The 467723-nt window shown below is 45.1% G+C and overlaps 19 protein-coding genes and 1 non-coding gene across 44 annotated transcripts; 9 read left to right on the top strand and 11 right to left on the bottom strand.

The window, feature by feature from the left end:
* Nucleotides 1-13140: 13140 nt before the first annotated feature.
* On the top strand, nt 13141-16686 carry Phox2a (paired like homeobox 2A). Its single transcript, XM_057779810.1, has 3 exons — nt 13141-13357; nt 15247-15434; nt 16249-16686. The coding sequence occupies exons 1-3, from the start codon at nt 13141-13143 to the stop codon at nt 16684-16686; spliced, it is 843 nt and encodes a 280-aa protein (XP_057635793.1).
* Nucleotides 16687-17235: 549 nt separating this feature from the next.
* Inppl1 (inositol polyphosphate phosphatase like 1) lies at nt 17236-31346 on the bottom strand. Of its 2 annotated transcripts, none has more exons than XM_057778387.1 (29): nt 31205-31346; nt 29860-30246; nt 27243-27306; nt 27004-27154; nt 26434-26554; nt 26066-26206; nt 25866-25959; nt 25673-25762; nt 25464-25562; nt 25210-25360; nt 25026-25132; nt 24417-24519; nt 24133-24329; nt 23757-23874; nt 23388-23484; nt 22976-23114; nt 22771-22870; nt 22583-22671; nt 22233-22314; nt 22016-22105; nt 21516-21629; nt 21324-21412; nt 20868-20955; nt 20620-20775; nt 20297-20375; nt 20066-20206; nt 18521-19187; nt 18164-18297; nt 17236-18052 (listed from the first exon to the last, which is right to left on the bottom strand). In XM_057778387.1, the coding sequence occupies exons 2-29, from the start codon at nt 30039-30041 to the stop codon at nt 17962-17964; spliced, it is 3774 nt and encodes a 1257-aa protein (XP_057634370.1). In that variant the 5' UTR covers nt 30042-30246; nt 31205-31346; the 3' UTR covers nt 17236-17961. The 2 variants fall into 2 exon arrangements, with proteins under 2 accessions (XP_057634370.1, XP_057634371.1); XM_057778388.1 differs by lacking the exon at nt 31205-31346 and adding an exon at nt 31002-31091.
* Nucleotides 31347-34029: 2683 nt separating this feature from the next.
* LOC130880145 (folate receptor beta-like) lies at nt 34030-39692 on the bottom strand. 2 transcript variants are annotated; one of them, XM_057779026.1, is made up of 5 exons: nt 39566-39692; nt 37498-37654; nt 34761-34949; nt 34539-34671; nt 34030-34423 (listed from the first exon to the last, which is right to left on the bottom strand). In XM_057779026.1, the coding sequence occupies exons 2-5, from the start codon at nt 37642-37644 to the stop codon at nt 34134-34136; spliced, it is 759 nt and encodes a 252-aa protein (XP_057635009.1). In that variant the 5' UTR covers nt 37645-37654; nt 39566-39692; the 3' UTR covers nt 34030-34133. The 2 variants fall into 2 exon arrangements, with proteins under 2 accessions (XP_057635009.1, XP_057635010.1); XM_057779027.1 differs by having other exon boundaries at nt 37498-37650.
* An 11464-nt stretch (nt 39693-51156) lies between these two features.
* On the bottom strand, nt 51157-103748 carry LOC130879199 (folate receptor alpha). 2 transcript variants are annotated; one of them, XM_057777452.1, is made up of 5 exons: nt 103622-103748; nt 56736-56890; nt 52094-52282; nt 51823-51958; nt 51157-51516 (listed from the first exon to the last, which is right to left on the bottom strand). In XM_057777452.1, the coding sequence occupies exons 1-5, from the start codon at nt 103665-103667 to the stop codon at nt 51236-51238; spliced, it is 807 nt and encodes a 268-aa protein (XP_057633435.1). In that variant the 5' UTR covers nt 103668-103748; the 3' UTR covers nt 51157-51235. The 2 variants fall into 2 exon arrangements, with proteins under 2 accessions (XP_057633435.1, XP_057633436.1); XM_057777453.1 differs by lacking the exon at nt 103622-103748 and adding an exon at nt 63640-63736.
* On the top strand, nt 103639-107890 carry Anapc15 (anaphase promoting complex subunit 15). 5 transcript variants are annotated; one of them, XM_057777461.1, is made up of 6 exons: nt 103639-103758; nt 105018-105102; nt 105226-105355; nt 105854-105913; nt 106203-106340; nt 106496-107887. In XM_057777461.1, the coding sequence occupies exons 2-6, from the start codon at nt 105080-105082 to the stop codon at nt 106541-106543; spliced, it is 399 nt and encodes a 132-aa protein (XP_057633444.1). In that variant the 5' UTR covers nt 103639-103758; nt 105018-105079; the 3' UTR covers nt 106544-107887. The 5 variants fall into 5 exon arrangements, with proteins under 5 accessions (XP_057633444.1, XP_057633448.1, XP_057633446.1 ...); XM_057777463.1 differs by lacking the exon at nt 103639-103758 and adding an exon at nt 104066-104344 and having other exon boundaries at nt 105018-105072; nt 106496-107890; XM_057777462.1 differs by lacking the exon at nt 103639-103758 and adding an exon at nt 104066-104344 and having other exon boundaries at nt 105231-105355; nt 106496-107890.
* On the bottom strand, nt 107596-109675 carry Tomt (transmembrane O-methyltransferase). Its single transcript, XM_057777454.1, has 3 exons — nt 109417-109675; nt 108369-108565; nt 107596-107925 (listed from the first exon to the last, which is right to left on the bottom strand). The coding sequence occupies exons 1-3, from the start codon at nt 109673-109675 to the stop codon at nt 107605-107607; spliced, it is 777 nt and encodes a 258-aa protein (XP_057633437.1). The 3' UTR covers nt 107596-107604.
* A 3799-nt stretch (nt 109676-113474) lies between these two features.
* Nucleotides 113475-119453, top strand: Lamtor1 (late endosomal/lysosomal adaptor, MAPK and MTOR activator 1). 2 transcript variants are annotated; one of them, XM_057777458.1, is made up of 5 exons: nt 113475-113632; nt 117509-117654; nt 117851-117928; nt 118242-118368; nt 118840-119453. In XM_057777458.1, exons 1-5 carry the CDS (start codon nt 113591-113593, stop codon nt 118930-118932), a joined length of 486 nt encoding a protein of 161 aa, XP_057633441.1. In that variant the 5' UTR covers nt 113475-113590; the 3' UTR covers nt 118933-119453. The 2 variants fall into 2 exon arrangements, with proteins under 2 accessions (XP_057633441.1, XP_057633442.1); XM_057777459.1 differs by lacking the exon at nt 118840-119453 and adding an exon at nt 118659-118730.
* Nucleotides 119454-120594: 1141 nt separating this feature from the next.
* Lrrc51 (leucine rich repeat containing 51) lies at nt 120595-138081 on the bottom strand. Of its 2 annotated transcripts, none has more exons than XM_057777457.1 (6): nt 138020-138081; nt 129775-129837; nt 128924-129061; nt 122840-123045; nt 121029-121177; nt 120595-120783 (listed from the first exon to the last, which is right to left on the bottom strand). In XM_057777457.1, the coding sequence occupies exons 3-6, from the start codon at nt 129003-129005 to the stop codon at nt 120642-120644; spliced, it is 579 nt and encodes a 192-aa protein (XP_057633440.1). In that variant the 5' UTR covers nt 129006-129061; nt 129775-129837; nt 138020-138081; the 3' UTR covers nt 120595-120641. The 2 variants fall into 2 exon arrangements, with proteins under 2 accessions (XP_057633440.1, XP_057633439.1); XM_057777456.1 differs by having other exon boundaries at nt 138006-138032.
* A 227-nt stretch (nt 138082-138308) lies between these two features.
* On the top strand, nt 138309-227994 carry Numa1 (nuclear mitotic apparatus protein 1). 6 transcript variants are annotated; one of them, XM_057777140.1, is made up of 25 exons: nt 138309-138443; nt 187766-187839; nt 198120-198205; nt 205836-205915; nt 206995-207077; nt 208206-208286; nt 208802-208889; nt 210123-210240; nt 210829-210986; nt 211188-211305; nt 211400-211517; nt 212384-212524; nt 213742-213864; nt 213950-217252; nt 217897-217938; nt 220726-220794; nt 222629-222967; nt 223069-223223; nt 224293-224539; nt 225147-225375; nt 225946-226082; nt 226316-226492; nt 226638-226748; nt 226845-227024; nt 227314-227994. In XM_057777140.1, exons 2-25 carry the CDS (start codon nt 187798-187800, stop codon nt 227323-227325), a joined length of 6237 nt encoding a protein of 2078 aa, XP_057633123.1. In that variant the 5' UTR covers nt 138309-138443; nt 187766-187797; the 3' UTR covers nt 227326-227994. The 6 variants fall into 6 exon arrangements, with proteins under 6 accessions (XP_057633123.1, XP_057633129.1, XP_057633128.1 ...); XM_057777145.1 differs by lacking the exon at nt 138309-138443 and adding an exon at nt 138538-138556; XM_057777142.1 differs by lacking the exon at nt 138309-138443 and adding an exon at nt 182437-182610.
* LOC130879101 (40S ribosomal protein S27-like) lies at nt 168087-168341 on the bottom strand. The gene has a single exon (XM_057777147.1). It carries the CDS (start codon nt 168339-168341, stop codon nt 168087-168089), a length of 255 nt encoding a protein of 84 aa, XP_057633130.1.
* Nucleotides 227995-228633: 639 nt separating the features above from the next.
* Nucleotides 228634-230398, bottom strand: Il18bp (interleukin 18 binding protein). Its single transcript, XM_057779452.1, has 5 exons — nt 230272-230398; nt 229766-229933; nt 229224-229347; nt 228998-229145; nt 228634-228873 (listed from the first exon to the last, which is right to left on the bottom strand). Exons 1-5 carry the CDS (start codon nt 230378-230380, stop codon nt 228760-228762), a joined length of 663 nt encoding a protein of 220 aa, XP_057635435.1. The 5' UTR covers nt 230381-230398; the 3' UTR covers nt 228634-228759.
* Nucleotides 230399-233064: 2666 nt separating this feature from the next.
* Nucleotides 233065-293222, bottom strand: Rnf121 (ring finger protein 121). Of its 4 annotated transcripts, none has more exons than XM_057779448.1 (9): nt 293043-293222; nt 271342-271379; nt 269023-269164; nt 250035-250189; nt 245559-245666; nt 243304-243424; nt 235631-235764; nt 234956-235057; nt 233065-233204 (listed from the first exon to the last, which is right to left on the bottom strand). In XM_057779448.1, the coding sequence occupies exons 2-9, from the start codon at nt 271371-271373 to the stop codon at nt 233084-233086; spliced, it is 915 nt and encodes a 304-aa protein (XP_057635431.1). In that variant the 5' UTR covers nt 271374-271379; nt 293043-293222; the 3' UTR covers nt 233065-233083. The 4 variants fall into 4 exon arrangements, with proteins under 4 accessions (XP_057635431.1, XP_057635430.1, XP_057635432.1 ...); XM_057779447.1 differs by lacking the exon at nt 293043-293222 and adding an exon at nt 292843-292923; XM_057779449.1 differs by lacking the exons at nt 271342-271379; nt 293043-293222 and adding an exon at nt 292843-292878.
* A 114-nt stretch (nt 293223-293336) lies between these two features.
* On the top strand, nt 293337-326552 carry Xndc1n (XRCC1 N-terminal domain containing 1, N-terminal like). The gene is made up of 22 exons (XM_057778803.1): nt 293337-293591; nt 296713-296877; nt 300327-300468; nt 302746-302901; nt 304788-304966; nt 306371-306456; nt 306593-306765; nt 308663-308735; nt 309549-309676; nt 310331-310545; nt 311948-312757; nt 314579-314791; nt 316379-316543; nt 317010-317184; nt 317823-318023; nt 318397-318559; nt 318956-319048; nt 322926-323118; nt 324134-324261; nt 324340-324418; nt 324994-325129; nt 325840-326552. The coding sequence occupies exons 2-22, from the start codon at nt 296833-296835 to the stop codon at nt 326232-326234; spliced, it is 3948 nt and encodes a 1315-aa protein (XP_057634786.1). The 5' UTR covers nt 293337-293591; nt 296713-296832; the 3' UTR covers nt 326235-326552.
* Nucleotides 326553-326800: 248 nt separating this feature from the next.
* Nucleotides 326801-331171, bottom strand: Art5 (ADP-ribosyltransferase 5). Of its 3 annotated transcripts, none has more exons than XM_057779017.1 (5): nt 331087-331171; nt 329437-329640; nt 327698-328427; nt 327198-327230; nt 326801-327113 (listed from the first exon to the last, which is right to left on the bottom strand). In XM_057779017.1, exons 2-5 carry the CDS (start codon nt 329494-329496, stop codon nt 327007-327009), a joined length of 930 nt encoding a protein of 309 aa, XP_057635000.1. In that variant the 5' UTR covers nt 329497-329640; nt 331087-331171; the 3' UTR covers nt 326801-327006. The 3 variants fall into 3 exon arrangements, with proteins under 3 accessions (XP_057635000.1, XP_057634999.1, XP_057635001.1); XM_057779016.1 differs by lacking the exon at nt 331087-331171 and adding an exon at nt 329806-329911; XM_057779018.1 differs by lacking the exon at nt 331087-331171 and having other exon boundaries at nt 326801-327110; nt 329437-329694.
* Nucleotides 331172-331336: 165 nt separating this feature from the next.
* Nucleotides 331337-341754, top strand: Art1 (ADP-ribosyltransferase 1). Its single transcript, XM_057779328.1, has 5 exons — nt 331337-331395; nt 335516-335620; nt 335901-336678; nt 337874-337915; nt 341242-341754. Exons 2-5 carry the CDS (start codon nt 335516-335518, stop codon nt 341313-341315), a joined length of 999 nt encoding a protein of 332 aa, XP_057635311.1. The 5' UTR covers nt 331337-331395; the 3' UTR covers nt 341316-341754.
* A 1729-nt stretch (nt 341755-343483) lies between these two features.
* Chrna10 (cholinergic receptor nicotinic alpha 10 subunit) lies at nt 343484-346837 on the bottom strand. Its single transcript, XM_057779301.1, has 5 exons — nt 346777-346837; nt 346143-346288; nt 345634-345788; nt 344457-344989; nt 343484-343932 (listed from the first exon to the last, which is right to left on the bottom strand). The coding sequence occupies exons 1-5, from the start codon at nt 346835-346837 to the stop codon at nt 343484-343486; spliced, it is 1344 nt and encodes a 447-aa protein (XP_057635284.1).
* A 1045-nt stretch (nt 346838-347882) lies between these two features.
* Nucleotides 347883-348330, top strand: LOC130880468 (protein transport protein Sec61 subunit gamma-like). Its single transcript, XM_057779503.1, has one exon. It carries the CDS (start codon nt 347966-347968, stop codon nt 348170-348172), a length of 207 nt encoding a protein of 68 aa, XP_057635486.1. The 5' UTR covers nt 347883-347965; the 3' UTR covers nt 348173-348330.
* A 4302-nt stretch (nt 348331-352632) lies between these two features.
* Nucleotides 352633-451979, bottom strand: Nup98 (nucleoporin 98 and 96 precursor). 6 transcript variants are annotated; one of them, XM_057777392.1, is made up of 33 exons: nt 451864-451979; nt 438460-438563; nt 437384-437485; nt 437105-437281; nt 434882-435021; nt 428543-428650; nt 427461-427641; nt 425105-425268; nt 423583-423720; nt 420204-420342; nt 414070-414162; nt 406846-406986; nt 401066-401199; nt 398721-398908; nt 395270-395386; nt 391259-391557; nt 389990-390103; nt 389150-389288; nt 388154-388331; nt 386450-386614; nt 378332-378514; nt 377587-377740; nt 373109-373538; nt 371141-371370; nt 368118-368384; nt 365925-366082; nt 364429-364572; nt 363018-363160; nt 359512-359733; nt 358521-358762; nt 357919-358073; nt 353926-354037; nt 352633-353826 (listed from the first exon to the last, which is right to left on the bottom strand). In XM_057777392.1, the coding sequence occupies exons 2-33, from the start codon at nt 438533-438535 to the stop codon at nt 353609-353611; spliced, it is 5451 nt and encodes a 1816-aa protein (XP_057633375.1). In that variant the 5' UTR covers nt 438536-438563; nt 451864-451979; the 3' UTR covers nt 352633-353608. The 6 variants fall into 6 exon arrangements, with proteins under 6 accessions (XP_057633375.1, XP_057633377.1, XP_057633376.1 ...); XM_057777394.1 differs by having other exon boundaries at nt 420255-420342; XM_057777393.1 differs by lacking the exon at nt 451864-451979 and adding an exon at nt 449838-449854.
* On the top strand, nt 380115-380218 carry LOC130880877 (U6 spliceosomal RNA). Its single transcript, XR_009057671.1, has one exon. It is a non-coding gene; the product is annotated as a U6 spliceosomal RNA (small nuclear RNA).
* On the top strand, nt 419333-419722 carry LOC130879180 (60S ribosomal protein L30-like). The gene has a single exon (XM_057777399.1). It carries the CDS (start codon nt 419345-419347, stop codon nt 419690-419692), a length of 348 nt encoding a protein of 115 aa, XP_057633382.1. The 5' UTR covers nt 419333-419344; the 3' UTR covers nt 419693-419722.
* Nucleotides 451980-467723: the final 15744 nt, after the last annotated feature.

Here is a 467723-nt window from a genome sequence, read left to right as displayed (position 1 = left end):
CTGGCATTTGGTCTGTTGAAGATCCTGGATTGATAAAAATGAGTTCATTACTTAGCAGACTGTATCAGTGTATCAAGCTGCAATAGTTTTTAAAATATTTTATTAACTCTGAGAATTTTACACAGTGTGTTTTGATCATATTCACCCCTTCCCTTAACTCTTTTCAGACGATCCTCCCATTTTATGCTTCTTTTCTTTTTGGTTAATAACCCATGACTCCAGTTTGTGCTGCCGACATGTAGGGTCATCCACAGGAGGAGGCTGACCTGCCAGGAATCACACGCTTAGAGAAAATTCATTCTCCCTCCCTCAGAAGCCTCAAGTCCTCCCAAGTTAGGGGTGGGGACTCGGGCTTATAGAATGCTGACTGGCTTGCCCTTGTGCAGTCTCGGGCAGGCAACCAGAGCCTGTCACGCCAGAAGACTTCAGCTTTGCCCGGTCCTCCTCGGTCTCCCAGTCTTTCCTCTCTCTCTTCCAAGATGGTCCCTGAACCTCAGAAGGAGGAGGCTACAATATTTTTAATGAAGCAATTTAAATATAGAAATAAAAATGAAGGAGTAGGGGGATGTCTCAATAGGCAGTAAAAAGTTTCTGCTTCCCAATAAGCCTCTCTGCCAACGCAATAATCCAAGTCAGACACAATCAAACCGAATTAGAAAAAGCCCAGGTTTAATGGATACCAATGCTCCCAGGTGGCCTTCCAGTCCCAGAGAGTGTAGACAGGGAAGGAAGACCAGAAAACCACGTGTTTGTTCCCTGGGGTGCTGTTTAAATACCCTGTGGGAGTGGTCTTGAGCATCCTTGTGGAGGGGTCACCATTTGGCACACTTTGTCGGAGGTGGAGTCTAGACTGAGGCAACTCCCAGGAGAGGGGGCTTGGGATGGAACTTCTGCCCACACATTCCAGACTCTTTGGGTATATGAATGTCAGGGTCTGGGGTAAAGCCTGAACCCACACATTCCAGACTCTTTGGGTATATGAATGTCAGGGTCGGGGTAAAGCCTGAACCCACACATTCCAGACTCTTTGGGTATATGAATGTCAGGGTCTGGGGTAAAACCTGAACCCAAACATTCCAGACTCTTTGGGTATAGGGGCACTGGTTCATGTCTAGCTACTTCCTGCGGACATGGAGTGACATGGGGGAGGGGAGAGTTGGGCGTTGGTGGGCTCACACTCAGGGGAGGTGTAGCTGGAGAGGCATCCAGTTGACTGCCATCCTGGAGACCTCAGGCATCTGTTCCTTGAGGGAGATGAGAAGGCAGGTGGGAAGAGAAAAAATAGACTGTTATTATTGGCCCTGTGAATGGGGCTAGCCATGGGAAGGGTCATTAACGCCCAGAAAGAATGGGACAGAGAAGAGCCCCATTGCACAGGAGAGGCGAGGGTGAATGAATGAGAGGAGAGCACACATGCCCTTTAAAACCAGATTTTAGCTGCTGGGTAGGTGCCCATTTGAGCCAGGAGAGATGGTACCAGTGGCTGAGTCCCAGGAGCTGGTGTAGGTGCTGGTGTTATCTGGAGAGCTCTCTATTAGTTAGTCTTGGCCCAGACAGCAGGGGTGACCTGTAAAATATGCTTGAAAATGGGTGGGGTCAAAATGGGCTCTGGAGACTGTTAGTTCTTACCAGACCAGATAAAGGGAATTGGAAACCCTGAACCTCTGAAGATCCACCTGAAACCTGTTCATTCTGGACTGTGAAGCCTATGAAAGAGGCACACCTGTCAGTATTTTTAGCAGGAAACTTAACAAATGAAGTAATGAGCTAACTACCTTAAGTCATCAAATGCCAGTAGACAGATCTAAGAGGAATAAATGAGCAGAAGTGAGACAGCTCTTTTAGCTGTGCAGGCCATCCCAAGTCTCTCCGTGGTCTTTGGCAAGCACCAGTCTTAGAAGCAGTGCTTGCCTTTAGCTGCTGAGCCCAGGAGGTCTGACAGATTTTCCTGTGGGGATGGGGTTCAGTCTACTTGTCTTGGCAAGATGAGACAATCAATCCCCTGGTGTAGTCCAGGAAGCTGATGATGTGGAAAGTCGCTTTTGCTGTGTGGGTGGCTTTGAAAAGTAAGCCTCCAGGGCAGAAGGTCTTCTGTAACCATGCATCTTCTTGGAGGAGCTATAGGATGTTGCAGGAGCTGGCATGTCTGTCATAAGAAGCTCTTTTGTTAAATGCCATACTCTCAGATCTGTAAAGGCACTTGAGCATCAGGGTACCATTACCTGTCAGATATATTTAAATTAGACATATAAGTTGAATTTAGACATATAGACATATATTTACCCAATCAGTTACACCTTCCCAATGCTAGTAGAGGCAAGAAGATTAGAAGGAATATTTTAGTAAGTCAAAGTGTATTGAAGGTGGAATGTCTCCTTGGTAGGACCAGCACATGTGGGTGCTCTTACCAAAGATCACGCTGAGGTTTTTACTTTGACCTCGACCAAAAATGGCGGCTATCCACGTGTTTGTATTTTTCCAGAGCTGTTGTAATCTGGAGTTACAAGTTTTACAGATTTTAAAACAAGCACACATAAACACACAGACATAAAACAAGCATACCATGGCCACATTATTTACACATATATATTAGCAGACAGATGAACAAAACTGTTTTTAGGAACCCGTCAGCTGACCAACTTAAAAATTCTGGAATAGGCTACAGAAGCCAGGTGAGCACACAGGTGATCCCATTGAGGGACGGAACACGTATGCAGCTCAGAGTGGAGGGACCGGGGAATGGATCCACTGTAGGGAGAATCCCGGCATGACCAAATTACATACCAGGAGTGCGGACAAACAGCAGACAGCTAGAGAAGAGGGGAGGGAGGTTGCAGAGGGGAGAGGGAGCACAGCATCCAGAAACCATGGGCATATGGGAGCTTGTTTGTTTTATGATGGCAAAAACTTTTTAGGTGTTAAGGGATGTAAGGTGTCAGATAGCCCCACTTTTAAAAGATTTGTAAAAGGCAGACCAAGGGTGTTTGAGGATTAGGTCTCGAATTGTACGCATTTCTTTTTAAAGTCCATGTTGGGACTTTTAAAAAGTTAAAGCCTAGCACAAGAAGTCCACTGTGGTAGACTTTGGGTCAAAAAACCAGAGGGGTATGGGAAATTCCTTAAAAGGATGTCTCCTGATAAAGGAACCCCACAGGGACAAGGCAGTCAGGAGCCTGGCACGGCTGTGTCTTTCGCAGGACAGCCCAAATCATATGAGGCCCTGGGCCTTTAAGGCAATGACTTGGAACTCAAACAATTAATGTATCTATATCCATACAGTCAGTCTAAATTTGTTTGAGATAGGATCTCACTACGTAGCCCTAGCTAGCCTGAACTTGTTAAGTAGACCTGCCTAGTCTTGAACTCACAGAGATCTGCCTGCCTCTGCTAGTATTAAAAGTGTGTGCCACAGGCTAGAGAGTTGGCTCAGTGGTTAAGGGCACTTTCTGCTCTTGCAGAGAACCAAGTTTCAGTTCACAGCACCCACACAGCAACTTAGAACTGCCTGTTGCTGGAGTTACAGGAGACAAACGCCATCTTCTGGCCTCTTTTGGCTCTTGCACGCACAAGGTGCACATAAACTCATGCAGGCAAGTACACACACATTAAATAAATAAATAAATAAATAAATAAATAAATTTTTTTCAAAAAGGAATGACAAATATAAACTCTTCCATTCCATTGGGCCAAGGTCAAGCTGGACTGTGGTGGCTCATGCTATTAATCCCAGCACCCAGGAAGCAGAGGCAGGTGGATCTCTGGGACTTTGAGGCCAGCTTGGCATACAGAGCAAGTTTTAGGACAGCCAGAGTTACATAGTGAGACCCTGTCTCAAAAGAAAGGAAAAGAAAAAAAAAAAAAAAAAAAAAAAAAGAAAGGAAAAGAGGGCTGGAGAGATGGTTCAGTGGTTAAGAGCACTGGCTGCTCTTCCAGAGGTCCTGAGTTCACTCCCAGCAACCACATGGTGACTCACAACCATCTGTAATGAGATCTGGCGCCCTCTTCTGGTCTGCAGGCATACATACAGAGCACTCATACACATGAAATATAAATTTAAAAAAGGAAAGAAAGAAAGAAAGAAAGAAAGAAAGAAGGAAGGAAGGAAGGAAGGAAGGAAGGAAGAAAGAAAGAAAGAAAGAAAGAAAGAAAGAAAGAAAGAAAGAAAGAAAGAAAGAAAGAAGAGAAAAAAGAAAAGGCATCCCATAAAGCCAAAGTCCCAAGCTGCTGGACTGGAAAGTCACACTTCCTCATTTCCCCAGACATCCCCGTGTTACCTGGCAGGCATTCCTCAGTTCTGAACCCATGCTTCACTCCAGGATGTAAAACTCTAGTCTGTAAAACATGTGATTCCGTGGCGCCTGTGACTCTTATTCCTCCTCCTGTAGCAACCCACACATGGGCCTGCTGCTCCCCACTTCTCCCTCTTCTTGGTTCCCCCCCACTCTGTCTTGCCGTACACCCCAAGATGCCTTAAATGTGTGTCTTTGTGTCTGTTGCTGTGAAGAGACACCATGACCACAGCAGCTCTTAGAAAAGAATGCATTTTACAACTCCAGTGGTTAATCCTTTAGCATTATAGCAGGGAGCATGGTAGCAGGCATGCAAACATGATGTTGGAGAAGTAGCTAGGAGTTCTACATTCTGATCCTTAAGTGGAGAGAGAGAGGAGACTGTGGGCCACGCAGGGCATTTGAAACCTCAAACCCCACCCCCACACATATTTCCTTCAACAAGGCCACACCTACTAATCCACTAATCCTTGCAATCCTTTCACACAGTTCCACTCCCCAGAGACTAAGTATTCGAACGTGTGAGTCTATGGGGCCTTTCTTATTCAGACCCCGACAGTAGCAACCCCACCCCACCTCCAGCTCCTTCCACCTCCCTCCGGAGGCCAGTTTGCTTGTCCCTCACTTCAAGGACTCTTCTGAGGGTTCCACAAAGAGCATTCCAGTATTTTACCATTTCCCACTTTACTCCTGAAGTTGCCATCAAGAAGAGAGGAAGACTGAGGTCCGGCCCAAATGACAGAATGCGGCAGTGGCCTAGCTGCTTCTCTATCTTCTGACCATGGAGGGGCCTCACTGCATCCCATCCACAACAACAGCAGAGCCGGTTCCATGTTTTCGGTCTTGCCATTTGCATCCCGACATACCACACTAAGTATACCAACTCTTTATGTGGATTCCTTGGTTTGGAAGTGACAGAAATCCAACTTGAACTAGATTAAATATAGATAAAAATGTGTAAGGTAATAAAATCCAATAACTGGCTAGACAACTCATCTGAAGAAAGAGTAAAGATGTCTCGGGAAGGGCTGGAGAGACAGCTTAGCAAGTAAAGGTGTTGCGGTCACCAAGTCTCCTGATCTGAATTTGATCCACAGGGATCTTCATTGTAGAAGAAAATGGACTCCCAAAGGTGTCTTGTGAAACACACACACAGTGTATGTTACTGACCAAAGTGTCATGCCTTTAATCCCAAAAGTCAGGAGGCAGAAACAGGCAGTTGATCTCCGCTGATTGAGGCCATCCTGGACTATATAGTGAGTTCTAAGCCTGCCAGAGCTACATGAGACCTCTCAAAATCAATAAATAAGTAATATTATTTTATTTTCTAAAGTCATTTAACAATAACTGGTGGGGAAGAGCTTTGTTGACCACCTTTGGTCACGTCCCGCACTTGGACCAGTTCTGACTGAAGCAGGATTATAGAAACACGTGTGTCCTGGTAACCATATGGTTCTCAGTTCCCGAGGGGAAGGGTTGCCAGGACGACCGATTCCTGTCTACTACAGCAGCCCTGTGGGATGCTTGGTAGGCGCTAAGGGCTGAACGTGAACTGTCCCCAGTGGGTCCTAGAAAGGATGCGGGTCTAGTTGGAGGAAATGGGTCACCAGAACATGGCTCTGAAGGTTTCACCCGGTCCCCTGGTCCTGTCCTTACTTTCTGTCTCCAAACATCTCTTACACACACACACACACACACACACACACACACACACACACGATTGCCATGATATTCTGCCTCAACGCGAGACCAAACTCAGAGAGTCAAGATCTATGGACTGAAATCTCTGAGGCCATGAATGAAAATAAATTATTTTGCCCTGAAGTTTTCTGTCTGGTCACAGACAACAATAAAAATAACTAATAGAATAGAACTCTTCGCTTTTTTTCTATACACCCTTTTTGTTTGTTTGTTTGTTTGGGGGGTTTTTTTGGTGTTTTCCCCCCTTTGGTTTTTTTTTCAAGACAGGGCTTCTCTTTGTCGTTTTGGAGCCTGTCCTGGAACTTGCTCTGTAGCCCAGGCTGTCCTCAGACCCACAGAGATCCACCTGCTTCTGCCTCCCAAGGGCTGAGTTAAAAGCACACCCCATCACCGCCCATCCCTATAGCCCCTTTCTGAGCAACTACAGAGCTGATCTGCTTTATTCAAACTGGGCCTTCGTGTTCTACTGCTGTGAGGAGACGCCGTGACCACAGCGACTCTCAGAAAAGGAGGCAGAGGCAGGCGGATCTCTGGGAGTTCGAGGCCAGCCTGGTCTAAAGAGCAAGTTCCAGCACAGGCTCCAAAGCTACAGAGAAACCCTGTCTCAAAAAAACAAAGCAAGCCGGGCGATGGTGGCGCACGCCTTTAATCCCAGCACTCGGGAGGCAGAGGCAGGCGGATCTCTGTGAGTTCGAGACCAGCCTGGTCTACAGAGCTAGTTCCAGGACAGGCTCCAAAGCCACAGAGAAACCTTGCTTCGAAAAACCAAAAAAAAAAAAAAAAAAACAAAGCAAGAAAGCATTTAGCTGGGCATGGTGGTGCACTCCTTTGGTCCCAGGACTCAGAGGGCAGGCAGATTCCTGAGTTCGAGGCTCGAGACCAGCCTAGTCAAAAGAGAAAGTTCCAGGACAGCCAAAAACAAAACAAAACAAAAAAAGCAGGCAGCAGGAAGAGAGAAACTCAGCTTGGAATGGGCTTTTTGAAACCTCAAAGCCCACCCCTGGTGACACACTTTCTCCAACAAGGCCACACCTCCTAATGCTTTCAAATAGTGCCACTCCCTGAATTACGAATGGAAGCCATTCTCATTCAAACCAGTACACCTGGGACGTCATTCATGCAAGGTCTAACCGGGTCTGAGTATGCTTAGCTTCGGAGATCACGCCTGCTTAGGGTGATATGGCCTGAGACTAGACAGAGTTTCAGAGACTCCACTTAGCTTTTAATTGTAAATAGATAATGAAACTCCTGAGGTTATTGCCTCCAAGGAGAGAAGATCTGTTGTAGTAGCAGGAAGGACCACCATGCGGGTGACACTCAGACCCAGGAGATTAGTGATTGCTCGCAGGCTGCCCTTCTCTGTGTGGCCAACGGCGAGCAGAGCTCTCCAGAACAGCGTTTTTTCTCAGCCACTCTGGTAGCTCTCCTGCTGCCCAGCGTCAGTGGAGACGTTAGCACAGAGCAGGGTGGGGCCACAGTGCACACTGTACCAGGCGACTCCTCCCCTAACCTCGGTCTCTGCAGGAGAAGACTGGCTGACTCTCAGGACCGTGGCAGTGGTGTGGAAGAAGCTAATTTTATTAACATGTGCTACATACCAGACACTATTCGTGACGGCAATTGTTAGTCGTCAACTTGATTACATCTGAAGTGAATGAAAACCAAGGAGCTGATTACTTCCGTGAGGGATTTTTCTCAACTAAAGTGTTTGAAGTGGGAAAACCCACCTCTAATCCAGGTCTTTTGGAGGTGGGAAGATCCCCCTCTAATCTGAGCCGTACGTTCTGGTAGTGGGCTACAAAAAGGACATGGAAAAAGGAAGCTTTCATCGTTTTGCCTGCTTGCCTCACTCTCAGTGACAAGTTCTTTCCTTAACTGGCATTACAGCCTGCTTCTTTAGGATTCCAGTGAACACCAAAGACCAGCTGAGACATCCAGACTTGAGGACAGAACAACTGCTAAATTCTTGGGCTGTCCATTGGTAGATTGCCATTGTTAGACTAGCTGGACCACAGCCTGTGTGAGTAGCTCTAATAACCCCCTAAATAAATACAGAATAAATACATATTCCAACACTATATATTTTAATATTTCATCTAATCAAAATAAACCAGCTCACAGCTGAGAAAACCAAGGCACAGAGAGGTTGAGTACCTCACCCTGTCACTCAGCAGACAGCAGCAGGGCAGAGTTGTGCCTAGTCATAGGAAGCTAGTATTGGCCACCAGTCATTAAACTGCAGACATCGCGTTCACAAGGACAGTCCTCACAGCGTGCGTGACAGCACTTGGGGCCAGAGCACATGTGGGGTGAACACCCTCAGTTAGAACGAGCCCCCCACCCCAGACTCCTAATCACCAGCCACTCTCATAGCTCTCCCCTTCCAGGAATCTTATTCTCTCTCTCTCTCTCTCTCTCTCTCTCTCTCTCTCTCTCTCTCTCTCTCTCTCTCTCTCACACACACACACACACACACACACACACACACACTGGCCCTTACTCTCCCACAGCCTGGCTTTCAAAGCCCCTCTATGTCCACTGTCTCACGACAACAGTGGACAAGGTTCAGAGCACTTTCTCAGGTTATTTCTCAGCTCCTAAACCAGCAAGCAGCCAGTGGCTGCCAGGAAAAAGAGAACACAGCTGTCCAGCCTTGAGGCACAAGGAGGCCAGGTCCTCATCTGAGGACTCCATAGTGTACATTCCACAATGACATCCCTGCTGTCCTTACTCTTGGTTGTGCTAGGATTCCAACTAAAACTAGCATTGCAGGTGGGCGAGATGGTTAGAGGGTCACTGCTTTTCCAGAGTACCTGGGTTTAATTTCTGGTACCCACAGGGTAACTCCCAGCTACCTGTAGCTCCAGTTCTGAGAAATTTAATGTCCCTTCTGTCCTCCAAGGGCACTAAGCACACATATTGTACACAGACATACATGCCAACAAAGCACCCATACACACACAACAAAAAAACTTAGAAAATTAGCCAAATTAGTAAAAGAAGTATTGCAGAACAGAGGTGGGGTTATTATTAGCCCAAGGACCACACTGTAGAAGTGATGGACTGCACGGTGGCCTCTGAGACACCTGGAGTCAGGACCTTCAACAGCACTGGGCCTCTCAGACCCTCACATCTTTGTCCTGCAAGCTGTAGCTACTTCTATGGGTGGCCAGCCTTGTCCCTGAGAGTTTTCCTCTAGGCACAGAGTGACCCAGGAGGAAGGCACTGTGTCTGGGGACTGGAGGTCTACAGAGTGTGGAGTGGGAGTCTCCACTGAGGACTCCTCCCTGGAGACAAGGGCAGGCAGATCTCAGTCATTCCTGAATAGTTGGAGCTGGGAAAACAATGAACAGGGGACGCGGTTCTGCACTAAAGCCGCAGTCTGTGCTGGGCAGTGATGGCGCAGGCCTTTAATCCCAGAGCTCAGAGTTCAAGGTCTACAGAGAGAGTTCCAGGACAGCCAGGGCTACAAAGAGAAACCCTGTCTTGGAAAAACAAAAACAACCCACACTTTGCTGTGAACACTTCAATAAGGTGAGCTGAGCAATCAATGGAAGAGAGGTTCTATAGGATACAGCAGAGACACCCAAAGATGACTTGGAAAAGCCAGCAAGGTGCAAGGTGAGCCTGTGGGCAAATAATACGAGGCTTGAGTACTGAGACAAGCAAGGGAAAAGCATCTCTGAACAAAACAGTTAGTGTGTGTATGATGCTATAAAGAAAAGCAAAATAAAAGGAAGGTGGAGCTCCGGTACCCAGGACATGGTGAGCCGGGGTGGGAACTTGAGTTTGAAAAGTCGTGGAAGGACAGAAGACAATGGCCCCGTCCTACTGTAACTCCTTGAGCCCCGGATACAGGGATAGGTCCAAGTGAGGAGGAAGCACACATACCAGTGAGGAGAACCTGTGGAAGCAGTCGAACTGCCGGATATCTCAGTCCCTACAATCGAAAAAGTAACGAGAAGCACAGAGAAGAATGAGGGTTAGTGAGGATGGGGAGGAACTGGAGCCCTTGGAACTCTTGGTGCGGATGTAAACGGCACAGCAGTTCCTTAAAAAGTGAAAACCCTGCCGCGACCAGAGAGAGGGCTCAGTGCTCATAAGTACTGGCTGCTCTTGCAGAGGACCCAAGTTTGGATCCCAGACCCACACAGTCAGTCACAATCATCTGTAACCCCAGTTCTGGGAGATTTGATGCCCTCTTCTGAACCCCACAGGCACCTACACTCACACGTGCACACTCACACACAGACGTGCATGCACTGTGCAAAACTCATGAAGGCACATGCATACGCACATAAAAATAAATAAGCCAGGCGGTGGTGGCGCACACCTTTAATTCCAAGCACTCAGGAGGCAGAGGCAGGTGGATCTCTGTGAGTTCAAGGCTAGCTTGAGCTAGCTCCAGGACAGCCAAGGTTACACAAAGAAACCCTGTCCCAAATAAATAAATAAATCGTGTGTGTGTGTGTGTATGTATACTTTTCAGTGGTTTATTTTTATTTTATGTGCACTGGTGCTTTACCTGCATATATGTCTCTGTGGGGGTGGCAGATCTTCTGAAACTGGAGTTACAGACAGTCGTGTAGGTGCTGAGAATTGAGCTTGGGTCCTTTGGAAGAGCAGCCAAATGTTGCTTAATGGCTGAGTCATCTCTCCAGTCCCCAAAAAATAAAATAAAATTAATAATTTTTTTTAAAAAAATGGAAAGCATACAGAGAAACCCTGTCTCGAAAATCAAAAAAAAAAAAAAATGGAAAGCAGAGCATTCCAAAAGTTATATATGTACGTGCCCACATTCATATCAGTATTATGGCAACTAAAGCAGACTCCATGTACCCATGAGTGGATAGGTAAGGAAACCAACATACGCACACAGATGAACCTGGAGAACATGCTCAGTGAAATAAGCCTGACACATGCGATTCCATTTTATAAGAGTGAGTGTTCAAAATTACAGAGCTGCTGCTGCAGATGTAGCCCAGCGCTCAAGTGCTTGTCCAGTGTTGACAGCTCCGTGGCCCAGATCTCCAGAACCTCCCATAAAGCTGAGTACGGTAGTGCATGCAGGTAATACCTGGTACAGAACAAGGGTCAGGAGAATCCGACATTCAAGGTCATCCTTAGCTACACAGGTAGTTCAAGGTCACCTGGGATACAGAAGACCCCATCTCAAAAAATTACACAGGGAGACAGACATCAGAACGGTATTTACCAGAAGACGGGGATATGTTAGAGTATTATTCCTTCATATGTGGAGTTTGTATTTTACAAGATGAAGAGTTATGGAAATAAACATGGCACTGACACTATGTTGTCCAACATAATGAATAACAACACGGAACTATTCAATTACAGAGTTATGACAGTAAAATTGGTGTTTATGCATGCGACCAACCAAAACTGGGGGGAAATGACTTGTGAAAACACCCCCAAAACTCCTGACAGAGTACTTACAGGAACCGAGGTGTGTGTCAAGCAAAGAAGGTAGACTGGGGAGGGGATGACCTGAGGGTTGTGGTCCCCACTGCGCTGGTAACGTAAGGGAAGAGGGTTTCCAAGAGGACTTTGGTGACAAGGACATGGCCCTCTTCTGGCTTCTCCTTAGGTCTCAGACTTTCCATCAGCAAAACCCAGTATAGAAACCTGGCCACCAGGGCCTGGGGACTACCGAGGAGAGGTTCAATTCGTGCTTCGGGAGAGCCAGAGAGGCAGAAGGAGGTTTCTTCGCATCCTCCAGGTAAAAATGCTGAATGTGTTCCCTTACCCCACAGTCTGGGGTGCGGGTAAAAATCCCTGGAGGATCATTCTACCTGGCTTTCCAGAAGAAAAGGGCCTCTGAAGGGGAGAAACAGCGAAGGACAGAAAGGGTTCATTACCATATTCTTAAGGTTTAGCATCCAAAACACACACACACACACACACACACACACACACACACGCAGAGATCACACAAGTTATTGGGGAAGACAACGAAGCTGAGGAAACAGGGAAGGGAAGGAGTGGGGCGGCCCTCAGGACAAGTCAGGGAGACCTCGACCCTGCCCCTTCCTCCCCTTATGCCGCCCCCTCAACAGCCTCCATCACAAGGTCTTGGCCGGTGCTCTGGCTCACACATCCCAGCTCTCCACTCATTAGCCTCTGTTCCGCTGGTCTGTTTCTGGCCTTGTCACTCTAAGACCATCCTGTGTGTGGCCTCACTATGAGTGTCCCTCAACCTTCTCCGGCGCTCCAGCACAATCCTGGTTGCAGTCCACATCCATGTTCGTCCGTGTCCCTCTGTCTCCATGCCTGTCTTTCTCCATCCTGCTGGCCTCCTCTCTGCTTGTCTCCCTCTCCACCACTGCCTCTCTCTCCTCTGCGTTTCATCCTTGTCTCAATCTATATATCCCTCTTTCTCTGTCCCTACCACAGGGTCTGTCCCCTTTTCTTTCGGTCTCCTCTCCATACCCACATCCCCTCCCTGTCCCTATCCCAGGTTCTATCACTCGTCTCTTTCTAGTCCTTGCCTCCATCCATCCCCCCCCCCCCACTCCAGGGCAGCCTCTGCAGTCCTCGCAGGGATAGGACCTAGCTGGGGGCGGGGCTGAGGGGCCAGATCGGAATAATTTGGTTATCGGAGAGAATTGAATTAACTTCTTCACACCAGCACCGCGGAGTCTGCCTCCCTAGCTTCCACGGGGCCGCAGGTGGGAGGCCCAGGGACGAGGTCGGGACCCTCCTGCTGGGCATGATGTGTCTGGGCCAGATTGGGGTAGGATAAGGGACTCTCGGGATGGGGTCCCGCGCAGCCCCGCCTGCTCCTCGGGAGCCCTAAGAGGGAGACAGAAGCCCTTTAGGGTGGGGGGGGCCCCCGGGGCGGCCAGGGGCGGGGTCTGGGCCGCTGAGGCCCCGCCCCGCGGAGTTCGCCCCGCCCCGCCCCCTCCTCGGGGTCCTGCGCGTTAAAAGGCGCGCGGGCTGGCCGTACTGCACTTGCGTTGCACCCGGGCAGAGTGCGGGCCGCGACGGGGCGGGCGGACTCTCGGGTGCTCAGAGCGGGTCTCAGGTCCTCTGCGCCTGGAGCTCGAATCCCCCATTCCGAACTCCACCAAACCCGGGACCCCGACCCCGACCCGGCCGGCCCGGCCCCCGCCCCCGCCCCCTCGGGCCAATGGACTACTCCTACCTCAATTCGTACGACTCGTGCGTGGCGGCCATGGAGGCGTCCGCCTACGGCGACTTCGGCGCCTGCAGCCAGCCTGGCGGCTTCCAATACAGTCCCCTGCGGCCTGCCTTCCCCGCCGCGGGGCCACCTTGCCCCGCGCTCGGCTCCTCCAACTGTGCGCTTGGCGCCCTACGCGACCACCAGCCAGCGCCCTACTCGGCAGGTGAGCGCAGTCCCGTCCCAACCCTACCTCCAAATCCCACGGAACTCCCACTCCCTGCCCTACTCTGCAAGTGAATGTGACTGTACCCACAAGCCGCCTCCTACCATGCCCCTGGCTGGACCCTCCAATGTACTTTGAGAACCCCAGTAATAGGAGTTTCTTCTTGGCAGGGATGAGCTGCACCCTCTTGTCCCTTTTTCTCCATGCCAAATCCCTACCCTGTGCTTTTCGAATGAAAGAAACAGGTCCAGTCCTGGGTCTTTAGTTAGCCCCCCCCTTCCCATCTACAAAGGCGACCACCGAACCTCTCCATCCCCCATATCCTCGTATCCTCGGAATGGACTTGACGCTCAGTCCGGTCAACTCTCATCCTTACCACCTGTGTCCTAGATGATGCCACCCTCAGCAAAGATCCCTGCTGCAGCTGAGCTGTAAGATGGGGCCCTTTCTAGAGCCCTTAGACCTGTCCTGCTTGGGCCCAAATCTACGGCACCACCAAAAATCGGTTCCCAAAGCCACAGAAAAGAAAGGAGCCTCTATCATTGAGCCACTTTCCTTTCTACGCTTCCTCCCAACCTGGACTAGCTACAGCCCAACAAAACCCAGGGGTAGATCCTCCACCTTCATTCAAGTCCTTTGATCCAAGCAAGTCCCTGTCCCAACCCTCAACATCACCTAGCCCTTCTGTTAAGAGTCTCAGCCTGCCCCACCCGGTTCCTCATCCCTTATCTCTTGGCCTCCTGGGAAGATCATGGAACCCAAAAGGAAGTCTGTGGCTTGATGGGAAAATAAGTACTTGAATTTAGGGAAATAGGAGCCAAAATGGGGGTGGGAAGATTCCTGGACTGGACAAGGATGAGGATTGCAGAAATGGAAACAGAAAATAGGGAGATAGACTCCCGAGAAAAGGATTTTTGAGACTGTGGGTGGGATAAGGTAGAGAGAAACGGATGGGAGAGAAATGGGCACACAGAGTTGGGAGACGGATAAGAACCAGGTGGTGGGGATACGAATTATGGAGGAGAGGGAGCAAAAGAGTTGGGAAAAGAGATAAACCGGAGGGAGACAAAAATGGTGTGTTGGAGACAAGGGTTTGGAAGATGAGACAAAGAAGGTGATTGAGGAACCCCAAGAAAAATATGGAGACTTAAACCAGGGATTTGGAGATGGTATCTGCACGGGGTACAGGGGCTCGGATAGGATTTAGAGGAGATGGGACATAGAGAAGGCGACTGGGTGGAATAAAGGGGGCAAGGAAAATAGCACAATTTGGATAGGAGGGAATAAGACCCCTCCTCAGTGCGTACAAAGAAAACAGTGACCCAGAAGGGGAAAGTTGAAGAGAGATTCAGATGGAGGAAGATGAAAAAGTGGAGGAAATATCTGGAGAAGAATGACGATCAGGGATGAGAGGCAGAACTGAGGAAATAAAGATTGGGAAGGAGAGACGGAAACGGTACACAGCAGAGCCAGCGGCGGCGTACACCCAGCAGGAGCGTCTCAAGGCCCAGGATTGGATAGCAGGGAGACTTTGGTGCTGATGAGATCTAGCAGACATACCCGGCTCATGTGATCAGAGAACAGGGCCTGAAGTCCCGCAGGGAGGGTGCCAGAGGAGAAACACCACCGTGGAGGTGGGAGGGCTTGGCAGAAGGTGGAGGGGATATGGACATTAAACCCTTGATTGGGGTTTCTGGCTTGTTTCAGGGAACGCTTAAGCCCCAGGTCTCCCTACACTTTGGCTGGAGACTGTTGAGGAACAAATAGCCAAGAGAGAGGGGTTTTATGTGATTTCCACTAGGGCAGGATACAGGATCTGGGGGACTGAGATCAGCTTCTCACGCACTCCACTTTTATTGCCCCTGCCTTCCTTGCACGCACCCCCGCAGTGCCCTACAAGTTCTTCCCGGAGCCGTCGGGCCTGCATGAGAAACGCAAGCAGCGGCGTATCCGCACAACGTTCACGAGTGCGCAGCTCAAGGAGTTGGAGCGCGTCTTCGCCGAGACCCACTACCCCGACATTTACACACGCGAGGAACTGGCACTCAAGATCGACCTCACTGAGGCTCGCGTGCAGGTGCGTGGATGCACACACGTGCTGTGCACGCGTTTGCTAGAGGAGGGTACAGCTTGCAAGCCAAGACAGTTTAGTTGTGGCTGAACAACCAGGAGAAGCAGCGGGTCGGGACTTGAGCTCTCAAAGACCGAAACTGGGTAGCTTCAATTTGCTTCCTACACTTCCGCGTGTCCCGCCCCATCCCATCCCGTCCCATCCCGTCCCACCACCACCACCCCGCTAAGTCGGAGGTTGAGAATTTTTACTCTGAAGCCAGGAAGCAAGGCTACCGGGTACTGACGGTAGACGCCAGGATCTGGCCAATCAGTATTTCTAGATGAAGGACCCAGCATCTCAGTTTGGACTCCTGAGTCAGTAAAGTTTTAAGTTTGGGGCGGCTGCAGGGAGGACCAGAGAGGCCTGGGTATGCAAATTCCAACTGGCCCTTTTTGACATTGGCACCTTGTACAAAAGGCTCCCTAGGGCCCCGACCCACTCTTCACTATCTTAGAATGCTCCAGGTGAATGCCCAGCTTCCTAAAAAGTATGCCTAGGGTCCTAAGATTGACAGCCGAGTCCCCTCCAGGAGACCAAAATACAGGAAGGCAGCAGGGTCTGCGGGTGAGCAGATCGGTAAGAACAAAAACCTAAGGGCCTGGAGGAAGGGACTCCAGACGCGGGAAGAAAGGACCGGGCGCCGAGGGAGTGGTGGAGGGCGGGGCGGAAGGCTGTGGACCTCCGACTGGTTGGGATCCGTTAACGATCCTTTCTGGACCGGGGGCTGAAGTGCTCCCTGTGACCGTCCTGTGGGTTTGATTGGCCCCTGTGCCCACAGGTCTGGTTCCAGAACCGCCGGGCCAAGTTCCGCAAACAGGAGCGTGCGGCCAGCGCCAAAGGCGCGGCGGGAGCAACAGGAGCCAAGAAGGGCGAGGCGCGCTGCTCGTCTGAGGACGACGACTCCAAAGAGTCCACGTGCAGTCCCACGCCCGACAGCACCGCGTCTTTGCCGCCACCGCCCGCACCCAGCCTAGCCAGCCCGCGCCTGAGCCCCAGCCCTCTACCCGCCGCGCTGGGCTCCGGGCCCGGGCCCCAGCCACTCAAGGGGGCATTGTGGGCGGGGGTAGGAGGCGGCGGGGGCGGCGGGCCCGGAGCAGGAGCAGCAGAGCTGCTTAAGGCTTGGCAGCCAGCGGAGCCCGGCCCCGGGCCCTTTTCTGGAGTTCTGTCTTCTTTTCACCGAAAGCCCGGCCCCACCCTGAAGACAAACCTCTTCTAGCCGCGGGCGTTTGGAGGCACCCAGCCTGCCCCAAGAGACACCCCTACCCTACTGGACCCGACAGTCTCTCCCTATCCCGGCCGCCTGCCTGGAAGTCTCCCGGTCCCTCCCTCTTTCCAGTGGCTGATCCCTAGATGTGGCCTCCCCTTCGTTGTAAAACAAGCCAGGGTCACTCGTCCTTACCCACCTGCATCCAGCGGAGGAGTACCCACACCGGGATGCCCCTTCCAGGGCGCCCAGAAGCCCTTTCTTGCTTGGCTTTCTTCGGAACCGGGATCAAATTACACCTGTCCCTCATACAGTGCCCAATCTTAAAGGGTCTTAAAAAGCCGAATTGGCAGTTCCTACTTTCCAGCTACCTGGGCCAGCCACTCCTTAAAATCAGCAACCTGAAGGGTCCCACTGCCAGTCACCTCCCATCCCTAGCCAGTCTGGTGCAGAGGATAGACACACACTACAGGGGAAGGGCTGTCTGGGAATGGCACAAAGTGGTTTTCCTTTTCCCTTAGTTTTTTTTCTTTGAAAAAACTTGTTATTTATTAAGGTGGTTTTGCTCAATCCAAATAAAACTTAATTTATTGAAGACACCAAGCTGGCAACTTTTCCAAGTTCCCAAGATAGGATAAACTGTTGGCAAAAACCCTGCCCCCGAATGCGGTGACAACCATGGAGGCTCCCTCCCTCTCTACCACAGACTGCCACGTGTTCCCTGGGCCAGGGCAAGACGGACCAGAGGTGCAGCCAGAAGTAAGCAAATTCGCATTTTAAGGCCGAGGTCCTGCCCCACCCCAATAAAATTAATGTGCCCTCCCTCCCCAAAACCCACACAGAAAAACTTAAATAAACCCAGCCCAGTTCTGGGCTCTTCCTTCATTTCCGGACAAAGTCCCCAGAGTAGGAGTTGCAGGGAAGAACTTCCCCTGTGGTTCAGGTCCGAGGGAGGGAAGTGGAAACATCGATGGAAGTGGGGAACAGGATGTGCCCAACTGCACCCCATGTACCACCCAGAGGCTGGGGGTGTCCACACCGGAGTAGCCAGCGCGCTTCATTATCCCCACAGGCTACTAAACTCCCGGACCCCGGCCCTAAAAGCTAGACAGGGAGCACTTTGTCCTAATTAGAGCATCCCAAACAATTGGGCAGTAGGGAACACTGGTCCCCAATAAATAGACATAGATGCACTGTCACACCCTGCAAACTTTTTAACCCCTGGTTGCATATGCCCTTCCCAAAGGGGAAAGACCTCTCTGCTTTTGCAGCTTGGCAGCATCTCTATCACTTGCTGAGCTGCAGGGTGTCCAGAAGAAGGCGCTTGTGAGCAGGATCCTGCACCCCAGCTTCCTCCAGGTCTTCCTCAGTGATATCACTGCAGGAGTTAAGAGAAGTTGGGAGATGGGATAGGAGGTCCTAGCGCCCCCGCAGTCCCACCCTTGAGGCCCAGACACCCCACCCTATCCACCTCCAGCCCCGCCCCCACCTGAGAAACTCCAGGTCGTCCCAGCCATTGTGCACCAGGCCCTCCTCATAGCGTTCCAAACCGATGGCCCGCAGCCAGGCACCCATGCCCGCCTCTCCCAGCCCGCTGGCCCGCCCGCCCTGCGGGCACGGAGCCTGAGGGAATACAGCATGTTAGGGGGAGATCTAAGGGTGGCTCCTCACAGAAACACATGCTCTAAGGAGAAAAGCAAGGAATGAAGCTGGCCCATGTGCCCCCCAAAAAGGCCCATTATCCAGCTACAAGCAAAGGGAGTTGTGAACCCCAGTGAGTTGAGTGACAGGATGAAGGAACACTGCCCACCAGGTACACACAGCCAGCTAGCTCTGGTCTACACACCTCCTCTGCCAAGTCTTCCTGGATGCTCTCTCGGATGCAGGGTGGAGGGAAGCTGAGGGGACGGCCATAGTCGGAGGGCCCTCGAGGAGGCTGCAATTCCAAGGGGCTGGGGAGCAGTGCTGAGCGTCCAGGCCCAGGAACATAATCTACCTCACTGAGTGTTTTGGCCATCTGCAGTACTGAGCAAGACCGGTCATCCCCGCTTGCAACTTCCCCCAAAAAAGTACTGGCAGGTGAGGTGCCTGGGGGTAGTGGTGGCCTCGGATGGGCCTTGGGAGGTGGTGGACCACGGGCCTCACCACCGCTTCGGCCCCTGACCGCTGGCACTGACAAAGGATCCAGGCTAGGAGGCAGGAAGATGGCTGAGTCCGGCAGTGGTGGAGGTGGAAAATCTGGAGGAGGCAGTGTGCCCCCAGAATCCTCATCTGATGAGCTTCCCTCTCCTGCACGAGCAGTCCGGTGGCGCCCGAGCTGTGGAGCAGGCACTGTGATGGCCACTTTGTTCTTGGTGGCAGGGGGGACAGGGGCCCTGGCAAGTGAAGGTGGCTCCAGGGGCAGCAATTGATGGGGGACCCCTTCCAGGACATAGTAGGCAGGGTTGTTGAAGCTGTTCTTGGGTGGGAGAGCTGCCACACCTTCCAGCTCAGCTGTCCCCTCCGGCTTCAACCTAGTTTGGGAGCAGGAAAACTTTCAGGACCCAAAGTGAAGACAATGGGGTACAGGGGAGGGAGCTGGGAAAAAGCAACCAGGGTCCTGGTCCCAGACTTGCACATGACCTTGAGTAGTCACTGGCTCACTCTGAGCTCTTGATTTCCTGATCTCTAAGATGGGAGGGTAAGTGTGGAAGGCAAAACCCTAACCCTCCTCACTTGCTCATTCTCAGATCCTTTATGCTTTTATAACTGAAACTTGAGCGGAAATGGGTGGGATGGGTGATAAAAGTCCTGGTAAGGGTGACCAAAGAGATCAGAAAGCCTCCAGAACAGGTGAGGACCCTCCTGCAGAATCCTACCCAGGTTCAGGTTGGTGTTTTACCTGTTAGTTCCCCATTAGACAAGCCCTCACGATTTAGCCCAGGTTAACCTCAAATTCTCAATCCTCCTGCCTTAGTCTTTCTGGGTTCTGAGAGTGGTGTATGCCAAGATGCCCAGGTCCAGGACATTGCTATGTGGGAGGAAGTTTCCAGGCCCATTAAGTTTGGAAGACTTATTAAATTTTCTTATCCACATTCTCAGAACCTTTGCTAATACTTATGTACATGGTACAAACTAACGGAAACTATAAAGAAGAATGAACCATTTCCAGTGGTATCTTTCGTTAAGTACAGCCTCATAGCGTGGACTCTGAGAAATCTCAGGGTGAGCCGGGGCCTTCTCCAAACAACTTCAAGCTTTGTCTGTTTTTGTTTCTCTTGGCTGATGCACTCATTTGTAGCTGAAAATGACTGTGAACGCCTAATCCTCCTGCCCCATCTCCAAACACTGAGATTACAGGCACAGCAATGGACCACAGCAGCATCAGGGAATCGCAAGCTTCTCCTCTCACCTGGGGTTCAAGGGCTCCTCTCTAGGGGCCGCTCGGGGAGGGGCCGGGGGCCTGCCAGTTGGTGGTGGCTTTTCAGGCTCTTCAAATAACTTGGAGAGTGGACAGGGGGCCTCTGTGGAAGCTGGTTTGCGGCTCCCAGATCTGCCGGGAGGACAGAGAGGGAAGATGATACGGAGCTGCCAGGAGCTCCCAAGTGTCCTTCTTGTGATACTCAGGATAACCCTAGCTCACCTGTGTTCCTGGCTGCCTCGGGACACTGAAGGAGCCTTGCTTTTGGCTCCTGTTTCATCCTTATCAATGCTGATCCATTCTGGGAAAACACAGAGAAGGAAACGTAGCAAGGACTTGGAGACCTGGGTCTTAGGAACAGTAAGGGGCACCGGGAGTATCTAGTTCCTTCCCAGCTGACCCTCAGGGCAGACCCACTCAGTCATAGCTGCAGAACCTTCGAGTACCACAAGACTCCAGCATGCTGCCACCCTGGGTCTACCCCCCTACACCTGGCCCACACCACCACCTCGCATGCCCCACACCCTGCCCAATGGAGCCCCCACCATAGAGCCGCTCACGGGTGCCCAAGCGCTCTGTGGGCACCCGCACCTTCATGGAGCCACGGATGTTGCCTGTCTCCTCTCCGCGGTGGGACAGGAAGGTCAGGAACTGCTGGGCCGTGCTGCCGATCATGGATTTGAGCGCGACCACACACTCTCCTGAGGAGGAGATACAACACACCAACAAACTGCCAGGCGTTTCTAAGGCACTACCTGGTTCCCTGTACCCCTGGGTACCTCTTGTCCCTCACCATAGGATTCATAGCCATCCATGGACTTGACTGTGAGCAGGAGATGCTGGTCCTGCAGGTACTCAATGTCAGCCAGAATTGGCTTAAGCTGAGGAACAGAGGCCCAGTGAGGAGCTGTGCCCTAAACACCCACCATGTCCTTCCCACAGCAATGGGGGCCCCACTCACCCCTTGCCCTAAGGCTTGTTCATGCTCACTCTTAAAGACACAGCCCTGCATGGCCTTTAACGGCATTTAACATCACTTTAATTAATTTTCTGTGCCATCAATGGATAATACTAGACATTTATCAAAGGTTCAGAAAGTATTTGTTAAACAAATGAACAAACAATCTACAACTTGGTCCCACAGCTCCCAAAGATGCAACTGTCTATCCTTACTTGTGTCCGAAAGCACACACACACCCGCTAGGCCTTGCTCTACGTCTACAAGTCTGGGCCCTTCCTACAGCCTCACCGTGGGCAGCTGGCGGGAGGACCACTGCACTCTGAGGAAACTGATGTTGTCACTGCTCTGAGCGTCATTCTCGAAGCTCTTCTTGTACTCTGGGGTGAAGGTGGGAGGACCCAGCTGAAGGGCTGACCACTCTGAGCAGCCTTCGGCACCCCACTCTCTCTTGGCCCGCAGCTACTAATGGCCCCCTCTGACCTTCCAAGCAGGTAGAATAGAACTCAATGAAGAACTTGGTGCGGCTGGCTGTCTTCACAATGGCCTCAATGCTCTCAAACTCAATGTAGGCCTGGTCCGAGGTCTTAGAGAGCCCTAAGGGAGCAAAGGAAGAACTGTAAGCAAAAGGGTCAGGATACTGAGCTTAGGAAAGAAAATGAGGGGCCCTGGCAGATCAGACGACAAGGCAAAAAGCAGTCTCCCAGTCCTAAGCCAACAGAGAAATCTACAAACCCAAACCCAGGGCAAAAAGACATGCCAAGCATGAAAAGTTCATGTCAGAGGGTATGGGGACCACAGTGCCAACACTACACCACACCTACAGGCATACTTAGAGCATATGTGTGACAGATACAGACACGGCCTCACATATCATAGGTTCAGAAATGCCCCTGCACTCACACAAACACACCGAAATACGTGATGATCAAGCCCATCACATCCCTAGGCCCTCCCACACGTCTCCACATCAGGACAGGCACCTTTCTTGGAGATGAACTGGGAAGTAACTCCAACCTCAAATGTCCCAAACACAGGAGAATGGTCGCTGGTGACGATGTCATCAGTGCAACCTATTCAAGGGGACAGGAATAGGGGCTCGAGAGAATTATTCCTGGTCTCTGTACCACTTCCCAAAAGAGGGCTGAGGCAGGACAGTGACCACCAGTACCTCCCATCACCCTTGCCCAAGGCTCTGACCATAGGAATTGCACATGATGTGGGTTTCAGGATAGGATTTCCATAGAATCCGGTCACACCATGAAGGCACATTGGTCCGGACCTGTAACAGGAGTGGCAATGTGGTTAGCCCCGTCAGCAGGGAATTGCAATATGGGTTCCACCCAGAGCTGACAAAACCCTACTCCTTTTCTATTACTGAACCCAGCACCTGCCTTCTTCCTTGGATTCCCAAAATAGCCAACATCACCCCCAAAGGCCTCAGGGAAGCCATATAAAGTAGTAATTGCAAGACCCAGATCTTTGACATCCCATCTCCTAACTCCCGGAAAGCAGAGGGAGGGGTCCCCCAATCTATATTTTTCACTCACCCCCGTTGGCTTCTGCTTGTGCCAAGCATATGTGTCCCTGGAGCCCCGCTCGTAACGGTATGTGGGTGGGAAAGATATCTCCTCCTCGCCTAAAGAGAGCAGAGGGCACATGAAGTCCATGGCTCCAAGGATCCGGGAGTATTTCAAGCCGTGGGGTCATCACTGAACACCGCCAGGCCCTCACTCACTGAATCGAAGGAAGACCTTGTGCTTCTCCCGCTCCAGGTTGAGCTGGTCCACCCTGAGCAGGGGCTCAAACTCTCTCCTACTAATGTAGTTCAGGATCTCCTGGGGTGCAGATATAAACACCCGAGGCTTGCCTCTCAAGGAGAACCATGCAAGCCTCCCTCCTAATGCCCTCCTTCACAGCCACCCTCCGGGCCCTGCTGGCACCTGGATATCCATGTCTAGGCGGTAGTTAAGGTCCCCAAACCAGAAGAGATGAGTGAATCGCAGAGAGATGTCAAAGGCACTGAGCTGCCGATCACCCAACGAGAGCAGGCGCAGAATGTCTAGATAGTTCTGGTTACGCCTACAGTAGAGGGGCAAGGCAGATATCCAGAGTCAGAAAGGAGGCAGAGCATAAAAGTGATAGTCGTTGGTGTCAGGGATGGGCAGGGTTGAGGGTCCCTACAGATGGAGAAAGCACAGAGGGACAAGGCCACGGTCAGGCATAGACAAGAGGGGTCCTGAGAAGATGGGAGGTCTCTGGGAACAGGAACGAGAGAAGTCAAAGTCTGGGCAATGGGAAAAGGGTTTCAGGAAACAGGAGGATAAGAAAAGAGATATGAGAAGAGTCTCTCACCGGGTCGTCTTCTCATTTCCTGAGGTGAGATGGCAGTTCACGAAGCCAAATGAGGTGCCATTGAACATGAAGGAAACACCCACAGCTCCCTTGTTCCCTGTCAGGACAAGAAAAAGAAGGCTGAAGAAGGACCATATAAAGAGGAATCCCAACTGTCCTCTATCTCTCCAAAGAGTAGTCAGCATCCTTCCTTCCTCAGGACAGACAGACACACACGAACACACACACCTTCACTAGGAGTCTCCCTTGGGACTGGGAGAGATTTAGAATGAGAACATACAAAGTTAAAAGTGTCTCATACGAGAGAAAACTGAAACCAGGCAGAATGGGGGGACCCTGAAAAGGACCCTCGCGCCCACTCCTGCTCACCCAGGGTGTTGGCGATGCCGGTCTTCACACTGGAAGTGCTGACGTGGCTGATGCGGTTCTCGTGCTCTGGCTTGACCAGCACTGCCACCTTGATGTTCCACAGTGACTGCATGGCAATCTACGGGAAGAACGGGGGTGATGCTTGCCCAGGTCAAGGTCTCTGGCTGCATTCCGCAGCCTATCATCTACACTGTAAACAAGAACAGCATCCCTCCCCATGGCATGAATAACTCATAAAATTCAACTTTAGTCTCCCAAAGGAAACATCAGGACTGAGGGAAATTCATGTGAACAGTACTCCCCAGGGTCAGCCAAGAAATCAAACAGAAAACACACGTCTGTGGGAACAAGAGACCAGGAAAGAAAGCCCCCTCACCGGGCGGTAGTCCAGATCTGTGAGCTCCTTGAGGCCCCCACGCAGCAGATCCAGCCACTCTCTGTCACCCACTGAGTTCTCCTGGGTCCCAAAGACATAGATATCATGGGGTATAGTCACTGTGACCTCATCCAGGGCCTTCCCCAGTCCCTTTGATGTGAACCAAGATGTCACGTTTTTTGGAGGTGGTACACTTCCTGGAGGGGGGGCAGCAAGAATTAGAGGAGTGGGTCATGCCCCAGTCCCAGGCCAGCCTCCTCCCCGACTATAACCCCGGGCCTGACCCATGTTCCAGGTGCCTATGAAGACAGAAATCATGTCTGGCTCGTCCTGCTTGGAATGCTTGTTCTTCATGAGCTGCAGAAGCTGGCAGAAGGCTTCCCGCTTCTGGGGGCAGTGGCAGGGGGAACACAGCAGCCAGTCAGGAGCAGTATGCACTCACCAGTCCTACCCTTGCACAGGGATGCCCTGATTTGTGGCAGGTATCTTTTTTTTGGGGGGGGGGGGGGGTTCGAGACAGGGTTTCTCTGTAGCTTTGGAGCCTGTCCTGGAACTAGCTCTGTAGACCAGGCTGGTCTCGAACTCACAGAGATCCGCCTGCCTCTGCCTCCCGAGTGCTGGGATTAAAGGCGTGCGCCACCATCGCCCGGCTGTGGCAGGTATCTTGAGAGAAGGGTCATGCCTGAGTTCTTCCCACCATACACACACTATGAAAGGACTAGCAATTGCTTCCTGAATACTGATCAAAAATGAGTATTTGAATCCAACCTCGGGCTACCTATTGTCAATACACACCCTACCAAAAGTAACAGGCCTGTACCTCATATTCCAGTAGGAGATATCCTCTGGAGACTCCAGTAGCCCCCAATACCCTGGCACAGGCAGCAACTCACCCGGGCACTGACAAAGATAAAGTCCTTGCGCTGGGTCCGATCTTTCTCCTTTTCAAACACAACACCCAACTTGTTCTGCACACGCTGGGATTTAATGAGCTGGCGGACTGGGGGAACGAAAGAGGAGTCACACAAACCTGTGCCATCAAGCTGCCCACCTCTCCCAACTCTGCCTCTAGCTTACTTCGGTCATGTGTGAAGGTTGTCCAGTCCTCCTGGGAGTCACGCTGTCTCCTCAGCAGCACCAGCCTCCCACCCTCCACATCCACGCTCAGTGTGAACTTCTGGGACTTCCCAATCTTGGTCAGATCACCCAGCGTCACATCTAGCTTCACCTGTAAGACAGGAACGGAAAGGCTGCCGACAAGACCTTAGATGGATGGTGCCCCCTTCGCCTCCAGCGCCTTCTGTGCTGTGTGGCCCCCGTCTGCCATGTACCTCAAAGGCCTGCACAGGGATGGTCTTGGCCTTTCGTGTGGGAGGCTGCAGTGGAGCAGGGGGTGCTGTGGAGCTCATGTCCTGCAGTGCCTTTAGGGCCTGGAGGGGTAGGGCAAGGTGAGGTAAGGAGACGTGCTGACGATGTATAGGGCAGGCCCCAGGATGCCGGGTAAGTGTCTGCAGGGGCAAGTAAGGGCAGGCCAGTCCACCTTCTTCTGGATGCCTGACAGGAAGTCCTTTAGCACAGACAGCTTCAGCACAAGGCTCTCCAACTCTTGCTCTCCAGTCTGTGGTAAGCTCTGAGAGGAGAAAAATAAGGGTGGTACACAAGTTCCTAAGCAGAAGGCCCATGTGCAGCTCCAAGGTATGCCCCACCTCCTGGAGGCCGCCCTCCAGTCCCACCTGCTGCTGCAGAAGGCGAGTCACCATGGGCGAGCTCTGCTGGTCAAACACCTTTGACAGGATCTCCAGACCTGACAGGACCTTGTCCACTTCGCTAGGGGAGACACAGAAGTCAGACTCTGTACCCTGACCGTCACTTAGGGAACATGGCACTGAGCGTAGCATTTCCACCTTCAGTGCAGCGGAAGAGGTCAGGATACCTGTGCAGCCTTCGGCATGAGGTGACAAGGGTACGGGTCAGGTGGGGCAAATTGCTGGCTCCGCCTCGTACAGCCTCCAGGTCCAGCCCGTAGCTGCCCTTCAGATACTCATGTGACACAGTGCTGAGCCCATTGGGGGTGCTTCCAGGAGAGACAAGAGTCAGAGGAGGTCCTCCTGACTGCCAAAGCACCCCTGCTCCATCCAGCACATCAGATACTGGAGGCAGCTAGAGGGGAATATGCCAGAGTTTCTGTCTCTGGAGTCGAGATGGGATAGGATCCCAGGAAGGAGGCTTGGACAGTCAAATGGGAAAACAATTCTCAGAGAAGGGGCTTCCTGCTCAGCAGGGGGACTGGGAGGGTCTTACCTCTCGGCTGCTGGGGTCGCAGGGGTCTCAGGGGGTTGCAGGGGGCTGCTGGGCCCAACAGGGGCAGAAATGCTCGTAGAGCCAGAGCGTGGGGGCAGTGGGGGCTTCTCATCCTCCACATCTGTGGACAGGGAACAGTGGGACAGCAGCTGAGACTGTGTCATGTGACAGGGCTATGCCAGGGCCGTCAGAGACGTCCACAGACAAGACATGGCCAGGGAGGGTGGGACTTCAAGGAGGTAGGGATGGGACGAAACAGGGAGAGTCAGGCCTGGCAAGGAGAGGATTTTCTTTTCCTCTTTGCAAGCATGTGAATACATGTTAGTGCGCATGTGTGCGTGCGTGTGTGTGTGTGCGCGCGCGCGTCTAGGCTTAAGACTGATGTTAAGTGGCTTCCTCCATCACACTTCACCTTATTTATAAACTGAAGGATTCCCTGCCCAAGGCCACCACACCTTCCCACCTTTTATGTCGGTTCTGGGGAACTGAACCCCACTCTCATCCCGACACCCACTGACCCACCTCTCCAGTCCAAGGAAGGGATTTCTCCAGCTGTAGGAGGAACAATACCTGAAGCGTCTCGATCGTCGGGCGGGTCTGGCTCTCTCTCCCCCTCCACGGGCAGCAGCAGGGCACAAACAAGACCCTGGTTGGGTTGGGCGTACAGGCCTATCAGCTCACCCAGGGTCTGGAACCGGCGCACAGGGACACCCTGTGAGGTCTGAAGCAACAAGGATGGCATCATCAGCCAGCAGGTCCCCAAGCCCGAGGCTAAACCAAAATTAGAGGTCACGGGTCTGAGCTCCTACCTGCACAGCCAGGAAGTCCTCTCCGTCTGGCAGAATGCGGTAAGTGTGTACATGCTTTTGATACCTAGTGCAAAGCAAGGACCAGAACCTGTCACCCCCAGGCTGGAGTCTGAATAGCAACGATTTCTTCTCCTTCTTCCTACTTACTCCTGTCACTAGGCTCAGCCTCTGGCCTTCTCTAAAACCACTTGTCCTGGCTGCACAGTGATAACGAAGGTGCAGCCAACTGCCACCCTCTTAGTATTGGCCACAGGAGCAGGACTAACCAGGCCCCCTCCCCACTCTCAGACCTACACAGCCTCCACACCCACCCACTGCAGGGCCTGAGAAGCAACAGGCAGCTAGCTCTTTTGTGGCCTCTACAGCTGTCTAAACAGCTCCTCTGGGCTGTGGTAGCAGTCTGGGCCCCCCGCCAGAGTAAAAGTCCTCAGAAGCCTGGTTAGCGCCTATCTGCATGCATGGGCAACGTGCTAACACACAGGTGAGGCTCCGTCTGTTTATGTTGGTGTCTGGCTCCACTGGAGCTGGATTGCCAGGGGCAATTTTACAGGGGATTGTGGGGGCATCGACCTAGGGCTCTGGCTTCTGTTTTTCTCAAGCATCAGAAAACTGGAATGACCCAAGGAGGATCCCTACGGAAGACTCAGCTTCTAGAAACCCCAAGCCAAGAGGGGTGCTGACAGATGGCGGCGGCAGCTGAGCAGGTAACAGCTGAGCCAGACACATACTAAGTGGGGGATGGAAGGCTCCTTTGGCCTCCACACCTCAAAGAGGTACTGGGGTCTCTGTCCATGCTGGGCAGAAGCAGGTGTAAGCTCCAGAGAGGACCAAACACCACAAGGTCATTTTCTCTCTAAGGCCAGCCTACCTGAGGTAGGGGAGTCACTTGGTGGTTTCTGGAGCTGTGTTTATAACAATAATAACTTCCTAGTAGCCAAACCCTGACTGTGTTATACACCCCACACTTCGTATTCACACTGTAAAGCAGATACTAATATTTCCATTTTCAAGATGAGAAAACTGGGGTTCAAAAGGAAAAATTATTCGCTCAAGGTACTAGAACAAACAAAAGGCAATACTATTGGCTAGTACCTAAAACCAGGGCAGGGCAGAGGCCAGTTTGTCTGCAGGGCAGGGGTGTGTCTTGAATGTTATTTGTGTACATGTGATGTGTATATAGGTAAGCATGGATTTGAGAAGCCTAAGAAATCCGCCCACTTCTGATCCCTTCTGCCAGGCTCCTGAATGCTATCCCTCCTCCACACACAAAACCCCTACATCACCAAATGCCTTCTCCTGACAATGGAACCAGGATCTCTCTTCATTGGGACAATAGTTCCTCAACCAGACAAGGGCCACAGCTGTCCCCTCCCACTCGGACAGCTGATCCAGCACCTGCCCCTGTCCCCTCCCTAATTAAGGGATCTGTTTAGAGGTGGCTAGGAGGCAGGACTCTTGAGATTTTCCTGGGCGTAAGAGATCTGGCTTTCGTCTCTCCACACTGAGTGGGCCTCTGACTTTGCAAAAGCCGAGATTTACAGGACCCCTCACTCAGCAGGTCAACTGTCTTGGCCAGAGTCCTCAGTGTCTGCACTACTAGCCGATGGAACCCCATAATCCTTTGTTGTCTTAGTTACTGCCAGATATGTAGCAGCATCTCTGTTTCTATCCACCAAATACCCACAGCCCCATCCCAAGTGTGACAATCAAAAATGGTCCCTGTAGGCTGGCCCAGTGTATTCCCAAAGATGTGGGGGGTAGACGGTGTGAGGAGTACAGAGGAAGTGGGGTTCTCACACGATCTCAACACAGCAGTGCCTGATGCTTCCTACAGAGGCCACTCAGTGTTGAACTGTGGAGCAGTACAGTTTAGCACTTGGGAGGCAGAGAGGCAGGTGGGTATCTGAGTTCAAGGTCAGCTGGTCTACAGAGTGAGGACAGCCAAGGCTACACAGAGAAACCTTGTCTCAAAAAAAAAAAAATGCAAAACAGAAAACACACACAGCTACCAGGTACAGCCGCAGTACCGGGCCCACTAAAAAGCCTGCCAAGTCTAGCTTACACTCAGTACTCATTCATGGCCAATTAACTAGAGCTCAATCCAAAGCCAAGACTCACTCATTGATTCCTGAAATGAAAGTGCTTTCCCACACAGCTTCACCCTGCTGCCTCCCCAAGTCCTCTCAACACCCACTATTCCACCCTACCCCAGAACCATATACAGCCGCAAACTCCTAAGGAATTGCTGGGCATCCAAACACTGATCCCTCTGCCCCCTACCGCCTACCACTAAATGTTTTTTAAAGAACTGCACGCACGTGAAACAAGCATTCTTTCCCCCGTTCATCTGAGGCACGGGCAGTCTAAGCACCTCGGCCACAGACTGCCAGCATTTCTTCCTATCACACCCACCAGGGCTTAAGAACTCTGGCCTCAGGCTCCAGAAACTGCTCTCAGACAGCAGGAAGTGCTTCCCTGTCTCCTTCCTCCACCCAGCAAGAAAGTCAAGGTCTCCTCTCGGGTGGAGGCGGGGCTGCAGCCCCACAGCTCCAGTCTCCCCACTACCACGATTACCACCACCACCAAGGAACACTCCGGCATAACCCGCCCTACTCACAGGACGCAGAGTGCGAAGGCCCCCGCCACGCTCTCGCTGTCTCGCACCAGGAAGCTGCCATCGCGGCCCGCCCGAGCCAGCAGCTCCTCCGCCGCAGCGCGGCTCAAGTCGCGGTGATACCAGGCAGGGGCCGGGCTTCCCAGCGCGCCCCCGGGGCCCGGCGCCCCACACACTGAGGCCATGGCCCGCCTAGGGCTCAGCGCCGCCGACGCCTGCCGCCCCGCGCCATCCGACCGGGAAAGCTTGGAGTCGAGGCGGGGGCCGTGCCCGGGTCCCGGGCCTGAGGATCCACCAGCCCGAGCGAGCCCGAGATCGGGGCTCCACGCCTGGCCGCACCGGCCGCCTCGAACTCAGCGCAGCCGCGGCCGCCAGCAGCGCCGGCCCCAACTTGAAGAGAAAGAAAGAAAAGTTTGTTCAGAGGCGGCGGGGGAGGGGCGGGAGCGACGCTAGGAGCCGGCCGGTCCCCTCCCCCTCTACTCGGCCCAGGGCCCAGGCCGCCCCTGCCCCCAACCTCTCAGCAAGGACGATGCACCCACAAGTCCTACAGGACTCGCACCTCCCCAAGCCCCGCAATTATCTTGTCCCCCACCTCAAGAAGATCCAGTTCCCCGGACCCAGTCCGGGACAATTTGAGAGTCCCAGATCTCCCCGGTGAATTAAACCCTTCCAACTCTTCGCAATGAGATGACCCTTAATCCCTATAAAAGTCTGATTCTACTACACGTCCTTTCTACTCGGCACCCCCACAGCTTTGCGGAATCAGGGTTCTCAAAGGAAGGCACCGGGATGAATCTCTCCAACAACTATCCCTATCATCCATGCGTACAAGTTTCCCCAACTCTTGTGGGGATCACGATCAGAGCCCCTTCGACCCGAACCCCTAAACTCCGGTCCCTGACACATCCCACAAGACCCCATCCAAAGAGATCCGATTACACACGCACGCGGTCCAATATCCTCAAGTTGCACACGCACGGGTCCCCGCAGGCCCTCCAAGCCTGGCAGAGCCCTTCCCCCATCCCCGCCAAGTTCCCTGGCACCACGCCCCACACCCGCAGTCCCAGCCAGGGGCACCCCTCCAGACCATCTAGAAAAAAGTTCCCTCAAGTCCCAGTGCCTCGGCCGCCTCGCACAGGCCCCACCTCTGGGGCGACTCGGGTGACTCCTAGCCGGGGAAAGCCGTCCCCGACTCCCCGAGGCCACTTAAGATGGCCATCCGCCGCCACCGCGCACCCCGCGCCTTCCGCCCCGCCCGAGCCCCGCCCCCGGAGCCCGGGCTGCCCCGCGCCCCGCCTCGCCCGCCCGCCCGCGTCCCGGTCCCCGCGCCGCGCGCCCGCAGAGTGACCTCGGGCCGCTCTCGGGTCTCCCCGCGTCCGGGCTTCCCGCTCTCGGCAACTGGGGTAGCGTTCCGAGGGCGGACTCGTGGAGGCTCTGCCTGTAAAGCTCGGGCCTGGCCCGCTGCGGGCGCTCCCGGACGGCGGCTATTTTTATTATTAATTAAGGAGTAAAGAAGGTGACAGCTGTGTAAACTGTAAAGCGCGACTGGGGACTGAACGGTATTATTAGCACCGGCCCCGCCTCGGCTAGCCCTCCGAGTCAACAAACTTGCGACTCGGCGGGCCAGGTGCGAGCGGGGAGCTCCGGAGACCCCGGTCGCCGCGACCTCCCATCCTCCCACCCCTGGGACGGAAAGGGGGAGCGGCGGGAGAAGATGGGGCGGAACCCAAACGGGGCTCTAGCCCGCCCCATTTTCCCCCTAAAAAAAGACCTGGACTGTGGCGGAGTCTCCCGGGATTTCTCTTCCTGCCCCGCCCCTCTGCCCCCTAGTTCCTTAAAGGCGCAGGCCTCCAGCCGTTCGTCTTCAGCCTCCAACTCCCGGGAGACTGCCTGAGCATCCCTTTAATCTAGGAGAGTACTTTCGCTTTGGTAAATTGAACCTGTTGACCCAGCCTGGGGTCAGCCCTGTGGAGTTTCCTCGGTTCCGAAGGCGTGTTGGCTGAACCCAGCCTGGAACAAAGCGTGGACGACGTGAAGAGGAGGTCTGTGGGGGCCTTCCTGACCAGATTACCTACCTGTTTCCCTGGTCCTGCCAGGGCTTAAATAAAACACTCATCCTCCAATCTGTATCCAACTGCTCCGGCCCCTTTTAGCGTGAGGAACTTAGGTGTGCCTCCTGTCGGGGGCACCCTGGTGTTACGGCCAGAGACCTAGACTATAGATCTGCAATTTGGGCTCTAGCCCCAACAACTGGTGTATTGGTCTCATACTTGTACCTCACAGAGGGTAACTGTCATAGGGATGTGGAGTTAGAGAAGTCCTCAAGGGAGGAAGAGAGGGCACAGCAGACCCAGAAATCAACTCAAGCTCAGATCCTGGAGGTGTGCAATGACTCAGCAAACAGGGGTCTTACTTGTCTATCTATAATCCTGACCCTCAGGAGGCAGAAGCACCATCTCTACCTATCTCTCCCTACTCTATCTCTTACGTTATAAGCAGCTTTCATGGTCTAGAGTTCCAGCCACCCAAGGCTACATAGGAGATCCGGCCTCAAAGAAAGAAAGAACAAGGAGGAAGAGAAAAAAGCTGTAACAACTCTCCAAAATCAATATCTACAGCCCCCGCGAGAACAGGCTGCTAAAGATTGGGTCTTTGGGATGAGACAGCTTAGAGGGTAAAGGTGTTTTGCCAAATCGGAAGACTTGAGTTGAATCCTAGGGACCCAGGTGTTGGAAGGAGAGAGCTCCTGCATGTTGTCCTGACTTTACAGCTGTGTCAAGACACCCGTGCAGCCAGACACGCGTGCACACCCTCCCCCCCCCCCCGAATAAATACAAATTAGTTTAAACACAGGACAGAGCTGCTTCTGCCTCGGGGAAGCCTGGAAAGGGTTTCTACGTTCAGCATCATCTGCAGGACACAGCACTGGGCAAATGCAAACTTGCATTTCCTCTGTCTCCTCAGTCGGGTTCCTAATGGACTCTCTTCCTCTATCTACATCATGGTAGGCAGTGTGAAGTTTTCCCCCTTCCTATTTCCAGTTTTCCCATTGTAAGCTGAGTACGGAGATAAGCAGACACATGATGGGAATAAGGAAATGTGTTTTTATTTTTGTTGGAGACAGTATCTCTCTCTATTTAAATTTATTTATTATGTATACAGGGTTCTGCCTGCATGTATGTCTGCGGGCCAGAAGAGGGCATCAGACCTCATTACAAATGGTTGTGGGCCACCATGTGGTTGGTGGGAATTGAACTCAGGACCTCTGGAAGAGCAACCAGTGCTCTTAACCGTTGAGCCATCTCTCCTGCCTGGAGACAGTGTTTCTTTTTTTTTTTTTCCTAAAAATATTTATTTATTTATTATGTATACAATATTCTGTCTGTGTGTATGTCTGCAGGCCAGAAGAGGGCACCAGACCTCAATCCAGATGGTTGTGAGCCACCATGTGGTTGCCGGGAATTGAACTCAGGACCTTTGGAAGAGCAGGCAATGCTCTTAACTGCTGAGCCATCTCTCCAGCCCCCGAGACAGTGTTTCTTATATCCCATATTGTCCTCAAATTCTCCACGTAGACAACGATGAAACTGAGCCTCTTATCCTCCTACCTTCTTCTCCCAAGTGTGGGATTGCAGGCCTATGCCAACACCCTTTAGGATAGAACCTAGGGCTTCTGAATGTGAGTAAACACTCTTCCAACTGCGTTAGAGTCTCAGCCCATGAGGGGATAATGTTTGGGAACTATATAAATAAGACATCCTGGATCTGCCTCTCACCTGGGGCCCCAGAAACAACTAGATTCCTACAGACTACTAATGCATAGACACTTAGTTCATCCACCTTCTGGGAGGAGGGCACTAACTACGAACTTTTATATGGTGACAAGGGGCACTTAAACACTCTATTTGCTATGACCCCAAAGGATCTGTCCCCACCCACCCACAAACTCACAATGACTACAATTCATTAGACCTAGATGTGCCGCAGATTTATTAGAAATGACTGTTGTAGCCGGGCGGTAGTGGCACACGCCTTTAATCCCAGCACTCAGGAGGCAGAGGCAGGCGGATCTCTGTGAGTTCGAGACCAGCCTGGTCTACAAGAGCTAGTTCCAGGACAGGCTCCAAAACCACAGAGAAACCCTGTCTCGAAAAACCAAAAAAAAAAAGACTGTTGTAGGAAGCCTGAGCCCCGTCATGGAGCAGGAACTGGATGGCAAGAGGAGTGAGATGGAAGCAGGCTTAGGACTTCCTCTTTCTAGATAGAGACGACTGACCTCAGCCAAGGAACCAGAATGACAGCACTGGGGCCAGGCTGGGCACAAGAGGCACCACTGACTGGGGAACAGCCCCAGCTGACACAAGGGCAGCATAGAACCCCGCCACCTCCTCATTGGGGTTGCCCTGGGCTGGGTCGAGCCACATCTGGATGCAGCGGCCGCTCCCTCTGCTGTAGTTGCTGACCTTGTAGGAGTGGCTCCAGAGACCCTCACACAGGCTGGCTGGTGTGGGAAAGTAGTGCTGAAAGGTGTGGCAGGCTGCAGAGGCCGGGCACTCGTTAATGCCTGCAGGCGGAACCATGGTGGACACAGGCCTTCAGCCCTAGGGTCAAAACTCACCCCAGGAGTCTTCAATCTCCTTTTTCCAAACCCTAACTCCATCTGACCCCGTGGCCCTTAACTGAGGTCCAGTCCCAGCCTTTATGCCAGTCTGTCTTGCAGGTAAATGAGGTGCGACAGGCTTCCCACCACTCCTGACAGTCCTCTTTGCACAAGGGAACATCCAGGAAACGCTCTTTACGCCAGCTCTGGTCCACCTGGGTAGAGGGCATGTTGGCAGCTATAGTTGTAAAGAAACTGAGTCCAAGGGCGCCCTCCTGACGTGTGTGAGGGAAGTACCCATTACCTGCTGAATCCAAGGCCCCAGGTTGGGGGAGCACTCATACAGACAGGTGTCTTGGATGAAGTGCCGCTTGCAGGCAGGGGTCATCTTGCCACAGTGATCCCAGTTGAAGCTGTACAGACGGGAGTTGTCTTTGTGTATCTCCTGGCTGGTGTTGACTGAGCAGCAGGCGTTTCTCTTCCATGGACTACACTAGTTGGGAAAACACAGGGCTGAGTCTCTTTACCTACTCTGTATTCCACGTCAGGGTCCAGTCGTGTTTCACTTGGTCCTCACTTCCTAAATAGGCTGTTCTGTGAACACTTACCAGAGGCCCCTCTCTCTTACCTTCAGGAGTCCCCTTCTCTAGGGAGATTCAGTTACCACAAAATGATGACGAAGCTAGAGGAGCGTTGTATTTGAGATAATAGTTCTCATTTATATAGTGCTGCACACTTTATAAAAACTCTTTTCAAAAAAACAAAGCTGGGTGGTGGTGGCTCACACCTTTAATCCCAGCACTTGGGAGGCAGAGGCAGGCAGATCTCTGTGAGTTCGAGGCCAGCCTGGTCTACAAGAGCTAGTTCCAGGACAGGCTCCAAAGTCACAGAGAAACCCTGTCTCAAAAAAACAAACAAACAAAAACTCTTTTCATCTGGGCATGTTGGCAACATGCCTGTAATCCCAGCATTCAGGAGGCTGAGGATGGAGGATCGTGAATTCAAGACCAACCTAGACAACATGGATGAGACTATCTCAAAAACAAACAAAAAATCTAGGTGGTAGTTGCACATGCCTTTAACCCCAGCACTCTGGAGGCAGAGGCAGGTAGATCTCTGTGAGTTCGAGGCCAGCCTGGTCTACACAGAGAAACTCTGTCTGGAAAAAAAACCCATCATGATGGCACAAGCTTATAAAACCAGCATTCAGCAAGTAGAGGCAGGAGGATCAAGAGTTCAAGGTCATCATCAGTTATATCCTGAGTTTGAAACCCTATATCAAAAAACCAAATAGATTGTTTAAAAATCTCAAACAAGCCAGGCATTATGGTGTGCACCTTTAATCCCAGCACTTGAAAGGCAGAAACAGGTGGCTCTCTGTGAATTCAAGACCATCCTGGTTGCCTGGTCTGCACAGAGAGTTCGTCTTGACATTTGTTCATTTTAAAAAGAAAACAAAAGCCGGGCAGTGGTGGCGCACGCCTTTAATCCCAGCACTTGGGAGGCAGAGGCAGGCGGATCTCTGTGAGTTCGAGACCAGCCTGGTCTACAAGAGCTAGTTCCAGGACAGGCTCCAAAACCACAGAGAAACCCTGTCTCGAAAAAAATCAAAAAAAAAAAAAAAAAAAAAAAAAAAAAAAACAGGCCAATGAGATGGTTTAGTGAATAAAGAAGGCACTTGTCGCCAAGTCTAAGGACCAGAGTGCAGTCCCCAGGACCTACATGACCAACAGAACTGACTCCTGCAAGTTGTCCTTTGACCTCCTCACATGTGCTATGCATGTATGTGCGCTTCCATGAGCAAGCATGTGTGTATGACACACATAAACACATAGTAAATACATGTAATAAAGGTTGAATATCATATTCTGTGCTCTTATGAGTTTTTTTACTATTTTTCTAAACTTCATGTGTGTGCCTACATGTATGTATGAACAAATCAGAAGAGGACATCAAATCTTCCGGAACTGGGGTTATAGGTAGCTGTGAGCTGCCTTGTGTATGCTGGGAATTACATTCTTCAGTCCTCCTCAGCAGCAGTAAGTACTCTTAACTGCTGAGTCATCTCTCCAGTCCTGTGTTCAATACTATATAAAATAGATATAGATATATAGATATACATCAGTACTATTATACACATTCTAATCTGTATTAGTATATACTAATAATAAAACAATTACTATATATAAATATTAACATATAATCCTGGCATAGACATATGCCAGTGCTCCTGGGATAGACATAGCAATCAATAATAAAATGAACTGTCAAAATAAATAAATATAAATAAGGTTTTGGGGTTTTTTTTTTTTTTTGCTTGCTTGTTTTTGAGGCAAGGTCTCACTCTACTTTTGGCTGCCTTGGAGCTCTGTAGACCAGGCTAGCCTTGAACACATGGAGATCTTCTAGTCTCTGCCTCCTGAGTGTTGGGTTTAAAACTGTGTGCCACCTCACCTAACCATGTTTTCGTATTTGTTTTTAACTTTAAATTCCTTTCCAGAATATAAAAGAGTATTTAAACATTTTTGTTACAAAAAGGCCACACTGAGTTTCCATCTGTTGGCGTAAATGTTTATAACGGTGTGGATAGCAGTCCACACCTGTGGCTCTCAGAGGGCCTTCCCACTTCTGTATTTGGTCCCGCTGGCTACTGAGGGTAGAAACCATCTCTCCCGTGGTTTCTCGCCCTCCAGATTCCTAGAGCAGCTCTCCCTAGTCCTACCCGAATCCTGCCATAGGGCTATGTGCCTAACTGCTGTGGGTCCGTGTGCTTCCATGGACTCTGATTTGAGAGTACAGAGATTATCATTGCATGGCCTCTAGGCAGAGGCTCTAAAGAGCAGTGTATCATGGCCACCACCAAGTCCTCTTTGGAGAACCTCAGAAAAGCACCTCACTGCTTTCCCGGCTCCACCACATCACCTCCAACCATGTCCAGCAGTCCAGCAGCAGCTCAGAGTGTGTGTTGTGGGGGGGTGGTCTGGCTGCTCGCCCCCGCCCCTTGACTTCCTCCTCCCTGACGACATTACGCTCGTCAAAACCTGGTCATGCAGCTTGTCCTCCGGGCCCGGCCTTGTCTTGTGGTGCTTGGCGTCCATGCAGGTGTTGAGCAGGTCTGCTCTGTCGCGGGCACTGCATGTGGTGGCCATGCAGACCAAAAGCAGCACTGGTGTCTGTTTGTAGGCCATGTCTTTCTGTCTGTGCAGAGAGAGCTATGGTTAGAGAGACCTAGAACACCCCCTTGTTCCCTGTGGGCGTGTCTCATTCCTTCCCGCCTCAGATTCTCCATCCCTACAGTGAAAGATAAGGTCAGACCCTGCTCCTTCAGCACTTAGACCCTGAGGCTCCCTAAGCCTGGAACAAAGATCAGCAAGAACGTTCCCTGACCCCGTGGCACAGGAGGTTTATAAAAGGAGCTGGGCTTCCCAGGCTGGAAGAAATGTGATGCCCTCATCTTCCTTCCGGACTCTTTGACATGTAGTTCGATGTTCAGGTCCCTGACTGCTTGCTACCTTGAGAAGGGCCAGGATACACAGATCCTTCATCCTGTCACAAGCAAGTTCTCTGCACTCAGCCTGTATCAGCTGGGTCATCATGTCAGACCAGAAATCCTGTTAGCCCTGGGGGAGATGTGACCCAGCCCTGCCGAGTTCTGCAGAGTGGCAGTAAGATCAAGTGACAAACCCTGAAGGATGGTGTTTGGTTAGGGGGCACAGAAAGGGAAAGAATGGAGCTTTTTAAAGCTTCGCTTCCTATTTTCCTTCCCTGTTCTCCAAAAGCCCTGCACCCTAGCCTGACCCAGCTTCTGCGGCAAATGCAGCAGACCCTTGCTAAGCTCTCAAAAAAAAAAACCCACACAGAACAAAGTCAGCTGCAATTGGCAGGACATACCTATAATTTTCATATTGAAGAGGGGGATGAGGCAGAGGAATTGTGGGGTTTAGGTCAGTCTGGGCTACATAGTGATAATTCCCCCACCCCAAAGAGCTGAGGGACAATATAAAAGTCTCTCTTGGGGTTGGCAAGATGGAATAGTATGTATGAATGACTTGAGTTCAATCCTTGTGATAGCAGGAAAGAACTGACTCCCCACGTGTATATGTCCTCAAACACATTCAATCAATTAATAAATGTGAGGCATTTTTAAAGATTTGGATTTTAAAAACACATACATGCATACACGCGTACATACTTACATAAATATCCCCTTGTTAGAGCAACTAAACTAACACTCGGGCTCACAGGAAGAACCTGGGGAACACGATGATCCCTTCTCTGCTCCCTCCCACCTTCACCTCACCCTGGCAGATCTTCTCCGTCAGGGCTCCCTCTGCGGAGCACCTACGCCCCTCCCCCCTCGCCATCTCTTCACACATTGACCCCTTCTGCAGCTTACCTCCCAAGGCTCTACATTCAAGGGACAAGTTTTCCCTCCAGTTTCTTCTTTGAGTCATTCACCTTCCTCACAAAAGCCAGAATGATCTATCTCTGTTTCCTTTTTCCTTTTTTTTCTCTCAGTCCTCCCTTCCTTTCCTGTTTCCTTTCTTGTTCTTATTCTTAATGATTTTTTTTTTGTGTGTGTGTGCATTGGTGTTTTGCCTGCATGTATGTCTGTGTGAGGGTGTCAGATCCCCTGGAATAGGAGTTACAGACAGGTGTGAGCTGTCATGTGGGTGCTGGGAATTGAACCTGGGTCCTCTGCAAGATCTGCCAGTGCTCTTAGCCACTGAGCTGTCTCTCCAGCCCCTTCCTTCTTGTTCTGGCCTGGAACTTGTTATGCAGACCAAGCTGGCATGGAGTTCACAGAGCTCATCCCTCCACTTTTTTTCTTATTTTATTTTCCTTCCTATAGAACTAGTCATGGACCCTAGAGCCTTAAAAATACTAGACCAGAGCTCTTCCACTGAGCTACATTTCCAGGTCAGAGATTTTAGATTTATTTTTATTTTAATTATAGTAGGCAAGTGTATCTGCGTGTGGATATGCTCATGAGGGTGCAGGTGCCCGTGAGGGTAAGAGTGCTCTTTCAGAGAGAGAGAGGTCCCTTCTTTGAACAAACCGCCCAGTCCCCCAATGTCCTTCTTATCCTTCCCACTTGGAAGATCTTACCTGAATGTCCTTGCCTTCTGGGAGCACAGATAGGAGTGTCCAAGTTGGCCTGACCCTAGGCTAGCAACAGCTCAGAGCCTGGGCAGTCCCCACAGTCTTTGTAGGCAGCCAAGCGCAAAGGATAAGCGCTTTGGTAAGCACAAAATGAAATATGTCCGCTCATCACTTCCGTTCTTCCTTCTCTTGCAAACCCTACCCTCTTCGGGGCTCTGTGAGTCCATCATCTAGTCTTTGCTATTTTCATTCATCTCACTTTTGTTCCCCCGTTTTTTGTTTTTTTTGTTTGTTTGTTTGTTTGTTTTTTAGTTTTTCGAGACAAGGTTTCTCTGTAGCTTTGGAGCTTGTCCTGGAACTAGCTCTTGTAGACCAGGATGGCCTCGAACTCACAGAGATCCGCCTGCCTCTGCCTCCCGAGTGCTGGGATTAAAGGCCTGCGCCACCACCGCCTGGCTCCCCCCCATTTTGTTTTTTCGAGACAGGGTTTCACTGTGTAACCACCCTAGCTATCCTGGAACTCTCTGTCTGTACACCAGGCTGGCCTCGAACTCACAGAGATCTGCCTGCCTCTGCTTCCCAAGTGCTGTGATTAAAGGCGTGCATCACCACTACCCGGCCTTGGTTTTTGTTTTTACTTATATATGTGCCCGTGTATGTGGGTACCCACAAAGGAAGAGAGCAATGGGATACACTGGAGCTGGGCCACCCTAAATGGAGGTGCGCGTAACTGTGGAAGCCTCTCCCCAGCCCCCTTTCTGTAGATCACACACTCAGCATCCACAATATCTGGACTGCTGCCCATCCCTGAGGGAATCCGAAGTTTGTAGATACTGCAGGTGGTTCTTAGGACAAGGCTGGCTTTGGTGCTAAACCCTGGCTGAGAAGAAACCAGGCTGTAAGATCATGCCAATAGGGCCCAGCGAGAAATCCACCCTTTCAAAGCTCTCAGGAGTCCCTAGACCTTAACAAACCATAATTGGCTCCACAAAACATTTTGAGAATTATACATGTAAAAGCCTGGCACATCCTGCATAGACATAAATGATTTCTGTCAGCTTATGTTGAGAGTGGACACAGGTAGAAGCTGACAGATTTTCCCCGCTATACAGAAAAACTTAAATTGTCTTTCTTATCCATTTTTATAGATCTTTTTTGTTGTTGTTGTTTTTTGGAGACAGGGTTTCTCTATGTGTCTTTGGCTGTCCTGGAACTCACTCTGTAGACCGGGCTAGCCTCAAACTTGCAGACTGTCTGCCTTCCTCTGCCTCCTGAGTGCTGAGATTAAAGGCATGTGCCACCAATCCTGGCTTCGATTTATTATTGTTGTTGTTATAATATGCCATCACCACCTGACTGGTTATTCTTATTTTATGACTGTGCGTATTTTGCCCTCAGAGACCGGAAGAGGGTAGAGGATCCCCAGAACTGGAGTGAGAGATGGTTGTGAATTGATGCGCGGATGCTGGTGATCCAACCGAGACTTCTGCAAGAGCAGCAAGTGCTCCTAACACAGGCCATCTTTCTCCCCATCTTCACCCTTTAAAACTACCTTGGTCACTAGTGGCCATCCGAGTCACTTTGGAGCCCAATCTCCGTAGCCTTTGCATCCTGCAGAACTGATACTCTAGAACTAGACCTGGAGGCACACGCCTGTTACCACAGCTACTCAGAGGCTGAGGCATGAAGATCACAAGTTCAAGGCCAGTATAGGTTGCAAAATAAATTCAAGGCAAGCATGGGAAACTTAATGAAACTGTTTCAAAATGAACTCCCGGAGCTCACCAAGTGGGTGGAGCTGTCTCTGCCTCCCTAGTACTAGGGTTCTAAGCCTTCACCACCATACCCATTTTTTTCTTCATATCTAGAGATGGGGTTTAGATCTTGGGAGGCAGAGGCAGGAGGATCTCTGTGAGTTCGAGACCAGCCTGGTCTACATGAGCTAGTTCCAGGACAGGCTCCAAAACCACAGAGAAACCCTGTCTCGAAAAACCAGGAAAAAAAAAATATATATATATATAAATTAAATAAATAAACAAATAATAATAATAATGTAATTTGGCAGTTCTGTAAATCAGACAACTCTTTCCACAATCTGAGTGTATGGCTGTTATGTGGGGATTTTTGTAGTTCTTGTGTTTGTTTCTTCTTTTGTTTTTTTTTTCAAGACAGTGTCTCATTAAGTAGCCCAGTCTAGCCTCAGAGGTCTTGCCTTGGCCTCCTGGGATTTCAGGCATGTTCTACCTTGCTGGCTAGTTGTGGCTGTTTATTTAGTGATTTTCATAGAATAATTCTATAAAATCTATTTTCTTTGTCCTGCGTGCTCACTGAAGTTTCTGCCTGGCTAACTTATAAGTCAACTAATATGCCGGGCGATGTTGGCACACACCTTTAATCTCTGCATTCGGAAGGCAGAGGCAGGCTGACTTCTGTGAGTCCGTGGCCAGCCTGATCTACAGAGTGAGTTCCAGGACAGCCAGGGGCTGTTACACAGAGAAAATCTGTCTCGAAAAACAAACAAACAAAAAAAGTCAACTAATAATCAAACTGGCAATTCCTTGTGTGCCTCAAACCATAAGCTTCCTCCCCTTCCTCTGGGCTCTGCATGTCGGTTGTACCAGTCGTTCAGTGCTCTGGCAGCCGGCTCTGCCTTTACCTTCTCTTCCTGACAATGCCCTCCAGCCTCGGGATCCCTGAAGCTGAGTGTCTTCTCAGGCCTTCCTAGACATTCAGGTTAGTGAATTAATGTCTGGACTTCTAGATCCCCAGGGATGCTCCAGAGCTTTTCAAAGGGCCCTGTACACATCTCTTTCCCTTTAAGTCTTTTGGTTAGCCTCATGTTTCCCTTCTCCTTCTTCCTGCCTTTGACAGTTGGAAGGTGAAACAATTTGTTGCTGATGGTTTGTGCAAACATAGAATTTTTCACCATGTGAGCTACAAGCAGGGTCAAATAAAGACTAGCCCTGTGAATGGTAGCTAAGTTTACTTATTTTATTCTACTTGCTTTGAGACAGGATTTCATTATATTTGCCAGGCTGGCCCCTAATTCCCAAGTTCAACTAATCAGTAGATGGGACTTCACACACAGGCCACGGCACCTGGAATGAATGAGACTTTTAAGGGGGCAGTCTGTAGATCAGAGTGCGATCTACAGACAGGGCTTTGGGGAGGCTCCAAACCCATTCTGCCCCCTCTAGTGGCTGCCAGGATCTAGGTTTTCACAGCTGCAGCAGTGAGACTGTTGATTTTGAAAGCTTCTAATGTGTAGTTTCCAAAAAACAAGTAAAAATACCACACAAGGCACACTGTGCCTACTGAGATTCAGCCTGCTTGCCTGCTTTTGCTTAAGGTTTGAAAAATTTTTATATAGTTGTGTGTGTGTGCCTGAGTATGGATGTATGTATGCATGTAGCACAAATACCTGGTACCAATTTCTGTCTCAGTTGCTTTCTATAGCTATGATAAAGCACATGACCAAAAACGACTTGGTGGGGCAGGAGAGATGGCTCAGTGGTTGAAAGCACTGGCTGCTCTTCCAGAGGACCCGGGTTCAATTCCAGCACCCACATGGCAGCTCACAGCTGTCTGTAACTCCAGTTCCAGGGTTTCTGACACCCTTACGCAGACATACGTGAAGGCAAAACACCAGTGCACATAAAATAAATAATTCCATCTTGCAGTGCCCACCTTCCATCATGAAGGGAAGTCTCAAGCTGAGAGATACCATGAAGGAACGCTACTTCCGGCTTGCTCAGCCTGCTTCCCTGCACAGACAGGACCAGCAGCCCAGCACTGCTCCCATGGGCTGCGCCCTCACACTCGGGTCATTGATCAAGTCCCACAGACTTGTCTGCAGGCCAGTAGCCTTCTTATAAAGTCCCCTTTCCCGACGGCTCTGTCTTGTGACAAGAAACAAACCAGCGCAACTGACAAACACGCCCATCATTAAATCAAAACCTTTCCCTTTGTTTCCTAGGCTCATGATCTCATATTAACATCATAATATAAAACAAAGTAAAACTTTTTTGTTTGTTTGGGGGTTTTTTTTGTTTGTTTGTTTTTTGAGACAGGGGTTTTCTGTGTAATATCCTGATGTCCTGGAACTCACTCTGTAAACCAGGCTGGCCTCGACTCACAAAGATCCGCCTGCCTCTGCCTCCTGAGTGCTGGGATTAAAGCTGTGAGCCACCACCACCCGGCTGTTCCTTCCATTTTTGAAAGCTTTGGTTGATTTTGAGAGTTTTGGAAAATCTGACATCGACACTTGCCATGGTTCTTGCTGCTTTGGGGAAGGACAGATTCTCAGGTGTCCTTCCTCTGCCCTTCTGGTAGTGCTGGCTCAGATCACTTCTATTTTAAGAAGTATAAAGCTTTAAACGATATTGGTCACCTAGAGTGTAGTCTATTCTTAACATGGGGAAATAAAAGTGTTTTTTGTTTCCTGTGCTTTCCCCTGACTACAGCTTTTACGTCCTTACTCAAACTAAAAGTGAACTTTCACTTCTCAAAAAGTCTGTTATTTTAAGTTTTTTTTCCTTGCTTGCTTTCTTGCCTTTGTGCTGACTCATGTCAAATTCTCAGATCATGCTCTAACATAGTCCAGTGGGAGTGGCCCCAGCTCTGAAGATGTCAGATCATGCTCTAACATAGTCCTGATCATGCTCTAACATAGTTCAGATCATGCTCTAACATAGTCCGGTGGGAGGACCCCAGCTCTGGAGATGTCACTTTTATTTTATTTTTTCTTGTTTGTGCTGCAAGGGATTGAACTAAGGGACTTGTGTTTGTTGAGCAAGCATGCTACCACTCAACTGAAAACAGCCAGTTGTTTTGAAACACAGCACACCTTTAATCCCAGCACTTGGGAGACGAGCAGGCAGATGTCTGTGAGTTCAAGGCCAGCCCAGTCTACACAGCAAGTTCTAAGACAGAGCTACACAGAGAAACCCTGTCTTGAAAAACAAACATTAGCCAGGCAGTGGTGGCCTTTAATCCCAGCACTCGAGAGGCAGAGGCAGGTGGATCTCTGTGAGTTCGAGGCCAACCTGGTCTACAAGAGCTAGTTCCAGGACAGGATCCAAAGCCACAAAGAAGTGGCTGGAGATATGGCTCAGTGGTTAAGAGCATCGCCTGTTCTTCCAAAGGTCCTGAGTTCAAATCCCAGCAACCACATGGTGCCTCACAACCATCTATAATGAGGTCTGGTGACCTCTTCTGAACTGCAGACAGAATGGTGTATACATAATAAATAAATAAATAAATAAATAAATAAATAAATAAATATTCAAAGCCACAAAGAAACCCTGTTTTGAAAAACCAAAAATAAAAAAGAAAAACAAGCAAAAGTTGTCATTAACTATTGGGGTAGGTGGTCCTGGGTTATATAAAAAACAATTTGGCAAAGGTCTCATGAACTTGGTATGTGGCTGAGAATGATATTGAACTTCTTTTATTTTTATTTTTTTAAATGTATTTCACTTTATTTATTTATTTATTTATTTATTTTGGATTTTCGAGACAGGGTTTCTCCGTAGCTTTTTTGGTTCCTGTCCTGGAACTAGCTCTTATAGACCAGGCTGGCCTCAAACTCACAGAGATCCACCTGCCTCTGCCTCCCGAGTGCTGGGATTAAAGGTGTGCGCCACCACCGCCCGGCTATTTAACTTTATTTTATGTGCAGTGATGTGAAGGTGTCAGATCCCCTGGAGCCGCCATGTGAGTGCTGGGAATTGAACTCAGGACCTCTGGAAGAGCAGCCACCACTCTTAACCACTGAGCCATCTCTCCAGCCCTGAACTTCTTTTATTTTTTAAATTATTTTATTATGTTATGTGTATGAGTGTTTGGCCTAACTGTGTGCCTGGGAACAAAGGTATACAATCCCTTTGAAGGACTAGCAGAGGGTGTTGAATTCCCTAGGACTGGGGTTACCGACCATTACAGGCCACCGTGTGGGAGCTGGGAATCACACCCTGCTTCTCTGCACTAGTAACCGATGTTCCTAACGACTGAGCCGACTGAGCCGTCACTCCAAGCCCTGACCTTGAATTTCTTTTTTTTTTTTTTTTTTTTTTTTTTTTACGGTTTATTTAGCTTTATTTTATGTGCATTGGTGTGAAGGTGTCAGATCCCCTGGAACTGGATTTTCAGACAGTTGTGAGCTGCCATGTGGGCGCTGGGATTTGAACCCGGGTCCTCAGGAGGAGCAGTCAGTGCTCTTAACCGCTGAGCCATCTCTCCAGCCCCCTGACCTTGAATTTCTGATACTTGAGTTCTGGAATTGAAATTCTATGCCAATAAGTCTGGTTTATGAGGAACAAGTCATTAAGCACCACCCTTTCACATCCTCTATTTCAGTTCCTGCCTCAAGGTTCTAAAGAACCGGCCTACTTCCATCTTCAGCTTAAAAGTTGTCTTATAGAGGCCGGGCGGTGGTGGCGCACGCCTTTAATCCCAGCATTTGGGAGGCAGAGGCAGGCGGATCTCTGTGAGTTCGAGACCAGCCTGGTGTACAAGAGCTAGTTCCAGGACAGGCTCCAAAGCCATAGAGAAACCCTGTCTCGAAAAACCAAAAAACCAAAAAAAAAAAAAAAAAAAAAAAAAAGTTGTCTTATAGAAAAGACAAACTAGATCCATGCCTGTTTATGATTAAACCAGTGTTTCTCAAGGATTAGACTATGCCCTATTTGTAACCTTAACTACAAATGGTTCTGTTCTGCCTGTTTCAGGAAATGATAATCATGTCTTCATTTCAAAAAGTTGTTTGTAACCATTTTTGCAACCCTACCTTTGTTTCAGAAGGTTATATGACCCCCTGCCACTACTCTGTTGTGACTACCTGTGGTTATGACTACCTTGTTATGCCCAACTTGCAACAATGTCTTTGTTTCAGGGAGTCCTTAGGACTTACATGTTACCATGTTCTGCTCCTATAAACCCACCTATTTTTCCACCAAACCCCCTACTTGGAACCCTCCCACCCCTGAGCTATAAAATCCTTGTCTTTCCACATTCAATGCTGGCCTCTCGAACTCTGCCTTAGGAGGAGACAGCCCATGTACATGAATAAAAAAGCTTGCTTTAGCCCGGCGGTGGTGACCCACACTTTTTTTTTTTTTTTTTTTTTTTTTCGAGACAGGGTTTCTCTGTGGTTTTGGAGCCTGTCCTGGAACTAGCTCTTGTAGACCAGGCTGGTCTCGAACTCACAGAGATCCGCCTGCCTCTGCCTCCCGAGTGCTGGGATTAAAGGCGTGCGCCACCAACGCCCGGCTGGTGACCCACACCTTTAATCCCAGCACTAAGGAGGCAGAGGCAGGCAGATCTCTGCAAGTTCGAGGCCAGCCTGGGCTACAGAGTGAGTTCCAGGACAGCCAGGGCTACACAGAAAAACAAAACCAAACAAAACAAAAACTTTCTTCCGTTAAATTGGACATGATGACTTGGATTATTGGGATTAACAGTTATTGAGTTGAGTTTATGCCCTGACTGCTCTTCCTGAGAGACTGTGATCCTGATGAGAAAGCAAATTAGGGCAGTAGGTCTACTTTAATTTTAAATTTTTATTTTTCAAGACAGGATTTCTTTGTGCAGCCCTGGCTGTCCTGAAACTCACTTTATAGACCAGGCTGGCCTCAAACTCAGAGATCCGCCTGCCTCTGCCTCCGAGTGCTGGGCATCACTGCCCATAAGGACAGTAGGTTTATGCTGTCACATCCCAGTAAACTTTCTTCTCTTTCATTCTGGTTTTTGTTTGTTGTTGTTGGTTTTTGAGGGGTGCTTGTTTGTTTTTGGAGACAGGGTTTCCCCGTGTAGCCTTGGAGTCCTGGAACTCACCCTGTAGACCAGACTGGCCTTGAACTCGGATCCACCTACCTCAGCCTCCAGGATGGACAGCGTGTGCTGGGGAGGGAGGCGCACCACCGTGCCTGGCCTCTTTTCACTCTGGTATTGAAAATGAACAGGCTGCCCCAACCATCTGATACCTTCTATAGGTGGTTTCTCTTCTCCCCTCTTGTCTATTTAAAGATTCCTCCCACAATTTGCTGACAGGAAACAAATTCATGTAAATGACATCACTGCCTTAAAGTAACACTTGGGTGAGTCAAACTCTGAGGGTTTCCAGAGAATTTGCAGCCTCTGGGCAGAGGACGTGGAGAGAGATGCTCTCCCGAGGAATAATTTAAAGGGCTGAGTCAAGTTACTGAGGGAGATGTGATTGTGGTTAAGATCCTGTTATTTTGGGTAATGTACTTCATATATATATAATTTTTTTTGATCAGTCATACAATACAGTCTTCTCCACCCTGCCCCCCGGCTCTGGTCTGTAACCCTCAATTTAGCAGGCTATACTTGTGTCAGCTGGAATAAACATTCTCTTTTAAAGTCCTTGGTCAGTAGGCAACCCCCCTAAATGTCCCAACTGGATTTGTCTAGAGCCTGCTCTGGGAACAGAGTTCTTCCTGGACTGTTTCCACCTCACCCTGGTGGTCTCAACTGCCACCCTCCCCCCACCAAACCTCCCCCGGGGGCCTCTTTCTCATTTTTTGGGACAGATCTTACTATAATAGCCCTGGAACTTACTGCATGGACCAGGTTGGCTTCGAACTCAGAGATTAGGCTCCCTCTGCCTCCCCTTCTGTGTTGATGGAGTCATTTGTGCAGGTCCCAGAACTACCCCTTTCCAGTGGGATTGCACTGAGAAGTCGCACTAGTAACTTGGAGCTCAACAGACAGTTCATTGGCTGAACACAGCCAGAGGACCGGGGTTTGGTTCCTAGTACCACACCCAACATGCAGGCCACAATGGGGCTGTTACTCCAGTTCCAGGCACCTGACCTTTCTTCTGGCCTCCTGCGCTCATATAAATTCATGCATTCATATATACACACATAAAAAAACAGACTAACAGCCGGGCAGTGGTGGTGCACACTTTTAATCCCAGCATCTAGGAGTCAGGCAGACAGATCTCGGTAAATTTGAGACTAGCCTGGCCAACAAAGGAGGTCAGCTAGGGCTATTTAGTAAGATCTTTTCTCAAGTAGATAAAAATTGATTTAAAAAATATCATGTTGAAAGCTTGGACCTCTGTTAGAAGTTATACTGAGAAAGGATTAGACCATGACGGCTCTCCTAAAAATGAATTCATCCATTGATAGCTTCATCATATGGCAAGTTGGATGGAGCGATTGTCCTGAGTTCAAGGCCAACCTGGGTTACATGTGAATTTTAGGGCAGCTGAAACTACAGAGTGAGACTCTATCTCGAAATAAACAAGCTACAAAAACAAATAACCCAATGTCTTTCTTGGGAGGCAGTGGAAAGGAGGAGGGGACTTAGCTGGGAGTGGGCCACCAGTGTGCCCTGAAGTCACTTGCTCTGTTTGTGGGCACCAAGATTAGTGGTCAGCTTCCTCTACCATGAGTTCCCACCGCCCTCTCTGCCTCCACAGAAACCGAGAAACAGTGGAACTCCCTGAAAAGGAGAGTGAAACACGCGGTCTTCCCTTAAGTTGTCTCCTCGGGGATTTTGTCAGGGAGACCATTCCAGAAGTGAGGTAAGGTCTTTGTAGTGGCCGTGGGTTGTTTGACAGACCAGGTGGTTTTCTGTTCCTTCTGGAACTTAGTAGGATTATGATATTTTCTAGAATTCCTGGATTTTGGGCTTGGTCATGACCTCATTTGGCAATAAAAGAACTGGTAGGTGGCAGAGGTATGAAGGGCTTCTCCAGAATTCAAGCTCTCTTGTCTCATCTCATGCAGTGTGTGATAAGATAGGACCAACTCCCCCACCATAGGACACCTTTATCTGTCACCCTGGGATCCCAGTTAAGTAGCATGAGCTCCCTAAAAATCCACAGTCAACACAATAGCTTAATCGAGAAATAAATGTTGTATTAAACTCTGGATTATTAGAATATTAGGAATGTTAGCGTAAGAGACGGAGAATCTGCGTTAGTCATTAAGAGCACTTGCTGCTCTTCCAGAGGACCAAGGTCAGCACCCACAACAGGTTGCTCGCAGCTGCTCTAACTCCAGCCCAGGAGAGCTAGTGCGCTTTTCTGGTCGAAAGGGCGTGCGCATGTGCGCGCGCGCACACACACACACACACACACACACACACACACACACACACATTCCTGCTAGACTGCTGAGATGGTGCTTGCAGTCTCTCCTGGGGAGTGGGGACAGGTGGAGCCTGGAAGTTCACTGCTGATGAACTCCAGATTCACAGAGATGCTAATGTCTTAGTCACTGTTCTATTGCTGTGAAGAGACACCCTGACTAAGGCAACTCTTAGAAGGGAAAACATTTAATTGGGGACTTGCTTACAGTTTCAGAGGGTCAGTCCATTATCATCACGGCAGGGAACATGGGGGGGCAGGCAGACATGGCACTGGAGCAGTAGCTGAGAGCCACATCCTGATCCACAGACTAAGAGAGAGAGAACCGGGCCTAATGGGCTTTTGAAACCTCAAAGTCCACCCCCAGGAGCACATACTTCCTCCAGCAAGGCCACGCCTCCCAGTCCTATCAGAGTTCCCCTGCCGGGAGCCTAGGACTCAGCCCTCTAGAGCTCGGGTTGCTCTTCCAGAGGACCTGCGTTTATTTCTCAGCACCCAGAGCTTCTTGGAGCTCTTCTCACGTGAGCACCCCGGCAAGGATGGGGACACACACACACCATAGACACACATAGTACACACTAATAATAAGTGAGAAACAAACTTTAAAATTTAGAAGTCCAGTGTGGTATATTTCTGTTTTGTTCTTGGAGACAGGTTTTCTCTGTAACAGCCCTGGCTGTCCAGGAACTCACCCTGTACATCAAGCAATTTCACCTGCCTCTGCCTCCCAAGTGCTGGGATTAAAGGCGTGTGCTGGCATTGCCTAGCTCAGGTGTGGTACTTGTAATCCCAATACTTATAGAGACAGGAGGATCTGTAGCTCAAGATGAATTCAAGGCTAACTTGGACTACGTGAGACCCTGTCTCAAAATAAAACCTAAGACAGTAAAGAGGGTGCGGCTCTCCTTTCCTTCTCCCCTCCGATTCATATGACAAGCTGAGATCACCTTTGGACCTTTGGCTAAGATCAAGTGTAGAACCTGGGGGACACTCTCATTTCCTGCTCTTCCATTAGAGAGCCGAGGACATCACTGAGTGGTTAGTCCTGCTGGGGTTCGATTTAAAATGGCAAAATCCTTAGCCAATGTATTGGCACACACCTTTACTCCCAGCACTTGGGAAGCAGGTGGATCTCTGTGAGTTGTGGGTCAGTCTGGTCTACGAAGCAAGTTCCAGGACAGACAGCTATACAGAAAAATCCTGTCTCAAAAAACAATAAATAAATAAATGAGGCAAAATCCTGGGCTTGGCTATAAATTAGGGTTCATATGAAAAATGAAGTCAAGAACTAGGAACATGGCTTAGGAAAATGAAGTCTGTCTGAGTAGCCCACAGAAAATGTCAGAACAGGGAACTAACCAAGTTTAAACAACTTCAATCAGTGGGAAGGAGGAGGCAAAATAATTATATTCCAATTCATACCCAAATAATTTAAGACAGATTTTGAATGTTTGGTTTATTTAAGCAGGCTGTCAGAGGTCCCACCACAAAGAAGGCTAGGAGGTGAGAGGCTAAGCCAGGCAGGGAGCTCCCCAGGCATCAGAAGAGGAATGGACTCAGCTGAACACCCCGAGCAGCATTAAGGACAGGCAGCACACTAGTGGCCAGGCCCTGTGAAGCTCAGCTCCACTCATAGCCTCAGCATAGAACCTCGCCACTTCCTCGTTAGGGTTGCCTTGGGCTGGGTCGAACCACATCTGGATGCAGCGGCCGCTCCCTCGGCTGTAGTTGCTGAGTTTGTAGGAGTGGCTCCAGATTTCCTCACACAGAGTAGCAGGTGTAGGGAAATAGAAGGTGAAGGGCTGGCAGGAGGCCCCCACAGGGCACTGGTTATACCCTAGAGAAATCATGGAAGACTTTTAGCCACCGTGCCTAGAACTATCTCTGGTTGTGCCAGCGTCAGAATCCCAGATCGTCACACAAGAGTTGCCCAGCCCCATCCCTCCCGCCCACGTACTCCTTACCGGTGGTCCAGCCCCACCTCTCCCTCCCAAGTACTCCTTACCCGAGGTGCAGCCCCCACCTCCTGCCAACGCCCACGTACTCCTTGCCAGAGGTCCAGCCCCTCCCTTCCTGTCCACTACTCCTTACCCGAGGTGCAGTCCCCACCTCCCGCCCGCGCCCGCGCCCACGTACTCCTTACCCGAGGTCCAGTTCCACCCCTTGTGCCAGTTGCTCTTGCAGGTGAGAGAGGTGCGGCAGTCCTCCCACCATTGCTGACAGTCCTCTCTGCACAGGGGGACATCAAGGATTCGCTCTTTGCGCCAGCTCTGGTCCACCTGCGAGACGATGAGGAAGGTTTTGAGCTCAGGAACCTCAGAACCGCAGCCTGAGTAGACCTGGTGCAGGAGGCAGACCCTGTAGAGATATTTAGAGAGCACAGCTGCTCTGTTGGCTTTGGGGGACACTCATACCTGCTGGGTCCACGGTCCCAAGTTAGGGGAACACTCATAGAGGCAGGTGTCTTGGATAAAGTGTCGTTTGCATTTCGATGGCATCTTTCCACAGTGGTCCCAGTTGAATCGGTACAGGTAGGAAATGTCCTCGTGAGCTTCCCGGCTTGTGTTGGCGGTGCAGCAGGAATTCTTCTTCCAGGGACTGCACTGCGCGGCGGGAGATACAGGGCCAAGTCCATGGCCAGCACAGACAGAATATTCCACATGCAGCAGCCTTGTACTTTTTTTTTTGGGGGGGGGGTTCGAGACAGGGTTTCTCTGTGTAACAGCCCTGGCGGTCCTGGAACTCACTGTGTAGACCAGGCTGGCGTCAAACTCACAGAGATCTGCCTGCCCCTGCCTCCCAAATGGTGGGATTAAACAGTACGACCACCCAGCCCAGCCCTTTGTAACTCCTTGATTGCCTAGTCAATCATTCAGGGAAACTTGCTGTTGAGCCCTGACCAACCGTAGAAGCCCAAGAGGTACAATCCTTACAAAAGTCATTAACTCACGAGACCTGGAGAACACTTTCTGTCCTTGTAGAACATCAGGGTTTAGTTTCCCTGTGGGTACATGGTTGTTCATTTTAAGGGATCTGATGCCCTCTTCTGGCCTTCTGGGCACCAGACACAAAGATGATGCATATACATGCATACGTGCAAGCAAACATACACATAAAATAAAAATAAAAATCTTAAAAATTCACCAATTCACACTGGGTGTGGTGGGGCACACCCTTAGTCCCAACATTCAGGAGACTGAGGCAGATAGATCAGATAGAGGCAGGTTCAAGGCCTGCCTGTTCTACAGTGTGAATTCCAGGACAGCAGAGCTATAACAGAGAAACCCTGTCTCAAAAAATAAAAAAAAATCAGCCGGGTGATGGTGGCGCATGCCTTTAATCCCAGCACTTGGGAGGCAGAGGCAGGCGGATCTCTGTGAGTTCAAGACCAGCCTGGTCTACAGAGCTAGTTCCAGGACAGGTACCAAAGCCACAGAGAAACCCTGTCTCGAAAAACCAAAATAAATAAATAAATAAATAAATAAATAAATAAAATAAAAAAATTTAAAAAATCATTAATTAACATATATTGCTTCTTTCAGTTTTTTTTTCCTATGCACATGTGCCTCTGTGTGTGTATGTGTGTGTGCGCGCGCACGCGCATGTGCAGAGGTCAGAAGACAACTTCAGGCAGTCTATCTACCTACTTGGAGGCCTGGAAATCACAAGTTAAGCTCTATTAATTGCTGTTAAGCACGGGGACTCACTTGTCTGTATCTCCTCAGTGCAGGAGCTATAACAACATTGCTTCTGCCTCCTGCTTGGCATTTTTACTTAATCCTAGGGATTAAGCTCAGGTCCTCCTGTTTGTGAGCCAAGTACCCTCTCCCTAGTCCTATTCTTCTGAGACAAAGTCTCAGAGTCCAAGAATGACCTTAAACGCTTTCATTTCTCACGCTACCTCTCAAGTGGTGATTACAGCCACTACACCCAGCTTTTTCTACATCCAGCTTTTATTTTTTAAGCCAAGTTTTCGCTATGTAACCCTGGTGAGTTGAATTCACCATGTACACCAGGCTAACCCAGCACTCACAGACGGGTCTAACACTCTAACACTCCCAGACTGACCAGGCTAACCCAGCACTCACAGACGGATCTAACACTCTAACACTCCCAGACTGACCAGGCTAACCCAGCACTCACAGACAGATCTAACACTCTAACACTCCCAGACTGACCAGGATAACCCAGCACTCACAGAGGGGTCTAACACTCCCAGACTGACCAGGCTAACCCAGCACTCACAGACAGATCTAACACTCTAACACTCCCTGACTGACCAGGCTAACCCAGCACTCACAGACAGATCTAACACTCTAACACTCCCTGACTGACCAGGCTAACCCAGCACTCACAGACAGATCTAACACTCCAAGGCTGTTAGCACACCCAGGTTTTAGTTCACTTGACTTCACTATAAGCCCCATCCAAGCTAAGCCAGGCACTTTTCTAGGAGATAAGGGATAAAATGATAAAAACAACAATAGAAAGGCATTTGGACTTGCAGTGCCACCAGATGGTCAGGTTAGACCTCACTGAAGGAAATGACAGAAACCCGGAGGATAGTTCAGGCCATGTAAACAGGGGCATACTGGTCAGTAAGGGAAGAAGACACTTGGCCTTGAAAACTTAGTACTCAAATGTTTTTGCTTTTTTTTTTTTTTTAAGATTTGTTTGTTTTTCAAGACAGGGCTTCTCTAGTCTAAGGCCTACACCATTTTTATTTGCATCATTACATAGGAAACGACTTCATTCACGCGAGCTATGTTCCCCGTTCAGGACCAACACTCATTATTCAGATCTTTTGCTGTTGTTTAACATAAAGTTTGCCAATCTTTTTGTTTTGTTTTGTTTGGACTGGAGAGATGGCTCAGCGGTTAAGAGCATTGACTGCTTTTCCAGAGGTTGTGAGTTTAATTCCCAGCAACCACATGGCTCACAACCATCTGCAGTAAGATCTGGTGCCCTCTTCTGACCTGTAAGCATACATGCAGACAGAATACTATAAACTTAATAAATGAATAAATCTTTAAAAAAAAAAGAAAAGAAGAAAAGAAAAGGAGCCAGGCAATGGTGGTGTCTACAGAGTGAGTTCCAGGACAGCCAGGGCTAAACAGAGAAAGCCTGTACCAAAAACCAAAAACCCAACAACACCAACAACAAATAGTGGGAGAACACAAGGGAGGTTGCCAGATAGGATCAAAATGCGTGTATGAAATTCTCAAAGAAAAAATTTTAAAATGTTATTAAAAAACAAAAAACAGCTGGGCGGTGGTGGCACACGCCTTTAATCCCAGCACTCGGGAGGCAGAGGCAGGCGGATCTCTGGGAGTTCGAGACCAGCCTGGTCTACAAGAGCTAGTTCCGGGACAGGCACCAAAGCTACAGAGAAACCCTGCCTCGAAAAACCAAAAAAACAACAACAACAACAACAACAAAAACATCAAATAGGGCTCAGCAGTTAAGAGCATTGCTGTTCTTGCAGAGGACCTGGGTTAGCTCCCAGCACCCACATGGAAGCCGATACAACCATCTGTAACTCTGGTTATGGAGAATCCAATGCTACCTTCTGGCCTTTGCAGGAACTGCAACACCCATAAAAAGAATAGAACTGTGATGGCTCTCATCACAGAGTCATGCTCATTTATATGTTGAAGGAAGCAGTACACATTGCTTTCCTTTCGTTTTTTTTTTTTTTTTGGCTTTTCGAGACAGGGTTTCTCTGTGGCTTTGGAGCCTGTCCTGGAACTAGCTCTTGTAGAACAGGCTGGTTTCCTTTCATTTTTTACAATGTCTCTCTGCTGTGGTAGCTCTCACCCTTACTCCCAGGACTCAGGAGGTAGGCAGAACTGAGTTTCAGGCCAGCCATAATTACATGGTAAAACCCTGTCATCGCCGCCATCCCCCCCCCAAAAAATTGTTTTTCTTTCTCTGTCTTTTTCCCTTTCTTTCTTGATGGGGTTTCATGTATTCCAGGTTGACATTGAACTCGCTATGTAGCTGAGGGTAACCTTCAACTTCTGATTGTCCTGCCTCCACCCCTCCAGATTACAGCTATGTGCCAATACAAGCAGTTTTTTGGTTTCTTTCTTTCTTTTTTTTAGACGGGGTTTCTCTGTGTAGCCCTGGCTGTCCTGGAACTCACTCTGTAGACCAGGCTGGCCTAGAACACACAGATCTGCCAACCTCTGCCTCCTGAGTGCTGGGATTGAAGGCGTGCTCCACCACTGCTCAGTTTACAGATGTTTTTATGTAGTGCTAGGGATTCAGTTTAGAATGCTGTGCAGGTACTCATCAGCCCTATATATTTGTTTATTCATTTATCAGTGTTATTTACTTTAGGTGTTTTGCACGTGACCTTTGCATGCCTGGTGCCTGCAGATTCGGAAGAGGGCACTGCACCCCTGGAACTAGAGTTGTGCATGGTTGTTAACCGCTATGGGGATGATAGGTATTCTGCAAAAGCCAGCTCTCTGGTCCTTAGTTTAGGCTTTTTTTGAGACACGCTCCTGACTGTAAAGTGTCAGGGTCAGACTGTCCTCCTGTCTCTGTTGTTTTACTTTACAGCTGCATTGTACTTACTGTACTAAATGTTTAGGTGGGTTTTGGATAATAAATGGGTTATGGCAAACATCTGTTACAACACAGCCCTGCATGGGCGAGGGCTAGTCCAGATGTTTTCTAGATGCCTGATCCAGTTGCTTATCAACCAGTCTCATAGCTATGACCGAAAAGAGCAACTGTTAGCAGCGCACAGCCTCTTCCCTGAGACCCCAGAGGAATCTTCCTCAACCTACACACTTAAAACTACCACAATGGTCTGCCTGTTCATTTCCCAAACTTCTCCCTGAGCTGACTTCCTTGTTTATGCAATGTCAAAACCCAGCTCCCAAGACACCAAGCGAACAGCATTACACTGCCGATTGACAGTCAATATGTACAGTCAAAGTCGCCCACGTCCAGAGAGCAGCCGGTCTCCTCCACCATAGACCAGGGCTAAACACCTCCCTCTCCTGACCAGCCCCATGTCACCCCAGGCCTCACCCATCGTCCTACCTGGTTGTGTAAATTGTCCTCAGGGCCTGGTTTCTCTTTGTGGTGCTTGGCATCCATGCAAACATTGAGCAGCTCGGTTCTGGCCCGGGCACACTCGGTCACCCAGATCAGCAGGAGCAGCAACTGCGCTGTCATCAGGTGAGCCATGGCAGACCCTGCGGGGAGAGCTATGGTCAGAGCACCTCCACGAGTGTGCTCAGCTCCAGTGGGCGGTACCTGCTCTCATGGACAGTGTGTCACCTCCTCCTCTCAGTCTTCCCAGACGCCCTGGAGACAGACAGTCACTCGTCTGGGCCTTTTCGATTTCAGTGAGACTCAAACAAGGCAATGCAAAAACAAGAGATGGCTATTTGTAAAAACAATTAGAGTCTGCCCACTCCCATACTCGAAGTCCTTGGAGGCAAATGTTTCAGAGCTGAAATTTTCTAAGATTTGATAAAAAGTGATGTAGGTTGCAGGGAGGTGGTGTTGTACACCTTTAAACCCAGCGCTTGGAAGACAGGGGCTAACCTGGTTTACAGAGCTACTTTCAGAACAGCCAAGGCTACACACAGAGAAACTCTTGTGTTGAAAAATAACAACAGCAAAAACGGTGATAAAGGTAATCCAGGTTTAGGTGTGGGCAAAAGGTTTAAAAATTTAGAGAGGAAGCCAAGAGTATATATAATATTAGTTGATGATGTAGCCAGAACTGCGGAGGCAGAAGCAGGTGGATCTCTGAGTTAGGCTAGCCTGGTCTACAGAGCTAGCTCCAGGATAGCCAGGGCTACACTGAGAAACTCTGTCTTGAAAATCCACAAAAACCAAAATAAAACAAAACCTAGATGGTGAGACAGGAGCTAACCAGAAGAACGTAAGTCCTGAAGGAGGACAGAAAGCTAATTCCCCAAACTTCAGCTTCATTATACTCTCCCCCACTCCCAGATATCTGCGAACTCAACTGTGTACTGAAGGACTGAGAACCACTTTTGCATTACGGAAGAATCCAAAATGTGTTATTCCACGGAAGCAGTGACTGTGAGCGCTGGCCTTTCTTTAATTCCACTCTGCCCACAGTGCAGAGTATCTAGATACAACAAAGTCACCAAAAGCATTTGTCACATTGACCCACTCTAAAAAATTGATTTTTTAAATTTTTTTTATTTTGCCAGGCAGTGGTGGTGCACGCCTTTAATTCCAGCACTTGGGAGGCAGAGGCAGGTGGATCTCTGTGAGGCCAGCCTGGTCTACAAGAGCTAGTTCCAGGACAGGCTCCAAAGTTACTGAGAAACCCTGTCCCGAAAAACCAATAAATAAATAAATAAATAAATAGGAATAATTTATTTTTATGTGTATGAGTGTTTTGGCTGCATGTATGTTCATGCACCGCATGCATGCAGAGGTGCAGAGGCCAGGAAAGGGCATAAGATCCCCTGAGACTGAGGTTAGAGATGGTTATGAGCCACCATGAGAATACAGGGAATCTCACGTGGGTCCTCTGAAAGAGCAGTCAGTGCTATTGTGAGGCCCTGACTTTGCAAACTCCATTTTAAAGAAGGGTTTCATCTTAAGCTATATAACGAGTGGGGGCCAATCTCAGCTCCAGAAATGTGCTATGATAGTAGAATTTAAATGGATACCTTAGAAATAGCCAATTAGGAGCTAGGAAACAGGGCCATAAAGTTTAATGAGGTCCAGATAGATGTTCCTAGGAGGCACGCTGTCCTCGCAGATACCTTGTCTGTTATGAACGACTCTTTGGTAGCGTTTCACACCCAAAACTGACCCATGGCTTCAGAAACTACCTTACTCTATGCCCTCCCTACCCAACCCCAAACACGGGCGTTGGTGTGGTGGTGTGGTCCATACTCGCTCGAGTCTGTATATTAAAAACCCTCTTGTGCTTTGCATTGGAATCCAGTTCCAAGGAGTTTCTTGGGGGAGGGGGGTAATTAACTCGGTCATAACACTATCTTAATGTATGAACTGTCTCTCCTTCCCTCAATTTTAAACTTAAACTATCATGTTTAAGGGATCTATAAAACAAACTACCTCTACCCGTAAGCCCCATTTGCCCAAGGACAGATAACTTCTAGAGTGTGGCTGCCCAGTCACACAACACTTGACCAAAAGAGGGAGAGATGTACCTTGACAGGAAGTACTTCAGGACATATGCTGGCCCCTAACTGGACAAAGGCAGAAGTACTTAGCCTTGGGGCGGTCTTGCCTTTTCAAGACCCTATCTAATGTGATTCAGGGCCATACTCTGGGTATGAATCTGGACAGTGTACATCGGACTGGCAAGAATTTAACAAAGTTTGCTCCAAATTTGGTTCAAAAATTGTGGTAGTGGTCTTATTCTCACCCAGTGGGATTAACAAATTATGTTTTAAACTACATTAATTATCTCTTTTTTTTACATTAAATATCAATCATAGCCTTTTTTTTTTCTTGTTTTTTTGAGACAGGGTTTCTCCGTAGCTTTGGAGCCTGTCCTGGAACTAGCTCTTGTAGACCAGGCTGGTCTCGAACTCACAGAGATCCGCCTGCCTCTGCCTCCCGAGTGCTGGGATTAAAGGCATGTGCCACCACTGCCCGGCCAATCATAGTCTTATTAAATATATAAATTGCATTGCTATACATAAACACGTGGCTTTAAAATTAATAAAAGTGATATGATGTTCATGTTACATCCATCAATCTGTGTTATAAGGAGGAATAAATAAAAGCCAAGGTTTCTCTGCGTAATAGCCCTGGCTGTCCTGGATATAGCTCTTGTAGACCAGGCAGGCCTCGAACTCACAAAGATCTGCCTGAGTGCTGGGATTGAAGGTGTGTGCTACCAGTTGGCTACCCCCACCCCCTTTTTTTTAAGGTCAATTTTTTTCTTCTCTATTTTTAAAGATTTATTTATTTATTATGTATACAATATTCTGTCTGCATGTATGCCTGCAAGCCAGAAGAGGGCATCAGATCTCATTATAGATGGTTGTGAGGCACCATGTGGTTGTTGGGAATTGAACTCAGGTCCTCTGGAAGGGCAGCAGGTGCTCTTAACCTCTGAGCCATCTCTCCAGCTCTCTTTAAATTTTTTTTTTTTACAATTATTTTTCTAGTTTGTTTTGGGTACACATACATTCTTACTTTGTCATGTGTGTGAAGGTCAAAGCACGACTTTCAGGATTGATTTCTTTCCTTCCGTTAGTATTCAGATTCACCTTGGCCCTTTGGGCACAGTCACCCTGCGGCCTGTGGCAAGCAGTCCCACTGTGCGCAGTGCAAAGGTCCCTTTAGGAGACAAGCTCCGCCTCCTGGCATAGGCCTCTCCTCTTCTGACACCACCCATCTCTCCCTTCCCTTCCTCCCCATTATCTTTATCTCAAACTCCTCTCTGAAGCTGTGTCTGCATGGTGTCTTTTGTCACCCAGGCCAGTCCACAATGCCTTCCTTCTACCGTAAGAAACCCAGGGATTGAGCTCAGGTTGTCAGTCTTGGGAGCCGGTGGCTTTCAGATAAAGCGAGCAGTCTAGCCCCAGTAAACTAACTCAGAGAATTCTGTTTTGTTTGTTTTGGGTTTTAGTCGGGGTCTCACTATGTACCCCTGGTTGGTCTGGAACTTGCTATGTAGACCAGGCTGGCCTTGAACTCACAAGATGTGTGCCTTAAACCAACAAGAGTGGCGAGTAGGATTTTGATGCCAAATGACTTTGTATAAAAGCTTTAAAATAAAGTAATTTAGTTCGGTGGTACAGACCGATCCCAGCACTGGGGAGGAAAAGGCAGGTAGAACTCTGTGAGTTCCTGAACAGCCAAGGATAACACAGTGAGACCCTCTCTCAAAAAACAAAACAGGGGGAGAAGGACTGGGCAGAGAGGACAGAGGGGAACCCGCCGTGGTTTTGACCGACCAACCACCAAAAACTGAGGTCAGGATGTCATATATGACAGAAGGATAAATTAATTAATTAACATAAAATCCTTAAGAAGCTGCAGATAAACTGAAGATTTGTGGAATTTTGTTTGTTGTTTGTTTAGGGGCCCAGACTAGCCTTGAAATCCCAAACTCAAACCAAACAGTGGTAGTTTTCGCCCTTAATCCGCGCTCAGGAGGCAGAGGCAGGCGGATCTCTGTAGAACAGCCTGGTGAGTACAAGACAGCCAGGACCACAGAAAAGAAACCCCAAGGAATAACCTCCTACAGAGGTGGAACTATAAGCAAGTGCAGCCCCGCCTAGGCTTTTTCTCTCCTTCTTTTCAGGATTTGAACAGGCCCCTCCCAGGGGCTCAGTGACCTGGGGGAGTTGCCAGTCAGCTGGACAGACTAGATCCCAGGAGGCTTCGGAGCCTCCTCCCACAGAGCTGGGTCTGGCTCCTCCCACAGAGCTGAGTCTGGCTCCTCCCACAGAGCTGGGGCTGGCTCCCACCTTACTATCTTCTGACTTTGACTTTAGGCACTGGGTTTTCGGAAGGGACTGTCTGTACTTGTCCACGCCCCCCTCAAAATGCTCCACATTGCTAAAATGTTCCAAATTTATTTCCCACAAACCCTCTCCACCTCCCTCCAAGTCTGTGTCATTCAAGAGTTGATAAAGTAAATGTATTTCCTGTCAAGTACAAAAGAAATTCAGGCCAAAAGGCTGTCCGCGGTGCCTATTAACATACCTAAGCCGCTGACCTCCCTGCTCGGAAGGAGCAGCAGGAGCGCTACCAGCGGGTGGTAGCTCTGCTTACCCAGCCCCCACCCTAACCTTCTCTAGCTCTTGGGCATCCCTCCCCCTTCTCATTCCCTTCTGGTCATTCCTGGTGTTTCAGCTGTTTTCTCTTCTGTCTTCCTCTCTCCATCCCCTTCCCTCTTGCTCCTGCCTTGCTCTCCTGCTCTCTCCTCTCGCCCAGTCCAATCAGCCATACTCAATCTACTGCTTCCTTTCTCTGGACTCCCCTGGCTGGACTCTCCCTCATAGCTACAATGAATCTTCCCCTCAGCCGGCAGTGGTGGCTCAGCCTTTAATTCTAGCGCTCGGGGAAGCAGAGGCAGGTGGATCTCAAGTGATTTTGAAGCCAGCCTGGTCTACAGAGTGAGTTCCAGTACAGCCAGGACTGTTACACAGAGAAATCATGTCTCCAGCCAGCTTTCCCCTCACCAGCGCCTTGGAGTGGTCATGTCCTCAGCTTATGGCTTTTCCATCTCCAGCTGTATCTTGTCTCCATATTATCCTATTTACCTTAGAACATGGTGCCCACCCACCGCTGTGCTGGGCACGACCATTAATCTCGGTAGAGGCAAGTAAATCTCAGCGTGTTTACAGAACTAGATCCAGGACAGCCAGGGTATACAGAGAAATCCTTGTCTCCGGAAAAACAGAAATGACCTTGGTATCCTCGGACTGGAAACAGCTCAGTTGGTAGTAGATCCTCAGAATTTAGGGGCAAGAGGATCAAAAATTCAAAGTCATTTTGAATTACATACCAAATTTGAGGCCAGCCTGGGATGGTGAGATCCCAACATAAAAAAATCAAACAAACAAACAAACAAAAAGTCCCCAAAACTGTGTGTCCTGACGGGAGTCTCATCAGATGGCTTAGCAAGGCTGGGGCGAGCCTGCGCTGGGAGGCCCCTCCAGCACTCTCCTCTTTCTTCTCCACAGAACGCACTCTGCACGAGATCGCTGCCTCCTAAGCCACTGTTAAACTAACTTTGTGTTTTGAATTTATTTTCTTTCTGGTTTTTCTTTCTTTTCTTTTTTTTTTTTGTTTTTTTGTTTTTTGTTTTTTCGAGACAGGTTTCTCTGTGGCTTTGGAGCCTGTCCTGGAACGAGCTCTGTAGACCAGGCTGGTCTCGAACTCACAGAGATCCGCCTGCCTCTGCCTCCCGAGTGCTGGGATTAAAGGCGTGCGCCACCATCGCCCGGCTCTTTCTGGTTTTTCATGACAACCCTGGCTATCTGGACCTCACTCTAGGCCAAACTGCCCTCAAACAGGGACCCACCTGCCTCTGCTGGGTTTAAAGGTGCGGCCACTGCCACGTGACTCGCTCTTAGTAAATCTCCAGGCTGATCTTGAGCTCGTTCTACTGCCCAGCCCTAGAACTTTTAATCTCCTTGCCTCAGCCCAGTTTATTCCAATGGTTTATCACAATCTCTCTGAAGTCACTCTCTCCAGGACCCAGCTATACCTCTGTTGATCTACTTACTCTGATCTCCAAGAGCAGGCCAGGGAAATCAGTCCTGCTGGAACACTAGGTGTGTCGTCTTCAGCTCCTGCGGGGTCAAACAGCCCTGCCTGCTTGGAGCACAGACTAAAGCTCGGAGAGCTGGGCCCAGCCCAGACCTCTCTCCACCTCCTGCTTGACCATGCGGAAAGCAGACGCAAAGGACCACAAGAGGAAACGTAGAAGAAAAAAAAATCACAATGGCCAATTTCATATATGTGCGACCAACTGAACCTGACTGAGGGGCAAGCGTATAAATCCAACAGCAAGGATTACCCACCCAAGTCTGACCCTTCCCCAAACCCCTCCCCCTGCTAAAAGCTACAAATTGCTAAAATGTCCCAAGTTCCTGCTGAGTCCCCCAGCCCCGCCTCCTTGGATCTTTTCCAGCCAATGGTCCCTTTTTCCTTTCCCCCCTGGGCCTTGCTTTCCGCAAGCTCATCATTTTCAAGTCACACTTCTGATTAGTCCACCTGTGACACCGCCCCTGCCGTAACTGCCCCATGCAACACTTAGGGGCCCCCGGACTGGGAGCTAAGAACCTTGCACTTGGCTGAAGGGCAACACTGGTCATGCTCTGATCTGGGCCTCAGTGTACACCTCTGGATTCTCTGGACTTCAGGCATACAGGACGCCTTTCCAGTTCAGCAAACCCTTTAACAGAGGCCGGGGGTACCTTAGGGTATGTGGTCCCTAATGAGAAGACAGTCGGAATACCTGGGAACGGAAGCAGCTCTCAGGACTGGGTCAGGCTTCCGCTCTGCTCTAGGCTTCCTTTGCTTTCGTTCCTGGAGACTGCTGAGGTTTAGTGGCCTAGGAGACGGGGCTGTGGAGCAGGCAGTGGGAATGAAGCCCAGGAATGGAGGCTGAGGCTGGGCGAAGGCCACTCAGTTGTTAATTATTGCACATGAGCAGCGCCAATCAGGCCTCTGGAGAGATGGAGTGGATAGCCCTGGTTTGGTTCTGAGGGTGTATGGCAAGGACTTGTCTCTCATGCGTGAGGCCCTGAGTTCAACCCCCAGCGCTGCAAACAAAAAGCCTGTGAAGTCACTCAGTCCTAAAACCAAAAACTAAACCTTTGTGGCTTGAACCCTTAAAGATGGTCACATCCACTTCTACAGATGAACTGAATGAGACCCAGAGAACCACATCAGAGCCACGGGCAGGATCATCACAAGACACAGGTTTCCAACGTCCAGCCCCACCAACCCAATCCTCCTCCTCTTCCACTCACAAAACCGTCTCGTGGAGCCTCAGTGGTTTGAAAGCCAGGCCCCTTCCCTTCTCTCCTCGCTCACCTCCCACTCCTATTATGGTCTTTGTGGTCCTTTCAGGACCTGAGCTCTTTTAACCCCTCCCACTGCAGCCCAAACAGAATTCCCTCATGTCTGTCCCCCACTCAGGAGTCCAGGGTGGTGCTGCCTTTGGAAAAGGGAGTGGGGAGATCTGAGCAGGAGAAAACAGACTGTTGATCAGGTACCCGTGTGTGTGGCCCCAGAGAAGGCTGGGAGATGCCAGCCTGTGGCTCTAAACAGAACTTTAGGTAAGGAAATAGAGGCCAGTACCTTGGTGAATACCGGGAGAAAGAAAAAAAAGGAAGGAGAAAGAGGATGAGGAGGAAGGAAAGGAGGCAATTTGGCCTCTGGAGAAAAATCAGCCGAAGAGGAATGCCCTCCAAAGAGACCAGCTTCCTGGAGACCTCTTGTCTGGCAGGCCTTCTTCATGGCCTCAGAACCTGAATCCTGTGATACCCCAGGAATGTTTGTCCCTTGAAGATCACAATAGGTTGAGGACCTCTAGAGCCTCCTTTCTTGTTTAATTGGGGAAGGGAGAACCAGGTACCTATCAAGACTGAAGCTGGAGGACCTGGGTAGAGGGAACCTGCCTCTGACCTGGGGGCTGATTATTAACTGCCCTTTACGGCTCCTCTCTTGAAAAGTGAAGTTTGTCCCCTGGGGCTGTCCTGAGCACCACAGCTTCTGAATAAGTAACCTCTCTAGGGAGGATTTGAGTTGAAGACTGAGCTCAGGGCCTGTGTGAACCCCTACTAAAATTACCTGGCGCAAGTGAGAAGGAAACGCAGAACACGCAACAAACCCGCTTAGGAGTTTATTGGAGGGTAGGTTTTAGGGGCCTGGGTACCAGTGTGCAGAGAGAGCTTGAAGATGGTGCATCCAGGTTTTAAGGGCTGCCTAGCGCATGCGCACAGGGGGACGACGTGCTACAGCATCCGCAGATGACAGAGTTCACGCATAAGCACAAGTGCTCACGCAGTTGCGTCAGACGTAGGTGATGCAACCATGTCACACGTGGGGCACACAGGGTCCTTTAAGATTCCCCGGGGCCACTAGGCACTTCTGGCTGAGGGCTTGTCCCCATACCTGGCCCTAGAACCCGGAAGTGTCAGCCATGCTGTGTGGCTGAATCATTACACTCAGAGTCCTGCCTGAACAAAAAAGAAAGAAATAGTTGGGGGGCGTGCGCGCCTTTAATTCCATTACTTGGGAGGCAAAGGCAAGCAGATCTCTGAGTTCAAGGCCTGCCTGGTCTACGCGGTGAGTTTCAGGGCAGCTAGGGCTACACAGAATCACTTTGTCTCAAAACAAAAGAAATAAAAAGGGCGTGGCTGCTCCTAGGTGTGGAGGAGGAGAAGGGTCGTTGTAGGCAGAGCATAGCCAGAGGGGTCCAGAGCGAACATGGCCTTGAGCTGGACAGGCCTGGGGAAGAGGGAGGGAAGAGAGGGAGAACCAGGAAATGAGCAGACCAAAAGAGCAAAGAACCCGGGCAGCCAAAGTTACACAGTGAAGAGTGGCCGAGGGAAGGGCAGCCCAGCTCCTGGGCAGAAGTTTCAGGCAGGGGACTGGGTGTGCCAGCCAGGAGGAGCCTGTAACAGGTAGGGGCTGAGGAATGCTGGAGAACCCGGTGACCAACTTTAACTTTGATATTTTGTGCAGGCTTGAGACAATGTGATAGTAAGTTGGGAGTCACCCCAGCCCCTGGCATCCATCCTAGCGACCTCCCCCCCACCTCGCCTGGGAGCTGCGTTAGTCTGGACTCCAAATCCCAGCATCCCGGTCATGTGCATTTTAACTCAGTTTGATTTGGCATGATTGGATTTCTGTGCGCCGGCGGAGAGGATTTTTCTTAACAAATACTGCCCTGGATCTTGAGGTGTTGTATCCACCTGGAGCCTAAACTCTAGGATTATTTGACCACTAGGGAGAAACCAGTCTACGGAGTATCTCCCTGAGCTAGCAGCTTACTAGCCGCAAAACTGACCACCAACTTTCCTTCCTGCCCAGCCTTGTGACCAGGCAGTAATAACGGAAGGTTATTGCCGCTCCCCACCCCGTTCCCCCAGCAGGGTACTAAGGACCATGGAGTAAGAAAGGCCTCCAGATGGCAGGGGGAGAGGATCTTGAGCTTTTCTGAGTGTCAGCCCACACATGCTTTTCACACCGCCCATCCTCAGCTGTGGACACACTGGATTCTGTCTGCAAGGCTGATGTCCTTCAGCCAGGCATCCAGGAGCAGCATCCTGGGATTACAGACTCCTTGCTGTTTCTTTTTTTTTTAAATTCATTTTTTAAAGTTTTTTTTATTTTATTGATACTTATTAAGCTCTACATTTTTCTATGCTCTCCTCCCTGCCTCTCCCCTCCCACGTTCAACCCTCCCCCAAGGTCCCCATGCTCCCAATTTACTCGGGAGATCTTGTCTTTTTCTACTTTCTACTTCCCATGTAGACATATCTTCGAACACCTGATCTTTGGTAAAGAAGCAAAAAAATATCAAATGGAAAAAACAAAGTATATTTAACAAGTGGTGCTGGCATAATTGGATAGCAACATGTAGAAAAATGAAAATAGACCCATATCTATCACCATGCACAAAACTCAAGTCCAAATGGATCAAAGACCTCAACATGAAGCCAGTCACACTGAACCTTATAGAAGAGTAAGTGGGAAGTACACTTGAATGCATTGGCACAGGGAACCACTTCCTAAATAGAACCCCAGCAGCTTAGACACTGAGAGAAACAATTAACAAATGGGACCTCCTGAAACTGAAAAGCTTCTGTAAAGCAAAGGACACGGTCAACAAGACAAAAACAACAGCCTACAGAATGGGAAAAGATCTTCACTAACCCCACATCAGACAAAGGTCTGATCTCCAAAATATACAAAGAACTCAAGAAATTGGACACCAAAAGATCACTTAATCCAAGAAAAAAAAATGGAGTATAGACCTAAACAGAGAACTCTCAACAGAGGAATCTAAAATGGCTGAAAGACACTTAAGGAAATGTTCAACATCCTTAGTCATCAGAGAAATGCAAATCAAAACAATTCTGAGATTCCATCTTACACCTGTTAAGAATGGCCAAGATCAAAAACACTGGTGACAACTTATGCTGGAGAGGTTGTGGGGAAAAGGGAACACTTCTGCATTGCTGGTGGGGATGCAAGCTGGTACAACCCCTTTGGATTGTGGCGATTTCTCAGAAAATTAGGACCCTCAAGACCCACGTTTTAGGTATTTATTTGTGTATTAACCACTTTTGGGTATATATCCAAAGGATGCTCAATCGTGCCACAAGGACATGCACTCAACTATGTTCTTAGCAGCTTTGTCTGTCATAGCCAGAACCTGGAAACAACCTAAATGCCCCTCAACCGAAGAATGGATAAGGAAAATGTGGTACATTTACATAATAGAGTACTACACAGCAGAAAAAAATAACAACATCTTGAATTTTTCAGGAAAATGGATAGAACTAGAAAATATTATTTTGAGTGAGGTAACACAGACACAGAAAGACAGTTATCACATCTACCCACTCATAGGTGGTTTTTAAACATAAAGCAAAGAAAGCCAGCCTATAAACCACAATCTCAGAAAACCTAGATAACAATGAGGACACTAAGAGAGACTTACATAGATCTAATCTACATGGGAAGTAGAAAGTAGAAAAAGACAAGATCTGAGTAAATTGGGAGCATGGGGACCTGGGGGGGGGGGAGACGGAGAGGCAGGGAGGGGAGCAGAGAAAAATGTAGAGCTTAATAAATATCAATAAAACAAATTTTAAAAAAACGAGAAACCTTATCTCAAAAAAAAAAAAAAACCAAACAAGCAAAAAGGTGGGGTAGGTATGATCAAAATACATGATACACATATATAAAAATGTCATAATAAAATCAGTTCTTTTACACAATGTCAATAAAAAGGAATCTTTTCCACTTTAATTTTACAATATAAAATAGGAACTAGCAATTTAAAAAAAAAGATGAATTTATTTTGTATCTATACCTCATTCTGTCTGCATGTATCCCTTTGGGCCAAAAGAGGGCGTCAGATCTCATTGCAGAGAGTTGTGGGTTGCTGGGAATTGAACTCAGGACTTCTGGAAGAGCAGTCAGTGCTCTTAACCTCTGAGCCAACTCTCCACCCCCACCTTGCTGTTGGAAGCCTTGTTGACTCTTGGGTATACCTGCCCTACTAGATTCTTGCATAGTACTCCCTCCTGTACCTTCCTGCCAAAAGACTAGTCTGTGCTGACAGGATAAATGCCTACATTCCTAACTTCCCAGCTCCTCCCATTCAAAACCCAAGCCCTGGGCATCCATGACAAGATGTCACTGTCTCCCGCCCTGCTTCACATGTGCACATTTTGTGAGGGGAAAGCATGGGTACAGAACGGCATCTCTTCTCGGGACTAGAGTGGGTTTCCTTAGACTGACGTCTGACGTTGCTTTAGTGGGCGACTGTAGGTTGAGGTCTGCCTTAGTTACTTTCTTGTTGCTGTGATAAGACACCACGAACAAGACAACTTGTACAACGTGTTCCAGAGAGATAAAAATTCCATACCATCACAGTGGGGAATGTGGCAGCAGGCATGGGCACTAAAGCTACAGGTGAGGTCTGAGAGCTCAAACTGCAAACAGGAAGGGAGGGGGCAGAAAATTCTATATTTTATTTTATTTTTATGTGCATTTATGTTTTTGCTACAGTGTCACATTGCCTGAAACTGGAGTTACAGAAAGGTGTGCGCTGCCATGTGGGTGCTGGGCTCTGACTCAGGTTCTCTGGGAGAGCAGTCAGTGCTTTTAACCCCTGAGCCAGCTCTCCAGGCCCCAAGACAGAACTCCAAATAGTGTTAAGTAATTTAAGTATCCCCCAGTGGCATACTTCCTCCTAAGCCTTCCCAGTCACCAAATGGGAATCAGGTATTCAAAATGCTCAGACTATGGGAGCTATCTCATGCAAACCATCACGACGTCTAAGAGGCCACAAGGGTCTAGCTTGCAGAGAAGAATGAAGAACACTTTAGACACACAGAGAGGGAATTGCTGGAAGGATTTCCCAGAGTGGGATGTGTGATTGTGGCTTATTTAGGGGTGTAGAAAAGAGAATTATTTGACATGGAGCCGAAAAGGAGCTAGAGTCTTTCCACACTGAAAAAGTTTGTGTTTTACAAAGTGAAAAGTTTTCCGGCCTGATAAGCCTCTTTGCTGATGCAATAATCCAAATCTTAGACCAAATCAAACTGCATTAGAAAGGTCCAGGTTCAATGGATTCAGAACCCCTGGGAGGGTCTCTGGGAAAATGCGGAGAGAGGGAAGAAAAACCAGAGAGACCAGGTGTTTGTTCTCTAGGGTGTCATTTAAATAGCCTGTGGGAGTGGTCTTGACCCTCCCTGGGGAGGGGTCACCATTTGGTGGTCTTTCTCAGAGGTGGACTTTGGACTGAGGCAACTCCCAGGGGAAGGGGCTTGAATGGAACTTTCCACTCAAACATTCCAAAATGAATGTCAGTGGCTGGGGCGACACTTCCAACCAAACAACCCAGACTCCTTGGATAAGTCTCAAATAGCCAGCGCAAGTCTGGCTATTTCCTGCGTGCATGGAGAGACCTGGGAGAGGGGAGAGCTGGGAGTTGGTGGGCTCACTCAGTGAGAGGTGTGGCTGGAGAGGCATCCGGTTTACTGCCATCCTGGAGACCTCAGGCATCTGTTCCTTGAGGGAGATGAGGAGGCAGGAGGCTAGGAGAAAAAACATGTATATTGGCACTATGAATGGGGCTAGCCATGGGAAGGGTCGTTAACTGCCCTGGTTGTACCGGTGAGGCTCAGGTGAATGAGTGAGACAAGAACAAATTTTAAAACCAGATTTTAGTTGGTTGGTGTCCTTTTGAGCCAGGAGAGTTGGTACCAATGATGACGTCCCAGGAGCTGGTGCAGGTGTTGGCGCTAACTAAAGGGCCCTTTGTAAGTTGGTCTTGGCCCAGACAGCAGGAGAGACCTGCAAAATATACTTGAAAATAGATAGGGTTAAAATAGGCTCTGGAAACTGTTAGTTTTTACCAGACCTGATTTTTGATACAGAAGTAGAACTTTTTCAGGAACCTGCAGGTATTGTAAGACAACTGGAACAGGAACATTTTAGAAGACAATTAAAGGGAATTGGGAACTCTGGATTTCTGAAGATACATTTGAAACCTGTTAATCTTGGACTATGAAGCTTGTGAAAGAGGCACACATGTCTGTATTTTTAGCAGGAAACTTAACAAATGAAATAATGAGTTATCAGTACCTTAAGTCATCAAGTGCCATTAGATAGATCTAAGAGGGATAAATGAACAGAAATGAGGCAGCTCTTTTAGCTATTCAAGCAATCCCAAGTCTCTCAGTAATAGCCTTTGGCAAACACCAGTCTTACTTAGAAGCAGTACTTGCCGTTAGCTGCTGAGTCCAGGAGAGACCCAAAGATTTTTCTGTGGAGGGAAGATTTAGTCTACCTGTCTTGGCAGGATGAGACTATCGATCCTCCAGTGTAGCGTCCAGGAAGCTGATGAGGTGGAAGGCTGATTTTTACTGTGTGGGTGGCTTTTCCTCCAAAAGCAAGCCTCCAGGCAGAAGATCTTTTGCAACCATGTATCTTCTTGGAGGAGCTGTAGGGTGCTGTGGGAGCTGATGTGTCTCTTTGTTGGAAGCTCTTTTGTTAAATGCCATACTCTCAGATCTGTAAAGGCACTTGAGAATTGGGTACCATTATCTGTTAGTTATATTTAAATTAGACATATAAGTTAAATTTAGACATTTATTTTACCCAGTTAGTTACAGATTACCAATCCTAGTAAATGCAAGAAGATTAAAAGGAATATATTAGTAAGTTAAAGAATTTTTGGAGGCAGAATGTCTCCTTGGTGGGTCCAGCACATGTGGGTACTCTTAAAATCGGCGGCTCCCCACGTGTTTGTATTTTTCCAGAGCTGTTGTAATCTGTAGTTACAAGCTTTAGAGATCTTAAAACTTGTACACATACACATAGAGAAATAGAGAAATAAAACAAGTATATTATGAAAACAAACATAGAAGCACAGTGTGGTCACATTATTTTAACATACAGACAAATAAAACTTTTTTTTAGGAACCTGTGTTGGCTGGCCAACTTAAAATCCTGTGTGGGTAGGTGGGCAGAAGCCAGGGAAGCACACATGTGACCCCATTAAGGACCAGATTAGCAGTCGCTGTAAGAGGGAACAGAAACATAAGGACGGAACACCTATACAGTATTAGAGTGGAAGGCCTGGGGGAGGGGGCGGAGCAGAATCCGTTGTAGTGAATCCCAGTGCGAGACAAACAGCAAACAGCTAGAGAAGTGGGGAGGGGAGCGGGGAAGGAGAGCATGGCGTTCAGAAACCATGGGCATTTGGAGTCTTGTTTGTTTTATGTATGTTAGATGTTAAATAGCCCCAATTTAAAAGGATTTTTTATAAAAGACAGCTCAAGGGCAATTGGAGATCAGGCCTCGAATTGCAAGTGTCCATTTTTACAAGTCTGTGCTGAGTCTCGGGACTCAAAGTCTACCACAATACATCAACTGTGATAAGACTATTGAGTCAAAAAAAAAAAAAAAAAACCCAGAGGGGTGTGAGAATTCTGTGAAAGGGTGTCTCCGTCCAGCAGAGCCCCATAACGACAAGGACTGCCTTACTGCTTTCAGTCAGGCCAGGGGTCTGGCGCAGGCCACGGCTTCAACACACTGCCTGACAAACATATTAGGCCCTGGGCCTTATGGGCATGTACTTGAAAAAGGGGAACTCACCCAGACAAAGCCGATCTTAGCCTGGCGGAGAGCACAGGTGAGAAGAGCATTTTCCAACACGTAGCCCAGAGGCCAGTGGAAAAACAGCCCATCTCAGTGGGACCTCCAGATGTAAAGATTTTCTGGCCTGATAAGCCTCTCTACCAACGCAATAATCCAGATCAGACCAAATCAAACCAAATTAGAAAAGGCCCAGGTTTAATAGATGCCTCCCCCAGGAAAACACGGAGAAGGGGAAGGAGAACCAGGGAGACCACGTGTTCCTTCTCTTGGGGGCAGTTTAAATAGCCTGTGGGAGTGGTCTTGACCTTCCCTGGGGAGGGGTCACCGTTTGGTGGGCTTTCTTGGAGGTGGAGTTTGGACTGAGGCAACTCCCAGGGGAGGGGGCTTGAAATGGAACTTTCCACCCAACATTCCATAATGAAAGTCAGGGGTTGAGGTGATGCTTCCAACCAAACACAAAGTACCACGGGAATGCATTAAGAATCAACAAGAAAAGCTGAGCATAGTGGTGCATGCCTGTTGAGTGAACAAAAAGAGAAATGAAAAGGAAAGACATGACGGTTCCTACGTGGGTGGAGAAAAAGCTTTATTATAGACAAAAGGGAGAGAGTCAGAGACAGAGACATCTGAGAGAGTCCAGAGTGGATATGACCTGAGCATGGGAGGGGAGGGGAGGGGAGGGGAGAGCCAGACCAAGAGGCAGGAGGATAAAAGACAGATGAAAAAGGTCCGGTAACCTCTGGGCTGGAGAGGGTAGGGGTCTGAGGATGCCAGCCATCCCTGTAACAGGTAGGGATGATGGGAGAACCTGGCAGCCAGGTATGCTTTGCTACATTAGATAGGCATCTCAGACATTTGTCCAAGGGTTTGAGATTAGCACCTGAAAATCCAAGCATTTGTGAGGCAAAGGCAATGGGATTCTTCTGGTTCAAGACCAGTCAGGGCTGCATAGCCACACCCTGTCTGGGGAAGAAAAAAGTCAATAAGAAGTCAGCATAGGGAAAGAAATCCTAAGACAAACCACTTGGCCGGCTCAAAGAAATCTGATTAGGTCAGATTAAACCAAATTAAAATGCCCATGTTTTATTAAGAGCAGCACTCTTGGGTGGTTGAGAGCATGGCAGGGGAAACAGGAAACCAGGGAGCACATGCTAACCCGGGACCCATGTTAACCCGGGACCACACTTAAATATCCTGTGGGAGTGGCATGCTGGGATTTGGAGTCCAGACCAACACAACTCCCAGGCCATGGGAGGCTGGGATGGATTCCAGGGACTGGGCGAACACTCCCAATTTAACATTCCTGGGAATGTAATGGTCTGTTCTGTCCCTTTAAGAGACAAGCCATGCCCACTCCCTCCCCTGTCCACCCAGACAAGCTGATCTTCAGCTTCCAGCCTGAGTCAGTCTTCTCTTTTCTGTCTCTCCCCCGAAGAGTCAGCTTCTGCCTCACTCCATTCTCCCCACTTCTCCCCTTCCCTCCTGTCTGTCTGTCTGTCTCTGTTTCTCTCTGCTCTTCTCCCTTCTCCCTTTTCCCCCCTCTCCCCTTTCCTTCCACAACCCACTAAATAAATATCCAACCTCACTCTGCATGGCGTGCCTATGCATGTCTCTGTCTCTCATCTGCCGCATGGCTCCCTGCCTGAGACCAGCCACCTTCAGAGACCTGTGGTGAGGTCTCATGGCGTGCCTATCCATCTGTCTCTCCTTGTGGGACTTGCTGCCCCTCGTGGCCCACTGCAGTCACTTGGGGAACTTCACTGTCCCTGCCTGGGACTGGCTGCTCTGGGGACCTGCTGCCCACTGCCGCTGCTTGGGGACCTGCAGCATTTCTGCCACTGCAGCCACTTGGGAATCTGCAGCTTCTTTTTGCTTTTTTTGAGACAGGGTTTCTCTGTGGTTTTGGAGCCTGTCCTGGAACTAGCTCTGTAGACCAGGCTGGTCTCGAACTCACAGAGATCCGCCTGCCTCTGCCTCCCAAGTGCTGGGATTAAAGGCGTGCGCCACCACCGCCCGGCAATCTGCAGCATTTTTATTTAATCCATTGCAATCAGGCTTAGTAGCTCTATGCCTGTAATTCCAGTTTTGAGTGTTGAGACTAGAGGATCATAAATTCAGATTCTGCCTAGGCTACAGAAAGATTTCAGTGTTGGAAATGAAATCCAGAAGAGGATTTTTTTTTAAAGATTTATTTATTTATTTATTTATTTATTTATTTATTTATTTATTTATTATGTATACAGTGTTCTGCCTGTGTGCATACCTGCACCCCAGAAGAGGGTACCAGATCTCATTACAGATGGTTGTGAGCCACCATGTGGTTGCTGGGAATTGAACTCAGGACCTCCAGAAGAACAGTCCATGTTCTTAACCGCTGAGCCATCTCTCCAGCCCCCAGAAGAGGATTTTTGATTAGGTATATACATACAATTTTGATAGCTAAAAATTTTGTTTTTTTTTTGTTTTGTTTATTTTTTGTTTTGTGTTTTTTTGAGATAGGGTTTCTCTGTAGCTTTGGAACCTATCCTGGAACTAGCTCTTATAGAGTAACTGACCTTGAACTCACAGAGATCTACTTGCCTGTGTCTTCCGAGTGCTGGGATTAAAGGTATGCATCATCATCCAGTTTACACGTGGTACTCTTACCAAAAATGGTGCTGAGGTTTTTGTTCTGACCTCAACCAAAAATGGTGGCTACTCATGTGTTTGTATTTTTCCAGAGCTGTTGTAATCTGGAGTTACAAGTTTTACAGATTTTAAAACAAGCATACACACACACACACACACATATATATAAGCAGACAGATGAACAAAACTTTTTCCAGGAAACTGTGTCAGCTGACCAACTTAAAAATTTTGGAATAGGCTGTAGAAACCAGGCAAGCACACAGGTGCTTGAGAGCAGAATACCTATGCAGCTCTGGGTGGGAGAGAACGGATCCATTGCAGAGAGAATTCCAGTGTGACCAGATCACATGCCAGGAATGCAGACAAACAGCAAACAATGAAAGAAGCGAAAGGGGCCGGGGGAGCAGGAGCACGGTATTCAGAAACCATGATATATGGGGGGCTTGTTTACTTGTTCCCAAGATGGCAAAAAATTTTAGGTGTCAAGGAATATGGTGTCAGATAGCCCCAATTTAAAAAGGTTTTGTAAAAGGGTGTTTGGGGATCAGGACTCGAATTGTAGGTACCCATTTTGCAAGTCTATGCAGGGACCCATAGCCTGATGCAATGGATAGACCCTAAGTCTTTGGGTCAAAAAAACAGAGGGTATGAGAAATTCCCTCAGTCAGGACATCTCCTGAAAAAGGGATCCCATGGGACAAGGCAGGTCCTTCTCCTGGGATTAAAGGTGTGTGCCACCACTGTCCAGCAGTGTTGGCTAGTTTTATATCAACTTGGCACAAGCTCTATTCATCTGAGAGACGGTAACCTCAGTTTTAAAATGCCTCAAAGGCTGCAGAGATGACTCAGAGGTTAAGAACACTGGCTGGTCTTCTAGAGGTCCCGAGTTCAATTCCCAGAAACCACATAGTGTCTCACAACTATCTGTAATAAGATATGATGTCTTCTGGCTTGCAGGCATGCATACAAATAGAATACTGTACATATAATAAATAAATAATTTTTTTTAGAAAAGAAAGAAAATGCCCCAATAAGACTGAGCTGTACACAGTTAGAGGCAGGCTGGTCTCTGTAAGTTCAAGGCTAGTCTGGCCTACAAAGCAAGTTCTAGGACAGTCAGGGCTATACACAGAGAAACCCTGTCTCAAAAAAAAAAAAAAAAAGAAAGAAAGAAACAAAAGACTGAGCTGTAGGGAAGCCTGTTCAGCATTTTCTTAATTAGTGATGCATGAGGGAGGGCCCAGGCACTTGTGGATGGTACCATCCTGGGATGGTGGTCCTGGGCTCTATATGAAATCAGGCTGAACAAGCCATGTGGAACAAGCCAATAAGCAGAACTCCTCCATGGCCTCTGCATCAACTCCTGCCTCTAGGATCCTACCCTGTTTGAGTTCCTGTCCTGACTTCAGTGATGAACAGCGATGTGGAAGAGTAAGGCAGATAAGCCTTTGCTCCCCTGGTTGCTTTGGTCATGGAGTTTCATCACAGCAATGATAACATTATTAAGACATGGGGCTACTTGAGACCCTGTCTCAGATAGATAGATGAATAGTTAGATAGATAGATAGATAGATAGATAGATAGATAGATAGATAGATAGATGGACGAACAGACAGACAGACAGATGATAGATAGAGTGATGTAGGAGGGTCATCTGTCTATGTGTTACTTTCATTGGTTAATAAAGAAACTGCCTTGGCCTTTGATAGGACAGCAGCTTAGATAGGTGGAGTAGACCGAACAGAATGCTGGGAGAAAGAAGGCAGTGAGGCAGACACTATAGCTCTCCTCTCCAAGATGGACGCAGGTTAAGATCCTTTCTGGTAAGCCACCACCTCGTGGTGCTACACACATGATTAGAAATGGGTTAATCAAGATGTGAGAGTTAGCCAATAAGAGACTATAACTAATGGGTCAGGCAGTGTTTAAAATAATACTAAATTGTATTCTTTGTTGTGTTGTTATTTTGGGGCATAAGCTAGCCAGGCGGCTGGGAGCCAGGTGGAGGGAAGTGGCCTGCAGTTCCTTCCACAATAGAGGAAGTTGGCAAGGATACCCCTAGGTAAAATTGTATATCTGTTGTATTCTGATAGGGAGCATATGCGTCTGGATTTTCTTTCACTTGGTGAGGTTAACCTTGATCTTCGCTTGGGGCCCCATTTGCCAGGTCTCTCAAGTGCTCTCAACTCTGTAACAGTTGTGTGGTAGGTGAAGACTCTCACACACAGATTCACTACCTGATGGCTTGCTGATAGACACTTTTTGTTGTGTGCTGCTACCATACAACTGGAAACCACTATGTAGACCAGGCTTGGTCTCACAGAGAGCCAACTGCCTGCCTCTGCCTCTTTTTTTTTTTTTTTTTTTTGTTGTTGTTGTTTTTTCGAGACAGGGTTTTTCTGTGGTTTTGGAGCCTGTCCTGGAACTAGCTCTTGTAGACCAGGCTGGTCTCGAACTCACAGAGATCTGCCTGCCTCTGCCTCCCCAGTGCTGGGATTAAAGGCGTGCGCCACCACCGCCCGGCCTGCCTCTGCCTCTTGAGTACTGGGACAATAGGCATGTGCCACCGTGCCTGGCCAGATGGACATTTAAAACAATTCTTAAATACATTATTTAGTCAGGTGGTGGTGGCGCACGCCTTTAATCCCAGCACTCGGGTGCAGAGGCAGGTAGATCTATGAGTTTAAGGTCAACCTGCTCTACAGAGTGAGTCCCAGGACTGCCAAAGCCACATAGAGAAACCCTGTCTTGTAATGTGCTTTCTCTGTCCTCCTACCCACCTTTCAAATAACGACAAGAAGACTTTTTTTTTAAAAAACTAATTATAAAAGCTCAACTTCAGCTTGGACTTAGTTTCTAACTAGCTCTTATAACGTAAATTAACCCATTTCTATTAATCTACATGCTACCAAATGGTTCTTGGCTTTTACTTTTCCTCCTGCATGCCCTGCTTCCTCTACATTTGGCTGGCAACAATTCTCTTTCCTCTTCTTGGAACTCTCTCTGTCCTGAGAAGACCCACTTAAACCCTTCCTGTCTATCTATTGATCATTCAGCTCTTTATTAAGCCAATCACAGTGACATATCTTCATACAGTGTAGAGGAATATTCCACAATACTGTCTTGAAATATCAAAACCAACCAAACAAAAGCATTTATTTGTTTAGTGTGATGTTGTGGAATATTCCTGGGATTGGTTTGATAAAGATCTAAATAGCCAACAGCTAGGCAGGATTTTCAGGGTAGAGAGGACATTGGGAAGAAGAAGGCAGAGATGCCAGGGAGATTCCAGGATGCAGAGCAAGTAACACTGCCATTACAAAGAAAAGGTAACTGAGCCATGTGAAAGAATTTAGATTAAAAACTATAGGTTAATGTAAGTTATAAGAACTAGTTAGAAACAAGCCTAAGCTATTGATCAAGCTTTCATAATTAACAATCATTCTCTCTATTGTGATCTGGGAGCTGGCTAGCTGTAAGCAGAGTTTTTCATCGGGATCATCATTAGCTCTGTCCTGCCAGTCAGCTCCCAAATAACCACACAGACACTTATTATTAATTATAAATGCCCAGCTGATAGCTTAGGCTTGTTACTAACTAGCTCTTACAACTTCAATTAACCCATATATTTGTCTATATTTTACAATGTAGCTTATCTCAGTAAGGCATTTCCATCTCTTGCTTTCTCTGCATGTCCTCATGACTCCTGAGACTTTCCTGACTCCCCGCTTCCTCCTGCCAGCATTCTCTCTCCCTGAAAATTCTGCCTAGCTATAGGTCATCAACTCTTTATTAGCCAATGAGAGTACTACATTTTTGTAGTGTATAAAAAGATTGTTCCACAGCAACTGGCAGGGCAGAGCCGCACTACAAATGGCATCCAACATGGGGGTCATGTATTTCCACATAAGACCTAAGAAGGCTTTTAAAAAGGTTACAAACAAACAAAAATATAGCCAAATGTGGCTTCCTAGTACCACAGTCTCTCATGTGGGCAACAGTATAGACTTGTCTCCAGACCACTGATGTCATGAGCTAAGCTGCTCAGCAGTTTAAGTTTTGCTCATGCAGACAGAAAATGCTATAGATATGCAGTAAGCAGGTTCAGATGGGAGAAAACCTCTAAACCAGCTGCAGTGTGTTTTAAAATGTGCATATGCTTAAGAAAGAAAAGAAAATGAGTACAGATAGGGATAGAAAAAAGTAAATAATTTATAAATGATAAAAAAAGATAAACCACGTGGAGATGGGAAATACTCAGGGACTCTGGATCCTGTATGGTGCTGTATTGACATTAAACGTTTTGATTGCTGATGGGCAAACAGCAGCTGTTGAGAGAGATTGGATTATGGAAATTGCTAAATTAAACCAACCTATACTCTCCTTCTGTTTCTTCAGCGTGGCCGCGCTCTCTCTGGTTCTCTTTCCCTCTCTTTTCCTCTCTCTCTCTCTCTCTCTCTCTCTCTCTCTCTCTCTCTCTCTCTCCCTCTCTCTCCCTCTCTCTCTCTCTCTCTCTCTCCCTCTCTCTCTCTCCCTCCCTCTCCCCTTTTTCCCCTTTTAATAAATGCTTTTATGACTAAAAAAAAAATAAATAAAAAAAAATAAACCAACCTATATATTTTTAAATGTCTAACTTCAAAATAGAAGTAAAAAAAATATGTCACAGCCGGGCGATGGTGGCGCACGCCTTTAATCCCAGCACTCAGGAGGCAGAGGCAGGCGGATCTCTGTGAGTTCAAGACCAGCCTGGTCTACAAGAGCTAGTTCCAGGACAGGCTCCAAAGCCACAGAGAAACCCTGTCTCGAAAAACCAAAAAAAAAAAAAAAGTCACATTGGGGAAGAGGTTGTGTTTTAGTTTCCACAGAAAACAAAAGGCTGTGGATTCATTTAAAGCTGTGAGATATCAGATTTGGTCTGGGGAAACTCCCTGAAAATCCTGGCTACAGAAATAAGGAAATAAACCAAACCAAACCAAACCAAACAAAACAAAAAACCCTACAAGACAGGCAAATGACGTATATTTTATCTGCTCAAACATAAAACAAAAAATCATCTTTAATTGACTTTTGCACACTGCACATTTCATACTTGGGTTAATGCAAATATACATGCTTTTGTTTTTGCTTTTGGTTTCTTTTAAGTGGGGAGCTGAAACAGGGTTTCTCTGTGGCTTTGGACCCTGTCCTGAAACTCACTTTGTAGACCAGGCTGGCCTTGAACTCACAGAGATCCGCCTGCTTTTGCCTCCTGAGTGCTAGGATTAAAGGCATGCACCACCACTGCCACGCATGAGTCTACTTTTGAACAAAATAGTCTCAAATATTTTAAATTTGTGTGGATTTTGGTATATTAATACAAATTTAAAATTATTTTGCTGTAGATATGTTTCTACTCTTGTTTAAGGTATTTTTGTATATTGATACAAATCTAAGGTTATTTTTGTTAAAACATATTATACATACATTCCTATTCTTGTTTAAGGTATTGTACCTATGCATCTCCTTTAACAATATAATATGAATTCCTAGTCCTTGAAAGTTATTTCAAACTATTTAGGATAAGAAAGAAATACATGTTAGTAATTAATTACCTATAACAATTAAACTTGGGGGCTGGAGAGATGGCTCAGAAGTTAAGAGCATTGCCTGCTCTTCCAAAGGTCCTGAGATCAATTCCCAGAAACCACATGGTGGATCACAACCATCTGTAAAGAGGTCTGGCACCCTCTTCTGGCCTTCAGGCATACACACAGACAGAATATTGTATACATAATGAATGAATAAATAAATATTTAAAAAAAACAAACTTGTAGTCATATTAGGTATGTTTTCAAGATTAAACAGTTATATTTAGATAGATAGATAAATAGATAGATAGATAGATAGATAGATAGATAGATAGATAGATAGTCTCCAAATACTTCAAAGACTTACAGAATATGGCATTAAAGATGTTTAGTAACCTGAGGTTTTTGGTTTTGGTTTTTGGTTTTTCGAGACAGTGTTTCTCTGTAGCTTTAGAGCCTGTCCTGAAACAAGCTCTTGTAGACCAGGTTGATCTCAATTTCACAGAGATCTGCCTTGTCTCAAAAGACAAAAAAACAAACAAACAAAAAAAAAACAAAAAAAAAGGAAGAAAGAAACTGCTATTACCTTGATTGTTGGCACTATGCCATACAAACTGGACAAATATGACACAAAGGAAAAGCCTGTTGAACCTTGTCAGAATTAGGTGGGACAGTCCTTGAAAATTCCTGCTTCATAGAAAAGTCTACCATACATTCTACAGGACACATGGGAAAACCATGGCTGGACTTTGCCAAGACTAGGTAGGTCAGTCCTTCAAAATTCCATGCTTTATAGAAGAGTCTAACACATATTCTAGGCCTGTAGGCCAAATATTGGATGTTCCATGTTACAGAGGAACCTTGGGTGACTGTGTAGGTGGCCAGGTGTCTGTCATTTCTATAAGTTTGAAAGTGGCTTGTGGGGGCTGGGGAGATGGCTCAGTGGTTAAGAGCACTGACTGTTCTTCCAGAAGTTCTGAGTTCAATTCCCAGCAACCACATAGTGGCTCACAACCATCTGTAAAGATGTCTGGCGCCCTCTTCTGGAATGCAGGCATACATGCAGGCAGAACACAGTTTATATAATAAATAAATCTTTAAAAAAGAAAGTGGCAACACCGGGCAATGGTGGTGCACGCCTTTAATCCCAGCACTCGGTAGGCAGAGGCAGGCGGATCTCTGTGAGTTCTACAGAGCTAGTTCCAGGACAACAGGCTCCAAAGCCACAGAGAAACCCTGTCTCGAAAAACAAAAACAAAAACAAAAAAAAAGAAAAAAGAAAAAAGAAAGTGGCTTGCACTGCACTTCCTGTGTACTCAAGTAATATTATATCCTTCTGGGGTCTTTGATGGTGCTGAATACTAGGTAGTTATAGTTGCCATTTTCCTTAGTTATGATTGGAAGGTAAATTAGGTACAGAGCTTTGGACTCACCAAGATAGAATAGATAATGGAGTATTTTCTCCAAATATGCTAAAGACAAATGGACTAGATACTGTAAATGTAATCTGGACATGATAACTGTCATTACTGTGTTGTGGAATAACCCTCCTGAACACTGTGACGATGTGCTGCTCTCATTGCTAATGCCAGCCTCCGTAGCTTTATTCCCCAGGGAAAGGTGAGTGCACTATCCACCCATTCCACAGCCCCATGAAGCAGGACAATCAGACACGATAGAGAGTCAAGTCAAAGCAGGAACTCAGTTTATTACTGTGAATGTCGGCTTATATAGGTTAAGTGACATCATGTGATACGGGGTACCTCCAGCCAATGAGAGACAGCCAAGCCCTCCCTCTGGCTGTAGGAGTGACTATCTAGATTTTGCTGTCTCATCCTCAGTTGGTAGCTTTGAGACTATCCTTCAAACGCAAGCCAGGCTTTTTCTGTCCTACAGGCCTCTAGGTACAGGCCCTGAGATAATTTTGGCCCATCACCTTCCCCTTTTAATTTTATATTCCACCACCTACCCTGGTCACCAGGCCAGAATAGCCCACTGGGGAGAGGGTACAAATCAGGACCACCCCTATCTGGAGTTTTGATCTGGATACTGTCAAATTGAGAGTCCATTTCTGGGATGAAATGTTTCAAGCCTATCATAAAATACTCGAAGGGCCATGAGTTGTATCTGTAGTATCTGTTTTTGGAGTCCTTGTTTCAGCCTTTGGAGAATGCGTGGGCCAAAAAGACAGATCAATAAACAAATAGCCATTGGCTCAATGGGAAAAGATGAGTGTGGTAAGCCATGGGACTAATTAAACCAGGTCTCATAGGGGGCCCTTGACTTAAATGAATCAATATCTTTTCTTAACTCGTCTAGGGTTCTTGTAACTATGCTGGAATGGTCTGCATAGAAGAAACATTCTTCCCCAAGTGCTCTGCAAATTTCTCCCTGTTCCCTAAACAAGTCCAAGCCTCTCCTATTTGGTAAGGTTACCCTTGCTAAGGGATCCAAAGACTTTTGTAAATAATGTAATGCAGTCTCTGTCTTTTCTAAGGTCGCTGTCAATTGTGAGTGGATTATTCCCATTTCTTGTTATAAAATCAACAGGGATTCAGTACCTAGGACAGTCCCAGCTACTCCTCGCACCATCAATGTGGTAATGGCCAAGGCCATTAGAGACTCTGTCTTATGCCTTCAGGCCAGGAGATCTTCTTGCGTGTCGTAAAGCACGTGAGGGAAAATTAATGCAAGCAGGAAAATATCACTATATAGAATGGTCATTGGGTCAGACAGGCAGGGAGTAACCCTGTTCTTGGCAGACCCCAAAATAACCATAATCTTTGAGCACCCTCCATGACGCTATAGACCCATCACCCACTTCACAAGTGAGGTTAAAAAGAGGGTGTCTGCTGGGAGAAACAATTAATAAATGGAACCTCCTGAAACTGAAAAGCTTCTCTAAAGTAAGGACATGGTCAATAAGACAAAACGACAGCCTACAGAATGGGAAAAGATCTTCACTAACCCCACATCAGACAAAGGTCTGATCTCCAAAATATACAAAGAACTCAAGAAATTGGACACCAAAAGATCACATAATCCAATTTTAAAAAATGTAGTACAAACCTAAACAGAGAACTCTCAACAGAGAAATCTAAAATGGCTGAAAGACACTTAAGGAAATGTTCAACATCCTTAGTCATCAGAGAAATGCAAATCAAAACAATTCTGAGATTCCATCTTACACCTGTAAGAATGGCCAAGATCAAAAACACTGATGACAACTTATGCTGGAGAGGTTGTGGGGAAAAGGGAACACTTCTGCATTGCTGGTGGGAATGCAAGCTGGTACAGCTCCTTTGGATGTCGGTGTGGCAATTTCTCAGAAAATTAGGAAACAACCTTCCTCATGACCCAGTAACACCACTTTTGGGTATATATCCAAAGGATGCTCAATCGTGCCACAAGGACATATGCTCAACCATATTCACAGCAGCTTTGTTTGTCATAGCCAGAACCCGGAAACAACCTAAATGCCCCTCAATCTAAGAATGGATAAGAAAAATGTGGTACATTCACACAATGGAGTACTACAGGCAGAAAGAAATAATGACATCTTGAATTTTGCAGGAAAATGGATGGAGCAGAAAACATTATTTTGAGCGAGGTAACCCAGACCCAGAAAGACAATTACCACATGTACTCACTCATAGGTGGTTTTTAAACATAAAGCAAGAAAGCCAGCCTACAAACCACAATCCTAGAGAATTTAGACACTAAGAGAGACTTACATAGATCTAATTTACATGGGAAGTAAAAAGTAGAAAAAGACAAGATCTCCTGAGTAAATTGGGGGAAAATTGAAGTGGGGAAAGAAAGAGGCAGGGGAGCAGAGAAAAATGTAGAGCTCAATAAATATCAATAAAAATAAATAAATAGAGATCCAACAATTCCACTTCTGGCTATACGCCTAAAAGAACTGTGAGCAGAATTAGGCATAGTGGCACGGACCTTTAACCAGCGGGTGGAAAACAAAAGAGAGCGAGTTAGTAACAAGCCTCCATTATTGGTCAAGTATTTATAATTAATAATATGTCTCTGTGTGGTTATTTGGGGGTGGGCTGGTGGGGCAGGAAAGTCTGCCTACATCATTATTTATAGTTTTTTATGTGATATAGTTTTATTTAGAGAAAGGGGGGAAATGTTTTGGCATGTTCCTTACACTGTGTGAAGATATGTCACAGTATTTGGTTTATAAGAAAACTAAATGGCCAATGGTTAGCAAGATTTTCGGGGCAGAGAAGATGCTGGGAAGAAGGCAGCAATTCCAGGAAAACACCAGGGCTCATAGTAAGCTGTATGGGCATTATAAAGTAAAGATAATCAACTCCTGTGAAAGAACTTAGATTAAAAGTTATGGGTTAATATAAGTTATAAGAGCTAGTTAGCAACAAACCTAAGCTAGTGGCCAAACTTTCATAGTTAATAATAAGTCTCTGTGCCGTGATTTTGGAGCTGGCTGGTGGGGCAGAGACAGACTCACAACAGTGTGGGTATGAGTGTGTATGTGAAGTGTGATGGTGTATATGTGTGAATGAGCACATGCAGCATGCCACAGCTACTGGAGGTCAAAGGTTAGTTCATGGGAATCAGTTCCCTTCTTCTACCACGTGGGTCATCAGACTTAGTAGCAGAATTTGTGGTCACCTACTGAGTGACCTAGCTGATTCCTAATAAACATTTAAAAATATATATTAATTTATTTCCTATATGTGTATGCATATGTATGCCTGAGTATGTATGTGTACCACATTCATTCAATGCCCATGGAAGCCAGCAGAAGACATTAGATTTCCTGGAACTGGAATTACAGGCCAAAGTGAGCCAACTGATGTGGGTACTGGGATGCTCAGGGAACTGGTTTTGCCAGTGACTTTCAGAGTTGAACTACTCAGCATCATTTGGGCCTCAGTTCCAATGGTGAAGCAGTGTGTTTTCTCAACCCACTCACCCCAACTTATTTATAAGGCACAAGATATATGTGGAGAGGGGCCTGGAGAGATGGCTCAATGAGTGAGAGCACTTACTGCTCTTTCAGAGGTCCTGAGTTCAGTTCCTAGCAACCACATGGTGGCTCACAACCATCTGTAATGAGATCTGGAGCCCTCTTGAGGAAGAGACCTGGTCAGTCATCCTCATCAACTTAGACCATGAAGCCCAGTATGAACAAGTTCAACAGAACCATCACATACGGGCTGCCTATGCATGCAGCATTGCCAGGGCATACATTTCATTTCATTCTTTGTCTTAGTTACTATTTTTGCTGTCCCTGATCCTGTAGCCCTCCCTCTCCGACACCCCCTTTCTTCTCTTTATTCACTCTAGAACTCCAGCCCATGAACTAGTGCTGACCACATTCACGGTGGGCCTTTCTCCCTTCATTACAGTAAAGTAGAAAGTCCCTCCCAAGCCGGGCGGTGGTGGCACACACCTTTAATCCCAGCACTTGGGAGGCGGAGGCAGGCGGATCTCTGGGAGTTCGAGGCCAGCCTGGTCTACAAGAGCTAGTTCCGGGACAGGCACCAAAACTACAGAGAAACCCTGTCTCAAAAAAAACAAAAACAAACAAACAAAAAAAAAGCCCCTCTCAGACGTATTCAGAGGACTCGCTCCTAAGTGTTCCTCCATCTTGTTAAACTGACAGTGAATATTAACAATGACAGGTGGAAGGGCTAGACTCCAGAAGATAAACACTCTTGGACCTCGGGCCAAATGAGAGAGGCAATGCAATTGGTCCAGGCACACAGGAGAAACTGTCAGGACATCCATGAAGAGGAGACCAAACCTCCCTCTCTTCAGACAGGCTGGTCCTCACCCCGTGCTGGCTGATGCATGGCGTCCTTCCAGGCTCCCCACTTCTTCACATGTTCCTCCCTGGCTGCTCCCTTCCTGAGCCTGGTGCTTTAGGGAGTTGGAAATGAATCTAAACAGATCCCTTCCAACTCATGCATCCACCTTGAAATCTAACTGTGATGGTTTGAATGAGGATTGTCCCCTACAGGCAAGACTCTGAAGTTTTGGTTCCCAGCCACTTTGCTTTCTCTTCTTCTTGCAGGGAAACTGATCTCTCAGCTCTCTGTGCCTCTCTGAGTTCAAGTCCCTGAAGCACACAGCGGAAGGAGGAAACCAAGTCCTCTAACCTCCACTCAAGTGAGTGTGTACACACAAACAAATATAATTTCAGAAAGATTAGGGGGTTGGAGAGATGGCTCAGTGGTTAAGAGCATTGCCTGCCCTTCCAAAGGTCCTGAGTTCAATTCCCAGCAACCACATGGTGGCTCACAACCATCTGTAATGAGGTCTGGTGCCCTCTTCTGGCCTGCAGAGATACACACAGACAGAATATTGTATACATAATAAATAAATAAATAAATAAATAAATAAATAAATAAATAAATATTTTTTAAAAATTTCAGAAAGATTAGAAGGCTTTGTGAAATGAAAGAATTTCATTCTTTTTGTTTGTTTTGAGACTGAGTTGCCTATATCTGAGGTTGGCCTCAAATTCACCAGACAGCTGAGGATGACCTTGAATTTCTGAACCTCCTGCGTCTACCTTCCCAGTGCTGGGATCGAGGCATGGGCTACTACACTCAGTTTATGCAGTGTTCATGATCAAACCCAGGGTTTCACGCAGCTGTAAGCACTGTACCAACTGTGCCACAAGCCCAGCCCAACATTTTCTGTTTGTTTTTGGATTTTGGTTTTTCAAGACAGGTTTTCTCCGTAGCTTTGGAGCCTGTCCTGAAACTAGCTCTTGTAGACCAGGCTGGCCTCAAACTGCCAGAGATCCATCTGCCTCTGCCTCCTGAGTGTGCCACCACTGCCCAGCTGCCAACGTTCTTTTTTTTTTTTTTTTTTTTTTTTTGGTTTTTCGAGACAGGGTTTCTCTGTGGTTTTGGAGCCTGTCCTGGAACTAGCTCTTGTAGACCAGGCTGGTCTCGAACTCACAGAGATCCGCCTGCCTCTGCCTCCCGAGTGCTGGGATTAAAGGCGTGCGCCACCACCGCCCGGCACTGCTGCCAACGTTCTTAATAGTAGATTTAGCTCAAGTGAGCCACTTTGCTTTCCTGACCGTTAGGTTTCTCTTCTTTTATATTAAAACAGGGTTTTACTTGTTTTAGCTTTGGTTGACTCAGAATTCTCTGTGTAGAAGAGGGTGGCCTTAAACTCATAGAAATCTACTTGCTGCTGTCTCCCTAGCGCTGAGATTAAAAGTGTGTGCCACTAGTGCATGGTGGCCTTGGGTGTCTTATGTGCTTACCTGGGGTAGGACTTCAAGGGTTAGGCTGAGGATACGAGGTGACTATGAGCAGCACGAAAGCCTCTGTTGGCCTGAAAGATGACAACTGCCCCAGGACCAGCCCTGCTCCCAAGCTAATGGGATGAATAAGGAAGCAGAAGTCGCAGGCACTGACATTCACATCGCTCAGTCCTGGGCCTCCCTGGATCCCAGAAATTCTCTGCATGACGTCACAGGTTTCCATTAAGTCTGAGGGCTCTGAGTTTATTTCTGAGTATTGGGAAATCCCATTCTGACCCTACTTTCCATTTTCCAGTCCTTGGTTTATGTAAACACAAAGGAACAGATAAAATTTCATTGTAGAAATGTCTAGGCCCCAAAGCCTTTTCTACAGACTCATAGAACAACTAGAAATGTGGTCAGGATAGCAAATTGAATAGGAGCTTGGGGATGAGAAATCATCTCTGTGGGCCTCAGAGAGTCAATAATAGGACCAAAGTAAGTCCCATGCCCATCCCATCCTGTTCATGTGAGTCCCACCAAAGCCCTCCTTCCCCACGCAGATTCCCTAACACCGTTTCTCTGCTCATCTATCCCGTTCTGCCCTGTCTTCACGTATAACCACTTTCTAGTTCTTAGCCCTTGGGCACGCTTCTTTGTGCGCTCTTTATTTCTGCTTGTTCACCAAGAGGATCAGTTCCTCAAGGCCCACTCCAGTATTTCCTCCTTTAGAAAAGAATGTGTAAATTCATTTTGTCCAGAGTCCATTCATCTCTCTACTCTCTGTGCTCTTCGAACTTTCTCTGCATATTTGATTTCAACATCAACCATCTTCTTCTATAATTGTCTCAGTCCCCACTAGGCAGCACTTCCCCTAGGGTCAGGATCCCCCCCTTTCATCTTTCTTTTTCCAAAGCCTAACAATGTGTCTGGCACTCACTGGCATTCAACAAACGACCAGCTCATTAGTCACCGTGACTTGTTGAACCTGACTGGGAACTTTAGGAAAAACTCTAAGCTACTGGGGAACAGCCATGGGTCCAGAGCTGTCAGGAAGAGGGGTGAAGATTGTCTGAGATAGAGATCCTGCAAGGAAAACAAGAGAGGAGGGAGGATCTGGGGACAAAGATCATAGGAGAGCGAGTGAATTATCCAGAGGACACAGAGGCCACTCAGTCTGCCCTCTGGAAGCTCACAGTCTGCTGGGATGACAGATGGAATAGGGTTTGGAATGAACTGGGCCACAGTAGACCAAGTCCCCTTATAAAATGGCCATTTTTGTGCTTGTTTCGCTCAATTCACCTTCATCTCTTTACTACTTTTTTGTTTGTTTGTTAAGACAGGGTTTCTCTGTGTAGCCCTGGCTGTCCTGGAACTTGCTTTGTAGACCAAGTTGGCCTGAACGCACAAAGATCTGCCTATCTTTGCCTCCCGAGTGCTGGAATTAAAGGCGTACACCACCATACCTGGAAGTTTACTGCTTATTAATACCGGTGGGAACCAGTTTCTACCTCCATTCACTTTTTATTTTTTATATTTTGCATTTCTGAGAAAAATCTTATTGGCCTTTTGGATAAAATTTATTTGCCAGGAAGGATGATCCCATCATAATTCTGCTGGAACCAGTGCATGGCTTCCTCTTTGCTGATTCTGATGGGCACCAATGCAGCCTGTCCTGAGCTTCTTGTCGGTGATGCTGAAACCTGACCTGCCCAGCACCACAAAGAAGTCCTGGCTGTATATCCCAATGCTTGGGTCATATTTGATGCCCAGGTCAATGTGTTCTTGAATCCCAAAGCCAAGGTTTTCAGTATCTGAGAAGTTATTTTTCTGTAACTCACACTCCCGCACCTCCAGGCCTTCCTCCAGAATCTCTTCAGTGAGTGCAGTGAGCAGCCAGCAATCTCTCCATTTCTCCTGAGCTGCTCCAACGCCTTGGTTGCCCGGTCAGCCTGTTCCCGCTCTCCCCAACACAGATACTGAGGCAGAGCTTGTGGATGCAAAGTTCCCACACGGGGTTCTCCTTTTCATCTTGATCTTGCTACGTGATGGAAGACAGGAAAAGAGAGCAGGACTCTGGCCCCGTGGCCTCATGGGTCTCCATTCACTCTCGATGACCTCAGCCCATCATGTAGCTCAGACATCATAAGTCCCAAGCTCTCCACACTGAGCTGCAGACCACATGACCCTGTACTCTCTCAATATCTCAAACTCAACAGAGTGTTCCACCAAAACAAGGTCTTTTCATCCTCAAAAGAGGGCAACACTCATCTTCCCGTTGTTTGGGTCAAAATTTCTGGTTTCTTTCTTCTGTGGATGTTCCAGAATCTATAGCCTGTCAGCAAACCTTCATTTCTCAACTTCTAAATTTCTTTTGTTTCATTTTAGAGAAGGTCTCTCTATGTAATCGTAGCTGTCCTGGGACTTGCTATGTAGACCAGGCTGGCCTCAAACTCATGGAGATCCGCCTGCCTCTGCCTTCCAAGTGCTGGGAGTAAACATGTGTCCCACCATGCCCAGCTGATTTCCCTACTTTTACCTCATTCAAAATTCACTTCTTATCCTCTACTTCTTGATTTCTTTTAAATTTTATCTCTTTGGGAGAATTGGGACCAAGGAGAGGGTTGAAGAGGAGGGAAGAAGAAGGGAGGAGAGCAGAGAAAAGTGTATAACTCAATAAAATCAGTAAAAAAAAGTAATAATTTTTTTAAAAAATTTAATTTTGAAGAATCTATACAAAAAATTATTTTATCTCATGTGTGTGAGTGTTTTGCCTAAATACTTGATGCTTGAGGAAGTCAGATAAGGGTGTTGGATCCCCTGGAACTAGAGTAATAGCTGTGACCAGCCATGTGGATGCCAGGAAATTAAACTAGGTCTTCTTGCCGGGCGGTGGTGGCACACGCCTTTAATCCCAGCACTCAGGAGGCAGAGGCAGGCGGATCTCTGTGAGTTTGAGACCAGCCTGATCTACAAGAGCTAGTTCCAGGACAGGCTCCAAAACCACAGAGAAACCCTGTCTCGAAAAACAAAACAAAAAAAACAAACAAACAAAACAAAAACAAAACTAGGTCATCTTCAAAAGCAGAAAGTACTTTTTTTTTTTTTTTTGGCTTTTCAAGACAGGGTTTCTCTGTAGCTTTGGAACCTGTCCTGGAACTATCTCTTGTAGACCAGGCTGGCCTCGAACTCACAGAGATCTACCTGTCTCTGCCTTCGGTGATTAAAGGCGTGCGCCACCACAGCCCAGCCAGCAAGTACTCTTTTTTTTTTTTTTTTTTTTTTTGGTTTTTCGAGATAGGGTTTCTCTGTGGCTTTGGAGCCTGTCCTGGAACTAGCTCTTGTAGACCAGGCTGGTCTCGAACTCACAGAGATCCGCCTACCTCTGCCTCCCAAGTGCTGGGATTAAAGGCGTGCGCCACCACCGCCCGGCTCCAGCAAGTACTCTTAACCGCCATTCTTCTTGTCCCTTTATTTTATTTGAGACAGCGTCTCACTGCATAGCCTTGGATGGCCTGGAATTTGATATATAGACCAGGTTAGCCTTGAACTCCTAGAGATCTACCTGTCTCTGCTTTCTGAATGCTGGGCGTGTGCCACCACACATGGCTTTATTTATTTTTTTTAAAATTATTTATTTATTATGTATACAATATTCTATCTGTGTGTATGTCTGCAGGCCAGAAGAGGGCACCAGACCTCATTACAGATGGTTATGAGCCACCATGTGGTTGCTGGGAATTGAACTCAGGACCTTTGGAAGGGCAGGCAATGCTCTTAACCACTGAGCCATCTCTCCAGCCCTTGGCTTTATTTTTAATTATCAGTATTGTGTATGTCTGTGTGTGGGTCTGAGTATGTGAGTACAGTGCCCATCAGGGCCAGAAGAGGACACTGAGTCCCCTTGAGCTGGAGTTCTAAGCTGTTGCCAGCTTCCTCATATGGATGTTGGAACTGAACTTTAGTCCTCTGTGAGATCAGTACATTCAGCAGTGCGACCTCATCTAATGCAGTGCAGATGTTATTCACATAAGGCATGGCTGGCTTTGAGGAGAATTCTCACAGTGTTGTGGAATATTCCTTTACACTTGTGGAAATTTGTCACTGTGATCGGTTTAATAAAGAGTTGAATGGTCAATAGCTAGACAGGAGGTTTATGCAGGGCTTCTGGACAGAGAGAGCTCTGGGAAGAAGAAACATAGAGTTGCCAGCCAGACATTGAGGAAGCAGGATGGATAGTACAAAGGTATCTGAGCCGTGTAAAAGAACATAAACTTAAAAATATGGGTTAATTAAGTTATCAAAGCTAGTGGGACAAGCCTAAGCTAAGGCCAAGCTCTCATAATTATTAATAAGTCTCAGTGTTATTTTTTTGCAAGCTGGTGGCCCAAAGTAAAATCTGTTTACATCATAGGAAAGTTCTGATGAAAGTAATGCCCAAGATAAAAGATTCTATGTAATTATAGCAATGAATTTGTACACTACCACTTTTCCAAAAGCAAGATAGTTCATTGAGAGACTGTGGCAGTGCACATATGTAATCCTGTCCTTAGGAAAATCAGGAGTTCAAGGCTACAATCAGCTGCATTGCCAGTTCAAGGACAGTCTGTAAGGGGAATAAGGTTAACCAATATTAAAACCAATACCAGTATTTTGAAATCAGACTACATTCTTGTAGCAAGCTTTCTTGTTGGACCATCTTTGGATCACCAGTCCCAAATATCGACACAGAGACTTCTTATTAATTATGAAAGTTTGGTCATTAGCTTAGGCTTGTCCGATTAGCTCTTATAACTTAAATGAACCTGTTTTATTAATCTCTATTCTGCCATGTGACTCAGTTACCTCTGCTCTGCACTGTATGTCTGACCTCTTCAGTGTCTCTCTGGCATCTCACTGGAATGGATAATCCTCATGCCTAGATTCCTCCCCCAGAAATCCCACCTGTCCGCTCCTGCCTAGCTGTTGGCTATTCATCTCTTTATTAAACCAATCAGGAAGTGCCTTGGCAAAGACACATCTTCACAATCTACACAAATATTCTGCAGCACAGACTCTTAATTGCTGAGGGATATCTCCTGTCCCATTCATTTAGATAATCTTAGGCTTCCGAAGGTTCTCCCTGCCCATGCTGTTGAGCTTCCCAGTCTTTTCTTCTTCTTAAAAAAAATTAATGATTTATTCATTTTTATTTCGTGTGCTATGGTGTTTTGTCTGCAAGTATGGGTGTTGGATCCCCTGGAACTGGAGCTACAGACAGCTGTGAGCTGCCATATGGATGCTGGGAATTGAACCCAGGTCCTCTGGAAGAGCAGCCAGTGCTTTTAACTACTGACCCATCTCATACCCCCAATTTTTTTTCTTTTTGATTGATTGAAAGCATCATCCTAGCCCCAGCATCCATATTGGGAAACCCCTCCCCTGGGAGTTGCCTTGGTACGGGTTCTACCTCCAGAAAAGTCTACCAATCACCGACCCCTTCCCAGGCAGGGTCAGGACCACTCCCACAGGCTATTTAGGCTGCTGGCCATAAAAGAAACATGTGGTCTTTGGGTTTTGCATGCCACCCCCCCACCCCCCACCCCGTTCTCCCTCCATGCTTTCCCTGTCACCTGGGAGTGCTGCAGTAAACATGGGTACTGATTTGGTCTAATTTGGTCTGATTGGAATTATTAGGATTATTTCTAACATTATGGAGGTTTCCCACCGAGGGGATCTGTTTTTCCCACTGGCTCAGTGCCACGTGTTGGAAAACGCCCTTCGAGCACACTCTGCCAGGCTAAGATGGGCTTAGACTCCGTGAGTTCCCCTTTTGGAGTGCATGGCAGGTAGGGTAGGGTTTTTGGGTTTTCCCTTGAAGTTGCCGTTGCATCAGAAGCCTGACCCAGGCGGCTAAGCCAAGGGCTTAACTGAGATGATATCTGGGTGCATTTGGAGATGTCCACCACTCATTTCTCATGCAACACCCCCCCCCCCCATTTTCACTTGAGTTCTGTCTGATGGATGCATTGCAACAGGCCCGAGTCCCAGTAAGGGACTAGATAGGTTCCTGTGATTCAAGACAATCACTCAAAAGCCCTGGGCAGCCTTTTACAAAAATCCTTTTAAATTGGGGCTAACATCTAATGTAAAGCAAACAAGGCTCCAAAGCCTACAGTTTCTCGTGTGCTCCTGCCTGCTCCACTGCTCCCCACTCCCTGCTTCTCTAAGCTGTTTGCTGTTTGTCTCATTCTGGGCTCCTTCCCATTACCCACCTAGCTGTTTGCTGTTTCTCTCACTCTGGGATTTAAAAAAAAAAAAAAAACTGTTTCCCCCTGCCCTTCCACTCTCCTGGTTTCTGCCACCTAACTGCACTGTAATTTTATGTTGGTCAGCTGACACTGGTTCCCCTTCACCGGGATTTTAAGTTGGTCAGCTGACACAGGTTTCTAAAAGTGTTTTATTTGTCTGTCTGTTAGAATGATGTGGCCACAGTATGTGTGTGTAAGTATGTGGATTTATGTTTCTTTGTGCATGTGTTGTCGTTTTAAGATAACTCCAGATTAAAACAGCTCTGGAAAAATACAAACACATGGGTAACTGCCATTTTGACCTCGATCACCATCTTGGGTAAAAGTACCCATGTGTGCTAATATTCTTTGACTTACTAAAATATTCCTTTAATCTTATTAATTTACTAGCATTGGTAAACTGTAACTAACTGGATAAAATACACATCTATATTTAGCATATGTCCAGTTAAAAGTAACAGGTAATGGTACCCAATTCCCAAGTGCCTTTACAGATCTGAGAGTATGGCATTTAACAAAAGAGCCTCTAACACAGAGACACGCCAGCTTCTGCAGCACCCTTTAGCTCCTGCAAGAATATACGCGGTTATGTCTTCAAACACCTGATTTTTTACAAAGAAGCAAAAAACACCAAATGGAAAAAAGAAAGCATATTTAACAAGTGGTACTGGCATAACTGGATAGCAACACATAGAAGAATGAAAATAGACCCATATATATCACCATGCACAAAACTCAAGTCCAAATGGATTAAAGACCTCAACATAAAGCCAGCCACACTGAACCTTATAGAAGAGAAAGTGGGAAGTACACTTGAACACACTGGCACAGGGAACCACTTCCTAAATATGACCCCAGCAGCACAGACACTGAGAGAAACAATTAATAAATGGGATCTCCTGAAACTGAAAAGCTTCTGTAAAGAAAAGGACATGGTCAATAAGACAAAACAACAGCCTGCAGAATGGGAAAAGATCTTCACTAACCCCACATCAGACAGAGGTCTGATCTCCAACATATACAAAGAACTCAAGAAATTGGATACCAAAAGATCACATAATCCAATAAAAAAAAAAATGGAGTAGAGACCTTGTTATTCCCCAGAAGGCCCCTGAGTGTAGCTTGCCTGGGGAACTACATTTCCCAGGAGCCCTTAGCGTTCCACGCAAAGGCTGCGCAGGCACAGAACGTGGCGTTTGACACACGTGCGTGGGGGACCCTTTAAAAGGCTGGAACGCCATCTGGTCTTTCTCTTTTCCCCTTCTCTCTCGCACACCGCCATGTGGGTTTTGTTGTGTTTTGCGTCCTCCTTTCACGGCTAAGAAGATCAAGAAGACGAAGAAGAAGAACAAGACAAGACAACAGAAGAGAAGAACATTGGTGCCGAAACCCGGGAGACCCGCCCGCCCTGGATCTCCACTTGGGGCTGGAGCTTCGGCTTTGCCTGGAGCTCCCTCCTCGCTCCAGGCACGGTCAGGACTGAGGACCACTCCACAATGAGACCCACGTAGTGCATCTGCGCCCCCGCGACCATCACCAGCTCAATCGTGAGTTTTCCCTTTTGGCTAGCTGAACTGCCCCTCTCACCCGGAGGTTGTCCGGTTGAGCTCCCGTGCTTTCTCTGGTGTGTCCTGGGTAGAGGTGCTAACACTCACTCCCCCACCCCCACCCCCGGCCTTCCACCCTCAGCTGGACCCGTGCTTTCTCTGGCGTCCCATTGTGCTGCTCCCCTACCTCCCAGGGTGTGTGAACCACCGGTCTGTGCTTCAAGTGTGGTAAGACGGGTCATTGGGCCCGAGGATGCCCTAATCCCCATCGAAGTCCTAGGGGACCTTGTCCAAGGTGTCATAGGGAAGGTCGCTGGTCTGTAGATTGTCCTCTTGTGCTTGGTGGCATGGAGACATTAGACCCTAAAAATTCCCAAGTTGACCTATTGGGCTTGGCCCTGGATGACTGAAGGTGCCCGGGCTCCTCCCTTAATGACCTGACGGCCACTGTCATCTGCAATCAGGAGCCACGGGTACTTCTCACTGTGTCAGGATGGCTCATCTTGTTCCTCTTGGATACTGGAGCAACATATTCGGTTCTGAGGGAATTCTGGGGGCCAACCTCTCCTTCAAGTTCCCCTATTGTCGGGGTTGGGGGACAGCCTTATTTACCTCAACAGACTCCATCACTCAATTGTGTGTTTAGAGGTATTTTTCTCACTCATTCATTCTTAGTTATGCCAACTTGTCCAGTACCCCTTATGGGGAGGGACCTTTTAACTAAGGTTGGAGGCTCCATTTCTTTCACTCCCCCCATTCGCTTTATTCCAGATTCGTCAGTGATGCAGCTTCTTCTTCTCCTGGCCCCCCAACCTTCTGACACTAATGCATCTTTTCCTCTTCCAGCCTCCCAAGTGGATCCTCTGGTGTGGGACACCCAAAATCCCGCCGTAGCTAAACATCATTTCCCCATTGTTATACAGTTACAAAACCCCATGAAGTATATTACTCAAGCTCAGTACCCCTTCTCTTCCCAGAGCCTCAGAGGACTTAAGCCTATTATCTCTGATCTTTTGAGGAAAAGGCTGCTCCGCAGCACCTCCTCCCTCTTTAATACCCCTATACTAGCTGTTAAAAAATCTAACGGAATTTATCGTTTGGTTCAGGACCTCCGGCTTATTAACTCTGCTGTTGTTCCTCTTCACCCAGTCGTCCCTAATCCCCTGACCCTTCTGTCTAACATTCCTCCAGGAACCTCTCACTTCTCAGTTTTAAACCTCAAGGATGCTTTTTTCTCCATTCCCCTCAGCCCTCAATCTCAAAACATCTTTGCCTTTACCTGGACTGATCCTGACACTAATTTTTCCACACAGCTCACCTGAACCGTCCTTCCTCAGGGATTCCAGGACAGCCCACACCTCTTTGGCCAGGCTTTGGCCTCTGATCTGCTTTCACTGTCTCTCCATAAATCAAAACTAATTCAATATGTAGATGACATTCTCCTATGCAGCCCGTCTTTTGAGATCAACAAGACAGACACCGCAGCCCTATTAAATTTCCTATCCAAAAGGGGTTATAGAGTCTCACCTTCTAAGGCTCAATTGTCCACCACTCAGGTAACGTATTTGGGATTAGCCATAACCCCAACCCAAAAGGCTATCACTCTGGACAAAAAAAAAAACTAATTCAATCTCTTGCAGTTCCTTCCACCAAAGAAGAGGTTTTATCGTTCCTGGGAGTGGCCAGTTTCCTGCATTCCTGGATCCCCTCCTTTTCTCTCCTTGCCTGTCCCCTATACTAAGCAGCTCTCGGCTCCCTGCATGAGCCCCTTCTCCACCCTGTTACCAAACCCTTCCAGAGACTCCAACAGGCCCTTATCCAGGCTCCAGTTCTTCATCTTCCGGACTTAACTCGTCCTTTTTCTCTTTATGTAAAAGAAAAGGAGGGATATGCCCTTGGGGTCTTAGGACATCAACTGGGACCTTCTCTTGCGCCTGTAGCATACCTGTCAAAGAAGATGGACCTCACCACTCGGGGCTGGGCACCCTGTATACGTGCTTTGGCAGCTGTTGAGCTTCTTATTCGAATCATCATCAGACATGGAGTCAAAGGTTCAGGTGGTAAGCAAATTCTTAACAAAGTTCCTTGACACAACAGGTTCGCCACTGACTGCAGCAGTGTCTCCCGGATGTTAAGGTAATGCCCAAAACATCATACATGGTTAAGCATTTATTTCTTTTAAGACATTTCCTTTAAGCTCCAAGAAGCCATCCCAACCCACCTGAACGAAGCAGGCCCAAACGGATCATTAACGGAATAAGTACCATTCAATTTTTTGTCATTCTTAACCCCAAACCCCCTAAAGCCCCCCACCCCAAATCTCCCCTTTAATTTCCCAAAATCTCCTCTTTAATTTCCCAAACCTCCTCTTTTCTTCTCTACGAATGCAACTTTTGTTTTCTAGCACCTTAACGACTACCCAACTACCCAGAAGCCAGACAGATGCGATTCCTTCAATCAGCCACCTCAGAACGTCAGCGGACAGGACATGATCAACAGGACATCACCAGGACAATCGATACTCCCTGGATCCCTCGACGCCCAAAGTCAGCAGGAAGCAGTTATGAGAGACCGGGCTACGCCCCTATTTCTTACCCATTAAGACTCTCAACCCCCCAGATTTTTAATAAATTAAAAAGGGTGGGAATGTTATTCCCCAGAAGGCCCCTGAGTGTAGCTCGCCTGGGGAACTACATTTCCCAGGAGCCCCTAGCATTCCACGCAAAGGCTGCACAGGCACAGAATGTGGCGTTTGACGCACTTGCGTGGGGGACCCTTTAAAAGGCTGGAACGCCATCTGGTCTTTCTCTTTTCCCCTTCTCTCCCGCACGCCGCAATAAACCTCGCGCGCCATGTGGGTTTTGTTGTGTCTTGTGTCCTCCTTTCACGGCTAAGAAGACCAAGAAGACGAAGAAGGAGAAGAAGAAGAAGACCAAGAAGAGAAGAACAGACCTAAACAGAGAACTCTCAACAGAGAAATCTAAAATGGCTGAAAGACACTTAAGGAAATATTCAACATCCTTTGTCATCAGAGAAATGCAAATTAAAACAACTCTGAGATTCCATCTTAGACCTGTAAGAATGGCCAAGATCAAAAACACTGATGACAACTTATGCTGTAGAGGTTGTGGAGAAAAGGGAACACTTTTGCATTGCTGGTGGGAATGCAATCTGGCACAACCCCTTTGGATGTCAGTGTGGCGATTTCTCAGAAAATTAGGAAACAACCTTCCTCAAGACCCAGTAATACCACTTTTGGGTATACATCCAAAGGATGCGCAATCGTGCCACAAGGACATGTGCTCAACTATGTTCATAGCAGCTTTGTCTGTCATAGCCAGAACCTGGAAACAACCTAAATGCCCCTAGATCGAAGAATGGATAAAAAAAAAAAAAGTGCGGGGCTGGAGAGATGGCTCAGTGGTTAAGAGCATCACCTGCTTGTCTAAAGGTCCTGAGTTCAATTCCCAGCAACCACATGGTGGCTCACAACCATCTATAATGAGAGATCTAGTGCCCTCTTCTGGCCTGCAGGCATGCATGTAGGCAGAATGCTATATACACAATAAATAAATAAATCTTTAAAAAAAAGTGCATTTACACAATGGAGTACTACACAGCAGAAAAAATAATGACAGCTTGAATTTTGCAAGAAAATGGATAGAACTAGAAAACTTTTTTTTTAATTTTTTTCTTCTTCTTTTTTTTTTTTTGAGACAGGGTTTCTCTGTGGTTTTGGAGCCTGTCCTGGAACTAGCTCTTGTAGACCAGGCTGGTCTCAAACTCACAGAGATTCACCTGCCTCTGCCTCCCAAGTGCTGGGATTAAAGGCGTGCGCCACCACTGCCCGGCCTAGAAAACATTTTTTTGAGTGAGGTAACCCAGACACAGAAAGACAATTATCACGTGTACTCACTCCTAGGTGGTTTTTAAACATAAAGCAAAGAAAGCCAGCCTACAAACCACAATCCCAGAGAACTTAGACTACAATATGGACACTAAGAGAGACTTACATAGATACAATCTACATGGGAAGTAGAAAGTAGAAAAAGACAAGATAGATCTCCTGAGTAAATTGGGAGCATGGGGACCTTGGTGGGAGAGGCAGAGAGGGGAACAGAGAAAAATGTAGAGCTCAATAAATATCAAAAAAAAAGTACATTTACAGAAAAAATAAAGGCAAAATTAAAAAAAAAGGATATACATGGTTGCAAAGAACATTTCCCCTCCAGGCTTGCCTTTGGATTTGGCAAAGCCATCCACACAGGAAAAAGCAGCCTTTCAGCCTCCTGGATGCCTTCCGGGTAATCAATCTTCTCATCCTGCTGAGACAGGTAGACTAAATCGTCCCCTCACAGGAAAATCTTTGGCCTCTTGTACTCAGCAGATAATGGCAAGTACTGCTTCTAGGCTGATGTTCTCCAAGGACTGGGAAGAGACTTGAGATTGCCTGCATAGCTAAAAAAGCTGTCTTGTTTTGCTCATTTATCTCTCCCAGATCTGTCTAATGGCATTTGATGACTTAGGTACTGGTAGCTGATTACTTTATTTGCTAAGTTTCCTGCTAAAATGCAGACAGGTGCACCTCTTTAACAGGCTTCATCGTTCAGGACTAACAAGTTTCAGGTGTATCTTAAAAATCCAGAGTCCCCAATTTTCTTTATCAAGAATAAGGTCTGGCAAAAAACTAACAATCTCCAGAGCCTATTTTAACCCCAGCCAGTTTCAAGCATATTTTACAGGTCACTCCTGCTGTCTGGGCCAAGACCAACTTACAAAGGGCTCTCCAAACAATGCCAACACCTGCCCCAGCTCCTGGTACTTCACCATTAGTACCAACTCTCCTGGCTCAAGAACACCTAAATCTGATTTTATCTGCTATTGTGTTCCAATTATACACCTGAGCCTCACCTGTACAACCAGGGCACCCCTCTGTCCCATTCTTTCTGGCTTAATGACTTCCCATGGCTAGCTCCATTCATAGGACCAATAATAACATTGTTTTCTTTCTCCTAGCCACCTTCCTTCTCATCTCCCTCAAAAAGCAGCTGCTTGAGGTCTCCAGGTTGACATCAAACCGGATTCCGCTCCAGCCACTCCTCCTGCTGAGCATGAGCCCACTTACCAGCTCTCCCCTCTCCCATATTGCCCCATGCCCGCAGGAAGTAGCCAGACTCTATATCCAAGGACTCTGGGATGTTTCATTGGAAGTGAGACCGCAGCCCTCTAACACCCCTACATCCAAGGAGTCTTGGGTGATTGATTGAAAGCATCAGCCTAGCCCTGGCATTCATATTTGGAAGCTTCTCCCCTGGGAGTTGTCTTGGTTCGGACTCCACCTCCGGAAAATCCCACCAAGCCCTGACTTCTCCCCAGGGAGGGTCAGCACCACTCCCACAGGCTATTTAGGCTGCTGCCCCAAAAAGAAACATGTGGTCTTCAGGTTTTGCATGGTCCCCCCACTTCCCCCCCTCCCCCGCCATGCTCTTGGCCACCCAGGAGCGCTGCATTTATTAAATGTGGGCATCTTTTATTTTGGTCTAATTTGGTCTGATTGGAATTATTGGTGTCGGCGGAGAGGTTTGTCTTAAGAAATATACCTAATACTTTTCTTCTTTTTTTTATTATTTATTTATTTATTGGTGTTTTGAAACAGGGTTTCTCTGTGTAACAGCCCTGACTGTCCTGGAACTCTCATTGTAGATCAGGCTGGCCTCAGACTCAGAGGCCTGCCTCTGCCTCTCGCGTGATACCATGCCAGGTCATTTCTTTTCTTAAAGAGACAAACTAATGTTAAAATATAAAGACTGTGTAGATCCTCTGTTCATACCCCTCATTTTCTCCTCACACAACATAAAAGTCAGAGTCTGTACCCCTCCCTGCGAGGTGGTGTTGCATAGGGCTTCTTACCGCCTCCCTGTCCTCCTCTACGCATTTACCACACAGGACACTGAGTTGGGGCTTTGGTAGGGCTTCTGCACTGGATGCCTGGTCCTTTTTGTTTTTCAAGACAGGGTTTTAGTGTGTAGCCCTGGCTGTCCTGGAACTCACTCTTGTAGACCAGGCTGGCCTTGAACTCAGAGAGCCACCTACCTCTGCCTCTTGTTGAGACAGTCTTATGCAGCACAGCCTGGTTTCAAACTTGCTATATAATCCAGGTTGGCCTTCAATGCTAGAATCCCAAGACTCCACCTCCAAGTACAGGGATATTTATTTATTTATGCGTTTGGTTTTTTCGTTTTGTTTTTTTTTTTAAACAGCTTTGACTGCTCTGGAACTCACTTTGTAAACTATGCTGGCCTTGAACTCACATAGATCTGCTTACTTCTACTTCGTGGGTGCTGGGATTAAAGGCACGTGTTATCATGCCTGGCTAACCTTTTTTTCTGATTCCCATTTATTCAGTGTAGAAGGCAGCACACAACTACCACAGTGTGCGTGTGAAGGCCAGAAGAGAATTAGAAGAGTCAGCTCTCTCCTACATGTGCGTCCCAGGGATTGAGCTCAGATTATTCATTAGGTTTCCATGCAAGTGGTGTCTCTAACCACTGAATCATCTCATTGGCTCCGATTTTTATTTTTAAAATTTATACTTGGTTTTCTCAGAGACAGGGTCTAATTATATATTTCAGGCTGGCCTTGAACATGCTATACAGAATAGTCCTTGAACCTCACATCCTCTTGCCTCGTGTTTCTAAGTGCTAGGATTATGGGTCTGTGCTACCACAATTTTATTAAAGTCTTAGACAGAGCACTGAAGAAGATTCCCAGGGTCACTCTGGGGTTGTTCACATACACACGCATGTGCACTTGCATACATTCAAATATGTGCACCCCCCCACACACACACGTGCTCATGAAAAGAAAAACAAACAAATGAACAAAAAAACTAATGAATTTTCCAAAGTTTACAGGTCTAGTTGGGCCAACAGCGAGACTTTGGATGACTGGGGCCCCGAAAGAGGCTGGGACGCTAACGCAGAAGCAAAAGGAGGCATCAGTAATGGAACAGGTAACCAAGACCTTCCCAGGATGTTTGGGATACACCTCAGAAGAGCAGTTGAGTTTCCCAGAAATAGAATGTAGTTCCATAAGCTTGTTATAAGGATTTTGAGGGCAACAGCCATGTTTATGGATTTCTTCTCAGTTTGTATCAGAATCTGGGACAGACTTCAGACACAAATACTTTTTGTCCAAGGCATACATAAAAGAATGAGAAAGGCCAGGTGTGGTGGCACATGTCTTCAATTCTTTAATCACAGCACTTAGGAGCCAGGTGAACCTCTGAATTCCAGACCAGTCTGGTCTATAGAGTGAATTCCAGGACAGCCAAGGTTTGTCTTGAAAAACAACATATAAAACACACACACACACACACACACACACACAGAACAACGATGACAAACCAACCAACCAATCAAACAACAACAACAACAACAACAACAAAAAAAAAAAACAAACAAAAACCAAAAAACAACCAAATTGAAAAAACAGGAGTGGAGATGTCACAGTGGTTCAGAGTCCTGGGTGCCCCTGTGCATGCCTTTTCTTCAGCACTTGGGAGGCAGATCTCTGAGAATTCAAAGTCAGGCTGGTCTACAACTCGGGCTGTTACAGAGAAACCCTGCCTCAAAAATCGAAAACAACAAAAAAGCACTAGCTGCCCTTCCAGAGGCCCCACGTCCAGAGCACCCTAACCATGGTGGCTCACAAACCTCTTTAACTCCAGCTGGATTCTGGAGACCTAACAATCTCTGCTGGCCTCTACAAGCACCCGGCACCAAATACATATATGCAGGCCAAATACTCATACACATAAGATAGTTTTAAATACTCAAAGGAGGCCAGCATAGTGGTGCACACCTTTAATACCGGTACGGGGCAAGGCAGGAAGAATTTGAGGCTAGCCTGGCCTACAAAGTGAGTTTCAGGCCAGCCAGGAAAACACAGACCCTGTCTCAAAAATGAAAAGAAATATTATATGATGTAGCTCCGTAACAGGTTTGTCTAGCATGTTCAAGGTATCCTCACAAAAAAAAAAAAAAATGTGTTCAAACGGGAGACTGAGAAGAGTGGAAATGGCCGCCCTGAAACGCAGCGACACACACGTTCAAACATGCGCACGTCTCTGGGAGCCATTATTCCCAAGAGACACGCACGCACGCACGCACGGCCTAACGCCAGGCCGGGGGAGGGGCCGGTCTGCAGAAACCGGACGCCTGAGATTCCAGGCGGGGCCAACAGGTAGGCCTGGCACGTAAGTGTCCTCCCCCAACTAGAGCGTGCTAAGTTACGTCACATCACTTACGGTCTGGTAGGTAAGAGCGGGAAACAAAAGGAGACGGAGGACGCATGCGTTGAGTGGGTCCCGGAATCTGGTGGATTCTTCCGTTCAGGCCTGGGGAAGCGCTTCCGGGTCGCTGCCGGCTGCCGGCTCTTGGCGCGGTAAGTGCGGAAACGAAGCTGTTGCTGTCTCCTTGCTCCTTCTTTCTTCCTGCTTCCAGAGAAACCCCGTTCCTTTGACTCACCTCCCCAGCAACTCGTCTATTCCGCTCCTTGACGCTTAACGACATCCTGCTCATTGGCAGCTTCCTTAAATCTAAGCCCCACCCATCACACAAGTTCCGTCATTCACTAGGTTCACTTCCTGTCACCCAGCATTTCTTTCAGTTAATTGGCTTCAGCCAGGCCGCGCGCATTTTTTGCGACTAGCATCCCTATTAGGGCAAAAACCTGTCAGAGACCCGCCCCTGCCTCCTTCCTGTTGGTCAAGCTCACAGTTATTATTATAATGAGCAAAGAATGGGCGGTGGTGGGTAGGGTTTTAGGATACAGATTCTGTTAGTACTTTTGGGATGAGGGTTGGCGCTGTTTTCCTGTCACACGGGCCTGGGAAGCTTTGGTTTAGGGAATGGCAGCGGCTAGTTCTACGTGTGGATCAGATTAGAACAAAAGATAGAGTAGAGCCGAGTGTGATGGCTGGTGCACGCCTTTAATCCCAGCATTCGGGGGCTGAGGCATGCGGATCTCTGTGAGTTTGGGACTAGCCTGGTCTTTATAGTGAGTTCCATACTAGCCAGGGCTACTTAATGAGACCCTATCTCGTTGTAAAAAAGGGGGGGGGCACCAGTTCTGTTTTTTTCTGTGCTCTTGCTACATCGCTGGACTAGGATCCCTTCCTTGTGTATGTTCTAAATAAACCCCACCCAGCGTGCGACATAAAGTCAAGCCTACCTGTCACTGGGTCTTACGAGCTGATAGAATTTAAATCAGCTTCTTGATGACCTTCCTGGGCTTCAGCTTTAATCCACAAAGTTGATTTTATTTGTTCTCTCACATGTCGGTTCATCATTCATCCTTCCGCTTATTGTCTGTCTGTCCGTGCTTCCTAGTTGTGTGTAGTGCAGTTTGGCTGGTCGGTGAGAGGTGGTTCATGTCCAAAACATTTTTGCACTAGTTGGATGTGATATGAATCAAAAGAGCAAAGAATGAGTTTTATGATGTCTGTGTTTGTGTGTGTGTTAAAGGAGACTTTTACTGAATTCCTGCTAGTGCTAATTTTGTATATAATCACAATGCCACATTCCATCTCTGGCTCCCAGTCTCTTCTGTCCTTAAGCGGCAAAGAACTTTATCCATTATTTTGTTTTGTTGTCAGAATAACTTTAAGGATGATATAATTGTTATTATCCCCATTTTTACAGATGAGGAAACTGAGGCCCAGAGAGGTTAAGTGTATTGGCCAAAGTCAAACAGCTAGTAAGTGATGGAGCCAGGACTCAAACTCAGGTCTGTCTGATTTCGAGAGGGAAGGGAAGCTTCTCTGCTGCCTTCCACTCCACCCCACCCCTAAATCAAATTACAACTGCATCAGAACAAAACAAAACATACTCACTTGACCCTCTCCCTCAGCTTAGGGGCCATGTCCACCCTGTTCCCGTCACTGTTCCCTCGTGTGACTGAGACACTGTGGTTTAATCTGGATCGACCCTGTGTGGAGGAGACAGAGCTGCAGCAGCAGGAGCAGCAGCATCAGGCCTGGGTGAGTGAGGACCTAGCTCAGCATGGAGACGACCTTACCTTATCCTGGAGACCTGCTTAGGAAGAGCATTTCTCTCTGAGTTGGGATCAGTCACGCTGGGTACTTGGAGGCTGAAGTTCTTATTTTGTGGAGCCCTAACTGCTTGAGGGAGCATAGGGCTTCAGGGCTGGATTACTTGTCAAGCTCCAGACAGCCTAAATTCTATCTATATTTAATCACAGGACTTAATGATTTTAACTTAATTACTTACAAGATGCCATATTCCAGGCTGAGTGTCTCACTTTACTCTCTCCAGAATTATATAAGAAACCTGAGGCCAAAAGACTTCACACACAATTTTATAAAGAGCAGATGACAGGAGAAAGGGGGTCGAATCTTCCTGAGAACTGCGTGGGGGGGGGGGGAATCTTGGAAGGGATAGAGAAAGCCAGTCCCATGCCCTTGACCTGCTCTGCTTGGGCCTTGGCCCTACTTTTCCCCAAACTCCTTTGCCCACAGCTCCAGAGCATCGCAGAGAAAGACAACAACCTGGTACCTATTGGCAAGCCAGCCTCAGAGGTGAGTGGCCCCAGCGGGTGGGGACGAAATGGAGCCCAGTAGACCAGGGCTTCATTTTAATTTAATGGCCTTGCTTCTGACTCAGAACACTTGTTCTTAATAAGAGTAGACAGCAAAAGTGGGAACTTGAGGGGGTAGGCATTAGGCCTAGCATTAAGGGCCTTCATGTCATGTAGCCTCCTCCATACTCAAGGTGGGCAGGGTTGGAAAGGAGGAGGCTCCCTGTAGGCTAGCTCTTGACCTGGCCCAGGTAGCCCTGAGACCTCCAGACTCTCTCTGGCCCCACCAGCACTATGATGATGAAGAGGAAGAGGATGATGAAGATGACGAGGACAGTGAAGAGGATTCAGAAGATGATGAGGACATGCAGGACATGGATGAGATGAATGACTATAATGAGTCCCCTGATGATGGAGAGGTCAACGAGGTAGGCGGGGTGTAGGGAGTGCCTTTGTTCCTAGGCTCCTGCCCCTGATCTAACTGATGGCCGAGGGATGCAGAAACCCTGGCTCTACCCAGGGGCAGGATCTGGGCTGAGACTGGCTGAGGCCCCTCCCCACCCACACCCAGCCTCCTCTTCAGGTGGACATGGAAGGCAACGAACAGGATCAGGACCAGTGGATGATCTAGGTAGACAAGCCAAGGTGGCCTCAGGGCGATTCCAGGCCACCCCAGCCTATCTTACATCCACAGCCTCAGCCCCTCAGCCTGCAGAACCAGCTGTGTTGTAGTGTCTAAAGCTTACCCTTAGGCACTGTCTCTGCTGCTTCCAGGACAATGTCTCCTTGGGCCCTCCCAGGCCATCAGTCTTCCCTTGAATCCCGAGAGCCTGAGCCCATCCCACCTTCCTGGCTGGTACCTCATTCCTTGGTTGCCAGGTGTGGTCTCTTTCTAAACCTCTTTAATAAAGACACAGGACTGATTCTTTTCCCCAATGTCTATTCCCTGTTTGTTGGTGGGACCCAGAGGAGTCCAGTTATCTTTTCTTGGACAGTGGGAAGGGGTCATTTAAGGGATCTCAGGCAAACCTAATAGACCAGGTGGGCTAGGATCGGAGGCCAGGCTTCTGTGATTGATAATTCTTGTGGCCTAGCTTGCACCTGGATGCTCTACGGGGCCTCATTGTCTGCAGCTGCCTCTGATTACATCCAGAAGCTGTCTGAGTCCCACAGCTGGGAGGCTCTGGGGGCTCTGCCAGCCAGCTGTCTTCTTTTTGTTGTAATTTATTTATGCCTAGAGATTTTTTTGTATGTATGTGTGTATGTATATCACATGTGTGCCTGTGCCATGTGAGTGCTGGAAATTGAACCTGAGTCCTCCAGATAGGGAACAGCAGCCAGTGCTCTTAACTGCTGAGCCATCTTTCCAGCCCTTAGTATTAAGAGAATAAGCAATCTCAGAAGAAGGAAGGACTCACCTGGAGGGAGCAGTCAATAACAGAACAAGGGCTCAGGACTTCTGGTTGCAGTCTCCAGTTTTCTAGGAGAGGATCTTGTGGGACCAAGAAGACTGATAGAATTTGACACTTTGGATTGATATGGAGGTTGGGGGCAGGCCAAGTTGAGAAGAAAGCTTCCCCAGCCTGAACTTAGCATATGCTGGACACTAAACAGAAAGGGAAAGGGGATATTCTGAGGTCCTTGCTTGAGTGGGGTTGAGGTTGTATCAGTAAATATCCCAGGTGCTGGATCTCAGCCAGGTCCAGCATAGGTGAGTTGGGCTATGCCATCCTTGATGGCAGGGAAGTCTGGGAGGCTGGTGTGGTGGAGGCGACAGCGATAGCGGCCGCAGCTCTTTGTGTACTGTAGGAAGCGGGGTGCACCAGGGAAAAGCACATGGTCAGCCAATACAGTGGCACCACTTGGGAGTAGAGCATGGGCTTCCAGGAGCTGCAGATCCCGTAGATAATATCGAGGTCGATGTGCCAGTAGCACCAGATCTGCCCGATTCAGCTGGTACTGAGCTCTTAGGCGTGGGATCACTTCCTCTGAGCTGCCCGCAATGAGCTCCACCTTTGGGGAAAGCCATAGTGAAGGTGAGAATAGGAAGGACTGCTTCCCCTCTCCTGACCCCCATGACAGACTCATGCCAGCACTGGTCTAGGCCTGCACAAGTGTCTCCCATTTCCTCCGGCCTCAGAAATTGAGTAGTCAGCATCAGTATTGTAATTCCTATTATGTGCCATGAAGAAGCTGGGAATCACAGCATGTGCTATACCTGAGGTCACACAACTAACTGAACAATAAGATTTGGACTGAGATTTGCTTGGCTGTGGAGAGCTTCCTCTTAGCTGCTGCCTTTATAGTCCGTAGAAAATAAGAACAAATGACTCGGGATTGAGGGAGTAGGAGTTACATGCCCTCCAGGATGCCAGCTGCCTGAGTGGAGCTGCTTCCTTGAATGGGAGACTTTCCCAAAAGAAACCTGGCCCTGAGCTGGGGAGATGGAAGCTGACCATTTGCTCATCGAAGCCAGCCAGCCGGATGAGTTTTTCAGCCACTGCTGCTGTACGAGGGTCCCGCTCCACAGTGAGAAGGCGACTCCCAGGGGGCAAGGCCCGCGCAATAAAGATTGTAGAGTATCCGCAGTAGGTACCCAGCTCCAGCACACAAGCAGGGGCCTTCTCTTCCACCAGCCGCATCAGAATCTGACCTATGGGGTAAGATGGCTGTTGTAGAAGAGATCTAAACCAGGTGTGCCCGGTATCAAACATGCCGCTGTGCTTGCTTCATGCTGTATTTATACATGAGGCTGACAGGCTGATTGCCCTTGCCCACTCCTTCCTCCATCCAAGCGTTGTAGACTCAGTTTAAATGTTCCTTCCTCCAGAGGGGTTCAGGCAAAACAACCCCCTTATCTTCAAGGCTCCTGGGACACTTTCAGTTTCATCCTCAAGCCCCTGCATTCCCTTATTGCTCATTGTGGTTTTGATTTTGGAATTGCCTAAGTCTCATAATACTTAGAAGTACTGTGCTGTCTAGACAGCAGCTATCCTCAGTTGGATGTGGAAGCCTCTGGTAGGAAAGAAAATCTAGTACAGATAACTACAAAGTTCTGAGTTACGATATCCCCCTGTGTTATGCTCTCTGGGGCCAGCATTTGTGGCTGGTTCACCCTCTGTGACCTCTACCTCCTCCCTCAGCACCTGGTACAAAGAGTGGCAATAAATGTCTGCTGGATAATTGAATAACTTGGTCCAGGCTCCTCATTTCCAAATGAAAAACAAAAGTCATAAACACAGGCGTGAAGCTTCCTACGTACCCAGCAAAGCAGTGAATACCAGATCTTTCCTCACTATCTTTTCCTTTTTTTTTTTTTTTTTTCTTTTTTGGTTTTTCGAGACAGGGTTTCCCTGTAGCTATCAAGCCTGTCCTGGAACTAGCTCTTGTAGGCCAGGCTGGACTCAAAACTCACAGGGATCTGCCTGCCCCTGCCTCCTGAGTGCTGGGATCACTATCTTGGGATTATTTCTGGAACAGAAGGCTGGAGAAGGGAACGCTGACCTTTGACAGGGCCCATGTGACTCAGGTACTCGCAGCAGCTGCTCCAGTGGTCTAGAGTAGTGAGGATGTGACCAGGGTCTCCAGGCAGAGCATGGGTGAGCACGTAGCTGAAGGCCCGCTCCTCAGTTCGAAGGCCCGACAGGCAGTCCCTGAAGCTTCTCAGCAGGACTGTACGCACCAGCAGCCGGAAATGGTGTCGGTACCTCACCAGCAGTGTCAGCACGAGTGGCAGGAATGCCAGGGCAATGGCAGGGGACATTGTCCCTGCCGGAGTCCTAGGACAGAGGGAGGCTGCGAGGGAAACCTACGTGGACTATTTGCCTGTCGTTTGTGCAGCCTTTATCAGTTTCTGTTACCACACTTGTCCAAACCGTGGCTCACAGAGACTGACTTTTGTTTTGGTGTATCGAGACAGGATTTCTCTGTAGCTTTGGGGCCTGTCCTGGAACTAGCTCTTGTAGACCACGCTGGCCTCCAACTCACAAAGATCCGCCTGCCTCTCCTTCCTGAGTGTTGGGATTAAAGGTGTGCACCGCTGCCACCCGGCTGAGAGACTGATTTGAATCCAGCCTACGCGCTCTGCACTCTTCATGCCATGCTGCCTGTGTTTAGTACTCAGCCACAGCTGTCTCCCTTTCTAGTCCTGACAGGATCCATTTCTGTACTGTTCCTACAACCGCCCATTTTCTTACCTCCCTAACATCATTCCTCTTCAGGACCTTTTCATCAGTTTCTTGGTGTATCTTCCTCCCATAATCTCTGATCCATTATAGTGTAGCCAAAGAAAAAAGCTTGCCAGGCATTGGTGGCACATGCCTCTAATTCCAGCACTCAGGAGGCAGAGGCAAGAGGATCTCTTTGAGTTCAAGGCCAGCCTGGTCTACAGAGTGAGTTCCAGAGCATCCAGGGCTACATAGAGAAACCCTGTCTCAAGAAAGAAAAACCAAAATAAACCAAAAAAAAAAAAAAAAAAAGATAAAAGCTTTGTCTTCAAATCCTGTCATGCTCTCACCATGCTTTACTTTATTAAAAGGATCAAACACTATGCCTGGGTCTGGAGAGATGGCTCAGTGGTTGAAAGCACTTGCTGCTCTTGAAGAAGATCTCAGTTCAGTCCCAGAATTCACATGGTGGTTCAAAAACATCTATAACCCCAGTTCCAGGAGATCCAATCCCCTCAAGGGGGATGAACATGAGTATAAGCAAAAAAAAACAAAAAACAAAAACAAAAACCCAAAAAAACCTTAGCAAAAAATAAAACAAAACAAAAATACACACACAAAAAAACCAAACAACAACAACAAAAATCCCAAACATTGGAGAGCTGGCTCTATGGTGAAGAGCACTGATTGCTCTTCAAAGGCCCTGGGTTTGATTCTCAACACCAACATCTGGTCAATCACAGCTGTCGGTAACTCCAGTTCCAGGGGATCTGTTGCCCTCTTCTGGTCTCCACAGACACTGCATGCACATGGTGCACAGAAGTCATCCATACATATGAAATAGAAATAAAATCTTTTAAAAGAACAAAATAGCCGGGTGGTGGTGGCACACGCCTTTAATCCTAGCACTCGGGAGACAGAGGCAGGAGGATCTCTGTGAGTTCGAGGCCAGCCTGGTCTACAGAGCTAGTTCCAGGACAGGCTCCAAAGCCACAGAGAAACCCTGTCTCGAAAAAACCAAAAAAAAAACCAAAAAAAAAAAACAAAACAAAAAAAAAAACAAAACTACAGAGAAACCCTGACTCGAAAAAACAAAACAAAACAAAAAAGAACAAAATAAGTACTATCCATGGTATTTTGGTGCGCACTTGTAATCCCATCATGAGGAAGGCCAAGGTAGAAGGATCTCAAGTTTAAAGCCAATGTGAGCTACATTTGAGACCCTGTCTCAAAAATAAATTCAACCTATATACCAAGTTAATTCTATCCAAGGTCTCTTTCTGTCTGCTCTGCTCTTGAGGTGTTTGTCCTCCTTGGTTCTATGTATTTTCTCCAGTCTTGTCTCAACTTTTCTATTTCCCCCCACTAAGAATTCGCCTCGTAAGTGAAACATGCACACACCCACCCCACTTTTACAGTACCCAGCTTTCCTCTCCAGGACCCCGAGGGGATAGCTGTCCTTTTTCCTCCCACTGCCCCCACCCAGATCTGAGTGTATGCTAAAATTTAGAGTATATGAATGAATGTAAAAAGGTTTGTGATATGGGCAGGAATTGGTGTGATTGGGAACCCACAAGGCCCTGCTTACCTGGGCTGAAGGCTCCTAGAAAAGACCTGAGTACCGAAATGGGAAGTCCTTGAGAGGAATAACCCTAAAGGAGACTGGACCTGATTTCAATTATTGATGCTGAGGCTGTTGTTACCTGAGACCTGTGGCTCAGGTTACCAGGCCCAGTGACAAACTTCAGCTGCCTCCTTTTTTCAGGTACCCTGAAACTTAGCAGAACTCTAGGGTCTTAAAGAATTAATAAATTCTGATAGGCCTGGTGACATCTCCCAAGCCCTTGGGATCAGGACATGGGGCATGATACAAGCCAAAACAATTGAGACTTATTTACTCAGTTCAAAATCCAAGTTTTCTGTAAGTGTTAGGGCATAGGTCACAGAGAAGTTAGGCTGTCTTTCAGTAGCTCACATTTGGTAGAAGTGATGAAGTCAGAAACTCAATAAAATTCAATGTGATCACTAGACTAGGGAATTCCACATTATGAGGGAGTGGCACACGATAGCCAGTAAATATTTGTGGTTTTGTTTTGAAGATTTATTTACTATGTATACAGTGTTCTACCAGCATGCCAGAAGAGGTTGTTAGCCACTTTGTGGTTGATGGGAATTGAACTCAGAACCTCTGGAAGAGCAGTCAGTGCTGTTAACCTTTGAGCCATCTCTCCAGCCCTTGGTGTGTGTGGGTGTGTGTGTCTGTTTTTAATTTTTTGTGTATTCAGCCGGGCGGTGGTGGCGCACACCTTTAATCCTAGCACTGGGGAGGCAGAGGCAGGCGAATCTCTGTGAGTTTGAGGCCAGCCTGGTCTATAGAGCAAATTCCAGGACAGGCTCCAAAAGCTACACAGGGAAACCATCTCGAAACACAAAAACAAAAAAAAGAAAAAGAAATTACGCGTATTCCTGGTTGATCTGCATGTGTGTTTATACACGGTGTACATGTTGTAATGAGGCCAGAAGAGGGCACCGTTTATCCTGGGACTGGAGTTCGATGATTGTGAGCCACCATGTGGGTTTTGGGAAATTGAACTCCGATCCTCTGGAGGCAGCAGTCAGTGCTTCTCATCACTGAATCGTTTCTAGCCCCAGCATTTGCTAATTTAATAAATAAGACTGGGTTAAGTAAAGGGAGGAAAAGTGCTCAGAATAGGATCAGAAAAGGTTTGTATTTGGGCTGTAATCCCTAACGTGGAGGGAGGACTGTCTGCCATCTGCCTGTGCAGGCATAATTCACCTTAATCAAGAAACTGCCAAAAAAGGGATGGTTCAGTGGCTAGAAGCCGCCTGACAGAAAGCCTGAGCACCTGACTTCAATCCCTAGAAAACACATGGTGGAAAGATACAACTAACTTCCACAAGTCATTCCGTGATCTTCACACGTGCAGCATGACACGTGTTCACACTCATATACGTACTCAGTTTTGCCGGAAGGCAGAAGCAAGTGGTTCTCTAAATTCGAGACCAGTCTAGTCTACATAGCGAGTTTCAGGCTAGCCAGTTTACATGGAGAAACCTTGGTCACACAGATACAAAGAAACTGGCAATTAGCTCCCGAGGGAAGCGCGTCCCTCCCGTGGCGCTGAACAGTTTATCTAATAGAGTTCGCACCCACAAAGGTGGCCTTGACACCACGTGATCTCACAACTCACGCACCAGCCAGGCGACCGAAGGATTCGGAGCTAGTGACTGGGAAAACAAAATCATGTGACCCGCCCCTCAGGTCACGTGCCGCGCGTCCTGCACATAGGACGCGCTTTTCCATTGGTCGGCTATGGTCACGCGGAGGGGCGGGACCGGAAGTCGCGATTTGGCGGTGGTGTCCTAGAGGTTTTGGGACAGGCCGGGCGGGGGAGGGGAGCTGGCGGCAGCTGCGGGTCATGTGACCGGAAAGGCTCCTGACGGACGCCGTCCCTCCTCGGCGCCGCCTGAGCGCCCGGCCCGACCCCGCCATGGGGTGCTGCTATAGCAGCGAAAACGAGGACTCGGACCAGGTGCGGCGCGGCTGGCGGGTTTGGGACTGTGGGCTACGACCGCGGGACTTGGGGCCCAGAAAGAAGCCCGCAGCGGCAGGGAGCCGGATTGCAGGCTCACGGAGTACGGAGGCCTGGAGGGGACAGATTACAGAGAGGACGCCGAGCAGGGCTCCTACCCTCTTAGGGATCCTGGTCTTACTCCAGCCTTGGGTGGCACTGGCCGCCGCCTGACTCGGCCCCTCCCCTTCCACTTTCTGATACCCTCAGAACTTTCACAGCTTGAATCCTCAGGCTGGGTGCCTGGGACGCATTCGCTTTCCCAGATTCCTGTGCCTTCACTGCTGCTTGTATAAGTGGACTTTACGAACCCGTTCTTAGAGATAGGTAATTTGAGGCACTTAGTCTCCTGAGATAAATAAGAAATTGGTGTGTGTTCTGTAACTGATGTTAGAGATGTAATGTCATCGCTGGCCTGGTGTCGGAAGGCCTCTGGAAGTTGGTGGCATTTGAGTCGGCCAGTGAAGATTTTAGTAGAGTGGAGACATCGGGATGTCAGGGAAGCAGTAGAGTTTAGCTTTGACCGATATGGAGGAAAGAGGGGATAGGGAGTTGATTTTTGTTTATGTGTTTGGCTTCCTGTTCCCAGTCTGTGCCTGAAGGTTCCTCTAGCTAGAGACTGCCACTCAGAAAAATGTGACTGTAGAGTTATTCCCTTGGAGAAAACATTAGCTTGGAGAGACTTAGAGGATTTTGTCTTTGAAGTTTTCCGTCTCCCCTTGGTGCACCTCATTCCTCTGCACACCACAATCCCTGCCCCGCCGGGTCAGGCCACTGGCCACACCTTTTAGAGTTGCCTAAAGCCTGGGTTCTGCTTCCTACACAGAGTAGGCACCAAGCCACAGAGAACAGTTTCCCCGGGCTCGTGGAGGGTACAGTCAGAATAAGTGACATCACTGTACTTGAGAGGTTGTTTTTTCACCAGCGAACTGTAGTTCTTGAAACTGCAGTTCAAGAAAACGTGATTTGTTTGGCAGGGTGATTGGTTCTGGATCCTGGAACATGTTATTTGACCTGAATTTGACAAGCCGTGTAGCAAGAATCTTTTACTTCATCCAGGCCTACTAAAGGAGAGAAGAGCATAAACAGGAACCCATCCCAAAACATCCAGAAAGGAGAAGGCAGTATTCCTAACTGATGACAGAGCTGTGGCCTGGTGGGAAAAGGACACCAACTTCCTAAAATTCCACCTTTCCCTGATTGAGTCTCATTTCTGGCTGAGACAAGGTCTCATGTAGTCCAGACTGGCAAACCTGCTGTGTAGTTGAGGATGGCCTTGAACTTGTGATTCTCCCGCTTCTGCCTGAGTGCTGAGATCATAGGTCTGTGCCATGGATGTCCAGTTTATTCAGTAGTGGAGATCAGACCCAGTGCTTTGTGCTTGCTAGACATGTACCAGTAGAATCATTTCCCCAGCCTCCTGTCTCCACTGCCTGCCCCTTTATTAGAAGAAAGCCATCCTTCTTGGCTTACGCTTAAAATCCAACACTTTGGTGACTGAAGTGGAGAACTGCTTCAAGTTTGGGGCCTGTCTGGCTACATAGTTTGGGGCCAGTTTTGAGGTACATAGCGAGTCTGTCTCAAAGAAAAAGAGAAATGTACAAATATTAAGGTCTTCAGAGGGCTTTTACATTACCTGTCATATGAGTTAATATCTGTTTAAAGCTGAGGAAAAAGCTCAGAGGGTCTAAGATTTAGTTAACATTAGAAGTACTCTAGCCAAAACCAGGCGGTGGTGGTGCACACCTTTAATCCCAGCACTCAGAAGGTAGAGGCAGGCGGATCTCAGTGAGTTCGAGACCAGCCTAGTCTACAAGAGCTAGGCTCCAAAGCTACAGAGAAACTGTGTCTCAAAAAAACAAAAATAAAATGAAATAAAAATGAAGTAATCTAGTCAAGGTGTGTTCAAGCACAAGACATGGGCTCTCTGCACTGAAGAAGTTGCAGGCAGATGCTGTGGGCTAAAGTAGATGGTGAAATCTTAACTCAGGCTGTACTGGCTTGGGAGGCAAACTTACTGAGTACCACTCATTCTTTGGGAGTCAGGTGATGTCAATTTTTTTTTTTTTTGGGTGGGGGTGACTCTATGTAGCCTTAACTGGCTTGGAACTTGCTATATAGACCAGTTTGGTTTTAACTCACAGATCTTTTTGCCTTCCATGAGTGCTGGGATTAAAGGTGTCCACCACTACTCTTGGCCCAGTTTGTCTGCTCTCTGGGGTTGCTAGGCCTCTTCAGGAAGTTGGATAACCTTGTTCTTGAACCCCTGGTGGGGGAATGGGAGTGATGATGGCACTGTGGTCCTGCAGGAAGATCTGTCAGGACTGGGGATGGAAAAACAGACACAGAAAGCATTGTGGGTCTCATTAGGAGCTAGCAGCTAGCTTTCCTTAGAAATTCTTTCATCTTTGGCATTTTATCTTTCTAGCCTGTTAATACTGAAGAGGGAGAAAGGTTATCTGGGAACCTAGAGGTAAATGGGGCAGAAGGCCATAGATGCTTCCTTTTGCCAGGGTGAACTGGGTCAGATGACCTGAGGAGGAAGAGCAAGGTGGAAAGGCTGAGCCTGTGTGGGGTAGGGCAGGCAAGACAGGAGGAAGTAGCTCTCTGTAGGGTGAGTTGTGGGCAAGGGATCAGCTCCTGCAGCAGGGAAGCTGGGAGGAACTGAGACAGGCTGGGAGGAGAGTGCTGAGACTGGCAGTTGGCCACAAAAATTGATGGGTCGGCATTGGCTGGCATCCCCCCCTTACACTCTATTCCTCCAGAAGTGGCCTACATAGACATCAGCAGGTCTGCTTATCCAAACTGCACCTGACACAACACCAGCGGGACCTGGGGCTGATGGACTCAAGGCAGTGTTGAGCCTAGAAAGCAGTAGATTAGAACAAGGATCTGAACCAGGACAAGGAGATAGTTGTAGAAGATAGACCTGGTTTAATTCTAGATCCATTCTGGTGGTTATGGTTGTCTATATAGGCTAATAGTAGCAGGACTGCGAAAGACTGAGGAGGATGTTGGGGAAAGAGTGCAGTTTGGCAGGGAGGAGCAGATCCACTGTTCCTCTGAGGTCAGCACATGCCAGGTACCAGGCTACAGGAGGGTGAACGCCCAGAACATACCTGTAATCTCAGCACTGGGGAAGGTAGAATCTGGACACTGGCAAGTTCCAGGCCAACTTGGTTATATAGTTCCAGGGCAGCCTAGGGAACATGGAAAAACTATGTTGTGTGCATGTGTGTGTTGTTTCTTGTGATGGCCTTACAAAGATCCTGGAGAGAACGAAGAGAGGATAATGGTTGTGTCTCATTTGTGGGCTAGGAGTTTCTGCCTTAAGGTAATATAAGGCAAGTTACAGTGGGCCTGCTTTGTCTTGGGGTCCAGGGCCTTGTCTGGCCTCAACAGGGCCTCACTGTGTTGGGGGACAACATCCTTCCTGGGAAGTACTTTTTCCAGTGAACCAGGAAGGCTGTTCTTGGGTTCTGACTTGTATCCATTTTTCCTTTACACCCTTATTTTGGTATTTTCCAACTTGCTCAGGCTTCTAGTTTCCAGTAGGTGTTGAGCAGTTCACAGTCAGGCTGCAGGACTGCTGGCAAATGCCTGCTTTGTTCCTTACTGAATGTTTCAGGTTCTCTAGGTTCATCCTAGACTGCCACCAGCTTTGGGCCAGTCAGAGACTGAATGTTTTCTGACTTTGGATCCATCTGGACACTTTGAGTTACCTTTATAAAAATAGTATTTAAAGGTCAGAGCTGGTCTGAGGAGAGGACCTGTGAGAAGAAATGAAGTTTAGACTTAAGGTGCTGGGGCTGACTTTTTTCTACTGGCCCCTTCTAGGATCGGGAGGAGCGGAAGCTGTTGCTGGACCCCAGTAGCACCCCCACCAAAGCCCTCAATGGAGCTGAGCCCAACTACAACAGCCTACCTTCAGCTCGCACAGATGAACAGGCCCTGCTTTCTTCTATCCTTGCCAAGACAGCCAGGTGAGTGTCACAGGACCAGGCAGGGGCAGGGGAATAGGACAAGGTCACTAGGGAGAAATGCCTCTGGGTTCTGCCCTGATACAGTGGGCAGCTGGGAGTATTAGTGTCAGATATCGTTGGACTTGAACTAGCACTGATACTTGTCTGTGCCTCTCTGAAGCAGCTGTCATGTCTTTTCTGTCTCTTCTCTTCAAAGCAACATCATTGATGTGTCTGCTGCAGACTCCCAGGGCATGGAGCAGCATGAATACATGGACCGGGCAAGGCAATACAGGTGAGCACAGTGCCAAGCCTCCTAGTCATTCCTTTCTAGCTTTGGGGTCTGGTCCCCGTCCAGGCTCTTCATTTGGGTGCTGCCCAGAAGACTGACTACAGATCACTTTGGCGTCTCAGGCGTTCAAGTCAGCCCTGTTTGCCCAATATATTTGATCAAGGGTGATCAGGCCAAAGGAGTACAGCCAAGTGAGTTTGTGATGAGCTGTACCCTGTCACCATGGTCCTCTGGCCAAAGTGAGTGAGGCGTACTGGGCAGGGCAGGGCAAGCTTTGGCCTAATTGTCCTTCCATGACCCCTCCCCTCTTGGCCAGTACCCGCTTGGCTGTGCTTAGCAGCAGTCTGACCCATTGGAAGAAGCTGCCACCGCTGCCGTCTCTCACCAGCCAGCCTCACCAAGTGCTGGCCAGCGAGCCCATCCCCTTCTCTGACTTGCAGCAGGTGAGCACTCCTGGCCTGTCCCCTATCCCCTTCCCACACCGCTTCACAGAAGGGAGGGAACCTGGCCTATGGTGAGCCCAGCTTATTCCCACCTTGTTCTCTTAGTTGTTATAGCCTTCTTAGTTCTTCCCCACACCCTTTAGTCTTCCAGCATCTGCTTCCTCTCTCCCGCCCTCCCTCCTCTCTCTTACTTCCTACCAAAGGTGAAACCCAGGACTTTGTGCATTTGCTAGGCAAGTGTTCTACCAGTAAACTACAACCTAACCCTTGGTTTTTTTTTTTGAGAGAAGGACTCACTGTTACAGCTCCCGATTTAGTCCCCTGAGTTATGGGATTACAGGCAAGCACCATCACACCCAGCTCTTTCTGGCTTTCAGTCCTTCATCAATCCTTTTATTGCTATTTCATCTTCCACTTTCCCAGTTCTCCCTCTCATGTCTGTTCTTTTCCTCCCTGGCTCCTCTGCCTCAGGTCTCCAGGATAGCTGCTTATGCCTACAGTGCACTTTCTCAGATCCGTGTGGACGCGAAAGAAGAGCTGGTTGTACAGTTTGGGATCCCGTGAAGAAAGGGGTCCTGGGACAACTCTTTCCTCCTCTTCATCCCGTCTCCACCCCACCTCTTCTGGCCCCAGCCTCACTGTGGCATTCTACAGTACTTAACCTGCTACTAATCACGGAGAAGAATGTGGAGGAAGAGAACAAGGCTAGAAGCCTGAGCAAGTGAGGACTGAGCAAGGGAGGGAGAACCGGTGGCCACTGGCCTTCAAGTCCTGGCTGGGGTGAGGTTAGGGCCAAGAGGACAGGGCCTGGCAGATCTTCACAGTCACTGGGAAGATGGAGATACCACTGTAAGGGTGAACAACGGGAGACCTAGGGGAATCCCCTTTCCACCCTTTCTCTTGGCCTCCAACTCACTCTTGTCCCATTCCCTGACTTGGTGCTCATAGGCACCTCACTAGGGATTATGACCAGGGTCTAGATGAGCTTGAATCCGAATTGAGTTTGTATATCTAGCACCCTGGGTTTTTACGTGTTTGGTCTTTTTGTTTTTGTTCGTCACCCCTCGATAAAGGAAGTACATTCATTTCTGTTGCTGGTTCAGCCTGCTCTGTCCTGCCCACTACTCCACACTTTATTTTTGGCTATTCAGAGTTTGTGAGCAGTGAGATGCAGAGCATTAAAGAGGAATCCAGGAGGCAAAAGTTCAGGGTTGCCAAGTCTTAGCTGATGGAGTGTGGGGCTAACCTCAGGTAGGTTTTCCCTATTTTCCCTTATCTATTGATGCTAACATCGTCAGAGCTATACATACTTGAATCGGAGGCAACTGTGATTGTTGGAGTCCTCACTTCAGGCTCAGCAGGCTTACACATAGCCCCTAGGGGTGGGAGGAGGTCATATTCCACTGGTTATTTTCAGAAAGTGAAATTTTGTTGTTGTTCACTATGTAGTTTAGGCTATCTTAGAACTCACTGTGTCGATCAGGCTGGCCTTGAACTCACAGAGATCTGACTGCCTTTGCCTCCAGTGCTGGGAATAAGGGTGGGTGTTACCACTGCCCATCTAGGAAATGAAATCTTAACCAGAATCACAACCTGAAAGTATAAAACTACTCTGCTCTAATAGAAATAGATCACAGGCTGGGCGGTGGTGGCGCATGCCTTTAATCCCAGCACTCAGGAGTCAGAGGCAGGTGAATCCCTGTGAGTTTGAGGCCAACCTGGTCTACAAGAGCTAGTTACAGGAAAGCTAGGACTGTTACACAGGGAAACCCTGTCTCGAAAAAACAAACAAACAAAAAACAAAAAGAAAGAAAGAAACAGATCACAGCAATTTTCTGGCTCTACTCTGGAGATTTAAGGCAGCTCCGCATACATTGGGCCTTTCTGAAGATTTTTGGTGAGGCTTGTTTGCTTATTCCTGTAATACCAGCACTCAAGAAGCAGAGGCAAGAGGATTTCTACAAATTCAAGGACTTTCGGAAATTGCTAAACTATTCCATTCCTGTGATCCCTGAAGGCTAAAGAGTCCAAAGGGGACCCCAGAGAGGACAAGAGAGTTTCCCGCATGGTGGTAACAAGCAGGCTTTTGGGCTCAGGCCAGGCCAGTAGGCCTTTGCATCCACTATTTAGTTTTACTGGTAGTTGCTGGGCACGGAGGGCAGGCATCCTTACAAGGTACAGGGGACTTTAATTTGCTGAACAGCTCAAATTATTTATTGTCAAACCAAGCTGATCATCCTCAGGGCATTAGGTGTGCAGGGGTCCTTCGAATCTCAGAGTACATCCTGCTTGATCCGGACCTTCTTGGGCTTGATGTTCATGCGTTTCCAGACCTCGGCTGTGGTGCGGTCTGCCTTGGTGACCCCACTGAAGTCGAATGTGGTGATGCGGGGCAGGCTGCACAGCACATACTGCCTGTGGGGAAGACTTGGGCTGGGGCGGGCCCCACAGTAGGGCTCCCCCTCTACCAGTTGCTGCTATCTCTTCTGACAGCAAGGAATGGAGGGGAGCTTGGCTGTGAGATGGGAAGACTAGGTTCATTCTAGAGCAAGGGGAGAGTGTCAAAGTCCACATGTGGAGAAGAGTGGTCTTCAATTTCTTGTCTTCCCTCCCCTTGTTCCTTAGGGGGTCTCATCTGGACCCCAGCTCCAGATACTTACCTGTACCCCTTTTCTTCCTCTATGGGGTTCCCATGGAGAGTCAGGCTTCGGAGACGAGGGAGGACAGATAGCTTATTCACCTCCCCTAGGCGAATGATGCTGTTGCCGTGAAGGTAGAGGACACTTAGGTTGAAGAATGTTGTTAGGACCTGTTAAGACAGAAATCAAAAGTCAGCTGGACAAAGACTCGATCTCTGCTCAGACTGTCTGGTGAAGAAGAACTTGGCCCCTCAGCACCTCTCACAGCCATTCTAGATGACTCTAATATGCTTTTGTTAGTTTAAAAAATTTATTCTTTTATGTGTATGGGTATTTTGCCTATGTGTATGTATGTACACCGCATGCTTGCCTGCCTAGTGCCATTGGATTTCCTGGAACTGGATTTACAGACAGTTGTGAGCCACCATGTGGGTGATGAGAATTGAACCTAGGTCCTTGGAAGGGCAGCAAGGACTCTTAACTGCTGAGCTGTCTTTCTAGCCCTTACTTTATTTGTATGAGTTTGGCCTGTGTGTACGTCTGTATCCCACATAAGAGCCTAGTAAAAGTCAGAAAGAGGGCATCAGGTCCCCAGGAACCTGTTATATGGATGGTTGTGAAACACCATTTATGTGCTAGGAATCGAACCTGGGTCCTCTTGCAAGAACAACAAATGCTCTTAACACGAATAAATTAACCTCTTAAGTCCTTTTTAGGGACAAAACCTAAAATATAGCTGGCGTGCATCTGGTTATCCATTTGAGTGGTCAGGTGGCAGTTCTCCTTAAGACTTAACTTACCTGCTAAGGCCTTTCCAACTCTACTGACCCATGAGTCCACCTGCAGGGGATCAGCTCCTAGTTGAGTTCATATTGTTGTATATTGCAGGGAACAGTTTCCAAGTCATGCTCTAAACTTTCCCCTCCAATAGGAGTCTTGGGCAAGGAGGGGCCCAAATCTTTCCTTTTTCTAAATTTTTTTCTCCCTAGTTTGCTTCCTTTTTTTGTCTTCTCTTCCTTCTCCTTTCTCATGGCCTATAAAGCTCATTATAGCTGAGGATGACACTGAACTCATCTTCCTACCTCCAACTTCCAAGTGCTAGAATTACAAGCAAGCACCAACATACTTGACCAAACTATGTCTTTAAAACTCAGCTTCGGAGAAAGCAACTGATGTACTTTTCTACTACCTCCTCCTCTGTGGAGCTCAGCACAGAACACAGGGAGCTATATTTCTACTCCAGTCACTGACAGGCAAGTTGGTTCTCAAACATTTTCATTTGATCCTTACAAAAAAAAAAAACCATTATGATTATGGCATTGAGTCCCCATTTATAGGAAGGCTGAAGTTTTAATAAACTGTGTAGCTTGCTGGGCAGTGGTGGCGCACACCTTTAATCCCAGCCATTGGGAGGCAGAAGCAGGTGGATTCAGTGAGTTGGAGGCCAGCCTGGTCTACAGAACGAATTCCAGTACAGCCAGGGCAACACAGAGAAACCTTGTCTCAACCCCCTGCAGCCCCCCCCCCCTTTGAAAGAAGCTAACTGTAGCTTGTGAGCCTCGTGAGGCAAATGCAGGTGTAAGTAAAGAACAACCTGGTCTACATAGTGAGCTCCAGGCCAACTAGGGATACATATGAGGCTGTCTCAAGAAACAAAACAAGTTATTTACAGTCACATAACGGGGGAAACTAAAGATTTGTGCCTGCGTGATGTATCTCTACAACTCCATTGTTTGAACTGTATCACACTGCCTCTACTTCCTTGACAACGGAGTAAAAAGGCTGTGGCTTCAAGCTACCCTTTGACTAGATGCCCGAGGCTAGGAACTCACAGGGTCAATGGAAGTCAGGTCATTGAAGGAGAGGTCAATCCAGGCCAGGTTCTCTGGATGCTGCAGAAGCTGTGAAACCACCTGGCTGAAGTCTTTTAGATCATTGAGGACATTGTTGTTGAGCCACAGGGACTGGGTCAGTGACTTTCCTGACTTTGAGTGCTTCACTGGTCGTAGACCTGTCCTTGGCTCCTCGCTTACCAGATCTATAATGACAAAATAAGATGAGTTTATTTATTTACTTGTGTGAGTGTTTTGCCTGTATGTATGTACACATACCTGGTGGCTGCAGAAGTCAAAAGAGCAAGCAAGATCCCTTACAACTGGAATTGGGGTGGCTTGTGAGCCACTGTGTGGGTATTAGGAATTGAACTTGGTGCCTCTGTAGGAACAATAGGTGCTCTTAACCTCCAAGCCAACATTCTAGCTCAAGGCTTGGGTTCATTATCTTTGCCTTTCTGCCTTTAGGGAGAGAGAAGGAAGAACTGGAAAGATGCATACAAATGCTACTTTGAGGTTCTGCCCTGCCCGTTTCAAGCTCCCAAGATCAGAGTAAGCTTAGAATAAGTAAGGGCTAAAGAATTTTAAGTCAGATGGCCTCTCATGTCTATTGCAGTATTGGATTCTGTGTATACCACCCCTATTAGTGGGACACAGGCTTTTTCCCATTTTACAGATAAGGAAAGGAAGAACCAGAGTTGTTGGGGTAAGCCAAGATGAGATCACAAAATGCAGAATCCTCTTCTAGTGTAGCTTACAGAATTTACTTCAGTGGAGCATATCCAGTGACCGTTCCTCCATCAATTACAAGCTATCAGATAGTAGATACACAGTAGTAAACAATGAGATAGTCGTCAGGCTTTGGATGAGCCGTAGGGCAGAGATGAAGCATATGTGCCTCAGGATGGAAACAAACTGGCAGTGAGTGTTACGTGATAGCCCACAGTCACTGCCTCAAGGAAAGGGTCTTGGTGCACTGAGCACAAACAGGGAAGGTGAAATCAGAGCTGAACTTTGTAGATTAGGAGATGTTGACCAGGCAGAAAAGGGGAGAAAGGATGAGAACAACTGAGCAAAGACACAAGAGCGGGGTGGAGCCACATGTCACCATGTACAGGGGAAGATGAGAACAACCGAGCAAAGACACAAGAAGAGAGCGGGGTGGGACCAGTCCTTAGTCCTAAATGCCAGGCTTTGTCCTGTAGGGAATAAGAAGTCATAGGAGTATTTAAAACAGATAATTCAGCTAGGCGGTGGTGCACACCTTTAATCCCAGCATTTGGGAGGTAGTTCAAGGTCAGCCTGGTCTACAAAGTGAGTTTCTGGACTACACACAGAAACCCTGTCTAAAAAAAATAAAACAAAAAAATTAGAGGGCTGGAGAAATGGCTCAAAGGTTAAGAGTACTGTGTACTCTTCCAGAGAACCTGGGTTCAATTCCTAGCACCCACAACTATCTGTAACGCTATTTCCAGGGATCCAACACCCTTACAGACAAATGCAGGCAAAATGTCGTGCACATAAAAAGAAAAAACACCCACCAGAGATAATTCAGCTTTTCACTTGAAAGGTGACTTTGAAGCTTCTATGTAGAATATGGATTTAGAAGGTAGATAGAATTCAATGATCAGTTTGTCTACTTTAGCATGAGATAAGATAGACATAGCAATTATGAATTGGCTGACTGAAGTAAAGGTAGAAGGCTATCTAAAGATGGTGCCCCACTTTTTGTTCAGGCTCTATTAGCTGATGAAGAATTTCTCGAGAAAACTGGATTGGAAAGGTGATGAGTTTAGGTTTGATGTGTTAAGAAGTTCCTGTTGTATGAAAAGGCAAGAGAAGCCAGCTGGGCAAGTAGTCATTAAAATGAAAGGCTAGAGCCGAGGAACAGCCGTACAAAGTACAGTGTATACAAGTTAGGGATACGGGCATTACCTCAGAGAGGAAGAGAAGGACATAAAAGTTAGTGAATAATCTGAAGAACAGGGAGATACAGGAGAGAATGGTTTTGTTTTTAGTTAAAATTTCATGTGTATAGATATTTTGCGTGCATGTGTGTGTTTCAGCATGAAGAAGCCATCAGATCCCTGAGGACTAAAATGCCAGATGGCTGTGAGCCATGTGGGTGCTGGAAACCAAACCCAGTGAGTTCTCTTACCTGCGAAGCCACCCTTCAAGCCCCTGAGAGATGGTTTAAAGTTGTTTGGGGAGACCACAGGATATGGAGGAATAAGTTCCAAGAAAGACAGGGATTCATAATTCTCAGAAGTAGCTGGTAACCATGTTACTTGAGGATAGAAGCCAAATTGGAGTGCAATTAAGTAGGAAGTGCAAACAGATAGCTGAATACCCACATTGGAAAGTGAGGGTGCAGAGAAAACCCACAGAACCCCCACACCCAATGTCTTTTTCAAATGAGATTCATATGAGGGTGGGTGGGCTCTGCCCAAGCTGGCATCAGTGGGAGACCCAGAGCCAGACTACAGTTTAGGTAAAGTTCCATTTAGCAAGTCTGCAGGGAGAAAGCACACTCTCCACACCCTGGCTGACCACTTCCTCTCAGCTGCAGGTCAAACGGCATCCACCAGGTGGCTCTCTGCAGCAGTCTTGGAATTAACAGGACCCAAGGCTGAGCCCTGCGGCAGAGGGAGTAGAGGCCAGAAGGATAATGGAGCAGAATACTTCTGTCCCTGAGGAGACTCCAAATCATGTCTCCCTTTCATACCTTCCAAAAGCTTTCAAAGGATTTGACTTAGATGAATAATAATGCCAGCACCATGAACTAGCACCTGTTCTGATAATGCAGCTTAGGGAAATGTCACATAAAAGGCTGGTCCCACACTGAGGGAGACCCTGGATCCAGTTGCCTTAACATGAAATGGCCAGGGGCATCTAAAATTGCTATAGGTACCTGTCCCTTCAGGCTATACTAAGGTAGCACTTTACTTGAGCATGTGTTAAAAGGCTCATAGTTCAGAGTAGGTCTGGATACTAGACCACAAATATAGCACTTAACAGAATTAAAATTGGGAGGCACCAACTACAGGGAATCCTTGATCCTCTTCCTAAATTCCATTGTGTTGCCATGCAACATTTCCCACATACCCACAAGTCAAGAGTTAGTTTGATGTGAAGAATTTCTTTTGTCATCCACAATGAAAGGAATTGGCAGGTATACGTGGAGAACTCCCTTAGTACTGTGTTGTGAGTACACACTAGCAGACTACTGGGTATGCACGGGATGAGCCTATGTTTGGTAATACTCCTGAAACTGATGCCTGATCAGGGAGTCCAAATTAGATGTAAAGTCACTGGTATCTCAGATTCCATGATACACCTTGATTAATTCAGCAAATACTGTCCCAAGAACCTCCCCAACTTTATCCTTCCTTTAACTTCTAAGTATTTATGAAGTTTTAGGGAATAGAAAGTGTTCTGGGTTGAATATGTCTTTCCCTCTCCTACCCCTTAACAGACTTAGCCAGGAGTACAATTGCCTGGTGTATTATGTCTGCACATATATGTAACTGCTTAATAAATAGTAGGGGTTCAGCCCAGTGACGGTGGCGCATGCCTTAAATCCCAGCTCTCAGGAAGCAGAGGCAGGTGGATCTTCGTGAGTTCAAGGCCAGCCTGGATTACAGAGCGAGTTCCAGGACAACAAAAGCTGTTGCACAGAGAAACCCTGTCTTGAAAAACCAAGCACAGTAATCGTAGGCACACAGTAGATCCTGAATACGTGCCCCCTGCAAATTCTATTCTGTGCTGTCCAGGTCCTCGGGTAGAACTGACTGGGGGATCCTCTCATTCTGAAGTGCCCACAAAGAGCAGAGTCAGATGACCTTCCCACTGGAAGTTAGAGATTCCTATACTATAGTAGGAGCCATTAAATGCCACCACCCAATCACTTCTGCTTTCATTCACAAAACTATTATTACAACTAAACCCCCTTTTGAAATATGTATTATGTCAGAAGTAATAGAAAGCACAATCAGGTCATGTAGATGAGTGTGTGCTGGGGAGAGACAGACATGAGTTACCAGTGTGTTGGACACTAACTGAAGTAGGCCCCGAACTAAAACCCAGTCTAGTCATTCTCCTGAGCTAATAATAATGGGTGACTGACTGACAGAAAACCAGAGGCAGATAATACATGTGTACTGTGAGGTCAGTAACCAGAGGCAGAGGGGGCAGAACACAGGGTGCTCTGAAAGGGATCAGCTGCCTATTTAGGAAGACACTGAAGAGTAACATGAGATTGGATGTGGGCAGAGCTTGAACTGCAGTGCATGTCAGTGATGATGGAGTAAACTTGGCATGTATGGAATGATTGGAAGAAATCTGTCAAAATTTTTAACTGGGAATATGCCAATTTGTTGCTAAAAAGACCCGTCATATTTTATCAACAGACAGAACAGGCCTATGTTCCTAGACAAGAGACTGGGTTCTGCCACCCTGGTGGAACCTGGCAGCAGCCTAATTTTTCCTACTAGTTTCCTCTTTTCAAGATAAAAACAGGCCGGGCGGTGGTGGCGCACGCCTTTAATCCCAGCACTCGGGAGGCAGAGGCAGGCGGATCTCTGTGAGTTCGAGACCAGCCTGGTCTACAAGAGCTAGTTCCAGGACAGGCTCCAAAACCACAGAGAAACCCTGTCTCGAAAAACAAAAAAAAAAAAAAAAAAGATAAAAACAGAAGACCAAGGCTCCTGACTGATTGGGTGGTTTCTCAGTATTCTTCATGATTTCCCACTGTAGCCTGACTTCTCTTCAAGATAGGTCAGCTACCGCAAGAGAGCACTGGTTCCTTTCAGATTTGCTACTTTTAAAAACTAGGGGTGGTGAGTGGTTAAGAGCATGTGTTGTGGCCGGGATCTATCAGGGGCATGTCCTCCCTCAAAAGCAGTTTCCTGCTGGGCAGCAGTGGTGTGCACCTTTAATCCCAACACTCGGGAGGCAGAGGCAGGTGGATCTCTATGAGTTCAATGCCAGCCTGGTCTACAGAGCAAGTTCCAGGACTGGCTCCAAAGTTATAGAGAAACCCTGTCTCGAGAAAACCACACACACAAAAGAGCATGTGTTGCTCTTGCAGAAGACCAGGGTTTGATTGGCAGTATCCACATGATGGCTCACAATAATCCCTAACTCCAGTTCTAGGGAATCTGAAACCCTCTTCTGACTTCAGGCATGCATGTGCATGTAGTGCATAAACATTCAGGAAAACCATTTGTAGACATAAAATAAAAATCTCAAGGGAGCTGAAAGAAATGCTCTTCCAAAGAACCTCGTTGAATTTCTAGCACCTTCATGGAGGCTCACAGCCATCTGTAACTCCAGATTCAGGGGGTCTGATGCCCATTTCTGGCCTCTGTCTGCACCAAGCATACAAGGGGTGCAGATATACGTGCAAGCAAAACACCCATACATATAAAATTAAAAGGCCGGGCAGTGGTGGCGCACGCCTTTAATCCCAGCACTTGGGAGGCAGAGGCAGGCGGATCTCTGTGAGTTCGAGACCAGCCTGGTCTACAAGAGCTAGTTCCAGGACAGGCTCCAAAACCACAGAGAAACCCTGCCTCAAAAAAGAAAAAAAAAAAAAAAAATATATATATATATATATATATATATTTTAATCCCAAGGCTGAGGATAAAGCTCAGATACAGAGCATTTGCCTTACATGGCAGAGTCTTTGCCTTCACTCCTTATCTCTATTTAAAAAAAAAAAAAATCCTCACTTCACCCTCTCCCTTCAGAGACATCAAGAAGTTGGGGGAAATCTGTTTAGGCGTTGTTTTTTGTTTTTTGTTTTTTTGTTTTTTTTTATCATGTATACAATATTCTGTCTGTGTGTATACCTGCAGGCCAGAAGAGGGCACCAGACCCCATTACAGATGGTTGTGAGCCACCATGTGGTTGCTGGGAATTGAACTCAGGACCTTTGGAAGAGCAGGCAATGCTATTAACCTCTGAGCCATCTCTCCAGCCCCCTGTTTAGGCGTTTTAAATAGACTAAGGATTCTTCCTAGGTTCTTCCTAGCATGATCTGGATACGGTAATGTGCAGACGGCTGTGCTCTGTGGGCTGACCTTGGATCACGTGGATGCTTTTGAAGGAGTAGTCAAGAGGAGGCTCCTGCACCGAAGTGTTCAAACAGTCCCGTTTGCTCATAGTTCAGGCCATCGTTCATCAGGTGGAAGCATGGGCCCTGGGAGTCTGGGTTCCGCCTGGAAGGACAGAGAAGAATGACTGTTCCAGATATGGACTGCCCACAGTCCTCCACACTGTGTCTTACTCTCTACAGCTTTAGGCCTGCCCAGCTGCATTTCCATCTTAAGACACTGGTCCGTTCATGTATCGTTTATTCCTTAATTCTCAGAGCACTCATGACACTCAGAACTCATCTGATAGTTACAGCGCCTGTTCCATATGGGGTTTTTGTTTTATTGACAGAGGGTCTAATGTAGCCCAGGCTAGCCTCAAGCTATCCACCAGCCCCAGCCTCCTGAGTGCTAGGATTATGGGTATGCACTATCACATGACTATAGCGCCCATTTCTATTTTCCAGATGAAGAAACTGAGACCCAAAGGGTGAAGGACTTGCCCAGAGTTAAGCCGAGTCAGTTGTGGACAGCAGTCATAGTTTCCAGAATCCTACCCTGAGATCCCTTTTGCTACTACACAGTTGTTACCATGGAGACTGTCTGGCTGCCTACTCTCTGTTGACATCAGCTGCACTATTACTTAACAAATCCTTGAAGGCCTGCACTGAACCTGGTTTGTGTTGAGTCCTTCACTTTCTAACACAACTAGAGACTTGCTACCTTCCTTCTCTGCGCAGCTTGTCTGTTAACCCTTTCCATCTGAGAACCCTCTTTCCAGTCACATCTTGGATGTGACAACACGTATAAGCAGAAATCCAGAGGCTACCTTCACTCACCTGTCACTGAAGCCTGAAACTCCACCATTGGGGATTCATTCCACTGGGTTCAGGGATTGTTCCCTGTTAAGATGGAAACAGCCCAGAGAGAGTTGAACACAGTTATCAGTCATTTGTAGTGAGTGACACGTCTTATCCAAACCTTTCAGATGTGTAGGGAGCCGCCTGAGAACAGGAAGAGCTGTGGGCTACTACTCACCTGGGGTGAAGAAAGCTGAGAACACTCTCCCACAGGCTGGCTGTTTGTGTTGTGTGTGTGAATTGTAGGAACAAAAGCAGACAAAAGACAAGTCTCTAGGCTATCCTACTTCTCACTCCACCCACTGTGGTCACCTCCCTGCCTTCCTGGCTTTCCAAAAGGATGAGAGCAATCACATGCTCACAGAGCAGTGCTGGCCAGCACAGAGAGCCTAATTTTTGAGGTACATAATTTCAAGATTTTAGGAGCTAGTCGGGACTATGAGGAGGTTCCGGAGGTTGCTAGACAAGCCTGGCAACCTGAATTTGATCCCTGGAACACAGAATCAACACTATAAAATTGTCTTCTGAATTCCATATACTTGTTCACATATATAAATAAATAGATAATTTTAGGAGCTATAATTTCAGTAAATATCCAAAATATTTAACATGTAATCAATATTAGGAATTACTGAGCTGTTTCAGAGCCCATCTCAAGATGAACTAGGTACCTGTTGGTTCAGGTGCTTAATTGTCACTATGACTAGTGGTCTCCAAACTGACAATGCTGATACAGAAAATTAAAAATGGAACACAAAAGCCAGGTGTGGTGACACATGCTTTTAGTTACAGCATTTGAAAGGTAGAAGCAGGCTGATCCCCAAAGCTCGAAGCCAGCCTGGTCTACAGAGCAAGTTTCAGGCCTGCTAGGACTACACAGAGAAATACTTTTTCTAAAAACAAAACAAAACAAAAACAACCAAAAACTAGGTTAAAAGACAAAATGTATCAGTGACCCCAGGATTTGGTTATTACATTCCTGGCAGACAAAGGAAAGCTTTGGGATATGTAGTACTCATCACAGGAACCAAAGGAAAAATTACTCTGTGCAGAGACAATGGAATTAACAAGTACTGACTGGTAGGTGTTTTCTTAGCCATGCCAGATTAGTTTAGGCAGTTTTCTTTTGGCTTAGGAAAATCTATAGGCATTCAACAACTCACTATTCTTTCCTTTTTCCTGTGGTGTTAGGGATAGAATGTACATTTATTGCACATATCTGACAAGCTCTTACTGAGTCATGTCTGCAGCCCTCAGTCATCTCTTCTAGAACTACAGGAATTTAGCTTAGGCAGAAGCCCAACCTATGGTAGTACCTACATTTTAAATTATATATTTATTTAAAAGTTACATGTATGGCTGTTTTGCCTGCATGTATGTTTGTGCACAAGTTATGTGTCTGGTGCTTCTGGAGGCCAGAGGTCAGATTCCCTGGTACTGGAGTTATAGATTGTCAGCCATGGTGTAGGTACTGAGAATTGAACCTAGGTCCTTTGGAAGAGCAGCCAGTGCTTTCGACTGCCGAGACATCTTTCCAATCTCTCTTTTTTTCTTTTTTGTTTTTTTTTTTAAATGTTTTATTATTTATTATGTGTACAGTGTTCTGCCTGCATGTATACCTGCAGGCCAGAAGAGGACACCAGATCTCATTAACAGATGGTTGTGAGTCATCCTGTGGTTGCTGGGAATTGAACTCAGGACCTTTGGAAGAGCAGTCAGTGCTCTTAACCTCTGAGACATCTCTCCAACCCCCTTTTTTGGTTTTCAATACAAGATTTCTCTATGTGTATTTCAGCTGTCCTGGAACTCACTCTGTAGACCAGGCTGGCCTCAAGCTCACAGAGATCCTCCTGCCTCTGCCTCCTGTGCTGGGATTAAAGGTATGCGCCACCACTACCACCCGACATGAACATGTATTTTAAAATATCAAAGAATTTTTTTTATTTTTTTATTTTTATTTTTAACTGTTCTTTGGTGGCTAGAACTTTAGAGCAGAGATGATCTTGTGTAGCACCAGCTTCCAGTGAATTTTCCAGAAGTTAAGACTGGAAGTGAAGCTCTAAGATGACGACTCTCCTTGTTGGTGCTGGTGCTGTGGCTATAAGTGTTCTTTCTTGTATGTTTATAAGCATGGGTGTGCATGCCTATACAGACATGCACATGTGAGCAGAGGCCCAGGAGAATCTTGGATGTCCTTTCTTAGTTGCTACCCACTTTTTTGAGATAGGATCTCTTAATGGCCTAGAGCTTGCCAGGCAGGCTGAGCTGAGTAGCCGGAGCGCCCCAGGAGTCTGCTTGCCTCTGACTCCCCAGTGCTGAGAGTCTGCCTGTGCACACTGTCTGATGAGCTCAGTCCCCAGTGCTGAAGGTCTGTGTGTGTACACTGTCTGATGAGCTCAGTCCCCAGTGCTGAAGGTCTGTGTGTGCACACTGTCTGATGAGCTCGATCCTCAGGCTTGCAGGGCAAGCACTTCAACCAACCAAACCATCTCCCCAGTCCCTAAAGTACCTTTTAAAATTTAAAATATAGTTTTAGATTTATTTTCTGTGTATGAGTGTTTTGTCTGTCTGTATGTAAGCACACTAATAAATGCACCTGGTGTCTGGTGCCTGTGGAGGTCAGGAGATTGCCAGACGCTCTGCAACTGGAGTTTAAGATGGATGTGAGCTTCATGGGTGCTGAAAACTGAACCTGGGTCCCGTGCAAGAGCAGACAATGCTCAGTGCTTTAACTGCTGAGCCATCTCTCCAGCCCTATCCCTCCAACCTTCTTATATACAGTTTTTAAAAAATTATATACGCCAGGCAGTGATGGCACATGCCTTTAATCCCTGAGTTTGAGGTCAGCCTGGTCTACAAAGCGAACTCTAGGACACCCAGAGGTGTTACACAGAGAAACCCTGTCTTGAAAAGAATATATGAATATACATGTATAAATATTTAATATTATATAATTTTTATGCACGCACACACACATGCAGGTTCTCATATGGCCCTGGCTGGCCTGGAACCCACTATGTAGCTAAGGATGACTTGAATTCTTGATCCCCTCTGCCTCTGCTTCCTAAGTGCCAAGTACAGGCATGTGCCACCATACCTGGTTTTGTAAAAATCTTTTGTTTCCAGAGAAAACAGATCATTTAAGTTTATTTTTATCAATTTAGGTATTAAAGCTGGCAAGAATCGATTCCTACTCATGGTCTGTCCTATATCTATCTCATTTGCACTATAGCTTAATAGTTCCACCCCTCTGATGCTGTGCTCAGCTTTTTGTTTGTTTGTTTTGTTTTTTTTCAAGACAGGGTTTCTTTGTGGTTTTGGAGCCTGTCCTGGAACTTGCTCTTGTAGACCAGGCTGGTCTCGAACTCACAGAGATCCGCCTGCCTCTGCCTCCCAAGTGCTGGGATTAAAGGCCTGAGCTCAGCTTTTGAACCAGCCAGTGAGATATTGATAAAATGAAAACAGCCAGGTGGTGGTGGCGCACACCTTTAATCCCAGCACTCAGGAGGCAGAGGCAGTGTATCTCTGTGAGTTCGAGGCCAGCCTGGTCTACAGACTTAGTTTCAGGACAGGCTCCAAAGCTACAGAGAAACCCTGTCTCGAAAAACAACAACAACAAACAAACAAACAAACAACACCCCCCCACCCCCGAAGATCCGAAGATTTAATGTTTTATTTTGGGCACAAACTCAAGAGTCTTTTATATGCTAGGCAAGAAGTGCTCTAGCATTGAGCTACATTTCCAGCCTAGCAAATAGAAACTTTATAGGAAGATTTGCTGTCCTGCTGTCTGCCAATGCCATGAGAACTGGCTGGAGCGCTAGAGGAGGTGAGACAGAAGCCGGTACCTCAGCTGAGGCCAGACAGACAAGTCTACAGTCAGCCAATATCAAGACTGGAAGGGCCACCTAACCCACAGATGACTGCAGGCAGATATATGAACTCAGGCAAGATAAGAACCATCCAGGTAACTCAGAGTCATCAAAGAAAGAATAAATGCTTGTTTCAAGCCACTGTGATTTTGGATGGTTTGATACATAGCAATAACTAACTGACCCATTCCCCAGCTGCACTTTGGACAAAACTTTATCATCATGTTATCCTACTTGTGAAATGAAGACAAACCCTACCTGCAGAGCTATGGTACGGTCTAACAGCAGATGCTCAATAGCGGGAAGAAGCTGTACTGTCAGTACTGTACTGTGTGTTACAAGCTGAAGCAAATGCTCTGGGAACTGAGTTAGACCTTCAGTCCTCCGTACTAACTTCTTTATTATTTATTTAATTTCCATTTTCTCCCTGTAAACTTGAGGACAGGGACAAGAAATTAGACTTCTGTTTTGATAAATACTCTACACTGAACTTGACAAAGACTAGGTACTGGTTTGATGGATAAATGGAGTAATTAAGGAATAAATGATGATTTAAACGTGTCACAAAGAAGGCCTGCCTTCTAGCCCAGATGGTGCCTGCTGCTCTCTGTGGAGTCAGCTGCTCTGTTTTCTTTTTTCTCTTTCTTTTGTTTTTGTTTTTGTTGTTTTCAAGACAGGGTTTCTCTGTAGCTTTGGAGCCTGTCCTGGAACTAGCTTTTGTAGACCAGGTTGGCCTTGAACTCACAGAAATCCACCTGCCTCTGCCTCCTGAGTGCTGGGATTAAAGGTGTGAGCCACCACTGCATGGCTATACATGGTATTTTTAACTTTACTTAACCAATTCCAGGTTGACAAAAAATTCCAGTTTGGAGAATTACTAAGAATTTTAATCTGTTTTATTGCTAGCCAGTTCCTGCCCTTTCTCCAGCATGTTATGACGTAAATTGTAGGAGGCTTGGAGCAGTATCAGGTCAGGAGAGCGGATGGGAGACTGACAGCCTAGCTTAAAGCAGGTTTCTGTGTCTGGGCTGCAGGTGGAGGGAAGAAATCAAAGGATGCCATAAAACTGGCTGTGCAGCCAATATGTTCTGGAAGATTATACATTCCCAAGTGCCAGAGGAAAGCCCAAGGATAATTTTTTTTTGTTTTGTTTTGTTTTTTGTTTTTCGAGACAGGGTTTCTCTGTGGCTTTGGAGCCTGTCCTGGAACTAGCTCTGTAGACCAGGCTGGTCTCGAACTCACAGAGATCTGCCTGCCTCTGCCTCCCAAGTGCTGGGATTAAAGGCGTGCGCCACCATCGCCCGGCGCCCAAGGATAATTTGACTCCTGCCTGCCGACTCCATCTCATCCTCACCATATTCTGCAATCCGGCCAAATCCAGTAGCTCACAGTAAGGTCCCTGCATGCCCACAAGCCTCTCCGATGGAAAGTTTCCCTTTCCAGAATGATCTGCTTGGAATGTATTTCTTTCAACATTCCCTTTGTTACTCTTGCTTCAGGAGCCAACTCCAGCTTGAACTTTTCTGAGGAAAATTTCCTTATCTCCAAATCTGGATGAGGAGTCTCCCTACTTGGCTCTTGCCATCCCCCTATACTTCCTGCCATGGCAGACCCAGAGTGCTTGCTCTCATTATCTGCTCCCTGTCTGTCTGACCAGACTCCAGCAGGGCAGGCAACGTGTTCTTCTCATGGTTAGATGTCCTTGTCTACTCACTACCTGACTGCTACAACCAGATAAATGACACAGAAGGACAGGAGGCATTATAACTGAGGGACCTAACCTGGTTATTTCTCAAGCGATTGGGAGACCTCTGAAGGATAAGTACAGGCAAAAAGCACAGAGGAACAGGAGGAAAAGACAAGCATTCCAGGGGCTTGGGATATAGCTGAGAGATAAAAAGTATTTAGTATGTATTAGGTGCTGGGTTGACTTTCACAACCTACTTTCTACAAGAAAAAAAAAAAAAAAAGACATGCATTACAGCTGTGGGCAAAGGCCAAGTCTCCATGGTGACATGTTCTAGTGTGTGCTCAGAAATTTGGAAGACCTTAAAGTGATATAAACTAGAATGGAAAAGAGGAGTATTATGGTTAGCTAGCGTACAGGCTAGAGAGGTGGGCAGAAGCCACCTGAGATGCTCCTTTATTCTAACAACAACAGGAAGCCACAGGATGTATATAGAATTGGGGCTAAGGAGAGTGAACAATATCAGATTTTCATTTAAAAATTATTTTTGTTGAAGTATACAAAGTATCTAGAAGGGAATGCAGGAAAGGTAGGATGGTAGGTAGGGCTGAACAAACATTTACACTTAGGAGGCTGAGGCAGGATGATCACACATTTGTGGACAACCTGGATGGCAAAGGAAGACCAAGTCTTTAGAAGAAAAACCAACTGTGGGGCTGGAGAGATAGCTCCGAAGACCTGGAGAGGGCCTGGACCAGCACCACACTGGAAGCTGCAGATCCAGGGGACCGGATGCTCTCCTCTGACTTCTCTGTGCAACAGTCCTGGCTGTCCCGGAACTCACTTTATAGACCAGGCTGACCTCAAACTCACTTGAGATCCACCTGCCTCTGCCTCCCAGGTGCTGAAATCAAAGGTGTATGCTACCACTGCCCAGCTCAGAGGGCTCTTGTACACATGTGTTGTGTCGTAGCACACATAAAACAATAATAAGTCTTTTAGCTGGGCGGTGGTGGTGCTGTCTGTAATCCCAGTACTCAGGAGGCACAGGCAGGCGTTTGTTAGCTCTGTGAGTTTGAGGCCAGCCTGGTCTACAAAGGAAGGTTCAGTATAGCCAAGGCTACACAGAGAAACGCTTTCTCAAAACAAAATACACCCATTAAAAAAAGACATTTAGCTAGATGTGGTAGTGTACACCTTTAATCCCAGTATTTAGGGAGGGAGTTGCAGGGGGAATTATATGAGTTTGTCTCAAAAAAAAAAAAAAAAACCAAACAAAAAAACCAAAACAACAACAAAAACCATTTAGGGGCCTAAGGGATGATTTGGAGGTGAGGTAATGAAGGAAAGTAGATTTTATCAAAACACATTGTATGCATGTATAAAATTCTCAAACAATAAGAAAAAGGCATTTAGGTATTAAGTGGACCATACTATAAATGGAAGTGTTAGTAAGGATAGCACTTGGGGGGGTTGTGAATATTGTGGGATTACTGGATGAATCCCAGGTTTGGAAGAGAGGGCTGGAGTGCATCGAGAAACAGTGAATTTGACATGCCTCATATCTATCCTGAAAGAGTTGCTAGGGCCACAAGTGTTTCTCCAGATGTGGCATTTAAAGATGAAGGCTTGGTGGGGACATGCAGATGGCAATAAAGGTGTGGGTCTAGTGAGGTGGGGAAACAGAAGAACAAGCCCAGAGACCAGTCAGGGCCAGTGAATCGTGACAGCTTCAGACCTCAGGCGTCCTGGCAGCTGTTTCCTGCTTAATTTAAAAGCATTTGATTCCCATTGCCTTCAGTCTCTAGTTTCCTTTCTTCATTAATAATTTCAAGGCTGGATCTGAAACTCATTCATGTTGAAGTGTAAATAACTCAAGATGGCCATACAGGTTCTTTTTCCCTCAGGCAGTTTAACATAATCCTTGGGACAATAAAAGCTGCTGTAGATGTAGCCAGGCTACACAGAGATAGTTTGACTTTACAGAAGTGGAAATCTACTTCTAGCTTTGAAATCGGTGTGTTGTGTGGTCTTGGGCAAGTCACTTATCTCCGGGTTTCAGTTTTTCAATCTGTGGAATGGCGATAAATATCCTTGACTCATAGAGTTGTTTTAATGAAAAAGAGTGTAAAAGAACATGAGAAGTTACTAAATCTGACATGAGGAATGTAGAAGAAATGAAGATGTAAACTGTATCTTTGAGAGGCCCACCAGGCAGGCTAATTTACAGACAACACTCATATGCATGTGGATGGGAGAAACCTGCTTATTCCCGTGATATTTTCTACATTTCCAGAATTAAGGGCCGCGAATTACCCAGATGTGTCACGTTAAACAAATCCTGGTTCTCTAGAGGAAAACCAACACCATGCCCGAGGGAGTTTCTGATTTTTCTGTGTCTGGGATCTGAGGCATTAATACTAGGGAAGCTCCATGCTGGTATTGAGGAGCCAAAATACGTATGGGTATGATATCCATGATCCCCCAGTTTATCTCAAGGGTTGTGTTTGTTCACCGTGAACAGAGATGAATGTTTGGGGAGAATCTCAGGTCCCCGATTGGAAATGTTCTTACTCCTTTTGTGCAATTCTTTCCCTTTCAGAGATCTCTAGTGTCCTAGAAAGGGTTTCCTGTTTTCCCGCCCAACTCACCCGCAGCTTCTTACCCTCCGGTCTCGCGTCCCACTGCCTGATGGTTACTTAGCGCAACTCCATGGTAACTATCTTCGTCACCACGCCCCAGATAGCGCAGTGAACGTGTTCGTAGTGCCTTCTGGGACTTGTAGTTCAGTCGGGGCAGGACGCCGAGGCCGCGGGGATTGCTGGGACTTGTAGTTCTTGTTACCGTCAAGGCAAGACCGGGATCCGGAAGTAGTATTACTGTTTCTTCCTTTACTGTGACCCTCGCTCTTCCTTTTCCCGGGTCCTTCAGGGTGCCCGGCTAACAGCAGCCGACCAGGGCCAATGAGAGGGCGGCGAGAGGGGGCGGGACCATAGTTTAAACTAATTGTGTCTTCACCGTGCGGGATATATCGCGAGGCGAAGTGGAGTCCGGTCCGGTGTGCGAGTGGCGGAGCAGCGCGCGGCCAGGTAACCGGCGCGGGTCCTTGGCTGACGTCAGGGGATGGCCAGGCCTAGGGGGGTTGCTGACCACTCCGGTGCAGGAGGAAGGCCTTCATAACCGAGGGTGAAAGGGGAACCAGGTTTGTGGGAACCGGGAATGTTCAAGGTGGTGGATCTGTTTGGGGTCTTGTCAGTGCGATTATGACTGAGGACGCGGTAACGGGGATCGTGGAATACTCAAAGTGTTGTACCGAAGGTCCCGTGACGCCAGCTGCTCGCTTATTAGTGATAGCAGCAGTGGCACCCCTTACCTTCCGCTATGTTTCTGCCGTTGTGTTGCACTGTAAAGGATCTGGTTTTTCATTTTCCTAACAACCTTGTTCATGTTTTAGAGGTGAGAACTCTGAGATTTATGTTTACCTTGGCAAGGGTTGCTCAACTGTGCGAGTTTTGCTATACTTGGGATTTTTAAGGGTTGAACATAAATAATGTGAAGGGATAGTGTTGGGATGCCCTTGTATGGAAACAATGAATTTACCTGCCTTACCTACTTCTTGGTTTGATGTGAGGGCAATCAGATATGTTGTTTCTGCAAGCATCTTCGAGAAAACACATTTAAGATCTTTTTATTGTTTCGTTTTTCGAGACAGGGTTTCTCTGTTTAGCCCTGACTGCCCTGGAATGTTGGGGCATCCATTTTCATCCCGCAGGCCTAGACTATCCAACAGACTTTTCTGTAAAGCAGATGATCTTTGAAGGACTGATGTACCCTGTCTTGGCAAAGTTTGGCAGTCTCTTCTTTTGTGTTCTGCTGGTCCAGTTTTGGACAGCGTACTGTCAGCAGTGGAGGCAAGGGCAGTCCCTCAACAAAGAAAGCAAACTCTTTATGGAGGTTTCTCAATGCCCATCAGCATTTTATTTTTCTTTGAAGTAAAGTAAATTGGGGTTGCCAGTAGCTGATGTGTATCACCATCATGAAGAGCTTTATGTTATTAAAACATTTTAAATGCCATATCTGTAAGTCTTTGGAATGTTTGAAGATCACTTATCTAAAAAATATCTCTGTGTGGCCTTGAAAACATATCTATCTTGACTATATGATTGTTAAAGATGACTACTAATCTATATTTCTTTATTATCCTAAATAGCTTTTAAGGACTAAAATTTTACATTACCTTTTTTGTTTTTGTTTTTTGAGGCAGGGTTTCTCTGTAGCTTTGGATTCTGTCCTGGAACTAGCTCCTGTACACCAGGCTGGCCTTGAACTCACAGAGATCCACCTGCCTCTGCCTCCTGAGTGCTGGGTATGCCACCACTGCCCAGCTTACATTACCTTTTAAAATGAGTTGCATAGGTATAATACCTTAAGCAAGAATAGAGACATATATACAGTATAGCAAAAATAACCTTGAATTTGTATCAGTATACAAAAATCTATACCAATGTAAAATATATGAGACTAGTGGTTGTTGTAGAATCAAATCATATCCCCACTTCTTATCTTCAGAAAGAAATCCCTGAATTTAATCTTTATTCAGCTTTTTTTTTTTTTTTGACCATGATCACTAACAATTTGTAGCCAATTCCCCTAAACAATGTCAAACATCCATAACTCACCGAATGACCAAAAACTATCCATCCCATCTCTTGGGAATATGGGTGTTATATTCTGTAGACTGCTTCTTGTTGTCTGGGGGCGTTGGAATCTTTGGGGAGACTCAAATTAGGATAATGGCTGAAGCCTGATAGAATAGTCTGGAGGCTGGACCATCTCAGCCAGCAGCCTTGAAGCTGTTCTGGACGCAGAGGTCTGAGGAAACTGCAACAGAAGCACTCTGGGCAGCTAGATCACTTCGGCCACCAATTTTCTTTCTTTCTTTTTTTTTTTTTAGTTATAAACTGATTGACCCATTAGCTCAGGCTTCTTATTAACTCTTATAACTTATACTAGCCCATTATTCTAGTATATGTTAGCCACATGGCTTGGTACCCTTTTCAGCCAGGCAGTCACATCTTGCTTCCACTGTGGCTGGGAAAAGGACTCCCACCAGGACTTCCTTCTTTCCAGAATTCTCTCGGCCACCAATTTCCATTGGCGTGTGGTCCCCTTGCTCTGAAAACACATAAACTTTCAAAGGTAATATATATATCTGCATTAACACAAGTATTGACTGTGTGTTGTACACAAGCCAACAAAGATGGTTTTTTGTTTTATATTTGAGCAGGTAAAATATATGTCACCTGTCTTGTAGTTTTTCTATGTTTATTTCCTTATGTCAGAATTTTCAGGAGGTCTCCCCTGATCAAATCTGATCTCTTAGCAACCTTGAATGAATCCATAGCCTTTCATTTCTGTGGAAATAAAAATATAACCTCTTTCCGAAGGCAACATATTTTTTGACTTCCATTTTGAAGTTATGACATTTAAAAATATATAGGTTGGTTTAATTTAGCAGTGTCCATAATTCAATCTCTCTCAGCAGCTGCTGTTTGCTCATCAGCAATCAAAATATTTAATGTCAATACAGCACCATACAGGATCCAGAGTCCCTGAGTATTTCCCATCTTTATGTGGCCTATCCTTTTTATATTACTTTATTTTCTCTTTAAAGACTTTACCTTATTATTTATATGTAGATGGAAGTTTTTGTCTCACCTGGTCCTACAGCCATTCAGTCCCAAATAAACACAAAGAGGCTTTTTTAAATTATAAACTATTTGGCCTATTAGCTCAGGCTTATTATTAACTAGCTCTTACCACTTAACCCATAATTCTTGTCTGTGTTTACCTTTTCTCAGTAAGGCATTCTCATCTTGCTTCCTCTGTGTCTGGCTGGTGACTGCATCTCTGCCAGTTCTCTTCCCAGAATTCTCCTAGTCTGGTCACCCCACATACATACATACATACATACATACATACATACATATATATATATATATATATATATATATATATATCTTTCCTGACTACTGGCCAATCAGTGATTTATTAAACCAATATGAGTGACAGATCTTTACAGTGCATTACCCCTCAGCATTTATAAGCTATTTTTTTCTTTTTCTTTTTTGTTTTTGTTTGTTTCTTGAGATGGGGTTTCTCTGTAGCTTTGGAGCCTGTCCTGGAACTAAATCTTGTAGCCAAGGCTGGCCTCCCTCGAACTCACAGAGATCCACCTGCCTCTGCCTCCCAAGTGCTGGGATCAAAGGCATGTGCCACCCCGCCCAGCCAAACTATTTTTTTCTATGATTGACTATCCCATTTTTTTTTAAGCCTACACACTTTTTTTTTTTTTTTTTTTTTTTGGTTTTTCGAGACAGGGTTTCTCTTGGTTTTGGAGCCTGTCCTGGAACTAGCTCTTGTAGACCAGGCTGGTCTCGAACTCACAGAGATCCGCCTGCCTCTGCCTCCCGAGTGCTGGGATTAAAGGCGTGAGCCACCACCGCCTGGCCCTACACACATTTTTTTAAAGCACACTGTAACCTGTAGAAGGTTCTACCATCTGAATCTGCTTTACTGTGTATATTTAACCTTTTCTGTCTGCATGAGCAAAACCTTCAACTGCCAGGCAGCTTAGCTCCTGGTGCACTGGCGGCTCAAGCCTGCAGGCAGTCGCCGGGAGAGGCCTCTCTCTACTGTGACCCACATGAGAAACTGTGGGACTAGAAAGCTCTGTTTGTCTCTGTTTTTGTGTTTGTAATCTTTTAAAAAGCTTTTTCAGGTTTTATGTGGGAAAATGTGCCTTCATGTTGTAGTGAGTCTTTCTCTGTCCTGCCAACCAGCTCCCAAATTATGACACAGAGACCGTTATTAATTATGAAAGCTCTGCCAATAGCTTAGGCTTGTTTCTAACTAGTTATTACTTAAATTAACCTATTTCTGTTAATGTACTTTCTGACTCATTGCTTTATTACCTCATCTCCCTAGTGCGCATCCTACTTGCTCTGGGTCTCTGGCATCTCCACTTTTCTTCTTCCAGTGTCTTTTGTGCCTGGAAATCCTGCCTAGAGTGATTGGCTGTTGTTCAGCTTTTTATTAAACCAGTCAAAGAGTGACATATCTTTAGAGTGGACAAAAAGATTACTTCACAACACTTTAGTGCCTCTCTTGGTTCACAAATATTATTTATTTATTTTTTGAGACAGAGTTTCTCTGTATAACTCTGGCTGTCCTAGGACTTGCTCTGTAGACCAGGCTGGCCTCAAACTCAGAGATCCGCCTGCCTCTGCTTCCCAAGTGCTGGAATTAAAATTAAAAGTGTGTGGCACCACTGCCTGGCTCTTTGTTTATTTTATAGTATGGGGTCTCATGTTGTGTAAGCTGTCCTCAAGCTCATGCAGGTGAGTCTGGCTTTGACCTCCTGTGTTGCAGGAGCTGCGGGCTATGTTCCTGCCGCCCGGCTCCCAGCCACCAGCTAGCTTTACCCGAAATAACACATAAATTGTATTCATTTAAGCACTGCTTGGCCCATTAGCTCAGCCTTTTACTGGCTAATTCTCACATCTAGGTTAACCCATTTCTCTTAATGTGTGTAGCACCAGTCTTACTGGGAAAGGTTTAGCATGTCTGACCTGGCAGCTGGCTTCATCATGTCTGCCCTGGAGAGGAGCGGCATGGCGTCTGCCCTAACTTCCCTTCTTCCCAGCATTCTGTTCTGTTTACTCCACCCACCTATGTTCTAACCTATCAGGCCAAGCAGTTTCTTTATTAATTAACCAATGAAATCAACAGATTGATATATGACACTCCCACATCATTTCCCCCTTTTCTGTTTAAACAAAAAAAGGCTTTAACTTTAACATAGCAAAATTACATATAACAAAACAGTTATCGCCGGGCGGTGGTGGTGCACGCCTTTAATCCCAGCACTCGGGAGGCAGAGGCAGGCGGATCTCTGTGAGTTCGAGGCCAGCCTGGTCTACAAGAGCTAGTTCCAGGAGGCACCAAAGCTACAGAGAAACCCTGTCTCGAAAAACCAAAAAAAAAAAAAAAAAAAACAAACAAACAAAAAAAAAAAACAAAACAGTTATCAAGTAAGAATTACAGTTACACTATTTATATCTATTTTATCTTTTACCATAACAAAGGAAAACTATAACTATAACTAACCATTCTTCAACTCCATCAAAGACTCCAGAAGGATATAATATTACCTAAGTAAACAAGAAATAAACAACTTCCAAACTCTAGAAATCACAGAGACATCTCGCTGCCTGGACAGTCACCCAAAGTTCCTCTGTACCGTTGGGGCATCCATCTTCGGCCTAGAGGCCCATAGTATCCAGCAGACATTTCCATGAAGCAGGAAATTTCAAAGGCAGTTCAGTCACTATCTGCTGTGTCCCGCAGAATGTCTCGCAGACTCTTTCATGAATCAGGAACCCCGAAAGATCATCTCACCTTTAGGCAAGTTCAGTAGTCCTCTCTCTGCGGGTTTTTTGTGTCCAGTTTATGCAATAGTCCAGGCAAGAGCAGTTTCTTGCCCAAATGGCTATCAAACTCCATAAGGAGCCTCTTCGATGCCCATCCTCCTTTTGAAGTAGATTGGTACTGCCAGGAGCAGAGTGTCTCACTGTCATGAAAAGTCCCAAGTTATCAAAACATTAAATATCATATTCTGTAGTCTTTGAAAGATATGAAGAATGTCTATCTAACTGAAATATATCTCTATATATCTAGAAAATCTAACTACCATGACTACAAGCTTGATTATTATTGATGATTATTTATTAACAACCTATATACATTACATTTTTACATGAACTATACAATCACAATACCTTAATCAATATCAGAAATATATATATATACATATTACAAAATTAGCCTTAAAATTATATCAACAAAGCAAAATTTATATCAATGAAAATTATTCATATCTATATCATATCCCCCTTTAAATGTAAAAAAACATTTATAAACAATATTTGGGAATATGGGCGCAGTTTTTTCTCTCCAAACTGCTTTGTGCTGAATGGGGGCTCTGTTATTCAAGTCTTTCATGGTATAACCTGTGTACTAGATTCATCTTAGTCAGCAGTTGAGTGAAGTAATTTTTTGAAGGTGTTCACAGCAACCCTTCAGGAGGACGTGGTCCATCATACCGTAATATTGGGATAGAAGCAATCCACAGGGTCTCATCCTCTGTGAAAACAAAAGAAGAAACTCCTTTCCAAAGCATCATGTCCTTAGATCCAAATTTCAAAGTCAAGGTATTTTGAAAATATCTATCTTGGATTAGTTTAGCAGCATTTATAAACAAATATCTTTTTGCAGCTGTTGTTGCTCCTTCCTCAGCATTCAAACAATTCAAAGAGAGCATAATAGCGTACAATATCAAGATTCTCTGTGTATTTTCCATCTTTGTGTGGCTTTATTTTAACTCTATTTTGTTTATTTTTACTTTTTGAGACAGGTTCTTTGTATATCTTTGTCCTGGAATAACTCTGTAGACCAGGCTGTCCTTGAACTCTCAGAGATCTGTCTGTCTCTGCCTCCTAGGCATTGGGATTAAAGGCATGTGCCACCACACCTTGAAGTCACAGAGGTCAATCTCCCTCTGCCTCCCAAAGATTGGTATTAAAGGTGTGTACTACCACACCCAACTACTCTGTTTCTTCCTTTTTTTTTTGTTTTTTATTGTAAGAACTTTAATTTTTAGCCAGCATATATTTTTAACACACTGTAAATCATTTAAAGGTTTTTTGTTTGTTTGTTTTTGAATCTCTCTTTACTCTATCTCTCTCTCTTTTTTTTTTTCTGACCACATGAGCCTTTAAATTACTGAGCAATAAGGGTAAAATTAAAGCCGTGGCTTTGCAGGATAGATCCAGCCCATTCCTTAGCTTTCCAGCCTTGTGGTAGAGGTACCACTGGAGCCATTTTTATTGCCACAACTCTGTGGCGTTTCAAGGTCCCTGCCAGCAAGCAAGCTGCAGCACTGCACTCAGAAACCACACTCAAACACTCTGTAGTCAGATCGCCTGCCTGAAAGAGTCAGAGTTTGCCCTGGTAGGACGGACCAGAACGCCAGCATTTTAAAACAGCATAACTTTTTTTCCTGCTACAGCGAAAACAAACCATGCAGTCAACTTTTATCAACAACCGTTTAAGTGTTTTGTGGCAGGACCTCTTAAAAGAGCTGCAGGGTTTTGCAGCTAAAGCTGAGTCAGGAAGCCTCTCTTAGCCGAGAGCGCTTGCTTGCCTCTAGCAAGCAGAGCAGACCCAAGAAATTGCTGCTACCAAGAAAACATACTTTATTCTTTCCCAAGCTTTCTCAGACTTTCTGTGGATTCAGTTATCCATGTCTGGGCGCCATTCTCTTTGTATTTTCCACGTTGGGCGCTATTCTGTTGCAGGAGCTGCGGGCTGCGTTCCTGCCGCCTGGCTCCCAGCCACCGGCTAGCTTTACCCGAAGTAACAACACATAAATTGTATTCATTTAAGCACTGCTTGGCCCATTAGCTCTAGCCTCTTACTGGCTAATTCTCACATCTAGGTTAACCCTTTTCTCTTAATGTGTGTAGCACCAGTCTTACTGGGAAAAATTCAGCATGTCTGACCTGGCAGCTGGCTTCATTGTGTCTGCCCTGGAGAGGAGCGGCATGGCGTCTGCCCTAACTTCCCTTCTTCCCAGCATTCTGTTCTGTTTACTCCACCCACCTATGTTCTAACCTATCAGGCCAAGCAGTTTCTTTATTAATTAACCAGTGAAATCAACAGATTGATATATGATACTCCCACATCACTCCTGATTCTCTTGCTTGTTGAGTGTTGCCTACCTGGCTCCTCTCCAAAGTGTATATTTATTTTGGACCGTCTTCCTGCCCTCTCTAGCTTATTCATTCTTTCACAGTATCTATCTGTATTTTTTTGTTTTACCTTTGGGTAGTTTCCTTACATCTATTTTCTAGTATATTAATTTATTCTCCAGTTGAGTCTGATTTGGTTTTTGAGTTCTTATATTACATTCATCCTTCCTTTTTTTTTTTTTTTTGTTTGTTTTTTGTTTTGTTTTGAGACAGTACTCACAGACTAAACCACACCTGGCTCTAATTCTTATTTTTAAGTAATTCACTTTTTTATTTATTGGTGTTTTGTCTGCATTCATGTCTGTGTGAGGGTGTCAGATTCCTTGGAACTGGAATAACAGACGGTTGTGAACTGCCATATGGGTGATGGGAAGTGAACTTGGATCCTGCCAGTGCTTTTTTATTTTTTAGAAGCATTTTGTTTTGTTTTGTCTTGTTTGTTTTTTAAAATCTGCCAATTGTATATTGTTTTTGTCTCATGTTTTCAATTCATTTTATGCCTGTAATTTATTTTTATTTTTATTACTATTATTTTAGTTTTCTGTGTAGCCCTGGCTGTCCTGGAACTTGCCCTATAGACCAGTTGGCTTTAAACTCAGAGTTCCACCTGCTTATGCCTCCAGAATGTTGAAACTAAAAGTGTGGGCCATCATGTCTGACTGTGTCTTTAATTTTTTAAAAATCATTTATTTGATGTTTATTAACACTTGCATTTAAATCTGTGCACCAGAAGAGTGCAGTGGCCATTTAGGGACTAATTTGTGAACCGCCATATGGGTGCTGGAAATTGAACTTGTGTCCTTTGGAAGGGCAGACAGTACTCTTAAGAGCTGAGCCATCTCACTAGCCTCTATCTGTAATAGTTTTTTTTTTTAATTTATTTATTTAATTTTCAGAGGTGTTTAGCTTGCATGTATGTCTGTATCCCCTGGAACGGGAGTTACAGACAGTTGTGAACTGCCATGTGGGTGCTGGGAATTGAACCCAGGTCCTTTGGAAGATCAACCCCAGTGCTCTAAGTGTTAAGCCATCTCTCCAGCCCTGTCTGTAATATTTTTTAAGTCTCCCTTCCCCCTTGGCTTTTCTTCTTCCTCCTTCTGTCTTCTGTTTCTCTCTCTCCCCATTAAATAAACTCTGTACCCCCAAAGTTAATATATTGTCTTTATCATTTAGTTATTGGATCTTTTTAAGGATATTATCCTGATACTTCATAACTGACTCATGATGGCTTACTCAAGTCTTCTATTTTTTGGTTGTCGTATTTAAAGGGCCATCGCCTATTGATACCTTAAAGAAAGATTTGTTTTTACTATTTATGTGTAGATGTGTGTCTGAAAATGTATGGTGTGTGTGTGGTGCCTGCAGAGGTCAGAAGAAGGTTGTATCCATTGGAGCTGCTACATGTGGGTGCTGAGAACAGAGTGCTGTCTAATGGAAGAGCAGTGTCTTCCCAATTCCTGACCCATTGCCTGCCCCCCCCCCCCTTTTAAATGAAAGAAGCAGTTTTACTCCTTGGCCCAAGCTTTCTTTGAACTGGAAATCTTACCGCTTCAGTTTCCCAAGTACTGGGATTACAAAGTATATAGTTTATAGCCGTTTATATGTGGCCTGATTTGGGTTAGTTTTTCCTGGAGCTTGTTTGTTTGCTTATTTTTATGGTGCTGGGAGCTGAACCCAGGCATGTGAGGCAGGTACTCTATCATGAATTATAACCCAGCCTTCTTAAATGTATTATGATTATGTTTATTATGTGTGTGTGCCATGATGTATGGAAGTTAGGGGATAACTGTAGGCAGAGTTTCTCTGTGTCCCAAAGCTGCTCCTAAATAACCACAGAAAGACTTAGATTATAAATGTTCAGCTGATAGCTTAAGCTTGTTTTTAGCTGGCTTTTAAAACTTAACACATTTCTATTAATCTCTGTGCTGCCCCAAGGCTCGTTTACCTCGTCTGTACTTTTCATGCTGCTTGCTCTTGGTGTCTCCTCTTGGTGTCTCCTCAGACTTCTCTGAAACCTTGCAGCCCAGGCTGACCTTGAACTCGCAGAGGTCTGCTGGCCTCTGGCTCCCCAGTGCTGGTGCTGGGATTAAAGGCGTAAGCCACCACTGTCCAGCTTAACTTTTTTTTTTTTTTTAAAGCTAGGCAGTGGGAATGGAGGAGACGTGTTTATCACGCTCAAGCTGCTGGAACCCCTTCACTATCACCTTTTGTTTTTGGGTTGTGGGGTAAGTGGGCATTAGTTTCTGTGGCTGCTTCCTGCTGACACTGGGGTGTTGTTAATAGGGAACCCAAGGAAGCTGAGATTTTGGTCAAGGCTGGGAAGAGCAGGCTGTTTGAGTTGTTCCATAGAGAAATGTAGTCTGTGAGACTGAACCAGGATGGAGATAACAAGCAAACAGCTGGGCTAGTGCTGGAGTTGTCTCTAGTTGATTTGAAATCTTTTGAGACAAATAGACTACGGACAAAGGTAAAGTTAAGGAGTTTAGAAATTTGGTTTTTGTTTTTTGAGACAGGGTTTCTTTCTGTGTAGCACTTCTTGCGGTCCTGGAACTCACTTTGTAGACCAGGCTGGCTTAGATCTCACAGAGATCCACCAATCTTTGCCTCCCAAGTGCTGGGATTAAATTGTGTGCCACCATTGCCTGGCCTAGAAAAAATTTTTTTTCTTTTATCTTGGATGTACATTTGTTGTGGGAATTCCTTCATCCAATAGCTTTTGGGGTATCAGCCCTTAGGGCGTGGTCTGAGGCGTTACGAGTGGACTGACAAGCAGAGAGAAGAAGTGTGCTCACTGTCTCAGGGGTCGGAGCAGAAACAGGCTTGTGCTGTTCACATCCCCTGGGGAAAAGCAGCACGACAGGGTGACTTCCACCTGGTCCGATATTCTGAGTCTGTTTCCCTTGGATCCCATTTCCTTTGCATCCTCATAATAAAGGCAGTTTGTAACTCTTGCCATACCTTTCACATTATACATTTAAGACTTTTAGGTTCATGGTCCTCGTAATAGGGAAGAGGATTCCTAAGACCAGGGAAAGGGGAAAGAACCATGGAATAGGAATCGGCAGTTCGCGGGAAAACTTAGGCTGTTGGTGGACAGGAGTACTTGTCTGGAGTCAGTTTGAGAGTTCTTGAGAGGAGCCAGGGAAACTTAGATTGGCTATAGAAGATTAATTGGGGAATAACTTACCTGAAAGTAGGGTCTGGTTATGGTGGGGAGGATATAATTTGAGAGGCTTTTTGTTATGTTAGAATAGTCTTTCCTGAGGTGTTCAGGTGGGGTTTTGAAATTGAGATATTTTAGGAACATGGATGATTGCGAGACTCTTGGCAAACTTTGAGAAGGACGGTTTGTAGCAGGTTTTTTGGGATGGTGTGGAAAGGTTAGAGAACTTGGCGTTGGTTTTCAAAGGGGGACTTAGATTGTCAGGGGATAGTCAGTAGTGGCAGTAGGGAATTGGCAGCAAGGGGGTGAGACTAATGTAGGACAGCATGGAGGAGGAGGAGAGTTGAAGAGAAAGCAATTGGAGGCATTAATGGAAGCAGCAGTGAAGTTGAGGAGAAAGTTTGTTGGGTGACCTTGGCCCAAGTGAGTGGCCATGAGAGTGTATGTTGGAGAGGAGATGGCTTAGGTTTAGTTATGTCTTGTAATTGTGAGGGTAGGGTTTGTCTAGAATGTTTGAGGTCTGAGGACATCTGGACAGTTAATGAATTTATGGGAGTTAGTTGGCAGTTATTTGGACAGAAAAGTAGGAGTGTGAGAAAAGAGCTGAGATTTGTGGGGAGCAGGTGGTGGTGAGAGAACAGGAACAGGTGGGGATGAACACTGATAATAGAGGGTCAGTCAAAGTGGCCACCTGACAGGAAGGTGCGCATCCGTCTGAAAAGTGTAGGCAGAAGTAGCTGGAGGATCCTCTTGTGTATGAGAGGGATAGGAGTGTAGAGGAGCTAAGGAATGTTGTTGGTGTAAAAGAATGAGAATGGAGGGATTGAGAGGAGGACAGGTAAGAAATATGAGTGATTTTTTTTCCCCCCTGAGACAGGGCTTCCCCATGTAGCTCTGGCTGTTTTGGAATTCACTCCATAGATCAGGCTGGCCTTGAACTCATAGAGATCTTGAGTGCTGGGATTAAAGGTGTGCACCACCACTGCCTGGCTATGAGTGATGAATTTTTTTTTTTTTTTTTTTTTTTTTTTTTTTTTTGGTTTTTCAAGACAGGGTTTTTCTGTGGTTTTGGAGCCTGTCCTGGAACTAGCTCTTGAAACCAGGCTGGTCTCGAACTCACAGAGATCCGCCTGCCTCTGCCTCCCAAGTGCTGGGATTAAAGGCGTGCGCCACCACCGCCCGGCGAGTGATGAATTTTTTGATAAAAGAAGTTTGGGGGGGGGGCTGGAGAGATGGCTCAGTGGTTAAGAGCACTCGCTGCTCTTCCAGAGGTCCTGAGTTCAATTCCCAGCAACCACATGGTGGCTCACAACCATCTGTAATGAGAGCTAGTGCCCTCCTCTGGCATGGGGCATACATGGAGGCAGAATGTTGTATACATAATAAATAAATAAATAAATAAATAAATCTTGGGAAAAAAAAAAAAGGAGTTTGGAGGGATAGAATCCGAGGTGGTGGAAGAGATTTAGTAGTTGAGGGAGTTAGTGGTGGGAATAGATTGAGATTGTGAGGGACAAGATGGATTGTGAGAGAGGGAACCCCAGAGTTTGTTAGATTCACAGATGAGCAGAGAGGCTGGGGCAATAGCACATACATCCACAGGGAGGCCAACCACGGGTGGTGTTGTCTAGAGTTTTGGTGAGGTAGGAGACAGGCAAAGCATAGCCACCAACCAGCTCCCAAATTAAGACATGGAGACTTATTAATTATAAATGTTTGGCCTTGGCTTAGGCTTGTTCTACTAGCTCTTTGAACTTATTTTAACCTGTTTGTCTTCATCTATGTTTTGTCTAGGGGCTTTTCCCTTTCTTTCATTCTGCAAGTCCTACTTTCCCGCTTCCTCTGTGTCTGTCTGCTGTCCCCCTGGTGTCTCTTTTTCTTTCTTCTTTTTTCCCTGAGCCTAAACTCCTCCTACCCAAGTCCTGCCTATACCTTCTCACTCACAATTGGCCATTTAGCTTATTAGTAGACTAATCAGGTGCCTTAGGCAGGCACGATAAAACAGCAACACATCTGTAGTTTTATTTTAGTTTCTTGCTCTTTGGAGACCCACTATCCAGCTCTGAAATAAACACATGGACACTTAGTCTTACTTGTGAATACTTGTCCTTAGCTTGTCTTGTTTCTAGTCAGCTTCTCTAACTTATCATTAACTGTGTTTTGCCTATGGGTTTTTACATTTCTTTGTTCTATATATCTTTTCTCCTCCTTACTCCATGGCTGACTGTGTGGCTGGCCCCTGGTACCCTCTCTTCTCAAGCCTATGTTTCTCCTCCCATTTTCTCTGCCTGACAGTTCTGCCCATTTCCCTCTCCTGCCTAGCTTTCGACTGCTCAGTTCTTTATTAGATGTTTTAGGCGACCAAGTAACACAGCTTTGCAGAGTTAAACAAATGCAACATAAAAAATGCAACACATGGGCTGGAGAGATGGCTCAGTGGTTAAGAGCATTGCCTGCTCTTCCAAAGGTCCTGAGTTCAATTCCCAGCAACCACATGGTGGCTCACAACCATCTGTAATGAGATCTGGTGCCCTCTTCTGGCCTGCAGGCATACACGCAGACAGAATATTGTATACATAATAAATAAATATTTAAAAAAAAAAAAGAAAAAAGAAAAAAAAATGCAACACATACAAAATAAAACCCCAAACAAACAAGACAAGGTCCCTCTCAGAGCACATGCTCTCTGGGGACATGGTCAGGTGTCAAAAAAAAAAAAAAAATGCAACACATTTGCATCATTAAACAAGTATTCCACAACATAAACAAATGTAACATAAATTAATATTCCACAACATACATCTTTAACAAATGCAACACATCTTTACATAATAAAATAAACATTCTGCAACATAAACAAATGCAACACATCTTTGCATAATTAAACAAATATTTTGCAACAGAAAGTGTGTCAGATCCCTGGAACTTGTTAGAGATAATTGTGAGCCATAGTGTAGGTGCTGGGAATCAAGTCTTGGTTCCCTCTCTCCAGCCCTCCGTCATAAATTTCTGACACTACTAGATTGTTAAGTTGTGAATTCATTAAAGCAACTTTTAGTTTCTTTCGTAGATCTGGGGTTTCCTTTTCTTTCTTTCTTGGCCTGCTTTCTTGCTTTTGAAGTAGAACCTAGGATCTCTTACATGCTTGGCAAGTGCTTTGCACTGAACTGAAGTCCCCCTCTCCTGCCTGCCCCGCAGGGCCACTCCCCCCCCCCCTTTGAGACAAGGTTCTTCTGCTCTGGCTACCCTGGAGCTCTCTACGTAGACAGGGCTAGCCTTGAACTCACAGAGATCTGTCTGCTTCTGTATTCCTAGTGCTGGGACTGAAGGTGTGTGCTCTAACACCTGGTTCCTTTTCTTTCTTTTGAGCTTAGTGAATCTATGTGTCAGTTTGGTTTCAATCAACAAAGCAGAAACCACATGCCAGTTATTTTAAGAGTGAACTCAAGGAAATAGTTTTGAGTCTTTGTTGAAGGGCTTAACAAGCCAAAAGAATCTTAGGGATAGTCGTTTTGGTTTATTAATTGTATGAAGTGACTTCCTCATACAGAATTGAGAACAGAGGAAAGTTATCAGACTCAAGAAGTCTGGAGGGAGCCGAGCAGTGGTGGCGCACGCCTTTAATCCCAGCACTTGGGAGGCAGAGGCAGGCGGATCTCTGTGAGTTCGAGACCAACCTGGTCTACAAGAGTTAGTTCCAGGACAGGCTCCAAAACCACAGAGAAACCCTGTCTCGAAAAAACCAAAAAAAAAAAAAAAAAAAAAAAAAGAAGTCTGGAGGGATATGGAACAGTTGTACTCAGATTCTCCTGGGGGGTGTATGTTGTCTGGTTGCTAGTGGTTTCTTGGGCATTCCTAGAATGTCCCTGGAGATATCAGGCTTAGTGGAAGCCTACCCAGCCGACACAGAGGCCACTGAGGTGCACTGCAAGGTGATTCTGGAGTTAGAAATGGAGTAACTAATGGAATAAATTGCTGTCATCAAGAAACACTAAACCGAACGGGAGAGATGGCTCAGAGGTTAAGAGCATTGACCGCCCTTCCAGAGGTCCTGAGTTCAATTCCCAGCAACCACATGGTGGCTCACAATCATCTGTAAGATCTGGTGCTCTCTTCTGCCGTGGAGAGATACATGCAGGCAAAACACTATATACATAATAAATATATATTTTTTTAAAAAAAGAAACACTAGCCGGGTGGTGGTGGCGCACGCCTTTAATCCCAGCACTCGGGATGCAGAGGCAGGCGGATCTCTGTGAGTTCGAGACCAGCCTGGTCTACAAGAGCTAGTTCCAGGACAGGCTCCAAAACCACAGAGAAACCCTGTTTCAAAAAATCAAAAAAAAAAAAAAAAAAAAAGCCAGGCGGTGGTGGCACAAGCCTTTAATCCCAGCACTCAGGAGGCAGAGGCAGGCAGATCTCTGAGTTCAAGGCCAGCCTGGTCTACAAGAGCTAGTTTCAGGACAGGAACCAAAAACTACGGAGAAACCCTGTCTCGAAAACTCAAAAAAACAAAACAAAACAAAAAAACAAACAAACAAAAAGAAACACTAAGCTACAGTAAGGAAGAAGTTCCTTGTATACTCTTCTTGCTTCCCATTTTTCCTTTAGCCCCCGCTTGATAGAGTCGGAGGTAGCTGGTAAAAGTAGGCCAGTGTTCCACCCCAGCGCTGGAAAGCTGAGCCCAAGATGGGTGGGGGTGCACACCTTTAATCCCAGCACTCGGGAGGCAAAGGCAGGTGGATCTCTGCGAGTTCAGGGCCAGGCTGCTCTACAGAGCAAGTTTCAGGACAGAGGCACACTTAGAAACCCTGTCTTGAAAATTGAAAAAAAAAAAGAAAAACAGAAAGCAGAGCACAGCAGGGAGCCATGGAGCCGAGAGATGGTAATGAATGACAGTCTAGAAGGGTGTTTACTGTATTCCCGAACATTTCAGTCATAATTTAATGGTGGGTTTTCAGGTTGTTTGACTCATTATATCAACTGTAGTAGCAATAGCTAACATTTCTCCCCCAGCGTATCATGTGAAAGAGGCACTATTCTAATTACTTTATATGAATTACTTCCCAAAGATGAGGTAAATTCTATTATTATTACTATTTCCTTTTATCAGGAATGAAACTGAGGCACAGATAAATTAGATCATCTGTTCAAAGACATACACTGTGTAAATAATGGAGCTGGTGTCCACTTTCAAAGAATTTTTAAAATGTGTGTGTATCTGAGTGTGTGTATGTGCACCATGGGGGCCAGAAAAGGTTGCTGGACCCTCTGGATGTAGACTTTCTTTTCTTTTCTTTTTTCTCTTTTTTTTTTTTGTTTTTTTGAGACAGGGTTTCTCTGTAGCTTTGGAGCCTGTCCTGGAACTAGCTCTTGTAGACCAGGCTGGCTTCGAACTCACAGAGATCCGCCTGCCTCTGCCTCCTGAGTGCTGGGATTAAAGGCGTGCGCCACCACCGCCCGGCCTGGACTTAGACTTTCTAGCAGTTGTGAGCTGTGTGATAGTGAACTGAAAGGTCCTCTGCAGGAGGAGCAAGTGCTCCTAACCCTTGAGCCTTTCTACCTTCTTCCTCCTTTTTTTTTTTTTTTTGAGTCATGTCTTGCAATGTAGCATAAGTTGGCTTTAAACTCACAGTCCTCTTAATTGCCTCAACTTCCCCCTTTTGGGGCTATAGATATGTGCCACCTGACTTTTGTATCCTTCCTTGAACCTGGGGTGTTACATGCTCCTCTATTGAGCTACGACCCCAACCCTTTAAAAAATGATTATTTTCAGCTGGGCGTGGTGGCACACATCTTTGATCCCAGAACTTGTGGGTAGAGACAGGTGGATCTCTGTGAGTCAGCCTGGTCTATTGAGTGAGTTCCAGGACAGTCAGAGCTATATAGTGGAACCTGCCCTTCCCTAAAACAACAAATACCTAAAACAAAACAAAACAAAAAATTTAAAAACCAAAACCGTCCTCCAAAACCAAAATGAAAATAAAACCCAACAAAAGAGTTCTTCATCCAGTGTCATGATCCCTTTTCTAGTTTCCTGACTTACAAACCCACATCCAGCTCTTCTTTTTTTTTTTTTTTTTTTGGTTTTTCGAGACAGGGTTTCTCTGTGGTTTTGGAGCCTGTCCTGGAACTAGCTCTTGTAGACCAGGCTGGTCTTGAACCACAGAGATCCGCCTGCCTCTGCCTCCTGAGTGCTGGGATTAAAGGCGTGCGCCACCACCGCCCGGCTCAGCTCTGCTTTATTTGAGACAAGTTTCCCTGAATTGTCTATGCTGGCCTTGAACTCAGAATTCTCCTGCGTTAGCCTATTAAGTAGTTGAGATTACAGGTCTACCTCCTTTCTTCTTCCTCCCCTTCCTCCTCCTTTTTCTCCTTTTTTTTTTTTTTTTTGGGACTGGGTTTCTCTGTGTGACAGTTCTGGCTGTCCTGGAACTTGCTTTGTAGAACAGGTTGGCCTAGAACTCAGAGATCCAAGTGCTGAGATTGAAGGCGTTCCCCACCACCACCCAGCTAGTCTTTGTATTTAACATTGCATGCTTTTTAATTTTTTACTTCTTTGCACATATGTTTGTGTACCACGTATACACAGTGCATATGGAGGCCCAAGTGGACATTGGATCTCCTGGAACCGTAGTTACAAGCAGTTTTTAGCTGCAGTGTGGGTTCTGGGAATTGAACCAGGATCCTCTGGAAGAACCACTAGTGCTCTTAACTGCTGAACCATCTCTCAGCTATTCTTTTTAATTGTTAGTTTGTTGTGTTTCGTTTGTCTTTACTGTAAAGCTGTGACTGGCCTGGAACTTGCTACGTAGATAGGTTGACCTCAACTCACAGAGGTCCTTCTGCCTCTGCCTAAGAGTGCTGGGATCCGAGGTGTGTGACACCATTCCCCTCTTTCACTGTAGTTAGACAAGCATGTGTCTCCATTCTGAGTCTTCATTATGTATCGCCTGTGTGTAGTATCCTTGGCCAGTAAAGGACATGAAAATTTCTGCAGAATTGAAGTTACAGATATTTGTGAGCTGCCATGTGGGTACTGAAAACTGCTGGGTCATCTCTCCATCCCCTCATCTTGAGTTTGTTTTTTTTTTTTTAAAGATTTATTTATTGCCGGGCGGTGGTGGCGCACGCCTTTAATCCCAGCACTTGGGAGGCAGAGGCAGGTGAATCTCTGTGAGTTCGAGACCAGCCTGGTCTACAAGAGCTAGTTCCAGGACAGGCTCCAAAGCCACAGAGAAACCCTGTCTCGAAAAACCAAAAAAAAAAAAAAAAAAAAAAGATTTATTTATTATGTATACAGTGTTCTGCCTGCGTATATATTCCTGCAGGCCAGAAGAGGGCACCAGATCTCATTAGACATCGTGGTTGCTGGGAATTGAACTCAGGACCTCTGGAAGAGCAGCTAATGTCTTAACTTCTGAACCATCTCTTTACGGCCCCTTCATTCTGATCTTTGGTAAAATGCTAAGCATGGTGGGTTTGAGACGCAAGCTCTCTTGTACAAAGTGCTATAGTTCTTGACCTGATTAATGGAGGTTTTCAAGGAATATTTCTTTACCTTTCTGTCTAATAAACTCGGGTAGTTGCTACTTGGAAAGGGCTTTGGGTGCTGTTGATTGGGAGGAAAGAACCAAGATTATGGATGGCTATTAAGTAATCAGTCACTATAATAAGGGACCACTTGGCAGAAGGAGAATGATCTAATGGTTTTAGAAGGAAGAGGGTGCATGAGTGTAAGCGTGCTCCTGGAGTAAGGCACCTGTTGGCAGCTATGTTATGTTGCCTTTTCTCCTGCCCTATTTAAGGGCCAGTTTCTTTGAAGTCAGTGCAGGAAATGCCAGTGACTCAGCCTTGCAGATTCCTTCTGCTTATTGCAGCCGCGGACTGGTTTGTCTGGTAAGGAGAGAGACTGCATATATTCCAGCACACTTACCTGACTACTTGGATCTTCCTATGTCTTGCCAGAGATATTTTTTAGGTTGTTTTGGTACCTTGTGACAAGGTGGGGTGCACCTATTCCTGTAATCCTAGCACTTGGGAGGCTAAAGCAGGAGGATCATGAGTTTGTGGCCAGCCTGGATTATACAGCAATAATACAGACTAGACTGCGGGCTGCATGGTGAGATACTAAAAAGCAAAGCAAAACAAAGGATTCAATTTAGAGTTTGGCATAAGCCGGGCGATGGTGGCGCATGCCTTTAATCCCAGCACTTGGGAGGCAGAGGCAGGCGGATCTCTGTGAGTTCGAGACCAGCCTGGTCTACAGAGCTAGTTCCAGGACAGGCTCCAAAGCCACAGAGAAACCCTGTCTCGAAAAAAACCAAAATAAATAAATAAATAAATAAATAAATAAATAAATAGAGCTTGGCGTGATGGTGCACACCTTTTATTCCCAGCATTTAGGAGGCAGAGGCAGAGGCAGGTTCATCTCTGAGTTTGAGGCCAGCCTGGTCTAACTACATAGCAAGACAAGACCCTATCTTAAAAAACTATTACTCCAAAGCTACAGAGAAACTCTGTCTCAAAAACAAACAAACAAAAAACAAAAAATTAAACTTAGAGGAATTATATCTGGTGTTTGTTAAGGAAGGTGAATCTAAAACATAGAGAAACGAAGTCTAATTTTGCAAGGCAGTGTATAATGTAGACTTGGCTCTGTTGTCCAGTCTGTAAACCCTGTAGGGATTTTGAGAGTCCCTTCAGTAGCCCTTGTAACTAGAAAAAACTTTGACAGGAAGATGGAGTTTGAAAGAGAGTCAGAGACTTAAATAAACTGTGATGTGGGCTCCCCACCACACTATTTAGGTTTTATATCGTGAAATATAAATGATAGTTCTGTGGTGTTTGTACTTTTCTACCATAGAACCTAGTAGTATATAGAACTTTTGCTTAGGCTTCATATAGGTCTAAACACTGTTGCTAGCATTGTACCAGCTGTTTGATCTTGGGAAAGTTTCCTTACTTGCAAGACAGAAAAGACAACTAAAAATTATTTAAAAGTTTATTGTAATGTTCACAGTAATATATTGTATGAATAGTTAAATGTCTTTTGCCATATGACTGACTGGAATGTTCATTCCTGTGACTTGCCTTATGTCTGAAGGTTTGTGCCTCTTGGCCACCTGAAGGCAGGAGAATGAGACAGGGTTATTATGGACAGAGCAGCGAGAAGAGTGGCTGGCTGAGTTCCAGTCTAGAATAGTGGGGAAGGGCGAGGAAGTGACTAGAGGCCATACAGTTGACTTGGAAATGTCACCCAAAGAGTTTAGATCTGATGCCTGAGAAAAATATTGCAAGAATTTTGAGCCAGAGAGAAATGTTTAAAAAGGGGGTTGGTGTAGAGTCTCGTGAGGGACTTTTCTTGGTTTAGACACTATAATCCTCATAGGGTAGGGCATCCCAAATGCTGACCCAGTGGGGGTGTGGTTTGGCATTCTTTCTATAGGAGGCCTCTATTTCTGCCCAGTGACTCTTCCTGCTCTGTCATTGACTCATCCCAATGGTCTGGTCCTCATTGCTTCTCTTTGGATTGCTCTGTGATCCACAGAGCTCCAGGGCTGCCTGGGATGATGGGAGCCCTAGCTGCTTGACAGTGGGTGGGATATGGGAATGAACAGCATTCTCATCCTTTGCCGCCTGTCCCTGAGTAAAACAAGTTCAAGTTCAGATTGCTGCCGATTACTGTCCAAACTTACAGGGGCTGTCTTCTAGGAGGTAAGTTAATGATTCCTGCCCTTTCTCTGCTTTTATATAGATGGACTTTTTGGGGAATGTTCTCTGTTACTTTTATCTTCATCTAGGCTCTATAAGATGTCAGTCATGAAACAAACAGGTCATTGTAGGAGGTTTGCTTCTCAGCTTCTGGGTTTTAGAGCCATTCTATGTGTGTGTTACTGTCCTGTGTTAGCTCCCATTCCTTTGGCCACAGAAGGAAATGACAGTGAAAAGCTGAAAAGGGGAAGCTGTGTAGATAAACACGTGCTTGTGTTTTATGCAGGGAGTCAGTATATGTGAGTTTCCAACTCTTGCTAGTTAGTAGTGTGACCGGGGACCAGCTGCTTAACTTCAGTGGACTAGAGTTTCCTCATATTTAAAGATGGATGGCTTAGGTTGTATATATAGTTTTGGAGAGTTTTTCCAGAGTCAAAATTAATTTTTTTTTTAATGTGAAAAAAATGTGTATTGGCAACATCCAGAGCATGGCAATCAGGAGGCAGTTGAGTATGCGCCTTCTTTTCTGTGCCAGGCATTATCAGGATATTGACTTTAGCCACACCAGTGTCATAGCTTTTTCACAGCCTGTTTGATTAGTGCTTACTAGCCTCGACATCCATAACAACACACGTGTGTTGTTGTCTTCTGTCATCTTCATGCCTGACTCGGGTTGGGGGAACTTGATGATGTCATAGTGGTCAGACTTGTTTTTCTTGGGCTGCTCTTGAGAGGGGCTTGGGCTGCCTCTGGAGCTTCAGGGGCTTGGGCCACCAGCAGGTGGGTGACTTGAGAATGTGGATACCTTTCAGTAGTACTGTCTTCTTGCTCCCCCCCGAAACAGGGTTTCTCCGCCTGCCTCTGCCTCTGCATTAATGGCATACACCACCACCGCCCAGTGGCCTTCTTGACTTTTTTAAGGCCTTTCCTTTGACATCAATTTTGGGAGGGCGAGAGCCTTGTTTTTTTGCTTTTGGCACCATCTTAGCAAAAGCTAAGTTTTTTTTTTTTTATATCTGGTGACAGATACACATATTTTGGTCCCCTCCATTTATAAGTTTATTTCCCTCAAAGTAATGGTATTCTCAGTCTTCACATTTATTCTAGTATGCATTTGTTCAAAAAAGAACTATCTTCTTTTCTTTTTTTAACAGCAATGCTCAAAATTAATCCAAGCATGCTATGGAACTGATTGACCACTGGCCTGCACCTTCTAGCCCTTAGCCAATCTCCTGAGTCATTTCAGAGTTGATTTCACTTTCAATGGGTAAATTCAGTTTTTGGAAACCTTCAGAAAATATTTTTTGTATAAGAATCAAGAAAAACAATATTTATTTATTTATTTATTTATTTTTTAAAATTTTTTTACGGTTTATTTAGCTTTATTTTATGTGCATTGGTGTGAAGGTGTCAGATCCCCTGGAACTGGATTTTCAGACAGTTGTGAGCTGCCATGTGGGCGCTGGGATTTGAACCCGGGTCCTCAGGAGGAGCAGTCAGTGCTCTTAACCGCTGAGCCATCTCTCCAGCCCCATTTATTTATTTTTGTAAAAAAAAAAGAGGTGTGGGGCTGGAGAGATGGCTCAGTGGTTAAGGGCATTGCCTGCTCTTCCAAAGGTCCTGAGTTCAATTCCCAGCAACCACATGGTGGCTCACAACCATCTGTAAAGAGGTCTGGCGCCCTCTTCTGGCCTTCAGGCATACACACAGACAGAATATTGTATACATAATAAATAAATAAATATTTAAAAAAAAAAGAGGTGTGACAGACTATAAAACACCTAATTTTTCTTTCTGCTTATGGAACAGTGTATGAAGACAATTCCTCAAAAAAACTGTTTTGTAAATGTTTATGTCGTGATTAAAAATGTAATCACGGCTGGGCGGTGGTCGCGCAGAGGCAGATGGATCTCTGTGAGTTCGGGAGGCAGAGGCAGGCGGATCTCTGTGAGTTCGAGACCAGCCTGGTCTACAAGAGCTAGTTCCAGGACAGGCTCCAAAGCTACAGAGAAACCCTGTCTCGAAAAACAAAAACAAAACAAACAAACAAAAAATGTAATCACATTAGCATTATTTAAAGGAAAACTATTTTGGTTATAGTTTTCATGTGGTTTAATAAGATGGGGAAATATTTGGCTAGAGTTGCTTTCCTGTATACTCGCTGTATATATTTTTGTTAAAGTGACTAGATAGTGAAGAAAATTAGGTCTTTTCCTGATAGTCTTCTGAAATCACAAATATTTTAAGGATCGAAAGAGAGTTGAAACATATAGGGAGCTGTGACTACCAGGCTAAGGTGTGTTCATCCCTAGTAGAACCACCAAGAAGCCTGCAGCATCTTCAGCCTGATGGCTGATCCTTGGGAGGTTCAGAGGGTTGGGAATGCCAGAGTATTGTGGGATAATCACAGTGATTTATTTTTCTTCTCTTTTCCTTCAGTAGTATAGGTTTGGAAGTGGGACGGAAGGTTAGTGGGGCAAAGCAGAGGGCTGTAATGCAATGCCTTCATCTGTTGTAGTCATATACCCGAGCATCTGTTCCTGACAGTACTTGAAATTGATTTGTAAAATAAAGTGTTTGGCAGCCTAGCCAAGTGATTGGTTCTGTTGCCAGGTCTGTATTAAATAAGCATTCACATTTCTCTTTCTTACTCTGTCTTCTTTTTCTTGTTTTTTTTTTTTTTTTTTTTTTTTTTTTGTCTTCCTTATCTTTATGTTGAGTATTAAGATGCTAAAAGTTCTAAAATCAGGTAAGCCTAAGAAGATTTGAGGTGCTAAGTCAGATGTGATGGAGTGTCCTGGGAATTCCACTATCAATGCCAGAGGGTTGTCAGAGTTAAATCCAGCCTGCACTGCACAATGAGGAGCAGACCAGCCAGGGAAAGTAAGACCCTGTTGAAAAAGCAAAAGAAAGAAAGAAAAAAAGAGAGAGGCAAAACTAAAAAACCCAAGGTTTCCCTCCTCCTCCTCCTCCTCCTCCTCCTCCTCCTCCTCCTCCTCCTCCTCTTCTTCTTGTTTTTTGTTTGTTTTGTTTTTTGTTTTTTTGAGACAGGGTTTCTCTGTGTAACAGCCCTAGCTCTCCTGGAGCTAGCTCTTGTAGACCAGACTGGCCTCGAACTCACAGAGATCCGCCTGCCTCTGCCTCCCGAGTGCTGGGATTAAAGGCGTGCACCACCATCGTCCAGCTATGCCTAAATTATAGTGACCTTTCTACTTGCAGCCAAAGCTGGATGATCAAGTTCAAAGTAGCTGTTTAATGAGAAGCAGCTCCTTGGACTTCTCCCCTGAAACACAATCTCAGGACATGCAGGGCTGAGGAGTCCTCCTTAGGAGGACTATTGTTTAAGGAAGGTGGGCAGCTGTCATTAGACAGACAGTGTCCGGGAACTGTGCCCTAGAGGACTAGGGGACTGTCTTCTCTGTTGTTATTTTGAGCCCTTCTTGAAAAGAGTTCTTTGCTTGGTGCAGTAGGAGTCACTAAGCCCGAGAGCAGGGCTAGTTGCTGAAGAAACAACGTAGCCCAGTCAGTTGCTTTTATGTCTTTTTTGACCTGCGAGAAACGAGACTGCTTACTTAGCTCACTAAACAGTCACTTGGCTGGAAGATTGTGCTGCAAGTCTTCCTAGTTCTCACCCTTCTCTCAGTGATTGGTAAACACAGTCAGCTTGTCAACCTCCCTGAAGTTGTAAGGCCCTTGGCATTAAAATTGCTTTGTTCTTGCTCTCTATTCATGCTAGATGTATGACTTGCAATTAGGGGAACTGTCCTTTTTGACTGACTCCACTGGCTGCCCAATGTAGCAATTTACTAACCTAGGGCCAATTATCTGTCAGGAAGCATTATTTAATAGCCACTGTATACAGGTGGTGTGGGAAGTGAAACTAGTTGTCTTTTTTTTGGGGGGGGGTGTCTTTTTTGTTTTTGTTTTTGGAGACAGGGTTTCCTGGTGTAGCTTTGGAACCTGTCCTGGTATTCGCTCTGTAGGCCAGGCTGGCCTCGAACTCACAGTGATTCACCTGCTTCTGCCTCCCTAGTGCTGGGATTAAAGACATGCGCCACCACTGCCCAGCTGTCTTTTGGATCTTAATTTGGATGAAACAGATATATAGTTAGCATTCCTGTAGGGAGAGTGAAATAAAGTATGTAGAGGAACAAGCAGTGAGGGCCATGTGGAAGAAAAGACTAACTGTTTCTTACTGTGGGGGCTAGGAGAGCTGAAGAGAGAAGGCATTTTAGTAAAATCATAGAGGATGAGTAGGAATTCAAGAGACACCATGGACACCGACATAGACCCTGGATAATATCTGGCATTTTGAAGTAAATATACTTGAATTAGACAGTATTTTCAGAGGATAAAATGAGGGTGGAAAGGAAACTGAAAGCTGTATCTTAGAGAACTTGGAATGTAAAAAAATTTTTCCTAGATTTATTTTTTATGCTGCATATTTGTCCTACATGTATGTATATGCCAACAGAGGTCAGAAGAAGGTGTTGGACCCCGGGAACTGGAGTTACAGATGATTTTGAACACTACATGGGTACTGGGAACCAAACTCAGGCCTTCTGAAAGACCAAGTGTTCCAAGTCACCGAGCCATCTCTTCAGCCCCAAATATGCTAAGGAATTTAGATTTTATTCTGTACATAATTAGATATTGAATTCTCTCTCTCTCGTGTGTGTGTGTGTGTGTCAATGTGACTCAATTCACATAGGTCTTGGTCTATTTTTGTTTTTCAAGACAGGGTTTCTCTGTTAACCAGGTTAACTCTAGTTGTCCTGGAACTCCCTCTGTAGACCAGGCTGGCTTTGAACTCAAGAGATCTGCCTGCTTTTTCATCCTGAGTGCTGGGAATAAAGGCATGAGCTACCATTGCCTGGCTGGTCTTTGTCTATTTTTAACTGTAAGGTTTAAGGTTAGGTAGAAAAGGTGTGAATCAGTGCTGGGATTAAAGGCAGGTGCTGCTATGCCTGGCATCATAAAAAATGTTTGTGTCTTAGCCCAGTTTTAAAAGGTAGTCTTTTGACTTTGTGTTTTTGAGGTCTTTCTTTCAATGTCGTATGCTAGATCTATACTATATAAGTTCATGTGAAAATTAGCCATATTAAAACATAGCTGGACTGTAGGCAATTTAGCCTTTAGATATCAAATGTGGATTATTGTTATTTGTACTCAAGAAGGAAATATTTTAGACTTTCCAGGCCATATGGTGGCAACTGTTAACTGCCATTAGAGAATAAATTAGAGCCATAGGCAGTACATAAATGACTGGTATGGCTGTTGAGTCTCAAAGAAATAGTAGTTTGCATGTAGAGAGAAGTATCTTGTACCAGGATTATCAGTGCTTTGCATTGACCAAAATGAATGTCAGGCATAGCAAAATGGGAGAAGAAAATTGTAGAACATTCTGTGTTAGTATTCAGGCATTTGTCCTGGATTCAGGCATCTGTCCTGGCCTGCCCTTGGGGTTCTGACAGGCTACGTCCTCAGCTGTAGCCACTAAGAGCGCCTCCTGTGCACATTCACCCTTTTAAAAGGGCCCTGCCCACCTTCCATCTCTTTCTCTGTCTGCCTCTCTCTTCTCTTCTGGTGCTCCTGTCCCAGAGGCCGGTCTCCCCCTCCCCTTCCCCCTTCCATGTTCCCTTTCCCCTAATAAAAAAATCCACGTGAACTTTGTTGCTTGGTGTCTGCCTCTTGTGTCACCTTTTTTTTTTTTTTTTTTTTTTCTTAATTACAAACTGTAGGTCGTTCATCTTTGGGGGACCTGGGGAAGCTGGGGTGCTGGCCACGTCCTGGAGTAGCTGGCTGTTTCACTTCACTGTCCAGGCTCTGTGCAACTCTCAGGCGCTGCCTGGACCTGGCAAAATGCTTTTCGCGGTGGATCCAGTTGACTCCATAGGGCTTAAAGCACTGATTGTTTTCCTGTCACCACAGCATCACCTACACGTGTTTGATAGTCTTACACCTCCAACTCTGTGGCCACAGCTGGTAGGCCTGTAACACTGATTAGGAATGGTCAGTGGTCTCCAAAAACATCCCAATGGGAGCGAGGAGGTATAAACGATGACACAGCTCCCATGAATGAGACCCAAGAGTCTGCAATTCCTAGCGTCCTCGGAAATCGGAATGGGTCAGTTTCAAGACAGGCACAGGCTGTCCAGTGAGCAGACACACAAAGTGCGGGGCCCAAGGACTCTGACCCTGAGAGAGACACAGTCGCCTGATACCAGGACTTTGAGAAAAGCCAGAATGCGAGGGGAGGACTGTGCTTGAGAAAGGAAGTCTCACATCCAGGGGAATGGTCAAAAGTTGGTGGTAGCCCCGCCAGAGACCCAGTTGCCAGTATTGAATGGAAGGCGAAGCCGCCAGTGAGGGAGAAAGCAGATTTGTTGCAGGTGGAAGAGAGTGGATTTGTTGAGGGTGGAGCAGGAGGTGGTGCCAGTGTGAAGTGATTACTTTTCAGTGGGCTCTGCCTCTAAGCAAAAATGCTGCACACAACAGAGTTAAAGTGAAAGGTTTATTGTGGCGGGGGAGCGGAAGAGTGAAAAGGTGATGCTTCCTTTCATCTCTCAGGATCCCTGGCAGAATGTTACAAAAGTCCCATGAAATGTCAGCATATAGAGTGCTGGGAAGCAGATTTTTGGTAGGCTTATTCTCGATGTGTGAGGCAGAATGAGATCCAATAGTTTTTTTTTATCAAGTGAGGATCAAACGAAAGGTACAAGCTGCCATGGAGAGTAGTCACTCAAGGAGCAGGAGCTGTAGGGCAAAGCCTGAAGGACCCAAGGGTCCAAGAAAGGCACAGGTCTCCCAGTGAGTCGTCATGCAGAGGGTGGGGACTGAGAGCTCTAAGTCCCAGAGAGAGCTATGGTTGCCTGGTACCAAGATTTAAGGGCCGGGCGATGGTGGCGCACGCCTTTAATCCCAGCACTTGGGAGGCAGAGGCAGGCGGATCTCTGTGAGTTCGAGACCAGCCTGGTCTACAAGAGCTAGTTCCAGGACAGCCTCCAAAACCACAGAGAAACCCTGTCTCGAAAAACCAAAAAAAAAAAAAAAAAAGACTTAAGGAAGCCAAAAGGCAAAAAAACACACTGGAGAGACGAGTCCTCACTCAGGAAATAGCCAGAGGTGGGGGAAAGGGAGGGACCCAAAAATCTGAAGAGAGGCTGTTGTATGTGGACCAGGTTCCAAAGTCCTAGCATGCCTCAAACTGCCTGCGGGCAGGAGGAAGCTCCTGGAGAGCCTTTCCTGGTCAGGGAACCAACCTTGCAATTTAAACCAGCATGAGAAAGATGCCACGCAACAGTTCAGTGGAGAGGATTTTTATTAGAAGGAAGGGAGCATAGAAGGGGGAAGGGGAGGGGGAGACCGGCCTCTGGGACAGGAGCATCAGAAGAGAAGAGAGAGGCAGACAGAGAAAGAGATGGGAGATGGGCAGGGCCCTTTTAAAAGGGTGAATGTGCACAGGAGGCGCTCTTAGTGGCTACAGCTGAGGACGTAGCCTGTCAGAACCCCAAGGGCAGGCTAGTATGGATGCCCGAATACTAACACTAAGTAGAATACTTTTCTCAAAGTGTTAACAATATATTAGGAATTGCTTATATACCAATATGGAGATAAATCAGACATTTTGGGAGAGCGGTTTTGGGGATTAAGGTCCAGACCATGATAGACATGCACTCTGGTAGAGCTGAGCTGCTTTCTCAGCAGCTTCTCCCTTCTTTTTGTAATTATTATTTCTATTTTTCTATAGGTTCTCACTAAGTTGTATTTGTAATCCTTCTGCCTCAGCCTCTCAAGTAGCTCAGATTACAAAGTGTACCACTGCATTCAGCACAAAAAAAATTTTGTATGTGCACGCGTTGAAGGTGTCTCTATTGCTTCTCACCTTTGTTTGTGTGTGGGGGGTAGGTGTGTGTGTGTGTTTTGTGGGTGGTGGTGTTTTCAAGACAGGGTTTCTCTGTGTAACAGCCCTGACTGTCCTGGAGCTCACTCGTAGCCCAGGCTGGCCTTGAACTCAGAGATCCACCTGCCTCTGCCTCCAAAGTGCTGGGATTAAAGATGTGTGCCACCACTCTCTGACCATATTGGCCACTTTTATTATTATTTCAGAAGTCGAGCGAGGCTGATTACTGTAATCTCAGGAGGATTACAGTAAGTTTGAGGCCAAGCAGGCTATGTAGTGTGTTTCAGGCTAGACTGGGAATGTATCTTAGTAGTAATGATTCAGAGTATTTGCACTTTTCAGTGTCAGGTTTTTCCTCATTAGCTAAACTTGCTTCCGTGTCCCTTGCCCTAGTATTGGCTTCACCGACGTCACAAAGATGTTCTGAATGGGGAGAAGTGGGTTCACACTGATGTTCATTCTCACCTACTGGGAATACCCTACACACAGGTCAGTTATGTGTCGTCCTGAGACATAAACCTGAGTGCACCTGAGCTTTAGTTGTCATCTTAGCTTTGTCTATGCTTCATTTTTCTGAACAACTGACTTTTGTTGATTTTTTTTTTTTTTTTGCTTTTTCGAGACAGGGTTTCTCTGTGGTTTTGGAGCCATTCCTGGAACTAGCTCCGTAGACCAGGCTAGTCTCGAACTCACAGAGATCCGCCTGCCTCTGCCTCCCGAGTGCTGGGATTAAAGGCGAGCAGCATCACCGCCCGGCCTGACTTTTGTTGATTAACTGAAAATAGTAATAACTCCTTACAGGCTCCTGTGAACAACACTTGAAATACTTTGTGAATGGGAGACCCTGACCAGCGTGAGAGAGACTTGGAAGATGAATAAATTTCAATTGTAAACTTGTATCCTAGTCTCATGATCATCCTGACTTAGACCTTTTAATTATTCCCACTGTTTCAAATGGGACCCAGACCTATGATGTTAGACCTAAACATAGTTCTCACTAGTTCTTGATTACATTTTTTTTTTTTTTAATCCAAAATGTGTTTATTGGGATGGTTCCCACTCATCTCGAATCCGGTGCTTTTCAGTGCTGCTTCCTCCTGAAGGAGCGTCCTTCTGTCAGTCTTGCTTTCCCACCTGTAGGCTGACAGAGGACAGTGGAGCAGCCGACACACAGGACTACCGTCTGTGCATGGCTAAAGACCGTGGTGATTCTATAGCATCCTGGGCACTTCACATCCATAAAGTAGGAATTGGGGCTCTGCACCAGGCGCTTTTTCTTGTGTTTCCTCTTTTCCTCCTCTGGAGAGAGATGAAGGAGATCCTTTGCGAGAGGCATGTTCTCATAGGGAGGTCGTCACCGCCGGAAAGCTCTTGATTACTTTCAACTAAGAGACAACCCAAGTCTAAGACTTAACTCTCAGTCTGCCTGGATTAAATTTGGGTTTGAATATTAATTCTACATATAAATCTTATGATAATTGGATTCTTGCTCAACATTTTAAAGCCTCTCCAGTAAGGATCTCAGTATTAGTATTTGTGTGGTAGGGCTAATGCTCTCCACAGTGAAAGGATTTGCTACTCTTGCATTTCTTTCTTGTTTCTTTGGTATCCGTTTACTAGCCTAGACATTTAAAGTACTTCTAGAATTCTGCTTTTCTCATTCAATAATTGAGTGTGAAGACTTCTCATAAGTCATTCTCAACATTGTCTCTTTTTTATTGTCAGTTTTTTCAGACATATGTCACTTCCTGTTTGGGACTGAGAGTTTACAAAAGCTGTAAGAGCCAGGCTGAAGCAAAGGCTCAAAGTTCCAAATCTCTTTACTTAAACTTTCTACAGCTGGGGTGGTGGTGCACACCGTTTTTTAAAAAAAAATTATTTATTTTTATATCTTGGCCACAATTTTTTCTCTCTCCTTTCAGTCCCCCATACCATTTTTTTCCACACCATTTTTTAAAATGATTTATTTAAATTTATGTGCATTGATATTAAGGTGTTAGAGCCCCTGGAACTGGCGTTACAGAGTTTTTTTTTTTTTTTTTCTCCCCGAGATAGGGTTTCTCTGTAGCTTTGAAGCCCGTCATGGAACTAGCCGACCAGGCTGACCTCGAACTCACAGAGATCCACCTGCCTCTCCCTCCAAGGTGCTGGATTAAAGGTGTGCTCCACCACTGCCCGGCTAAATTACAGTCAGTTGTGACCTACCATATGGGTGCTGAGAACTGAACCCAGGTCTTCTGGGCAAGCAGCTAGTGCTCTTAACCACTTAGCCATCTCTCCAGCCCCAAGGGGTGCACACCTATAATCCCAGCATTCAGGAGGAAGGCGTATCTCTGTGAGTTTGAGGCCAGCCTGCTCTACAGAGAGCTAGTTCCAGGATAGTCAAAGCTACACAAAGAAAACCTATCTCAAAAAACAAAACAAAACTTCTAATTTTATCTGAATCTATATCCTGGGTTCTATATAAAGATTTCATTTAAAAGGAATTTACTTTTTGTTTGTTCATTTTCTGTTTACTTGTTTATTTTTGAAATAGGGTCTAATATAACTCTGAATATTCTCTCTTTTTTTTTTTTGGATTTTCGAGACAGGGTTTCTCTGTAGCTTTTGGTTCCTGTCCTGGAACTAGCTCTTTTTTTTTTTTTTTTTTGGTTTTTCGAGACAGGGTTTCTCTGTGGTTTTGGAGCCTGTCCTGGAACTAGCTCTTGTAGACCAGGCTGGTCTCGAACTCACAGAGATCCGCCTGCCTCTGCCTCCCGAGTGCTGGGATTAAAGGCGTGCGCCACCACCGCCCGGCTGGAACTAGCTCTTGTAGACCAGGCTGGCCTCGAACTCATAGAGATTTGCCTGTCTCTGCCTCCTGAGTGCTGGGATTAAAGGCGTGCGCCACCACTGCCCGGCAACTCTGAATATTCTTGAACTCTAATTTTCTAGTGGCCAAGGCTGGCCTCAAATAAGATCTCGATCTCACTCGTTTCAACCTCCCAAGTGCTGGGATTACAGTGTGCCACCATGCCTGGCACTTTTAAAATATAGCTTGATATATGGAATTTTAAAAAAATACCTGTATCTTCCTAGGGAAAAAATGTTTCCTCTGCAAGTTACTTAAAAATTATTTCATTTGGGGCTGGAGAGATGGCTCAGTGGTTAAGAGCTTTGCCTGCTCTTCCAAACGTCCTGAGTTCAACTCCCAGCAACCACGTGTGCTCACAACCATCTGTAATGAGATCTGGTGCCCTCTTCTGGCCTGCAGGGATACATGCAGGCAGAACACTACGTAATAAATAAATAAATCTTTAAAAACAAAGAAAAATTACTTCGTTTAATTTAAAAAAAAGAAAAAGCTGGTCAGTGGTGGCGCACGCCTTTAATCCCAGTACTCCAGAGGCAGAGGCAGGTGGATCTCTGTGAGTTTGAGGCCAACCTGGTCTATAGAAGGAATTCCAGGACAGCCAAAGCTACACAGAAAAACTCTATTTTGAAAACTAAAAACGAATGAAAGAACAACAACAAAACATTGTAATGTGACTGGCCAAGTATATTTGTATATAATTGTGCATATTGTTCTAGACACTTTAAATCATCTCTAGATGGCCTGCAATGCTCAGCATAATGTGAATGCTATGTAAATAATTATAATACTATGTTATTTAGGGAATAATGGCAAGATGTAAATGGACGGGCTCAAAAAATAGTTTGAAACCTTTTGTTATTAAGGAAGTCTTTTTTTGCTTTTAGAAAGTTTATTTAGAATACCTACTTGTTGAAGTTAACATAATTTTACAGAGCATTAGAAAAATTCTTTTCTCTCTGCAAACAGGTTAGGAATAATAGATTAGAAATGTATACATTACAGGGTTGGAGAGATGGCTCAGTGGTCAAGAGCACTGACTCTTCAGAGGACCCAGGTTCAAGTCCCAGCACCCACATGGCAGCTCACAACTGTCTGTAGCTCCAGTTCCAGGGGATTGAATACCCTTATACAGACATACATGCAGGCAAAACACTGACATACATAAAATAAAAATAATTTTTTTTAAAATAATGTATACATTACAAAACCTCCTGTGACTATCTATACATTTACTATGCACCTTAAGAGAATTCAGCAGTGTGCTATACTTACACTGCAGGTAACAACACACTTACAGCCTACCTTGTGATAGTGCTTGACTTTATAAAAAAGCCATTAACTGACGAATTTAAAATTAAATGTGTATTTAACATGCTAAAAAGTGAAAGTAAATTCAACTGAAGGTTTATGGCTCATCATTCAAATGTTTTATGGCATTTCTTTCAAATAAAGAATTGCAATATTATAGTATTGAAATAATTTTCATGACAAATGAAGAGGCTAATTTTTCTAAATACCTTATAGAGTATAGACACATTCATTTTCCACTAATGAACCTCCAGCCTCTTACTAGCAGATAGCATTTATCTCTGCACTGAGAGTTGTGTTAGGCATTTCACATTACTATCTTGTTAACTCCTTAAAGCACAAGAAAGAACTATTATTTGCATTTATAGATGGGGAAAATGAGAGCACAGCAGGCTAAATCATTTGTCCATAGTTGCATAACTAGTAAGTTTTATGGCTACAACTTGATTTAGGCTACTTTAATTCTAGAGTTTATGTTCAAAGCTGTTGACGCCTTTTTTTTTTTTTCCTTTTCTTTCTTTTGTTTGAGACAGGATCTCACTCTGTAGTCCAAGCCGGCCTAAAACTCACTGTGTAACCCAGGCTAGCCTCAAACTGTAAGCAATCCACTTTTCTTAGTCTCCTTAGTACTAAGATTATAAGCATGCACCACCAGACCCAGAATTATGCCCTCTGTTTCTTTTCCATTTTATATAGTTAGGACCCTAAAATATCTTTAATCATGGAGCCCCCCATGGTTCTAAAAACCTTGATTATCTCTCATCACCTGCAGGGATGATTGTCTCTCAGTTCCTTAAGTGATCTGATTGGACTTACCTTGTCTTACGAAATGTAGTGTGCACAGCTGTTTCTTTAGCTGTTTTGGTTGGTTAATACTTTTACTTATACAGCTTCGAAGCTAGTTCTAGTTGAAACTCCCTATCAGTTCAGCCCATCCTGACTTACTTAGTCTCCCACTCTTACCCCAAACCAGCGTCTTCTGTTCTCCCGTTCTGAAATCTTAATCGGTACAAGAATCTTAGAGGACTTTTAGTTCCCACCCTTGCACAACTCTACATGCAAAGAGCACTAGAGAAATACCTCAGTCAGTCATGGTGGTGTACATCTGAAATTCTAGCACTGAAGAGGCTGAGGCAGGGGATTAGGAATTCAAGGTCAGCCTTGGCTACACAGAAAGCTCTGTATCCTGTTGCACAGTCTAGTCTCTACTTGTTCAGCTTCTGGCTCACCATTGTGTCAGTCCCTTTTCAGAAGCCTGTGTAGGAACTGGCCAAATAGCTGTGTGGGTAAAGGGTGTCATAGTCACTGTTCTAGTGCTGTGAAGATACATCATGACTAAGGCAACTATTAGAAAAGGAGGCATTTATTTTGGGGTTTGCTTACTGTTTCTGAGGTTATTGTATTATCATGGTGGGAGCATGGTGGTACACATGCTGGAGAGTAGCTAAAAGTTACATCTTGATCTGCAGATAAGGGGGGGGAGGGGGAAGGGGGAGAGAGAGAGAGAGAGAGAGAGAGAGAGAGAGAGAGAGAGAGAGAGAGAGAGAGAGAGAGAGAGAAAGAGAGAAAGAGAATATGAATGAGCATACTGGATTGCTTATGTGCTTTGAAATCTCCAGCCCACCTCCAGCCAGTGATACACTTTCTCCAGCAAAGCCCCCACCTTATAATCTTTCTCAAATAGTGCCACTCCCTGATGACCTATAGGGGCATTGTTATTTAAACCACCACCAGTGCTTGCCATCAAGCCTGAGGTCTTGGGTTTGATCCCCAAGACCTTATGTAGAGTAGGAGAGAACTGACTTACTGAAAGTTGCGCGCTGATTTCCATGCACCTTGTTCCCTTAAAGTAAAAAATATAAAAATAAAATAATTAAAAGCCCCCTTAGTATGCGTTCTTCCAGGAGGCTTTTACACCTCCCTCCTCTTGGCCTTCTAACCTGTTACCTGGCCATTGCTTTCCCACTCCTTACAGCCTCCTTGACGCCTGTGTCCTTTGACCTCAGATATGTCTACAGGTGTGCTTGCTTGCTCCTTCTCTCCCTCTCTCTCTCCCTCCCTCCCTTCCTCCCTCCCTCCCTTCCCTCCTTCCTCTGTCCTGGAACTTACCCTGTAGACCAGGCTCCACCTGCCTCTGCCTCGCAAGTGCTGGGATTAAAGGTGTGTACCACCATATCCGACTCAGATGCGTTTTTTATTTCATGGTATTTTTAAAATCTCTATCACAGTAAATAGAATTGTTTCTTTCATGTTTATAGTTTAATATCCCTGGTTACATTTCTTGTATTGTCCTAAAAAAAAAAAGCAACATATAACTTTGTCGTTTTGGTTGTGAGGCTAGCTTTTAATGACTGAGCTATCTCTTCAGTCTAAGCAACATATATTTTGAAGGAATTCTGTCTAAACAAAAAGGCTTAGCTCTAACTAAAAGGGGAAATTTCAGTTATTGTGGAAACTGCTTGTATAAAGTTTTATAATTTTCTTCTCTTACAGGTTAATTATTTGACATTTATTCATTTATTTAGTGTACATTGGTATTTTGCCTTCATGTATGTCAGATCCTCTGGAACAGGAGTTACAGACAGGTGTAAGCTGCCATTGTTGGTTCTGGGAATTGAACCTGGGTCCTCTGGAAGAGCTCTTAACCACTGAGCTATCTGTTCAGCCCCCCCACCTTTTATTTTTTATTTATTTTTTTTTGAGACAAGGTCTTACTGTGTAATTCTGGCTGGCCAGAAACTGACTATGCAGACCAGGCTGGCCATGAACTCACAGAGATCCATCAGCCTCTGCCTCCTAAATGCTGGGCCTACACAGCCAGTTTATTTAAAACCTTTAAGGATGGGGAAAATGACATATTCACTGCCATCTTTGTGAGCATGTTTCATGTGGTAGAAACATAAACGGGGAATGCCGAGATGCTGTAGAATACATAGAAGCCTATACTGATCTGAAAGACTCAGGCTGGACTTGAGATGTGGAAAGCATCTCTTAGACAACTCGAGTTTAAGTCCTGGCTCTGTAACTTTGACTGCTATTCTTGAAGGACAAGGATTTCCCTACTAAATATCAAGTTCCTAGTGTATAAGATTGGAATGGTAGGGTTCTTTTGCAAGGGATTAACTGAGATGTGAGAATAGTCTTGCTTAAGTTTTTGAAGTCTTTTCAAGCCTCACATATAGTTCAGGCACCTATATGTGCCCAGCTAAATTGGTGCTCCTTGTTTCCAGGGACCACTTCGTATCAGGATTGATGGAACCTGCCTGTACATAGCAACCCTTGTAGGCATGGGATCCAACATGGTGACAAATAGCAGTGCCTGTTTCTGGGAGAGTTATTTGTAAAAAAAAAAAAAAAAAAAAAAAAAAATCTCTAACCAATGATACTTTGATTCTTAGAAAACTAGTTCTCTGGCAAGATTGGTGGTTGATGGTATGTTATCCTTCTAATTGAATCATGGGAATTTGGGGGAATGGAAGAGTATTTTATTTTATTTTTTATTTTTTTTTTAAAAAGTTTCCTTTTTTTTCCTTTTTTTTTAAGATTTATTATGTGTACAGTATTCTCAGTATTCTGACTGCATGTATGCCTGCAGGCCAGAAGAGGGCACCAGATCTCATTACAGATGGTTGTGAGCCACCATGTGGTTGCTGGGAATTGAACTTAGGACTCTTAACTGCTGAGCCATCTCTCCAGCCCTGGAAGAGTATTTTAGATAGGTTCTAGTCTAATCCCTTTGTTACAGAGACCTAAGTGAGGGAAGCAACATAGGAAGTCCAGCACTTACCTCCAGGAACTTGCAACATCAAAGATAGCATACTTTCTGCCGCTATGGACTGGAGGCTGTGTCTGGGAGTTACAGTCAAATTCCTGCTGATTGTCTTCTTTTGCCCTTTTTTCATAATTCTGTGTTTATAAGCAAATATACTATACTGTACCAGCTATATTGCCTGTAGGGAAACACAGCATTTTACTACTCTGTGGTGGGTGCTGAAACAGGGTGAATAGGTTCCTGGAGTTTTGTAGAAAGGCTGTGGGGGAGAACTGAGTCTGACCTCTTGGACCTGCTGATTAGTCCTCTCTGGGTGTCACTTTGTCCTGTGCTTCTTCTCCCAGGAGGCTTCAGCCTTCCCTGCAGTGACTTATTAACCAGCCACGGCCGTCTGGAGAGGGAGAGCAGGGTGCTGGTGGATGAGCCGGAGTCGGGCCTCTGAAACAGTCCACCCTGCAGCCAGCTGCTTGGCTGCCTTTCCTCTCAGTCTCCCCTTCCCATGCTGAGGCACCGCCAGCAGTTCTCTAGTGGAAGGCTTTTCTTCAGTGCTTGTTGCTTCTGATATGTTTTGCTATTTTTTTGTTTGTTTTCAAGACAGGGTTTCACTGTGTAGCCCTGGTTGTCCTAGAACTCACTATGTAGATCAGGCTAGCTTCAAACTCACAGAGATTCATGACCTCTCCCTCCTGAGTGCAGGGATTAAAGGAGTGTGCCACTATTCTCGGCTGAATTTTGCTATTTTAATGTCTATAAAGTTCTAGCATTCTCAATCAGAAACACAAAATACTTGTGTTTTTGTTTGTTTTGTTTTTGAGACAGAGTCTCATTATATATCTCTGTATGGCCTGGAAGGAACTCTCCATATAGACCAAGATGGCCTTGAAGTCAAAAAGATGCCTGTCTCTGCATACTGAGTGCTGGGATTAAAGGAGTGTGTGCCACTATACCTGACTGTGATTACTGAAAAAAAAAAACAAAAAAAACCCAAAAAACAACCCAAAAAACGAACATTTATTTTATGTGTATAGGTAATTTTTATTTTTTTAAATATTTATTTATTTATTTATTATGTATACAATATTCTGTCTGTGTGTATGTCTGCAGGCCAGAAGAGGGCACCAGACCCCATTACAGATGGTTGTGAGTCACCATGTGGTTGCTGGGAATTGAACTCAGGACCTTTGGAAGAGCAGGCAATGCTCTTAACCTCTGTGTATAGGTAATTTTGCCTGCATATATGTTTGTGTATTGTGTCTGCCTGGTACCTGTAGATGCCAGAAGAGGGCATCAATTTCCCCAGAACTGGAGTTCTTTTTTTTTTTTTTTGGTTTTTTTTTTTTTTTTTTTGGTTTTTTGGTTTTTCGAGACAGGGTTTCTCTGTGGTTTTGGAGCCTGTCCTGGAACTAGCTCTGTAGACCAGGCTGGTCTCGAACTCACAGAGATCCGCCTGCCTCTGCCTCCCAAGTGCTGGGATTAAAGGCGTGCGCCACCACTGCCCGGCAGAACTGGAGTTCTATAGTGTGAACTGCTGCTATGTGGGTGCTGGGAACTGAACCTAGGTCCTCTAGAAGAGCAGTCAGTGGTGTTAACCAACAAGCCATCTCTCCAGCACTTCAGTTACTACTTTTAAAGCTCTGTGATCGTTTTGATTTAAAGAGATGATTATGAGAAGATTGTACAAGGTTCCTATGAGCTATGAGAATGTACTAGCTCTTCTCCCCCATCCCCCAGACAGGGTCTCTTTATGCATCAGTTCTGACTGTCCTGGAACTAGCTTTGTAGACCAGGCTGGCTTCGAACTCACAGAGATCCATTTGCCTCTGCCTCCTGAGTGCTGGGATTAGAGGTGAGCATCACCACTGCCTGGCAAGAATATACTAACTTTTATTTATTCATGACTGTCTTCTCTAGAGCAATGGGGGCATGGTAGCCAGTGCCCTACTTGAAAGACTAGCTCATGTAAACAAGTCACCCAAGTCCTGAACTTCAGACAACCATATGCAGTGTCTTCTGGTCTTTACTCTGCCACTTGATATCTGGGCATAGTAAATACGAGACCGTCATTGTTGTTTTTGCTGTTACTGTAATTCATAGTACCAGGCACTGTATGAAATCCTCACATTAACTCAACGAGGTAGATACTATGAGTACCTCTATTTTAGAGAAAAATGAATCTGAGAATTAGAAGGATTAAATAACTTGCATAAGGTCACCTAGCTAGTAAGTGTTGGAGCCAACACTTTGGATCTAGAGACCAGTTGTGTCTATCCCTAGAGCCGCTCTTGTAAGACAGCCCTTCCCATTTTCAGAAAAGTCTGTAACCTATAAAGGCCTAACTGACTAGGAGGTAAAACTGGAGCCAGGTTATAAAGGCCTTGAATTGAAGCATGATTAGTAAAAGCTCAGGTTCAGATATTGGGGTTCAACCTGAAGCTCTTACCTCATCCTCAGTCCAAAAATGGTGATCCTTGGGTTGAAGAGATAGCTTAGAGGTTAAAAGCACTGACTGCCCTTCCAAAGGTCCTGAGTTCAAGTCCCAGCAACCACATGGTGGCTCACAGCCATCTACAATGAGATCTGGTGCCCTCTTCTGGCATACGAGCATACATGGAAGGAATGTTGTATACATAATAAATAAATAAATCTTTAAAAAAAATGGTGATCCTTCCTCCAGGAATCTCAGAATCAGACTGCATGATTGAGAGCTGTTCCCTCCCATTTTATAGTCCTTTCCAGGGCTGGGGTTAGAAGTGAGCACCACCCAGTTTCTATGGCAACTAATGTGGCCAGTGTGATTAAAGGCGGTGTTACCATGACCTGGTCTGTAAGGCTGATTAGCGGTACTGTTTCACTCTCAGATCTTCAGTCAGTCTTTATTTATAAAATACAGTTGAGATGCCACTATATTGAATGCCTGATGTTAGAATCACCCCAGTTTTAGGCTTTCTTAGGGGAATTACTTTCTTTGTGTCTTTAATTTTTTTTTTCATTGCTGAGGATCAAACCAAAAGCTTCATATACGCTAGGCAGTGTTCAACCACTGAGTTATAACAGTCTCTTCCTGTCACTTGTTTAAACTGTAAAACTTACATTGACATTCTAAACAAGAATAAGAAAATGAATACCGAAATGCTGTAGCCTCCTGTCTGCACTGGAAGATGGAATATTACCAGACCATTTAGAACACCTGATTCTGTCAGAACACACATTGTATTTGCCAACTCCTCCCCATCCCTTTTCTTCCTTTACATGTTTTCAGTATTTCTATCCTTCCTCTTTTTTTTTGTTGTGGGGGGTGGTGGTGGTGGTTAGTGAGTGGCTGGGAGAACCAGGCCAGAGCCAAGTGATCTTTCTTGGCTGGAAGGAGCTAAGGTAATTTTGTTCTGTACTAGAGAAGAGAGAGTAGTGGATAAGCTTGTTAAACTAGCCCAAAAGTTATTTGGTCTAAAAGTTTAAGGACTTCCTTCCTGGCCTGGCTCAATGCTTCCCAGCAACCTGGCCACCAGGATCTCTACAGGGTGTATGGGCAGCCATCCACCAAACACCATGTGACAAGCTAGCGCCAAGCAGGCAGTGGCTGTCTTCTTTCTGCCCTCCTCCTCTCTCCTTCTTCCTCCATTCCTCCAGGTCTTTTCCTTTTGGTTTTGTTTTATTTAGGGCCTTGTTTTGATATATATATATATATATATATATATATATATATATATATATATATATATTTTTTTTTTTTTTTTAATTATTCACCTACTGGATGAGGAGGTGCTGGTGGGAGCTGGCCTGGGTAGGGGCTGCAGGTGGCCCTGGAGTTGGAACAGTGTCTTTCTCAAGGCACTGAGCTCTCTATCTTTTCTTTTTATTTCTTTTACTTTTTTTTTAAAGCCCACTCCTTCCTTCCCCTACATAGCTCCCATGGCTGGAAGAAGCCTTGGGGTGCCGACTCTCCTCACTTACCCTAGGAGATGGCCCAGTGCCCACTAGCCTGTTTCTCTTCCCTCCAATTTTTTTTCTGGGCAGTTTGATCACTGATGGAGTAAAGAATGACCTATAGATTGTGGAGATTTGTTTTGTTTTTTTTTAATTTTTTAAAACCAAGAATGATTTCTTCTGCCTCCTTCTCACTGTGTTCCCAGACAGAGTTCAAGGCCACATCTCACATCTCAAGCAGCTTTGGCACCTTCAGCCTGAGTGGAAACTTAAAGCCAGGAGCCCCAAGTCCAGGAAAGGTGGAGAAAGGATTTTGCCAATGATAGTGACCACAGAAAAAGCAAATAATAATAATAATAAAGAGAAATAAAAGAAATAATGAATAAAAAAAGTTTAAGGACTTGGTATAGAAACTCCAGAGGAAATTTCAAACCTTCTAAGGCTGGCCACCTAGAACCAGTCACCTTACGTTTAGAGCGGGAGCAAGATGGAAGATACAGTATCAGTTCTGTCTTAGGTGTGAGGTTTCAGGACTGACAGTTCCAAATAGGACTGCAGAGATAGGGAGGGGTTTTAGCAGGCCTTTTATTTTACCCCTTACGATTTCTGGAGTGTTGATTATGCCAGTCTTTTAAGTTATTTTTTGTCACTTTCTTGTCTCTGAAATGTAAGAATTTGTATTTGTGATAGTCCTTTGATTATGCACCTTCTTTTCTACCAATAGCAGTTGCTAAGTACAGAGCACAAAGGGATGGTGAGGAAGGCCTGGGGAAAGCAATGTCTCTGCAGTAGTAGGTATATATCTGACCCACCTCATCTCCTCTACCAGGTACAGACATTCTCTTGGCTGCTAGAGGTTGTGTTGGAAGGTTGCCATACACATGTAGTTCAGTGGAACAGATTTAATGAGCCGTGTAAGCTAGAGACTATGGCTGATCATTAAGAGGGAGTTGGCCTTCTAGATGGAACATAGGACTTATGTACAAATACATCTAAGATTTTTTTTGATCTGTGTGCATGGTTATTACAGTGTTTTAAGTATTTTAAAAACGTGTGTTTGTGTGTGTCACAGAACAGCCCTTGGGAGTCAGTTTTCTTCTACCATGTAGGTTCCAGGACTTCACCTCAGGTCAGGCATACATTCTGAGCCATCTTGCCTTCTTGTACTTGGCTCTTAAAAATAAATCCAGCCGGGCTTTGGTGGTGCACACCTTTAATCCTAGCACTTGAGGCAGAGGCAGGCAGATCTTTTGAGTTAGAGGCCAACCTGGTCTACAGAGCAAGTTCCAGGACAACCAGAGCTACACAGACAAACTCTGTCTTGAAAAATTAAAAAAAAAATTCCAAACATAAAAACATTGTATAGGAAGTTCCCAAGTGATATTGTTCCCAATAGTCTAGTACTCTTAACTGTAGACTCTTGGGCAGATTGAGACTTGAGGTGTCCCTTATAAGGTAAAAGTCAAGAGGTGGACTGTTGGGGAAAAGGCACCATCTCCTGTTGCAGGAGGAACATCTTCAACTTCTTCCACACTGGTGACATCTGCCAGGACACTGTGGTGACAGGAACCAGCCTATGTGAAGCATCCTTGAGCACCTCTGTGCTCAAAGTCCGTGTGTGAGCAATCTTACTGATGTTATTGAGTCAATATTCGGACCTTAAAGCAAAGGAGGTGAAGGCGAAGGCATAAGTCACAAACAATCCCACACTAGTTTGGAATTATGATTAATATAATGGTTATTTATTTAAAGGGGAAAAAACTTACAGATCACCGTCCCAGACAACAGCCCTCTGCACAATCAGGAAGGGAGTCTAGTCACTGGAAGCGAAGCAGGAAGTAAGAGAGCGAGGAGGGAAGTAGCCGCTTTTTTAAAGGGAGAGAGACCACGCCCCAATGGGCTGGTATCTCAGCGGCTATTGGCTGGAGGAGCGGAAGGACCTCCCGCAACAAGGAGGCTCTGATTTGTTCTTCATAGGAATCTGAAGCTCAGAGACGCCTTGTCAGGGTTATGTAGCGATGATGATGATGTGTGGGAGACAGTCTCTCTGCATGAGCTGTAATCCACCTGCTTCATAGAGAGGTGGTGACGCCTGATGAGGTGGTGCTCATTAGGTCAGTAGAACGGCTTGGGCTTGTTAGTATGCACTCAGTAAACACGGCTGCTGTCTGCCTCGTGTCACCCTCGCATCTGATTCACATAGCGCCCCATCTGTTTCTTCTCCCACTACAGTTCCTCCTGCTAGTTTTGTTTTGTTTGCATTTTACTATGTTGCCCTGGCTGGCCCGGAACTCTAGTAGTGGACCAAACTGGCCTTGCCCTTGCCTTCTGCCTCGCCCTCTGTATTGCTGGGATTATAAACATGCACCACCATGGTGGGTCTGGGTCTCCTTCCTGCTTTCTGTCAGCCTCTCTCTCTTCAATCCTTCTTATTCCCCTTTTCATTATTCTGTTTTACTCTACCATCTGTGTCCTCAGTACCTTTCTTACTTACTGGGGTAGCTTTCTAACTCCCAGCACTGCTAAAGAACCGTTTCTGGGTAATCTGGCTCACACCATAGCTCTTTGTTAAAATCACTCGAAGTCCTTTGTGTGATTCTGTGAAGTGGAGGATTTTCCATTCTGACCCCACCTCACCCTTGGTATCTGTTCCTTCACTGCTACCACACCTTTATGCCTTCTCCCTTTCCCCAGAGGAAAAATTTGCTTTGGTGCTTTGACATCCAGATTAAAATATCACTTCAGTTTCTAATCTTACTCTAAACTGGTTAGTTTTTTTCGCATCTTTTATGTGAGTTAGCATGTACCGTCTTTGAGCAAAAGTTGTAGTCATTTCTGGCCTCTGGAATTATAACCCTACCTCAGATGTTGGGTATCATTCTTGCATGGGTATTCTCAACAATCCTTAAAAGCAATTTCTTTGCACATAGTTCAATAAATGTTTCTAGTTGTAAAATGAGGGGATTCCGTTTAACTATCTGGTAGGCTTCCCCGGCAGTTTTGGCTGTCCAGTGGGTGAAAGCGCCGTCGTGGTTTTGTCTGAGTCAGACATTTTTTCTTTTAATCATGTAGTTGCAGCAGATTGGGGGATGAACCCCTCTGCCTGTGTCTGTTGAGGGCTCCAGCCAGTGCCTGCCATACTCAGAACTGTACCTTGGCCCCTCAGCCCCTCCCCATAAATGCCCAGAGGAACAGGGGATTAGGTTCTGGCAGCTCTATTGGGATTCTGGCGGCTATTCCAGTCAACAATAGCGCAGCCGCCAGGACAGGACAGCGCAGGCCTGCGTTCCGCAGCAGCCAGAATCTGTCTTGTTGCTTGTTTGGGTGGCTGAGTGGGAGGAGCGGGCACAGTATGACATCCTGGCCTTGCTACGTAGAAGGTACGGGTTGACGAGATTTCTCGCAGGGAATGGGCTGGGTGGCCAAGTCTCCGGGCAGGCAAGGCGGAGGAAGGAGGCCTGCGCTTTGTGTGCTGCGGAGCGGGCGGGCGGGCTGGCGGCTGTGCGCTGCAGACACGCCCCCTGCCGCAGGCGCCGCAGGAAGCTGCCCCTGTTAAAGGCCTGCGCTGCGCTGTGCGGCTCCCGGCGCTCGGCTTCTGCGCAGGGCGCGTTTCCCGCCAGGGGCTGGCCTTAGGTTCGGCGGCTCTGGGCCTGCCCGACAGGGCCTGTCTCAGAGGTGGACAGGCCGCCACTGCTACCTTAAGCCCTGCTGGAAAGCAGCGAAGGGGGAGTGTCCCGGCCATCTCAGGTTGGTGAGGCCGGCCGCGGCGGGTGCGCTTTGTGTGTTTACGCCACAGCCGGCCGGCCCTTGCTGCGCGCGCTGTCTCTTCAGCAAAGGTCCCTGCTGGAGCGCGCCCTGCCCCCACGCGTTCTGCTCTGTTTTTAGGGGACTGGCAGGCGTGCCCCCCTCCCCCAGAGCTCTTGGCTTCGCTGTCGCTCCCAGACCGCACGGAAGCACGCTGTTCCTTTAAAGAAAGCAGACTCCTGACTGTGACGCACTTCTGGCTGTCAGCCAGGAAGATTGCTTCTGCCTGGCCTACTGAGAAGAAACCCAACAACTTTTCTTTTGTGTGTGGGGTTACTTTCCATTGCCCCCCTCCCCATTTACTCCTGTCCTTTCAAGATTTAAATGCTAATGGCGGATTAAAACCCGTAGATACGTTTGGCTTTAGGAGTCCGGTAAGGTCCCCAGCACTAAGACTTTTTCCTCCCTCTTTCTCTCTCTTTTTGTTGTTCAAAAATGGATGAGGGGGTGGGGTGTTCATCCCTCTCAGCTCCCTTTCCTGCGCCATCCTTAGAGGGGAGGAAGAGGAAAGGAAGAGCAAGTAAACACACTGAGAAACAGGCGCTGGCAGCTGAGCGTGCCAACATCCGGGAGTTGGCGCCTTTCTTTTCCCTCACAGATGTCAGCGTGTTTTTGTTTGGAAAGAGTAGTGTGTGCGCCTGCCCTAGAGGCGGTCAGTAGAGGGCTTCCCAATTTCCTTGTGTGGTCGTAGGTGCGTTTGCAGTGTTGGACAATGAAAACTTGGACGTTTTGTCAGCTGCCAGGGATCAGAGTGTGGAAATGTAGTGGTTGGAGGTAGGTGCTGATGAACTGCCCCAGAGGGCTGTGTGCGCGCCTGCTAGGCCGCAGTTACAGTTCATGACCGCAGCCTTTCTGACGGCATCTCTCAGATCTAGACCTTGCAGAATATGGGAGGAATAGATGTCAGTAGTGTCAGCGCTCGACGGGCCCAGGTGATGTGTGAATAAAGAGATCTACCTCTGCAGAAGCAGGCTGTCCTTTAATCAGAACAACGAAGGGCAGCAGCCTCTCGCGAGTTGCGGGGACTTTGGCTTTCTAGGGCAGACAAGGGAACTTTTTTGGGTGGGAGATTCCATCTGCAGATCTTTACTCCCGCGGTCTCAAAGTCGTAAATACTCAAGGCGATTGGTGTTGAACTTTATTGTTACGTTTGCTTGGGAGTTTCTCGGTGCACCTGAGGCTTTTAGGTCGTTAACTCTTCAGGCATTGCCCCTCTCCTCCTTTTGAGACAGGAATTTACTACTATGTGTCCTTGCCTGCCCTAGAACTCAGCCATCCTCCTGCCTCAGCCTCTCTGAGTGCTCTGGAGGTGTGAGTCATCAAGAACAACTCATAAGCAACCTTTGAAGAAACAAGGAATGTAGATTTCCCCAGAAGTCTCATCTCTTCATTCCTTCCAGAGCTTCAGGACTCTTAGCCAAAATATAGATTACAAAGAGGGTGGTCTGTGAAGAGGAAGAGGCCTGAGCTCAAAGTGAGTCCCTTAGAATGAGTAGAGAATTCATCAGGCAAACTCATTTGCTTCTAATTTCAGAAATGCAGAGAGACTGTTTAGATTTGGTCCACTCAGCTCTTCCCCAGAGTAGAAGAGATTTACACCTCATAGAGTAATTGTTGGCTTTTTTTTTTTTTTTGTGTGTGTGTGTGTGTGTGTGTTTGTGTTGGTGTTTTGCCTGCACGATGTTTGGTCCCCTGGAACTGGAGTTACAGACAGTTGTGAGCTCTCTGTGGTGCTGGGTGTGGGAATTGAACCTGGGTCCTCTGGAAGAACAGCTAACACTGTTAACTGCTGAGCCATTTCTCTAGCCTGCTTTTTTATTTTTTTATTTTTATTTTTGGCAGTATTTCACTATGTCACCCTGACTGACTGACCTAGAACTTGGTAGTGTGGACCAGGCTGATCTTGAACTCACAAAGATGTGCCGGCCTATGCTTCCTAAGAGCTAGGATTGAAGGCGTGGACCACAGCACCTGGCTTATTTGTTTTAGACGGGGTTCAAGCAGTCCTCCTGTCTCAGCCTCCCTTGTTTGTTGAATTAACGTTTTATCAAGGTAGCTTGTCCTTTACCAGGGCTCTCTAGTGTAATGTACCAGGTAAGGTCCAAATGGTTGTTTGCCTGAGTCTCTTGATGGATTCCTCCCAGAGGAGCTCCCAACATCAGTGTTGGGTGAGTGCAGATGTTGCTCAGCTGGAGGAGAGGTATGTCTTTTAGAGAGGGTTTCAGTTACGGACAGGGTGGCTCCCAGAGTAAGTGGTGGTAAGTTTTGCCCCCCGAGCTTGGGCATACAGATGGAATAGCCATTTTCTCTGTGCCTTGGGAACCTTTGAGTTGGGGCTGGGGTAAGGTTTGAGGGATGATTCCTTGAGGTGGAAGCCTCTGTGGCTCTGAAATTCTGGGATTAGGAGCAGTAAAGAATGAGGATTCATTATTGGCAGGGGCCTATAAATTGAGAGTTGGAACAGGTTAGCAGCTGTCTGGATCAAAGTTCCCTGTGGTGTTATCTTGAGCTAAGGTGGTGGTATTCAGGCAGACAGCTACTAAGGGGGAGCTGGAGCTTAGACTGGGGGTGAAGCATGAGCATGGGAGGAGTTCTGCCTCTCAGACCCTCTGGATGTCACTTGGTTTCTCCGAAAGCTAGTTTTGTCAGTGTCGTCCCCCCCCCACCGCCCCAAGAGATCCCCAGAACTCAGCAACCTGACCCTCTCTTCTGGTCCTTGCATCTAGCAGGTGGTTTACATTAGCCTCAGCCCTTGTAGGAAGCCATCTGCTAGTCTTTACCAGAGATCCAGAGAGCACAGGCCAGGTGGCAGCAAATCCCTTTATTGTCGCTCTCCTTGTCCTGATGCATCCTTTTTGGAAATGGGATTTCTTGTAAGTGTGGTCCTGATATAGGGAACTATGTTATGGAAATTCGGGACGTGTAAAGAGGACAAAGGACGTTAGCAGGTCACTGCTTTCTCTTTCTTGGAATGAGGAAAAGAGAGGGTGCTTTATCAGCTTTGGGAAGCCCCAGTTTTGGATTATGGGTACATTTCATTTTCAAAGAATCAGGTATTTAGGAACTCTGAAATTCAGGGTCCTGGCCTACCATCTGGGATTTTGTTGTTTTTATTCTTGAGTGCGTGTGTCCATGCACAGTCAGATTGAGTCGGGGTGGGTCTCAGGTCTTTCTGTGAAATGGTTCACAGGAGGCTACAGTTGTAGGGATCTGTTTTTCCATCCCCATCACCCAGTCTTCTGGGCGGGGCCTGCCTCAGGTTTCAGGGGGAGTTGCACATAAAGTTTCTGAGTGGTGAGGATTTGTGGAGAGGCCTCAGCTACATTTACCTTATTACTCAAGATCACAGACTCTCCCCAGTGCTGGTAACTGGACCTAGGACCTTGCACAGGTTAGGTAAGCACTTCACACTAAGCTGTAACCCTGACCAGCACCCTGGCGAGCAGTTGATGCTGCTCCCTTCATCCTGTAGGCTGAGCCTGGCCTCTCAAGCGGTGGTGGCGGCTACCTCCAGAAAGCCCAATTTCATTACACTGGTTGAGATTGTCTTCCTTGGTCCCAAGGGCTGGACAGTCAGTGCTCACAGACAGGCTATACTTGAGAGAAATCATTTAGGACTGAGAAATACATGGGCCCCTTAGCATGTCTGCCCTTCTGAGAGAATGTACTCGCCCACCAAAGACCAGGTAATTTAACTCATTTCTCAGTCTGACACTGATATGACAGGTGATAGATTAGATATTAAATGCTAGGTTTTGCAGGCTCAGAAGTAGTTATAATTAACATTCACTTATAGTTAATACTTAATTATTTTCTTCTGTTTGTGATTCTGGTATGTTTAATTTTACTCCTCACCCTCCTAAAACCCCTCAAAGGCAGTGATGATGTCATTGTCTTCTGTTTCCCATGTTGCTTCCAGGACAGGAAAAACAAGTAGGGACTAAGAAAACACCTGTTTTGGTTGGTTGATGAGTACAGAACATTTGGATAGGCGGTTCCAAGGGGTGATGGGAAGTGGACCAGATAGTGAATCTCTTCTTCATTATTTGACTTATTGACAAAAATTGAATCAATCTTTATACCTAGTACTTTGCATTCAGAAAGCACTTAGCAGCTTTTGAGTCTAACTGACATTGTATCATAGAGATGCTAATATTTATAGAACTGTATAGGTGAAAGGCCTTTCTTTTCTTGTTGATCCTCCTAGAGTAGTGACAGTTGTGCAGGAGGTGGAAGAGGACAGTTGTGCTCTCAGAGATTGTGGGGGTCTTGGGGGCTGATTCAAAGTGCTGGGAAATATTTACCCACGTCTGTGATCCCATGGGTCTGTTAGCAGACAAATGGCAGATTCCCAGGGAAAAAGGGAATACTGGCATAAATGCCTAATCTTGGACCATGCTGGGGAGATAGCTCAGCGGGTAAAGTTCTGCTGCCCAGTCATGAACCTGAGTTCATATCTCCAGTACCCACCTGAAAGCTAAGTGCTGTGGTTTTCTCTCTTGTCCCAGTGCTGGGAAGGCAGAGACAAGCAGATCTTCAAGTCTAAGGATTTGGTTGTAAAACCGAACAAGAAACCGGCTTTTATTTTAAAACAGAAATCATTTATGATTGACTACCTGTCAGAAGCACTGTGCTGTTTGCATTACTACAGGAGAGCAAGGAGGCTTATGTGGATGCATTTTGCAGATGAAGAAGCAGACGAAAAGAGATTGTTATTTGTCTAATGTCATATGACCATGGTCCCATAAAATTAGTGTTTAGACCCTGGTCACTTTAGAAAACCAGGCTTGTTCCTTGTTGAAGGGCACCATGTCCCAAAGAACAGGGCTGCAGACCAACTTTGAATGCTGTGTTTTCCGTCTACTGGGTGATAAGAGCATTCGCTTGAGTACAAGAGTCTTTGCAGTCAGTCCTTGACAAGCTCTAGAGTAATCTACGGGCTTTCTCTGAAGTCTCAGAATTTCTATGTTACCTTTAGCGGGTTGAGTGCTATTGACTTGTTGATATATTCAGAGCTGGTAAATGGAACTACTTTTCTTCTGTTCAGTTATGGGAGGTAATCTGATTTATTGAGCGTGCTTTTTCTCTTGGGTTCCAGGTTCATTGGAGTGACTGACTGGGACCGCCAAGATGACACTCCATGCTACCCGAGCAGCCACGCTACTCTCTTGGGTAAGTAACTTTCTTTTTTTGCGGTACATCTTCAGGAAAGATGTGTATCAGAAGAACATTCTATCAGCCAGTGCTCTGCAAAGTCCTTGTTTGCAGACCAGGCAATTTTCATATTGCCAAAGATATTGCTGCTGCTGACAGTGATAACTTGTAGCTCAATGCAGGCTTCTCTGAGGTATTCCTTTTGGTCATGGAACAGAACATTGGGACGCCGTGCAAATCCATTCATCTGTTCTGCAGTTTTTTGTTTTTTTTGGTGTGACAGGGTCACACTATGTAGCTAGCCTTGCCTGGCCTCTGCTCCTGAGTGCTGGGATCAGATGTTACCTACCACCCCAGGCTGTATACTGTTCTGACTGTGAACCTTGTTGGCCCACATTGGCAGGAACTTTGATCTTCAAAGACCTAATCTTCGAATGTCTTCCTCACTTTCTCGATTATGCTTCTGTCTGCTTCCATTGTCCTATTTCTTCCTTGTCTTCCTTTTTAATATTGTTCTTAGTGGGCTGCAAAGCTGTTGTTCCACTAAATAAAATAGCAGCAGCCATATGTAGTACTCACTTGGCACAAGCTTTCCTGCACTCACAGTAGGAAGATCATTAAGTCTTTACCTAAATCCAGAGGTAGATGCAAATGAGCTGCAATATTATGTGGGGCTTAGGATTGCATTGCTGTTCTAAAGTACAGGATTCGTAGATCCACTTTTTATTATAGATACTCTCAAAAAATCTTGAATAGCAGAGTTTAGTCTAAATACCCAGTCTACGGTATTATAAAAGCGATAAACATTGTATATATCTCTGACCATTAGGAAGTTAAGGGTGATTTTTTTTCCCGGTAGCAAATGCGCTAATTTATCAGGGATGTCATGGTTAGTACCTGTGCACCTTAACTCATTAGTTCATCCAGTTCTGAATGTTTGCTCAGTGTTCTTGATCAGCCAACCATTTCCATAACAGCATTGATGAGCCCTGGGTTTTCTGCAAATGCTTCATTGACTTTTCCCAATAGAGAAGAGGAGAGTTCACTGGCAGCCTTCACACCACCCAAAAGCTAGTCTTGTTTGAATAGATAGAAGACTAGCTTTTTTTTTTTTTTTTTTAGATTTATTCATTAGAAGTGGAGAAATGTTCAGCAGTTAAGAGCATTTGCTATTGCTCTTGCAGAGGACCCAGGTTTGGTCCTCACCAGTCATATGGTGGCTCACAACCATCTATAACTACAGTTCCAGGGTTTCCATCTTCTGGCCTCCTAAGATACTGCATGCATTTGATGCACCTACATACAAGGAGGCAAAACACTCATGAATTAATTTTATAAAATAGCATTTTAAAACGTGGCTTTTATTATGTGAAAAGAATGGTCTAAAATTACTAGTGCTAAAGAGATGGCTCAATAATAAAACAGAAACATGAGGGCCCAAGTTCATATATGCCATGGGTTGTGTGCTCATGTATACACATACAACACATCATACATGCAGTCACACACAGAACAAAATATATACGTATATTTGCTAATTAAAACTGTCTTTTAAAATTTTACCTAGAGAGAAGGAGATGGAGAGAAGGCTCACCAGCTAAGAGCATTGATTTTCAGTACTCACATCAGACAGCTAGCTTACATTTGCCCATAACCCCAGTTCTAGGGGCTGTGATGCCCTCTGCTCTCAGAGGGTGCCTGCTGAACATAAATTCATGCAGGTGCATATTCATACACATACTAAAAATAAATCTTAAAAGTAAAATAATTTCCTAGGAGAAGGACTAGAAGAAAAACACTTTTGGCCGGGCAGTAGTGGCGCACACCTTTAATTCTAGCACTCGGGAGGCAGAGGCAGGCGGATCTCTGTGAGTTCGAGGCCAGCCTGGTCTACAAGAGCTAGTTCCAGGACAGGAACCCAAAAAAGCTACAGAGAAAACCCTGTCTCGAAAAATCAAAAACAAAAACAAAAAAAACCCCACTTTTGTCAGTGTATTGAACACATACTAGCAAGTGCTAAACTCTAATTTGGGACCCCAGGAGCTCCCCTCCAAAAAAACTAATTTTGTCAAGGGCTGTAGAGTGTAGCTTGGTGGAGGACACTTGTCTATATTCACTACGTCCTGGTTTCCATCTCCAGCACTGTTTTGAGGAAAAAAAGAATCAGACGGGTGGTGGTGGTGGCGCAACCCTATTAATCCCAACACTTGAGGCAGAGGCAGACGGATCTCAGTGAGTTTGAGACTAGCCAGGTCTACAATGAGAGTTTCAAGACTACACAGGGAAATGCTGTCTTAAAAAACCAAAACCAAAAAAGAAATAAGCTCCTCCCCGAAAAGAATCTTTATGATGAGTGTATTAAAATGCTATTTGTGAAAGTTTTTTTTCTCCCCGAATTTCAGTGGTTTCTATTTTGCTTTAGTTAAAATGTAGTTTGAAACTGTAAGTTGTTGCAGACCTTCCAGGCAGTGCGTGGGTTAGCCAATGATCTGTGTCCCACCCTGACGGTTACACTCTGGCTAGACATGCAAGAACCTCAGCTTCTTCATCTTTGAATGGTTTCCCATCCTAGAGCAAATAACAAGAAAAACACTCTCATTTTTATGAATAAAACCATTTTTGGATTATTACTTTATTGTTAGAAGTGATGAATCTAAATTCCTTAAATGACTTTAAGTCAGCTAATTGGCATGATTTTCAGTCTTGTTAGTGAACAAGATTCATTCCCTCTGAATACTTTACCTAGGTTGCAGGCATTTTTGGGGGGAGTCTAAAAGTCTAAAAGATTTGTTGTTTTATTGTTTTGTTGATTTTTAAAACAGGTTCCCTTATAGTCCAGTCTGGTTCTGAACTCACTACTACCTGAGGCTGGCCTTGAAATCCTGATTATCCTTCCTAAACTTCTCCAGTGCTGGGATTAGGTGTACACTACTACACCCAGCTCTAAAAATTGTTCTCAATGTAAAAGAACTTAATTGAAATAAATATTGCCCTTTCTAGAGATGATCTGATCTTTTAAATCCTCTAAATTCTATAATGCTGTTAAATTAGCCTCTATAAAGTTTATATCTGCTTCATTATTTGAATTTTTAAATTTTATTTTTATTATTTTTAGTTATTTGTGTGTGTAGGGGGTATGTGCTGATGCCTGCAGAGACCAGAGGTGTTGTACTCCCCTGGAGCTGCAGTTAGAGATGGTTATGAGTAAGGGGGCTTTGGATCTGATGTTCTGGTGTTTTGTTGATGATAAGGAGTAATGTAGCCAATCTCTTCTGTACCTGCTTTCTGTTGATTGGAAACTTTAGATTAGGAGGGCCTGGAATGCTGGTCCAAAGCAGACTCTCAAGCCAGCAGGGGATGGTAGGTATCTGGTTTGCTAGCCCAACAGATCAGGTAATTTCACCTGAAAGAATCTGAAGAGACGGTGGAATTACATTTTATGTGACGGATAGAGACTAGTGGACTGGGGAGGGGTAGGAGCAGGAGCCCAAGGGGAGACCAAAGGATAGGCTTGAAGTCCACTGCAGAAGGTGGTTGTTTGAAAGCCAGTTCTCTTAACATTGGCTTTCAGCAAGTTCAGGTCTCTCCTGGGCTTAGTGAGGTAAGCTATTTTGGGGAGCAGTTGCAGGGCCACAGTTGATTCCTGGATGGTGTCTGTCCAGATATAGATGAGGGGTAGAAGGTAAAGTTGAAGTGTTTAGGAATATCTTTATCTTGGGTGTACACTTGAGATTTCCAGGCCTGTCTCCTGGTCCTGGTGGGTGGGATGTGGAAAGGAGTCCCAAGTCTAGAGCAAGCAAAGAACTCTCCCTCAAGGGTAGGCGGTAGGAGGAAAGTGTAAGCTGTTGACTGACAGGAGTGTTTACTTATCAGGTAAGGGATTCCTGAGCCCTTTGACTTGTGACAGATGGATCCAAGTTGCAATTCACTGAAGTTTATATGAATTTTTAAAAGATTATACAAAGAGATAAAACTCTGGTGGTGGCGGCGCACGTCTTTAATCCCAGCACTTGGGAGGCAGAGGCAGGCGGATCTCTGTGAGTTCGAGACCAGCCTGGTCTACAAGAGCTAGTTCCAGGACAGTTAGGACTGTTACACAGAGAAACCCTGTCTCGAAAAACAAAAACAAAAAACAAAAAAAGTTTGAGGACTCAAAAAGGTTCTAGGATAAAAGCATGAACACTCTTTACTCTGTCCAGAAAACCTTATATATATAAATTGGATAGAGATGTTTTTTTTCTACACAGTGACTCAGCCTGTTAAGTCTACATTTAGAAAACAACCAAAGGAAATTAAAATTTTGAGCATGTGACTATGCTAATAGCCAGTGCTTTACCAAGGTTAGACTAATACCAGAACTCCATTAATCAGTATGTTAAAACTCTGAACTTTTGAGGTCTTAACATCTTTATGTATCATCGTTAGGTCTCTCCCTTTTTCTATATTCCTTAAATCACGGCTTCAGACCTTTACGATTTAAAACTAACTTTTCCCTCCCTTTATTTGGAAACATCCAGTCATTTACTGTGAAACAAAGGTGGTTGATTACTGAGAGCAGTCATTGAAAAGCAAGGTCTACTAAATAAGGGAATAGCGCCGGGCGATGGTGGCGCACATCTTTAATCCCAGCACTCGGGAGGCAGAGGCAGGCGGATTTCTGTGAGTTCGAGACCAGCCTGGTCTACAGAGCAAGTTCCAGGACAGGCTCCAAAGCCACAGAGAAACCCTGTCTCGAAAAACCAATCAATCAATCAATCAATAAATAAGGGAATAGCAAAAAGCAAAATTGTTACCATGAAACCTGTTTTGTGAGTTTATCTTTCTCTGCTTGAAGCTTTTCATCAAGGTAAACCCATCTCTGAGTTTGCCTTATTCAACAGGATACTTAGTAGACCTAGAAAAATCAAGGCCTGTTTTTTGGGGGGGGGGAGACTGGGGGCGGTCTTTATCTTTTTTTTTTTTTTTTTTTTTGGGGAGACAGGGTTTCACTGTTTAGCTCTGGCTATCCTGGAACTCACTTTGTATACCAGGCTTGCCTTAAACTCACAGAGACCTGCCTGCATCTGAGTGTTGGGGTTAAAGTCATGTGCCACTTAGTTTTTTGGGGGAAGGAGGGGACAAGGCCTGAGTTTTACATGTGAACTAGTTCAGTAATTGGCCTCGGTTTTAGTGCCTTTTCATTTGAGAGACTTATAATTTAAACTTCCTCTTTTTCCTTTTAGAATTTATTTATTTATTTCATATACAGTGTTCTGCCTACATGTAGGCCAGAAGAGGGCACCAGATCTTATTAACAGATGGTTGTGAGCCACCATGTGGTTGCTGGGAATTGAACACAGGACCTCTGAAGAACAGCCAGTGCTTTTAACCTCTGAGCCATCTCTCCAAGCCTTAAACTTCCTTTTAAAGTTCTCAGATTTGTATCATTAGCAGACAACATGGACAATTTTTGCACCCAAAGTTACTGTAAAGCAAAATGGTTTTTTTTTTTTTTTTTGGTTTTTTTCGAGACAGGGTTTCTCTGTGGCTTTGGAGCCTGTCCTGGAACTAACTCTGTAGACCAGGCTGGTCTCGAACTCACAGAGATCCGCCTGCCTCTGCCTCCCGAGTGCTGGGATTAAAGGCGTGCGCCACCACCGCCCGGCTAAGCAAAATGTTTTTAAGATGAATCTTGGCAGCTGCAGCCTATGGGGAGGGGCTGGCTGAGGTTGGCTTCACTGGTAAGTCCAGGGCCCACCATCAGTGCTACCCACAGAAATCTGAGCAGAATAAAGATGAGTAAGAAGTATAGACCAAATGTCCTCTGTATCAGTTTAGAATGACAGAGACTTACTGGCTCCTCGGACAGCCAGCCTAGGCCCATGGTGATCTTGATGACTCTGGTGGCAGAGGCCCTGTCTGAGAGGTTTTCTTGTAGGGGGATTTGGGAAACTGACCTACCTTGGCAAAGTAGGGAGGGGCAGTGTATTTTTCAGTTCTTTGCCCATTGACTATTACAGCCATAGTGAAGCAAGTCCCAGGTGAAATCTGCTGCCCATCTTCTCTGGAGGCTCAGAGCTTCCACCAGGCGTTGACATTTCTGTTTATCTTGGGAAGCTTTTTTTCCTTAACTTTTTTTTTCCTGGTATGAACATTCTGTCTGCATGTAGGCCTGCATGCTAGAAGAAGGCATCAGATCCCATGTGGCTCCTGGGAATTAAACTCAGGACCTCTGGAAGAGCAGCCAGTGCTCTTAACCATCTCTCTGAGCCATCTCTCCAGCCCTTCCTTAAACATTTTTTTTTTTTTTTTTTTTTTTTTTTGGTTTTTCGAGACAGGGTTTCTCTGTGGCTTTGGAGCCTATCCTGGAACTAGCTCTGTAGACCAGGCTGGTCTCGAACTCACAGAGATCCACCTACCTCTGCCTCCCGAGTGCTGGGATTAAAGGCGTGCGCCACCATCGCCCGGCTTTCCTTAAACATTTTAAATGCCTCATTTTTCTGAGGGGTTTGAGGACCGTAATATGAGTACCATAATATAAGTATGCCTGACTAGACAAATTTTACTTATTTTCAGTTAATTGTTTTTAGACTTAAACCTTGACAAGATGTACAGAAAGCTAAAGCTTGTCCTTGTAGATGAATGACATTTGTACTTAGCATAGTTCTGAGCACATAAAAACTTTGGTCATATATAAGGTGGCTGACCATTTACTTGCATGTCTTAGTTATCTTTAACAGTTTATAACAAGTTGGTACTGTTTATAAGGTTAGGATTTTACAGTTTTGTCCCTGTTGAATTTGAGCCTTAAAAATTTGAATTGAAGATCCCTTACCATCAAAATAAAACATTAAACCATAAATATAGTCAATAGAGAGACTGGGAACCTTACTTTCCTGATTCTTTCATAGTGTACCTTACAGAAAAATCAGTTTCTTGTATGGCTCAGCTTATCCAAATAGCTTAAACTCAGCAAAGTTAGTAAAGACAGAGAGCCTAGGCACACATCTAGTCAGACATCTAGTAAAGACAGAGAGCCTAGGCATAATCTAGTCAGTTTTTGCTAGCCTAAAGGGACCTTAGGAACTCATAAACCTTATTCATTAAACATGTTCCTTATCTAAAAAATTTTTTAGAACTAGGCAAACACTTTAATCCCAGCACTCGGGTCAGAGGCAGACAGATCCCAAATTTGATACCAGTCTGGTCTACTGAATGAGTTCCAGGACAGCTAGAAATACAGAGATACCCAGTCATGGGGGATGGGGGACAGAAACAGAACAAAACAAATTTAGCAGCCTGTAGTTGAGCCTAGTTGCAAAGATGTAAGCCTTGGCTAGAGTAGAGCCAGCTCCAGGAGGGAGCTGAGAGACAGGTGGGCAGGTAGCCAGGATCAGAGCGAGGAAATGGGAGAGACTTTTAGGGGATAAGTGTTGTGTTGACAAGAATTTCAATTCAGGGTATTCCCCAAGTGTATCTAGAAGCTTGTTAGAGAGATGCCCAGGATCGAGGGGCATCCCTCCTTCACATAATGGGACACCCAAAAGGTGTATAGAACTGCCAGACTCCAGCACGATTTTGTGTTAGACTCTACAAGCTGAGAGACAGCAGGTCGCTGCAAGTGAGACACTGAGGAGGTGAGGAGCAGCAGCTGAAGAGATGGACTCTAAAATTTGGGAGTTGAAAATGGTAGGTTGCAGGAGCCAGCAGAAGCAGATGATCTGAACCTGGGAGGGTCAAAATTGACAGATTGGTTTAACTGGGAGGGACAGGACCTTTTGGGGGTTAAGTGTCCCTCCCAGGTTTCAGAAACCAAATACAAGTGATGTTGCAGAGAAACTATAGAGATAGACCTCTCCTTGGGCAGAAAGAAGGATTTATTGGGGATCATACTGCCAAGGTCATCTGTAGGGCTGGGGGCAGAGAGCAGAACAAATCCAAAAAAAAGGAAGCAGATTTATGACAGTCAGCAGGGTAGGGCTGAACTGATGCAGGCTCTCCAGAACTAGTGCCCTTGCCAGACGGAGTTGACCTTAAGGAAGGTTCCTGGGGAATTGATGGTGGTTTATGACCCACAGAAACACCTTAAGAGGCCTGCTTTTCTGGTAAATAGGAACCTGTAGGCTCGTTTGCACAGTAACAGTCTTTCTGTTTAGGACAACTAGCACTGCCATTTGGGGGGGGGAAGGGGCGCTGGGGGCCGGGGCTTTGGACCTGACAGTGAGCTGCCTGATATGGGGGCTAGGAATTGACTTGGTACCTCCAGAAGCTTGTTCTTTGGAAGGTGGCCTGCTTTCCCGGGTCCCAGCTACCCAGAACTTAAATAATCACACCAAAACCATATTATTTAAAACACTGCTTGGGCCATTAGCTCTAGCTTCTTATTGGCTAACTCTTGCACCTTAATTTAACTTATTTCTATTAGTCTGTGTATCGCCTCATGGCTGTGGCTTACTGGCTAAAGTTCTGTCCGGCTCCTGCAAGGCTAAATGGCTTCTCTCTGACTCCAGCTCCTTTCTCCCAGCATTCTCTTTAGTTTTCCCACCTAGCTCTGTTCTCCTATAGCTGTGCTACAGGCCCAAAGCAGTTCCTTTATTAACCAATGATATTCATAGCATACAGAGGAGAATCCCACATCAGTTCTTCTTCACTGAGCCATCTTTTCAGCCCCTTATTTTAATTAAAAAAAAAAATTAGTTTATTTTATATGCCTGATGTCTGAGGAGGCCAGAGTGGGATGTTGGATGCCTTGAAATCGAAGTTTCCAAATGTTTATAAACCGCTGTGTGGATGTTGGAGTTGAATCCAGTCCTCTGGAAGAACAGCCGGTGCTCTTCAGTGCTCAGCCATACGCTTCACCACTCTACTTGTTTTAATTTAAGATAATATATGTATGAAAGCAGGCTCTTGCTACACGTGTAGCCCATGCTATCCTGGAACTGTCAGTGATTCTCCTTCCTCAACTTCCCAGGAGCTGAAATTATAGGCATGCAACACTGTGCTGACTTTGTTCCTTACTGCAGAAATATTTTCATATGTAAGAGTTCCTGTGTGCAGAGTCAGACTTTTTCCACTGTGTTGTATCCAGAGACTGAACTCGGGTTATCAGGCTTGACAAGAAGCACATCCACCCACTGAATCTTAGTCCATTGCTCTGTAAAGAGCACATTTTTCTAGTTAATTTCATATAACCACCTTCTGAGATTGTCAGAACAGCCTCGTTTCTAAGTGGGCTTTGTATTCCCCCACGTCATGCTACAAATGTAGTTAATTAGCGAGCCCCATGGTGGTAGAGCGCAAGTGCCTGTGGGATTGTCTGTGAACTTCCCTATAGAGGTCCTGCTGCTGATAGCCTGTGTACTTGACGTATTTGTGCATGGCCCTGGGGATTGTGAAGTGTAAAGTACTAGATGTGATTTGAAGCCAAAGAGAAAAAATAGGCAGTTGGGTCAGAATCGAGAACTTTATCTCCTTCTGCTCTTTTCCCTTTAAAAAAAAAAAAAAACTTCCTTTGTTCTTTCATTATTTCTTCTTCCTCCCCTCAGACTAAAGTGTGTATTTGTAAACTGTTATTATTTTTATGTTATTTATTTGTTTAGTGTGTGTCCGCATATGTACAAATGGAAATCGGAAGGAAGCTGAAGTCTGTCTCCTTTACCTCGTGGGTTCCGAGGATCAAACAAGTCACTAGGCTTGGCAGTAGGTACAGTCGCCTGCTGCGTCATCTTTCTAGACCTAGGCTTTAACATTGCATTTAGCGTGCTATGGCCCTAGGACTCCTAGGAGGACTCTTAGAGGTAAAACCCTTCCTTTGGTTTTAGGTGGCTGTGCGTGTGCATAGTCACCGGGTGAGTGTGTATAAATCAAAAACCTTGGCTTGGTGTAGCACAGAGTTGCAACTCCACCCCTCATTTAGGAAGTAGAAGTTGAAGGATTAAACATTTTCTGACAGCCTAGGGTAAATGATGAGACTTTATCTTAAGTAAATAAAAAAAAATCCTGGACTCACCAGTCCCTTTATTCCTATAGCCTACAAATGTAGGCACTCACAGTGAGCAGAGCGGTGCCGGCATCTGGGATGCTACATGCTTCTGGCATGGTTTTGTTTTTGTTCCATTGCTGTTTTCGAGATAGGGTTTGTCTGTATCCCTGGCTGTCCTAGAACTCTCTTTGTAGGCCAGGCTGACCTCAAACTCACAGAGACTGCCTACATCTGCCTTCCAAGTGCTGGGATTAAAGGCGTGTACAACGCGGACATGGCAAAGAACAGCTTCTGGTATTAGAAGTATTCTTAGCAGACTCTTCCCTTTGGCTTGCAGGTGAACAGTCTGCATGTGGCTGACCCGGTGGAGACGGTGCTGCAGCTCCAGGACTGCAGCATCTTCATCAAGATTATTAACACCATGTGAGTATGAGCCGTCCAAATCCTAGCTAGTCCTTGGGTGGGACTGCGTGTGCCCGATTGGTGGGCTCTCACCAGAAAACCTTGCCTTTCTAGTTACTGGACCTCTCAGTGGGAGGGGTTTCAGCCTTGTCCTATCCAAAGACCTCCTCACTCTGGCACAGAAGACTCTTCAAGGCCCTATGCACAATTCTAAGAGACTACCCCCAAGAACTTCCCGTCTTCCTGCCTCAAAAGTAGTCTTCTGTAACCCTCTTTTCATGGTGCACCTGCCCTGCTATCCCATTGTTGTGCGTGTGAGATGCATATGCATTAACGTGGATGCTTATATGCCACAGCGCCCAGGAGGGCGGTCAGAGGGTAGCTTCAGGAGCTCTTCTCTCCTTCCACTATGGGTTACAGGGATTAAGCTCAGGTCATCAGGCCCAGCCTAGTGTATCTAGGCGGATAAGGCTGAGCTGGAGCACTATGGTGGGAACACTAGTGCTGCTGAGTGGCCCAGCACAGAGAAGCCTGCTAGAATGGTTTTGTTATCCTTTGAAATTTTCTCTTTTGGGGGGGTGGGATGTCTTTTTTTTTTTTTTTTTTTTTTTTTTGAGACAGGGTTTCTCCGTAGCTTTTGGTGGGGTATGGGGTGTCTTACAGGAGTTTCAGACCATTGACTTAATGCTACTGGCTCTTCTTTTTTGTTGTAGTTGTGACTTTTTTTTTTGGCTTTTTGAGACAGGGTTTCTCTTTTAAGTTTGGAGCCTGTCCATCCTGGAACTAGCTCTTGCAGATCAGATTGACCTCAAACTCACAGAGATCCACTGCCTCTGCCTCTCGAGTGCTGGGATTAAAGGCGTGCGCCACCACCACCAGCTGTTTTTTAGACAGGGTTTCTCTGTAGCTATGGCTGTCCTGGAACTAGCTTGTAGTATAGGCTGGCCTCGAATTTAGAGATCCTCCTGCCTCTATCTCCCGAGTGTTGGGATTAAAGGTGTGAGTCCACCACCGCCAGCTTTTCTTTTTTCTTTTTTCTCAGCCCCTTTCTCCTTCCCTCCCTTCCTCTGTCTCTCTCTGTCTCTCTCTCTGCCTCTGCCTCGTCCAGGATACCGGGCCTTCATGACCTCATTATTTCCTTGTTCCAATTTATTCCCATAAGTGTGATTTCAAGTATATTACATCTCCTTTGCTTGTAGTGCTTCCGTAACTCTCTGTGGCTGGCAGATTGAAATCCTAAACGCTTATTTGTTTGCTTTTTATATTGAGGCAGGGTCTCATGTAGCTCTAGCCTCAACTGACAGTGTAGTTGAAGGATGGTCTTGAATTTGTCTCCCTGGTGCTAGGAAGGCCTAGATAATTTTTACTATTTTCAAACTGTAATAAAGTGGTAGATTGAGGCATCTGTCATCAATGGTGGGTAAATCCATTGGGCTGGCAATACCTAGCCCACCATTTAATTTTACTATTACTAAAAGGCAAGCAACTAGATACAATACCCTCTGTGTTGTAATATACATTAGTGTGTGTATGTATGTATGTATATGTGTGCTTTTTTTGAAATCAGAATAGATGAGGAGTTTTTCTTTTTCTTTTTTTTTAAAGATTTATTTATTTATTATGTACACAGTGTTCAGCCTTCATGTATGCCTGAAGGCCAGAAGTGGGCACCAGATCTCATTACAGATGGTTGTGAGCCACCATGTGGTTGCTGGGAATTGAACTCAGGACCTCAGGAAGAGCAGTCAGTGCTCTGAACCTCTGAACCATCTCTCCAGTCCAGATGAGGAGTTTTTCAAATTTGAAAGACTAAAGTTCTAGGCTGGAGACATCTCAGCACTTAGAGCACTGGTTGGTTGATCTTCCAGAGGAACTGAGTTTGATACTCCTACCCAGATGGTGACTCACATGTTGTGGAATCCAGGGGATTTGATGTGTTTCTAGCAGTCATGGGCACCAGTAGCTCAAGGTGCATAGATAGACATGCAGACAAAATACCTGTAAAGAAATACTTTCTTTTAAAAGAGAAAAGACAAATTTCCTTGACTTGGTACAAAGCAACAGTCCAAAAAAACATTGTACCCCAGTTTACCTTGGTGAATTCATGCGTTCATTAGTTACTTCCAGGAGCATAGGTGACTCAGGCAACTGCCCCACCAAAAAGTTGGTGCTCCAATGGGCGACAGCTCAGCAAAGCAGGTCTTTTGGCTCCCTGTACAGTTTGCAGCATCTGTAGGAGAGTGTCTCTTCCTGCTTTTGTCCCTCAGGGAGGCCTTGTTGGTAGCCTCCTGAATGTCCTCATTTCCTCAGCCTCAGGAGCAGTGTCTGACACTCCACACTCCAGGAGTAAGAATGTGTGTTTGTTCTTGATTTAGCCACTCTGGAATTATTTCTGGAAGAAATTTTTCCAAGGGAAATTTAAGATTTTTTTCTCTTATAGAGTGCTGCTTGAGTCTTAGACTAGCAGATATTAAGATACTAGGTTAGACTTTGCCTCCATGTCAGATACAAGATAATACAGAACAGTTGCCTTTGGGAAAAGAGACATCCTTAGGATGCTGTGCCTGTCGCCTTTCTGGCAGTCCTCCTGGTGCTGTTCTACATTAGAAGTCCTTTCTACATCTTTCATTCTTCTGTATGTTACCAGTGCAGAGCAAAAAGGTCTTGTCTCTCCTTGATAGCTTTGAGACTTGAGTAGCAAAATTTTTTTCGAGGCAGAGTTTCTCTGTGTAACAGCCCTAGCTGTCCTGGAATTAGCCCTGTAGACCAGGCTGGTCGCGAAATTACAGAGATCTGTCTGTCTCTGCCTCCCGAGTGTTTGCCTCCACTACCCGCCTTGAGCAACAAAATTTAATATAAAGGCCTGATGATACTATGGAGGCCTATCTGCCTCTGCCACCCAAGAGCTAGGACAAAAGATTTTTTTCTTCTCCTTTAAGAACCTGATACTTGTCTTATGGATGTGGCCCTCTCTCCTCATTAAGAAGCTGTCAGGGGGCTGGAGAAATGGCTCAGTGGTTAAGAGCACCGATTGCTCTTCCAGAAGACCTGGGTTCAATTCCCAGCACCCACATGGCAGTTCACAACTGTCTGAAAATCCAGTTCCAGGGGATCTGACACCTTCACACCACTGCACATAAAATAAAGATAAATAAATCATTAAAAAAAAAAAAATTAAAAAAAAAAAAAAGAAGCTGTCAGGTCAGCCTGGCTGTGCCTGCTGGATTGCCGCATGCCTGGCTTTCCACCAACAGCCGAGTGCTCAGTTAGAGCCTGGCTGTGCCTGCTGGATTGCCGCATGCCTAGCTTTCCACCAACAGCCGAGTGCTCAGTTAGTTGTATGTGGTGCAAGTGTGTGGCAGTTTGAGCACTGTAGGATACCCGAGAGGATGATTAGGTTTAATACCTGTCATTCTAGTTAGCTTCCTGATAATCTGAGACTTGAGCAGTCAAGGATGGGCTGCATTTCTCTAGTGCAGTGGTTCTCAGCCTGTGGGTCTACCCCTGGGTTAGTGGAATAACTCTTTCACAGGGTCGCCTGTCAGTTAGCCTGCTATCAGATATTTACATTACAGTTCCTAACAGCAAAACCACAGTTACGAAGTAGCAACAAAAATAATTGTGTGGTTGGGTCGCCATAGCTTGAAGGCCTGTATTAAAGGGTCACAGCATTAGGAAGGTGAGATCCACTGCTCTAGGTCCTGTTTGTTCCATACTGCCTTAATTATGCTAGAGGCTGTGTGAAATAAGCTTTGTGGTCAAATAGGTGTAGTAGGTAATGTATTACACATTGTTCTTTAGAAAATGTTCAAGCTGCATCATGGTGTAGGTATGTAGTCTCCTAGTGTTTGAGACTCTGAGGGAGGGGGATTACCTGAGACCACAAGTTCAAGACAAGCTTGGGAAACACTGTAAGATCTGTCTCAATAAATAGAACAAGACAAACAAACAACAAAGAGAAAAAGACGGAAAACATCTGTATCTCTCCATATATATTATTTTAAAGATAAGTTTGACCCTGAATTCCTAATCCTTTTATCTCTACCTCAAATGCCAGGGTTATTTTAGGGTGTTCTTAGGGATACATAGGAGGGAAGGAGGAGAGAGAGAGAACAACCACCTCCTCTTTCGTTTTAAGAGCACACATCTGTAGACAAGAAGCACCATCTCTATTGTGCCAGACAACCCAAGATCATGGATGGGGCAAATACCCTCTCCACTTCCCCCTTTTGTCTAAATAAGATGGTTTTAAATGTGATGGAAAACTATACACAATAAGAACAATTATCAAGTATTATCCCGAAAGACAGAAAGGGTAATAACGTATACAAAAATAGAACTACAAACATAAAGCCAGCCACATTGAACCTTACAGAAGGGAAAGTGGGAAGTACACTTGAACGCATTGGCACAGGGAACCACTTCCTAAATATGACCCCAGCAGCACAGACACTGAGAGAAACAATTAATAAATGGGACCTCCTGAAACTGAAAAGCTCCTGTAAAGCAAAGGACACAGTCAACAAGACAAAACGACAGCCTACAAAATGGGAAAAGATCTTCACATCAGACAGTGGTCTGATCTCCAAAATATACAAAGAACTCAAGAAATTGGACACCAAGGCCGGGCGATGGTGGCGCACGCCTTTAATCCCAGCACTCGGGAGGCCGAGGCAGGCGGATCTCTGTGAGTTCGAGACCAGCCTGGTCTACGGAGCTAGTTCCAGGACAGGCTCCAAAGCCACAGAGAAACCCTGTCTCGAAAAAAACCAAAAAAAAAAAAAAAAAAAAAAAAAAAGAAATTGGACACCAAAAGACACACATAATCCAATAAAAAAAATGGAGTAGAGTCCTAAACAAAGAACTCTCAACAGAGGAATCTAAAATGGTTGAAAGTCACTTAAAGAAATGTTCAACATTTTTTGTCATCAGAGAAATGCAAATCAAAACAATTCTGAGATTCCATCTTACACCTGTAAGAATGGCCAAGTTCAAAAACTGGTGACAACTTATGCTGGAGAGGTTGTGGGGAAAAGGGAACACTTCTACATTGCTGGTGGGAATGCAAGCTGGTATAACCTCTTTGAACGTCAGTGTGGCGATTTCTCAGAAAATTAGGAAACAAGCTTCCTCAAGACCCAGTAATACCACTTTGGGGTATATATCCAAAGGATGCTCAATCATACCACAGAACATGTGCTCAACTATGTTCATAGCAGCTTTGTTTGTCATAGCCAGAACCTGGAAACAACCTAAATGCCCCTCGATCGAAGAATGGATATGAAAAATGTGGTACATTTACACAGTGGAGTACTACACAGCAGAAAAAAATAATGACATCTTGAATTTTGCAGGAAATTGGATGGAACTAAAAAACATTATTTTGAGTGAGGTAACCCAGACGCAGAAAGACAATTATCACATGTACTCACTCCTAGATGGTTTTTAAACATAAAGCAAAGAAAGCCAGCTTACAAACCACAATCCCAGAGAACTTAGACAACAATGAGGACACCAAGAGAGACTTACATAAATACAATCTACATGGGAAGTAGAAAGTAGAAAAAGACAAGATCTCCTGAGTAAATTGGGAGCATGAGGACCTTGGGGGAGGATTTAAGGGGGCAGGGGAGAGGCAGGGAGGGGAGCAGAGAAAAATGTAGAGCTCAATAAAAATTAATAAAAAAGAGTAAGAAAACCAGCTCCATATGGAGTGTCTTCAGTGCCCATCATTCTCTTGGGAGTAGGTTGGTGCTGCCGGGAGCAGTCATGTCTCATATCAACACAATTCCAGAATTCTAAATTATTAAAACCTTTAAGTGCCATATTCTGTAGGTCTTTGAAGTATTGAAGTTTACCTGTCTATACAGAGCACATTTTTGTGCATCTAGAGAACCTATCTAACATAACCATGGCAAAAGTGGGTGACTGTTAGCCTGTGATTCTTAATAACCTACACAGCTTAAGGACTAAAGCTTCACATTATAAAAACAAACAATTTTCGCCAGGCGGTGGTGGCGCATGCCTTTTATTTCAGCACTCAGGAGGCAGAGGCAGCCTGGTCTACAAGAGCTAGTTCCAGGACAGGCTCCAAAGTTACAGAGAAACCCTGTCTCAAAAAAACTAACTAATTAACTAGCTAAATAAATAAAAATATAAATAATAAAAATAAAAAATAAATAAAAATAAAGAATTTTCAAATGTGTTTACCATAATAAGGACAATGATCTCAAATTTGTAACTGTATAAAAATATCTTGATGAGAGGCAGAAATGTATAGTGCAGTATGACAAAGAATATCCTTAATTTGTATCAGTATACAAAATATCTCAAGCAGAATTAGAAACATACATTCAGTATAATAAAAATAATTTTATGCTTGTCTACAAAAATATTGTAAACAAAAATAGGAACATATACAATATGACAAATAACTTTGAATTTGTACCAATATATAAATTATCTTAGGAATGTAAAAATAATTTTACATATGTATCAATATACAAGAATCTATACCAGTGCAAACTGTCTAAAACTAATAGTTGCTAAAATAGTTTACAAGTAGATACACTGATCTACCTTATCGTCCTAGGCTATTTTTCTTTTCCAAAGTGATTCCTGAGTCTAAACATTTTTCCATTCCCAACCCCATTATAACCCCATTATAGCCAACCCCCAACAGATGACAATCATCCATAACCCTGGGGGAACAAAATCTGTTGGGAAGGGTCCACTGTTTTCTCAGAGTTGCTTCCTGCTGTGCAGTGGGCAACAGTATCTATGGGCCCTGTACAAAACTAAAACAGTGGTCAGTCTCAAGAGGACTAGCTCTAACATCGTAGCCAGTCTGAGCAGGCTGTTGGGTTTATCTGAAGTTCTGGCCAGAGTGTGGTAAGAAGAAGGTGGACCATCTCATCCAGCCAATTTGGACTTTCTTGAGCAGTTTGTAGTCCAAAGTCAATCTTTGAGTGGTGTTTATCTGCTTGGTGGCATCATTATGAACCAGGTAGAATCATTGTTTTGGGGCCTTATCTTCCTTTTGGAGACTTCAGAGTTTGCTGTTAGGAAAATTTATTGTTCATTGTGGAAAACTTAAACATTATTAATATAAAAATGGAAAGTTTAAATTTTAAGATCGATATATTTATCCAAAGAAAGGTGTTAAGGAGTCATAAATAAGTAGGGAGAAATATTAGTTTGGGGAGACAGTTCTGGCTGTCTGAGATTCCCTGCTTCTTGCCGTCCTCTCTTACCTGTTCCTTTCTTCTGTGTGTTGGCTGTTGGAGAGTTGGGGGAGAATAAGCACCCCTTCTCACCCCTTCTTAGAAATTCCAGCTCAGTGTGGAGTCTGGGAACTTTGCCCTGAAAACCTCAGAGCCATGTCTGCACTCAGTTTTCCTATCTTGGCACGGTTTTCTTTTCCCATGAACCTCTTCTGCTCTACGTCAGCCATGTTTCCTGACATGTGATTGTTGAGCCACTCCAGGCTGTGTCACATGGCTTCCCATTCATCTGTGCCGTCTCCTGCCAGCTTCAGCCCCTTCAGTCCCAGATCTAGGACAGACTGGGGCTGAAGGGGCAAAGTAGCAAGGCAAAGATGGCTAATTACTCCTGTCCAAATGCTTACTCCTTTTTGTCTGTTTTGTTTTAGACACAACACTGAAGAGGGGAAACAAATTCTTCAGCAGCCTGTGCCAGAAAGACTAGACTTTGTTTGCAATTTCCTACAGAGTAAGTGTCTTTCTTAACTAGGTGGGCAGCCTCAGCTACTAGGACTTGGTCCAGAGGACTTAGTCATGAGTGTCTGACCGGAAAAAAAAAGGTTCAGATTTCCCTACTCAAGCAAAAAGACAAACCCAGCCGCGCCAGCCTCTTTGGATCTTGAGACACCTCCACTACCAGCTTGTGTTAAGAGAATGTCCCTTAAGTCCCAGTGTCCATGTCAGGTCCAGGTAGACCGGAGGGCGACATCACTTGCTGGTGATGTCTTTCTATTTTGAAGATACAAGAGAGAAAAAGGTTCATGTTACCCTTGTAAAGATAACTTTTTCTTATAAAAAAAAAATAGTTTTCTTAGGTAATTGTTTAGGTGGTAGGTAAACCAGGCACAGTGCAGTTTCTTAGACATAGGTTCTTGGTTTGTGGTATGGAGATAATGGTAATTGCTCATTGGGTTAGTGGAAAGATTACATAAGAATGTTTGTGAAGCCAGGCCGTAGTGGCCCATGCCTTTAATCCCAATATTTGAGAGGCAGAGGCAGGTGGATCTCTGAATTTGAGATCTACAGAGCCAGGGGGAGAAAAAGAGTGTTTGTGAAACTTGGGGCACAGAGCGTGTCAGCTCACCTTCCCTGGTCATCCTTGTACCACAGAGTCTGACATCTTTAACATGGGGAGCTGCTTGCTATTTCCACGTCAAGAGAATTATAGGGCAGGTGGCCTGGTGTCCTCTATTGCTCTGATTGGACTCAGCTGCAGACTCCTCTGCAGCCTTAGTTGGAACAGGACTCTAGTATGATCTCATGTCTCTGGCTCCTTCTGTGGTGCTAAGTAGCGGAGGTGATGAGCTGGCAGGAGAGCGGCATGTTGACCCTGAGTTACTGCTAATGCCCTGGCACTTTCTTCTACTATCCATGGAGCTCTGGGGCTGCCCTACGGCAGCACTGACTTGTGGTGGAAATACAAGGTATGTTGGAGAGAGAACATCTCTAATAAGGGCCCTTTGACTTGGCGTCTCCTCAGAGGCTGTAATTCTGCTTTTGAAGTTGAGTTTTGAGAGTTCAGTGTTTACTATGTGGTTGTCATTGCAGAAAATTGGAAGCATCCCTCATCTACACAATGCCTGGTGTCTGTGCAGAAAGTGATGGAGGGGTCTGAGATGGAATTGGCCAAGGTACTTGTGGGAGACCAGAGTTGGGTGGCAGGGACCTGAGAAACCTACCAGACTTTTTCTGAACCTGAATGAGGGGTGCTGAGTGTTTTCTTTATGGGGTTCTTTAGACCTGGAGGCAAGGCCAGTCATTTGACTGAGCCAGAGGCCATTTTTGTCCAAGGATTCTGGGAGCCCATTGATCTTTTGACAAAGAAGTTTACTTGACCAACACTGAGGCCCATAATGGAGATGTGCAGGAACCAGTTCTTGCTCACTGATCATCATATTTTTCTTTTAGGCTCAATTAACTTGATTTCCTCTGCTGGGTGTTGGTCTATAGAAGGTGGTGTCTAAAATTTTATGTTCATGACTCCACAAGTCCAGGAATTCAGCTGTGTAGAAATCCTGACACCTGTCTTTTTGCATCATAAGCATCAAGCCCTTGGATTTATTTATTTTATTATTATTATTAGTAGTAGTATTTTTGGTATTTTGAGACAGAGTTTCCTTTGTGTAGCCCTGGCTGCCCTGTAACTCACTCTGTAGACCATACTGGCATCAAACTCAGAGATCCGTCTGCCTCTGCCTCTGGAGTTCTGGGATTAAAAGCATGAGCCACCACTGCCTGTCAAGTCCTTGGATTTATATTTGAAAAAGGTGTTCCCTAGGACTTTTTGGTTTTTCGAGACTTGGTTTCTCTGTAGCTTTGGAACCTGTCCTTAGCTCTTGTAGACCAGGCTGGCCTCAAACTCACAGAGATCAACCTGGCTCTGCCTCCCGAGTGCTGGGATTATAGGTGTGCACCACCATCACCCGGCTTTGTTTTTTAAATATTTATTTTATGTACATTGGTGTTTTGCCTGCATGTATGTCTGTGTGAGGGCATCAGATCCCCTGGAACTGGAGTTACAGACAGCTGTGAGCTGCCATGTGGCTGCTAAGAATTGATCCTAGGTCCACTAAAAGAGCCAGTGCTCTTAACTGCTGAGCCATCTCCCCTCCTGGGACTACTAAGGATGGTGATTTGGGACTGCTAACTATAGAAATTCTGAAAGAATAGCTCAGAGCCCTCAAAATGGTTCTTGAGTGGGAGCACCAGGAAGAGATACAGCCCACTCAGAGACTGCCTCCTCTTTGTCTGGCTTCTAGATGGTAATGCTGTTTCTGTATAATTCGACCATGAGCTCCAGAAGTCCCCGGGACTGGGAACAGTTTGAATATAGGATTCAGGTAGGCTCTTGTGCCTTCACCCCACTTGCCAGCCCAGCTGAAGTTCCCTTGCCCAATCATTTCTCATTAAATAAAAGTTATTATTGTCTGGAAAGTTAATGTTTGTAGTAATGACAGCCATCATTGTTTAAAACAATAAGAAGTAGAAACTGTTGAAGTACGAAGAAGGAAATGACAGTCCGTAATCTCATCCTTATATACAGCTGTTAATTTTTTAAAGGATTGACTTCTGAGGCCTTTTATGTGCTTGGTTTTAATTGTCCTCTGTATTTGAAGAATATGTAGAAGTGATTTCCTTTTCTTATGTGTCTCCATGGGTGTACTTGCCACCCCACTCTGGGAGGGAAGAGCAAGTAGAGCCAGCGTGTTGTAGGACAGGCCTTGGAGTTTCAGCTTTTGGGGGGGGGGATCCAGAAAGCCCTGGGGGTTTAGCACTGCTGTCATAAGTTCTGAACACTCCTTCCAAGGTGTCCCCAACACCACAGTGATGTTTGTTTTCTCTCCCTGGGCCCAAGGCTGAGTTAGCTGTCATCCTGAAGTTTATGCTGGATCATGAGGATTCACTAAACTTCACTGAGGACCTGGAGAATTTTTTGGAGAAAGGTGAGTAGGGCCACTTGTGAGGATCCACTCCCTCTCTCTGAGAACTGGTAGGATCATCTGACCCCACACATGACACAGAGTTGGTACTGCCTGACGGTTCATCAGGGCGCTTGTACTGCAGTGATCTCATCTGCATTAGGGTGATCCGGACTCCCACTTCTCACATCATTTTGTTTTGCTTTTTACTTACTTTATCTTTATATGTATGCGTGTTTGCTTGCATATATGTCTGTATACCATGTGTATGCCTGGTGCCCACAGAGGCCAGAGGAGGGTGTTGGATCCTCTGGAACTGAGCTAACAACTCAGACTTGTAAGCTATCATATGGATGATAGGTCTTGAATTTGAGTCTTCTTGAACTGCTAAGCCAGCTCTCCATCTCCTTGGCTTAGAAGTGGGAGATAAAAGGTTTCCCTTCATACTCTAGGTGGGAGGCAGGTATATAAAAACCAGTTAAGCCTGAGAAGGGGACCAAGTGTAAATATGGCAGTTATCTCCCCAAATGAGAGTTCTTCACGTCTCATGAAGATGTTAGTTAGCTCCTGCTACTAGGACTCTGAGCCCTCTAGTTCTGGGCAAGTTCTCTTCTGGCTGTTGAACTTGGGTGGGATTCTTCACATTCATGTCCATGAGGTGGAGCTGTTGAGAATGGGAGTCTAGTATGTAAGAAAGCTCTCTCAGTCAGATGCAAGTCTTTAGGACAGCTTGTCGGCCATGGAAGCTGCAGGTGGACAGAGCGGAGACGCCCTCTCCCATGTCTGGGAGGAAGAAGAGGAAGGACTAGAGGTGGTAAAAGCTGAAGAAAGCAGTCATGGGAACCAAGAGAAGAGAGTATTTTGTACCTTGGTGATACAAAGCAGGTGTGGAAGTGTCCCCAGAGGCAGGTTGCATTGATGCAGGCTGTTAGGTCTGTTGGCAGATGGGTGCTGGGCTGTCATGATGCCTCTGCAGAGCTGACATGAGGACTTGTCCAGTTCCTGAGTGTGAGAGGAATGTCCTCACTCCACCATGCTCTTTTGAGTACTTTGCTCTGAGAAAGTGGAAGCCCTGAACTTATTCTAAGTTAAAGAGCTTGACCTTGTGGGTCTGGTTTTGCCTGGTAATTGCCTCTTGAGTTTATGTGCCTACAGATTCACACCTACTAAGGTAGTGGTCCCCTGTTACGTGAAAGTGAGAATCTGTTCACCCCTTACTAACTCTCCTTGGTTTGTCTGTCTGTTTCTTACCCCTAGTTCCTTACAAATATTCCAGTAATGTCTCTGAAGAGCTTTCTCCACCCAGCCACCAGGCCAAGAAGAAGATTCGTTTCTTAGAACTTCAGAGGATCGCTTCATCTTCCAGTGAGAATAAGTATGTCCTGGCATGGCGTCTCCACAGCCGTGCAGTCAGTCCGTGACTGTTAGCCAGTCCTTTATACCATTAGGAAAGACTTCGAGGGTGCTGTTTATTTGGGATCTGTTGGGAGCTAGTCCTCCCTCAAAAGCAGTTTCCTGCTGGACAGTGACACAGGCAGATCTCTTTGAGTTTGAGGCTAGCCTGGTCTACAGAGTGAGTTCCAGGTCAGCCATAGCTACACAGTTAAACCCTGTCTCGAAAACAAGAAAACAATAAATGAATGAATGAACTAATGAAAGAAAGAAAAAAGAAAAAAAGGCAGTTTCCTGTTTGTGGAAACTTCTTCCTTTCAAAATACATGTCTCCAGTTCTTCAGCCAAGAAGTGAAGACTTGGAGAAGGGAGAAGAAAAGTTTTTCCAGTCATGTTCTGCAAGCTGGCTGCCTCCTGCTCACATGAGATAGCTTGGCAGATAGAACCCAGGCACATTGGCCTTCCAAACCAGTGTTGACTATGGTCACTGGTGCTGTCCCGTCCCTAGCTGCTGCTGCTTACTTCATCTGTTAGGCTCTTACCCTGTTACCTTTGCCATCTCTTTCCTTAGCTTCCTCTCAGGTTCTCCATCTTCTCCTATGGGCGACATCCTTCAGACCCCACAGTTCCAGATGAGACGGCTGAAGAAACAGCTGGCAGATGAGAGGAAGAACAGGGATGAGCTGGAGCTGGAGCTGTCTGAGAGCCTGAAGCTGCTCACTGAGAAGGGTGGGTACCTGACCAAGTGCTGGCAATGGAGAGCACTGGGGTTTGCGCCCAGGGAAACCCACCATCTTGTCCCTTCTGCTGACGCCTGTTCTGTTCCTGCACCATGTCCCTTTTCTGAGGAATGTACACTGTGTGCCTCCTTTGCTCTTTTCCTGTCCCCTGGTTCTTGCTGACTCTCGCCTTCGCTCCTGCCCTGGGCAGATGCACAGATAGCCATGATGCAGCACCGTATTGACCACCTGGCTCTGCTGAATGAGAAGCAGGCAGCCAGCTCGCAGGAGTCTGGAGAGCTTGAGGAGCTCCGTGGCAAGAATGAGAGGTACGACTCTCCCTGCCTTCCTTCCAGCTTCCAGTCCCTGCTGGCCCAGTTAGGGCCCCAGTGTTCAGTGTTCTGATTGTTCTTCTTCTGGCAGCCTTACCGTGCGACTGCATGAGACTTTGAAGCGGTATCAGAACCTGAAGACAGAGAAGAACCAGATGGATCGAAAGATTAGCCAGCTTTCTGAGGAGAATGGGGACCTCTCCTTTAAGGTGAGTAGGGCTACACAGAGGCCCCTCAGGGCTGAGGTGGTCAGAAGCTTCCCCAAGAAGACTGATGTTGCAAGGAGAAAGGCCGCTTGGTCTTTCCCAGCTGCTCAGCCCTGAAATAATCACACAAACTATGTTATTTAAAACATTGCTTGGCCCATTAGCTCTAGCCTCTTATTGGCTGACACTTTTCTTAATTTAACCCATTTCTAGTAATCTGTGTTTCGCCATGTGGCTGTGGCTTATTGGCGGCTGTCTCTGGCTGCTCCATGACTTCTCTCTGACTCCGCCCTTCTCCCCAGCATACAGCCTAGCTTTCCCCGCCTACCTAAGTTCTGTTCTTCCCTGCCATGTGCTCAAAGCAGTTCTTTATTCAGTAACCAATAAAAGCAACACATAGACAGAAGGACCTCCCACATCAGGTTGAGAAGATTGTCCTGAATCTTCATTAGTCCTTCCCGAGATCTACCTGCGTGCTTAGTCACTTTGCTTGTTTTTTTGGTTTTTTTTTTTTTTTGTTGTTTTGTTTTTTTGTTTTTCGAGACAGGGTTTCTCTGTGGTTTTGGAGCCTGTCCTGGAACTAGCTCTTGTAGACCAGGCTGGTCTCGAACTCACAGAGATCCTCCTGCCTCTGCCTCCCAAGTGCTGGGATTAAAGGCGTGTGCCACTACCGCCCGGCTGTCACTTTGCTTGTTATTGGCTCCTGCAAGGGTGCTCAGGCAGCCCTAAATATTGATGTGTGTTCCTGAATGAGAGATCTAATTGGCTGTGATTGGATTGGAGGTGGGGGAAGGATCTTTAGGGGCCCCAGGGCCTGGGCTTCGAGTCACAGTTGGAGGGGGTGCCAGCTTTCACTGTTCCTGTCTCAGTTGCGAGAGTCTGCCAGCCACTTGCGTCAGCTGCAGGGTGCATACGATGACCTGATGGAGGAGCACAGCAAGGCTTCTCAGGAGTGGGCAGAGAAGCAGGCTCATCTGGAAAATGAGCTCAGCACAGCCCTCCAGGATAAGGTAACCCCTGGCCGGGGAGCTGGCCACAACTTTATACATAAAATTCATCACTTTGCTGAGTCCTGGAGTGATGAGTTGACTCGTCAAAGTTTAGCAGTGTGTTGTGATAGGTTGAGTGTAGTATTACCTGTGAACTGTGTGAGGTGCAAAGTATGGGTTTTGGAAAAGTTAAACAATCTGTAAGGGGAATGATACCCTGCTAACTATTGGTGAGATGAAAGGGTGACTCGTTATGAATTCTGGTCTGGTATTCTTTGCTAAAATGCTTGATATCATGAGTGTATCAGAGATAGGTTTTCTCATTTTGGAATATTTGCCTAGACATTATAAGTTACTTGTCCCTTAATCCAGAACCTAAATCACTCTAAAATAAGAGTGATTTGATTTAATTTTACAGCAGCCTAGCTCTGTAGCCCAAACTGTCTTTGGACTCTGTCTTCCAGTCTGGCTCCTGTGTACCAGAGTTACAGGCTTCTGCCACAGTGCACTTTCAAAATCCAGAACTTTTTCAGTATCTTATTGGAGCTCAGAAAGTTTTGGATTTGGGATCATTTTGGATTTGAGATTTCAGGCTAGGGATGCCCAATCCATGTTGCTGCTCCTGCCTCTAAGAGCCCAGTTCTTCCACTTGATGATTTGTAGCTCTCGGGCATAGCACTTAGAATCTGGGAAGCAGGAGCTTCTTTTGTGAAGGAGACAGTAACAGCTCCCTCCCAGACTGGTGGGTGGATTAGCAGTTGAGTGGTGCATCCATCACATTGCCTTGTACCCACAACTGAGGGGAAGTCGATGTGGGCTGGGTCAGATGCTGCCCAGGCCATTCTTTAAGCATTTGGGTAGTATGTGAGTCAAGGCTTGCCTGAGGGAGGCTATGTAACGAGGAGACTGAACGCAAGCTTTGCATATTTTTGTCTTAATTCATCCATGGAATTGGGAGTAAAAAGTCAGGATCCCATAAAGTCCAGACCCATGGTTTCTTTTTTGTTGATGATATTTTTGAGACAGGGTCTTGGAGCCCAGGTTGGTCTTTCAACTCTTGTTCCTCATGTCTCAGTTTTTTGAGTTTTGGGAAGCCATCATTCCCAGCTCAGATCCATGGTTTCTGAGAGATGTTCTTCTGAGCCAAGGCAAGGGGACATCTAGGTGAGGTGAGGGCTTGTGTGGTGGTCAGCTGACTGCTCTGTCCTCTGTTCACATGGGTCTCTGTTTACTCCCAGAAATACCTTGAGGAGAAGAATGAGATACTTCAGGGAAAGCTTTCCCAGCTGGAAGAGCGAGCAGCTCAGCTGTGGGAGAGCCCAGCCCAGGAGAAGGGCGAGGTGCTGGGTGATGCCTTACAGGTAGGAATAGACAGAATCGGCCAGGCAATTTGATGGGTTTGGTTCTTGGTGTTCTCTTGATCCCCATTTGTCTCTATCCTAACAGCTGGAAACTCTGAAGCAAGAGACAGCCAAACTTGCTGCAGACAACACCCAGCTCCAAGCCCGCATAGAGACACTGGAGTGTGAACGAGGCCAACAGGAAGCCCAGCTGCTCGCTGAGCGGGGCCACTTTGAAGAAGAAAAGCAGCAACTGGCCAGCTTGATTGCAGACCTGCAGAGCTCCGTCTCCAACCTCAGCCAAGCCAAGGAGGAGCTGGAGCAGGCCTCCCAGGCTCAAGGGGCTCGGCTAACTGCCCAGGTGACCTCCCTGCAGCAACAGCAGGAACAAGAACTGACCAGCCTGAAAGAACAGGCGAAAAAGGAACAGTCTCAGATGGTACAGACCTTGCAAGAGCAGGAACAGGTCGCCCAGAGCCTCCGCCAGCAGGTGGAGCAGCTGAGCAGCAGCCTGAAGCTGAAGGAGCAGCAATTGCAGGAAGTAGCCAAGGAGCAGGAGGCAGCCAGGCGGGATCACGCCCAACAACTGGCCACTGTTGCCGAGGCTCAAGAGGCCTCTCTAAGGGAACGGGATGCTGTTCGCCAACAGCTGGAAACATTGGAGAAGGAGAAAACTGCCAAGCTAGAGAGCCTGCAGCAGCAACTTGAAGCGGCCAATGAAGCTAGGGACAGTGCGCAGACCTCAGTCACACAGGTCCAGCAAGAAAAGGCAGAGCTGAATCAAAAGCTGGGAGAACTCCAAGCCCGCATTGAAGCTGCCCACCAGGAACAGCGTCAGGCCCACGCTCACGTGACAGAGCTGGAGGCCCAGCTGAAGGCTGAGCAGCAAAGAGTGACTGAACGAGAAAAGGTGATCCAGGAGAAGGCCCAGCTCCAGGAGCAGCTCCAGGCCCTTGAGGAGACTTTGAAGATTACCAGGGGCAGCCTGGAAGAGGAGAAGTGCAGGGCTGCAGAGGCCCTGGAGAAACAGCAGCGCTGTGTTGCTGAGATGGAGGCTGAGTCCCGAAGCCTGAGGGAGCAGCGTGAGCAGGAACAGAAGGAGACAGAACAGGAGAAGGCCGAGCGAAAGGGGCTGGAGGCTAGGCTCCAGCAACTGGAGGAGACTCATCGGGCAGAGATAGAAGCCTTGCGGCATGAGCTGGCAGAGGCCACAGCCTCCCAGCACAGAGCTGAGAGTGAGAGCCAACAGCTCATCAGGGAGGTTGAGGCCTGGCAGAAGCAGTTTGAAGCCAGACAGCAAGAGGAAGCAAAATACAGTGCCCTGTTCCAGGAACAACTGAGGGCTTTGAAGGGGGGTGGTGAGAAGGCTGGTCAGGAGGCACAGGAGGAGGCCGTGGAGAGCCACAGTGAGGGCCAGCAGCAGAGTCATCTAGCCCAGCTTCATGCCAACCTAGCCAGAGCTCTCCAGCAGGTTCAGGAGAAAGAAGTCAGGGCCCAGAAGCTGGCAGATGATCTCTCAACTCTGCAGGAGAAGATGGCTGCCACGAACAAGGAGGTGGCCTGCCTGAAGACCTTGTTGGTCAAGGCAGGTGAGCAGCAGGAAATGGCCTCACTTGAGTTACTCAAAGAGCCCCCGGGGGCCGGAAACAGAGAGTCTGACTGGCTAGAAGAACAGCAGGGGGGGCCATTCTCCAGTACACAAGCCACACTAAAGGCTCTGGAGCATGAGGCTGAGCAGATGGGCAGTGAAGTGGAGAGGCTGAGGGCAGCACTGATGAAGAGTCAGGGGCAGCAGCAAGAGGAGCGTGGGCAGCAGGAGAGGGAGGTAGCACGGCTGACCCAGGAGTGGGACCAGGCCCAGGCAGACCTGGCTCAGGAGAAGGCAGCCAAGGCAGAGCTTGAGATGCGGCTGCAGAATACCCTCAATGAGCAGCGTGTGGAGTTCGCTGCCCTGCAAGAAGCCCTGGCCCATGCCCTGAAGGAAAAGGAAGACAAAGACCAGGAGCTTGCCAAGCTTCGTGGGCAACAGGCAGCTCAAAGAACGGAGCTGAAGGAGCGCCAGCAGACTTTGGAAAAGCTGAAAGGGGGTACTGGTGGAGAAGACGCTTCTGGCCCAGGAACCCAGTTGGAGACAGCCGGGAAGACGGAGGTACCAGGCCCCACGTTAGAGGCACTTCGGGCAGAGGTCAGCAAGCTGGAACAGCAGTGCCAGCAGCAACAGCAGCAGGTCGAAGGCCTGACACATAGCCTGGAGTCTGAGCGTGCTTCCCGGGCTGAGCAGGACAAAGCCCTGGAGACATTGCAGGGCCAGTTAGAGGAGACGGCTCGGGAGCTAGGGCACAGTCAAGCCGCCTCAGCTTCAGCTCAGAGAGAGTTGACAGCCCTCCGGGCCAAAGCCCAGGACCACAGCAAAGCCGAGGAAGAGTGGAAGGCCCAAGTGGCCCGTGGCCAGCAGGAGGCAGAGAGAAAAAGCAGTCTTATCAGCAGCTTGGAAGAGGAGGTGTCCATCCTGAACCGCCAAGTCCTAGAGAAAGAGGGGGAGAGCAAGGAGCTGAAGCGCCTGGTTGTGGCAGAATCAGAAAAGAGCCAGAAGCTGGAAGAGAGGCTGCGCCTGCTTCAGGTGGAAACAGCCAGCAGTAGTGCCAGAGCAGCGGAGCGCAGCTCAGCTCTACGAGAGGAGGTCCAGAGCCTCCGGGAGGAGGGAGAGAAACAGCGCGTCATTTCAGAGAACTTGCGGCAAGAGCTAGCCTTACAGGCAGAGCGAGCGGAGGAGCTGGGCCAGGAGTTGAAGGCCTGGCAGGAGAAGTTCTTCCAAAAGGAGCAAGCGCTCTCTGCCCTGCAGCTGGAGCACACTAACACACAGGCCCTTGTAAGCGAGCTGCTGCCTGCCAAGCACCTTTGTCAGCAGCTGCAAGCAGAGCAGGCAGCTGCCGAGAAGCGCCATCGGGAGGAGATAGAGCAGAGCAAGCAGGCAGCTGGTGGGCTTCGGGCAGAGCTAATGCGGGCACAAAGGGAGCTCGGAGAGCTAGGGTCTTTGCGGCAGAAGGTGGTTGAGCAGGAGCGAACAGCCCAGCAGCTGCGGGCAGAGAAGGCCAGCTATGCAGAACAGCTGAGCGTGCTGAAGAAGGCTCATGGCCTGTTGGCAGAGGAGAACCGGGGGCTGGGAGAGCGGGCCAACCTTGGCCGGCAGTTTCTGGAAGTGGAGCTAGATCAAGCCCGGGAGAAGTATGTCCAGGAGCTGGCAGCTGTGCGTACTGATGCTGAGACCCATCTGGCTGAAGTGCGGCAAGAAGCACAGAGTACTACCCGGGAACTGGAAGCCATGACTGCCAAGTACGAAGGTGCCAAGGTGAAGGTCCTAGAGGAAAGGCAGAGATTCCAAGAAGAGAGGCAGAAACTCACTGCCCAGGTAAGGTGTTGTGCGGTGTCCTCTGTGTGCTGTAGCCTCCCCCCCCCCCCCCCAGCCTCCGGCACCTCTGGACTGCAGTAGCAGGGAAGGGCAGTGACAGACTGCAAAGTCTGTCCTACAGAGAATGTTCGCGCTGGCCTGTGCTGGTGCGCACCTGTCAGCTGGAGGACTGAATTTGAGGCCACTTTGGGTTACGTAGTCAGACCCTGTTTGAACTCCCCCAGCCCCCGCCCCCCAAATAAGGAAAATATCTATGGCCTCCTTTTCCTTGAAAACTGATTCTGAAGAGTCAAGTTGAAGCAGGCAAACTGACTGTTTGTTTGGTGTTTTAAAACAGGGTCTGATGTAACTCAGCTAGTCTCGAATTCACAATATAGTTAGAGATGACCTTGAGCGCTTGATCTTCCTGCCTTCTCCTCCCTAGTGTTGTGAAAACCTAGCTCCAACTGGCTACTCTCCCTCCCTCCTTCCTTCCCTCCCTCCCTCCCTCCTTCCCTCCCTCCCTCCCTCCTTCCCTCCCTCCACCCCCCCTTCTCTCTCTCTTCCTCTCTCTGTATAGTCTCTGAGAAAAGTATCAGAGCCCATTGAGGTCGTTCTGGCAGTGGTCCCATCTCACTGTCTCCGTTGCTTCTCCCCATGCACAGGTGGAGCAGCTAGAGGTATTTCAGAGAGAGCAGACTAAGCAGGTAATGCCTGGGGTTCTCGATAGATGCTGGCTGCTTAAGCGGTGACCAGTCTTGGTGCATGGCCCCGGCTGCAGCTTGCTCCGCCAGCTCCTGTTGTGAACTGTTTGTGAAAGGGGCGGGGCCAAGCCATGGAGTCCAGGCCCAGGCTGCCCAGGAGGACAGTGTTACAGGTCCTCTCTTGGGCCTCATCCTACCCAGCCAGGTCGGCCTCTTCCCTTCTGCACTTTCTTTCACCTGCTAGAGACAAGGGGTAGCAGAGCTTCATCTTTTCCAGGCCTGCACTGGTGACAGAGTCAACTCTTGTGACTCCAAAAACTCCAAAGTCCTGTTTTGAGTTAAGGATTCTGAGCCAAGAGGAAGAAGAGGTTTCTATGCCTTGTTTAGATTATTGTCCTTCTTCCCCACAGAGTGTGAATTTCTCCAGGGTGTGAAGGTGATGTATGAAGCGGCCCTTGGAAGCTTAGAATACTCACCCAGTATTCTCTGGTGCCTCGTCCCAGAGCCTCACTCACATAGAGCTTTCTGGAACAGGAAACTAAAATTGAAAGGAGAAGGGGTCTTCCCTAGATGGGCCATGTGCTCTGTCTGCCTCCTGCCTAGTAGGTTGGCTGGAGAGCTGTGTTTAGTGAGAACACTTCCTCCACTCCCCATCCCAGTCACTACAAACATTCTAAGGAAATGGGACAATCAAACTGGAAAGCAAGCAGTTTGCAATGGAGCCTTTTGCTTCTTCCTCTGCTGCCTGTTCATGCCTAAGCTCTCAGAATGCCTGGAGGAAGCAGGGGTGCTTGTGGTTGTTATGATCCCTCTTTATCTCCTTACCCCCGTTGCTCTTCCTCTTTGTGATAGTTGGGGGAGGAGGGGCTGGGGTGTGTGCTGCCCTTGTTGTTGTCTTCCAGCATTCTATTCTCCCACTGCTAACCACAGCGACCATGCTGCTACCATCTAACAGCCCTTGGAGATTGGAAAGAGGTCTGGGAACTTGCTTTGGCAAATTTTTGGGAGGAAGGAGGAATGGGTGGACTTTGACAGTGTTTGTCAGAGCACCACAGTAGGTGTCCTGGTTTTTCTGTTTATTTTTATCCTATGTGTATGAATGTTTGTGTGTGTGTGCATGCCTGGTGCCTACAGGGACCAGAAGAGGGTATCATCTCCTGGAACTGGAGATGGATATGAGCTGGCATGTGGGAACTGGAAACCAAACCTGGGTCTGCTGCATGAACTGAAGCTGCTCGTAGCTCCTTAGTCATGATTTCTCTCACCCCTAAGTGCTGTGTTCTTGCCACCAATCTTTCTAGGTCAGGCTCGGGGAATAGCAGATGGTAGGGATGTGGAAAGATGGGGACTCTGAAGAGATGGAATGGGTTAGGCAGGCGGCCCTGGCAACCCTTGTTCGGGCACCTCAGTCCCTGACAGCCTTTGGGCAGCAGGCGTTTAACTTGTAGAAGTTGCAAAGAAGGCCTGAGGATAATGATCTGGGGAAATCCATGGGTTAGTCTTGACATCTGGTGTTTTAGTCAGGGGCTTTTGGAGGGAAAGGACTGACGGAATGAGTCTGTATGTATCAAAAGGAGATTAAAGAGTAGTGACAGACTGTTCTAGCTAGTTCAGCAATGGCTGTTCCCTCGTGGAAGGCCAAAGAATTTGGTAGTTATTCAGTCCATCAGACTGGATGTCTCAGCTGGTCTTTGACCTGTACTGGAGTCCCTAAGAAGTAGGTTGTTACAACAAAGGAATGTCTTAGCAGCAGGACAGATGAACTTGCCTGCAGGATTGATAATGGGTTGCTGCTGACACATCTTACTTTATTACTTGGTGGGTGAGATAATAACCCAACTCATGATCAAGTCATATGTTCAGTTTCCACTAAGGTCCAATAGCAGACCAAGAGCTGTCTCAAAGGGAGAGTACTTGTCTGCTCCAGAATCTCAGAGGTCAGTGAACCCTCAGTGATTCCCATATGTTCAGGCAGCATCCCTATCTGCCACTGACACCTTGAGTGCCGCTGGCTCCACTGGATCATATGGTCCTGGGCCTGTTGAAGAGCCTTCTCCTGTTCCAGGCCCCACTCGAAGGTAGCAGCTTTCCAAGTCACTGGTGTTTGGGCAGGAGTAATGCACCCAAGTGAGCAATGTGCTGGGCTCACCAAATGTTTTTGTTGTGGTCTTGATGGTGGGAGGGGCCAGGTGCAGTAACTTATTCTTTACCATAAAAGGACTACCCCTGCATGGCCCACCACTGGACTCTAAGAATTTCACTGCCGTATAAGGCCCTTAAATTTTGGTTGGATTTTTTCCCCAATCTCTGATGCCTATATGAGTTACCAATAAGTCCAAAATAGTTGCTAACCCCTCCTCACTTGGTCCAGTCAGCATGTCACTAGAGTGGACCAGTGTGATGCTTTATGGAAGAGACAGATGATCAAGATCCCTTCTAACTGAGTTATGATCCGGGGCTGGAGAAAGATTCTACCCTTGAGGTAAAACTGTAAAGATGCTGCTGGCCTCGCTAACTAAACCCTTAGACTGGTTATGCACATCTACAACCAGAGTGAGGGTGAGAAGGCAAAGAGCAAAAGCTTCCTTCTATGTCTTTTTATGTGGACTGCCACCATAAGGCGTGGCCCAGATTTAGGGTGGGTTTTCCCACCTTTGATGATCAAATCTCTCATATATGTTGTGCCCAGCTGCTTACGTTTTAGTTGATGCAGATGTGGCCAAGTAGAGTACCAAGATAGCAATTACAGTCAGGGAGTTCAGTCCTGTCTGTTCTCTTTTCTCCTCTCAGGTGGAAGAACTGAGTAAGAAGTTGGCAGAGTATGATCAAACCCACAAGGCGCAGCAACAGAAGCTCCAGGTGGGACAGGATGGTAGAAGAACATCTTCCCTAAGCTCTTGGGCTATGGTGGTGTGGAGCCAGAGCAGAAGCACCCTGGGGACTGCCCAGGAAGCCATCCTGAATCTCAGAAACCTTGCCTTTGTCTTCTGAGAACTCTCACAGAAAAGCCTCTCCATTACAGCCACCAATGCTTCTCTATTAGATTAGAAAAAAATCATGCTTGGGTTGCATAGTGAGCCTTGTTTTTGTGATTTGGTACTTTGGTTACCCTAGCCGCTTTTTCCCAGTCAGTAGGTATGTGGCTAACGACTACCAGACAGCGAGAATAGAAGAAATTCCACTGTCTCAGAAAGTCCTTAGTAGTTTGGCTTCAAGGACTGAGTATGTCAACAATACTCATTCTCTCATTTTTTTGTACCCCTGCCCCACCTTTTTGTTGGTTTTTGAAGACAGGGTTTCACTGTCCTGGAACTCGCTCTGTAGACCAGGCTAGCCTTGAACTCACAGAGATCCTCCTGCCTCTGCCTCCCGAGTGAACAGTACTCATTCTTACAATGCATTTCTGTTCTCCTTCATTTTAAATTTTTTGGAGCTGGGGGAGACAGGGTCTTATGCAGTCCATAGTAGTGGGATTACTAGGTTTGTGCCGTGATGGCCACAGCAGTTATACTACTAGTGCTTCTAATTGTGTTACCTTATTTGTTCTAGTGTTTGCTTTTCGTAGCTCTAAGCAGACAAGGACTGGGCACCAGTGCCTTTGGGACTTGTATGAGGCGTTCCGAGTTTCATTTTTCCTGTTTAGCTTCTGTGCCCACAATTTGTCATGAACAATAAGCAGGCATGCCATGTTGCTTTGTCGGGGTTGTTAGGAGCTAACAGGTATAGAGAGGCATGGGTGGGAATATGCTCCCCCTAGTACCTATAGCAAATCAAGCTGCTGTTGCAGGTAACAGAATCAGCTGTGCCCACAGGAGGCAGTGCTGGTAATCATAAGGAGCCCTCACAGGATTTGGACTCGGGAGTTCATATCTTAATGTGCTGTATTCAGTGTGACCTTGATCAGTTTGCCTAAATCTCTGAACTCTTCATCTCTAAGACAAAGAAAAAGTTATTCTTCAGAGTAGTTCGGAGAAGCAAGTTCCTGTCACTGAGTGCCATGCAGTTTTCTCTCAGTGTGCCCACACCAGGATGCCTGTAGTAAGGAAACTGCTTGTTCGTTCCCAGCTGCCCAGACTCCCAAAATAACCACACAGAAACTGTATTAATTAAATCACTGCTTGGCCAATTACTTAAGTGTATTGCTAACTAGCTCTTACATATAGAATTACCCTATCTCAATTATTATATTTTACCTTGAGGCTCGTGGCCTACCAGCAAGGTTTCAGCATATCTGTCTCTGTTGGCGGATCCATGGCTTCTCCTTGACTCTGCCTCCTTTCTCCCAGCATTCAGTTTAGTTTTCCCCACCTAGCTTTACTCTACCCTATCACAGGCCTAAGACAGTTTCTTTATTAACCAATGGTGTTCACAGCACACAGAGGGGACTCCCTTGTCAGATGTTTTCTGGAGACCATTTTCTGTTCCATTGGGAGAAAGTGTACATGGTCAAGGAGTGAGATACTTGGTGCCTGGCCTCATAGATGGCAAGCAGACCTGGGAGAAGTATTAAAGCAGCAGGTGGTCAGCAAAATGTCCACAGGAAGGCCTGGGAGGGAGAATGGAATGTGTTTGTAGGGCTGAGGGATCCTAAGTGTCCTGAGACAATATATTCATGAAGGACCTGAAATGCCTGTGGAGACTGTGCGGATGTGGATGGAGTAACCAGAGCCACCTTATTTGATTGACTTCTCAGGCTTTCCAGGCTCAGGGAGGTGAGAGCCAGCAGGAGGTACAGCGCCTCCAGACCCAGCTAAACGAGCTACAGGCCCAGCTGAGTCAGAAGGAGCAGGCGGCTGAGCATTACAAGCTACAGATGGAGAAAGCCAAGACCCATTACGATGCCAAGAAGCAGCAGAACCAAGAGCTGCAGGAGCAGGTTCGAGACCTGGAGAAGCTGCAGAAGGAGAACAAGGAGCTTCGGACTGAAGCGGAACGTCTGGGCCGCGAGCTGCAGCAGGCAGGGCTGAAAACCAAAGAGGCTGAACAGGCCTGCCGCCACCTTAGTGCCCAGGTGCGCAGCCTGGAGGCGCAGGTAAGCACCTATTTTAACAGGGACACCTCACCCTGAACTGCTGGAATCCATGCCCTCTTCTCCAAGGCCAACCCTACCCTAGGCTTCTCTTTATTTCCCAGGTTGCTCATGCAGACCAGCAGCTTCGAGACCTGGGCAAATTCCAGGTGGCAACTGACGCCTTAAAGAGCCGTGAGCCTCAGAAACCCCAGCTGGACTTAAGTATCGACAGCCTGGATCTCAGCTTGGAGGAGGGGACCCCGTGCAGTGTTGCTAGGTCAGGAGACACGCCTCTCTAGCCTGTGCCTGCTCACTAAGTGTGTGCTGGCCTGGTGTGATGACAGGTGCCTGCTTAGGGGACAGGAGAAGTGAAAAGGAAGCGGAGCAGCTAGGAAAGCCTTGGAGATAGATTGCACAGATGTGGAGGGGTGGAGGAGCAGCCTGTATTGTGAGGCCAAGTCGGCCTGAAAGCCCAGAGCCTGGCTGGATTTGATCCTAAAGACCAGTGGACCTCAGAAGTGCTGAAATTGAGGACTGCAAGGTTGGCTTTGTATCTAGTTTCCTGATCGCATAGAAATCAAGGTTGGAAGTACAGTTGCTGCTCTGTCAAATGTTAGCACTGCACTAACTGCGTGCTGGGGCGCTGACTACTTTATTCCCCTCCCCCCAGCAAGCATCTTAGGTAGGCTCTGTTCATCCATTGTGTCTCCTTAACTAGACTGGGGTGTAGAGGGGCAGTCACTGGCCTAAGCTTCCACACTGATGGAGCTCAGGACTGAACCTGGCAGCTTGGCTGAGTCCTTGCTTGTCACCACTCTGCAGCATCTCCCAGTCTAAGTGTAGGTGAGATGAGCTCAGGCTGACGGGGGAAGGGAGTATCCGTGGAGAGGTGTGCGGCTGGGAGAGCTTAGAATGTCGACTTTGATTGAGGGTAGCAAAAGAGGTCAAATCATACCCACATTCATGGCTGGGGACCTGTGAAGCTATCCCTACTCACTAAACTGGGAGATATATGAGAAAGAAAATGTAGAGAGAGGGTTTAGAATGACAATGTGGAACAGTTGTGGCATCTGGGGGAGGTCTAGGCTCATGGCCGTCTGGCCTGGAGAGCAGGGCTTGGTCTAAAGTGGAGATCTGAGAGCTGCCATTATGAAAAAGTTAAAAGCAGCCAAGAGTGGACTAAAAAGGCTCAGTCAAGGCTCCTTTTTAGTATCTTGGAAATATCAGTGAGAGTATGCTTACCACATTTACACGTCAGTGTAAGAAACAGTCACTTTGGGGCTAGTGGATAGACAGAGTGCCTTCTAGCCCAGGAGCTCCATCTCAGGAGATCGCTCTCTCAACAGCAAGCTGCCTCGTACCCAGCCAGACGGCACCAGTGTCCCTGGAGAGCCAGCTTCACCCATCTCCCAGCGCCTACCCCCCAAGGTGGAATCCCTGGAGAGTCTCTACTTCACCCCCATTCCAGCTCGGGGCCAGGCCCCCTTAGAGAGCAGCCTGGACTCCCTGGGGGATGCGTTCCCTGACTCTGGCCGTAAGACCCGCTCTGCTCGCCGGCGTACCACACAAATCATCAACATTACCATGACCAAGGTTAGGCTCCTGGGCGTGGGGCTCAGTCAGGAACACACAGGGATGAGCAGCAAACCCATAGGATACATACAGACTTACTGAGGAGCGGAGCAGAATATAGGAACTAGCACGCAACCCTGAGCTTCTGGCGACCCCATGCAGTCAGGATGGAGCTTGGCATGAACTGCTACTTCTAGACCTGGGTTTATTGTTTTTGTTCTCACAGTGACTGGAGAATAGATGCCTTCTACTGAGAACTGGGGAGTGTTGATGATGTTCAGACCCCGGGAACCTTGGATGCAGTGACGGCAGAGGCTGTGGGCTGAGACCAGCTCGCTACCTCAGGGGATAGGGGGCTGCCTCTTAGCCTAGCTACTGCTACCTGTCACCTTCTTACCTCTGACATGGGCTGATAATGATAATGCCTCCTTCAAAGTATCATGGGTAGAAGGGTCTTAGCAACCTCACTCAGCATCTTGCAAGAGCTTCTGGCCGTGTGGCCTGTTTCCACCCTTGCCGTCCAAAGAGCCCTTTAAAGCAGTGGGGAAACAACAGCTGTATTGTGGCATCTGAGAGCTTTGGGACAGAGGTGGTGCTACAGTGTTACTGCAATGACTCGTCCTTACAGAGACTGGATGTGGAAGAGCCAGACAGCGCCAACTCATCCTTCTACAGCACGCAGTCTGCCCCTGCCCCCCAGGCCAGCTTGCGAGCCACCTCCTCCACCCAGTCTCTGGCCCGTTTGGGTTCTCCTGACGATGGCAACTCGGCTCTGCTCAGCCTGCCTGGTTACCGGCCTACCACCCGAAGCTCTGCCCGTCGCTCCCAGGCCAGGATGTCCAGTGGGGCCTCCCAAGGTGAGGAGACTGGGAATTCACCACAACCCCAAACAAGACTGGGAGCGGATCTTGGCATAGGGAAGAGCACGATTTCACAAGCTCGCGGCAGGCCTTCCTGTACCAGAACTTCTGGCCCTCACTTGCCCCTGCCACCTCAGGCCTTCCCTGTCCTAGGCCTGCAAAGGAGCCGTTGGGACCAGGGGTGTTCACCGATCGCTGCTGGTTCCCAGTGTGAGAGACAACCGGCACTCTAGGGCTTCTTTAGGCTACTTTCTGCGAGACCGCAAGCTTTGGGAAGGTCAGGCTGTCGAAATTTCTTGAAAGTTGCCCTTTAGGTCCTTGGCTATCAACTCATGACCCTTAGTTAGCTTTGACAGGTAAATAAGATGCTGCAGCCTCTGCTCATACACTCTCTGAGACAAATGGTCTGATGGCGGTTCCCCTTTTCATCTGTCAGTGACACAGAACAGGACTGTATCCAGCTTGAAGCTCCTCAAGGTGGGAGGGAGCAGAGTCCAAAAGGTCTGGCCAGGTTAGTAGACAGCTGCAGCCGTGTGCCCTAACGTCCTGTCCGTCATACCGTCATAGGAAGGAACAGCTTCTACATGGGGACTTGCCAGGATGAGCCTGAGCAGTTGGACGACTGGAACCGCATTGCAGAGCTGCAGCAGCGCAACCGAGTGTGCCCCCCGCACCTGAAGACCTGCTATCCTCTGGAGTCTAGGGTGAGATGCGGGGTCACCTCAAGCCTCCCACACTGACTGAAGTGGCTAGCCCAAATATGTGTGCTGGGTCTTTGGTCTATTGGAACAGAGGGCAGCAGTCACCCAGGAGTGAAGTCAGATTGAGACTGCTTGAGGCTACTAGCTATCCCTCATAGGTAGATCCAGCTCTTCAGTGTTGTGTGTCCTGCTTCAGACAGCTGGGGCACATGGTTGCTTCCTCATGTTCCATGCAGCCTTCCACGAACCTGGCCACCATCACTGATGAGGAGATGAAAACCGGAGACCCCCAAGAAACCTTACGCCGAGCCAGCATGCAGCCAACCCAGATCGCGGAGGGTCTTGGCATTACCACCCGGCAGCAGCGCAAACGGGTCTCCTTAGAGACCCACCAGGGTCCTGGCACTCCTGAGGTAAGCGACGCATGAGCATCTGTGATCTGTTCTCACCATGTCTTACGTAGTAAATGGGAGGGAAATCTCCTTGCAATGGGACTGCTGGAACGGCCTCTGTCAGGAGATGGGGAAGGCGATTGTCTCACTGTCCTCTGCCTCACAGTCCAAGAAAGCTACCAGCTGTTTCCCACGGCCCCTGACTCCCAAGGACCGGCATGAAGGACGTAAGCAGAGCAACACTGTTGAAGCCCAGAAGAAAGCAGCTCCAGTCCAGGTTAGGCTGGGACTGAAGGGGAGGAAGGAAGGAAGGCCAAATGAAGCCTTGCTGGCAGAGCCCCAAAGTAGCCGGTTGACAAACTGTTCCCCACAGGTGGACCGGCGCCAGTCAATGGCCTTCAGCATCCTTAACACACCCAAGAGGCTAGGAAATAGTCTTCTAAGGCGAGGCGCTTCCAAGAAGACCCCAGCGAAGGTCTCTCCCAATACTCGCAGTGGAACCCGCCGCTCTCCCCGCATTGCCAGCACTGCTACCCCTCGGGCCAAGGGCAAGGTAACACAGTAAAAGGAGACCACCCCCTAGACTGAGTACTCTATAGGGCAGCAACCAAGGCAGGGCCAAGCTAGATGAGTGGAGGGGATGAGGGGCACAAGAAGAGGTACTTTGTCCTGGGTAGCCATTCATAATTGAGGGCACCACTTAGGCATGGTTGGCAACTAATAACTTAAAGATGGGTGTTTATGGGGCACACAGGGAGGGGTTCTAGGCAGGGGTTTTCTGAGCTAATAGAGGCTGGCAACACGAGACTTAATCTGGCCAAGTGACTGTCTCTCTTTTTCAGGCAAAGCATTAAAGAGTCAACACCAGTGTGTGGCCCTACCTGGTCCTTTCCCTTCTACTGTCCCTCTCAGTGCCTTCTCTCAGCTCCCGGGCCGATGGCGGCCAGCCCCCCAGACCCAATGATGCTTACCTGCACCCTTGCCTGGTACCTGGACCTTCACTGGTGCCTTCTAGGCATCTTTTCAGAGCTGGCCCAGGAAGCGTGGACAGTGTGGGGTGTTTTCCCTATCTTGCCTCCTGACTCTCCCCCTCCCCTTTTGGAGGAAAGTCTACTCCGTTGTAACTAGATTTGAGGCTGAATTCTTGAGCCCAGACAGTCTTCCCTAGTCTCTGGACCTAGAAGGGACCATTGGAGAAGCAGGTTCTGCCTCCTGCTGTTTCTGGTGGCTAGGCCTAGCAGAGGCCTTTGCTCTTGAACCCTAGGATCGGGCTTGACCGGGTAGGAGCCTCTACTCTTTCTGCTCCCGTCTACACACCTGCCTGGAGGATGCTCTTTTCCAGGACAGATGGGTCCTGGGTCTCAGGGGTGGGATAGGGGCAGCCTTCCATGGCAGCTCACACTTCACCTTCCCCAGACTTGCACTGGGGTGGGATATGGAACTATGGGAAGGTTTTTAAGGGCCAGGGATGGATCTTTTCTAAATGTTATTACTTGTAAATAAAGTCTATTTTTCTCCCTTGAGTGCTGCGCTCTCTGTGTGGGTATGGGGGAAGGAGGGAACTGACTGCTCTCTGGAGCCTTCTCATCTGCCTTCCTGGGACCGTTCCACATTCCATTTCTGGTCCCTGTTCCTAATACTATGGGTTGTTTTCTATGTCAAGGGTTTGTGTTATCTATCTTGAATTTCTACTTGGCATGAGTGTCAGCGTCCCCTGCCCCTTCCTGAGACAGGCAGCATTCCTGTGGACAGTACTAGGGCCTAAAATACATCAAGTTGAGATGTTGCTAAATGAGGACTCGTTGTGGGCCCTGCTGAGATTAGCTACAGTTGTGTTCTGAAGCAGCTATTGTCCCATCCCTTCCTTAGGACATTGGGGCAAATGAGGAAACAAAACCACCTATAAATAATGACGTCAGTGCAGACTGTGGCCAGAGCCGAGATAGATCTTGTCAGAGTGACACCTTGACCAGGGTTCACCTGCTGAATTGGTGCAGAATGTGAGCCCTGAGAAGACTCTGGAAAGTCAATGTGGAGTTGTAGGCAGAGCTCCTATTGCTTGGCTAAGGCACCAGCAGATCTCCAAGGTCCCTCGACACCAGTGGGGTGAAGACGACGTTAGAAAAGTTAGCGCGCATGGACAGAGGGACAAGCAGGGGGAATTTTAATTTAATTACTATGATATTCTAGGTAGAAATGGAGCTTGAGTTTGAGGTTCAGCTGCATGGGGGCAAGCAGAGCCTACGGTGGAGCCTTCACCCTCCAGGTGGATAAGAGCCAGGCTCCAGTCAAGGCCATGCTGCGGCTGGCTGCATGCTGAGCCCTGGCCCTGCTGACGTGGGTCCTGGGCTGTGGCTGGAGAGGATTTCTTGAGAAGGGGTCGGGACTGTTTTCACCCCATCCTGAGGAAGTAAAGGCACACAGGGTCAGAGCTGAGGAGGAGTTCCTTGCTTACGTCCTGGCAAAGCCCATCCTTTCTCCCCGAGACAGCAGAGTGTCCCGGATGCCTTTCTTCAGAGTCCTTACCCAGAGCTGGGCCAGAACGATGTGATACTGGGTCACCTGTCCAGGGTCCACAAACAGACAGGAGAAGTTGGTGCTTCGTAGGCTGGGGCTCAGTTCCTCTAGCACCAAAGCTCTCTGTAACCAAGTGCTGGTGTTCCTGTGTTCCCGACTGCAGAGGCAGAAGAGAATCATGAGAGGGTTGCAGGGGATGTCTCCCTCCTACTAGCCTGACTGCTGTGACCCTCACCTTGTGTGACCCTCCCTCAGCCGGCCTGGGAGGTGCTCAATGAAGGAACCATTGCCCAGCCAGTAGAGGATGCTCAAGTAGGGGAAGCGGCTGCAGGCAGCACAGGACAAGGTCAGCGTTCCATCTAGGAGCACATATGGCTGTTAGTTATTCTATCAGAGGCCCCCTACCCTGCCAGCTCCTATAATACCTGTGCCCTACTTAAGCAGGAAAATATTAAAAGGGAATATTTAATATTACAGGCATCCATTTCCCTAAGCCTATGTAGGAAATGTCCTGAGTTCATCAAAGTCTTCCACTTCTGTGCCTGCTTCCTTGGGTCAGGCTAGCAGTATGATGTTGCTCTCAGATGGCCAGAAGGCAGGCAGGCAGGGGCCAAGGCCCTGGAAGGGCTACAGGAACCATCCTCGGAGCTGGGCAGTAGAATGGTGACCAGAGCCAAGCTGGTGCTTCTCGGCAGGTGGATAGCACATTCCTCAGTCAGCCTAACCCCTGACCTCTTGACAACTCTAACCTCTTGGGCTCCCGTAACCGCTCCTTACTCAGTGGCACTTCTTCCTCTGGCCAGATCACGTGCAGTGCTGGGTACCGCTGAGGTGGGCCTGCTGGAGACCAGGAAGAGCACGGGTCCTTTGTCTGAGGTGCACACGTGCCTCTGGCCAGAATGACGACATGGACACAGAGAAGCAGGACCCACCAAGAACTAGGGTCTGAGGAACAGAATTGCAGATGGAAAGCTCAGCATCCTAGCACCTGCTTTGGTCAGACACAAACCTCCACCCAGATACTCCCGGGCTGTCACCAGGCATGAGAATGGGTGGAAACCCTTTTAGCCCGGCTGAAAATGTGGTGCAAAGAAGCCTCGAAGTGGAGCCAGACCAAAGCAGCTACATAGAGGCTTAGAGCAATAGCACAGTTGGATACAACATCTTGGGGGTGATGGCCAAGTTAGCCACATTGCTCCATTCTATTAGGATGACCCCACAAAGCCCCATGTCCCACATTGCCCCATTCTATTAGGATGACCCCACAAAGCCCCATGTCCCACCTGTTGTCCAACAGTGTCTCATGGTCGTGATGACTGTGTCAGAAGCAAGCAATCCTGGTGTCTGTAACTTCCTCTGGAAAGGGAGAGTCGAGTTCAGCCAGCCCCACATCTTCTCAGGTTCTTTCCCTCCAACAGTCCATTTGAGCCTCTGGTACTTCAGAGAGCAGGCCTAGAGCCACAAGCCCGGCCTTTGCACTTAAGACACTGCTGTTGTTACCTAGTAACAATTTCCTCTCATACCAGCTCCAAACAGCATTTATATAACAGTTCCCCAATCCAATCTTACTCAGAAAGGTTAGAGAGGAGAAAGGCATAAAGAGCCAGGGACTTACCTGGGAAGCAACCGTCTCTGTTGAGAGCCTTCTGAGAAGGGCAGGATGCAGTCCGCTTCTGGGAAAGCTCCCAACGATTTCACTTTCACTTCCTCTCTAGGAATCCCAATCCCAAACAGGCTGCTCCGCCCCTCGACCCACAGCTTACACTAGACAGATTTCCCAGGTCCCTCTCCAGATTCTCACCTCACACCAAGACCCCTGAGAGGTGAGAGAGATAGTGCTGCCTTGCCGAGGGTCAGGATGGTGGTGCCCCCTCACCCTTCAGCTAACTTCTTATAGAGTCAAGCCTTTACTTTCTCCTTAACAGTGCCCAAGAAGTCAATATTAATTGGTACTGGGGACCCCAAATTGAATCACTGACCTTTTTACCCTCAATGCTATATTGGCCCAAGGTCACTGAGCCAGCCCCAAGGTCAGCTGTCTCACGCTCACCCTGACAGGCACAGGAGCCACAGGAACGCGTAGACTCACTGGTTAAATCTAGATCTTTCCACCTGGCTCTAACGCCCTGAAGAGCTTCTGGGAGCTCCAAAACTCAGTGTGACGGCCTGGCTCCAAAACTCTCACCACAAGAAACAGCAACTTTCCTGTCTGGTTGGTGTACAAAACTCCCAGCCACTAACACAGCTGACCCTAAATAGCCAGGAAGGCACCAGTAGCTTGGGGGCCAGGACTTGGCAGGTATAAACATGGAATCTGATCATCTGAAGCTGTGCTCTTTAGGCCAGAGCTTCTGGTGAATGCACCGGGGGTAAGTATGCACATGGGCTGAGGTCTGTGGTTCTGTGATCAACGGGGAAGCTGCTGACAACAGGTAGGGAGATGGACCCGGTTTGGAACAAAGACTCCTAACTGATTCGGATGCAGGAGGCCGAGAGCCATGTCTGTGTGCCACATTCACTTCTCTGAGCAACTCCACCCACCTTCTCCCACCTAGGCTGCAGACTGCAGGGAGAGTCTGACCCAGAGACCAGAGGATGCACTCCCTGGGGGTGGGGCGCGACAGGGATTCTTAGAGACTGGGGGATGGGTGGAGGTGCAGGAAGAGGAACCTGAGACCAGAGGTGGCCCAGAGGTTGTGGGACTCAAGACTGACTCAGTATGAAAGCAGCCTTGACCTTAGGGGAGAAGGGGGCAAAGGAAGAGTGATCCGTCTCTGAGCCCTTTGCACGGCTCCCATTCCCAAGGCTTGAGGATTCAGGAATAGGCTGAGGAGTTGGGGGTACTAGTCTCAGTCACCTCAGTCTGAAAGGGGGCTCAGTGAAGCCCAGGGCTCCTAATGCCCAAGAACAAGAACTAGACTCATAGGGGGCAGGGGTGGAAACGCAGTGTTCACGACTGTAGGCCCCAGCTCTCAGGTGCGAGAGGCAAGACACCCCAGAGGTCCCAGGAAAGAGTGGCAAAAAGAAAAGCTTTCCAGCCCAGCTCATGGAGCTTTATTCAAAGGTGAAGACAAGGCCCTAGACAGACCGTGCTGTAGACCCATGGTGCCCTCCCACTGTCTCCAAACGCCCCCCTTTTCAAACCTGTGCTCACTAGGGTCTTATTCTTCCTATCCACCCACCACTCCTACCGTCAGGCCCAGGAAGACCCCACAAATGACCACGCCTCCATAGGGCTGTTCCCTAGTCTGGGAATCTCTGCTTAGCTTCAAGGGCACGCTGATGACTGGCAGACATTGGTACCCATCAGTCTGTCTGCTCTGCGCACACACAGCACACACACACTTTGCAGAATAGCCTTTGGCACGTTTCCACTTCCAGGCTCAAGAAGCTGCAACACTCACTGCTACCAAAGTAGCTTCCACAGCCTATGGATGGTTTCCATACTCTGCACGGCAACAGCCCTGCTCAGTGCAGACAAGCCGTGCTACTCACTCTTCCAGTTGTCCCGAAACATGGGGTCACAGGGCTTCCCTAGCTGGAGAAGCCATCAGTCCTTAGTTTCCAGACAAAAGGGAACAGTCATGTACAACAGCCACCTCGTATCCCAGACAGTGAAGAGAGCACTCACTGCTCAGAACTGGACCTGTGGCACCAGTCTGAGCTCTTGTACGCTGAGTGCAAACCAAGTTTGCGCTTTACAGAGGGAAGGGGAGGGGTAGGCCGAAGCACTCAGCCAGCAGAAATGCCACCACTGCTCTCAGCCAGAGGTGAGAAGACCCCTCCAGACCAACAGCTCTGCCCTACCATGTTCAGGCAGGGTAAGGCCTAGGGGTGGGGGACAATTCCTATGCTCCACAATAAAAAAATTTAAATATATTCATCAAAATAATTTTCTTTTAAAAAGCCCCCGCTGCTAACAGCCCCACTGGCTGGTTCTCCAACATTCCCACCCCCAAACCAGACCCAGTTGGGGAGGTCCTGAGTGGCCCAAAGTGCCTTTGAGTCTTTCCCACCCAAGGCTTCACGGGCAGCAAGGGAAGTGCCCTGAGGCCCATGGCAGGTGGGTGGGTTCTCCAATGGTGCAGCTGCTGTTTACTCTAGGCCCAGAATGTAGCTGATGCCTTGAACCAGGCCAATGATGACAGGCTGCCAGGCCACCAAGTAGCGAAGCCAGTCCAGCAGTTGTCCATACATGACATGAGGCCTCTCCCAGCTGTGAGGATGTTAAGGACCAGAGGCGAGATTATATGCAAGAGCTGTTTGTTAGGTTCATTCAGCAGGGTAGTGAGGTCGTCCTTGGATTTGCCTACAGGGTAGTGAGGCCGTCCTTGGATTTGCCTACAGTTTTACGCTGCTCCACAGCCCAGAGAAAACAAAGCTACCCAGCTTCTCTCAGCTCTCCATGTTGGAGTGAAACGCTGAACCCAGAGAATCGGGAGGGAGAGAAGAAGGACTGGAGCAGACACGAGAAGTGGAGAGGTAAAACAGACCTCCTCTCCACAGCCAACATCGTGCAGGGCCTCCATACAACACCTTCTCCATGACAAACAGCCTGGGTCTGACAGTTGCCCTAGAAATGTATCCATGAAATGTATCCCGGAGGAACCTGGGAATGGAATACAGGAAACCAGCAGGGTCTTCTAGCAAGTATTCTGCCTCTGGGCTAGCTATACTCCTGCCCCAAGAAGGTTCTTGTATCAAATTTAAGGGTTTTTCCATTAAGGAAAAGGCTGGGTTTACTGACTTGTTGTATAACAATTTTCTTCCACAAATAAGCTTCCATCTTGGCAGGAAGCGTAAGACATAGGCTCTTCTTGAGTGGTGGTGGCACACACCTTTAATTCCAGCACTTGGGAGGCAGAGGCAGGTGGATCTCTGAGTTTGAGACCAGCCTGGTCTACAGAGCAAGTTCTAGGACAGTCAGTGCTACAGAGAGAAACCCTGTTTTGGAAAACAAAAACCAAACCAAACCAAACCAAACCAAACAAACAAACAAATCCAAAAAGCAGGCTGTTCTAAAGAGGTGAAACATCCCGTCCAGCAGGGAAGTAAGCCCAGAAAGTAAACAATTCAAAAGCTTCAGAAGTCCCTGAAACTGACTATCTGGTCTCACTAGGCTCCTCCTTCACCGAGTATGTACAAGCAGTAGAAACTGCTGAGACACAGCCGCGCTGCCTAGAAGCCGCTCAGCCCAAGTGAACTGCCTGCAGAAGAAGCCATCATCCACAGCAGCTTTTGGTGATACGGTTGTCTTGGAGTTCTTTCAGGTCCGACAAATAACCCCTCACCGTACTCCTCTAAGCCTCACTGGTTGGCCAAGCTGGACTTGGGTGGCACCCTTGCTCTGGTCTGGGGTGAGTGGATGTTTACTCCTGTCTTCCCAGGAGTGCTGCCACACAGCAGGGCAATTAGAGGAAAATGGGGTCAGATTAGTCACAAGGAGCCTTTCCAGAGAGAGCACAGGACGTCCGCAGAGCCCAGCTGGGAGAGAGTCTGCAGAGAGGCTTTGGAAGTGGTGGAGCACCCCTGTCCCCTGGCCAATCCTGCTGTATAGAGGGGACAGGGAACCACAGAACACAAAGGGCAGCTATGGTAGGAGCTGGGCAGGAAGGAAAACAGGCCTTCTTCAGAAGCGAATGGGGAAAAGGCCCCACAGGCCCTGCCTACCCAGGCCAAGGCAGCTCTGGATGCACACACCGTGGGGAAGGCGGCATGCCCTCTTAGGGCTGCCAGGGAATCAAGTGAGATGATTCAGGTGAGGAACTTTCTAGAGAGGAAGCAGACACATGACAAGGTGCAGTGGCTGCTTTTGTTAGTAATTTATGATGGGCAGTTGAGGTTCCTGGCTGCCTCAACCTGAGGAGTAAACAAACTCAAGGTGGAGGCGGCGGGTGGCCCCGCGGGATGCAGACACTGAGAACGCCTTCCTCCCAGCAGCCACTCCCAGAAGAGCTCAAAGGATACGGATTGCTGAACATCCTCCTCAGGTCCACCTTCTCCTTGCAGTAAGGACACGTCTGTTTCTTTCCCACGATGCACCAGCCTCGGATACAGAACTCATGGAATCTGAGCACCATTGGTCAAGGGAAGTGGTAGAAAGCCAAACTGGCACTTTAGCCCCATCCTGGATCTCAGCATGCCAGAGCAGCAGCTCCAGAGAGAGGTTCACATAAAGGCTTCACTCCTTACATACAGCTGTGTAATTTGGGGAGTTCCTTCTTTTCCTCACAGGGGAGTGAGAGCAATGATCCTTATTTACATGGTTGTTATGAGACAATACACAGTTCCCAACATGGCACAGGATGGGCACTTAGTATATACATGACAAGATGAGATCAAATCCTCAGGAAGGGATTCGACCCTAAACTGAAGCATTTCAGCAGAGGGTCTCCTTCTCTGTGACACACGTCAGCTTGAGTGGCCTCGCTAGCTGCAGCTGCAGGCTCTCTAGGACCTGGCAATCCGTAACCACCTTTCACTAAGGGCGGTGCCACTCTGGAAGAAAGGCTGACAAAAAGGCTAAAGTTCCTGTCATGGCTCGCCTACACCCCAACTCTGGACCACATACAGGGTCATGCCACCCTCTTCCTACCATGGCTGGAGCACGGGTTCAGGAGAGATCAGCACAAGGCAGGATACACGTGATTGCAGGAGAGCCTGTACGTGTTCTCGATGATGCCCTCTTCATTGACATCCACGAAGATCTGCTGCCCACACACGGCACACACGCTGTCGGAGAGGTGTTTGGTGGGCATGCCCGACTCGCTGTAGAACTAGAGGAGAACGGGAGGGAAGGCCAGGGAAGCTGTGAGAGGGACAAGGATGGGCTCACGCTGCGCCTGCAGTCACGATGCAGGGAGGTGAACGCAGGTGCTCAGAGCACGTTCTCCTCCTTAGTCTAGATCCTACCCCAGGGAACGGTGTCGCCCACAGTTAAGAAGGGTCTTCCCACTGCAGTTAAATGATCTAGAAGCTTCCTCACAGACAGTCCCACAAGTTTATTTGTAGGTAATTCTAGCACTTGTCAAGTTAACAATATTTGCAACAACAGTCTTCTAGCTGGACTTTCTGGATCCGCGTCTGCCTCCTCTCTATCCCAGGCTCCACACAGAAGATAGGCTCATGGTTTAAAATTTTGAGTCTGAGGAAGTTTCTAAGGAAGGAGTTCTTTTTGGTTTTTGGTTTTGTTTTGAGTTTTCGAGATATGGTTTCTCTGTGGCTTTAGAGTCTATCTTGGAGCTTACTCTATAGCCCAGGCTGGCCTCAAACTCACAGAGATTACTTGTCTTTGCCTCCCAAGTGCTGGGATAAAGGTGTGCACCATCACCGCCTGGCCAAGGAAAGAGTTCTCGTGAGGATGCCTGCTAAGAGACATCTACAACAGCAGTGGTTACTTAGCAACAAGAGTTCAAATTTTCAGGAGGACACAAACAGGCGGTTAGAACACAGGAAAGAGTTTAATCCACATGACAGATGCCCCACCTGTGAGTAACCTTACAGGCCAGGAATCAGAAGAGGGACCTTTCTTTTTAATAAAAACATATTCTGACAGTAGTGGTACACACCTAATCCTAGCACTTAGGAGGCAGAGGCAAGAGGATCCGAGGAAGTTCAAGTTCTACATATGGAGTTGCAGGCCAGGCAAGGTTCCATAGTCAGAACCAGTGAAAAAAAAGTTCCAAACAAATAAATGAATAATGCTTCAAAAAAGCACAGAAAGTGTCTGCAGAGACAGGAAAAGTAACAGATCAGGCTAGGTATGGTAGCACTTGGGAGGCAGACGTAAGTGGATTTCTGTGAGTTCAATACCACCTGTGCATGCACATGGTACAAAGACATACATGCAGGCAAAACATAACACAAAATTATTTAAACAGAGTTTTAAAAATTGAAAGCCAAAAGAAGGTTAAGGCCTGCAAACAGTCTGCCCTGGTGAAGACAGCACACACTCTGACTCTGGGGTTGTCTAGGAGCTCTGAGGAGCCACGAGTGAGGCTGCACCAGTTTTCTCAGAGCGTGAGGCAGGATGCCTGCCCCAAAGCTTCACATGAAGAATTTAAGGAAGAAAGTAGCAAAAGACATTTCACAACCCTTCCACCCCAGCATGACTTCTGCCATGGCCAGAAACCACCGTGACTAGCTCTCACGAGCCATGCCGTCATGGTGGCCCTCTGGAGAAGGTAATTTCCATCCAAGGTCCCCTGACACAATGAGAGCTACTTGAGTTGGGATCACAGACATCTTCACAGAACTGAGAAGGTCGTGCAGACCGGTGGGGAGAGCCTGAGAAGGCTTCCTAATATGATTATAAAACCTCATAGCTTTATTTCTAGGAACCCTGAAATCAACTAACCACAACGATCTCCTCGGATCAAAGCATTAGCCACGGAAGATGAATTAACTCTAGTTTCTGACTCTAAACCAAGCATAACTCTCTGGCACAGAAGCTGTGACTTAGAATGTACAAGAGACTGAAAAGCGGACTGAGGCTGAGCATGTCATGTGGAAGACGAGAGAAGGTTACTCTTTAGCTTTAAAACGGAAGGGAACTGGGGCTGGAGCGATAGTTCCGCGGTTTATAGCACTGGCTGCTCTTTCAGAGACCGAGGTTTGATTCCCAGCGCCCATGTGGTGACTCACAACCTCCTGAAACTATAGTTCCTGGGGATCAAGCTTCTTCGGTCACTAGGCATACATGTGGAATACAAACATATATACAGACAAAACACCCACACGCGTGAAAACAGTAAAGAAAAGAAATAGTAATTTTTTCTTAAAAAAGGAAGGTAATTTTAGCATATGAATCAACCTTGGATATCTTATCCCAATAAGCTGGTCACAAAATGACAAAACCACCCAGGAATCCTCATGAGGTGCTGGGTGCTGAGAAGTTGAATTTAGAGACAGAATCAGAGCCGGGCGGTGGTGGCGCACGCCTTTAATCCCAGCACTCGGGAGGCAGAGGTAGGTGGATCTCTGTGAGTTCAAGGCCAGCCTGGTCTACAGAGCAAGTTCCAGGATAGGCTCCAAAGCTACAGAGAAACCCTGTCTCAAAAAACAAAAAACAAACAAAAAAACAGACAGAGAATCAAGAATGGTGATTACTCTAGATCTCTGTGAGTTCAAGGTGAGCCTGATCTACAGAGTGAATTCCAGGATATTCAGGCCTGTTAAACAGAGAAACCCTGTCTCGGGAGGGGGAAAAAAAAGGGTGATTACCAGGGAAGGGCTGGGGAGAAATCTGTTTACCAAAGCCCTTTCCTCACCAAAAAAAGAAGAGAATTCTGTCTCTCCAGCCAATGGCCAGCAGTTAAGAGCCTGCTCATCCAGAGGTCCTGAGTTCAATTCCCAGCACCCACATGGTGGCTCCCAACCATCTGAAATGAGATCTGGTGCCCTCCTGAGGAAAAGACCTGGTCAGTCGTCCTCATCAGCTTCAGCATCGCCAGGGCAGACATTTCATTCAGTTCCACGTGACAGTGTGACTGTAAGGCGGGATCTGCTCATTCTGTAAGCATTTACAAGATAACTGCCACTGGCACAAATATGCAAATGAGTTTACCAATGAATGCAAGGCAGAAATTTCTAGATTACCTCAAAGCATTGATCAGATTCTTGCTACCACAACAGTAAAATCCCTGAAATTCAATTAACTGTCAATCAGGGACCCACCCAATTAACCAAAGACGCTGGAGTCCTCAGCATTGGGAAGGTGCCTGTGTCTCAGAACCTGTTGGCAGCCAGGCTCCAGCATAATGCCTGTAACCTGGAGAGTTTCAGCCATGCCTGCTGCGGTAAACAGTAAATGAGTTAACTCCTGGTGACTAAGTCGCCGTCCTAGGGGAGCCCCACTCATCAAGTACAGGCATGCCAGCCTACAGCCAGGGTCAGGCCACTGAGCGACTCCTCTAACGAGACAGACAACCAGTTCCAATGTAATTGCCTAGAAAAGAAGTAATCTTTACAAAAGATTCTAGGACCCAGAGGGTGGGGAAGGGAGAGCAAAGGGGCGAGCAGAATCCTTACAGCAGCTGCTATGAAAAGCCAGCTACGGGACAGAGTAGTCTCAGGATACGTCCACTGTGACTGTAAAATTATGATCTGACAGCTCTCTTCTGGAGAACAAGGAGGCTAAAGATCTGAATGAAGGCTACACATGCAGGTAAGAGACAGTGAAATGAGATTATCAAAGAATCCAACAGGCAATTCTAGAATGTTTCCATTGCTGTCATAAAACCCCTAAGGCTGGGCACTCAAAGGAAAAGAAGGCTTCGTTTATAGTTTGGAGGGCAAAAGCCCAAACAGACAGCACTCAACCTGGCAGGGCCCCTTCAGTCACCCCATGGCGATGGCACCACACATGGGAACATACAGATGAAAAAGATCACATCCAGTCGGAAGCAGGGGACCGTTCAAGGCTGTACTCACTCTTATAATAATGGGATTTGGTAGTAACTACCTCAGGGGCCATGAGAATGACCTCAGTCTCTCTCAAGGGTACAGCCTACTAGGTACTAGACCACACCCTCAAGAGCTCTACAGCAAGGGTGACCCTTGGGACACTCAGAGCAGCTGTTACCCACAGAAGCATAAAGGGAGGTAACAGATTTTTTTTCCGATTTGTTCAAGTATAGGAAAAATAACATTAATATCACTTCACAGAGAAAGACCTGACCTAAAACTGTATCAAAAACACTGATGACAACTTAGGCTGGAGAGGTTGTGGGGAAAGGGAACACTTCTGCATTGCTGGTGGGAATGCAAGCTGGTACAGCCCCTTTGAACATCAGTGTGGAGATTTCTCAGAAAATAAGCAAACAAGCTTCCTCAAGACCCAGTAATACCACTTTTGGGTATATATCCAAAGGATGCTCAATCACAAGGACATGTGCTCAACTATGTTCACAGCAGCTTTGTTTGTCATAGCCAGAACCTGGAAACAACCTAAATGCCCCTCGATCGAAGAATGGATAAAAAAAATGTGGTGTATTTACATAATGGAGTACTACACAGCAGAAAAAAAATAACGACAGCTTGAATTTTGCAGGAAAATGGATAGAACTAGAAAACATCATTTTGAGTGAGGTAACCCAGACACAGAAAGACAGTTATCACATGTACTCACTCATAGGTGGTTTTTAAACATAAAGCAAAGAAAGCCAGCCTACAAACCACAATCCCAGAGAACTTAGACAACAATGAGGACACCAAGAGAGACTTACATAGATCTAATCTACATGGGAATTAGAAAGTAGAAAAAGACAAGATCTCCTGAGTAATTGGAGCATGGGGACCTTGGGGGTGGGTTTAAGGGGGCAAGGGAGAGGCAGGGAGGGGAACAGAGAAAAATGTAGAGCTCAATAAATATCATGGAAGAAAAATAAAAATAAAATAGTTCATGTCTTCCTTTTCTACTAGTTCTAGCCTCTTCTAAAGTGACTCTGCCTCACCCGGATTCCCAGAAGTGTCTCTTCGAGGGTCTAGTCTGGACGCTCTCTAAAACCTGCTTTCTACCCCGTAGTCAGAACCATCTTTGATTAATGCAGATTTGATAGTCTTTCTCTATTAGTCTCTCAGTTGCTTTTTTTTCTGAATCATTTTATTATTTAATGTGTATGAACATTTCATCTGCATATATTTGTGTGTAACATATGTGTGCCTGAGAGGCCAGAAGAGACATAGGATTCCCTGGAACTGGAGTTATAGACAGTTGGGTGCTGGGAATCAAACCTGGGTCCTCTGGAAGAGCAAGCAATCTTTTTTTAATTAATTTATTTTTTGTTTTGTTTTGTTTTTGAAATGAGTTTCTCTGTAGCTTTCTTTGGAGCTTGTCCCAGAACTCACTTGATAGAACAGGTTGGTCTCAAACTCACAAAGATCCTCCTGTCTCTGCCTCTCAAGTGCTGGAATTAAAGGTGTGTACCACCACCGCCTGGCAAAACCAGTTGTTTTAACTGCTAAGCTAACTCTAGTCCTTCCGTGCTTTTAGTAACAAAATTGAAATCTTGGGCTGTATACATAGCTCAGAAGGCATAGTTCACTGACACGCAAACCTGATGCCCTGAGTTCAATCCCTGGAGCACACATACAGGTACAGGGAGAGAAATGAATCTACAAAGTTGTCCTCTGATTTGTATGTAAGCATCATAGCTGTGCACTGCCCCATCGTCATACGCAAATACAACAATAAATAAGATTAAAATGTTTGACCTGTAAGGTTTTATCTCTCACCTACAGACTATCTCTCTAGATACTAGTCTTAGTTCCTCAGAGACATCTCCCCTTTCATGACAGAGACAGTTCAGTCAGTAGAGTGCTTGCTGCAGGAGCACACAGATCTCAGTTTGATCTTGAGAACCCACATTTTACAAAGTTTCGTGCAGCAGTATGTGTCTGCAAACTCAATGCAGGAGGTGGGGTTGGAGAGCAGAGAAAGACGAATGCTTGCATCTCAATGGCCAGCAAGCCTAGGTGAATTGATGAGCTCATGGTTCGGTGACAGATCTTACTGTAAAAATTAAGGTGGAGGGCTGGAGAGATGGCTCACATTGTAAAGCACTTGCTACGCAAGGCCAACGATCTGAATTCGAGCCCTGGAACCAACTCCACATCGTGTTCTCCGATCTGCACGACTGTCACGGCACACGCACACAGCCAATAATAATTAAGAATAAATAAGAGGCACTTGGGAGACAGAAACAGGCAGCTCTCTGTGAGTTCAAGGTCAGCCTAGTGTACAGTACTGAGTTCCAGGAGAGCCAGAGGTACATAACAGAGAAACCTTGTCTCAAAAGCAACAACAAGGAACAATAACAAAAAGAGTAAATAAAATGGAAGTGATGAGGAGAGACACCTCAAACTGACCTCTGGCCTCTGCACCTGTGCACACACATACACTACACACTAGGACAGATGTGGTGCACACTCATCATCTTCACACTGGGGAGGTAAAGACAAATTCCTGCTGGCCAGCCAGTCTAGCAAAATCTGCAAGCTCAGGCCAACGAGAGACCCTGTCTCAAAACACAGGGTGGGTGGCTTCTGAGGAGTGGCATTCAAGGCTGGCCTCTGGCTCCCAGAAATGCACAAACACACGTGTAAAAAAAGAAGGAAGGAAAAACCTGACCCACACTCAGTCCTGCTGACAGGACTCTTGCGGATGCCATTCCTCTTCGTCACTCACGCCTACTCATGCAAAAGTCATTCTTTGAGGAAGCCATCTTTGAGGTCGATGAGGTCAAATGTGTCCGTAGCCACCTTTGAGGTTAAATGTGTCAGTGTCATGTGTGTCCACGGCATCACGAGCCTTTCCTTCACAATATGTAATACACATAGCTTCACACTCATGTATTGCTTTAGCATTTACCTCTCTCAATAGTGAGTGAAGGCGTTTGGGGCAAGGGCCATTTTTTAACTTTTATTTTCAGATTTTGTGGGTGTGACCCACTAGGTTTAATTAGTGTTGCTTGCATAAATATGCTTCATGGCTATTCTCTGACACTTGGACTATCGATGGCTACACACACGACTAAATAAAACAACTACCTCTTCACTAGCAAAATATACTGCTGAGAGTTCCTCAGAGAGGGACACGTTTGTAAGTCCAACACATAGCACAGGGCCCAGGCACAAGTGAAGGATTAAAAAATGTTTATTAAGCCGGGCGGTGGTGGTGCACGCTTTTAGTCCCAGCACTCGGGAGGCAGAGGTAGGTGGATCTCTGTGAGTTCGAAGCCAGCCTAGTCTATAAGAACTAGTTCCAGGACAGGAACCAAAAACTACGGAGAAACCCTGTCTCGAAAATCCAAAAAAAAAAAAAAAATGTTTATTAAATGAATGTTAACTTCCTAGGTACTATTTAAATTTCAAGGACGAAATCTCTAATGCATACCACCCACATCCTAAAAGTTTTTGTTTTATTTTTGTTTGCTTTTTTGAGACAGGGTTTCTCTGTGTGTAGCCCTAGCTGTCCTGGAAAGTACCCTAGAGAGACCAGGCTGGCCTCGAACTCACACAGATCCGCCTATCTCTGCCTCCTGATTGATGGGATTAAAGGCGTTAGCCGCCACCACCAGGCCCTAAAGATTTTTTATATGGCTTATCTCATTTTAGTAAGTGATGCTGGCCTGAGCAATGCAGAGCGGTAGGAGGCACTCGTAAGAGCACAGATAGCAGTGTCTAGCGGCAGAAACCTGGAATCCTAGGGCTCAAGACTCTGAGGTCTCTGAAGAGTTCTGGGTCCACGGTGCCAGTCTGGGCAACACATACAGCAAGACTTTGTTTCCACACACACAAAGCGCAGCTGAACTCACCCCTATGGTAGAAGCCATATAGTCTGCACACATTTCTGCAAAGTCCCGCTCAAGAACACCATAGTAGAGGCCATAGAAGAGAAGAGAAATGCCGAAGTCCATCGCATCTTCTGGTTTAATCCTGCAAGGGAAGCAGCAAGGCAGTGAGGCCTGCCCTGAGACACACTGCCTGGGAATGTCAGAACTGACAGCAATTGCACGATACGTAAAGCTCCCATGTGTGAAATAGGCTCTTGGGCTTCCAAGGAAGCAGGACACAGCAGGACAGGAGCTTTCTCTCTTCACTTATACGTACTGCACATAATAACTAGGCTTTCCTTGACTTTTCCATACAACCTAAACTATTTACATCACTTTTACAGAAAGGGTTTATCAAACATAGGTTTGGAGGGGTGTTAAAATTAGTAAATACTTACATATTTGTCACTAGAGAATAGTTGTACATGAACATATTCTGTATAATGTCAAAGTTAAATTTTGGTTCAAGCCTATTTACTAAGAAAATATGGATCTTTCCTATAACATTAGTTTAAAAACTCTAAGCACCAATAATTTGTAGAGTCTATGAATGTTGCAGAAAACTATCTTGGCTAACATACTTTTACAAAGAACTCTATGTATTCACTCATGGTTGTAAGTTATAATTCCCAAAGAAAGTGGGTAAGCTTAGTGGTCAGTGTTCATCTTACACCACTCAACCTAATCAGTGGCATAAAAATTGTCAAGTTCTGGCTAATCCTGCGCAACACCAAGGTTCAGTTCCTGACACCCATATGGCCTCACAACTGTTTGTGATGTTAGTTCCAAGGGATTCACACCCTTTTCTGGCCTCTGTAGGTTCCTGCATGTACAAATGCATGCAAAACACTCATAAATACAAAATTAAAATAGTCAATATCTCATATAAATTAAGCAAGTAAAGAAACTAAGAAGAAACATCTTTAACCTAATGTTCGCTAGGCTTGGTGATATCACCTTTAATCCCAGCACAGCTCTGTTTAAGACACGTGTTAGAGTCTAAATGAACTGGAGTCTGTTTATTCTCTCAGCCCATTTTCCTCCTACAAGGAAGAGATCTAGGAGCACCCATTCACTCTGTAATATGGTACTTAGCTTTATTTGTCTTACAGTAAACTTTTAAACATTCTCCAGCCTAAAGTGTACTGAGAAGTTAGTAGCTGTGGTGTGTGAATGAGAATTGCCTCCATAGACTCCTATGCTTGATGCTTGGCCCCAGTTGGTGAAACTGGGAAGGACTAGGAGGTGCAGCTTTGTTGAGGTTTCCAAAGCCCTTGCCAGGCCTAGGATCTCTCTGCCCGCTGCCTGCAGGTCAGGAAGTAAGGCCCTCAGCTACTGCTCCAGCACCGCGCCTGTCTGCTCCGTCGTGATGATAGTGGACAAACTCTAGAACTCAGAGTAAGCCTACACTTAGTTCCTCTCCTTTATAAGAGCTGCCTTGTCACGGTGTCTCTCCACAGCACTACAACAGTGAGTAGGACAACATCTGTCCAGCCATAAATCAAGACACGAGACTCTCCCCCCACCCGCTTTCCCTTCTTCAGTACTGAGGATTCAATTTTGCCCATCTAGACCTAAAGTTCCACCACTAAGTTATAACCACAGTCAATTTTTTATTTTTAATTTTGAGACAGGATCTGGCTTAAGCCACGCACACTGCCCACGCAGATACTGTACTTTCAATGCTGCCTTGGCCTACTAAGTAACTGGAATCACCAGGCCTGGCTGGGGCCTCCCCTTCATCGTTAGTGCACAGTCAGTATTTCTTCCCCTAGATAACCACACTTCATCCTCTTCTGGACTACCGGCTCACTCTGTTTTGTAGTCTCTATGTCCAGGAGTGCTTGACTTCTGTGTCATCTGTGGACAGGAGGACCTGGTGTAGATCATCTAGAAGGCTACGACAAGATAAAGCTGTAAGCCCTCAGGTGAATTTCTGCTAGTCCCTAGTCTAGTCAGGCAGAAGCACACAAAGATGAAAACTATTCTTAAAGGATAGAATTATGGGTGATTGTGTTTACTTTTGTTATGTTTTTCCACTGAATACTAACTTTTGGAAAATATAAAAACAATGATTTGGGACTCTAGCCTTTGTCTATATTTAGATTTTCAATGTTCTCTGTCAACAAAACAGCACAGAGGGCCGCCACCCATACCAGGTTCTCCTTTTTAATACCCAGTACCTCCAGCCATTCTTCTCTAAATACCAGAAAAATGTAAAAGCAAAGGGTACTCACTTGAATAATAAGTTAAGACCAAAGAGGGTAAACATGACAGCCATGTAGCCAACAATGCCAGTGGCGTAGCTGATCTTATAGATTAGGAGGAACCACTTATAAACCAACCTAGAGGAAAGAGAAAAAAGTCAGCACAACGGGCACAGAATGGTGGCCTCAAGGCCACTGGGTACCTAGAACCCCTTCTCACATCAATGGGGGATCAGGTTCAATGCTCAGGATTTGTTGGGCACCTCTGGTTACCGTCAAAAGCTGTTCACATCCTCAGCTGTAGAAATACTCCTAAGTCATCAAACCCTCAAGAACATTTTGCTCCGGGCGGTGGTGGCGCATGCCTTTAATCCCAGCACTCCGGAGGCAGAGGCAGGTGGATCTCTGTGAGTTCGAGACCAGCCTGGTCTACAAGAGCTAGTTCCAGGACAGGCTCCAAAACCACAGAGAAACCCTGTCTCGAAAAACCAAAAAAAAAAAAAAAAAAAAAAAAAAGAACATTTTGCATCTTCCTGGACCAAGAAAAGGGATCCCAAAAAGTAAGTATTAGCTGACCCAAGCCACCACCTCTCAAATTTAGGTTGAGGAAGTAAAAAAAACTGAGAACCTTCAGAACACGACATGCAAAGACTTGCTATTCTTGTCAGAAGACAATCCAAGGAAGAGGACTCAGAGATAGAACTGGTTAGGTTGTCTGCAGCTCTGCTTCCATCCATAAGGCCAATCATACTAGGAATGATTTTTTAAAATGACATATTTTGTTGGAGAAGAAATGAGGAAGGTACTCAAACAGTACCCCTGACTTAATGTATTGTGTATGGCTAGGGAAGAGTTTTCACATCCTTGAGGGTAAGCAGTGCACCCCAGGATTCAGTGACAAGCAGTGTGGAATCGGAGTGTTGAACTCCAGCTGGATTCAGGAAGGAGAGAGGCTCTGTATGAACCAGACCTCTGTAAATGCTTCAGGAGTCACTGTGCTGGATAGTACCATGTCACTTTGATACAAGCTAAAGTGATCCAGGGCTGGAGAAATGGCTCAGCAGTTAAGAGCACTGGTTGTTCTTCCAGAGGTCCTGAGTTCAGTTCCCAATGCCCACAAGGCAGCTCACAACCATCTATAGTGGGACCTGATGCTCTCTTCTGGCATAAAGGCATGTGTGCATAAAGAACACTTATACAAAGGAAGGGAGGAAGGAAGAGAGGGAGGGAGGAAGGAAATGCTTCCATAATTCCATAAGATCAGGGCTGTAGGCCATTTTTCTTAACTAGTGATTGATGTGGGAGCGACCTACCTTCTGCGGGTGGGGTCATCCCTGGGCTAGTGGTCCTGGTTTTAAAAGAAAGAGCTGAGCAAGCCATGGGGAGCAAGCCAGTAATCAGCACCCTTCCATGGTCTCTGCATCAGCTCCTGCCTGGCTGAGTTCCTGTCCTGACTTCCTTCAGTGATGAGCAGTGCTGTGGAAGTGTGAGCCAAATAAACCTTTCCTCCCCAGCGAAGTTGCTTTGGTCATGGTGGTTTTATCACAGCAATGTAAAACCAGTCTAAGACAGTCACTAACCATCCTGTCTGAGATGACAGCCAATGGAGCAGTCCAGGAATCCGCGTGAAAGCCCAAGCTTTCCTTCTTCCCGAAAGTTGACTTCCTGTGTCTCGGCTGGACCCAGGGTGAACACTTAGGTGCCTGCCTATCCTTCCCTGCTCTCTAAGCAGGCTTTTCAGGCTATGGAAAGACCCCAACCACCCTGCAGTACTGAACTAAAAACCACACATGGCCATCAGATTTACACTGACCATAAGGGAAAGAGAAAGCAGAAAAGACACAGAATTTTAGACTTCTACTCATCTTAGATTCGTAAGCTTTTACTTGCTAAATAAGCTGAGATGGGTCAGATCATATTTCTGAAATAAGCTTACTTCTTTGCACAAATGGTAAAAGCAAATTACCTATCTCACTGTGGTGTATGGAACCTATTTCCTGTAACATACATGTTAAAGTTAGATGAATAAATAATGTCATTTATTAAACTGGGAAGCACCATCAGTGTCATGTACTATTATAAAACAACTTTCCATATTGCTATTGAATATTCCATATTCAATCATCCTGTTTGCCATTGGTAACTTTATGTATTTGTGTGGCACAAGTGTGGAGGTCAGAGAGCAACTCTGCAGAGAAGGTACTCTCCTACCTTTACTGGGTTCTGATCAAACTGGTCACCAGGCTTAAGCAAACAGTATCTTTACCAGATGCACCATCTCACTTTATGTAATGCAAGCTGCCCTTGAACTGGTTCTCTGGAGCCCAGCTAACCTCAAACTCACAATCATGTCTCCTTGGGGCTCAGGCCTATATCACCGTGCCCAGCACTTGGTCACCCATAAATGATAGTGTGCTTTAATTCGGGAAAATTGCTTTATATGAAATTGAGCATTTATCCCATTTTTAGGGATGAACAATTCAAGGCTCAGAAAGGCAAGGCTCCGCTCTTCACAAGTTACAATGCTGGGTATTACCACCCCGTATCCACCTGCTCCTCACAAGTTACAATGCTGGGTATTCCTACCCCGTATCCACCCGCTCCTCACAAGTTACAATACTGGGTATTCCCACCCCGTATCCACCTGCTCTTCACAAGTTACAATACTGGGTATTCCCACCCCGTATCCACCTGCTCCTCACAAGTTACAATGCTGGGTATTCCCACCCCGTATCCACCTGCTCTTCACAAGTTACAATGCCAGGTATTCCTACCCTGTATCCACCTGCATTCTCACAGTGACAATCAGGAGGTCAGAGAAAGGTGTGTACTAAACAGAACACACAAGACACACAAGGAGTAGTCCGCAAACAGGGAGACTGTGGGTCAGGCTAGGCAGCTCCTGGTAGGCATCAGCCCATGCACGCCTCTCACGGCACTTACCAGATGCACTCCAACAGGTGCTTTCTTGACCCTCTCCTCCATTAAACCAAGCACTCCTTGAGGGCAGGGACCATGTCTTATCCAGCTCTGTACCCCAGTGCTCACCAAAGGGCCTGGCACACAGCAGGTGCTTGTTGAATGAATGAGTGAGAAAAATATCTTTTCCTATCTGGTATGGATCTTAAATTACCCCACAAGCTGGTAGGGAGGATTAAACAAGAGACACACTTGGATAAAACAAAGGGTTATAGAAACAATGGCTTTGTCACTGCAAATTTGCTGATAGTCATTCATTCATTCAACAAAAATTCAGAGCAGGCTAATAAGTGCCAGACCCTGTGGGGGAGACAGAGACTCAAAACAACAGCTTGTTGGAAAGTGTGACGAGTTCAATAACGGTAACTGCAGGTCCTGATAAACAGCATGATGGAGACCTAATTCCAGGGTCCTCATAAACAGCATGATGGAGACCTAATTCCAGGGTCCTCATAAACAGCATGATGGAGACCTAATTCCAGGGTCCTCATAAACAGCATGATGGAGACCTAATTCCAGGGTCCTCATAAACAGCATGATGGAGACTTAATTCCAGGGTCCTGATAAACAGCATGATGGAGACCTAATTCCAGGGTCCTCATAAACAGCATGATGGAGACTTAATTCCAGGGTCCTCATAAACAGCATGATGGAGACCTAATTCCAGGGTCCTCATAAACAGCATGATGGAGACTTAATTCCAGGGTCCTGATAAACAGCATGATGGAGACCTAATTCCAGGGTCCTCATAAACAGCATGATGGAGACTTAATTCCAGGGTCCTCATAAACAGCATGATGGAGACTTAATTCTAGGGTCCTGATAAACACCATGATGGAGACCTAATTCCAGGGTCCTCATAAACAGCATTATGGAGACCTAATTCCAGGGTCCTCATAAACAGCATGATGGAGACCTAATTCCGAGTGAGAGAAGGGGCCGCAGGAAAGGAGGTTGCTGACGTGAGACCATGACGATCACAGCGCCTTGTATGCGGTGTGGACCTTTAACACTAACAAATCAGGATGTAAAGTGTCAAGTGAAGGACAGGAAAATATTGGCGATTCTGAAAATGGGGCTGGGGTGTGGGGCTCCCAATCAGCTTGTTTTTGAGAGGCCCTGCACCAATGCATTTTGGCAGACAGACCAAAAAAATATGTATTTTTTAAAAAAGGCTTTTTGATTTCCATTCTAAACCCATCTTCCTCCCCTTCCATGCTTTCCAACAGATTCACTTCAAGAATACCAGGCTTGGGAGCTGGAGAGATGACTCAGAGATTAAGAGCATTTGCTGCCCTTACAGAAGATCAAATTCAGTTCCTGTAAGTCAGTTCAGAGTCTGTAACTCCAATTCCAGGGCATCTGATGCCCTCTTCTGGGCTCCACAGGTAGTACATGCAAGCATACGGTCCACTTATATACACACAGATAAAACACTCAAACGGATATATATTTTTTTTAATCTTAAAAAGAAAAAGAAGAAGAAAGACACACAGAGAGAAAACCAGGCTTTACTCAAATTCTTACCTTGGTGTTGTTTGTACGAGAGGTTTCCGTGTGGCTCTGAAGGTGACAAAGGCCGTGACAGCAGAGAAGAAGACCCAGATCACCAAGAACCTCCACCAGTGCAGCTTCACTGTGAAATAGAGGGGAACAACCCACATCTGAAAGAGGGTCACCATCTGAAACAAAACACAAGCACTTCAGCTCCAGACTGCCCCCTGCAGGACCATCCAGAAAGTTCTATGTTTAGCCTATCTTCTCTTACATTTCCAATTTCGTTGTTGTTTTGAAACAGGTCTCACTGTGTATCCCTAAGCAGGCTTGGAACACACATGACTTGTCTTCCTTTGCCTCCCGAGGGCAGAGATCAAAGACACATGCCACGAAACCCAGTTACATCTCGGTTTTGTGTAATGCAACTCCGTAGGTGTGATCAATTAGAAAGCGGGCACGACGCCCGACTCTCCCATTTTATCCTCACCAAACTATGCTAGACATACTTTCCTTTCCATTGAGATCTTGCTACCTCTTACCAAACTGCTCCAACTTTTTTGTTAGGTCCTCTGCACCTACGAGGAAAACTGGAAGAGACCCATGGTAGGACCAACTGACATCATCCCCTATGCTTCCCCTCAGGTACTTAGCCTTCCCACCTTTCCCGCATCCAGGCCTTTGGTCTAACTCCCACTCAGGATTATCTGCGGTGCTTGGCTACACGAAACAAGTCTTGAGCTCACTCTTGGTTAATTCACCTATTTACTACATACAGTGCAAAGTGATGCCGGGAACTGGAACACAAGAGGCATCAAGAAATTTGGACAAATAAGTTAAAAGCAAAGCAAGACTAGACTGAAGTAAAATTCCCTAGCAGAGAGGCACATTTCTGCTTCAGTAGTGCAGACCTGTGCAGCCTACAGGCACAGGTCTGCAGTCCCCACTACTCAGGAGGCTGGGGCAGGAGTCTAGGCAACTTGGTGAGAACCTGTCTCAGAGCAGTGCAAATGGTCTGAGGACATAAACCTAGCTCAGCAGTCGAGTGACCCAGGCCCTCAGCACTCCAACCCCAGCACTGCCTATCACACTGTTAGGGGAAGGTACAAACGCACGAAACAGCTCTCAAAACAGCACGCCTTCAATCCCAGCACTCGGGAGGGAGAGGCAGGTGGATCGGTGAGTTGAGTTTGAGGCCAGCCTGGTCTTAATAAATAGATAAATAAATTTTCTTTGGGAATTTCTAGACTTTAAATATAACGTAAGTCACATATACAATTTAAATTTTTTTCAACATTTAAAAAATACAAGTGATATTAATTTTAATAACATGTTTTACTTAGCTCAATATACCTTAAATATTCTCACATGTAAAAAATATTTCAGCGGGGCTGGAGAGATGGCTCAGAGGTTAAGAGCATTGCCTGCTCTACCAAAGGTCCTGAGTTCAATTCCCAGCAACCGCATGGTGGCTCACAACCATCTGTAATGGGGTCTGGTGCCCTCTTCTGGCCAGCAGGTATACACACAGACAGAATATTGTATACATAATAAATAAATAAATAAATAAGTATTTAAAAAAAATATTTCAGCATACACAAAACACTGAAGTCACTATTTGCGCTGGGTAGTGATCTCAGGACCTTGCTCATGACTACCTGTGAGAAACGTCCCAACCACAAAATGCTAAAATCATTAATTATTTTACTTATTTTGGACTTTGAAAGCAGAGCAGCATTAACAGCACATTTCAAGTGCTCCTAAGTCACAAGACTGGTAGCTGCTACCGCGAGTGGCGCAGCACAGGACTTCAGTTTACTTCTCTCTTAGTCTTCTATGGTCAGAAAATACCTAGTTGGTTTTTATCTGTTTCTCGGAAATTCTTTTCTGTTTTCATTTATTTATTTGTTTTTAGTTAGTATACAAAGTAATGAGCTTCATTATAATTTTTTTTTTTGAGCAAGGGTCTCATTTATCCCATACTGACCCGAACTTCTAATGCTCTTGTCTCCACCTCCCAAGTGCTGGGACTGCATGTCATACAGCACTATACCTGGTCTAGGGAATGCTAGAAATGGAACTCCAGGTGTTGTACATGCTAGGAACTGTTCCTGCCTCCCTCTTAAGCCGTTTTCATATATATAAACTTAGTTCCTACGCCCTTAATTTGTGTATATGTATGTGGTCCATGTATAATGTATGCAGGTGTGCTCACCTGTGTCTGAACACACGTGTGGAAGCCAGAGGTTGGCATCTAGTATCTTCCCTTATTTTCTCCTCTGCCTTATTTATTGAAACCCTGTTTCAATGAACCTGGAGCCCACTTGTTAAGTGAACTGGCTAGAATGTCAGTGAGGCCCAGGGTCCAGCTTGGGGATCACAGAAGCATGATGGCCGTTCCTGGATTCTATTTGCATGCTAAGGATCCAAGCTGAGATCCTCATGCTTCCTCAGCAAATACTTGACCTATTGAGACACCTTCCAAAGTCCCTGCCTTAGTGTTTTAAGTATTATTTTACAGATTAGGACAGAGAGGAGCCTGGCGGTAGGACACACCCTTGGTAGGCAGAGGCAGGTGGATCTCTGAGTTCAAGGCTAGTCTGGTCTACAGACCAAGTTCCAGGACAGTCGGGGCTAAAGAGAGAAACCCTGTCTTGAAAAACAAACCAACCAAACAACAACAACAACAAAAGAAACACTGGGAAAGGCCAAGAAAAGACATGGTACCAAACAAGCAAAGACTCAAACTGAGAGTGGGAAGAAGGGGCCTTGCTCTTCACTGTCTGCTTTCACAGGCTCACTGGGACTGTGGACAAACAGCAGACACAGACACCAGCACAGCATCACATCAAAAGGTCTGGCCATGCTACCTTCTTTCAGGCTTTGAACATCTGGGATATGGTGTATGGTACAGAAGCAGCCATCCTGCTCTGTTTTTTTCTCTTGAAATGTAGATATATATATTTAGTAACATTTGCTTAAGTTCTTTGAGGCACAGTTTCTCTGTGCCATCCTGGCTGTCCTGGAACTCGCTCTGTAGACCAGGCTGGCCTCAAACTCAGAGATCCGCCTGCCTCTGCCTCCCATGTGCTAGAACTAAAGAAGGAATCACCTAGAAAAGTTAAAAGTAGAAAGAGACAAATTTGCTGGGCGATGGTGGCGCACGCCTTTAATCCCAGTACTCCGGAGGCAGAGGCAGGTGGATCTCTGTGAGTTCGAGACCAGCCTGGTCTACAGAGCTAGTTCCAGGACAGGCTCCAAAGTCACAGAGAAACCCTGTCTCGAAAAAACAAAAAAAAAAAAGAAAGAGACAAATTTTAAAAAAACAATACAAAAAAATCTGTGGTAGTTTGAATGTAAATGAAAGTAAGTGGCTCCCATAAGCTCATAGAGAATGGCACTAGTAGGAGAGACTTTGGTGGAGGTGGGATCTGAGGTCTTATATATATACATATACATACATACATACATACATACATACATACATACATACATACATACATATATATATACAATCCATGTCCAGTGTCTCAGTTCACTTCCTGTTGCCTGCAGGACCAAGATTTAGTTTCTTCTTCAGCACCATGTCTGCCTGCATACTACCATATCCCACCCTGATGAAAATGGACTAAACATCTGAAACTGTAAACCACCCAGTGAAATGTTTTCCTTTCTAAGAGCTGCCGTGGTCAAGGCATCTCTTCCTAGTGAAACCCTAACTAAGACAAACCCTGTCAAGGAAAACTACATAAATAATGAATGAGTTCTCAGTAACACTGACTTTGGGGCCAACCAAAGACTAAAAGGCCAAAGGAGAAACAGCATTCCTGACGTTTGGACAGCAGCTAGTTAATTAAATGGGGGGTGGCACTGTTAAATCACTGAATCTGATTTTCCTCTGAATTTCAGAGAAAACACACTACACAACAATGTATCATAAAATACATGTTTTTTTTTTCATACACAGTATAGGACAAGCTGCACCAGAAACAAATCAGTACAGGCATAAAAATCTCAGTAGGGGAAAAACATATTCTGTAGAATTCTGCCAAACAAAGGAACTGAACAGGCTGTGGGCAAAGCTAATGAAGGGGAATTAAGGAATGAATTATAAATAATACTTATGCCAAGACACTGTAAATTATGAAAAGAAAATTTTAACTTTTTCTTTTTGAAACAGTTTTGCTGTGTGGCCCACTGTTCTGGAATAGACCAGGCTGGCTTGAATTCACAGAGATCCACCTGGCTCTCTCTGCTCAGTGCTGGGATTAAAAGCAGTGTGCCACCATGTTTGACATTTTTTCATTTAAAAAAATATATCGTGTGTGTGTGTGTGTGTGTGTGTAGGTCAGAGGACAACTTGCAGGAATAGGTTCTCCCCTACCAGCATATGCCCCCCCCCCCCCCGCTGCTGCTGCTGCTGGATTTGGTTTCTGTTCCCCGCTTGTGCAGAGGACTGTGACCTGTGAGTCTATCCCTAAATGAAAAGCCTTTATTTTACTCGATTCTACTTTATAGCATCCATCTACATCTGGTACCCATGTGAATCCCAGGACCAGCCCTAAAGATCTCCCACCCCTACCCGTATGGCTTGATTCCACCTACTAAGTGGTTTGTTTGTTTGTTTGGTCAAACCCCACCACAGTGGAGCTACCTTGTGATGACATGGCAATTTCCCTGGCACACGTGCCATTGTGTCCATCCACGTCCCTAGCCCCCCTCTTTCCCCGCTGCATGGCTCACTGCTCTCTAGCTCCGAGTTCTTTAATGTTCTGTTACTCTGGCCACCAAAAACCTCTCTTCATGTACAAAATTGATTTAATTGCTCTTGGTGCCAATGTGGAACCAAGCGGGACTATTCATGTCCCCACTGGTTGTGTCTCTCCGCCATGCACCTGCGACTGCAACACCTGCTGGCTAATAAAGATTATTACATCTGCAACAATTGACTGAGATCTCATAACGGAGGTAACTTTATTTGGTTAATAAATAAATCAATAAATTTGAAAGTTACATAATTGCAGACAATATTACCATCTAGGAATTAATAACCCTTTTGCTTATACTATGGATGGTATTCTGCAAGGCTTATATGGTTTTTCTGATGCATCAATTTATTGGATACTGGAACTTAGCTTTGTTTTTCATATTATATCCTTAAGAAAATGGTTTGATAACAGAGCCAAGAATCAGGCACTTTTAGAAAAAATATAGTCTTTATAGACTAATAATGAACTAGCTGACCGGATTAATAAAATTAAAATCAAAAATCAAAAGTTAGATGAAAAATTAATACCAATTAAAAATGGTAACAATTTGACAAACAAAATTCAATCCATGTCAAAGGGTACTGAGAGATTATCTGAAAGGATTCATACTGTTGAATTTGGCAATCAAAATCTGTTAAAAAGTTATAAGTTAGCAGATAGAGTATCTCTGAAGGAAGGCAATCTGCACGCCATCCAAATAATATCCAAGGATGCGAAGTTATCCTTAATGGAAAAATTTCATACCATGGAATCCTATGTGCAGAATGAGGACCAGATGTTATGTGTGTCAATGAAATTAGAAATACTCACAAGTCAAGAGATTCAGGCTTTACAAAAGACAATGGTAAAAAATTTGAAACGATTGAGAAAATTATCAGAGCTGATGAACAGGGAGAGAAGGTAGAAGCAAAGGATTTAACTCATCATCACCTATTAGAGTCAGAGATAACTTACCAAAGGTTTTAGCTTCCTACCTCTGACAAACCATCAAGTTTTTTTTTTAAATATTTATTTATTTATTATGTATACAATATTCTGTCTGTGTGCATGTCTGCAGGCCAGAAGAGGGCACCAGACTTCCTTACAGATGGTTGTGAGCCACCATGTGGTTGCCGGGAATTGAACTCAGGACCTTTGGAAGAGCAGGCAATGCTCTTAACCACTGAGCCATCTCTCCAGCCCCAAACCATCAAGTTTTAAATGCCTGCCAGGTGGTGGTGGCACAAGCCTTTAATCCCAGCACTCAGGAGACAGAGGTAGGCAGATCTCTATGAGTTCAAGGCCAGCCTGGTCTAAAAAGCTAGTTCCAGCATAGGATTCAAAGCTACAGAGAAACCCTGTCTTGAAAAAAAAAAAAAAAGTTTTAAATGCCCAAAAGGATCCAAAGACTGTAGATGGAAACCCATAGGTTTGAGCGATCTAAAAGAAATTAAGCAAGCAGTAGTGTCTTATGGCTTGCATTCACTATTTGTTAGGGAGATGATAAAGACGTGGGCTCCCAGCTACTCTACACAATTGTTTTCAATTAGTTTCAGTGATGCTGGAAGATGAACTGAAACTAATGTGGAAATGATATTGGCGACAAGAGACAAAAATTTTACAACAGGGAAAAGCAAAAGGACTTGAGGCTTCCCAAGATCAAATTCTTGGCAAGGGCACTTATGCTGACCCACAAGATCAAACTCTCTACGATGAACACATCTTGTCCCTATGCCACACAACAAGCTTAAATTCTTGAAACAGGATTCCAAAACCAGGAAAACAGATTGAATCATATATTATGAGTTAAACAAAGCCAAAGAAAAACCTTTAGTGATTTTTTACAAAGATTAACACAGGCTATAAAAATAGGAGTAACAGACCCACAAACTATACGAGTATTTATTGAATCTCTGGCTTTTGAAAATGCCAACTTAGAATGCAAAAAAGATACTTGGACCTTTAAAGGTTAGATCAGTACCAATTGATGAATGGTTGAGATACAATGAATGTTAAGACATTTGACTATAATACTGAGGCTTGGGTAAGAGAAGCAATTTCCAAAGGAATGAGGAGACATCAAAATGCCAAATGTTTTAATTGTGGTAGAATAGGACATCTGAGAAGGGATTGTAGACAAGGAATTCCTGGAAATAATGTCTCCTCTGGGAATGACAAAAATAGAAGGTTTCGACCTTCTGTAGGAGATGTAGCAAAGACCGACAATAGACCAATGAATATAGATCAACAAGACAGACAAGGCAACCCAATACCATTGGGAAACCCCTTGGGGGCCTACAAGAGGTTTTGTTATTCATGGTCACTGTGGAGGACATGTCTCACCAGGAAAATTAAAAAACCTATTGCCAGCTGTAAAAAAAAAACCATACTGTTCTGGATGATGGAATAAACATGGAAAATGAATCAAAAATTCCAATGGGAAATAGGAAACGTATACTTTGGCAGACTTCTATAAATGATCAAAGACCAAAGCTAAGAGTGCATATAAATAACACTGTAATTGAGGGATTATTGGACACGGGTGCAGATGTGACTATCACTACTCCAGAATCTTAGCATCCAAATTGGCCTCTTCAAGAGGCAGATGTTCAATTCCTAGGAATTGGGACCCTATTTCAAGTGAAACAAAGCACAAGATGGGTTAAATGCATAGGGTCAGAAGGGCAGAGAGGAAGGCCGAGACCATAGGTGGCTATTATCACAGTGAATTTATGTCATGACCTGCTGTAGCAATGGAATACCCAGATTACCATTCCTGCAGTCCCAGATACTCATGTTTCTGGGAAGGATATTATAAGGTACTACAACAAAAGGTCAACAGCCATTCAGGCTGTGCAAGTACACAAAACAACTAACAAACCTTTGGAGGTACCAACAACCCTACCTTTAAAATGGTTAACTGAGATGCCAAAATGGGTTAAACAATGACCTTTAAGAGAAGAGAAACTGCAGGCTTTAGAACAGCTGGTACAGGAGCAACTAGATGCTCGCCATATTGAAGAATCAACCAGCCCTTGGAATTCTCCTGTATTTGTTGTTAAAAATGAAATCTGGAAAATGGAGAATGGCGACAGATCTAAGAGCTGTTAACATGGTAATTTAACCTATGGAACCTCTACAACATGGAATTCTTTGGCCTTCCCTATTACCTAAAGGATGGCCTCTTATACTTATTGATATTAAAAAATGTTTCTTCACTATATCTTTACAAGAAAAGAACAGAGAAAAATTTGCTTTCACAGTACCTACTTATAATAATTCTCAGTCTACTAGAAGATATCAATGGACCGTCCTCCCACAGGGAATGCTCAATAGACCCACCCTGTGCCAAGATTTTGTAAGTCAACCATTGGAAATAACAAGTAAACAATTTCCTAAATCTAGAACTTGCCATTACATGGATAACATTTTGCTATCTGATTCCAATGCAGATATGTTAGAAAAAACATTTTAAGAAGTAAAGAAACTTTTGCCTAAATGGGGATCACAAATTGCTCCTGAAAAAAAATACGAAGAGGAAATTCTGTCAATTACCTAGGTTACAAAATAGGTTTACAGAAAATTAGAACACAAAAAGTTCAAATTCGGAGAGACCGAATTCGGACTCTTAATGACTTTCAAAGATTGTTAGGAGACATTTCAGTCTATGACTAGCTGTTGGGATAATACCTGATCTAATAATTTAAACAAAACCTCAGATGGTGACAAAGACTTAAATAATGCCAGGGAATTAACAGCTAAAGCTGAGAAGAATTCAACTTTGTTTGAAATTATAGAAGGCACATATATGGATCAGGTGGATCAAAATCTTAATTGTATTCTAGTCATATTGCCTTCCAAAATTTCCCATATAGTAATTTTAATGCAGAGTAAAGATATTGTCTTAGAATGGGTCTTTTTACCACATAAAACCAAGTAAAAAAAAATTAAAACCTTATGTGGAAAAGGTCTCTGCTTGATAAACAAACAAACAAAAAGAGCAGTACATCAAAAACATGTTGAGGGATTTCAGTTTTTCACGAACTGCCTTCGAATATAGGTCTACAAGACCACAGAGTCATGGCAACCTCATGCTACCTAATTGAAAGCCAACTCAGAATGAGAAGATAGTGCTCCAGAGTCCTCTGCTCCGTCACTGGGCCTTTGGCTTCAGGTCTAAACATCACACCAACTATACAAAGAACACTGGCTTAAGGAAGTATTTCATAAGGGCAGCCAAGGTTACAAAATATCTGGAACAGAATCCTATAAAAGCATCTAAAAACACTAGCTACCATGCCAGGAAAATGGTCCAGCAAAGGCCAGCCATTAGATAGCTATCTATAGGCCCAATAAGCAGACATACCCAGTTGCTTCTATAATTTGAGAAGACATGGCTAAACCAGCCTATAGGGCAGAGATGTGGTTGGCAGTTTCCTTCTACTGGACCCCTAGCAAACAGTCATGCTAACTCTCACAGGTAACCATCACATCACTAATATGTTACTAATCTTTTTTTAAAAAAGTGTCTCTGTGTCCCTCCTGCCTCTGGGTTCAACTCTTGTCTTTCAGAGAAACAATAAATTAACTACCAGTGTCCTGAGACTGGGATCTTAAAACTATGGCTTCTTTCCCAAGCTGTCCCCTCTTCAAATAAGAATCAGTTAAGCAATTTCACAAACACTTACTAACAACATGCTAAGGAATGGGGTATTCTACATGAATAATAAGGCCTCTTCAAGAACTTAAGTCTATTGAAGAAAAACAAAAACTTAACTAATTCAAATTAACTCTAGAATGGTATAAGTCCCGGTGGTCAACGAAGTACAGAAGTGAGGCACTTTATCCGCAGTGGGAAAACCAAGAAAAGCTTCCCAAAAAGGCATAACTTTGTCTAATGGCCTCCTAAGCTCAGAACCCAGGTAGGTCTGCTGCTCATCCATCCCAGGAAGTAGCAGCTGTTCAGGGGGACTTGAAAACAAGCTCTATTTGGCAGCAGGCAGAAATGATGAAAGTTGCTCCTTGGAGATCTATAAAAATAGGACAGATGCTTCTCCAGGCATAAACGTCTCCTTTCCCTAACATCCCTGAGGGAGCTAAGGCGTGAGAAATATTAGAATCTGAATAGATGGTGAACACTGAGCTTCAGAGAAGCAAAAGGCAAGTCTGACCTGGAGTAAGTTTCCAGTCCAGATCTTGTCCCTGAAAGGGGGAGGTAAAATGATAACGCGACCAACAAAATGGGGCTTGTAAAATACCTGAGATTCGCCTGGGCGGTGAGGCGCACGTCTTTAATCCCAGCACTCAGGAGGCAGAGACAGGAGAATCTCTGTGAGTTCGAGGCCAGGCTGGTCTATAAGAGCTAGTTCCAGGGCAGCTCTAAATCTACAGAGAAACCCTGTCTTGAATGAATGAATGAATGAATGAATGAATGAATAAATAAATAAATAAATAAATAAATAAATAAATAAATAAGGTGCCTGAGGTCCAAGGAAAGGACTCAGGCAAAGCCATTAAGGGAGAAAACTCAGGAGAGCTAAAAGCAAAAATGACTGCTGCGGGTAAGATATAATAGTTTCCTAAGGCCTTTGAGAGAAAAAAAACAAGAGTCAGGTTTGGGGATCTGGAAAGTTGACTCTGAGGCTAAGAGCACTTGTTACTCTTACAGAAGACCTCGGTCTGGCTCCCAGCACCCACATGCCTGTAGCTGCAGTTCCGGGGGACTGCTGTCTTCTTCCGGCCTCCATGGGCATGGGATGCACATGTTAGCAAAACACTAATAAACTTAATATTTAATAATTAACAAAGAGTATTTGTTTTCCATACACATACACATAAAGAAGGGTTGGAGAGATGTTTCAGCTGTTAAGAATGCTCTAGAAGAGGACCTGGGCTCAACTTCCAGCACCTACATGTGGCTCACCACTGTCTGGAACTCCAGTGCCAAGCCCTCTGAGGTCCTCTTCTGGCCTCTGCAACAAGTGCTACAGACACATATGCATAAGACAACTAAAGAGGCAGGACATGGTGGCACATACCAGTAATCCCAGCACCTGGGAGAGCAAGAAGCAGAAGAATCAGGCATTCAAGATCAGCTGCAGCTACATAGTGAGCTAAAGGGCAGTAGACTAGATGAGATCCTAAATAAAAACAAACACACAGACAAACAACAGCATGCATAACAGCAATAGCTAGATTTTAGTTTGGGCTCTAATTTTGCAATTTAACATTCACATTCTCTTAGCAAATCACTTCAGATTCTGCTTGCTGAAAAATGGGTAGAAATTCCTGCCGTATCTTATATAGTAGTTTGGTTGGGTTCTTTTGTTTATTTGTTTGTTTTATTTTTGGGGTAGGGGCTCGAGACAGAATTTCTCTGTGCATCTGTGATTGTCAACTCACTCTGTAGACCAGGCTGACTTTGAATACACAGAGATCTGCCTGCTTCAGACTCCCGAGACTAAGGGCGTGAGCCACACCTGGCTTTGTTGTTATTGTTGTTGTTTTGTTTTTTTAAGAATGCTTTATTATTTTTACTTAGTGTATATGACAGGTGGGAGAAAGGAGGAGGAGGAGAGGGGAAGGAAGAGAGAAGGGGAAGGAGAAGGGGAGGGAGGGGAAGGGAGAGAAAGCATGCCGAGTGTGCATCTGCTAAGGGCTAAGGGCAACTGGAGTGGGCTCTCCCAAGGATAAACTTGAGTCATCGGGTTTATTTTCAGGGTCTCTGCTCACAGAGCCACCTCGGCAGCTCATTTTGTTGTTGGTGTTTACCAGTAACAGGTATAAACCCACAGCCGTGAACACGCTAGGCGAGCACTCTTCCACTGAGCCATGGCCCTGTTCTGACAGAAGCTTTGCTTTTGCTTTGTAGTGCTGGGCCCTGCTTGTCACCAGGGAAGTACTATAGTGCATGTCTAGCCAAGAAAAATCCCTTTTTGGGTAATAATTATCAAGTGTAAACTGTAAGTAATTTGAGGTATTTTTATTGATGGTGGAAACAAAAAGAACATTATCGGAATTTAGAGACAAGAAAACAGTTTGTTCCAAGTAAGTTAATTTGAGCTAACGCTTCTTCAAATGTGAAAAGCTAGACTTGAGCAAGTGATTTCCCGGAGCACCTAGGCTAGACAAGTTGGCGGGCAGCATCCCAGCCACTCCAGAGTGGAGAGCAGAACTTCTCATCAGGGAGCCCTGTGCTTCCCAGGGGGCACCCTGCAAAGTCTAGAGACAAACAAACTCGGATATCTACTAAAAGGTGCTACTGTGGAGGCTCAGGATACCTGATGTGACGGCTTGACTATATCTGGAATTAATTAAAACCCCAAATGGCTGGGAATACCCATGAGGGATTTTTGCTTAATTAAATCATTTGAAGTGGGATAATCCACTTCCAATCTGTTTTTTTTTTAAGATTTATTTATGTTGTATGTATGAGTGCTCTATCTGCATATACACCTTTATGACAGACAAGTTCATCAGATCCCACTATAGATGGTTGTGAGTCACCATGTGGTTGTTGGGAATTGAACTCAGGACCTATGGAAGAGCACCCAGTGGTCTTAACCACTGAGCCGTATCTGCAGCCCTAATCTGGGTTTTTGATGTGGGAAGAGCCACCTTTAATCCATGTCTTTGGAGATGGGAAGACCCATCTCTAAATACGGGCAACACCATCTGCTGGGAGCCTCTCTAAGGACACGGAAGGAGGAAACGGCTCTTCACCCGCTTGCTCTTCACCCTTACTGGCATGAGAGCCTATTTCACCTGATATTCTGTGATGCTCAGCACAGCCCTCCTCACCTCACAAAGAATAAGCCGGCCTAAAATGCCAATAGTCCCTGATGAAAACTCATTTACGAGAACAGGACTGGTGTTTTTCCACTTGGTGGTCACATGGGCGAGGGTGCCAACCTAAGCTATGCTAGTAAAGAACAAAACTGTATTCAGCTGGAGAGAAAGAAACACAACCTTATCTACCAACCCATCATTTTCTGGCATGCCATAAACACTTATTTTTTAAAGCTTCCTCAAACCCTCCATGCTTCTGCTGGCCGACGATAATCCCAGTGCTTCCTCAACACAGCATTCTCCAGGAATCATTTCAATTCTCTTTATCCCAAAACACGACAATGTATTTAATATAGACACTTTTGCTTGTACTTACCAGGTATCTTTTTGTTACCCTTTTCAGTCAGTACTTAAACAATGAACCTACTAGTCTGCACACAAGGAAAAAACTAAAACTACTTAGATAAAACTATGTCTTACCTAGTATGTTCTTTTCTAACTTATTCTCCCATCTCCTTCTCATACAAGGTCACCAGTACCCTAAAAACTTGAGTCTTATCATTCTTGCTTTTTGATGTGTATTTGAGTACATGTGTGTATATGTGGACACTCTGATGTCATTCTAAGCACCATCCACTGCTAAAAAAAAAAAAAATCTCCAGATACGAATTTTATTACTTTATATACTTTGCATTTAGAATTAATGTTTGCCATTAATTAGATTGAAACCACAAGCTGATTTTTAAAGCAGACATGAGTAACACCACTCTTTGACAAAGAATTTAAAGACTGACAGGCTATAAATACTTGCACAGCACCAAAGCATGACCTAATTTTATCTAAACCTGTAAAAAAAAAAGTGAAAGTTTTTTTTTTTTTCTTCCCTCTGTGAAGGAATCCTTCCTGGATGAAATTATAAATATCTATAGATTGTTTATTTAATAAAAAAGATAGATTATCTAGCTGTAGACTACAAATATAGATTGGCAAGTAGTATGTAGACCAGTATCCTATCAATAATTATATAAAGCTTTTTCAAAGATGAAGTTGCAGGCTGAGTATGTCTGCATTTATTGAGGGTTCTTGGCTATCATCAGCACTAAGTGTGAATGGTTTTGATGGCCAGTTTTGTCTAAATACATTCAGGCTACTTGACTCATTGTTAATGCTTTGATGAAAAGTTTTTATGTGCAGTAGATCTATGAAAGTATTGTTCATACTGATCAGAATTAAATTTGTACAGAGCAAATTTTTACTTCTGCTTTTGGTTTTATTGAACAAGACAGGGTTTTTCTGTGTATCCCTGGCTGTCCGGAACTCACTCTGTAGACCAGGCTGGCCTCAGATTCACAGAGATCTCTGCCTGCCTCTGCCTCTTCAGTGCTCGGATTAAAGACGTGCACCACCACCACCACAGAGTAGTCTTAAAATGAATGTAAATTACACTAAATCTTTCCTTTTTACAACCTATACTAAGAGACTCTGTAAACTAAATAAAGTTATTGTGCAAAAAAATAAATAAATAAATAAACTAACTTATTATTAGCTGTGTGTAGAAATTAAAGGACAGCTATCAGTCAGAAGTCGGTTCTCCCCTTCAACAGTGGGTTCCGGAATCACTCAGGTTTATAAAGCTGGCACTTCAGTTCCAAGCTAAATATCTGTTGAATCCATTAAAAGACTGGGACCAGGCATGGAGTGCAGCCCTTTAATCTCAGCATTTGGGTGGCAGAGACAGGTGGATTTCTGTGAGTTCAAGGCCAGTCAGGTCTACAGAGTGAGTTCCAGGTCAGCCAGGGATACATTAAGATCCTGTTTCACGGGTGGTGGCGGCGCACGCCTTTAATCCCAGCACTCGGGAGGCAGAGGCAGGCAGATCTCTGGGAGTTCAAGGCCAGCCTGGTCTACAAGAGCTAGTTCCGGGACAGGCATCAAAGCTACAGAGAAACCCTGTCTCGAAAAACCAAAAAAAAAAAAAAAAAAAAAAAAGATCCTGTTTCAATAAACAAAGTTTTAAAATATAGCAACAAGGCCAGGCATGATGGTACACTGGGAAGCAGAGCAGGCATGTTTCTGACTTAGAGGCTAGCCTGGTCTACAGAGTGAGTCAAGGACAGTCAGTGCTACACAGAGAAACCTTAACTTAAAACAAACAAACAATTATATAAAGAGCCACTTTAGATTCCTCTCCTTTTCTTCTTTTTAAAGTGTAGTTTTTATTATTTTGTTGTTGTTTTTTGATTTTAAAACAAGATTCTCGATATAGCCCTGGCTGCTTTTGAACTGACTATGAAGATCAGGCTAGCCCTGAACTCACAGAAATCCACCCACCTCTGTCTCCCAGGTGCTGAGATTAAAAGTGTGTGTCACCGCTGCTGGATTGTATATGGTGTTCTGGGCACAGATCTCACATCTCATTATAATGGGTGTGAGCCTCCATGTGGTTGCTGGGAAATGAACTCAGGACCTCTGGAACGGCAGTCAGTTCTCTTACCCTCTGAGCCATCTCTCCAGCCCTGGATTTTTTTTTAAGATTTCTTTTTAATTACTCATTATGTGCATATCTGTAGACATGTGTATGTGTATATAGTGCTCTGGGAGGCCAGAGGAAGGTGCTGAGAACCAAACTTAATGTCTTTGTAGTTTTGAGCACTTCCGGCTGCTCTTTAAGAGGACCCAAAAATTCTGGTGCTGGCGAGATGGCTCAGAGGATAAGAGCACTAGCTGCTCTTCCAGAGGTCCTGAGTTCAATTCCCAGCAACCACATGGTGGCTCACAACCATCTGTAATGAGAATTGGTGCCCTCTTCTGGCCCACAATGAGACAGAATACTGTATAAATAAATAAATAAATAAATAAATAAATAAATAAATAAATAAATAAATAAATAAATCTTAAAAAAAAAGAGGACCAAGTTCAAATCACAGCACCTATGGGCAGCTCACAAGCATCTGTAATTCCAGTCCTGGGGATCCAACACCCTCTCCTGGCCTTCACTGTTACTGCATGCATGTGGTACAAAGACACACATGTAGGTAAAACACCCATAAGCATAAAATAAAATGAAAAACAAATAAAAACAGAAATACCAAAAGGGCTGCCACTCTACACTTGTTCTAATGGTTTTCTTATTTTTCTGGGACCAAGGAAACTTATATTTTGTATACACAATAACTACAAGTGTCTCATCTCATGAAGCATGAGCCGGGTCCACACATGAAGCCCCACCCAGACAGCTAAACTGTTGGTACCATGTGAGCATCTCATGCACTGTGACCTGAAGGTACACATCTCTATTAGTCATAGACAACACCAACCTCAAGGACAAAGATCAGTTTCTTTACCTCTATGCTCCAGATTATACCTTAGTTCCCTCAAGAGAAAATCATTTCCAGAGGCCACACAGAGCAGAGCTGAAAATGTGAAATGGGAAACAAGTAACATGGGCTGCCTGGCTTTCTAGAGGCCCCGACCTTCCATGCTTCCCCTGATATCATTGTCACACAGATTAAATGGCAGCACAGCTCCGTGGTGGTGGCACATGCCTTTAATCCCAGCACCCAGGAGGCAGAAGCAGGCGGCAGCCGGGCCCACAAAGTGAGTTCCAGCAAGCAAGGGTTACATAGAAAAATTCTGTTTCAAAAAAACCAAAACTAATTAATTAATTAAACGAGATAGCACTGTAGTTGGCTACAGACCCCTCACCATGTTCGGCAATATTACAAGTCTAAACATATACTGCAGAAAAAAAGCACTTAGAGATTTTGACTGAAAGTCATAAAGTAAAATTATCTAATGGTTTTATCACTTGAGCAAATTATTCAGATTAACTACTTCAGTTACTCATTTCTACCTGAAGAAAGCACTGCCCACCAAATTATACTGAGGTTTAATTGAGTTTACACATGTAAAGTACTTAAAGCATTAAGAACTCAGCAAATATCATCAAGTATGGTGGTGCCTGCTTGCACTGGGGAGACTGAGGCAGGAATGTCTCAAGTTCATAGGCAACCTGGACCAATTCTCTACGTGATGTGTGATCTTCTATGCCACTTTTCTGTACATCATTGAAAGGGCACTGATTTCTCCACTGCTATAGAACTGCCTATTACTCCTTCCGGTCCTGTCAGTTTTTGGTTCCCATATTTTTGGCACCTTTGTGTGTGTGTGTGTGTGTGTATATATATTTATTTATTTATAATTGCATCTTTTTGCTATATTGTACTTTAACTAATATATACAATAATTTGTGTGGGAAGTCCTTCTATATACGTGTTGCTTTTATTGGTTAAGGAATAAACCTGTTTCAGCCAGTGGCTTGGCAGAATAGGGCTAGGCAGGAAAACTAAACTGAGTGCTGGTAGAAAAGAAGGCAGAGTCAGTGAGAAGCCATGTAGCTGCCAGAGGAGAGAGAAGCAAGTCAACAGTTAGAACCTTGCTGGTAGACTACGAGCCTTGTGGTAAAATACAAAATAATAGGGATGGGTTAATTTAAGATATAAGAGCTAGCTAGCAATACATTTAAGTGATTGGCCAAGCAGTCATTTAATTAATATAGTTTCTCAGTGATTATTTCTGGTCAGGGTAGCCAGGAAATGAATGAACAGCTTCCAACTACAAATAATCACATAAATATGTTATCACTTATAATCTTTACCTAAGCCTATGTCATTTGAAATTAGTATAGCCATCTCACCTTCGTTTCTTTTTAAATATTTATTTATTTATTATGTATACAGTGTTCTGTCTACATGTATGCCTGCATTCCAGAAGACAGCACTGGATCTCATTACAGATGGTTGTGAGCCACCATGTGGTTGCCGGGAATTGAACTCATGACCTTTGGAAGCGCAGGCAATGCTCTTAACCACTGAGCCATCTCTCCAGCCCACCTACCTTTTTTTTTAAAGATTTATTTATTTATTATGTATACAGTGTTCTGTCTACATGTATGCCTGCATTCCAGAAGACAGCACTGGATCTCATTACAGATGGTTGTGAGCCACCATGTGGTTGCTGGGAATTGAACCCAGGACCTTTGGAAGAGCAACCAATGCTCTTAACCTCTGCGTTCTTAACCTCTCTAGGCCACCACCTTCCTTTCTTTCATTTTAAAAATATTTTGTTTTTAGCCAGGTGGTTGTGGCACACACCTTTAATCCTAGTACTCAGGAGGCAGAGGCAGGTAGATCTCTGGCAACACGGTCTACAAAATGAGTTCCAAGATGGCCAAGGTTAACAAAGAGAAACCCTGTCTTGAGAAATAAAACAAATTTATTTTTAATTACATGTATATATGGGATTGGAGGAAGGAATATGCACACATGTTTGGGCACCTGCAGAAGCCAAAAGAAAAAAGATCAGATCCTGTGGAGCTAGAGTCAAAGGTGGGTTGTAGGTCACCCAATGTGGATGGTGCTCTGTGAGAGGACCCTCTTTCTTTGTTTGGACTCATTCTGTAGTCCTGGTTGCCCTTGAAGCATTTAGAATAGTCTGGTCTTGAATTTATGTCCTCTACCTTCTGTTGGCTATCATTTTCATGGGATATCTCCTCCTGTCCTTTTACTTGATTGTGGGGGCTTGTGTGTGTCCTGGTATCTGATGTGAGACTTATACACCTAGCATGCTGATGAATTATGGGACCTTTCCTTTATTACTCCAATCTTACTGGAAGAACTTCCTTGTGCCATTTAGCTGTTTGCTTTCTGTATGCATTACATATTCTTTCTTCACTTCCTCCATTGCCTTTTTGTTTGTTTGCTTGATTTTGGCTTTTGGAATACACATTAATGAAATCTAGCCCCTTCTCATAAGACTAGTGTTGGCTTGCCCAGTCAATGATCTCCCTTCCAAATGAATGATCTCTGGTATCTACTTCAGGGATTGTCTCACGACGTTTAAAAAGAAGTATCTCCTTTTTCTGATGATGAGGTAGTCTCATGTCGGGCTGGGAGTAGTGGTGCTAGTCTTTAATTCCAGTATTTAGGAAGCAAAGATCTCTGTAAATTCGAGGCCAGCCTGGTCTACATAGCAAGTTCCAGGACAGTCAGAGCAAACAGTGAGACCCTGTCTCAAAACAAATGAAGAAACAGAATTGTCATCTCATGCTTTATTCTTGTTTTCATATACCAAATCACTTGCCCATTACACACACACACACACACACACACACACACACACACACACACACGTATGTCCCACAAACGACTCTTCATTCCATATGGAAAATCCATTGCTACTGTTTTTATCTGCCTACTTGTGCATCAGCCTGGATCCTAGGACACTTATGAAGGGTCTCTTGATGACTAAAAGTAAGAGGTGCCAGGTGTGGTGGTAAACACCTGCAATCCTAGTATTTGAGAGATAAAGATAGAAAGATCAAGGAGCTCAAAATCATTCTCATCTACTTAATGAGTTCAAGGTCTTCCTGGGTTACAGGAATTCCTGTCTCAAAGAACATTTTCAAAGAATGAGAAGTGGCTTACGTTGTAAGAACGGGGGTGCCTCTGTTTCCACTGTACCAGGAGCAGCTGGGCTACCACCAAGGTAGCAATGAGGATGAGGACCATTTCGGCATGCATGGCTTCATGGCCACGATGTTTGGCATGCATACGTGCATGCTCGACCCTGAAAGGCAAACAGGCAGGGTGAGTAGGGGAAGGGATGGTGTGGTGGTAAAGGAGCAGTCTTTCCCAGGGTATCCTTCTAGTTCACAGCTCACAACATGGTCCTGGGTTTCTCCATTCATTTATTTATTTGCTTATCGATTTATTTATTTATTTATGCATCAGGCAGGATATCTCTACAAAGTCCTGGCTGTCCTAGAACTCACGATGTAGACCAAGCTGGCCTCAAACTCAAATATCTGCCTGCCTCTGCTTCCTGAGTGCTGGAATTACAGGCGTGCATCACCATGTCCAGCAGCAAAGGGTACCATGAGAACTCGGAGCTAAGAACCATGTCAAGAGAAAGGACATGGGCCGGGCGGTGGTGGCACACGCCTTTAATCCGAGCACTCGGGAGGCAGAGCCAGGCTGATCTCTGTGAGTTCGAGACCAGCCTGGTCTACAAGAGCTAGTTCCAGGACAGGCTCCAAAACCACAGAGAAACCCTGTCTCGAAAAAACCGAAAAAAAAAAAAGAGAAAGGACATGACTACAGCAGAGGCTCTCCGGGTTCTGGTTACAAAGCACAGTTACTGGGATTAGACATAAATGATGTGCTACTTGCCCCTTGTGGCTGAAATGTAGGAAACCTTCCTTGAATCAGGAAGGAAATGCCAGGAGAAGCGTGAGTCGCTGCCCATTCCAATCCTATTTCACCTGTCGCTAGACAAAGAAAGTAGAGCTCACAGTCGTAAAGCCTCTTAGTGTTTATCACAGCACTAACGGGTGTGACATTGGGAGTCTTGCTTTATTCATCACACCTCTTGGCCAGGCCTAGAGAGCTTAGCTAAAAGTCTGAGCTCTTCCAGTCTGCACCAGCGCAACCACGTCTTTATCATCAGCATCAAGGAAACAGCCTCTGCAAGGGCTCAAGGAGGTGAATAATCAGACAACTAGACAATGTATCTGAAACATCAATCTTAAACTGACATTTTCTGGTCTGGGTTGTGTAAGAAAGAGACTTGAGCACATATCTTTAATTCCAACACTCTGGAGACAGAGGCATTTCTATGAGTTTGAAGCTAGTCTGTCTAAAACACGTTTGTGAGAACTTGTCTAATAACATACATACATATTTTACAACAAAACAAAAATATACCTACTTATATTTGATCCATTGTACCTAACCCTAAATTCTGTGTAAACAAAGGACAAAGGACATAGCCACACCTCATTCCCAATGCTAAACCTTCAAATATTTATGACTGCATTAAAGCAAACAAACAAAAAAGCACTTTCCTGTTTCAATCAGGTTAATGGCCCTAACCTTTCTCTCCCCTTTTTTCTTCCATTTTCTTTTTTTTTGAGACAAGGATTTAATATGTAGGCCAGGTTAGCCTTGAACTCACAAAAGCCTAACTGCCTCTGCCTCCAGAGTCCAAGAATTAAAGGTGCGTGCCACCATGCCAACCTGGTCATACTCTTTTAATCATCCTGGTTTCTTTCTCTACATATGATCCACTTAAAAAGAAATCTTCGGAACTGCCAGTGGTGCATGCGACTTTAATTCCAGCACTCGGGAGGCAGAGGCAAGTGGATCTCTGTGAGTTCAAGGCCAACCTGGTCTACAGAGTGAGTTCCAGGACTGGCTCCAAAATTACAGAGAAACTCTGTCTCAAAAAACAAAACCAAACAGACAAACAGAGTGAACTGTCAGGTCTGGTGTTACTGGCCTACACCCAGCTACTTCAGAGGCTGGGGCAGAAGGGTGGTGAACTGGGGGCCTGTCTAGGCTACACAGTAAGTTCAAGGTTAGCTTGGGCAATTTGATCAGACTATTTCAAAATAAAAAGTAAAAAGAGGGCTGGGGTTACAGATCAGGGTAGCTTACTTGTTTAACATGTATGAGGCCTAGATTCAATCCTCAGTATGGGATTTTTTAAAAAAAAAAGCAGGGTAGGGGGGTCTGGTAGTGATAAAGAGGCAGTGAGAAGTTAAAAAAATTTATCCCATATCATATAGCTGGTAAAACTGGCTTCACCACAGGATGTTTAGTGCAAGTACCTACTTACTCTAGGACCCGGAAACTTGGAATGGTTTGCAAAAGACCTGTCATAGACAGCGCATCCACAGACAGAGGGGAAAGAGTAGTCACACAATTAGCTGGGCTGGCCTGTGGGACCCGAACTGGCACACTTACCTCCACTGCTCCTCTGGAGAGAGGTCTGACATATCAACCTAGAGAAAGACACCACCAGAAAAATACATGTCATTGACTTAGCACTGTCCCCACCCAAAATAAGGGGCTCGCTTATATACTCATCAGTATTTTCAAGGAATTAGAGGAGGAGGCTTCACACCTTACGATTTCTACGAAGCCTTTCTCGCCACTACTTCGCAGTGACTTCTCCCTTCCTCAGCGGCTAGTGTGGCTCGGGTTCTAGGACTGAATGAATGCTGCATGGCTGAGCTATGGAATCGCAGACTGGGAGTCCTGACATCCAATATGCTCGTAGGATGATGGACATATTGTTATATGGCAAGAATAAGCTATGGAAGAATAAACAAGTGGGATTTGACTCAGTCTGGGTTGTTATAAACCAGGGAAGGTTTCTCGGAATAATTTTGAAATATTATCCAGAAATGAGAGGAAATTTCTAGGCAAAGGAAATTACATGAACAGGAAGAGGGAAAAGTTTACAGTATACAAAGAACTAAGTATGATTAGGATAGATATGAGTCAGGATTAGTAAGATAGGAAGCCAGATAAAGTATTACCGTGTACCACCACACAAATGGTCACACAGGAGCAGGTACAACATTACATCAGGGCAAAGTGGCATTTGACTCCTGTCCTGCTACTGACATTAGAAACGCACGACCTTCTAAACTCCAGGCTCTGGTTCTATCCAGGGTCCCTCAAACTTGGCACTACTGATATTTGGGGAAGGAGTGTATCCCGTATATAATCAGCAGCTTCCAGAAAGAACATCTATACATTGTCACATTTATTCTGGGTGACAAAAGTTGCCTCTCTCAGAAACCTCTGCTCCAGAATATGACTACACCCTTGGCACTCAGGGCACCTTCTACTTCTGTAGAGTCGTACGGAATCACACCAAAATTCAGTTTTATGCCAAACTGGGTTGGAAATGTTCCCTGACAGCAAAGGAGATAAAGGCTTAGAACACTCAAATGAATAAATCAAAATACATTCCTTTACTCCAAAAATGAAGGACGGGAGGTAGAAATCAAGCCCTATGTCTAGCTGAGTGCTGCGGGGAGAGGAGTCAGGTTTTCAATGGTCTGTTATTGGTACACTGACTTGTCAGGGATGGGCGTCACACAGGTGAACACAAACTGAACTCAGTGAACTTTTCAAAAAGAGAAAAAGAACTAACTTGAAGCTGGATGGGTAGAGAAGTAAAGGAAGGTGATAAACAGGCTCAAAATACATTAAATGAAATTCTCAAAGAATTCATTAAACATTACTAAAAATATTCTGTCAGTACTTAAGCTGCTCAAGGTCTAGTTTCTTACCAACCTAATAACTTCAGAAAAGCGCTTTAAGGGACTAGGGAAAATAAATGGCTCAGCAGATAAAGCACTTCTTATATAGCATGAAGACTATAGTTCCAATCCTCAGCACCCACAGAAGACACCATCTGAATTGCCTGTAGGAAGACAGTGGCAGGGAACCTCTCCAGCAAGTCAGCTAGCTGGACTAGCAGAATGGCCAAGTTCTAGGTTCAGGTGAGAGATCCTGTCCCAATATATACTAGGTGGAGAGCAATGAAGAAGACACCAAAGTCAACCTCTAGCCTCCACATGTATGTGCACATACATGCAAGCATGTCCACAAAGATGTGAGGAGAGGGAGGGCAAAAGGGAAGGAGAGGAGGAGGGAGGGACGGACTTTTTATTCTTCCGGTTTATTGAGACAGGGTTTCTCTGTGTAGCTGTCCTGAAACTCACTCTGTAGACCAGGATGGTCTCGAAGTCCCAGAGATCTGCCTGCCTCTGTCTCCCAAGTGCTGGGATTAAAGGCGTGCACTACCAGCTCCCGGCTTCAGAATCTGATGCTTAGCAAGATCTCCAGGTGATTGTTATAAATGTGAAATTTGAGAAACGTTCTTCTAGAACATTCATTTACAGTATCATGCTATCTCAGACATGATTTCCAAATACTCTAACTGCCTACAGCCAAGACCAGGCCAGTGCAAGCAAGGAATTCAGGGTTCAAAATTGAAGAAGGCATTCATCCTATTCTTGTATAACTTGTGCTTCCTTAAGTTTGTGACCTAGCATTTTGAATGCCTTACCCCAGTTCTGGCCTGACCTAATGTACCCTGCACCTCTCCCATATATCAGGAAGATGCCTCAGAACCAATATATACTTTACACTGCTTTTGTGTCTTCTAAGGAGAACAGCAAAGACTGGGTAGTCAATGAATATTTAAGTAATTGAATAAAATTCTCTCCTGTGATCTAAGTATGCTAACAGATCAGCACAATACCTGGACATGCTGAAAAAAAGAATATACAAACACTTGAAAATGCCTAAAAAGTGTCTGGGGAAAGAATATTTATTTGATACCAGACAGCATCTAGAAAAATCATGTTAGAAAACTTTATGTGAGAAAAGAAAGAAAGAAAATCCATTGAAGGGCAAACTATGAATACACAGAGTACTGGACCAGGCACGCAAGTGTCTCTGAGAGTAAACCATGTGTATTATTATCTATGTCTTAATTCCACCATCTGAAAACAGAACAAGACCTTTGACTCCATCATACGGCTATGAGGAAAGTACTCTGACAGTGAGCTGCCTTTCCTCTAGAAGAGTGAAGAGGCCGGGGAACTCAAAGTTGATGAAGCATGGGACAGCAATGCTTCAGAGCCCCAAAGAGAAGAGATCAGAAGAAAAAGCCCTAAGGCCAAGACTAGACTTGTGGCTTAAAGGATCACTAGCATTTCACAAAGTAGTATAAATGTTAAGAATAACATATAACCTGGCTTTAAATTTGTGTCCAGAACCAAAAGGTTACTTAAATAACATTCCTATCAGTGTTCTGGTTCAAGTAGAAAAACAAGAGAAGCCATAAACTACAGTTATAATTAACCTGTACCATCTGGAAAGACATCTGTACTGGTACCTCATTAAGAGAAGGAGTTTGCTCATCTGGGGACCAGCACTAGCCCAGTCTGAAGGTATTTTGTCTGAAGCTCAGGTGGATAATTAGGCAGGCTCCAGGGCAAGGGAATAACTGATGGTCCCATAACCAAAACCTAGAACACAATAAAAAATGCATACAATGTTTTATTGCTAGCCAACCTCTCTGCTCTAGGATCTCACCAGGTTCCTAGTCATGCCAACCTACCTCAGTCCAGATCTAAAAGAAGTTACACAAAATGCTAGACAGGGGGCAAGAGAAATTTTGCAAACACAGAAAATGACGAAAGTTGAGGCTATGTTTTCTCAGGAGCAAAAGATTTCAGTGCCCACCCTGTGTACCCACAGCAGACTGTGTCCTCCACAGAGAGCACACTCTGTGATCTCTGTCAGTGCCCACCCTGTGTGCCCACAGCAGACTGTGTCCTCCACAGAGAGCACACTCTGTGATCTCTGTCAGTGGCCACCCTGTGTGCCCACAGCAGACTGTGTCCTCCACAGAGAGCACACTCTGTGATCTCTGTCTTCATAGCTTCATCCCTTAAGCCCCTCTCTTCCACCAAATCAAATTCTCTCTGCAAAACACGGACCAAGGGGTCTGGAGAGATGGCTCAGAGGTTAAGAGCACTGACTGCTCTTCCAGAGGTCCTGAGTTCAATTCCCAGCAACCACATGGTGGCCCACAGCCATCTATAATGAGATCTGGTGCCCTCTTCTGGCAAGCATACATGGAAGGAATGTTGTATACATAATAAATAAATAAGTCTTTAAAAAAAAAAACAAAAAAACACGGACCAAATCCTGCTAGGTTCTGGAAGGCTCTTTAGCACATCCTCCACACCTTTACTACGTGTATCTAAATACAATAATGCTGGTATCCTAAAAGCTTATTATTAAACAGAAAATTTCAGAATCCACACAAAACCTCCTATATCAGAATGTGCAATCTAGCACATGAAATAATTTATATGCACACTAAAGTTTGAGAAGTATTGCTATTATATTTAGCACTCATACTCACAATCTGCATCTATGAGCATATGCATCTCTACACTTGGTTCTTTGTTTTGTATTTGTTTTTTTGTGACAGGTTTCTCTCTTACTTTGTAGACCAGGCTGACCTTGAACTCACAGAGACCCACAGAAAGGGATTAAAGATGTGTGCTACCAACGCCCGGCTACACTTTTTAATGAAATGGTTCACTTTTTTAAAAAAACGTGGCAATTTTATTAAGATCTAACTCAAACAGTAAGAAAATAGTCCATTTTAAAAGTGCTTCCCAACAGTTGTGATCTTTCGTTTATTAAGTTCTGGGTCACTCCTCACAGCGTGCTGTGCTCTCACTTCCATGCCACACCTTCCACACGCAGAGAAAGTACACGGCCTGTGTATGGAGGCCCGAAAACAATTCCTGAGAGTCGGTTCTCTGTTTCCGACACATGGGTCATTCAGGCTCGGCAGTCAGTGCCTTGCCCCACCTTGCTGACACTTGGGTTAATTTCTGAGTATGCTGTGCAGCAGGAGTCCAACTTCATTCCGCCAAAAAATTTAATTTAAAAATATGGCTGGGGGATGGCTCAGAAAAGCGATTGTTGTGCAAGTCTTAAGACCTAAGTTCAGGTCTCTAGCGCCTGCAGAAATGCTGGCGAGGGCAGCCTGCACCTGTAGCCCAGCACAAGGCAAGGATGGTGTCTGAGTTATGGTTTTATTGCTGTGACGAAATACCACGAGCAGCCTGAGGAGGTATATGACTTAGTTTCTAGTCACCCACCCAGGGAAGTCAGGGCAGAGGCAGAGAGGCGGGAACTGAGGCGGAGGTCCCGTGGCCTGCTCACTCAGGACCAGCAGCCCAGAGGTAGCACCACGCACACTGAGCAGCCCTCTCACATTAACCATCCAGAAACTGCATCTCAGGTTTACCCACAGGACACTCGTGTGCGGTATTTTCTCAATGCATTCAAAACGACTCTAGCACTTGGGAGGCAGAGGCAGGCGGATCTCTGTGAGTTCGAGACCAGCCTGGTCTACAAGAGCTAGTTCCAGGACAGGCTCCAAAGCCACAGAGAAACCCTGTCTCGAAAAACAAAAAAACAAAAAACAAAAAACAAAAACAAAAAAAAAAAACGACTCTAGCTTACACGCCAGTTGACACACAGGTGGGCCATATGGACACACACGACAGGACACAACACAGCAGAGGGACTCCTGGAGCGTGCTGCCCAGTCAGGCTAGCCAATGTTTCTAGACACGTTAGAGAGCCCCGGGCTCAGTAGAAAGTGACTAAGGAGGACACCTGATATTGATCTCTGGCACATACAATGCTCACACACAATTGCATGTGCACGCATGCGCACATGCATGCGTGCACATACATGCACATATCAATTGGTATAAAGATATATAATCCAGACCATTTACAGACAACACTTGTTTTCAGTTCCAAAAGAAATATGCTTTCTATCAGGAGGAGTGAGTGAGCCCAGGTCTGGCTGTCTCTCCCACAGCTATAGATTAAGTGTTCTCCCTCAGCGGCCAAGGTCACTATGCTGTTACAGCCAAGATTCTCTTCTCTACTGAGCCTATCTGATCACTCAGACTAAGTTTTAGGCTCACACTAAATATCACATGGCCTAGAAGATTTCCCCCAAAGTGACACCTATCCTCCTATCAATAATGTAGAATTTGACAATACTGGACAATATTGAGTATTCTGTATTTTTCTTTCTTTCTTTTTTTTTAAAAAAAAAAACAAAACAAAACTAGTTTTTCAAGACAGGATTTCTCTGTAGCTTTAGAACCTCTCCTGGAACTAGCTCTTGTAGACCAGGCTGGCCTTGAACTCACAGAGATCCGCCTGCCTCTGCCTCCCTAGTGCTGGGATTATAAAGGTGTGTGCCACCACTGCCTGCTTCCTGGAAGCCAGCTTCCTGGTTCCTGGAAGTATATGCTTCCAATTTCAGCAATTGAGAGGTTGGGGCAGAAAGAATTATAAACCCAAGGCAATGTCAGCCTTGGGACACACAGTGAGAGCTGTTTAAAAAGAAAGGTGCGGGAGGGGTCCTTGACATGTCAATGACATACAAATGTCAAAGGCAAAGACAGATGCTGGAAATCTTGACAGCAATTAATAAATATTTCTCTTTCACTAAATTACAAAACAAGCATAAAGCATTTGCCCTTATAAAATTTACCTTTAATGCAGAAGACAAATATAAAATATTTTACTTATTTATATATAAAAACATACACATATTTTATGTGTATGGATGCCTTGCCTGCCATGTAAATCTGTGCATCTTATGTGTGCCTGGTGCCCTTGGGGATCAGAAGAGGGCACCAGACCCCCTGGAACTGGAGTTACGGATGGTTGTGAGCGGCCATGTGGCTTTGTGTGCTGGGGAATTAAAATCAGGTCCTCTGGAAAAGTGACTAGAACTCTTTTTTTTTTTTTTCCAAAACAAGGTTTCTCTGTAGCTTTGGAGCCAGTCCTGAAACTTGCTCTGTAGACCAGGTTGGTCTCAAACTCACAGAGATCTGCCTGCCTCTTTCTCCTGGGTGCTGGGATTAAAGGCATGTGCCACCACTGCCCTGCTGGCAACCAAAACTCTTAATCCCTGAACCATTTATGTCTGTAGAAATATTTCTTTTTTTTTTTTTTTTAAGATTTTTTTATTTATTATGTATACAGTGTTCTGTCTGAATGTATGCCTGCAGGCCATAAGAGGGCACCAGATCTCATTACAGATGATTGTGAGCCACCATGTAGTTGCTGGGAATTGAACTCAGGACCTCTGGAAGAGCAGCCAGTGCTCTTAACCTTTGAGGCATCTTTTCTAGCCTGAAATTATTTCTTATTTAAGTATTCTGAGCAAAGATAACACAGGCTAGGAGAAGAAAGAATGAAGGAGACAACGTTGTTCTTCCATACAGTCAGCTTCCCCAAGAGCTTTTCAGTATGTGCAGAACTGGGGAAAATGGACAGGGACAGACCATGTGGTGTGTCTAAAATGGACATTTTTCACTCCAAGAAGAGGCCTTAGGACAACAGCTACTCTTTTCTCAATGAAGAAACAGCTGCAGACTCCAGTCTGGCACAGCTCCTCATCGCTGTGTCAACAAACAGGGCACATCTCCATGGGCCTCAGTTTATCCATCTAGAAAAATAAGAGGACTGGCTAAGATGGTGCCCAAGTTATTTTAAGCTAAAATAATGTAATTCACATCAAATTCATCTCACTCAAAATTTTTTGGAATCAGCTACGATACTTTGCTTGCCAAAACTGCCAGTTTCCTTAGTTACCATAAAAGTAAAAAGCAAAATGCCTTTTAGTTTGGTGAAGTATGCCAAAGCTGAACACCACCAAATTAACTCAGCAACAATTTACCCTGGGATCTGCAGATATCAGGAGTGGGCACCACCAAGATCACACCCTCCTATCACATGCCCATATACACACACACGCCACAAAATCAGGCACCGTTCTAGCATGTCCTTCTCTCCACCAGTGCTTTGGCTACTGCAAACCTTTCCCTCAAATGCTCCCTACTGTGTGGCCCACTCCTTTCTATCTTGTAAGATGTAAGTCACTTATTACTATCTTTGTGAGATAGTCTGAAATTTTAATCATTCATATACAGCCACTAAAAACTTATATTACGTTTTAGCTCCAGACTGGAAGTGTAACAACAATTAATGCTTCTTGTGAACAGGATAGGATCCTGGCTGCCCTTTCTACCATAGCAGCATGGCTTAAATACAGGCTCATTTGTTGGAATACTTGGTCCTGAGTTGGTAGAACGGTTTGGGAAGGATTAGGAGGAGGTGTGTCACTAGGGGCAGCCTTTGAGGTTTCAAGATTCCATCATTGTCAGTAGGTAATCTTACAGATCCAAGTGTGAGCTCTCAGACTACTGTTCCATCATGGACTCTAACCCTTTGAAACTATAAACCCAAAAAAACACTTTTTTCCCCAAAAACGGGGTTTCTCTGTGCAACAGTCCTGGCTGTCCTGGAAGTTGCTTTGTAGGCCAGGCTGGCCTCAGACTCACAGAGTTCCGCCTGCCTCTGCCTCCCGAGTGCTGGGACTACAGATGTGACCTGGTGTCACAGTGCTTTGACACAGCAGCAGGAAGTAACTAACACAGTAGCTCGTAGCATCAAGGCACCGCTTTAAAGCGCCTTGATTTTGGACTGTTCAGCCTCCAGAACTGTGAGAAACAAATCACTGAAGACTACTTAGCCTAAGGTATTTTGGAAGAGCAGTTTGAACACACCAAGCCACTCCTCAACTGGCAAATTCTCACATCTTTCATCTGGGACACTGTGATAGATTTTGTTTTTTCCAAAATAGGATTTCTCTGTGGCTTTGGAGCCTGTCCTGGAACTCACTATGTAGACCAGACTGGCCTCGAACTCACAAAGATCCACCTGCCTCTGCCTTCTGACTGCTGGGTGGTGGTGCACTTAATCCCAGCACTAGAGAGGCAGGAAGAGCTCTGTGAGTTTGAGACCAACCTGGTCCACAAGAGCTAGTTCCAGGACAGGCACCAAAGCTACATAGAAACCCTGTCTCGAAAAACAAAACAAAACAAAACAAAAGTTGAGTTATTTGGAATTATCTTGCTACTTGTTCATTATCTAGTTCCCCTATCAGGAAACAAACTCCTCAAGAACAACTGCTATCTGTCTTGTTCATTGCTAAGTACTAGAACCTAAAAAAATTGCCCGCTACATTAAAGATGTAAGCAGAGGTGTCTATGTGGTAGTTTGAGTAAGAAACGCTCCCCATAATCTGGGACATTAGACCACTTGATAGAGCAGTTGATAGAGCAGTTTGGGGAGGTGTGGCCTTGCTGGAGAAATTGTATCACTAGGGGTGGGCTTTGAGAGCTTAACGCCTTCCCCAACCTCCAGTTCACTCTCAGCTTTATGCTCATGGTTCAAGATGTGAGCTCACAGCATCCTTATCTAGCCACCGTGCCTGTCTGCTGCCTGTCTTGCCATTATAGACTCCATAAGCCAAAATAGACTCTTTTTCCTTTTTTTATTTTATTTATTATGAATACAGGGTTCTGCCTTCATGTATGCTTGCAGGCCAAAAGAGGGCACCAGATCTCATTACAGATGGTTGTAAGCCACCATGTGGTTGCTGGGAATTAAACACAGAACCTCTGGAAGTTCTGAATCATCTCTCCAGTCCTCCTGCTGATCCTTTCTTCTATTAAGTCACCTTGGCCATGTCTTACCACAGCAACAGAAAGTAACTAGAGTAGTCCCTGACTGACATTTTTACTTTATGATGATGTCACAGCACATGCATTCAATAGAAACCATTCTTCAAACTTTAATCATTTCTTAATACCTTCTTTTAAATTTTCTCATTAAATTTGGCCGGGCGGCGGTAGCACACGCCTTTAATCCCAGAACTCAGGAGACAGAGGCAGGCAGATCTCAGTTGAGTTTGAGGCCAGCCTGGTCTACAGAGTTCCAGGACAACCAAGGTGGTTAAAGAAACCCTGTCTTGGCCGGGCGGTGGTGGCGCACGCCTTTAATCCCAGAACTTGGGAGGCAGAGGCAGGCGGATCTCTGTGAGTTCGAGACCAGCCTGGTCTACAGAGCTAGTTCCAGGACAGGCTCCAAAACCACAGAGAAACCCTGTCTCGAAAAACCAAAAAAAAAAAAAAAAAAAGAAACCCTGTCTCAAAAAATAATTAAATATGTACATGTGTACGTGGGTAGGCCAGAAGTTAACTTGTGAGTTGGTTTACTCCTTCCATCATGGGTCTTCGGAATTGAACTAAGGTCAGCAAGCTTGATCAAGCACCTCTGCCCACTGAGTCACCTTGCTGGCCATCTTGTGATGCAGCTATGGCAGCAAGCCCAACTTCAGTCAGTCACAAGAGCACACGGACAGACAACTGGTGCTCCACAGGATGCTACGGTGGTGACTAGAGAGCAAGTACAGTAATGTATTTTTAGTTTCTACTCTCAACTTATCACGGGCTCACCAGGACAAACCTAATCATAAGTGAAAAAGAACCTGTATGTGAAGAAGTAAAGAATTACTAAACAATTTGAATTACATACTTAGATTGATGCCAATCATCTTAACACTCCAGAAGCTGATGGAGTCAGTCTGAGCTCCATAGTGAGGCCATTTCAGAACTGAAGACCAGGAGCTGGAGAGTCAGTGGGTAAGGTACTTGCTGTGCAAGCGTGAGGACCTGAGTTCAGATCTCTAATGTACCTCAAAGCACTATGGTATGGCATATGGCAGTGACAGAGACAGGCAGGTCCTGGAGGCTCACTGGCCAGCTGGTCCAGCTAAAATGGCAAGTTCTACATTCAATGAGACCTTTTCGCAAAAGAAAGATAATGACTGAAGATAATGATGACAATGTGGAGAAGCAATACCAACATCAACTTCTGGCTTGCACGGGCATGGGCATGCTTAGCAATACTCTGGTGCGCAACACACATACACACTCACCTTTCTCAGCCTGGCATTCAAAGTCAACCTTGTATTTAGCTCCAACCTACATTATCATGTGATATGTTCCTCTCCTTACTGGACCATAACTTTTTAAGCTCTCAGAGAGGGGCCTGGAGAGCTGGCTCAGCAGTTAAGAGCACTGGCTGCTCTTCCAGAGAACCCAGGTTCAATTCCCAACACCTAGATGGCAGCTCACAGCTGTCTATAACTCCAGTTCCAAGGGATCTGACATCTTCACACCAATGCACAAAAAATGAAGTTAAATAAATTACTTTTTTTTAAAAAAAGAAAGATTTCAGAGATAGGCTGGGCAGTAGTGATACACACTTTTAATCCCAGCACTCGGGAGGCAGAGGCAGGTGGATCTCTGTGAGTTCGAGGCCAGCCTGGTCTACAAGAATTCCAGGACAGTCAGGGCTACACAGAGAAACTCTGTTTCAAAAACAAACAAGCAAACAACAACAATAACAAATTCAGATAGTCACTTTATCTAGTTATAATCTCTAAAGTACTCCCAAGTAGTATATGATCTAATTAAACACACAATGAATATAGGATAAAATTTGAGAAGAGTGAATTAATATTGTTAGTGTACACCAGAAAGAGAGATGAGAGTCACATTACTAGGTTCAAATCATCTCTGTGCCCATTTTGATGACAAGAATATTTTATTAACTAGAATTAAAAGACCTAGTGCTTAATGTAGTGCCTGGTCCACCTTAAACTCTAAAAAAGTTTATCATTATTGACATCATCAGCATAAGAGGAAAAATAGGTGTTTTTGCAGAATACTAAATGATAACCTCAGAAGACAGGCTCAATCCTAAGAGAAATAAAAAGCAAAATGTCACGCAAGGCTTCAGAGTTGTTGTTTGACACAGGGTTTCTCTGTATAACCCTGGCTGTCCTGAAACTCTCTCTGTACACCAGGTTGACCTTGAACTCACAGAGATCTGTCTGCCTCTGTTTCCTGAGTGCCCAGATTAGAGGCATGCACCTCCATGCCTGGCTAGAGTGAGTATATTCGATTATTCCTAACACAAAAAATGAAAGGAAAAAGCTCAGGTGGCTTGCCCGTTTCCCGGTTTCTCCCAGTTGCCCAGAGCTAAAGCCTCCATGGCTATGACCCAGCATCCTCTTGGGAAAGTGACACTTTAGAGGAACTAATGAGTTTGTGTTTACCTACAGATTTTCCTCTGAGGAGCACACGTAACAGATGACTTCAAGAAGTAAAGATAGAGATGAGAAAAGACACTAGAAAGATCTTTTGTTAGCTTCCCAGGAAAGCTTTTAGGCTAAACACCCTCCAGCCTCCACGCACTGAGACTAGTCCTCCAGGGTGTCCTCTGAGAGAGGTGCAAACAAGCAGAATCTGGGAAAACTCAGGAAAAGTTAAAGCTATACAGTATTTAAAATTCTAACCTGCAGCCGGGCGGTGGTGGCGCACGCCTTTAATCCCAGCACTCAGGAGGCAGAGGCAGGCGGATCTCTGGGAGTTCGAGGCCAGCCTGGTCTACAAGAGCTAGTTCCGGGACAGGCACCAAAGCTACAGAGAAACCCTGTCTCGAAAAACCAAAAAAAAAAAAAAAACAAAACAAATAAATAAAATTCTAAACTTCTGGGCATGGTGATGCATGCCTTTAATCCCAGCACCTGGAGGCAGAACCAGTCAGATCTTGAGTTCAAGGCCAGCCTGGTCTACAAAGAGAGTTCCAGGACAGCCAGGGCTACACAGAGAAACCCTGCCTCAAAAACTAAAAATAGGGCTGGAGAGATGGCTCAGTGGTTAAGAGCATTGACTGCTCTTCCAAAGGTCCTGAGTTCAATTCCCAGCAACCACATGGTGGCTCACAACCATCTGTAATGAGGTCTGGTGCCCTCTTCTGGCCTTCGGCATACACACAGATAGACTATTATATACATAATAAATAATAAATAAATATTTTAAAAAAAACTAAAAATAAACAAATAAATAAAATTCTAACAGATCTAAACAACTACAACAGAGGTATTCAAAGAGAGACTAGGCTGGGGCTGGAGGGATAGCACAGCAGTTAAGAGCCCTGGATGTTCTTTTAGAGAACCCAGGTTCAGTTCCCTGTACCTACAAGTGGCTTGCAACTGCCTGTAAATCTGTTTCAGAGAAATCAGGTGTCCTCTTCTAGCCTCTGCAGGCACCGCATATACAGACGCAGATGCAGACAAATCACCCAAAGAAACTAATTAAAAAAGAACAACAACAACAAAAAAAAAAACAGGGAATAGGCTGACCATGAAAACATCACTTCCTAGTGATTTCAACATGGGCTGACAGATATGATTAAGGATGTGATGGAGGAGGGTCATCTGTCTATTGATTAATAAAGAAACTGCCTTGGCCCTTTAATAGGATAGAAAATTAGGTAGGTGGAGTAGACAGAACAGATTCTGGGAGAAAGAAAACCAAGTCAGGCAGTTGCCATGATTCTCCAACCCGAGGCAGACCAGGTTAAGATCTTTCCGGGTAAGCCACACCTCGTGGTGCTACACAGATTACTAAATATGGGTTAAAGCAAGATGTGAGAGTTATCCAATAAGAGGCTGAAACTAATGGGCCAGGCAGTGTTTAAAAGAATACAGCTTCCGTGTAATTATTTCGGGTGTAAAGCTAGCCGGGTGGTGGGACGCAGCCTGCTGTTCCTCACTACAAGGATGTAAGTTCAATAAAGATCTGAATGAAAGAACAGGTGCTGGGAATACAGAGATGAGAAATGATATGGCTCACTGCCTGCTGGGGGAGCGAAGCAACACAAAACAACAAGGCCGACAGAAATCTGCACTGGGCACAGCGGCCGCAACAGCCGGTCCTGAGTCTGCATCCAGAACTCACTGGTACAGAGCAATGTGACATTACAGTAAAGGAGAAATGCTCATAACCACTTTATATTAAATGCTGGCAAAACCCTGGCATTGCTACACAGGCCTATAATCTCAGTACCTGGAAGACTAGCCTGACCCACACAATGAGTTCAAGGCCAGGCCTGGTTACACAGGTAAACCCTGTCTCAAGAAAAAAAAAGTGCCAAGTATGGTGATGCACACCTTTAATCCCAGCACTGGGGAGGCAGAGGCAGGCGGATCTCTCTGCATGAGTTCCAGGCCAGCCAAGATTCCATAGTGAAACCCTGTCTTTAAAAAGGAAGAGAGGAAAGGTGAGGGGAAGGGACACGATAGGGAAGGTGGTAAGCACATCAGTTAACTTTTGTGACACAGCCCTCTGTTCCTTACTCCTCAACAGAATCCACACCTGCATTCCCATTTATTCAAACGTGCCAAGAAATGAGCAAGGCACCAAGAAAGGCAAAAAGGATGAGACAGTTCCTCAGTTCAAGGGATCAAAATATTCCTCGTTTATCTGTACTGTTGTTCTTTCTCCTTCCCTGTTTACTAAGCAGATGGTACCATAATTCCTTCTAGAAATGTAGGAGCTATTTAGTCATAACAATCAAAAAGTGACTTACAAACAAAAAGCAAGAGTAAGCCATGGTAACCTCCTATACAGAGCAAGAGTAAGCCACGGTGACCTCCTTTACAGAGCAAGAGTAAGCCACGGTGACTTCTTTTTTTTTTTTTTTTTTTTGTTTTGTTTTGTTTTTTTTTTTGTTTTGTTTTTTTGTTTTTTCGAGACAGGGTTTCTCTGTGGTTTTGGAGCCTGTCCTGGAACTAGCTCTGTAGACCAGGCTGGTCTCGAACTCACAGAGATCCGCCTGCCTCTGCCTCCCGAGTGCTGGGATTAAAGGCGTGCGCCACCACCGCCCGGCCTCTTTTTTTTTATTATTATTATTTATTTATTAAAGATTTCTGCCTCCTCCCCGCCACCGCCTCCCATTTCCCTCCCTCTCCCCCAATCAAGTCCCCCTCCCTCATCAGCCTGAAGAGCAGTCAGGGTTCCTTGCCCTTTGGGAAGTCCAAGGACCTCCCTAGCAAGAGTAAGCCACGGTGACCTCCTTTACTGAGCAAGAGTAAGCCATGGTGACTTCCTATACAAAGCAAGAGTAAGCCACGGTGACTTCTTTTACAGAGCAAGAGTAAGCCACGGTGACCTCCTATACAGAGCAAGAGTAAGCCACGGTGACTTCTTTACAGAGCAAGAGTAAGCCATGGTGACCTCCTATACAGAGCAAGAGTAAGCCACGGTGACCTCCTATACAGAGCATGGTGGCTCACACCTACAATCCCAACAGACTAAAATAGGAACTCAAGGCCAGCAAAGGCTATACAACAAGAGCCTCTCTCAAAAAACAACATAAAAATCCAACAACAAAAAGCAAGGGTGAGCTGGCTGTTCCTTTAAACCCTCAGAAATATACCAGGATATCTATCAGAGTAGACGGACTCCTAAAAGTCAAAGGTCACAGAACAGGAAGGTGTGCCAAGACTTTTGTTTACTTCTTCACCAGCGTGATTCTCTCCTTCCCATCCCAACACTGTTGGTGTACATTATTGAGAATAATTACTTTCCCTCATTCAGACATTCACTATGTATTAAGTACCTGACAGAACATGTAGGGAACACAAAGTAAAACACTGGAATTCAGGACTTTCAATTTCAAAGCCGCAAGAGATCTCAAAGGTCACAGTCCCAAACTATCATTTCACAGATAAAGGCTGAGGAGCAGGAAGGTTGAAATCTAAGCTCATATAGTTTTTTATGAGTCATACTCTTGCCAGATACCAGAGATAAAATAAATAGGGCCTTCAAAGAGAAAACAGCTGGAAAAGACAAAAGCCACGACCGCCATCGAGTCACCTATGGATACAAGGTCCACACTTACACAGTGGGAATATCAGTGAAGAACAGGACAGAGGTAGACAGCATTCGTATTTCCCAGAGTTCAGACCACAGATGCTGCAATGGCCTTGGGGTTGATGCCCAGCTCTAGCATTTACCTGTGTGCTTGGTGCTAGGTTGGTCTCTCTCACTATCTCTGCCTCAGTTTCCAAGTCCATAGAATGGTGACAATGACAGTACACCTGTCCTTTAAAACTGAGGTACTGGGCTGGAGAGATGGCTCAGCGGTTAAGAGCACTGGCTGTTCTTCCAGAGGACCTGGGTTCAATTCCCAGCACCCACAAGGCAGCTTATAATTGCCTGTAACTCTACCTCCAGGGGATCTGACTCCCTTGCACAGCATACATGCAGACAAAATACCAATGCACATAAAGTAAAAATAAATAAATCATAAAATAAAAAACTGAGGTATTATGGGATTGGTATGTAATAAAAAAATTAACTTTTAAAAACTGAGATATTAGAAAACGTGTTTAAAATACTTGCCCCAGAACAAGTACTCTATATTCTTTTGCCTTCAGTATTTTCTCTTGGGACTCTTCTCTGATGTGCCCTGGCTTCAGAATCCTTCTCAACACAGCTTTCTACACATCTGTTAGCAGCTGGCTATTTACAAATAAACCCAGTCTTGTCTCCTAACCCTAAAATTTGGGTCGTATGCTTACTCTTTTAGTGGGTCTCTTCTCCTATTCTAGTGTGCTGCCGTTCATTTTACAGGCACAGGAAATTCCAAAGACAAGCCAGACGGTGGTGGCACGGGCATTTAATCCCAGAGGCAGATGGATCTCTGTGAGTTTGAGGCCAGTGTGGTCTACAAAGTTACAAAGTGAGTTCCAGAACAGCCAGGACTTTTACAAAGAGAAATAAAAAAAAAAAAAAAAAAAAAAAAAAAAAAAAAAAAAAAGCAAAGAGAAAGAAATTCCAAAGACACCCAAGATTAAACTTCAGTCACATGTACCTCAATCCCTCCGCGTAAGATCTAGCTTAGACCAAGAATCCCCAGAGAACCAAATCCGTGGAAACAAATGTCTACAGGGAGAGAGTCACAGGAGGAAAACATAAAACAAAGCGGCAACTACTGCTTTGAAAAAGCAAGACAATAGAATTATCTCAGCCTGGGTTCTGGGGTTTTACCAAAGCAGCTGGAAAGAGCAGCTATGATGTAGCCGTTTCGTCATTAACTGCACCTAGTCCACAGTGAGACATGTTCTCCACTGATCAGCCTTTGAGCCTGTCCTAGCCCATGAACTCCATTGTCTGTGACCACCACACAGACACCTGGTGAGTAAACTGGGCATGGAGACACATCTGTAATCCCAGCATTCAGAGGCAGAGGACTGGTCAAAGTTCAAGATCAGTTTGGTCTATCTACATGTCGAGTTCAAAGCAGCCAGGGCTTCATACCAAAATCCTATCTCAAAAATCAAAAAAGATGCCGGGCGGTGGTGGCGCACGCCTTTAATCCCAGCACTTGGGAGGCAGAGGCAGGAGGATCTCTGTGAGTTCGAGACCAGCCTGGTCTACAAGAGCTAGTTCCAGGACAGGCTCCAAAACCACAGAGAAACCCTGTCTCGAAAAAACCAAAAAAAAAAAAAAAAAAAAAATCAAAAAAGATTTGATGAATAAATTGGTGAACTAAAGAATAAGCCTGGGATAATGACTAAAGGCAGGGGAGCTACACGTGATAGCACACGCCTGTAATCTCAGTACACGTGATAGCACACGCCTGTAATCTCAGTACACGTGACAGCACATGCCTGTAATCTCAGCAGGGGAGCTACACGTGATAGCACACACCTGTAATCTCAGTACACGTGATAGCACACGCCTGTAATCTCAGTACACGTGATAGCACACGCCTGTAATCTCAGTACACGTGATAGCACACGCCTGTAATCTCAGTACACGTGATAGCACACACCTGTAATCTCAGTACACGTGATAGCACACACCTGTAATCTCAGCAGGGGAGCTACATGTGATAGCACACGCCTGTAATCTCAGCACTCAAACTGAAAGAGAACTGAAAATTCAAGGCCAGTACGGAATTAACAGAGGGGCTTTGTCTCAATAAGACAGCAAAAGGCAGGGGACAAAGTCTATTGTATAAATCAGAAAAGTCCTAGAAGCGAAGAAAGCCTTGGCTAGAACCTGAAAACACAGGTAAAACTTAGAAAGGAAAGGCTTTCAATATATAGTGGTTCAAGATCATCCTCAAGCCTGGTGCCAGCATTCAGGAAGCAGAGGCATGAGAATCTCTGTGAGTGAGTTTGAGGCAAGCTGTAAAGTGAGTTCCAGGACAGCCAGGGTACTTATATAGAGAAACACTCTCTCCAAAAAAAAAAAAAGAAGAAGAAGAAGAAGAAGAAGGAGGAGAAGGAGAAAACCCTCAGGTACATACTAAGTTTGGGGCCAGTCTGGTCTACCTGAGACTGTTTAAAGAGAGAGATAAAGACAGAAAGACAGACAACCCGCCCAGAACATATGAATTTTTCACTTGCGGCAAAAATCATTCTTTATGACCAACAGTATGACACGGTAAAGCTATCAGTAAATTAAAGAGTTTATATAAAAACCTTTTGGTTAACATTCATTTTGGTCCTCTCAGCAAAGAAATGCTGATTCAAGGTTTTGCTTCAAGTGTCTAAAAAGGGTATTTTGCTAGGCATGACGTACACGCCTGTAATCACGGCTGCTTGAGAAACTGAGACAAGAGGATCCTGAGTTCAAGGCCAGCCTGGGAAACTTTTTTTAAAATATTTTTTATGGTTTAACTTTTTTTTATGTGCATTGGTGTGAAGACGTCAGATCCCCTGCGACTGAATGTTCAGAAAGTTGTGAGCTGCCATGTGGGTGCTGGGAATTGAACCCAGGTCCTCTGGAAGAGCAGTCAGTGCTCTTAACCACTGAGCCATCTCTCCAGATCCCAGCCTAGGAAACTTATCAAGACATTGCCTCAAAAGAAAATTTCAGCCAGGCAGTGGTGGCGCACGCCTTTAATCCCAGCACTTGGGAGGCAGAGACAGGAGGATCTCTGTGAGTTCGAGACCAGTCTGGTCTACAAGAGCTAGTTCCAAGACAGGCTCCAAAACCACAGAGAAACCCTGTCTTGAAAAACCAAAAAAAAAAAAAAAAAAAGAAAATTTCAAACTAGGGCTGAGATTAGAAACACAGGGCCAGTGGTTAAAAGCACATGTTATATTGCAGGCTGGAGAGAGCAGTGGTTAAGAGCAGTGGCTGTTCTTCCAGAGAACCTAGGTTCAATTCCCAGCACCCGAATGGCAGCTCACACCTGTCTGTAACTCCAAATCTGGAACCCCCTCACACAGACATACATGCAGGCAAAACACCAATGCACATAAAATACAAATAAATAAATAAATAAATAATTTTTTAAAAATAAGAAAAAAGCCAGGCAGTGGTGGCACACATCTTTAATCCCAGCACTCAGGATGCAGAGGCAGGTGGATCTCTGTGAGTTCGAGGCCAGCCTGGTCTACAAGAGCTCCAAGATAGGCTCCAAAGCCTGAGAAACCCTGTCTCAAAAAACAAAATAAAAAAAATAAGAAGAAAAAGAACACATGTTGCTCTTGCAGAAGACTCAAGTTCAGTTCCCAGCACCTACACTGGGTAGTTTACAACCATCTGTATATAATTGCAGCGCGAAGAGATCTGACACCCTCTTCAGGATCTTACAAATGCTAGCACACCCATGCGTCTTCACATAGACACATAAATTAAAATGAATTCTTTTTAAAGAAAAGACAAAATGGCCTTGGTATAGCACCTAAACTCATACGTCTACTGTAGGTAAATGAGACAATAAAGGTACAGAGCTTTACACAGCAGAGGGCTCAGACTCTACAGACTGTGCCCGTTTCTACCGGCGGTCCTTCCCTATGCCATCCTTCCATCCTCCTCTCCAGGAGAAGCTATTACCCACGCCTACACTGTCCCTCGGCTTCCAGAGAAAGCATCAAGGAGAGAGGGGGGCTATGAATACACTGCTGTTCCAGACTATGTGTGTCCCAGGGGCAACGATTTCTAAAACTATTAGGAAGAATACTCTGAAGAAGGGCTGGAGAGATGGCTCAGAGGTTAAGAGCACTGCAGGTTTGTTCCTTGTGCCTCACAGACTCTCAATCTAACAGTTACGAGGTAGCGTTGTGATAGCTATTGCACAGGGACTGACTCGCCTGTGAATTCCCAAGGCATGGCACACAGTGAGCCCCCATAGCTACGAATGATCGATGCAATTCACCTTATTGCTCGCTAGGTAAGGCTTGAGCATACAAAGCAGAGGAGACGTGAGCAGACGTGTACAAACTGAGGTCTGTCAGGCCAGACCTGGCTCTTTCTGGAGCTTCACGATAACTTCCTGTTTCTCATGTTACTTTCTTAAACTCATAAAGGGAGAGAACCAGTTCGCACAGAGCTTCCAGACAACAGTGATATATTCTTCCTTGGAAGATAGCACAAGCAACGAGGGTTATGAGACGGATGCTAGTGGCGTCACATAGCCCCAACACTGACCTGTAGCCCCAACACTGAAATATGTCTCATCCTACTACTCATACCTAAGTCCTTAAAAAACTAGGAAACAAGAAGCCAAAAATTAGCCAGGCAGCAGCACACACATGTAACTCCAGCACTCATGCGAGAGAGAATCAGTCCAGTGACAGCATGGAGCACATATCAAGACCCTGGCTCCAAACACTAAGACATACGAAACTAAATGAAGACCCATGACTAACAAACCATAAATTTTAATTTCAGTACACTATTTACTATATTAAGGTGCCTTTAAAATACCCCATGTGAGAGTAGCCAACTGTAAACACAGAAACTTACAACTAGAAGGGGCTTTGGAGGTTATTTCTTCAACCGCTGCACCTTCCCAACAAAGGAGGATTCAAACACATTTAGTCTTTAGCGACTGGCAGGTAAGAAACTAGGCCACCTGTTACCTGTTGGTCTTGGGCTCTCACTCTATTCATTCCAATCAGAAGGGGGAAACGAAAACAAATTAGCCTCACACCATGCAATTGCCATTATTGCTACACCTACTCCCTTCCTGAGACTCTTCACCAGTCTATCCCATACTGAACACAGAACAGGGGCCCTCAGAAATGCTCACCGTCCACAGATGCCACTACTCCCCCACCCCTTTGGTACTATCACAATCCATAGCACAGAGAAGACACAAAGACCCAAAGCAACTCTAACCGTCAGGAACCATTTGGCATCAGATTGTCCCTTATGTTTCTTACCTTCACTTCCTTCTACGAGCCCCGCACTGTTCATTTCTTTCAAGCTCAAGGACCTCCAAGGACCACAAGCCATTCAATACCCAGATTGTTAAATCTATGAGATAAACCTTTCCAGGCTCACCTTGAAGGAACCCGGGAGAGGAGGGGAATGGAGGGTGAAAGAAGAATATGAACTAGAAACCCAATCAGCACCTGGAAACCATCCCCTAGACCTCCCTCAAACCACGCTATTCTTCTCCTCCAAAGCCTCTTCTTATCCCGTAACCACACTATAGACTTCACAAAGTCTCTGCGTCCCAAGCACTTAGTCCAGGACTTGTCACAGAAGTAACAATGTTTGATCAATGAAAAGATGGACCGTTTCTGTTACAAAATTATTCATTCATTCACAATTATTCATTCATTCCTTGACCAAAACTTTACTGGGCATGCGGTATGTACAAACCCTAAAATGTAAGAATAAATAAGTTGGTCCCTACCTAAAAATAATTCAAATCTGTAATACTAGTAATTAGCATTGCTTCTCGATCTGTGTCCCCAACCTTCAGATCAAGCTTGGAGTCCTTTCCCACAGGGAAAGCCTCTGCCTTGCCTTACAGAAGTCCACGCCCCTCCAATTAATGCAACTCTTAGCCCCTTAGTCCTACCTTGGACCTCCATCTAATAATCTCAAAATCTTTAAAGTTCCCGTCCCTCTGGCCTCTGGTCTGCCCTCCATCACCACCCTTAAAGCTACTGCCAATCTACTGCACCAGGACCGCCTCGGGGTCCCTGAGTCAGAAGCCCTCAGATTTCTCTCACGGAAAATCCGCCTCCCTGTCAGCTTCCTAAGGATCTTTCCCGTTTCTCCTGGCGTCTCCGGCTCCTATTCCTCACTTCCTCTCCTTCCACTTTGAAGCCGTCTCGCCTTTCTTGTCCCTCAACTCCTCTTACCTCATCTAGCTCCCTTTCCGCAACAGCACCTCCTCCAACCTCCACCTCCACCACTGCCGCCATCTTCACGGCCAGCCCCCACCCGGGTCCCCGCGAGCCAGCTGCTTCCGCCGCTCGGGCGCTTGTAGCCAATCGGAGGCGCGGCCTGGGCGGAGCACCAAGACAGGCTGATGCCTGGGAGGAACCAAGAGACCATCTACCTGCTCCTTCGGAATTAAGAGGGGGCGACTCTCGTACACTACCAAGCTTCAACAGGAAGGCGTTCTCGAGAAAAGAAAATTTATTCTTGTTATTTATTTTAGCCGAAACAGTTCAGCAATTGTCACTGTAGTGAGCAAAAAATGTGAGTCCGTGAATGTGCTAATCTCGCGACGCTCCCTCGCCAGAGCTACGGTCAGAGACGCGTGTGCACTAAGAACTAACTACATTTCCCATGCAGCATCACGTCCGACCCGGAAGTTTAAATCCCGCTCTCAACGGAAAGAGTATAATGAATAAAAGTATACATTAAAAACACAAGCACGCGGGGGTTTTGTTGGTTTTAGGTGAGTAACTACTATTTTGCTTCGATGGGAGCCATCTTTCAGAAATAGCGGCTTCTTAAAGCCTCAAAACGCTTTCCTGCGCTTCGGTAGTCAGAGTGGCGCTCGGGACAGAAGGCGAAGGTTCGGTGGACGGAATTGGCGGGAGAATAAGATTGGAGCCCGGGAGTTGATGCTGCCCCGACTTCTTAAGGTTCATGGACGCGGGTGAGAGGTGTTGGGATTTGTCGATTGGAGAGGAGTAGCTGAAAGGGAGGAGGGTGGCCAACAAGAAAATGAACAGAGCAACTCATTCCGGGGTCTTAAAACTTCAAAGAGACTGAGAGCTGCAGAACCTGGGGGACGTCAGTGATTGCTAATCATCTATGTGTTTTCTTCCTCTTACATTGGATATTTAAGAATGAGTCAAACAAAAATCCTGTTCTCCAGGTGCTCACAGTGTTGTCGAGAGACATAAGACATAACCATATAGTTGTTACATGAGACACTTTGTTAAATACCAAGTGAGAATCGGCTGGATGGAGCAGTTACCTTGAACTAATTAATGTGTGTGTGTGTGCGCGCGCGCGCGCGCGTGTGCGTGTTAGTATCCTGGCGCCCCTTGGGAACCTGGCACAATCACCCCTCTGCTTAGGGCTAGCAGTTCCCTGACTGTACGAAGTGCAAAGGACCCTTTAAGAGACAAGTCCGCCCACACCAGATCTCTCTCACTCTCTCACTTGCCAATGAGGCAAACCGGTTTTTGCTACTCCCTCTCCTCTTCCCTCTCCCGCCTCCCCTCTGTCTCTGCCTGTCTCTCTCTGTCTCTCTCATTTTCTCTTTCCTTTATCCCAATTAAACTCCACACTCAAACTGTCTGTATGCTTTTTTTGTCTGTCCCTCACCCATCATGGGACCCACGGCGCCATATCGTAACAGTGTGTGTTTGATTTGAACATCAAAATAAATTAGATTAAACAAGTTGTAAAGTGTGTGTGTATGTAATTTGAACATCAAAATTAAGTTAAACAAGTTGTAAAGAGAGCGAGTATTCCAGGAGCAATAGCGTGAGAAATAGAAATCTTTGGTGATGGATAGATTGGAAAGCCATTATGGCCAGGAATGTATCAGGATTCATGGACTCATATTTTCAGGGTGAATATTTGAAGAAAAATTCAGGTCTGGCCAGGTGGTGGTGGCGCACACCTTTAATCCCAGGCAGAGGCAGGCAAATCTGTGAGTTCGAGGCCAGCCTGGTCTACAAGAGCTAGTTCCAGGACAGGCTCCAAAGCTACAGAGAAACCCTGTCTTGAAAGAAAAAAAAAATTTAGGTCTGATGGTACATGCTACTCTTGAGGCTGAGGCAAAGTCACTTGATGCCAAGAGTTCAAGCCCATCCTGGCATGAACGTGACTCATACCTGAGGTGCCAACATTTGGGAGGCTGAGACAGAAGGATCTGGGGTCTGGGATTCAGGACTAAACAACACACCAAGACCTTCATCTCAAAAATAATTTCTTAGAAGCCAGCAAGGTGTCTCAGTGTGGGGGTTGGAAAGATGGCTCAGAGATTAAGAGTACTTGCTGTTTTGCAGGAGACCCAGATTCAACTCCCAGCACCTACATGGCAGTTCACGATCATCTGTAACTCTGGTTCCAGATCTGACACCCTCTTCTGGCTTCCTCCAGCACCAGGCACACATGTAGTGTATATAGATATGTGTGGGCAAAATACTCGAATACATTAAATCGTTTCGGGAGAAAAAGAAGATGGCTCGGTGGTAGAAGGCAGCCGCACCAAGCCTAGTGACCTACATTCCGTCCCCAGGACCCACATGGTGGAAGGAGAAGATTTGACCCCTGCAAACTGCCTTCTGACCCTTTGGCCAGCTTGGGCTGCATAGCAGATACAAGGTCAGGCAGGACTGTGTCCAGAGAGAGAGAGAATCTTGAAAGAGATCCCTCTACCTATAGACATTCAGATATCTTCAAAACATTTGTTACCGGAGGATTGTTGACTATGAATGATGGACAAATAAGAGTTAGTTTTCTGTCTATTTTCGCATATATTTAAATTTCGAGCCTTGGCTAGAATTGGTGACACACACCTTTAATTCCAGCACTAGGTAGACAGAGGCAGGCATCGCTCTGTGAGTTTTGGGCAAGCCTGGTTTACAAAGTGAGTTCCAGGACAACCAAGGCTGCTACACAGAGAAACTGTGTCTCAAAAAACTAACTAAATAAAAAATACATTTTCAGTCTAGAGAAACAGCTCATTGAGTAATTTGTTGTGCATTCTAACCTAAGTTCAGATCCCCCAAACCCACAAAATCAGGAGGCTAATTGTGGTGGTAAAAACTTTTAATTCTGGCACCCAGGAGACAGACACCAGCCTGGTCTACATAGCAAGTTCCAGGCAAGCCAGAAACTGGTGCTTGTGATTTCAATGCTGGGAAATAGAGACAGGAGGACCCTGGGGACTTATTGGCAAGCCCACCTAGCCAGTCATTGAGCTAGATTAAGTGTTTCAAACAGTAAAGTGGAGAATGGTAGCGGACACCTGATGCTGCCCGCTGGCCTCAGGAGTACATACATCTGTGTGCACTCATAAAAAGTTATGAGCTGCCGGGCAAGGTGGTGCACACCTTTAATCCCAGCATCCAGGAGGATCTCTGTGAGTTCGAGGCAAGCCTGGTCTACAGAGTTAGTTCCTAGACAGCCAGGGCTACACAAAAAAACCCTATCTCAGAAAAAAGAAAAATAAAAACAATGATTGATCCATCTCACTGACCCAAGGATACTTTTTTTTGAATCAGGGTCTGGCTATGCACCCTCAAGCTAGCCTTGAACCTGCTATGTGGCGCAGACTGGCTTTAAACTTATGCTGCATTAGCCTTCCAAGTGCTAGGCTCATACGCATGGGACACCACACCCAGTTTGGAGGAATGAAAGCTAATTTAGGAAGATTCACTGAACAGACCGCAGAACTATATAATGTAATAATGTATTTAGTTGTACGTTCATTGCCCGTCCTCATTGCGTCATAGTCTCCTAGGGACATACAGATAAAGGATTTAAGGCACCAGTCATGTTCTTGGGAGCTTACCTGTATTAAGTCCAGTGTTACTATAATAACTTTTTAATTTTTTTAATTTGCTGCTTTGTTTCCTTGAGGCTGTCTTGCGATTGTGGGGTTGTGGGGGAGGGGTATCTAGATGATTCAGATTTGCTTCCTACAGGCCTGTGGTGGCCCTAAGAAACAAGCCTACTTCTGTCAATAATTCTTGCTATCAAAGAAATAAGAATGGGTAGCTTATGCTACTTTTCTTCTTTTTTTTTTTTTTCTCCAGGAGTAATGTGAGGATTCTTGTTCTCCCAAAAGGAAAACCTAGGCAGTGGCACTGTGGGGACAGAAGATATCCTGGGAGGAAGCATATTTGGCTTGTACTTGAGGAAACTGGTGACCTCAGATGGCTCCTGTGAAGATCAGCCATGTCGTCTCATTTTCTTCTCAGGCATGTTCAGTCACCAGCCATGGTAGCGTCTCTTGACCAAAAAGGGTGCATAGCCGCAGAAGACCTGTCCATGGCTTGTAGACAGCTGACAAAAGCCTAGGCCTGTCTATACCAGAGTTTCCAGAAGGGCAGTGTGGCCGCACTTGCCCTCCGCTCCCTTTATGAAAGTCCTCCAGTTCCCATCCTGAGCTCCTTAGGCTTGGGGCCCAGTGCCAGTCCTCCCCGGGGACCTCCCGCAGTCCCCCTTTCCCCCGATTTGCTTCATCCATTGACCCCTCTGCCCTCTCACTACCCTGATCTTTTTGAGGGGTGACATTTGGGTGGCTGTCTGTTTTACAGCAGCGTCACTGGTAGGGTAGAGTTCCCTACTGGGAGCATGTAGCAGTACTTGGCAGAGACTGTGACAGTGAGAAGCCTCTCCACACCCATGTGGCAACTCACAACCATCCTTAACCCCAGTCCAGGGAACCCAACAGATATGTACTGGTGCACATATATGCATCCTGGAAAAACATTCATACTCATAAAATAAAAGTAAACAAATTATTTTTTTAATCTGCACACATTTCAGAAAGCCCTCTTAGATGGTACTTAAGAACTACTATATTAACCCTTGAAATAAAGTAAAAATTCTCTTAGCCTTCCTCACCTGGACGTCAGCTTGAGCTGTCACGGTTGTCCTCTCCCTCCTTTCTTCCTTTCTTCCTTTCTTCCTTTCTTCCTTTCTTCCTTCCTTCCTTCCTTCCTTCCTTTCTTTTTCTTTTCTTTTCTTTTTTTTTTTTTTTTGAGACCAAGTCTCACTATCCCTGACTGGCCTCAAGCTCACAGAGATTTACCTGCCTTTGTTCAAGTATTGTTTGCGTTTGTGGGTATGTTGTTGTGGTGGGTTGTTTTTGTTTTGTTTTGTTTGAGGGAAGGTCTTGCTATAGAACTCCAGCTGACCTTGAACTCACTGTGTCCCAAATTGGCTTCAGACTCTGAAATCACCTGCTCATCCGCCTGAGTGCCGCATATCCACCATCCATGTTTCGTCAGAGAATACAGCAATCTTCTAACATCATGGTCTCTATAAGACTGCTCTAGAAGCTGAGAAGAAGGATGAAAGTATGTCTTTAGAGCCAGGCGGTGGTGACTCACGCCTTTAATCCCAGCACTTGGGAGGCAGAGGCAGAGGGCTCTCTATGAGTTCAAGGCCAGCCTGGTTTACTAGAGCTAGTTTCAGGGTAGGCACCAAAGCTACACAGAGAAACCCTGTCTCAGAGAGAGAGAGAGAGAGAGAGAGAGAGAGAGAGAGAGAGAGAGAGAGAGAGAGAGAGAGAGAGAGAAGTCTTTAGCCTCCCTCCCCAACCCATATTTTAATTAGAGCATTACTTTTATTTTATGAGAAAAATATTCACACACATGTGAAATTGCAGTTTAAAGAAGGATTTTATTACTGAAACAAAACAAAACAAGACAACACATGAAAAACCATGAGTCAAAGCTGGGTGCAATTGGGATTAGAGAGGTGGCTCAGTGGTTCTGAATGGTTGCTGGTTTCCCAAAGGACCCTGGTTCAGTTCCCAGCACCCACATGACACAACTGTAACTCTAGCTCCAGGGGATCTGACACCCTTTTTGGGCCTCTGTGGGCACATGCAGGCAAAAACACCCATATACATTTTAAAAAGTGGGGGTATGTAGGTGCATAGGTGCCTGCTTATACTCCCAGCACTTGGAAGGCAGAGTCAGAAGGTCATCCTTGAGATCCTATTTCTGAAAAGCAAAAACCATGAATATGGTTTTCTCTTTTGTTTATAAAGAAGCTTAGAACTAGAGGAAGAAAGTCATTTCTTTGCTCAAAGCTGCTCAACCAGAAAGGATTTGCATTAGTGAACCTGGAATTTCTTTTTTTTTTTTTTTGTTATTGTTTTGTTTTGTTTTTCGAGACAGGGTTTCTCTATAGCTTTGGAGCCTGTCCTGGAACTAGCTCTTGTAGACCAGGCTGATCTTGAACTCACAGAGATCCGCATGCCTCTGCCTGCGAACCTGGAATTTCTTAAATCTCAATGTCACTATCAAAGACTTTGGCCGGGCGGTGGTGGCGCACGCCTTTAATCCCAGCACTCGGGAGGCAGAGACAGGCGGATCTCTGTGAGTTCGAGACCAGCCTGGTCTACAAGAGCTAGTTCCAGGACAGACTCCAAAACCACAGAGAAACCCTGTCTCAAAAAAAAAAGACTTTGAGTAATCACTTCTGTGTAAGCATCAGTTGTAAATTAGGACTACAAGCTTTTGTTGGCTTCAGTGACACTCATCTACAATTCCAACCCTCAGGAGGATTTGTGTTTGGGACTAGCCTGGACTAAATAAACAAAAGACTTATTTCATTGAATTATATTGGAGGTAAATAAATGTGTATGGGGGCTGGAGAGATGGCTCAGAGATTAAGAACATTGACTGCACTTCCAGAGGTACTGAGTTCAGTTCCCAGCAACCACATTTGGCTCATAACCACCTATGATGGATCTGATGCCCTCTTCTGGTGTGCAGTCAAACATGCAGACAGAACATTGAAATAAATAAACCTTTAAAAAGATAAATAAGGGCTGGAGAGATGACTCAGAAGTTAAGAGCACTGTCTGTTCTTCCAAAGGTCCTGAGTTCAATTCCTGGCAACCACATGGTGGCTCACAACCATCTGTAATGAGGTCTGGTCAGCAGGCATACAAACAGAATACTGTATACATAATAAATAAATATTTAAAAAAGAAAAAGAGAAAAAAGATAAATAAATTTATGGAGACTGAAGCAGCAGTCGGGGAGCTTGTGTTCTTGTGGAACCCCTAAGAGTGGGAGTGGGGACTGTCACAGGCTCTTCTGACTGCCTTTGGGACCCTTTTTCTCCTGGATTGCCTGGTCCAGACTTAATATGAAAGGATGTGCCTAGTCGTATTGTGATTTGATATGCCATGGTTGGTTGATATCCCTGGGAGGCCTGTCCTTTTTCAAAGGGAAACAGTGGAGGACTGGATCGAGGGGAGAGGGGAGGGAAGGGAAACAGTGGTTGTGATGTAATATATGAGAGAAGAATAAAAAGAGAAAAAAAGCAAAGGTTTATGTAAAGGTCTTATGAATAAAGAACTATTTAATGTTGTGTAGTGTATAAAAGCTCCTTAGAAATTTAGAATTCTGCTTTGTTTAGTTTTTTTAGGTGAGTTTTGAAACCCACAAACTTTATCTATTAACTAAGCAGAAGTAATAGCAACAAGTCAAGAATCCTTAGGAGGTACTCCTAATGCTAAGTTAGGTAGAAATGGTGTCTACTGCGTGAGAGTCAGGCTGAGTCGCATGATCCCCTGGTGCCTTTCTCTCATGTTGAGGAACCTCAGCAGAAGGGATGTAGATGTCCATGTTCCAAGGTAGGAGCTCAGAAACCCTCCTAATTCTTCTCATCCTCTCTCATGTAGGATCCCAAGTATCCTGTGGAGAACTTGCTGAACCCAGACAGTCACAAGGGACCTTGGCTCAGCTGTCCTCAGGACAAGAGTGGACAACTGAAGGCAGAGCTTCAGCTGGAGAGGGTGGTACCCATAAGTTACATCGATGTCGGTGAGTCAATTTTCAGGGCTTTTGAGGGAAAGCACAGGCATGATGTGACTAACCATTCCCCTCAACTGGCTCAGTTCATTTGGACTGAGAAGCCTTCTGGAATAAGCCCTGCCTAGGTGTGAAGGGGAAATGTGGTGTTTGCCCTTGGAGAAGGTTTGGTGTTGGAGAACTCTAGGGTCTTCATCCATACAAAATACAACATAGAACAGAGGTTCTAGCTCAGTTGGTAAAGCCCTTGCCCAGTACGTGAGGACTTGAGTTTGATCCCCGGAACCCACATTTAAAGCCAGGCATAGACTAGGGAGAGGTCCCAATGGGAAGGCAGCTGCCATTCGAGTGTAAGGATCTGAGTTTGAATTCTCAGAATCCACATGAGAACCAGGTGGGATAGTCCATATTTGTACTTCAGTGCTCCTGTGGTGAGGTGGGAAGCAGAAAAGTTCATGGGTAAGCGAGTGTGTCTAACACAGCAGGGAGCAACAGGCAACCTGCCTCAAACAAGGTAGAAGGTGTGGGCTCCTGCTTGAAGCTGTCCTCTGGCGTCTACTCACACACACAAAAGCCAGTTATGGTAGCTCACCCCCTGTAATGCCAGCATGGGAAGTAAAGAGATCACTGATGGGGCTGGAGAGATGGCTCAGAGGTTAAGAGCATTGCCTGCTCTTCCAAAGGTCCTGAGTTCAAGTCCCAGCAACCACATGGTGGCTCACAACCATCTGTAATGGGGTCTGGTGCCCTCTTCTTGTCTGCAGGCATACACACAAAATAAATAAATATTTAAAAAAAAAAAAAAAAAAAAGAGAGATCACTGCACTGATGTCTGCATATGACCCGAGCTGGAGTCATCTGAGAGGAGGGAACCCCAACTTTAAAAATGCCTGCAGCCTATCGGTGATGGCGCACACCCTTAATCTCAGCACTCAGGAGGCAGGAGAATCTCTATGAGTTTGAGGTCAACCTGGTATATAAAGCAAATTCCAGAACAGCCAGGACTGTTACATAGAAACCCTGTCTCAAGAAACAAAGAAATGCTTCTGTAAGATTTGCTGTAGCGTGGTGGTGTGCATACCTTTAATTATAGCACTTGGGAGGTGGGGGCAGGTGGATCCCTTGAGCTTAAAGCAAGCCTTGTCTGCAGAGCATGTTCCAGGACAGGCAGGGCTACATGGAGAAGCCCTGGAGCTGCTGGAGAGATGGCTCAGTGGTTAAGAGCACCAACTGCTCTTCCAGAGGAAACAGGTTCAATTCCCAGCACCCACATGGTGACTAACAAATATCTCTAACTTCAGTGCCAGGGGATCTGAGTCCTCTTCTGGCCTCTGAGGGTGCCAGGCACACAAGTGATACACAGACATAGGTGCAGGCAAAACACTCATGCTCGTGAAATACAATAAAAGACAAGGTGGCCAGCCCCTGAAGAGCAGCAGCTGAAGTTTTCCTTTTACTCTATACACGGGGAGCTTGCATTCGTGTGCACACAACCTAAAGAAAGTGCAGTGTGGGTGCTGGACTCTGCTGTGGTCTGGGTAAAGCCTTAGGGCACTGACATAGCAATCAATCGATACTAACAAACAGAATCCTTATCACCTCTAAAGGTCAGTGTCAGGAGGATGCTGAAGAGCCCACTGTGCACAGGAGATTTTAGATGCCCGGCATAATGCCACAGCCCTTTAACCCCAGCATTCAGGAGACAGAAGCAGGCAGATTTCTTGAGCTGGAGACCAACCTGGTCTACACAATTGAAACTCCAGGCCATCTAAGGTTACAGTAAGACTGTCTCAAAGACAAACAAAGAAATGGCCTTAGAATGTTCTAGACTAGCCAGGTGTGGTGGCACACACCTTTAGTCCCAGTATTTGGGAGGCAGAAGCAGGTGGATCTCTACGAGTTCGAGGCCAGCCTGGTCTACAAGAGCTAGTTCCAAGACAGGCTTCAAAGCTACAGAGAAACCCTATCTTGAAAAACCAAAAGAAAAAAAAAAGAAAGAAAAAAAATTAAAAAAAAAAAAAGGGAACAGTTAGGGTAGGGACTACTGTCTGCTTTCTCAGGACAGAAAGACGTTGGGTTCATTAACGGTGATTTCCAGGACAGGTTTCAGGCTGAGGTGGCCATGGTGAACCTTTACCATCCTTTAATGGACTGGGGTCTCATTGCATTCCAGTTGGCGGCTCCCTGAGTGACTCAGTGTTGCCAGAACTTTCTGTCTTCTGATTCCACCCTGTGTTGTCATCTATGGCCATTCTCTCATCGTTATCCTTCTTTCCGCTCTGTCCCCAGGTAACTGTGGCTGTGCTTTCCTACAGATTGACGTGGGCCGTTCTTCCTGGCCCCTGGACAGACCTTTCGTCACCCTTCTCCCTGCAACCATGCTGATGTCCCCCGCTGAGTCAAAGGAGGAGAAGAACCGCTCTGGAGTCCGGATGTTCAGAGCAGGTAAAGAGGGCAGCTGTGCAGGCTTTCTGAGGGCAGATGCAGTGCATAGGTGGCTCTAAGGGCTGCTGGGTGTGGACCATGGAAGGAGCCTTTGCTTAACTCCATGTGCTAGAACACAGTAAGCTAGTGCTTGTGTGTGAGTTCTGCCTGCTGGGAATTCGGGGTATTTCTGAACTGTGACGTGTCATTGCCTGATACATTATCATGTGCAGCCCAGGCTAGCCTTAAATACTTACTGCCTTAGCACTCCGGTGCTGGAACTGCGGTTATATATGCTACCACACTAGGGACTGCTATGTTTTTGTTTCTGTTTTTTTTTTGATCCTTATTTTATTTAATCCCTAACACCACAAAAAGAAAAAAGTATAGAATAAATTTTTGTTTATGGTAAAAAGCTATATGTTGGCTATATTTATATAATATATAGTGTTTTATAAATTCTGCTTATGCGAATCTATGTTCAGTTGTTGTGCCCAGATTATGACCCCCAGAGACAGACCACCAGAGAGGCCCAGACTGTAATAAGCAAGGTTTAATCAGCATAATACAATCATGTTTGGAACTCATCTCCATCCCCATTGTAGTGAGGTAGAGAGAGGAGTTGTATCTCCTCTGTGGGGTAAGCTTTTAAAGGCATAACTACAAAGAGAATCTTTGAAGCTTCTTTGGCGCGGGTGCAAGGACTTTTGCTCCCTCCCATTCTGTTAAGTCAGCTTTCTCCTTATTCTTAGAGCAAAGCCACTGTTCCTGAGTTAGGCCATCTTTATCAGCCTGTACCAGGAGGCTGGCTAGGCTAAGTGACCTTGTGCTCCGAATCTCCTGGGTGGGAGAGGGGAAGGCCACTATCTTCCTGGGAAAACATTCTGCTAGGAAATTTCTTCTTGCCCCTTTGAGAATAAGGGGTGAGGGTTCTACACAGTGAGCACTGTAACAGATGATCAAGTCATGATTCCTGGATGCTAGGGAATTGCGATCTGGTTTTCTGTGTTTAAATTGGAGGTGTTTCTCTCATTGTAACGAAAGGGGGAGATTTTGGAAACATTGTGTGCAGTATAGAGGATGATACACTGACCGGATGGTGACAGGATCAGAGGTGTAAAGTTGGTGGGAATACTGGGAATGGCTGCATAAGTGGGAGGCAGCCGCCGTGTGAGGGAGGGTGCGTGGTCAGGAACAGGAACGGGGAGATGGAGGAGTGGTTAGAAGACAAGGAAGTAGCTGCTGAAAGGGCCCCACCTTGGCTGCCTGGCAGGCCTTTCTCTGCCATCAGAGCCTGAGGGGACAGGACTGGTGACCTCCATTCTTCCTCTGCTGGCATTTACCACATTTACCGCCTGTGTAGCCTTAGCCTTGTCTATCTTCCTTTTCTTCAGTTTTGGACTTTCTCCCTTCCTGCCTCCTGACTGATAACGGTTAATGCAACACATTATCTTCTCTGTTGCCCAGTCCTGTGCAAGTGTGAACGAGCATGCTCAAGAGAGCACACACGCACACACATCCCTCTCTGTCTTCCTATTTCTAGACCTAAACCTTGCTTTGCAACCAAGGTTAGCCTTTAACTCCTTCTTCGCTTGCCTCTACCCCAAAAGTGCTGAGATTACCACCATGCACTTCCCATGCCAGCTCTCTCTTCTTTTTAAATATTTATTTTTATTTTTTAATTCGTGTATGTGTGGAGGGGTATGTGTATTGATACATGAGTTCTGGTACATGAGGGAGCCACAAGAGGGTGTGAGATTGCCCTGGAGCTGGAGTTACAGGCAGTTGTAAACCCCTGACATGGCTGCTGGAAACGGAACTCAGGTTCTCTCAGGAATAACAAGAGCTCTTAACTCCTGAGCCATCTCTGCAACCCCTCCCTCCTTTGTCTCCTTTTTCTCCTTGAGATGATTTCCTGGCTCCAGCCTCAGGAGAATCATGGGATCGGCTTCGACTGACCTGCTCCCAGCCTTTCACACGCCATCAGTCCTTTGGCCTGGCCTTCCTCCGGGTGCGTTCCTCTGTGGACCTGTCTGCTGAACCTGTGATTGATCCCTTAGCCCCCGGGGGCTCTGGGCTGAACCGGGTATGTTCAATGGTGGAGCGAGGATTTAGTATTTTCAATTCCTACTTAGAAGTTGATGCTTGATTGAAGAAAAGTAAACATGGAAAATCCAAGATTCCGTGTCTAAACTAATGACACTATTCTCCATGGTATGGTTAACAGGGAGGTTTTTACTGTGGATACAAGGAGAGAGCAGCCGGAGGCACTCACATAACAAAGATAGTAGGTTAAAAGGAGAATGGGGCGGGGGTGGGGGGGTGGGGGGTGGGGGGGGTGTTAAGCTAGAGCGAGTTTAGGGTAGGGCGAAGGCCACCGCTAGCATGGGCTGTGACACGTTCCCAAGAAGCAGCTCAGGTAGCCATCTGTCCCTTCTGCCAGTCATAAGGGAATTCACTTTTTGGTTGAGGGGAGCTGGCTTCCTAAGTTCCTGAGGAGTGCTGACTTTTATCTAACTGCAGAAATCCTCCTACAGTCCAGGGTGAGTCCATTCCTGAATATCTGAACTGCCTTTTGGAGTTTGGGGAATTAGAGTCTCCTTTGGACTTGTGGGATAAGCTCCTCCCTTTTCTTCTTCTCCCTGGCAGAGATGTAATACCCAGTTCTGTTATAAGAAACAGAGGCAGGTGGATCTCTGTGAGTTCAAGGCCAGCCTGTTCTACAAGACCTAGTTCCAGGATAGCTAAGGCTGTTACACAGAGAAACCCTGTCTTGAAACCAAAAGCAAAAAAAAAAAAAAAAAAAAAAAAAAATTAAAGTATGATATAGATACATATTTTAAAAGTTTACAAGAAACAAACTCAAAGGTTTGCACATTCCATTAGTCCCCATAGGTCTATTTTGTTTGTTTGTTTTGTTTTGTTTTTGTTTGGTTTTGGTTATTCGAGACAGGGTTTCTCACTAGCTATGAAGCCAGTTCTGGAACTCACTCTGTAGACCAGGCTAGCCTCAAACTCACGGAGATCCGCCTGCCTCCGCCTTCCAAATGCTGGGGATTAAAGGCAGGCGCCACCCCACCGGCTCTATAGGTCTGTTTTAACCAGTTATGTAGATTCTTCTCTTCCCAGAGCCCTTCTGGTTGTGACAAAACCCTTAGCAAACAAAGTGAAGCATCAAAGATTGCTACCCCAGCCGGGCGGTGGTGGCGCACGCCTTTAATCCCAGCACTCGGGAGGCAGAGGCAGGCGGATCTCTGTGAGTTCGAGACCAGCCTGGTCTACAAGAGCTAGTTCCAGGACAGGCTCCAAAATCACAGAGAAACCCTGTTTCGAAAAATAAAAAAAATAAAAAAATAAAAAAAAAATAAAAAAGATTGCTACCCCAGCAGATATGTCCTTAAGTTACTGCAGCTACAATCATGTTGTGTTCCTAGGCGGCAGTGACCCCTTCTGGTGGATCTAGGTATTTACTTCTCCATTTTCTCCTCAGAGCTCTTCTGATGCGCTGGAGTCTGACCCGAGGCCCTGGCTGACTAATCCTTCTATCCGGAGGACATTCTTCCCAGAGCCCCACCCGTATGTACCTGCTGTTGATATTTCTCCTGTAAGGGAGAGACCACACAGCTCAGGGGGACAGAGCCCCAGCCCATGGTCCCTGATGAACCACCGTCTTCCGTGGTTCTGAGTGGAACACAGTGTTGTTTCTCCGTAGGAGCGCTGAGGACACCCCAGAGCTCAAGGGTCTGCTGAGACAGTTGCAGCCAGGGCCTCCGGGCCGGGCAGCCCGCATGCTGCTTTCTGCTGCCCAGAAGGCACCTGCAGCCAGTGTGGTAAGCCCAAAGCACAGCCGTGGGGAACCAGGTCCCAGCCATCCAGAGAGTGCAGGTGAGACCCGCGACCTTCTCCTTACTGTGCTGACACAGTCCTTCCTCGCTGGCTGCCGTGCTGTGCTGGGGTGGCGCTTGGGCTTCAGGTGAAGGGGAAGAGAAGTTCAGCCTTAGATAACAATTGGAAGAGCTTGGTCTAGGAATCAGGAATCGGCTCCTCGTGTTTATAGGAAAAGAGTTAAACCCAGTAATGCCTTAGAGTATGGCAGTACCAGTGTTCTGCTGTGAGTGCCGCAGTCCCTTCATGAGAGCAAGAGGAGGCAGAGAATCAGTGATGAAGGTCGTTCTCAGTTCCATGGAGCATGCCCAGCCAGCCTGAGTAACGCGAGACCCTGCCTCAGAAGAGAAAACGGCTGCAGTCGTCTCGGGGCTCCTCTGGAAAGGAAGCTGATCCAGCTCATTGAGAGGCTGGTGGGGCAGTGTCTCCCAGAGTGGCAGCTTGCTTCAGCAGTGGCAGACGAAAGGGAAGGAGAGCATGCCAGCTACAAGTCAGAGGGTTTGGGTTTTTGTTTTTCCTTGACAAGGTCTCTTCTCATAACTCTTAGCTGGCCTGGAACTCACAGAAATCCTCCTGCCTCTGCCTCCCAAGTGCTGGGATTCAAGGCATGTGCCACCACATCCTAGTGAAGTCATGGCTTTTTGCAACCTATTCACAGACACGGTGATTTGCTGCTAGACACCACCCACACTCAGAGGCCCCAATACAAACAGGCAGTGGTAGGTGACAGGGTCATTTCACAGTCCATAAGGATGAGGAGGCCGGAAAGAAGCAAGCATTTGGGGATGTCTGCTATTGATAAGGCAGTGAGATGACGTGAGCGCTTGACAGACATTCAGTGCTATAGCAGGAGTTTCTGAGATTCTGAATAGGAGGTAGATGGTGACTGTTGGCTCTTGTTACTGCTCATTTGATATGGATTTATTGGGTGTCTGTATGTGCTAGCCGTGTACGGTCAAGATAGCAATGTTTATGTCTTAATGAAGAGATGTCTGTCTGTGTCACACAAGGAAGTCTAAAGCTAAACTGTAATAAATACCTTGAAAGAACAGATGGTAGGGTAACAAGATTCAATCAGAGAATCCTTATAGGAAGGAACATTTCATCTCAGACTTGAATGAGAAAAACTTAAGCAGGCAAAGAAGCTAGAAAGAATATCTCAAAAGAAAACTTAAAGCCGGGCGGTGGTGGTGCACACCTTTAATCCCAGCACTTGGGAGGCAGAGGCAGGCGGATCTCTGTGATTTCAAGACCAGCCTGGTCTACAAGAGCTAGTTCCAGGACAGGAACCAAAACCACAGAGAAACCCTGTCTCGAAAAACCAAAAAAAGAAAAAGAAAAAAAAGAAAACTTAAACTGTGGAAGCCTTTTGTAAATAGCTAGAATATTTGTTTTGATTTTTGTTTTTCAAAAAAAAGTCTCGGGGCCGGGCGGTGGTGGCGCACGCCTTTAATCCCAGCACTTGGGAGGCAGAGGCAGGCGGATCTCTGTGAGTTTGAGACCAGCCTGGTCTACAAGAGCTAGTTCCAGGACAGGCTCCAAAACCACAGAGAAACCCTGTCTCGAAAAACCAAAAAAAAAAAAAAAAAAAAAAAAAAGTCTCACCAGGCGGTGGTGGCGCACGCCTTTAATCCCAGCACTCGGGAGGCAGAGGCAGGTGGATCTCTGTGAGTTCAAGGCCAGCCTGGTCTACAGAGCAAGTTCCAGGATAGCCAGGGCTATATATACAGAGAAACCCTGTCTAAAAAACCAAATAAACAAAAAGGTCTCATTATTCATCCCAAATTTGCCTTGAACTTGCTGTCCCCCAGCTTCCACTTCCTAAGTGCTGGGATTACAGGCCTGTTCCACCATGTCTGGTATGGTGAACCATAACTAATGAGCATTTCTAATGCAGAACCCAGAGCAGAAGAGCAAAACAGGACGAACAGTGTGGGCAAAAGGAAGAGGCAGAAATTGCAGGACCGAAGGTAGGCAGGCAGCTGTCACCTCCAGAGCTCCGTGCTCTCCGGAGCCTTCCTCATGCTTGCTTCAGTAGGCCTGGGCAGTCCAGGTTTGATAAGGAGAGAGGTCCTTGTCCACGTGCCATCAGACTTGGAGGAGGCAGAAACTGGCCCTGCAGTGAACCAGCATGAGGAGCCATGTACACTGCATCTGATTAAAATGTAAATCTGTCTGAGGCCTGTAGCCTAGCACCCACGAGACCAGGGCAGGAAGAGTGCATGTTTGACTACTAGGGCTATGGAATATACAGCAAGTTTCAGTCCAGCCTGAACTTAGTGCTTGCTGGTGTCGGGGGGACAGCAGGATGGGGAGTGCCTGCTGAAAATGCTCTGGGAGTAGCTGCGCTTACTCGGCTCGGAAGCAGCCTAACCCATACCTCCAAAGGATAATTTTATGGTATATGTATAATATCTCAATTTTAAAATTAAAAAATGGTCAGGCATGATAGCATGTGCCTTTAATCCCAGGAATTGGAAGGCAGAAATAGGCGTATCTTTGTGAGTTCTGGGAAAGCCTGGTCTACATAGCAAGTTCTAGGCCATGAAGGCCTACATAGTAAGACTCTTTCTGAAAATTAATTAACTTTTAAAAACTGAGGACAGTGATAGAACCCTGTCATTACATGCTCAAAAGTTAACTGCCTTCCTCTTGTCTGTCATATCAAGTGGAAAAACAAGGACTCCAACGGAGTTACTGTTCCCACTCTCTTCTTCAGCTTCTGGTCTGGAGCCTTTGTGTTCTCTCCCAGATAACTGGCCTTAAACTGTTCTTTCCCACAGACCATTGTCCAACTCAGGTTCTCAGCCAAATCGGAAGAGGGCAGTAAGAGCAAGGCAAAGACAGCACCGACCTCAGACCGGAAACGACAGTGGTGTCCAGGCCACCAGACAGTGTCCCATTTGTACAGGTGAGCCACGTCGATTACTGTGGAGGTGTGGAGACCAGGAGTTCATTTAGGAAGATAGGAAGAGCCTGTGGTACCAGCAGAAGCGTTTAGTAGAGTCTGGAGGACAACTGTGGATGATAGGAAGAGTGTGGGTGCCGGCAGAAGCGTTTAGTAGAGTCTGGAGGACGGCTGCGGCAGGTGAGGACCTGAGTTTGTGTTCCTGGCACCCACTTAAAAGCTGGGTGTACAGCCCATGTCCATAAGCACAGGCTGGAGGTGCAGAGACAGACAGAGGCCTGGGACTCACTGGCCAGTCCCTCTAGATTGGTACAACAGGAGACCCTGTCTCAAAAAATAAGATAGAGAAGCAAGAAGATATATGCAATGCCACCCTTTGACTTCCATTTGTACACATGGAGCACACACCAAACACAGTTTTGTTTTGTCCAGGCCTAGTGGCAGTGTTCTTTGTGCTCCTGACTGGCCTTTTCCAGTAGACTCCACATTTTGTAAGGACATCCATATCCCCGGCACCTAGGTACTAACATAGTCTGCTGGATCATGTCTCTCAGGTTTGAAGTACTCAGCCCTAGGAGGTTCCCCACGTGAGCAGTACCCAGTGGCAGCAGATACTCCCTCTGCTTCTCAGGGTTTATCTCTTTCTCCCCTCCGTAGGCTCCTTCAGCGTCGAGACTCTTCCCTTACATGCCGCCACTTGTGGAGAGAGCTCCCCACCCCAGCCAGCCTCTCCCTCCTCGTCCTCCTCGCCGTCGGTGCTGTATGTGTCCTCCCCAGAGAGCTCCCCACCGCCTTCCTGGGTCCAGTGCCCAATCTGCGGTTTACAGTTCTTAGCAGGAGAAATAGAAGAACATGCCAGCCTATGTGGGGAGGTTTTTCCAGCCTGAGCCGAGGAGTTCTGTTGACCTGTTAATGCTGGAACCAGGGAATAGGTCTCTTGTGGCTAAGAAGAGTCGGTTCCCCTCCCTTCACCTATTACCTAGAACTCTGCCTGCCTGAGGACACATCTGGACCCAGCCTGCTCCCCATTCCCAGTTGTCAAGGCTTTGTCACTATGGTACCCAGTTCTCATAAGGACAGTGTCCCCTTGGAACTTCTTTGGTGGAACTGGTGATCTCTCCAAGGCCCTACGACACTAGTTAGAGTGTGTTTCCCTCAGTGAATGGTACTTATCTTCATGCCCATTTTCCTGAAAGCAAAACTGAGGCTTAGAAGGAAAATGTGGCCTGGAAATAATAAAGTCCCATGATGTTCTGGGTAGATGAGTGAGTTTTGAGCATAAAGACCTTGACCTTCTGTGTCCTTCATGGGTGTCTTTCCTAGGTGCAGTCAGATGACTGCTCTGTAACTGCACTGTACTTACTGTGGGTCTGAAGTGGGCATTCAGTACCAGGGAGAGCGTTCCTGCTGCCCAGAGGACTGTCAAAGGGACCAGAGATTGCTTCTAAGGAACAGATGGATCTAGGCTTGGCTGTGAGGCTTGCGCAAATTCCATTCTCAGCTGTTCAGTGAGATAATCGGGCCGCAGTGTCTCCGAGGTCCTGGACCTGTGATAGTCCAAATTCTGCTTTGCAAAGTTATCCACTCTTCCCCTTTCCCGGGAGACGCCGTCCTCTGACACTAACACCAGCCCTCCTGTCCCTGGGGTGCAGGGCAGAGAGACAGCAGCTGGTCCTGAAAAAGGGAGGGCTCAGGGTGGGGCTCTGAGTGGGGCTGAGAGGATGCTGGGAGAGTCAAGGGAGAGACAGACGGGGAGTTCAAGCCTTCGGGGCAGCTGCAGCCATGGATCCCCTTTCGGTAAGAGACTCTTGCTGCCCTCCCCTCGCCATCCTGGTCCCACGACTCACTGCCCATGGGGCTTCAGGGACAGCCTAGCTGCTGGACAAGTAGTAGATACCACCGTGTGGATGGGAGACCCCCATGGCCCTGACCCTGGGCCCAAAGAAAAGAGCAACGAGGCAAAGAGCGGTTGATGGAGGGGAGCACATTAGGAGCCTGTGAGGAGCCCGGCTTAGAGACCCTCTGTGTGGGCATCAGAGATGAAGTCAGCAGTCTGGAGACTAGATTCTTGCCGGGTTCCCTGTGCTTGTGTGTGAGTTAGGCTTCTAGGGTGACCCTGACCACCTGCTTCAAGTCACCTCTCCAGGGAGCTTACACTGGGCCCTAGTATGTAGGATTTTTATGAGCGTGGAAGTGAGCTAGTAAGTCCAGCCCTTTCCTTTTCTACAAAATAAACTGTGTTGGTAACAAGGGAGACGTAACAGCTGACTCCAGAGGGGTAGAGGACAGAAGGTAGGTGAGGAAAGCCTCCAAACTAAGGGGTTTGGGAACTCAGAGCACTGTCCTCTCCCCTCCGCCACCCAGCCACAGCCCAGCTGGACTGAGATTGTGAACAAAAAGCTCAGGTTCCCACCCACGCTCCTGGGTGCCATCCAGGAGGGGCAGCTGGGTCTCGTGCAGCAGCTGCTGGAGGCCGGCGCCGACGCCTCGGGTGCTGGGCCAGGCGGGCCTCTGCGGAATGTGGAAGAGTCCGAGGACCGCTCCTGGAGGGAAGCCCTCAACCTGGCCATCCGCCTGGGCCATGAGGCCATCACCGATGTGCTGCTCGCCAACATCAAGTTTGACTTCCGGCAGGTCCACGAAGCCCTGCTAGTGGCAGTGGACACAAACCAGCCAGCGGTGGTGCGTCGCCTACTAGCTCGGCTGGACCGGGAGAAGGGCCGAAAGGTAGACACCAAGTCTTTCTCACTAGCTTTCTTTGACTCGTCGATCGATGGCTCCCGCTTTGCGCCTGGTGTGACCCCACTCACATTGGCCTGCCAGAAGGACCTGTATGAGATTGCCCAGCTGCTCATGGACCAGGGCCACACTATCGCTCGGCCCCACCCGGTTTCCTGCGCCTGTCTTGAGTGCAGCAATGCCCGCCGATATGACCTGTTAAAGTTCTCTTTGTCCCGAATCAACACCTACCGTGGCATTGCAAGCCGGGCTCACCTCTCACTGGCCAGTGAGGATGCCATGCTGGCTGCCTTTCAGCTCAGCGGGGAGCTCAAGCGCCTTGCACGGAAGGAGCCTGAGTTTAAGGTTTGTTGCCCTTACTCTTCACTCAGTTCTGCCCTCCATGCCCAGGGTCTCTTCTGGCACCAGGACAGGACTGGGCTTTTTTCTAGGAAGTTTGAGAAGTGAGAACGGGCAAAAGAGAATGAAGGCTCTTACTGTAAGAGCTACAGTTCATTCTGAGGTAGGCTTTCATTCTAGTGACAACATTCACTTGGCTTACGCAGGGAGTATGGCTCCTACCCCAGGGCACTCTAGATCCATCTAAGCTAAGAGAAAAATAGAAACAGCCGGACAGCCTTCACCATGACCTTCAGTAGAGTGTGTCCCCTTGGGGTACCCACTGTATTTTCATGTGGAGTGCTGTGCTGGGATTCTCGAGCTTGTGGTCACGAATGGGAAAAGGGGACAAGATGCTCCCAGGACTTCATTCAGTGCCTCTGTGAATGGTCTTCACAGGACTTCCAAAGCACTTAGAAAGCAGGAAAAAGGAGTGACCCTCGGCATTCGTGTCCCAGGAAGGTTCTTAAGGGAAGAGGCCTTTAAGTTTGACTGGAAGGGGCTGGTTGGGGAAGGTGAGCAGGGAACTAGCTGGAGTAGGCTGCAGACCTGGCAGAGGGCTATAATGTGGAGGCGTGGCTCACTCAGTTGGTAGACACCTGTAATCCCACCACCTGGGAGGTGGACACAGAATGATCAGAGTTCAAGGTCATCTTTGGCAAGTTTGAGGCCATCCTGGGATGCATGAGATCCTACCTCAGTGACCCCACCCTCCCCAAAAGAGTGTGAGGACCTGGGATGGACCAAAGATACATGAAGCAGAGTGTCTGGTCCCGGACCTGGCACTGAGTCATTGGCATTCCCTGTATGCCAAGCCAGACTAGGTCCCCATCCTCAAGACTGCCGTTAGGTGGGGAAGCCTATGAGGATATTAGCAAGGCCTAGGACAAGGTGAGGTCAGAAAGGCAAACGAATGAACAGGAAGGAGCGGTGTTTTCAGAGGACTTTCCCTCTCTTAGCAGCCTGGGGAGTGGGCAGAGCAGGAATTCTCATCCATACTTTACAGTGGGAGAGACTAAGGTCTGTAAAACAAAAGAGAAAAGCTTCCTGTCTGAGGGACAGTGCTAAAGGTACCCTAGACCTTTGAAGCCTGGCTTAGATCCTGTCCTAGAAAAAGGCCCCAAATAAAACAGGATAGGGAGGGGAATGTGCAGTCAAGAGCCGCTTACTCTTCGCATCTCCTTAAACCGCCTGCACTGGTTCCATATAAGGATGCTCAGAAAGATGAACAGGATGAGCACAAGGGTGATGGTGGAGCAGTGAGGTGCTGTAGCAGGCAACAACTATTACCTCTGTGCAAGCCCTAAGACCCGAGTTCAACCCTCAGGACCCATAGAAAAGTGGAAAGAAACAATTCTGCAAAGTTGTCCTGAGCTCTGTATGTGTGCTATGACCTGCGCACACATCCCAGCGATAGCTATATGTATGTCCTGAGCTCCGCACGTGTGCTATGACCTGCACACACATCCCAGCGATAGCTGTATGTATGTCCTGAGCTCCGCACGTGTGCTATGTTCTGTGCACCTGTGCACACATCCCAGCGATAGCTGTATGTAAAGAAAGCATGGTCAGTCAAGAGTTAAAGCGGGACAGGAAGCAGGAATTAGAGAAGTCTGAGGGACATCAGAGGTGGCATGTTTGGGTTGAAGTGGCTTAGTGATGAGGTGGGGAAAGCATCAGATAAGCAAAGAGACACAGGAGGCTTGATGAGGTAGCAGAGAAGAAAGAAATGGATGAGCCAGTGGCATCAGGTGTGTTGGCACACACAGACACTCTCTTTTCTTACAGCCTCAGTACATTGGCCTGGAGTCACTCTGCCAGGACTATGGCTTTGAACTGCTGGGCATGTGCCGGAATCAGAGCGAGGTCACTGCGGTGCTCAATGATCTGGGTGAGGACAGTGAGACTGAGCCTGAGGCTGAGGGCCTGGGCCAGGCCTTTGAGGAGGGCATCCCCAACCTGGCAAGATTGCGGTTGGCTGTCAACTACAACCAGAAACAGGTCAGCTGGGCCTACTGCCTGTCCTGTCCTCCCTCCCCTGGTCCCTCGTCCTGGCTCCTCTGAGGCATGTCCCTCTTCAGCCTCATACCATGACTTTCTCTCCTTGGGACCTGAGACCTTGATTCTGAGTACCCTTCTATATGATTCCTTACCAGCAAGAGGGGAAGTTTCCCGTCCCTTCCCGGTTCCCTCTAGTCTGAGCGTTAACCACACACTCCCCCTTTGGAAAACTAGTCACCACTAGGATCCCATGTTCTGGTCTCACATAGTCTTAGCTTTGCCTCTGTCCTATTGAGTAGCTTTAGCCCAGACAACAGTGCCTCACCTGCATAGCAAGGCCTTAAATGGCTGGTGTTGTTTTGTCCTACCAAATAGCTAAGAGACAGACAGGATCCCTGTCCAGCCTCCCCCAGCCCCTGACTCCTCACACAGCTCACTTCTATACAGATAGAATAAATTCCTATAATAGAAACAATTGGGTTAAAGGTTATGTGTATTTTTAGCCCAAGGACAGACAGTTCCTGAAATGCTGGCGGCAATTGTTTATGGGATATAACAAACCGCTTGTTTTCACTCCTCGAGTCTGAGTCAGTTTGGCTCCAGGGACTCTGCAGGACCCAGGTGTTTCTGTGACCCATACATGTTTTGTGTAATTCTAATGGTGAACCAAATCCAACCCATGCAAGCTGGAAAGATGGATTTAGATGATGCTGTCATCCGTGAAGATATCCTACCTACTAGGCACATTACCAAAGCCTTCCCTTGTGCTATCTTCATTGACCTGATCCTCGTTCCATGCCCCTTCCCTACTCAAGTCCATTCACCTAGACTTCTGTTACACGTACCTGCTGAGGACGGGAACACTGGGAATTCTGAGACTTAGACCCCAAATTCTACCCACTCCTGCCTGACTTTGATTCAAGAATGTGGAGTGTGAGCCGGTTGGTAGTGGGGCACGCCTTTAATCCCAGCACCCATAATGCAGAGGCAGGTGGATTTCGGTAAGTTCGAGGCCAGCCTGGTCTACAGATCGAGTTCGAGTTCCAGGACAGGCTCCAAAGCTACACAGAGAAACCCCCGTCTAAAAAAAAAAAAAAAAAAAAAGCCTAGGCAGTTTGGATGCTCACCTTACTAGACCAGGATGGAGGTGGAAGGTCCTTGGACTTCCCACAGGGCAGGGAACCCTGATTGCTCTTTGGGCTGATGAGAGAGGGGGACTTGATTGGGGGAGGGGGAGGGAAATGGGAGGTGGTGGTGGGGAGGAAGCAGAAATCTAAATAAATTAATAAAAGGAAAAGAAAAGAAAAGACTGTGAGTGAGGCGTGAGGCGTCAGAAGGCACTCGCCCATCATGTGGCAGATGGAGCCCTCTTCTGGGAGGGCTGGTATGTAAGCAAAATGACAACCTCTGTGGCAGGAAGTAAGGGCTCTGATTCCAACCAGCTCCTCTGGCCTTCCCGCCCGGTGGCCCTCTCCTCTCATTGCCTGTCTCTGGCCTTCCCGCCCGGTGGCCCTCTCCTCTCATTGCCTGTCTCTGGCCTTCCTCCTGGTGGCCACCTCCTCTCATGGCCCGTCTGTCTCTGCTTAGTTTGTAGCACATCCCATCTGCCAGCAAGTTCTGTCTTCCATCTGGTGTGGGAACCTGGCTGGCTGGCGTGGAAGCACCACCATCTGGAAGCTCTTCGTTGCCTTTCTCATCTTCCTCACCATGCCCTTCCTCTGCATTGGCTACTGGCTGGCGCCCAAGTCCCGGGTACAAAGAATAAGATGAGTGATACGTTGCTTTGTGTTCTGGAAGTATACAGGGGGCTGGAGGCAGGGACAGGCATTACAAAACTGCCAGACTGCGGCAAGAGAAAGGGTGGAGAGGCCACACAGGCCCCTGCCGGGCAGCCCGGTGCTTTCTGAGGTAAGAGGAGCAGGCCTAGAAGGGGGTGGTGATGTTCTTACCTTTCAGTTTGGTTCAGTTTGAACTTTTCCTGTTGGATTCTCCCCACCACACCCCCAAAAGTTGGGGGAGGCAGTAATAACACCTCACATGATTGTGAAAGAGAAATCAGACAGAAAATATAGGGCCTGGTGCACCCCACATTCTTCATAGTATTGCCTAGATGAGTGGGTGAATCTGAAGGTCGCAGACTCACATGGGGGCCAAGCCGTCTAGAGGGCTCCAAGGACAATGGGCCTCTGACAGCCACGCTTTCCTGTCTCCCCCAAAGCTCGGCCGCCTGCTGAAGGTCCCAGTGCTGAAGTTCTTGCTGCACTCTGCCTCCTATCTGTGGTTTCTCATATTCCTGCTGGGAGAGTCCCTGGTCATGGAGACTCAGCTGAGCACCTTCAAAGGCCGCAGCCAGAGTGTCTGGGAGACTTCACTACACATGATTTGGGTCACGGGTACGTATGCAAGAGCCCACCAAGATCCATCTCCATGGCCAGCTCTGGTACCGAGACTTGGCCACACCGAGCAGGCTGATAATTCAAGATCATATACTAGAGCTGGGTTGCTGTGGCACACAGCTGTAACCCCAACACTCAGGAAGCTGAGGCAAGAGGTAACAAATTCCAAGCCAACCAGGGCTATGTAGTAAGACCCTGTCTCAAAGGTGCGAGGGGTTCAGATGTTCAGTGAACAATGGCGCCTGGTGCGGGAAGAGAGCTAGCTCCCACAAGTTGTCCTCTGACCTCACATGTGCGCACACGCACACACACACATATATACACACAAATAACAAACGTTTAAATTTAAAAAATAATAAAATGGAGTTCTTAAATATTTGCCTAATATGGTTTGGTGGGGTCCCCGTGGGGCTTGCTCTCTGTGTGACACCTGTCTAGCTTCCTGTGTGGGTCGCATCCATCGTGAGAGCAGTCTGCACCAATGAGCGGATTCTTATCTTCCCAGAAGGTCACTTTGCACATGGATGGATTAAATGTTCCGCTCCCCCCATCAGTGCCCTGCCACTGCAACCTGTCTGTGTCCTTTAAGGAGGAGGAGGCCCCGCCCTTCTCTCCAGACCCCTCTCCCCTTCCAGGCTTCCTATGGTTTGAGTGTAAGGAGGTGTGGATCGAGGGCTTGCGCAGTTACCTCCTGGACTGGTGGAATTTCCTGGATGTGGTCATCCTGTCGCTGTACTTGGCATCCTTTGCACTGCGCCTCCTGCTGGCTGGGCTGGCCTACATGCACTGCCAGGAAGCCTCTGACAGCGCCACCTGCCACTACTTCACTGCTGCTGGTGAGGGCATGACCTTCCTCTTTGCCTTGATCAAATACCCAGCAAATAGCCAGGCACTGGTGACATTCACCTTTAATTCCAGCTCTCGGGAAAGTACGAGGCTAGCCTGGTCTCCAGAGTGAGTTAGTTCCAGGACAGCCAAGGCTACATAGAGAAACCCTGTCTTGAAAACCAGACAACAAAAACAACAAAAATGCTGAGCAACTTAAGACAGGAAGAGTTTAGAGTTTATTTTGGTTACTAGTTCGAGGAGACACAGTACATCCTAGTGAGGAAGACATGGAGGGTGCAGAGGTAGCTAGCTGGTCACGGCCCATAGTCAGCTGAAAGATGAGTGCTGCCGCTCAGCCACTGCCCCCTCTGCCCCGCACAGAGCGGAGTGAGTGGCGCACAGAGGACCCCCAGTTCCTGGCCGAGGTGCTCTTCGCCATCACCAGCATGCTGAGCTTCACCCGGCTGGCATATATCCTGCCAGCTCACGAGTCACTGGGCACTCTGCAGATCTCCATTGGCAGGATGATCGACGACATGATCCGGTGTGTACTCCCCTCACCCCCACAGATTCTGTCTTCCAAACCATGTTCCTCTCACAAGAAAGATTTCCAGCGGAATCTAGGGGCAGAATGTAAATGTGTTTTTCTCAGCAGGGAGGTTTACAGCTCCTGCCCTTGTCACCATTACAAGCCACCAATAGCAGAAAGAGCCCTTGGTGGCTGCTTCTGACCCCCACTTCCAGAACAACTCTATGTCTTACTGCTTTCCTCTTCTTGGAAATTGAAGTCAGAAGGCAAAAAATCAAATAAAAACAAAGAGCTAGGAAGGCCAACCTCTCTTTCCCAGACCCTGACTTCTAGGCCAATCTCTTTTTCCCAGACCCTGACTTCTAGGGTGGAGACCTGCTCTGACCCTTTCACACCCTACTCCCTCCTCAGGTTCATGTTCATTCTCATGATCATCCTGACTGCCTTTCTCTGTGGCCTCAACAACATTTATGTGCCGTACCAGGAGACGGAGCAGCTGGGCAAGTACGCCGGGGCTGGGGCCGGGGCCGGGGCCAGGGCCTGGGCTGAGGCCCAGAGACTGGGGCGGAGGCTGGAGCGGCCCTTCCCTGGTGGCTCACTCAGCTAGCTCTCTTACCAACCTGCAGTGATTTACTCAGACAGTCGCTAATTTATTTGATTGCACAGCCACTTGTTTCCAGCCCTTCTCTTTGACAAATGTCAATCATATGGAAATAGTAATGAAGAGATTCCCCAGTCATGTGTGCCATTCTTAACTGGGCACCCACGCCCTTCACTGGGCTCCCACGCCCCTCACTGGGCTCCCACGCCCCTCACTGGGCACCCACGCCCTTCACTGGCACCCACGCCCTTCACTGGGCACCCTCGCCCTTCACTGGCACCCTCGCCCTTCACTGGGCACTCACGTTCTTCACTCAGTGTCACCACAGTCCTAGAGCTTGCTGAATAGACCAGGCTGGCCTCGAATTTATAGAGATCCACATAACCTGTGCCTCAGCAGTGCTGGATTAAAGGTGTGAACCCCCCACTATCTCTTGCAATACTTAAAAGTAAATTCTGACATGTTAGTCCCGAATAATCTGAGATGTCTCCTAGGAACATGATCACAAACCACTATCACATCGAAAACTTTAGTATCAGTTTTATAAAATTACTATGCAGCCCTTGTTCCAAACTTCCGATGGTCTTATGAGAAATCCCGCATGCAGGAGCTGAGGCTGCGGCTCAGTTGGTAGCACGCATGCCTAGTGTGTGTGAAGCCCTGGGTTTGATTCTAGCACTATATAACTGGGCATGGTGGCACACACTGTGATCCCAGCAACTGGGAACCTGAAGCAAGAGGATCAGAAGTTCAATGTCATCTTTGGCTATAAAATGACCTTGAGCCAGCCTTGGATACAGGAGACCCATTTAAAAAACAAAACAGAAAGGCTTGCTTACTGATCTTGCTGGGGACTTGGGTTCAGTTCCTGCATTGGCTCACAGCTACTTGTAAAGTTAGTTCTAGGGGATCCTGGACTAGAACACCCACTTCTAGCCTTTACGGGCCCTGCACACACATGGTGCACATAAACTCACCCAGTCTCACACGCAAACACGTTCAATCAACTAATTGAAAGGTAACAGGGCCTGGCTAAGAAGTGCTTTCCATTGCATCACATCAGGGGAGCCTGGTGTGGCATCGGCCCACTGGAAAGGCGGCAGAGAAGCCCATTCCTAGCAGCGAGGTGTTCTGACATAGACTGCTTGCGGTCTGTACCCACTGGGTTTAACATCCATGGACGATGTTGGAGATCAATGGGGTTTGAGATAGATTCCCAAGTAGCCCAGGCTAGCCTTGGACCTGATGTGTAACTGAGGATGATCTTGAATTCCTGATCCCCTGCCTTCACCCCAAGTGCTGGAATTCTAGCATGACCACCCTACCCAGGCACGGATTGATTTGTACCTGAATCAATGTCTACAGTGATCATTTTGAGACAGTGACTTTCCACATCTATGAACTGACATTGATTATCTCGCATCCTTCTAAAGTGGTACTTGCTCCTAGCTGTACATAGTGACGCACGCCGCCTGTAATCTCAGTGCTGGAATAGGGGAGGAGGAGGAGAAGTTCAAGGTCATCCTCTGCTGTTTAACAAGAGTGAGGCTAGTTTAGGCTACATAAGACTTTGTTCCAAAAAGAAAGAAAGAGAGAGCTGATGAGTTGGTTCAGTAGGTAAAGGGGCTTGCTGCCAAACCGGATGACCGCAGCTGGATACCCAGCAACCACACAGTGAAAAGAAAGGGCTGACTCCAGAAGGTGGTCTGAGTTCCACACCTGTGCTGTGGCAATTTCAGAATGCACACACATAGGTGCACGAACACGTACACACAGGAATAAGTAAAAAAAATTAAGTAAATGTAAACATTTATTTATTTATTTATTTATTTATTTATTTATTTATTTATTTATGTTTTTCAAGACAGGGTTGCCCTAGTTGTCCTGGAACTTGCTTTGTAGACCAGGCTGGCTTTGAACTCACAGAGATCCGCGTGCCTCTACCTCCCGAGTGCTGGGATTAAGATATGTGCCACCACCATCTGGTTAAACAATTTTTAAATTTTTTTGACTGGGGACTAGAGAGGTGGCTCAGAGGTTAAGAGCACTTCAAGAAGTTCTGAGTTCAATTCCCAGCAACCACATGGTGGTTCATAACTATAATGAAATCTGGTGCCCCCTTCTAGCATGCAGGCATACATGCCTACTTCTGTACACTGTGTACATAATACTAAACTTACTAATAAACTTACATATAAAAAAGTATATTGGCTTGTGGGGCTGGAGAGATAGCTCAGTAGTTAAGAACACTGGCTGCGCTGGGCAGTGGTGGCTCAGGTCTTTAATCCCAGCACGTGAGAGACAGAGGCAGGCGGATCTCTGTGAGTTCAAGATCAGCCTGGTCTACAAGAGCTAATTCCAGGACAGGCTCCAAAAAAACACTGGCTGCTCTTTCAGAGAACCCAAGTTTAATTCCCAACGCCCACAAGGCAGCTCACAACTGTCAGATCCAGGGGCTCTGACACTCTCAAACAGACATCACTAATAAAGAAGAAACAAACCATTTTGGCTGAAGATCTCAGGTAAACGGTAGGCATATCCTGAAGGTAGCCACAGGTGTGGAAAGTTAGTGAGGTCGTCAGATTAAGTCATATTCAGGGAGATCTCCCTTGGTGCCACGTGGAGGGCAGAGTGCAACAGACAGGTGCTGGGCATGGGGTGCTGGGCATGGGGTGCCGGGCATGGGGTGCTGGGCATAGGGTGCCGCCTGCGTTCCACACCACAATCCTCTGGGCATGGGGTGCTGGGCATGGGGTGCTGGGCATGGGGTGCCGCCTGCGTTCCACACCACAATCCTCTGGGCATGGGGTGCTGGGCATGGGGTGCCGCCTGTGTTCCACACCACAATCCTCTCCCACCTGGACCAGGACATTTTCTTGTCTTCATTCTTCCTCTTTTATCTGCCTGCCTTGCAGTTGCAGCAACCAACAAGCTCTTCCCAAATGTAATTCAGCTGCCCCTCTGTCCGGAGCTCTTCACGGATCTCTGCTGTTGGAAGGCCATGGCTGAGTCTTTAGCTCCATTCTGTAAGGTCTTGTATCTGTCTGGTCCCTAACAGCCCCTCACAAGCCGTTCTCTCTTCTCCGCATCTCACACTCAACCTCCCCAGAACACAAGGACCTTGAAGACAGGGTTCTGCTTCTATACACCACTGTGTCCTTAGTACCCATCACTACTGTTTGTTCAGTAATACTGGCTGGCCAGGGGCTGGAGAGGGGACGCAATGCTAAGGACCTTCCTGCTCTTGCAGAGGACTGTCTAACTCCAGCTCCAGGATTTCACTGCTTCTGACCTCTGTGGGCTCTTGCATACACACAGTACATATCTCACACATGCAAATATACATATATAAAATATACATACCAAAAATAAAACAAATTTTAAAATAAGGATTACTGCTAAGAAATGGCAAATATCAAGCCAGGCAGTGGTGGCGCACACCTTTAATTCCAGCACTTGGGAGGCAGAGACAGACGAACCTCTGTAAGTTCAAGGCCAGCCTGGTCTACAGAGCTAGTTCAAGAACAGCCAGGGCTGTTACACAGAGAAATCCTATCATAAAACAAAAGGAAAGAAAGAAAGAAAGAAAGAAAGAAAGAAAGAAAGAAAGAAAGAAAGAAAGAAAGAAGAAAAGATAAATGTCTGTATCCACAAAGACGGCCCAAAAGGCTTTGTGGACACAGACACCTTTGGCTAAGTCTTCAGGGGCAGGAGTGTGCCTGGCTTTTCTCCCAACCCTACCACCGTGTTTCTCTCCTTTGCTTGGCCCCACCCTGCCAGTTTCAACGAAACGTTCCAGTTTCTATTCTGGACCATGTTCGGCATGGAGGAACACAATGTGGTGGACATGCCTCAGTTCCTGGTGCCCGAGTTCGTGGGCCGGGCCCTGTACGGCATCTTTACCATCGTCATGGTCATCGTGCTGCTCAACATGCTCATTGCCATGATCACCAACTCCTTCCAGAAAATCGAGGTAGGGATCCGAGCCAGGCTGGTCCAGGAGACACAAGGATAGGGAGCGCTGTTGGTTCCTGGCTTTGGACAAATTCCCCTCTGTGTGACAAGGGTCTCGGTGCTGCTGCTGCTGTCTCCAGGCACCAAGCCCAGTGCTATTTCTTCTTTTTCTTGTTGTTGTTGTTGGAGGTGGTGGATGTGGTAGAGGTGGTGGTGGAGGTGGTGGTGGTGGTGGTGGAGGTGGTGGTGATGGTGGTGATGGTGGTGGTGGTGATGATGGTGGTGATGGTGGTGGTGGAGGTCGTAGTGGTGGAGGTGGTGTTGGAGGTTGTGGAGGTGGAGGTGGTGGAGGAGGTGGTGGTGGTGGAGGTGGAGGTGATGGTGGTGGACGTGGAGGTGGTGGTGATGGTGGTGGAGGTGGTGGTGGTGGAGGTGGAGGTGGTGGTGGAGGAGGTGGTGGTGGAGGTGGAGGAGGTGGTGGAGGTGGAGGTGGAGGTGGAGGAGGTGGTAGAGGTGGAGGTGGTGGTGGTGGAGGTGGTGGTGGAGGTGGTGGAGGTGGTGGTGGAGGAGGTGGTGGAAGTGGAGGAGGTGGTGGAGGTGGAGGTGGTGGTGGAGGTGGAGGTGGTGGTGGTGGAGGTGGTGGTGGAGGTGGTGGAGGTGGTGGAGGAGGTGGTGGAGGTGGAGGAGGTGGTGGAGGTGGTGGTGATGATGGTGGAGGTGGAGGTGGAGGTGGTGGAGGTGGTTTGGAGGCATTGTAGAAAAGAAAGTGGGGACACAAGAAGTAAGTGCACAGACTGGGTTTGCAGGCTGGAGAACAGACTGAGCAGCAACTGGAAATTAGAGGAAGAGAACGGGAAAGGGGAAGAAGTTCCAGGAAATGGGGTGATTGAAGGGGGTAGAAATAAGAATGAGAAGAAAATGGTTGGCACAGTGGAGACTAAGATGGGAAGACAAAAGAGAGGCAGAGCGAGCGAGCAAGTGAGGGGCCAGCGCCAGCATGGACCCTGCATAGCCTCCCGCCTCGTGGTCCCCAGGATGACGCTGACGTGGAGTGGAAGTTCGCTCGCTCCAAGCTCTACCTGTCCTACTTCCGAGAGGGCTTGACGTTGCCTGTGCCCTTCAACATCCTGCCCTCCCCGAAGGCTGCCTTCTACCTCGTCAGGTGAGGCCCCACCAAGCTCCTGCCCTGCTTTCCCGGCTTTGCCCCACCTCACTTCTTTTCACCATGGTAATTTCTCAGGAGAATTTTCTGGTTCGTTTGCTGTTGCTCCTCCTGCTGCAAAGCCAAGAAATCGGACTACCCTGCCATCCCTACCTTTGTGAGTACCTTCTCAGCCTGTTGTTGTTGTAACCCGCCCCCGCCATCCCCACCATCCCCGCCTCTGTGAGTTCCTTCTCAACCTGTTGTTTCCTTGCCTGTGTTACCTAAGCCATCGTATGTCCCCAGAGAGCCTGCTCCCAACCATTCTCTGGCCTCCACGTTCATCTTCCTAGTTCTGACTGAGTCCAATGTTTCCAGTCCCACAGCCTGCAGTCCATGCCACCCCATCCCATGTCCCAGACAACCAGATTTTAAGACATGCTTGGGTGATTTAAACGGCATATGGGAAAAGCCTCCTGAGGAATGAGAGGTTCACAGAGCATGAGAACTTATCTGTTTTGAACTATTACTGACAGTTCTGCGGGGGTCTTTCCTTCCCACTGCTCCCAGCTCTCAGCCTTCATCACACATTCCTGACACTCTGCCCACTCAGTCTATTTTCCCTACATGGCTTCCGTCTGTCCTCCAGGACTGCTCTGTAGGAGACAGACCAGGGACTTTGCCTTTCTCCTTTATTCTTGGTCAAGAGAGAGGTTGAAGGAAGGTGGAGAATTCACTTGTCTTCCATTGCAGACCAACCCTGGGGCAAGGGAAGGGCCTGGAGAAGGGGAGCGCGAGCGCGGGTCATACCGCCTTCGTGTCATCAAGGCTCTGGTGCAGCGCTACATCGAGACTGCCCGGCGGGAGTTCGAGGAGACCCGCAGAAAAGGTCACTTGCCCACCTCTAACCCTTCCCCATCGCTGTTTCTGCCTTTGCTGGGAAGAGTGCCTCACACCCAGACGCACTCCCCTCACTCAGTTACCTTAGCTTTGGCTCCTGTCCTATCTGCCTGCTAACTCCTTGTCTCAGTTACTCTGCCTTTGTTTAGAGACTCATTCCCTCATTCAACCCACGTGTGCTCAGATATTCTCTCTTCCCCTTCCTCCTCCTCCCTCCCTGCTTCCCTTTCCCCTTCCCCTCCTCCCTCCCTGCCTCCCTTCCTCCCTCCCCTCCTGCCTCCCTTCCTTCCTCCCCTCCTCCCTCCCCTCCTCCCTCCCCTCCTCCCTCCCTGCCTCTCTTCCTCCCTCCCCTCCTCCTCCTTGCCTCCCTTCCCTTCTCCTCCTTTCCTCCTCCCTTCCCTTCCTGGTTTCCCAGACTGGTCTTGAACTCACTTTGAAGCCTAGGCTGGCTCTGAACTCTCCATCTCCCAACTAGATGGGCTTACAGGTGGATGCTAGCCCAGCTAACGCTTTCCTCCTTTGTCTCTGTCCTTCCATCGTTCCCACAGCTTTTCTACCCTCCTGACCCTTCAGGTCTTACAGTCCTCCCTTAGGATCCAGACAGGGTGTCCCAGGTTCAGTAGGGTGGGGTAGGGGTAGACAGAAGAGGTGCCGAGAGGCTCACCTTCTGAAAGACCTCCCTGCCCCCACCCGTCTCAGACCTGGGCACCAGACTGACAGAGCTCACCAAGACTGTGTCTCGACTGCAAAGCGAGGTGGTCAGTGTGCAGAAGACTCTGGCAGCAGGTGGGGCACCACGGCCTCCGGATGGCGCCAGCATCCTCAGTCGCTACATCACCCGCGTGCGCAACAGCTTCCAGAATCTGGGTCCCCCCACCCCTGAGACCCCAGCAGAGCTGACCATGCCAGGGATTGTGGAAACTGAGATCTCTTTAGGAGCTGGCCTTGATGCTATAGGAGAGGCGGAGACTCCAGCATCAGGAGAGTCCAGCCACGCCTCCCCTGCTCATGTGTTGGTGCACAGGGAACAAGAAGCAGAGGGGGCAGGGGACCTGCCCCTGGAGGAAGGTCTGGAGACCAAGGGCGAGTCCTAATACAACAGCAGGGTCTCTTCTGTCACCAAATGTAGCAGCCTTGCTGAATAGGCATGGGTCTTGTAACCGAAGACCATGGTATTTCTTTGCCTTGGTAAACTTTCTGCTGTGCAAGTCAGGTAACAGTCACCATCTCTTGATGTTCTAAGATCCTTCTTTTCCTTTCCCCTAAAATGGACCCTATGTGAGAAGGACAGAGAGAAACAGCTTGCTTTGGGAGCTGGGGTTTAGAATCCTACTTTGGAATTCCTTAGGTATTTAGTGAAAAGAGTTCTGGCCTAGGAGGCTGGAGGCCTGGGAGATGAGAGACCAGGAAAACAGGAGACCTGAGTGTTGGGGGGCCTGAGCGGGTGGGGGCTGGGAGTGGGGAAGTCTGGGAGTCCGTGTATTCTGCCTTAAAGGCAGCTGTGAGGTCCCTGTGTTAAAAAGCTCCAGGTGCAGAGGTTAAAGTCTGTGACTAGGAGGATCAGGAAGTTAGTTTTCAGTCCCCGACTTTCAAGTCTGCCAAGGACAAATGGTCTCACGAAATAAACCAGTCATAAAAGCCCACGAGTATATCACAGCTCCGTTTAATTGAGTAGCCATCCAGTCTTGACCTTGCACGTCCTGGGAAGTGGGGTTCCCTCAGCCTTGCCATGGCCTCAAGTCTCCAACCCTGATTGGAGAGGTGGCCCCTAGGACCAGAACCAGATCCACACTCTGGCATCTTGAGGCCACTCAAAGCCTCTTCTTCATAGAAAGGTCATCAGTTCCCAGGATTCCCAAGAGACTTTCAGGGACCAGCGCTCAAGAGCTGCAACTCCCCAGGGGCCAAGAGCAGCGTCTTCCCCGATTGCAGAGCCAAGGCCTCTGTGGAGGATAACTCTGGCTGCCCTTCTGCTAGAGAAAGAAAGGAAGGTGAGGTGGGCAGCATGGCTGGGAAGCAGGAGCAACTCACAGCAGCCTCGAGGATGACTTACTTACCTGCAGAGGACACACAGGCATGCCTCTTCTCCCCTGAAACAGACAGCTGAGTGAGGCCCTGGGGCCACCCACACCCCAGGTGGCTTGCCTGTGGCCACCCCCTTCAGCCTGTCTTTTCCTTCACCTCAAAGCAGCTACTCACTCCCTTTCCAGACTGCCAATCTATCCTTGCTCCGCCCACCCTCCCATCTCTCTCCACTCCATTCCTGCCTCCCAGCTGGACTTGGCACAGTCCTGTTCGGCTCACCCCATCAAACCAGGGCCTCTTCAGACTGGGGGCAGTACTGGCCTCCACTCACTTCCTTATCTACCGGGTACCACAGATCGACCCTATTGAGAAGACTGAGAATGTCCACACACATCTTGAAACTCTCCCAGGACCTGGCAGAACCTCAGTCTAATAAGCCATATGAGTCTCTTGAAGGCTCTCAGTACTAGGTCAGGACATGCTGGCTTCTTTCACCCACCCTGCCGTTCTCTGTCTCCCATGCATCGCTCACCACCCAAATAGGCGCAGTTAAAGTGGCTGCAGGTCTGATTATAACTCCAGAGAGTCACTACGCTCTGGGCTCCATCCTGGAAGAACCCAGTGACCAAGAAGACTTCATGTGGGGGTATCAGCACCTCACGCTCCTCAGGGAAGACAGACAAAGCCTGGATAAGAGCCCCAAAACAAGTCCTTAGATTGAAGAAAGTGGCATTACCAAACCCACGAGCCACGGTTTCATCCAGAGAGCTGGAGGCAAACTGTCCTAATCGGACCAAGTCCCCCAGCCTCTCGGGCTCAAAGTGAAGGCTGCCCACGCCTCGGAATACCACCTCCCCATCTCCCCTACTGCAGCCGCCAGAGCCCCGCAGCAGCTGCAGGGCCTGGGTGAGGTAGAAATGCAGGGCCTTGAAGGGGAAGTGCCTCATGTAGAGGTCCCGGGAGCCGCCCCCTGTCCGCACAGCCTGGTTCAGCTCCCAGTACAAGGTGTTGGATGAGTTGGTGTACACCATAACAGCTATTCCATGCTGCGCTTTGAAGCCAGGCGGTAGGGTGAGCGTGTGGCGCCGGTGTGCCCAGGCCTCTCGGGCTGCTTCCCAGGATTCCCGGAACAGGGCATGGCGTGCCATCTCCTCCTCCAGCAGCAGGCCTGCTCTCTCCTCCATCTCCCCAGAGCAGCCCACATAAGCATCATCGAATGTGTCTGGAACCAGGCTCAGGGGCAGGATAGGAACAGCTTGGACCTGTGGACACACGGAAGGAGACTCCACATAGGAAGAGGGTAACTTTAGAACATTGGCCAGGGGTCCTAGCGGCAGATCAGTTCAGAATCACAGGTTTTCATTTCTATGCCTAAACATCTGATTCATAATTGACAAGATATCAAGTGGCAGAAATAACACAGGCAGTCGAGCCAGACAGATATGAATTTAGTCCCTGCCCCCGAGACAGGGTTTTTCTGTGTATCTCTGGCTGGCCTGGAACTCACTCTGTAGACCAGGCTGGCCTCGAACTCACAGAGATCCGCCTGCCTCTGCCTCTCTGAGTGCAGGGATTAAAGGCGTGTGTCTCCACTGCCCAGCCAGACATGAATTTAAACATTACCTGCTAGGCTAGCTTTGGAATCTTGAGCGATTCTCAGGACAGGGCTTTCCTAGACTTCACATTCTCCTATGAATTACAGGTACTTCTAACCTCCCAGCGTTATTGTGAGGAGAGCTTAGCGACCACCGTGGCACAACCTACGCGGCACCATCTCATCTTTTCAGAGGCGAGTCTGGTTGGTCCCTGTGTTTTCCCGGCTCTGATAGTTTGCAGCCAGTGTCTGATCCCTGTCTGGTCCTCATCCTCCTCAGCTGTTTCCTCCCCTTGGGGAAACCTTGCTGCCAGCTCTGAGATCTGGATGCTCTCCAGCTTTAGAAGACATTATTCTAAACTCAAAGTGGGCTAGGGTGGTGGCCTGGTTGTCAGGGTCTGCCAGGGCCTGCAGCAGCACATTGGTCCGTGCAGCGGTTTGCCCGTGCTAAGCCTGTGGTGTGAGGTGAGAGGAAGTGGGAATGAGAAAGCTGAAGGCAACAGGGAGGTGGAGTTCTGGGAGAGAGATCAGGCACTTGGGCTCCTGAAGGGAACAGAAGTTCTCGAGAGGAGGACTAGAAGCAGCAAAAAGTCTCCTAGGAGGTCCCTCTACCGCCACCTTCTCAGCATCTGACCCACGACTGACTATTGTCGGCGAAGGATAGTCCCAAGAGTTACCTTCCAGAGGGAGTGCAGGCTGAGGCAACTGAGGACCATCAACAGATCCTCCAGAATCATCCTTGGAGGAGTCCCGGGATGGCAGGATCCGGATGATGATGATGAAGCCCTCAGAGTCGGAGTGCCGGCTTGGTTGGGCTCCAGGACCTTCCTCCTGCACCCGAGGGTCCTCAGGAGTGATGCGGGGCGGGGCCAAGGACAAATCTAAGGGTGGGCAGGGATTTGGATTTTACTGTCCCCGTTTCAAGCCCTAATCTATAACTACCAGATGGCCCCACACTCAGGCTCTCCAGGACTTCTTGCAGTGGTATAGGTGGGGCAGTTATGTGGCTCCGCCTGGAGAGGGGCGGAGCGGGGACGAGAACCCACCTGGAGGTGGCGAAGGCTTAGAAAGGCCCGGGGCCCTGGTCTTTTGCGGCAGGCGAGGGCTGAAGTTCGTGCAGGCGCTGCGCAGATCCCGGTCTGCTGAACAACGTCCCTGAAGCTAACTATAGCCCCTGGACTGGTAACCCGACACTTATCTTCCCCAACAACAGACAGGGGCGTGGGAGCTGGTCTGGCAGAGCCCTTGAGTGGTTGAGGGGCAAAACTTTCCTTCCCTTGGATGACAGGTTGTTTCTGTAAGAGGTGAGCTAGGTCAAGGTTGGAGGAGGGACTTGTGAGACTTGGCCTTTTCTCCGGTGGCCCTGGGACCGGGCCAGGGCCAGGACCCAGGACCACCAGGCCACGAAGGCCCAAGAGGGTCGCTACTTATGCACCATGATAGTTAAGTCGCCAAATCTCTTATTTGCATACAATTTGCATGCGACACACCCGTTGTGTCACGTGCACCAACATCAAAGCCCCCATCCCCACTTTCTTCCCTATTCTTAACCCTCTATGTCCCAGCCCTGGTCTGTAGGAAAGGGAAGGGAACCCCAGCTGCCTTCTGGACCTCTCCGGTTCAGGTGACCCCATGTTTGTAAACACAGCTGTCTCTTGCACCTCCGCACCTCTGCTGAGCTTGACTATAAATAACCTAGTACTGGGTTTCAGACGCCCAGTTGGAGGTAATGGGAGACGGGGCCAGTTTATGGGAAGATGGAGGACTTAGAGATGCCACCTGCTGGGGCCAGGGTAAGCATGACCCGTGCAACTTGCCAAGAGCCTCTGGTCCAGCTCACGGGTTTACCCGTCACCACCCCTTCTCTGCCAAATAAAGTTTCCTTTACTTCAAAGCCTGTCCCCTCCATTCCTTCCTGATGGCTGTGTCCATGCCGTGGAAGAGCTGATTCTTGCCTTCCTACCCCATCCTCCCTGTCTTGGAGGGACAGCAAAGGCTGTGCAGTGACATCCTCTGGCTTGGGGAATTTCTTACACCCCAACATCTGCAACCCCTACAAGGCCCCAAGAAGTGGAGTCAAATCTGATAAAGGGCCAGGGATCCTGAGAGAGGCAGAAAGGCCTCCCAGATCACATGGTGGGTCAGGGATCCAGGCTCTTGGAAGAGAACAAATCTTGAGATGGTTGTATGTGCCTATAATCCCAGCATTCAGACGGGAGGCAGAGGTAAAAGGATGGCTTCTAGTTCGAGGCAAGCCTGGACATTGTAAAAAAAAAAAAAAAAAAAAAAAAACAATAATAATAATAGAAAAAAATAAAAGGAGATACCTGGAGTCAGGGGTGCCTTTTAACTGACCAGCGTACAGTCTGGCGAGGCGGCTGCTGTCCTCTCCCCTCAGCATCCCCAGTAGCTCTCATTGTCATGGGAAGAATATTGGCCCAGGTCACATTGGGCAGAGGCTAGTGTTCCTGAGCCTTGAGGGGACAGCTTGAAATAGACAGGGGGTGTCACATTTCTGAGCAGCTCTGTGGGGGAAGCAGGAGGGGCAGGGAACTGACAGTATAAAGAGAAAGCCACCTCCCTGCCTCTCTGCTACAGGAGACCAGGCCCGCTTTGCTCGCCATGGAGAAGGCTAGGTAAGGGACATCTCACTTCCTGCAGAGGGAGCAGGGAAGGAACTATTTGATAGAAAAGTTAGGAGGGATTGGTGAAGTTTTAGGGACCTTTGGATGGAACGGTTGAGGACAACTAGGAAGGTTTGGGATTTTAAGAAGTGACTTGGGGTCATAGTCCCAAAAGGAACTGCTGAGTGAGAAAGAGGGAAACTGAGGACTGTGGGACACAGGATGAAGGGAAGTGCAGCTCCCTCAACTGTGAAAAGGGATTTCTAAGCCAAATTCAGCTCTCTCATGCCAGAGACTAAGTTAGAGGACAGCCTGGGCTACCAAATAAGATCTTGTTTCAAAAAATATATAAAAAACGGGGAGAGGGAATTCCCAGTGTACCAGAGCAATTCCTGCTGTGCTCCCCTGGCCCCCCACACTGGTCACCAAGGGCAGCAATCTACTTCCTCTGAGGTGCTCTGTCTTGTTAGCAGTGCTCAGAAAGACCCTTGGGCTTGTCTACCAGAGACTTGGAGGTGTTCCATCACAGACAGAATAGAAACAAGATAGAGCCAACTGTAGACATGAGGGTGTGGCGGACACAGGCAAGCGCTGGTGAATGCAAGGGAGCCAGCACTGACAGACAGGGTGCTGGTGTCCTTACAAGGGAAGAGGCAGGCTTCCACAGATGGTCCAGGATGGCTGACTGGGGTCATGGAGGGCACAGTAGCTGAAGCTGTGGACCTGAGGCTACGGTGAAGCTGCTATGTAACCTCTGAGCGTGGAGGGCAGACACATGTGCATTCACTGTGACAGAACCTGCCCCGAAGGGGGAGACTGACGCCAGTCTTTCCAAGTCAGCCCAGTCACCCGGCTGGCATCCACAGGTCCACTGAGGCTCTGATGTTTATGTAGATTTTTCCCTCCTTAACAAGACAAGCAATCTGCAAGCAGACTGCCTGGTTCTGGGATGAGCCTTCGGGATACTGAAGGGGCTATTGCTTGTGCCTGCACAGGGCAGGGGTTGGGGGGAGGGATAGGCTCAGGAGAGGACTACCCAGAGCATTCTGGGAACTTTCTGAAAGAAGGGAGCCCTGAGCTAACCCTGGAAGAGTGGATGGTCAGAGCATAGCTGAGCGCAGGGGAGACAGTTGTGTCTCCCTGGAACTTTGTTCCTCCTAGGTTCCTGGACTATAGAAGCCGAGAAGGGACTAGAAAGTTCTCAGGGGCAAGGTCACTAAACAGATCAAAAACCAGAATAAGGTTGGACTGTCCTGAAGGCATAGAGGGATGTTTTCCTTCATTTTGCTGCTTTGTTTTGAGGCAGGGTCTTGGGTATTCCAATGTGGGCTGGAACTCACAGTGTAGCCTTCAGCTCCTGACCCTCCCTCCTAAGAACCGGGATTTCAGGCATGGGCTATTTGTGCTTGGCTTCTAGGAGGCATTGGGAACCGTATGATGCTGAGTCTGCTTGGCTTTTTTTTTTTCCTTTGGTGGCAGAAAGAGGTGAATCCGTGAGTCTGAGGCCAGCCTGGTCTAAAGACTGAGTTCTAGGACAGCACAGAGCAACCACAAAGAAAAGGATATGTTATGAGCTTTTCTCTCATAATCCTTTTTCTCGGTACTTTGAGATATTTCTTCCAGTCAGTTTTGGCACCGAAGATTTTTTTAGTATTTTATTTTTATTTTTAATTATGCATATATTTGTGTGTCTGTATGTAGGTATGTGCCCCTGAGAGCAGATACCCACCAAGTCCAGAAGCATTAGATCCTCCTACAGCCAGAGTTCTGGGCAGTCATGAGCCACCCCGGTGTGGGTGCTGGAAACTGAACTGATGCCCTCTGCAAGAACAGTCTGTCCATTTACATGCTCAGCCCTCTCCCCACTCCCACACAGGGCTTCCAGCAGGCAGAGGAGGTAGGCAGGCCTGGGCTTTGCTGTCCCTGCTCCGTGCTGAGTGCACTGGTAAAGTGACAGGAGACAGCCGAAAGCAAGCAGAGCAGGGCTATGGGCCCCGACAAAGATGGGAGGCAACTGCAGCCACGTATAGATACCCACGTGACCATCCGGAGAGACTGGGTGCTAATGGTGATAGGGTACCGCATGAGTGTCTTCTGCTGGCATGCGCACTGGATGGATACCCTCGTGACCATCCGGAGAGGCTGGGGGCTAATGGTGATAGGGTACCGCATGAGTGTCTTCTGCTGGCATGCGCACAGGGGCTACCCAAAGCTGGATTAAGCCTAAAGGGTGATATCAAAGGGTTCCAGGGTTCACACTGAGCCCGAGGGCTGGAAGCAAAGAACCTCATGAAACCTCAGAGCCTGGCTCTTTCTAAGCCAAGGTTCACTTCCCAGCTCCAACCCATCCTCCCTGGGAGCTCATTTCTCCCCGACTTCAACATCAATTATACAAATTACTCTTCTGGGGGATTTGTTTTATTTTTGTTTTTGAGCCAGGCGGTGGTGGCGCATGCCTTTAATCCCAGCACTCGGAAGGCAGAGGTAGGAGGATCTCCATGAGTTCGAGGCCATCCTGGTCTACAAGAGCTAGTTCCAGAACAGGCACCAAAAACTAGAGAGAAACCCTGTCTCAAAAATTCAAAAAAAATAAAAATAAAAAATAAATATTTTTGTTTTTGAGATAAGGCCTCATGGAGTCTCAGGACATCCTTTGACCCACCATCCTCCTGCCTCAGTCTTTTAAATGCTGGCGATACAGATTGTGCCACCAGGTCCACCTTTTCTCTTAAACACACCTGTTTCTGTCTCCCAACTGTGCCAGGCACTGTAGGACAGATGACAATAAGGTAGAAAAGAAAGCTCTCATGTGGCCACACAGCGGACACACATTTCCAGACCACTCAAATGAAAGTTAAAAAGCCAGTAGGCCAGGCATGGGGTACACTCAGCTCTCAGAAGGTGGAGGCCTTCTCAGTTACTCAGCAGGTTTGAGGCCAGTCTAGGTTATAGGAGACCCTGTCTCAAAAAGGAAAACCAACAACCAACAGATGCAACCCAGAACAAAGCAGTCTAGCAAAGCAATCATTGATAGCACTGACGAAGACGCGTCCCTTAAGTGGTGGGAAGGCAAACTGGTTCCTTTCTCAATCATGGTTTGGCAAGACCTATTAATATAAAATGTATTCCACCTCTGTGTGGTGGTGCACACCTGTAATCCCAGCACTCGGGAAGCTGAAGCTGGCAGATCACACTTACATAGTGTAACCGACAAGCTCACAGCAGCCAGCCAGATCACACCTCAAAGCAAACCAAACATTAGGGGAAAAAGTCCATGTGCTCATTCAGTGCTTTAACTATCCCATCAAACACTCCATATGGCCACTGTAATGAGCAAGGTAGCTAGCAGGACGCTCACTTGGAAGGAAGCCTCTGATGTACAGTTCCTCAGAGTGATATATTTATAGGATGTGTTATATGTAAGCATTTTTTCTTTAAAAAAAAAAAGACAAGAAATCCAAGACATTCATCTAAAACCTTGTGTGTGTGTCCTATATGTGTTTTTAACATGTGTATTAACATGTTACTCAGGCTCAGTGGGAGAATGCTTATCAAGCTCACACCAGGCTCTGGACTTGACCTCTAGTATCGCAAAGAAACAGCTGATTATACTGTTCAAATATTTCCTGAGAAAGGCACTGAGAGACACATGATCGCAGCCTCTTCTTCCTGTGAGCAGGAACGTGTAAAGCTGGGGTAGGTGAGCAGAGAGAGGGAGGAAGGGGACTTTATGATCCATACACTGCCCTTCCTACGCCAGTGTTACTCTGTAAGAAAACACATCTGTCTTACCCTGCAGTAAGATAAGCAGGGAGTCCATGTCCACTATGCCTGCATTGAAGAAGTGGAAGCAGGAGGGTCAAAGATTGAAGGGCATCTGGAAGGGCATCGGGCTCAGTAACCAGTTCCAGGTCAGCACGGGTATATGAAACCCTACTTAAAGCAAACAAACATAGACAGACGGAAAAGGGACAGCAGGCCATGCAGCTGCAGTGTTTGCTGTTCCTTCTGAGAGCCACTGTGGGTTGGTGTGACCACCTCTGGGGGTGCCAGAGCTGTGTCACTCCTCCATCCATTTGTCCAAAAGACATTCTGGGTCCGGTAATGTTCAATTAACTTGCCACTTTTCCAGATGAGGAAAAAGAGACAGCAGCTTGCCCGGGTCACCTCCAACATGAAGATTCCAGCCATGATGTCTCTCTTCCTGGTGTCTGTGGGCCTCAGGGATGGACTTCAGGTATGTGCACCCTCCATGGAGGTGCTGGCCTATCTAACCCTGGGAAGAACAGAGGGGAGAATGTCCAGTGCTCCCGGGGAAGGCGGCTGTCCTCCTAGGAGACTCCAGAAAACCTAGTCTTGGAGATCTCACAGCTGGTGGTCCCCAGTCTCCTTCCTCACTGGGGGTTCTTTCTGGTTTTCTCAGTAGACAGGCTCTCAGAGCAGGGCAAAGCCGGATGACAGGGTTCCCATTTTCCTAGGGACCACCCTCTCAGTCTTTGGTGCTCTCCTACCCTCAGGTTCAAAGTCACTCCATGACACAACTAGACATCTTTTCTCAAGAAACACCCCTGGACATGGCCCCAGCGTCCTTTGATGACCAGTATGTTGGCTGTGCAACAGACATGATAGCGGCTCTGGCTGACCTCAACCACTCAGAGTTCCAGACCAACAAAGTGTACGCGAATGGTTGGGCTCTGGCCAACACCCAGTGGCAGGAGCGCAGGGCCTGGGAGTCAGCTTGGGACCTCAGCCCAACTCTTTTCCCCCCACCACCCCCGGGCTTCAGGGATGAGCACGCAGTGGCGCTCCTGGCCTACACTGCCAACAGCCCCCTGCACAAGGAGTTCAACGCGGCTGTGCGCGAGGCCGGCCGCTCCCGGGCCCACTACCTCCACCACTTCTCCTTCAAGACCCTCCACTTCCTGCTCACCGAGGCCCTGCAGCTGCTCGGGAGCCAGCGATCTCGTGGGTGCCGGCAGGTGTACAGGGGGGTGCATGGACTGCACTTCCGGCCAGCCGGGCCCGGCGCCACCGTCAGGCTGGGGGGCTTTGCTTCTGCGTCCCTCAAGAACGTTGCCGCCCAGCAATTTGGCGAGGACACCTTCTTTGGTATCTGGACCTGCCTCGGGGCCCCGATTGGGGGTTACTCCTTTTTCCCTGGCGAGGAGGAGGTGCTGATCCCCCCTTTTGAGACTTTCCAGGTGATTAATTCCAGCCGACCTGCCCAAGGTCCCGCACGCATCTATCTTCGCGCTCTGGGCAAACGCAGCACATACAACTGCGAATACATCAAAGGTGAGGAGCCCTCAAGGCCAGTCCTAAAAACCACGGGCTTCTCACATCTGCCAGGAGCTTTGACAAACCCAAACCCCAACTCCCACCCCAGTCAAGGAGTTCATACGTAAATGATAAAAGGCTCAAGCACGCGGTGGCTCACACCAGTGATACCAATGCTCAGCAGGCTGACTCCTAGGCAGCCAAGGGAAACACAGACAAGGGGGACACAGACACGTACAGTACAGGTATGGAGGAGAGGAGGCCCGGGCCTTTGAAGGGACGGACAGGTTGTTGTCCCAGCTAGAAGCTGGGAAGGAGTTAATAATCTAGTCACAGTATTGGCACCAAGGCATTTGTAGGCAGAGCTAAGTAAAGGGGGAACATGGAGATGGCTCAGCCGCTACAGGAGTTTTGCCCTGCAAGCCTGACTTTCTTCAGTTCATTCCCCAGAAGCCATCTGAAGATTGAAGGGGAGAACTGGCTCCAAGGGCCGTCTCCGACTTCCACATACCTGGGAAGCACCCCTCCCCCATCTCTCACACACCAATATAAATAAAATTTAAGGGGAAAAAATGAGTAAAAGTCACAGCCTCAGTTTTTAAGAGGCGGAGTTTTACCAGATCGAATGGGAATTATGCAGTAGCCTGTGCCGGGCAGGGTGGGGAACGTGCAGCCAACAGATGTGGCGCCACCCTGTGGACAGGAGCACATCAGCTGTTCCTCCTCCTTCCCGGGCCTTTCTCACACCAGAGGAGGAACAAGGAGACCTGTCCTTAACCCCTGCTTTCTGGACTACTGCCCCTAGCTAAGTGAGACCTCGCTTTCATAGTTAAGAGGCTGACAGTTGGCCTGCACAGTGACCATGGCGGAAACGGGAGGAGGCCCAATGTGGCTCTGTTCCTACTTTAAACAATATCGTGAGCCATGAGGAAGGCAGGCCAAGAGCGCAAACAGTGCCTCCCCGTCTGTGACACGGTGAAGGAAAGGGCTTTGGGAGTGCGTGGTGAGGAGGCAGTCAGAGGCCAGAGAGCAGGAGTGTGTCAGAAAGACACCCTGACTTACATGGCTGCCTCCCTTCTGTCCTCAGAGAGTGCTGTCTAGAGAAGCCTCCCTAAGGGAGCAGTTACAGAGAATCAAGGTTGGTCATCAGATCTCTGGGGTCCTTTCTGATCAGAAAGCTACTGAAGCATTGATTCTCCATCCTTTCTTTCAGAAAAGAAGTGCAGATCTGGACCCTGCAGGCTGGATAGCTCAGGTAAGAGATGCAGTTGTCTGAGCAGGCTGGACCCTCACTAGACTTTCCTCTGACAAACCCGCCTTGTTACCTAAGAAGGGAGTCACTCCCCCTCACAGAGGGTGTGCACACGTGCATCTGCGCTCTCAGGGGAGGGCCACGGTCAGGCCCTGTTTCAGGAGAGGCGGTTCCCTGCTGTGTTCTCCCTGTTACTGTCCTCAGGGGTCCTTCAGACCTGCTTTCCAAGGTCAAAGCCAACTATGGAAAGCTGTGTGCTGTACTCTAGTTCGGGCTCTGACTCAGCTGTTCTTTCCCTGTGCCTCAGCTTCCTAGTTTGTAATAAGCAAGAAGGATCAAAAGATACCTGTGTCTCTTTCAGCTGTGAGCCTTCTCTTGTTGTGCAAGGGTATAACTTGGACCACTGCTTTTTTAGATGGGAATAGGCCACTTCCAAAGAAGTATTAATTGCCCCCCATCTTCTCCCCCCCATCTCCCTCCATCCTTCCTACTCCACCCCCAACACTCCCTCCCTTTAGGGTCTGTAACCCGTGGCAGGGAAGTTCCTCAGCCTCTTCCTTCCACTTGCCCTGACGTCACAGTACCAGGAGTGCCAGGCTCTTGACGCCACGCGTCCTCAGCACAGTTCAGTGGCACTGGTACACTTTACTATTAGTTATTTTTCAGAGTGGGCTTCTCTGTGCTGCCCTGGCTTGTCTGGAACTGACTTTGTAGACCAGGCTTGCCTGGAACTCTCAGAGATCCACCTGCCTCTGCCTCCTTGGTGCTGGGACTAAAGGCGTGTGCCACCTTGTCCAGCACTAGTCACGTCTACAGAGGGCAAAAGGTAGCAATCAGTCCTTCGCCACACAGCTAGTGAGGAATCATGTCTGTAGCCTGGCTGCAGAGCTGTGAACTGCTCCCCATGATGGTCCTTAGCCTCTGCCACATAGCCGTCTACACTCATGTCATAAAGTGAGGCCAGAGACACTTGGCCAGAAGCTGGGGTCTCCAACTTCAAACCAGAACTTGTTTAGTTTTTGAGACAGGGGATTTGCTTTGTAGCCCAGGTTGTCCTAGAACTCACATGCGGTTCAGGCTGGCCTCAAATGGGCTCAGCCTCCTAAGTCCTTAGCTCTTGCCTTAGCCTCCTGAGTGTTAGAATGCCGGCCAAGCCGACCGCTGTGTCTCTCGTGGGCCTCTGCACTCAGATGGTCATCATCCGAGGCACTAGGGAAGTTTAGACATTTTGCCTCCCCATTTCTATCCATCGCTACTCTGACAAGGGCATGGATGGGGGAGCCAGATTCAACACTGATGAGAGCCCACAAGTGTTATACAGTAAATGTACAGCTGACAGATCTACTGGACTAATCCACGGGAGTATACACTCCATACGGAGAACCCAACTCACAAAGCTTTGGGAACGCCTGTCCTTTGGATAGTCACTGTCGATTCTGTAGAAATCTTGTGAAATCATGATGCTTCTCCCCAGAATTTATTTATTATAAATAAAAAACATTTGTTTTTTGTTTTTGTTTTAAATTTATTTTGAATACAGTATTCAGTATTCTGTCTGCGTGTGTGCCTGCAGGCCAGAAGAGGGCACCAGATCTCATTACAGATGGCTGTGAGCCACCATGTGGTTGCTGGGAATTGAACTCAGGACCTTTGGAAGAGCAGGCAGTGCTCTTAATCACTGAGCCATACCATAAATCACTCTTTAAACTCGACTTTTCATGTCCTGGCAGCTGTATGCCTTCTCTGACACCATGGGGCCCTGGGGTGAGAGCATTCACTCTCTCAAACCTTTGTTCAAATAGTAAAGTCTACACAAAGCTAGACCCCACAATTGTCCTTATTGACAGAACTCATTGACAAGAAAGCAACCCTGAGCAGGAGGCACTGAGCAGAGAGACAAGGTCTGCCCTTACTCATAAACAGGTCTGGGTGGCCCTGAGTTCTCTAGCAGCAGACTCAGGAAGGTGTAATCTCCCGGCCTTTTGCTCTAACCTAACAAGTTATTAATATTCTGTATCTACCCTTCTCTTTGGTTTCAATTAACATAAGATCATAGCTCAGGAAATTGTTTATTATTCTAACCCTAGAGACACAGGAAAAAGGCTTGAGTTGCTGGGTCAGCCTCAGAGAAAGAAATTAATTCTCACCTGGGTGATGGCAAGCACTCTGCTGGAGCTGGAAGCCAAATTTCCAAAGAAATTCTCTTTAACTCAGCTAGCTAGACCTGAAGCAAATCAAGCACTTTTTGCTTTTGTCCCGGGCCCACAGGTTACTATGGTTACTAGCGCTGTGGTCCCAGACACCAGGGAAGGAAGCAAAAGTGTTCCAAAGGTGCAACAGCACTGTTACATTTTCTACAATTATTGGTCACAAACTTCTAGCTTAACTATTTACATTTAAGAAATATAGTTGGGGCCAGGCGGTGGTGGCACATGCCTTTAATCCCAGCACTCAGGAGGCAGAGGCAGGCAGACCTCTGTGAGTCTGAGGCCAACCTGATCTACAGAGCAAGTTCCAGGCTCTAAAGCTACAGAGAAACCCTGTCTCAAAAAAACAAAAACAAACAAAAGAAATATAGTCAGTGCATGAAAACTTCTTTTTAGAAATTTCTATTGATTTTTTTTTTTTTTTTTTTTTTTTTTTTTTTTTTGGTTTTTCAAGACAAGGCTTCTCTGTAGCTTTGGAGCCTGTCCTGGAACTAGCTTTTGTAGACCAGACTGGCCTAGAACTCACAGGAGAATCCGCCTGCCTCTGCCTCCCAAGTGCTGGGATTAAAGGTTTGTGCCACCACCATCAGGCTTTGTATTGATTCTTGATCAATCCTCCCAGCATCGGCTGGAGAGCTTTGCAGCCACGCCCCCTCTGAGACCCAAGGTATCTCCTTGCCAGGTCCACCCGGTTTTTGTGATGCAGTGAAATGCATGCTTGTTAACTGTCTGTGTATAAACTGGAAAGCATGTGGGGTGGGCAGAACAGCGAGCAACAGTGAGAAGCATCAGGAGAGCACTGAAGAATGAGACGTGATAAAAAGACTTGGGTGAGCTCATTTATTTACCCTCACATAGCTTTAGCTAGTTTCCGCCAGCTATAGCAATCCTTCTGAACCCTGAGAGGTTCCAGCATGAACCTTGATGCAACGTCATTAGATCTCTCTCAGATCTCTGTCTCGAGGCTCATCCACAGTGACAGCAGGTGGCAGGGGCTAGAGCCAGCTGTGGCCCTCCCTGGTCTCTCACCCCTGCCTCTGGCTGCTTTCCAGCTCGCTCTGCCAGACTCTCTGCCTCTCATCAGCCCTCACATGGATCCTAACCTTTCTTCTCCTCCCTTAGCTCCAGGCTCCGTCTCTGCCTCCTGTTCTCTCCTGCTGCTGCTCTTGTTCCTTGTGCTGAGGGACCATCCATAGAACCCAGGCCTCCTGTGACGTACCAGATGTTGACCTGCCCTGCCTGTGCACTTTAACTATATCAGGATCATGGTGAATCAGTCTCTGCAGGGAAGTCTGGGCCTTCTATGGCAATGACCTTGCAGAGGTATTGGCAGTAGAGACACAGAAGAGGATTTGCTCCTACAACCTTGCTCAGGCTGTGGGAGCAGGATGAACTGAGGTCAGAAGACTCTAGGGTAGGATAGGCAGAGACTCATTTAGAACCTGAAGACATCAATTCCTTGTTGGTGATGATGGGGGAGAATACCTGGCCATGGGCCGTGCAGGGGTCACTTAAATGTCCCTCATGTCTACCTGGAAAGTTCTTGTTCACCCCCCTGCCACCTGGCTAGTTAGAGTACCTGCCTTTCTATTCTATTCCTGGTGGCCCCTGAGTATTCCCAGGTCAAGCTGTGAGCTACCTTTTCTTTTCTTTCTTTCTTTCTTTTTTTTTTTTTTTTTTTTTTTTTTTTTTTTTTTTTTTTTTTTTTGTGAGACAGGGTTTCTCTGTAGCTTTGGAGCCTGTCCTGGAACTAGCTCTTGTAGACCAGGGTGGCCTCGAACTCACAGAGATCCACCTGCCTCTGCCCCCCCCCCCCCCCCGCTGCCCCCAGTGCTGGGATTAAAAGTGTGTGCCGCCACCACCCGGCCTCAGGCTGTGAGTTTCTTATGGGTAAGGTCTGGGAAGAAGACACAAAGAAAGTGCCAGAAACTGACAGTAAGAAAGCAACCAATCCTTGAGTGGAGACACCTGCACTCCACCTACCTGGGCTACCGATGAGCTCTCTAAACGTCACTGTGTGAGAACAGGTCACTGTGGCTAACTATAAGGAGGGACAGCAGGGGAAATGAAGAAAGTTTTAGGCCTTCTCTCAGGGTCCTGTGAAATCCTAATCACTTTTTTTTTTTTTTTTTGCTACTGTTGTTACCAGAAAAGTAATTTCTTGGCTAGCAAGATGGTTCAGCAAGTAAGGGTGCTTGTTACTAAAGTTGACAACTTGAGTTTGAACCTTGGGTCCCATATGGCAGAGGGAAAGAACCAACTACCCACATTGTTCCCTGACCTCCACACACACACACACACACACACACACACACACACACGATTTTTTTTTTTTTTTTGGTTTTTTCGAGACAGGGTTTCTCTGTGGTTTTGGAGCCTGTCCTGGAACTAGCTCTTGTAGACCAGGCTGGTCTCGAACTCACAGAGATCTGCCTGCCTCTGCCTCCCGAGTGCTGGGATTAAAGGCGTGCGCCACCACCGCCCGGCCACAAATATGATTTTTAAAAGAGATATAATTTTTGCATTGATCAGAGTGTCCGAAGATTCCTACCTATAAAGACAAACCTGGATCCCCAACTTCTGGATGTGGCCCCAAGGAGAAGACAAGAGATGGAGGAGGTGCTGGGCATACTCTCATTTATTATGGATTGACGCTCTGGAATAAAAGTTTATATTGCCTTCTGTTCCGGATACTAGACCATGAATTTCTATCCCCCTGGAGCCTTCGCAGAGATGAGCAAGATGAGTGTCTGCAGCTGCTAAGGATGACATGCGGATGTGTGCCTTTGTCCCTTAGCTAGTAGCCTACACTCCAGCCGGGGGTGGTAGCACCTGCCAGCAAGTGCCTTTGGAGAGGCAGAGGCAGGTGGGTCTATGTGATCCAAGGCCAGCCTGGGCTACATAGCAAGCTTCAGGCCAGCAGGAGGTACCTAGTGGTACTCTGTCTCAACAAAATAAAAATAACCCGAATTTGCCCTGCTAACAGCTATAATTCCAAGTGTAGACATGGGTGGTTATTTATTTCTTAGACAAAGTTTTCTGAAGCTCAGGTTGCCCTTGAATTTATGGAAATCCTCCTGTCTCAGCCTCTGTGTGCTGGGATTACAAGGGTACACCATCTTGCTCAGCTGACATTGAATCTTATTTCCAAGTCTACTCTTTGACCTGAATCATATTGGAGGGAAGGGAAAAAGAGGCTTTGGATCCCCACAGTGAGGGCACACAGGTCATGAGAGGTGTTCTGGTCCTGACAGGTGTTCCTGACTTTGAGCAGCACTCGGAGTACCAACAACCACCCGGGTTTTGTCATTCCTATCTGGTGGTGTTGAGGTGACCAAGCTCCACAAGATCCAGTTCCTGGCCCTCACAGGGCTTGGACCAGAACCAGGAGGCTCATGACCAGAGCCATGCAGAAGAAGATGCCTAGGAAAAAGCGGTCCATCACCCGAGCCAGGCGCTTCCAGTCTTCGTGGCAGCGCTGGGCAGCCCGGTGGCTGCGGAAGGTGCTGGCAATGGAAGCCACATGATGCAAAAGGGCTTCCTGATGGCACAGACACCATGGCTCATGACAAGGGCCTGCTGAAAGACCTTCTGGAGGCTGGAGGCTGGGGGCTGACTGCAGTGACTTGGACTGCCCGCAAGGCTCCCCTCGTTCCCGCACACACAGGCCTCTGGCCAGGTGTCCCAGCAGGAGGACCCGAGCCCAGGCAGGCACTGGGTGTGCACTAGGACCACAGTAATGCAGATTCATGATGAGGATGGTGAGGGCTGTGGAGAATGTGACCATGGTCATGGTGGCCATGTAGTACTTCCCTGTGGGGCAGAGAACTTTATGAGCCACGAAGAGGAGGTGAACTCTGTTGAGCTTTCCAGCTGCCTCATCATAAAGAGAAAGAAGGCCAGCATCAGGCCTTCAAACCCAAAGAGGGGAAAGATGTAGATAAGAGGTAAGTTCTCCCCACGTCTCATATCTCTTGGGGCTCTGAAGCTATCTGCTACGTAATTATTTCCCCTGTTGCAGGGTCAGATTATGGTTGTAAACTGAACAGATACTGATCCTTTCCGTATACCTGGAATAACCTATTGGTTACTCATGGGTTCATAGTGATGCCCCTGCGAGTGAAAAATGTCACGTGCACAGGAGCATGCCAGGCACACAGCCATCACTCGCCACAGTTTACTGTGACACTGGGACCAGTTCTTCCGCCGTCAAGGCTCCCTCGCGCCCTTGCGGCGAGGGGTGTTCTCTCAGACAGGTCTACTCTTGCTCCCTCTCTGTCCCTGCAAGCTGTCACTCTGCTGACCCAGTGTCCGTTCCCCCACGCTCTCAGGCTCACCGATGAGTGGAACGCTCTCTGCGGGAGGCATGCTCTCGGCCAGGATCAGCTGGAAGACGGTGAGCGCCAGGAGCACGGTGACGCCCAGAGACACCTTTTCCCCGGAGTCAGCGGGCAGGTGGAAGGCTAGTGGCGCCAGCAGGGAGATGAACACACAGGGCAGCAGCAGGTTGCACACGTAGGCGGCAGCTCGGCGGCGCAGCAGCAGAGTGAAGGTCACATCCGGGTAGGGCTCGGAGCAGCAGCCGTAGGTGAGCACGCGCCTGCGCGCCGGCATGCCCAGCACGTGCCACTCAACGTTCTCCACGAAGTCGGCCAGACTGGCAGACGTGCCCCGGGGTCGCACGTCCAGCTGGTGCCCTCCGTGAGTCCATGAGCCGAAGGTCAGGCCGCAGCGCTGAGCGTCGAACGGGAAAGCAGACACGTCCACACGGCACGAGCTGCGTGTGATGGCCGGTGCGTCCCAGCGCACGGCGCCGTTATGCCGCACAACCACGTTGGTGCTGGCCGAAGCTGGTGGCTGCGTGTCTGCCCTGTGGAGAGGCAGGACAGGAGTCACCGGGGCCCAAGAACTATTGTCGCTAGTTGGGCTTTAGTGGTCAGGGCAGCACGGTGGAGTGAGTCTCATCAGGCTCATTAGATTCATTCACTTCAATCTTTGAAGGTCTAGAGGAGGCAGCAACCAAGGGCTTGGAAAGGCCGGAAGCAGAGTATAAAGAGTCTCTGCAAAACCCAGAGGTGGACCTGAGCCTCACTCTGGCCTAGGGAGTCATCTGTAAATCTCATAAGAGGGACCCAGAAAAATGCACAATGCTATGTATCGACTGGGAAATGCCAAACATCTAAAGATGGAATAAAAGAGTAACCCCAGGACAAGGCCGTACGCTGGTGAGGTCCCCCGTGGTCCCCGAACCTGGAAGGGTGGAGTTGCCACAGAGAAGCACTTGGACCCAAGACGTTAGTTCTCTTTGAGAACTACAACTGGCTTGGATCACATAGCAGATTCCTTACAGACACCCAGCTTGAGTTGGCAGAGACGGCTGAAAGTGCCATGGAGTGGCAAAGAGCTCCTTAGAGGGTCCCTTAGGGGCACATTTCCAAGGCGTCTTAGAAACTCTATTAGGTGTTGGGGGACGAGGGTCAGTGCTTGAGGGGCAGGGCAGACAGGAGGCAATACTTGTTATAGAGAACGATGTCTGGTCGCCACACTAGGCTGCTGGGAATGCGGATTGCATCCAAGTCACCATAGGCTTTGGGGTCCCAGTGCAGATAGGCATCTGTCCACTCCTGCCGGATCCACAGGTACAGGGTCAGCACTTGGTTCCGCTCATCCTAGCAGGGCAGGCAATGGATGTGCATATATATACATACTGCCTACTTCATGCACACTCACAGATTCTGTCAGTACCCACAAACCCAGCTTGCTCCAACAGCCGGATTCCCTTCCAGGCTTGAACTTGTGTGCTTATGGTGGGCTCTTAAGTCTCCATTTCATCAGTTAATCCCTCAGATAATTCCTGCTTGAGGAAGAGGAGTTGAGTAAATTCCAGTGTGTAAAGTCTTGGGCCACCAATGGTACGCAGGAATTAATGGCTATTATCATTATTAACACATAGGAAAAGGATAACCAGGAGACGGCCCTTCCCTTGATCCGCATCCCACAGCTTTACCCCACTGACATTATACCATATCGATGATCTGAGACAGTGTCACCTCCAGGGTCACGTTTAGAGTCTGGTCCGTGTCTGCCACAGGTCTCAGGGCACTGGTATAGTTGGCAAACAGGTCACGAAACAGCTTGTGAGCCAGTCTCCCCTCAGCTCCCAGGCACTCTGGAGGATGAATGAGGATTGTTCACCTTTGTAGTTCAGGGCCTCTGTTTCCATTCTCCACCCCCTAGCTGGAGTCTTAGTGCCTGATTCCATGGCCTCACACGCTTTCGGTGGTGTGTGTGTGTGTTGCTCAGATGGGCATAGAATTCAAAGGAGGGAACTGGATGTCTGGCTGCCACTTCTACCCTATTCTCTTGAGACAGCAGCTCTCTCACTGAACTTGCGACTTGCTGTTTTTCAGCAATTCTCCTGACTCAGGTTTCTCCAGCACTGGGGTTACAAGTGTTTGTGCCACACCCGGCTTTTTACAGGGCTGCTGCCCACTACCAACACCCCACCTCATCAGGCAAGTCTCCTTTCTTTTCAGCACCCCCTCCTCGCATTCCCCAGATAGCTTGTTCTTAGCAGACACTGAAGAGGAAGATGGAGACAGGGAGGTTTGGGGTGGACAGGAAGGGCAGCCGTGTCAGAAGAGAGCTGGTTCATACCTGCAGGGAGAAAGAGCAGGAGCAGAAATCCCAGGCCAAGGTGGTGGCTCTTGGTCCCCATGGCCTTACCACAGTCAGAGGGTGGGCAGGTTTTCAGGATAGATGTAGGACAGCGGGTCCAGCTGGCAGGAACGATGTGTACAGTACCTGGAAACCAGAGATGGAGATCTTGCTTCCAGCCTCCTATTTGTACTTGCCCTTAAGTCTAGACCTGGGCCCTGGCACCTGCCGGTTCTCTGCTGTTCCCAGCCTCTCTGGCCTCAGCTTCTGTTCGTCTGTGTGCCCAATGACTTCTATTACCTCCGTCTCAATTTGCTTCTTCCTCTGTAATGATGTTGGCCTCTGCCTTTGGACTTTCTTTCCACTCGCTTTTCTTCTCCTTTTACAGCCCCCCCTCCACTCCCTGCATCCATTCCCCGTACCTGGCCTCTGAGGGAGCAAGCATGCTGCTTTCAGAACAGGGCCAAGCACTCTATCAGCACTAAGGGGTCTGAGGCACAGGGGAGTAGCCCTTCTTCCATGGACAGTTTTATTAGCTTAATTGCAGGGCTGGCACAGCAGTGCCCATGGGAACAGAGCAACTGAAACTGACACCCGAGGGTGCTGGATCCTAAATTATTCAAATTCTGTGCGTCAGCATGAGGGCTCATCCTGGGGGCTGGGAAGTTTGGAGATATTAGGATCTGAAGGTGCATAGCTTTAGGCCTTAGAGGTATGTGTGCTGGGGCCTGTGGGTGAGAACTGCGCATTGCAGTGCAGCTACAGCATTGAGGTCTGGAGGCTCCCTGTAGCCCAGCAGCTTTCCTACTGGTGAGTGACTCTGCTGTTCTGTGCCAGGTAAACTCTCCCTCCCCATGGGAGTGGTGCTGAGTCTTACACCACTCCAGATGGCCCTGTGCAGCAGAAATGCGGTGCACACCATTTTCACAGGCCCTGCAGTCATGCCAGGCGGATACAGTCTTCCCATGCCTAACACTGTGGGCAGGTAGGAGGAGTGGTTACAGTTAGGGTTAGGGATTAAGGCTGAGGGTAAGGGTAACAATTATGGGCATCACAATCCCAGACTCCAAACTCTACTTCAGAGCTACAGTGCTGAAAACAGCCTGGTATTGGCATAAGAACAGTCAGGAGGAGTCCTCTCCTAAGCTACGTGTCTTTGCCTTCTCAAGCCGCCGTCCTGCAATCAGTCATGGATCAGGTAATGCAGTTTGTTGAGCCAAGTCGGCAGTTCGTAAAGGACTCAATTCGGCTGGTTAAAAGATGCACCAAGCCCGACAGAAAAGAATTCCAGAAGATTGCCATGGCCACAGCCATAGGATTTGTTATCATGGGATTCATTGGATTCTTTGTGAAACTGATCCATATCCCTATTAATAACATTATTGTGGGTGGCTGAATGCTTTCTCTTCGCGGGAACTAGGAGCAAATGAGGGTGTGAGAAGCTTATGAAGTAAAAAGTTGCCTGTATACTTTGTGTTTTCCTTTCCTTTTTCCCTCCCCAAGAGGTTTTGTATTTCTAAACTAAAATAATTTCAAAATAAACATTTTTCCCATGACAAAAAAAAAAAAAAAAAAAGAACAGTCAGGAGGACCAAAGGAACTGAACAGAAGACCTGGATATCAATCCACATATCTTAAAACACCTAATATTTGATAAAGAAGCAAAAAATATCAAATGGAAAAAAGAAAGCATATTTAACAAGTGGTGCTGGCATAACTGGATATCAGCATGTAGAAAAATGAAAATAGACCCATATCTATCACCATGCACAAAACTCAAGTCCAAATGGATCAAAGACCTCAACATAAAGCCAGCCACATTGAACCTTATAGAAGGGAAAGTGGGAAGTACACTTGAACACACTGGCACAGGGAACCACTTCCTAAATATAACCCCAGCAGTATAGACACTGAAAGAAACAAATTGGACCTCCTGAAAGTGAAAAGCTTCTGTAAAGCAAAGGGCACGGTCAACAAGATAAAACGACAGCGCACAGAATGGCAAAAGATCTTCACTAACCCCACATCAGACAGATGTCTGAGCTCCAAAATATACAAGGAACTCAAGAAATTGGACACCAAAAGATCACATAATCCAATAAAAAAAATGGAGTACAGACCTAAACAGAGAACTCTCAACAGAGGAATCTAAAATGGCTGAAAGACACTTAAGGAAATGTTCAACATCCTTAGTTATCAGAGAAATGCAAATCAAAACAACTCTGAGATTCCATCTTACATCTGTAAGAATGGCCAAGATCAAAAACACTGATGACAACTTATGCTGGAGAGGTTGTGGGGAAAAGGGAACACTTCTGCATTGCTGGTGGGAGTGCAAGCCAGTACAGCCCCTTTGGATGTCAGTGTGGCGATTTCTCAGAAAATTAGGAAACAACCTTCCTCAAGACCCAATAATACTACTTTTGGGTACATATCCAAAGGATGTTCAATTGTGCCACAAGGACATGTGCTCAACATGTTTGTCATGGCCAGAACCTGAAAACAACCTAAATGCCCCTCGATCGAAGAATGGATATGAAAAATGTGGTACATTTACACAATGGAGTACTACATAGCAGAAAGAAATAACATCTTGAATTTTACAGGAAAATGGATGGAACTAGAAAACACTGTTTTGAGTGAGGTAACCCAGACACAGAAAGACAATTACCACATGTACTCACTCATAGTTGGTTTTTAAACATAAAGCAAAGAAAGCCAGCCTACAAACCACAATCTCAGAGAACTTATACAACGAGGACACCAAGAGAGACTTACATAGATCTAATCTACATGGGAAGTAGAAAGTAGAAAAAGACGAGATCTCCTGAGTAAATTGGGAGCATGGGGACCTTGGGAGAGGGTTGAAGGGGGGGAGGGGAGAGGCAGGGAGGTGAGCAGAGAAAAATGTAGAGCTCGATATCAATTAAAAAATAAAAAAAAAAGTCTACAGTCCATCCGTCCAGAGAAGACACAGCAGCCACAAGGCCAGTGGGAGCTGGGCCATTCCTATGGCATTGCCTTGCTCTTTCTTGTGTGTGAACTCATGGTCAAAAATAGTGACTTGGCAGCCAGAGGTGGTGGTAGTTCATGCCTGTCATTGCAACACTCTAGTAGGTGAGGCACTGGGATTACTGTGAATTTGGGTGCTACACAGTAAGACTTCGTTTCAAAAAGAGAAAAAAAAAATGACTCAAATTGATCCATCACTTTTAACCTTAGCCAGCAGGAAAAAGCAGGCATTCTGAAGGACACTTCTGGTAAGTCCTAACACAGTGCAAAACTAGGTGCAAAGAGGATGGGAGCCACAGTCTTCTGTAAAGAGGAGAATAGACAGTAGAGGCAACTTAGCAGCACACACACACACACACACACACACACGCACTGCCACCATTTTTTCCTTGAACCCCCTACCTTCTCATCACCACCTCTTGCGTGCCAAAATTATTGGTTTATGGCACCTTGCCCAGAATCCCACCATTTTCCTGTCTAGTAAGACATGAGAGATGATTAGGCAAGAATGCATTTCATATAATTCTGTCCTTAGGACATCAATTACAGAGACACATGGCAGAGAGGCATGACTATCAAGGAACAGAAACAGAACAAGTCATTATGACTTTGTCTTTAGTAGTTAGAAAACTTGGCTCTCACGACAACATAAAAGCTTTTGTTTTGTTTTGTTTTGTTCAGATGAGGCTCACAATGTAGCCCTGGCCTAGATCTAGTGTTGCACATCTGTACTTCCTGGTAGTCTTCAGATAACCAGAAACAGTACAGAAGAAGGAAGAAGAGCATTAGAACCTAATTACTATGCCCTTTCTGTCGTTTCCTGTTGCAAAACTTCTTGACTTCCTTTGCCTAGTGGTCAGTTTATACTGGCAACAGCTGGCTGACTGCTGTAATTGAGCTATATTGTGTAACTTTTGTTCATTAAGTTTTAAATGAGATCACAACAAAAAATCCTCTCTGGACTGAACTGTGAAGAACACACTACCTGTTAATATGCTTTTGCTTCTACACTCGAGTCACAATGTGACAGAGTAATGATTATACTGTCAAAAAGGCATACACTGGGGGCTGGAGAGATGGCTCAGTGGGTAAGAGTATTGGCTACTCTTTCAGAGGACCTGGGTTCAATTCTCGGCATCCACGTGACAGCTCACAACTGTTACTCAAATTTCAGTGGACCAGTCAAAAAAACAACAAAAAACTTACTAAAAAAAAAGGCATACGCTCATCCATTTCAGAATCCTGTTTATCAGAAGATGATGTTGAACTTTACTGCTTCAACCCCCCAAATATTCGAGTTTCAAGTACATGCTTATCAGTTTGTGCTGGCCCCAAGTCTTAAAGTAGGCGAGGATGACCTTGAACTCTGGACTCTCCTGCTTCCAGCTCCCAAGTGCTGGGACACAGACATCTATCTGGGATACAGACATCTATCATCAGGCTGTTTCTGTAGGGCTGGGAACCGAACCTTGAGCTTCATGCATGTTAGGCAAGGACTGAACTATAACCCAGCCTTCCTTTTTAACTAATAGAAATAGTACTTGTTCTAGTTGGGTGGTGGTGGTGCCCGCCTTTAATCCCAGCACTCCCAGCAGAGGTGGAGGGATTCTGAGTTCGAGGCCAGCACGGTCTACAAGAGCTAGTTCCATGATAGGCAACAAAGCTAGAGAAACCCTGTCTCGAAAAACCAAAACAACAAAAAAAAGAATAGTACTTGTCCTAAGAGCAAGTACTTCCCGTATGAATAAAAAACCACTCGTCCTTTCTGTAGCACATGTTTTATGTAAATCATCTCTGGTACAAGGAAAGCAAGAATTGTTAGGTTCTGAGTCAGTTGTGGATGGAGGGGTTTGCCAGTTGATTGATCCCTGCTTCATGAGTCCAAACTGAAGATTCAGACAAAGCAAACACTCTATTCTTTTATCCTCCAATTCTGTGATGTTGCACAAGTCTTTGGTTAAATCTACCTGGAATTTGCTCAGGTCTCAGTTCAACAAGACTCGAATAGACTTGAATTCTCATTTGATACTCAAAACAGGCCACTGTAAAGCAACCAGTTCAGGAATCATTACTGCTTAAAAACAATCTTCAGAACAGAGCAGAAAGCTTTGAATACAAAGTATATTCAGTGATGCAGTTTGAACTTAGAACCTATGTACATAAACTTGTATTTACTAATCAGTAACTTCCTTGTCCCAAGTCTGTCTTTGGGCTGAGATGCAGCTCAACATGCAAAGACGCTGGGTTCAATTCCCACCACTGCAAGGAAAAAGTGTCTGGGCTCCTGAGTCTTAATTCAGCGCTGTGTGCCTGAGTTGGCTGCTGCCTTCCTGTGAGGCAGGTCTTAGTGCCTGTGCTGCCCTCTCCAGGCTGGTGATCAGTCCACGGGAGACTGTGAAAGCTGTTTTTAAAGTGTAGTGAATGCTTGGGTTATACATGTGTGCAGATGCATCTGCATTATGTGGATTCTGAACTTGGGTTGCCAGGCTTGTGTGGCTAGTGTTTTATATTTATTTATTTTATTTATGTGCATTGGTGATTTGCCTTTATGTATGTTTGTGTGAAGGTATCAGGGCCCCTGGAACTGGAGTTACAGACAGCTGTGAGCTGCTATGTGGGTGCTGAGGCTTGAGCCCGGATCCTTTGGAAGAGCTGTCAGTGCTTTTAACTGCTGAGCCATTTCTCCAGCCCGTGGCTAGTGCTTTGACCTGCTGAACTAACTCCTTAGCCGTCTGTTCTCTCTTTAACTTACAATGCTTTTATTTAAATGAGTCCCCCAAAACACAAAGAAAAAGTCAGTACCATCAAGAATACTATAAACATTTTATTTTTTAAGAAAGTAGCTTCAGAAAGAGGAAAATAATCTAGATCATTTATATATATATATATATAATTTTTTTTTAATAAAAACCTTTACATAATCTTCATGCACAAAGACCCAGGGGTGGTCATATTGTGTGTGACAGCCCCAAGTTTCTCCTGTCTCAGGCCAGAGCCTGGGACTCTCCACAGCCAGCAGCAATGCGGATTCGGTGCCTAGGGCCCAGCCAGGCCTGTCTTAGTGACAGCTGTGCCTTCTGGGAAGGTGGATGAAGGGTGGGAAACGCTCTTGGCTAGATGGGAGGGCTGGGAGGAACACCTTTCACATTCTTCATCCAAACTCCTGCACACCCAGGAAGATGACTGATAAATCAAGGGCCAGCGCAATCAGGGGCTTCGCAGAAACACACTGCACAGGACAGTAGGGCAGGTGTGGTGTCCACAGGACAGATGAGGAATGAAAAAAGGAGCCCTGCAGAGCTCTACTTCCATGCCAGACAGCCCTTCTGTCTTCGACAAGGTCCCAATCCCAGTGTTAAGAAATCTTCAGGGACAAATGAGTCATCTACTAGACATCTGTCTGTCACCTGTCTCAGTGCCTTCACACAGAAGAGGTGCAGCGATGTAGGACAGACGTTGGCATGGGGTGTGTGTGTCACAAGACTCAGAACTCTGGGTAACCCAGTTTTTGGGGAGGTTCTGTCAAAGAGGCTTTATTGACCATTTTTCAAAAGAAAAAGAAATTGAAGAATGGTCTTGAAGTTGGTAAAGAGACCTGACCTGTCTTTTTTTTTTTTTTTTTGGTTCCGAAAGCCCTTGTATGCTATGCTCAGTGTTAGTTAGGAGAACCCCTGAACAACTAGTGGATGCTGCTGTTTAGGGCAGCAAAAAGGGGGTGGAGGAGTCCACACCTACCCAGAGATTGGCAAACAATGTCAGAACAGTGCTGGGCACAGCTGGGGAGGGAGGGAGTGCGCATGAGTGTGACGAAGAGCTGGGCTCACTGGCTCCCAACAGTCAGTTCTCGCAGGTAGGACTGTGTGAGACCACGAAGTTCCTCCAAGGCATAATCCTCAGGCATGGGGAGTCTGCCAATGTGGGGAGCCAACAGACGCAAAGGAACTCGCTGAGGGTCTGGTGTTGAGTTGGAGGTGGCATCAGGAGCATGCTGCAGGCTCAGTACTACCCGCAGCAAGTTGGCGACACGCTTGGCCATATCTAGAGAGAAAAATCACAATGAGTGCTGACCACACAGCACTGGTGAGGCTGTCATAAAGACAGGAAGTAAGTCACATGAAAGCAGGGCCTACAGCTTACCTGACTGAGCCAGGCGGTCCTTGGCACTGTAACACGGAATCTGCTCTATCCGGCTGCACAGTGAAGTGACTTTGGTGTGTAAGTGCTCTAGTTCATAGCCTGAGCAATCCACCTGCAGAGGAGCAGACCAGTAAGGACAAAAGAAACTTCTACCTCAACCACAGATTACACAAAGTCCCAGCAACAATTGACAGGAGGAGAAAAACTGAGAAGCTGATGGCAGTGCCTCTGCATTCAGTGCTGAAGGAGAGAAAGTACACTTGGGTTGGACAGGTCTTTAGATGATGACTCACAGACCACATAGTTTAACACAGCACCAAAAACTTTAGGTAGGGTAAATCTGGTTCAGAGAGGAAGTAAGAGGCCCTATTCAAACCAGTATTGACTTTACATCTCCTTATTCTAAACTCAGACATTCCTAAAGCAGTGCAGCACCTCCTCAGTCTATACACTCTCCTGATCCATCCCCATGGCTCCAGTTATACTCAATGTTGGCCCAATATACCAATCTTCTGGTTCTGTAGCACCCTTCTCACCACAGCTATTAGTGTCACCCTCTACTTCCAATTTGTGATCGCTTTATAGCCATTAGTCTTTGAGACAGGGTCTTGATATGTAGTCCCAGCTGGCCTGGACTCACTGCACATCTCAGGCTAGTCTCAAACTTTCCACTATCCCCGTTTCAGTCTTGCCAATGCAGCTGGTACAGATACATTTCCAAAAAACAAAGCCGATTTACTTTTATCCATTCAAGTCTTGAATATTTTGTAGCAACATCTCATCTGCCTTAACCTTGCCCCTCTCTCAGTTAGTTACCCTATCTTCCTCAGTGTGAACCATCCAGCGCCTCCAACCACCTCCCTCCTTAGGTTTACTCGATGTTTTCCAAGATGCATTTTTCATGGAATTTACTACTTATGTGATGTTTGTGAATGCTAGCCATGCAAGCATATGGTGGTCAAAAGTCAACTTGGGGGAGCCCACTCTCTCCTTTTACCATGGCCACTTTGGGGTCTCAACTCAGGTCGTCAAGCTTGGCTACAAGTTCTTTTATCTGCTGAGCCATCTTACCAGCTCTGGAACTCACTTTGAAGAAGGCTTGCAAAACTCACTGATTTATGTCTATCTTACCCTCTGCCAGAGCCTACTACTAACTTTTAACAGCAGTAAACAAAATGAGGCCTTTGTGTTCATGAACTTTACAGACAAGAAAATATCAAGTAGTAATTTACCTTATAGAATCACAGCTGTGATAAACTGTGAGTATAAAGAAATGGATGTCATTGCTGGGCAGTGGTGACCCACATCTTTAATCCCAGCACTCAGGAGGCAGAGGCAGGCGGATCTCTGTGAGTTTGAAACCAGTCTGGTCTACAGAGTGAGTTCCAGGACAGGCTCCAAAACTACACAGAGGGGCTGGAGAGATAGCTCAGCGATTAAGAGCATGGGCTCTTCTTCCAGAGGTCCCGAGTTCAATTCCCAGCAACCACATAGTGGCTCACAACCATCTGTAATGAGATCTGGTGTCCTCTTCTGGTCTGCAGGCAGACATGCAGACAGAACATTGTATACACAAATAAATCTTTTTTTTTTTTTTTGATTTTTCGAGACAGGGTTTCTCCGTAGCTTTTGGTTCCTGTCCTGGAACTAGCTCTTGTAGACCAGGCTGGCCTCGAACTCACAGAGATCCGCCTGCCTCTGCCTCCCAAGTGCTGGGATTAAAGGCGTGCGCCACCAACGCCCGGCCACAAATAAATCTTAAAAAAAAAAAAGAAAAAAACCTACACAGAGAAACACTGTCTCAAAACTACTCCCCTCCCCCCAAAATTTGAATGTCTGTTTCAGGAGAGAGTATCAGAAGTGTCCTTGGAGAGTTCATGTGTAAGCTAAGACCTGCCTAACAAGAGAAAGCCAAGCTTTGCAGGTGAAGCAAACAGCCAAACCCTGTAAGCTGGAGCGTGTTTACAAGTAATACATGGAGTAAAGAGCAATACAGCAAGACAAAGCTGGGAAGGTTTAAGGATTTATTTTGTGCATGAGTGTTCTGTCTGCATGTATGCGGGTAGAAGAGAGCACTGGATCTCCTGGATTAACTAGAGTTAAAAATGGTTGCGTGCTATCACGTGGGTACTAGGACCTGAACCTCTGCAAGTACAGCAAGTGCTCTTAACTGAGCCCCAAATCAGAGACTAAGTGAGGCATGTGTTTCATAAAGTTATGAATGTGGACACAGCTACACTGCCACTCTGATTCCCTCTGATTAGATCATGTTCTCCTTTTTTGTCTTGGCATATTGTCAGAACAATCTTTTCCTTTATTCTATGGTGATTTCTGGCTTACTTACATACATCTTCCCCCCAATGAATCAGTACTTTTAGTAATGGAAAAAAACATATTGTTTACCTCTACAGCTCCCAAATCCATCACAGAACTCACCACATTGGGGGTTCATTTTGTTTTTGTTTTTCTGTTTTTTGAGAGAGGGTTTCTCTGTGTGGCTTTGTTGCCTGCCCTGGAACTAGCTCTTGTAGACCAGGCTGGCTTCGGACTCAGAGATCCACTTTCCTCTGTCTCCCGAGTGCTGGGATTAAAGGTATGCACCACGACTACCCGGCATATTGGGGATTCTTTAAAGACCAAGTTGAATAAATAAACTGATTTCAACTATAGAGTTTCTTCAGTGACTCCTGAATTATGCCCATCACATGCCTCACTCACTGCTGGAGTTATAAGTGGATGATAGGAGCCGGGGCAAGGTTTTTGTGTGTTGTGTGTAATTTACTGCATCAAAGCCCTGGGCCTATTTTGTGTGACCTTCATGAAAACTCTGTTGGATACACTCTACAGTCTATCCACTGCCCACCCTAACTTGTACTCCTTGTAACCCTCACAGCGTGGAAAGTTTAAGTAACTTAGTCAATGTGGGAAACCTAAATTGAACCTAATACTTTGACCTCTGGAGCTTGAGCTCTGAACCTCTATTCTGACTGGTATGTAAGTTCACAATATGAGAGATCTCCCCCAAAACTTCAAGAATGTAAAGATGTGAAAAAAATACACAATGATCTAGCAGGCACAAGAAAATGTCCCACAAGTTTTGGCAGCAAGAGAGAGGAAGCAGAGCAGCCAGCGAGATGGCACGCAGCTAAAGGTGTTTGCTGCCAAGTCTGATGACCTGAGCTTGCTTCCCACTTCCACAACCTGTCCTTGGATTTCCAGGCCTGTGCTAGGGCATGCACCACACTCACTCTCCTCTCTGTACCAAAAATATACCCCAAAAGGGCTCTCTTGGGCTACACAGTGAGATCCTGGCTGGTCTAGGTTATAGGTTAAGACCAGCTAAAACAAACAAAACACCCAAAGTCTCATCTTCAACAGTATTAGTTACATTTACCAATGAATTTCATTTTTTGATATAAAGCTTCACACAGCCTAGACTGGCTTCATACTTCTGATCCCGTTGCCTCATTTCCCAATGCTGGGACTGTATGTTTGTGTCACTACGTTTTCTTTTGTATTGTACAGTATGGCTTATGTGGTTTTTATTGGTTTTTGTTTTTTCTTTTGAGAAGTTTCCTGGCTGTCCTGAAAAACTAAGCAATCCATCTGCCTTTGCCTCCGACGTGCTAGGGATAAAGTCATGCACCCGCACAACCTGCTATAGTATGGCTTTTTGTTTGTTTGGCTTTTTTTTTTTTTTTTTTTTAAGACAGGGTTTCTCTGTAGTTTTAGAATCTTTCCTGGAACTCACTTTGTAGACCAGGCTTGCCTCGAACTCAAAGAGATCTGCCTGTCTCTGCCTCCCGAGTGCTGGGATTAAAGGCGTGCGCCACCACTGCCCAGCTCCCTTTTTTCTTTTTTCTCTTCTTTTTTCAAGGTAAGGCCTCTCTAAGCAGCCCTGGATGTCCTGGCTAGTATGGCTTTTTGAAATCTGTTTTTTTTTAAGTGCCTATGAAAAGAAAAACTGGACAGTAGTTTAAGGAATTTAGGTACCTGCTGAATACGGTGGAGCATTTCAATTACTCGAATATAATCCAGGTAAACAAGTCCAGATGTTTCCCAGTCCTGAATTAGGCTGCTGAGCTCTGGAGGTGCCAGATCTTCTAAGAACCCTTTCAGGTAGTCATAGTTCTCATTAATAATAGCATCTGAAGAAACAAAACAATGGCTTCAGTGTATAAGGATGTGGTTCACAACAGTACAGAGGACCAGGCATAAATCTAAGGCAGACAGGAAGGAGAAGAAAAGCTGCTTGTTGAGAATTCCTAAGCAGATGAAGGGTGATAAGGGCACCCCTGTGGACCTTCTGGCTTCCGTTCTCAAAGCAGCTGTCTCTGGTGTTGCTGGTTAACATCTGCACTCATGAGCAAGAGTGTAGCGCACAGCAGGGACGTCTGTGGCAGATGGTAACTACAACAGTGCCATCTTTCCTAGCCCCATAGCCTCTCATGCAGATCAAGCCGCTTCTGTAGCGTTTGGTGGAACATTGATCTAAACCTGCCCTGTCCTAAAGCACCTCTGCCTCAGCCATCCCAAGGGCTCACAGTTTAGAGAAGTGCAGGGTAACTCCGAGAGATGTAGGCGTTTGCACTCACCAGAAGCAAGATGGCGAATGACAAGTTGGTGGCAGCGGTTCCAGTGGCCGGCCTTAAATAAATAGAGGGCCTCCAAGTGCTTATCGGATTCCATGTGTGCTCGAACTGCTTTGGCTTCATGAATCCACTCAGCAGGCACACAGAGCTTCTGTGTAAGGAAAGTCTCTTTAGCCCAGGACTCGGGGGTCTCCGCCAGCTGGCAGTGTCGAGTCAGCAGCTCGCGGACAGCCTTCTCACGCATGCTATGGGGAAGAAAGAAGCTGGAGTATCATCTTGGTCACGGAGAAGGCTAATCATTCACATGGGCAATCTCCATCTCTAGGAAACCACTTCAAACTTAAAAACCAAACCAAATCACAAAGTCGATATTTTAAATTCTGACTTTTCTTAAAATACTTATTTTTATTGTTTTTATATGTGTACACGTGTTTGTTGGTGCATAGGAATGTAAGTGCCCTTGTATGTCAGAGGTGTTGGATCCTCCAGAGCTAGGGTTACTACAGGCAGTGAGAGTACTGAACCCAGACCCCAAGGAAAAGAAGTAAATGTTCTTAACTGCCGAGTCATCTTGGGTCTTACATCTCAACAGATGCTCTACGCAATAACTTGCTGAGCAGAGCCTAAAAAGATTGACTCATTAGCTTTTATGTTTAGGTGCTAGATACACTCACTGGGTTCTGTTGTTACGTTTTTATCTATAGCAGCTGCCGCTTAAGCAAAAGCTGAAGCCGCAAGGGACCACAGTCCGAGGGGATTCTGTTCCCTTTGCCAGTGTCTTCCAGACAACCCAGTGCCCTCTCCACTTAAAAACACCTGCTACACACGACTCCTCCTTACTTCCTGTCAGCTACTTGTTCACTCAGCCTCTTGTTGGCAGGTTAATTTTAGATATTCAAACCAATCTTTGAATCGTTAACAAAAGCAGTATGAAAAGATGCAATACACTTCAAAATAGTATTTCCCCAACAGGGTCCAAAGGCTTTTTGCTCACCCTGAGTTCTCAATATGTAAGAAGACAAAGATGGCCCATTCCCAGAGCCCTTCACTTTCCAGCTGGCCAGCATAACTGGCCTGGAGCACACCCTCACACTGCTCAGAGAGATGGGTATAGTTGAGAGCCCGCAGCACTTCCCAAAGGTGCCAGCTGAGGCGGTAGTCCAAAGGATCTGCAGTTATGCTTCGAGGTTCCAACAGCTGATTGAGATCGTAATGTCTGAAGAGAAAGAGTATTCAGTTAGGATACTCAGCTAGCAGATCATCTGTACTGGACAGGTACACTGCTCTGTGTCTCACGAGGGTGTGCCATCTAACAGGGTTGGCAGTGGATTTTTGGTTTTTTGAGGCTGGTCTCGAACTCACAGAGATCTGCCTGCCTCTGCCTCCCAAGTACTGGGATTAAAGGCGTGCGCCACCACCACCCGGCCTCAGGGTTGGCAGTGGAATTCTAATATACGGACGTTCACAATTTCTGTTCTCCCTATTTTTTATTATAGCATCTGCTACTTTTCTTAGCCATGCTAAAACCTTAGGACCATTCAGACTGTTTTATTCACTGAGTGAAGGTGGAGGTCATTTCTTCCTGTGGGTTGTAATGTTCACTGTTGTGTGTGAGAGAAACAAGGTCACATTCTACAAACCAGGCTGGCCTCAAACTCACAGAGATCCACCTGCCTCTGCCTCCCAAGTGCTGGGATTAAAGGTGTGCGCCACTATAGCCTGGCAATTTCAGTCATCTTAATACAAAAGTATTAAGTGATGGTTTTACTCTTTGTACTTATCCATTAGAACTTTTCTCTTTCATTCTGAGAAGGATCAATAACAGGAATAACAGTGAAACCAACACTGGTTCTTTAGAAGACCAATTAAATCATAACTACATAGAGTAAGAAAGCGAATACAAAAATTATCAGTAACAAGAATGTGATTATTATAGATTCTACGAATATTTTAAAAGGGTAAGAAAAAGCTTTGAATAACTTTTTCTTCTATTTTTTGAGAGAGCCCTGTCAATCCTGGAACTTGCAGTGTACACCAGGCTAGATGCAGAGATCCACCTGCTGATTGCCTCCTGAGTGCCGGGACTAAGGTGCATACCAATGCTTGAACTTGATGTAATATTTTACTTCAAGCCGGGCAGTGTTGGTGCAGCCTTTAATCCCAGCACTCGGGAGGCAGATGCAGGCAGATCTCTGTGAGTTCGAGGCCAGCCTGGTATACAAGAGCTAGTTCCAGGACAGGCTCCAAAACTACAGAGAAACCCTGTCTCGGGGAAAAAAAAAAAAAAAAACCTTCAATAAAAAACCCCTCTCTAGCCGGGCGGTGGTGGCGCACGCCTTTAATCCCAGCACTCGGGAGGCAGAGGCAGGTGGATCTCTGTGAGTTCGAGGCCAGCCTGATCTACAAGAGCTAGTTCCAGGACAGGAACCAAAAGCTACGGAGAAACCCTGTCTCGAAAATAAAAAAAAAAGAAAGAAAGAAAGAAAGAAAGAAAGAAAACCCCTCTCTAGAGTTTTTTTATTCTAGCACATAAATGATCACAACCTGACTTGTGGATAAATAGAAAATATCAAAAGTTCTATAATAATAAAAGAGTTATATAGCATTAAAACTTTAGCAAATTGGGCTGGGTAGCAGCAGCACACGCCTTTAATTCCAGCATTTGGGAGGCAGAGGCAGGTGGATCCCTTTGAGTTTGAGGCCAATCTGTTCAATGGAGCGAGTTCCAGCACAGGCTCCAAAGCTACACAGAGAAAATCTGTTTTGGGAAAGGAATAGAAAAAAAAAAAAAAAAAAGACCAGACAAAAATGTTTCTCTTGCTTCCGAGACTGCCTACCTGAGCTCAAACCCAGGAACCACACAGTGAACAGACAGAATGGACTGCGTCTTAAGGTGTCCTCTAACTCACATAGGCACAGACTGCATATGAATAGTAAAAATGACCCAAAACTCTAGTTCTGGGTAATCTGACACCTTCTTCTGACCTTTAAGGGCACTAGACACTTATATACATAGCCATAAGCAGTCAGACACATCAAATACAATAATTAAATTTAGCCAGGCATGGTTGAGTACCATGCACTCATGAGGCTGGGGCAGAGGCGGGGAGATCTTTGTAGGTTCAAGGCCAGCCTGGTCTACATAGAGAGACTGTCTCAAAAATAAATGAACCAATCAACCATCAAAAAACCAAAAGTCAAAAGATTTGAAAAGATGAGAGCGAAAAATAAATGAATGGTAAAATTTTATTTATATATGTACTACAGTTCCAATTTCATAAATACTGTTTTAACGAAAGCATCCTGAAAAGTAGAAATAAGCTGTGACCTTTTTATGAACAAAAACAAACCAAAAAAAAAAACCCAGAAATCCAAGTTATTTCTCACATAAAATAAAAAGTATCAAAATATTTTTATTTAGATATAATAATTGTATGTGCTAATTTATTAATGATAGATAAGCCATTCTCCATTTCTTATTAAAAACATTTCATGGAAATTGATTATTATGAATTTTAAAAACTTATTTATTTTGTATATATAGTGTTCTGCCTGCATGCCAGAAGAGAGCACCAGATCTCATTACAAATGGTTGTGAGCCACCATGTGGTGTCTGGGAATTGAACTCAGGATCTTTAGAAGAGCAGCCAGTGCTCTTAACCTCTGAGCCATTTCTCCAGCCCCAAAATTTGTTTTCTTGATAGACTTTCTTTGTAGTTCATGTGGAGCTTGAATGTCATGGACAAAAATGAATAAAATTATTATTATATATGAAAAAAACATTTCATGGAGGTACATTACTGTTATCCTAACTCATAGAAGACTAAGGAAGAAGAAATTTGAATGTTCACTACAGAGAGTGAGTTCTTGGCCAGCCTGTTTAGAGACCCAGGCTCAAACTACCAAAAGAAAAGACATAAATAAATCAAAACATGTATACCACACAGAGAATACCACTGCATACTATACTAAGCTCTGAAGAAGACAAATAACATTACTAGTGAGAATGTAAAATAACAACCTCTTTCATTTAAATGGGTCTTGCTATGTTGCTTGGTAGACTGAAACCTATGGACTCCAGTGAACCTCTCATACCTCAGTCTCCTTAGCAGCTTGTGCCAAAGACCTGCTGTAGCTACTTCTGTAAATAAATATTTGTGCCCCTCACAGCCAAACCAACAATATCTAAGTCACCAGCTAATCTACATGAAATTACGCAAAATTCTACAAATTCAAAGTAACTATTCCCTAAAACCCCTGCTATTCATATTAGCATGGATAAGCCAGGCACAAAAGAGTACAGACTGAGTTCAAATATGTAAATTCCTCAAACATCAAGCCCCAACCCCATCACTGTTCAGGACTGAGGATTATTCCTAAATCAGATGAGGGAGTTTCTGTAGGTGATGAGAATGTTTCAGTTGTCTTGGTAGTTATTCTGTGGAAACTCTATCTCAACTAAATTGACTGAAGCAATGGCCATGCCTGGCCCTGGCTTACCTATCACTGTAGAGTTTCAGAAGGTGGAAACAAACATCCTGAAGTGGTCTCCGTGTGTCTTTTTCTTCCTCTACTATACAACCAAACCCCTCCAGGTATGAAGGAAGAGGGGAGCAGGCATATTTATCACCCTCAGAAGTATTCTGAAAAGGGAAAATTTGTTAAAGCAATACAACAAAAGTTTTGAGTTTTATCAATTAGTATTCTCATGTCTCAATTATTCAGACACCTGTATTACGGATGCTGTGACACTTAGAAGAATCAAGATGTTGCAGCTTTTTGACCTACCTATTTTCAGTCTGGTAAGGACTTCAAACAGCTCCCTGGAGCTGTTTTAAGTGTAATCTTTGCCTATATAAATGCTATGAAAAGCAAATATAAAATATGAATAAGTAAGAAAGGATTCAAGGGGATCATGGTACTCCAGAGCGATCATAAATTGAAAGTCAGACTAAGCTTGAGCTATATGAAACCTTGTCTTAAAACAACTCATGAAAAAATAAAAAATTAAAACAACAGAACAAATAACTCAGCAAGGAATTGTGGTGCTTTTGAGCCAGGGCTTCTCTGTGTAACCCTGGCTTTCCTGGAACTTGTTCTGTAGACCAGGCTGGCATAATAGATCACCACCACCTGGCTTAATATACAGCTTTTTAATTCAACAATGATAAGAGATATAAAAAATGATATTGAGAAATTTGAGCTTACAAGTTAATAAGAGGCAAACTAAACCTGAGGTCAAGCTTAAGCAATTCCCAAAGGGGAAAGATGGTCTTAGAAATGAAAACCCTTTGATTTAAAGGCAGAAAAAACAGTAAGAAAATTACTGTTTTAAATAGAATAAAAGCAGACGGAGAAGTTGAAGAGGTAAGGTAAAGGATGAAATTTTGAATTTGTTGGGTCTTTCAACTTAACAGTGTTTTCAAAGAGGGCAGTCAATAGTAAGTATTGTATTATAAAATGTGATTTGAAGCCAGGTGGCGGTGGTGCACACCTTTAATCGCAGCACTGGGGAGGCAGAGGCAGGTGAATCTCTATGAGTTCGAGGCCAGTCTGGTCTAAAAGAGCTAGTTCCAGGATAGCTACGGCTGTTACACAGAGAAACCCTGTTTCAAGAAACAAAACAAAACAAAAAACAAAACAAAACAAAAAGAAAAACAAAAAAACAAAAAAAAGAAAAAAGAAAGAAAAGAGTGATTTGATGACTTTTTCTCTGTACACCTTTTAAATTTTCTTTTTTGAGATAGGGTCTCACAACATAGATGATCACCTGTTTCTTAGAAGGTCACCTGTTTCTGCCTCCCAAGAGCTGGGATTAAAGGTTGTACCTACCATGCCTGGCTTGCAGGACTTCTCTGGAAAGACTAAAGCGTCATCAGAGTTCTCACCTGGCTCTTCTGAACACACATACCTGAAATGCTTCTTCATACATGCTGAGAGCCTTGGAAATGGAGGCTGTTGGTGGAAGCAAATACCAAAGATGAACAGCAAGCGCACGCTTCCAATCCAGCTGGGAGCACACATTGATTTGCTTCTGTTCAGAGAGCTGCCACACCTGCAGGAGACAAAGGACCACATGACAACTTTATGTGCCCTGGTTATGACTGCCTGTCTGCCATCTGCTCTTACGGTTTGTTGTTTCTGAGACAGGGCCTCACTACGCAGACTAGACTAGCATTGAACTGAGAGAGCCTCCTGCCTCTGCCTGTCCCAGGTGCTAGGATTAAAGGACTGCATAACCACCACCAGTCTTAATGTAATCTTGCCTCCTATTTTCTTGCCATAATCGATAAGACACCTATAAAGACACAGAATTAGACAAAGAATAAGCAACAAAAAACTGGCTTAAAATATCACTCCACTTTTGGTAAAATGAAGAGTGGTGACTATTAAAAAATAATACTATACAATGGAAAATGACGATATACCGAAAATTGAAGAAAAACTTTCAAAATTATTCTCCAAAACTGACCTTGCCTGTATAAACGCATATATACAAATATGAACCTATACATCAATACAGATGTAAAAATGTTAATGTCTGAGAAGACAGAGGATTATACAGCTTACTATGCACACACTACTATGATATATGATACAGACTTCAACTTTACATCTTTGTATTCATTTATTATCACATGTGGGCAATACGCATGGCATGGTGTGTGTGTGAGGACAGAGTCTGTAAGAGTCTCTCCTTCCACCAAGTGGGTTCCACCGACCAAATGACAGCAAGCACCTCTCTTTACCTGCTGTATCATCTTGCCAGCCCCAATTTTACCATTTATATAATTAAAAGAATTCTTTCAGGCCAGTGAGAAGATGGCTGAGTGTGTAAAGTGTGAGAACCTGAGTTTGACTCTCAAAAACCACTTGGTAGAATGAGCGAATCAACTCTGGCAAATTATCCTTTGTTCTTCATGCACGTACCATGCTTGAGACTGAATGTGAGAACACAGAAACTGTATTTGGTTAATTGTCCAACATACTTTTTTGGTTTGTTTGTTTTTTAAGACAAGGTTACTCTGCGCAGCCCTGGCTGTCCTGAAATTTGCTCTGTAGACCAGAATGGCCTTGAACTCACAGCAATTCACCTGCTTCTGCTTCCCCGAGTGCTGGGATTAAAGGTATGTGTTTTGAGACAGGGTCTCTTTATGTAGTCTCAGCTATACTGGACTTCTCTAGACCAGGTTTGATTTGAACCTGGACTAGATTTCAAAGGGGATCACCTTCCTCTGCCTCCCAAGCGCTAGGACTAAAGGTGTGAGCCATTGTACCTGGCTGCCTGACATTTTAATTTGAAAATATTTCTATCTAGAGATGAGACCAAACTGGCAGCTATATCAACAGCATATAATTTACAAAAAACAAACAAACAAACAAACAAATAAAAATTAATGACATTACCGGTTTTCCAGCTAACAGGGCAAATATGCGCAATCTCTCATCCTGGATGAAGCAGTCAGCCTGGAGTTGATGCCAGTCGGCTAACTGCATGGTGAGCAACTCTCGGACTGACTGGCTACCCACCAACTGAGACAAAAGAAGAGCAAGGCGATGATCACCTGTAACAGAAACACAAGTTTCCTGGTGAGGGCAAGGGCTAAACTACCTGACGACACATGTAGGCTATCACCATCGCACCTCATCAGCGCTAAAGTACAGACACTTTCCGCCTGAGTACACTATCTTAAAGTACTTTAAAGAGGTATACAAATATGTAGTTATAATAAATTTTCTACTCCTTCTGTGACCCCTTTGAGTTCAAGGTCAGCCTGGTCTACAAGTTGAATTTCAGGACAGCCAGGGCAGTCTATAGAGAAACTCTGTCTTGAAAAGCAAAGAACAGCTGGGCAGAGATGGCACACGCCATCAATCCCAGGACTCAGGAGGCAGAGAGAGGCGGATCTCTTTGAGTTTGAGGCCAGCCTGGTCTACAGAGCAAGTTCCACAACAGGTTCCAAAGTTACAGAGAACCCATCTTGAAAAATTAAAATCAAACAAAACAAACGGGGGGTTGCTGTGCAATCATTTGGCTTCTAGCACCTATGAAACAAGCGGGGTGTCCCATGCACACTTGTAAGCCCAAGTCCAAGTGGGGTTGGAGACAAGATTGCTGAGGTTTGCAGGATTCCAGCCTAATGAGAAAACACTAGACTCTGTTGGGGAGTACTATTTTAAGAAGTGCTGCTTTTGTTCATGATGCCTTTGTTTAACTCTGTGAAGTTCTAATTCTTTGCCTGTCTAAAACACCTGATGGTCTAATAAAGAGCTGAACCAACAATAGTGAGGCAGGAGAAAGGAGAAGCGAAACTGGCAAGCAGAGTATAAACAGAAGAAATGAGGAAGCAGAGAACAACAGGGGTCAGTCACACAGTCACACAGCCAGCCATGGGATTAAGAGTGAAAAGGAAAGCCAGGCGGTGCTGGAGCACACCTTTAATCCCAGCACTCGGGAGGCAGAGGCAGGGATCTTTGTGAGTTCAAGGCCAGTCTGGTCTATAAGAGCTAGTTCCAGGACAGGCTCCAAAGCAACAGAGAAACCCTGTCTTGAAACACACCCCCCCCCAAAAAAAAAGAAAGAAAAAGAAAACAAAACAAAACCAAAACAAAAAAAGATATACAGAAGCAAGAAAAGGAAAAAGTCCAGAGGCAAAAGTCTGAAAAATTTTAAGAAAAGCTGGCTAGCAACAAACCAAGATAAAGCAGGGCATTTATAACTAAGAATAAACATCTGTGTGTGATTTACTTGAGAGCTAGGTGGTGAGCCCCTCAAAAACCCAAAGACCCTGCTCAAAGGAGTAGAAGACACCCATCAGCCTCTTCTGACCTCCATGTGTGCATAGGTGTTCATTTGTACACTTATACACATAAACAAATACATGTCAAGCCAGGTGGTGGTAGCGCACGCCTTTAATCCCAGCACTCGGGAGGCAGAGTCATGTGGATCTCTGAATTTGAGGCCAGCCTGGTCAATAGAGAGAGTTCCAGGACAGGCTCCAAAGCAACAGTGATATCCTGTCTTGAAAGACCAGGGGAAAACCAAACCAAACCAAACCAAACCAAAACAAAAACAAACAAACAAACAAACAAAAAAAAAAGGAATATGCCAATGCTATATTAAAAGATTGCTAAGAAGCACTTGACTATTGCTATCTATAATATTTTATATGAAAAGAACAGAATATACATCAGGAAATTATCTTTGACAGGCAAGGACACTCACCACTATATTAATGAGGACAACTAGGACACCAAGTGCGAACCGTTTACATGTACATGTTGTTCTGTGGGCATGCATTTATGTATGCTTTATGATTCTAAGAATAACCATCTAAGTAAAGCTCACACTAAAAATGTGTCTTAGAATTTGGGTGATTTTGCTTATTGTTTTCTACTTATCTACAGTTTCTGATTTTACTACAAATGCATATAACAAAATCAACAAAATTTTAATAAACAATATTTAAGTTGAGAAGAACAAGACATGGTCTCTAGAGGAAGCAACCATCTTCCTGGAATACAGATAAAAGGCAAATTACAATTAAGGGGCAGGGACAGTATACAAGAAGGTAGTGATGCAGAGGATCTCATTCCTACCTGACTGCTGTGCCAGAGAACAGGCCTCACTAATCCTACTGCCTGTGAGGTAGCTGAAGACAGCTTCTATGGGACTGTCTCTTCGGGTTAAGGAAACTTCCTCTTCAATAACGGGTGCAGCAGTACGCGACAGCCAGCGGGAAAAAGCTCTTCTTCGCTCCAGAACCTGAATGTATTCAGTGGGTTCGTCCAGCTGGCTGTCAAGCTCCTTTAGGTGGCCCCATAGGGCTTCACATAATGTCCACGTCAGGCTCCAGTGCTTCAGAGCTAAGGAAGCACAAAAAGTAATGCTATGAAAGTTTGTTGATTACTGCTGAAAACCTGTCACTAACTGTGGTCAAAACACATCAAGTACCACCACAAACACTCAACTCCCAACCCATTCACCTCAACTTATAAGTTGCATAGGTTGAGGGTATACTCTATGGACCTGTGATACTCACCTAACGACATAATTTGATGACCCTTAAATTCCTCTAGCCTAGTTATGGTTATTAACTGTGACAGACAGGCCGGGCGGTGGTGGCGCACGCCTTTAATCCCAGCACTTGGGAGGCAGAGGCAAGTGGATCTCTGTGAGTGTGAGTTCGAGACCAGCCTGGTCTACAAGAGCTAGTTCCAGGACAGGCTCCAAAACCACAGAGAAACCCTGTCTTGAAAAAGCAAAAAAGAAAAAAAAAGAAAAAAGAAGTAACTGTGACAGGCAAGAAATCATTCTCCAAATGAAATTCTACTACAAAATGCTTTAAAAAATTTTTGTGTATGAATGTTTTGTATGTATGTGTGTCTGTGCCCCATGTGCGTCTGGTGGCCACAGAAGGCAAAGAGGGCATCAGTACCCTTGGAACTGGAGATAAAGATGGTCGTGAGACTCCATGTAGGTGCGGGGATCATTGACCATCTGCACCTCACTTCCCCACAACAGCAGCAGCAGACTGTTTGAGCTAGTTTTCTTTCTGCATTCTAAGACCCAGAGACTTTTGGTGGAAACAGAACCACTGATAGGGCTACTGTCCTGCAAGCTGACCCCCACACATTTGAGTAGTACACATATATACAAGCACACACACTCTCTCTCTTTGTAATGTTGAGCCTGCCACGAGTCTTAATAAAGGTGCCAAATACCTTTATTTGAGAGAGAAGACAGTTGCTTAATAAGAGGTATTAATAAAACTGAACATTCAAGTGCAGGAGACCCAGGATAGATTCCTACTCCCCACTTTGATCTAAGACTTGAGACATTTATACTGTACACGACTATGCAGTGACTTCCTGAAGACGTAATAAGCAACCAGTGCTGACAAAATGTACGCAGCAAAGAGCTTCCGCATGGCGTAAGAGTCAGCCGTCAAAAGACAAGTTATGAAATGGGAGAAGGTATTTTCCAGTTGTTTGTCTAACGGGATTCGTACGGAATAAAGATACTAAAAAACGTTTTAGCCGGGCGGTGGTGGCGCACGCCTTTAATCCCAGCACTTGGGAGGCAGAGGCAGGCGGATCTCTGTGAGTTCGAGACCAGCCTGGTCTACAAGAGCTAGTTCCAGGACAGGCTCCAAAACCACAGAGAAACCCTGTTTCGAAAAACTTAAAAAAAAAAAAAAAAAAAAAAAGTTTTAAAAAGAAATGCAGAACAATCAATAAATGGTTAAACAAATGAGCCAACACTTTTCTAATGAAGTACAAACCTTTAGCCACCAGGGAAATGCAAATCCAAACTCCCTTGAGATTCCACTTCACCCAGTTGGAATGATTAAAATTAACATCAAAGAAAAATGAAAACCAAATCATTAAAATATACAAATACTGATTGATACAGCATGTAGAGAAAAGGAACTTTTATATATTGTTAGAAATGTAAATTAGCCTAGTTACTATGACAGCCAGTATGAAGACTGAAAAAACTAAAATGTAATTACAGGGTGATTTAGCCATATGATTTAGCCAAAAAACAAAAGCCAACTCCTAAGAGATACCTGAATACACACTGTGACTGCACCATGATTTCCAACAGCCAAGTTAGGGAATCAGTCTTGATGTCTACCAACTGAGGTAATGGACAGAGAAAGTGCGGTCTAAATACATGGTGGAGGTTTACTGAGCAATAAAAAAAGTACTAGGGCATCTGCAGGTAAATGGATGCTAAGCAAAATAAGTTAGATTCCAAACAAAACAAAACAAAATTGGTATCCCATGTTCTCTTCTGTAAGTGGAATTTAAGAAAAAGAAGTTAAAAAGAGAAAGAAAAGCGATGCTTAGTGGTATATGCCTTTAACACTTAGCACTTGGGAGGCAGGGGCAGGAGGAGGAGATCTCTGCGTTAGAGGATAGCCTGGTCTATCCTCTATCTGCATTAGAGGATAGCCTGGTCAGGATAGACAGGGCCACACAGAGCGACCTTGCACTGAAAAACAGACAGACATGATAATAAAAGGCTAGGAGGGATACAGAAGGGATAAAGTTAAGTAACAGGGATATGAGAGCGCAAATACAATCAAAGAATGTTCGGACACACACATACACACAGCTAGCACATGCCAATAATAACAATAAAGGGCAAATAACTGCACATCTCCTGACACAATGGTAATTGTAAATCTGAACTTCCTACATAAACTTCAAGCACTGTTACTAAATGTCTCTGTCATTTGTCAGTTAAAGGGCTTCCTTTCACTTTCACGCCACTACCACTACTATTATTTTTTAAATTTTAAGTCAATAAAACTTGAGAGGAAACTGTCCCCATAAAGATGATTTGCAAGACACACAGTTAAATATCTTGGCTTGAAATAGAAGGAATATAATCACAGAAATCCAAGAGATTGACTTTTCAAAGGAAGTATTTATATATAAAAGGACGTAAGAGTGCCTGTAACTCATTTCTTTCTTCTTGTCCTTGGCGAGCTGCAGGAATACGTAAGCACAGGAAGTCACCTTATACCTGTGAAGAAATACATCCTCCTAGAATACACACTACTGTTAACCTGGCTCCTGGGACAAAGGCCAGGAGCATAATATGTACTCACTTTGTACTTCTGGTAAATCTCTGGGTGCCTCTTTAACCCAATCTGCATAATCACGAATGACTGAAACCCCAGGGTTGGTGACAACGAGGGGGCACAGCTCATCTACATGGACAGTGCTATGCTTTAACTTGAGCTCCAGAGGCGTCCGGTATAACTGCAGATCTTCATCCAGCTTCCTTTTTCTCAAACTGAGTTTTTCCAAATGAACTTTGAATGGGGATTCAGACAGACTAGAAGAAACAACAGGTGAGTCAGAAAATAAACAGCTGAAATTTCCCTACGACCAACCTTTGTTTCTTTGCTGATTTCCAACAGAGTAAAAAGCATTTCACTGTAATGTTTGTTTTTTAAGAGAGGGTTTCAAGTAGGTCAGGCTGGTCTTGGAGCATGTAAGCAAGGATCACACTGAATTTCCCCAAGTGACAGGATTACAGGCACGCAGACACTGTCCACTACAGTGGATTTATGCTGTGCATTCTGTACAAACACTCTACCAACGGAGCTACATTCACAGCCCTCAGAGCTTAGTTCTATTTTTAGAAATGATTTTTCAAGATTGATTAGTATGTAAGTATGTGTGTATGCTGAGGTCTGAGGGTACCAAGAACCAAACTTGGGTCCTCTGAAGAGTAGAAAATACTCCTGGCCAGTTAAGTCATCTTTCCAGCCTCAGCTTCTTAAATACTGAAAAGACTAATGAGATGGACTGAAATATTAAAAATGGTTTATATTGTATATACACAAATATTTACACATATAAATATGTATAAACTCAGTGACCAATAATTTCTAATGACCAATACTAATGTTTATAAAATCATGCATAAATGATACAATGTAGGATAAACCAATGATTGTAATGCAACAGAGCACATCTCAGGGCCCACGTGTGGATGGGAATCAGTAGTTACTGGCTTCACTCATTCATGATGACCTACAAATCTCAAAGCCAAAAGCTATATGTACAATACCTAGTTTGCAAATACTTGGATTCCAAAGTTATGAGACACATCTCATGTAGCTCTTGAACTTGTTAAATAGTCAAGAAAGACTATGAATTTCTAACTCTGCAGGCTTCATAAACCAAATGACTAGATATGGGTGTATACCACACCACACATGGCCAGAGTCTGTTTTAAACTGAAGTCGTAGAGATTGAATAAAGCCAGGGCATGCTATGGAAGTGCTGTTCCACTGGGCTATCTCTTAGCACTTGAGTTTCTAAAACAGATTCTTAGACTCTTGCTATATAGCTCAGAATAGCCTTCAACTTGTGATCTTTTCTGCCCATCTTTGAGTGCTGGGATTACAGGTATGTGCCTCTACGCCTGGAAACACTCTAAATTCAGATGAGCATGAAGTCAGTCTGACCTTGATAAGTTTTAAGATATTAATAATCTCTGAAATAGTATAATACTATAATCTAGAAGCAATTAAATTTAGAATTCATTTTTCTGTGAAGTTAAGGACTGATGATTTTTATTTTTCCAAAAATCAACTTCAAAAATAAGTCTCGGGGCTGGAGAGATGGCTCAGAGGTTAAGAGCACTGACTGCTCTTCCAAAGGTCCTGAGTTCAATTCCCAGTAACCACATGGTGGCTCACAACCATCTATAAGGAGGTCTGGTGCCCTCTTCTGGCCTGCAGGCATACACACAGAATATTGTATACATAATAAATAAATATTAAAAAAAAAAATAAGTCTCATATTCATTTAATCCACAGTAAATGTATAAATTTAAGTATTATAAAAATAGGAAAATTGTACATATTTTGTATAAACTTAATACACTCTGTATGATAAATATCAGAGACTTAATTTTAGGAACTACATAGGAACATATATGATACTGAGCATATAGAATACATGGGTTAAGAAATCTATATAGAAAGATAAAAAAGCAGGGTGCTGACAACCCCCAATTACAATGCTGTCACTCCCAAAAAGCATCAAGAAACATAACTCACGATTTAACAGCTACTGGATTGGGCAGGAATCCATAATCCATAGAATCGGCAACCTGATGATTTTCCAGTTCATGAGAGCCATGTAGTTGTTCTCCACTGTTAGCAAGAATCCAGTTGGGGCCCCAACCAACCCGAAACGAACGTCCCATGAATAGGGCCATGTCCATCAAGAGTTTCCCCTTGCCATATGTAACAGATTTTTCAAGAGGGACTAGGCCTGGTTGCCTGCGTATCCCCACTGTTTTCAGCTGAACCTCAGGAGCTGGGCTGGGCACTGTAAACACAGTGGCCAGCGGCAGAGGGACAGACCAGGGGGATGTGGATGGGACATTCATTAGAGATGAAGTTCTGGGAGTGCGACATTCTTGGACGGAGGCACTTGGTGAAAGAAAAGCTCCACTTGCAAATTTTGATTGCAGCAACCCACCAACTGAAACAAGGAGGAAAAGACTCTAAACCCCAGTAACAATTAAGGACACTAAACTAAACGTGGAGATACTCAGATTTTACAATAATTACTTTTGCTGTTTTTGTTTTCTTGATACATAGTCACTATGTAGCTTATGCTCTAGAACTCCCTAAGTAGTGGAGCCTGCTTCACCACACTTGGCTACAATGTATCCCTGGCTGTCTTAGAACTCACTATGTAGGCCAATTTATCCTTGATCCACCTGTCACCTGTTAAGAGTAGTGTGCCACCACTGTGTGGCTCATAATAATTACTTTTAAGAAAAGGTTTTATTTTTTATTATGTGTATGTGTGTAGGTATGTCAATATACTGTAGCTACCTGTGGATGCCATGTGTCCAATCCCTCTGGAGCCAGTTACAGGTGGCTGTGAACTGCCTAATGTGGGTGCTGGGGATCAAGGGTCTTCTGTAAGCACAGTACAAGTTCTCTTAACATTGAGCCACTACTCCAGTTCACAATAATTATCTTTTTAGCCATGAAATTATAGCAAGAAATATAACGACTTTATAAAGAAAAAACTGCAAGGTGTAGTGGTATATGCCTTTAATCCTTGCATTTGAGTCCAATGCCAGTCTGGTCCACAAAGTTAGTTCCAGGACAGCTAGAGCTGTTAAATAGAGAAACCCTGTCTTGAAAATACCAAAAAAAAAAAAAAAAAAAAAAAAAGAGAGAGAGAGAGAGAAAAAGTGAGGAAGCTGGACTCAGAAAAGTAACTCCACCCCCCCACCCAGAGCTGTTAAATAGAGAAAAACTGTCTTGAAAATACAAAAAAAGAAAGAAAAGAGAGAGAGAGAGAGAGAGAGAGAGAGAGAGAGAGAGAGAGAGAGAGAGAGAGAGAGGGAAAAAAAAGCGAGGAAGCTGGACTCAGAAAAGTACACCCCCCCCCTTTACTCTCTAGCTTTGGAGCCTGAGCTGAAACTAGCTCTTGTAGATCAGGCTGGCCTTCAACTCACAGAGATCTGTCTTCCTCTGTCACCCAAGTGTTAGGCATGTGCCACCACCGCTGGGCTCGAAAAGTAACTTTCTAAATCCAAAGTTATCAAGTAGCAAGACTGAGTGATAAGCCTGGGTAAAACTCAATGGTCATGTAACTGAAAATCCCACATGCAATAATATTATTTAAAAAATGACGGATGCAACTGAAATGTTGCATGTTTTCTCTTATTTAGGGTCTTAGATGCTATAGATATTTAATACTATTTATGTACTGATGACATGAAAGAAAAAAATGTCTGGAGATCAAAGCTGACTAGCGAAAGCAGGGGACAAAGAAAGGGGAAAAGGCAAGTTACTAGCTATGAGGAAATGGAGACTATATATACTACAGGACACTATAGGGACTTGAGAGAGGGAGGCTCAGTTAAAAGCATTCCTTGCTTTTGGCAGATGACCTGAGTTTGGTACCCAGCACCAACATGGTTGCTCACAACCATCCCTAACTTCAGTTCTGACACTTTGTTCTTACCTCTGTAAGCACTGCACACACATGTAACATTGCATATATATAGACAGAACACTTAATACACATAAAATAGACATTTTTCAAGATGGGGTTGGAACTTCCTCTGCAAACCTGGCCTGGCTGGCCTTGAACTCAGATCTGCCTGCCTGTGCCTCCTGAGTGCTGAAATTAAAGGTATCCACCACCATTGCCTGCACAGAAAATATTGGTGTAAGGTCCTCAATCATTTAATTCTAGTTTTTAAGTTTTGTGCATGCACATGTGAGTGTGTGTGCACCATGGCACACACTTTTAGGTGTTGGTTTGCTCCGTCTACCATCTGGGTCCTAGGGATCAAATTTAGGTTGAGCCTTTTTTTCCCCCCAAGATAGGGTTTCTCTGAGTAACAGCTCTGGCTGTCCTCAACCTCACAGAGGCCTCTGTCTCAAGTGCTGGAATTAAAGGTATGTGCCTGCTGCACCACTTGGCCCCTGTTTAGCTTTTAAGGAAACATCAACAAAATTTCTACTGGTAGTTCTTTACCTTTCAAAGTATTTTGAAATTACAACTGCTTAAAGTCTTACTGATATTAATACTCCATAACCTTTTTTTAAAGGAGATAAAAATTTAACAAGTTCGTGTTTTTGCTTGCATGAGTGTATGCCATATACTTCAGTATCTGAGGGGCCAAAAGAGGGCACTGTGTACCCTAAAGTGGAATTACAGATGGTGCTGAGCTACCATGAGGAGACTGAAAATTGAAGCCAGGTCCTCTGGGAAAGCAGTCAATGCTTGTAACTGCTGAACCATTCCTCCAGCCCAGTACTCCATAAACTATAACCTAGTAGTAATCCTACTAGGAAAAGTTTAAACTCTACTATGTGATTTACCCCACAGGACTATTCAAAGGTTTAGGGAAAAGGAGTAACTTGAAATTTACTATCAGTGAAATTTTTCTAGGGAAAAGATCCTAGAAAGCAGCAAGAGAATGAAAGGACTTACAACACAAAAAGAACATGGCAACTTGTGAAATCTTCTTAGCACTGTGTTAGAATTTAGGACATTAGTCCTCAATCCGTAATTCACATTCACAAGTGATTAAAACACGCTCCTCAAAAAACACAAATGTTTTCATTATACAGAACTATTTATGATGCTTAAAAACTTGTCACTGTCATACCTGACCTTTTTTTTTTTAATTATTTACTATTATTTATACAATATTCTGTCTGTATGTCTGCAGGCCAGAAGAGGGCACCAGACCTCATTACAGATGGTTGTGAGCCACCATGTGGTTGCTGGGAATTTAACTCAGGACCTTTGGAAGGGCAGGCAATGCTCTTAACCACTGAGCCATCTCTCCAGCCCCCCTGACCTTTTTGTTTTAAAATATTATTCATTTGTGTGTGCATGCAGGTTGTATACATGTGCCGTGGTGTATCATGAATCTAATTGGTCTTAATAATAAAACCCTCAGACTGAATTCCCGAGTTCCTATTTCCTCCTGCTGCATATTCCTTTCTCTGCCCAGCCATGTCACTTTCTGTCTCTACTTCCCTAGTACTGGGATTAAAGGTGTGAGACGCCACTGCTTGGCTGTTTCTTTTAAACTGACTCAATTTGTGTAGTCCAGGAGGGCCTTGAACTTAGAGTCTGTCTGCCTTTGTCTCACAAACAGGATTAAAGGTGTAAGCCACCACTGCCTGGCCTCTGTGGCTAACTAGTGTGGCTAGCACCATACTCTGATCTTCAGGCAAGCTGTGTTTGTTACAGCACAAACAAAACATCACCACACCACGGTATACATATGGAGGTCAGAGGACAATGTCAGGGAGTCATTTCTTTCCTTCCACCATATAGATTCTAGAGACCAACCTCAGGTATCAGACAAGTACTTTTGTATACTAAGCCACTTACTTTACTGACCCATTTACATTTTTTAAAAGAAATTATTTAATGTGTGCGAGTGCCTAAATGAATGTACACATATCATGCGTGTGCCTGGTGGCTAGGGAGGCCAGAAGAGGGTGTCAGATCCTTTGGAATCGGACAACAGAGGGTTATAAGCCACTATGTGGGTTCTGAGAACTCACTCATTTGGGATCCTCTCCAAGAACAAGTGCTCTAACTGTTAAGCCATCTCTCCAGCTCCCTTGGTCTGGCTGTGTCACTCTGGTAAACCTCAAACTTATAGCAATCTCCCTGTCTTGGACAGTAAGATTATAATGGATATTTAAAAATGCCTATTGTTATTCATATGGCTTTTAGGGGTTCTGCTAGAGAAATCCATTCAGCTTAGAAGGATCTAACTCAACGGTCTCTTGAGAAACAGCACATTTCTTTGTTTTTGTTTTTTTTTTTTTAAATATTTATTTTTATTATGTATACAACATTCTGTCTGTGTGCGTATCTGCAGGCCAGAAGAGGGCACCAGACCTCTTTACAGATGGTTGTGAGGCACCATGTGGTTGCCAGGAATTGAACTCAGGACCTTTGGAAGAGCAGGCAATGCTCTTAACCTCTGAGCCATCTCTCCAGCCCCCGAAACAGCACATTTATACTGTACCTATTGAGCGGGATTTTGATGAGTGGGAGGCTGAAATGGGGAGTCTAGGAGAACAGATTTCTTGAACAGTGTCTCCTTTGGAGGGGAAGTGACTGAAGCGTTGATCCATCGCATCTACATCTTCTTCATCAACAAGCAAGGATGCCTTCATGATCTAAAAAAGGCACTATCTATAGAATGACTACTTCCCATAAATGAAAGACCATAAAAGAAAAATACAGTTTATATGAGCCAAAAAATAGCCCAGAACAAGTGTAACAGTTTTGCGACCAACACAGTACTTCACTGCATGTGCCTGAAAAACTGAACTCATGCAATTCTCGTCTTGATTTACTGTGTCCACCAGTCCCGACACACAGTGATTACTATCATTTGCTGAATAAATAATTTTAAAGTCAAACATAAGCCAAAGGCTAAAGTCACACAAAAAGGCTGCAGCTATAAAGAGAGAGAAATTCAACCCGTATTTACCATGTTTCTAAGATTTCTAAGTTTGAAACCCCAAGACTACTCTGTAAAGCAGACAGTGATATATATTTAGTAGAACTTAGTGCTGGCAGTTGTTAACAGATCTTCTGATTTTAAGCAGGAAAAACAGAAACCACCTGTGACACTGGCCTATTTCCTTCCATTATACTGAACTCTCAATAGTCTAAAATGTATAATCAAAGAAGAGGTATGATGTCACACAGATATTAAATATTAGTTTGGCTTTCTGCCGTAGTAAGGAGGGCCAGAACGTCACCTGTAAGACATGTGGATTAATTCCCAGTGAAGATGCAATGTGTGTTGAAGCAGAAACAGGCTCCTGATCCTCAGGCATGCTCTCTTCTAACACAGAATCCAAAACTGGCTCCTGGGTGATATCTACCATGTCACTGTCCAGTTCCACAACCCTCCCTAACTGTTCGACTTCTGGGCTCTGGCTCTGCAGACAGCAAAAACAGAGAAGCAAACAGATTAGTAGTACATCAGATAAACTTTACTCAGAATATGATCTAGAAATATTCTGCATATTCTAAGAGATGAGATATTTGCTAAAAGGCTTTAATATTAATTGCCTCTCTAAGAATCTGGGACACAAATGGTTCACGGACCATCCTTCTGGAATTAGCATGAAGCAGGATCTAGGAGCTAAGCCAACAACCATACAGTGGTCTTTAGAGACAAAGGTTATACCGTATCTCCCTTTGTTAGTAACTATAATTCCTGATCTACATAGGGTTACCCTGTCCTCCCAATGACTCGGAAGTAATTGAAAAAAGAGAAATAATTATTAAGCATAGGCACTCTCTCAAATTACATTTAGTGTGCAAATAATTGCATTTTTCCCTGGTATTTAATGTGTTTGTTTGTATGTATGTGTATTTTGTTTGTATGTATGTGTATTCAATGTGTTTTGTTTTGTTTGTATGTATGTGTGCCTGGTGGCAGAAAAGGCTAGAGGACAGCCTTAAAAAACCTGGGACTGGGGCTGGAGAGATGGCTCAGTGGTTAAGAGCATTGCCTGCTCTTCCAAAGGTCCTGAGTTCAATTCCCAGCAACCACATGGTGGCTCACAACCATCTGTAAAGAGGTCTGGCGCCCTCTTCTGGCCTTCAGGCATACACACAGAATATTGTATACATAATAAATAAATATTTAAAAAAAAAAAAAAACCTGGGACTGGAGTTACAGATGGCTATAAGCCACCATGTGGGTGCTGGGATATGAATCTGGGTCTCTCAAGCCCCAATCTTTGCATTTTTTGTTCTGTTGGTTTTTCGAGATAGGGTTTCTCTATACCATGGCTGCCTTGGAATTTGCTTTGTAGACCAGGCTGGCCTGGAACTAAGACCTGCCTGCCTGCCTTCCAAATGCTGGTATTAAAGGCGTGCGCCACTACCGCTCAGGTATAATCTTGTAGTTAATAATTTTGGTTCTGGAACATACTCTTCTGAGTGACTAGAGTAACAAGTGCAGTGTGTGTGCAATCTGATGTGGAGTATGAGAAAGGTCCACACTTACTTTCCCTAAAAAAATAAACAAGCAACAGTATTACAGACAACCCCAATTCTTTTTGTTTTAAAGAATCAAAAGTTACATTTACAGGGGCTGGAGAGATGGCTCAGCAATTAAGAACATTGGTTGTTCTTTCAGAGGATCTGGGTTTAATTCCCAGCAAATACATGACAGCTCATAACTGTCTATAACTCCAATTTCAGAGGATCTGACACCCTTACAGAGACAGACATATATACAGGCAAAAAAAAAAAAAAAAAAAAAAAAAAAACCAAACAATCAATGCTCATAAAATACACTATTTTCAAAAAGTTACATTTACATTATAAAGCAATTTTAAAGACATAATAATGACAAAATAATTTGGTCCAGTCAGTACCGTTCGAGGTCCTAAGTTTAGATTCCCCAGCATCAATGCAAGAAGTCAATCACTGTAGGGCACAAGCAGGAGGCTCTCTGGACCTTGCTAGCCAGCTAGCTAGTCTAGCTAAACAGTAAGTGCCAGGTTCAGTTAGAAACCTTGCCTCGTGCTCGCTTCGGCAGCACATACACTAACATGGGAACGATACAGAAGATTAGCATGGCCCTGCGCAAGGGTGACACGCAAACTCGTGACGCGTTCTGAATGAAGAGCCTCAAAGATGTAACATGGACAGTGAGAGAGGAAGACACCTATTACTATGGTCTCTATACATACCTGTAACACGTGTACCACACACAAACCACATACAAGATAGTTTATGGTAAAAGGTTAAGGCTTATAAAATGGCAGTGGACTATAAATTAACTAATCCAATACATGATTGTTTCATAAATTTAAACATATAGAATTTAGTACAGTGTGCTAACAAATGACTACAATATATAAACATTTTCAATACAAAAGGTACTATAAATTATTTTTCTTATCAAGCTATAACTTACATATATGATCCCTGCACAATGTTTGGATTTTTCAGGAGTGCCTATTTTATGCTATTTTCCTTCTCTCTCTCTCTCTTATTTATTTAGAGACAGGGTTTCTCTGTAGCTTTGGAGCCTGTCCTGGAACTAGCTCTTGAGTGCTGGGATTAAAGGAGATGTGTGTCGCCACCACCACCCGGCTTATGTTACATTTTAAATGAATGCTATGATATGGCAAGTTTTCCTTTTTTTGAAGACAAGGTTTCAATGTCACTTAAAAAATGTACAAGGTATATAAGCACTTAAAATGTAGACACTACCCAAAGACTGCTTTACTAAAGCTAGATAATGTTCCCACTGGACTAAGGTCCCAAGCCGAGGAGCACAGCATATTCCTGACTTGTTCAAGGACACAGATGGCTTTGACAATAAGCACTGCCAAACGAAACGATGACTGCAGGTGAATCTACTAGCACTTCACATCACTCTTATGCTGTAAAACCGTAGGGATGGAGCTCAGTGCTAAAGTAGGTATCTAGTAAGAATAATCCTGGAATCCCATACATTCCCAAATATATTTTTGTTTTGTTTTTCAAGACAGGGTTTCACTGTAGCTTTGTAGCCTGTCCTGGAACTAGCTCTTGCAGATCAGGCTGGCTTCGAACTCACAGAGATCTGCCTGTCTCTGCCTCCCAAGTGTTAGGATTAAAGGCGTGCGCCACCAACGCCTGGCTCCTAATATGTTCTTTAGACAGGGTCTCTCTGTGTAGCCCTGACTGCCCTGAAACTCACTATGTAGAACAAACTGACCTTAAACTCAAGATATTCACTCTCCTGTGTCCCAAGTGATAGGATTAAAGGTTTGACACATTACACCTGGCCTAACAACTAATTTTGGGAGTGACGGTACTGGGAATGGAACCAAGGGCCATGTACGTGCTTGTGAGCACATGCTAAGCTGAGCTACACTCTCAACCAGAGTTCCCTTTCAACAAACACAATGATATTCCCCATCAGATCAGCAGGACACATACTGGTTTTGGCTTCCACATTACCTGGTTCTTCCTATTTAACATCTCGCATCAAAATTTCTTTTATGTGTGTGTGTGTGTGTGTGTGTGTGACAGGTAGTGAAGCTATGAAAACAGGAATTATGGTTGACGATATTCTGTATTTAGTAACAAGCACATCAATTACTTAAGTTCCACATTCAACGAACACATGCTTTGTGCTTTCCACCTAATAAAGCATCTGTCACACAACAAAAAAACAAAAACAAAACAACTGACCAAAAAAGGGTAAAGACTGAGGACTGTGGGTAGAGATGGAAGGAGGCATGGTATCAACTTCCTGTACTACTTAACACAGGGAAAACAATCCCCCAGGAAATCCTTATCCACAGCACTTGTAGGCAAAGTGGGAGGGTTCCATAAAATTACTAGATTATAGACAAAAGGGACACAGGATATACCCCGATGAAGAGTGCTGAAGATCAATGTTTTCTATGTTTATGTTCATACACAGCTGTTAAAAGTAGATGACATCACCTAGTATATGGACAAGCAGGAAAGGAAATACCATAAACCTGAGGAACTGGCAAAGGTCTGGGAATCCCTGCACATGGACTTAGTAGAGTGCGCCTAAGAAATTTCAATAAATACCCTAAAATCTTTTAAGAAATCTTGGCCCAGGCCATGGTGCACACCTTTAGTTCCAACACTCGGGAGGCCAAGGCAGGTCAATCTCTGTGAGTTCTAGGCCAGTCTGATTTACAGAGCAAGTTCTAGGACAGTCAAGGCAACACAGAGAAATCCTGTCTCCAAAAAACAAAAGGAGAGAAAGAAAGAAATCAGCGCAGACTAGATACTTCTTCAAAGTCAGAGAATAAAAAATGCTGTAAACTGAAAAGGAGTGGGGAGAACAACTCCTGAGGTCTATGGGAAGGAAAGGTATGTACAGGGAAAGTTGATTCGGCATCAACTTGACTCCCTTTCCTACAAGGTGTTTGATGAATTAGAAATATTACAAGAATTATCTATAAATTGATAATCTGAAAATTTGAAGGTAGGGTTCACAAATGAAAACCTTCCATGATTTAGGAAATTTTTTTTGTTGTTTCGTGACAGCATTTCTCTGTGTAGCTTGGAGCCTATGCTGGAAATCGCTCTATAGACCAGGCTGGCCTCGATCCCAGAAATCCACCTGCTTCTGCCTCTCAAGTGCTGTGATTAAAGGCATGCACCACCACTGCTAGCTATCAGCAAGAAAGGTTTTTTTGACATTCAAAATGTAATCTTCTACATATAATCAACATGGTCAATACTTAAAATTCAACCCTAAGTGAGATAACTCAAGATGTTCTTAAATTAATAAAGGAAGGAAGGAAGGAAGGAAGGAAGGAAGGAAGGAAGGAAGGAAGGAAGGAAGGAAGGAATACGCGGCCAGTCCAAGATCACATTTTTATAGTTGATATTCCTCTTTTAGCCAATTAAGTTGGTCCAATATAACTACTACTACTGCGTACCTAAAGAGAACTTGTATTCTAACTATAGAGTATTTTCACATAGTTTTGTTTGAAAACTAGTTGTCAATAATACTGTGTTCTCTTCAAAATAAATTATGCATTAGGCTTTCAAGCCTTGTGTCTTGTAATTTACATTCTAAAAATTCTGCATGAGGGATAAATCCTATATTATATTAGCTTATATTTGATTTTTAAATTAATAAGAAAACCAACATGCCTAATAATATCTGAAAGTTAATTGTGGCCACACACACACACACACACACACACACACACACACACAGAATGTTTAGAAGTCCTTTTATTTCAAGTCACAACATACATAAATCATATACTAAATTGTGATACCTTTTTTTCCTGGGGAAAAAAAGTTTTAAAATTGGGGATGGAGAGCTCTTTCGGGGCCCAGGTTTGGTCTCCAGTGTCCACACAGTGCCCACAATCACTCATGACAGCAGCTCTAGGGATCTACTGCTTCCACACTTTGCACAGGCACCAGGAGCACAATACGTCACACATATACATGCAGACAAAATATTCATACATATGAAAAAAACTTTAATTTGCTTTTATATTTCTTTGAATAAATTTACTGACTGAACATGTTTCTGAGAAAGCTAACTATCTTGACTTACTGAACTAAGGGTGGGGAAAAAGCTACATCTACCTGAGTGTCAAAACGTTTCAGGTCTTTCAGTTTCAAAACCTGTGCAAACACCTCCATCAGCTAGGGAGATTATTAAAAATTAAGTATGTCTGAATCCCCTGGAAGAGAAGTGATGGATGATCTAAGTAACCAAAGTCAAGCACTCTAGACTACTATGCAGTCATCTAGAAACCAGAAGATCACACCAGGAGCAGAAACTACAGACAACAACAGTCCCACAGCAATTTAATTAACTGAGTGAATATTCTCTCACCTGAAAGTTACAGATCATACAAAAATGTGTTTTCTTGTTGCTTTGTTACACCAGCTTTTAAAGGTGCAAATACAAGGTTTATAGACCACCTGGAAACACAGAACTGAAACTAATGGATAAAAAGCTGTGCTGTATAAATGTGATCCTTAAAATAAAACGGGAACTTTCCAGAACAGCCCAAGAGACAACCCTTCCATCTGTGGTAAACTGGGGGACTGAGGGAGTCTTTCATCAGACTTGCAGCAATTGGTCTCTCTGGGAAGGACGCAACAGTGTGATGTGTGACAATAGCAACTCTGACTCCCGTTCTGTTTATTCTGATAGTTCAGGTAGTTTCCTGTGCCGAGTAAAGCAACTAATAATAATTAGCCAATCCCTCAAATGTCACCAGGGAATAGGAAGGGTGCTCCAGAGCAGAGCACATAATGCATGTAAACATAACATCCGTCTTATTTCTGCTCACTGCAAACCAATTTCTTCAATCCCGGTGGTACCCATGTTCACTGTGTTCTATTTGCCCAGTTTGAATCCTTACCAGTTCTCTCTTGGCTAGAACTTGTTCTGAGATAGCTTTTGCTCTCAGCTTTGCAATTAGCCTTGCCTACTATACATATGTCGTTTTAGGAATTTAGATTCTTTTCCCAGTGTTTAATTCTGGTGACTAAAGCTGATTACTAACATATTACTAACGTAAATTTGTTCTGTTTTTCGTTTGCAGTCATATCTCTAAAACCTTACATAATGTTTATTAGCAGAAAAAAAAAAAGGCTGGGCTGGAGAGATGGCTCAGTGGTTAAGAGCATTGCCTGCTCTTCCAAAGGTCCTGAGTTCAAATCCCAGCAACCACATGGTGGCTCACAACCATCTATAATGAGTTCTGGTGACCTCTTCTGACCTGCAGACAGAATATTGTATACATAATAAATAAATTTAAAAAAAAGGCTGATTGTTTTTAGAAAAGATTAAAAAAATATGGGATAGGAGTCACACAGACACAAAAAAATGGATAAATAAAACCGTGTTTGCTCATGCAGAGGCAGGCAGATCTCTGAGTTCTTAAAGTGAGTTCTAGGAAAGCCAGGACTACACAGAGAAATCCTGTCTCTATTTACTAGGAATGTCTTACTAGGTCATCATGCTGGCTTCAAACTCAGAAATCTGACTTCCAATGCCTCCTAAGTCATTAACAGATTTATTAGAAGAGGTTTGTAATGGCGATAATTTAAATACTAACAAAAATACTAACTTAAAAATCTGCTGGGTGGTAATGGCGCACGCCTTTAATCCTAGCGCTTGGGAGGCAGAGGCAAGCAGATCTCTGTGAGTTTGAGGTCAGCCTGGTCTACAGAGGTAGTTCCAGCACAGGTTCCAAAGCTATAGAGAAACCCTGCCTAGAAAAAACCAAAAACAAACAAACAAACAAATAGATAAAACATAAAATTCAACCATGCTGTGGCAAAGCACACCTTTTAATTTCAGCACTTGAGAAATCAAGGCCAGCCTGATCTACAGAGCTAGTTCCAGGATATGCAGGGCTATACAGAGAAACCCTGTCTCAAAAAACCAAAAACAAACAAAAACCTTAAAAGTCAATAGTTTCAGCTTTCACATTTACCATAGCCTCCCCTTTCAGTCTCTACACATAAACGTGTCACACACAAGACTCTCCAGAAAGTGCCTCCCCAGAAATTATTTAATAAATCATAAAAATCACACATTTGAGCAGCCAAAAGAACTGTAACATGGAAAATTCCAAAGGTCCTGCTTTTAGCAGCTGAGAGGTAGAGGGTGTTTTACAAAGTCTCATAAATAACTCTTCTTAGAGGGAGTGTGTCAGTAAGTTAAAAATATTTCTATAACTTGATTGCATATAAATGACATCCAAATTAAAGTAAATCTCTTTACCAGTAGGTATTAAATTAATTTACAAACCTTTCCCTTTAAAGGACAAAAGGTTGATATTGGTTTAACAACAGTGAAAAAGCGTATGATACAAATATTTGTAATAAACAATGCAGTCCTTATTTTCTACACACTAAATAATTTAATGGCTTTTAAAATTATCTATTTTCATAAAGATTATTAAAATACAGTGTCATGAGTTTGAAATATAAGCAAACTTGAGAAAATGGAATTAAAAACTCTTATAGAAAGCTAATCTTTTAAAAAGCAATGGATCAAGATTTAAAAAGTAAATTCAAGATCAGACTGCACATCACAAAATCAATAAAAGTAGGATTTACTTTGCATCAACCCTACACAAGCAAAATTCTATCTCAAGTTGACCAGTGATCAAAAATTACAAGTCCAGATGAGAAAAATTGAGAATTACAATCTGTAGAAGAATGATCCAAACAGCAAGAGAATTCTTTAACTGTTGAGTAAATACTAGCATCCTGTACCACCTCAGCCTCCCTTGGACGTATCAGGTCCCCGGACTGTGTAGCTGAAAAACTGCGGGACTGCTTTGACGTCTTTATCACCGTTCCATTTACATTCACTGTCCTTTCTCTACCTGAGGTGTAGGTGCAGGTTTGCCATTAAGAGTCATCTGGAAAGGAGCTGCCTGGCTAGCAGGGGGCAAAGGGGCAGTCTTCAACTTCTTTGAAGTAGTTTTGGGTGGGTGTTCTTCCTCCTCTTCATCAGAATCCTGAAGGCCATATTTAGAAAAATGGGAGACCTACAAAGAAAAGAAACACAGCAAAGTCAACATTTAATAATATTCTTTTCTATATTGAAAAAAAAGACAAAGGGGAGAGATATTAAAATAGTTAAAGCAGGAGCTGGATAGATAGCTCAGCAATTCAAAAGTAGTGGCTTGTCTTCCAGAGGACTGTAAAACTCTACCTCCAGGAGACCCAATACCCGGTTCTGGCTTCCAAAGGTACAGAGCACAGAAATAAATATAAATAAATGAATAAACAAATTTTAAATAATTAAAGTAAAATAAAATGTTAATGGCAGCATGTTTTCTATGATTTTGACAGCTTTCAGTGCACATAATAGTTGCTCAAAATTAAATTAATATATGCTATGAATATACAATGAATAAGGCATGCTGGTGCACATCTTTAGTCCCAGCACTAGGGAGGCAGAGGCGGGTGAATCTACTTGACATCCAAGGCCAGCTAGGTCTACAAAGCAAGTTCTAGAACAGTCAGGGCTAAATAGTGAAACCCCTACTTGAAAAACCAAAGCCAACCAATAAACAAGAATTAAAATGCAATCATCCATGAATCCTGATATATACTAACTGTTGTCTACCTACACAACAGCCTTCAACCAACTAAATCCCACAACCAGCCTAGAAGAAGAAACTATTGGGTTAAGACTATACAGAACAAGTAGCAGCCAAACTCTCTACTTTCAAAAGTGTTTACAAGTAAAAATTACAAGACTGGAGGTAAAGATACCTGCTGAAATATCTGATTTTGATTCCCAAGACCCCGGTACAGAGAACCCACTCCCATAGGTTGTCTTCTGACATGTGCTTGTACACTCTGACATTTTCTGTTCCCACACATTTGCACACATATATAAACAAGAACTGTAAAGGGGGAAAGCTGCATCTATTAGAGCTAGAGAGATGTGTAAAGTGTTCACCATGTAGTAATGGGTACCTGAGTTTAGCAGATCCTCCCTATCCCAACAAAAAGAAGCTGGCAAGGCCACCATAACCACAATCTCAGCACTGCAGAGGCACAGGCACTTGGGTCCTTGGAGATTAGCTGGCCAGTCAGTCTTCCTGGACCAGAGAGCTTCAGGTTCAGTAAAAGACTCTCTTTCAAACAGTAAGATTAGTTGGTTGTTGTGGTATATGCATTCATTCATTCATTCATTCATTCATTCATTCATTCATTCATTCATTCATTCATATGGTTTGAGATACGGTTTCTCTGTGTAGCTTTGGAGTCTGTCCTACCAGGCTGGTCTCGAACTCACAGAGATCCACCTGCCTCTGCTTCCCAAGTGCTGGGTTTGGGTGCACGCCTTCAGCCTTTAATCCCAGCATTAAGATAGCAGCTCACAGAGTTCAAGGACAGCTTCTACAAACCAAGTTTCAGGTCAGTTAGGGCTACACAGTGAGAGGAAGAGACCCGACATTGATGATACATACGGCCACCAACGTTTTTGGAAGACCTACTTTACCAAGAGACAAAGATTTCTGATGAATTCATTTTGTGATGCCAAAAGTAGAAACTGGGTGAAGGAACTATACCTTAAACACCCAAGAACCAGTTTCAGGCCGGTATTCCTTGAATTGGGCTCCTTGCTTCCTTGAGACTGCTTCCAATCTCCCCTCATAATTGATATCAGCAAGTCGATCTGGGCTCTTTATTAAACACCGGGATGTTTTATCTGTTGGCCAAACTCCATCCAATGTAACTTCAGCCTTCCTGTGAAGTAGAAACAGGCAAAACAGAAATGATTTATACTTACAAAAGGAGGTGTAACCACTATGGAAGCCCGAGTCTCTCTAAAATTTTAATAATACAACTACAATATGGCCCAGCTATACCACTCCTGGCTATCTACCTAAAGAACCTTAGGCATACAATGCCCGAGATGAGGTACCAACCTAGGGATTTGATGTATGGAGAAGGAAGTGGTATATATACAAAACGGATTTTTTTCCCTCAAAGAAGAAAGAAATCATGGTATTTGTAGGAAAATATAGATCATTTCATTAAGCAAAGTAAGCCAAACTCAAATACTGAATGCTTTCTCTCATGTGTAGAATACAGACTTAATACATGCACGCAGTGTGTAGAACATGAAAGTAGAAAGACGACGGACGACAGAAGCAGAGGAAAGGGATTTTTGAGTTCAAGCCCATACAGGGTTGTAGCGTAAGACTCTGTCTAACCTCCACCACGCTTCAAGCAATATATGGCAAGAAAATGCACTTAAAAAACAACAACAAAGTTTAAAAATATCACACTAAAATAGGTAAGTGTGCCAGCAGCAGAACAAGAGTAATACAGAAAACACACACACTCATTTTATGTGGTTGGTGCTCACTTGGTCAGTAAAATTAAACAAAAGCAAAACAAAATTGCCGGTGTTGAAAGTCCCTGAAAGCAGCACCTGGACATGTCACTATCAAGGAAAAGGCATGGATCCTAAAGTCACAATATCATTACCACTTATACATCCAAATAAAAGTATAGAAAAAACCCAATTTAGTTATTTTTATATGTAAATAAACTCATACCTATTTAGCCCTTCACCCACAGGGGGCTTCTGGTTATCATCTACATAGACAATAACTTCTTTCCTTCTGATATGCACAATATCATCCAAATTTAGATTTGTCAAATTTACATCTCCTTCAAAATAGATGGAGCCATATCCTAAAATTCAGAGCAAATAGTTAAAAAAAGAAATCTATATAAAGGAGCAAAAACCTCTTTTAATCTGTAATGATTAGCAAGGAAGAATATGCAAACCGTAGTATCAGTGTTTTAAGCCTTCTAAAAATTCATCAAGTGGCTACCTGCCTCCTAAACATGGCAAGGATGAGAAAAGAGGAATGGTGTTACATTATTACCAGATGCAACACCTCCAGTTTACATTTTTGCATTCTCAAATCTTCCCAAGTATCTGTAATGCTGCTTTATGAACAACTTGGTTCCTAAACTGCCAAATGAAAATACTTGAGCCCTTTTAAAATACAGTATCATGACTGGGTGGAATTCGGCACTCCAGAGGCAGATTCAGTCATACAACATCACAAAGTAAATTTATTCAAGGAAAATTACTGCAATAATTTTATAATATGAAACAGAACCAAAGTATTAAACTTGGTATACCTTGAAGTTTCTTTAATTGTAAAGAATTATAACAAGACAAATAACTACAAGACCCAAACAGGGATGTCTAAATCCCCAAATGCTACATGGTTCTAGTCCTCCTTGCTTTGTTACTTGTCAGTGTTTCTATTTCAGGGAGGAGCCAAATATAGGAAAAACAGACCCTAAAATCAAGTGCTGCCCTTACATATAAAATCAAGATGCAATCTAAATTATATTCTCACACCTAAACTCACACATACCTTTACGACCAATGGTGAAATCTGAAACAATGCATTCTCCCTTTTCATTCGTAATTTTAGCAAGGTCATCCATAGATGGAATAGTATAGTAACCAACTTTTGTGAGAACAATGCCTGCAACCAAAAGTCAGAAAGTACTGTGATTATCCTAGTGAAAACAGTTCTTAATAATATTCATTTTACTTTCATATAAAACTTTTCTATAGAAAAGCTGGGCAATGGTAGTACATATCTTTAATCCCAACACTCAGGAGGCAAAGGCAGGTGGATTTCTGAGTAAGATCAACCTGTTCTACAAAGAGAAACCCCGTGCCAAACAACAACAACAAAAAACCCAAATAAACCAAAACCAAAACAAACAAAATCTACGCAAGTTGTTTTTTTTTTTTAAATAATTTTTCTTGAGACAAGGTCTAAGGCATCACAGTCTGGCCTTGAACTATGAGACTATGAAGCTGAGATTGTGAGTCTCTGGGTCTCCTGCCTCCACATACTGAGTGCGGAACTTAGGATGCAGATGCAGAAAAATCGAGGAGAGCTTTGAGAAAGAGAGAGCAAACCTCCAATTCCAATGTCCCATGAAAGAAAAATTTAAAACATTTAAATTTAATTAACAAAGGTCTACTTAACCTTTGTTAATCTAATTTTTTTGTTTTGTGGAGACGGTTTCTCTATGAAACATTCCTGGCTGTCCTATAACTCACTCTGTAGACCAGGCTTGTTTCAAACCATAGAGATCTGCCTGCCTCTGCCTCCCCTTTGCAGGGATTAAAGGCTTTCATCACCACCACCTGGCTCCCCACCAATTCTTTTCTTCTTCTGCTATATTAATTTCATTCTTATTTTATGTACATTGGTGTTTTTCCTGCATGTATGTCTGAGTGAGGATGTCAGATCGTGGAGTTACAGATAGTTGTGAGCTGCCATGTGGGTGTTGGGAATTGAACTTGGGGCCTCTGGAAGAACAGTCAAGTGCTCTTAACGCTCTTAACTGTTAAGCTTCTCTTCAGTTCAGTAAGCTAAAATTTATAGATTTTATATTTACTATAGAGCCCTCTTTTTAATGGGAAAATTCTATAATGTGGTAGGTAGTCAACAGACCATACCACAGTGAAGTCTTAATAATAAACAACCCACTTGAATTTACAAGTTTCGTAGACAGGACAGTCACTTTGGCTGTAAAAAGTGGGCTCTTCTGATCACATCATTAATTATAAAGACAACAAGTTTAAACTATTTCAAAGGTTTAAAACATTTGGTAAAACTGACCTGCTGGATGTATATGGTAAGTATTATTTTCTATTTCTTCTCGGTCATCTTGCAATGACTCATCATGGAAAGATGTTTCCTCACTGCTTCCTTCGAGTCCATTGCGCAAAGCAGCACGCATGTTCAAAGCAACAATGGTATCGTCCACACTGCTGCTGCTGTTATTTTTGTTTCCAGAACTCTCTGGGGTTTGAGGAATGGGTTTGGCAATAGGATTAGTGTAAAAACGTGATACAAGAGAATCATCATCTCCATCCTGCTGATGGTTCTCATCAACAGGTTTACTCAGGAAGCTAAATCTGAAAAGAGAAAAAAATATTAATACTTTAGCCCCCAGCGACAGTAACGACAATGACAGGTTAATCTTTATTAAGTATGACACTATTCTGGATGATTCAATAAAATTAATCCTAATAGTAACTGTGTGAAATATATCTAACTATTGTCTCTAACTTATAAAAAAGAAAATTGAGGCAAGTAACAATAATAGTAATAACCTTGCATAATATTACAAAGTTGTGAGCACTAACTAGAGGTGAAAAGAAAATGTAGGGCTGGAGAGATGATTCAGTAGTTAAGAGCATGTATCGCTTCTGTAGAGGACCTAGGTTCAATTCCCAGCACACACAAGGTGGATCACAACTGTTTGTAACTACAGTTCTAGGGGATATTGAACCCTCTCCTCATCCACTCAGCTACCAGGCACACAAGTGGTACACAGACATACAAGCAGTCAAAACACCCATGCACATAAAATAAAAAACAGGGTCAGGCGGTGGTGGCGCACGTCTTTAATCCCAGCACTCAGGAGGCAGAGGCAGGCGGATCTCTGTGACTGTGAGTTCGAGTCCAGCCTGGTCTACAGAGCTAGTTCCAGGATAGCTAGGGCTACATAGAGAAACCATGTTTTAGAAAAACAAACAAAAACGTAAGAAAATTTAGCTCTAGATTTAACTGCTCATTTACAAAAGAATGAATCTGAACACTGCCTTCCTGCTGTGCGGTGTGTTCTTGGGGTGAAGTTAGGTCATCAGGCTTGATGATAAAAGCTTTTATACACCTTGAGCCAGCCATCCCATCAGCCTGTCAAATCTTTGACTAAAACAAACATAAAAAGTATTTGCTACTATGTAGAATTAAATGATTAGTGGTTAATGTCAAGATAAAAGAGTGAGAAATTTTAAATGGTTGGAATGATGACTCAGCTTTTAGAAGCACTTGCTGCTGCTGTTCCAGAGAGGCCCAGCGTTTGGTTCCCAGCACTCACAAGGAAGCTATCAACAGCTCTAACTCAGTTCCAATGGATCCCAAATGACATCCTCCATGGCCTTTCCAAACACTACATGTATACAATGAACGGATATATTTGTAGGCAAAAGATTCCTACACAAAAATTTAAAAATCTCAAAATTTGAATTTAAACTTTAATAGTACAACCACAAGGTTTGGAAATATTTTAATGATATGACATTATAATTTTAAAAAGTCCACTATTTTGAATAAAAGAATACCAAATAACCTCTATATGTTCACTAATTAAATTATCTTATATTCACCACAATGACCAAACCATTAAGAATTAGGATGTATGCTGGGCATGGTGGAGCACATTAAAATCCCAATACTTATGGAGGCAGATCTCTGTGAGTTCAAGGTCTGCCTTGACTTACAGAGATAGTTTCAGGACAACCACGGATACACAGAGAAACCCTGCCTTGCGGGGGTGGGGGGTTTCGGAGGTAGGACTGGCAAGATGGCACAGAGGGGAAACAGACTAAAAGACCCAAGTTTAATCCCTGGGACCCACATGGTGGAAAGAGAGAATTAACTGTTGTGGAATATAACTGTATAAAGGTATACTACCTTTGTTTCTGCTGCTTGTTAACAATGCAAAGACTTGTTACATTAGTCTGACTAAATAAAATTAACCTGGGGTCATGAGGCTGAGTCAGCAACTAGTTGACAGGAAGTGGTAGGAAGGAAGGAAGCCTAGGGAGGGTTCTTAACTGGGGGCTGAGCATAAATATGGCCCCTCTTCCGGGAGATGCACAAGCAAGTAGAGGTTAGCTACTTGTTATTCAGTCACTCTGAGCTAGCAGGATTTCAAGTCTACCTTTGTACCCAGAGTTTTGTAGGACAGAGATTAAGATAAAGTTTCCTTTAGTGGCCTTGGTAGAGCCAGTGCCTGAAGGAACAGATTTCCCACCTGGTAGCAGTTGCTTAAGGTGTAGTTCACGGTATTGAATGCAAAACAAAAACTAACTCTACTCCTGGAATTGTAAATGCATACCACCATCACTGGTTATTTCATTCATTTATTCTGTTTGTACAGTTAAGACAGGGTCTCTCTACATAGCTGTGGCAATGCTGAAACTCCCTATGTTGACCAGGATGTCCTCAAACTCAGAGATCCACTTGCCTCTGCCTCCAAGTGCTAGGATTAAAGGTGTGCACCACTATGCTCAGCCATTTTTTTTTTTTTAATTTAAAGATTCACTGATATGGGCTGGAGAGATTGCCTGCTCTTCCAAAGCTCCCGAGTTCAATTCCCAGCAACCACTTGGTGGCTCACAATCATCTATAATGAAGTCTGGTGCCTTCTTCTGGCCTGCAGACATACACACAGACAGAATATTGTATACATAATAAACTAATAAATATTTAAAAAAAGATTCACTGATACAATGTTTGAATACTTTATATGCATGTATTGGGAGCTACTGAGTACCTGCCTCAGCACTCTTTCGGGGTTCAGAATAGGACTTCTATGACAAGCGAAGACTGGCTTGGGAATGGGATCTGAGAAGAAGAACCAACTGACTGACTTAGGCACAATTTTTCTGCAAGTTTCTTTATACCTTAGGGGAAGATGACTGAGTGTAAGGGCACATAAGGCATAAGGGCAAAGCATCAAGCATAAGGGTAAGGGTAAGAAAAAAGGGATGATCTCCACAGAGCTCTCAGTTTATATGAGCAGACAGACAAGCTAGCAATCCCATAGGTGGTAACAATGGTATCAAGCATGCATTTCAGAGTCACAAGAAACCAGTGAATCTAGCAATGAGGCAACTTACATCTCAGGGTGGGTATAGCTGGTCTCAGGGTGGGTGTGGCTGCGAAGTTCCCCTGTGGTTGGGAACACAACCTTGACCTAACCTAACCCTAGCAACTAGCTGGCTGAGTTAAAAGGAACCTTTTCTGGGGACCCTGCTTTTGACTCCAGCAAGGTGCCCAAGCAAGAATTTTTCTCTCTGAAGGTAATTTTAGCGACTCAGGCCTTTTTCCTGTATAAACAGTTAATTTCCTGAGCTATAACATTTTAGTTGAAACCAAGAAAAAGGGGTAAATACAGAACATTAGTAGCCTGTTAAGTCAGACCAGAAGACAAGTAGATCACCTTCCTGAGTCTGCAATTAGACATATTACTTCCTGTGTGTGTGCCTCGCAGAGCTCCAATAATTTTAAGATTTAAAGTACTCAAGAAGTAGCTAGGTGGTAGTGAGCACACTTTTAATCCCAGCACTCAAGAGGCAGAAACAGGCGGATCTCAGTGAGATCGAGGCCAGCCTGGTCTACAAAGCAAGTTCTAGGACAGACAGGACTGTCACACAGAGAAACTTTGTCTCGAAAAACAACACAAAACAACAACAACAAAAAGTACTCAAGAAGTAATAACATGGGCTGGAGAGATGGCTCAGTGGTTAAGAGTGCTGGCTGCTCTTCCAGAGGTGCTGAGTTCAACTACCAGCAACCACATGGTGGTTCACAACCATCTGTAATGAGATCTGTTGCCCTCTTCTGGCGTGCAGGCATACATGGAGGCAGAATGTTGTATACGTACTAAATAAATAAATAAATCTTAAAAAAAAGAAGAAGTAATAATATAACATCTAGGTGCCCCTGAACTATATATTACTTCTATTTTACCATTCATCAATCTTTATAAAGTAGAATCTTTGAAAACGAACCATAACTATTAGGAGGAATATTTACAAACAGAATTCAACTTACCTCTCTCCATTTTCTGGATACTCAGATGGTGAAGCTAGGTCTTCTGAATCATGATTAACAGGAGAAAAGAGATTGCTATTGTTAAGATTTTTCAAAACCAACTTCTTGATGCTCTTTCTAAAAGTAGAGACCAAAAGAAATAGAAATAATTTAACATGTACACACGTGTACCAAACATTGTTTTAAAACCTGAAGCACTCTTGCATACCCAAAACTCTCCGAATAAGTTGCATATATAATTTTTTTAAGACAAGGTTTCTCTGTGTAACAGTATTGGCTCTCCTAGAACTTGATCTGTAGATTAACCTAGCCTTGAACTCACAGAAATCTGACTGCCTCTGCCTCCCAAGTGCTAGGATTAAAGGCATGTGCCACCATCACTGGGCTGCATATATAATTTTTTTAGTTGTGTAATCACATCATACAGTCTCAGATATATTGTACTTATATTGAACAATAAAGCTGAGAAGATTCAGATTAAAATGGAAAATATCCTTAAAGTTGAATATATGGCACACATTTTTAATCCCAGCACTCAAGAGGCAGAGGCAGGCCAATCTCTGTGAGTTAGAGGTAAGCTTGGTCTACATATTGAGTTCTATGATAGCCTGGGCTACACAGAAAAACCTAGTCAACTTATTGCACCCACCCATGCGGGGTGGGGTGTAGAGTGTCTATATACACTGCTCTTGTAGAGGTCCCTGAGTTTGACTCTAACTCCCAACACAACAGGAAGGTCACAATCATATATAATTGCCTGGAATTATAAGGTCTCCCTACCTTTTCTGGACTCTGAAATTACTTGCACTCAAGTACATATAACACATACACACACTTTTAAATATAAAAATCCAACTATTTTTAAAAGACTAAGTATAAGCCCAAAAGTAAGCCAGCAAACAGTATTTCCCCCAAGGGTTCTAAGTCAAGTGCCTACCTTGGATTTCTGCCCTGACTTCCCTCAATTATGAGAGTATAAACTAGCCGTGTAAACCAAGTAAATCCCTTCCTTGCCTAAGGTGCTTTTGGTCAGCATCTTACCACAGCTTACCACAGCATCAGGATGGAAAGTAGAACAGTATCAAGGCTCTTTTAACTACACACAAGTACATTATCCTTGCCTTCAAAATAAATCACTCGCAATACAACAAATAAAACACATTTTATATTTTGGGCTAAAACAATTTCCCTAATTGGGATGTGTGCACGAAGAAGGCAGAGTTAGGTCTTGGATATCCTGTGTTACCACTTTCCACCTTATTTTGTTGAGACAGTGTCTTTTACTTATCTTGGAGATAAGCAGACAGATAAGAAAATAACAGCAATCCACCTGTCTCTACCACTACAATGTACAGATTTTAGACAATTATGTGATCTTCTATGAATGGCTTCTTATGTGGGTGCTGGGGCTTTGAGTTCAGATCCTCATTCTTGTACAGCAGATGGTCTTCCCAGCGAACCATCTATCCAGTTCTCGACCCATATGTAAAGATTTTGGCCAGGCAGTGGTGGTGCCTTTAATCCCAGAACTAAGGAGGCAGAAGCAAGTAGATCTCTGTGAATTTGAAAACAACCTGGTCTCTACAGAGCAAGTTCCAGGACAGCAAAAGCTACACTTAAGAAACCTTGTCTCAAAAACAAACAAAAACCAACAACAAAAATTTAGCTTTATTCATTTTATGTGTATGATGTTTTGGCTGCACCATGTATGTGCCTGGTGCTCAAAGAAGGCCAGAAGAACATTTTGGACCCTCTGGAACTAAAGCAAAAGACGTTTGCGAGCACTATGAGGATGATAAGAATTGAATTCAGGTCCCCTACAAACGCAAGAGCAAGAGCAACAAGTGCTCTAAACCACTGAACCACTCTCTAGGTTCAAGCCCTGTGCTCCTTTATATTTGGGGGAGGAGGGAAGATGGCTGTGGGAAGGGACTCAAGTTTCTCTGTGCAGCCCTGACTGTTTTGTAACTCACTCAAACTCAGAGATCCACATGCTTCTGTCTGTGGAATATTGAGAGTAAAGTATGCACCACCACTGCCTGGCCTATTTTTCCCCCCAAGACATAGTTTTTTTGTGTTGCCCTGGCCATCTTGGGAACCTGTAGACCAGGGTGGCCTTGGAACACAGGTATCTACCTGTCTCTGCCTTCTGGGTGCTGGGAATAAAAGTGTACGCCCCCATACTCAGCTTTGTCTAACACATTTTTTTTTTTTTTTTTTTTTTGGTTTTTTGAGACAAGGTTTCTCTGTAGCTTTGGAGCTTGTCCTGGAACTAGCTCTTGTAGACCAGGCTGGCCTCGAACTCACAAAGATCCTCCTGTCTTTGCCTCCTGAGTGCTGAGATTAAAGGCATGCGCCAACACCGCCTGGCTTGTTTGGTTTTTGAAACAGGGTTTCTCTGTAGCTTTGGAGCTTGTCCTGGAACTAGCTCTTGTAGACCAGGCTGGCCTCGAACTCACAAAGATCCTCCTGCCTTTGCCTCCTGAGTGCTGAGATTAAAGGCATGCGCCAACACCGCCTGGCTTGTTTGGTTTTTGAAACAGGGTTTCTCTGTGTAGCTTTGGAGCCTGTCCTAGAACTGGCTCTGTAGACCAGGCTGCCCTGGAACTACAGCTTGCCCCTGTCTCACAAATGCTGGGATTAAAGACATTCACCACTACTGTCTGGCTCCTAACTCACATTTAAGAAAAGGAGCTGTAATAAACTTAACATTTGCTGTGGCGCACACCTTTAATCCTGCAGAGGCAGGTCGTTCTCGGTGAGTTCCAGGCCAGCCTGATATATTGAGTGAATTTCGGGACAGCTAAGTTACAAAGAGAAATCCTGTCTCAAAAATCAAACTTAGTATCATTCATAAACAAAGAATTGTAAGTAACAAATTAAAAACAAAACCCACCCTATTTTGATTTAAAAAGCTACTACCTTTTTCAAAAATGTGTGTGTGTGTGCGCGCACGCCTGTGTCTATCTAGAATAAAAGACTCAAAAATGAAATGCCCTGTCTCCTGATGCCAATTATCTGCTATGTAATTTTCTTCAGGCCCTTTCTCATCTCAACACTCTAATCTAAGGCATTATTGATGTGGATTTTTCCTTTGCTTAGGAATAGCACTTCGATATTCCTTTCCTATCTTATTACTTTCTAATTATGCACTATTAGTTCTGTATTTACAAACAATACCTATGTGGCAAATCAGAAGAAAAATACAGATTCTTCTTAACCTGATCTTTAATATTTTTTAAAGAAAATCTTTATTATACTGTTAGGGATCCAAAGAGGGCCTTATACATGCTAGCCAAGTGCTCAACCATTGAGCTTAATAATAAAAAATAGGAACATGTAAAATTAGAATCACATTCATCAAAATAATTATCTGAATTATTTTACCTTAGAATAATTAAAATAGGCTTTATTGCTTAAATACCTATATTTCTTAACAAAAATAACTTACTTGGGCATGAATGCTCCATTGGCTAAGGATGGTTCATCATCATCCAGTCCATCAAAGAGATGTGATTTGGCTGTACCAGTTGTTTGCAAAGCCTTTGGTCTGACTCTGGTGGCAGGGCGAGGTGTAAGTTTATAATGAGTAGGTGTCGTAAGAGCCTTCTGAGCTGCTGGATTGGTTGGTTTCAGCCTCTGAAAAGGAAAAGAAAAGCATCAAGGAAGCTTGATATGGTAGTTTACATCTGTGACCCCAGCAGTTGGGAGACTAAGGCCAGTCTGATTACAGAGAAGCCCAGACCTGCCAGGTCTATATAGCAAGGCATTGTTTCACTGTCTTAAAAAGAAGCATCAAGGAATATTACAGTTTACTTCAAATGTTTGGCATTGATTTAAAAATATGAAAACTAGTCCAGGCCTAGTGACTCACATTCTACTCATCTTCTGCTCCCCACGCTTTGAGACAGGTCTCTCTATACAGTTTTATCTGCCTGTAACTTGCTACTTAGACCAGGATGGCCTCGAACTCTTTGCCTTACCAGTGTGAGGATTAAAGGCATTTACCAAGTTTGGTTTTCACACCTAATACCAGCATTTAGGAGATAGAGTCAGGGGGACAGCAAATTGAGACTAGACTAGGTTAACCAAACTTCAAACCTCATCTTTTGTTGTAGTATCAGCTCTCTTGGCCAAGGACACTACTAACACCTAATATCATGATCTGAGCTGGTGAGATACTTAGTAGGTAAAAGAACCTAAATCTGATAATTAGAGTTTGGATCCAGGAACCCACACAGTGGAAAAAAAGAACAAACTCCTAAAAGTCATCCTTGGACACACAGGCACAACTGCATACACAAATACATATGCCCACAAATGTGAACATACATACATGCCAAAGGCACACAAAAAGATGTTTTCATGTCCTTTTGTATTTTAGTGCCTTTGTTTAGAATATCTTAATTTCTATATTATACTTCAAGAGAAAAATATCACCTCCTCTTGAAAAGTCTCATCAAATTTACACAACTACTTATTTACCATTCTTCTTATCATATCTAAAAAGTTCTGCTTGTTTTGGAGAGAGGGTCTCACTATGTAATAAGCTTATTTTCTAGCCTCCTGTGTGCTGCGACCCACCACACAAGGCATATATTTAAAAACTTGTATCAGTGCTCTCATAACATAAAAATTTGCCATTTAATGTGTACAGCTGTCCATGTTCATTTCTGTTGCTAAAATACTCTGCCAAAAGCAACTTAAGGTAGACAGGTTTGTTTTAGCTCACAATCCCAGATTCTAGTACAACTAGCTGGGAAGTCAAGAAGGAAACTTGAATCAGCTGATCACCACATATTCACAATCAAGAACAGAGAGGAATAAATTCATCTATGTCCAGTATTCTTAGACAGTCCAATGCTCTAAATCAAGGAATGAAGCTGTCCACTTTTAGGCTGTGTCTTTCCATATCAATTAAGGCAATCAAGACAATCGCATTGCTGATAAGTCTACAGGTTAAACTGATCTCTCACTGAGACTTGAATGACACGAGATTTTTGCAAGCTGACAAAACTAACGATTATAATCTGTGTTACCATTATCTAATTCTAGCATATTTCTATCACTACAAAGATACTCTGTACATCCAAATTCTTCTTCATCCCTTGTCAACCAAAAGCCCACTTTCTCAATGAATTGTGAATCTATCAATACAAACAAATCATAAAGCAACGTCTGGCTTCTTTCATGGCATACTTTCAAGGTTTACCCATTTACTCTGCTCCTTTCAATGGATAGCAGTATTTATTAAATAATGTTTTATTTACTCACTTATCAAAAAAAAATTGGCTCCTCTATTATTCCATCTACAATATTGAGCTACAGTAAACTTAAATTCTCAGAGGTCAAGCTCCCTTTAAGCTTATAAAGTTCCTTCTCTTGCTTTGCATCCTTAGCATTAAACATGATGCCTACCTTACCATACTTAGGCATCAGGCTGTGTTGATAACAAAATATTCATCTAATTAAAACTTAGATTTACACAGTACCAAAGTACTAGGGAGATGGTTCAATCAGTAAAGTACTTGCCTTGCGAGAATAAAGACCTGAGTTTGATCTCTAAAAGTCACATTAGAAAAGCCTTCATTATTGGGATTGGAAAATTGGAAACAAAAGAATTCCTACCTCAGAACCAATTGTTTGTTCACCAAACCTTCACCTCTACTTCTCCCAAATGTGAAATGTCAAAATGCAACGCCAATATACTTGGAAATATCTGTTAACTGTGATCTCTTTGATAGATAAAACTCATTTTTGGTCTCTCTTAAGAATAATAATAATAAAAAAAATTACCTCTTCTTTCTTCTTAGGATCTGACATAGGATTCCGGAAGAGAGGGGAGTCTCCAAAGGGTGAGTATGTTAGACTATTGAGGTGCTGCTGGAGAACAGCCTGTTGGGCAGCAGAAGCATTTGGATCTGTCAAAGCTATTCAAAAGAGAAAAGGATGGGGGTGGGGAGTTAAGTTAAAGGATCCAACACATTAGTATCAGAGAACTCTTTAAAGAAATGAAATTTTTAAATGCTCAGACCCACTCAATGGTATTGAGAGCAAACTAAAAGCATAAAACCATGAATTAAATAAAAGTAAGCAAAAATATGGAAAGCCATTTATTTCATAAGAAATATTACTTAAAAAATTCACTAACTAGTAATCAAATACATGTAAATTAAAATAGCCTATAAAGACTGCTTTGTACTTATCTGCCAACAGCACACATTACAACAGTTATAGTTTTGATCTCTAGAACAAAAGGCAGTTTTATGGCATATCCTTATAAAGCCCAGCATTCTAGAGGCTAGGACACAAGAATCAGGAGTTCAAGTGTAGTCTAGATGACAAAGTTCTAGGCTGGCCAGCTAAGTTAATTTTCTCCCAAAGCTTAAGAATGAATGATATTTCCTACCAGGCAGTGGTGGAACATGCCTTTCATTTCAGTACTGGGGGGGAGGGGGGGGTAAAGGGGAGCAGATTTCTGTGAGTTCAAGACCAGCCTGGCCTACAGAGTTAGTTCTAGGACAGCCAAGGCTACACAGAGAAACCCTGTCTCAAAACACCACAACAAACAAAAAAATAAAACAAAAACCAAAATAGAACATTTCCCATCAGCCACAGAAAATTCAGAGAACAGACAAAAGCAACAATAAAGATTATATTAATAATGCACAAAAATGTCGTGTATAAAAAAGAATAGTAAAACAGTGTAGTATACGTCTAATGATAAAGAATCTGATTTTCAAGAGAATCATTCCAAACATACTTGTCAAAGATTAAATCACCAAACATCTGAGTGAAAATAACTTTTCCTCTTACAAAGATTTCGAAATAGGCAAGAGCCAAAACACAGTAAGGATATCAACTTCTCGTATCAAAACTCTACGTTCTCATAATGAGGAAAATGAATGCAGCAGCAACACCAGAATGGGGAGTCAGAGTTTAAAAAAAAAAAAAATCATACCATAGTAGATCCGCCTTAGTCAAACAAATTGTTAAAACTGGGTGAATCCAGCCAGGCTTGATGCTCAAACCTGTAAACCTATCAGGTAGAAGAAGGCTTAAGGCACTGCTATGAGTTCGAGGCCACTTGGGATACAGAGAAAGAGACCCTGTCTGAAATACACATACAGCTAAACAATGTTAAAAAAAAAAAAAAAGTTAATTAAAACACTGTTGCTATTAAGGGAATAGTACAATATGCTCAAGAATTTGAGACCCAGAAGAGATCATAGTAAAAGACCATATAGTAAACCATTTGAATTCGGAAAAGTCACTAAAACAATTTAAGACTACAGACAAAAGTCAGCCATGGTGACACGTGACTGAAAATTCCTGCTACGTGGAAGGCTAAAGAAAATGGAGGGGTGAGTTCAAGCAGGCAGTTGTGGTGCATGCCTTTAATCCCTGCACTCAGGAGCAGAGGCAGAAAGATCTCTGTGAGCTTGGTCTACAAGCTACAGAGAAACCCTGCCTACAAAAACCAAAAAAAGAAAAGAAAAAAAAAAAAGAAAAAGGAAAAGAAAAAGATCCTGACACAAATGATAATTTTTTTAAAAAAAGACTACATATAAGCAAAAAAATACATACAAATTACTTCTGTAACACGGCATTACCAATAAACAAAGCAGTACTATTGTGTGAAGTTAGGCAAGGAGACTAAGTTTCATGAACAGCACCCCTTTGGTCCTGGGGATGGGGTCTCACACACGCTAGGCAAACACTACTAGGGTGCTATCCTTACCCAAAAATTCATCATTGTTACTTGGCAATCAACCTGATCTCTTAAAAACTGACCTATGTATGAGTCACACTAAGTAGACCAGCTCATAAGAATAAGAAAACAAGGGGCTGGAGAGATAGAGCAGCAGTTAAGAGAACTGGCATTTTTTTCCCCAGAGAACCCGGGTTCAGTTTCCAGCACCCACACAGTGACTCAGAACCATAACCATATGTAACTATGAAAGTGCACCTGACGCTCTTTTATGGCTACTATGGGCAGGAGGTATACAGAAATGCATGTAAGCAAAACACCTATATGCATAATTGCTTAAAAATCATCAACAAGCCGGGCGGTGGTGGCGCACGCCTTTAATCCCAGCACTCGGGAGGCAGAGGCAGGCGGATCTCTGTGAGTTCGAGACCAGCCTGGTCTACAAGAGCTAGTTCCAGGACAGGCTCCAAAACCACAGAGAAACCCTGTCTCAAAAAAAAAAAAAAAAAAAACATCAACAAACCCAAGCATATTTAGGAAAATTTGTTTTACATTGTAAATATGAAAACTTCTCTGTATCAACTCCCTCCCCGTCAAAAAAGATATAGGGTCTGGAGAGACGATTCGGCAGTTACGAGCAGATATTGGTCTTCCAGAGAGCCAGAGTTCAGTTCCTAGCACCCATATTAGGCAGTAAACTTCCATTCCAGCAGATACGCCTCTTCTGGCCTACTTGAGCATCCATACACACTTGTCATACACTGACACTAGCAGACAGACACACATTTAAAAATAAAACGTCTTAAAATAAAAGGTGTTTGTTTATGGGGGATATGGCTCACTTGATACTCTTACAGAGGACCTGAGCTCAGTTCCCAGCATCCACTTGGTGACTTACAACCATCTATATGTACAGTTCAAAGGAAACCAACACCCTCTTCTAAACTCTGCATGCAGCAGGTTCGCATATGGTACACATACATCCATGCAGCAAAACACTCACACACATAAAATAATCTAAACATTCTTTTTGAAGATTCAGATAAGAAAGCTGCCACGTGAGCAAAATTTAGTGAATAAATACTAGTGAAACTGGTACTATATTTTGATCATAAGAATTTAAAAACATATCAAAGAGTTAAATTATGACCAAATCATTAAAGGAGTTAAGAAAACAAAATCAAGTATTTTTAATGACAGAGAAGAGACTAATTCTTTTTCTGTTTTTGTTTTTTTTTTTGTTGTTGTTGTTGTGACAGGATTTCTCTGTAGCTCTGGCTGACTTGGAACTTGTTCTTAGACCAGACTAGCCTCTGCCTTCTGAGTACTGGGAAAAATAGTTCTAGCACATCAATTCTGCTTAGAGTTAGGAAATAAAATGCAACATTTGGGTAAAAATTTCTAGAGACAAGTTTCGGTTAAAATGAACCAATTGAGGACACTGCACTAGAACCTACAGGGATACCAGCACGACAAAACTGAGGATGAGACCTCTCCAAATAATGACTGAGTATAACAACAAGTCTAGCATCTTTTATTTAAGATTTTATTTTGATATGAAAGTAGACATTCTAAAAGTTAATAGAATAATTTTTAAATGGGCAATAATGTACAACTGCATGTCTAACATTCCCAGCACTTAGCAGGTAGAGGTAAAGAAGATCAGGAGTTCAAGGCCAGTCTTTGTTACACAATATGAGTTACATATGATCATCTTAAAAATAAGGGGATTGGGGAAACAAAACACCAGATTTGTTCAAGTAGGACTAAAACACAACAGAAGAATAAATGTATAGTCCATAGCATAGTCCATAGAGGAATATAACTCAGCTGGCAGTTTGTCTACTTTGTATAAAATTCTTGGTCTGATTAATCCCTACACAACAGCATCAAAAGGGTAAAGTGGCATACTTCTGTAATTCAAGTACTGGAGATTGGAGGCTGGAGGACGACCTATTAAACTATTCATGGTCATTCTCCTAACTTCCCTGATACTCAACAGATAGACTATACAGTCACAGAGCATGAAATAAGCTCATGGAAAGAACAAAGAAATGGTATTATCCATCAACTGACAATTAACATTCTATCATTCAGGGAACTTTTAAGTATCTGTTTTAAGACTACAAATTGCATAATGAAAGATGCTGGCAAATATAAGCACAAAGTTGCCAGTGGAGTTTTAAGTATTTTATTTTTAAATGTGAAATGGAATAGATCACAAAGCAGGATCAAAATTTAAGAAATCCTAATAAATTAAGGAACAAAAGATACCTGAAAATTTTAGTATCAACTAGCAAATCCAGAGTTTCAAGAAAAATCAAAGTCTAAAATCAGATGCCTGAAAAGAGAAACATTCAAGAATCCTTGGGGTTCCTTTGATATAGGGACCTATGTAACTGAGGTTGGCTCTCAACTTGTTAGGCAGCTAGAAATACCTTAAATTCTTGATCCTTGTGTCTCCTTAAGTGACACTTGCAAGTGGGAGCCACACTGCCTGGCTTTCAGATTATTTTTAATACAAGAAGAGAAGACAGTACTAAGTGACATGTCCTATCAACTATCAATATGAAGACAGGGGGCTGGAGAGTTGGCTTAGCAGTTAAGAACACTTGTTGCTCTTACAGAGGACCCAGATTCAATTCCTTGTACCTATATGATAACTCAAAACTGTAACTCCAGTGCCAGGGGATACAATGCCCTTTTCTGATCTCCTTGTGAACCCAGCGCATAATTGGTATACTTACATACATGCAAGCAAAATATTAATAGACATAAAGTAGTGTCTAAAAATTTCAAATATATTTCCATACATAAAAAGAAGAAAGGGGGAAGGAGAAGACTAGGGAAGGGCACTGATAACTCACTTGATAAAGGGAATTAAGGAAACTATCATTTAGTAGACAGAATCAGTACACACAGCTTAAATGTATAATGATCTCAAAATGTAGAACAAGTGTTGGGAGAAAACAGCTCATGAATTTAGTCATATAAACTCATTCCTGGCTGAGCAGGATGGCACGTGCCTATATGTGGGGGGCGAAAGAAGGCCTGTTCTACAGAGTGAGTACTAGGACAGCCAGAGCTAACAGAGAACACTGCTAAAACAAACAACCGAAGAATAAAAACAAAATCAAACCTCCTTTTGGGGGCCAGAGAGACAGTTCAGCATTTAAGAGCACTGGTTCTTCCTACAGACGACTTAGGTTTGGTTCTCAGCACCTATAGGGTAGCTCACAACTATCTTCAATTCAAGGGAGTCTGATGATCTTTTCTGACCTCCACATAAAATAAAATTATAAAGTCTTTAAAAAAATCCAACTCATTTCTTTCTAACTCACACTATTACTGCCAGGTGATACTAGGTTTTCTAGTGACACACAGTTTATACAGATATTTTAACACTAAGATAACTTTTAGTTAGAAATAAGGTGGAAGATACTCTAAAAACTAAGGAAGTATATTCACATGAATGAAGTACATAAAATATCTCAACCGATAAAAGTAAAACTTAGGAAAACAAAACAACAGAAATAGGTAAATGAGCTAACACCTCTATTTTTAACAAGTTAAATTTACATATATTAAAAGAAAACACAGCATACAAACACATTACATAGTAAAATAAACTTCATCATATGCTAAATAAATTTAAAATAATAACAAAATGATTTCTAAGAAGCCCAAGCCTAGGAATGAGGCGATAAGGAAGGCCAGAGTCTAAACCCTTCTATATTACATGGGTGTTTAATGATGTGCATATGCACACTGCTTTAGTAGAGACGGGAAAGTAAAAAAATCAAGTCAGCAAGCTAAGTATAGCAAGAAATAAACTGTAAAGCCTTCTAAAGTGACTGGCACTTACCTACTGGGGCCTGGGGGGCGCCAAAGCCCAAAATGGCTGTCGTAGTATTAAATCCAGGGGCCCCAAAGGCTCCTGTACCAAGAGGCCCTCCAATCTTAGGTTGGCTGTTTCCAAACAAAGATGCCTGTCCAGCACCAAGAGCTATGGAGACAAGAGGAAAGAACAAGTGCCACAGAAGATCCTTTGACTATTGTGCCAGCGGTCAGTTACTTAAAGATACAATACATTTGGAAGCTTCATCACGAGCAGTCATTTCGAAGAAAGAACGACTGTGGTAGACACTGACTCACACCAGGCACTGGACTGGGTACAGCAGAGGCAAAACCATCATTCACTGTGTTAGTTCCCTCAACTACAACACGTGACAGATAACTTATTCTTCTAATAGTTAAAATGAATACATTTCTCATTACATTTCCAAGAAACATGGTACCTATCAAACACACAGACTATTAACTGATATATCTAAAGCAGGAGCGCTTGTTCCATTTGAGATCAAAGTTACAAAAGTTGTGATAGAAAAGAGTCAGAGTGACCAAGACATCAACATTAACTACAACGCTACTAAAACAGATTTACAATTAGTTACAATTAGTTAAAAAAAAAAAAAAAACAGTTCCATGTGTATTTTAGTGTTTACAAATCAAAATACTTAGTTGACCCAATCACAATGCCAGCTTACAAAAATTATTTTTATGTGTATGTGTGTTTTCCCCTGCCATGTATATCTATGCAAGTCTGGTGCTCATGGAAATCAGAAGAAGTCATCAAAAATTCTGCAACTGGAGCTGCAGACAGTGGAGAGCTACCAGTTGGGCTACTGGGAATCAAACCCAGGAACTCTGGAAAAGCAGCGATGCTCTCTCTTAACCACTGAGCCATCTCTCCAGCCTCAATGTAAATATTTTAAACTGGCATAGAAACTAAAGTACAGGAAATCAAATTATCTCCTTTGAATGGTTAAGAAAGAGTAACACTTTTAATTATATTATAAATCTCCTGAAAACGGCTTTAACTAAACAAACTTTTTTCTTCAAAATGCCCAATGTAAGAATTAAATATATTCAAGTTTTAACAGGAACTAGACTGGTTGAAATAAAGCTCATTTCTCTACCTAAATCCTGGAATTATAGATATGCACCAGCATTATCTCAGTGAGCACTTGTTGCTCTTACAGAGGACCCAGGCTTGATTACAATACCCACATGGTGACTTAAGCAGTCTGTAACTCCACTCAGGCCCTCTTTCTGATCTTCACTGGCACAGTCATGCACATACGTACATGCAGGCAAAACTCATACACGTAAAGTTATAAATAGATCTTGAAATATTTTAATGTAGAAGAGAAATTATTTTCTATTTGTAATTATTTAGTGTCTCTGTGTCTGGGGAATCAAATTCTACTTAGAGAAAGGCTTGTCAATTTAACTTAAACATAAAAAAAAAAACCTAAAAAAAGACAAAACCCAAAGACCCATGTACTAGAAATATACTTCTACTGAGGAATGAGTTTGAATCTCCATCACTCAAAAGGAAACTGTAAATGACACCCATTTAGCTCATGTTCTCCCCACAAACAGTACTGAGCTCTATACTGTTAGTTTACATATAATACATGAAATGCAGAATTCAAATTTAAGAACATGTTCTTAAAACTCAAAGTCTGGAGCCGGGTGGTGGTGGCGCACGCCTTTAATTCCAGCACTCGGGAGGCAGAGGCAGGAGGATTTCTGAGTTCGAGGCCAGCCTGGTTTACAAGAGCTAGTTCCAGGACAGGAACCAAGCTACGGAGAAACCCTGTCTCTAAAATCCAAAAAAAAACAACAACAAAAAAAACAAAACAAAACAAAACTCAAAGTCTGTTTTAGTAAATATAATAGTCATAGAATCTATATTTGCTTGACAACTCGTACCGCCCAAATTTCCATATATAATTTATTCCTACTAAAATTAAAAGTCTAAAATTCTTTACTGATTTTGTCTTTTAGTTTATTTATATGGAAAAGGCATGAATAAGAAATATATAGCAAAAAAATGTGATCTGTAAACTATGAAGAAAAAGGCAAAATATCGAAAGTTAAACTATTAAATTGTGGAATTAAGAGATAATATTAGAAAAAATGGCACAGGATATTTTATTATTAATATTTTTTGAATGCAGGGATTTTTTTTTTTTTTTTTTGGATTTTTCGAGATAGGGTTTCTCCGTAGCTTTTTGGTTCCTGTCCTGGAACTAGCTCTTGTAGACCAGGCTGGCCTCGAACTCACAGAGATCCGCCTACCTCTGCCTCCCGAGTGCAGGGATTAAAGGCGTGTGCCACCACTGCCCGGCTGGGATTCTATTTTTTTGTTTGATGTCCAGTGGTATTTTGCCATGGGTGAAACATCCCCTAGAACTGAAATTACAGGTAGTTTTAAGCTGCCATGTGAGTGCTGGGAAGTGCTCTTAACCACTGAACTATCTCTCTAGTCCCACTACAGAACATTTGAAAAGCCTGAATTAAAGGCAAAGGACATTGGTAATCATAATCCTCAAGATCTGGATTACATTTCAAACAGAAATGTAATCATACAAGAATCAAACTCAAACATGAGGAAAACTTGCATATAAATAAAATTAAATGACTGACAAAAAAATTTGAATGGAAATACAGATAATTTTGTGACTTTATAATGGTCATTTGGCAGAAACAATGCTTTGATTTTTGACTTTGAAGGCTTTCTCAGTTAATGATATCAAGCTCACCTACAGGCAAAGCTGTATGCGCTGAACATGCTTAATGTAATCGAGGAAAAGTTATGACAGGTTAACTGTATTAAACACATTATTTTCAACTGATGATACGATTATCAAGATGTGACCAAATTATAAGTCACTGGAAAACTGCATGGCTAAACTAAATTCTCACCCAAGTCTTTATGTTTATTCTCACAGACCCTTTGGAGATAAAAGCCCCTTTGGTAGTAGCACTCATCTGTAATCTAGTACCCAAAGGCAGAAGCAGGACAGCAATTGAAGCCCAGGTGTGCTATAAGAGACATTGTTTAAAAATAACAACAAAGAGTGGGTGGGAATGTAGCTCAGCTGGTAGACCTCTTCTCTAACGTGCATTAAACCTTGGGTTGAATCCCACAGCACCACATAAACAGTGTGCCAGCACAGGCTTGCCATTCTAACACTTGGAGGAGAATGGGGGGTCGGGCCTTGGTGATGCACACCTTTAATCCAAGTATTCCAGAGAAAAAGGCGGATTTCTGAGTTCAAGGCCACCCTGCTGTTCTAGGACAGCCAGAGTGACAAAGACACTTTGTCTCAAAACAAATAAACAAACAGAAGCCAGGCAGTGGTGGTGGTGGTACAGGGCTTTAATCATAGCACTTGGGAGGCAGAGGCAGGAGGATCTGTACGAGTTTGAGACCAGCCTGGTCTACAGAGCAAGTTCCAAAACAGACAGCCAGGGCTACACAGAGAAACCCTGTCTCAAAAAAAGAAAGAGAGAGAGAGAGAGAGAAGGGGGGGAGAAAAAGGAAAGGAAAAAGGGGAAATTCAATGCGGTTTGTTGTGGTAGAACACATCTTTAGTAACTCAAATAACTCATCAACACAGAGCTAAGGAGTAGACTTTGAATCAAGTAACCAAAAATAGCCAAATTATCACAAAGCAGAGGCAGGAGTATAGACTTTTTTTTTTTTTTTTTTTTTTTTTTTTATTTTTCGAGACAGGGTTTCTCCGTAGCTTTTGGTTCCTGTCCTGGAACTAGCTCTTGTAAACCAGGATGGCCTCGAACTCACAGAGATCCACCTGTCTCTGCCTCCCGAGTGCTGGGATTAAAGGCGTGCGCCACCACCGCCCGGCATAGGAGTATAGACTTTAAAAGCCCTTTTAAGGCCCAGCATGGTGGAGCATGGCTTAAATGCTAGCAACCAGGAGGTAGAAACAGGTAAACCTCTCTGAGTTTGAGGGCAGTCTATTTAGGGAGTTGCAAGACAGCTAAGGACTACATATTAAGACTCTGTCTCAAAATAATTAATTAGTTAAAAGCTAAAGGCTTGCCTGGGGTAAAAGGTCAGTTGAAAAGAGTGCTTGCCCAGCAAGTCAAAGACCTAGGTTCAACCTCTAACACCCAGAATGCACACTACGCAGGAACCTAAGACATTATTGCTTGAAACCAGAAGTTCAAGACCAGAATGGGAAAAAAATAGTAACACAAAAAAGGGAGGGAGGTTAGAGATAAAATTCTACCATATGGCCATTAAAAACAATACATAATAAACATAATTTGTTTTTTGTTTTTACTGAGCTATACATTTTTCTTCACTCCCCTTTCTTCCTCTCCACTCCCCTTCTGCCCTGTTCCATGATCCTCACGCTCCCAATTTACTCAAGAGATTTTGTGTTTTTCTACTTGCATAATTTATTAAAAATAAGTCATGATTGCCAGGTGGTGGTGCACGCCTTTAATCCGAGCACTCAGGAAGAAGAGGCAGGGGATCTCTGGCAATTCAATGCCAGCGGCCAGCCTGGTCTACAAGAGCTAGTTCCAGGACAGGCTCCAAAGCTACAGAAAACCCTGTCTCGAAAAACCAAAAAAAAAAAAAAAAAAAAAAAAAAAAGGCATGATCAAATACACAGAACAGATCATTGGAATACACAAATTGATCTTATGAATGTTATGAATACCGGCTGTACTTCCAGAGGTCCAGGGTTCGGTTCCCAGCATCCACATGGCAGCTCACGATCACCTGTAACTCTACTTCCACTGTCCTCTTCTGGCCTCTGGGAGCCACAGGCATGCAGATATACAGGCAAGCAAGACACCCATCCATAGAATAATAAATATTTTAAAAACATAGAGGCCCAATAAGCTCATTTGATAGCATATGCTATAGTAGTTTTAGCTACATGACTAGAAAGTTCCCAAGCCTAGGACTTTGCAACCATGTTTCAAGAAACATAAAAAGAGCCGGGCGATGGTGGCGCACGCCTTTAATCCCAGCACTTGGGAGGCAGAGGCAGGCGGATCTCTGTGAGTTCGAGACCAGCCTGGTCTACAGAGCTAGTTCCAGGACAGGCTCCAAAGCCACAGAGAAACCCTGTCTCGAAAAACCAAAAAAAAAAAAAAAAAAAAAAAAAAAAAGAAACATAAAAAGAATCATGGGCAAAATACAGCTAAAAGAAAAGTGAGATTCCTTTTCGAAAAGAAAAAGCTAAACAATACAGAAAAGGTATGGAAAAATGAACACAACAAACAAGGTAAAAATAGAAAATGGCAGTTTCAGCAAGACAAATGAAAAGACCAACTAATAATAATGTGCATCTTCTAGATAGCAAATTTTATGTGTGTTTGTGTTTTGTCTGCATGTACACCTGTGTGAGGGTGTTGGATTCCTCTAGAACTGGAGTTACAGACAGTTGTGAGCTGCATGTGGGTAATGGGAAATGAACCCTGGTCCCCTGGAAGGATAGTCAGTGCTCTTAATCGCTGAGTCATCTCTCCAGCTCCCCCATAGCAATTTTAATTTTACTTATTAATTATATGGTAACATAAACACAAAGTTATGTAACAGAAATTTTCATTGAGGGGAATTTGCTATTAATACCAAAAAATGCCAACTAATGATGGTAGTGAAAAGTGAGATATATATATACATATATATAAATATATACATACATACACATATATATGGCAAATGCAAATCACACCTTTGTGTCTATACATACATTGAAATATTATTTAAAGCCATTATTTTGAAATTAAATCTATACACATGGATCAAATAAGCTGTTAAAATAAACTAAAAAAAAACCCACAATGAAATACAAGGCATAGCACACATTTCAAAACTTCAGGAAATTGTTATTATCTTACTATGTACAGTAATTTTCAGATCATCCTCTCAAATCCTGGTGGCAGCCCAAGACAACAATGTACAACAACGCCATCTCAGCCTTGGTCTAAGCTAACCCATGGTAGTCTTCCCTTTGAGATCCTCCTACTCAATTCTCACTTTTCCTTAATAAATCTGCATTTGCTCTGCTACAAAAACAAAATCCAAAACAAAAGTCACTCAGGATAATGGACTAGGGGAATAAGGTGGGTCTGTGGCAAAGCATTTTGCTACCATGTATGCGAGCCTGGCTTTAACCCTCAGTAGTATAAACAGCCCAAGTTAGGCGCAACTAAATATGCCACTAATATCCCTAGATGCCTGTACAAATGAATGTGTGTAAGCATAGTTGAGTATGGTGATGCACACCTTTAATCTAAGCACTGGGGAGGCAGAGGCAGGTAAATCTCTGTGAGTTCAAGGCCAGCCTACTCAACAGAGCAAGTTCTAGGTCATCCAGATTTACATAGTAAGACTCTGCCTCAAAAACAAGAAAGAAAGGCTCAAAAACAAGAAAGAATAAAAAAGGTTAATAGTTCAAACAAGTATAAAAGAAGTCTCTATTAAGGAGATGGCAAAGGAAAAACCATACCACAAAAAACAAAAACAAAAACAGCAACAAAAAAAAAAACAGGCAGTGGAAGCAGAGATTATGAAAGTTAAGTAGTTGCAACTAAATTACTATACCAATAATAAGAGAACTAGGCAAAGGAAGAAAATATGTATGCTTAAACCACATTTTACTGTACATTTAGAAATAACCACCTTTAGAACTCCTGCCCAAGTTGCTGAAAACAGGAAGACAGTATTTTTAAATGTACTAAAAAATAGCTATTAATAGGATGAAGAGGGCTGAAAGATAAAAAACTGAAAGGTATGCACAAACCTTGTACAACAGAAAATTTCTGTTAATAAGCACAGCATGTATTCTCTATGCTCTGTCTCACCATGAGGCTTAACTAGTGAATAATTCCAGATCCAAAGCATTCATATAAAGTTAAGTAAGCGATAGGGATTTAATAGTTACCACTACACTAAGAATTCTCACATTTTAAACTAAAACTTCCAGCTAAAACATGACTTCCAGCTAAAACAGGGGGAACAAACTTTTATGTGGAAAAGTTAATTTTCCTATAACTCAAAATCTACATTTTGTGAACTTAATATAAATGCACCAACATTTTAGGACCTGGTAAAACTTAACTGCTGGAAATGCTTTAATAATTTTATTTGTAAAAATGAAAATCTAAGTTTCTTATTTACAAGCATATAGTCGAAAAGATTCATAAGATAAAGTTGTATTACTTCTTAAAATTCATACAAACACTTTCTTACCTGTACCAAATCCAGTACCAAGTCCAGTTCCCAGAGTCCCAGGTGCAGGCTTACTTCCAAAAATACTATTCCCACTGTTATTTGTGCCAAAACCTAAGGAGGAAAAAGAATGAGTAGATTATAGTTTTAAAACAATTTTCAATTTTCTCTAAAAGGGAATATTAACAAAAAGACAACTGATCTTGGGTTTTATATCCTTAAGTTATTAATACTAATATACTTATGAATTGCAATTACCAGTTACTATAACTTGTTAAAAAATTTGCAGTTGCAAACAAGTCTTTTTATTTACTTAACTGCTTAGAATAGGGTATACCCAATAGCAAAGCAAAAAACACATGTTTGAACTTTGTCAAGCTGAGTCAGCACATGGTTCAGGCTTACAAACACAAAACTTTATTCCCTCAAACTTTCACTAAAAAATGAAACTATCAACAAAGTTTACTGAATCTAAAGGAATAGAAAACCCATAAAAATCTCTATAGCAACACAAAGAAACCCTGTCTGGAACCTTCCCCCTATGCACCCCATATCTCGATAGCAACTTTTGTTTTAAACTAATAACAGATTTGACACAGACAGTAATGTGTGGCGGGTTATGTGAGGTTCTTTTACAATGTCACACTCAGTTAATTCATACAAACAAAAAAGGCTCAACTAGCTACTTTTGGAGTTAGGAGAGCTTTTTAATGAAGGTTTCATAGAACTCGAGCCAGCCGCCAAATAGCTAGGCACTAATAGGGGCTTTTATTATCTACTTTCAAGTGTTGGGGTCACAGGTATGCTCCACCACTACTGTCTCTACACTATAAAGAAAAAAGTGACCGGGGCTGGAGAGATGACTGCTCACTCTTCCAGAGAACCTGGGTTCAAGTCCCAGCACCCACATGGTGGCTCACAATTGTAACTCCAAGACCTGATATTCTCACAGACATACTTGCAGGCAAAACACCAATGCACATAAAGTAAATAAATTAAAAAAAAAAAAAAAAGAAACAAAAAACCTATAACCTATGAACAGCCTATCTGGAGTGCAACAATTTCTTCCTGTCACTCTCCTTCACTCTAACTTGCAATTTGAGAAAATCTTGTTAACTCCCCTTTGAAAATCTACAAGTATAAAGTTATCAATAGTCTATTACTATTTCCTTTTCATTGTTAAGGTAACAAAATTCTAGAATTCCTTTTGAAGACTTCTTATCAACAAAACAAATCATGAATACATCATTAATCTCTAATGCTAAGAAATAATCATAGGCCAGAAAATTCTTGGAGTTTATTTTTGTTTTGTTTTTCTGAGACAGGGTTTCTCTACATGAAGCCCTGGTTGTCCTGGAATTCATGGGCTGGCTTTGAACTCATGGAGATTCTCTTGCTTCTGTCCCACCCAGTTCCTGGATTAAAGGGATTAAAGATCTGTGACATCACCATGGGGTACAATCTTGGTCTTAAGACAAATGCACTTAAAAACTATCTTGAAAGTTCAATGTGAAGGCTTGTGTTATCAGTTTGCAATTGAAGCTCTTGGAAAGCTGAAGCCATTCATCAGACAGCAAGACTGTCTGAAGGAGGAAGGAAGGAAAAAAGGTAGTTGGTTAGCAGTGTCACTAAGGGGACTGTAAATATGTCAGGATCGAGCCAGTTATTACCAATAAAAAAAGGCCATAAAGCCAAAGGAGATAAAGACTGAAACCAAGCCTATTTTGGGTCATTTTAAAATCTAAGCATGTAATCTGACTCAATCACAGCAAGTGAGTCACGTGTTTAAAGTTTTCTCTTAGCCGGGTGGTGGTGGTGCACGCCTTTAATCCCAGCACCTGGGAGACAGAGGCAGGCGGATCTCTGTGAGTTCAAGGCCAGCCTGGTTTACAAAAGCTAGTTCCAGGACAGGCTCTAAAACTACAGAAAAACCCTGTCTCCGTTTCTTTTTAATTGCTTTATATAACGAACATACATATATACATACACAGTTTTGTTGACTCAAACACAACCAACTTTCCTTTCAAAAAAATGAAAAGAAAGTACTTAAAGATGCTCCTTTTCTTTAACTCAAATTTAAGAAAAAGGATCACAGTCTTGTACCAGAAAACAAGCTATTTAGGGCCAACCTCAAACCCACAGGAGAGATCTAAGTGCCAACTTTACACTGTTTATACCACACATTTCCTCCATTCTCACGGACTCTGTTACTTCAAAACAATTCTACAAAATAAAGAGAATCCAAATTTAACATATAGCTAGCTAGCGATGCAAGCCAGGTAAAGATGAAAACGTTCACACTGGAATCAGTGAGCATGAGTATAAATACAATCTTATGACCAAAGAAACCTACAAGAATTCAGGTGTGGTGGCACACATCTTTAATCTTAGGACTTTGAAAGGAAAAAAGTCCTAGGATTTTTTTTTTGAAGCCAGCCTGGTTTAGCCTACAGTCTATACAACAAACCGTTGGCCAAGCAGGTCGGCATAATAATTCTGTCTTTGCCAGGCAGTGGGGGTGCCCACCTTTAATTCCAAATTTAGAAGGCCAGGGTAGGGGTATCTCTTTGAGTTTCAGGCCAGCCTGGTCTACAGAGCTGGTTCTAGGACAGACAGGACTACACAGAGAAACTGTCTTAAAAACAAAATACAAAAAACAAAAAGAGTGTCTTGAAACAAAAATACTGCAAAATATCAGCAATCTGTACAATAACCAAAAAAAAAAAGACCACAAAAGAAAACATTTAGTTCTGAACATGACCTATATCACAAATAAAGCTTTTTATTAAATAAATGTATTATCAAAGGAAGTGAAAACTGGCCCTTAGAAGAAGAATCTTAATTGTGCATGGTCTTCCAAAGGGACATTTAAAAAGAGATACACAGGACTGAGTCCAGAGCAGGACTGAGATAACAAGCTCCACGGGAGGGGAGCAGAGACAGGACTGAGGCAGCCAAGAGGCCGGAGCAGACCTGAGACACGGAACTCCACAGGAGCAGGTACAGAAGAGCAACAGCTAAGCGAGTGGGCCAGAGCCAGAGACCACTGCGGGTCTGGGCATGAATCTGGGACCTCTGAGGGAGTAGGCCTGAGCCAGGACCTCTTAAGAAAATGCTCAACATCCTTAGCAGAGAAATGCAAATCAAAACAACTCTGAGATTCCATCTTACATCTGTAAGAATGGCCCAAGATCAAAAACACTGATGACAACTTCTGCTGGAGAGGTTGTGGGGTAAAGGGAACACTCCTGCATTGCTGGTGGGAGTGCCTACTGGAATAGCCCCTTTGGATATCAGTATGGCAACTTCTCAGAAAATTAGGACCCTCAAGACTAAGCAATACCACTTTTGGGTATATATCCTAAGAATACTCAATCGTGCCACAAGGACATGTGCTCAACTGTGTTCATAACAGCATTGTTTGTCATAGCAAGAAAGAACCTGGAAACAACCATTTAGCCTCTCGACCAAAGAATGGATTGAAAAAATGCAGTACATTTACACAATGGAGTACTACACAGCAGAAAAAAATAACGACAGCTTGAATTTTGCGGCCAGATGAATGGAGCTAGAAAACATCATTTTGAGTGAAGTAACCCAGACCCAGAAAGACAATTATCACATGTACTCACTCACAAGTGTTTTTTAAACATAAAGCAAAGAAAACTAGTCCACAAATCAGAATCCCAGAGAACCTAGACAACGAGGACCCTAAGAGAGATATACATAGATCTAATCTACATAGAAGTAGATTAGAAAAAAAAAAAAGTAGAAAAAGACAAGATCTCCTGAGTAAATTGGGAGCACGGGGACCTTGCGGGAGGGTTGAACAGGAGGGGAGAGGTAGATAGAGGAGCACAGAAAAATGTAGAGCTCAATAAAAATCAATTTAAAAAAAAAAACAAACAGATACAGACTCCAACAGGTATTAAATGTATCTCAGCTGGTAAGCTGAGCTCGGTGCTGTGCACCTGTAGTCTTAACTACCTGGGGGGCTGAGGTAAGAGGACTTCTTGAATCCAGTGGGCAACATGGCAAGAACTCACCTCAACAGGACATTAAGGAACACATCGTTGAAAAAAAAATTTGGTCCACAACTGGCTGTGGTAGCACACGCCTCTAATCCCAGCACTCAGGAGGCAGAGGAAGGTGGACTTCTAATTGAAGCCAACCTAGTCTATATAGCCACGATTACACAAAGAACTTCTCTAAAATGCGAAAAGAAGCCGGGAGGTGGTGGCACACACCTTTAACCCCAGCACTCAGGAGGCAGAGGCAGGTGGATCTCTGTGAGTTCAAGGCCATCCTGGTCTACAAGACTTAGTTTCAGAACAGGATCCAAAGCTTCAGAGAAACCAGGTCTTGGAAAAAAGAAAAAAAGAGAAAGAGACATAAGGTCTTCAGAGCTCCTTGGAAAAGGGGGAGCGATAATGATCTTTTTAAAAAAGGGAGGGAAGGTCACAGAGAAACACTGACAAATTTTTACCCCATTGGTTTTAAGGATAGAAAACAAATACAGAAGCCATACTAACCAGGTCCACTATCTCAAAGCTGTTCTTTCAAAAGGAATTGTGTGGAATTACAGTTAATACTAGCAACGAGTGAACAACCTGAGTAAAAAGAGTTACAAAAATCAAGTATCTGAGTCTAAAAACAGGCACGCACATCTTACATGAATCCTTAAAACAGTTTACACTTTCGTGAATACACTAACCTTTTGATGTATGCTTAAAATAGTCCTTTCCTAGTAGATTACAAGAACATATAAAGCTCACTGAATATGCTGAGAATTTGGTAGAGAACTTGTCTAGACTACAAAGCCCTGTATTCTACCCAAATGAAAAACAAAGAAAAACAAAAAGACACAAGAGCTCTCTGAAGAAAGTTCTAACTACCAGACCACTGCCAATAGCAGCATTTTGCACACAACTTCCCAGAAAAATCAAGCAGTACTTTATGAGGACTATGGCAAACAAAATGTTCAACAAATATCTGAATTATTATACTTGTCATTAAAATTAACTTTGTACACCTTAAACTATGCTGAATGCCTGAAAACATAATCATGTATGGATAAAGCTAAAACTTGATGCTTCATTTAAACTGGTTTAAATATTTCTAACATATCCAAAAAGATTAAAGTTTCTTTTTAAAACAATTTGCTCAATCTTATTTCTATTTTCATTTTTAAGCAAGAAAGAGGTACTCAAAACCTAAGAATAATTTTGTTCTTCCTTTCTTGCTCCCCGGCCATCTTGGTCTTGGTTGGGGGCCGTCCCGCACCTAAGGCAGGAAGATGGTGGCCGCAAAGACGACGAAAAAGTCTCTGGAGTTGATCAACTCTCGGCTCCAGCTTGTTATGAAAAGTGGGAAGTACATGCTGGGATACAAACAGACTCTGAAGATGATCAGACAGGGCAAAGCGAAATTGGTGATCCTCGCCAACAACTGCCCCGCCTTGAGGAAATCTGAAATAGAATACTATGCCATGTTGGCTAAAACTGGTGTCCATCACTACAGTGGCAATAACATTGAGTTGGGCACGGCGTGTGGAAAATACTACAGAGTATGCACACTGGCCATCATTGACCCAGGTGATTCTGACATTATTAGAAGCATGCCAGAACAGACTGGTGAAAAGTAAAAAGTTTTCCTTTAATAAAACTTTACCAGAGCTCCTTAAAAAAAAAAAAAAAAAAAAAAATTGTTGTTGCTCTTTTTGAAACAACTCATTCTGTGCCCCAGGATGGTCTAGTCATTCTGCTCCATGTAGTTCTGGTGTTACAGGCATGGTGTTACACTCCAAACTGCCAGAGTCATCCTCCAACTCAGCAAAGCTTTGACTTTTCACAAAGAAATCACCAATCTCTGTTTGCACACTACTCTCCCACCTTTGAAACCTACCTGAACAGAACAGTTCCTTCAGACAAATGAGGCTCACATACACTTTTTCAGCTACTGGTGAAGTAATCCAGACAAAATGAAAACCACTCTGTCTACACTAAATATCTCATATCATGTACCATGATGTGAGACCATCTTTCCTTCTGCTTACCTGAGAATTTTTAAACATTTCCAATCATATGAGTCAGGAGAATGATGTGTGGTATAGTCAGTGTAACTTTAAGAGAGCCAAACCTGCATTTTATATGTACCAAAATTGGAAGTGTTTGTATTGGTTCCTAAAGTCAGGGTTGGTTTGTTACCGAAGAGCCCGCCACTCGTTGTACCAAAGGAAGGAGCACTGGTTGTGCTGGTTCCAAAAGTTGTAAGCTTGTTATTGCCAAACAGGGTCTAAAAAGAAAATAATACAGAAAAATTAAAATAATATAAAGATATAACAAAGCAAAACTAAGCAGGCTAAAGAGATAGCTAAACAACTAAGAGCAGGTACTGTTCTTACCAGAGAACCTGAGCTTGATTCCCAGCACCCACCTCAGATGGCTACAACCACCTGTCACTCTATCAGGTGGCTCAAAACTGCCTGTAATCTAGTTTCACGGGATCCTATACTTCTGACCTGCACAGGTAACTCATTCAGACGTCATACCCACATGCCAACACACAATACACATAATTTACAGTAATGAGAGAAAGGATGCAAATGAGTTACTCTAATTATGTGTATAATGGAAGAAAAAGTTTTAACTTATGAAAAGACAGATAAATCAGAAGATAATAATCTGAGCAGGATTATAAGCACAAGGCTGCTAACACAAAAAATTAACACCTTAGCAAACAGTATTTCAGTGAGTCAAAAAAAAATAACATGGCAATCAAATGTTTTCATTGGCCAGGTAGGGAAGTACAGGACTGTGAAATCAGCATTTGGAAAACTGAGCCAGTAGGAAGACCAGATTCTTTAGGATACAAGGGAGAGGGAAAAGTAAAGAGAGAGAGAAAAAAAAATGTGAAGAGAGAAAATACTTTGTAGTACTGGAAACTGAACCCAAAACCTTGTGTATGAACACAGCATTCTAAACTGAGATACATCCTCATCTCCTAATTTGCTTGAGGCTGGCCTTGAACTCTCTGTAGCCAAGGCTGGACTCAAATTTTCAATCTTGCCTCAGCTATGTCTGACAACTTATTCAATAAGGTAATAACTGAATTACACGTCCCACAGCATTAGAATCTCTATAATTCTAGCAACTTGATCAACTCCAAAAGCATTTAATTTCCAAATACCGCACTAGTTTATCCCTCAAAACACAAAAAAGAAAACTAGAATTATCTGATTTGGGCTGGACATGTGGTACAAGCCTTCAATCTCAACACTTTTCAAGTAGGAAGAAGCAGATTGCTCTAAGTTTGAGGTCACCCTGATCTTTATAGGAAGGTTCATGCTGGCCAGCGCTACTTAGTAAATTCTGTCTCTAAAAATAAACAAACAAACAAATGAATGAATAAATAAATAAATGTTATCTGAAGCCAGGAGGTGGTCCTGCATAGCTTTTAACACAAGATGCAAAGACAGGTGGATATCGGTGAGTTCGAGGCCAGTCTGGTCTACAGATAAGAGTTCCAAGACAGGCTCCAAAGCTCCAGAGAAACTCCATCATGAAAAAAAAAAAAAAAAAAAAAAAACAAGAAAATCTTGCCGGGCGGTGGTGGCGCACGCCTTTAATCCCAGCACTTGGGAGGCAGAGGCAGGCGGATCTCTGGGAGTTCGAGACCAGCCTGGTCTACAAGAGCTAGTTCCAGGACAGGCTCCAAAACCACAGAGAAACCCTGTCTCAAAAAAACAAAAAAAAGGGGCTGGAGAGATGGCTCAGTGGTTAAGAGCATTGCCTGCTCTTCCAAAGGTCCTGAGTTCAATTCCCGGCAACCACATGGTGGCTCACAACCATCTGTAATGGGGTCTGGTGCCCTCTTCTGGCCTTCAGGCATACACGCAGAAAGAATATTGTACACATAATAAATAAATAAATATTTAAAAAAAAAAAACCAAAAAAAAAAAAACAAAAAAACAAGAAAATCTGATTTAAATCATCTAAATTAATAGTACATAACAAACTATCCAAATGGATTCAACAATGTAAACAAAATTGACAACTTCAATAGGAGCCTGCAGTTGAAAAAGATATTAAGTATAAAACAAACACACAAAAAGACTTTATGTTGTACATAATAAAAACAAGCAGGGTGTGGTGGTGGCACAAGCCTTTAATCCCAGCATTCAAGAGGCAGAGGCAGGTTAATCTTTATGAGTTCAGGGCCAGCCTGGTCTCCAGGAGTGAATTTCAGGACAGTTAAGAGTTACGTGAAGAAACCCTGTCTCGGGAAAACAAAAAACATAAAAAGAGCAGCTTTACTCCTTACTTAAAAATTAAACTAGCAAACTATATTTCTTTCTCTTTCTTTTTAATGTGTATGGATGCTCTTTGCCTACATATATGTCTGTGTACCATGTGTATCCCTACTGACTACAGAAGCCGGAAGCAAGATGCCACATGGGTGCTAGAAGTCATATCCAGGTCCTTAGTTAGAGCAGCCAGTGCTCTTAACCGCTGTGCCATCTCTCCAGCAAGTAACAGTACTTTCAAAGAGAAGTAAAGCACACACCACTGAGATAAGACAGGAACTGCAGAGGCAGTCCTTAGTTGCTACAGTGCTTTTCTGGAATGCATGAAGCCTATGGTTTTGACCCCAAAACTTCATGAAACCAGGTATGATGGCAAACATTTGCGATCCTACCACCTGGGAACTGAAAACATGAAAACTAGTAGTTTAGGCAAACTACTCATGAGTAGTACATGCCTGAATCCTAGCACTAAAAAAGTAGCAGCAGGAGCTGTTCAAGCTTATCCTTGGCTACACATAAGTTTCAGCCACTCTGAGCTACTTGAGACCCTGAAAGACCAAGACATGAGTTGGCAAAATGGTAAAGGTCCTTGTCATCAAGCCTGATCTAAGTTTGATCCTTGGAACCCATACAGCAAGAGAGACTGGACTCCCAACAAGCATTTTTTCACTCTCTCTCCCCTCTCCTCTCCCAACCCCTTTTGGTTTTTCAAGACAAGGTTTCTCTATATAATAGCTCTGGCTGTCCTGGAACTCACTCTGCAGACCAGGATAGCCTCGAACTCAGAGATCCACCTGCCTTTGCCTCCCAAGTGCTAGGATCAAAGGTGTTTGTTTGTTGCCACCACCGCCTGGTTTCCACAGTGGTTTCCGAGAGCCATGTGTGCAATGTGGCTGAGGCATATGTACATAAAAAAATAAATTAAAAAAATGTAATATTAAAATTATAAATAAAGCCAGGCGGTGGTGGCGCACGCCTTTAATCCCAGCACTTGGGAGGCAGAGGCAGGTGAATCTCTGTGAGTTCGAGACCAGCCTGGTCTACAAGAGCTAGTTCCAGGACAGGCTCCAAAGCCACAGAGAAACCCTGTCTTGAAAAAAAATAAATAAATAAAATAAAATTATAAAGAGGGAAAATGAAAAAAATAGATATTAAATTCTCGGAAGACAATAATCTGTTTTATACATTCATTTAAAAACTTCAAATTACAGTCAACTGTCCACACCTACCGAACCAACTGCACCAAATCCAGTACTGGGCTGCCCAAAGAGACCTGTTCCTGTTCCAAATGCTGTCCCAGTGCTGGTGTTTGTAGCCGTTCCAAAAAGACCTCCTGGCTGTGAGGCTTGAGTTACTCCAAATAGGCCCTGGAAAGGGTAATCTAGATTAAAATGAAGTTCGTAATAGCTTTCTTTAAAGTCTCAGATAAGTGGTTTATAAAAGCATGTGTGATAAAGACAAAATTCTTGGAATATTTCTTTGCGACAACTCTGAGAAGCAAGAATAAGCTATCCTTCCCAAAACAGCATAAAGAGGTATTACTGTAAATTCATCTCTATAACCTAAGTTCCTGTTTCCAGAATAATGAACTTCAGATGCTGGGCATGTACTAAGACTTTCTATGAATTCTTTTGCTCTAAGCGAGTCCGGATAATCTAAGCTATATATCAAGACTATGCTATAAAACAAACAACAAAAAAAATCCAATTTTCTTCTAATGCTTTATAAACTGGACATAATTCATACCTATAATCCCATCATGTATGAGGCCAAAGGAAGAGGACCATGAGTTTCAGGTGAGCCTGAGCACAGTAAGACCCTGGGTCATAAACAAAACACAACCACAAGATTTGTAATTCTAAGTATTTTATCTACTTAGTAAACTCTGGCATTAATGATAAGGGACTTTTTTAAAGATTTGTTTATTATATATAGTGTTCTGCCTGCATGTATGCCTGCACACCAGAAGAGGGCACCAGATCTCACTATAGATGGTAAGCCACCATGTGGTTGCTGGGAATTAAATTCAGGACCTCTGGAAGAGCGGACAGCCAGTGCTCTTAACCTCTGAGCCATTTCTCTAGCCCTATTAATAATATAAGGGATTTAATCTCATTCTTTTGCAGATGGATAATCAGTTGTAGTACTCTTGTTGAAAAATAAATTAGCTGTTTCTAAATTTGATATTCCTTTGATTATTCTCAATTATATTCATACACCTCATTTAATTTTTGAGATTAATCTTATACACGCTAGATTGGCCTTGAACTGGATACATAATCAATGCTATCCTTGAACTCTGGATTTTCTTCCCAAGCACTGAGATTACAGGATGCCCAGTTCTATACTTTTGTCTTTATGTCAATAAGCAGTCTATACTTACTATAGTTTTAACAATCTCATCCACATAGACAATATATTTCGATGATACATACACTCCCCTTTCTCATTATCTCCCTCCAACTCCCTCTGGAACAATCATTAATGTCACAAGCCTCAAGATAGCAACCTGCAGCCCACTAAGCTCTTAGTGATAAGAAAACTATGGTCAGAAAGAATAAATGACTCATTCAACAAACCTTCAATAAGCAGAGTATAGATCAAGACAAAATCTAGGTCTTCATTGTTGACAGATTTCTTGTCCTCCCCAGCTCTAAAGAACTGCTGTGGAGATAGCACTTACAAGCTGAACATGATTACTAGCCTATTACTTAGATTAATAGTAAGATCTGGCGCTAACCAAGGCCTTACCATAGTATTGGTGCTCGGCTGTCCAAGGGTACTAGTATTACCAAAGGAAAAGCCAGTATTCGGGGTGGTTGTAGCCTGGCCAAATGGTTTGCTGAAGAGACTGGTAGTCTGTTGATTCTGTTGGCCAAAGAGACCACCTGGATTTGTTCCAAATCCAGTTGTGCCTTTCAGGAAAAAAAAAAAAAAAAGAAACAAAAAATCGAATAAAAAAAATGGAACTCTCAAACGAGTAATTCAGCAAAATCATCTGAGCTTTAATTATTGCTATCTAAATTAGTCTATATTCATTCCTTATCAAATAGCCTTCATTTTCTATCTTCAGTTGGCTACATCATATTATATTAAAACTTTCCTTTCTATAATACCTCAATCAAGAATTCTAGTAAGACTAAACCAACTAAAGTTGGTTGTAAACCCAACTTTTGTTTTGATAAGGAAAAATAACCCATGTTTAAATTAATCTTGACAGAATGAGGTTTTTTCTTCATATCAATATATTCAGCCTAGTTGTTTATATACAGCACTGTGTTCATTGAGCGTAGTGGCAAACTAATCCCAGCTCTCAGGAGACAGAGACACAGGCAGAGGCAATGTGATTTCAAGGTCAGGGTGGTCTACACAGTGAGTTCCAGGATAGCTAAGTATACAAAGAGAAACCTGCCTCCAAAAAAACTGAAAACAAAATGAATAAATCTGGCCAGGCGGTGGCGGCACACACCTTTAATCCCAGCACTCAGGAGGCAGAGGCAGGTGGATCTCTGTGAGTTCGAGGCCAGCCTGGTCTACAAGACAGGCTCCAAAGCTACAGAGAAAACCTGCCCCGAAAAACCAATCAATCAATCAATCTGCTCTGTTAAGTCAGAAATACTAAGGCTGAAAAGAATGTTAGATGTAAATTAAATAAATACAATATTTGTGTATACGTATCTGTAGAAAGCTACGGAAACGTTGTAACTTTTGTTTTTACAGAGATAAACTTGTGGCTAAGGGAAAAATCCAGGCAAGAAGAGATCTGTGGTTTGTTTTAGTTCTTAACAGGGTGACCTTATCCTTGGCTATGTAGCTAAGGATAATCTTGAAGATAATCTTGAATTCTTGATCTTTACCTCCTAAATTATGTAATTAACAAGCATGAACTACCCAAACAGCTACAATATAAGCTTTGTATTGTAACTTTTGCAAAAGTAGTTATTTTTATCAAGTAACTTAGTCATTACCCTAAATGCTTTCATATCTACTGAATCAATCCAGTTACCTAATCAGGGTTTAGAATCTGACTCATGGACTGCTGGGGACTGAAAACAGGGCCTATATATGCTTGAGATACACTACCGGTGCCAGCCCTTTCGTGTTCAAAATACTACAGCTTTTTGCTTTTTTGTTTTTCGAGACAGGATTCCTGTGTGGGCCCAGCTGTCCCAGAACTTGCTCTATAGACCAGGTTGACCTAGAACTCAGGGCTCTCTGCCTCACTCTCTAAGTGCGGGGAATCACAGGTGGGTACCACGTGCCCAGCACTTGATGTACTACTTCTGAACATAGCAGCAGTCCTCAGAATGATCCTCCATGCACAATCAAATGACTTCTCTTTCAAAATAAACCTTTAATGTTTCCCAAGCAAATAAAAAGTCATGTCTTATAGGATGAGGCACACAAGCCTACAAGTCCAGCACTTGGGAGGCAGAGGCAGGAATGCCTTAAATCCAAGAAGGCTACTTTGGCCTATGGAGCAAGTTCCAGGCCAGCCAAGTTTACATAGCAAGACTGTCTCAAAAAAGCCAAGCTCTGATCCACTCACATAGCCCTACTGTGTACCTAGAATTCTACAACCCTCTCACCTCTTTGGTAAAAACTTTGAGTTTTGCTGGGCCTGGTAGCTCATGCCTGCAATCCCAGTCATCTGAAGGGCTGAAGCAGAAGGGCTTCGAGGTCAACTTAAGTTACAGAGAGACCCTGCTGCAAAAGAAGCCTCTAAAACCTCAGAGTTTTGAGGTTCATAGCTTCAAGTTAGATTTTTCCTAAAAATACATACAACCAGTTCTTTCACCTTCTTTAAGTAGGTTATTAGTCAAGTATCACCTACTGAAATAAGGATTCCTTAGCCACTTTCACTTTCTTTGTTTGCTTGTTTTTCTGTGTAGCTTTGGAGTCTGTCCTGGAACTCACTCTGTAGACCAGAATGCCTCTGCCTCCTGAGTGCTGGGATTAAAGGTGTAAACCACTGCCCAGTGCCATCTTCACTTTTAACTGTCTCTCCCTACTCAAAATTATCTCTATTTTTTCCCATGACTAATGAAGTGAGTCATGATTTACTTCTATTTGACCATTCTTTTTTATGATACAATAAAGTGCTTACTAGTTCCAAAGGCAGTTTTATTCTGACCATATGAAAAGCCTGAATTAGTGGTGGAGGAGCTGAAGAGTCCTGTTGCACTGGAAGTTGCTGGAGAAGACCCAAATAAGCCAGTTGTGGTACCTGCTCCCACTTGGTTCTGTGGGCCTTTCCGGTTAGCCTGATAATCCTCCAAACGAAGTTCCTGAAGGATAAAACACCAAACTTAACATATGGCAAAAAAATAACTTAGAAGAGACTGTACAACATTCTGCTACAGAGTAACATCACTGATAAAGGGTAATATTGAAGTACAAAGTTAAGTATCCATCTATATAAAACTCAAAGATCAGCAAAAATTGGGCAATCAAGATAGCAATTAACGACCAGGCAGCGGTGGTATACACCTTTAATCCCAGCACTCGGGGGCAGAGGCAAGCGGATCTCTGTGAGTTCGAGACCAGCTTAGTCTACAAAAGCTAGTTCTAGGACAGGCTCCAAAGCTACAGAGAAACCCTGTCTTGAAAAACCAAAAGAGTATTATGATGAGGGGCAGAAACAAGGGTACTGGGATGTTAGCTACTGCTTCTTTTGCTATTTATTGTTTTTATTTCTATGCTGTCACTTTATCTTTCCACTTAATAAAAATCTTATTAAGCCAGATACTTAGGATTTTGAATAAATTTACTAAAAACTCAGGTATGCACACATATATATTCTCACTGCAATGTAAATATCTAACCAGGCCAGGTGGTGGTGGCACATGCCTTTAATCCCAGGAAGCAGAGACAGGCAGATCTCTGAGAGTTCAAGGCCAGCCCGGTCAACAGAGCCTGTCTCGAAAAACCAAAAGGAACAACAACAACAAAAAAATTTAACCAGAATCGAATACAAGACAGAAGACCTGTATATAGGTAGAGAATATCTGAGCCTAAAATAAAAATATTCATAATAATACATAATCTTGAAAAATACCTTGATGAAAAGCTTTTACTCACCATCAATTTGAACCACATAAATATTAAAAAGAATCACATATATTTGAAGTTTTTTTTATATATTATCAAAGTATTAAGCTCATTTTTTTTCTATTTCATTTTACTGACCTCTAGTGACTTGCTTTCATATTCTTTCATAGCAGTAATACACTGGTGCTTGGTACTGATGTTAGTGCTAACTCCAGCTTTGACCATAGTATCTGTACCAGTGGGAGGCTGCAAAGGAAGACAAAGAACATTTCTAAGTTCAAGCTTTTTTCTCTAAGTCCAAGTTTCTAAATCCAACTCTCACAGACACATTTTTTACACCCATTGAACTTTAAAACAATACCCTATTTCTTTTTATGTAACAAGACAGGGCCAAGGGCTGGATACTCTCAGTGGTGAATGCCTGCCTAACATTCACAGAGGTGTGGGTTTAATTAAATCCCCATGAAACATGTCTGCCCATCCACTTAAAAAACACTATTCAGGAGGGCATGATGGCCCATACCTACTACCCCAGAACTCCAGAGGAAGCCGTGAATACTAAACCAACCTGGGTGGGCTAGACAATGAGATCTTGTCTTAAGCAAACTAAAAGATGAAGCTAGGCACAGTGGCACAAACCTATAGTCTGAAATATTTTGGAAGTTGAAGCAGGATCATTTGAGACCAGGAATTCAAGACCAGCCTGGGCATCACAGTAAGACCCTCATGGCAAAACCAAATCGTTTTCAAGGATGCTTGATTAAAATATAGGGTAACATTTCTGATCTTTCCCCTACATCATAGTTATCTGAATAAACTAATCTTCATTTTTAAATATTAATTTTAATATTTTAATAATGTTTAATTATGTATTTTAATTATATTTCGCTGTGTGTCTGCATGTAGATATGTACATGTGAGTGCATAGAGGCCAGAGACATTGTTAAGAGTAACAGACGGTGCTGAGCCAATCGATACAGGTACTGGAAACTCCCCAATTCCAGTCCTCTGGAAAAATATCAAGTACTCTTAACTACTAAGCCATCTCTCCAGTCCTGAATAAATCAATCTTGGTAACAAATTTACCACAAACTTAAGTATTAGTCTCTCAACTCAATATCCAATTACATGGCAAAATACAGGTAATATATTCTTATAGATGGTTTTTCCCAAATAACCCCCCAAAAAGTATATATACCTAAATCTTTAAGCAGTATCATCTGTCCTTCAATTTCCCCTTTTTATTTTTCATTCATTTATTAATTCATTTAGAGACAGGGTCTCTATGTAACTCTGGCTGTCCTGGAACTCTATGTTAACCAGACTGGACTTGAACTAGAGACAACTCTACCTCCTGAGTCCTAGGATTAATGGTGTGAGTCACTACACCCAGCTTTATTTTCTGCCACAATATTCTACATAGTGCACACATGCCTTTTAAGTCCATGGTTCAACTCCAAGGCCCATAGCTCACTGCCCCTCCCATCCACTGTATTGTCCCATTCCCATTCCATCCCAGGATTTATTGTTTCATAGATAAAGACTACTGAAAGTCTGTGCTATATATCTCTATGAGTAAGTCTTACTTTCAGTAGTTTGCTATGGTCTGTCCATTATCCTTTATTTCTTATAAACAGATGGCTACTCTAATTCTGCTTTAGAACAGAAAATATTGACAGACACTTGTTAACCTAGCACTAAAAAGTCAAAGCAAGATCGCAGAGTTCAAGGCAAGTCTGAGCTAGTTAGTACAAAGTCAGCCCGGATTACACAACAAGACTTTGCCTCAGAAATTCTGCTTTATATGTGCTACCATAATCAACACTGAACACAAAGTTGATTGAAGTGAGCATAATTCTAATATACATCATGACACAGATGATGGTTCACACTGAAGATGAATTTCAGCTCACTGGTATACTGCTTATTTACCACGCATGAGACTTTGGCTTAATGCTCACCATGGCAACAAAAAGGGAAAATTAGATTTTGTTATTTTTTTAAGACTGGGTTTCTCTGTGTAACAGCCCTGGTTGTCCTGGAACTCACTTTGTAGAATAACCTAGACTCCAACTCACAGAGATACACCTGCATTTGCCTCCCAAGTGTTGGGAATAAAGGTGTGTGCTACCGTGTCTGGCTGGAAAATTAGATTCATGTATTCTTGTATACTATAAAATCATCATGTATACCATTTCTTGTATACTATGAAATCATCATGAGTAATATTTTTACAATTTATTCTATTTGCCTGCATGGAGGACAGAGGACAACTTGCAGTTTTTTTCTTTACTGTCGAGCTCTAAAGATCAAACTCAGTTATCGGGCTTGACAGCAAGTGCCTTTACCCACTAAGCCATCTCACTAGCCCTATAAAACTATTACTACTATTTTACATTCTTGTTTTTTCCAGGGTGAAGAACTAGAGAAATGGCTCAGCAGTTACAAATACTGACTGTTCTTCCAAAAGACCCAAATTTAATTTCCAGAACCCACATGGTGCTTTCACAGCTTGCTGTAATTCCAATTCCAGAGGATAATGCCTTCTTCTGGCCTTCCAGGGCCTTCCAGGTCTATAAAATGAGTTCCAGAACAGCCAGAACTGTTATATAGAGAAATCCTATCTCAAAAAAACAAATAGACAAACCTAGTATTGAGACAGGGTCTTACCATACAACCCTAGCAGGTCTAGAATTTGCTATGTAGACCAGGTTGGCCTCAAATTCACAGAGCTATGCCTGCTTTTTTCTCCTTAAGTTCTGTTATTTTAAAGGCATTTGCCACCATGGCCAGCCGCAAACTGTAGAAACCAGGGAACGGAGAGATGGCTCTGCAAAACCAAACAAGAGCACTTGCTACTCTTGTCAAGCAACCAAATTCCTCTTTATTAGGTAATTCCACCAGAAAACACAGACTTCATTTATTTATTCTGGTGTTTTGAGGCATGGTTTCTCTGTATAACAGCTCTGACTGTCCTGGAACTCACTTTGTACACCAGGCTGGCCTCGAATTTAGATATCTACCTGTCTCTAAAGTTGAACAGAAAGTCTGTGTTGCCCTCATGCAGCATGAACCTGATATGGAGGAGTTAATTTCAATGGTTAAATAAAGAAGCTGCCAATAAGAGGCTGGAACTAATGGGCCAGGCAGTGATTAAAAGAATACAGTTTCCGTGTAATTATTTTGGGGCATAAGCTAGCCATGTGGGCGGCTGGGTGCCAGGGACGCAGCCCTGCCACTCTTATTACAACAGAGTGGCACCCAACGTGCTAATGAACTCCACGTAAAACCTGAGAGGGCTTAAAAAGGACACAGAGAAAATTTAAGACAGCTTTGTGCTGTTTGTGTGTTGCGTGCGGCAAAGAAATTGTCCTGATTCAGCAACAGGAAAAAACTGGCTGTTTTAAAATGCCGGCTTTCTGGGCTGTGCCGCCATCGCGATCTCTGTCTGGCTCCTGCTGGAGACAGAGCTTTTGAATGGAGCATTTGGAGTAAAGTGCTATGGCTTGCTTGATGGCAATGTGGACTGCTGTGTGCCTGGAACTGTGTGTGGCTCAGGGGCACCAAATGGCTCTGAGGCAGGAGGGCTCAGCTCCGCCATGCTAAACTGTGCTGGTCTCAGGCAGGAACTACCATAATTACCGTAATAACAGCGCAGTTAAGGTTTCGACTGGGCAGGACACAGGAAGTACCATATTACCCCTACATGGTGCAACTTAAGTTTTTAAGAAATGCTTAACGGGCTGGAGAGATGGCTCAGCGGTTAAGAGCACTGACTGCTCTTCCAAAGGTCCTGAGTTCAACTCCCAGCAACCACATGGTGGCTCACAACCATCTGTAATGAGGTCTGGTGCCCTCTTCTGGCCTGCAGGCACACACACAGACAGAATATTGTATACATAATAAATAAATAAATAAATAAATAAATAAATAAATAAATAAATAAATAAAAGAAATGCTTAACATTTTAAGAAATGCTCCTGGATAGTAAAAAACTTACAGATTCACAATAAAACAGATTCAGACATAAAAGACCACAGTGTTGGTGACTGTACGTAGGCTTGAGAGAGAGAAAAAACAAATATAGACAATAAAGTTAATGGTTTAAAAAAAAGGGTAAAGTCTTTAAAGAGACAGAGTACAGATAGTTGTAGATTAAAAGAAATAAAGAAAAATAAGCCACGTAAAAATGGAAAATTCACAAAGAGTCTGGATTCTTTGTATTATTGTGTTTTCTTTAAAATTTTTGACTGTGAAGGAGCTAAGTACAGAGAGACATTTCATTATATGGGCTGCCAAGCTAAACCAGATGGATACAAGGGTATTATGATTTCAAAATACGGGTCTAAGGATATGATGCTTTGGAGAGGGTCTTCTTTTGTTTTCACAGAGGATGCGACTCTGTGGATTGCGTCTATCCCAATATGGTATGATAGACCACGCCCTCCTGAAAGGTTGCTGTGAACACCTTCAGAAAATTACTTCACTCAACTGCCGACTGAGATGACCCTGACACACAGGTTACACCATGAAAGATCTGAATACAGCGCCCCCATTCAGCAGAAAGCAGTTTGGAGAAAAAAAACTGCGCCCATGTTCCCAACTATTGTTTATAAATGTTCTTTTACATTTAAAGGGGGATATGATATAGATATGAATAATTTGCATTGGTGTGAATTTGAAGGTCAATTTTGTTATATGTATACGCATATTTCTAATCTTGATTAAGGTATTGTGATTGTATAGTTCATTTAAAAATGTAATGTATATAGGTTGTTAATGGATAATCATCGATAATTGTCAAGCTTTTAGTCATGTTAGTTAGATTTTCTAGATGTGCATAGATATATTTCAGCTAGATAGGCATTCTTCATATCTTTCAAAGACTGCAGAATATGGCATTTAATGTTTTAATAACTTAGGGCTTTTCATGACAATGAGACACGTCTGCTCCTGGAAGCACCAATCTACTTCAAGAGGAAGATGGGCATCAAAGAGGCTCCTTATGGAGTTTGATAGCCATTTGGGCATGAAACTGCTCATGCCTGGACTGTTGCATAAACTGGACACAAAGAACCCGCAGAAAAAGGACTGCTGAACTTGCCTAAAGGTGAGATGGTCTTTCGGGGGTTCCTGATTCATGAAAGAGTCTACGAGACATTCTGCAGGACACAGCAGAAAGTGACTGAACTGTCTTTGGAATTTTCCTGCTTCATGGAAATGTCTGCTGAAAACTATGGGCCTGTAGGCTGAAGATGGATGCCCCCACGGTACAGAGGAACTTTGGGTGACTGTCCAGGCAGCAAGATGTCTCTGTCATTTCTAGAGTTTTCTTATTTCTTGTTTACTTAGGTAATATTATATCCTCTGGAGTCTTTGATGGAGTTGAAGAATGGATAGATAGTTATAGTTTTCCTTAGTTATGATAAAAGATAGATATAAATATTGTAACTGTAATTCTTGCTTGACAACTGTTTTCCTATATGTAATCTTACTATGTTAAAGTGAAAGCCTTTCTTTTTTGTTTAAACAGAAAAAGGGGAAATGATGGAGGAGTTAATTTCATTGGTTAAATAAAGAAGCTGCCTTAGCCCTTTAAGAGGACAGAAAATTAGGTAGGCGGAGTAGACAGAACAGGATGCTGGGAGAAAGAAGCCGAGTGAGTGAGTCGCCATGATTCTCCCACTCCAGACAGACGCAGGTTAAGATCTTTCCTGGTAAGCCAGCTCGTGGTACTAAACAGAATATTAGAAATGGGTTAGATCAATATGTAAGAGCTAGCCAATAAGAGGCTGGAACTAATGGGCCAGGCAGTGATTAAAATACAGTTTACGTGTATTTTGGGGCATAAGCCATGCGGGCGGCCGGATGCCAGGGACGCAGCCCCGCCGCTCATATTACAACATGAACCTCACTGATCTTTGTCTTTTATGCACAAAACAACATCCTGGTTAACACACTCCAGCTAGCAAGAACAATTATCAAGAAATAAAGAAATAAAAACTACAGAAGCAAGCAAAAAAGAAAGAAAGAAAGAAAAAAGAAAAGGGTAATACACGTAAGAATTTTCCTGGATCCTAATCTTTGATGGATTAGGTCTTTGTTTCTGTTTCTGACCAATGTTGGGATCTATGTGTTGGGTTCTGGGTCAGAATAGTGCCTCGAAAGTGCTATTAATTACGCCAAGGTCTTGGTGCCTATTACACCAGCACCAGATGGAGGTTCGCAACCATCTGTTATTGCAATTCCAAGAGATCATGATACCCTCTTCTAGTTTCCCTGGGTACTGGCATGCACATGGTGTACATTCACATATTTAACAAATATTCATATACACAAAATAAAAATAAATCTTATTTTTTAAAAAAGCCAAACTATGATATATATATATTACTGGAGATAGGAGCAATCTGACAATACATTCTACAAAGAAATACACAAATAGGAAAAAAAAACATTCTGGAAGAAAATACGTACATTAAATTTAATGGTAGTTCCCGTAGGTGCTGATGTAAAACTACTTGGCCCAAAGAGGGAGCCAGATGTGCTACCAAAAGGGTTAGAGGTGGTGTTTGTAGTTCCAAAGAGTCCTCCACTGCTAGTACTTGCTCCAAAATCTATAAATTAGAAAGAAACAATTTTTAATACACCTTGGAAGTAAGGCAGAGTAATGGCAGCTGCACTTTCATACTGTCAAATATTCTTTATTTCTCCTGAACAAATTCATTTAAGCAATGTTTAATACCAACACTTGCTTCCAGGCTACAACTTTTCAAGATAAACTAATCCAAACCCAGGATTTAAATACATATGCAGGAAGTTCATATAAAGACAAGACAAAAAAGAAATTATTTCATCTCGTTTCTCCTTTTCTTACTAAGAATGAATGCTGAATAAAACTGTATTTCTAAAAACATCTCATTACAATAGCACAGTATGTTTAGCTATAAGTCATACACCCATATATTATGAGAATATTTTGAACATATGTCCTATAGAAGCAATCATAGACAGGTTAACATAAAATATGACTCCCCTAAAGAAATGTTAAATCAGAGGGCATTATTGGTCCTTTTACAGAAACTAATTCAAAAGCAGAAGAACTTGGGAGGCTACAGAAATGCTTCCAGTTCAACACCAGCTTGGGCTAGTTACACACTGAGTTCCAGACTAGCCCAGGATACAGACTGAGAAGACACTTGTTTCAAAATGCAAAAAGAAACTAAATAGAAATAGCAGACTCTACCTAGCAGGGCATACTGGCCCATGCCTTTAATCTCAGAAGGGAGACAGAGGCACATGGAATTCTGTTTGAGGCCAGCCCAGTCTACATAGTGAGTTTCAGGTCAGCTAGAGCTACAATGTAAGAACCTGTTTCAAAGAAATTAAAAGAAAAGAAATTAAAGTACCTTTCTTTTTTTTTCTAATGATTTCTTTCTCTATTTTACGTCCATTGGTGTTTTGCCTGCATGTATGTCTGGGTAAGACTGTTGGCTCCACTGGAACTGGAGTTACACAGCTGTGAGCTGCCATATTGATGCTGGCAACTGAACCTGGGTTCTCTGTAAGAGTAGTCAATGCTCTTCCTCCAGCCCCAAGACTATGTTTCTTAAAATATGAGAAGTCATACAGTGCCAGAAATGTCAATAAACAAGAAAAATTTATCTGCCAGTATTTAAGATTAAGTGATAATAACCATTATGATCAATTTGACTTCTCATTGGCAAAAAAACTATCATTTCTAACTAACTCTAACTCTAAATATATAGTTTAAAGTTAGTTGGTTAGTTAGCCACTCAGGCTCTTGTACCATAAACAGCATCATCTCATAAGGCACATTAGTGGTTGCCTTACTCTATAAAAACATAGTTCCTAGCCACATGGATTTGAAGAGTTAAAAAACACCTTCCATGAGCAAGGAATGGAGAGGTAATCAAAGCATATACAGTGTTTCTCATTCCTGGTGCTCCAGTCTCTTTGTTATAAATCTGAGGCACAGGTAAGGAAGGACAGAGTTGTCTTTATAGTACAACACTATTGACCATAACACATTCTTGACATCCTGTCATCATAACTTCAATGATACTACCTAGACCTGGCTTTACATCCTATGTCTGGGTATTCAATATCAGACCCCCCCACACACACCCTCTGTGGTTTTTTGAGACACAGTTTCTCTATGTATCCCTGGCTCTCCTGGAACTCACTTTGTAGACCAGGCTGGCCTTGAACTCTTGATATTCTATGTCAGACATCTCTTTCTCTCTGGATCCATTATAAATATTAGTGCTTTAAGTCCCCTGTCCTTTAAGAGATATACTTACACTGGGCAGTGGTAGTGCATGCCTTTAATCCCACCCAGCACTTGGGAAACCAGAGGCAGGCAGATCTCAGTGAATTCAAGGCCAGCCTGGTCTATAAATCAAGTTCCAGGAAACCCAGGACTATTATACAGATAAACCCTGTCTCGAAAAACCAAAAAAAGGAGTGAGATATTTTCTCCCATCTTTTCTAGCCTACAAAACTCAATACATTTTCAGGTTCTCCTATTTTCTACATTTTCAGGTTCTCCTATTTTCTGGTTTTGACCACTTGGTGGGACAGGACATAAGTGAACATAGAGCAAAGAAGAGAGAACACATTCAATAAACAAATCAAATATTAAACTATCAGAAGTACAAAGAATGGTGTCCTACTTACTCCCAAAGCCAGTTGGCTTATTTTGTGCAAATGCATTGTTCTGGGATGAGAAAAGACTGGTCCCTGTACTTGCAGTTCCAAACAAACTATTTGATGTTCCTGTTGATGTTCCAAACCCAAAGCCAGTGCTTGTGGAAGTTGCTGGCTGGCTGAATGAATTGGTACCAAATAAACCACCTGAAGAGATGGAAGTGGGAGAAAACAAGTTTTTGTAGTCACCAAGTGAAGTTTTATACCATCTACATATAAACCAAATGTATTCCAAACATAATTCCTTACCTGGTTTGGTCTGTGAATTTCCGAATAAGCCTCCAGTATTGTTGCTAGAACCAAATGCGGATGTTCCAAATGCTCCTCCACTAGTAGTACCAAAGCCAGTATCTGAAACAGCAAAATTCAGGGTCTATGAGTAAAATAGTTTTATTATTTCTTTTTATTTTATCATCATTTCTTTTTTTTTTTTTTTTTGGTTTTGGTTTTTCGAGACAGGGTTTCTCTGTGGTTTTGGAGCCTGTCCTGGAACTAGCTCTTGTAGACCAGGCTGGTCTCGAACTCACAGAGATCCGCCTGCCTCTGCCTCCCGAGTGCTGGGATTAAAGGCGTGCGCCACCACCGCCCGGCTTATCATCATTTCTTAATTTTGATTTCTTTGCTTATCTATTTATTTACTTACGTTTTTTGGAGACAGGGGTTTCTCTGTGTAATCTTGGCTGTCCTGGAACTCACTCTGTAGACCAGGCTGGCCTCGACCTCAGAGATTCCCTTCCTCTGATTCCCAAGTGCTGGGATTAAAGGCATGCGCCACCACTGCCCAGCTACATTTCAGAACACTGCGTTAAGTAGAACCACTAAGACAGTTTGAAGTCTTTCTCAAATTTTCATAAAATTACAGGATAGAAATTAAGCCAAGGTATTTTATTTATGATTTTCATAAGAACACGAATTTCAAGTCAAAAGGTGTGGCTTTCCACCATCACAAGCTGCATGCAGCCCAGTGGCAAAGTATCTGCTAAGCACAAGCAGTGGAGGGGAGCAACCTCAAGCACAGGAACAGTGCTCTCTACAGTGGGTGGATCCTCCCCATCAATTAAGATAACCACAATAATGCTTCACAGATATTCTCAGATCCACTTCTAGATTATGTCAAGTTGACACAAAACTAACATAGTGGCTCATACCTGTAATCCTAGCACCCAAGAAACAGAAACAGAAGACTGAGAGCTGGAAGACTGAGCTACATAAAGAGTTGTGAGTCGGCTCAGACTACAGTGATACCAGTCTCAAAACAAAGCAACTGAACCAGCAAAAGTCAAATTAAGACATTTTCTCCTCTTTCGTTATTTTTCAAAACTTACTTTGTCCAAATGTTGAAGTTGTGCCAAAGCCCCCTGTCCCACCCCCAAAGGGGGTTCCAAATGATTTGTTAAACATCTTCAAAACAAGTGTTTGCTTCAGAAAGCTGTAAAAGAAAAGTTACTCTTTTGAGAAACCACAGAAAGTAGTTTGTTTCAAGAAATCTACCATTTTACAAATATTAGTTAGGCCCATAAAAATGACTGCATACTGCTCTTATTCAATATTCTAAAACCTTGAATGAATAAATTAATTAAATTAAAATATTATTTAAATTAAATATAATACGTTATAACCTATGAAATGCTCATTAATCTACACACTTCCTAAAATAAACTAGTACTATAATGTGAGATTGAATTTCTGATCCTACCAATGACCATCCCCTTAAAATGTTTTTCATGTATGTGTGTTGAATTGCTGGGCAATTTAACTTTTCTTACTTTTAGTGCATGTATTCCTGCAAATGCCACAGCACATGGCATGAATGGAGGCGAGAGGATGGGACAGAAATAGGGTCTGGAAGTTGAACTCAATTCAGCAGGCTTGGCAGAAAGCTGAGACATCTCACTGGAGCAGTTTTTTTTTTTTTTAATTTTTACTTAACTTACATTTTAATATAATACAGATCAGTATAGACAGTACACATGAAGCTGCAGGTTTGCTCCCCAGCACTGGACGTGGTGGCACACACCCATAATCTTAGCACTCTGGAGGTGGGAAGTAAGGGGATCAGAAATTCAAGGTAATCTTTAGCTATCAAAATCAGTCTAGGTTACATGAGACCCTGTCTCAAAACAACAACAAAAACAAGACCTCAAATCTATGAGGATGTTTTGATAATAATCCACTTAGGAGATTTACAGTATGTGCATCAAAAATTACGACCATATTCTGTTATCCTAACTATCTGAAATGTTTCCCTGGCCAGGGCTGGAGAAAAAGCACAGCAGTCAAAAAACAAACGAAAAGCTGGGCAGTGGTGGCACACGTCTTTAATCCCAGCACTCGGGAGCCAGAGGCAGGTAGATCTCTGTGAGTTTGAGGCCAGTCTGGTCTAAGGAGAAAGTCCAGGACAGGCTCCAAAGCTACAGAGAAACCACTTCTTAGAAAACCAAAAAGTGTACCTACTTACTAGTCTTAAAGTTAGAGATTCACACAGGCAGCACTAGTGCACACCTTTAATCCAGCACTCGAAGGCAAAAGAAGGTTGGTATCTGAGTGTTTGAGGCCAACCTGGTCAACAGGGCAAGTTCCAAAGCTACAGAGAAACCCTATATATATAAAAACAAAAGCAAAACAAAACAAAAAGCTAAAGGTAATCACCATTTACTTTTCAGTAATGATATCTTCTTTTCCCCTACCTTTAGCCAGATGTGGTGGTACAATGTTTATAACAGTAACAGGCAGAATTGCTGGGGCTATACAGAAAGCCCTACCCATGCCCCCCCGCCCCCCAACAAAAGCCAAAAGATCTGAATAGCTACATTAAGGAAAAAAAGATGTGAACAGGTTTGTTAGCAAAAAAACAGATGAATGGTAAATTTTATTTATATATGTTCTACCACACTTTTTCAAAATTCTGTTGTATAACACAAACAGTTCAAGGACAGCATGGACACATGAACCATGTGTCACCCAAAACAAGTGCTATCCAGTTATCATGTCGATTTTGCCAGGCACCTCCATTTTTTTGGGTGTGTTTTTGATTCTGGATACAGGTTTAGTCACAATGCTTGAGGTTATACATAGGAAGTTTAGATTTATAAAACAAGTGTTGGGAGATGTTTGTTATTTATTTGTCATTATTATTATGTGCTAATTATAACCGTGTAACATACTTTGATCATATTTATCCCTCCTATATCCCTATTACTGTGAGCTGTATGGTCTAGTTTTTTTTTGTTGTTGTTGTTGTTTTTTCCCGAGACAGGGTTTCTCCATAGCTTTTGGTTCCTGTCCTGGAACTAGCTCTTGTAGACCAGGCTGGCCTCGAACTCACAGAGATCCGCCTGCCTCTGCCTCCCGAGTGCTGGGATTAAAGGTGTGCGCCACCACCACCCGGCTCCCCTAGTTTTGAATCAGCATATGACTACTCATCCAAGGTCCTCTGAGACCATTTCTCACTTGACAAAGACCAGTGAACCTCAGGACAGCACAGAATACTCCTGGGACCGAGCAAGCTGCACAATCTCCTTTCTCATAAATATTGATAATCCTCTTCGCAGTTTTTAGTTTTACTTTGTCACATTTACTCTGACACATGGGACAGATGTGATCATTCCTAGAAACCTCATTTTTTTCTCAAATATTTTCCTCCTAAGATTCTTTGGGAACTTAGGTTTCTTATCTGGAAATATCAGCTCTTACCCCAGACCCTGGGAACTTTTCTGTTTCAGTGCGGACAGGATCAGAGGCAATAAGTTAATGGGCACATATAAGCAACACAGGGGACATTAACTATGTGTCCTAATTCTGGGGAAAATTAAGATGGAAAAGAGTGTCTTATTAAAGTTCACTTTTTATAAGGAGGCTTCAGTGACAAGGGAACAGTTGAAGAAATACAAGCTAACTGTATGGAAGTAGCTTCCCTATTTTCATAAAACAGGCTTTAAGGTTTTAACTTTAATACTGTTGTTTTTGAGAACATGTGCCTATATTTATCACATTTTAGCTGTAAGAACAGGATCTGTCTGGCTTGATATTTAGCCAAGTTAACAAAATGCTGAGCATTGTCACCTTTGGTTTAAAAGTTGTTTTAAGGCAAAATAATATTTGTTTCTGCTTAGGTTAATGCTGGAGGACAGGAAAAACAGACTTGTTTTTGAAGTATAAAGAGTGTTTAAGCTATTCAGGAGCTTGTATGAAACTCATCTGGTGATCAGACACTTCTTTGCCCCCTTTCCCCATCTCAGGACCTGAAACTGGCTGCAGTGGGACCGCCACACTGTCTTTTTGTTTTGCTTTGAGAAAAGTTTTCTCTGTGTAGCCCTGGCTGTCCTGGAACTCACTCTGTAGAACAGGCTATCTTCAAACTCAGAGATCCAGCTGCCTCTGACTCTTGAGTGTCAGGATTAAGAGGGTGCACAACCTCATCCAGCAGCCAGGTACTTTCTTTTCTTATTCATTTCCACAGACTGCGAACCTGTTCATGTAAATCTGACATCTATTCAAGGGACATGTCACTCTTTAAACTTAACAAATTTTCCTCTGTGAAATGTACCCTTACAGATCACATTAATTGTAATGTGCGCATTTTAGTTGTAATTTGACTCTATACACCTTAAGTTCTACAGCTCCCAATCATCACCATTTTACTATTACTAATCTTACCCTAATACATTATACACTCATTTCACAAAGGGATTAAGTAATAATACCTTGGAAAATACCTCAACATCTATAAATTCATTTACATTTTTTATCAACAACAATGAAAGAATGTTGGTATTAGCTATCACTGCTTTTATCACCTCTATTTTGCAGATTAGAAAAAAAAAGAATCAGGTTTTACTAAATTTTACAAGGTCAAAGAAGTAGAGCTCAAGTTTAACCTATCTAACTTTCCAAAGACACTTTCAATCACAGGAAAGTAACAGACAACAAGCAAAACCATACTATAGCATATTAAAGAAATTCAACTGCTTCAGACCTAAGAACAAGAAGAATTGAAGGCAACAAATATTTTTTTTTTTTTTTTTTGGTTTTTCGAGACAGGGTTTCTCTGTGGCTTTGGAGCCTGTTCTGGAACTAGCTCTGTAGACCAGGCTGGTCTCGAACTCACAGAGATCCGCCTGCCTCTGCCTCCCGAGTGCGGGATTAAAGGCGTGGGCCACCATCGCCTGGCTATGCACTTTTAACCCATGAAGAAAGCATCTCATTCAAATGCAACCCAGTTTTTCACTTTGGAGATTTGGAGATAGGGTCTCACTCTGTATTCTTTTTTTTTTTTTTTTTTTTTTGGTTTTTTCGAGACAGGGTTTCTCTGTAGCTTTGGTGCCCGTCCCAGAACTAGCTCTTGTAGACCAGGCTGGCCTTGAACTCCCAGAGATCCGCCTGCCTCTGCCTCCCGAGTGCTGGGATTAAAGGCGTGCGCCACCACCGCCTGGCGTCTCACTCTGTATTCTTGACTGACCAAGAGATTCGCCTACATCTGCCTCCTAAATGCTGGAATTAAAGGTGTAAATCAGAATACCCACTCAACTTCTTCAGTTCTGACAAGACTGAACTTGGTTGATTCTCATTTACCGCGCTGAATAAAATCTTTTCTCTAAAATTATCACAACAGAGGCTAGGAATTTAGCTCAGTTGGCAAGGGTACTTGCCCAACAAGCACAAAACCCTGGGTTTGATCCCCAGCATAAATGAAGAACAGTAGCACATGTCTGTAATCGCAGCATGTAGATTTAGAAGGATCAAAAATTCGAGGCATCCTCGGTAACACAGATCTTATGTCAAAACGAGCCACAAGAGAAACAAAATTACACTAAAACAAATTAAGATCAGAGAAAACCTCACAATCTGTCATAACCACAGAAACTGAAGAACGACAAACTGGGTAAACTGGTGCTCACCTATAATCCCAGCACTAGAGAAGTGAAGGAAAGAGAATCAGTTCAGGTTCAACCTCAGCTACTCAAGTGAGCTTGTGGCCAGCCTAGGCTGAGGCCCAATCACAAAACAAATAGTGAATATAGACAACTTTGCTCTTCATCCGTTTTCTTAACTGTGCTGTGTAATATCAGACTCAGTGAAAACTTTATTCTTGCTGCTACCAAACAACTCAATTCACTCTATAAACTTCAGTCTGCTACCTTTTATAAGCCTATGTTAATTCCATCTAGCAACGGCATTCTTCTAGACATCCATAGCACAATAGAAACTCTTGGCACATATCTACCTTGACCCTTACTTCCCAGACTGGACACTGTGAAAGACCAAATTATGCAGACTTTCATTTAGGACTGTAGAAGATTTGCTGTACCAGTGGCTTGCTATACTATAAGATAGCCTTCAGCTGTCAGTCTTTTTCAGAACTGCCTCCACTGGACTTACCTCATCTGTGGTCAGACTCTCTTCCTGTGACAGCCTAAATCCAAGGCCAATGCTAAGATTCTTGGTCCCAGCTAAATACAGGGCAGATTTCATAGGATTGGTTGACACCTTCACCAGGATACCACAATAATTAAAAATATAGCTTATGGCAGAATACTTGCCTAGTCAGAAAGGGTCCTAAATTCAATTCTCTTTTACTAGTAAAAAAAAAAAAATCAATATATAAAAATAAAAGAAAAATAATCAATACATAAAAATCAAGATAAAGCTGGGAGGTAGTGGCACATGCCCTTAATCCAAGCACTTGCAGAGACAGACAGATCTGTGAGTTTAACACAACTCCCTTTGCTATAGAGGGAGTTCGAGGACAAAAAAATCACTATCCACAGTTAAACTGAATAAAATGAGTATGGTTCTGTTTGTTTGAAACAAGGTCTCAGTAAGATCTCACTCTGTCACTCTGTAACCCAGGCTGGCCTGGGACTCACAGCACTCTTCCTAAGTGCTGGGATCACATACCTGGAAACACTATCTACTTTTTGTCTTGTATGAGACAAGAGACAGGAAAGGAGGCTAGGTATTTCCAGAAAGAACTAAGTACCTAATCTTAATCACCTAATACTGTACTCCATTTTGGGGGCTGGCCTACAATTCATTAATTTTACCTCTGTATCAAAAGTACTAAAGCTACAGGTGTACACATTAAACCAAGCTCCAGAGTCAGCTGCTCCTGCTTCTTTTAAAGACAGGGTCTCACTATGTAGACCAAGTAGCTTGAAACTCAGAGACTCATATGACGCTAGGCCTCAAATTCTGAAATTAAGAGGCTATACCACCACCACCGCGACCAGCAAAGATTTCTTTTGCTTTTTTATGTTTGTGTGTCTACACAACATCTGTGTAGATCTGTGTGAGAAGAGTGTGCAGGGCCAGTTTTCAGGTGGAGGTACAAACAGTTGTAAGCTACCTGATTGGGGCACCGGCAACAGAACTCAGGTACTCTGAAAGAGCATAAAGTCTAACTGAACTGTAAACTCCAGATTCAGTGAGAAAACCTGTCTCGAAAAATAAGGTATGAAAAAAAAGGGTGTAAGGCCCTGCAGGCATGGTGGCACACCCTATAATCCTCCTACTTTAAGAGGCACAGACAGGTAGGTAAATCCAGCCTGCTCTACAGAGGAACTTTCAGGTCAGCAAAAACAACTAGTGAGACTGTCTCAAAGAAAGAAAAAAAATGTTGGGTGTGGTAGTACACACCTTTAATTCCAGCACTCAGTAGGCAGAGGCTGGCAGATCTCTATAAATCCAAGGTCATCCTGGTCTACAGAGTGAGCTCCAGGATAGCCAGGACTACACAGAGAATCCTGTTTCAAAACCAAAAACTAGATAGATAGATAGATAGATAGATAGATAGATAGATAGATAGATAGATAGATAGATAGATAGATAGATAGATAGATAGGGAAGGGGGTTGGAGAGATGGCTCAGAGGTTAAGAGCTTCGCCTGTTCTACCAAAGGTCCTGAGTTCAATTCCCAGCAACCACATGGTGGCTCACAACCATCTGTAATGGGGTCTGGTGCCCTCTTGTGGCCTGCAGGCATAGACACAGACAGAATATTGTATACATAATAAATACATTAAAAAAATACTTCAGTCCTTTTAAAAAAAAAATAGGAAGGAAAGGGTGTTATGTTATTAAGAAAAACTTATGGGGCCAGGCGGATCTCTGTGAGTTGGAGGCCAGCCTGGTCTATAAAGTGAGTTCCAGGACAGGCTCCAAAGCTACACAGAGAAACCTTGTCTTGAAAAAACAAAAAGCAAAAACAAACTTCTGGCCTCCATGCGAACATGCACAGATACACCTGCACAAAGGGATCTGCTGAGCCCTGTCAAGAGGGTGGGTCGAATGTGCAGATTCTGGCAACTGTTATATCAAAGGAAGGCTAAGTGTTAAATAATGATGGTGATAGAAATATTACTGGAGAATACACTGATTCCTTCACAAACAGGCAGCCCCAATTCAGACTCAATTCTCCTCTTCACCAATTTTAAACATCTTTAGCTGATTTAAAACTAATTAAAAAAAAAAAGACAAGCAGAAGCTGGTCTGTGAAATAAAGAGCAGGTGGTTACCACGGCCCTAGGTTTAATCCCCAGTACAACAAAACAAATAAAAAACTGGAACCTGAGCATCAATTACGAATGAACAGTTACTGAATTCTTCCCTGCCACCCAGTACCAAAAGTACCAAAAAAAAAAAGTCACTTAAGACTGCCCATAATGAAGCAGTAAAAAGTATTTAGAAGGTTAATTTTCAACATTTTTTAATACTCTGTGATTATTCTTTGAAATTCAGTGAGAAGTATTCCAAAGCACTTATGTATTCTGAAGACTGACTCAAGGAAAAGCACTTCTGTTATTACTTTGGAGAGCTCTTTTACTTTTTTTCATTTCAACAAACAAAACAAAAAAACCCAAAAACAAGAAAAATGATAAACCATGGTTAAGCCTTGAAGCAAAATTGGTCATGGTGGACCACACGCCTTTGAGGCAGGCGGATCTCTTGAGTTCGAGAACAGTCTGGTTTACAAAGTGAGTTTCAAGACAGCCAAGGTTACAGAGAGAAACCCGGTCTAGAAAAACAAAACAAAAAAATTGAAGCAAAATCTAGAATTTTTAAAACTTATCTAAGAGTTTATCAGCTGCCACATTCCTTTTAAATTTTGTATTTATTTTTATGTGTATGGGTGTTTTGCCTGCATGTGCCCGGTGCCCACAGAAAGTATGAAATTGCCAAGAATTGTAGTTACAGGTGGTCATTAACCTCCACATGTGGGTGCTGGGATTCAAACCCTAGTCTTCTGGAAGAGCAGTCCAAGTGATCTTAATGACAGACGCATGTCTCCTGCCCCCCCCCCTTTTTTTTAACAAAGTATTTGTTTGCCTGCGTATGTTATGTCAATGCACCACTTCTGTTCCTGGTGCAGGTGGAGGCCAGAGGGCACTGCATTCCCTGAAACTGGAGTCACAGATGGTTGTTGAGTCATGAGTGAGTGCTGGGAATTGAACCCACATCTTCTAGAAGAGCAGCCAGTGCTTTTAACCACTGAGCCATCTCTCCAGCGCCCTATTATTTATTTATTTATTTTTTAAAAAAATATAGACAGGGTTTCCCATATCCTAGACTGTGTCTCAAAGTGGATATGTTGCCAAGGAAGACCTTCTATTTCTGTGTTAGTTTCTACTGTCAACTTGACACAACCTAAAATCACCTGGAAAGAGAACCTCAACTGAGGAACTGCCCAGACTAGACTGGCCTCTGGCCAGGTCTGTGAGAAAATGTCTTAACTGATGATTGATGGAAGAAGGTCACCCTACTTAGCAGCATCTCTACGAAGGAGCGAGGGTCTGGGCTATATGAAAGCAAGCTGAGCAGGAGCCAATCAGTCACCCAGTAACAGCACTTCTGCATGGTTTCTGTTTCAGTTCCTGCCTTAAATTCTCTCACTGATGGGTTTGTGACTTGGAAGTGTGAAATGAAGTAACTTTTGCCTCCCCCAAGCCACTTTTGGTCATGGTATTCATTACAGCAACAGAAAAGTAAACCAAAACAACTTTGATCTTCCTGCCTTCACCTCCCAAATGCTGGGATTATAGGCCTATGTCACCAGGTCTGGTTCATAAACTACTGGGGATGGAATCCAGGGCTTCATATGCACTACTAGGCAAACACTCCACTAACTATAATCTACACTGCCAGCCCTCAGCTTCCAAATTTTGTTTTGTTTTGACAGAGGGTCTCACTGTATCCTCTGGCTGTCCTAGAACTCCAGATGGTGACCTCAAACTCCCCAGGGCTGTAACTGAAGGCCTGTGCCATCACACCCTTCTAAAAGAGAGAGTACAGAGTTGTATTAATATATTAACAACTGTATTGTTTAATCTGTCAACATTCATAACTTAGTGAACCAACAATTTCCAAATCACCAATAGTGATGCTATAAAATCATGCATGATACGGCCGGCATACAAGATGAACCGATGAATTGCAATATAACAGCATATAAATTTAATGATATGGTTTCCAAATCTGTAGCATAACCAACCTTTAACGAGGTTTGAGTACAGTGTAAATGGAGAATACAAATATCGGTCTAGTCTACAGAGTGAGTTCCAGGACAGCCAAGTCTAAACAGGGAAATCCTGTCTCAAACCCACAACCAACTCCGCAAAAACAAACAAACAAAAAAACAAATTCAAAACAAAACCCTCCCTTCTTTCTTAGCTACTTTATTTCTCACAAACTTTAAGTAAAATACCTTGTCAACTGTTGGAACCTAAAAGATGACTAGTATATCCAATACTCTTTTATTAAGTCAGCTTCCCCACTGAATTCTTTAGCTATTACTATGTTTAATTTGTACTTAATTTTTCAGATAGGGCCTTAATATGCTTGCCTCTGCCTCTAAGGTGCTGGGCTTAAAGGATTAAGACATCATACGGCCAGGCGCTGGTGGTGCACACCTTTAATATCAGCAGTCAGAAAGCAAAGGCAAGTGGATCTCTGTGAGTTTGAGGCCAGCCTGCTCCTACAAAGAGCTAGTTCCAGGACTGGCTTCAAAGCTACAGAGGATTAGACAGAGGGGTACACACCAAGAATCTTGACTCGAGAAAAAAGGGGGGGAAGCAGTCAGTAGACAATTTATGAACTGACAAGCAAAGTAAGGGTATAGTTTTCCTGAAATGTTGAGACAATTTTGATAATCTCTTGACCTTCTTGATAGTTATGTTACAACTTTGGAAAGTGGTGTTACTATCTAATAGGGAAAGGAGGAAGGCTGTTACATAGCCTACAACACACAAGAGAGCAAAATTTAAAAATTATCTCAATTAAAAAAGTTTTAGCTTGGGCTGGAGAGATGGCTCAGAGGTAAGAACATTGCCTGCTCTTCCAAAGGTCCTGAGTTCAATTCCCAGCAACCACATGGTGGCTCACAACCATTTGTAATGGGGGTCTGGTGCCCTCTTCTGGCCTGCAGGCATACATACAGACAGAATACTGTACACATAAAAAATAAATAAATATTTTAAAAAAATTTTTAGCTTGGGGCTGGAGAGATGGCTCAGAAGTTAAGAGCGCACTGGCTACTCTCCCAGAGGTCCTGAGTTCAATTCCCAGCAACTACATGGTGGCTCACAACCATCTATGATGAGATCTGGTGCCCTCTTCTGGTACGCAGGCGAACATGAAGGCATAACACTGTATGCATAATAAATAAAATCTTAAAAAAAAAAGTGTTAACTTGCTGGGCAGTGGTGGTGCAGGACTTTAATCCCAGCACTCAGGAGGCAGGGGCAGGCAGATCTTTGTGAGTTCAAGGCCAACCAGGGCTACAAAGAAGAGAAAAACTAAAGAAAAAAAACTATTAGCTGTAGTAGCTGAGTTATCTTGCTGTGAGATTATACCAAATGATTAGGTCAATTTCAAACACAACACATCAAACCCTCAGAAAATACTTAATACCTAGCCTCTACTAAGATTTACATAAGAGGTATAAATGTGCATGTATTTTTGATTGAGATTGGGGTTTTTCTGTGTAACAATTCTGGCTGTCCTGGAACTCATTCTGTAGACCAGGCTGGCCTTGAATTCAGAGATCCACCTGCCTCTGCCTCCCGAGTACTGGGATTAAAGACACACTCCACCACATTCATGATTTACAGATTATAATAACCTCAGAATTTTACAGTCTCTTACTAGAAATTAATCAGTATTACAATACTTTATGTCCTAGATTGACAGCACATGAAGTAATATTACAATAAATCACAACTTATTTTCCCTATCTGTGAATTTAGTACTCTAAGTTTAGTTATTCTTAGACACCTAAGAGCTAGTGGCTACAAACGAAATACAAAGTGTTTCAGAAGTACACAAATATCTAGCTTCTTTCCTCAAGTATTTTTCAGTTTAGCTTTTCTGTATTTGTTCATTCACAGAAATATAACTGAGGACTGTCTATGTATGAGCCATGTAACCTAAATACAAATTAACATGTTATTTATTTTTGAGACTCGGTATCATTATGCAGTCCTGATTGGCTTGTAACTTGCTGTACAGGCCAGCAAGACAAAAAAAAATTATCATAATCGAATAAAAAGACAAATAGCTAAAATAGAAAATGTGTGCTACTGGGATAAAACTGGACTCGCTGAACATAGTGGACAATGAGGGCTGCTGAGAAGTCAAGAACAATGGCACTGAGTTTTGATCCTACTGCACGTACTGGCTTTGTGGGAGCCTAGGCAGTTTGGATGCTCACCTTACTAGACCTGGAAGGAGGTGGGCGATCCTTGGACTTCCCACAGGGCAGGGAACCCTGACTGCTCTTCGGGCTGCTGAGGGAGGGGGACTTGATTGGGGGAGGGGAAAGGGGAGGGAAATGGGAGGCGGTGGAGGGGAAGAGGCAGAAATCTTTAATAAATGAATAAATAAATAAAGAGAAAAGAAAATGTGTGCTACTGGCAGAAGGATCGGTAAGAGTGTGAAAACTTACAAGGGAAAGCACGCCAGGAAGAGCTTCCCAGGTCGTGATATCCAAACAGGTCACAACTTTTAGACCAGTTCTCTTCTGCTCTTATGCATTACTTGCTTTTAAACATCAAAGCTACAAGCTGTAGATGTGTTCAGATCAAACTGACAACTAATCCCATATCTTTAAATATCAAAAGTAATTTATCAAAGTAGTTCCCAGTACCTCCAATATGCCCAGCCTGATTTTTTTTATTTTATTTTTCATTTCAATTCTTTTATTACTTTATGTGTACAAGTGTTTTGCATGTGTGTATGTGTGTGCACCACACGGGTCCCTGGTGCTCCAAGGCCAGAAGAGCTTGTTCCCAAGACTGGAGTTTACCAAGTTGTAGCAGCCATGGGATACTGGGAATAGAACACCAGTCCTCCAAGAACAGTGCTCTTCACTACTGAGCTCACTCTCCAGCCCTCACCAGTTTTTAACTGAGATGGATCTTTTATGTTGTCCAGCCTGGCCTCAAACTCCTGGGCTCTTGTTCTCCACCCTCAACTTCCATGACAGGCTTGCACCACCATATCTATATTGATTTGACTCACTCCCAACACTTGGCTTTTTTTTTTTTTTTTTTTTTTGAGGCACGGTCTCATTATGCAGTCCTGGTTGGTTGTCCTGGAACTAAGTATGTAGACCAGGCTAGACTTGAACTCATAGAGAACCAGCTGCCTTTGCCTCTCAAGCACTGGGATGAAAAGCATGCATCCTTGAGCCTGTCTGTCCTAACTAATTTTTAAGTTTAGTTCTCAGAAGTCTATGCTAGGGCTGGGTGTGACGGCAAACGCCTTTAATCCCAGCACCTGGGGAGGTAGAGGCAGATGATATCTTTGATTTCGTGGCAAGCCTGGTCTACATAGTAAATTCCTGAACAACCACGAGTGAGATCTTGTATCCAAAAAAAAAAAAAAAAAAGTCTACACCAGGGTATAGTAATAAAGTTCTATTATCTTATTATTTATAAGCAAACATGGTAACAATAAAACTAGAAATGTTTTGAAAACTATGTCAAATATCCAAATGTCCATGTCCTTACCCCTACCAAATAGAGACTAGCCAATAATGGAAGACTGAACATACAGGGAGGGTGGAACAGTATAAAAATATAAAAATATCTAGACTTGGGTCAAGACATCAGACATTCCTGAGTCCTCTTATTCTACCTCCCACCTACAAAACTCTGCACGTGATACAGAGTTGGGAATTGACAAATAATTGCTGAAATCTTTTGGCTGCAGTAATTCAGAAATCCAATCCTTCTGACCTCGGTTTACACGGAACATGCAGCAGAACAGAAAAGAACCTTTCATTCGGCTGACCAGACCTCTAATGGCCAGGCATGGTCGTAAAAAGCTAACGCACTTCCGACTCACTCAATCCTCTGGTTAACCCTAGACAAAACGCGTCCTCTAGAGTGGTCAAGGAAATGATGGGGGGAACCTCACGGGTCCCCAAGGCACCATCCCCGCAAGGGCCTGCCTCACCTCTGCCGGGCGAATGAATGAGTAGCACCGGAGACAACGAGGTTCACTCGGCGTGGGCTGCCACCCGAGACTCCCTGGCCTACGCCCCACGCGTGTGCATTCCCTCCCAGGGCCTCCCGAGCCAAGCCGCAGGGCCGCGGGCCCCGCCCCCTCACGCAGGCCCGAAGGAGCGCGCCCGGCACGAGACTGGCGACGGAGAGGGCCCGGGGCGTCCCGCGCAGATGCCGGTCCAGAGGGGGAGACCCGCCCGCCCGGTCCCAGCGGAGTCCCCGACTTACCGCGGTGCGTCTGGGGTGAGGACCCAGGTCCGTCTGCCACCCGCCGCTCACAGAGCAGCGCGCGGCCGCCAGGAAACCGTCGCCGCCGCCACCGACCGCCACTCCGGGCGCAGCGCGCAGAGGCCCGACTGCGTCACACGCCGCCCGCCCTCAGAGGCCAGCCCCGGGCGCTCCGCCCTAGCCGGCCGCGCATTGGCAGGCCGGACCGCCACTCGAGGCCCGCCCCATTACTCATTGGGCGTCGAGCCTTTTGAAACCGAACTGAAGGCGGTCTCTGAGGGAGCGGAGGGGAAGAGGAGGGGCGTGAGGACTGGGATGGGGGGGAGGAGGAAGAAAAGGAGGGACGGTGGGAGGGACGTGGAGTCCCGCCCTCTCTGCCGCGACGGTTGGCTGAGAGGGTCGTGACGTCACACAGGGCCCCTCGAAGAGGGCTGGGGAGTGGCTAGGATGGTGAGGACCAAACAGCAGTGACGTTGCGTCTAGGCCCCGCCCCTTTCCTTGGAGCGCGGAGACTCGGGCTACGGAAGTTCCGGCCAATCAGAGGGAAGGTCCAAAGATGACATGGTAACTGTTCTACCCTCCTTTATCCCCAGTCTGCGGGCTATGAAGGGACGGCTCTCTGGCCACCCAGCTGGCCCTTCGGAGCTGGAGAACCCTTTCGGGATACCTCCCGGTCCACATGGCTTGTCTGTGGCCGCTCCGAGACCCTCAGTCCCACTGTTCTTAACAGGGCAATCCAGTCCTCGCATATCCTTCTCTCCTCTGAATCTCTAAGGTAGATCTGAGCAATGGTCTGTTTTAGGGCTTGATCGCAAGGAGGGATTCTTGGACCTTTTGCCTCTTTCAAAACCTTTACCTGTTCTGGGTGACTTGGTGCAAATGTTCCGCCTTCTCCAGGACACATTTGCTAACCTCAACAAGTTGTGATGTTTGGGCGGTCCCCTGGTCAGGATCTTGTTACTTTGTATCTTATTTTTCTGTTCTTTACCTCCTCTCTCCCCTGGTCTTGGTCAAAGCTGTATTTTCATAGTTTTGGTGTCTGTTTCATCCTAGGACCTAGCTAAGGGCAGAGGAGTGGGCATGTTCTAGAAACCAGACCCGTCTAGTGATTGAAGTCTCACAGAATAGCAGGGTCTGTCCTCAGAAAAAGAGAGTGCACACTACCTCCCCATCACCTCCTAGGACATCAGTATACAACCGAAATGAGATGTTCTAGGGATTTTAAATGAATCTTCAATGTCCTTGGTAGTAACGGAAATTAGAAACATCTTAAAAACGAAATGGGGTTGGGGCTGTATCTCAGTTGATAGAGTGCTTGCCTGCCACGTGCAAAGCCTTCTATTCAGTCCCCAGCACCACATAAACATAGATTGGATTATTACAGTTAAATGTAAATGGAATCATAATCTAGGACTTTTGTGTCTGGTGCTTTCTCTTAGGATACTATTTTCAAGGTTCATCTGCATGGACAACATGTATCTGTAGCACGATTAATAAAAACACAGAGACAGAAATTGGGGTTCAGCCTGAAGGTCAGAAAAGCAAAGCGGCCAGCCCCTGGCTCTTACCTCTATCTCAGTCAGAAATGGTGGTCCTGCCTCCAGAAATCTCAGGATGAGACTGTGTGAGAGCTGTCTCCTCCTGTCTTATAGTTCTCTCTAGTGCTAGGATTAAAGGCGTGCACCACTACTGCCTGGTTTCTGTAACAAACTAGTGTGGCTACTGGGATTAAAGGTGTGTGTCACCACTGTCTGGTCTCTAAGGCTGATCAGTGTGGCTGTTTTACTCTCTGAACTTCAGGCAAGCTTTATGTATTAAAAATACAAATGAATATCACTATATGTAGTACCCCATTCAGAACTGGAGAGATGGCTTAGCAATTAAGAGCACTGACTATTCTTCCAAAGGATACAGGTTTAATTCCCAGCACCCACATGAGAGCTTCAGTTTCAGGGGACTCGACACCCATGGCAAAATATTAATGCACATAAATTAAAGGTGGAACTGAAGAGTTGGCTCAGAGGTTAAGAGCACTGACTGCTCTTCCAGAGGTCCTGATTTCAAGTCCAAGCAACTACATGGTGGCTCACAACCATTTATAATGAGATCTGGTGCCCTCTTCTGGCATGCAGACAGAACACTGTATCCATGATAAATAAAGAAATCTTTAAAAAAAAATAATATCCCTTTGTACAGGTATTCCATCTTCAGTCTATGACTTAGTGTGTGGACAATTGGGATTCCACATTTAACCATTATGGCTAATGCTGCTATGAACATTTGCACTCAAGCTTTCTGTAGACATGTTTCAAATCTCCTGTGTGTATACCTAGGTACAGAACATGGCAACTCTGTATTTAACTACTCCCCACCATACGTCAAGTGCTGTATATATATTGGTGTATTTGAGATTTATTTATACTTTTATGTATTGATTTTTAATCGCTTTTTTGTTTTTTAAAAAATACTTGTTTAAGCTGGGCGGTGCTGGCGCACGCCTTTAATCCCAGCACTTGGGAGGCAAAGGCAGGCAGATCTCTGTGAGTTCGAGGCCAGCCTGGTCTACAAAGAGAGTTCCAGGACAGCCAGGGCTACACAGAGAAACCCTGTCTGTGAGTGTTGTAGGTGCTTGTGAGCCTCCCTATATAGTTGCTGGAAACTGAACTTAGTCTGTAAGAACAGTAATGTGCTCTTAACCACTGAGCGATTTCTCCAGTCCAGTTGTCTCATTTTTAATACTATTATCATGTGTGTGTATATGTAGGCATAGCCATGCCATGGTACACAGAGACCAGCCTGCAGCAGTCTCCCCTGTCCTTCACATGGGTTCTGGGGCTCTGCACTCAGGGTATCAGGTTTGCACAGCAAATGTTTTTACCTACTGAGCCATTTGCCAGTCCTTTTTTTTTTTTTTTTTTTACATTTTGGGGACAGAAAGATGGTCCAGTGGCTAAGAGTGCTTGTTGCTCTTGCAGAGGGTCCAGGTTCAGTTCCCAGAACCTTCATGATGACAGACCAGAATTGTCTGCTAACTCCAGTTCCAAGGAATCTGGTCCCCTCATGCACATGATGCATATATAAATCAGCAAAATACCAGTAAATAAATCTTTTTTAAAAATTCGGGTTTTTTTCCTCCCTGTGTAGTATAAGTGCCACACTTATTTACCAGGCCAAAGTCACCTGAAAAACCCAGCGGCCTGAAAGCTCCACTGCCTCTCCGAACTGGAAGGCACACTGTGCCCCAGGAGCCATGGACTCTAACCTGAAAACCCTAGACGCACGCCTCTCAAGGAAGCTAAGCCAGGCAGCGCCATGGTTCCCTGCAATTCCCCCTTTTTTTTTGTTTTTTGTTTTGGTTTTTTTTTTTTTTTTTTTTTGGTTTTTTGAGACAGGGTTTCTCTGTGGCTTTGGAGCCTGTCCTGGAACTAGCTCTTGTAGACCAGGCTGGTCTCGAACTCACAGAGATCCGCCTGCCTCTGCCTCCCGAGTGCTGGGATTAAAGGCGTGCGCCACCACCGCCCGGCCAATTCCCCCTTTTATAACCTTTAACTTTAGGGCGTGCAACTTAGTATTTAAAGCATACATGGAGTAGCAGCTCAATCTTAAGACTATAATGTTTCGGGCTGGAGAGATGACTCAGAAGTTAAGAGCACTGGTTGCTCTTCCAGAAGGGCCCGAGTTCAATTACCAGCAACCACATGGTGGTTCACAACCATCTCTAATGAAGTCCGGTGCCCTCTTCTGGCCTGCAGGAATACATGAAGGCAGAATACCGTATACATGATAAATAAACATCATTTATTTATTTAAAAAAAAGACTAATGGGGGCTGGAGAGATGGCTCAGTGGTTAAGAGCACTGGCTGCTTTTCCAGAGGTCCTGAGTTCAATTCCCAGCAACCACATGGTGGCTCACAACCATCTGTAATGAGATCTGGCGCCTTTTCTGGCCTGCAGGCATACATTCAGGCTGAATGAATACTGCATACACAATAAATAAATATTTAAAAAAAAAAAAGAAAAAAAAAAGACTAATGTTTTCCAGTTAGCCAGCAAAAGCTTCCCCGGGGACATTTTTACGGAAAAATAATGACCAAAAATCTTGGCCAGGTTTTGTACAGCAATGGAGGAGAGCAATTCATCTTACTTTGAATGTTGAATGGTTATTAATTTTATCATGCAAGGCCTGAACATCAATACTTAAATTATCATGTGACCATCTTTGCTTAGGGAACAATATGACTAGCCTTGGGGGCACCCAAGATCTCAGAGTCATTGACATAGACAAGAATGTTGTTCTCTTCCCAATTAACAAAGTAAAACACAAGGGGATCATCAGGTCCATAAGCCCAGAGCAGCTCAGCATTCAGATGTGTTCAACAGAGACAGCATAGTGAAAACAGTAATTCTGCAGTCACACTTGTCCCCTAAGACTCGCTGTCATTGGACGGTAGGTTCTGTTCTTGGTTCGACAGCACATTTGCCCTGTTCTCCTCCTTCTTCCTCAGGTACCCACACTGACTTTTCAGCACCCCGAGGAAAAACATAAACAGCTTGACTCCAGTGAATTACTGGATCAGGGTATTGCACTGAGCTAACATAATAGTTCTCCAAAGAACTGTGACCTTGGATTTTTTCAGAGGGGCTCAAAAACATTCTGCAGCAGTGAGGCCATCCTTGCCCAAATTAAAAAATTGAAAGTATATATAATAGAAGATAAAGTATTGTAAGGAGTAGCCATATTTTTCTTCTCCCCTCCTTTATTTTTAAATAACATTTAAGCTTTCCATTAGCTCTTTCCAAAAAAATTTTGACCCTGAGGGTTATAAGGAATGCCTGTGATGTGGAGTATATCAAACTGTTGGTAAAATTTCTGAAAAGGCTTGGCAATGTATGTAATGGCACTGCTACTTTTTAATATTCTGCAGAAGCATAAAATAGTAAAAGTCAGTGCTAAGTTGTTGGAGGAGGGGCCACTTATTCTTTCTGGCTAGCTTACACCCAAAATAATCACACAGAAGCTGTATTAATTAAATCACTGCTTGGCCCATTAGCTCTAGCTCCTTTTTTGCTAACTCTTACATATTAATTTCACCCATTTCTATTAATTCATGTATTGCCACGTGGCAGTGGCTTACCAGCAGAATTTCGACATGCTTGACTCTGGCCGTGGCTCCATGGCATCTCTCTGACTTCGCCTTCTTCCTCCCAGCATTCAGCTTAGTCTTCTCTGCCTACCTAAGTTCTACCCTATCATGCCAAGGCAGTTTATTCATTAACCAATAAAAGTAACACATAGAAAGAAGGACCTCCACTAAGTCATCAGACGTAGTTAATGAAAATTTTAATTTTATAATGAGTTAATAAAGAATTTACCCAATTTTTATTTTTGTAAACAAATGTTTAACATTTTATTATTTTTAGTCAAAAGGAAAATACCCAAAATCTCCTGAGTAAATTGGGAACGTGGGGATCATGGGAGAGGGTAGAAGGGAAGGGGGAGTAAGGGAGGGAAGCGCAGAAAAATATATAACTCAATAAAAACAATAAAAAGCTACAGTCATTTAAGGAATGCTGAGCAGGAGAAATAGTCATTCCCAGAGAAGTACACACCAGTTGGCTATATAATACCAAATGGTCAGTCTGGAAATAGGCATACAAATAGCATTATATAAACTGAGTAGTATGTATTTATGTATTTAGGAATATGTATATATATACATATATATGTATGTAACAACAAATATTTTCTTTAATTATTATAAAAAAGGTCATGAATTTGAATGAGAGTGAGGAGAGGTATATAGAAAGTTTGGCAGGAAGAAAGGAAGGGGGTAATTATATGATTATATTATGTTCTCAAAATAATTTTTAAAAAGAAAAAGTTAAAGGAAAGCAAAATACCATGCTTATAATGTATAATAGAAACAAGAGGAAACTATTTTTTCTTAAAGCAGTAGCAACAAACTTTTGACATAAAGTTGGACTATTTGTCATTATGCATTTTTTTTCTTGTTGAATAACTGCCAATAGTTGGGGCATTGCTTGCTCTTAGAGGGCCACAGCCAAAGTTAACCACTCTTTCTTTCTAAAGAGACAGATGGCAGTCTGGCATGTAGCATTAGCATTTTCATATGCCAGTTGTTTAATAGTAATCATTTTCACCTTCCCATCAACCATTAGGCAATTGACCACGACCACCCGCCGAAGATGAGAAACAAAATCTTGATATGGCTTATGAGGCCCCTGTCTGATTTTAGAAAGTACCTCTGTCTTTTTTCCAGAATCTGGTAACTTATGCCATGCCTATAAAGCCAATGCATTGGTTTGTCCATAAGCCTCAGGAGGAAATGTAATCTGTTGATGAGCACTAATGCACATCACATGCCTGCTAACTTTTCAAAGTTAGGGGCACTTTTTTTTTGAGACAGGTTTTCTCTGTGTAACCATCCTGGCTATCCTGGAACTATATCTGGGTCCTATGGAGAGTAGACAGTGCACTTAACCACAAAGTTATTTTCCAGTCCTGACTCTTTAAGGATCTTAAGTAGGTCTGTGCTCAGTATGGACCAACTTCTCTTTTTATATTGTCTCTCCTTGATTCTATTTCTGGGGAAGCTTTCTTCCCTGTGGCTGGAGGATCTCAGCAAAGACTTATCTTACTAGGTGGTGAATATTTACTGAGAAAGACTGATTATTCAAAAAGATGTCAGGACCAAGCTATTAGGTATCAACAAAATATGCCAGGTGGTGGTGGCGCATGCCTTTGATCCCAGCACTCAGGAGGCAGAGCAGGAGGATCTCTGTGAGTTCGAGGCTAGCCTGATCTACAGAGTGCGTTCCAGGACAGGCTCCAAAGCCACACAGAGAAACCTTGCCTTAAAAACAAAACAAAACAAAAACAAACAAACAAAAAAGGGACAAAAAAAATCAACAAAATAGCCAAGAGGTGATGTCACACAACTTTAATCCCAGCACTTGTAAGGCAAATGCAGGTGGATCTCTGTGAGTTAAGGCTAGCCTGGTCTACAGAGTGAGTTCCCAGACAGGCTCCAAAGCTACAGAGAAACCCTGTCTTGAAAAAAAATCAAAAATAAAACAATAAAAAGATCTTGAAAGTTTTAAATGCAGTGGGTGTATAATTTTTAGCTCTTTGCCCTGAGTTGTTATGATCAGGCATTTCATTCACCAGTTAAAGAAAATATGCTCCTGTCTTCTCCCATCTCTTGGGCTCCATACAAAGTCTCTTGACTGGGAGACCTGTACCGTGACTTAAACGGAGTTAATTCTCGTATGGAGGGTGAGAAACCTCTAACAACTTCAGAAAGAAATGAAGCAAAGGAGCAAGAAAAAAAGTTTTGATGCTATCAAGAACTGTATTTGCTGGGTAGGTTTTAGGAGTGAACAGGGAGCAAAAGCAGCACAGTGGAGGAGGAATACCCTCTACCTGGCCACAGAGAGACAGTGGAGGAGGAATACCCTCTACCTGGCCACAGAGAGACAGGCTCTAAGTTTTCTTCTGTTCCCAGTGTTAGTTCTGCTTTTTCTGATCACTTTTATTTTTAAATTTAACTGTGTCATTTTTATCTAGTACTGTTTTTATTTCCAAAGCTAATTTTTTTTTCTGGTCCCATGCATCTAATTCTCCCTGAATTGCTCTTCCTAACTGGGACCAAGTTCTGGGATCCAGAGATCCCACCTTTCAGGAAAAGAAGGCTGAAGTTCACTAACTCCAGTAACTTCATTCCTCCAGCGAGCTCCTTCAATCCTACCTGTCCTTCTTTTTACCTCCCGTGGCTGCTCCTGCCTTTTTATACTTGTGTGCACACTATTCCCAGGAGTTCCTTGCCTTTAAGTCCCCCCTTTTTATTTTTTTTTAAATCCCCATATTTCAGGTTCCTGTTCCTGGCGCCAGCTGTAAATGCTCATGCTCACTATGGGGCCAAGGTCACCTGTATGGCTAGTTGGAGAGACCACAGCACAACTGCGGCTGTAACAATTTTATTGAGAACAATCAGACTTTTTACACCTTAGTCAGAAACAGAATGAAGTGGCAATTTCCTGGATCAACTAAGACCAGTTTGTACTGGACGCCTTCATGCTGCCTTGACTACTAAAGGAACATACAGAGAAACACAAAGCTGCCTGCTTCACTGCCAGAGGCAGTGCGTTGGTCTTTCAGGAACTGGAAGGCACACTGTGCCCCAGGAACCATGAACTCTGAAAAACCTATGACAGTGCCCCTCAAGGAAGCTAGGCCAAGGCAACTCCATGGTTCCTTGCAATGTAGCCATAGCTAGGCTAGAATTCACAGTACAGATCATGCTGGCCCCTCTCCCTATACTTTTTCACACTATTATTTTAGTGATTGCCATAGACATCGCCACATGAATTCTTAATTTAGCAGAATGTCATATTATTAAGATACCTTTATAGGAAGAATGGAATTCACTAGGATGGAAGTGTAAGGTAGAACATTCCTGACTTTGAAAGGGGAAGCACAGGTAGAGTCAACAAAGCACTCACCATATCCAGGATTGAAATCTAAGACTTCATTCTAGAAGCAACAGAAAAGCCAACGTTCTTTAGAACAATGAAGATTCTATTATTGTTTGTCTGGGTAATGTAGTTAGATGGGTAACCCTAAGGTTGGCATTTGTTTATTTTTCCCAAGACAGGGTTTGTGTGACCCTTGCCTGTCCTGCAACTCACTCTGTAGACCAAGGTAGTCTTGAACTTAGAGATCCACCTTCCTCTGCCCAAGTACTGGGATTAAAGGTGTGCTCTACCACGCTTGGCTGACTTTTTCTTTCTTTTTTTCTTTCTTTTTTTTTGGGGGGGGAAGGGGGACTGAGATTAATGGCATGTTCCACCATGCCTGACAAGTTTATTTTTATTTTTTGATATTTTATTTTTATCTATCTATTTATTTATTTTGGTTTTTTGAGGCAGGATTTCTCTATGTAGCTTTGGAGTCTGTCCTAGAACTTGCTCTGTAGCCCAGGCTGGTCTCGAACTCACAGAGATCCGCCTGCTGCTGCCTCCCAAATTCTGAGATTAAAAGATCCCTTAGGACTGGAACTACAGATGATTGTGAGCTGCCATGTGGGTGTTGGGAATTGATTCTGGGTCATCTGGAAGAACAGCCAGTGCTCTTAATTACAAAGTCATTTCCTCAGCCCCAGAGTGTGGACTTTAAAACCATCCAGGGAGGATATCTTGAACATGACAAGGATATCTGGGAAAGACAGATCATCAGTTTACGATGATCTTGCTTTCCTACAGCTTTCCGTGAGGCAGGGCCAGGATTGGGCTGGATTTCTAGCATTGCCCATGTCTCTGCTTCTTCTGCCTCTTAACCTTCCTTAATCATACTCCCTCCCTTCATTCCACCCTCTAGCAATTGCTCTCAAAAGGCCTATCTTGAAATTCTTAAAGTGCTTCTAGACCTGTGTTAGTACATCCATTCTTTAGACCCCAGTTCAGTTAAATCCATCAAATATTTCCTGTGCTCCTACTCTATTCCTACCCCTGCACCAGGATCAAGCAATCTTAGGTGGGGGTGCCTCCTTATACTAGCTCCTGAACACTTGAGAGACTGAGGTAGGAGGGTGCTGTGAGTTTGAGGTCAGCCTAGACTGTATAGCAACTTCTAGGACAGTCTGGGCCACAGATCGAAACTATCTCAAAAAATAATTAAGAGAGTTCCCAGAAAGGTGGGGGAAATTAGACTGGGCGATCGACAAGGAATTCATTTGCTACTCTGTGGTCAGAGTCCTAATGAAAGCTTGGCGAAGGTATTCATTATTACAGCTGTAGGAAGATAAGCAGATGGTCAGAGGGAGTAGAGATAAGGAAAAGATGACCAAAGTTCCATGGAAGAGGGAGATAAAGCTAGGGTCTAAAATCTAATTGCTGGAGTACAGGATGATCAGGTTATGAAAGCTGTTGAGCACTGCACTAAGGAATTTGCCCCTGCTCATCAAAACTATGGAGAGTTACTAAATAATTGATTAGCAGCAAAGAAAGGGCATGGTCAGATCTGTGTTTTAAGAGGAATCATGGTGTTTTAATCCCAGTTCTGGGGAGGCAAAAGTATGTACATCTCGATGAGTTCCTGCCAGCCTGGTCTACATAGTTCCAGGCCAGCCAGTGCTAAAAGGGAGAGCCTGCCAAAAACTAAATCAAAGGTGGGGAGGACCAATGTGGGCTGAAGAGGTGGCTCAGTGGTTAAGAGCAATCACTCCATTACGATTACTGTTCTTGCAAAGGACCTGGGCTGTGTTCCCATCATCTATATGTTGGCCCACAGCTCTAGTTCCAGGGGATCTAATGCCATATTTTGACCACCTTGGGCTTCTGCACAAACATGGTGCACACACATTCACTCAGCCACACACACACACATACACATAAAAATCAATTTTTATGCAAGGGGTTAAGACAGGGTTTCTCTGTGTAACAGCTCTGGCTGGCCTCGAACACACAGAGTTCCTCCTGTTTCTGCCTCCTGAGTGCTGGGATTAAAGGTGTGCACCACCACACCAGGCAATAAACAAAATCTTATATATTAAAAAAAAACAATAACCTAATGTGATATCTGGAGTGATGACACATGTCTGTTGTCCCAGTGTTAAGAGGCTGAAGCAAGAGGATTGCTTGAGTTTGATGTCAACCTGGGAATACATCTCCAGTTATGCCACAGTGAATCCCTGTTTTAAAAGAAAGAAAAGAGCGGGGTGGTGGTGGCACATGCCTCTGTGAGTGCAAGGCCAGCCTGGTCTACAAGAGCTAGTTCCAGGACAAACTCTAAAACTGAAGCCTGTCTTGAAAAACTAAAAAAAAGAGGGGGGGGGGCGTGAGAAGACAGGAAGCCAATGAAGTAATCTTATAGAAACCTCTTTTTATTTATTATTTATTTTGTGGATGGATGTTTTGCCTGCATGTATGCATGTGTACCCATATGCATGCTTTGTCCCCTAGGAAAGGGTGTTAGATTCCCTGGAATCAGAGCTACAGGTGGTTATGAGTCACCATGTGGGTGCCAGGAATTGAACCCAGGTCTTTTGGAAGAGCACACAGTGCTCTTTACTGCTGAGCCATCTCTTCAGCCTCACAGAGCTGTTCTTGACTCATTCTTTACCCTCTTCTTATCTATCCCCCATCTGTACCTTGCTACTGAAGGCTGCAGTGTTTTTGTGAAGTCTGTTTGAAAGGGCGTGCTATGTGGATGTGCACAGGGAGAGTGAATGGTAACTGTGGCTCACAGTGGACACTGATGATGCTATTTAAGGCACAGCCTGTCTAGGGAAGTTCCAGATATAAGCAAATTCACAGAAGAACAAGAGATAGCAGAAAATATCAACAGCAGCAGCTACTTGCACAATGGACAATTGCCAAGTTATGAAGCACTGGGTGCCTACTGGTTGGGATTGGAGGCCGAATTACCCATTCAATTTTTAATGCGTTTTTAAAAAATTAACATTTATTTATTCGTGTGTGTGTGTGTTTCTGTCTCTGTGTTTGCACGTATGCAAGTGCCTACCTCGTGTAGAGGTCAGAAGACAATTTATGGGAGTTGGTTATCTCCTCCATAAAGGCTGTCATATTTGCTGTCATATTTGACAGCAGGTACCTTGCCATCTTGACACTTACATTCATCCTTCTTTATTTTATTTTATTTTATTTTATTTTTGGTTTTTCGAGACAGGGTTTCTCTGTAGCTTTGGTGCCCGTCCCGGAACTAGCTCTTGTATACCAGGCTGGCCTTGAACTCCCAGAGATCCGCCTGCCTCTGCCTCCCAAGTGCTGGGATTAAAGACGTGCACCACCACCGCCCGGCTTCCTTCTTTATTTTTTGAGGCAGAGTCAGGGCTGGCTTTAAATCTGCCATGTAACCAAGGATATCTTTGAATGCTTGGTCCTCCTGCCTCTACCTCCCTACTGGTAAATTTACCACCACATCTATTTGCTAGACTTTTTTTTTTAAAGATTTATTTGTTTATTATTTAATGTGCATTGGTGTTTTGCCTGTGTGTACGTTTCTTTTTTTATATTTATTTTATGCATTTTGGTGTTTTGCCTGTGTGTATGTTTCTTTTTTCATATTTATTTTATGCGTTTTGGTGTTTTGCCTGCATGCATGTCTGTGTGACGGTGTCAGATTTTGGAGTTACAGAAAGTTATGACTGCCATGTGAGTGCTGGGAATCGAACCCAGGTCCTTTAGAATAGCAACCAGTGCTCTTAACCACTGAGCCAACTCTCCAGTCCCCGACTTCTTTATCTGTATGATGGATTTCACCAAGTTCACCTGCCCAGATTATTAAGAGGAGCAAATGGAAGACTATAGCCTCTGGCACATTGTAAGAACACTCTCATCTCCTTTTCCTTACATGAACCAAATGAACAGAAATATGTTAGAGGGAATCCTAGACCACTGAGGTCAGAGAAGGCGTAGGGTGAGTTCCGACTGTAGCTTGTGTGTCTGGTTGTAACAACCTTCACATATTGGGTACCTTCCACTCACCTGCCACTGCTGTTCTCACAGCAGCCTGTGATGTAGATGTCCCTCAAGCCATCTTATAGATGAAGAAACAGACTCAGAACTGTGAGGTGAATGGTCACACTGTATAGGTCCCAAGAGAATGAAGTGTAAGGTCAGAGATCCTCAAGCCAGACATTGGTAGTAGTTTAGAAACTGAAGGACCCAAGCTCAGGGGCCAGTATTTACGGTCACAGGAACACTCAAGGGGTCTAAAAGGGAACAAGAGAAAGGAGTAGGCACCACAGAAGTGGAGCCAGACAGAAGCCCCATGAAAGGAAACACAGATCTGGTTGCTGAGACTGGAAACAAGTGGTCATTTTAGGCCTGATACCAGTGGTGGTGGTGCTCACTTTTAATCCCAGCACTCAGGAGGCAGAGGCAGGTGGATCTCTGTGAGTTCAAGGATAGCCTGGTCTACAGAGTGAGTTCTAGGACAGCCAAAACTACATAGAGAAATCCTATATCAAACAAACAAAACAGCAAAAAAGAAGTGGCCACTTAAGTAAAATTTTACTAGTCTGTTTGTTCTGGCAACCTTAGGAGCATGGTAGAGTATTCAGTCAAGAAAAGTTGCTTTGGGGCTGTGACAGCTCACTTGGTAAAAACACCTTGAAAGCTTGATGACCTGAGTTTCATTCCTGGAAGGAAGGAAACCATGACACTAAGAAAAGAACCAACTCCTGAAGCCAGGTGGCGCACACCTTTAATCCCAGCACTCCGGAGGCAAAGAGGTGCATCTCTGAGTTTGAACCTGGTCTACAGGAGCTAGTTCCAGGACAGGCACCAAAGCTACAGAGAAACCCTGTCTTGAACCCCCCACACCAAAAAAAAAAAAAAAAAAAAAAGAAAAAAGAAAAAAAAAACAAGAACCAACTCCTAAAAGTTTGCTTTGCTTTGACTTCCACATACAGGCATATGGCATATGCAGGTCATGAACACACACCACACAAAACACACCATGTATATCAAATACATACAAAGAATAAAAATAAAGTGTAGCTTTAGTGAGCTTGGTGGTGCACACCTGTAATCTACAAACACTGGCCTCGAGATTAAGGCTATTCTTGGCTATATAGAGAGTTGAAAGATTGCCTGAAACCATTTCAAAAAAAAAAAGAGAGAGAGAGAAAGAAAGAAAGTGGGGCCGGGTGGTGGTGGCGCACGCCTTTAATCCCAGCACTCGGGAGGCAGAGGCAGGCGGATCTCTGTGAGTTCGAGACCAGCCTGGTCTACAAGAGCTAGTTCCAGGACAGGCTCCAAAACCACAGAGAAACCCTGTCTCGAAAAACCAAAAAAAAAAAAAAAAAGTGGGCTGGTTCAGTGGATTAAAGACATGCTAGCAAGCTTAACAGCTGGAGTCTGAGCCCAAGGACCCATATGTTGAAGGAGGAGAACTGACTCTCCAAGGATGTTCTGTGAGCTCCACACATGGGCCCTGCCCTCAATATCATATTTAAAAATTATAAATTGAAAACAAGAAAAAGTTTTTCTAGCTAAGAGACCTTTCTTAGTTAATACATCCTTTTTTGCTTTATTTTGTTTGGTTGGTTGGTTTTGATTTTTGAGACAGGGTTTCGCTGTAGCTATCAAGCCTGTCCTGGAACTAGCTCTTGTAGACCAGGCTGGCCTCAAACTCACAGGGATCCACCTGCCTCTGCCTCCTGAGTGCTGGGATTAAAGGTGTGTGCCACCACCACCTAGCTAATTAATACAGCTTTAATTTAATGCATATTTAATCCTAGCACTCAGGAGGCAGAGGCAGGTCGATCTCTTTGAGTTTGAGGCCAATTTACAAAGCGAGTTCCAGGATATTCAGGGCCCTGCAGAGAAACCCTGTCTCGAAAAGCTAACTAACCAACCAACAAACAAAACACTATTTTCTTTAGACTTGGAGCCCCAAAGAGTGGATGTGAGATTAATTTCTCTGGATCCCTCCATCATTCCTCAGTCCAATACCTGTCACAGACAGGGTTTAGTCTTGGTCTTATCAATCAATACGACTAATATATGAAATTCAGCTCTTGTAAGTTAATCAGCAAATTGAGCCTCTGTTTCTCATCTCTCTGAGAAGATTATCCTAGCCCAAAAGGAAGGAGGGATGAGGGACCAAATATTTCTCCTGTAGGCATTTTAGGGATTGCCAGGAACACTTGCAACAGATGCAGAACTTCTGAACCAGTTCACCACTTAAACCCTGCTTAAATTTCCACAGCAATGACATGTTTTGGCATCTTCTATATCCTAGGCACATGTCTGCCTTATATATATTGACTCATTTCCTCTTCATAAAAATAAGATGAGGTGAATAATTTTTTTTGTTTTTGTTCTTTTTTAGGTTTTCAAGATTTTTTTTTTAATGTGCATATTCCTGGCAGTCCTGGAACTCACTTTGTAAACTAGAAATCTGCATGCTTCTGCCTCCTGAGTGCTGCGGTTAAAGGTGTGTGCCACCAACACCAGGCTTTTTTTTTTTTTTTTAAGGCAGAGTCTCCTATGGGGGGGTGAGATGGCTTGTTCAGTGAGACCTCTGGGCAGATGAGATGACTCAGTGGCAACAGCACTTGCCACCAAGCCTGACAACCCGAGTTCAGTCCTTGGAACTCAAAGAGTGGAAGGAGAAACTGACTCCCACGAGCTGGCCTTAACCCCCACCAGCACTCACGTACCCTCCTCACAAAAGAGTGTAGGACTTCTTCGTGCCTCCACATCTTAGTGCCCAACGACGTGTGTGTCACCAACCCATGATCAGGCACATGCTGGGCAAGCACTCTACCAACTAAGTGACGACCTTCACCTAAGGCAGAAATGATTAATATCCCCACTTTACCAAATGGAAAACGGAGAAGGAACATTACCTGTTCCCTGCCTGAATCATGCCAATATGTAGAGTCAATCCCATACAGTAGCTATAATTGCCACACTGCAGAATGATCCTTTATGGGTTAGTCCAGGCCAGACCAAAGTGAGTGGTGCACGCCTTAAATCCCGGCACTCGGGAGGCAGAGACAGGAGGATCTTCTCACGGAGGCCAGCCTGGTCTACAGAGCGAGTTTCAGGACAGTCAGCAGTGTTTCACAGTGAAACCCTGTCTTGAAAAAAACAAAACAAAACAAAACAAAAAGTGAGAAAAGAACACTGGGAACTGGGCTGGAGAGATGGCTTAGAGGTTTAAGTGCACTGGGTGCTCTTCCAGAAGGGTCGGAGTTCAATTCCCAGCAACCACATGATAGCTCACAACCACCTGTAAAGGAGGTCTGATGCCCTCTTCTGGCCTGCAGGGATACATGTGTACATAATAGATAAATAAATAAACCCT

Source organism: Chionomys nivalis, chromosome 8, assembly GCF_950005125.1.
Source record: "Chionomys nivalis chromosome 8, mChiNiv1.1, whole genome shotgun sequence".
NCBI lineage: Eukaryota > Metazoa > Chordata > Mammalia > Rodentia > Cricetidae > Chionomys > Chionomys nivalis.
Note: the sequence above shows the minus strand (reverse complement) of the source record. Positions and strands in the feature narration are given on the sequence as shown.

What these genes read in the sequence shown, in the direction of transcription:
- Lrrc51 (XM_057777457.1), bottom strand. Translation starts at nt 129,005, where the DNA reads ATGAGCAAACGGGACTGTTTGAACACTTCGGTGCAGGAGCCTCCTCTT. An exon ending in AAGCATCCACGTGATCCAAG is followed by an intron (nt 123,046 to 128,923) that starts GTCAGCCCACAG and finishes TTGTCATTATAG; the next exon opens with ATCTGGTAAGCGAGGAGCCA. An exon ending in ACCTGACTTCCATTGACCCT is followed by an intron (nt 121,178 to 122,839) that starts GTGAGTTCCTAG and finishes CTGTCTTAACAG; the next exon opens with GTCCTAACAACATTCTTCAA.
- Nup98 (XM_057777392.1), bottom strand. Translation starts at nt 438,535, where the DNA reads ATGTTTAACAAATCATTTGGAACCCCCTTTGGGGGTGGGACAGGGGGC. An exon ending in AGCCGAGCACCAATACTATG is followed by an intron (nt 423,721 to 425,104) that starts GTAAGGCCTTGG and finishes TACCCTTTCCAG; the next exon opens with GGCCTATTTGGAGTAACTCA. An exon ending in GGACCGCCTGGCTCAGTCAG is followed by an intron (nt 353,827 to 353,925) that starts GTAAGCTGTAGG and finishes TTTTCTCTCTAG; the next exon opens with ATATGGCCAAGCGTGTCGCC.
- Art1 (XM_057779328.1), top strand. Translation starts at nt 335,516, where the DNA reads ATGAGGAAAAAGAGACAGCAGCTTGCCCGGGTCACCTCCAACATGAAG. An exon ending in CAACTGCGAATACATCAAAG is followed by an intron (nt 336,679 to 337,873) that starts GTGAGGAGCCCT and finishes CCTTTCTTTCAG; the next exon opens with AAAAGAAGTGCAGATCTGGA. An exon ending in CTGCAGGCTGGATAGCTCAG is followed by an intron (nt 337,916 to 341,241) that starts GTAAGAGATGCA and finishes CTCCTCCCTTAG; the next exon opens with CTCCAGGCTCCGTCTCTGCC.
- Art5 (XM_057779017.1), bottom strand. Translation starts at nt 329,496, where the DNA reads ATGATTCTGGAGGATCTGTTGATGGTCCTCAGTTGCCTCAGCCTGCAC. An exon ending in TAACTGCGCCTATTTGGGTG is followed by an intron (nt 327,231 to 327,697) that starts GTGAGCGATGCA and finishes TGTCTGTTTCAG; the next exon opens with GGGAGAAGAGGCATGCCTGT. An exon ending in TGCCTGTGTGTCCTCTGCAG is followed by an intron (nt 327,114 to 327,197) that starts GTAAGTAAGTCA and finishes TTCTTTCTCTAG; the next exon opens with CAGAAGGGCAGCCAGAGTTA.
- Numa1 (XM_057777140.1), top strand. Translation starts at nt 187,798, where the DNA reads ATGACACTCCATGCTACCCGAGCAGCCACGCTACTCTCTTGG. An exon ending in CGCAGCAACAGAAGCTCCAG is followed by an intron (nt 220,795 to 222,628) that starts GTGGGACAGGAT and finishes TTGACTTCTCAG; the next exon opens with GCTTTCCAGGCTCAGGGAGG. An exon ending in GCTATCCTCTGGAGTCTAGG is followed by an intron (nt 226,083 to 226,315) that starts GTGAGATGCGGG and finishes TGTTCCATGCAG; the next exon opens with CCTTCCACGAACCTGGCCAC.
- LOC130879101 (XM_057777147.1), bottom strand. Translation starts at nt 168,341, where the DNA reads ATGCCTCTCGCAAAGGATCTCCTTCATCTCTCTCCAGAGGAGGAAAAG.
- Lamtor1 (XM_057777458.1), top strand. Translation starts at nt 113,591, where the DNA reads ATGGGGTGCTGCTATAGCAGCGAAAACGAGGACTCGGACCAG. An exon ending in AAAACGAGGACTCGGACCAG is followed by an intron (nt 113,633 to 117,508) that starts GTGCGGCGCGGC and finishes GGCCCCTTCTAG; the next exon opens with GATCGGGAGGAGCGGAAGCT. An exon ending in GACCGGGCAAGGCAATACAG is followed by an intron (nt 117,929 to 118,241) that starts GTGAGCACAGTG and finishes CCTCTTGGCCAG; the next exon opens with TACCCGCTTGGCTGTGCTTA.
- Rnf121 (XM_057779447.1), bottom strand. Translation starts at nt 292,905, where the DNA reads ATGGCGGCAGTGGTGGAGGTGGAGGTTGGAGGAGGTGCTGTTGCGGAA. An exon ending in CTCGTACAAACAACACCAAG is followed by an intron (nt 245,667 to 250,034) that starts GTAAGAATTTGA and finishes TCTTTCCTCTAG; the next exon opens with GTTGGTTTATAAGTGGTTCC. An exon ending in AGGAGGATGTTCAGCAATCC is followed by an intron (nt 233,205 to 234,955) that starts GTATCCTTTGAG and finishes ACATCCTCACAG; the next exon opens with CTGGGAGAGGCCTCATGTCA.
- Phox2a (XM_057779810.1), top strand. Translation starts at nt 13,141, where the DNA reads ATGGACTACTCCTACCTCAATTCGTACGACTCGTGCGTGGCGGCCATG. An exon ending in GCCAGCGCCCTACTCGGCAG is followed by an intron (nt 13,358 to 15,246) that starts GTGAGCGCAGTC and finishes GCACCCCCGCAG; the next exon opens with TGCCCTACAAGTTCTTCCCG. An exon ending in TCACTGAGGCTCGCGTGCAG is followed by an intron (nt 15,435 to 16,248) that starts GTGCGTGGATGC and finishes CTGTGCCCACAG; the next exon opens with GTCTGGTTCCAGAACCGCCG.
- Il18bp (XM_057779452.1), bottom strand. Translation starts at nt 230,380, where the DNA reads ATGTGGGGCTGGCTGAACTCGACTCTCCCTTTCCAGAGGAAGTTACAG. An exon ending in AGAGGAAGAAGTGCCACTGA is followed by an intron (nt 229,348 to 229,765) that starts GTAAGGAGCGGT and finishes ATGTGCTCCTAG; the next exon opens with ATGGAACGCTGACCTTGTCC. An exon ending in CTGAGGGAGGGTCACACAAG is followed by an intron (nt 229,146 to 229,223) that starts GTGAGGGTCACA and finishes CTGCCTCTGCAG; the next exon opens with TCGGGAACACAGGAACACCA.
- Inppl1 (XM_057778387.1), bottom strand. Translation starts at nt 30,041, where the DNA reads ATGGCCTCAGTGTGTGGGGCGCCGGGCCCCGGGGGCGCGCTGGGAAGC. An exon ending in CTCGCCTTCTGCAGCAGCAG is followed by an intron (nt 25,763 to 25,865) that starts GTGGGACTGGAG and finishes TTCTCCTCTCAG; the next exon opens with AGCTTACCACAGACTGGAGA. An exon ending in CACCCGTGAGCGGCTCTATG is followed by an intron (nt 20,376 to 20,619) that starts GTGGGGGCTCCA and finishes GTGTTTTCCCAG; the next exon opens with AATGGATCAGCATTGATAAG.
- Anapc15 (XM_057777461.1), top strand. Translation starts at nt 105,080, where the DNA reads ATGGAGCCAGGACTCAAACTCAG. An exon ending in AGCAGCAGCATCAGGCCTGG is followed by an intron (nt 105,356 to 105,853) that starts GTGAGTGAGGAC and finishes CTTTGCCCACAG; the next exon opens with CTCCAGAGCATCGCAGAGAA. An exon ending in TTGGCAAGCCAGCCTCAGAG is followed by an intron (nt 105,914 to 106,202) that starts GTGAGTGGCCCC and finishes TGGCCCCACCAG; the next exon opens with CACTATGATGATGAAGAGGA.
- LOC130880468 (XM_057779503.1), top strand. Translation starts at nt 347,966, where the DNA reads ATGGATCAGGTAATGCAGTTTGTTGAGCCAAGTCGGCAGTTCGTAAAG.
- LOC130879180 (XM_057777399.1), top strand. Translation starts at nt 419,345, where the DNA reads ATGGTGGCCGCAAAGACGACGAAAAAGTCTCTGGAGTTGATCAACTCT.
- Chrna10 (XM_057779301.1), bottom strand. Translation starts at nt 346,837, where the DNA reads ATGGGGACCAAGAGCCACCACCTTGGCCTGGGATTTCTGCTCCTGCTC. An exon ending in TGTCTCAGATCATCGATATG is followed by an intron (nt 345,789 to 346,142) that starts GTATAATGTCAG and finishes CTGCCCTGCTAG; the next exon opens with GATGAGCGGAACCAAGTGCT. An exon ending in AGAGAGCGTTCCACTCATCG is followed by an intron (nt 343,933 to 344,456) that starts GTGAGCCTGAGA and finishes TCTGCCCCACAG; the next exon opens with GGAAGTACTACATGGCCACC.
- Tomt (XM_057777454.1), bottom strand. Translation starts at nt 109,675, where the DNA reads ATGTCCCCTGCCATTGCCCTGGCATTCCTGCCACTCGTGCTGACACTG. An exon ending in TCACATGGGCCCTGTCAAAG is followed by an intron (nt 108,566 to 109,416) that starts GTCAGCGTTCCC and finishes CTTACCCCATAG; the next exon opens with GTCAGATTCTGATGCGGCTG. An exon ending in CTGGCTTCGATGAGCAAATG is followed by an intron (nt 107,926 to 108,368) that starts GTCAGCTTCCAT and finishes CTTTCCCCAAAG; the next exon opens with GTGGAGCTCATTGCGGGCAG.
- LOC130880145 (XM_057779026.1), bottom strand. Translation starts at nt 37,644, where the DNA reads ATGGCCTACAAACAGACACCAGTGCTGCTTTTGGTCTGCATGGCCACC. An exon ending in TGGGGCCTTGGATTCAGCAG is followed by an intron (nt 34,672 to 34,760) that starts GTAATGGGTACT and finishes CCCTCTACCCAG; the next exon opens with GTGGACCAGAGCTGGCGTAA. An exon ending in TAAAGGCTGGGACTGGACCT is followed by an intron (nt 34,424 to 34,538) that starts CAGTTAAGGGCC and finishes TGGTTCCGCCTG; the next exon opens with CAGGCATTAACGAGTGCCCG.
- Xndc1n (XM_057778803.1), top strand. Translation starts at nt 296,833, where the DNA reads ATGGCTCCTGTGAAGATCAGCCATGTCGTCTCATTTTCTTCTCAG. An exon ending in CAGCCATCCAGAGAGTGCAG is followed by an intron (nt 306,766 to 308,662) that starts GTGAGACCCGCG and finishes TTTCTAATGCAG; the next exon opens with AACCCAGAGCAGAAGAGCAA. An exon ending in CCACTACTTCACTGCTGCTG is followed by an intron (nt 318,024 to 318,396) that starts GTGAGGGCATGA and finishes TGCCCCGCACAG; the next exon opens with AGCGGAGTGAGTGGCGCACA.
- LOC130879199 (XM_057777452.1), bottom strand. Translation starts at nt 103,667, where the DNA reads ATGCGTCCTCCGTCTCCTTTTGTTTCCCGCTCTTACCTACCAGACC. An exon ending in AGGACAATTTACACAACCAG is followed by an intron (nt 52,283 to 56,735) that starts GTAGGACGATGG and finishes CCCGCCGCGCAG; the next exon opens with TGCAGTCCCTGGAAGAAGAA. An exon ending in GGGGTGGAACTGGACCTCGG is followed by an intron (nt 51,517 to 51,822) that starts GTAAGGAGTACG and finishes TGATTTCTCTAG; the next exon opens with GGTATAACCAGTGCCCTGTG.